We start from the raw sequence: 576,716 nt of genomic DNA on the forward strand, positions 1-576,716 counted from the left end.
ATGTAGGAATGACTATTGAAAGATGTTTAGGTGATGAGCAATTCTCACTAGAGTAAAAAGTGTGCCTACTAGTCCCGGTCTCCCCTACTTCTTAAACCAAAGCCCCCTTGGAACCCCGACTTGTGCTTCCCCATTTTTAACGCCTAAAAGTTTGTTGCCAGATTGTTTGGCCTACTTTTTATTTATCTGGCAGCTAAAAAGAGTTGTGGGTGGCGGTGCACGGCTTGTGGTAAATATTTTTTACGTGCAATTGGGTCAGTTCCCCAAAGAAACCTTACAGGCTACATTCCAATATGAGTTGGCCCCTGTGTTTCTCCAAGTTGAATTAGTAGTGGGATCAAAAGGACACCGAGTTGGGTTTGACTCAGCATGAGATGCAGCACTACTGTCACACAAGAATATCAGTTATAGAGGATTCTGAGAAAAACCCTGCTGTATGTTGTCACTGCAGTGCACTACTGGTTTGTCTAGTTAGGATGAGATTTGGCAATGAAATACCAGTTGACACAATGTTCAAGTATAATACAAAGCTCTTTAATGCTTGCAAGCACAAGCCATCAAACATTCATCAATGGAAATATAGTTATAGTCATTATAGCAAACTATATTAACACACAAACATTTGCATATGTGATAGAAGTTTATCAGGATAGTCAGTGAGCCATAACAAAGATAGTTTGACGCGATCTTAGTCTCCAGTACCTACTATCTCAGCTATAAACAACCTTATTTTATCTTACACAAAAGATTCACAATTTATGGCAACATAATATAATATATATAGTATTTATACACACACATACACAACACATTCATTTCCATGACAACGTCCAGTTAAACCGTTTTTTTTTCTACAATATCTGCACATGGAAGCTTAGGTTTGGTTAAAGTACAATAATAGAAATAACGCTTACTGTTAGTAAAAAGGGGAGAGCTGAAGAATTGTAATGATGCGAGGAGATCCCAACTCCTGTGTCTTACTGCACGCCAATCCACCCCCTGACCTCCACACCCTAACAATGTTTACTATAGTGGTTCATATATTGGCATTGAATGCGGACGGACAGCATAACATGGGAACTTGTCCAAAAGCACACTGAGTTATGTATGCTCAGTATATACATACCCAAGCTGGAACATTTATTTGGTTCCTAAGTAATTTCTGTGTTAAAGCCATATAAAAGCCTCCAGCTGTTCAAAGTTGTCAGTCTGTTAATATCAGAAACTGTACTGAATCACAGGTTCACAAACAGAATGTATCAAAACCTTAATTTGTGAAGCGAGCATTTTTGGTCCTCACCCCTGACTAAGCAACATGATGCTTTCTGATGCTGCGTTCACTTACCCCTCTGACAGTAAGGCTTCTTGAGTTTTGAAGTCATCCTCCCCCAACTTCATGTACATTAAGTCATATTTTGGAAACAACAAAGCAGGTGTCCATTGTTTTATTGCTCAGAGCATTTAAACAACTTGAGAGCTGTTTCCTGTATTTAAGTGACAACAGACAGAAGAAAGCTAATATATTACATTATTATTATTAATTGATATCACACAAACAATTAAAATGCATTACCTGACTTGTTCTCAGGGTTAATGCTATTGAATAACGTTTTAATAATAAACTATGTCACTCTACGTCTACGAAAATACCATTTCACAAATCCAATGTAAGCAAAAATATTGATATGCAATAAGTGAATTAATAAAAACGTTCTCACATTGAACCAAATATATTCTTCCGTCTGCTATGTTTCTGCGTATATGACGTCAAAATCATATGTTGACCATAGATATCTATAAATATAGATATCTATGGTCAACATCACCAGTATTGTGTCTGGTTCCGACTTGAGCTGCCGTTCATGTGGATTTTCCCCAGCCGGACGCTCATTTTTCCAATTATTCTAACACCATGTGAATGCAGCATGTAACTCCATGCTGAATCAATTTCGAAGTGGTCAGCAGCGGTGTCTCTTTGAGGACATCTTTAAAGGCTTGCAAATGAGGTGCAATCTTGGCAAATGCGTATGCTCAGCTCGGAATAAAAAAAAAGTCATGCAGACAGTTCACAGATATTTTATAGGCATGGCATTTGGAAATATGATTGATGCAGCCTGCTTTAATTTGGATGAATTTATGACTCACTCATATAAATGCACACGACAAAACATCCAAGCTGCCCTGATCTCATCAATGTTTTCGCTCCAAAGCTATTACTGCGTCAGGCATTCATCCCCCTTTAGCCTGTATACTCACGCAATATCTATGTTGTTTAGGTGCCGGAAGATAAAGACCTGTATGATCCATACTCTGCTGTCAGACACACACACACACACACACACACACACGTTCTGTATTACTCATGTTGTGGGGACATCACATAGACTTACATTCATTTCCTGGTGGCTTGGCCTTACCATAACCACTACTTGCCTATCTCTTAACCTAACCTTAACATTAACCTAAACCTCAACCAAAGTGTTAACCTCACCTTAAAGCAAGTCTTCATCTTAAAATGCCATTATTACTAAATGGGGACTTGCAGTTTGTCACCAAAAGGAAGGTAACTCCCCACAATATCAATATATAAACAGGAAAATGTCCCCACAACATGAGTAACATACACCCACACACACACACACACACACATTGACGGGAACCACCACCCTTATTTCATTTTCTCTGGGTGAATATATTATCGTGAACCCCCCTGCCTCACTGTGTGACAGGGACAGATTGAGCCGGCCTGTGATAGCTGCAGTATAGCTACTGTTATGGGGAAATGGAGCTGCACATTTACATTTACTCATTCTATTACTTTGATGGATCTCCTGGGCTAGCGGGCAGCTATTTTATGGTTTGGTTAGGGGTATGATATGTCTTCTGGAGAAATGCAAGACAAAGATTGAGGACAGGTATAAAAAATTAATGTCAGCTTTTTTGGGGATAGTGAAAGTGGGCCAGGTCAGGTGGGTAAGTATGGTTTTACGTAAACTCAATAGCGCTGTAACGATTTATTTAGGCGATTGTTGTCAAAATATAGTGAATATCTCCTCACGATTTCTGCTACCTGTCAGTAATAATCCAGTGATTAAAAAAATCCAGTGTTAATACACAACCTAGGCTCTGTAAACGCACATGTTGCTAGCTACGTCGCCCCCCCCCCCCAGCCCCCCCTTTGTTTACACACCCTTTGTTAACATACCATTTCACAGAGCTTAGGTTGTGTATTGACACCAGATATTATATTTTTCCAGTGCGCACTCAATACAGGTAGCAAGGTTCATGAGGAAATAACCGATTTTGACGAAAAATCTATTTTGACAAAAGCATTCTCCAGAATCTCTGTCTACACCTTTAACTGAAACACTTGAAGGGCTGAGCAAAGGGAACTGTCACACTTTAACACTAGAACCGCCACGGGGTCAATTGCCCATAACTATACTTTAATAAAATATTGAAGCACTCCACTCTTTGACTTTTCCTAACATTGTGTTGTGATGCTCTCCCTATGTAGCCTGGTCCTACCAGACCATCGTACTTCATTTCATTTGTACAGAAGGTCTGGAACTGCTGTATTTGGCAAACTTTCACTCACTTGTAGGCGGATGTCTGTTGAAGTTTAAAACTATTGGATCTGCCCAGTGCCACTCTGGATCAGCCAACCAATCGCATAACGTTTGGTCGTAACGTGTGTCATGAGCCGGCTTCTGACGGTGCGCTCCAGTTGTACTGGGAACTCGGAAATTTCCGACTTCACTACATATTGTGGTCTACGGATCTACCGGTACCTGGCAAATATAACTTGCTAGAGCCTAACGTTTGGTTATTTGGATGAGAAAGGTTGTAGGCGTCCATACTTTCCCGAGCAGATGCACTGGAACACAGACAGGTCGTAACTCGGAACTACCAAGTCGGAAATTTCCGTGTTCCGAGTATAAAGGAACGCAACATTCAACTGAAACTGGAGCGCGACTTCGACGTCATCGTTCTCAGCCACTCGCTCTGTTCGCTGATTGGACGGAAAAAAGATGTCCTGAGCTAAAGCTGAGAAATTCACTGCAGCCCCAGACTGACTACTAAAGGGAAAATTAAATTTGTCCGGAAGTAGGTAGGCGGGCGGAGCCAGGCTACTCCCTATGGTTAAATAAAGTCAAAATTAATCTGGATTAAAAAACAGGCATTTATACCTAGAACAGCCACACTGGGTCAATTACCCGCAGGAAAATGAAATATTTTCCGGCAAGTTGCTAAGCAACGACATTGTTTGGGAGGATAATACCTAACAACATTAGAGTCAATTTGAGTTGCGTGGCGGTTATAAGTGTAAATAGAACGCTGGCGGTTCTAGTGTTAAAGGAACGTGGTTTGAGATGCTGTCTGGTTGGTGTTGGCATGTAGACAAGGTACATTTTCACACCATGCTAAGCAGCAGGGCTTGTTCACACATCCACTCCCTCTGAAACAAGTTTCACATAATGCAGAATTGTCTTGCTCACACTACATACATATTCATATTTCTTGCCAACAAAACAAATGAATTAAGTAAATGAAGCTACGACAAAGTATTATTTTCAACTGAGAGAATGGAATCATATTACAATAACATTTGTCTAAATCCAAAACGGTAACTATTTGTCCTACTGCTGTGAAGACAACACCAATCAGTTTGTCCTGTGGCAACAAGGGCTTTATCCAACTATTCACATACTGGAAACATGTAGTATTTGTAATGTTAAATGAGCAAATCTAAAGGTACAGTGTTGATATCGGAGTATTAAACTGCATCTTGTGGTGAGATTCTAGATTGCAACGCTCACTTTTCGGAGAATTTACAGCAACTACGGTGGCCTTCAAGGACAAGAAGCTATATTAAAGAAGGTATCATCCACCACTGCCTCAAGTCTTTCTGCAATATCAAGTGATGAGGTGAAGATGCATTTAGTTATTTATTCTATAATACTTCTTCTTGGTCTTCCAGCGGGTGCATTTCCCCAGTACGCTCACTATATATAAAAACATGTATTGCAGACAGAAAGATATCAAGATTTGTCCATTCTGTGCTACTGTATAAACACGGCGGTGCAACATGGCGGCCTTAGCGCCCTGCTCCTATGTGGATATAAAAGGCTTGTTCTAAAGTCATAAAGAAGTAACCTTTTATGTTCAAGCGATAATAGACCAATGAAAAAATACTTTTATTTAATTTCTTGCAACTATGTTCTGAAAGAAAATGCCCATAAATCCTTCACACTGTCCCTTTATTGTTGAGTCTATCAATAATATCTGTGTTCTGGTGAAAAGAAATCAGAAAAAAAATAAAAAAACAAGACAATTAACCACAAATTGACTAACATGAACCTGATTTTCAGGCTAAATAAAATGAAAAGTGTGGTTAAAAGGCCTCAAGGCTTGCATCTAAACTGCGATATCTCACTCTTCAATAAAAACCCGACTACAACACCTTTGCTTTAGAGATGTCACGTAATGTTACCCGCTGTAAGATAAAGCTTATTGGCTGGTGGACCTCAACACAAAGTTATCCAAACACAATATACTACATGCAGCCGTGGATCGTGAGTTAAGTGCAAGATTAGTGTCATCCATCTTAAGACTTGTCTGAAGCTTTCATTATGACCTACTTGTCTTAAAGAACCTGCCTACTGTTTCAATCCCTTATCTTATTATGTAGTTGTTCCTATGCGTGTATCTAACTTTTGGGCTTGCCATGGATGGGTGCTTTCTGATGTCTGTTGCATTAGATTGTGTCTGCAGTATATATATTTTTTGGGGAATCAGGCATTCTAAAAGTTTACCCACATGAGTTTTATTGTTGATTTAATCAATGGATTGACCTTTTAGCAAAGATGAATGTGTCTCATGGAAGAACTCAGGTTTGGGCTGTCAGACAGAAAGATATCAAGTTGCTAACCAGAGCTGTGAGGCTGAATGTTGGTGCATAGACGCAGTCCATGTGAAATTATTATTTTAGGCGATACACTGCAGGTGAATGGGGTAAATATTTTAACTTATAGATATCATCATGGAACATTGCCAGTTGATTACTTAAATTACAATTCTTTTTTTAAATGTCAGATATGTTTGGATAAATATGTATATTTGGCTATAATCAACTAATTATGCGTACATATGCATCTCTTTAAAAATCGAAATGTTGATTGAAGCCAGTGTTGAAATCTTTAAATCATTTTTACAACGTATTAGTGTCTAGAGTTCTTACAAAGCATATTTAGAAAACAGCCTCTTTTTTTCATAAATAAATAAAAAAATACTAGGTACAGGTCATCAATATGCATTTTATGCTTGTTCAAGATATGTACTTTAAAGCGGCTACGAGTAACTTTTAAATATCTTTTAAACAGCCTCATGTTTTCTCTGATAATCATAAATTACCTTTAACAGCAAACGAGACCATCAGTGCAAAGAAAGACGTTTTTATTACTGCTTTTGGTCTGGTCGCACACCCAGTCTGATTTTCGGTTAGCTCGTGCAGGCTCTACCGTATTGGTCGCAGATTTCAGTGTGGAGCAGCAATGCGATTTGAGAAGCCTATCCCTCCAGGTGAGGGAAGGGGAGCGGGAGCCTTGTTTGAGACAGTTATTTGTCGTCATAATGACTGATAACGGGGCTGAACCATCAATGAAAAAAAAGAGAACGCAATGAAGAAAAGCTAAAAGGGAGAGTGATATAAGCTACGGGCGGGACGAGGACGTTGCCAAGCAACGTGTATACAATTTTACGAGAGCGAAACTAGACTGCAGTGTTTACTCCTAAATGAATGAGCAGTTGGTACTAACACAAAGTTTGCTTTGCTTCACCATCATCAGATAACCATTATCTGAAATAGTCATTATTTACATCAACAACACAAACACATTACCTCATCGTGATCCATACTAACTGCCGCCTCTCGTTCATTCGCTTTCTGTGAGGACACGTAATCTTTCAGCTTCGTGAGAGAGAGTAGTTAGGTGACGCTGCTGCATCAACTCATTGCAATCAGGTGTGTGTAGCACTGACTGGCATTAGTTGATGCAGTGTCAAAACCACTCTCACGGAGCCGAAAAGAGTCCTCACACTTTCAACAAACGGACATGCACTATATTGCGCCCTTCTCAGTTCACACTCGCACAAGCTAGAAAACAGCTTTGCGACAGCGGGCGTCGTAAAAATACTACCGCTTTTGTCCAAAGGGGACGCCAACATGCCATGTTACTCGTAGTGGCTTTAAATAAGACAAATAACAACATATGAACAATTTTTTTTGTAATAACCTTCAGAATAGTGCTGAGAAAGATCATGTAAAGTTTAGTTGCTGAAAGTGCTTTAGAAAGAGATTTTTGGTTCAGGATGTTGAAAAAAAACTGAATAAGTTCAGATAATAGCCGTTAAAGATAGTTGTAAGAGAAATAATCTGATGCAAACAGACAAGGTTGAGTCAAATGAACACCTAAATTCTCATTTAAACCAGTTCACACATGTCATGGATGCGAAATCCCCACAGAATCTCATCTTAAAAAGAAGACCTAGAAAAAAACATGCATTCATTTTCTCTCCATACAGCAGTGTTGCTATGAAAAAGATGACAGGGGACAGAGACAACTAAAAACCTTGCAGAGGACACACTCCATAGATCTGTTATGCGAAGAGGAACTTTTATTTTTTCAGAGAGATAGATCTACTCAAGGCAACTTCATTCTCATCCCCGTTGAGTACTTCTTCCCCTCTTGTATAATACTGTACGTTCAAAGCTAAAAGTGCAACTTTAGCAAATGAATAAGGATGAAAGAAAATAAAGCAGAGTGTTTGTACTGTTGCCAAGGTAGCAGGTGTACCCAAACACAGCAGCTCATACATAAATGCTTAGGTTTGGAAAAAAAATAAATAAAAAAAATAAACTTGTTTACTGTTAATTCCCCCTGCACAAACTCCTAGTTATAAAGTCTGTATACAATCTTCATCCCCATACTGTGATTAATCAATATTTGCAAAACTTCTTTTTATGCTTTGATAGCAGGTGGAAATAATGGCTCTATCTGTCCTGAGGTCAGTTGGAAGTTGCTTTCCCACAGAGATCATAAATAAATGCTTAGGTTGGAATAAATGAAAAAAAAATATGCACATTGTTATTGTTAATTCATTGCAAAACTTGTAGTTATACAGTTTACATTTGTCCTCATGCTGTGTTTAGCCGTAGCTTCAAAACAATTTTTTTCCAGGTGGAGATAATGGCTCTATTTGTCTCGCAGGTCCAAGTTGATTCAAAGGCAGTTGAAGTATATTTGCCATTAGGGATTCAGCCATTAGCCTGAACTACTGTATGCAGGGCTGACATTCTTTTCTTAGAGATAGGCTTTTGTGTTTACCCAGTGACAGCAGGTGACTAACATTCTGTATGGACGAGAAAATAAATACAGAATACACAACAGTGCGGGTCTAGTCTGGCACTAAATACTTTTTAAATTTTCTTTTTATATGTGTTCTAATAGCTTTGGTTGAGACACACACTTTCTTGTTTCACAATCCTTTATTTTATTTTACAAGGTATTCGCCCCCTAGAAAATATCTATCAGAGAAGAGGAGTGGTGTGGAAGTTCACACCACTGATAGAAGATTGTAAATCCCAGTTGTAAAATTGATCTTATTTCAGATATTTTTCACAATTCATTTTAAAGTTATAAAGTTTACGATTCTGCTGTTTCTTTGTATACAGTTCTACAAGTTGTCATTCTCATTAAAGGGCAGCCATGCCACATCTGAGTTGTCTGGAACGCAGAACAAGTATAGCTGAGTCAAACCACACACAGAACCCCCACTGTCTGGCATAGAAATCCAACTTAACTTTGTGCCGTGCAAGAATATAACATCTCTTTTGATTGAAACACACATTCCTTGTCACTGTTCAAAATCTTGGAAGCAATTATTTTTTTTCTTAACACGAGGCGACAAAACAGATCCACGCTGTAAAAACATAACCTTTCGACAGACACGCTTAGCTGAACAGGACTTAACTGCAGCAGACAGTATTTCTTCTATATTTTTCTTATTTTATCAGCGTGGAGCCTTGTGCTTACATATCGTTTTTTTTTATCTCCCCTTTGTCAGTCTAGTGCATCACACTGTGCATACAAAAACTGTACAAAAGCTGGAACGATCTCGCTCCAGAAGGGGTCAAGAACACACACAGCGGCAGGGCCCATTGTGCTGCTATAAGAATGATAGGATTTTTTGCACTCAGCGCTTCCTTTCCTCGCCTGTCTGTCGAAAACGATACAGAGCCCAGCACACTGTGAGTTACTCTGGAGAATTCATTGGCCTATTCAAGGTTGAGGCACCTACCAGGGTGGCTGCATTTACGCCGCTTCATAATGGATCGCTCGAGTGGATAAATAAGTTACAACACTTTTTATTTTATTCATTTTTTACACCGTGTACACGTGTGGCTGTGGTGTAAGCAGTTGTTATCCAACAGGGAGACATTATAATTGTATGCTGTGTGCTGAATTGGGAACAGTGACATTTGGTGTAAGTGTCTGTCTTAAGGGTTAGTCCCCCCACATCACTCAAACAATCTGTTAAAGGAATGATGCAACATTTTTTTATTATTTAGCTTTTTTGCTTCACTCTCCGGCTCAGGAAAAAGGCAACAGAAAGCGTTCATGTAATTGTGCGTACATTTTTTTAAGAAGAAATGGGAACTAGCCATCACAGGTACTTGCTGGTTTCTTTCCAGTATGTATTTGATTCTAATATGACATATCAATCAAAGGAAAGGAAAATAAAGAGCGGATAAACCATACTCCTCCTCTCCTAGTCTCATGCTTATAGTCTGACGTTTTTGGCCTTAAGTCGTGTTCTGGCCGACACCTCACCTGAAGTGAAACCAGTGATAAGCAGATCAGCGCGGTACCGGTACATCCACCAGTTACCTCCGCTACACTAGGCTACATGATGAAAGATACAGTGCAGTACTTAAAAATATAGCCAACATTTTAATCTTTGGGTTTTGGGGAAAGTAGCAAGACTTGTCAAGTCAAAAGGCTCAAGTCCAAGTCAAGTCATGAGTCATTGATGTTAAAGCCCAAGTCAAGTTGCAAGTCTCTTAACATTTAGTCAAGTCAAGTCTCAAGTCATCAAATTCATCGAGTCACATGACTTGGACTCGCCAAGTCATGTGACTCGAGTCCACACCTCTCGAAAATGGCTCCAATAGTGATGTTTCAAAGTCTATCCCTGCGTTCCGAATCGCATACGTTCTACTATATTGTATGTAGAAAAAATATTTAGGATGTCCCTATTCTTGTGGCCAGATCTATGATGGTTAGAAGTACCCGGATGTCCTACTTCATTCTGACCCACAATCCGGTGCGCACGTGAAGTGATGTCACATCGACGAAGCCTCCATATGAAAACAAACAGGGACGCGCCGGATATAAAAGCAAGAGGCAAGATCAAGGCGCAATGTTATGATAAAATAAAAGAGTAAAAGTATGTCCCAATAGTATACCTAATGCATCCTAACTAGATTATCTTTATCATCGGATGTAGTATGTAGATTAGAAAAAAGAAAGAGTATGCGATTTGGAACGCAGGGAAATCTTTTGACCTGCTCCCCTTGACTACCTGTGTTTGAGCTAAGCTAACCTGGCTTAGCGACCTTTGCCCATTTCTACTATCAAAAATGTATTACAGGAACGATTTCTTGAGCCGGAGAGGAAAAAAATAAAAAACATTGCACTATTCCTTTAAATCTCTTTGCTATAACTGAATAGTTTTTTCCTTATTGGACAAAAGCAGTCTTCAGAGCCAGCACTGTTACCAAGCAAATAATGATGTTTAATGGAAGTTTTCCCGATCATTACGTGGTGATTATGAACCTGCCATCAAGGACGTGCCTATAGCCCAGTTTTCTAAAGGTGGGTCTGCTCCCCTTATGTCCATCACATAATAGTCTGTCTGACATGCCACACAGAGCACTGTTTAAAGGCTAGGCAGAGAGTGTGACACTGATTTGCCATGACTGATTCTCATACACGATCCACCTCGTTTCCAGCTGTGCAGCACAAAAAGCTGTCTCCATATCCTTCATGCTTGAAGCTGCTCCCCGTAGCTGTCTTTAAGATGACACACAGCAGACATAAACTGTTTTTTTTTACAAGCACTGGTCAATTTTGAGATTTTTTTGGGGCTATTTTGCTTCCATAACATGTCTTTTTTAATAAAAAGGTCCAAAATGTACATTAAGGTGTGTTATTTGACTAAAGCTAGACCGTTTGTGTCTGTATATTTCTCCCATGTAATCATCTTTAAATGCCATTATCGCAACATTAGTTTTTTTCAAAACTGCTCCTCCTGGAAAGCACTTAGCTACATGATTAAAGGCCTACTTCACCGGTTGGAATATGAAGGTGTATTGACCTCGGAGATGTCTCGGACTGTCTAACCCTACATTTCTCTTTCTGTGACATCACAGAAAGAGAAATGTAGGGTTAGACAGTGAGACCATAAAACACTCTTTCTGCCTTTTCTCAGGCTAGGATGATCCGATTTCAATTTTTTTTGCACATTTATACTTCATAGGATCTCCGAGTTCATTCATTTCATTTCATTTAATTTATTTATTACGGCTCACGGCCATAGCACATGGCATGGAGCACACAATTCAACTGAAATCATTACAAAACAAAACAATGGTGCACGGCAAGGAAAAACAAAACAAAAACATCACTTAAACAATGGCAAAACATTTCTCAAAAAGGCACCTGTTTTAACAATAACCCCTGGCCTACTTGCCCTCAAAAGTGAAATCAATTTGGTCATGGATGGAAAATAAACATAATAATTTGGCAGGTACTTTTTTCTAAAATACATTACATCCACATTTTTACACTCAAAAAGTACATGGTATTCATCTCCAACACAATTAGAATCACAAAGGTTGCATATTCTTTGATTTCTTTCCAGCCCTTTGTATCTTCCTGTGACTTTAGGTATGCGGGTGTTATTAGTTCTAAAATTGCAGATGGCCTGTCTGGACTTTTGATTATCATACAACAGATATTTTTCTAGTTTTAACTCTTGTTTAAATTCTATGTATAAGTCACAGGAAGTCATGCTTGTAAGCTCGCTCTGCCATTTCTGAATGAATTGATCTTTTAACCTCCGCTCAACAGTTCTTTTCAGCCAGTTAATGTTGTTGTACTTTTGTGTTATCCAGATGTATGACAACCCGCAGTCATCCAGTATCTGCTTCCCCTGTGATACCCAGGGTGATGCATACACACTGCTGCTATGCAGGCTGTGTAGCTGATTGTACATGATTTTACTAAGTTTACTGTCTTTACTTTCTAACAGTCTCCCCCAATAACCAATTATTCTTTTTTTAACTGTAACACAGAGTGGGTACCGTCCAAGTTCCCCATACACAATATTACTGCAGGTTGTCATTTTTTCTTTTAAGATGTACTTTAGAAATTTGAGATGTAGTTTTTCTAACAGATGTAGTTTTTCAAACCCCCACACTTCACATGCATACAACATAACTGTAATTATTTGCCAATTTGTCAAAAAGGTCCAATACACCTTCATATTCCAACCGGTGAAGTAGGCCTTTAATCAGCTTATCCCGGACACTGCTATAGTCAACATGCAAGCCCCACACACACATGAAGCAAGCATGAGCCAAAGCCTGGACAGGAGATGCACAAGTCATGTATAGCCACCGCCACTTTAAATAATAAATTAGCCACACTCTGCTTTCATTTGGAATTCACTTCCGACCAGTGCACTTTGTGATGTTGTTCCATTGAAGACGCTGCAACGCTGACATTCCCCCAACATACCTGACAGTCACTTAGCTTTTAGTAAGGAAACCAATTTGTAAAAACAACTTCCCGTGACAGCCTCGTGAGCAATTAAAGTCACACGGCCTCAATTTGAAATAACATACATAGCAATGAAAATATCCAGTTTCATTTCAACTTGCCACTCAGCTTTAGGAGACTCGCCTCTAGCAAATTTAAATTTTCTTCGCAGCTCTCTCAGGGCACTAATCATTGAAGCTCATTAACTGTATGTCAGAAAATTCAGAGCTTCCAAGCAAATCGTACTCTTATCTGATATGGGCGGGGCGTAACTGGATGATGACAGTGCTGCGAATGCGCCGTCGAAGCGGTGATGGTAAACAACAAAGATGGCTGCGTATAGTTTGTTTGAAAGGTCTTTAAATTAACGCATCGGTGCCAAACCCTTGAGTTGGGAAGGTCTACTGCTCATTGCCAGACCCTTCATTGTTCTAGATATGGTTTCTGGTCTCCCAGGCTATACCTCAGCCGCCTATATCACTAATCAACAAGACTCAGGTCAAACTATAAGTGAGTTTGCGGCACGGCTGGCAGAGGCAGTGGCGAGACAGAGTGACAGCGATGGAGGGATAGTATACTAGAGGAGGAAATGGTTCACTCCCATAGAGATGTGTCAGAGGAGAGCGATGTAACACATCTGGTCCGTCTGCTTGCTCCCAGCTCTTTAATATTCACAGGAAACTCCCAGGAAAATCTGCCTGCTGCAAAAAAAAAACCCACAATGAATAATTGATGCGTGCAGTGCCACAGAGCGCCTTCCTTCTGTTAATTGGATTGCGAAGAAAAAATAAAAGGGAAAACAGGTAGTAATAAAGAAAAAATTATCAAAAGAGACTATTTTTCCTGTTGCACTATGGTCAGCCAGGCCTTAATTATTAATTTCTTTTTTAAGACATGCTGTCCACCGGCTGACACGAGGCGCTTTGCTCTGGTTTAATTCTAAAGATCACTTTGAGGAATAGTCCAATGGGAGGCGGATAAACACTCGTACTACACTCAACAAAAATATAAACGCAACACTTTTGTTTTTGCTCACATTTTTCATGAGATGGACTTTAAGATCTAAAATTCATTCCAGATACACAATTGTACCATTTCTCTCAAACATTGTTCACAAATCTGTCTAAATGTGTGATAGTGAGCACTTCTGCTTTGCTGAGATAATCCATCCCACCTCACAGGTGTGCCACATCAAGATGCTGATTTGACATCATGATTAGTGCACAGGTGTACCTTAGACTGTCCACAATAAAAGGCCACCCTGAAATGTGCAGTTTTGTCTCACAGCAAAATGCCACAGATGCCACAAGCATTGAGGGAGCGTGCAATTGGCATGCTGACAGCAGGAATGTCAACCAGATCTGTTGCTCGTGCATTGAATGTTCATTTCTCCACCATAAGCCGTCTCCAGCAACTTCGCACAGCCATTGAAGAGGAGTGGACCAACATTCCACAGGCCACAATCTGATAAACTCTATGCGAAGAAGATGTGTTGCACTGCATGAGGCAAATGGTGGTCACACCAGATACTGACTGGTTCTGAGTCCCCAGACCCCCAATAAAGCAAAAAAATGCACATTTCAGAGTGGCCTTTTATTGTGGACAGTCTAAGGCACACCTGTGTACTAATCATGATGTCAGATCAGCATCTTGATGTGGCACACCTGTGAGGTGGGATGGATTATCTCAGCAAAGCAGAAGTGCTCACTATCACACATTTAGACAGATTTGTGAACAATGTTTGAGAGAAATGGTACAATTGTGTATCTGGAATGAATTTTAGATCTTTAAGTCCATCTCATGAAAAATGGGAGCAAAAACAAAAGTGTTGCGTTTATATTTTTGTTGAGTGTATGTAACATAGGTTATACTGTATGTTTTTGAATGCTACCTAATGACATTAGCCTACATAACATCCTCAGGAGACAGAAAAGATAAAGGCCCATCTCAAATCTAAATGCAAATTCATGAAATATATACAAGTGATTGTAACAATTTTCTGAATGAATGCTTTAGAGAAGCCTTCATACATGATTTAAGGGAGTTGACACTGCTGGATTTATTGGTGGATAAGGTGAGACACTGCAGACAAAAACGTTTTTTTTAAGCACTGGCCACTTTTGTGATTTTTTACTTTTTTGCTTCCAATACATGTCTTATTTCATACAAGTATAAAGAAAGTATTATTATACATTAATGTATTATTTAACCATGAATAAGACAACGTTTGGGTTGTGAGTCGGTGAAAAGCAAAAAAAAAAAAAAGTGTCATGCTGGAGGTGGGGAGACTTTTTACAACCTGGCAACCCAAAATCCTAACTAACTTAACCATAACTTTCTTCATTTGCAACCATTATGTGAGTCATACTGAATCGTGACTATGCAATATGATAACCAAACCATTAAGTTATCTCTCAAAAGTCTCAGAACACCATTGCATGCCCTGTTTATTCCAACAGGCCCTTTCAGTTTCTGACAAACATATCCAGTGAGTGAAGGACCCGTTGAAGAGCCTCTCCTGGGTCAGAAACATTTGTTATTTCACGTCATAGACACAAACTAATAATAACCAGAGCATACAACCGCATCTTTTTCCAGAGTTTTCCGAGAGATATGGTTTCAAGTTTTGCACCATTGCACCAAACACAGTTTTTCTCCCATTGCATATCTTACCACTTTTGGTCCTCAAACACCTCCTCCTACAAAATTGGCACCAACTGCAGCTTCTCAGCTTTTCCAGGAATATCCACCATTATTTCAGCACATAGGATCCAACAATCACCCAGTGCTATATTTGGATCATGGTGGCAGTTTTGCTTTGTGCAGCCAGAAATAAATACGACAACACTGTAACAATGAAAAAAAGTTAGGAAAACTGAAGATTTTCAAGGGTGCTGTCTTCACCAAATCTTTGAGAGGTTTAAGGAAAACTGCCTACATTTGAGCCAATCGTTATCTTTGGTTGAGATAAATGTATATTTCATGTGTATACAAACAAAACCCCAAAATTTGAGTTCTACATAATAAGGGCCACATTCAGTTGGGAGGACAACAGTTAAGGTTATGGTTAGGGTTAGAGCTAGTGCCTTCCAATCAGCTCCAGGTGTTGGGAGGACACCATACAGCACCACATCCATCAATTTTTTCTGTTATTTGCACAGGTTTAGCGCAAATGCGGTGCAATCCTGTATTGGATGTGGACCTATGAATTTCAAACAATACCAGATGTCGGTCAAACATTAAACAGGGTAAAACTTTTTCATTTTAACAATGAGTGGGCATCAGTGCCAGAATACAATATTAAGAATTAAACATAAATTAACAAATTAATGACTCCATCGTCGGTTTGCGGCGCCCATACTCAATTAACGGCTTAGTATAAAATAATATGGCTGGGGTAAGCACACAACAATAAAAGCTAGTTGCTAGTAATTGCTGGATAACATTAAAAAAAAAAAAACATAAACGCACAAAAAAAAAAAACTTCGGCAAACATGTATTTTCTGAAAGGGAAAACAATAACATGCCCACCATTAAAAAAAACACCATTCTCCACCTCATGTTCAATATCGACACTTTTATGTTCACCCAAACAAATGAGAGCAAGCACTTATTTCAGATCGGCTCCGTTTCCAACACATTTTCATTAGAAAGCAAAAAAAACACACTTTGAGGTCTGCCAGTGTGATGTACTCGTCCGTCCTCAGCAGAGGTGATAAAAAAAATAAAAGTGCACGCAGGAGATGTGTGCATTATCTGTGTAGCTGCAGGCTACAAGCCACTTTAAACAGCACAGAGGGCAGCCCATCTGTTGGCTAATAAAAGCAGGTCCAGGCAAGCGGGAGAAAGAGAGAGAGACACAGAGAGAGAGAGAGAGACAGACAGACAGACAGAGAGAGAGTCATAACACAGGCAGCAGTCCTTCATGTTTCACTGCCCCACCACCGCAGCCTTTATACCTTTGGTTACTAGCTTGGCCCAGCCACCCTCGCTGAGCTGTTAACATGATGACACACATTGGAAATAAATTTATGGCACGGAAACAACGATAGAAGAGGGCTTGTTTTAGAGGTGTAAAGGCTGTTATCTGTGTGTGTTCATGTGTGTGGGAAGGAGACACAAGGGAGAGAGTTTGTGTAATAAACCCATTACATGCGTTTTACACCTAATTTTGAAGGGCAAAACACAGATGTTGTCGTTTGTTTTGGGTTGTACCCCGGCAGTGAGTTGATCCAGTGTTTCCATTATACTGCAGGTCTGGTTGACGCTGTACCATCTGTGGAAACGAGAGTAAAATAATAAAAAAAAAAGGATCTGGATTTGATATGCCCATTTCCCATATCCAATATAAAACATACATTAAACATTTTGTTATCATGACAACGGCTATAAAACTAGTGCTGTGATGAGATATGTATCAGGTATTAATAAGGTCAAATATCCCTCCAGTGGATTTTTTAATGGCTTTTCGACCCAATTTGCATGAAGGTTTATAGGGCGCTATATTCGAATGTGAATATAATTTATGGAGTTTAGTTACGACAGCCTGTAAGTCCTAAAAGACAAGCCCGTACCATCTCATCTGATTCAGGTAAAGTATAAATGAACTGATGTCTATTTAATTTTTATACAGAGATACTGACACTGTAGGCCAATACATTGTTTTTTTCAAGCACTGGTCAATTTAGAGATTTCTAGTCTATTTTGCTTCCATAACATGTCTTCTTCCATATGAATCAAATGATCAAAATGTACATTTTAGGTGTTTGTTTGACTAAACCTTGTCTGTTGGCGCCTGTACAGTCCCGGACAAACGTCTTGTCACTTATCAATTTTGTAGAAACAACAGCTTATAAACTGACTTTTAATTAATCCATTGGTTTTAAAAAATGGCTCATATGAAAGCTAAAACCCTCCCAAATTAGGTTTAATATACTAAAATAAATTTGCTTAATTGAAGAAATATTGATCATTTAATGAACACAGGAAGGTCAGATTTTGGCAAGACAAAAGTTTTGTCGCCTACAGAGATTAATGTAAAAAATTAACATATAATTGACTTCAAATACAAAAATATGTTGCATAACATTAGTGAATTAAGTAAAGGTGCAGTGAGATCCATATTTAACATATTTTATGACTTCCATGAGCTTGAAGGACTGCATCCATGCGGTTCGACATTGATTCGTACAATTTGTTGATGAAGTCATCAGGAATAGCAAAGAAAGCAGTCTTACATGCCTCCCAGAGTTCATCAAGATTCTTTGGTTCCTAATTGTTGCAAAACATAAAGATGGCTTTGGTTACAGGCACATTTCTAAGCTTCTGAAAGTTCCAGTGAGCACTGTTGGGGCCATAATACGGAAGTGGAAAGACTATCATTTCACCATAAATTTCGCAAGATTTCTGACAGAGGAGTGAAAAGAATAATCAGAAGAGTTGTCCAAGAGTCAAGGACAACTTGTGGAGAGCTTCAAAAAGACCTGGGGCCTCATTTATAACGGTGTGCGTAGAAACCTTCCCAAAACATTGCGTTCGCACAAAGCCAAGAATGTGCTGCGCCAAAAAAAGTTGAGATTTATAAAACTGTGCGGCGCACTGTTGCACGCAATCTTCCCTTTATAAATATCCACCTGCGGTGAATTGTGCGCAGACGATCTCCGCCCGTGTCATCCCACTTCACCTCCCAGTTTCATCCCACAATCTACCATACATGGCGAATGCTAAATAGCTCCTGAATATGATGACGCTCTTAATAAGCACGACATTTTGACTGACATGGGGAAAAAAGGGAGGCAACCAGCCGCAAAGAAAGCGACTGGGAAGGAAGAAAGCCCGTGCCATGCGTCGCTGTAACTGCCACTAAAACACAAACACACACGCGCGCGCTGATCACATATCATGATTGGTACAGTCGTTATAGTCTTTGGTAAACTGTTTTGCCCAACTTTGTACTGTAATAAAATGTCACGTATTAGCGAACCTGTTGGACTATATGTAGGCCTATATAAAATGTGTTGTGAGAAGTGAAATAATGCATTAGCCTATAGTCTATTCCAAAGCATTGTTCCCTTTCCGTGAGATCCACACATTTCCAACAACAACATCAGATTATAGTTTAAACTTCCAGGGTTAGTTGTTATGGGAAAGAGATGCATAAAATAATTTTCTAAATTCATAACATGATTTTATCTAACGAAATATTTAGTTTTAATTAATATGTTTGGCCTTAACTTTGTACAAAACTACTTTTTACACACAGCCTAAAATATTGACTTTGCTCTCCCGCTGGCCACTCACGGACACACCTCCCGAGGTATATGATATTATTATAGAGTAGAACTATAAGATTACATGTAAAAATATAACCAAAACATGTATAGACCTACTTGATAAGTAAATCAACCTACATAATTACTGCATGCCATAGACAACAGTAGCCTATATTCGCAACAATAGGTACGCACATGTAATTGATTAAATATATTGGGTGCCATGCATTTCACAAGGATATGTGTGTTTTTCCGATGACAGAGCTTTATTTCGTGGTGTTGCCATTGAGTGTCGCTGATTCCCCGAGTCAGGAAAACCTTGCGGTAGCTCTACGCATGGTCAAAAGTTTGCGTGGGAATACGCACACTTCTCCGCAAAGAATTCTTTTATAAATACCACCGTTTTGCCACCGCACATTTGACCGCACATTCTGCCTGTCTACGCAAGGTTTTTGTGCGTAGAAAGCTTTATAAATGAGGCCCCTGGAATTAGCAGTTACTGTTGTCTCAAAGAAAACAGTAAGTAATGCACTCCACCGCCATGGGCTCTATGCATGCTCACCACGCAAGACTCCATTGCTGAATAAAAAGCATGTTGAAGCTCGTTTAAAGTTTGCTGCACAACATTTGGAAAAGCCAGTGAAATACTGGGAGAATATAGAGTGGGGTCAGATGAGAGCAAAATTTAACTGTTTGGATGCCATAATGTACACCATGTTTGGAGGAAAAAATGGCACTGCACATCATCCTAAAAACACCATACCAACAGTGAAGTTTGGAGGTGGGAACATCATGGTGTGGGGCTGCTTTTCAGCAAATGGTACGGGCAAACTTCGCCTAATTGAAGGAAGGATGAATGGGCAAATGTACCGAGACATTCTCGACCAAAATCTGCTGCCATCTACCAGGATGGTGACGATGAAACGAGGGTGGACATTTCAGCAAGACAATGATCCCAAACACACAGCCAAGGAAACTCTCAATGTGTTTCAAAGAAAGAAAATAAAGCTGCTAGACTGGCCCAGCCAATCACCTGACTTAAATCCCATTGAAAATCTATGGAAAGAACTGAAAATTAAGATTCACAGAAGAGGCTCACGGAACCTTCTAGATTTGAAGACTGTTTGTGTGGGAGAATGGGCCAAAATCACACCAGAGCAATGCCTGCGACTAGTTTCTCCATACAGGAGGCGTCTTGAAGCTGTCATTGCCAACAAAGGCTTTGGAACAAAGTATTAAATAAATATCAGTGAGCGTGTTCAATCCTTTTTTCCTGTGTCATTTCACATTATTACACATAACTTAATTTCTGAATGTATTTGTTTTGGTTCCTTTGTATGTCTGGATTACTTGGGTTGTTACCAACATCTGGTGAAAATGTCATCTTAATAGCACCTTTGGAAATATATTTACTGAGAAATGGTGACGTGTTCAATACTTATTTCACCCGCTGTACATATCTCAGGCAATATATAATATCACACATATAATTATTGTATCAACAACAAGCCCCAACCTCAGCGATTTTTACCAGCATACAATAAGGAAGTGACCACAACTGTAGTAACCGGAAGTGCCACTAAGGGGGTGGTACCAAGACTGATGCTGTGTCTGAAATCGCGCACTCACGTAAGTGCACTTACATTGAGTGTACTTTATTATCCCTACAGTACACTTACTTATAGACGCAGTGCTCTCATTTCTACAGTGCACTGTCCAAACTGCCGTCGCGCACCTACCGGAAATTACTTTGCATTTTGAAGGTTCTTCTTCTGTGGTATTTTTTTTTTTAACGGTCGGATACAGTCTAAAACAGTGTAGTTGTACGGAAAAACTAAACAAATGTGTAATTTAACTTTTGTAGAGTGCGTCCGTCTCCACAGTTGCTTCAAGCTCCTCTATTTTGATTTTAATGTCCCGTCCTCTCCGCTACGTAGGCAAGATGGCGGCCGTTGAGTGTGGAAAGTGTCTATCGCTCCACACTCAAGTTTTAGACCGTTTTGGGTGCACAAGCGAGGAACTTACAGTGCACTGCATTTTGGCACACTCCCCGGTTTTGCGCAAAGTGCACTCAAAAAAGTAAGTGTAAGTACAGAAGTGCGCGATTTCAGACACAGCATGAGCCATTTTTCTTTGACTCACTTGTTAGACAGGCCGTTTTCAAAGTCTTATTAAACCTATTTACAGCCTGGTCCACAAAACCATTTTAGTCTGTATGTTTAGGTCATATCTCCATGACAACACTGAGGGGGGTGAATTTTTTCGGACCACACTAGTTTGTATTTTATCGGAGGTTAAAATGTATTGGCCCGATCTCTTGAGTGACAGCTCCACCCGTTGTCCCTCACTTTGCCTCGGAAGTATACGTCAGCTATCTCCCTCCCCCTCACAAAATGGTGACGCGCACAAACCAGGATTATTGGATGCCGTGTGAATAACTGAGGTTAGCCCGGATGCTAAATCCACATTATTTACTATCTATGATCAACAACCAGGTAATGCTAAGCAGCTAACCTCGTGGCTCGTGCAGCCAAATCTCACCTGGATATCGAAGGAAAAAAGCCGTCCAGAACACTTCCAGAATATTTCTTCCACTCTGCCCGTAATTTTTTCTCTCTCTGATAAATGCTAACTAATACAAATCTTACATTCGGAATCTTTTCCTCGAAAAAAGTGAAGTGAGTGTGTATTCTCATAGAATTTCTCTGCTGCCGTGCACTCACTCCTTCACCTACGATGATTTTCTGCATCTGTGACGTTGCCCTTCTTCTTCTTTAGGGTTCATTGGTGGTTGGCAAAGCAACTTGTAGGAGCATTACCGCCACCAACTTGACTGGAGTGTGAACAAGAGATAAATGCAGAAAATTAAAAGGAACAAATAATAATGAAATCGATCAAATCAAATCAAATCAAATCAAATCAAATCAAATCAAATCAAATCAAATCAAATAAAACAAACACAACTAGATTATTTTCACTACATCAATTTATTTTAGGAACGTAATAATATTATGATGGCAGAAGCAAAGTGTTTACAGGGCCTGCTGGATCGCCAAAATAAGAGAAAGAGCTTCCCGAAAATCTACATAGTTTTTTGTGATGTGATTCGTGTCAGGTTGCTCTATAGCAGTTTTTAACAAGAAATTAAGACCAGAAAAGTAGTATAATAGGATCTCTTTAAGTCTAATTCATAGCAGGCCTATATAGCTTGCTGCCCTGACAATTAATCTTTCTTTTTTCTTTTTAGGTGCAATTCTCTCCATGAATAGTTTTTGTGAAACTACTACAATATGTAGGCTATTGTATTCGTATTATTTTTGTGTGGTTGATGAATGAATGTGTGGAAGATGTGTTTTCCTTTTGTACTGCAACACCTTGCAGCACTCCGAATTATGTTGCATCATACATTGACAATAAAGGAATTACATTATATTCATTCAGTTGACATTTAAAAATTGGGTGTGCCAAACTCAGATGGCAACCAATGTCTATACAATGTTTTCAGATACATATTAAATCAACATGACATATGAACATCACTCATGATTACTCCCACTAGAACTTAAGGTGCGAACACACTACACGCGTTGCACGCGTACAGACGCGTATAAAATCGGCTATTTTTCAATAGGGAACCATTGGTTTACGCGCGTAGATGCGTCACTCGCGCTAAAGCAACATTTTAGCCGCGTTAGCTGCGTATGAGCCGCGTATATATACGCACCTACGCGCAGAGTTTAAAAAGTTTAACTTTTTACGCTCCTACGCATGACGATTAGCCGCGTTGGCCAATCAGCGTTCGACGTCACATACATTGGCACGGTCGGAGAACTGTGTACTGTACACAGAGGCTGATGAGAGACACCGAGGAGGAAAATGTATTGCAGGCGGCCCGGTGCTGTATGACAGCAGCTCGGGAATAGAAGACGTGGGGAGAGTAAACCAGGAGAATGGACTTCCTGGTTAATTCAGTGAATATGTGCGGCTGTGCTTTAGCCGATGAAACAAGTTAGCGCCGTATAGCATTAGTTAACTCACCCGGTTGTGTGCGGGCGGCTAGCGCCTCATATGAACCCAAACATGACGGCTATGTCCATGGGACTTTCACAACAAGTACAGCGAAGCACCGGTGTTGATCTACGCCAGCCACGGTCTCCTGTCACAGCCAGGTAGGGTATTGTTGGCTACTTGGCTTTATGTTGTGCCGCCGTGCACCGATGCTGCTGTAACTGTGTTTGTTATGTACAGTATCTCACAAAAGTGAGTACACCCCTAACATTTCTTCACATTTTTCTTTATATCTTTCCATGCGACAACACTGAATAAATGACACTTTGATACAATGTCAAGTAGTCAATGTACAGCTTGTATAACAGTGTAAATTTACTGTCCCCTCAAAATAACTCGACACACAGCCATTAATGTCTAAACTGCTGGCAACAAAAGTGAGTACACCCCTAAGACAAAATGTCCAAATTGGGCCCAAAGTGTCAATATTTTGTTTTGCCATCATTATTTTCTAGCACTGCCTTAACCCTCTTGGGCATGTAGTTCACTAGAGCTTCACAGGTTGCAACTGGAACCCTCTTCTACCCATTCATGACGACATCAAGGAGCTGGTGGATATTAGAGTCCTTGCGCTCCTCCATCTCCCGTTTTAGGATGCCCCAAAGATGCTCAATAGGGTTTAAGACTGGAGACATGCTTGGCCAGTCCATAACCTGTACCCTCAGCTTCTTTAGCAAGCCAGTGGTCGTTCGGAGGGGTGTTTGGGGTCGTTATCATGTTGCAGTACTGCCCTGCGGCCCAGTTTATGAAGGGAGGGGATCATGCTCTGCTTCAGTATGTCACAGTACATGTTAGAATTCAATGAACTGTAGATCCCCAGTGCTGGCAGCACTCATGCAGCCCCAGACCATGACACTCCAACCACCATGCTTGACTCTAGGCAAGACACACTTGTCTTTGTACTCCTCACCTGGTTGCCGCTCCACACTCTTAACACCATCTGAACCAAATACATTTATTTTGGTCTCATCAGACCACAGGACATGGTTGCAGTAATCCATGTCCGTAGTCTGTTTGTCTTCAGCAAACTTTTTGTGGGGTTTCTTGTGCATCATCTTTAGAATAGGCTTCCTTCTGGTATGATGAGCCATGCAGACCAGTATGATGCAGAGTGTGGCGTATGGTCTGAGCACTGACAGGTTGACCCCCCACCCCTTCAAGCCCTTCAGCAATGCTGGCAGCACTCATACGTCTATTTTCCAAAGCCAACCTCTGTGTACGACGCTGACCATGTGCACTCAACCTTCGTAAACTGGGCCGCAGGGTGGTATTGCAACATGATAACGACCCCAAACACACCTCCAAGACGACCAGTGGCTTGCTAAAAAAGCTGAGGGTAAAGGTTATGGCCTGGCCAAGCATGTCTCCAAACCTAAACCCTATTGAGCATCTTTGGGGCATCCTCAAACGGAAGGTGGAGGAGCGCAAGGTCTTTAATATCCACCAGCTCTGTGATGCTGTCATAAATGGGTGGAAGAGGGTTCCAGTTGCAACCTGTGAAGCTCTAGTGAACTCCATGCCCAAGAGGGTTAAGGCAGTGCTGGAAAATAATGGTGGCCACACAAAATATTTACACTTTGGGCCCAATTTGTAAATTTTTTCTAAGGGGTGTACTCACTTTTGTTGCCAGCAGTTTAGACATTAATGGCTGTGTGTCGAGTTATTTTGAGGGGACACTAAATTTACACTGTTATACAAGCTGTACACTGACTACTTTACATTGTATCAAAGTGTCATTTATTCAGTGTTGTCCCATGGAAAGATATAAAGAAAAATGTGAAGAAATGTGAGGGGTGTACTCACTTTTGTGAGATACTGTATCTGCCGTGAATATGCAATGCTGTTTTAATGCTAGGCTATTTGTGCTGTTCAGTTTGTCTTTTGGCACAGTTGTTGGCCGTGTTGTTGTTGTGCGGACATGCACGCTGTTGTGTCGGGTCGGGTCTGATCGCAGCCATGGTTAATTAGGGGAAATACAATATCGGGAGGGAGACTACGCGCGTAGAACCATTTTTGACACAAAATGATCAAGCAACATTTTAGCTGAGTTACGCACGTAAATCTTACGCGGGTAACGCGTGTAGTGTGTTCGTACAGAGACAGAGACAGAGAGAGAGGGAGGGAGAGAGGGACCATGCACAAATGGTGCATACTGGTGTATTTTATTCTTGTGTGGAAGTATTGTACATGTCAAGTGATGTGTGTCTTGTCAGGTGACTATCTGAAGGCCCGGGAAAAGCTCAAAAATTCACTGAGCTGCAATACGTCTGAGCTCCAGACCGACAAGGAGCAGGAGATAAACTCCAAAAGAAAGAGCAGACCAAGGTTTGCTATTTTCACACACACCATTACTATGTTTGAGATTGAGGTCTCACATAGCAATCTTTTTAGTTTACATTTAGCTTTTTTTTCTGTCACTGTTGCAAAATGAACAAGGTATCTTATGGTCAAGTAAGCTATTGTCTTGCATTAGGTTTAAACAATAGTTGGACTGTTTGTAGGTTGTATATATCATACAGTACTTTAGAAGTCACACAGGGATTCCTAGTGCAGAAACTTGAGTGTGTAAATTGACTTGTTTGTTGTTGTTTTGCTTTGTAAAGCTGGGAACACACCGCACTGGCCGCGCGGCGAGATTACATACAAAGTCAATGTACTAGCGCGTGGCCGCGCGTCCACCCAATAATCGGCGTCCAGCGGCGGGGGCTTGCGCGGCGCGTGAATCGGGAGCGCGGCCATTAGCGGCGCATAGAAATTGTGTCATCGAAGGAGCGTGAATCGAAGGCTTGTGCGGCGAGCACGGCGCCGCGCCTCCACAGCCAATCAGCGTTGAGATTGCCCGGTGGCGGTGGTCTGCAAGACGAGGTGGGCGTGTGGAGTGAGGACATTGGGCTTCCAATACATTCTGCAAATATGTTGGTTGTACTTTAGCCAAGGTAGCGCCGGTTAGCATAGTGAAACTCACCCAGCTGTGTGCTGCTCCTGAGGATAATATGAACCCAAACTTGACGGCGGTGTCCGTGTGGAATTCCAATATAGTGCAGCGAAGAACCGGTGTTGTCCTCCGTCAGACGGCACACTTTCACTTTCAGGTAGGCTGATGTTTGCCTTTATTTTAGCCGCTGAGCACACACTGCTGTTGTTATTGTGTTTAGATATGTTGCTGAATTGCTGTTAATGGGGCGACTGTGGCTCAGGTGGTTAAGCTGGTTGGCCAATGATCCTAGGGTTGGCGGTTCGATCCCAGCCCGGCCACTTGTGTCATGGTCGTTGTGTCCCTGGGCAAGACACTTCACCCACCTTGCCTCGTGTGAATGTGTATGACTGCTGTATGTTTGAGGTGGTGGTCGGAGGGGCCGATGGCGCTGAATGGCAGCCTCGCTTCTGTCAGTCTGCCCCAGGGCAGCTGTGGCTACTATGGTAGTTTACCACCACCGGTATGACTGTGTGTGAACGAATTGTCTGGAACCCTGTAAAGCGCTTTGAGTATCATGAAAGGCGCTATATAAATCCAAGCAATTATTATTATTATTATTATTATTATTAATGTGTGTGTATTTGCGATCGGATCGGGGTGCGTCTTCATGCTGTTTTAATGTTATTTGTGACATGACTGCCGCTGGTTACACAGTGAACCTACATCTGTATTTTTTGGCACAGCTGGACCATGCTGTTGTTGTTGCACCGTAAGTGTGACGGGTCTGATTTCGGCGTCGGCGTCAGGAATATATGGCCCAATATGATCAAGCGGCGAGCCTCTTTCGATCACGCGGCCAACCGCCGCCTTCGACGTGGCGGCCGGCGGCCGCTCCGCTGAATATGGCCCAATATGACCCAAATGATCAAGCGGCGAGCCTCCTGCGTTCACGCGGCCAACCGCCGCAGGCGGCCAATGCGGTGTGTTCCCAGCTTTAGGCCAATTTTCGGTGATTCAACAGATAGTGAGCCAGAGGAGCCAGCCAGCGGGAGGAGACGTAGTTTCTCCCCAACAATTCCTCCACCAACACCAAATTATATATTTTCCCGGCCTCAACTAGACCTCCAAAATTGTAATGGTATCTTGTCTTCATTCTTTAAACCAGTATCCATTCATCAACATGAATATGTTCAGTAAAAGTACTTCTGCTCAGCTCTTACGGTTCACCTACGTTCAGTCCTAACAAATGATTTTCTGGAATTGGTGTGATGAATTCTCTAAAACTGTATATATTATTCTTAAAAGTATTCACCATCAGATAAACAAATAATAGTGAGGTAATTTGTATTGTGTTGCCTAAGACAGATATTTAACCTTTGACTCATTTCAACTGATTGAGGTCCGTCAAGTATTAATAAAAATATAGGTATTCTCCCTACAGGCTTAAAGGTGCTGTAAGCGGAATGGTTCAGTAACTGCAGCTAGCAGTCCCCTCCCTCATCCCTACGTCACCACATTAATGCACTGCGGTCTTCAAGCAGCGAGTTATCTAGCATCATCTCAGATCCATAAGTGTGATAAAACATGATCAAAACAGACATTGGGAAGGATTTTTTACCTGCTCCGCCATTGTAGGCGCATAATTCACCCATCTGTCGCTCTGGCGTGCACCGGCAGTGAGACCATGAGTGAGACGGGTGTCGGTTTGTTGCGTTCTCTCTTGTGATTGGATATAAATTTCGGGATCCTCCAATACGTTTATTTGCCGATTACATGCAGAGCAGCTGACTGAGAGATCTGTCATGGTCTGTCTTTGTTGTGTCTTGTTTTGGTGATCCCCTGTGTTTCCTGTTTTATTTTGGTATGTCTGTCTTGTTCCTCCCCATGTCCTGTCAAGTTTCCCTCCTGTTTGATTGCTGTTCCCGCCCCTAATGTGTTTCACCTGTCTCTCGTTGTCTACCCTGTCTTGTGTGTGTATAACCCCCAGTGTTTCTTTATTCCCTGTCCGAGCATTGTTTCCTGTTGGTGAGTCTGTCCCGTGCTTGTTCTATGTTTTCCTGTTTCTCCTGGATGTTCGCCTGTTGGCCTTTTTTGTTAAGTTTTTGGACAATAAATATCTTTTAGTTTTACGTCTTGCATTTGGGTCCTGTTTTCCTGCCTGCCTGCCTGCCTCATCGTAACAAGATCGGCTTTATGAAACGCGCACATTATGAAAGTGATCACTGTATGAATAAAGAGTGAATTAACACTTATATTAACATAAATATACCGCTTACTTCACTTTTAACACATAGCTTTAACACTGTGTTGCAGTTACTTGGAAAAGCACAGTTAGTCACTGTTTAGTGACTACTGTTTAGGCATGGAAAAGAAGAAATGCAGGTTTTATATTGTTTATTTGCGTGTACCTATTTGTTTTATTTATTTATGTTTGTATGTGTATATGTCTACATGTTATCTAAAGAAACGTAATGTTTTAAAACAGAAAAACATGACAAGTAATAATAATAATATTTTTCCAATTGTATCTCCTCAGATGCTTCATTTGTCGCAATAAGCCCTCCTGTGGAGATCCTGGCCGAGTGTAGCACAGGTACCACAACAAATTGTTTGACAAAACTGCATACTAAAGGTTTTAATTTTAACTACAAATAAATGTGTTTGATTTACCTCTCCTCAGCTCCCCTTCCATACACCTCCAGTGCGGAGCGCCAGCACACTTTTACCGCGAGGTATCGGCTTGGGAAAACGGGCACTCGGCCTTTTCCCTGCTCTGGTAAAATCTTTTTAAAATAGACTGTTGACATAAAAAAAATTTAAATAAATAGTTTGATAAACTTTGTACCCCATATGGTATATATTTTTGAATAAGTGAAAACATTTTTATATTTTCTCAAAACAACTTTTTTGTAGTGGCCGAGATGCATATTCTGGCCCTCTTAGAGCACGTGAAGGAGCAGCAGATGCAGCTGACGGCAGCTGTGAAAGAAATGGCATCAAAGATGGGTGGAGAAGCTCCAGTGGCCGAAATGCCAACAATGGCCGAGGTGGAGGAGTTGGAGGTGTGGCTTAAGGATGCCACACACTCCCAAGAAAAGCACAACATGGTATGATAATAGCAATGTCTTATTTTTTTCTCTTTTTGTGTCTTACATAATCACTTTTAAAGTTATCGTGCGCTAATGTCAATTATCTGCATAATTAATCCTCCATTGGTTCTCAATTTTCCTCTGCAAATGTAATGTAATTAATGGTATACAGTATATATATTAATGCAGGCCTATGGTCATAATATATCTGAAAGAAAACCAATACAAATACAAATCTCGTCTGATAATCCAAAATAGTTTATCAAAAAACCCTGTAACATTATTTTCAAATCAACAACGACAATAAAAATGCAAAGATAACAAGACAAATACATTGGGAACCACTGGTTTAAAACATTCAATGTTCAGCTATACTTTACTTGAAGCGCTTTTGGCAGTGACGTGCACAGACATTTTGGGGGTCAGATGCTAAGTGCAAAATAAGGGCACTTTGGGCGGCATGTAGAACTGCTGGCTGCCTTATATTATAATTGTGTCATCTCGGTCACATACAGCTGATACAACTACTACTGGACTCTGCTTCATGTATATTTTCTGGGGATCTATCTCCCTCATCTTTCAAACTCGTAGTTGCCCTGGTCGGGCTGTCCCTTTAGCGGCACAGCACAGAGCTACTTCCTTGCTGTAGCTGCCTAGAATAGAATAATCATAGTTTTAATAATAGCCTATTAAGGATAAATACAAGTTTACTGCAAGTTTTATAACAACATAGTAATAACTTATGGTTGGTACATATAATATAATTAGCTGGTATTTTGTGTAATTAAAATAAAATGTCAATGCTTAGATATGTGCGTCCGCTGCATGGAATATACTGTATATAGTATGTATATAGAATGAACTGGCACACAGGTATAATGACCTATCACACAAATAACACAAGCACAAGGAAACACACAAAAGTTGCAGGTACAGATGAACAAAAGCATTGGCTACTTGCAGACATATACAGTCTTTCCTCAATACCATATACTGTACATACACAAGCAAGTACTTGTCCACACATGCGTGTTTAAACATGAGGTGTACACATGCGCATCCCTAGATATTTCAATTACATTAAAGGAACAGTTCAACTTTAAAATCTGAGGTTAACATGACTCTTTATTTCAAAAGGGCACTTGACTGGTCCAGGGTCAAATGGCAGGTGCTATAGCACCACCTATTTTCTACTTGTGCACGTCACTGGCTTCTGGGGTTTGGGGCTGATCCCAGTGAAACCCTTTTCGCATATCTCTTTTGAACTTTCAGGCCTGACATTGTAAGCAAACTAAAATCTGCACAATTGTATCCAATATTTATATATTTTCTTTTCTTTTGATATACTTTCAGATTTCAGCTCTTGGAACGGTGGGAGGGCCAAACCCGAAAAAGGTAACGTGGAATGTCCTGGCCCGACTGTTCACGGACACCATTGCAAAGCAAATCAATTGGAAGGGGGTGAATGGCAAGAGATCTTTTGAAGACCTGGTCATCAGAAGCCTTCTCATCAGTAAGTGCATTTAAACAAACTGTAAGGATCAAAATCAACTACTAAAAAACTAAACTGACTGATAACTACATTGCAATGATACACGTTTCCGTTACAATGACCACAATGACCCGCAAAATTAAACACAAACACGTAAGTGTTTGGGCTCAACGCAACGGCGGGAACTTCAACAAAGGAACGAGTCGTTGAACCGAGCTGAACCAGGAGTGGATGAATTCAAAAGTAAGACTTTTATATATTATGACTGACAGCCTGACGGACTTAAATAAGCTTAATTAAATTATTAATTAAAATTTATTTAAGAAAAATAACAAGCAATTAACATGATTGAGACTGAAATAGCACTTCAAATCCTGTCTGACTGTGTTTTTAAACCGTTTGACAAGACGATCTTAAATGCAGCGTTTGATTCATTAAATTATAATTTAATGAATCAAACGCTGTGGGTGTACCTTAGCCCCATACTTCCCTGGCCTGAACACCTTTGTTTTGAAGCTGAGTTTGTGGGAGAGGGGACATTTTGTTTTAAAAAATAATGCTGGATTACAAACGGAGTTTCCTTTTTGTGTCATGCCCGAACATTTCTTCATTGTTGAATCAAGTCTGTTACAGCCAACCGGAGCTAACCGCTTTAGCAGCTAACGTTAGTTGGTAATCTAGTTCTGCCATAACAGCTGAAGGGGCTCCGCTTTCATATGGGGGGTAGGTTGTGTTGTTTTGCATAATAGTGTTCCTCTATAATCCCGAAATTATCGTTTATAAAATGCCTCATGAAGTTTGATATGAAGTTACGGTTAAATTACGGCCAAAATACTGTTGTGAAAAGTAGTCTGACTGCAGTAATTTAACACATGGCACCAAATCCCGTTCAGAAATCTATTTATTCATTGTTTACGTATTAATTTATCCTTAAACGTAATTCCGGAACGCAAATAACTCAATTTATTAATACAAGTACGGAATGTTTATACATTCGGCATATAATCATATCAAACGTTTGTGGTTTTGAAATTCTTAAAGCTGCTCGCGCCTGCCCTTTCCCACCGCCGCACTGCAACCGCCCTCTCAACCGCCTTCTTGCCAGAGGACTGCACCGGTGAGCCCGGCGTTTTCAAAAGCGGCTGCCGCTGCGGCAATGACAGTGAGGTGCTTCGGTGATCGTATCGTTGGGATAGCCCGACCAGAAGTCCACTGTCTATATGAGCTTTTATGAAGCTTTTTTTTCAGCCCTGGAATTAATTGAGACAACTGAAAATGAGTCGAATCAGCATCTATTGCAGCATTTATGGAAAGTCACCCTCCTCATCCTTTTTCTCTTCATACTCATCTCTTCCTCCTCCTTGTTCTCCCTTTCATCTAACGGTCCTCTTTCATACATCAAAACAAATTGGAAGGCATGGAAAATTTGTGTGTAGACACGCTTGTACATTGACTATTTTGAATGGGTTATATTATACTGGACAAACTCGTCTTCACCAGCAGAGGGCGCTCTAGGCCTTACACTTGGCTGACAGTCAGTAGGCCTACATGACAACTAGCCTAGACAATGTATATTTACGCTACCAAGAGAGAAATCATTAATGTGAACTGTGTTTATGTTTCCACAGGTAAGGTAAGGTTATTAGAGCTTAGACTAGCCCATGACATTAATAGGAAACATTGAATTTGACCATGGCTAAGGATGTTTATGTTTGTGTAAGTGGACTTTCCAGTTTTTAAGAGCAATGACATTGCTAAATATTAAGCTGGTCACGTCCTCTGTTAGCCTGGTCCCGCCAGACCATCGTACTTCATTTCATTTGTACAGAAGGTCTGGAACTGCTCTATTGACAAACGTTCACTCACTTGGAGGCGGGTGTCTGTTGAAGTTTAAAACTATTGGATCTGCCCAGTGCCACTCTGGATCTGCAAAACAATCGTATAACGTTTGGTTACACCTTCATGAATTATATCTATGCACTGCGTTGACCTAATATAACTCTTCTTTAACCCACAGTCAGCACCTGTATTCTCACGATACTCTCAAAGAAACCAAAACAAAAGCCTTTAAACACGGTCTCTAGTACACTCTTATCAAAACACTGAACTGTTCCTTTAACTGTTGTGACGGGGAGGAAATACCCTACGGCTATGGGCGCATGTTAGCTGGGATTAGCTCAGCCTGTTCATCAATATCCACGGCTTATTCTGTCTCCCGATACATTTACCGGGTCCCTCATGCTTCAAACAGTCTGTCATCACTCCCATGCCCCAACTGTACATAGATACTAACAGGGATTACACTCGTCTTAGCCCCAGACAGGACGTGACTAGCTTGATATTCAGCCGTGTCATTGCTATCGGCGCAGAAATCTTAAATGCCAACTCTGATGCGGCCTACTGTAACGCCTTGAGATTTTTATCGATCGTATCCTGTTGACTACTGACTCAGAAGTCAGACTATCACTGTTGGTGACACTGTGGCAACTGTGCAATAACCTCTGTTGGTGAATCTTTGGAGACTCAGCAGGAAAGGCAGAACACACACATCTGCACTGGCACGTCGTCCTCAGACGGGCCCTCCATCAAGCCATCAATGTACTTTAGCTCCAAGTCTATTCAATTACTATTTCACAGTTGTAAGTTATTTATCCATGTCTTTCAACGTATTCATCATTTCAGAAATAAATATTATTCAAACCTCTAAAAAAAAAAATCTTAAATGCCGGCGATTACACAAAGCCTATATACACACTTAGCCACGGTCAACTTCAATTTGTCCTATTAATGTCACAGGGGCTAGTCTTAGATTGATAAGATAATTGCTCTCTTGCTAGCGTAAATATACATTGGCTAGGCTCGTCATACGGACTACCTCGGCACTACTGGCGTTAGCCACAGATGCCCAGCCAAGTGTAGGGCCTAGAGCGCCCTCTGCTGAGGAAGATGAGTTTGTCCAGAATAATATAACCCATTCAAAATAGTCAATGTACAAGCGTGTCAACACACAAATTTTCCATGCCTTCAATTTTTTTTTTATGAATGAAAGAGGACCGTTAGATGAAAGGGAGAACAAGGAGGAGGAAGAGATGAGTATGAAGAGGATGAGGAGGGTGACTTTCCATAAATGCATGAGATGCTGATTTGACTCATTTTCAGTTGTCTCAAATATTTCCAGGGCTGAACTATGACCCTGATATCACCCATCATCTTACACAATTTAATATTTGTTATAGGCTTACGTGCCTTTAATATATTTCAGAATGAAAGTGACTTCAGCGAAGAGGAGGCATCCGATGACGCATGTGATCCAGAATATGTTCCAGGCCCAGAAAGTGACACGGACGAGGAACCAGTGAAAAGCTTGGCGATTTCAACATTCCAGGCTACTGAAGAATCAATGGATACCTCTCTGAACTGTAATGTCACAGATGACACCAATAACACAGGACAACCATCCTCCAACAAACCTTCATCCAATGTTGTGAGAGCAGGACAAAACTTCTGCTTCGTTTGCAAGAGTCTTCATTTTAAAATAGCGCGACATTTTAAAACTCATGTAAAAGAGGATTCCGACATAGCACATGCCCTTAGTCTCCCAGCAGGCTCAGGAACTAGGGAGAAGCTATTAGAGAGTCTGCGCAACAGGGGGAACTTTGTGTCCAATAAAGATGTCCTGTCAAAAGGAAGTGGCCAGCTGAAAATAAAGCGCAGTTCTAAGAAGGCCGAATTAAAAAAATATGAATGATGTATACATTGTAAGGGTATGTTTCTGCGACCTGAACTTGGGAGACACATGAAAAGGTGCTCCTCTAAAGTACAGGAAGAGGAACCACAAGGTAAAACAAATGATGGGGTGCACAAGATGCTAAGCCGCATGCATGACAATGACATTGCAAGGGTAATCCGTAATGACTTCTGCCTTCTTTGTTATGTGGACACCCTTTATAGAAAACATGGACATGACCCAACCAAGTACGACTACATTCGTCAAAACATCCGCCAGCTGGCAAGATTCCTTCAAATGATTTGCAAAATGTCATCAATTCAAACACCAGAGGATGCCATGCAACCAGGAAATGTCTTGGCAGTTATAGAAGCAGTTAAAGAAACGGCAGGATTCGATAAAGACAGAAACTGCTATAAAACACCAAGCCTTACCCTAAAAATTGGCCACTCGCTGTTAAAAGTGAGTGACATCATTCATTGTCATGCTCTTATGACTGGAGATGAGAACTCAATAAAATCCTCCAAAGCTTTTCAGAAGTTGTATAGTGCAAAGTGGTCAGAGTACATATCCCACTGTGCCTTAAGCTCCATTAATCAGTTGAAATACAACAAACCATCAAAACTACCGCTAACTAAACTAAACAATTATCTGGAGGAAACTGCAACTGCTGCATTAAAGAAGACCACAACAGTGCAGAACTATTCCATCCTTGCCAAAGCTGCATTGACGAAGATCGTCCTCTTCAACAGAAGACGTGTTGGGGAGGTCTCAAAGATGGAAATGAGGAATTTTCTCGAAATAAACACCCTTGATGAATTGGGGCTGTCAGAGTACGAAAAGAAACTCTGCAGTTATTTTGAGCGTGTTGAACTCAAAGGAAAGAGGGGGAGAAAAGTAGTAGTGCTCCTGACACCGGAGATGACATGTGCACTCCAGACTATGATTGACATCAGTGTCTGAGACGACATGCAGATGAGTGCGGTGCCAAGAGGCCAAAGTATCTAAGATCCACCCAACTGCGCAAAAACATTGCAACAACCTCCCAGATACTAGCCCTGAAACGCAACAAACTTGATCAGCTGGCAGACTTTATGGGGCATGATTTGGCAGTACACAGAGAGTTTTACCGTCAGTGTGCTAAGATTTCAAAGTTGCTCTTGGCCCTAGAAAAGGGAAGGATACATGAGCTACTAGGAAGATCGCTGGATGAAATTGAAGGATTTATGAATGATCAAATTCTAAGAATGACATGTAGCCTAGGCCTGTAATAAGTCAAACTTAGTTAAATAAACACATTTATGCACCTCAAAAACAGACAGGAAAAAGAAGTCCTACTTTTTTAAACCAGATTTAATCTGTGTGTGCAATTTAACCAACTGGACATTAAAAAGTGTTGACATGGTTTACTGTCAGACTCTTTCAAACTAACTTTTTGTCATAACTTAAAATACACATCCTTTGCCAGGTAAAACATGACCACATTTACCTCTCTCCAGAGCTTGCTTGTCTTTTCATATGGAGTGGCTTTCTCATTCGTCTTATGCTGGGCTTACACTACACGATTTTTCACGCGGTTTGACAGTCGCATACAATCTTTCAATGTCAGACTGAAATCACGGGAGTCTTGCTGGAGTTGTGGCGTGCGCCGGTAATATCAGTTGTTTGGTGGTCTTCCGACCCGATTTCAGCCCTTCTCCCCGTCTTGACGTTCCGACATTATCAAACAAGTTTGATATTATCGTTAGTCTTAAGGGGTTGGCTCAAGCAAAATGACGTGAACACTGTCGCACTCTCTCCAGCACCAAACACGACGCAGGAGGAGCGGCATTAGTAACGACTTGTGTCCGACTGTGAAGCACTTTTGTCGGACACCTGTACGCGCAATCTTAACACTTTACCGTCAAATACAGGGTTAGGAGTCAGAGTTATTTGGGGACGAGATCAGCAAATACATTTGGTCAAATAACTACAGGATGTCCCCCACTTGGAATATTGAATTAACTTTTTTTTTTATTAAATATAATCACAATCGCGTTTGCAGTTTAATGTGATCATACATGACATAGCCTACGTGATGAGGGCATATTGTTGTTCATACACCCAGTCCATTTTACCTGCTAAAACAAAACTTTGTATTTGACTGAAATCACTTTTAATCCCCGGTAGCAGGATTGGAAATAATATTAATTTCAAAAGGAATCTAGTTGTAGTCTTGCAATATGAGATAATATTTCAAAATCTCAGTCTGTGACTGAGAACTAATGACTAATTGTCTTCAGCAGTGTTGCCAACTCTTCAGTAAGGAAAGTAGCTATTGGCTGTCCAAAAAGTCGCTAGAAGTCGCCAGATGACGTCATCACCTAATTTGCATATTCGTAGATGACGTCATCGCCTAATTTGCATATTTGTAGACAGGGGTTTTATACAGTAATATTTGAATAGATGAGGTTCTAGTGTTATGAACGTGACAATCGCATAAACAACCAACGTGGTAATGTTAAGTCTAGCAGTAATCATACATGCTCCTGGTTAGAAAAGCACTGCATAACATTTTGAATTGCACTACTCGTAGACCGTAGAAGAGGTGGGAAAAGCTGCTAACTGCTAATAGTGATGCTAACGGAACACGAGCGGAGAGGTGTATCTCCTGCTCTGACCGCAGCTGGGAGGGGCTGCTGCGCAAGGACCGGGCCGTCTGTCAATGCTCTGTGACGGGGGACGGGCCAGGAGGCTCCCGCTGCTCGTTGAGAAGCGTTAAAAGTGATATTTGCTTCGGCGAAAAAGTCACCAATAACTCCAGAAAAGAAGCTAGATTTGTCGCTTGTCGCTTTTTTGAAAAAAAGTCGCCAAAGGGGTCTGAAAAGTCGCTAAATCTAGCGACAAAGTCGCTAAGTTGGCAACACTGGTCTTCAGGTGTAAGTTGTATGGTCTGGAAGCACTCCGTTTAAAGCCGTCTATTCGGGGGGAAACTGGGCCGGCCTGTTTTTATTTCTTTAAACCAATCACAATCATCTAGGGCGGGGCTAACCCCGGGAAACCGCAGCGGTGTCCTGCAAAATAGTGCCGGTGGGAGAACTTATTTTGATGGAATGTCTTCACGTCCAAAGGCTGTCAGAGAAATGGCTAAATCTATAACCCGCAAACGCCACCAAAAAACTATAAAGACAAAAGGAATACACATAGTGTGTTGCTTTCTAACCAGCATGTCAAGACACCATACACTTTAGCCCCCGAGGAGCTCACGGGTTAATTTAACCGGAATTAACTAGCCACGTAGTCACGCAGTTATCTCTGGTAACATTATAATCGGCGGCCTGTTGTCCTGTAAATCACCAAAGAAAGGGAACGGCGGATCTTAATCCAGCTGGTTATAAGGTCCGGTGCTCAATTCAAACCCACACGCTTCATTTTCCAGAGTTTATGAGGGTATTTCAAAATATTAGCTAACATGTTGAATAATAATAAGCGACTATCAAATGCCAAAATGTATTTATTATAGCCCATATCTAGGATATATGGGCCATTCTACAAAATTGGTGCAAAACGCTGTCCCCAAACAAAAAAAATAATTTAAAAAGCATTTAAAGCTATACTGTACGATCTGAGAGAGCTAGCATGATTTGAAATTAGCTTGTCCTCGGAGTTCCGTTTAACTCCTCCCTCTCCCCTCGGGACTCCCTCCCCCACCCCTCGACACACAGCCGTGCACGAGCGCTGCTGGCTGCACTTCCCAATTGCACTGTTTACCAGTGATTGTTAACATTTAACTCACACACACAAACACTCACACATAGGCTACATGCAGAAAAGGCCCCAAAGTTTATAGGTTACAGTGTTGTTATTTCTTATAGAGTGTTAAGATGTGTTTTGTTCAGTGTGGATGACAGTATAGCTGTCAGTTAGTGGCCGTGACGTCAGTCGGCCGGAGGGTCTGTCTAGTAAGTTTCCTTTTCTTCTCTCTCTCGGTCAGGTGTGTGAGCGCGCATGTTGCCGCAGTAGTCGACACAGTTGAAACGTGTTTATGTGAATCACCCGTGTGTGAGTAAGTACATGCAGTCCCGATCGCTGTTATAAGTTACAGTTTATGGATGTTATTGACGGCCGCGATTCGCAGGTGGCAACAGCTGTTCTAACGTCTCCTCACGAGCGGAATGTAAGCCTGTGTCTCTTTTCCTGCGATCTATGCTGCTGTGCCTGTGAAAGAAGGAAAATAAAGAGCGGAAAAACCATACTCCTCTTCTCATGCTTATAGTCTGACGTTTTTGGCCTTAAGTGGTGTTCTGGCCGACACCTCTGAAGTGAAACCAGTGATAAGCAGATCAGCGCGGTACCGGTAGGCGACATCCACCAGTTTCCTCCGCTACACTAGGCTACATGATGAAAGATACAGAGCAGTAGCCTACTTAAAAATATAGCCTACTTTTTAATCTTTGGGTTTTGGGGAAAGTAGCAAGTCTTGTCAAGTCAAAAGGCTCAAGTCACGAGTCATTGATGTTAAAGTCCAAGTCAAGTTGCAAGTCTCTTTACATTTTGTCAAGTCGAGTCTCAAGTCATCAAATTCATGACTCGAGTCTGACTCGAGTCCAAGTCATGTGACTCGAGTCCACACCTCTGGTAACTTCTGTGTAGGTTCCATTGTGTAAGCTTGTTATGCTACTTCCACTAGGTCTAGTCCACTGCCAGGTAGCCTACTACGATATGGCACGAACGCTTTCTCTGCCCTCCGTGAACGCGCTCAGGCTCGCACACGGAGGGGAGAGAACGCGCAGGATTGTGATTGGTTCTTTAGATACGGGTCCATCGTCTCCGATTGGTCAGCATTTTAACAGGTTTATAGAAGGTACAGAATTTGGGGGTTTTTCGTTTCTTTTTCATTGCCCATAAGTCATTTATTGCTGTTGGGGTGTAAAAAGCACTTTTCACAACATATTAAAAAGTGCATATTGCAGATAATCTCCTATGATGCCTTTAAGTATGCAAATTTTAAATGTTTACTAAGATCCTGCAATTATCTATTGAAACCCAAAATAATATTTAAAAAATAAGTATTCTAAATATATTTAAAATCCTCATTTATAGGGTACTTAACATTGGGAGGTGGCTGTCCCCAACTCCTAAATTTCAATTCATGAAAATGATACTGAAATGATTTTTATAAATTTTTCTTTTGGTGTTTTTATAAAGATCTTTTTGAAAGTGAAATGTAAAAAAGTACATTGATTTTATATTTTTTTTGTAAATCATGAAAATGCATGTAAAAAATGTTGTCCCTCATTTTTTTGTCACTACCAAAACTTTGTAGGTTTTAGTCCATAGACTGAGACTGATTTAAGCCACACCTCTAATTTTTTTTATCAGTAAGCATTCCTCTGTCCCCCTCATGCTGTGGGTGCATGGTGAGTAGCTAGGTCTCATCATTTTGAAGAAAAGTTGTTCAAAAGTCTGAAAATCAGTGTGTAACTTTAAAAGACGTCACTACCGAACACCTATTTTCTGCACTTAAACAAACTTTTTTTGGTTTTATTGCAGAAAAAATAGTTTTTATGTGTGTGCAATAGTTCAGAAAAGTGCTAGCTAACCATGTGCTGATTATCATCTTTAAGCTAGGTTCAAAGTTAGGCTAAAATTGTCACTACCGAAACAGTCACTACCGAAACATGTGATGACGTTTTGGTAGTGACACGACTGTTTCGGTAGTGACAAAATGGAACACTTAATCTTTTATTTGAGGAATATAAAGAACATTTTAGCAGAGTTATGCAACTCAGAAGTATTTTATTATACATTTCATGTTAGTTAAATGTTGCATGGCATGAAAAATTTAGTTATTACATTTTTTCTAACAATAATATGTGTCCTGCTAGCCTGTCTATGGTCCTTTAAGTCAGCATGTTCCATTAGTTCCATTAGTCAGGCTCAGACTGACACTTGTTTTTGCCACTGCTTATTAATTAGGCTACTGATGTCTTAAAATGTGTCAGTAATGTTAATCTCTATGGTTAATTTATACTGGGAGAGAGACAATATGCCATATCACAGGAGCGGAGTAAAACCAGGAGTAGAGAGATTGAGGGAGTACAGAAAAAGGTTGAGGGATGACCCTGTGAAGTACGAAGAGTACTTAAAAAAGGAAAGAGAAAGATATAAGAAACGAAGGGAAGAAGGAAAGTTGAAGAGTGTCACTGAGTTGTCTCCAAGGGAGCAAAGAAAGCAAAGAAGGGAATGGACGAAAAGACAGAGAGTACACAGGAAGATGAAAAGACAGAAAGAAGTAGCTGTTTGCAGGGACACACCACCTAGCACTTCCAGTGAGAGTGAAGGGAAAAAAGGGACCAAAAGAAAAAAAGTCTGCAAATATAGAAAATTAAAGAAATTAGAAGAGAAGATAGAAGAAATGCAGAGAAAGAAAGAAAAATATAAAAAGCGATGTCAAAGATTAAGGCAGAAGATTGCCTCAGAAAAGTCTGACTCTCCAAGATCCAAAACGCAGATGGACGCACAAAAGTATAGATTTCCTCAACATGTGACAAAGACCCTACTTTTACACAACACACTCATGCATCAAATTAAAGAGAAATACAAGTCTGCGAGCTACAAAGACAAACACTCATTCAGGAGACTTCTCACAACCGGGCTACTGAGGAAGTACAAACTTGTCTCTGCAATGAGAAAATGTGTTGGTGTCTCCCACAAAGCGTTCAACAAGAGTGAAAACCACCCATGTCTTACCTTTCGGAAAAATTATAAGCAAAAAAACATTGACATCGTCAAAACATTTCTAAGTCGAGATGACAATAGTCGGATATCAGCAGGAAAAAAGGAAACGATCACAAGATTTAAAACAAAGAAACAGAAGAGGTTTCTGTCCGACACAATGCTGAATTTGTATAACAAACTGATGCTTGAGATGCCTCATCTGAAGCTATCGTATTCACTTTTCTGTAGGATAAAGCCATTTTGGATTGTTGCTCCAAACATCAGTAACAGGGAGACATGTGTCTGCAAAGTGCATGACAATGCCGAAATGAAAGCAGAGAGGCTCAAGCAGCTTGGCATCATTAAGTCACAGAGTTTGAACAAAGTGGCAGAGGAGTTGTGCTGTGACACACAGGTTAAGGCTTGTATGTACAGAGAATATATCTCATGCAAGAACAAGTCGCTCACACATACCGAAAAGACCTCAGGAGCAGGGGTCACATGGTGGTACCAGTGGCTCACAAAAAAAGAAGACTATGAAAAAGAAAAGGATGGGAAAAGAGAGGTGATCACAGTGACGAAAACTGTTAAACAGAGATGTGAGGGCAGCACAGAGCACCTACTGGAAGACTTTGAAAAATAAATGAAAGACAAGGTGTGCAAGCACCTCTTCAACATCCAACATCAATACACACAGCTACAATCTTTGCACAGATCTCTGAATGAAGATGAGGCTATTCTGCACACTGACTATGCAGAAAATTGGCAATGCAAATATGCAAAAGAGGTACAGCAAGTCCATTTTGGAGCATCTCACAGACAGACAACACTACACAATGCTGTTTTGTACACCACAGAACATACTCTGACATTCTGTGGCCTGTCACCTTCAATGAAACACGATCCTGCTGCCATTTGGGCTGAACTTGAACCAGTTCTACAGTTTCTGAGGGTGAACTGTCCAAAAGTTCAAAAACTCTTCTTCATAAGTGATGGGCCAACCATGCAGTATAGAGGCAAGAAGAACTTTTACTTAATGAGCACCATTCCTTTCCAAATGGGTTTTACCGCTGTGAACTGGAATTTCCTGGAAGCTGGTCATGGTAAAGGGCCAGCTGATGGTGTTGGAGCCACCATAAAGAGAACCGCAGATTCACAGGTAGCCAGAGGTACTGACATACCAACAGCAAAAGCACTGTATGACACACTCCTTCCTCTCACCAAAGTCAAACTCCTGTATGTGGATGAAGAGCAAATTTCAGCATTCAGTGCCCGGCTGCCACAGAAGTTGCCCACCATAAAGGGAACACTTGCCATCCATCAGGTGGTTTGTAATGCGCCAGGCACCATTCATTATCGCGTGCTGAGTTGCTTTTGCAAGAGAGAGGCAATCTGCCCATGTTTTGAGCCTATGTCCACAAATATTGCACCACAACCACAGCCTGTATCTGCTGAACCACAAGCTCAATCAAGCTCTGGATGTCAAGGAAATCTCTGTCCAGTTGACGACATCACAGAAGACCTTGTTGGCAAGTGGTGTGTGGTTACTTATGCAAATGATCCATATCCTGGGATTATCGAAGATGTGGATGAAGGTGAGATATTTTCATTTATAATATACAAACAGTTTAATTCTCCCATAAGATATTTTCCATTCTAATATTCTATAACACTTGAATTAGCTTTTGTAACATAACCTGTCATGTCCTTTGCCCTTTATTTGTCTTCAGGTGCAGTGGAGGTAAAAGTAATGCACAACATTGGACGGAACAGATTTTATTGGCCAATAATTGAGGACAGGATCTGGTACACAGCAGACAAGCTCGTCACCCTTATCTGTCCACCTCAACAGGTCACGAGCAGACATGTCCAAATAAACCCACCAATGTACAAAGCTGTGTGTGAAAAGTTAGACTGCTGAACAGACTTCTGTGTGTTGCGCACACACACACACACACACACACACACACACACACAAACTCATTTCTGTGTTCATGTACTGTAGACTTTTGTGAAGCAGGTGATGTTTTTAACCTGTGATACACACTCAATCTCTCACTCACTCACGCACACAAACTCATTTCTGTGTTCATGTACTGTAGACTTTTGTGAAGCAGGTGATGTTTTTAACCTGTGATACACACTCAATCTCTCACTCACTCACGCACACATACAAACTCATTTCTGTGTTCATGTTCTGTAGACTTTTGTGAAGCAGGTGTTCTCATCTTTTTAACCTGCGATACACATTCAATTTCTCATTCACACACATCAGAGACGACAGGCTGATGAAATGCACACTGTGGCTTTTTTCCTGTTTAAGAAGAAGAGGAGTAGTGGAGACTTGTGGCTCAGTGATCTAGAACAGAAGCCTCATTGTGGTGTTGCTGTTTTGTTGACTTTAACTTTTAGTAATGAAATCCAACTGTGTGCTTATAGAACCAAATGAAATGAAAACATGTAGGTATGTATGGATGTACACCCACAGGCTCCTGTTGATGTTGATACAAATAATACAAAAAAAAAAAATGTCAGCTCTAATACGGTTTTTCAGTGTTGCTGTTCATAATAAAACAAAGTGATTCTTAAACAGTTTATATTGTAAGATCTTTCTTGATTAGGTAGAAAAATCAACATGTTACGTGTTCTCACTTGCAGTCTCCTCAAGACCGAAACTATCAGTACCTCTTCAGTGTGATGTAATATGAAATTCAAACACTGTTATGCCATTTTCAGATATTTAATGTCAGATGTGTGTCTGATATATACTTGTTTAACATTTATGAGTTATTAGTTATTTTTGTTGCCTAACATAAAATGATCAGTCTTATTCAGCCGTGACAAACAAGGTATTGTCGTCACTACCGAAACAGTATTGTCACTACCGAAACTGTGCCGTCACTACCGAAACATGAATGTTTTGTCAAAAATAAAGTATATTGAATTATCAACTTAGATATTGTGATGGTGTTTGGTTCAGTGTGTATTAAAACTAATGAATCCTTAAGTTTGTAATCATTATGATAAACTTTGTGCCCTTTACAAAGTAAATTTGGATTCAAAATCCATCGATTCTGATAAATCACGCTTAAACGCTTTGTTAAAATTATATACTTTTTAATTTACCTATGAATTTTTAAAAATACTATTTAAGAAAAATATATTTACAAGGTGGATGTAAAAAAAAATAAACAAATCAATAAAACTCTTAATTTTATGTGATATTTCATTGTGTTTCGGTAGTGACACATTTTGGAAGAGGAAAAATGTTCCAAAACTGTCTGAAAATACAAAATGAGAATTAATTGTACAACTACTAGAAATGTGTACCTTGGATATTATACAACTAACATACCTGAAAAGTTAGGGGGAAAAGACACATTTATTTTAAGATGTTTCCAACTGCGACTTTGCACCAATTCTGTAGAATGGCCCATATATATATGTATATTTTTTTTAATAACGCTAGCAATCAAAGGGCACTCATAGCTTTTTGGGCGTTCAGGATGTCTTGAGCCTCAGGCCGGAGGTAGTGTTCGTAGGCAGACGATGACCATCATACAGCAGTGCCCAGTGGCCAAGCCTGTTATTACGTAATTATTTGCGCGGGCTGGATGGGTCCCTCAAATCACAACGGTGATATCACCGCGTCTCTAATAGAATTGTGTCTCCACAAAAAATGTCTAGTTAGCAAACAAAGGCTCATAATTATCATTAGACCATGTACTAATAAAATTAAAGTTTTCTCGTTTCAAAATGCCACCTCAAGCGTTAAATAGCCGTTTTATTATCCGTTGTATTAGCCGTTTTTAGCAGTTAGGGGGTCGGGCAGCTGAAAGGAGCCGTAGTGAAACAATGTTGTTTCGGCCCAGCCTCCGGGCTCAGTGCTCCGTATTTATAACATTGCTAGTAGGCTAAACATTTCTGTTAACATCTCGTGTCGGAGGTTATTCTTTTTACTTAACAGGAATGACGTTGATTTAAGAACGTTTCTCATAGCAGCACACACTGTCAAACAGCGCTACGACACTAGCTTAGCCTTTAGCTTACATTAGCTAATCATTGTGCCCAGATGGTAGAAAGAATCTTCGTTTAGAACTTGTTAATAACCCTTTTATCACTTTACAAAAACGGGAGTGTCATTTGAAGATCACACATAGTGAATCTCCGTGGGGTTAGTCATTTATACTTCCAATGTCTGTAAACAATGCGATGCTACAATGCTAAAGAGAGAATATTTCGACATCTGTCAACGTCATGATGACGTCATGGAACGCACACTGCGCATGCTCCATGAGGATCCATGAAAGCAGTATGGACACTTTCTTGAGGTTTGATCTGCGCCAATGAGCAGCTTTCAGAGGAATGAATGGGCTTCCAACGCAACTGCTCGACTGTAATGGTTTTTTAATGTCATATCAGGAATTTTTTATGGAGTATGGTATCCCAATTCCTCCAAGGGAATTCGCTATTGTCATGGATGTAATCCCTACAGGAGTTGTGATGCTACTAAGAAGTACAGCAGGGGTTAAGCCAACCTTACTACCTCTTGACCCTACCGAGTCGGCGGTTGGTAGGGTTTGTTTCTCCCCTGGAACACGTAACAATAATTGTGGAATACGATCATTGTTCCAAAATGATATAGTCTCTGACCCATATGTAGTTGCCTACTGGAATAATTGTGTAGCTGACCTTAATTGGAAAAAAATCTGGACTTCACCTTCAAAATTTTTGATCACTAACAAAATGAAAGAGGTGTCTTTTAAAATTATACACCGTTACTATCCCTCTAAAATATTTTTGCAAAGATTTAAATTAGATATAGATGTCAATTGCTCATTTTGTAATATGTACCCTGAAGATGTTTATAATTTATTTTGGAACTGTTCCCTTTCAAATCGTTTATGGAAAGATATTTGCACCCTTATTACTCGTTTCATCGACCCCAATTTTTCCCTTTGTGTCGAAAATATATTGTTTGGTTTCTTTAATCACACCCCTAGTCAAACAAACCAATATTTTATTATAAATCTTATTATTCTATTCGTCAAATGGCATATTCATAAATGTAAGTATTCGGATCAAAAACCTCTATTTATTGTGTTTGAAAAAGAAACCAGGCAATATATGAAAAATATTATGTACTCTAAAAATAAGAAAGCGATCAAAACACTTTATGTATGTCATTTATATAATGTTTTTATTTAATGCAATGCTGTTTTAAAAAAAAAAATGTATCTGTATTTTTATATAGGCCTACCGGCCAGTTTTGTATGGTACCCCCTGGCGGCTGTTGTATTGATTATTGTCAATAAAATGTGTAAAAAAAAAAAAAAAAAAAAAATGGGCTTCCAACGGTTTTCAGTCCGCTGTCCATTTCTTTATGTCCATGGTTTCCCCTCCTCCGTTACAAAGAGTGGCTCCTGATGGCTGACTTGAGGACGGCTCCTCAGATAACGATTCATGGAGGACAGAGGACAAAAAGCAGAGTTAGTTTCGGAAATGACAATTGATGTTCCTTTCCTGTCCCTTTCGGATTTAGAAAGTCTAAGCAGTAGAGAAAAGTGGTGAGGATTAATTGTTACATCGGAAACAGTGAGATCTTGCGAAGGATCAAAATAATTTGTGCATGTTGTGAACTCGCCACCTCTAAGAAAACCATAAAAAGTGTGTGCTATTATTTGCTATTAGATGAAATACCCCTATTGTTTATTAGTAGCCTATCTGTTAGCTAACACTAACGTTGAAATATCAAAGAAGCACAATCATAACTCCAATGAGAATGTATTAATTTAACTAATTGATTACATTCAATCCGTGTATCTTCTGTTCAGTCCATATAATTTTTTGAAAATCAAAACACGAAAAGTGACCCGTTTTCTTTTTATAATCAACCTTTCATCTACATTGTATACTATACCAAGAACACACTTTCACTCTTTTTAAACACAATTCATGACCAGGATATCATGTATGAGTATTATAATGGCCTAAATGTTGATGTTCCGGTGTCGTGCCAATTTCCTCCGATAAGATGTGTGTGTGTGTGTGTGTGTGTGTGTGTGTGTGTGTGTGTGTGTGTGTGTGAGAGAGAGAGTGTGTGTGAGACGAGGAAAGACAAAACTTCTCTAGATTATATTGGACCAGTGGCGGGCCGTCAGGGCCAGCAAAGCCTTCTCTGCTGGCCTAAAGACTTTCAGAAAAATTAAATTTATATTACCGGTATTAATACATTATTATATTTTCTGTTAAATATATCATTTATAGATTTTAATATATAAAATGTTTTCATTAATTCCATCTATTTTAAAGAGTTTGTTCACGTAAGTCTATATTCGTAATTGAATTGTTTTCCTTCGGCTGCGCTGCCTCCGGTGTGCTGCTATATAGTAGAGCTCTGCGCTGTCTCTAAAAAAATATCTGGCCAAGGCCTTCAGAATTCCGAGAGAATCCCCTCTCCGTTGACGCTAATGGGGACGATGTTGCAGAGGACAGACCCTGTCCTTGAATTTCTTGAGGCCCAGTCTGCGGGCAGTGAGAGAGGAGAGGCTGCTAGCTCTTCTTGCAAGAATTGTAGATAGGATGTGAATGAAATGAATGATCAGAATGTGTGTGAAAATTGTTCAGAAGGTGTCAATGTGTGTAAAATGTTTTTGGAGATTAAGAATTGTTTTAAAACATCGAAAAATTATTTTAAGGTCAGTCAAAGGGGCTTAAGCCATATTCATGTAAATAATTTTAAATTAAACTTTAATTCAAACAGCTATCATTCATGCCCACTATGAAGGTCATTTAAACATGTTTTATTATGCCAGAATGTCTTTGAACAGAGATATAAATATAGCAAAAATAATTCAAATCCACACCAGTTAGTCATGAAGAAAAAATAAATGTATTAAATAACCATAGATAACATCAAATATTACAACACCTATATACAATTATATAACATATTACATTTAATAAATAACATTAATTAGATTAGATATATTTACACTTATTAGCCAACAGGCTCAACGGGAACAACATATCCAAATTCCTGTCTATTCTATTTTATGTTTAATCATGTTATGTACAAATTATTAATTTTCTAAATGTAATCATGGCCCTGAAGAGCTGCCACCAGAGCATCTGGAGCAGAGACGACTGCAGCGATGCGCTCCCGGATCCGGTCCCCGCTCTGTTGTTCTTGGTTGAAGTGTGGCTCATCCGCATTGTCGTCGGGCATGACCTCCTCCGCTGGCTCCATAATGTCCCCGTTAGACAAACATATGTTATGCAGAATGGTGCAGCAGACGATGACATCTGGAGCGAAGGTGCTCTTCACTTCCAGGGCCTTCAAAAATATTGACCTCCATCGTGTCTTCAGGCCTAAGGACCTCTCTATAATTGATCTTGCCTTGGCATGGTGGTGGTTGAACCGCCTGGAGGACTGGCTCCTTGAAGGGAGTGATTATTGCCACAGGCGCTGACAGACAGGGGTACCCTCCGTCCCCAAGCAGAAAAAATCCTTGAGGTGGATAGAGATGCTGAGTTATATAAAGGGCTGTTCTTGAAGACTCTGGAGTCGTGGACAGACCCTGGGTAGCCCACGAATATGTCCACGTACTTCCCCTGGTGGTCACAGACTGCCTGCAGTTGTATTGAGGGGAACACTTTTCTATTCACAAAGCATTGGGCGTTGGTAGAGGGAGGTTTAATTCGAATTTGGCATCCATCAATGCTGCCTGCTACCCTGGAGAATGCAGGGGATCCAGCCAGGCGGACATAGCCATTCCCCACATTCTCCAGGTCAGCATTGGATGGGAAGGTGATGACCTGATTTTGAATTTTTAATAATTTTTGGGAAAATTTGTGGATCATGTCATGCACTGTTGTGCGAGGGATGGCAAAGCTCCTCGACACAACCCGATACGATGTTGCACTGGCCAGCCAGAAGACGAACAGGTAATGCCCCCATCCATGGTCCTGCCTGCTGCGAGTTATGGCCATCAGGTTCTCCATGGACCCCCTGTTCAGCCTGTAGTCAGGCCTCAGGTTGGCCTCTCCGTTCAGATAGTATGGAAAGCGGAAAGTGCCACAATTGGGCCCGGCATTTGACGCGGTAAAACAACAATCCGTGCGGTTCAGTCGTTAATCCGCCCGTTAAACCGCCCGGAATTTCCGCGGGGATTTGTATTTTCCGCCCGGAACTTCCGCCCGGATTTGTATTTTCCGCCCGGAATTCCAGGCGGAAATTCCGTCCGGTTTCTTAAAATGCAAATGAGCCTCTCCCTCTGTGAAGACAAAATGACAGACCAAAGTAATGCATTGACGAGATCTGCAGTGCCTGCTTGTTACGCCGTAGCCTATAGCTTGAGATACAAATTATTTTTCTACTTAAAAACATAACTCACATGCATATTGCTTAGCTAGTGATAGTAATCAGCGGTGTAGATTCTATACGTATATACTATACTATAGTTAGCGATACTTGTAGTGAAGTAGGCAAACTAAGAGTTCAGCTGAATTGTGTGGCAAAAGTAGTCATACTGAAATGGGCCCTGTCAGACAGTGTTGTTCTGTTCCGATGCTCGTGGATAATTATTTCAGCCAAGGCCTACATTAATGTCTTTTACATTTCCCTGCTAGACATTTAAGGTTGAGCTCATTAAACTCTGTTGGCTAGTTTAATCTACAGCAATAGAAGACCAGTGTTGGCCAAGTTACTTCAAAAGCGTAATGCGGTATTTATTACTTGTTACTGTCATTTCAAAGTAGTTAGTTACATTACAATATTACTGTCTTTGAATTGTAAGGCATTACACTACTTTTACATTACTTTTGCATTACTTTCACCAAAATAACAGGAAATATGGATTTTGTGTTCTTTCATTTCATTCATTTTTCATTTTCCTTTATTTAACCTCGAAAGATCAATTGAGGGGTGACCCTCTTTTACAATGACGTCGAGTTTGTACATATACACAATATACAATGAGAATACATAACAAGTTTACACACACACACACACACACACAGACAACAACAATTTAAAACATTCAGATCAATTGAATGAGAGACATAATAGCCTAATTAAAACAGTTACAAGTGTAGAGGGGCTGATTCAAAATAATAATTTTAAATTGGTTAACAGTTATGAGTGTATTTATTTTAATTGTATGTTGTAGGCTGTTCCAGGAGTCAGGGGCACTATGGCTAAAAGCGGATTTACCAAGCTCAGACCGGGCATAGGGGACATATAACATGAGCATGTCAGTTGAGCGGGTTTGATAAAGCCCATCTGAAATAAGCAGCATTTCTGTCAAATATAGTGGTAGCTTTCCAGTCAGAGCTTTATATATAAAAATATGCCAATGTGCATCACGTCTCTCCTTAAGGGAGGACCACCCAACCTTTTCATATAAAACACAATGGTGTGTATCATAAGCATCTCCTGTAATGAATCTCAAAGCAGAGTGAAATACAGAGTCTAGGAGTTTAAGGCATGAACGAGATGCATGCCGATAAACCACATCACCGTAATCAAGGACAGACATAAAAACTGCCTCAATAATCCTTTTCCTACTGAACAACGGGAAGGTGGCTTTATTCCTATAAAAATAGCCAATCTTTTGTCGGAGACGACAGACAAGATTTTTTATGTGAAATGTAAAAGAGAGTTTTTCATCTATCCAGATGCCAAGATATTTATATTCAGTGACTCTTTCAATATGAGATCCATTATTTGTGTGAATAATAAGATCATTAAAATGTGTAATTCTTGCTCTGGAAAAGCACATATATTTTGTTTTTTCTATATTAAGGACAAGCCTGAGATCCACTAGACAGTTCTGCAGGGTGTTAAAAGAGCTCTGTAGGTTCTGAACAGATTGTTGCACTGAATCAGAAATGCAATACAGTACAGTGTCGTCAGCATACAAATGGGCATGGCAGTGTTGTAGTGATGAAACAATGTTATTGATGTAAATTGTGAATAGGACTGGACCTAAAATTGAGCCCTGCGGAACACCATTTGTAACTGTTAAAAACTCAGTTTGGTAGCTTCCCAGCTTAACTGACTGCTGTCTATCAGAGAGATAGTCCCTAAACCAGCTACATGTAGAATAATCAAAACCAATTTCATGCAGCCTCTCTAAAAGCAAATGGTGATCTAAAGTATCAAAAGCTTTTGACAGATCAACAAAAAGTGCTGCACAGTGCATTTTTTTATCGATAGCTGTAACAATGTTGTCTAAGACCAAAGTGACAGCAGATATAGTACTGTGGCCTGCCCTAAAACCAGATTGAAATGGACTCAAAATGGAAGCACTGGATAAAAAGGATTTCAACTGAGTATTAATGACTGATTCTAGAATTTTTGCCAGGCATGGGAGTTTGGAAATTGGCCTGTAATTGTTAAGATCACTTTTGTCACCCCCTTTATGTAATGGAATGACGTGAGCTTTTTTCCAGACTTTAGGAACAATACCAGAAGAGATGGAAAGATTAAAAATATGGGTTATTTGTTTTGATATGATAAGTGCAGAGAGATTTATTGAAAATGGGTCCAAATTGTCCTCTCCCATGTACTTCCTGGGGTTGATGGCAAGAAGCGCATCTACAACAATACTTGTTGGGACTTGAACAAGGCTGAAAAGAGGAGTTTTAGAGACAGGTGGTATGCTATTTTTATTTCTCGTGGTGGTAGGCGTAGAAGGCGTAGATACTCCATTGTGAAAGAGTTTACCAGCAGCTATAAAGTGTTTATTGAAAGCTAAACCAATTTCTTTCTGATCATTTAAAATATGATCATTTATTTTTAACTGACTGGGAACAGTGCTAGAATTGTTTTTGTTATAATTCACAGCCTTCCAAAATAGTGCAGGGTTGGAGTAGCAGTTTGAAATTAGTTCGAGGTAGTAGTCTGATTTAGCTTTCCTAACCATGGATATGCACCTATTTCTGATTTGTCTGAAAGCAGTCCACTTGGAGTTTTCACCAGAGCGTCTAGCTAGGGACCATGCTTTATTTCTCTCTGCAAATATATCGGACAATTCATTTGTGAACCAGGGGTTTGATCTATTTTTTACTCTGTGCTTTTTAAGGGGTGCATGCTTGTTCAAAATGGAGGAGAAAGTATTGGTGAAAAATTCTAAGGCCAATTCCACATCAGATATTTCACTTGTGAGATGAATGTCACTTTGATAGAGTTCATTTAAAAATGCTTGCTCGTTAAAACCTTTAAAATTACGCTTAATGATGATTTTGGGTTGAGATTTTTTAAGATGAATACTTCTGATACAGGCCACCGGGCAGTGATCACTGATTCCAAGCTCAAAGACACCAGCAGAAACTATTTTATTGCTTTGATTTGATAATATTAAATCGATCAAAGTTGATTTTGCTGGGTTTTTTAGATTTGGTCTTGTGGGCTCAGTTATTATTTGTGTAAGATTTAGGTTGCTACATATTTCTTTAAAAGGTTCAGAGGCACCAGAAAGCCAGTCAATGTTAAAATCACCCATCATAATGACCTCTCTATTTACATATGGAGAGATTAAATGTGCTAGCTCACTCAAGGAGCTATTTACTGCTGAAGGGGGCCTGTACACACCAATTACAACAAAACAATCATTGGATGATAAAGACAATTCCAAAGCAATAAATTCAAAGCAGCTTCGAACAGAGACAGCATGTAGTAATGATACAGAATAATGTGATTTAACATAGACAGCCACTCCCCCACCCCGTGTGGTCCTGTCTATTCTGAATAAACTATAATCATTTATTGCCACCATAGAGTCATGTGTACTGCTCTTCAACCATGATTCAGTCAGAACCAAGACATCTGGGTCAGCCTGAGATACTAAGATGTTAACATGGTCTAGTTTATTGTGCTGAAGCAAACTTCTTATGTTTAAGTGAAGAAAACCCAAACCCTTTCTTGTTTTGAGGATGTTTGGTGAGTTTAGCTTTGATATGCTCATGTCCAGGTTATCAACAGCGGGGTGGTCCAACACAATTGACCTATTACACATAATAGGTACATTTTTCAAGTTACTTGTAATCCCAAGTGGTCTGTGGCGTGACCTGTAAAATCTATGAGGAGGGATTAATGATGATCTGACAGACTGACATACAGGGATTGGGTGAGTTTTTATAGTAATGGATGTTCCAGGCCTGGAGGGGGCGCTAGATGCATGGGGACTAGTGGTCATGGAGGCTGTGTCACGTGAGCTAACTACCTCTTGACTGACCAGGTGTGGAGATAGTCAATCATGCTGGACAGAGTTTGCAAGAGGAGTGACGCTAGGAACCGATTTTATTGTTAAGAGCATATTGCTGGCCAGAAGATGTTTCCCTTGTTTGTTTAAATGCAAACCATCGCTGGCAAAGAAAGACGGTCTGTTCCAGAAAACGTTAAAATTGTCGACAAAGGGAATGCCCATGGAGAGACAATACTGTTTGAGCCAAACATGAAGTTGGCGTGCGCGGCTGAATTTGATGTCACCAAATCGAGGGGAAGGCATGGGACCAGAGACGATACATTGTTTCCCAGCGGTCAAGACGGAATCGATTAGGGCTTTAAAATCAGTTTTAAGACTTTCTGACTTTTCTGACTTAAGGTCATTTGAGCCGATATGTGTCACGACCATAGATGCAGCGGGATTACTGTGGATAATGTGTGGTAGCACTGAGTTGATGTGGGATACCTGGGCACCGGGATAGCAGAAGGTCTCCGCCCTCGGCAGGAGAACTTGTCGGACCATGGATGAGCCAATGAGGAGGCACTGGAGCTCCGCTGCTCGGCCCTGCTGCGCTGCAGAGCAACCAGGTGAAGGCCGGGCTGGATCATTAGCCTGCAGTGTTGATGCCCGCGGTCCAGAGCGGCAAAGTTGCGTAGGTTGAGCCGGGCGTCTGGTGGATCCTTCTGATCGTCTGATGATGGCATCCTGCAGCATCCTGCGTCGGTTCTCTCCCGTGTTGGAACGACGAGACGTCTGGGAAACACCGGCCACAGGTGGAGAGGAGACAGCGGCGGCGTAGGAAGCGGCGGCGGGCAGCGAAGTGACAGCGGAGGAAGAGGAGGCGGCGGGTATCGGAACAGCGGAGGGGTAGGACGTGGTGGCGCGTGCCAGGGCAGTGGTGGTATCCCTGTCCACAGGTGAACCGTGGCCAACTGGACGTGGCTGGAACCGGGGAGGAGAGCTAGAGCCATTTGCCATTGATGGAAACTCCTGTAGGCTCATAACTTCGAATCTGTTGCCAAGCTCCAGGCGCTGCGGTGTTGGGGGAGTCCGCGGACGACCACAATGTTTACCCTTGCGGGCTGTTAACCAATTTATCGGTTTAACAGGGGTCGAGCTCAGCGGGAATTGTCCATCCCCTTTGTTGACAGTCGCTGCCAGCTTAGGTTTTGCACCAAGTAGACTCCACTGATCGTTGGGTATGGCTAACACGGGCCCGGGCACAGTGACAGGAGAAGAGGATCCCACAATGGCGGAGCCGGGCCACGGGAGAGTAGGATCATCGCCTGCCATGCAGAGGGAGCCGCAGCCAGAGGATCTTAGGGCGACAAGGTGCTTCATTTGAGTGGAAGCAACAGAGGATAGCTCCATGATGATGTCGTTTTTACCCCTGAGTTCAGCTTGCAGACCAGAGATCCTCTCCTTCAGTCGACCTAAGGTAAGATTGCATTCACACGTTTGTAGCATAGTGGTAGCTGGTGCTAGCTTGCTGTATGGAGCTGCTGCGTTCAGTGCAGGGTTGGTGATATCCCGTGTAGATGGTAGAGCCTTGGCCCAGCCTGGCCTGGTGGGGATGGTGAAGCCTGTGCTGTTGCTCAGGTGAGCGTGCTACTGCTGTTGCTCAGGTGAGCGTGTGCTGCGTGAGCTGCGTGAGCTGCGTGAGCTGCGTGAGCTGCGTGTGCGTCTGCGTCTTAATAGGTCTTCTTGTTTTCAATGCAGCTCATTACACAGCAGGTGAGTATGGCATAATGACTGAGCTAGGCTTAAGGCGAGACACCCCAGGTGAATAGGGATTTTTTTTTTACTTATAGATATCATCATGAAACTTTGCCAGTTGATTACTGACACAAACACAATAATTTTTTGTATTACATGTTTTTCTTTAATATTTTATTAAATATGCAAATATGGCAATATTTAACCAATTATGCGTAAATTTGGGTCATTTTTCGAGAAAGATTTTGAGATGTTGGATAAAGCCAGAGTTAAAATCTCTATTTTATTTTAACCACATATTAGTTTCTAAAGTTTTTACAGAACAAATTTTGGATAAAGCCTTTTTTCATTTAATAAATCAAAAAAGACTATGTACATGTCTTAGAAATGCATTTTCGGCATGTTTTTAGGAGGAAAATGTATCATAAATCAGACAATTAACAATATATTAACAAATCCTTCTGTAAAAACCTTTAAAATAGTGCTATGAATGATCATAGAAAGTTTGGTTGATGTCAGTGGTCTAGAAGTTGAGATATCTTTCGCAGAGTATTGGAAAAAGCTCATTTTGAGAAAACGGCCGTTAAAGATAAAAACGTGAATTCTGCTGATAATAGCTAGAGTAATTTATTGAATTAGGCCCTACACCCTTCAATGCCATATAGGCCTACCACTGCTTAACATATATAAACCATAGCATAGTAACATTTACATCCACATGCTAATTTAAACGTGGTTAATTCATTATTAGCCACTGTCTGTCAACCTGCTCCTGTCGGCACAGACGCTCTCTCTCCCCACCATCTCCCCTCTGATCGTCTGACAGTCTGTGTCTCTCCGACGTGATCGGCGTGATTTACATGTCTTTAACACTTCTCCCCTTCAAATGGCGATCATGTAATGTCCGTAGCCAATTGATTAAGTATTTTTTTTGTCTTGGTTTGGCATATTTTCGACGTTTTTCCCATTTTATTTTGTGATTTTCGAGCTACCCGGGGCTAGCATCACGTGATGCCTTTTAGCGAATCACATCGTCAGAAATGTGCATTAGCCAATGAGGTCGCTTTCCTAGCATTGAATCCCTCCTCACACTTTCACGATTGGTTACTGATACAAAGGAAATGACCATATTTGGATCAGATAACGTTGTTCTTGAGATTCAGAGCTTTCCAACAGTACCATGGTTATTATGTTTCATACAGCGGTCGCGGTGCTGTATGTTACGTTAGAATGCTCACTTTTGACGAATTTAGGAGCAAAATACAGACGCAAGCAGTCAAAGTTTAGTAAAATAAACACCTAAAACGTATATTTTGGACATTTTATCCATACTAGTATGAAAGAAGACATGTTATGGAAGCTAAATAGACACAAATCTCAAAATTGACCAGTGCTTAAAAAAACGATGTTTTTGCCTGCCGTGTCTCGCCTTAAGGCTAACAAAAGTAGGCTATATAATATAATGGTCACAATTATGGCTCATGGTGCAATACATTTTATAATAGAAATATTGTATCTTTAATTAATAATTAATTAATAATAATAATTGCTTGGATTTATATAGCGCCTTTCATGATACTCAAAGCGCTTTACAGGGTTCCAGACAATTCGTTCACACACAGTCATACCGGTGGTGGTAAACTACCATAGTAGCCACAGCTGCCCTGGGGCAGACTGACAGAAGCGAGGCTGCCATTCAGCGCCATCGGCCCCTCCGACCACCACCTCAAACATACAGCAGTCATACACATTCACACGAGGCAAGGTGGGTGAAGTGTCTTGCCCAGGGACACAACGACCATGACACAAGTGGCCGGGCTGGGATCGAACCGCCAACCCTAGGATCATTGGCCAACCAGCTTAACCACCTGAGCCACAGTCGCCCCTTTAGGTATTTATTTAGCCTATATTAATATCAATAGAGCTAGAGCCTACTACTGTAGACTGAAAAAGTAAATTGAGCCTCAAAGACTTGTTTCTTGCGTTCTGGCGACTTAAAAGCACGAACAAGTTGTTCACATCATCATCAACTTTTGCCTTTTTTAGTTGTTCCAAAGAATCTGCCTTATCATCTTGCCATCTAATCTAAATGATAACAGCCCATTATGTTTGTTTGTCGTCTCTCTTGCATGACATTTTATAATAACAATAGTAGCCTAAATATAAATCTCCTTTGCTGTGCGCTGGGGAGAAACAGACACGCTGGCAACTTTTCTGGTATCAAATTGGTGATTGCGGGATGATTTGGATGCAGCAGCCTATTTGAATGACAAGCTGTCGGGCGGACTCTGCCCTGCGGAGCTGCTTGACTCTCGGCCGGGTGCGAGGCAAAAATAAATAAAAGGACTCGGCGCATCATCAGGCTACATAATAGGCTGGCCTGATGTGAAACTTCTCTAAAATATAGGCTACTTACTCAGGCTCGCCAACATAAAAGAGACGCGCACATAGCCGCGGGAACATATTCTCAACAGGGGGTGCTGAAAAAAAAGCTCAGCCTGCACTTGTCTCGCAACTCCCTACATTGATAAATACAAACTTCACCAATGTAAAAGTGTTACAAGCAGCGGGGATGTTTTTAATATAAGACTGGGGGTTTCCCCTACAGATAGGTCGTAAAAAATCGGGTCGTCTTATACGTGGGGTCTAATATTCGGCGTCCAGTAAGGGAATGCCCGTTACCAGAGCGATCATTCAGCTTAATGCTGCATCCACACCAAACGCGAAAATTCGCGTTGCTCCGCGCGAACCGCGTGTAAATCACTGCGGGGGTCAATGTGCCCCAGGGGTGAATGCGGCGCGGTGAAAGTATTCGCGCCGCGTGAGGGGAGGGGCTTATTTGGTAGTTGGAAAACAGTTGGACAACAACAGTTGGAAAGAGGTTTAAAAACTAGCCGGCTTATTTTTAATTAGCCTACGCCGTTTTTATTCAGCAGACATGGTTAGTGTTAACACCCTGGCGTGTTCTCTATCTCTATCTTCTTTGGAAGAAGCGTCGCACCCACCGCCGCCGTATCTGGGTTCACAGCATCACCCGCAGTCGGAACCAGCTGGGTGAATATCACCGGTTGATTCAGGAGCTGCGTCTGGATGACTGTCGTTTCCAGCGCTACCTCCGGTTGACTGTGGCCCAATTTGACGACCTGTTGGCCCGGATCGATGACAGGATTTCCCGGCAGGATACGAACTACAGGCGTTCCGTCCCAGCTGCGGAGCGCCTGTCTATCTGTCTCCGGTAAGTGAGTTTACTAACAAATGTTAAAATGTATCAATAGTAACTGTAACCAACATTTATAGTAATCTCTCTGACCGGTACCAAAACGGAAATTTAACTGTGATCTCACAACAACAAATGTATCAAAAGTAGCCTACACTGAAATAGCTAGGCAACATCATTTTTGGTAGTTGGAAAACAGTTGGAAAGAGCTGATGTTCTGAGTTTACAGCTGCTCCAACAGCGGTCAAAACAAAACAACACAGTAGGCTACAAACCATAGCCTACATAAATGTGGCAGCTATATTATCTTTTTTTTTTACAAACAGAAAGGCCTACATACTTTTATTATAGCCTATTATCTATTATTGATTATTCTGACTTTAGAGCCATATACATAAAATACTACCACCAATAACAGCACAAACTAGTATAGACCTTGACATAATAACTCAGTTAGCCTATATTAACTGTTGTCTGTGTTGCAGGTACTTTGCCACAGGGGATTCCTACAGGACCATCGCCAACAGCTTCCGTGTTGGGGTCTCCACTGTCAGCATCATCGTCCCTGCTGTGGCCACTGCCATTTGGGAGTGCCTGGTGGGGGAGTTTATGGCAGTGCCCACAGCAGAGGATTGGAGGTCCATCGCGGCAGTCTTTGAGGAGCGCTGGAACTTCCCACTCTGCTGTGGAGCACTGGATGGGAAGCACGTGACCCTCAAAGCCCCTGGCAATACTGGCTCCCAGTTCTTCAATTACAAGGGGACATACTCCCTTGTATTGCTAGCAGTTGTGGATGCCCAGCGTTGCTTCCGGGTGATTGACGTTGGCGGCTACGGGAGATCCAGTGACGGCGGGACACTGGCCAACTCTGCGTTCGTTCAAGCCCTGCAGTCTGGAACCCTCGACCTGCCCACTGACCTGCTACTTCCTGGAGCTGACCAGAGGGGACCCCAGCCGCATGTGTTTGTGGCAGATGAGGCTTTTCCATTGCGGAAAAACCTCATGAGGCCATACCCTGGGCGCATCCTCCCTCGTGAGAAGAGGATTTTCAACTACCGTCTCTCCCGAGCTCGACTGGTAGTTGAAAATGCCTTCGGGATCCTCTCCTCACAATGGAGGATGTACAGGCGTGCGATGGAGGTCAAGCCAGAGGTAGCAGAGATGTGCGTCAAGGCAACCTGTGTCCTGCACAACTTCCTGCGGAGGTCAGAGGAGGCTTGTGCAGTGAGGGGGAACGTCCCAGTTGTGGAGGTGGAGCCACTGCCAGACCTGGGCAGAGTAGCCGCCAACAACCCGGGACGAGAGGCTGTCAGGGTGAGGGAGGTCTTCACTGCCCACTTCTCAGCGGAGGGAGCATTGTCTTGGCAAGACACCATAGTGTAGCAGGAGCACACACAAAACGTCTCTTTTAAGAGCCACCCACTCAGTTCTATTGAGCAAACTTCTTGCAATTTGTACATAACATAATGTGTTTTCTTATTTAAGCACTGATGGTAAATATGTGTAAAGGTAAGTAGTAGTTGTGTTCACATTCAGGTATGTTTAATGTAAGAATTTGCTGTATAATATGTTGGCAAGCTATAGCCTAATAGCCTACTGTGCAGTAAACAGAACAGACTGTCGCTTCTTTTAAATGGGGAGTGAAAGACATTAACGTCAAGACACATTAGGTGACAGTTTCCATTGAAGAGCCTGATTGATTTATTACCAGATCCATTTTCCTGCGTTACATGAATCCACCTGACATAAATCTGTTCAGTGGCACATACGTTAAAAAACATACAATACAAATAGGTTTATTAATCTGAATGTAGAGCATGTCACGATGTGTAAGGTGGCCGCCTATGAACGGACCGAGGGCTGAGAACAAGGATACTGATCAGATAAATGATCGGTCAAACGTAATTCATCAGGAAATGATAAAAACATCCCGATGGAGATTTTTATGGAGTGATTTTGCTTCAAACTGTACAGGGACGCGTGTGACAGTGACACTCTTTCTTCAGTCGGAGCTGCAGCGTGAAGTGAAAACAAACTCAGGGTAGGATTAACCACCTCCCGAGCAGGTTAGACCCACCTACTTCACCTCTGGCTTCCCTGCTGTCGTCGCCAGATCGTACCATGCACTACTGTGGTAACTATGCGAGCCTGGCTCCAGTAGATATTATTACCTCGCTCTATTTTCTCACCTCTTGTAGCTTTTTGTGATTTTATCCTAACGCTGTTTTCCTCTGCTTGCAGTTACCCGGATCACTCTCTCCAGCTCCCCTGCTTTGGTCTCCCCCCGGCTTCCTCGTTCATTCACCACCAGCTTCCCCTCCTCATTTCAATAAACCTTTGTTCATCAACCCTACTCTGCCTCTGTCTGCTCTTGGGTCCAGTATCAAACCGTAACAGAACTCGCACATCATTTAGAAACCGGTAAGAACAAGTAGAATGTACAAGCTTTCAGTATTCAGTCCTGTTAACTGTAATTATTTATATTTAAATAAAACAAAATAAATTCATCGAAAATCCAAGTGGAGTTATATTTATTTATTTTGTATGTTTCAATAAGAAAAAATTAATAAACTATCAAAAATTAAATTACAAAAAAATTACAAAAATGCGGAAAAAAAAGAAAAGAAAAACAATTGAAGCCTGCTTCACTGCCAGACAAGGTTTGCCCCCTCAACCGTTTCCAAATTAAGCACCACAGTGCTGGCCTCATAAATGAGTCTATAAATATTAAATTTGACATGTTCCTTCTGTTGAAGGGGCAACCTTTGCATGGCAGGAAGCAGGCTTTTGAAGAAGATCTCGTCTTCCGAAAGGGGAGGTGGACCAGGAGTGTTCTCTCTGGCCAGGGACTGCATCAGCATCCTTTCTATGGTGCTCTCATTGGCCCTGGACCCTTTTTGACTTGCTTTTCTCCCTGTATCAAATGAGAACATTATAATATCACTTATATGGTTATTATAAGGGCTCGGCAATTTGCCCTCAAATCAATATCATGAGTAATTGAACATTTTACTTCAATTACCATTATTTAGGTAAATATGCCCATTAAATAAAAAATTAAGGGAATGCAAACAGGTTGACTATTTATGGTTATGAATTGAATATTCCAAAATGAAATCAAAGCATCGCTTCAAATGAAAATTATCACATTTCAGACTAAACAAATGTGCTTATCTAACTAAGGAAGGCAGGGAATAAAGTACATGTTATCGAGAAAAACACAGTATCAATGCATACATTATATTTAATATAATACATCGTTTGTCATGTACATACCTCTTGGTGGTATTGGGTGGAGCACTGGAGGATGAGGATCAGCTTCTGTCTTATCAGAGGCAGAGGGTGAGCCAAGGTCCTCCTGCTCAGGATGGTGATTGTAACGGTTGGGTCTGGAGGACACAGGCGCGGAGACAGTATAAGTAAAAGATGATTTATTTCAGGAGTAACCAGCAGGGTGTTAGGACCGTGATCCGGGGAGGGAAACTGGCTGGCATGGGGGTCCAGGGAGAGAGCAACGGGGCAAGTCCAGGGGGCTGAGTGGAAGCAGGCTAGAGCAGGCAGGCAGGAGGGGTCCGAGGAGTAGTGCTGGAAAGCTAGGGCTGGAGCTGGTGGCTGGAGTCAGGCCGGGAGAATGTATGAAAACAGAAGCTACAATCTGGCAGTGTCTGGAAGGTAGGACCGGGTATATGTAGAGCAGTTGATGATGAGTGAAGGCAGCTGTGAATGTTGGTAATTGACTCCAGCACACCTGACTCCAACCCTGCAATTAGCTCAGCACAAAGACAAGGGTGAAAGGGAAAACACACATAAGGCCAAGGGGCCCAAGCGGGATCATGACAGTACCCCCCCCCCCCCTCAATGAGAGCCTCCAGGCGAGCCACCGGGCTTCCCTGGGTTGTCCCGGTGGAACTCCTTAATAAGGGAGGGATCGAGGATGAGCAGGCGAGATATCCAGCTCCTCTCCTCAGGACCATAACCCTCCCAGTCCACCAAATATTGAAAGCCCCGACCACGGCGGCGAATATCCAGAATCCGCCGGACCGTGTAGGCGAGGTGATCATCAATCATGCGGGGAGGTGGAGGGGGTGTTGCTGGAGGGCACAGAGGGCTGGTGGAGACAGGTTTTAACTGGGAAACGTGGAATGTGGGGTGAATTTTCATTGATAATGGCAGTTTTAATTTGACAGCGGATGGGTTGATAACAGTTTCTACTTCAAAAGGCAAAAATGTAACGTGGGGACAGCTTCTTAGACTCAGTGTTGAGTGGGATGTTTTTTGAAGAGAGCCAAACCTTCTGACCTGGTGTGAACTGTGGTGCTGGAACCCGGTGTCTATCTGCCATGCGCCGATTGCGCCCGGTGGAACGGAGCAGGGCAGCGCGAGCGTCCACATCAGTCGGGATCCCGTGGAGGCGGACCACATGCTGAACCAGGAGATCAGCAGTTTCAGACGCTATGGGAAGCTTGGGCAGTGGCACAAAATGGACAGCCTTAGAAAATCTATCAACAATGGAGAGTATGGTAGAATTACCTTCGGACAGCGGGAGACCAGTGACGAAGTCGAGACCAATGTGACTCCAGGGGCGCCCAGGCACCGGGAGGGGACGGAGCAACCCTGAGGAGGGTTGATGCAAGGACTTACTGCGTGCGCAGACAGTGCAGGCGAGAACGAAGGCACGGGTGTCAGCCTCGATGGTGGGTCACCAGAAGTGTCGCTTGGCCAGGGACAGGCTGCGGTTTACACCCGGGTGGCAGGAGAAACGTGAATTATGCACCCACTGGAGGACCTTGGAGCGGACAGCACTTGGCACGAACAGATGGCCCGGTTCCCGGATCTGGTTCCTCCCTCAGCGCCTCTTGGATCCGTGCCTCAATCTGCCACCTGACTGCCCCCACCACACAGCCAGGGGAGATGATGGTATCGGGACTGGAAAGGCCGTGGTCAACTGCAAACTGTCGGGACAGGGCGTCCGGCTTCCCATTCTTGGACCCTGGTCGAAAGGTGAGCTGGAAGTTAAATCGACCAAAGAATAATGCCCAGCGGGCTTGGCGGGAGTTAAGGCGCTTGGCGGACTGGATATAGGACAGGTTCTTGTGATCAGTCCAAACAATAAAAGGGATCTCCACCCCCTCCAACCAGTGCCTCCACTCCTCGAGCGCTAGCTTAACAGCTAGCAGTTCCCTGTTGCCGACGTCGTAGTTGTGCTCTGCTGGTGACAGGCGTCTGGAGAAGAAGGCACAGGGATGAAGCTTCTGGTCCTCCGGGGAGCGTTGAGAGAGGACCGCCCCTACCCCGGAGTCCGAAGCGTCGACCTCGACCACGAACTGCAGGGCCGGGTTGGGATGAGTGAGAATGGGGGCTGAAGTGAACCGCCTCTTCAGTTCAACGAACGCCGCCTCAGCCTCAGGGTTCCAAGAGAAGGGGATAGCTGGGGAGGTAAGTCTAGTGAGGGGAGCCGCTACTTGACTATAATCCCTGACAAACCGTCGGTAGAAGTTGGCAAAGCCCAAAAAGCGCTGGAGCTGCTTTCGGGTCACGGGTTGAGGCCACTGTGCCACCGCCTGTACCTTCTCGGGGTCGGCCCTCAACTGCCCTCGCTCTATGATGTACCCCAGGAAGTCCACGGAGTCCACATGGAACTTGCACTTCTCCGCCTTGACATACAGCTTGTTCCCAAGCGGGATCATGACAGTGATGATGATAATCTGTAATTGGTGACAGCAAATACACCCATGTCAGTACATTACATATTTCCAGTAACTACACTATCTGACCCTTTCCTGCAGTGAGCCTTTTATTTTACAAGAAGACAAGATCACAAACGTTCTTGACTTTTTCGCTACGTGTTATTACTATGTGTGACTTGACAATTCAACCAACCTCCTCCTCCTGAAGGCCCGGCCACAGACAGCTCAGCCCAATCCTCTGCCTGATTTGACCCTGGTTCCTCTGCAGTCCTGTCTTCCCCAACCCCCAGCTCCATGTTACTAGCCGTAGCCCCAGGTGTAACGTGGGGGTCGAGGAAAGACAGGACCGAAGAGTACTTCCACCTCCTATATGTCCCTGACGCTGCCCCACTCCTCTTGGCCTCACTCTCCCTTTTCTTTTCCTTAAGAAAAGTGTCCCTGAGGCCTTTCCATTTTTTCCTGCATACATCCGCTGACAAGAAACAAAGCACAAACTGTTATCACTTGAACTATGCCGGTTGAACAGCTGTTGACAGCGGTTGACGCTAACTTTAGCTAGCTTGGTTCAGTTTGAAGCTCAAATATGGCTGTAAACAATAACTCATACACATTTTTATAACTCACCAGTTAGGCCGACCTCCTCCGCCACAGCCCTCCAAGCCACTTCCTTTTTCGTACGGTCCCGGTAGCTGTAAAGGCTGGTGTCGTACAGTACCGGGTGCCGGCAAACTGCTACAATGATTTGGTCCTCCATTGTTGTTTTCATGAGCGACGTTGACGTCATGACGTCAGAGTGAGTGTCAATGGTGATTGGCTTTCGCTTCAAAGCGTCACGCGAAGTTTTCGCGTGAGATGAATATATTTAACTCAAGCGAATGAGTGGCGGTGCGAATTTCGCGCTGCGCGAGAAGCATTCGCGTCCATTCGCATATGTGCATTGACTTTGTATGCAAAGTGACCGTCCCTGGAGCCCCAAACGCGTTTGGTGTGGATGCAGCATAAGAAATCGTTGTAAAAAAAAAGAGATACCGTTCACTGCACAGGAGAGACCAAAAACAGAGCTCGGACCTGCAGCCTAAGTCTAAGCTCACTATATCTTGGAGTGTATTAGACGATTTAGCGAGATCGAGGAGCCTGGATATGAAGGAGCGACCCTGGCAAAGTTAAGGTGACCAAGTAGAGACAACAATTCCCTCTTAGAAATGGCTACTGCCTCCTGCGCTCCTTTCATGATTTCTCTGGCACGATTTAATTTGTTTAAATGTGCCGAGCGTTTTTTCCATCGGACAAAGGGATACCCAATTTCCCGAACGTGAGTTTGAGGGCAGAAATGCATTGATCTGGTTTTAAATGAGGAAAATCGACTAGCAAAAAAATTGTCTCGGAGATGAAGAACGAAGGGGAGTTTGCAGTTGTTAAGGGGAATCCAGCAGAATGCCTCTGATAAGGTGTTGAATAGCTTAGGGCTGCTGCGACACCCGAACGTTTTTTCTGCCCATTTAACTCCAAAGAGAGGCCATTGCGACGTGTGTAAAGGCATAAAAGGCCTACTTCACCGTTTTGAATATGAAGGTGTATTGAATTCTGAGATCCTATGTAGTATAAATGTGCGAAAAAAATTTAAATCGGTTCATCCTAGCCTGAGAAAAGGCAGAAAGAGTGTTTTTTTTAACCCTATATTTCTCTTTCTCGTGACATCACAGAAAGAGAAATATAGGGTTAAAAAAAACTTACTTTGTAAATATTACTGTGATGTCTTTTACTGTGACATCACAGTAATATTTACAAAGTAAGTTTTTTTTAACCCTACATTTCTCTTTCTGTGATGTCACGAGAAAGAGAAATATAGGGTTAAAAAAACACTCTTTCTGCCTTTTCTCAGGCTAGGATGAACCGATTTAAATTTGTTTTGCACATTTATACTACATAGGATCTCAGAATTCAATACTCCTTCATATTCAAACCGGTGAAGTAGGCCTTTAACGCATCAGTGATGTCAGCTTTGGCTAACCATGCACCTCTGCCTGCTCGTTTGATCAATTTGATTGCATCATCTATGGATGAATAGCACAGGGAGAAAGGTGCAGAGGGAATTAAACTGTTAATGCTATCGGCTTTGGCCTTGTTATGAAGAGCAGATGAATCGATAATTAAACGTTTTTTACCGGAATATTTAAGGGTAGCTATGCCTAGGGGGTTATTACGGGTTGTTGGGAGAGGAGATTTATGGAACGGACCGATCATGAAGCCTTTCTTCACCTTTTTCTCAAGTAGCGCCTCCACGATCTCAGGCTCCTTAAGGGCAGATTGCAGATTATTACATGTAAATGACACTTTAGGCAACCAAATCAACCCCGCTAGGAACCCCTGAACCAGTCCTGTAAGCAACTAATTAACAAAACAACGATTTGGATGCTTTTCCAGAGCCTGCCCCAGCTCGGTAACGTTGACCAGAGTCGACAGATTTATTTTTTCTTTGATGATTTCTGGAGGCGGGCTCGTCTCAGACACACCGATTTCGGATGCCCGTCTCCGCAGTAGCTGCAAGCATGAATATAGCTACAATGAATGAACTTACGTACACTTTCATTGAAATTATGACACATAGGCATAGCATGCGGCGTCACCTCATCTTTGACATGGGGACCTGGAAAGGATTTGAGTTGCTGGACAGACTTTGGGCACAGATTTTTGAATGCGTGAAGGAACCACAGATCGAACATGAGAGAGCTAGCCGCCCCGTGAAGTGCCTGCTAATTAGCGCCAAGTCGACTACGGACCAGTCCAACCTCTGGTTGAACCTCTGGATGAACATAACAGCTTCGGAGGAGAAGGATTTGTGGTAATAATAGAAAAGTGTTCCACCGTAGCTCAGGGCGAGGACTGCGATAATGGCCATATATGTGTCTAGTTCAGCTCTACGGGATGGAAACCCTTCACAAATGACATCCCGAAAGACCCCGAAAGCGACAACGAATTCAGCCAGGGTTATAGTTTTTGAAAGCCGAGGGTCACACTCTTTCAGAATCACCGACACATCCCCACATTCGACAATGTGCCTGTCGCTCGGCTCCGAGCACAGCAATATTTTAATGAGGTTGATGTCATTACCTGCCATGATTTGTGCTCGGAGATTGTGAGATATGACAGCGGCCGGAGGGAAGAAGGGGACCACGACGAAGATTGGGACTGCACTTCCCAGCGTTCTCCGCGGGATAGTGATGCCATCTCTGCCAGCTGGAGTGACGTCATCCAACGGCGACCCGGATGCCGTAGCTGCTGTGGTCGCTGCAGCCACAGCGCACGAGGAAAACAAGCCAGAATCTGGAAATGGACTCGCTGAAGTTGACGGACTGGACTCCAATGCTATGATACGGGAATTCATTTTTTCAAGCAATGAATGCATGCTGGACAGGGCTGAAAGGACGATGTCGTCTCCACAAGGAACCGTGGCTGGAGTGGAGGCGGGGACTCGTGCTCTCTTTGGCGGCTGGTTGGCGGCCGGGGTTGGAAATATGCTGCTTGGGGAGCAGTTCTTCCTCTTCTCTGCGGCTTTCGTGCGGACAGATGGTGTGGAAGGAACTGCTGGAGGAACTGCCGGGAGGAGTTCGGCGCTGAGGTGTTGTGTGAACAGTGAAAACAGCTGCTTGTGTGAAGCTCCCACTGGAGCCGTGATGTTATTATCAGTTCTTATCAAACTCTGCTCAATCCTGGGGTATGAGTTCCCCCGGTTTTTACGGCCCGGAGCAGGCTCTCTGGTGGTGTGAAACCAAAACACTGGCTCTAACTCCGAACAAGCCCAGAACTAGCGCCGATTTTGCGGCGGTGTGAAAGCCCTATACAAGAACCTCTGGACTCCAGTCATTCGGCGCCTGATACTACCAGAGCGCTATTATACCCGAGATCAAGATTCTTTTGTTTGCTATTTTTGTCTCCAGTTTGAGCTAGTAGCTAACTCTGCTCTCGTTTCCTGCCGTGCTAGTTTGCCTCCGCCGTTCAACTTTCCTGCTTGCCTGCCAGCAGTTTCCGGATTCTCACCTGCCCATGCTCGCTCCTGCCCACCCGGCCGTCCAGTATCCCTGCCAGCCTGTCGCTGTTCCCAGCCAATAATAAATATTGTTCAAAGACTGACTTACCTGAGTCGGCGTTGTGCTTTTGGGTCCAATCCCCGAGCTATCACAACACTATCAGTCCTCCTATAAATGGAAATGGTAAATGGACTTGACTTATATAGCGCTTTCTAGCCGATTTTCTCAGCCCCAAAGCGCTTTACATATCTTACCACATTCACCCATTCATACACACACTCATATACCATGACCTGTTTTGTGTTTGTGTGTTATATGTAAACAGGCCTCATAAACCCTGTTGGTCTCGCAAACCACTATAGGGTCTGTCCTCGTAAGCCTGTGAAAAGTCACATATTTTTCTAAAAGAGAAATTATTAGTCAGATTGCAAATCCGCAGAAGCCATTCTCGTAGACAACGTTAACGGGCAGGATATCCCCGACTATCATTATATCCATCAAACCACAGAGTTTTTTTCTGAGCGGCGGCTCACTCGCTCACACTGGCGAGGTCTCCCGTGATTTTAACCGTCACAGCGATCGACTCGCAGCTTTGCTCGGGCGGAGGCTTTGTGTGAAGGTAGACGAATGTTATAACTTTATGCTGCATATTTTGCACTGCACTGTTGACCCACACAGGACTCTTAAGTGAAGCTGACATTTTAATGAGCGCACATTGCAGAAATGAAGCACCTGCAGTGCGCTCACAATCAGAGCCGGGCCTGAGCATAAGTGAATTTAGGGGTTATTAGGGCCCCCGACCACCAGGGGCCCCCAAAAAACCTTTTTTTTTAGTTTGTGTGTTTGATATTAACATCATATTATTATATCATACAAACAAATGAATACAATGTTTTGATCTAGATAGTTAATATCCCAATAATTTGATCAGTTCCTCTGGGAGGTAATCCAAGTTTAACTGATCACGTCACGTTCACATCAATGCACAGTGTGTATTGAGTTTATTTAAAAACATTTGGAAATGGGGCTGCCCTCAGATGCCCATGCACTGCATAGCCTATTTCAGCCTCGTCTGTGGAAAAAAGAAAGCTGGACAACAGAGTTCTTCCGCTTCGTTCCTCTCACTGCATTTAAATGTATTCATTATATACAGAGAAATGTGTCCCGTAAAAGAAAAAGAGCACCAAGCCCGACCCTGCATAATATATTTTTTTAAATAAATATTTTTATGGAAAATCCACGTGTCTTTCTTCAATAGCTTCTCCTTCTCCTTCGTCAGACCCAGTGTCTCCAAATTATTTGTTCACACAAATTTCCTCAGATTTAGCCTCTTAATTTTCCTCTCAACGTGCAACAGATTCATGCATTTCACTTTAAAAAGTTAAAAACAAATCTCCCGGGGGGACCCCCCTAGGAGGGTCAGGATCTCAGCTTGCTACCATTTTCATCCAGCTGGACATTGGAGGCAATAGTGGAAAACTCTTGTTTTGTGTGGTTGTGTGAATGATATTTAACAATAGTCAATAATTTGGACAGCGCAAACACCCAACCCCCCCTAGAAGGGTCGGGTGTTTGTCACCTTTTTCACCTCCTATGAGTTTGCAGGTCTGATCAACACTGCATTTTTTTCAGCGCCCACACACTACTGATTTTATTAAATAAATAGTTCAACATGTGAACCAGATTTGAACATGGCACACACAGACAAGAGAGTTGTACCAATGAGCTCAGTTCAGAACAAATTTAAAAAAGCAAAGCTTCTGTATTACCAGGTATTATATCTAGCGTACATTTCCTGGTAAAAGTAAATGCATAGGTGTGAAGACGCCTGCTACAAAGTATTTTGCTGACAGTCACTAATGACTATCTGATTGAGCTCATTTAAAATATCTGTGCCACTGCGTATTGCTTTGAATATGTTTCCATGGCAGTGATGACCGTTGGATGTCTTTGATACATTCGAACCAAATTGAACTCTGCTGTGTGGCTGTCTTTTAAAGTGTAACTGGACTAGTTCAAAGTAAAGTCCTGAGTTAAGTCTTTCATGATTTAGTGTCTCTATTTTTTTTCAGTCCATCATCTTAATGCCAGCTTTGGAAAAGGTAGGCTGGGTGTTAACATTTGGAAAAATAGTCTCAATGTCTGATTGATATGCTCCTAATTCCATGTCAGTAACTCCTTTTTCTAACACAGTGTTTCCAAATGAATAGAACTTTGCTTTTTGGTTTAACATAGTTCCATCACTAAGAAAAAGGCTAAAGAGAAGTCTAATAGCGTCCATGCTGTAAAGGCAGTGAGAATATGAATGGTAAAATTAATTAGCCTCCTCTTAGACAGTGTCACGATAGTTCAGACAAATTTTTTCCCTGCCTTCAAAGATGTGGAGGCCCTCAGAATAGGGCTGGTTATACAGATCAGTAGATTATACAGCCAACTTGCCCCCCATCACTCGGTGTGGGGGGAAATTCATACAGTCATAACTGAAATATCTTTCTCGTTAATTGTTTCTAAAAGGCAGTGCAGTTCACCAGTCATCTCAACATGCCTGATGAATATTTGATTATACAAGTACGCATTGCAGTGTAAACTCTATCTTGCTGTTTTTGTTTACTAAGGCAAACAGCTAAATATGGCATATGTATCTTGTTGCTGAAGTGTTGTTTTTACCCAAGTTGAACTCATGCGTAATGCATAAGCGCTGAACAACATTTGCTGTTGAATTTGGTTCACACTAAACACATCAATCAATTCATCCATCCGTATTCTGTATCTATTTATTCAATCTAGGCTACTGTATATAGTTATAGGGCTGTTTGTGAAAGATTCTGTCTGGTGAGTTAAATTGAATTGTCAAACACATTGGGATACCTTGATAGTGTGTAACTAATTGAACAATACAAGTATTTGTCATTGGTAGGCCTATTGTCTTACACATGTTGTATTGTTTAGGCAATTGTTTGTTAGCATAACCAAACCATTAATAAAACTAATATTTAAAAAATAAACTCATATACACTTGGCTTCTCCCTGACATTAAGAGGGATTTAACTACCACCTCAAAAAGCTTTTTGCTATGCCTTTTGAAATGTAGAGTCTATGTAGACGGATGTAGTGTGCATGACGTCACCGTTGCTATTTGCAAAGCCTGGGTCTAGCACTTCTTGCCATCTTGGAACTTACCCACTACAGATTAAATGGAAGATGACAGGGGGACTCTGGGGATTTTCTCATTGCGCCTCCATAATGTTTGGTGACTCAAAAGGCATGGTTAAAATCAAAGCAGCCTCCTCACTTTCAGTCCCAATCACGGTTACGCCCATGTATTTCAAACCCTAAAAAGTCTTGCTTTCCAGTTGACACAACTTTGATGACATCATTAGGAGAAGTGGCGCAAAAAGTGGGTATGCACTATATGCAGCGCATAGGGGCGCCGCACTAGAGGGGCGCCAAAGCGATCGGGGGGGAATTATTTGGATTCGGAATTTTTCTGTATTCAACAGCGTTTGTGTAAATGATATGATCAATAACAGAGGCACGTCACTGATTAGGCGCCCCCCCGCTCCTCCTCCCCACATTATAGGCGCTCCAGTGTGCGCCCCCTCGAGCACGCCCTGGATCGCGAGAGCTTTCATTTGAATCTTGTTGTCATCTGATGACAGGGACCTACAGATGGACAGGCAGTAAAGAAAGCTCTCGCGGGGCATAAAACAGAAAACGGAGGAAAAAAAGTTTTTCTAAGTGGTTGAATGAATAAATACACCGTATACGGAGTTTGCCAACCTTTGATTCATATGGCCGATTGTATTGATTAATGCACACTGATTATCGGCCGCGACTCGCGGATTGTCACTGCAGATTTACGTGTCATCTCAAATGTTTGACTATTGCTGTTTTCAAAGTTTTTGAATGGTAGTGTAGTGATTATAGCAGGTCAGCGCCCAAACAACACGCCCACCTGTTATCACATTTTGCACCGTTCCAGCGCACGACTGAGTTGTGTGTGTGTGCGTGAGAGACAGAGAGATATACAGTATGTGTTTGATTGATGGTTGTGTAGCAATGATAATGAAAATCCTGTTTGCCACAATCTTAATAGTTTATTGTAAGGGAATTTGGTGCGATAGATGTGATACATGTGCAAATCACAAAGAAATCAAAAAATCCCAGGCCTCCTAGGCCTGACCACGGAGGGGGGGGGGGGTGTCTGCTAAGTGTCTGAATATAAAGGGAGCACGCTCTATTCTCTGCCACACTTATTAAGCTGCCTTTGGACAAAGCACTTAGCTGTCACTTGCCCTTAGTGACCAACAGTGGCTAGCCTTTGGTATTACGGGTCAGCTCCCAGATTTAACTGTGTGCAACATGCAGAGTCTGAAGACGGTTGCTGGTGGGAAGCGAGATCACACATGCCCTGTCAATCTTTCTAGATAAATGAGTGTTTTGAAATAAAAAGAACTGGGTGTAATACAGTATACACATCAAGCACCCTCACTTCCCAAGGCCTTGACTAAAGTATTGTCCTAATCGAATCAAGGAGAAAAAGTTTGACTCCACTTTGCAGCCAGTCTGATTGAAAGCCCCCACTGCTGCAAAACACATCTGGGCAGGTGTGTCTCGAGGGGTCGACACACATACGGAGGATTCACACATTTTTTAGATTTTTGCCTCAGCAGCTGTTCCACTCCACTCCAACTCCCTGTGTGCCATCGCCCTTATTACGCTCTTATTAATGTCATATCATTAAATATCCCCTTACCCCCCGAACATCAATATATACACACCTTGTAACATTCATTCCTTTTGGCAGGGCCAGATAGCAGGCAAATCCCGGGGAGATCTACTGTGGAGTCACTAAAGGGGGGGTGGTGGTGTGGGTGGGGGTAGGGGTAGGGGTTGGATCGGAGCGGTGAATCATTTGGCGTATTTACTGTCCGTGCTCTTGCTTTGGCTCAATCCAGCATCTCTTAGATCATGCAGAATAATGGCCTCCATAACCTTGGCCGTCAGTGGCCTCGGAGAACTCTTTCTCTCTCCCTCAAGCCCTCCCCAACCCTTTTGCTATCTTTTCATTACAGGTCTGTAGAAAAAAAAGAAGGCATGATAGAAAACATAAAAAAAAAACTCACATGTACATGCACACACTCCCACATGCTTTGGGGCAGTATTTCTCTCCACATCAAGGCTACAAGAAGAGGCATGCTGAATTGATTGGGAGATAATGAAGGAGGCGGGGAGAGAGAGAGCGAGAGAGGGATCGATGCGGCACGGCCATGTCGACAGAAAAACAGACAACACTGGGCTGGGTGCTTCACTTACACTTGCCAGGGCCAGACTGGATACAATATCTATCAAGATCTAGACGTGTTTCCGTGTCCATGATTTTTAGTCTGAATGGATATGTATTGAACATTTTGATTGCTTGCTGATAAATATTTCCCGCTGTGGTAAATCTTTTCAAATTTGATCCCATGAAAAAAATTCCAAGATTACAATGACTACCTCAGGGTTTTTCATTTAGCTGCGTCTCTAAATGAGCCCTTACTGTACTCAGACCAATTCATCTTTTTAGGGAGATTTAAAAAGGTCCATACGACACACTAAGGAGGCTAGTTTATTTGGGTTTACAAGCTCCCAGCCATTTGAAATAAATGAATATTCCTGTGAACAGTACCTATGCAAGCAAAAGATGATGAAATAACCCTGACAAGCCGTATAACATTTTTATAGCTGGTAATAGTTGTGGTTATCGGCTAGTGTGCTTTTTCTCCACCCATAAAAGGTTAACAATCATTTTGGGATTACGTTTATGATGAAGACACAGCGTTATTTATAGGTGTATATACAAAAGTGTTGGACTGTTGAAATGTGTATATGGAATCCCAAGGGGTCCACATTCCACTGCTATATATTGTTCCTTTCTTTTCGTAAGCTTTTCAAATTATTAAGGGGGGGGGGGGCTTGTGATGTAGTGGCTAGAACCCCCCACCCCCCTCTAGAGGCTCAGTCCTCAGAAGCAGCAGACCACGGGTTAAAAATCCGGCCCATGGTCGTTCTCTGCATGTCATTACCCTCTTTTCCATTTCACCTCAGTTTCTCCAATGCTGTCTAATAAAAAAAAGCATACAAATGCCCAAAAAAAATGATCTAAAAAGAAAAAAGAAATCGCTAAAGAATTTAGAAATCTTGTATCAGTTTCAAAGTATTGGATTGAGGTAAAGTTTCTGTGCGGCAAAGTCAAGTAAAATTAAGAAATCGCAGAAATTGCGTTGTTTCGGCCTACAGAGCCATTTAATTAAGAAAAAGGAAATAGGTCACGTCCAGACTAGCTGTTATTCCTTCAGGATCTTTCTGTCTCTTTTTCTACATTTCTGTCATTCCCCTTGTTAAGAAAGTGAAACATGTTCCTCGGGTATTCTCAACCATTTTTTGCTTTTTTTTCATTGACATAAGGTGTGTCCTATACCTTTGCTATGACCTTTCGACAGCCAGTTACTGTATTCAACTTGGCTAACTTTTTCTTGAGCTCCCTGTAGGAGGAACAGCATTTCGGATGGGACCCGTGTTGTTAGGCATGTACCCTCATCAGGACAGGAGAGAGAGGGTTTGTCCTCGCCTCCTGGTCCCCTGGCGACCGCTGATGTGATTTGAAAGACTATGACAGGTCACGGTAACCCTCTCGGAGCTTCCTCTGTGCATGTCTGATAAGCTTCAGCTACAGTCCCTTCTGAAACCATTGGAACAGCAAGGCAAATTCATTTCTTTTCTTTGTTGATGTACACTGAAAACATTTTTGGTTGGAAATCAAAAGACTAATGTGTGGCACGAGACTAGCATTTCAGCCTTTATTTATCCAGGTATTTCCATATTAATCTGTCAGACAACTTAGAAGATACTGTAGCACCTTTTGTAACAACTCCCAGGGCGAGAAAAAGTATAGGAAGAGATAGACCTAAAATAGATTAAAGTTAATATTTAGTTGCAAATCCTTTAAAGATCTCCTATTATACTACTTTTCTGGTCTTAATTTCTCATTAATGACTCCTATAGAGCAACCTGACACAAATCACAGCACATCAAACTATGTAGATTTTGGGGAAATGCTTCCTCTCATCTGGGGCTTTCAGCATTATCTGTCAACACTGGGCTTCGTCCTTCTCCGCCCCCTCGCCCCCCTCCTGCCAACCCCACTCCGTTGTGATTGGTTACCTTCCGGAAGACTTTCAGCGGCGCGCGGGCAGATTTGAGCAGGCAGGTGGAGGCATGGCAGGAGCGTGCCTGAGCGCGTTGCAGCATTACCATACATGGAAAATCCGGATTGATCTACGTAGATAAATCCCGGTAATTTGAACAAGTGAGTCGCGACTGGCATTCCTAGTTTAGCGCTCTGCACAGCTACCCCAAACGGTCAGCAGGGAATACGTCTAAATGCATGTAAGTCATTATTTGACACTTTAGTATGGTTAAACATGACTATAAATCATTATAACAACGTTTATAAGTCTTAAAAGTTAAACAAGCATAATAGGTACTCTTTAAGGGTAATGACAAAATGTTGAGTTCATTATGCTGTTGGAATCATGTCATCAGTGAAGATCAATGCACCTGTCCAATAAGCAGACATGCAAGCCCACACCGTTATATTACTTCCACCCATTCACATTAGTTTCTCTCCCGCAGGACAGTCTGGACTTTCTCCAATCTCCGCTGGGAGGAAACATGTCAAAAAATTACCTGGTCAATCAGGGCCTATGTTCAAACCTAATGTTAGTTCCTTAGAGGAAGGCCACTCCTGATTGGTTCATGCAGTCGTCAATCTAGCCTCCAGTCAGACTGGGCCCTCCCTACTTTCTGTCTGTGACTGGCAGGCTCTGGTCCTTTTTTGATTGGGCGCCTCCCCATTGAGGTGGAAGAAAGTCTGATCGGCGGGAGAGAAACAAATGTGAAGCTCACAAGATCAGGCTTGTCTCGCTAGGCTAAGCCTTTAGTTGACTTAGATAAAGGTTCATCTTTGTCTTTGTAGTCCATAAAACTTTGTCCGAGGAGTTTTGAGATTCAGTTCTGTAATTATCAACAGAGGCTGGCATCCTTTGTCTTGCTGCTGATGAGTTGTTTTAACTTCTGGTTAATCTTCTGGACTTTAGTTCCCAAAGTTTTCTGCGAACAGCGGAACACACTAACTCCTTGTCCATACAGCTCTCGCAATATTTCTCTGTCACAAATTGCCGATGTTTTCCTTGGTCTAGCAGATCTGTTGCTAAGTACACTATGTGTTTTTGTCTTCTTCAAGACTTTCCAAATTGTTGAACCGCCCATGGCCAATGTGTGTAAAATGGCTCTGATTGATTTTCCATCTTTTCTCAGCTCTATAATTAATTGCTTCCCCCCTGAAAGCTGGAAGGCAAAGCTCTACTGGTCAATCTTAGTTCCTACCCTCACCAATGGTCATGAAGGCTGGTTCATGACTGAAAGAACCTAGAGGGGCTACAAGCTGCCTAAATGAGTATTCTCAGTAGGGTGGCTTAGAGATAAGGTGAGAAGCCCAGTCGCCTGTGAGAAACTCGGAGTAGAAAGTACGTGGTTCGGCCATCAGGTAAGGATGCCCCCTGGGTGCCTCTATAAGGAGGTGTTCCAGGCCCGACCCACTGTGAGGAGGCCCCAGTGAAGATCTAGGACTGGGTGGACCAATTATATCTCCACACTGGCCTGGGGTAAATGTGGCCCGGGAAAGGGAAGTTTGTGCCTCCCTGCTTGAGCTGTTGGCCCCACGACCTGACCCCAAATTAACAGATGACGATGAATGGATGCTTATCCTCCATAGTCATCTCGTGTTCATATTGGCTATTCCCTTTTAACTGTATATTAAGTCTGTACAGGTGAAAATGGGTTGGCTTGAAAAAAAACTTGCTATCTTCCAAGGTGTTAAACAGATTAAGATGTATAGAACTGAAGAATTAAAAACTGAAATGTTGATCTTTTGCCACATATTCATCTTTGGATATTTAACCCAAATGTTTTCAGTGTAAATCAAAAAAAAAAAAAAGGAATTGCCTAGTTTTTCCAACAGTGTTTCCGAGGGGACTATATATCACTCAAACGATGGAAAGAAAGCCAGACTGTAACACCATCTGTTTTAGCAGGAGACAATCCCATGCCATTCATTTGGGCTCTGTCAAGCAAAGTCTACCTCAATATCCGAGACAGGCTTTCTCTGTAACACCAGTGTTATTGAGCATGCCTCTGAGGAGGGATATTGACATAAACACATTTAATATGGAACAGTACAAAACAGGTACAGGTACAATATGTCAGATCGTCATATAGTGAAGCATTTTCCAAAGTGAACTTTCCAGACACATTTATTGGGCTGACAACATTACTCAAACACAGTGTATGACCATTGTAAACAATAGAACAGAAAAAAAAGGCATCAGCTCAGAACGAGAACTGCTCCAGAATTCAAAGTGCGCCAAGCTTTTTAAAATTCTCAACATGTTTTTGTCATTTTTTTTTTAAATCCTCTTAATATATCTTTTTGAAACTTATTTCATTACTTTTTCTTTACATATTAATGATTCTGAAGTATTGATAATTATAATATGTACAAACAAGGCCAAGACACTGGGTGCTCTGAGGCCGTAAGAAAGCCTGTAAATATTCGCTCGTCTCCCCCATGACATGACTAGTTTGGAGAAAAATGACAAGGTAAGGCCGGGCTCTCTCTCTCTCTTGTTGCTTTTTCTGATTGCATGCCTTATTGGTGACTTGTTATGAATCATCCATGTGAGTGTTGTTGACCACTTCTTTGTCTTGACCGGGCGGGGACGGGGGGGCAGTGATTTAGTCCTTGGATTATCCCACTGATAGCAATAACAATTCTATGTACAAAGGCTTTAAAGGTCCAACCTTGTCCTATTGGGTTGGGCCGCAATCAAATAAATGCTTCCACATTATTATTACTATTTTTTTTTTCAGTTTACTCCCAAGTTTTTTTGGTTTTCCCCCAAAAAGTATTGGTATCAAAATGTCCGTATAGATATAGTTGTACAGAGGGGGGTTGGGGGGAAAGGAGGCTTGTTAGCATGTTAGATCAAGGTTTTTTTTTACTGTATGAAAAAGAAGAGTCTCTTTGCTCACAATCCAAAGTTCCTTAATTTGTATAATGTCCGGTGTTGTTCGTCTTTATACAATGCCATGAAATAATCTGAGATGAGATGCAGACCGGTTTTCACATCTTCCCCCTTGCTTCGTCCCGCTATCCAAATCTCCATGCTCATCCGAGGGGGAGGGCTCACTTTAGCAGCCACTCGTTCACTGGAAGAGAAGAGAGGGACAGGGGTGTGAGAATGCTGATGTATACATGTGACACGCTCCACAGTTCAGCTATTCTCTGGCATCACTCACCTCCATACCCCCCTCCCAGCTATATTTCATCTTTAGCGATAATGTACAATTTAAAAAAGAATGGCGCTGGAGTGAATGAAATGAATGGGCCTGGTTGCTTGGCAGTGGGTCGGGGAGGTGGGGTTGGGTTGGGTTGGAGTGATGTTGTTTGACGTAATTATGTTTTGAACGTCAGCCCTAGACATACTATTACAACCCCCAAAAGAAGGCGGGACCAAGAACGATGGTAAACATTTTGCTTTGATTAAAGGTTGTCTTGCTGTTATGTGAAACACATGTATTGAATTGATTGCAGTGTGTTATTAAATAACGCATTTCTTTTGATCAGGTGTGGAAAATGTAAAAATTAACACCCACACATAGCCTATTTGTGCAGCATTATTAGCCTCCCAAACCTCACTGATTTCCCATTCAGTTCAGTTAGCCTGATGATCAGCTCTCTAGGGAAAGAGTGTGTTGTGTTTTTTTCTGCTCCCCCTTGAAATGTTTGACCTTAGACAAATCACCAAAGACATGTATTTTTCTACCTAATGAGACATCCTCTCCACCTCCATACTTCAATTTGAAGGTCTTTTAAAACGCTGTACAATTAATATGCACTTGTTTTTTCCCCTCTCTTAAGGGTCTCTGGTGAGCATGTTTGTTTGTGGATCAGAAGGGTCTGAGGTTCGGTGGGGGAACTGGGGTGGGGGGGTTAAATCTCCCCACCGCTGCTGCACAGAATGAGTATTTGATCTCTTGAGTTTAGACACTGCAGACAAAAACATAATTCTTTTTCAAGCACTGGTCTATTTTGAGATTTTTTTTTTCCATTACGCTTTCATACTAGTATAAATAAAAGTTGCAAAAATGTACATGAAGGTGTTCATTTGACTACCCTGTTCACCTGCAATGTCTCGCCTTAAAGGGGGAGGGGGTCGGGTAGAGCAGAACAGAGAAGAAATGAGAGGGATATGCAGACGAAAATACTATGATGGTGTGTTCTTTGGCCACAGTACAGTAAACCTGAGAAAAAGATAACATGTATGAAAAGCTGGGTCCAGGGCTGCCTCTCGCCCTAAAAGGTGGAGTCAGCAATTCTTAAGGTGAGAACACACCGGGCGCGTTGGGTGTGGTGGGCGCGTTGAAAAATCCTATTTTTGCATAGGGAACCATTGGTTTAGGCGCGCGGATCCGTTGGCCACGGCAAAGCGTCGCTTTGGGCGCGTTACCAAAGCGTCAACGCGCCAGCAAAGCGTCAAAAAAAGATGAAAAAATTGAACTTTCAACGCTCCAGCGCGTGACGTTTAGCCGCGTTGGCCAATCAGCGGTGAGCTTGACCCGACACAGACATCGGCTCGGTGGGAGGACAACACAGAGGCTGAGAAACACCACCGAGTAGGAAATGTATTTGCGGCTGGCTGGTGATATGAAGCCGCTCGGGGTAGAAGACGTGGGGAAAGTGAGCCAGGAGAATGGGCTTCCTGGTTAATTCAGTGAATATGTGTGGCTGTGCTTAAGCCGATAAACCAAGTTAGCACCGGTCGGATAGCGTTAGCTAACTCACCCGGCTGTGTGCGGCCACCACCTCCATATAATGAACCCAAACATAAGTCCGGGGAACTTTCACAACGAGTACAGCGAAGCACCGGTGTTTATGCCTATATCTACGCCAGCCACGGTCCCGTCACAGCCAGGTAATGTAGGCTACTTGCCTTTATTTTCTACTGCCCTGCGCACAATGCTGCTGTAAATGTGTTTGGCATGGTGCTGCCTTGCTGTTTGTGTTCATTTCCGAGTGGCGTGAATCTGCAATGCTGTTTTAAGGCTATTTGTTCCGTTCACTTGCTGTTTATTTGTCTTTTGGCACAATTGTTGGCCATGTTGTTGTTGTTTTTGTGTGGACATGAACGCTGTTGTGTCGGGTCGGATCTGATCGCAGCCATGGTTGATTAGGGGAATAAATATATCGGGGGAGACTAGCTGCGTAGCTCCGTTCCTCGGACTCCCACAAAAGATAGAGCGCAGCGATGGGGATTATCTCAGCCATGGTTGATCAGCAATAGAAAAAGCGGGGGGAAATAAGTTTCGGGCGGGCTCATCTACGTAGGCCATGACGTAGGCGCGTTGCTTTTGGGCGCGTTGGACAATTTTTTGACACAAAATGACCAAGCGCCAGATCGGGGGCGTTGGTCGCTTTGGCCCAAAGCGCCAACGGTGTGTTCTCAGCTTTAAGGATGCTCTTATCAAAACCCTTTTTTTTTTTCAAAATCCTTAAAGATCTCCTGACAATAAACTACCTTTCCGTACAGTGTGTGTGTGTGTGTTGGAAAAAAATCCAGTGTTAATACGCAGCCTAGGCTCTGTAAATGGGCAGGTTGCTAGCTATGGTTGGCCCCTTTGTTTACATACCATTTCAGAGAGCCTATGGCTGTGCGTGCATGAAGACCAGATTTCTTTTTTAGCGCACACACAGTACGGACAGGTAGCGGATTGTGAGTAGATATATACTGATTTTGACAACAAGCATTCTGTGGTGTGCGGACTACACCTTTTAAACGTACAGTATTTCATTCAGATATATTCAACATTCTGTGCAGCAGTCGCCCACAGATACATTGGGCCGAAACAGAAGAGATGAGATGACAGACTGCAGGCAATGCCTCCCAGGTTGCAGTGAGCTGTGACAAGCCAGCCTTGCCGAACAACCATGATCCGTCAGTCAGGGCCAAACAGGTGTTCCCACTGTCCGGCCATCTGACTGTCTACCTGCATGTTTTCCTTTTTGCTCTTTCTGCATCCATCCATCCATCCATCCATCCATCCATCCATCCATCCGTCTTTTATAGTTTTATAATCAACCGCAATCGGCATACCTGGCTCAGCGCTCACATTTTCAGATAAAGTGTCTTAATTATAATGTTAAGCGTAGATCAAGCAATAATCCCCCCTGGAACATCCACAGAGGATGTCTAAAAAACAGATGACATGTGGGGGCACTCAGGAGTGATATTCCCCCCTGACAACCATGAGAATTGGGCAAGTACAAATGACTCACTTATACTGATCGAAAATGACTGATCAATTATTCATTGTAATTCTTGTCAGTCGCTTGCCAGAAGTTCAACGGGATGTAAATATATTGTGGATGCAAAATGGTCTTGAGCTGCGGGGACCTCTGCAGGCTTTCCGCTTTAGACTTTTTTGGGTCAGATCTTCCACCTGCTTTCAATTTTAAAGTTTAATTTCAGAAGAGACAGGAAATGGATGTCTAATTATACCCCTCTATAACCTTTTGTAGCCTTTCTGCTGATTTTTTAGGTCTCCATAGAGACATACTTAATTGGAAAAAAACAAAACAAATTGGAACAGAATAAATCATTGACCAAACTGTTCGTTACAGGTGCAGTCAGCTATTTTGGATAATGCTTGCAGTCAAAATCACCTTTTTGTCAGAGCAGTGAATATCTCCTCACGTGCACGCTGAAAGAAAACCCCTGTGTTGATACACAGCCTAGGCTATGTAAACGGGCATGTTGCCAGCTATGGCATGCATCACATTCATATCTCAAACTCCTAGACTCTGTTTTTCACTCTGCTTTAAGGTTCATCACAGGAGATGCTTATGACACACACCATTGTCTTTTATATGAAAAGGTTGGGTGGTCCTCCCTTAAAGAGAGACGTGATGCACATTGGCATGTTTTCATTTACAAAGCCTTGACCGGGAAGCTTCCTCGTTATTTAACAGAAATGCTGCAAATTTCAGATGGGCTTTATCAGACCCGCTCCACTGACATGCTTATGCTTTATGTCCCACAAGCCCGGTCTGAGCTGGCAAAGACAGCTTTTAGCTTCAGTGCCCCTGACTCCTGGAACAATTTACAGCAACAAATTAAACTAAATACCTTCATATCCTTTAACCAATTTAAACAAACTATCTTAAATCTGCCAAACTCTACCTGTAACTGTTTTAATTAGGCTATATTGTACTTTCACCCATTTAATTTTAATTGCTGCCACTCTTCACCACCGTGTAAATGTTTCAATTGTTTTTTTTTCTCTTCACTTGTTGTTGTGTATTTGATGTATTTGCATTGAATATTTTGTATGCATTGTTGTTTTTCCTTTGAATTTGTTTGAACTCGACGTCATGATAAAAGTTAAATAAATAAAAATAAATAAATGGTGGGCCCCCTTTGTTTATACACCGGTTTACAGAGCCTATAGCTGTGAATTCACATTGGATTTCATTTCAGCGCACACACAGTATGCATAGGTAGTTCATTATCAGGAGATATTCACTGATTTTGACCATAAGTGTCCTCCAGAATTGCTGACTCCACCTTTAACCTCCAAATAATTGCAGCACTTTTACATTGTAGCTCAGTAGTAAAAGGATAGTGAGGGGGTTATACATTGGGAACAATAGAAATGACTCCTTTCCAAGATATTACCTTGTTATTTACTATGTAATGTATTACTGCCTTACTAATGTTATAACTAAGCTGTGATGTAACTGTTACCAGAGGGAAAAGCAGTTTTGATAATGTGGCCAAACACCCGCTCAACTGACTACTCCATACTCTACTAATGCCTTCATGTTTCTTTCCCCATTGGTGGCCCTAGAAGGTTTAGTAACAATGGCGCTTGGCTCCAAGATGTCTGCAATAACTTTGTTGAGTACACTAAAGATGATCGTAAAATGATGGGCGATTGTGACACCAAGTTGTGACTAGCCAGACTTTTGAAGAGTCAAGAATGGAATTCTGTGAGAACTTCAATGATATTATGAGGAATATGGATCTATAGAATAAAGGATGAACCCGCTTGATAAGTTTTGAAATGTACCTCTCACATAATTAAAATCAACATTAAAGGTGCACTATGCAGTTTCAGGAGAGGGGTACTTGTTTACATTTGCGGAGCCTGCAGTTTGTTTACAAAAAATATTTTCTCGACATGTCATTCTTAGTAATGAATAGTTCTTTCACCATCAATCAAAACAATTATTTTCTGGCACCAAGGAACCAAGCATAGAACTAAAATGTGTTTGTTAACAAAACTGTGGGCCCTGCTACTGTAAACATCAACAGTGAAACAGTCATTTTTTCAGGAAGCTTTCTAACTTCACACAGTGGTCCAGGGATCCAATTCTTCTTGCGAGTCAAGTTTTTTTTGTTCAGTTATGAGAATCTACCTTACAAAATGTCCGCTTCTCTGACACACCCAACGTTTCATAGTGCACCTTAAGTTAACCTAAAGAAATGTCATAGATGGAGAGAGGGATACACTATGGCAGCAGGGTGAGTGAGGCTATGCGTTTGTACCTCTATACTGCAGCTTCTGAGCCCTGTTGTTGGGGCAGTCTCTTCCCTGCATGTTGAAGTTGATGTTGGTGCGGATGCAGCGGTTGTTGAGCGGCTGGGGCGGGCGCACGTTGTCGCTCATGCTCAAGAAGATCTGAGACGGCTGGTTCTGGCTCAGCAGCCGCAAAGAATGCATCTGAGGAAAATACAGAAGGCAGGAGAGGTTATCATCATTAAAGGCCTACTTCACCGGTTTGAATATGAAGGTGTATTGTATTTAACCCTATATTTCTCTTTCTGTGATGTCACGAGAAAGAGAAATATAGGGTTAAAAAAAACACTCTTTCTGCCTTTTCTCAGGCTAGGATGAACCGATTTTAATTTTTTCGCACATTTATACTACATAGGATCTCAGAATTCAATACACCTTCATATTCAAACCGGTGAAGTAGGCCTTTAAGCTTAATTTAATTCTTTAAGGTTTTCTACAGTTTTAACTTGACAGGGGTAGGGTGGGTGTCTGTGGGTGGGGTGGGGGGTTGTCTGTTTTTCTTTCTTTTCTTTTGTTATTACGTATGTTTGCTACTGGATGTCTGAATTTCCTTTGGGATCAATATCTATCTATCTATCTATCTATCTATCTATCTATCTATCTATCTATCTATCTATCTATCTATCTATCTATCTATCTATCTATCTATCTATCTATCTATCTATCTATCTATCTATCTATCTATCTATCTATCTATCTATCTATCTATCGAGGGAAAGCTGCCCAAAGCCACAGTATAAGTAAGTAAGGCTTATATAGTACTTTTTAAAGCACACACCTACAAAATGCCTCACACATTACATATAACTGGAAGAAAGTAAAAAAAAAACATTGAAATTGATATAAAAACACACCCCACAGTTAAAGGGGACCGGACCAAGAGACATGCCTGTATAAGTTGGTTTTCAGGAGTTCAAAGAATCCGCCCATCTGACCGATTTGGGGGAGATGGTTCCAAAGGGAAGCTAAGACTGCGAAAGCACGATCTCATTTGGTCATGAGCGAGGGATGGATAAAAGGCCGAGGTTTGAGGAGATGTGAGACAGTTATTCCCGACACACTCCATTATTTGACCATGCGGGACGGTATAGATGTTTAGAACTGAGAGTGTTTCAGAGTAAAAGCCTTGGTGCTGGTCTGACATGTTTCACAGGCAGCGCAATAGGGAGATAGACGATCTTGTATAGTGCGGCAGGCGTTCCATATTCGCCATGCAGACTCAACAACATCCTTTAAAGGAACTACTGAAAACCTGTCTGCTTGTTCATCCCTGAGATTATTCGCACTAGGAAATCAATTCTACAGGCATTCTATTTTTATTTATCACTATTACTACTATGTGTATATTAATGTATTTTGTTTGATGTGTTGTACTGTACGTTGACCTTGAGTGTTCAGAAAGGCGCCAGCAAATAAAATGTATTATTAATATATATTATGATTTCATGCTTCGGGCCTAGCTTCTCGGCGGAGGCTTACCTGCATGCGCGTGAGGTACACCGGCTTGTTCATCAGGATCCATGTGGCCGTCTCAAAGCACGGAGGGATGGTCATGGATCCTTCATATGTGATAAAACTCCTGGTGTCTGGGTAGATCTCTTCTATGTTCAGGCCGGTCAGTAGATACGCGTCGTCTGTGCAGAAGAAGAGCAGAATAAACAGACAAGACAAAGGGACTTCATCTAATATTTCATCAGAACATGTAGTTCAGTTTAGTTTTACTTGTGCAGATAAACAAGATTAAAATGGCAAAAAGGTGCACATAGACATACAAAAATGCACGGGTGGGACACATTAAAACCCAGAAGGGCTCATAAAAGATGCCCACCTAACATTAAAATACAATAAGGTAAAGAAATGAGGTAAAAGAAAAAAGACAAACAAAATGCATATAAACGATAAAATAAAAACAACTATAATATCATGTTACAAAAATGAAAATACAGGCACATTTGAGTATACAGTAAAAACAACAAATAAAGAAGCAACTAACAAACAAAAAGACAATATATACAATAGCTTCAACCTGTAGGAAAGTTAGTTGTAAATTGCAATTATGAAAAAAAATTAAGTTTAGTGAAAGGAATTCCTCAGATTGTTCTACTGTATATTAGAAGAACTAGAAAAACCTGGACTGGTTTGTCAGCCATGTAATTGCAGAAAAGTTAAAGTGGTAGACAATGCTTTAAAAGAAGGTAAAGCTCCCAAGAAGCTACAATGTGGTACAAAGTCACGGAGACCTGACAATATGTACAGTCACGGAGACCTGTCGCCTACAAAATCTCATCAGTTCATCCTTGAGTTGAAATTGGAATAAACTTTGAAGAAAATCTCTCACACTGTTCATCGCTCACAAGAAAGGCCTGGACAGACAGTCGCAAACGAACGGACGACCCAAAAACATAAAGCCTTTGGACTTCGTCAATAACCGGCATGGAAACATTAAAAAAGGCTATTAAAGAACCTAAACACCTTCTCAGTCAATATGGCGGAGACTTTCTAACAGTTGCTTCTTTATGCATCCAGCAGTTATGGAGGAACTATCATTTGGAGTTGTGTGTCTGAACCATCTGATTAATATAAGTCCAATATTGTCATTCTCCTTTTTGCTGTGTTTTTGGTCCCAACCCACAAAGAAATGAGCTGCTATTGTTCAACAGCTAGTCACTAATTGTGTCTCTCTGTTGATTTGGTGCTTAGCAGATTGTGTACTGTTGGGTTTTAAATCTTAGAAAAGCCTGGGGCTGAAAATGACCCTATTAGATCTGTAAGTATCGCTAACTTTATTAACAGAGCAAGCAAGGAGCAGCATCTCACTGTAGCCCCCTTATAAAACTGAACCTTAAGATCCTAAGGTTAGTAAAGATTGCTCTTGTGAAAATATTGTATAGGTATTGTTGTCAGGTACTTTATATAACTCTCCTCTGTAAATATGTTCCATTAAAAAATGTATGAATGCCCGAAAAAAAAGGATTGAAATTCAGGACTCACGGCTGATTCATAGCATTCATAAGCGTAGCGTTCAGTGCATCAAGGGTAGGCAGCAGCACCAGCATGCATCGTTAATAAAGCCCCCACCCCCCACCCCCCTAAGCTGTGTCTGAACTTACTCCATTCTTCATTATCCCACTACATAATAAACCTCTTGATGTTTATGATAGGACGGGGGAGTTAGCTGAGATTTTGGACACGTCATTTTACACCATAACTGAAAGGCATATTTAGTATAGCCAAAACAAATGGTGGACATTTTATGGTTCTTTTGTAGGGATAATTGAGGGTAATTCACACATTTCTACGTGTTGAGCGCACTTGGATGCAAAAAGGGAGTCAGTACAGACACAACAGCTACAGACACTGAGATGATCCTGTAGCTAAGTCTACCTGCTCACCAAAAAACTGGCTATTTATTTTGGAAGGTTATGGAGTTTACCCAATAGATCCTCATCTATGTGCGCAGGCTGATAACTGATAACCCCCTCACTGCTCATTAAACAATGTGCTACATCTGTCATAACTTGTTTTTTCTCTCCCTCCCTCTATCCACATATCATTATCATTGACTGCTCTGTGAATGACAGAGTGTTGGTGTCGCGGCACAAAAAAACCCTCTTTCATCCAAACTGTCTCCACTGTCAGGACACTAATTAGACAGACAGACAACTCTCTCTTCCCTCTCTTCTTCACACTGCACTAACACGCTCTCTCGCTAACTCGTCAGCTGTCGGGGCCCACGTTCAGTACGTTGACAAATGGACTGCCCATTGTGAAGCAGGTCACCGGGGTTGGACCACTGCATAATGCTATTGCTAATTCAACTTCTCTATCTGCATCATTATTAAATACTGCATCTGGTAAATAGCCTGAATTGAAATAAATAATATTCATGGTTTTAATTTGAGAAAATCTGATCTCTTTATGCACCCACAACATGTGAAAAGCAGCTCTGTTGCACATCTTTGATCATTGAGTAAAAGGTCACTTATTATGCAAAATGCACTCGTTCATGTTTTTTTAAATAAATCTGGGTCCCCGGTGTGAATAGAGACTCCCAACGCATGAGAGACTCTAAACTTGATGCTTTTCAGACGGAGGCCGCAAAGATGAGATTCAGCAATGGCACTCTTAGAATTATAAGAGTTGTTTTAATTACATCAAGAGAGTTTCAGGTAGAATCCCAAATTACAATTGTGAACCTGAGAATAAGCATAATATGTGTCCTTTAATTCAAATGAGTATCTTGGCAGGTTAGTGTGTGTGAGTGTTTTGGTGTTTGCATCTATGACCATATGTACTGTAAAAAAAAAAAGAAGAAGAAAGGCCTGCTGCATTACTGGCTGTGAGGGGCATCATCCAAATTCCCTCATGCATGAGTGGGAGATATGTATGTGTGTGTGTGTGTGTGTGTGTGTGTGTGTGTGTGTGTGTGTGTGTGTGTGTGTGTGTGTGTGTGTGTGTGTGTGTGTGTGTGTGTGTGTGTGTGTGTGTGTGTGTGTGTGTGTGTGTGTGTGTGTGTGTGTGTGTGTGTGTGTGTGCGTGTGTGTGTGTGTGTGTGTTAGTTAGTCAGCATGTGTGAGACTGAGGGAGTGTGCATCTGAGGGAGTTGTGACAGCTGTCAGAATCCATGCTCCTCTCCAGGCCCTCCAGCTGGACCCAGAGGACCCCCCCCCCCCCCACACACACACACACACACACAACAGTTTACCTCTGAGACTCCCCCTCCCAGCCACAAGGGGTCGGTGTGTGTGTATTCAGCCTCTCTCTGCTCCTATAGCCCCATTAATCCAATTATTTGGATCGTGTTTCAAGCCCCAGGCGATCTCCCGTGTCGATGCTGCCTTTCCAGTATGGCAGCCTGGCAGAGGGAAACCTCTAAGGGGAGGCAGCTATTGACTGCTGGCTTACATGATGCCTCGCCAACAGCTATCAACAGTTCCCATGCAGGCATCTCACCATCCCCTTAAAACTACCTTTGCAAGTAAATAACGATGATCTGAGAGATCAAAGAGCGAAGGACAATTTGGGCTTAGAACAACTGACCAATTTTTTAAAACCCCTCGTATTTTCGCTTAGCAACCGTAACAAGGCACTTGGATTTACACTTTAGCACGCACCCAGCCGGCTGCATGTAAGCTAAGTAAAACCACAGCAGTGTGTTTTATTTTGTAATGTGTACGATTTAGACAGACAGACAGACAGACAGACAGACAGACAGACAGACAGACAGACAGATAGATAGATAGATAGATAGATAGATAGATAGATAGATAGATAGATAGATAGATAGATAGATAGATAGATAGATAGATAGATAGATAGATAGATAGATAGATAGATAGATAGATAGATAGATAGATAGATAGATAGATAGATAGATAGATAGATAGATAGATAGATAGATAATCATGGATCAGTAACCTGATCAGTAAGCCTACAGGCGTTTTGAACACATTTAGATCACTGCACACGGCCACTTACTTTTATACGTTATTCTTGTGATGGTGTCTCTGTTCAGCATCCGATTGAGGAATGAGTTTGATGTCTCAGCAATCTAGAAGAGAGAGAGAGAGAGAGAGAGAGAGAGAGAGAGAGAGAGAGAGAGAGAGAGAGAGAGAGCAGCAGCAGTGGTAAATCATGTGTATCAAAAAAAGGACTGGCCCTGTAAAGAATTGAGAGCCCATCAAAAACCGACAACAAAATTGTACTACTACTTAGATCAGCACTCGAAAGGATGACGAATGTGTATTTTTAAATTGAAAACACCTTCAATGCCCATGCAATGTCTTAACCCACTTTGCACAGTCAGAATTATCCTACACTGCCTTGCACTGCTGCTTTGCATTCTGGGAAAAAACAAAGGCTGTTTTTGAGACACCCCTGAAAACCACTCTGACAGACAGACAGACAGACACACACACACACACACACATACTGCTGCCATGCCAAATTATAATCCATCATCTTTTTTAAAGGCATCCTAACATGACTTTATAATGGATAAAACAAGTTTTTATTTTACTAGAGCTGAATTTGAAAAGAACATTGACTACATGTTCAGCAACATATATTTTCTGCATATTCAAGTCATGTCAAAGGAAGGAACATTTAGGGGAATACACATAGTCCCTTTCATTGTGAGTTGTATGCGAAAATATCACTTTCATGTTGTCTGTTAAGTAGCGTACATTCTAAGTAGCTAACATTCTCAGCAAGTTATAACTCTTACAAATAATCCTTTCTAAGATTTCATTTAATGTTTGGGTTCAGAATTTATGTTTAAATTATGCTAAGTTAATTGCAGATAACGATACATTTCATCACAGTGATGACTTAGCGATAATGGTCAATGCACAAAGGATAAATCATCTGCAAACGTTCACATTGTATGAATAAAAAATGTATATGCCGTGTTATTGTCGCATTGAATGCAATGCAATTCAGCGCACCAGCCACCACGAGGCATCAGCTTGTTCAGTTGTCCAACTAGCGCAATGGGAATTGACAAGCTTGCCTTAAAAGAGAAACATTCCACAATTCTAAGGGTCAATTTAAGAAGTGCTAAACTTAATAAATAAACAAATAACAAATAGCCTTAATATTGAAATTGTCTGTTTGTTTGATCTTGCTCATTCTTTATACATTAGTGTGAATAAATGGCCGGTCAACACATTGAACGTGCAGTGCAATTCAGGTCATCTCTCTCTCTCTCTCTCTCTCTCTCTCTCTCTCTCTCTCTCTCTCTCTCTCTCTCTCTCTCTCTCTCTCTCTCTCTCTCTCTCTCTCTCTCTCTCTCTCTCTCTCTCTCTCTCTCTCTCTCTCTCTCTCTCTCTCTCTCTCTCTACCAGACTGTCAGTGTGGTCGTGCTGCCATTGCAGGGGAGCAGTACCAGTTCCATGTTGCTGTCTATTCTCTGGACTCCCTCCTGCCAGTTGGCTGTTGAGAAAAACCTGTTACCTGTCAGTGACCTGCCTTAACCCTAGCTGACTGTATCCTTCCCCAGAATGCCCTCATGTTTCAGCCTGTCAGCCTGAATTTTTGACCGTTGATCCTATAAATGGTAAAATGGACTCCACTTATATAGCGCTTTTCCCTGGTTTTTCACAGACTCAGAGCGCTTTACATTGTTTTCGTACACATTCACCCAATAACACACACATTCATACACCGATAGCAGCAGCTACCACGCAAGGGTGCAAGCGGGACTAATTCGGGGTTCAGTGTCTATTTGCCCAAGGACACTTCAACATGTGGTGGTGGGGGATTGAACCACCGACCCTGCACTCCAGAGGACGACCATCCTACCCGCTTCGCCACAGCCGCCCAGCGACCTGATTTACTTGCTGTGCCGCTGGCTGCATTTGTCTTCTTTTCTTTGTTTAGACCCTAATGTACTTATGACAACCTCTTCTATTTATTCATCTCCTAAAAATAACAGTGTCATTTATTTATTATGGTGTGAAAGAAGTGCTGTACTTCTGTACGTTTTTGGGTCCTAGGGAGTTGGATCATGGGGTGAGAAGTGGCCTAATAAAGCATATGGCTTTGATACATTTGTAAAGATGTATCTGATTCACAGCATAGCTGTGGATGGCTATGAACTATTAATGCAATTTTGCATAGATTTGATTTGCACACACATTGTATATGTGATTTTCATCACACGAAACCATTCTTCATTAATATTAAATCATGGATTTCAACGATATGGCCATGTCCTACATACGTATGAATGTTGGTAATAATTGATAAGAGAATGTTTAAAAAGATCATTTAATAACCAAGCTGAGTTCTTGTTATACAGCTATTCCTTGACTTAGCCATCTGATCCACCAATTTAATTATTTTTTGTTGCATGGTTGTAACCAGTTGCACAACATTTCACAGTTTTCCAAATAGTGGTAAAGGAACAGCAGATAATCATTAAGATGTGCATTATGCTACAGAGCATATAGCTTAGTGTAGCCTACAACTAGTGAAACAGTAGCTTTCTATTATGAACAATTTGCCTTAACTTGCCTAAACTACGAAAACATTCACAGTCATTGATGATAGAAATTCCATTGCAGCCCCCCACCCCCGAAGATTTTAGTGCGTTATTTTACTGATATGTATCCAATCACTCAATGAAGTGAAATCAGGGATAGATAAGCGTGGTGACAACATAGTAATAATAATTGATGCTTTACATTTCCTGGTTCAATTCATTCACACACAGTCATACCGGTGGTGGTAAACTGCGAGAGTAGCCACAGCTGCCCTGGGGCAGACTGACGGAAGCGTGGCTGCCATTCAGCGCCAACGGCCCCTCCGACCACCACCTCAAACATACAGCAATCATACACATTCACACAGGGCAAGGTAGGTGAAGTGTCTTGCCCAAGGACACAACAACCATGACACAGGTGGCCGGGCGGGGATTGAACCGCCAACCCTTGGATCGTTGGCCAACCCGCTTAACCACCTGAGCCACTGTCGCCCAAAACATAGATACATAGAGTATCTACTTAAAATACCTGCATTTGGGTTAGGGAAAGATTATGGTTTCTGACAAATGTAATGTGTGGAATCTAATATATGGTCCAATCAGGACCCTCCTTCTTCCCCAACATTTGTCCCGTTAATAGTGGAAGACAGCTTTTGATTGGTTCGTGTAGTTACTCAATCTAGCCTCATGAGACCAGCCATATCTCACAGGCTTATTTGTCGATACATGTCGAAACCAACGGCTACAAGAATCAATCTGTGGATGCCTTCCACTAACATACGGAAAGTGGGTCTGACTGGGGGTTAGATTGACGACTACATGAACCAATCAGGGGCTGCCTTCTACTAACGGACAAGGCCGGCCTCCTCCCCACGGACATTGGAGAAAGTCCAGACTGATCTGTGGGAGAGAGACCAATGTGAAGATGGCATGAGATGAGGCTGGTCTCACTAGGCTGTCAAATGTCAAAGTGTATTCTGTTTTAGAATAGCCTGTAGTAGTGACAGATTCCATGAGTAGGAAACGTTTTCACACGATAAATTAATTTCTCCTAACCCATACTCTGTTTTTACTCTATGTGTATATGTATATTTGTGTATATATTTGCTTTGTTAGTATTCTGGTATCATAAACCTTTGTGAGTCTAAGCAGGCAGGAGTGTTTGTTTTCATATTCAGTCGCCACCTATTGGGTTTAAAATAAATCAGGAGCTAAATTATGCTGGAGCACCTCCACCCTCCACTCTCCCTCACTCCCTCTGTTGCCTTTGACTGAGAATCTTCTCAATCTCATCTGGAGACACTGCACCACTCACAAACAATTAGCCATCCAATTATACTGAGTGAGACACATTGTGCCGGGCTGGCTTTGTGTGGTCGGAGGCAGTGATGCCAGGCTCTCTTTTGTTGTGTATGAGAGGTTTCCATCTTGAATGAGAGGCTGAGAGATCAGAGAGGGGAGCAGACGTCCTCGACACTGGTGCCAAAACCAAGGCTGAAAAGTTCCGCTGCTAACCGCTAATTAGCTCCCCAATGTCAACGGGGCCATCATTTAGTCTTGAACAAGACAGAGGAGACCGTGACCAAGGTCAAACCCTCTCACAATTGCAGGAGTGTGTGTGTGTGTGTGTGTCAAAGGACGTGATAAAGGAGCAGGCCCTTTTGGAAGTGGAGTGCAGCAGGTGGGGTTTGACGGCCACACGCAGCTCTGCAAAGCTGTTAGGCCTAGCTGCCAGGGTATTAACAAAACATGATATAATTATATAGCTCTCACGCTGCTATTCAGAAATCTATTTGTGGCCTCTCGCCGTCTATGATTTCAGAAATGTGTCATAAATTGAAGGTAATAATTCAATTACAGCTCACAGAGGCTGCTCTGTTGTGGCCTCTGATGCAAGCTAAAGCTATAAGCATTAGCCTTATGGTAGTCAAAAACCCAATTGTGCAATTTAGCATTTCAAATGACTTCCCTTGGTCCTTAGTCCCATGGAAGATAATAAGGCTAAATGTTCACCATAGTAGAGCCACAACTAACAAAAACACTGGATTTCTCAGCAGTAATTTGGAAATAATGTAACGGGTACATGACCCAAACATTCATCAAATGTTCTCCCACTATAAATAGCTGTTACATAGTTGTCCTTTTCTGAAAGCCTCGATATTCTCCAACAACAAGAGTAGAACAATACTATAGGTTTATATTATGGCCATCAGATTTGATTATTGCTTTTGTTTCTCAGGCTAAATGTGTGTGGAATCCATCAGTTTAGCATCATGCATGGATCTAGATCATTCAATACCCTTGAACATCAGTCAATGTTGCTATGCAGTAGAAGCAAGTCAGAGGCATGACTAAGCTGTAGAGTGAATTAAAAACCATTAATCCATTTTTATACATGTCTTGAGCTCCCACTCATTGTTAACACCACACATGACATAATACAAACTCCTCATTACACCTCAGAAATCATAGTTATCTACTTGTTATTTTTGTCATGCACATGGGCTTGAATGTTATTTTTACTCCGCTTCCCCCAAATTAAATTGTGGTGTCATCAGCAGTCAGCCAGGAGGAGATCTTTCTTCTAACCAATTTGCCATTTGTACAAGCTACGCCTCAGAGCTTGTGGTCAACAACCTGCAAAGCAGTTCAATACTAGTGTTAAGATTAAACCATTTTTTCAAAATAATTCTTCATTATACCCAAAGGGATTCCCAACCATTTTTTTTCTAGTACGTTGATCTTATTCTGTTAAGCTCTGGATAAATACTCGAGCACACGGCATTCTTTACAAGAAATTGCAGCAGTGGTACATCAGAGGTAGTTAAGTCTGGGGAATTCAATTTTGGTAACGACCATCTGTCAGGGAAGAAAGTGGTCGGTAATATCCAAAGAGATTCAAGAAAATGCTCTCACAGACACACAGACACGCGCACGCACGCACACACACGCACCCACCGGCCACCCACTCACATCCAACTGGTTTTCGGTCGATCCACTCCCACTGTTTTAAAGTGTTCCAGCCAGGTCAGACTTGTCAGTATGGTAGCACTGAGCAGACACGTGGTAATTATTTGCATCTTTCCGAGAACAGAAGCTTGGCTGTGTCACTGTTTTTGTGACTCATCTTTTACATGGCCTTTTCAGATTTCAAATCCTGACAATCTGACTCAGATGCACTTACATGAATACCTGATTGAAAACCAACACACACACAACAGAGAGACACTAGGGCAGGCCATTTCACTCACTGACTCATTCAATCCTTTAAGGTGAGACATAGGGTTAACGTGTCAATTTATAGATATCATCGTGAAACTTTGCCAGTAGATTACTTACATTAACAAAACACTTTTTGGTATTACAATTTATTCATAAATGTTTGGATAAATAGGCAAATGTGGCAATATCTAACTAATTCTGTGTAAATGTGCATGTTTAATATAAGAAATAATTCTAATTGTTTAACAACATAACCATAACCTTCAGAATAGTCCTAAAAATTATTATGGGATGTTAAGTTGAGATTTTTCGTTCAGGACAGTAAGAAAAACTAACGTTGAGACAATGGCCCATCAAAGATGGTCGTATAGGAGAAATATACAGACGCAAAAAGACAAAGTTTAGTCAAATAATCATCTGAATGTACATTTTTATCAAAGCAAAATTGACAAGCAGTGTTTCTGCATACATAGTGTCTCACCTCAATTGATGCAACAGCAAGAAATACTGTATGTAAATCTCCCAGACCTGTCTTGTGCTCATCTAGTGTGTGATAGACATTCAAACCATATGGTGCTTACTCTGTGCTTTTCACACACCTATAAGAGCAGCAATACCTAGAATAGAAGAGACAGATTGACTGAATCCCCTCAGGTTCTTTTCTAGTAACACCACGAAAAATGAGAGAGACCTAAAGTAGTAAAACTAGTACGCAGCATGGATGTCTGGCAAAGGCATATATATAGTCTGACTGACGAGCACAGGGGAACAGGTCAAAGAATAAAGTGATTTTAGCAGTTGCAGTGAGGGTAAGGGAGGGGTGAGCACATCTCTTTTTAATCACTTCGCCCAAAGACATCTCCACAATTAAGAGTCGCGGAGTCCAACTTGCATGAGTGAACGAGGGATGGAGTTAACAAGAAGGCAGGAGAGTCAACAGAAGGGCACCTGGGTGGAACTGGAAGTACGAAGGGTACTTTCCTCAGCTATTACCGAGCATGTCTCAGAGTTGGAAGCTGTTCCTCACTTCCAGTTCTCTACTTAACAATGGAGTCGGCCGAGCAGAGTGAACAGTGGAGTTAGGAATTAAAGCGGCAGCATTTGGGAGAAGTTAAGGTTGTTCGGTTAATTGAAAGTTTCTGTGTTTTTTTAACCGTAATATCTGTTGTTGTGGTTGTTGTTGTTTGACAGAGGTCACCGAAACATTGCGGCGGCAACGGATATGGTCAAGAAATGTGCCCAACATTTCACCGCACCACTCCCCACGGAGATTGGAGAGAAGTTCAGACTGATCGGCAGGAGATAAACGTACATTTCTAGTTTGTGAGATTAGGCTGTTCTCGCCAGGCTAATTTAAGATGTCACCATAGGAAAACATAGGGGTAAATAATGGAATTAATGTTAATGTCTATATTCCATTCAGATGATTCACGGGGCCGTTGTCCTGGCACGTGTGCCCATTATCATTCGCTGATAAGCTGCACTTGTATGCTAAGCTCATACGTGCTAGCTCCAACTCGGAGTACTTCACTGCACTGCAGAAACTGCTGTAAGTGAAACTGGAAGTAGATGCATGACGACTGTGCTCAGTCTTAGAGTTATACAAACATTGGTATGACCAATATTGCATCCATCTTAAAAGGGGATTAATCATTGAACCCAAATTGCTGTTTTGGCCTTTTCTGCAGTCTGAGAAAGAATGTGACTAAGAGGGAAAAACATGTTTGTGACCACGTCAGTGTTGCTACAAGGGGAACACTTGAAAGAACATTTTGGTCCACCTTTAATTGAATCTCATCTGTACTGAACACAATGTTCGGTCTCATTCCATTTTGCACTACATGTTCCATCGCTGTATTAGATACTGTAGCTTTCCTATAATGTTTAAACCTTGATTAAATCTGTTCCCAGTACAGCTAAGGTACAGCTGGCGCTCAAATGCACTCTCTATAAGGGAATGTAGAAAACTCCTGTCTAGTGCAATGATTTGTATTCTTTTGGATTCACCAGCTATAACCCATTCCAAAAATGTCATCATAGCAGATGCTGGGTCATGACACATCAAGAAGATAAAAAATAAAAAAATAAATGATAGCCCATATATACAGGACTATACCTGGGCAGTTATTTAAACATCTGGACCAGACTTACCTTCATGAATATGGACACGATGACCAGTCCATTGGGGCTTTTAGCAGCTTCTGTATAATTTGTGTAGAGCTCATGATTGTAGTGGATCAGTTGAACCTGGAACATACAAAGACAGGACACAGGGAGAGAGTTATGAAAAGAAATGCATACCCATATTTGGCCAGACAATGAAAACCTGTAACCTGGCCTTCAGTCTATTTTCAAGATAGGCTTTACAAATGCATGTAGATACCAATAAAATAATTCCCTATTTGTAAACTTTCAAGGCCAATTTCAGATTTTCCAGGGGTTAGTTTGCCCCCTAGCTCCAGCTAATTTCTGACCCGGGTTCAAAGAAGTGAAAACTTTGGAGTTGAGAAAGGCATTCTGGGTAAAACCTATATCTCAGTTATTTCAAGTCAAAGAGTAGGGCCATTAATCTAAATCCTTCCTGCCTGCCTTACATCATGTCGGACAATTTAAAAAGGGAAAGAAAAAAAAAATCAATGCCAGATGAAATCTCTCAAACACTCAATGTAATGTAAGTAGCTGGTGTCTTGGAACATTTTTTATACTCGGGGTGTAGATAGTGGATGGAGGTAGTAATAAGAGGGACATAAAGAGACAATGGTTCTGTCATTATTTGATCCGAGGCCAGCCGGGCTCTCACACAGGCGGTGAGATGAGAGAGGCTTTAAAACCCATCTCCCAGTGTGGGGGTTAATGTTTCACTGACGCAGATGCTCCATCCACTCTCTGCTCGTCTGTATTCTTGCCTTTTTTAATGGTGTTTTGGAACGTGGGCAGGTGGCACCCCCCCCCTAAACCTTCCAACTCCTCGTGAGAGGCAGAGAGCCAGCCCACATTTTTTTTAAAAAGCTATTCTGATAGAGAGCACATGAACAGGAAGTTCAGCGAAAGGGGAGATAACTCAATCTGGGTATATACTGTATGCATTTAAGAATATTTGTGTGGACTTTTTAGTCCTGTATGAGTAAATCTATGAGAGAAGAAAATTATGAAAATGATAAGTGACATGGACAGGGACTTGTCGTTCATATTCAATGTCTTAACCCTGATAGCTCACCACTCAAATGTGCTGTTAGCGAGTGCATTGAGTGCATTGGTCTTCGTGATACTGGTCTTGGTGGCTCAGTCCCTGGGTATTAGCTTTGATGTGGGTGTTCAGGCCATGGATATGTTGGATATTTACTAGTTTGTATTGAAAGTGCCGTCCAACTGTAGAAAGTAAAAGCGTCCATACCTGTTCCAAATGGACATAACCCGGGTGATTATTATTATTTTTTTTTACAAATTGTACAAATTAGTATAATGGTGCATACTTCCGGACAGGCTGAATCTTTGACCAAACTATCAGCAGTCAAGTTGCAAATCAGGTAATGTACTGTAGGCGGTTAGAACCTGTGGAATAAAAAGGAGATATATTTCTAGTTTCCCCGTAGTCAACTTTAGCCAAAACTTTTTGCGCAAAGCAGTGCAATATATTTGGCATTTATTCAGTGCCAACAATATTGGGTGTCAAAATATCAATCAGAAATCCAGTACTTCTGTAACCTAAAGCTTCTTATTTACTGCCCTTTGGCTGCAGCACTCCTATAATTCAAAAGTATTATTAACAATGAACCACTGTATGTATATATAGGCCATAAAGCATTTATTCCAAGTACAAAAGGTCTGGTAATGATTTTTTGATCTTTCTCAAAAGGCTCAGACCACCTCCATAAACTTCTCAGGCTCCCTACTCGGCCAAAGGAGGGCTTGGCACGCTATACTGTACTGGGGGGAGGATATATAAATAAACAAATGGAAGAGAGGAGAGTAATTATGAAAAGCTCGATTGCGGTGGCGAGTGCGGGCGCGACAGAACGTCTATAAATGCAATCAAGGGCGAGAGAGGAAGTGATTAGGGCCCGGTGTTGATCTGATTAGATTGTTTAGGTGAGAGATTCATCCATACTCCCTCAATGACAGATTGCACAAAGTTTGCTGCTGGTCGGGCAATAAAAGGGCCAGTAGTGGTGGCCCATAATAAAGTCAGAATAGCTTGCCAAATGGAGAAAGGAAAAAAAAAAGAAAGAGAGAGAGATGCTGAGCCAAAAAAAAAATAGGTCGTAATTAAATAGAAAAAACAGTTGAAGAAAGAGCAGAGAGATGCATGTTGGGTAGGTCTGGAGCCGGCAGCACTACATCATTTAGTACAGTGTTCCTCTGTTCAAACAGACTCAGACACAAACTGCTGAATACACAAACAGCTGCTCCACCCATCACACTCTGTTCCAGGTGAGGACGGAGATTCAAAGGGCCCTCTTTCAAAGTCTATTTAGGGTCAGCTTTCAATGTGTGTAAAAAAATATATACAGTGCGGTATAATAAACGGCAATTTTAAGTCGAAATCTTTGTACGCCTTTTTGTTTTGGTAAGTAGGTAGCATTATGGCATAGCATTATCACTGAGAGCATGTAAAAATAGCATTGGCTATTTTTATAGGAACAAAACCACCTTCCCTTTATTTAGTAGGAAAAGGATTATTGAGGCAGTTTTCATGTCTGTCCTTGATTACGGTGATGTGGTTTACCGGCATGCATCACATTCATGTCTTAAACTCCTGGACTCTGTGTTTCACTCTGCTTTAAGGTTCATCACAGGAGATGCTTATGACACACACCATTGTCTTTTGTATGAAAAGGTTGGGTGGTCCTCCCTTAAAGAGAGACGTGACGCACATTGGCATGTTTTTATTTACAAAGCCTTGACCGGGAAGCTTCCTCGTTATTTAACTGAATTGCTGCAAATCTCAGATGGGCTTTATCAGACCCGCTCCACTGACATGCTTATGCTTTATGTCCCACAACCCCGGTCTGAGCTAGGAAAGACAGCTTTTAGCTTCAGTGCCCCTGACTCCTGGAACAATTTACAGCAACAAATTAAACTAAATAACTTCATATCCTTTAACCAATTTAAACAAACTATTTTAAATCTGCCAAACTCTACCTGTAACTGTTTTAATTAGGCTATATTGTACTTTCACCCATTTAATTTTAATTGCTACCACTTAATCTTCACCACTGTGTAAATGTTTCAATTGTTTTTCTCTTCACCTGTTGTTGTGTATTTGATGTATTTGCGTTGAATATTGTTTATGTATTGTTGTTTTTCCTTTGAATTTGTTTGAACTCGACGTCATTGTAAATGAGGGTCACCCCTCAATTGGTCTCTCGAGGATAAATAAAAGTTAAATGAAAATGTTGGTGAGCTAAAGTTAGCAATTTAGCTCAAGACTCTTGGTTTTGTCATGGTATGCAGTTTAACTTGGGAATTCAGATCACGTTTGTAGATTGGATGCAATAACCTCTATTCTTCACCAACCTTTAGCTTAGAGGAGATTTTGCTCATGGAATTATCATTTATCAGCTACAACTGATGGAATGTGACTGTGATGGACATTGATAAAAGAGAGCAAGGAGAGATGAAAAGCTTGATATGTTCGCCTCTCTTCGTATCCAGGTATTTTGCCAGACGTGGTAACAGATCCATAATGGAAATAGCAATGGGCAAAAATGAAGGCCATTTTATGCTCATTTTTGTCATCTTGACCGTTTTGTCAATGTCAGTACCAAAATGTCAATGCATTTTTATGCTCGCTTATGCAGAAAATCCTCCAAAACGGCAAAAAGACCAACATCACCCCACACACCAAACCTCTTCCATTGAAAGCAATACTAATGTGTTAGCAGCTCACTTGTTTTCAGGCTTCAAGGGGGGGGGGGGGTGTCACTCGGTTAAATCTGCAGTGCTACCTACACGGGGTGAAGCTCCTCTGAGCGGAATGGCTTTGACAAAACATTCAATTGGGTGCAAAGAGGGGGGGGGGGGGGGGGGGTCACTTTTGCTTGGCTGGACGTTGCTTTTGATATCTGTGTGTTTCTGTGTGTGTGTGCGCGCGCTGAGAATGTAATGTTTCTGTGTGTGTGTGTGTGCCTGTGCCGGTGTGTGTATGGGGGGTCATGACAACCTCTTTATATCGTGATGGCTGGCCTGGCCCCGGGGGTTAGGGAAATATGAAGACAGCAAGTCGATAGCAGAAGAGAGGTGTTCAGCGTTAACGGTTAGAGAGAGAGAGAGGAGGGGAGGAGGGGGGGTTTAAAAAGCAATGGGCTGGAAATGACACCCTCCATCTTTACCGCCTTCCCTCCCTCCCTTCCTTAGGAGTGGGGCATCCATAAAAATAACAAACGGACAGGGCCTGCTACCGCGCACAAACACACCCACCGATTACACTCTGATTATGCACATGGATCTACATAAGTTACCGGTTTTAGTTGCTGTTGTTGTTCCCCCCCACCCCCGCCCCCCCCATCAAGTGTTGACTGGCATGACAGAACACTGCCAAAGCCCTAGAAATCAACATGTATCCACACTGGGGAAAAATGCCTCTTTTAGTTGGAAAAAGAAACAAATAAATCAGGGTGTATTAGTCACAATGGTCTAGATATAAAATAATCACCTACTTTATATATGATTATAAAGTGGTTCTCTAGCATTTTAAGAGGAGATATATCTTGAAGTGAGCTTGATAGAATACTTGTATTAAGTTAGTAGTGATAGGAAGAGCTTGTGTGTGTCCAACTTACAAGTCCCTATATCTCAATGACATGTTGTGTGTTTGTTATTGTGTCACATATTAAGTGGCATGAGTCATTTTGACAAGAAATAAGACCAACATACTTGGTGCGATTATGATCATATTTTTTTTTGCATTGCATCTGTGTTAATACTCATGGTGCTACACTGTTAATTGAACATACGCCCATATTTTGTTTGCCCTCTCTTCATTCATATTTCTGCATGTCTGTTGTTTATCCGATGCTATTCTTATCCAAGATACAACTACAATAGGACACCGCTGTGCAGATGTGGGGGCGAAATGCAGCAATTCAATAGTGATTTATGTTAATTAGGTGGAAAGAGAAAAAAATACAGAAAACAAGCTAGTGAACGCTAATGTGTTGCAGTGATATCAGCCCATTGTGATTTGTGTGTGTGTGTGTGTGTGTGTGTGTGTGTGTGTGTGTGTGTGTGTGTGTGTGTGTGTGTGTGACTGTGTTTGAGAATTAGGACGTACTGTATATCCATGTGTGTGATGGATGGGGTTTTTAGAGTGCCTGGAACAGCTGCTTATGGGTGAATCCTTCTCAAAAGCAGTTAACAGGATTTGTATTACATTTAGCTCTTTAGCAATGAGTGGTTTTCTCCTTCAGTTGGTAGCGGCTAACTTTCAGTGCAGGATTAATGAGTGTAATCCTAATTTAAACTGCCTACTCTAATATCATTTGAATGGATTGAAATTTTTTTTTGTCCGTCCTCGTGTAGTCTAAAATAATGAGTGAGAATTTGTATGAATAGCCATGAAGAGGACAGCTTTGCAAAGTGCTCTGCTTTTTTTTTGTTGCTAAGACTGGATATTTGTGACTGAAAATGAAAAATAGAAAAGTCTGCTCTCTTGTATAGTATGGCAGTATTATAATTGCCATGATTCATGTCAGTTTTTCGTTATCGCGTCTCAAATCAAGCTCAGAAATTCAACTTTTGTTATATTATGTTAGCATTCATGGGTTTTCTTTGCACTCGTTCCAACAGGCACCCTGCTAAAACTGCTCTAATGCCTGCAATCATAATCAATAATCATTACAATTTTAATATTTAGACAATTCCCAAAACAGGAGACATTCTACTACATCACACCAAGAGAACAGAGTGTTGCTTGGGGGAAAAAAAGCACACACACGTGCTATTATCTAGAAAAGTATTTTTTAAAGGCCCCATCTAGGGACAGGTATTTGCAAAATTAGCTTCGGCTATAAATGCGGTGTACTTAGCCCCCCTGTGCAAATAAAACATTTAAGGTAAACAAATGAAAATCCACTCTAGCAGACAAACACTAAAAAACAGAGCTTGGGAAAATGCACGGGATTTATAACCTGCATCTAATTGTTTGTTGTGTATTAAAGTGCTTTTTTCCCTGAGTCACTCCATGCACAGACAGCAGGTGTTTTTTTAACATAGTCGCTGCGTGGCTTTTCAATTCCACTTCAAAAAACAGAAAAATTAATCAGATTAACAAAAGATGAATTCTTACCTGTGATGATGGATCACCGACATTTCCCGCTTGAGATAAAAACACAAGGCTGAGGCCGCCTCAAAGAGAGAAACCATATGCTCACAGCTTGATTAAGATTAAGAAAATATTGGCGTTTTTATAATGAATAATAATGGTATTTAAAAGTGAATCATCTTTGGTATGGATCCAGCCTAACTGTATACATTAATAGTATTAATTGACCCGATTTATCTTATGTCCCAATACTTTTTATATTTATATGAGGATACTAGAGTGTCTGAGTGTTATCTCATTGTATAAAAAAACACCAACTTGGTGAAGGAATTATGCTGGGAATATTTTAGCACTTACACGTAACACGTGTTAAAATACCAAGGTGTTTCATTTTCAGATTAGACTGTGACACAGCGCCATGGGAACAGATCAAAACACACACACACACACACACACACACACTGTAATGCAATAATTCTTTAGTTTATGCATGTGCGACATAACACTTGCCTTTGCCAATCTGATAGCATTCCCTTGAAATGCATTAACACCTGCATTCACACATAGCTTTGCTCTGTCACCTAACATTAATCAACCACAGATAAAACATTAATCCCAGGTAAGAAATGCTGTCTCAAAGTTCCACCATCCACAAATGTGTGTTGAGTTAAGGTGCTTTTGGAAAACAAACTCACAGTGAAACAAACTTAGCGTAAGTCATCAGCACCTGCTCAGACAATATCCCTGCGTTCCAAATCGCATACTCTTTCTTTTTTCTATTCCGCATACTCTGACTATAAAAATAATCTAGTGAGGATGCAGTAGGCATACACTTGGGACATACCTTTATTTATTTATTTCATCATAACATTGCGCCTTGATCTCGCCTCTTGCTTTTATAATCCGTCGCATCCTCGGTTGTTTTCATACGGAGGCTCCGTCAATGTGACGTCACTTCCGGTGCGCACTGGACTGGGGGTCAGAATCACCCAAATAGGATACTGTTGTTCAACACTAAAAATCTCGTCCGGATCTAGTAGACATCCGTGTATTTTTAAGCATTCTAAATCGACCACAAGAATCGGGACATCCTAAATCTTTAATGATTATTTTGATTTCATACAACATGGGGACGGATAATGACATGATTATATTACATTCACTAAATTAGAAGTGGAGTCTGCAATTTGGAGAACGCCTTTTTGACAATATAATTTTTCTTCATTGCATTTTATTTTTTTTCTTTGATGGTTCAGCCCCGTTATCAGTCATTATGACGACAAATAACTGTCTCAAACAAGGCTCCCGCTCCCCTTCCCTCACCTGGTGGGATAGGCTTCTCAAATCGCGTTGCAGCGCTACACTGAAATCTGCGACCAATACGGATATGTGACCATAGAGCCTGCATGGGCGAACCGAAAATCGGACTGGGTGTACGACCAGATCAAAAGCATTAATAAAAACTATATAAAAACGTCTTTCTTTGCACTGATGGTCTCGTTTGCTGTTAAAGGTAATTTATGATTATCAGAGGAAACATGGGGCTGTTTAAAATATATTTAAATGTTACTCGTAGCTGCTTTAATGTTGATTTATTATATGGCTGACCTATTGAAATAAGACGTATAGCCTACTCATTTAGCCATTAAGCCTTGTGGTGATATGAATGAAAGTTAAAATGGGGGTCGTAACTCGTGACGGGAAATTTGTGTGAAGCGTGTCCCGCCACGTAAGTAAGTAATAATAATAATATATTTAAATTTATAGAGTGCTTTTCTTGCACTCAAAGTAGTAGTGCAAACTCTCACTGTGCCTGTGTTCCTTATATTAGCAACACTTATCTTTCATCTTTCCCATTGTGAGCTCATAATTCATATAGGAATATGTTAATTGCCATGAATGTATGCGTGGTACTTATAACACATCTTATACAATATGTAGATAGGGCAATGCACTGGTTAATCCTAACAAAGTCTATATACATGTATAGTCATCATATATTTGAATATTTTAACTGTTATGCAGATGACTTCTACTTTATGTGAAGTCTATTTTATGTAATATGTATGCATGTGTGTGTGTGTTATCTGTACCATATGGGGAACACATCTTGTTTGAAGGCTGTTTTTTAATGACTGAATTTTGATTCTGTTTTAATATGCGCGCCACACACACACACACACACACACACACACACACACACACACACACACACTGTCAGGCAAAATGGATGGCACGGTGAAAGGCACGATGAGTTGGGATATAAAAAGAATAAAGAAGTGATTTGTAGACGAAAGCTTTGGAATGGTAATACATCCATCCATCCATCCATAAGCGCACACACAGAAACAGACAGACACACACACACACACGCACACACACACACACACACACACACACACACACACACACACACACACACACACACACACACACACACACACACACACACACACACACTCACACACACGACCTCCCCCACAGGCTGCCAATTCAAAAAGATGCCTCGCTTTAAAAAGTTTTTTAATATTCCTGGCTTTGTTCACGTTTCAAGGGCATGAGCATCACCACTCATCTGCAGACGGAGGCGAGAGATGAAGAGAGAGAGAGGGAGAGGGAGAGAGGAAGAGAGAGAGAGACAGAGAGAGAGAGAGAGGGAGAGACAGAGAGAGAGGGAGAGAGAGACAGAGAGAGAAAGGGAGAGGGAGAGAGGGAGAGAGATAGAGAATATTCTGCGTTTTCGATAATGAAACATCATATTGGGCCTTGATGTCACAGCTTTGGCACACACACACACACACACACACACACACACACACACACACACACACACACACACACACACACACACACACAGAGAGAAAGCCAGGGTCGTGGAGGTTTTGAAGGATATTTTTCATTTCACTCAGAAACACTTGTTTGGAGGGAAGAGGAACACGGCAGAGGGGAATGGAATGTGAGATAGAAAAACATCTGTTAGCAACCTTTCCCTGGCCTTGTTTCTACCCTGGGGATTAGAGTCTCTAGCCTAGCTGCAATAACTACAGTATCTCTCTATTTTAGCAGCACTGCTAGTTATTAACTCTTTTCTATGGGCAGAGTGCTTTAATACAGACACAGAGGAGGGGCCAAAAAATGTCAATCATCTACATTCAACCCGATCTCACGGTAAGGCGTGTAATAGACGCGCTGGTCCACGCGTGTCCCTCACAACGCCTTGCCTGACCAGGGCGTGTGAGTTACACGCACGTCCCAGTATCACGGTAAGGCGTGTAATAGACGCGCCGGTCCACCTCCCGTAGTCAAGATGGCCGCCGCGGTGTTCCGTCAATGTTCTATCTATATTCTAACCTCTCCCTGTCCCCTTGCCCTAACCCTAACCACCCACGCCAGGGTGTTTGTCTCCGGGGCTGCAGCTGGATAGTATTGAAATGCTGGGAGAACATCTCGCCCCCTGTTGGTGCTATTCCTCCGTTCATTTAGACGGGCGGGGGGCTGTGTGTAACTCACACACCCTGGTCAGGCAAGGCGTTGTGAGGGACACGCACAGGGAGGTGCGCGTCTATTTCACGCCTCGGCGTGATACCGGGTTGCTACATTATGCCCATAGGCGAGGAGGGGACGATAAACAAAGGAAAGCAAAAACTAAGCAAATTTAGACAAATATATGCCAAATTTAAAGAGTCTCTTTGTCATTACTGTTAACAGAGAATGACAGTTCATGTTATTGACAGAGAACTGAGAAAATGCTGTATGTACTGTATATCCTTAAGCATCTGTACATATCGCATATACATGTTTTTTTTTAATTATATTTAGCACTATTCTAATACATGTTAGTAACCTTATTGTTATACTACAGTTAGTAACCTTATTGTTATATACAGTGTTACAGGACGTATACAGTATTCTATTACATCGCCATTTAATACACGTTTTATTTTGCATTCTAAATTGACTTTATTTTCATGCACCGTATCGCTATGCTTTTATCTGCAGTGTGTACTTGCACTACTGTTGTGTTTATTTGTGTCTCAGGTGTTGCTCTCTTCACCTGTGTTTTTCCTCTTCCTGCATTGTTGAGAGGAGCCTGAGACTTAAGGATTTCATAGCCAATGACTGCTGCTGTATTTATTGTGCATATGACAAGTACACCTCTTTATCTTAAACCCTATACTAAAAAAAAAAAGTATAACAAATGAAAACTACATGTAAATACATTTTAGACTGCAAAGTAGTATTTGTCATCCAAAATAATAATAATAATAATTCCCTCAGAAATGTATGGACGTCTGTCAAATAGAATGAATGTGTGTCTATGGATGTATAACAATGGTAACATAAAGAAATTGTAACCAGTTCATAGTCAAAGTTACATTAAAAGAGCCACATAAGTTCCATTTGTCTCCTGAGTGCTGCCATTTATCTGTCTTCTACTCAGCATTATTTACTCCTTTTAACTAAACATCTGCTCCGTATTTGTTTCTTTAATATTCACAGCATATGACTTGTCTAACAGCTGGACAAGTAACAGTAATTGAAAAAGAGCCTCGAGGCCAAGACATTCTCCTTAACGGGGATGTTGATTAGTTTGTGATTAACAAAATAAATTAGCAGACAATGTGTCATCCGCGCTGTATCTGTTCATTTGATTTTGAGTTGTCCTGCTTTAAGCTAATTTCTCATTCAAATACAATGTGAATGGCCATTTTGAAAGGATTGGATTTATTTGGACCAAAAAATATAAAATTTAAATAAGGGATTTCGTTTGACTACTGATAGCATTTTACCTTTATACAAACACTGTCTCTTTACGTCTTAGCTTCCTTTCATGTCAAATTATCGTGCATTTCTACCAGAATATCACAATTACACACTGTCATTTTAAATCAAAGTCTTAATTTCACAACTTATTCTCACTCAAAAACCAAAGGAAATGTGTTCATTCATGTGTTCAACAGCGACTGGAGAGATTTTTTGTCAAAGGCCGTGACCAGCCATAACAGGACGAACCAATCAGCGGAACAAGGCAGTTTGTATGCAGCCTGAGAGGCAAAACCCAGGACAACAGAAATTCTACTAAACCGCTTTCTGCGTATAATAGGTGTATCCCTACCACCGAAGTCACTGATTTCACAGCCTGACCCTGCTTCATCTGGGGCTGTCAGCACCTAACCGTCTGGGAGTTTACATTCATTTAAAACCACACACATTAGAGTTGGGGCGTTATCCAATTATTTTTATACTTTGAAACTTTACCCAAATCCTACCTATATTTACTTCAACTGTATACTTTTTATTTTTTATTTTATTGCCTTAATCAACACTTTACAAGATGACCTTTCATAATGACGTTACCTTGGCCAATCATTTCTAATGAGCAGTGCTTGAACCCATCTTAATATCTTATAACTAAATACAACAATGTTCCAAAGGAAAGGAACCAAAATAATCACTCCATGTCATGTACTTGTTAAGTATTTTAAGCTGCATTCTAATATTTAAGAGGCTATATACTATGAAGCAGTAGTGTTTTTTTTGGGGGGGGGGGGGGGGGGGGGAATAGCTTTGTCCTTTTTGTGACAGGTTCTATAGTTGACAAATGCCATCAGTTACAGGAGTTTTGTCATCACTTTTATAGCATCTTCAAACACAGGCCTTACACAGCAGACTTTTTACATGACAGTTATTCAATTAATGCTGTTGTTGTACTTTTAAACACCCCGGGATACTGTATTAAACCGCCCAACCCTAATATAGGTATAATATACATGGCAATTATTTGATATCAGCGGCAATATCTTCAGATTATTTCTCTATTTGGCTCTGAAGAACTCCTCCAACACAGTATTAACACACAAAGGGGCAAATCAGTGGTTGAAGGCGTGTGTGTGTGTGTGTGTGTGTGTGTGTGTGTGTGTGTGTGTGTGTGTGTGTGTGTGTGTGTGTGTGTGTGTGTGTGTGTGTGTGTGTGTCTGTGTCTGTGTCTGTGTCTGTGTGTCTGTGTCTGTGTGTGTGTGTGTCCTTTCCGTCTTAGGTTACAGTTCTCTCCACCCCGAAGGACACAGTAAACAATCGCTTTATTACCATTTGAATATCAGCTCTCTAGACTCGGAGGGAGGATAAATGATTATCATTAATTATAATAAATTTGCCTTGTCAAGACGGCAATTATTTTGTCGCCACACAAATTGTTATTCATAGAAATGGCGGAGGTGGGAACGGCGTCGGAGTGAGTGACTTTGTGATTTTGTTGAAAACAATCAAAAGTCGGGGAAAGCTAATTGTTTCACTCGGTGGAAATGTGAAAGTGGGCAGAGTGCGACAGTGTGTGTGTGTGTGTGTGTGTGTGTGTGTGTGGGTGTGAGAGAGAGAGAAAGAGAGAGAGAGAGAGAGAGAGAGAGAGAGAGAGAGAGAGAGAGAGAGAGAGAGAGAGAGAGAGAGACATTCGAATGCTTAACTGTCATCTCCGAGACTAGTTTGTTCCCGTTGAGAAAACTGGTGCGATATCACCACATCTCAGAGATTGGATTTGTGACTCAATACAAATAAATGAAGGATAAAGTTTTTAAGTGGTTTCTACTTTAGAAACAAGTCTCGTTTTTCTATGGAGGCCAAAAAGACACCTGTTGCTGCAACATTCATTTCTGTGCTCGCCTATGGTGATGTTATATGAATGCATCTTTGCATCTTTCACCTCATCACTTGATATTGTGGAAAGACTTGAGGCAGTGGTGGACGAAGCCATCATTAGTAACTAGCTTCTTGTCCTTGAAGGCCACCGTAGCTTCTGAAAATTCTACAAAAAGATATTAAATTACTCCAAAACACACTTTAGTATGCACTGTTATACAGCTGTGGTATGGTTAAGGTTAGGCCAAGGCTGTGGTAAGTGCAGATAAACTATAGTTAAGTCTTTATGGTTCACTTAGTTAAGGTAAGGGAAGGATCTAACAATGAGGGGCTTCTTCACCTTGCTTCGTAAAGAGCACACCACTTCCTCCCTTGGCTTTGCATGTTGGCATTGAACACATATTGTGAGGCGCAGAATCTTATGCTACTAACCAAACAGTCAGATACTGGCATTTGAGGAGGTGACTAAATTTGCTAACATGATGGAAGGTACCTTTTCAACACGAACATGCAGTGAACTTGTATACTTGTACTATGAAGGGAAACTAATGACAAGCTAAAGACCTCTAAAATGAAACATTTAATCAGATTGGGTTGTCAGGTTAGCGATGATACTGTCTTGGCTTGATAAGCCTGGTGTGCATGTGTACAGCCTTGTTTGTGTAATGAGCCCCATCTATTAAACACTGTGTACTTGCAGACACCTTCTCCTTTCCTTAATGTTGCAGCGTATTAGGCACAAAAGCTTGTTCATTTGTCAAGTGTGCTTCTTAACTTGATACACTACTTTTAACATAAAATTCCTTGACGCTTTATTGATGCTGATATTCATACTAATATTAATTAAAACATTCATATGCCTTGCTGGTTCAGTGCAGTGTCACTTGTTTGTTTTTTTCGGAATAATTATTTTTCATGTATTATGAAACAAGCTCATTTAGTTTTAGTTACCGGCTAAATTCTGTCTGGAGCAAGAAAAATTTAATTCAAATGACACATTTTCACCTTGATCTTTTTGTGAAGTCTGACTCACGGGCTCAATATGACGGAGCCAGTGTTTTGAGGCTGAAAGGAGATTCATAGCAGACTGTCTGTCCTTTCTCCACAGCGCTACACACAGGCCTTGACTGAGCTTTTATATGCTGACAATAGTGTGTTTACAGCTGCCCTCTTTCATTTATTTTTAAATCACACATTAATGGTGCACTATGTAACGTCGGGTGTATCAGAGAAGTGAACATTTCCTAAGGTATATTCTCATAACTGAAAAAATAAACTTTCCCCGCAGAGAAATTGGATCCCTGTAACTCTGTTTGAAGTTATAAAGCTACGTGAAAAGTTACTGTTTCACTGTCGTTTACAGCAGCAGGGCCCACAGTTTGGTTTACACACACTCTAGGCTTAGGTTTAGTTTCAGATTCTTCAAAATAATTTTGGTTTGATTTATGATAGAAATTTTCAATTTTGAGAATTACACATGGAGAAAATATGTTTTGTAAACTAACTGCCGGCTCTGTGAATGTAAACAAGTCCCCCCTCCCTCAGCTGAAACTGCATAGTGCACCTTTAACTCCCACAGTGTACCCACCTCTCCGGAGAAGGCTTGTCCGTTGAGGAGGTGTTCAGAGCCCTGGCCGTCCTCGCTGCCAAAGTGTAGCCTGATCTCCTCCAGGCGATGGCTGTACGTCATTGGCCCTCCGGAGATGTTGACCAGATGCTCCTTGTCCAATCGCAGAGAGACGTGGCGGCCCGTGTTGTACATGGTCCCGCTCACCTGCAGAAGTAACCAGATGAAAGTAAGACCATTGAGTAAGACCAGAACACACATCGCCTAGTACAAGCATAATGCACATGTTCACACCAGCAAATACTGTAGAAAAAAATGCTAATTAGTTTATCGTTAGGTCATCGACTAATATCGGCCTCTTATCACGTTCATAATGACATAGAGGTTAGAGGAAGCAAAGAGGTGACGGTCATGTAACACTATTGTATTGTAGATATTATTTGACATGGACATGACGATATCATTGGACGAAACAGTTTTCAGACATAAGCATAAATGCTAGTTTTCAACACCTGTCCACAGGAGGCTTTTTAAAAACAACAAAACAACTAAACAAGACAAAAACAAGATCAAATACTGATGACGGAAAAACTGATAATTAAAAGAATGAAAATGCAGTATACACTATGGAGAAAAATGTACTGGTGATTGCTTCATTTCACTCTATATACAGAATAGGACACGATCACACCTTTGTTGTACTGGAGGAAAGAAATTCACACATTCAAAGTGCTTAACCTTGAATTGAAGTGTTACCATGGTTGCCAGCCACATTGTCTTGCATCAATATAGTATACGAACACTGCATACACCGATGGTGGGGATTGAATGTTCTTTCTTTAGACAGTTCATCCCATTAGCAGCAGCTCTTTGCCATCACACATCACACAACCGCGTGAGTTTGCTTGAGTCTCAAATAGGGCTAAGAGCTAAAACACCTGGAGCTTGAAATATGCCAATTCTGTGAAGTGCGTGGGGCCCTATGTTTACATGACCTTAGAGAAAATCAATTTATTGCATTAGTCCGACTCAAACAGGACTATTAACATACATGTTAACATGGTTGTCCCGCAGACTGAAATTCTACTAGCACACCCTTATAATGCGGTTGGGAGTCCAGCTTTTCCTGCAAGTATACATTAAATTGGCTTTAAGCTATAGTGCTGAACTTCTGTTGCCCCCCATGAGTAATTACAACACTGTCTGCACATCTACACGAGGTAAGCCTTTGGTGATCGCGCATGGATTTTATACCTTTTGCTGTACGTCTAGGTTTTTTCCTTAGCAGTAGAATCAACAACTGAAACATTTTGTGGGTGGACTTTCCTGCGGCAGTGTCGAGGGCGACACAAGGTTCTAAAAGCTGCTTGATAATCAATCAATCAACTCATTTGGAGATGGCTTGAATGTAACCGACATTCAGTTATATGAAAAAGTTACGCACTATATAATTAAAGAGGGCATAGTGCCACTTGGACATACTTGAAAGGACAGTAGTCTAATCAAATTGCCTAGTTGAGCTTTAACCGTAGCCTGGCTGAATGTAAGATTATTTGTCACAGTGGCCACACGTGCTAACACATATTGTAGTGTAGTGTAACTGACTCAGTAATGCCAGCATCACTATTAGCCACTTAAAGTTAACGGTCATACCACACCAATAACCTAATGGATCTATGGATTAGATCAACACTGTATCCAAAAAGTGATATTAGATTAGCTACAGCCTGTATTGTAGAATACTCTTCACATGGCTTATGATTGGTCGGAAGATTTTTCCAGGCCACAAAGAGTTATAATCTTGTAGGGGAGAACGGGGTAATTTGTCACATGGGTTGGATGTCACATTCGTTATATCTCGCCACCAGAGCGCGCTAGCTCTGAAATGTTGATATAAAAAAGGTCCAGAATTGGGATCAGAGGTCACATACATAGACTTCCTTGGAGGAAGACAGCTGCATTTCAGGTGAGAGGATGTTTTGTGTTTTTCATGTCAAATTCAAAATATTTTGCTCCTCAGTATTTTTCTTCTAGGCTTTTACACAATGGGTTTATAACAAAACACTTGTTACCCTCAGAAAGTGTGAAGGGTAAACTATAGTTTAGATTGTGGTTAGCAAGCTAATTAGTTGTCAGATGGTTGTTGGCCTTGATGCTAGCAAGAAATTCAAGTTGGGGTTGGTCGTCAAATTTTTTGGGGGGTTGGTTGTCACATGTTATCTCAAGGCTGCAGCCAGAAAAGGAACCCAATAACGAAAGAAATTGTCAAGCTGTATCCTCACTGACACCCCAGAGAAGGAAAGAATAGAGCAGGAAAAGGCAGCTAGCAAGCAAAAGAAAAAAGGGCAACAAAATCAAAACAACCCAGTGCATCCCAAACTAGACCAGCTGCCAAGGCTACAGAACGTTATGTAGGCCTATTTGTCAACTTGACAATGCAATTAAACATTCAAAGCCTCCTTGCCTTCTTTTTAAGATTTTTCCCATTAAGATAACATTGTGACAAACAACCCCATAGTGTGTGACAACCGACCCCTTGATGGGGTTGGTTGTCACAATGTGTCAGAGTGTCTTTGATGGTAAATTACTTCTTCATTACAATAAGTTGGAAAAAAAGAGAGACACACATTTCTAGCCAACACCTTAAGCTTCAATTTAATGTAGGAATGGCTATTGACAGATGTTTTGGTGATGAGCAATTCTCACTAGAGTAAAAAATGTGCCTACTTACCCCGTTCTCCCCTACTTAAATTATGCTTAAGTTGCAATGGAAACAATTGAAGTCCTTTTTTTGTCACTGGCCTTGCTGATTGAAAAACCACAATTTTACAGGTCACTGTAAAACTATATTGTGGCATTACGTTTCTTTCTCTCCCAATGTATTTTCCCTAACATATTCGTCTCATTGAAACATAATGTTGCATCAAATGAATACTCAGCGATATTAAAAATGGAATTAAGGGGAAAAAACACAACAGAAACGTATCAACAAAAACCATACCAAACAAGTGGAACAGATGCTTACTATTGTGTGAATTTTATCAAGCTGTGGCAAAGTCATTACTGAAGGCTGGGGATGTATACGCTGAAGCAAAGTTTGTCTTGGTGGAAGACTTGACACATCAGTGCCTGCTTTAAAATAACAAGTGAGGGGGGGAAAAATCAGTCTTCCCCTCAAAGTGGTTTTTTAGCTACACTTTTTTTCCCAGCTTTGGTTTCAGTAATAAGGTGGAAATGCTGTTGACTTGCATTTTGACAGCTTTTCGAAATTCAAGCATTTCGTCGAAGCGCTGTACCGTCAACAGAGCTTGCGCGAGAAACAGTCCTGAGGGCTTTGATTTAATTAGGCCGCAATCGGAGTAGGAGGGAGAGAGAGAGAGAGATAGACAGAGAGAGAGACAGAGAGAGAGACAGTGAGTGAGAGAGAGAGAGAGAGAGAGAGAGAGAGAGCCTGTGCATGCTTGTAAACGGCAAACAACCACTCGAGACAAAAAGACATTCACTTGCATGTATGTAGAAAGGTTGACGTCATCAGCATATATTCACGATCGATACGTTGCCAGGTTTTGAGCATGAAAAGAACGTATTCTGAAAAGCCTTCAACATAAAGATCAGTACCGGCCTGCTCTGTTTATTTATTCATAATCCGGAGTTGTTTCAAAGTGAAGCACATTGATATTCACGCCACGGCTTTTGGGGTGGACTTCCATTGCTCTTATCTCCTCTCTCTCTCTCTCTCTCTCTCTCTCTCTCTCTCTCTCTCTCTCTCCTCTCCACTCCTTCATTCCTTTTTACCAAAATTCCCAGAGAAAGAAGCCTGCCCACGCATTGTAAATATTTTATGGAAGCTCAGAGAATAAGAGAAAAAATATCAATGATTTTAAAAGAAGAGAGAGAGAGAGGGAGAGAGAGAGAGAGAGGGGGGGGGGGGGTGGGGGTGGGAAAGCAATCCAAATGTGAAGATAAGTAGTTGGGAGCAGGTGTGTGAAGATTTTGTGCCCAGTGTTGTAAAGGTACAGGGATGGGAAAAGTCTCTCAGGTTTTTCCGGGGTTGCAAATCGACGAGTGTGAGTCCTGAGAAAGGCCAAGAGATCTCACCTTCCACTCCAGACTTTCTTTAGCCATCATTATTCATGAGCTAGAAGTGGTGACACGTCTGTGACCTCTTACCAACACATAAGAAGCTAATAATAATTTAAAAAAAGCTATGCAATATTGATTACATACAAGATATATACAACATGGCCCAATGAATGTGTACACCCAAACATGACACCCTATATGTCAATGTTACACTATCTTATACCTGGAGACATGGATGCTAGGCAGCTATGGATTAAGTCCTACCAAACTAAACAGCAAAACATGCCATTGTCAGTTCCCATGTACAGTATATGAGTGTGTGTGCCATTATTTTCCGATAACCTTTGCAAAAAGCTGTGCAGATGATACAGAGACCAAAATCAAACCCCGAAAGGAGATTGAATATTGGACTCCCATTAAAGGTGCAGTGTGTAATATGACATCATCAAGAAAGTTCTACAAAGTTCTAGAATGCAACGCTCCCTGGGTAACCCCACCCCTTTTGAATAATAACAGGAGCTACAGTGGCCTTCAAGGACAAGAACAATTCTAAATTTTAAACAATGCACCTGATGACATTCCAACTATGACACTTTCAAGATGGCAGCACTAGGCCTTGGTCCAAAATATGCATAAATATGGACATATATGAGACCCTTTCTAAGGGAAAAAATAATAATTAAAAAAAATGTTTTCAGCTATTATGCACTAAATTAAATGTACTTATGGATATTATAATTACTTTCTACAAAATCTGCTAGGAAATAAAACCCACAGGGGGACGCCCTACCAACTGAGCTAAGGGCGCCCCCAGAGTATAGTCCTGTGAGACAAGAAGGGCAATAGATGGCAAGAAAGAAAGAAAAAAACGCTGGCACCAATAACATTGCAAAGGATATGGTGCCAACTGTTACACCGCTGATTTCAGTGTTTTTGTGTTGTACATTTCTGAAAGATCCAGTTTTAAGGTAATAAAGAATATTAAATTATGAATATTATCATTAACATCTAATATACCATTAACGAGAGCGAGCTAGTAGAGTTTTATTTGCCCATTTCTGTTTGATGCATAATATCATAAGGGTGGTGTAAGGGCAGGGTGTCATATTGTATCATATTGTATCATATATCATATTGTATGAAATGTAAAGCCCACTGAGACAAATGTATTTGTGATTTTGGGCTATACAAATAAAACTGATTTGATTTGATAATCAATAAATATAGGATTATTTATTATAGATATTATTTTTTGCCTGGTTCATGGCTGTGTGTGTATTGTGGTTGTGTCAGGGCGCAGTAGTGTGCCAACGGGACCAAGATAACAACTTTATATAAAATGTCAGACTGTGTGTGACTTTTGGAAAACATCAGACAAAACAGATTAATGCAGCTTTAAGGTTTTTTTTGGGGAAAAAAGGTCAAAATGTTGTTGTGACAGTCCGTCCTCCCTGACCTCACACACAAGGCTTTTGCTCTGCGAATAGTAACATCACACTACTTCTTTGATGATTTTCAGCCATCCTGGTGATTCTACATTGACATTCACAGAGGTGAAATGCTGTTTTGAGACGTCTTTGTCCGTTTTGTCTATTATCATCATTGTTTTAGCCCTAAAAATTACTTTATTATAACTACAATATATTCAATGTATAGCTCCAAAGTGGGCCTTCTAAATGTGGATTTGGCGATTCTGGTGAACGCTTTTTGTCAAAATCACTTTGTCAAAATCAGTCAATATCTCCTCACCATCCGCTACCTGTCTATAGGCCTAACTGTGTGGACACTGAAAACAAAATCCAGTATTAATACACAGCAAATGGGCTCTGTTCACAGGTATGTCGCCAGCTACATATACACTCTAGTCTGCACTATTGTTTCATGTGAAAGTCGCATATAGCAAAGAATTTACAGTAGTATTTTCTCTGCGCCCAGACCCCAGAAATGTATTGTTCAAGCTAATTGGTCATGTCAGGGGTAAATGGCTGAGGCAGGGCAGGGTAGTGGAGTGTGGTTGGCAATGACAAAAGGCGAGGGAGTGTAATCGCATTTGTCTGACATCCAAACCCAGATAAGGGAGTGACCACTGAGAAAAGCATGTACAGTAATAAATAAAAGAGCCTCTCTTTGATCTAATTGGAGATTCTTTTCATCTCTGGGGATCAATAATCCTTGACTGCTTAAGGCCAGGCACTGCGGGCAACAACACTTATTTTTTTTATTCAAGCACTGGTTCATTTTCGAAATTTTTTGGGCTGTTTTGCCTCCATAACATGACATCTTTCAAAATATGTTCTGTAAAAAAACGTTAGACAATAATATTTGGTCAAAATGAAATAAAGATTTGAACTCTGGCTCTATCCCAACAGCTAGATTTTATTTTTTTTCTAAAGCAATGCAAATATACCCATGATCATTTGGATATTCCCAAATGTGCATATTTATTCAAACATTTAAAAAAAATGTAAAACACAATATGATTATTTTAATGTCAGTAATCAACTAGGCAAAATGTTATGGTGATTTCTATAAGTTTAAAAAGTTACCTGCAGTGTCTTGCTTTAAGCGGTACAACAACACAACAGAAGAGAATATTGTAGTAAAAAGAAAACAAACTAAATAAACAGGTTTATGTACACGACGCAATCTGAGATATGCAAATGATCAATTTAAAAAAAACAACAACAGCTAAACAACAGCACTCTACCAGAGAACAAAAGCACTCTTGAGACGGACCCAAAACACAACATTTCCTTCACATCGTTAAGCCAAATTTGTGAATCTTTGGGAATACGAAAATCACATTTAGCTACACTAAGAAAGCCAGCTGGTGGGAAACCATACATACACAACCTTTAGAAATGAATGAATACACACTTAAAAATAAAACTTTCTTAGTTCATTTGTCATGTTGTTCTGCTAGTACAATTACCAGACAAAGTCAATGCGCTGGAAAAAGGTTGCAAACAAAGCAGGGTGCACTATGCATTCCAATCTGCTTCCTCATTATTCTTCGGGAGGCCTCGACACTTCTGCAGAGGTAGTGAAGTAATTATTACAAGCGCTGGGGGTTGTGCTAGGGGCTCATATATTTTCATTCTTACCACTGAATGCATTACTGAAAAAATCCCTATGCTTTTGTCGCTCTATTGGTCGGAAATGAACCCAGCTTGTCTGATAAGGGACTACACGCATATCTCTTGTATATTGAACTGTAGGGGAACACGGCTGTGAGACAATCACAAAAAAACACTCACGGCTACTCCAACTCATCTCATGTTTTTCCGACATTACGCTATTATACCGTCTCTCTCCTTTTTATACCTGCTGGCTTCACAATTACATTAGGAAATGAAGCTTAAGTAAAAGTTCACACGGGGAGACTGACTGTCTGCACCGTGTTTTTTATATTTCAGATTTTCCTCCCTGAGTTTAATTCCCGCTATCGCCTAGCATGCTGCTTCAACCAAACCAGCTGACTATGGGAGGTTCACTCTATTAGCTTAAACCTATCACATTTGACCTTAACATATGTCAGCCAATCACCTTGTTCCTTTCAAACGTTTAAAACCTTCCTCCAACTTGTTGTCAGTTAGTCATTTCAGCGATCGATGCAATTTCAATGATGGATGCAACCCCTCCTCCACCCCATTCACCTCCAGTCCTCATAATCACATTACATGTCATTTAGCAGACACTTTTATCCAAAGCGACTTACAACTGGAGCACACATTCATACACCGATAGCAGCTACCACGCAGGGTGCAAGATAACTATCGGGAGTAATATACAGTTCAGTGTCTTGCCCAGGGACACTTGGGACATGTGGCGGGGAGAAGGGGGATCGAACCACCAACCCTGCAGTTGTGGGTCGATCACCCTACCCACTGAGCTATATTCCTCCATCATCACATCATCATCAGCATCATCCAGACCTTCAGCTCTTCACCACCAATGTCTAGGCTCCATCGAGGGGGGCCCAGGATTTGGCTGCCCCCTTCAGATGAATGTGCGATGGGGTCTAATCGCCAAAGACTCTTCTAATATCTTCATCACATTTCAATAAGTGAATTGTTCATTCTTAAACCTTTTTGTTCATGAAGTTTCTCCTCATTGTAATGCTATTCTTACACTGCAGTCTTTTGCTGAGACCGTAGACAAACACAGTATACGTATTCTGTAGTTGAACTCATGATATAAAGCTGCACATCAACATTCATACGGCTTGAAACTGAGGCTTTTCGGTTTTTAAAACTGTCACGGAGATCTGACGTCGTCCCAGAAACTATTAAATACATGTCAGTGAGCCGCACTGATGCACAGTGTGTATGGTTGGGCGGGATCCCATTTTCTTTGATCCCTTTAAACCTTCCCCAAATTCTCCCCCAGTACACAACACTACGGTCTGGTAATACTTATGTCTACTCCAGCTGTAGCCTATTTGTCTTTCTTTTCTTCCCTCCTTGTGATAAGAGGCTCTCATGTGACACGTGAGACTGAGCGCTTCGTCTAAATAGCTTTGTCCTTTTTCTGACAGGTTCTATATTTGACGGATGAGGCCTCCATCATTTTAAAGGAGTTCTGTCATTACTTTCATGGCATCTTCAAACACAGGCATTTGGTGGTGCGGTGCCAAATGTGGAACGATCCGCCGCTGAAAATAGTCCCACACAAATGTATCTTTCTTCTTAAAAACGACAAAGCCTGTTTCAGGACTTTGGCTTTGGAAAATTAAACCATCTGTTTTTAAAGAGTCAAGTCTGCATGCCATAGACAGTGTCAGAAAGTGATGGTTTGGGGTCTTTTCATGGGATTTTCGACAATATCAAAAAATAAAGAACATTATCAAATGTGAGTGTATTGGCTCTTTAGAGAAGCTATAATACACAATAATTTTGTATCATAACAATGGATCAAATGGCACTGTAAAAACAATGGGGAAATATCAAAAAGGAGAATTTATGTTGAGTTTTAGTCTGGGTTTCATTGACATCTCTGTCTGTCAGGGTTGGAAAACTTTAGCATACTAGTCTGTTTCCACACTAGACACTTTGTCTTATTAGCCGCCGCAGCTACGTTCACCAAATAATATCAATAATAGTTTGGAGCTGTTTAGTATTCAAGTGTCCCCACACTAAGCCCCAGCGAGCTGCATGCACAAACACCATAGCCCTGGAACTAAAGCAGCTAAATGGAAATTCAGACATCACTCATTTTCATTTTCAACACCTGTGTTTATCCCATACTGTTCCATGTTTCAAATGTCCTCGGTGAGAGAGAAAGCCTAATTCTAATGTGCGTCCCCGCTGTTAAAAGGCCTAGCACACCGCTGGTCCACCCACACAGGTGCTCTCATTTCATTTGCCTGATTAGGGCCCGTGTGTGGGTCTGTACAGCGTGGGGGCTTGATTTAGGAATCGCTCCCCGTTTCTCTTGTTAGCTTTTTGCTGCACCTGTGTGAGTGCTGAGCTGTGAGGCAGAGATACTGTGTGAGGTGCAGGCAGGTGTTGAGCAAACAGAGGTATACACTTAGTTGTTCTAGTTTTTTTCAGTTAGTCAGTGGCTGCAGCAGTGGCTTTTTGACACTTTAACAAAACTCAGGTGAGAGTCTTAAGGTGGATTTTAGCGATTCTAAAGAACGCTTGTTGACAAAATCACTTTTTCGGTCAAAATTGGCTCCTCACATTCCGCTACCTGTCCGTACTTTGTGTGCGCTGAAAACAATTCTGGTGTTAATACACAGCCTAGGCTCTGTATACGGGTATGTAAAACAAAGGGGCCCAATAGCTGGCAACATGCCAATATATGGAGTGTGTGTGTGGGTGGGGGAGTGTTTGTGTATGAACACTTTGAGTTTAAATTAAAAACTATTGATAGAGTGATTTTTTTTTAACCTTTTAATTATACAGGTAAATCCCATTGAGACCGAAGACTCTTTTACAAGGGAGACCTGTTTTCCTTTCCCACGTTACCATTCACACACACATTCTTACACCGATAGCAGGCTAACTATCGACATTCACACGATTTAATTGCATTATTCACTATACATTGAAGCAATTGGCCCTTAAATACAACAATTACTGACTCACTCGATAATGTAATCAAATGATTACACTACTTGTTGTTAAATTATGGGCAAAAAGTTATCACATATCGGAATTTATCAAAAGAAAATTCATTGCAACATGGGTGGATGTAACATCATTGGCTATTACAAGCCCTATAACCAAACCCAAGCCTTTGCTCAGAAATTACCATTGATCATTAACTTGTTGAAGCTGTCCTCCTATTTGGAGTTCCACTACAGTCCATTGTTAAAGCTGGCAGCTCCTTCAATGCATCACAACACGTGTATCAAAAAGACACAAGGGAAAGCTACCTTGATTCAGATAAAAGCCGTAATCAAGCAGCGCTGAGCCTGACAGCTGACACAACGTTTCAACAAACAATACAATGGTTGCGTTCCGAATCGCATACTCTTTCTTTTTTCTATTCTACATACTACATCCGACGATAAAAATAATCTAGTTAGGATGCAGTAGGCATACTATTGGGACATACTTTACTCTCTTATTTCATCATAACATTGCGCCTTGAGCTTGCCTCTTGCTTTTATATCCGTCGCATCCCCGTTTGTTTTCATATGGAGGCTTTGTCGATGTGACGTCACTTCACGTGCGCACTGGATTGTGGGTCAGAATCGCCCAAATAGGATGCAGTTTTCAACACTAACAATCTTGGCCGCATGAAGTAGGACATCCGGGTACTTCTAACCATCCTAAATCTGGCCACAAGAATCAGGACATCCTAAATCTTTTTTGTACATACTATATAGTAGAAAGTATGCGATTCGGAACGCAACCACTGTTCCAACCCCAGCTCCAATAACCATAGATGCACAGAGGGGAGAGAAGACTCCACAGCCATCAGCAATGGGAGCACACTGGCTGGCTGGTGCATGCATGTGTGCCCTTAATGCACTGTATATTGACGCTTGCCCTGTTCATTAGTGTAACCTACAAACTGAGACCCTGTGCCACAGTCTCTCATGTCATATGTCACGGCTGTGTCTCCCCCCCCCCCTCCCTCCCTTCCCTAGACATCTCATTTTAACGGAGCAGCCTCAGCATGCTTTCAATTTGGCTCCGAGGAAAGCTTTCCTAGGAGCGATGGTGTGGGGGCCGAAAAGGACAATTGCAGTGCGCGCCGGTTGTCCTCCCCTTTAACGGATAGTAATAATCACAAAGAACACGCTATAGCACATTAGCGCTGATAGCTTGGGCCAACGTAAACAGGTCATAAAGGAGATCGTTGAGTGTCTAGGGCAGACACACTTGGTGGTGGTGGGTAGGTACAAGGTAATAGGAAAAAACATCAGTAGCATGCTGGTAATGAGAAAAAAACAAAGGAAACATCATCATTATCTCAGCACAGATCAATAGAGTGAATTAGCCCTTGTTACAAAGAACAAGTCTTCACTAACTGTTGTACGTGTTCAGCTATTAAGGCTGCGGTATACCGGTCTGTTTACATGGAACGTTTGAAACATGAAAGTGATTTATAAAAGTGGTGGACAAAGAACTCAACCCCTTAAGCCATAGTATATACTCCTGTAGTATATACTACAAGTCAAAGATGCCCGGTCAAATTTAAATGCTCTAGTTAAAGCACCAGAGTATTTCATTCAAAAAAGACTTACGTGTTCACAAGTATACAGTATGTTTTGATATAGGCAAACGATTATCGTAGCACGCTGGTTCCAACAAGACAAGGGGATCGAATGGATAAAGTGAAGTGACACACATTAAGCTCAACCTATGTTATAAAATGACTTCTTAATTATCGTATAAACTTACGATCATGACATCATTCGAAAACTTATTTTAAATTTTTATTTGGAGAGAAAATAATATATAGCTCAAAATTCTCTCTCAGGTTGGACAGAGAGTTGTGAAAGCAGATATGTAGTTTGTTTGAGGTGAACACAGCAGTCTAAACATTTGAAACGATAAGAGTCATTTTTTGTAATATCCGATATCTGGAACATTGACCAGAGATATGGCCACGGGTGATCTGATTTGTTGGCGTATTGTTCTGCAACACGTTTAATCTCCTGCCAATCGCAATTTTACACAATTTAATATGAATGAAAGATTCAATGATGTATGAAAGGTGATGTTCTGTATTTCGGTATTAACTTGATGGTTTCCCAAGTGTTAGGAACATAGAGTGTGGCCAATTGCATTTTAGGAAATAGAAAAATCAACACCTGACTACAAAGCTATGCTTAGCGTGAAAGTAACAATAAGCTTAATAGAAATGTAGTGCACTCAAAGGTAAAAAAAAATGTGTCATAATTTTCCTAAAAGCAGACACTCATGGACATATACTCTTGAAATGTACTCAAGACAAGTCAGTATCAATCCAATGTACTTTGTAACTGTCGACCACTGCCATTACCTAATGGAAAAAGGGTCTTAGGACAGAAAAAAAAACTAAAATAAAAGAGAAAAAAAGAGGTTTAATATGTCATATTACTGTATGTGCCAGCAGGCGAAGGTAAAACAGTCAAGTAAGTGGATATGGTGTTCAGCTCCATGAATACATTATTAGACAATGCCTGTGAAACACACACACACACACACACACACACACACACACACACACACACACACACACACACACACACACACACACACACACCTAAGCCACCATCAGATGAGTTCTAACACCCTCTCTCCGAAAGGGCCCAAGGCTTGCAGGCACTGAATCATGGCCGAGGTGTAATGTATTTGATTAAAATACAAGATGACGGCTGCTCTTTTATTAAGGTGTGCACAGATGTGAGGAATAAATTGAATAGAGATAGAGAGCAGCTATCTAGGTAGGGAATGGATGAGGAGTAAAAAGGGATGGGGTGGGGGGGGGACTAACCCTTATGAATTAAATACAAGAAAAAAAGGGCTGTGTGGGTTGTAGCTGTGGACGCACATATAGGTACGGCACTTTCAGTGATGCTCCAAGATTAGACAAGATAAGCGTTTTTGGAAAAAGAGAATGTACTGTTCTCGCGAGACAAAAAAAAACAGGTATTTGTAATTTGCTCAAATCAGATGAAAAAGGTTGAAGATGTTGTTCCTAAATGTTCGCTGCTAAAATTTCGGAAATTCCTCCCCTACTATCTGTGTATAACAATCACTGATTAAATCAAAGCCGAGGTATGCTTGAAACAAAGAAGTTCTCACAAAGTTTAATCTGACCAAGTTTTAAATAGTAAAAGTCCTTATAACTCGAGCTACTGTAGAGTCTAGACACTGGTACATGTGGAATGTGTGTGTGTGTGTGGGGGGGGGGGGGGAGGGGGGGGAGGCAAGGGCATCTACATATTAATGATTCAACAAACACTTGGCCTGCAGAACCACTGGCACCTTCAAGGTTATAGGGTAATATCATGGTTTTTTGTAAATAAACTAATGCGGTTAAGGTAAGGTATTTTCTCTGCCGAGCTTAGGGTCTAAAGGCAGGGTGTCATACTGAATTGAATGTAAAGCCCGCTGAGGCAAACGTCTATTTGTGATATTGGGCTATAGAAAAAAAACTGATTTGATTTAAAAAAAAATTATTTGCAAAGTAAAAATTAAGAAAGATAGTGGTCATAAATGGCAACTTCATTTTTGTCTCTATACATAAAGGTATGCACTTCAACCGGGAATAAGTATTAAACGTTGGCATTGGACATACATTGAGAAATGTCATCCAATTTAACTTAATTCCAAGGGATAGTGGGAGCTGGTACAATTGCTTTAAACCGCTTAAGTTTATCTCTAGGAGCACAAGAAAGCGTAGGGACAAGGTGCTTATGGATGATTGGGAGTTGTAGAAAATGTCTGACTTTGACCTGTCGACTTCCTACCGACATTTCTTTTCATCCGGGCTCATATTGTAGTACTGTATATTGGTATGCAGACATGTTGTCAAGCAAAAGGGGCGGGCATTGATCCATGCATGGAAATCCAATAGATTATTGATTTAAAGGTCCACTGCACTGTTGTTCGTATGGAAAACTGCCAAAACCATGCATGAGATTGTTCATTTAACAACCAAACAAAAAAAGGAAGAACTAAAGAAATCCTAATACATTCAAATCCAACAGAGCATTAAAAGCCATTACATTCATGTCCGTCGCCCGAGTGTTTTTTGCAGTGCGGTTTGTTGAGCTAGAAAACGGCAAGAAATGGGAACTTGACATCGTTCGACAATGCTCAAAATATTCATTTAAAACGTTGGTTCATTGTGCACTAGAGTATGAACCAGACTTGAGTTGTCAAAGCAGGCCTCCCACTCTCGCGTTGGAGTCTGTGAAACAGTCGAAACAGGCTGTTAAACTCAACGGGTGGAGTGAGCAGCAATTAATTAGAAGCCCTGTAAAACATTTGGAAACCAATCAGGCCCCCCCCCCGGTATACCTCTGGGAACCTCATTTATAATAACACTACTCGAATTCCATTTAAAACATTTCAAAAAGACCAAATGCTAAGCGATGCACGTCGTGTTCAAAAACAACTTCCAGACTTCTGTATAATTGTTCATCCACTCTTTCAATGAACAGCAGTATATTAGTATTACATATATAAATACAAGGCATAAATGACTAAACGTGTGCATAAATGCATATGCAGGCTCAATAACTATGACAACACATTTATATTATCCTGATATATAACGGAGAGATAAATGATTAATCGGAGCTATGCAGAAGTTTCACACACACAAGACACATTAATATATCAACACTAACACATTGCATTAGTCACAGTGGTAGCATAGCATAAGGTTCCTTGACAGTCTCTCTGTATTCACTTTATGAATATTAATTCCAATTCGGTTATGGGATTGTACAGATATGTGGTGGTATAATTGAAGCCAAGAAAAACCCTTTGAACAAAGTAGTTCCAAATAATGCTCAGTAATTCCCTAAATTGTTGGCTGGCTGAGAAAACAAGGCTTGTGATTACTGCTGGCCAAGCTCCCTTAATGTGACAGCCTAACAACCTCCTTTTAAAACGGGGGACTATATCCTTCCCCCTTTAAATCACATTAACAGAGAGTGGTCAGGGGGACATGTGGTTTTAGAAAGTGATCATTGCACTATTTACTCTCACTGACTCAATGAGCCTTTAAAGCAGCGAGCAGATTTTAAATTCCTATAGGGCGGATGCCAGGGCTGTACACAGACATTGTGGGGGGGGGGGGGAATAAAAAAGGGGCAATATCCAAAACCAACATGCACTGCTTCTTGCAGCTGTGACATGCCCAAACAATAAAACACTTTTTTTTCAGCCATAGTTGCAAATTTTCATGCAGTACAGTATAATTCCTAAATTGATATTATTTTTAGGATACTAATATAGATTTCTGTCTTTATATTTGATACCATTTAAAAATATATATCTTTAATTTGATTTAATATTTCCCCTTTATTTAGGGGCACTTTTGGACTATGGGGGCACAAGGGTCCTATCCCCCCTTGGGCCCTACATTATCTGTGCACATGCCTGTTGGATCTATCCATTTGTCTTTGTGACCAGGACTATGTCTATCCTGAAACACAACCATATAAGGACATCTGAGTTACAGGCTTTCCTGACTGACTGAACTTCACCTTGGAAAGATGTAGTACTTCTTTTCCTGCAGCTACTCTTTGTCCTCACTTTATTTCTTTGGTTCTTGTTTGTGTTTTCAACTTTCCCTCTATCCCACACCAAGGTTTTCCTTTTGCTTTCAACCCTGGAGCAGTATATGTTGGGTTTGTTTGGACTCGTGAGAACAGGGCTATCACAATGGAGTGCAGACCAAATCAATTGGATCGAGCTCTTGTTGACTATAGGAGGTTTTCTTGGTACGTTTCCATCCCACGCCAGGAGCTTTGTTTGGTGTGGAACGTGGTCTGAATGCCATACCACCCTATTTGGTCTTGCACAATGTAGTGATTGAATAGTATCAGAAGTAAAGACGGTCTGGAATTATTCATGTCTTAAAAGGCTTTTTCCCCAAAACAACTGCATGAAAGCACTGCATGTTCTTTGGATTTAAACTTCTCTGCTCTGAACAATAAAAAACGGTGTTTAAACACAACCTATAGGCTCTGTAAACACAACAGGCATGTTGCTAGCTACGGTAGGCCCCTTTTGTTGGTCATATCCTCCTTTAAATTACATACCAGTTTACAGAGCCTTGGCCGTGTATCGACACCAGATGGGTTTTTTTCCAGTGCACATACAGTACGGACAGGTACAGGAAAATTAGGAGATATTCAGCAAGTTACACACTGTATAAGTTACCTCTCTAAGCTCAAATCTTGCTTCGAAAGTACAGGCCCTGGTCTACTGATTTTAACAAAGCAAACACATTGTATTTGAATATAGACAATAGACATCCCCTCTTCGTACCAAAGCTATTAGTTTGATGATGAGTGGCTACGAGTGCTCAGCTTGCTCCAAAACTCTCCTCCTAAACATACACACTCTATTTGACATTCCTGCCACGGCACAAGCATTCACCACTATCCAGAAGCTGTCTGTAACCACCGCTGAAAGAAATCTAATAACAGCTGATAAGGCAGAAAGGGAGAAGATGGGTAAAAAAAGAAGAAGCCGGGCACGTCACATGGCTTTGCTATCCGAGAAGTTGATAACAATCAAAAAACTTGGACAAGGGCCCTGTTTTTTGGAATTCAGCAAGGGGTTTGAGAGTTAAGCTTGTTCCCCTGAAATTTGAAAGTGTTCTCTTTGCTGCGGCAAGGTCATATGTGTATATAGTGTAGAAGTATGACGAATAAAAATAATAGACTTTTTTTTTTTACTTCACTGACACTTTTCTGACATGGTAGTGCTTACCTCAGGGCGAAAGACAAGGCAACGGCAGCCAATAGCTTTGATGGAAGACAGGTGCGCGCAATAAATATTTGATGCTATTGACAATGGGGTTTGTTGTGCTTGGAATGAGTTATGGAACTAGTACACCTCTAACACCTCTCTCTCTCTTGCCAGCAAAAACTGACTACGTGCATCCGTGCGTACAGTAATTAGCGGGGAAAGAGATGACATCAAAGTCTTAAGAGCTGCGATATTGATTCAACACTTTGATCCAGAAATACTTTTGGAAAAACCCGCTGAGTTGACTAATAATTGAAAAAAGAGCCTTTTAAATGAAATTAACTGGGAAGATAAGGGAACGTGTTTTGACGGGTTGCAATTTTAACGATAACATTGTGTCCACAGCTACAGAAATGCAACATTTTTGGCATTAAAATAAATGCCACAAGAATCAAATATTATCCAAGCGTGATTATTTAACAAATACGGATACATAAATAGCACAGTATCAGACCCCCAACTGTTTCGATAAGCTTCTGACTGTCGTTTGGTGTACTTGTGACTCTCCTCCCACACACTTTTTAGATGTTATTTCCCCTCCTCTTAGCAAGTCTTACTAGCCACAATAGAGAAGAGAGTAAGAAGATGGAGCCATTACTAGCCTTCTGTTCCTAGCATAAACCTCATCAGTATCAGTATTTTTCTGGCTGACAGTAGCAGTGGGCAGGTGTTATAACGTGGCATCCGTCGAGATCCCCTGATCAAGAACCAGGCCATGCCAGAGAGATGACAGTGCAGTCGAGGCCCCTGTGGAAAAAAGTTGTTGAGCTCTGGAACCCATCCCACAATGCCATCTGTTTTTTCTTATGAGCCACATCACCGAGGGTATAGGCCAAGGGAGAGTGACAGTGCGGCTTTTACACTCACACACACATGCTCACAGCCACTCCAACTACACGAGAATGTGGAGACACATTATAAGCATATACATATAAGCAAAATGTATCTCTATAAGTTGCGCTATGACAAAGCACATCCACTACCGCAAAAACAATCATGTTTGCTGCTTTGTTTATTACGTTTTCTTCCATTAAATGTCAAAACTAGATAAGGGTCATGGGTCACCGTCATCATGATATAACTGGGGAAGGCCAAATTGTTGGCCGAAATGTTGTGTGTGCCTTTTTTGCACAATCTAACTATTCTTCGGAGCATTTAGTTGTTGTGCAGACTTTACTTCCTTTCTTTGAACACCAGGAGATGCTGGAGGAAATGGCTGGGGGAAAGGGAAGTTTGTGCTGCTCTTATTGGCCCGTTTGCCACCGTCACCCTAACCCAGGATAATTGGGAAATGGTTAAAACTGCCTCTAAAATGACTGGCATCCGGTTAGAGAGCCTCAATATAGCAGACAGCTGCTCAAGAAAGCTTTGCCCATTCGACTAGACAGTGCCCATCCACTCAACTCAGAGTACATGTTGTTGCCATCTGGCCTTCGTCTGTGTGTCCCTAAGATCAATACAAATAAATATAAATATATAAGTATTCTTTTGTCCCTGCACCCATTCGGGCAATCAATGCGGCTAGCAGCAGTAATGCTGATTTTATTTTTGTGTTGTTGTTGATTTTGATTTTTTTACTTTGATTTGTATATCTTGGCACTTTATTTTTAAGCACTTTGTGTCTCCTCAGGCTTGTGTACATACTGTTGTGCTTTGTGTCCATTGTTGTCTTGTATTGTTGTGTGCGTTTTTAACCACTAACTCATATGCTGTTAACAGATTTGCCCTCGTCGGACATTTAATAAAAACCTTGAACCTTGGTTTTAGTACATGAATGGATGGATGACTGCATTGGTGGATGGTGACTTGACTATACTAAAATCCTCTTTTTAAAGCCAAAGTAACCAATATTTTCATCTTAACAATATGTCCAATAACTATGTGTTACGTGAAAGAAAAAAAATATTCCCCTCAGCTGTACAAAGTTGCGAGTGGTAACTTGACTCTTTCAGTTCAAGTCACAGTGCTTTTAACGACCCACTTTCCAGCCACAGACAGACAGTGACAGTGTATACACGGGGACACCCTCTCTTGGGGAGTTGATTGACTTAAATTATGGATCTCAAGACTGTGGTCAGAAGACTGCTCCCACCACTGACTGACCCTGCGTTCCAATACTCATACTTTATTCATACTATTTAGTATGCCAGAAAAAGATTTTGGATGTCCCAATACATGCATGTCAAACGAAGTATGCCAAAAATACCAGGATGTCCTAATACATCCAATTGCATTTTGAAGTATGGAAACCAGCTTGATTTAGTATGTAGTATAGTAAAAGGGAAAAGTATGTGATTTGGAATGCAGGGTATCTTTGAACAGGCCAGAATAGAGGCCCTACCCTCCTTTTTAAATGATGGTAGGTTTTCTGTATGTCATCCCAACTTAGCGAGACATTCATGCTGATCTTTCACCAAGCAAGTTTAAATTCCTTAGCTTTCACACAGGGGTCTTGAACCCTCAATGATACCCTGCTGTTCACTGAGTAGAGGAAACGAAAGGAGGTCAGGATTAAATTGAATTAGAATTAGCATCCCAATACTTGTCTACTGTAAAGCATGCTGCAGGAGCTCTCTGGGAAGCTGCTCCGATTGTACTGACAGTCTCATTAGCATTCAGACAGAGCGCCGCGGCTGGCTGCGAAGCTACCGTCGGCCTACTTAACATTGTGGGATGGTGAAAAAAGCAGAGCCCATATGTATGCGTCAGTCTGCATACGCTACTGTATCTCATCTCCCTGTGTAGATCTGGATTCATACCACAGCTCAAGCTTGCTCCTACAGCCAGGGAAGAAAACACTGAAGTCATTTTTCAAGTGGAAAGCTCCATATTGGGGTTTAGCTCGGGCTGTCTGGCACTCTGACTGGGTTTAGAATAAAGCACAAAAAGGCCAAAGAGTAACTATTTCCCAGATTGGAACTCGGTAAGCTTTAATTTCCAAAAAAAATCACTTTAGGAACTTAGAAAAACACATTTGAAGATGAGGGGACCAAACCCGAACAGATTATGGCAGCGACATAGTGTACTGTCATGCTTTTTTCAGGGATTTTAACTTTTTTATACACAAAGTACCTCAGCCCCCGGGGTAGAGCTTTTACGAGTAATCACAAATTACATAAAATGGAGGGATAACACTATCGCTACTGCAATTCGTGGGAAGAAGACAGATAGCTGAAATGGAGGGGAATGAGTAACGGATGGATAATAGCCATGGCTAAGGGATGGAAAGTGAATCAAAGAGATAAAGAGAGAGAGAAAAAAAAATGAGTCCTCATAATGTGACTTAAAATAGGGGGAGGTCGCCCACACAGACACTTTTGCTCCTGGGTACTTGGCTCTTTGGTTTATTTATTTTGTTTGTGGTAAGGAGCGATCCACTTGGGCATTGTATAAGGGGAAAGCCCTATGCCTGGCCCTCAGGCTCTCTCTCTCTCTCTCTCTCTCTCTCTCTCTCTCTCTCTCTCTCTCTCTCTCTCTCTCTCTCTCTCTCTCTCTCTCTCTATCTGCGGCTAAGGCAAGCAGGCACTAACTCTAAATTTAAACTACAGATTTATTTTTCTCACATCGTTATCACTCTGCCTTTTTTTTCTTCTCCTGGAAGTGTGAACTGAGAACAAGTACACAGTTGGTTTTTATAGTGGCTGGAGTGTGTTTTCAAGCTCTGAATCACAGAGCAAAAAAAGCCCCCATGGAAGGATATATAACTATGTGGGACTATGAGCACTGCTATATACTGTAGGAGAAGACTTAAATCCAGTGTTTTTTTTGTTCTATCAGACTCAAGGTTTGTTTTCACATCTTGGGGCTACAACAGAAGAAGAAGAAAACAGCAAGCAGGCTGGTTAGGTTAGGATGTTCTGAAAAGTAAAAGAACAAAACAAAGAACGGCCAGATAGCCTTTTTGAAAATATGTGTGTGTGTGTGTGTGTGTGTGTGTGTGTGTGTGTGTGTGTGTGTGTGTGTGTGTGTGTGTGTGTGTGTGTGTGTGTGTGTGTGTGTGTGTGTGTGTTTTAAGTGTGGAGGACATGAAAGATGAGGTCCGGGGGGGATGCTGGTTGCACACAGACCACAACACCGTGGAATCATAGATTTAACACTAAACCAGAGACACAAAAGAAGGAATAAGGTGAAGAAAGCAGAGGCCTTGTATAGTTTTTTTAAAGCTCTTTTCCACTTTATCTCTAACTGAAGTTGAAGGGCTTGTTTTCAGAGTCCTCCACTCATTAACACTAGAAACAAGTAACAGTGGCAAGGGGCCATTTTTTTCTTTTTTCAACTGCTTCAAAGCAGATTCTGTAGAGATGCTAGGCTGCAGTCTTTCTGTTGGAATACTGATTTTTTTTTTTAGGTGTAAATATTCTATGCACACTTCTCTTTTGCCTGGGATCACTCTTCAAAAGATGTATTCGTTACAAGTCAAGCCTTTCGTCAAGACGGACAACACCCATGTTAAGTCCCGAGTTAAGACAAAACAAGCTCCATATAAAAGTCCAAGTCATGACCAAACAAGCCAGATGTAGAGTCCAAATTAGGCACCGTGGCTTGGGCAGATAATCTAACCTAGGAGATAGACACCACATTTTCACCTCTTCATTAACTAATAAAAATAATTTGTTTCTGTCATCTTTCCCGGTTCACGAAGGTTTATCGGTGATGTCTCATAGCCCTTCGTTTGGCTTGTTGGTCTGGAAAGTCTTGGCGGAATGCGCAATTCGGAGGGGTAGGGCTTAGGGGTGAACTGGGATTCAGCCCAAGTCAATGTCAAAAAGGACCATTAAAAGTCTAAATCACGACAAACCTATCCTATTAATCCCCATTGAATCTTTACATAATATCTTAGTTCATCGTGTATCTGTTTTCAGGAAAATAAATGTGCATTGACCCACATTTGTATATTTTTCCAATAAATGAGATTGAGAATATGCAGTCATTCCAAGACTTAAAGACTTACTTCACCGGTGGATGTATGAAGGTGTATTGAACTCTGAGATCCTATGTAGTATAAATGCGCAAACATTTTAGAAATCGGTTCATCCTATAGCCTGAGAAAAGGCAGAAAGAGTGTTTTATGGACTAACTGTCTAAACCCTACATTTTACCATGTGTGACATCGACTACAGTAAAATGTAGGGTTTGGAGTAACAGGACAGCTGGGCCAAGGGAAGACTGAGGGGAGACAAACCTCATTCATTATATCATAATAGTGATTTTATAATGATAGAACGCCGGTTCCGTATGGGTGAAGTATTCCTTTAAGTCTGAGTGAAGTCTCAAGAAATAAGTATTAAACTCAAGGTCGACTTGTGAGACTTTTCTGATGTTCATGTTGAAACAGACTCAAGTCAAGCATTGAGTCTTAAGATTTGTGAGTCCAAATCCTCTGATTATCCTGGGCAGACAAAACAAAACCTTCCATTGGTTTACATTTTACAATCCTCCATCAATGTCGTCTAACAGTTTTACAAATACGACATGATAGTACGTGGGAAAAAGGATGCCATTTCACTGCGACTATAAAGTGGCACCAAATAGTCCCTGATTTTGAATGGTACCAGCCTTTAATAGTCAGTGAAGAAAATGCAGCAACTACACAGGTAGTGCCTTTGTCGTAGCAGACTGCAGTACAAAACAATAAGCACACACTTCAGTAAAGATTAATTTAGTCTAAACTTTAGTGTATCATAAGTTTTACGACAGGCCCCCCCCCCCCCACACCTTTCATTATTCCATCATATTTAATGTACAGTATATATGCCATTTGTATTCATGATGTGCTGTCCACACACACAGTAGATCCAGTGTATAATCAAATCCCGATGGAGGTTTATTAACAGTGGAAGTCTTCTAACGAACAGCGCATTAGCCGATGCATTCTGTCCGACCTCACTACCTCTGTCTACCTCCTCTCCATTGCCTGATTAGTCATTCTTTTTCAACCCATGCATCCTCTGTTGGACTGGCATCCCCCCATAAGGTACCTGCATTGGATTCTGTACTCAAGCCAAGAACTATGTGAGTAATTCAATGCCAAGACTCTGGCCTGCACAAAGGGAAAAAAAAAGAAAAAACTTAGGAATTATCACCCAATTGGATTCCTTTATTTCCACATAGAATGCAGGCTAAGTAAATAGATGAAACTCCCCCACGGTCACACCGGGATAGAATAGCAACCTGGATTGATAGAGCTGTGTAGGTGTACTGCTGCAATGACTGGCTGTGCTGTAATCTATTGAAGCCCTTATTATGGTCCCGAATAACAAACACCTGGCTCAACCCACACAAATGAAAAAACGGTATTGGCAAAAAAGTCTCTACAAATTGGTTGATTTTCTTGCATTAAAGATGAGTTACACTGCTGTCATGTGGGTTCACAGATTATTAAAAAAAAATTAAACACACTGCACACTGTCAAACAGACGCGTGAACAACCTTTGATGTTTTTACGCACACTATTTTTAAAGCTGCACTCAATCAATATTTTTTTATTATTAAGAAATGATCAAAGGGATGTGAGTATAGTGTGAAATGAGTCGCAGAACTTTGAGACCTCATTTACCTTTTTAGCTGCACTTTTTGTCCAAATCTGTCGTTAGTACACAGCCTATAGGCTCTGTAAAATGGGATGTTGGTATCTACAGTGGGCCCCCTTTGAGTTTGAGTTTACATACCCTGATGGGATATTCAATGATTTTGATTTTAAGAAAAAAGTGATTTGGACAACACGCATTCTCCAGAATCACTGACTCCACCTTTAACCCAGTAGACAGAAAAACAACACCAAATGAACGCTAATCTTATCTCAATGTCTTTTATATATTTAATACAATTATTTGCTATAATGTTAGCTATGGCCACTTTAAGGCCATTAAAACCATTAATGTGTGGATAAGCGATCACTGCACACTAAAACATTTTAAACTAGTATGTGCAAGTGTCTAAGTAGCAGGATTGTGCAATCATTTGAAGTTCGATAATACTACATCCAGTAGATTATTCTATGGCTATTAAAATAACGATAATAGAATGATTCTCTACTACCGGTTACATAGTATGAGTCAATGAGATTCTACATGCTACAGCCCCAGCCTAATAGCAATGCATTACACACACTGAACTGTATTTGCTCTCTCATGGATTCCTAATACTGGGAGACTGGAGACATCAACATGGCAGTCATAGGGGGCATTTCCTCCACCCTTAGGCCACTGACCAAAGTGATCCATGGGATGCATTGAGACGTGTCTGGGGTCAATATCTTCTTAACGGTTGCACTAATGCTGGATCGATAGAAGGTGGCATCCCTTTAGCTTTCCTTTGAGAGCCAGCCCAGAGCCGATCAATACGCCCCTAGTTTGACTCACTGCACTAATGTCAGTCAATGTGCGGTGGTGACTAAGCCTAGGTATACAGCCTGTATGTAAAAAGCTGGGATATTTAATCTAATGAAATAGTGCATATCCTATCGTTGTGGGATGCACAGATGAACTTACTATTTATGGTTGTTTATTGAATATTTCCAACTGAAATCAAAGCATGGCATGAAATGAAAATGTCACATTTCGGTTTTGAAGTAAAACAAATATCAAGTTCTCTAAAACGGAAGACAAATAATTGGCTGGCATTTCTTGCAAATACATTGAATTATTTTGAATTTTGCCATTTAGAAGAATAGAAAATAACTTTCTAACTAATCTCTAAACAAATATTTAAAATGTAAATGTCATATTAAAAAAAAGTCAACACATCACTGCGGATTAAGAGTGAAAAAAGGTAGGGGGCATTGGACATGCCATTCAAATCAAATTCCACATATTAATACTAATGATAACTTGATTTATATAGCACCTTTCGAAACAAATTTACAAAGAGCTTTACAAATAGTAGTTAAAACAATACAAAAAAATAAAAATAAAACATGATTTAAATCCAATACAGCCGTACAATTATGTTCAAGTATACGTAAGTCGATTATGGGTTCTGAATGTCGGTTTCGCTTCCTATTCGATCCATTGCCCCAGCCCTAGCCCTATAGTCATTGGGTGTGTCTGGCCAGAGGTGGATAGATGTTGCCAATATAAAGCAGCATTGATGAGCAGCTGTGTTGTAGCCCGGCCCCCCGGCCCTGCATATAAATGACTCCCACGCATGCCAGGGAACCAAGTGTGTTGCCCAAACAGATAAGACCAACTCGCCTAACATCTTGACAGCACATTGCTCTTCCCCGCTGCTTGCGTGCGCCTGAATGAGTTAGATAGTAGAGTGACATCATTATGCACGATGTCGCCGTCAACCTTCCCCAAAAACTGTGAAGAAGTGATGTGCTTTAATACTCATGCTTCGGTAATCATTCCAAATGGGAGGGGATTGAGGGGCTAATATCTCTGTCTATCCCTCTCCAATCCATTCAGGTATAACTGCCTACACTCAAGTATTGACATTCTGGTGGGAAGTGGAAAGCCATTTTTTTTTTAGCACTACTCTACCTCTTTCTTCCTTTTTTCTGCCCTTTGTTCCTTAAAAAACGTATTGGAAAGTAAAACGTCAATGTCTCGTCTATGGGGAGAGCACAGGGCGAACTTCGAATCCTTAAAAACCTTCCCGTAAGTAGACACTGAGAAAAGGCAGCATGCGCACACTGACGCACGCACACACACACACACACACACACACACACACACACACACACACACACACACACACACACACACACACACACACAATCACATATAACCATACACACACACCCACCCACAAGCATACACTCGGGACAGCCACATGCATACACAGATGCACACAGCCCCCCCCACCCCCCGTGAGGGATCCTCAGGGCTTACTACGGATGCTAAACCTGCTGAGAGATGCTCACTGGGGCGCGATAAAGCTATATCATTACCACACTCTCAGCCTGAATGCACAAGAGGACCTACACTTCCTCGAGTAAGAAATAAGTAAAGAAAGAAGGTGGATGTTCGCCTAGCTTAGGAAATGACCAGAACATTCATGTAAATTCAAATGTAACAATTCTAAACGCAAACTGGAATATGAATGTCTGCCTTCAATCATTCACGCAAACATTGACACATTGAAAATGATTAGATGCAGTCTGTATACTCGGACCAAGCAGTTTCATGGCTTAAGGGCCAATTCATACTAGTCGTGATGTAAAAAACGGCAGCTACCCATATGTGAGCACACCTTATGGGGCTCGTTCGCGTGCAGCCCAAAATGTGTAATATGGTGCCCTGTAGGTGAGGAGAGCTCCACACTCCTGTACAATTGGCGGTTGCCAAGAAGAATATCAAGGAGAAGAGAACTGTACAACAAAGCATTATTATGGGGGCGTTAGTGGTGTAGTGGTTAGAGCGTACCCCCATAGAGGCTCAGTCCTCTTCACGGCAGACCCAGGTTCGAATCCAACCCCGTGGTTAGCTCTTTACACGTCATTCCCCTCTCTGCCCCATTTCAACTCTGTCTCCAACTTCTCTAATGAAAAGCAAAAATCTTAAAAAAAAAAAAAAAACAATATCGTAGGCTTATACGGACAGGGATACATTGTCTGCCGAGTCACCTATTGCACTTTTTCCTGATACATTCTGGTGATGGGGTTTTGCTATAGTGTGGTATAAATGTTTTTGTCCAACGTTTCTTTGTTACTTTCTCTGATCACTATTTTTAAAATGTCCACCTAGATCAGTGAACATTGAAACAGGCTTGGCTTTAAATCAAAAAAGAAAAATGTAAATACATTATCAAAGCAGCTTTTTTATGTTTGAAGTGTATTATTCCTCTGAAACATATCTGCCAACTGCCTTCCACTGTGGGAAAAGAAAGAAAAGAGAAAAGAAAGGAAAATAAAAGAGGTATAGGACATTGAAAGCAAGTCACACACAGTGAAGCCTCAGGGAAATCCGGTTCTGCTCCTGCAGATTTTGATCATTACCTCTTTTTCTTTTCTTTTTTTTCTTTCCCTCTCCTGTGTGTACACGCACTCAAGCACGCACACACACACACACACACACACACACACACACACACACACACTCTCTCTCTCTCTCTCTCTCTCTCTCTGTCTTTTACTTTAAAGTGAATTCCTATGCACTAGTGGAAGCATGGGGGTTAAAAAGTACGATTCACCCATGCATACACATACAACCACGCACACACCTCCCCACTGTTTTACCAATAGCTGCAAAGCCTTTTATCACCTTCTCACAAGTGCCAATGCATCTTGAAATACGTTCCCATAGGGATGCTTGCCCCATGTATAGCGACTGTATGTTTTTCTTTCTCCTTTTACCACATTGGCCACATATTTACATGTGTGTGTGTACTGGTTTCTAACTGGAGCATGTACATGGACCCATGTTTTCACACCACAACTCAACCACATTATCACCTCTGTCTCTGCAGCTTTGTATCAGCACTGCACGGACGCTTGCATTATAGAAGCTTTACTTTGTATACATATATAAACATGTGTGTGTGTGCGTGTGTGTGTGTGTGAGAGAGAGAGAGAGAGAGAGAGAGAGAGAGAGAGAGAGAGAGATGGAGATGGAGAGGGAGACGAATTGTTTATCACAGAGGCACTTATCCCCACATCAGTTGGGCCCTGTGTGCCAACCACCAGCCAGCTGTCAACGTCAGCTCTTCACACACTAACACACACATATAAACACACACACACACACACACACACACACACATACATATATAAACAAACACGCACATATATTATATACATACGCTGACCCCGCTCACTTTAAACCAGATGTGTGCTATGCTGCTGTTCTCCAGGGCAGCACCATGGTATGTGCATGGCTGGAGCCGTGGGTATTCTGGGACCAAAACACAGTCTGGCCTTACAGACAGCATTCTGTGGTTGGTTTTTTGTATTAAAAAGAGGAAGACTGATGTTCATATAGGATCTGTCCTGTAAGTCTAAAGTCAGGGTTCAGGCAAATCACGGGATCTGAATCGAATGAGAACTTGGTTCTTTGTGCCATTGTAAAGGCAAGGCAAGTTTATTTATATAGCACAATTCAAACACAAGCCCACTCAAAGTGCTTTACAGGGGCAAGATTAAAATACATAAAACACATTAGAAGACATTTAAAAGCGAATGAAAAGAAGTAAAACATTTAATTAAAATAAAAAGTACAGGTTAAAATGGAAACAGATGGCAATGGTGTACTGTAGCAAATGCGTACATGATTACATATATCCACTTCTAACTATATGCCTTTCATTTAGTGGACGTGTATGCTGAAAGACATTTTCTTTGTTAAGTAGTGTGGGCATAATCTCTGGAATCAAATAAAATGCACAATTATGCATTTGTCTCACTCACGTATTGATTGCACTGTGGCTGATGGTAATTTCAGAATGATAGTTACTCCATGAAGATTAGCAACACAAGTTAAGTGCAATAATTTAAAGGAGTGGACGTTCTACGATGCAAGGTCCAACATTTTTTAGATGTATACATTGATAATATACCCACCTCTCCAGACACCACTACAACACTCATAGACAACACATTTAGTTCCCCCTACTTCAACACTGCCTCCTCATAGTAGTAACTCATTGGGAATACTCAAATATGCTGAACACCGAGTTAGTTTTTTATCATCTTCATGTACAAATACTGTATAATTCATTTACCCAACAGTATCCACTTTTTAGCAACTTAAGCCAATGTTGTGAAGCAGGATATACTTCTTCTTGGCTATATTGTTTGTTAATAGTAATGTCAATGTCAGCTGAAATGATAAAGATCTTGTCATTTTTTTGCAAATGGGAAATGGTTTTTAATTACTACTATACCCATGAGGCCTAGCTACCGTTACAGAGGAGAAGGCGACAAAAGAATGATTTGGGAATTGAACACTCAGTTGATTAGAATGTCAGAGTAGACTGCTTTTAAACTCATATTAAGCGTACGGCGATTGAATGTTTCTTATCCAAATCCTTCTTTGCAGTTGTAGTTCACTTATTTCCTTACATTCATTAGGCAACAACTCTTGTGTTTATTGTCACATGACTGAAGGCTGCCATGTAAGACAGGCCAAATGGGTCGGAACATAAAAAAAAAAAGTTACCACATGGCAGTCCCTTAACAAATGATTCTGCAGTTAAATAAATGGGGCTGTGACCTCCACAACTCCGGGGCGCCCTCACATAGAGAGAGACTCAAGGAGAAGAGTGTGAGTCCATGTTAATACACACAACCGCAAAGTAGAAATGATGACATGTTGTACTTTTTGACAGTGGCAGTTAGAAATATAATACAATTGTAAAGTCACCCCAGAATGGAAGGACTTATGTGAGAAAAATAAATTAGGCTGGCTTCTTGAATTATCAAGGTCATGTCTGCATAAATACGACAGAAAGAAAAATAATAACCATAAATAATGATATTCACCAATTCCCCATCCACAACATGCAATAGGCAGGACTGCAGAACCTGACCTATAGTAACTAACTCAGTGGGAAGTGAATGAATGAGTGCATTGTGTGAGGCGCCTGGTTAGAGTATTTATTAATCATCCGTGTTTCAAAGCTACATGGTCCCTGTGAGGTTAACCCAGACTCGAGGATGTGTAAGTTGAAAATCAATAACGCCACAGTTGTTAGACACGGTGTGAATAAGCATGATAAATCTATGAATGTATTATGAATCCCAGAGTGCAATGCGGTAAAAAAAAAAAAAAAGACATCCAATCGGCAAGCTTCAAAACGTGGGTGGTTACTGCTAATACAAAAATATTTTCACAGAGAATGTTACAAGCAAAAAGCTGATTCAGATATGAATCTTCAATCAATTTTGAATAACTTTCCCCATGACTACAGTGCAGTGTTGTGTCACTGATTGTGATAACAAATTGCTTCTGTGTATGTATTTGTATTAATCCAGCAGCCTCATGGGTGGTGTTAATGTGTGGTGCCATTTTACACAGCAAACTGAAGGTACATAACACGATTTCCATGAAATAATAAAGAAAGCAAAGTGCTAAATTATATAGGAGACCTAGGCATTACATGAGTCGAAGTGAAGTGTAATTTAAAGTGAATGTGTATATGCGTTGGGAACAATGCTACATAACAACTGTACCGTTTATGAAAGAGCCACTTCACTACTTTACACCGATCCTGTTTTTGCCATAGTGTGTCTAGACTGTTGAATTAATTTAAATGACTTTCTATAAGTCTAATTTGCACTTTGTTCCCCAGTCTGTTTCCCTTTAATCCATCTGGACTCTCAACATTAATTAGGGTTTATTCATGTGAAATTACCCCTTTCCAAAGTTGAATGACTTTCTCAGATTTTTTTCCGAGGGATTTTATGAATTATCCCCGACCTCCCTCGACTTGGATGCAGAGAATGACAAGCCTTGAGAAGCAGTATAATACAACAGGAATATTTTATGAAGCATTAATGAGTAGTGGTCTGACAACTGCTCAGATTTTAAGACTTGCGTTCATGTATTCACTTTACCAAACATGCCTTTGTATATATGCCAACGGTAGAGAATACTTTTTACACATTGGACTCAAGCCTTGACTTAAAAAACTACTTTTAATGAATAAATGATAATAACAAATACTGACTGGCAGCTGCATTCAAATGTATGCACCCATTTAAAACATCCAGGAAACCAGATGTCACTGTTTGTAATATCATATTAATTCTGAATGTTATAACTAATTCAGTTAAAGGAAATGTAAGTGATATTTTCTTTGTTAACATAGGTGTTAAATCACTCTATATTCATACAGCAATCAATGGTCAATGGTCTCCCAGTCATTCAGCTTTGTGGTAATTGCCAGTTAAAATTCTGAGCATTCCGCTCGTTTTATCCAATCAGGAGACAGAGCGCTACAAAGAGGCGGGTCTCTGTGCCCGTGACAATGACTTGCTGCTCTCCGTCGAGGCACTATCTGACAAAGACGGCTTCGCGTTCAAGTGGTGGTGACGTAGGGATGAGGGAGGGGACTGCTAACTGCAGTCACTGACAGGGAGTTAGCTAAAAGGACCATATCACTTACTTCTCATGATCAAACAACACAACTTTAACGACAAATATGTACCACGTTAGTAAAACATAGTGAGAGACACAATTAATACAGAATTTAAACCTCTGACAGCGTCACAGGTTTAAATAAGAACCCAGGATCCATATTCCTTGAATTTAATTTGTGCATACCTGCAATTAATCACCTTCAACCAGCTGACACTGGTAAACCCGAGGCCTCGGCAGGCCCCGGGGCGGTAGCCCACTTTGCCCAGTTGCTTAATCCGGCCCTGGATTAACATATCAAACCGCTTTCTGGGAAAGAACCTCTGTTGGCAGGGGATAGGTAAAAACGTTTGGGAAATGTGCTTAAAGGCTTTCTATTGGAGAGCGAGAGAAGAATTTAGATTTGTTTCTCCTGTGTTATTGGCACGTAAACATACTCTACATGTAATTACAAAAACGTAAAGTAGAATACGGGCAGCTATTTCTTGACTATCAATAGTTAATCCATCTTCCCAGTATGTCTGTACACTGTCAGAAATAAGGGTACAGCAGGGGTACATTTCTGTCCCCCAAGGTACAAGCAGTGAAAGGTCCATCTGTGGACCGTTTCTTTTAAATGTTTAAGTACAATATCAGTAGACAATATGTGTTTAACGAAATCTTTAACAAGGCAGGTAGTCAAATACAAATTGTACTCTTAGATTTGAAGATATTTCTGTTTCTTTATGTATTTAGAGTTGGTGTTTGGTTTAAGAGCGTTGAAATAAAATAAATACCAAAAGCAACACATGTGTGGATATAAAAGACAAGGGCATGAATGTAACCCAATGTAAAAGGTGCACAGCTACTGTATACCTTTATATCATACTGCCCCAGCGACAAGCCATTGTACCCCTTTTGCACTTCATCGGATAATCAGGTTCCCCTTGATTACAATCTTCATGCTGAGCTTGAATGTAACAGACATTCATTTATATGAAAAAGTTACACACTATAGCTTTAAAGCAGTAAATCCTCTCTTGAACAAAATGTCATTACAACATGCTTTTCTTCACCCTTGACAAAACAATACAGGTCTAATCCAAGCCCCAACCTCAGCGATTTTTACCAGCATCCAATAAGGAAGTGAGCACAACTGTAGTAACCGGAAGTGCCACTAGGGGGGTGGTGCCAAGACCGAGCAGTTTTTCTTTGACTCACTTGTTAGACAGGCCATTTTCAAAGTCTTATTAAACCTATTTACAGCCTGGGCCACAAAACCATTTTAGTCTGTATGTTTAGGTCATATCTCCATGACAACACTGAGGGGGGTGAATTTTTTCGGACCACGCTAGTTTTTATTTGATCGGAGGTTAAAATGTATTGGCGCGATCTCTTGAGTGACAGCTCTCCGCCCGTTGTCCCTCACTTTGCCTCGGAGGTATACCTCAGCTATCTCCCTCCCCCCTCACAAAATGGTGACGCGCACAAACCAGGATTATTGGATGCCGTGTGAATAACTGAGGTCAGCCCGGATGCTACATCCATATTATTTACTATCTATGGTCTAATCCCATAGGGGAATTTCCCAATGATAAAAGTTATCACTGAAGATCTAAAGGGCTTTTTGCACTGGGGTTCAGACTTCCTCCATTGTTTTAGACTCTCCCTGGCTTTTCGACTCGGTGGGCCTGGTTCTCCACTGTGGCAGATCATGGATTAGTCTGTTAGCAGGGATTATGGAGTGGGCAGTTAAAATGATTTAAGACTCCCCTCCAATACTCTATGCCTTTGGGGTGGGGGACGAATGGTGAGAAAGGGGAGAGAGGGAGAGAGATCCGGAGAGAGATTGTGTTTGAGAGATAGAAAGCGCGGCAGAGACAGGAGATATTTCAACGCCCGGGCCCCCAGCTCGTTTGTATTGCCGAACTGCCACGGGCACTGAGTGTAAATCAAGGCCGAATAGTCGATGCAGATCCTCATAAAAGTGCTTTCTCGTTGCTTTGCGCCCTCTTAACACTATTAAGATTATTAACAGACAATTCAGGTTTTTTCTTTTCTCCAATGGTAACGTTTTTTAAAGTAAGCTCTTAAGCACTGGTCCATTTTGAGATTTTTTGGCTTTTTTGTTGCCATGATGACATGTCTTCTAACACACTGGTGTAAACTCAAAGGTCCGAAAATGTACATTTAGGTGTTTATTTGACTAAACCTTGTCTGTCTGAGTCTGTATATTTCTCCAACCATCTTTGAAGGCCATTTTCTCAATATTATTATTTTGTCAATACTCTGTATTGAATAACTCAACTTCTAAAGCACTAACATCAACTGAACTTTCCATTATCACACTAAGCACTATTCCGAAGCTTATTACAAAATGATATTACAATACATTTAGCCTTTTCTTCTTAAAACCCATCCTAACTGTGAGTCTTGGGAGTTTGTTGGCTTAAGGATACAATTTTGTTTTACGATAATGTCATTGTTGTGTTGTGCTCCAGTGACATCATTTACTTTGACTGTGGCTGTCGCAGGCTCACTCAAAAATCCCCACACTAGCAAGCTGTAACATCTCTGTTTCATACTTCACCCCCATCCATACCTCAGATTACATGAATTGCAAAGCTAATTGAGAAGATAAAAGTAAATATTTTTGCTATGATCGTTGTTTCTTTCATTACTTTATGCCTGGGGTCTCTAGTGACTCTGCGGTATAGTCCATGTATGTAAAATAGATTGGTAGGATGAGGGTTGACATCTTCATTTACATTCTGTTCATAAATAATTCCATCTCTTCCATTGCAGCATTTTGTTCGGCAAGTATAAATAAACTGGGGCTGGTGTCTTAGGAGTTATCACTTCCCCAACAAGTCCTTCGAAATAAATGGCAAAATGTGTTGTGCATTCTCAATATTACCCATAAAGTAATACGCAGGAATTACTTGTGTTGTTGCTGTATGAAAGCAGACAGAAAAACAAGATAGATGTCCTTGGCAAGAGCAAACCATATAAGCATTTTTTTTATCTGATGATGACCTTAGACTATAGCCAGAAAAAGATTCATATGAGCATTTTAGACCCAAACGTAAGACTAGAATATTTTTGTAAACCAAGCTGTGGGCCCTGCTGCTGTAAACAACAACAGTAACGCAGTAACTTTTAGGGCAGCTTTTTTTTATATAGTGTTTATTCATTTATGAGAATATACTGTACCTTAGACAATGTCCACTGCTCTTAAACACTCAAAGTTACATTGTGCACCTTTAACCTCAGGACTAGAAGTTTCACTGAAAAGTTTCATTCTTCAATAAAAGGTCCATTCTTTCTTTTTCTCCAGAGCTTTCAATAATATTTCATGTTCTTTATGAGCTGTGAGGGTTTGCTCAGTTAACAGTTGGGAATTCTGAGACGATCCGTGACCAGCGAGCTAACTCCTTCTACTGATGGAGAGTGTGAGATGCATTTGAAAACTCTAAGGTCTGTAAGGACAGACTGTTAATAATCTGTATTGACTCTCTATGTTATACAGTCATTGGAAAACTAACACAACTCCATCCACCAATGAAGACAATGGGATACAGTTGAAAGCTCTGTAGAATGATTAATAAAATCTTACAAACAGTTTTGGATGATGGGTTAGAATCAGCCATTTTTATTATGATTTGAATCTGAGTCTGCAATACATAAACAAATTGAATGTTGCACTTAAGGTGCTACGAGAAACTTTTAAATATTTCTGAAACAGCCAAGTTTTTCCTCTGATGATCATAAATGATATGTAACAGCAAACGAAACCATCAGTGCAAAGAATGCTATTTTTTTTATTTTTATATTTTAAAAAGCTATTTATATTTTCGTAATGCCTTTGTCATGGGTACGCTCACCCTGGAACTATAGCTGGCATAGTAAAAACTCTACCTCTTGTGTCCAAAGGGGGCGCAAGAATGAACACAAACTAAAAGATCCTCGGGGCACCTTTAACAACTTAATTGCTATAAAAATAGCTCTCTGTGAGGTGGTCGGAGCAGACAAAAAAATGAACATCTATTGAGAACATGGAAAGCCACATCATCACTCTCTTACACCCCCACTATTCCTCCTATAATGCCAATGCCAGCGGCTGACTTTGATGTTTGTCTGCATGCCACAGGTTGAATGGAGCCCCGTTTAGTCGAATGTTGAACCGGGGCCCAATGCTCGACAGCCATTACTGGCAACACCATAAAGAAAATGCCAGTCATCCGGGAAATTCAAGTTGATTTGCGATGTGTTAACTCACCGCACTAGAAGCCCCCACCCTCCCCCTCTCTCTTTTAAAACTCATTATCAAAGCATTAAGGTTTTTAAGTCCTGATAGTGGATTAAAGCAAGATGTAGTTGGATTTTCCTTTCTCATTATAAGGTCGTTCCAGGGCAGTGCTACAAATGTACAGTACAGTAATGCTTCAGTTAGCGTATAGCAGGAAGCATGCTAAATGATTGTGAAAGAGGATTATGCTAAGCCCGACCAGAGGACGAACAAAAAGATATCTTATCACACTTTGTCTGGCCTTGTTCAATGTCTCTGACCGCAATAAAACATAGGCGCCTCTTACAATGAAAGCCTATTGAACTGTTGAGGCCAACCCAATGGTGGGAAGAAGTAATGCTGTCATAAGGATTAATACTGTTTTATAATCGTGATGAACTGCATTTAAGTTAACATTTCTATTATTATTCATTTCACAACAGTTATTAGGTCCATATTAATGTCAAGCAGTTCGTGCCAGTCTATCTGGGTTGGTAAATCAAATAAATACAAAGAAAGTTGCTTTATGAACAGACACTTTTAGATCTTTTGTATTAATCAAAAAGAGTGCAGCCGGAAGTAACACAATGTATGCTTCAAAACAGAAGTAGGTATTGAAAAGAAAAATGCAACATTATTGAACTAGTTTTCACTACTATAGACAAATACAGTTTAGTTTCATTGATTTCCAATCTACAAGGTTGAGTCCCTCCAAATCTGAGAGCTCTTGAGAGGCTTACTCAGGGAGAGGGAAAAGTATGAAATTACATTCTGCTATACAATCTTTTTACTGTTTTACAATCTTTTTACTGTTTTGGACTTGGATAACTGATCCTCTTTGTATTTCAATGAATCAGACGATGTATTTTTGGCCAATCCATATCTGAAAAATGCTGGAAATATTGCGAAAAAAGTCTAGTTTTTGATTTGCTGAGGCAGACAAATTAGAGTTAACAAAAATGATGACTGTGTGTAAGCATTGAGTACATGAGCACTATATATCTATCTGGAAGGTAATGGAATAGAACGTTGAAGTATTATATAGATATTTCTTCAATACAATAATAAACAGTATATACTGTGTGTGTGTGTGTGTAAATATATATAACAAATTAAAGCACCTCAAAAATGATATCACTCGAGTTAATGCATTTACCTATTTCCCTCGCCCATTCACTGCATGTACGTTTTCAAGCTCGTATAGCGATTCTCTGTACATTAAAGCACCTCAAGTGCTGTGGTGCCCCCCCGCATTTAGATGCATAACTTGATTTCAAAGGCTTCTATAAATCAGATATTAATTTCAGCTTTTTTTCTGCCAGACTGAGGCCAAGAGAGCAACAAAGAGAGGCTGTGTGTGTTGAATGCAGGCCTCATCAGTATGCCCTCCTTGTAGTCCTTTCAGAAGATTGATTTTTAGCAGAGGGAGACGTGGGGCCCCTTCTCCCATGGTGCCCACAGCCCCAACATGCAGAATAGTAATAATCACAATGATTTTGTCTACCGCACGCAATGCTCTGGAGGTCTCTGTCTGTCCGACGCTTTTCATTCACTACAATCTGATTACATCTAATTCATAGATAAGGACTAGAATTATGGAGATGGAATTTTTTTTCTCCCATTCTCAAGCTATTTTTTTTCCCCTCCTCCTTTTAGTTCCAAGAAGAAGAAAATTGCCTGGTTCGATCAGCAACCCCTGTAAAGCCATAACTACCTGCTTTACCATTCCTTTTTTCATTTGAAGGGGCTATTTAAACAATAAGACTATCTCTGTGACTGATGTGAAGCCCCCTCGTCACAATAGGTTGGACAACATCAAGGCCAGGAATGAGTGTTTTACTGCAGCAAACAAAGGGAAATTACAACCTCCGTTATCAGCTCTTTTCGCTCGGCTTTTAGTGACCTGTTTGCTCACAGTAAAACAACAGTGTAATTGTCTTGTATAATAAAATATCATCTTGCTGTCGATTCATTGGGTATGAGACTGTTATGGTAAAGTAGTCCTTCTTATCTTTTAAACAAAAATCTTACTTAGATGTTTTTCTTTAATGCTGTAGTCTAATCGCTAGGCTACAGAAAAAGCGTCTTGCATGTGTGTTGAAATGTACACATGCGCATGAACGCAACACTGAAACCGCATTATGATTGACACCTCATTCATAATTAGCACAGTGGAGTACACTTGTTTTGCAAAGTTGGGCATTATCCCTTAGAAATAAGAATTAATAACATATATTATCTTAAACTTAGTATTTCCCCTTAATTTTGCCTTACTCTATATACAATGCTAATTCCTTTTGCTTTGAGCTTTAACACAATGTTTCTCACATGTTCTGCCTCTAATCTCCTTTAAAGTACGTTTGAGGATAATCCCACTTTTTCTTATAACTTGGCTCAGACTTGTGTCCATCTTGCCATTATTCAGAAATGAAACTTCCACGACACATACACAATGCTGCTGACGTCTACACAGAGTATTAAACCATCCCAACAAAACTCATTTGCATGTTTATTGCGGAGACGGATCATTGGCAAATAATGAGGCTATAGTTTTCAGCCTTGTATTATACTGTGGTACAAGTGTTTACTGCTGTGTGTCGGTCGCCTATACATCGGAATTAGCTTGAAAATCCCTTTGTTTAACATATAACACTGTTAATATTCCGTGGCGCTGCATGCTTTTGATAACAACTAATTCATCTCATAATCCACTCAGTCAGCTAATTTGGGGATAATTAAGGCAGTGGGATGCAGGGCCCGGTTAATTAGCCTTGGCAAAAGGTCCCAGCCTGGATTTGCAAATGACTGGCCACTGGTTCAGACTGTGACACTGTTATCCCAATGGCACAAAGTCGTGTGTTGCTGTGTTATGCTCTGATTGTCATCAAAGGATTTGCTTCAGTTTAAAAGGTCAGCTTCTCTTTAATGGATGCCTTGTAGAGTAAAAAGTTCTCTGTGGAGTCAGTGTTTGTGTAGTCACTGTGTGTGTGTGTGTGTGTGTGTGTGTGTGTGTGTGTGTGTGTGTGTGTGTGAGATTGATTGTGTGTGTGTGTCTTACTACAGCTGTATCGTGTCTTTAGAGGGAAAACTACAAGCTGAAAGTTGCTTTTAAATAAGTTTGTGAAAACCTTCAAATTGAGTGTTTCTCAATAGTAATTCTAGTGTTTTCATGCAACTTTCACCGATTTTCAGATGTTAAAATTGGGTTCAGATTTCAGAATGTTTGCAACTATCTGCTAACCTTATTCGTAGGTAATACTTTTATAATAGCCAGGCCAAGTACGATGGCCCCGCTTGGGCACGATAAGAATGCCCAGTGTGAGTGCGCCCTTAGGGCCTGTGTCCACTGAACACACTTTTAGCACTGCAAGCCCTTGTCTGCAATGCATTCTCTATGGTAGAAGGTGCTGGCGTTTTAATGCTCCTGTGTCTTGTGTTTTTAGGCGTAGTGCACTGAGCGCTTTGATTTGAAAATATACTTTTGAAGAAAAGCGCTGCTCATCAACCTCTCTTTTGTTCAAACGACCAGCCGTTAGTGCACACAGAGCAAACGTCTTTTAAAAATGGCATCCAGTGGAAACAGGCGCTTAAACAGTTTCAAATTCAAATGGAAACAGTCAAGAAAGCAGGGGAGGCTTCTAATTGACAAACAGAAAAAGATCAGACTTAAAAACAAGGGTAATGACAGTTTTGAAATTAGGAAAGAAAATCCATGGTGCTAATAGCGTGAATCAGAGTAAGAAATCCCGATGGTATGATGTCATGCCATCATATGTACTAATGTTCTATAAAGCTGGTTCCTCATGGAATGGAGCCACCACCACCGTCAGCCATAATGGAACATGGAGAGTGACATGAAAGCAAAGCTTATGGGCCTCCTGATGCCACAGCGTGACATAAGTTATGACACCCGCCTCCTCCAGGCTGCCTCCTCATTAAGACTATTTTTCACCCATTTTGTGTTCTTTACTGGGGAGATAATCCAGCTTCTACGCACTACTGTGGAAGTAAGGCTAGAAAACTGTGTGCAAACTACATACAACTAACAGCAATCGAAAAAGTAGCTGCTTTGTTATCACAGCAAAGTTAACTTAAATCTACTGAAGAGTCCACACTCATGCCTTATTTATCGTTATGAAAACATCAAAAGAAAGAAAGAGGCTTTTGGAATTTAAGTTGACTCTCTTGAGGGTACAAGACTAGTGTTAGCCCAACTTTTATCCACTGGAATGTAGGAGCATTAAATATGAATGTGTGCGCATTAGAGGTTTAACAATACAGTCAAGGCAGTCAGATTCATCGTAGACGGCTCACAGTCTGATAGGCTTCACACTACTTTCATCAAAACGAATGAAAAGGGGTAGGAGAAAAATTCCAAAATGTTTCACAATTTAGAATTTGTGAAATGTTTTTTTTTTCTCACAGATACCAGTGCAAAGAGCAAATATACTCTTTAAAAGTGAGACTAACGTGTGAAGGAAAACCAAGGTTCATGCTAACATATATTTCAGCAAATGTTACAAGTAACAAATAATAAAGTTTGTTTTACATGAATAAATCAAATGTTTTATACTCAGGTAAACTTGCTCAAGAGAAGCAAGTCCACACTAGGGAATGTAGGACATTTGGGTTGACTAACATTCTCCAGTTTCACCTTAGCTGCTTGCAATTCCAGAGACCAATGATAATATGGAAATGCTGCCGTTCAGTTGGATTTTAAGGCCAATAGTTAAGTTAAGTTACTTTAATAGTCAATGTCTTTTCGCATTTTCCCCTCTAAAGTTACCACACTTCAGAGGGGGTCAGAGCGCAGGTTCAGCCATAGTACAGCGCCCCTGGAGCAGTTTTGGGGTAAAGTGTCTTCCTCAGGGACACAATTGTAGACATGGTGGGCACCGTAGACGTAATACCAGACCAGTACTAGTTTTACAAATAACACCCTCCTGTCCGGTGCCGGGGATCGAACCAGCGACCTCATGGTTACTGGTCAGCCATCTTTCCTTAGGCCATCCTACCACCCCATTGTGTTCCTTCGCAATCTAAGGCAAAGTTGGGTGTGATGTATGACTTGGAATGCATGAACTGGAAAGTACATTTCTGGTTCTTCTGAGTTTGTCCCATCCATGAATGATAGAGATATAGAGCAGATAGAGAGTGAGTATGACCACAGCTGGTGCTTGTTGTCATGGCAAACCTCAGCTGGAGATACTCCTCATTTTACTCCCCTGTGGTGAAAAGATGAGGACTGACAATCCACTTTGAACAGAGACAATTAGAGAACTGAACAGATGAACATGACTGTCTGATGTCATGTCATTTTCATAAGTCAACGTGATCCTGCTTTTTGTATCTGAAAATGTCAAGACATGACCATCTAGCCCTGTTAACAGAGACTGAAAACAATTTAGATGGCCATGATATTAAACATTATACCCAAAATCGTGAGCTTGTAAGCATTTTTGCGTAACTTCCGACTCTTGTGTACCGATTCTACATTAAAGGTCACGTGTCGTGCACATCTTCAGGTTAAAAAATTCTTATTTGGGCTTCTACCATGGAACTGTTTTCATGGTGTAGTGTCCAAAGAAAACCTTTATATTTCTACCAGTGCCACTGCTGAATCTCCTCTTTTCAGCCTCTGTCTGAAACACTCTGTTTAAGAGCCCCTGTCTCGTTAAGCCCCGCCTTCCCACAAAGCCCAGTCTGCTCTGATTGGCCCTTAATTGCCAGTTAGATTCAGGGGTATCTGGGGGGAGAAATAAAAACTTGGATTTTTTGAACACTGGTTTTCCGAAAAGTGTGGGTGGAGAAAAAGAGAGGTTTGTCTTTCCTCATACTTTTTTTTTTTTTTTTGTACATGCACACTGAGTGTTTTCAGTATCATTTATTTTGTCAAGCACGCACAGCGCTTTGCAGCACCACTCCCTTCCCTCCCTCCCTCCATCCCCCTTCCCTCCCTCCCCCTTACTGACACACACTCAGTGTAAATGCTGATCCAAACAGCAGTAAAACAGCTTTGGGCCTTGTCATCCGAGAACCTGTGGACATACACGACGGATCACAAATGAAGTACACCACGGAACCCATGCAGTGTGTAAATACAACTGGATGGCTGTGTTTGACTCCCTGCTATGACTTTAAAATCCACCCGCGATGCACTGATGCCTCGCCCAAGGGCCACATATTGTTTTGTACCAAACATACAACATGTTCGCATATTGTATTGGAGCCGTCCAGAGACGCACATTCCGGGGCCCCACACACACACACACACACACACACACACACACACACACACACACACACACACACACACACACACACACACACACACACACACACACACACACACACACACACACACACCATTACACTCTGTATTGTCCTCTGTGTCCCTGCCTCATTACTCCCCATCTATTTTTAAAAGGGGAATATGCCTTATTACAATTAAGCCTGTTTAGAAGCCAATCTGTCACGCTAGTTTACAGCCAACTGCATCTTTCTGCATATTTTCCTCTGCCGTCTCTTTTTTATCGTTCATCTCTCTATCTTTCTCTACCTCCGCTGTGCTGACTCATTCTGGCACTTGAAGATATGGAGGTTTTTGAGGACAGGTGTGGGGGGGGGGGGGCATTCTCCATATATAGCTGGACTGTGTGACACTTAGAAGGTGTTGGAGTAATATGATGGAATATATGGATAATGCACTTAAGCAAAATTCCAGTGTGCCCTGTGTACAATTGACTAAATGGACTTACTTCCTATTAGGGCCAAGTTTAAAAAATATGAAAGATAACAAGAATAAAGTCATAGTTTTACGAGAAAAAAGTCGTAAAGTTACGAGAACATTTTCAGTTTAAGGCTGTGTGTTATTTTAGAGAAGAAAATGACCCTGCCCTTCAATGAGTAACATAGAGCATCTTGTGAAGTTATTATTGTGAAGACACTTCTTTCACAAATAAGGAAACACTTACTGCGTAACTTCTATCCCTCCCATGAGGAATTCTTATTAACAACAAAACTGTCTGTTCATCTACATGAGAAAAGCCGTCGGTGATCAGGCATTTTTTTAACCTTCTGCTGTACGTCCAGGTTTTTTAAAATTTAAAAAAAGTTACGCAATATAGCTTTTTTTTCTCGTTTTGGCAAATCAGCACCACATAATCATAAAGGGCTGATGACTGTGTGTGTTGCATTGCCCGACACATGACACATACAGTGGATGACAAGGACACTGCAATTAGACTGCTCTCTCCATTGTTCCGTAGCTTACCGGTAATGTTTTCCTAAATTTTCTTTTCCTCTCAAAAAATGACCACTTTATTCTCGTAATATTACAACTAGTTTTCTCTTAGAATTGCTACTTTATGCTCGTAATTATTATTTTTCATTTTTTTCTCCTCGACTTAGCCCTAATAGGCCTACTTACCGTAAGAGTTGAAAAGTGAGACAGAGCAATCTGAAATGTTCCTTTTCATACGATTTTAAATGATCAAGGAGGACATTTTGGGATGTACCCACCACTGCTGCCAATGACAGCAAGAGAGAGAGACAATAACACACATCCACTCAGACTAAGGTTGCGTTCCGAATCGCATACTTTCTACTATACAGTATGTAGAAAAAAGATTTAGGATGTCCCGATTCTTGTGGCCAGATGTAGGATGGTTAGAAGTACCCGGATGTCCTACTTCATGCGGCCAAGATTGTTAGTGTTGAAAAGTGCATCCTATTTGGGCGATTCTGACCCACAATCCAGTGCGCACGTGAAGTGACGTAACATCGACGAAGCCTCCATATGAAAACAAACGGGGATGCGACGGATATAAAAGCAAGAGGCAAGATCAAGGCGCAATGTTATGATGAAATAAGAGAGAAAAGTATGTCCCAATAGTATGCCTACTGCATCCTAACTAGATTATTTTTATTGTCGGATGTAAATGGTAAATGGACTTGACTTATATAGCGCTTTCTAGCCGATTTTCTCAGCCCCAAAGCACTTTACATTTCTTACCACATTCACCCATTCATACACACACTCATACACCGACGGCAGTAGCTGCCATGCAAGGCGCTCTCTGAACCATCGGGAGCAATGTGGGGTTCAGTGTCTTGCTCAGGGACACTTCGACATGTGGCGGGGAGACGGGGGATCGAACCTCCGACCCTGCACTCCAGAGGCGACCTCCCTACCCACTTCGCCACTGCCGCCCATGTAGTATGTAGAATAGAAAAAAGAAAGAGTATGCGATTCGGAACGCAACCTAAGACAGTAGGAATTTGTGTCCAGACCGAGATGGGTCCGTGGAGGGAGCCATGTTTACCAAGTCAGCCATTTCTCCTCTAATTATCCATGATCTGGTTTCAACCTGAAATGCATTACAGCCTCAAGGCCTCTGAGGACCACTCCCCACTCTCCCCCCCTTCCTCCATCCTCTCTAGCTCGCTATAATTCCACCGTGTAGCTCTTTCCCCAATCTCCCGTGAAAGGCATAGAGACAGAGAGAGAGAGAAGGCACTGCAGGGGAACTTTATAGCCATTTTAAATCTGCTCGGTGAACTTCACAGCCCTTTCCCACGCCAGTCTGGGCTGGAGTAGAGTTAACACCATGGGGAGTTGAGGTAAGGGGGGGGGGGGGGGTGCTTTCTCATAGGTAAAAACACACAGACACACACACACACACACACACACACACACACACACACACACGTCCGTAGAGATATACTTTTGAGGAAACTTATTGACATTATGCGTTCCTTAGCCCTTTACCCTGACCAAACAAACAAGGCCATGAGAACCAGCCGAAATGTCCTCACTTGCCAAACATGTCCTCACTACTAAGGTTTAAACTATAATTGGCCCCTCACAAAACTTGTTCCAGAACACACAAGGAAAAATCTAAATGAATGTCTCTTTAGCTTCGTTATGTTGCATTGTGCCGAATGATCCCCCCCCCAACCTGGTTGTGGATGCTCCCTTAGCTGATCATAAAATCTTAATTAGCTCGATGTCCCTCTGTCCGTCCGGGCCTGCGAGAGAGAGTGTTTCTCGATCACTTATTTATTACGTTCTTAATTGCAATTTCACAGTGAGTGCTCATGACATTTAGAGACCTTGCAGCATGAGCATGTGTACCAAGCTGATTGAAGAAGAAGTAGAGGAGGACTTGCAGAGATTCCAATGCAGCAATGACCACACACACACACACACGCATGCGCACACGCACGCACACACACACACACACGCACGCACACACACACACACACACGCACATTCCCATGCAACTCATTTTCCTTAGCACAAACAATGTATAAGCTTTGCCAGATTATGTGTTCATGAACACAAAGAAGGCTAATAGCAAATAGCTTTAGTAAATTGTTTCAACAGTAAGAAAGGATAAAGTTTAAGTTTTGCAGAGTTGCAATCTCTTCTCTCGTAGCCATGGGAATAGCAGAGTGACATTAAAGACCCACAAAGGGAGGAGTTTACAATAGATGATAGATTGGTGGCAGAACATTAACTTAAAAGATATCTTTAAAAAAAACGGGTCAAATGGTCCAAGCAATATGATTGGCCAGAGGAAAACACAGGTAGTAAAAGAAAACCGTATTGGTCCGAAGAGTAAACTGTTGAACTACAATGCAAACTGTCCGTTGTAAACATCCGCTATAGCATGACTTCCTAGTTCAATTTTGACCTATCATACTTGCCACATGGAACACCCACGCTTTGCCTATGTGGTGAAGGAATTTAAATGACATAGTGTGCTACATTTTCTAAATATATTTAGATTAATAAAGAAAACTGCGGGCCCTTACACATAAGCCTGTCTCTGTGGGCCCCTCTCCTCTATTGATCCATGTCTCACACACATCTCAGCCAACAGATATTTTAATATCTTAAAAAATGACCTAGGGTAATACCATGTCCTTGTGACTGATATAACCTAAGTTGTAATGACACGTAAATTAGTTTTCGTTTAGATCAAACATTGATCTATCCCTAACCTTATGGGGTGAGACAACCCTAGCTTGCGGTATAAATGTTACACTTCCCGGGATTCGGCAAAAAATATTGACATTAAAAGCATTCCAGGCGTGAAATAAATGTCTTCCAAAAATGTAACTGTCAAAGCTAATTAGCAGAGCCAGCATATAAACCAATTTTGTTGAAGATAAGGTTAAAAACATACAAGCGACAATGTTTTCCTACGGCAATAACCAAAGCATTGGAGCGTATGGCACTGAAAACAACCCTGCATCTGCCTGATATCCCCCTCTACCCCCCACTGCGCAAACACAGTCGCAACCGCCTATAAACTCAACCAATCTCGCTTAAAGAAGCGGGTTCAAAACACGCTCAGTAGTGGCAAATAGCTCTCAATAAGCACAGTTGAATGAACCCTTCCCAAACAGGTGCTGAAGAAAGAGAAGCTTGCACTCACAAGAGTGCCGGGGGGTAAGTGTTTGGGGGAAATGTCTGTTGGAAAAAAAGGAACAGTTTGTAATATTTAGTGGCCCCCGGATATGGCCCTTTATGCGTGTTTGCCTCTGTATCTGATACATAATTACAGTTGAAGAATGAGCCAGCAAGGGGGATTATGGGTAGGATTTGCAGGGTGATCTCTCTCTCCCCCCCCCCCCCCTCCCTCCTTGTGCTGGCTCCAAAAAAAAAAAAAAAAGTTTGAGCTGCTTATCTTATCCCTCAAGGAGACACAGGCGGAAAATATGTACACAGATACTGATAGGCAGAGCAGAGGGATGCAGACCATGAATTTATGTACAAGCGCGGACGATTCCACAAACATAGTCGCATCCAATTACACACACGCACACACACACAAACCGTCGCTCGCTCACTCACTCACTCTCACACACACACACACACACACACACGCACGCACACACACACACACACACACACACACACACACACACACACACACACACACACTCATGATCTTTTGCTTTCTCACTCTTTCTCCCTGGCCTGTACCTCTTACATAAGCAAATGGTTGAATGTAGCCGCTTTTTAACTGGGCAAAGAGGCGGAGGGATTTACAAAAGGGGTCAACAAGACTGGCAGGCTGGCTGTCGCGGATCTGAACAATATCTCTTTCAATGCTGGTGAAAATCTATCAATTCTGGTATGTAAGGCTACAGACAGCCACTCTATAAGGCAGTCAGGGACATCTGTTCAGACCATTTCGTAAAAATGAAATAAAATATTGTGCAGTCAAAATATTGTCTTTTTCAATATTTCCTTTGAACGAAATATATGGAAGATGGAATATAATGAAGACATGGACACAAATGATGAGCTAGTTAAGCAAAATCACATTAAATCAACACCTGTATTTGAGTGTCATTACATACACTCTTGTAATTGATCTGCATTAATAATAACTAATATACATTCACATATGCAGTTACCTTGCTGGATTTGTCTTCAGGTGTATACACTTGTTTTAATGACCATGGGAACTGCCCACAAGCTAGATCTAGTGTTGTTTTGACTCTTGCTATGGGTTTTATTCATTCTTTATGTTGTGTCTATTTGTCTGTCTGGCTTGTTGTACGATGGTCTGTTTCCATCTCGTACAAGAGATATCTTTTTAAAAAAAGTTTGATTTCAATGAGACTACACCTGATTAAACTTGATACATTCTGTTTGCTATCCGGATCTCCAAGCTGGATTCTATTCAAACTTACTTATCGCCAAAACAATACTCCCACTAGGGGGAATTTGTGTTTTTTGTGTTTGCAAGTGTTGCTTTATAGGGGGTCAACTTACAGTGTTTTATAAAAGTAAAACAATCCCTTGGCTTTACTAAGCCTATTTTGAAAGGAGAAGCTTGGATATCTTTCAGATTATATTAGTTTTGCTATAACTTTTCCCTATTTGTACGGAAGTAGAAAGATTCCTGAATAGCCCTGCCTTCTGTTGCATAGTGTCTAATTATTAAAGGGGCACTCTGCTGCTTTTACAGATCATTTAACTCATTATTAGGCCACATGAGGAGTTGTTATCAATTACTGATTTAAGTTCAGAAATCAACTGTCAAAGGGGGTTTACTTTGCACTGAGTGCATTTACATGGCCACAATAATCACATATCACACTGGTCTGGCCCGGCTACACACCCTCTACCATTATTAGATCAGAAACTAGTCCACCGTGTAAGGTTTGACAGGTATGGTAGTTCTCAAAAGAGCACCTGACCTCAGTCCGCCATACCTGTCCTCCCCAACAGTGCTGCGATGAATCCAAAGATGGGGCTGACATTGAGAAGACATGGATTTTTCCTTTCATTATTTTCCAAATCTTGATGTGTCATCATGTCAAAAGACCTTTCCCCCTGGGCAACAGTGTTAACCTGATCCGCCTTCAAGGGCGTTCAGAAATCCCAAATGCCCCCCTCCCCTCAACACACACACACACACACACACACACACACACACACACACACACACACACACACACACACACACACACACACACACACACACACACACACACACACACACACACACACATGCCCGAGTACTGGCACTGATCTGCTCCCTGTCGTTCCATTAGTGAAACCACCATGTCTGCCAGAGGTAGAGAGACACAGGTGGAGACTCCATTACATTGTCAGCCATATGTGTGTGTATCTACATTAGCCTCCCTGCTATCTAAATTAGCCTGCGCGATTGACAGCTGGAAGGCAGCGTGGGGATTGACAGGGGAAGAGAGAATGATGGACATGTATCCCCCGCTCATTTCCTCTCCGCTCTCTTGCAGAAAGTATCCCCGCTGTCACACTGCTTGATTCCATAATGTGATTGCGATACCTCAAAATGAGAAACCGCGTTGGGCAAATACAGAGAGGGATATAGGGGTTTTCTTTTCGCAGTAAAAAGCTACACCATGTCAGGATAAGCTTGTCTCCTGCCAGTCGATCTGTCGCTCCTGATGAGTGTACAGTGTATTGCTGTCTAATAATGTAGATCTGCAATAAATAAAAACATCTAAATCTAGGTTATGCCACAGGATACGGCTAATATCTCACACATAATCATGAGATTTCTTGTTATGCTGATGATACGATTTATGTTTGCTGATATCCATGAGGACACATGGTCATTGCAAACTGCACACAATGAGTCTAATGGCTCCTGTTGTACTTCTGTACATTTTGTAGGGACATCACAAAGCCTAGAACATCAGTGTGTGTGATCAGCTACCTTCAAATTGACTTTATTAGTGATAATAGAAAACTTTGCAGGGTTGGTTAAATTAATATTTTTTTTTCCAAAGATTATTTCTTGGGCATTTTCATTTGATAGTATATATAGTTGAAGTGGGGAGACGACATGCAGTAAAGGTACACAGGTCTGATTCGAACCCGCGACCATTGCAACAAGGCCTGAGCCAATATGGTACGCGTTCTTTCCACTACGCCACCAGAGCGCCCCGGTTAAATGAATATTTTTTACAGACTATGTTTTTGTAACTTAAATCAATATTGGAGCCTTTGGAGGAACCTTCCACATTCTAAAGTCTTAGTCCACTTCCATTTTATGGAGTGACAACAAAAGTTCATCTCAAAACTTACAACTCAAAAACGTAACTGGGCCAAGGCGAAGAACTCCAAAAAATCAATCTCTTACAAAAAAAAACTGGCATCAAGAAACAAGAAAGAAAACTGTAACAAAAGGTCTACCGAATAAGAAAGGGGCTTTAACAAAACACTGTACTTAAAACTGTGGAGCATTTAGACTGAGCCCAGTTTACAACCATCTCATGTTAAAAGCAAACAAACCTCATAGTAAAAGTAGCAAATGGCAATTTCCATTATTACCCACTTCAGAAGCAGTCAGCATTTAGTTATCGATTCAATAATTGGTGTGAAAAGATGGAAGATGGCCCATTGAGACTGATTTTTTTTGACAGCCTAACACACACACACACACACACACACACACACACACACAAACAAACACGCACTTGGGGAGGCTGCTTTGAAACAGTAGTTAGTTGAGCAACACGACGATCTACTCAGAAAAAAGTACTATAATTGCGGTATAATTTGAACTTCATAACATAACTAGTTACCAATGTTTCAGTTAAATTTCTCTTCTTCTATCTGTATGCACACTCTCTCCATTTTACAAGTTTGGCTAATGACTAATACAGTAAATGTCCTTATCATTTAAAGGGTGTGTGTGTGTGTGTGTGTGTGTGTGATCTTAATGTGTGACTGCAGCTTATTAAAAGGGTGAGCAGAATGGTGCCAGAAGAAATAGAATGATTGTGTTAATGTAAAGTAATCAGCTGGCAAAGTTTCATGATGATATCTAAAAGTTAAACATTTACCCAATCCCCCTTGCACTAGTCTCGCTAGGAGGTTGACACTGGTACTTGCTCACTCTGCTTTTAGTGTGCATGTCAGAGAGTTTAAAGTGGAGTGGAGTGGCTCTTCACACAAGCAGCCTTACATGTCAGTCAAGCCCCTCGGTTTGGGCTTAAAAAAGACAAGGGGTGAGTTAGTGGAGGACAAGGAGGTCGAGTGGAAGATACAGTAGCTAATTTGACGGAGGACAGGACAGCTGTGTGGGACAGAAAAGAGCTGGAAAGAAGCAGGCCTGGTCTGTCAGCAAAGAACCCAGTTATAGTGAGATACCAACGGCAAACACAGAGCTCGCCTTGGTAGCAGTCTTCAGGTAAAATATACAGACAACCTCAAATGGAAAGAACTGTGTCTGCATGGTGCATTTGCAATGAGGGATGACTCAGCTTGTGGGGTGCCCTTAGGGTTCGTTTTGCTAAAAGCTTTTTTGTAAGATTTCAGAAATTGTCATTCCCTCTCCCACTTAGATGTAGTTAAGTAAAAGCCTGAAGATTAAAGTAGTCTTGTCACTGTACTGGAGAGTTTGTCTTTTAATATAAGGGGAAAAGTACCTGTGGATTGGTCATGTTGGAGACAGACATACAAATCTATGGATAACTACCCCAATTGCATTAAAGGTGAAGTAAGCCATTTATTGATGTTAATATAAGTGTTAAATTGCTCTTTATTCATACAGTGATCACTTATATAGTGTGAGCGTTTCATAAAGCAGATCTCTCAGTCAGCTGCTCTGCATGAAATCGGCAAATAAACTTTTTGTCGGATCCAGAAATTAATATCCAATCACAAGAGAGAACGCTACAAACCGACACCCGTCTCACTCATGGTCTCACTGCCGGTGCACGCCAGAGCAACAGATGGGTGAATGTTTATGCACCTACAATGGCGGAGCAGGTAAAAATCCTTGCCAATGTCTGTTTTGATGGTTTGTATCTTGTTTTATCACAATTACTTATCTGAGATGATGCTAGATAACTCGCTGCTTGAAGACCGCAGTGCATTAATGTGGTGACGTAGGGACGAGCGAGGGGACTGCTAACTGCAGTAACTGACAGGAAGTTAGCTAAAAGAACCATTCCGCTTACAGCTCCTTTAAGGTTAAACCTAATTTCAAAAATAAATGTTCTCACCTACTACTGGTCTATTTTTTGAGGTTTTTAGATTTCGCTCAGTAACATGTTGGCCTCCACTTTAATGCAATTGAGGTGAATGGAATTTTTACGAGTGATGCTTTAAAAAACTGAAGCACATTTTTTTCAACAGCAACAGCCTTTTAACAGAGACAACGATCAAGTTCCCATCCAAATGTATGAAAATATGGACCGAATTTCTAGAAAGTATGCAAAAGAAAATACCAACGAATCCAGGCCCACACATCCACTACTGATGTACTATTAGGAGTTGCACGTATCATAATAATCACCTGGTTGCGCTACTCCTCCGGTCTAAATGTCATTAAAGCATTGCAGAGGAAGACAGTGCAATCATATAGCATATAGCACAGGCTACTAGTATGTATTTAGTATGGTAAAAAAAAGATTTAAGATGTCCCAATCCTTCAGGTCAGATTTAGTCAGCTTAAAAATACCTGGATGTCTAATACAACCGGCCGAGATTATTAGTGTCGAAAACAGCATGCTATTTGGGCGATTCTGACCCACAATCCAGTGCACACCGGAAGTAACATCACATTGACGAAGCCTCCGTATGAAAACAACCGGAGATGAGACGGATATAAAAGCAAGAAGCAAGATCAATGCGCAATGTTATGATGAACATGAAGTAAAAGTAGGCCCCAATTGTAGCAAACTTGCATGCTAACTAGATAATTTTTATGTAGTATGCAGAATAGAAAAAAGAAAGTATGCGATTTGGAACGCACGGACAATCAGAGGACTCAAATGATCAAAAGTCATCTGACCACACTGGAGTAAAATGTATCAAACTACTCAGGCAGCACAATCCAGTTCTCCACTCTCAATTAAATGTTCAGTTCAGTCTGAAAGCAACAATGTTCCAACAAAATATGTCTACCTAAACCATCAACGTTCACATAGAAATGATATTACCTCCGTTTTATGATCTTATTTCTGTTGCATGATGCGCTAAGGCATAGCCTCATGACGTGCTTCATACTAATGTCTGGTCTGTACACGCCTTTGAAGTTATCATTATTAAATTATTAGTATTTTTCCTTTTTTGTTGATGACGACCAAGAAAAAAAAACATGAACAGTATTCCCATAAAATTTAAAACACCCCACCCAGGTGACCGGCAAGCGCAGACAAACACGTTCCGCAATGTAGACATGAACATACAGAGATAAAGTATGTTCTAGTATTACACACACACACACACACACACACACACACACACACAGTGGACAGAAAATAAAAAAATAAAAAAAGGCAATAACATATCGTTATTAGATGAGGCACATATAGTCCTCAAATGTTACTGAAGTATACCTGTGCTTTTTTCCAGCTTCAAGTGAGCCATGGCATCGTTAAGCCAGAGCCTTTGAAGTTACACATAAAGGGCACACACCAGGTGCGGTCCGCACGCCTCAACATCTGATAACAGCTGACCTGTGACTCTATACAGTTGAACACAGAGGATGATCAATTTTAAGGGCTGTAACACTCCCTTGTGTATTGCTCTATAAGGCTGGGCATACTACAGTCATATACTGGCTACTAGTAACCAGTGAGCCTCCAGGAACTTAAAAGGTCACTGTACTGGGTATATTTCTGGAATAGCCAGCATTGTTAGCCTCATAGCATAAATCATATTTAATCTACTCTACTTTTACTCTACATCTACTCTACTCTACTTCTACTTTACCCTACTCTATAACCCTTAAAATATGACTTAGGCAATTATGCTAATAGGCTAACGAAAAGTAGATGTAGAGTAGAGTAGAGTAGATGTAGATGTAGAATAGAATAGAGTAGATGTAGAGTAAAAGTAGAGTATAGACGATTTAGGCAATTCTGCTATGAGGCTAACGAGATGCACAATTTATTTCCTCTAAACCAAAAACCTGACCAAGAACAAAACGCTGAAACCTCTGTACCTGCTTGTAAATGTCTTTAACGTTTACCGCAGCATTTGTTCAGTGAGGCCACCCTGTGCTTTTTGGATAGAGGAAAGGAGGCTGACGGTGCAGAGGACAAGCAACCATCATGGGACAATTGGCTCATTAAATAGCAACTCAGTGAGCATAAGCTCTTTAGCCTGCTGTAGAAGTAGACAGGAGAGGAGGGCCACCATGCACCAGCTCCAGTACTGTCCAGTTCCATCTAGTCCAAAGGCATGGATTGCTACAAAGAGGGGGGTTACACTCTCAGAAAATAAAGCACATTAGTGAACCTTAAGGGATATAGCTGCTTGTAGCTGGGGCCGTTCAATCAACATTGTGGTATGTATTCATATCCTTGTCTTTCATATGGACAAATACCTACAATATTTTTGTGTTTACCCTATAGTTCAAATTCACCTTCAAAAAGGAAGAAATCAGTTTTAGAAGACACACTTCATATTCACTGCTTGCGAAACATACAGTATGTATGTTTTTTGGCCAATAAAAAAGATACTGGGAGGTCCAATGTCTGTTCCTAGGAGGAACATTACTGTAGATTACAACTTGGGGGACAGAAATGGACCCATACCCATACTGTACCCTTATTTCTGACAGTGTGTATGGTGTCGCTTGGAAAAGTTGGTTTGAGAAGTTGTGAAATACCAGTAGCTTTGGAAGACGGTGAGCTAAACTTCACTAATAAGTCTAAGACAGGGTGTAGACTTTCTCCATCCATCTCATAAACCCTAAAAAGAGCTTTCTCTTCCCCATTTATAGTATTTTCCTTCTCTACAACTAGACCATGGTAGCATCCTCATTTAATCTCACCTTTAATTACCGAAGGCACACAACTGAGGCTTTCCCCGATTTAATCTGTAAAGGCTTTCATTTGTAACAGCGCTTGCTCTCCTCCAGTCTGTTTCTCTCCCTGTGTTCATCGGATGCGACGGGGGAAGAGATTTTTTATTTTGTGCCACTTGAGCAGAAGACAGGAGCCATTTTGCCCAGCGGAGCAGATCTTAGGGGCGCAATAACGCTCAACTGATTGGTAAATTAGATCAGTGTGTGTGGATGGATGCGCAACCTGGGCAGGAGATGGAAAGAAACAGGGGGGGAATGGATGAACCACATTTTAGATAGGTATAGGTACTGTAGGTACATTCACCCAGACACAACTGGCCAAGCATGTAGCACGTTTAATCATATTGGAACGTTGTGTTGATAGTGTGTAAGTGCTTTAGAAGTTCAGATTTTTGTATTGAAAAAAAGACTACTGTTGAGATAGTGTCAGTTAAAGATAGTATTATATATTAGTAGTGTAGGAGAAATAAAAAGAAGCCAATATACAAAATGTAGTTATCAAATAAACCCCCTAACTATACATGACAGACCTTTAATTGATACTAGCATGAAAGTAGACAAAATAGCCAAAAACCTCAACATTAACCAGTGCTTGAAAAAACTGTTTGTGTCTCACCCTAATGTTTTGCCTGCTTGACTTGGATGCACACATGTTGACGTGTTCCACCAACCACTAAAGCTGCAGTGAGTTTCTGCTCTCTATCTTGATGGGTAAGAGCTCCTCATGGGAATGTGTTGGCAGCTGTTGAGCTGGTTCATATGCCCACATCTACCAGGATCCAGGGTAGGTGGTTTGGGTGTAACACAACAATGAAAAGGGAAGGCAAGACAAGTATTAGCACAAGGTATGGAAGAGGTTGGGGGAGTTGTGTGTGTGTGTGTGGGGGGGGGGGGGGGGGGAGGGACTGTATCAGATCTAGTGGGATTTATCTGCTTGTCAAGCTGCCTTCGTCTTTCCGATGAGAGGGCGAGGAGGAGGAAAAGTGGTTGCAAGCTGTCGTTCCAATATCCACCTGGGTACTTCAAAAAGACGCCCCAGATGTTCAACACACACACACACACCATCCAGCACCCATCCCAGCGCCAACACCGCAAGACACACACACACACACACACACACACACATACATACATACACACACACACACACAAAGACAGAAACACACGTAAACACAGAGACGGCTGGTGAGAACATTACCCACTTGACTTGAAGCTCCCATTGCACTTGACACGTTGCGCCCATCCTTGTCTGCTCCCATATTACACTGGCAACTGCAAGCTGTTGTGAGATCACGCATAATTTGCTCCCATCTCCCTTGTTGTCTTGTCAAAAAAAAAGTATATTTTGTTTTGGACCGAGCCCGAGTATCTTTTGGAACTTCCTATCTAAAAAAACAGAAGCAATGGAGCTGAAGGGAAATAAACAGTACAATGTCAGCACACTACACTCTGTGGGTGGCCGTAATATGCAGTTTAACTAGGCATCCAGATGGTTCAGTTGATTGGACCGTAATAGTGGTGGAGTTATCAAAATGGTGGTATCATCAGCGCATGTATTTTTTTCAGAATCTGCAAAATCACGGGATGTCCTATGTTATGATGGTAAAGTATGTATCAAGTACACAGAATCTACAAGGCTGGCCATTCCTGTATCAGGGCAAAATATGCATTCAACAGACTCTATATGACAGCTTTATTATTCCACGGGGACATTTACACTAACTAATTGGTCATTTTCGCATAAAATACAAAGAAAAAAAGCCTGTCAAACCAATTGTGTCCACATCCACAAATGAAGCACTATTCAAAAAAAAATGAAGCTCTTTTATTTCTGGGAAGACTACACTAAAATGTATCCTGCATCTCTTTATAGGACCATAGCCAGATGTTTACCTGCATTGTTAAAGGCTCAAGGCTCCGTACTTTGGCCGGCCTAGTTAAAAGGAGGGTGGATGTGTGGGCAGCTGTTGCCCCAGTTACCAGGTGTTTTTTTTTTTTTTGGCGAGTGAATGCAGGAAATAGTCCTATCCTGAGGGGAGGAATCCACAGGAGAAGTTTGAATTCATCAAATGTTCTCCACAGTTACTTTATTTCTTCTGTGTCCATCTCCATTACGGGCTATGTATATGCACTGCAGTAAGAAAACGTACAGGGTAATTATTCAAAATGACAGGGTTTGATGGGGATGGTATTTTTAAAACAGTCTGATCTGGGTAATTGTGTCTGGTGGATTGACAGCGTGGTGTGAAAGCTCACTCCAATTAGAAAAGATACCCGCTGCCTTCAGATTGGCTGTCAGAGATGTCAAGAGTAAAGGAACGGGGCAAACTACTAATGAAGAATAACTAGAATAACTGCAGCCTGCCTGTATGCCTCCACAATGCATAGACTTGAAGGGCGTTAGTACAGTGTTGTGTGGTAGACAATGCTTTAAAGAAGGTAATGCTCCCAAGAACCTACAATATGGTACAGGGTCACTGAGACCTGACAATACCAGCATTTCAATGACTTCATTCTGTATTGTCTAACTACTCTAATGTGAGTGAATAACCTATTTAAAAAGGGACACCATTTCTCAGAATCAGCTTTCATTGAAAAACTGAAAAACACCTGTTGCTTCCTTTTATATTTCTTCCCCTTCAGCTGTCCGCCACCAGGGGGGGACGTTGAGACAGAAACACCCCAAGACGACACACTTTTCGCGCACGCACACACACACGCACGCACACACACACACACGCACACACACACATTGTGAGACTGATGCAAAGGTGAACGGCGCAATAGGAGCGCCTGCTTATTTTTTCAGCCCGAGCCGGTGTTCAATTTCAACGCTTTGATCTGTGAAACAATGCCAGCCGACTGCAACATTGTCATTTCCCTAAAGGATCAAGTGAAGGAATTGAGGGAGAGACGAGCTAATTCTGCTACGCTCACAGCAAAACAGGCAGACACACAAACACACACACACACACACACACACACACACACACACAGGAAAAGGTCTTGAAAGGTTCACAAAGAGGATGAAGAGGATATGCGATCCTTTTATCCTTTTATTATTGACAACTCCTTTTTATGATTTCTTTTACTTTACCGCCCTGTGATTATGAGTGTATCACAGTACTGTAACACTACATGGTATAAGAGTGTGTCTGCTACTTTAAAGTCAAAATCTGCTCAAACATAGCAGGTCAACCACTCACTCCAGAAACTGAAGTTCCACATAAAAGACAATGACAATCAAATGAGGTACAGTATGGTTATTTTTAAGCCATGCATTCATTCAATTAACAGAATATTAAAACAGATATAATATATTGTGTTATACAGTATACCGTGATATGGAATTACATATACCGTGACCCAACCTAATAGTTAGAAGAAAGAGAAGAGTGTACTGATACAAATATAGGAGAAATTAATAGATGCTGGATAGAAGAGGAGAGAGAGAGAGAGGACAGGCCAGGATGATAGAGAGAGACTGGAGAAGACTGGGCAAGTGTGTGGAGAGAGAGAGAGAGAGAGAGAGAGAGAGAGAGAGAGAGAAAGGAGAGGTGTAGGAGTAGGATGTACGAAAGCAGTAAGGCAAGTAAGGCAGTACCAGCTTTAGTCTTTCCTTTGGCAGACACTAGGTTAGATGAGGCCAGACACCTCTATTCCAGCACAGGGCAGACCTGTGGCACCCAGGGGCTGCAGGGTCTGCTGAATATTACATGAGCCTGTCCATCTATGGACACACGCACACACACACACATACACGCCTACACACACACGCCTACACACACACACACACACACACACTTAAGCACACATAGCGAGGGTGGGTGGAAGTGGGTGGACATGTGAGCGAGCGATCAGACTGGGTGTGGAGGATGGAGAGTGTTCATGAGTGTCAGGTCGGATCTGTACCGGATCAATGCACTTTATACTGCTCGCTGACTCGACTGAATGTTCATTCATAATGCATGTGCATACATACATGACTGTGTGGCCAAAACAGTGTGTGTGTGTGTGTGTGTGTGTGTGTGTGTGTGTGTGTGTGTGTGTGTGTGTGTGTGTGTGTGTGTGTGTGTGTGTGTGTGTGTGTAGCGCTAATGTAATGCTTCCTTAAATCGACCGGATCTACATTTGCGTTTAAAGAAACACAAGTCCGTCTCAATGTTTTTTGACGTGCACTTGTTGTCTGGTTGAAGGGCCAGCCCAAATGATAGAAAAGCATATTGTGTCTCTTACACCAAGCGGTCTCTGTGGGGTTAGCTACATCCAACCAAGATTATTAGTGTACTATTTGGGCGATTCTAACCCATAATCCAGTGTAAACCTTAAAGGAATACTTCACCCATACGGAACCAGCGTTCTATCATTATAAAATAACTATTATAATATAATGAATGAGGTTTTTCTTCCCTCAGTCTTCCCTTAGTCTTCCCTTGGCCCAGCTGTCCTGTTAATCCTAACCCTTACTGTGATGTCACAAGAAGGAAACTGTAGGGTTAGACAGTGAGACTATGAAACACTCTTTCTGCCTTTTCTCAGGCTAAAATGATCCGATTGAATTTTTTTTGCACATTTATACTAAATAGGATCTCCGAGTTCAATACACCCTCATATTCCAACCGGTGAAGTAGGCCTTTAAGTGACGTCACATCAACGGAGCCTCCATATGAAAACAAACAGGGATGCGAAGGATATAAAAGCAAGAGCCAATATCAAGGCGCAATGTTATGATGAAATAAATAAGTAAAAGTATGTCCCAATAGTATCCTAACTAGATTATTTTTATCGTCGGATGTAGTATGTAGATTAGAAAAAAGAAAGAGTACGCTATTCGGAACGCAGGGTGTGTTAGAAATAAAAAAGACAAGATCCCAAGTCCACTTTGACGCTTGCAAATGCATCTCATCGAAGAAGAAAAACGCAATACTTATTATACTTATTATAGGGAATACAGAGACAGCGTTATGATGCAGTTAAATCAGTAGGGGTTCAGTTAACTGTGTGTTGACATGTTGATTTTACAGAGGCATTTGCTTAAGCGCAGTGCTCTATTTAAACCCAACTTCATAGGCATTCATTATTCATTCATAACTAGAAACATTATTCTTTATAAATGTTGCATTTTGTTGTCGTTGTTTTCATAATTTTTTGCAGTTAAGGCAAGACACGCTGTTTGTTTTACTTCCATAACATGTCTTCCTTCATGCTAGTATAAATAAAAAGGTCCACAGTGTACACACAAAAACTAAGGGTGTATTCACACTGGGAAAGTCCGCTAGTTCACTTGCTTTGGTCCAGACCAAATAGAAATGTTTTGTTTGGTGTGGTCCACTTTCACATTGCCCTTTTGCAAGTGAGCCAGCATTACGAAGCAAAACCACATGTGAGCTGAGGACATTCTTTCATTGGACAGACTTCTCGGGCGGGGAAAAGCAGGAAGAAAGGTCTAACCCGTTAACATGGGAAGCAAAATAAAAACACTTCATGCAAAATGCAGCGTGAACCTGTTGTCACTGTAAAGGAGACACTCCCCTCTCCCTCATCTGATCGCTGAAGAAATCAGCATATGTACACGTCCTCTATCCAATGTAACATAATGGCTCGGGGCTCCCGGTCAAGCCACAACTAATTTTCTTAACAATGGCGACAACAACACTTTCCCATAATGTGAAGCTGACGGCTATTTATTAAAAAACTATCGAATCCGGCCAAATTCACACCACAAACCAACTGCAGCAGCGTGTGTTTGGAAGCGCACCGGGACCACCTCTTCAGCTGGGTCTCGGTGCGCTTGTTTGGTCTGCCCCAGAGTGCGTTTGCTGACCGAACTAAACACGCCAGGTGTGAATACACCCTGAGTACCATGAACAGATTTCAGGGTCTATTTTATTCATTGAAAAGCAAAGAAATTTTCTTCAACGCTGTTTTCTGAAACATCGATGTTGCGATGGTCCATTTTTTTCTTTTTTCGTGTGTAACTTTTCAACGCTGCGAGTGGCACCGATTCAATTCCACTCACGTCCTCTGTATTTGGCTGGAGGCAGAAGTCTCAAAACTTGCTCAAAAAAAAGACAAGAGTTAAAACTAACTGTGCGGCTCAAAAACGCTAGAGGTATGCGGGAACATGTTTTTTTTAACTTGGCTGATTTGACACCTTGCACATGAAACCCTCTCCGAGTCTGGTATAAGAAATGTACAGCTGTTAATTAGACCCAGAACACGCTACATGTTCATTCATGTGTGTCTCTAACTAGACCGGCTGTCAATCAAACAGCACGGAGGGGGAGGGGGGAGAAGTTCTTTAAATCAATGGTGTTTTTGAAGTTTGAGTCTATACACCTGTTTTTTTTTTCAATTGTATATACAAGGGATAATACAAGGGTCTGTGAGTTGGTAATTCGCACCACTCTAAATACTAAAACATTTTATGACTTGTTTATGGGTCGGTGTATGATTAGATCTATCGGCTAAAAAGGACATTTCTTTGTATCCAATATGTGTATAAATGTTACCACTGACACTCCCATCTATTATGCAATAGCCAGACACAAGAGAAAAACCTCTCCCCTTTCCCACGAGGGCCCCCTGAGCCCCCTAGTCCAAATTCCATCTAGTTCCCCGGGCAGTGATATAGGCCTTTGTAATTCAAAGCCCCCCCGGAAAAGATAAGGGGAGAGCCTCTCTTGCTATCTCTCTTTGTTGAAGGGGATACACCAGCTCTATGGATTAAAAACCTGTAGATGGTAAGGGCTATGGTGTTGGTATGCATTGTTGGACAAGCTTTTCATGGTGTCTCTCCACCCCCATCCACCATATTGATTTTTCCTCCCCGCTGGCCCATCACTCAGGCCGGGCTGGAAGTGAGCTGTGAGAACTCTTTGCATCTCCTTGCTCCCTCTTAGTTGGGAGAGTCGGGGAGAGCACTTTTAAGGTGTGTGTTGGTGTGGATAGTGTTACAAATTGCATTGGGGGGGGGGGGGGTAAATGTGTTTGTGGGTGTGTGCGTGTGTGTGCGCTTTATGTGTGTTATAAAATGAGGAAAGTTTTTGAATGCAACCTTTTTGTGCCAACCTTACATTTGATTAATGTGAGACATTGCAGTCAACAACATTGTTTTTTTTTTTTTCAAGAAGATATTTTGCTATATTGCTTCCATAAAATGTCTTCTTTCATACTGGTATAAATAGAAGGGCAAGATGTACATTCAGGTGTTTATTTGACTAAACCTTGTATGTCTGTATATTTCTCCGATCCAACCATCTTTAACAGCTATCATCTAAACATTAGTTTTTTTTCAATACTCTGAACCAAAGATCTCAACTTCCAAAGCACTTACATCACCTCAACATTCCATAATAATTTGCACTATTCTGAAGCTTATTACAGAAAGATTTGTATATTGTTAATTGTCTGAGACGTGTTTTTCTCTAAAACATACCTTACATGCATTTTTAATTTGGGTTCGAGAAGGAAAAGCTTTGGTCTCCCTGCATTTTACCATTGCTCTGCTATAAGCTGACGTAATCACTCTCTTTCAAGACCCTCTAATTTTCAGACCGATAAAAAAAAAAAAAACAGGGTCCAACTTGCTGCAGAAGAGTCCAAGATATATATTCTGTCTCGGCTGTTTCTTTCATCAGACTCCCCCTCTGCCTGGAGAATACCAATGTCTTTCAAAACTACATGCCCCCGAGTTCTGGAGTGTCGACTTTCTGCTAAGAACTGTCTCAACCCCTAAAAACTGCAATATATTCCACATTTTAGAGAGCTCCCTATTCAGAGCCGCAGTACACATTATATAACCATTTGCACAGGCTAAACAGTACTTTAAAAAAAAACTGGTCTCTATGTGTAAAGAATTGTAAAATTGCATCTTAAATGAAAACTCCACAGATTTTGGAAATGGGACCTTTCCTGTAAGTTCACATGGGAATGTAGTTGCAGTGACAACAAACCTGTGTTCCATATCGCACACTCTTTCTTTTACCTTTTCTGCATACTGCATATGATCATAAAAATAATCTGGTTAGCATGCAGTAGGCATACCATTGGAACATACTTGTGCTTATATATTTTCATTATAACATTGCGCTTGAACTTGCCTCTTGCTTTTACGTATATCTGTCGCATCCCCCCTTGTTTTCATACTAAGGCTCCGTCTATGTGACGTCACTTCCGGTGCGCACTGGATTGTGGGTCAGAATCGCCCAAATAGCATGCTGATTTCAAGACTAAAAAATCTCGGACGGACGTAGTAGGCATCCGGGTATATTTAAGCATACTAAATCTGACCACAAGAATCTGGACAATCTCACTCTTTTTTCTACCATAGTAATTCGCAAAAAGTATAGGTATTGGAACGCTGCCCATATCAAATAATAAAGCCTTTTCTACATGATAACACAGTCCTAATAGGGTTTTCATGTCCACTGTTCTGAATGAGGCTCTAACCTTCACGTCCAACTGCGTTTACTAAGCAGCTAAGACTGGTGGTTGATCAATACATATTCATATCAGCACTAAAAACATTTGTTGTGAATGTGGTCAACACACAATGTTTTTATTTTGTTTTATCTTTTTCACTGGTGCTTTATATTTTGTGTTCTGTTGTGTTACCTTAGTTAGTCAGTTCTGTTTGTTACGTGATGCCCTGTTTTGTTCTCTGAGGTTCTGTCCTGTTTAAGTTGTTTTTTTTTAATCTTTTTTAATTGTATTTTCTTTTAACATTGATGTCAGGGGACTACAGATGAGATCATGTTTTTTATTAAATTGCACTGTCCCCTTCTTTTTTTTAAAGATATTTTTTTTGGCATTTTTCATGCTTTATTGATAATTTTGAAGAGACAGAGGTGATCATGCAGAGAACGACCGCGGGCGGGAATCGAACACGGGTCTGCTGCTGGGCCCGGCCCAGGGGGGGACGCCCTACCAACTGAGCTAAGGGCGCCCCCACTGTCCCCTTTTTAAATAAACTGAATTGAATTGAATTGAATTGAATTGAACCTTGGTTGGTTCACAGCGTACAGCATGTACATGTTCAGCACCATGGACAGCTCCATAGCTATCATTGAGACCATTGTGCCCAGTGCAGAGAAACACTCTAGGAACATAGACATTATGTTAAGAAGTTCAAATGGAGCCAGACAAGGTAAAGGTAGAGGGCACACTTTCATGAGTCACTACCTCGCAGATTACTATGTACCAATGCCATCGTTTTTCATATCGCTTCATTCTACATTACCTGACCATGGCAAATGTGTAATGCTATGTAATGCTTTAATGTAATGTTTTTCTTTAAGTCAGTATGTTTAACCTTCAGTGCATCTTAGGCCCTTTTTGGTACATTTTGGTTTTTCATTTCACAACTGCTGAGGCTGTGTTCATGCAAATGGCTTCATATTTGGTCAAGGCTAATGTTTTCTGACCAATTTATGAATTTTATCCTCAATTCATTAATTTACACTATAATGCACTGTATATTAATTTTCCTCACACTCAGCCTCCTTGGCCAAATAAGCGCCTCATTGACTCCCATTCAAACGACATTTTTTGACCCTTCTGCCAATAGCTGATAGAAACCAGATTTTTTTTGTTTTGTTTTATTTCCTTGCACTAATGTCTTGAAAATTTAGATTTTTTGTGTTTTTTTTTTTATTGCATCGGTTATCTCTCATATACCATTGGTTTTAATTACAGGCTGAGATTTAATATTGCTCTCCTCTGCTACTAGCCACTGCAGGCCACATGAATAAATTGTTTCAGCTAAAATGCTCTCTCTGTATTCTTAGTGATGGCATAGTATAGTATAGATGTGTTTTTCGACAAATAAGTGTGTGTGCGTGTCTGTGTGTGTATCCAAACACGGACACTCAAATTCACATAGAGAAAAACAGTTCAGTGTAAATCCATAAAAACTGCATGTGTTGATCCCATGGTCAATTGAGGTTAAATACATGAATTTGGTAATATTAAACATTCATCCTGTTCTTATACCTTGAAATTTTACATTTTTACTATTTTACAGCTGATGCGTGAATTTCATCCTTATAGGCCTGAAGAGCAAAGATACCCCTAGTGGAAACGAGGGAACTGTGATTCATTTTGTATTGTTATCAGTTGTAAAGGCTATAGGCAGGACTTAATTCATAAAACATCTGAAAAAATCATAAAAATATAAAATTTCAAGTTATAAGAGCAGGATGAATGTGTAATATTACCATATTCACAAACTTATCCTCAATTAACCATGGGATCGAAACATGCTGTTTTCATGGATTTACATTGAGCTGTATTTCTATGTGAATTTCACTATCTGTTATTTGATACACACACAGGCACACATATTCACAAATACATATTTGTTGAAATACACATATACACTACTCTATGCTATTATGAAGAACCCAGACAGGGCATGTTATCTCAAATAATTTATTCATGTGGCCTGCAGTGGCCTAAGTAGCAAGGGAATGCAAATTTACATTTTAGCCTGTAGTTGAAACACTGGCATATGTGTGAAATTAGCAACAACTAGGAAAAAACACAAAAAATGGAAAATGTCAAGACATTAGTACAAGGAACCAAAAGAATAATAAAAAAATCAGTTTCTCTTATCTTTTGGCAGCAGGGTCAAAAAGTGTGGTTTTAATAGAATTCTGTGTGCCGTACAATGGCCCTTAATGGAGGGCACATTTTAAATCTTAAATAGCAAAAAGAATAGAAATGCATTCAATTCAATATTATTGCACATTTTTTACATCTATCACACTCTTATAATCCCCCTCAAAAAAATCCAATTCAGACTAATTATTTAGCTTTTAATTGATATTTTGTGTTTTTCCATTAAAAAAAACGGGTGACTTTTTCTAAAACAACTGGAATTTAAAGGGTTAAAATCCTTAAAATAAAGATGAATATGGTTTGTATGGTGAGGACTCGAGTTGAAAAAGAAAGGTATAAAAAAAAATTGGTGGAAAAATACATTCATGTGATTTTTATCTACATATCAATCCAAAGTGACATCTTAAGCGCCGAAGGAGGCTGAGTGTGAGTATTTTTTTAAATCTTAGATATAAAAAAATATAAAAATGCATTCAAATCAATTTCATTGCACATCTTTTACATCTATCACACTCCTATAATCCCCCTCAAAAAAATCCAATTCAGACTAATTATTTAGCTTTTAATTGATATTTTGTGTTTTTCCATTAAAAAAAACGAGTGACTTTTTCTAAAACAACTGGAATTTAAAGGGTTAAAATCCTTAAAATAAAGATGAATATGGTTTGTATGGTGAGGACTCGAGTTGAAAAAGAAAGGTATAAAAAAAAATTGGTGGAAAAATACATTCATGTTATTTTTATCTACATATCAATCCAAAGTGACATCTTAAGCGCCGAAGGAGGCTGAGTGTGAGTCTTTTTTTAAATCTTAGATATAAAAAAATATAAAAATGCATTCAAATCAATTTCATTGCACATTTTTTACATCTATCACACTCTTACAATCCCCCTCAAAAAAATCCAATTCAGACTAATTATTTAGCTTTTAATTGATATTTTGTGTTTTTCCATTAAAAAAAACGAGTGACTTTTTCTAAAACAACTGTAATTTAAAGGGTTAAAATCCTTAAAATAAAGATGAATATGGTTTGTATGGTGAGGACTCGAGTTGAAAAAGAAAGTTATAAAAAAAAATTGGTGGAAAAATACATTCATGTTATTTTTATCTACATATCAATCCAAAGTGACATCTTAAGCGCCGAAGGAGGCAGAGTGTGATTTTTTTTAAGGATGCACTGAAGGTTAAGTTAATATTGTGAACATTAACTGTTTGACTATGACAGGGCACAAACTCTACAACTCTACACACCATCCACCATCCAAAGCTGTATACTTCCTGTATTGGCACTACAGGTTGGCCTCTGATGTAAATGGTGAGTGCGGTCCATACTTGATGTTCTGGGATTTCTTACAGTATGCATCTTCATTAAAGGGATATTCCATTTTCCTTGTTGACGAAAGCGTTTGGTATTGGTACAATGTTAATGTAGCTGGCACGTTGCTGGCTCTCAATGATGTCACTACAAATGAAAACATGACAGCTACATGTTCAAACCACTGTCTCCAATGATTGGTTTTCATCAAATACTAACCAAATCATTAAGGCTTCTCACAAATTCAATTATACTTCCTGAATATCTGCATTGGCTGGAATATACTGACATAGCCCCTAATATACATCAGAAAGACCAAGAGCTAACGCAGTAATCCTTCAATATGGCTTAATGATGAAGTGTATTCACAACCTGTCAGGTACTCACATTTAGTATGAAGAAAAAACAGCCTAGAAAGCCAGCCTCTATTTAATTACTTTTTATTTTGTAATTTTATTGGCAACATTAGCATTGGTAAACATGTTTTTGCCAGCGGGCTTATTGTCAACTGCAGCCTTTTTGGTGAGATGTTTTTTTGAAACCAATAAAGAACATTGCACAAATGAAATGAACCATTACTATCCAATAAGTCATATGTGATTGCATTACAAATAATTAAAACTGGTCCATGTGGAAATAACAAACACACTTCTTTCAGCAGAAAAGCAAAGGCTTACACCTCATTATTTCAAATCATCCCTTCTTTCTGGGGACATATTGACCGCAGTCAGTACACTGTGGCACCCCACCTGTGCACAATGACTGATGTTGAGGCACAGAGAGTGAAGTTAATGCAGCCTGGTTATAGAAACAGGCTGCTAGAAAAAAAACATGGCAGCCTTTAGAGGGGCCCACACTGCCCCTACAGTATTACATATTAGACCAAAAAACAGCCACATTCCAATAACCTATCTAATAATCAGCCACTACAAACAGTGCTAGGGGGAAGCAAAGAGAGTTGCATACAAGGTTGTATCTTACCTGAGCCAATTTAATGTGTGACCTCCTGTAGAAGCCCACTCCTCTAACCTTCAGTTCACCACCTACACTAATGTGTTTCTCCTCAACATGACTTGTCAGGCTAATGAAATTAAATGTATTCATATTGGCATTTTTAAAACAGTGAACCAAACACTGAGTACTAGCACAGTGGAGAAAGGTGTGAGTGTGTGTGTGTGTGTGTGTGTGTGTGTGTGTGTGTGCGTGTGTGTGTGTGTGTGTGCATGTGTGTGTGTGTGTGTGTGTCTGTTTGTGCATGTGTGTGTGTATTGTGTGTGTTGTGGCGGGGGCGATGCAGTGTGTGAGAGCGCATATGTCACAGAAAGCAGAGAAAGTGGGTAGATGGCCCAAGGGCGGCTCAGGCCGACACACAGGTCACACAATTCACTCATAATGCCATCAACGAGGACACTCACAACTTTAATGGCTTTTTGCACCGCGAGAGGCGTCTGTCGCTTTAAAACGACTGTGCTGGCAGATTAACACTATCAGGCTCTCTCAACAAAAAGCAATTTTGTTTCGAAAAACAGGTTTTTTTCTTTTCCACCCCCAAGAAGGTGAAATACGTGCATTAAAAAAAAGAGAGGCCTTCTCTACATAGGGCTGAAGAATGACCTCGTTATCAGACGTGGGCTTGGAGTAAAGGGTTAGCGTTATATGGTTAATGGTTGTATGATGGTTATAGCATCATAAAATGTTTCCTGTTAATTACTTACATAAAATTGATAAAAAATTTGTATTACAATTTTTTCACCAAATGTTTGAATAAATATGCAAATGTGGCAATATCTAACTGATTCTGCATGCATTTTTCATCTCTTTTGAAAGCAAAAATCTAGATGCTGGATAAAGCCAGAGTTAGAAATCTGTATTTCATTTTATACAGACAATGAACAACATATGAACAGATCCTGCTGTAATAACTTACAGAAAAGTGTTAACAATGATAATGGAAAGTTGAGTTGATGTAAGAAGTGCTTTAGAAGTTGGGATCTTAGGTTCAGAGTATTGGAAAAACAACTAATGTTGAGATAATGGCTGTTAAAGATGGTTGAATGGGAGAAATATGCAGACTCAAACAGAGGAGGTTGAGTCAAATTAACATCTCAATGTGTTGGACTTATGTTATGGAAGCAAAATAGAGCCAACAGCCCAATTAATTGTCCTTAAGACACCTTCAGAGTTTGGGAGACACATCAAGAAAAAATTCCCAAAGAATGAAAAGGTGAAAGATTTAGCTGCTCTCTCGATCAAAAATGAGACACTGTTTGTGCACCTGGACAGCTATCCATCCATCAGTCTGTCCATCCATCCATCCATCCATCCATCCATCCATCCATAGTACTTTGTTCTGTTGCCACACTGCAGTCTATTCTTTGGCACAAGCTGTTACTGTAAAGTGACAGTAGCTGGCCCGTACCAACCCCCAGAAACAAGAAGGAAGTTGAGATGTATGAGTAGCATTTAGCCATCAATCAGCAGTAACCCCCCCCCCCCCCCTCCCCCGATGACACCATGCAATAACACCATGCCAGCACTCTGCACACTCAAGACAATATACAGTACAGTACCAGGGCCACACGGGTGAGTGATGGCGGCATTGAGAAGACTGGCACAGGGAAAAATGAGGAAAACAAAGCATCTGTCAATTGCTGTTTTCTTTTCTTGTCTCTTCCAATGTGTTATATGGAGTCTATCTTATAAGGTGTGCCGAATGAATTGGTTTGACCTCGGAATGTGTGCCAGAGCGGTGACATTGAGTTGACAAAACTATGTTAAGATGCCAGTGGAGGTATTATTCTGCTGTGATTCTAGACATTTTTCTTTCCCCTAAAGTGGTGAAAATAAATGTACATAGGAGTGGTTCAACATTTTTCATTTCTAGCTTTTTTGCCTCACTCTTTGGCTCGACAAAAGGGAACAGAAACCGTTCCTGTAACTGTGTGCGCATTTTTTTGATGTAGGAATTGGGCTAAAGGTCGCTCATCCATGGTTAGCTTATATTAGCTCAAATAGTGGTAGTCAAGGGGAGCAGGTCAAAATGTCTACTGGATCCAGCCGAGATTTTCAGTGTTGAAAACATCATGCTATTTGGGCGATTCTGACCCACCATCAAGTGCGTACGAAGTGACGTCACATCGACGGAGCCTCCATATGAAAACAACCGGGGAAAGATCAAGGCGCAATGTTATGTCCCAAGTGTATGCCTACTGCATCCTAACTAGATTCTTTTTATGGTCAGATGTAGTATGTAGAATATAAAAAATAAAGAGTATGCAATTTGGAATGCAGGGTTAGTGTTGTGGGATTCAGCTCTTTGAAGTGAGCTGGATCTTATGGTTCTGTTCGGTTCCAACTGAATCTGTGAAATAATCACATATGTTGAATTCCTCTGTGGTCATGTCCTATGCTCATTGTAACTGCCTTGCCCTGTTTTATTTTGTTAAGCCCTTAGTAACATTGTTAAGACAACTACCATACAAGTATAGTTATTTAGTATGATTCTACAATTGTTATAGTGTAGCTCATATTTTGGTTATGTTTGATCTGAACAGCATCTATTCCCCAATGCTTCCTTTTGAGTTCACCTTGTAAACGTGTGTAGGCCTACCTGTATACACACACACTTATTTCCTTGTAAAGCAATAACTGTTTTTGCCTGAATCTATCTGGTTTTATGTAGCAGTATGGGTCATAAGAAAGCTTACACACTGAGATGGGGCACACATGTGTCAACATTTCAATGCAGCATTGATCAGGCGCTATGGAGTATCTTTGAAATAATTTGAGCAAAATGGCATGATTATTGATAATAGTGAGGACCATGCTATCCTCAAGTGACTGCATGGTGCCGTACCTTCATCTCACATAGTGCTGGGGAACAGCTACATTCTGTTGGCCTAAGAAGAACCACCATTTTTATATGTCTTCACTTTAAATAATTCAGAAGCAACTAAGCAACTGGAACATGAGGATGTCTAGTTGTGAGGCTGCATCCATCCAGTGCCCCTGGGGTGTTCATTTAATATCAGCCCACTACAGTATCACACTCGGGGTCAGGAGCACCATACCACAAATTAATCACACAATGTATGTCTCTCACCCACACCCACACAGCCTCTCTCTCTAGGAAAAGACAAATGGACATTTTTAAAACAAATATTCCAAGAAGAATTATTGGCCAATAGTGTATGACCCCAGCTCTATTCACGGTTGCCTTACTGGTGAGGGCTGCAGTGTTGCATCATGCAGAGATGAATGCTGTTTCTAAAGCATTGCAAATTGGGAAGCGGTGGGTCTGTGTCTGTTCAAATGAACAGTTAGAATGTGGGGAGGCAGTAATCGCTACAATTTCTCTTTTCCATTTTCCATACTACAGCTGATTATAAAACGGATCTAGTTAGCATGCAGGAAGCACACGATTGGAACATACTTTTACTTATTTATTTCATCATAAAATCACGCCTTGAACTTCCCTCTTGCTTATATCCATCGCATTGCTGTTTGTTTGTTTGTCACCGTCGAAGTGATGTCACAGCCAATGCGCGATGTATTGTGGGTCAGAATCACCCAAAAGGCTGCTGATTTCCACACTAAAAATCACAACTGGATGTAGTGGTAGTAGGCATCTGGGTGTTTTTAAACATGCTACATCTGACATCCTAAATCTTTTTCTACCATACTAAATAGCAGGGAAATATGGTGATTTGACCCGAGGGAAAGTGGACTCTGAATCATTTCTGTAGGAGCACAGTAAGATCCAGGAATATTCCAATATAGTAGAGACTGATGGTGTCGACCCATGAGGCTTTGACACTCATGACTTCTGCATTCTGGCATTTTGATGCCATTCAAGCAAAGGGATTGTTAGAAGGACAATTTATTAATTGAACGGTGAAAATCAATAGATAATAGAAAAATGCTTAACCCTGAGTTAATGGGGCCATTGATAGCTTGGGGCCCAAGGCAATAGCCAACCTTTGGCTAATGGTAAGTCTGCCTCTGCTCTGCAAAGACGTACATCTATGGAGTATAGACAACTAGTAGAAAAAAATGCTGTGACTTTTAATGTGTGACGACACAGTGAGTTGTGATTTTACCAGTACCAGTGTACATTTGTTTGCCCTTCTCTCAGGCTTCCCTGGCTGTCAATCATGCTCTCCTATGATGGTTGGCCTTGTAAAGCAAGCTCACACACAAACACACACACACCCGCCCGCCCACCCACCCACCCACACACACAAACACAAACACACACCCGCCCGCCCACCCACCCACACACACACACACACACACACACACACACACACACACACACACACGCACACACACACACACACACACACACACACACACACAAATGCACACACACGCACGCACGCACACACACACACACACAACCTGAATGGGACCAGGGCCTGGTCTTGCAAGTCCAAGTGCATACGTTCTGCTAATTACTTTCCCATTCAGACCTGATACCACGATGCTCCTTTCAGAGCCGCACTATAACAGAGTTGCTGTGAATTGCACAATAGCTGAAAACACATCCTCCGCTGCCTCCTCTGCACTCATTTAGTTATGAATTCAGTATTGATGATTCGGCCTTGAGCCTCAAGTGATGCTTTTTTTCAGATTTTTCTTTTTAGCCAGGTTTATGAATATACAAACATTTTACTTATTTGAGGTTATCTTGTTGAACTGAAGTGCCTGTTTCATAATCCCGATCGTGGTGACAAAAGGTCACATATCTGTCGCCATGATAACTTTTCTTCAGAATTATAAGAATTTCTTTCCATGGATATTACAAACCGACCTGCAGTGTTTTGTCTTTTCGCACTGAAATAAAAAGGAAGGCATGTTTTAGAAGTTCTGTTTCTCGACCAACATTTCGAACCTTATCGAGCGGCTCCAACCCTCTTCTGTGTAGTGGTTCAATCCAATCACAATCTCTTACTGAGTTTCCCCAAATGGCCCATAAAACTCAACAAGTGGGACTAAACAGGTCTATAAACAGTTCAAACGGAGAGGGAATTGAATACGAGCAGATTGAGAGCGAGGAAACTGTAGGATTGTATAGCTATATGCTAAACTTGACAAAATCAGCTGAAATGCATACGCTTCGTTTTCCACCGAGCAGCTCGGTTCGGTTCAGCACGTTTTGGTTCGGTTTTGGTGAGTAATGGTAACCCTAGATCTGGCTTGTGTTTCCACTGCTGACAGCACACTTACTTAGTATGCAGGTTTTATGCCTGACGGTGATAGCCACACTCAGAGTACATACAGTCTATAGGTCAGCGCTGTTGAACGTTGGCCCTTATAATAATATTCTATGCTGCAGGAGCTACTAAACTATGGTGACATCATAGCAGTGGGACACAGTGTAGCCCGCTGATTAACTCAATAAAGAGGAATTGTGCCTCATAAAAAAAAACAGAGCTGCACGATTACATTTTTTCTCTGACTCTTTCCGAGGTGACTACACACACAGCGCTTTAGAGCCACATATGAATGATTTACATAGAGCGGCCTGTACAGATGCTGCTCTATAATGTGTGCTGGAATACTAGAAGACTCTGACCTGGATGCAATCATGTATTTGTTGGCCCAGATACAAGCTGTACCTGTTCTTTTCATTGATAACTATGAAGGTAAATGAATCTTTTATCCGCCAATTCACTCCCTCCAACTGTGACTTTTTGTCTACTGAATGGGGTGGACGTCCGGCATTACAAAATGGGCGGCATAGTTGCCAATAAAGGTTTCATTCTTTGGCGTAAGCAGTTTAATAGCCTTCTGTTAACACAACGCCCCTTGTAGTTTTGATTTGTTGCTACCTACACCTTCTCCGAGGGGAGGTGGAATGATGGTGGGCTGGTCATATGTACAGCGTTTTCCAGGGTTAGATATTAGCGGGGACTTTGGTGGAAGAATGCCACTGAAATATCTAAAATTGACCTCGAAATTCATTTGACAGGGGGATTTTTAATGCCACTGTCAAATAGATAATGTTTTTTGAGGATTTTAACAGTTTTTTTATTTACAATTTGTAAAGCCAGAGTCGAAAAATGGACAGCTAGGCAACCATAGTACTTTTCTTTTACACACAACTGAGATAGGTCTGGATTTCTGGATAAAATTGGAAAAAAAATGGCCACTATGCGAACATTTTTCTATAACAATTTAATTGAAAAGAAATCTTAAATTTGATCTGGAGAACCATGGTGGTACCCTGATAGAGGAAACAAGATGATCCCGAAAGATATTACACAGGGGCAAAAAGGTAAGAAAAAGGCCCATGTCCTACCCGGCGTCTTCATACACTTTATCTGTCAAACCATGCTCATCCTCAGTTGCATGTGTGGTCCAGCATGAGACAAAGGCTTCAGTGTAGGATGTAATAATACATTCTACATAGCAGTGTTCAGCAGAGTGGTGTGTATGATCACCAGGGGCCTGTTTCAGGTAGCTGGTTTTACATACTCTGGGTTTAACCCTGCGCTCTGAGTTGGTCAACTCAGAGCGCAGGGTTGATAAGCAACTCTGGGTTTTCGGTTTCAGAACAGTGGATCAGCGTTGGGTTTATCAACTCTGAGCGTGTTCACTCTGGGTGGAGCGTGTGCATAAAAGCCATCGTCAATGGATCGCTGATAACATGATTCACCATGGAAACAGAAGAAACAAATGCTTGATCCTCCCACTTCTCCACTTCTCAAAAAAGAAAAAAAGAAATCTCCGCTCCTCCCACTAGAGTTAGAAATATTAACGAATGAGTTTATGGTAGCCTATGGAGAAGAATTAACGGGATATTGTCTCATAACTCTGATCTAATCTCCTCGGCAATTCAGAAAAAAAAACAGAGCAAACATTTTTTGTCAAGAGAATCATTTCGCTTCCGTATGAGAAGCCATAGTCTATTTTAAAAAGTTACGCATATCAGCTGTAAAGTAATAAAGCTGGCGCGGCACAGCATTGCTGCTGACAGTGTTTTATATTTGCTGTATAATATGTTGGCAAGCTATAGTCTAATAGCCTACTGTGCAGCAAACAGAACAGACTGTCGCTTCTTTTAAATGGGGAGTGAAAGACATTAACGTCAAGACACATTAGGTGACAGTTTCCATTGAAGAGCCTGATTGATTTATTACCAGATCCATTTTCCTCAAGTGATCACAGTTTACATTATTATATAATTTTTATATTCATATTAGGCTATTTAACGAGGCTCGTCTGTGACTTTAGGATCGCAGAAGTGAACTGTAACGATCGCGTGCAGCCGCAGCGTTACATGAATCCACCTGACATAAATCTGTTCAGTGACACAGACGTTAAAAAACATACAATACAAATAGGTTTATTAATCTGAATGTAGAGCATGTCACGATGTGTAAGGTGGCCGCCTATGAACGGACCGAGGGCTGAGAACAAGGCTGATCAGATAAATGATTGGTCAAACGTAAAATCATCAGGAAATGATAAAAACATCCCGATGGAGATTTCTACAGAGTGATTTTGCTTCAAACTGTACAGGGACGCGTGTGACAGTGACACTCTTTCTTCAGTCGGAGCTGCAGCGTAAAGTGAAAACAAACTCGGGTAGGTCTAACCACCTCCCGAGCAGGTTAGACCCACGGCGTATGTTGCCGCAGTAACTGACTCTCGGTTGCACTGAACCTGCTACCTGAAACGGAAAACCCAGAGTTTCCACCAACTCAGAGCGAACAAACTCTGGGTTGCCTCAAAACCAGCTACCTGAAACAGGCCCCAGGAGTGTGTGCTATACTCTCGAGGACACCAGTGAGGTGTTACAGTTACATAATAAGCAGAGTTTTTTTTTAGTGTAGGTGTACTTTTTGAGTAATTTCAAGTCAGTGCCTTTACTCTTATCTTTACCTGATGCAGCAAGTTAAGATCCCAATGTAAAAGTACATGGTGTGATTGTGTTCACCTAAAAAAATAAATGATTGTAGGAGCAGCAGCAGCAGCAGCAGAAGAGTGAAGTGTGGTAACCTGTGAGAGACTCTGTATAGCATCCTCAGCTACATTTAAATCTAAAAAAACTTAAATAAACTGCATCATATTGTACATTTGTGGATGTATCATAACATTAGCCTCTTAGCATAATTGCCTAAATCATATTTACTCTGCTCTACTTTACTCTACATCTACTTTACCCTACTCTATAACCCTTAGATATGACTTAGGCAATTATGCTATTATTAGGCTAATGAAAAGTAGATGTAGAGTAGAGTAGATGTAGATGTAGAGTAAAAGTAGAATGGAGTAAATAGGCAATTATGCTATGAGGCTAACGATATTGTAGCTTTGTGGATGTATCATAAGATGTATAAACAAGGAAAAAGGAAAGCATTAGCATCTTTGAGTAGACTTTAGTCAACAGTGAACAAAGGAATCATTGTTAATCATTCATTAAATGTATTTTTTTAATCACAAGGTTAAATGATCCTCTGTTTTCTTATTGTCAACAAACCCAAACCCAACAATGAGAGCGTCCTACTTACAAGTCCACTTTGTGCATCCAAAGCCTGATTTAGATTCACTTTGCTATGTGCCAAATAGCTCTACTGTTGTCCAAAGAAAAGCGGTTAAAAATACATCAATGAGCCACAGTGGTGTTGCGCTAGGGGATATTTTCCTTCATCGCCACAAATACAAACACATTGTAGTTTATTTATAATATTCACTACATTTTTTGACACAAACACAGTACTGCTGCTGCCCCATATAACCCGACCACAGCACCAGATGTGGATGAATCCACTGCGGGAAATAGTCCACAACAAATGTACACACACACACACGTTTATTGAGGAAAAACATGAAATATAAAATGTTAGTGTGTAAAAACGTCAATAGTTCTGGTCCGTGAAGTCAGGGTCCTAGTTCACGGAAGTTGTATTTTTCTGTCAATATAAATCCTAGTACAGCATGAAAAAGCACTGACCAACCTTAAACATTTTCAGCATGAATAATACTCATTATTCCACATGCCCACGCCTTGTCATCACATTCTTTTCAAATAAGAAAGTGACAAAAAATTGCAAGTGTGCAATAACTTAGCTTTAGAAGTATTACATTCTGGCCTGGTCATATTGCTAGGAGAGTATGTATATTTTGATGCAGGTCACAATAAGGGCACCAGCAAATTCCATAGTTTGCAACTTTTCAGAACGCTTTGACGTGATGTCCATTCTGCATTTTATATCCAAGTGGAAATTGTGCAGACTTTCCATAAGGCGTTTCACCATACACATAGGCACACTTTGTATGAGCAACCAAGGAGCAGAAAAAAAAGACATAAACTCAATACATTTCATCAGATGTTTTTCACTCACACATTGCTCCATGACGGTCCATAGGTCATTACATTCTGTGTTTCTACAGCTGTATTTATACATTTAATTAAGTTGGGTTGAGCTCCTTCCCATGAGTCCAGTGCTGTTTTGACCCCCATGCCATGGCTGCAGTACTGTATATTGTATTACTAAGATTTGTGTGTGTGTGCCAGAGAGAGATGCAATTCCCTGGAGGTTGATGGTGGGAGTTAAGGTTCAAGAGGTTAGGCAGGTGGTAAGGCAGCGGGGATAAAAACAGCCTTAGCCACGCTCACTGGATGGATCTCCCCTCAATCACAACAGAGATTGGTAATGGATGCCCTGCAGCACCTTAGGTCACCCAGTACGTGTGTGTGTGTGTGTGTGTGTGTGTGTGTGTGTGTGTGTGTGTGTGTGTGTGTGTGTGTGTGTGTGTGTGTGTGTGTGTGTGTGTGTGTGCGTGTGTGTGTGTGTGTGCACCGCGGTCAAGCTTCACTCCATCTCTGTCATGTTTCCCAATGGGACTGCAGCCTATCCAAGTGTCAGCTGACCTGCCAGGCAATCACAGCTCAAAATGTCATCCATAGCCTGAGCCTTCACAAACCCAGCCTGACCGCCAGAAAAACCATCCATTTATCAGTCTACCTCACCACCCACTGCGCTCGTGTGTGTGTGTGTGTGTGTGTGTGTGTGTGGAAACACATATACACACACACACACACATGCACACACACATCTCTCAACTATTCTTCCTGCCCCCCCCCCTCCCCACCTCAAGTTATACACCCTGAAATCAAGCCAACTCCAAGGTTGAGGACAATATTTTTTTCTTTGGTCTATCGAAGCAAAGGGCAGTATTTCTGAATTTGCTGCCAGAAATCCATCAGCAGTGCAAAGCGTAGTAATTGCACGAAAAAGGCACCTAGTGACATAGTGAGTTATTTATGTATGTTTCCCTTATTCATGTCTTAGGTAAAGTGACTCTCAAGGCTCTCTCTGTGAAAACCAACAACATGGCGAACACACCTTTTATGATCTGTGGAATAAAATATATTTTAGGATGACTTTATTAAATGTGTTTTATGATAACATTTCAAGTGGCAAATGTGAATTTCACTTTCAGAATCTATACTCAGTGAATGTTTGATAGTTATGATGAAGAATATCACAGTTATCGCCAGAACAATGTTTCAATGTGACGTTTTGTCTTAGTGCAAATTTCACTGGCGAGAAGATCATGAAAGTAAAAAATGCACATTTCTCTCTAGAACTGTTTTTATAAAGACATTTAACAGCACATCCATCAGAAAAAAACTATCATCTCCCATGATACAAGGTGGTCCACAATATGTTTTTGTTTTCAATACGCAACTTAAAGGTCATGTTACATCCAGCTGTAAATAACACAATTTAAAGGCAGATATATTTTTTTAAAGTACTACTAATTTTTGCGCTGTGGACCAACCAATTGTGAGACTGTCATGGAATTAACCTAGCCAGAAAACAAACCCTCCCTCTGTCTGCATTTGATTTGGGGCTGTATACCTTTCATACACACACACTCTCAAGAGGTCTATTACTCACCCTGATGCACAGTCTACCAGGGATCATACAAGTTTGATAAAAAAAATACATGTTTTCCTGGTCTGCTTGATTATTCAGTACACACTCGAGCCAACAATCTGAGATAAAAAGCTTTTAAAAGGGAGCATCAAAGAGGCATTTGCCCACTTGTATTACCACAATCTAACCTTCTCTGATGCTTGAGAAGTGCCCTATAGCTTGGGTTACATGCCAACGCCGATAGGGAGCCACTTTACAGAGAACGATAAATAGCAAACACAATAGATACACAAGGAGATAGCGCTAGCGGAATGTTAGCTCACATTTCAAAAGGTTTGTTTGAAAAGTCTTTTGAGGGGGAAGTGGATTGCATTGTGGGTCCATAAAATATCTGTTACATTCGATCTGTTATACTCATAGTGCTCTCCTTACGGTGTATGGTTTGATGCATGGTGAAAAGGAGAAGATGTGTGGTATTTTTTTCTTTAGTCCGGTGTCTTTTACCACCCGCAAGGTCACAGAAGAAGTGGTGTTCTGTTGTGAAAAACAAACACTCTGGTCTTATTTCAACAATAGATGTGACCTTCCAAAACCACATTCATTTTTTATATTCCTGAGGCAGACAATAGCAAATGCGTGAAAAGATGCAAGCGTGGTCGATAGTTTCAAAAATGGCTGTCGTGTTTGCAAAGTGGAAAATGAAAAGCAACATCCATGCGGTTTAATGAAGTATGTCAGTGCGCACAGGTTGAAAACTGTTATTACGACAACGTTTCAATAATATGATATTATAACAGTGTTAGAAAATGCTTCGCTTTGCAATATATTTTACATTTTCTTCAACCTTGACTGGAATACCTTAAAACAATTGAGGCTCATTATGTTTGCATTATCTACCTGTCTGCCTGCTGTTAGCCATGTGTGCATTTTATTCTGCCTAGGAATGTTGTATTGTATTAAACTTTACATAACATGTTAAGATAAGGTGTATCTCCACTCACCAGCAAGTTTATGAAATACATCTCTTTAACTGCTTGTTATCACACATATCAGATCACATTGCACATTACTATTCAAACCAAAAACAGAAAAAGTTTGGAAACATTTTCCCTCTGATCTGTCTTAAGGACCTACTTCACTGGTGAGAATAAGAAGGTGTATTGAACTCTGAGATCCTATGTAGTATAAATGTGCAAAAACTTTAGAAATCGGCTCATCCTAGCCCGAGAAAAGGCAGAAAGAGTGTTTTATGGTCACACTGTCTAACCCTACAGTTTACCATGTGTGACATCACACGTGGTAAAATGTAGGGTTAGGATTAACAGGACAGCTGGGAAGGGAATCTTGAAGTGTCTTCTTGACATTCCAATACACCTCAATGGTCAGTTCTTGTGGCACCAAGCAACACTTGTATATGTTTTAAAACAAATACTTTCCTATACAAAATGAGGCTGTCTATTATTTCTATTGTGAAGAACTACAAATAAAAGAAGAAAATACCATTCCACCCATAACACCAAACCACTGAACCCAAATCAATCTAGTGATGAAGCAGTTAGAAATCACCAAGAATTCCGAAAAAAAAACAACAACGCTGTATTGAGAGAGGCTTTCATTTGGTTTTCCTTTTAGCACCTTACATTCACACTAGCTCATATAAGTTTGATGCTAATTATTATGATTTCTTCATTACGAGTACTCCCTCGCTGCGTACACACATACGCATACAGTAAACACACACACAAACCCATTAAGATTTGAGAAGCACATTTTGTCCCCACGGTATATGTCCTATGTCTCCAGCTACCGTGCATTGAATAACAAGCCCGATGCAGTTTCATAAGGGTAGCGTGACATTTCCCATTTTTACACTGTGGCGTTATGTGCCTGCCTCACTTTCTATTCAGGCTTGTTCCTAACCTTAACACATTGCACACGGTCATCATTCACACCCGACTAAAGAATTGTCTGGCCCCATTCAACTAGATAAGGAACACATTCAATAGGCCTAAAGGTAGAGAAAGAGATGGATAAAAGGTGCTCAGCTGGTCTTTTAACAATCCCTGGGTGACAGTAAAAAAAAAAGAATGGTGGCCTCGCACGTACAATGGCACACGAACTGAACACGCCGCCACAGTGCGTCACTCTTTTTATTATGTCGGGCGGAGGGAGAGAGAGATTATCGAGTTTATTCTGCACCGCTGTCTTTGTAAGGGTGAGTGTGTGTGTGTGTGTGTGTGTGTGTGTGTGTGTGTGTGTGTGTGTGTGTATGCGTGTGTGTGTGTGTGTGTGTGTGTGTGTGTGTGTGTGTGTGTGTGTGTGTGTGTGTGTGTGTGTTACACTCGGGGGCAGTAGCGACCTGAATGCATGAAAGAGACAGTATTCTGCAGAATTTTTTTATTATTATTTTTTTTTATCGAGCATTATTGTGACTGTCATTGAGCGGTAGGTCTAAAAAGAGAGAGGGGGAAGATGAAAGGAGAGAGGGAAAGCGATGGCCACTGGGCGGGCAGAGGCTCACCCCGCAGAGAAGGTGAAGGACACACAGTCTCTCCATCACTTCTTCTCCTCCTACTGTATCTCCACCTATTGCTTACTCAAAAAAAACAGGGAAAGGAACCTGGGTTTTTGGGTCACCTTGGCCTTTGAAGCAGACTGCAAACTTCCATGTGCTAATTTGACTTGACACGCCGGCGCTTACGCTTACTTAAACCACAGACGGGTTTCCCATCCTTCTCTTCTCTTCCTTTCCTCTCTCTCTCTCTTTCTCTTTATGTCTCTCTCTTCCCCCGTCTCCCTCTGTCTCTCTCTGTCTCTCTCTCTCTCACACACACACACTCTCTCTTTCCCTCTCTCTGTCCGCTGCTGTCTGTGTCCATTAACGGCCTCGTCAGTTCATTTGCTGATCTGTGATGTCACTGTGATGGCCATATGGATGTCAATGTATTCATGCAGCAGTCACAGCCCATGACAGGGAGTGTCAACACGCAATCAAGTTTAAAGGGTGTCATCATGTTTGCAGTCAATGCAGTTAGCCATCTGTGGATGCTATAATACTCAGGTCCATAGATATTTGGACATAGGCACAATCTTCATAATTTGTGGCTCTCTGTACACCGTCACAATGGATTTGAAATGAAACGATGAAGATGTGCTTAAAGTGAAGACTTTAAGGAATTAGAGAAAATAAATGTGTATGTGGTTACCCCCGTTTTAACAGAGCAAAATGATGAACAATTGTGTCAATCTCCAAATATAAATGGACCGGACTATTCATTTTGACATGTCTTTAACAGCATTGCCTCATTGAGATACATGTTCATCTCATCATCATCTCTAATGGCTCATGCTGATCATAATTAAGATAGATTTGAAACCAATGCAGCTCTCACCCTTACACTATATTATGCTCTTTCTTTTCACCTAGTTTTTCCAGCATTGCCCCTTCTCCTCCTGGATGCTTATATTTTTGTTCATAGGGGAAAACACACATGTGATGAAGTGATTACTGAGTGCAGTGGTGCATTGATGTTTTAAAAAAAACGAAAGCTGGGGAAGAATGTATGTTACAAAAGATTTATTTCAGATGTGTTAAAGAGTGGAAATATAATTGCCTCTACACATACAATAACTAACACATAGTTCCCATGTGGTGAAAATGTGTCTCATGGCAGTAGGAGACTCAAAATTCACTGAAAATGAATCTGGATGAGTGCCACTATCTGTAGTGTGAATTGTAGATACACTTGCCCTGCGTTCCAATCCCCATACTTCCTTACTATTTAGTATGCCAGAAAAAGATTTTGGATGTCCCTATACATGCGCGTCAATTGTAGTATGCTGAAAATACATAAATGCACCACTAAATCCAATTGCATTTTGGAGTATTCGTCTTTATTCTTGACATTTCTCGACATAATGAAAAAAATGTGGCCCCCTAAACTATTCTGTACTCTAGTAGGTAGTGTATTAAAAAGAAAAAGTATGTGATTTGGAACGCAGGGATACTTTTAGTATAGTTGCTCTGAAAATGTGTACTCTCACCAACACAGAGTTGCCATAAAACATTTTATGACTTGATTCCTTTTTTTTCCAAATGTTAAAAACCTTGGCTTGTGTGACACCTAAACGAGAACAACACATGAAATGAATCAGTAAGTAAATGGACAGGAACAGCAGAGAGAAGCAGTGTGACCCTGTGTGCGCAGGGAGAGAAACAGAGACATGACTCAGACATGAGTCTAACTCTACAGGGCTACAGAATGCTAAATATCCTTGAAGCACTCCATTCTCCTTGTGTATAAATATGCAGGCAATTAACCAATTCAATGGCAGAGGTGGCAGGAATATGTGAGAGGTAGACAGAAAAGCCAGGCAAGGCACAATCGGACGGATGTTCCGGTAAGCTGGAACAAAATGTCGCTATGTTATGTTTATGTGGAGCAGTGCGGAGTATCTTGCTGCTTTTTCATGAGCCTCTCTTCCTTGATCATGACCCCATCTCTTTCACTGTATCTGTCTGTGGTGTACATACAGTATAGACAATGACAGGAGAAGTTGTGTGGAGAGTTCAAACCAGAAAATCCATCCCAGTAATGACAGTAATCATCTAAAAACAGTTGGGCATATTTATCAATACAAATCAAATGTAATATCATTTAAGATAGATAATATTTACAGACATTATGTTTAGACGAGGCGAAGCTATGCTCTGGTTCTTATTACACACAATAAGTATTTTGAACTTAGTTTTTATTAAATTTATCCGTATCCCATTCTGGTTTGTTACATCCAATTAATCATAGTGTTGTTCATCATTCTCAAAGGTTAGTGTACGCTTCCCGTGTTAATAGCCGAGATGTAAGAAGGTCATAAAGTCAGACATTTCCAAGAAACGACTTTGTCAAGACGATCTGAAGATTTTCAAACAAACTCCTGTTGTAAGTCAAACATAGTTGGGAGAGAAACCAAAGGCTTACTGCACAATGACAACCCAACTACCCACCTGCTACCAACACTGTCTTGTAGTTTACAGACAGGAGCTGACCTGCTTGACTGTGCAATGAAAGATTATTGAAGATAAATGGACAAAGTTGGGGCGGCAGTGGCGAAGTGGTAGGGAGTTCGCCTCTGGTGTGCAGGGTCGGAGGTTCGATCCCCCGTCTCCCCGCCACATGTCGAAGTGTCCCTGGGCAAGACACTGAACCCCGAATTGCTCCCGATAGTTAGCTTAGTTAACTTAGCACCCTAGTGCTAAGCCTACCCTGCGTGGTAGCTGCTGCTATCGGTGTATGAATGTGTGTGTGACTGGGTGAATGTGTACAAAAACAATGTAAAGCGCTTTGGGTCTGTGAAAAACGGAGATAAAGCGCTATATAAGTCCATTTACCATTTACCAACATAGTTGCGTTGTTGACACATGTCCTTAGGTATAGAAGTATATAACCTGAACATCCTTATTGTTAAGTCCCATATTATCACAGTGTTCGGACACTGAAAAGGGGTTTTAACCAACCCGTTTAAGTCTTGCTCTACCGAGTCAACCACAGTTCTTTGGTTACTGAAGTTACATGGACTATTACCGCGCACTTGCACAGCAGTTAGGACAGCCAATCTACAGTGTTTGACTTGAATGTTTATATTTACTCAGCCTTTTCCAAAATGTTAAAAACATGCTTTTTAGAAAATAGCATAAGGGAGTTGTGAGTGCGCCCCTCTTGAGCGTATACTGAGTTAGGTTGACTGCAAAATCCGTTAACATGGGCCTTGCGCTCGGCAGGGCCCAAACACTTTTGATTGATGACGAAACAGCATGGGATTTAATGCCTCTCCTACTGCGCCCCAACGCTAAAAAACTAGCCCCACATGTCATTGGCCAAAAGGAAATATGACCGCAAATTGAAACCATGCGGGGGAACAAAATACATACCGTTCCCTTGAACCTTACCAAAAAATTCATTTTCGGTAGAGGAAATACAATTTGCGGGGATGCTTGCGCTGCAGAAAGAAATAGGTATTGGAATGAGGTTCGGAAATGAAAGTTGACGATTTTAGAGTGTTAAGGTTTGTGTGTGTGTGTGTGTGGAAATGATTCCACAGCCCTTTTTCTGGCCCCGACCAAGGCACTGTGATATGGCTGACACCTTTACAGACACGTTTATTTAGCTCAAGCCCTCCTGGATTAATACTCAGTTGGCTCTGTGCTGTTTACCTATTCAGACGGGGGCTGCCAATCTTAATGAAATGTGCAGATGAAGTATAGGCAGTGGAAGGGAGTCTTTTTGATGAGGTATATTCTACCTCTCATAACTCAGAAGGGGAGCTGACAGAGAGGTGTGCGAGTCCTCAGTTACCCTATAATTCTAAATCATAAAAGTAAGACGTTTTTCAGTTTACCAGTTGTTTATGCTAGAGCCGGCTAAATCTGCAGAGTATGACCAGCCTGCTTAGTTTAAGCCTCATTGGATTTCTTTGAAATATTCTTGCTACTTCATGCATTTTTGTCAAATATCAGGGTGCATGATGGAGGGGGGGGGGGGTGAAGATGAAGACAAATGATGCAATGTTTTCTAAAAGGCAGAATAATTGCATATAATTGCCGAGCAGTGAAAGTTAGTGTTGGTAGGCAATGCTTAGTGAACATGACCTCCAAAATGTATCAGTTCATCCTTTTGTATAGCGTGGACATTTGGGCATAGTTTGCGTCCATGATATATTTATGGTCACGATACGCCAAGGTCAAATCGGTGTATCCTCCGATCAAATTGTGCCAAATTTGCAGAAAAAGAACAACAACCTCAAAGCGTTCATGAGACATTTGCGTTCATGCGGCATGGGGTCAGAGTGACCTTGAACCTTCTTGAACTTTGACCTCCAACATCTTTCCAGTTCATTTTCGAGTCACAGTGGACATTTGTGTGTGGAACTTTGACGAACAAATCCCTCAAAGCGTTCAGGAGATATTTCTTTCACAAGAATGGCCCCAGACATACGCACTGATAGACAACTTGGACTTCAACTTGGTGGACTTCAAACGTATGGACGTATGGAGCGGAGGTTCAAGGAGAAGACACCAAATGAGAAGGAGGGGATGGAGTAAGGGCAGCGTGGCAGGCAGCAGATAGCTGATGGGTAAAACAGGCTGGAATGAAGAATTCTCCCCCTAGGTGGCTGGGACTTTAGAGGGGAGAAAAAATGCCAGTGTTACAGACAGCACCAAACCAGTATTAATCTCTGGGATAGCCTTCAGGCCCACCAGCGTGCATTAGAGGGGGAATAGCACGCTACGCCCCACAATCATTCAATCTTTTCCCCCACGCGCGCTCTTTCCTCCTGCCTGCAAAAAAGCCACGGCCCCAGCGCAATAAGAAATGATGGAGGAGCCTGAGCGCTGAGAAACGGCCCCCATGCACCGCAGTGTTTTACATTTTAATCACATCACACAATAAGACAGGTGCAAGTCTCGTATAGGTTAGATGGAGGGGAGAGCAATTAACAGTGACAGTGGTGGAAAAAAGGGAGCTAGAGAGAGATAGAGGAGAGTGGCAGGCGAAAAAGTGAGAAAGTTCAGTTCATTTTGGCTTTCATCAGCGTGTTAGAAAAAAAACGAATCAGAGTTGGAGGTTTATACTTGGGGGCAGTGATTTAAGGATGGCTGCACACACACACACCCATATGTGATGGTTTTTTAAAATGATCATGGAAAGTGTTGAAAGTTGCAAGCAAAAAGAGGATTAGTACAAGTTTGGCCTGTTTTGGAGGGGAAATGATCTGGTTTTTACACACACACACACACACACACACACACACACACACACACACACACCCTCAAAGAGCCAACATTGATCAGATGAAGGGCTTACCAAGACAAGTAAATCGTAAAGCTTAAAGAATTGCCCACTAGCTAATGTGTTTTTCACTCCTTGTTAACTTTCTAAGCAGCGAACCCTCCCCAAACTGCAACTTGGGGAGGGGGGGGGGGATTTAGACCTCACCAAAGACACCTTGGTGAGGTCTAAATTGTCCAGGCCCTGTGCCAATGTAAAGCTGAGAGTCTTATGGAGTCAAATGGAAATTTTATGTTATTTCCTCATTGACCCTCCCGACTCCATTCATCAATCTTTTAATCTGCAGTGAAGTGCAAGTCCTGGTGGTTTGTACAGCGTGTTCTAAAGTGCGCTGCACTCTCAAGGTTTTACTCATCTAAGTGTGACAAATGAAGCGTGGGGCAGGGGGCTGCACACACACACACGCTCACACACACACACACACACACACCACCATGCAAACTGATGTTGTACCGCCATGTGTGATAGAGCGACTACAAATGGGCAAATTTGTAAATAGCAGGGGGTTGCATGTTTTTTTAAATGAAAGTGTCCTCTCTTTATGAAGAAAAACCTAGGCTGTGTTCCAATCCTCATGTGTCACTGCTATTTAGTATGGTAGAAAAGTAAGAAGGGTTGTCCCAATTCAATGCAACATGCTTAAAAATTGCCGGATGTCCTAATACACATCCAGTAGTAGTTATGTTTGGTACTGTAGAAGCAAGAGGCAGGTTCAAGGTGCGTTTTTATGATGAAATTAATTAAGGTAAAATGATGTCCCAATTGTATGCTAACTGCGTGCTAACTAGATACTTTTTATGATCAGCTGTAGTATGTAGAATAGTAAAAAGAAAGAGTATGCAATTTGCTGCTGTTAGATTGTTAGTAATTGAATGCGGCAAATTCTGATTATTGATGTTATTTTTTGGATTTTGTGGTAATATTTTTCGTAGAGCAACAACTCCTCATTGCAAGTACACTGGAAAATGCACTTGTGCCAGCCATACAGAATAGTTTGAACCAGAGCTTTTCAGTATATACAGCAAAACCAGCGTTATTTCCCTCAGGTACTGCCCGATAACCCACTTTTTTGCTTGTTGTTACATTACATAAGGTAGACTTATGACTCATTATGGATCTTAACACAGAGATAGACAATATGCGAGCTAAAAGCACCATCATTCATATCATCTTAATTAGGTATCTGATAAAAACAGGGCTATAAATCAGGGGAATGTTCATATGTGATTATTCTGAAGTCCACAATATACGTCCAGTGCTTTCCAAATGTAGGAAGCTCTGTTAACTTTACATAGCGAGACGGAAAGTCTAGCCCCAGTCCAACAGTTAGGGCTACTTTAGATTCATTGACCTTGACTTGACGTCTCGCTTGATCACAGCTACATGAGCCAACAGCCTTTTAATTAAAAGTAAAACATCTGACTGTCAAAGAGTGCATCATTGATTCTAAATAAATCATGCCAGTGTGGTGTATGTTAACCACACAGGTACAAGGGGCCAAACCTGTCTCAAGGAACCTGCCTGAAGGAGCTGTGAGACCAGTTGAAAAAAATTAAAATTGAGCAGTGAGCTTTAGAGATGGATAGTCTAAGGGCGGTTTAACCACTTGTATTCCGCTTGTAGTCCGTTGCCTTGGTTTACACCAGATGCGACAATAATACTTTTCTGTTTTCTGACAAGTTCAGGTCTATTTCACACCTATCACTTCCTCTGGTGTGAAGCGAACCTAAATGCAGCTGCATAAGCCACGTGAGAGAACATTCTCTTCACTCATTGGTCGGATGTGTCCAGGGCGGGAGCAATAATGTAGTTCCTGAACTGCTCTACAATTGGTCAGAATTTCCATGCTAGAAAACTACATAAAGAAAGTACAGGGAGTAGATCGTCTTCCTCGTCCCATAATGCATAGCGTTGCTGGCTACGGCAGCTTGTTACTCATTGCCTCATACAGTGGAGTCGGATCGGGTCAGATCATGTTCTCACTAAAAACGAACCAGACCGGAGTTTGTTTGAAGCGTACCGAGAACACCTCTTCAACAAAGGTCTCTATACACTATTTTGGTCCACTTGTTGGGTGTGCACCAAGTTTGATTGTTGTGTTCTCACCTGCACAAACGAACCTCAGCAAAGGTAGAAATAACTGTAGTAATTTTCAATGGAACCAAACAGTAAATATTAAGGAACTTTTTCTCCATGCAAAGAATTGTCATGTGAATGAAACACAAAATATTCAGAATGGTATCGTAAATGTAAGATTTCAACCAGGTCAAACTGTACTTGACGTTACGGTACTCTGTTGCCCATGTGCGGTTAAAGTCATTAAAAAGTTCTTGGAGTCTGGCCTGGGTTTGCCCCCTGTCTACCACTGCATCTGCCCTCTGCTGAAGAGCACACATCAGGACTTCTATGGTTGATAGTGAGTGAGCTTGTTAGCGCCAGGGTCAGCGGCTAAGGGTTAACAGCAGAGTGAGACCTGGTCATGGAGGGGGTGTGGTGGTGTGGTGGGGGGTCGGAGGTCAAAAGCTAAGGGTCCAACCCTAGTAGTCAGAGCACTAATGGGCTACTCAGTTTGAGGTGGAAAACACAGTCATACAACCACACACAGATCGATGGCGTGGTTTTTTCTTTCTGAGCTTTCTCTTGTTGGAGCTAAATCAAAAGTATATTTTCTTTTAGCACTTGATAGTATGCACTCGAGGCGCAGGTGAATAGGGATGCTATTTTAACTTATATATATCATCATGAAACTTTGCCAGTTGACTACTTACATTAAAACAATTGTTGCTGTGTTACAACTTTTTTGGAAGTGTTTGAATGAATATGCAAATGAGGCAACAAATGAATTATGATTAAATTTGCATATCATTAAAAACCAAAAAATCTAGATGTTGGATGAAGTCAGAGTAAAACATACAGCTAATAACATATTAGTGTCTAAAGATTTTATAGAACACATTTTGGATACATGCTTCTTTTTATTTTATGAATCTGAAAATACTATGTGTAGTTCTACTAAGTGCATTTCTGGCATGTTTTTAAGAACAAATTGTAAAAAAAAAAATCTGAAAATTAAACATATAAGAACAAATCTGTCTGTAATAACCTTTAGTATAATGGTAAGAATGATGATTGTAGAAACTTTAGTTTATCTAAGTGCTTTAGAGGGTGAGATTTTTGGTCCAGAAAAAAAATTAAAGATGGATGCCTAGGAGACATACAGACTCAAACAGACACGCATTAGTAAAATAACACCCTTAACCCATTGATGACGGCTGCTACGCAACGCCACATTGTATCTCCTGCCGGCTGCTACGTAGCGCAGCATTGTTACTTTAACTAATTTTCATGGCATGCGCAGCATAGAATGAACCGTCATTGGTTCAAATACACATGAGGTGGGTTTTGTTGATTTTTTAAGACCACGTGACCACCCAAATGTTGTGTGGTTTGCCAAAAATCATGTCAATCAAAAAAATCGAAAATTGAAAAATAATAAAGAAAATAAGCCGGCTGTGTCGGCGATAGTGTATTACAAAACAGTTAGTGGCGTTCGGAGCGCAGAATCACGGTCTACTATAGACTACTGACGAAAATCACAGAACACATTGCATCTCTTTATTAACAATATTTAGGAATTTAGGCTATATTTTGCTGCTCCAACTCAAATTCAGCCCAAGAGTCAGTCTGCGTTCCAGTTGTACAGGGAAGTCGGAGTTATGGTGCCAGTGATAATTGAACTAAATAATAAAATAAAGCTATCTCCTCCTTCCTATATCTGTCTATCTTTATCCCTCCACTGCACACACAGTCACTACTATCCATGCTAAAAGGAAGCATGATTATAACCTCGTTTAGCACATTATTTTTAAAAATGTTATATTATTTATTATTTTTTTCTCTCCCCTATCTAATTTTGACGATTTTTAGAAAAATGTTTTGGTTTGTAAGCGCTAAGGGAGCATGTTCAAATAAAACCTGTGAACCTTACCTTTTTTAATGTATTTTATTTCATGTTTCTATGTGCTACACAGGCTTAGATATTAAGGTTTTGGTAGACGTAGACAATTCGTAGTATTTTTTCAGAAAACCCTCAGGCATTAAGGACATGCATCCTAGATTGCCATAGTCATCAATGGGTTAATGTACATTTTGGGCCTTTTTATTTATACTACTATGAAAAAAAATCATGTTATGTAACCAAAACAGCCAAAAGATCTAAAACAAAAATGTACCACGCAGAGCTTGAATAAAACAATGTTATTTTACCTGCAGAGTCTTGCCTTAATGCACCATTTATGTAACACTCCTGTCTATGTACTGTAGCTATAGCTGTGGAGGTGTCTTTGACCTTTTTTGTGCACCAGCATCTCCCTACAGCTCTACCCACGCAGCCACATCTTTAGCCTCCAACCCTTTGGATGCAAAAACCCCCTTAGAGCACAGCTTGCGAGGGGGAGGCTAACCGACATATACACACACACACATGGATGGAGTCAAACACGCTTGGTGAGGGCGATAGCATATTGAGAGCCTGGGTCGCCGCTAAAGGTTGCATTTGACTTGGCCCCCCCGCTGAATATTCAACCCCCCGTCTCTTTCATTAGCTCTGCACGCCACAGTGCAAAGCGGGAGGGATGGGCGAGGTAAACAACCTGCCTTTAAAAAAAAACACTGAGCCTCTCTAACCACACAAGGCAACAGAGGCTCTTTTATTAATGTCTGGCCCTCGGTCTGACAGCGTAGCATATGTTGTTTACATGCTAAATTAGCTAAATCTGGTGCATTTTGAAGACGGCTACATTCTGCTGGGTTGATAATGTGGGCGATCTGGCGGCAACGGCAGAGTAAGCCAAACGGCTGTGGGAATGTTGTGGTTGTATCTGTCTTTTTTATTGTTGTTATTAAAGGTGATATATTATACTCATTGTCAGATTCAAATATTTGATTTGGGTTTCCGATTGAAACGGTTTTCATGGTGTAGTGTCCAGAAAACACTTTTATATTTCTTGTGGTGCCATTGCTGAATCTCCCTTTTTTCAGCCTCTGTCTGAAATGCTGTTTAAGCCCCGCCTTCCAAAAAAGCCCAGTCTGTGCTCTGATTGGCCCTGGATGGGTCAATGGGAATTTGGAACAGCGGGTTAAATAGCCAGAAAACAACGACTAAGACCACAACGTCCTGTTCACACCAAGGCACATGAACAAAACTCCAATGCATATACACACACTGGCATTGGCCGCACTGCAAATACATCTCTGCTAGTGGACTGACTGAGAAAAAGAGGAAAATTCGACGGTAGAGGAATAAAAGAGAGGGCTCTTGTACCGCGGCTTGTTCTGTGATTCACCAGGCATTGTTCGCAGCCATGCTAGATGTCTATTCGTCTGGAAGTAAGAGGGAACTCTAAATGTACTCTCACACTCTCACTCTCTCGCTCTCTCTCACACACACACACACACACACACACACACACACACACACACACACACACACACACACACACACAACACACTTCATGCCTCGAGTTTGATCTAATTAGGGATGGAGCTGAATGCTTTTACAGCTGACACCATGGCTTCAGTGTAAGCCAGAGGGCCTTTCAGTATATGGACAGAGACACCATTTCTTACCAGCCTCCCTCACTTGCTGATAACCCCACTAAATGCCTAAATGGGGATGGCAGCCTTACCGTCAAGCTCCTTAGTAAAAAAAAAAGAAAGATGTGTATGCGTAATGTAAAATTCACACTGAGTGCTGTTGAGTGAACGAGCGTGGCTATTTGGATGTTGTGTTGCTAAGAGCTAATGTGAGCTAAAGCGTGTTGTGATGTGTGGACAGCTGACAGCTCCGGTGTGACGGGCCTGATCTCTCACTCAACTCATTCTCGTAACATCAAAGGCACTTCTTCTGCCCTGTCTAGTCAATGGTGCTTGTGCCAGTGCTGAAAGTAGTACCATTTTTAAAGGAAAATTCTTGTTTACTTCTTGCTTTCTCAACTTAATTTTTCTTTATATTTTTTTTGGCATTTTTTGCTTAGTTATGATAGCATTGTACTCTTAATGGCTAAGTTCTGGAATCATTGCAAAAACACAGACTGGGCAAAAAAAACACCTAAGCAGACAGATTAGCCACATTTGTTTTTCTAGTTCTGGACATGATGCGATGAGTTTTGCCTTTTCCCTTCCAATATCACTGTGAACAGTTATTTTTAAGAGGGGGGGGGGGGGGGGTGATATGGCTAAGGGAGTAACTGATTGCTTATTATGAGACAGAGACAGAATTCATTCATCAAATTAATCAAATATCACACAATTTAGCTGCTGACGTACACACTTCTCAAAGTTATATAGTCACCAGAGCTTATCTTGAGGGTGACACTGCCACCTTAGCATCTTTTTTCAGATTCAAGTCTGTGTTTTTCAGGCTTACCAACACAACTAAATCGGTTGCGAGCGCTGTCAAAATGCATTCATGCAAACACTAGTGCTGTGGTGTAACATGTCCAAATGACTGTTAAGGAACAGTGAACACATGGGTTCCATTGGTTTGCATAAATTCTAAGGCTGGCATCAGGACATGCATGGTCCCAGCATTGAACTGACTATGGTGATCTAAAGTCCATCAACTTCTCTTCTAGTGTGAACATGAGTTCCAATCGATGACCTTGTTCTTTTGACAACTACTTGCACATGTACAAGCAAAAGCATAGGCGGCCGTCCTGACGTTCATTTATATGCAACTGTTCCCCTCCACTGACATACATTACATGAAATATGAAGGGTTAGCATGAGTCAGATCTGGAGGTTGAATGTTTGCTGCAAATTTGCCCGGATGAAAATGTTCACAATCTGGACACAATTAACAAAAAGACACACCGGTAGACGTCAATCAATGCAATCTTGCTTCAGCATGGTACCGGGTAACTATAGTGTGAGTGCACCCTCATTCAGTCCATTAGTGTATGCAGATCATTCTCCCAAGCTGCATACAGCCTTTACTAATAAGTCAGGACAGCCTGTATGTCGCCTGAGAGGTGAAACCCAGGGAGTAAAACCTGCCTCTCCTCCTGCTGCTCATTGCTATGGGCCACATGGTAATAACTGAAAGCAACTCAAGATCTTCTATCACTTCGGAGAGGGCAACTTTCAGAGAAGACGTTGTATAAGAAAATCTATCCAAGGCTATAAAAGTTAGGGGACAAGGCTGGGGATAGAATGAAATGAGGAACCATAATATTTCAGTGAGTTCCTGGAAGAATAGCCGCCTAGTAAATAAATGATCGTCAGAGATGATGCTTTAAAACCCTGCAGGTATCAGCAGAACAGCATCTCCCTTTTTTTTTTTTTTGCATTTTTATGCTTTATTGATAGTGTAGAGACAGAGTTGAAATGGGGCAGAGAGGGGAGTGACACGCAGAGAACGACCGCGGGCTGGAATCGAACTCGGGTCCGCTGCTGGCCGAGGCCCATGGGGGGGGGACGCCCTACCAACTGAGCTAAGGGCGCCCCCAGCATATCCCTTCTTTTATTTTGTCTCTTTCTAGCTGAACCTCCCATTATTTTTTGCCTTTCAGCTCATCCTAGCTCAATGTATCGAAGAGTGCACACAGACAACGTGTATTCCATAAGGTAAACATAGTTCAAAGGAAGCGTGCAGGTGGATGCACTGCTCAGGAATACATATGCACATATGGCATGGCAGGCTGTCTCCATTTGACATCTAAGCTGTGTTATTCTGAGATAGACTGTGCAGACATCTTGTACTGCTGCATTGTGCACAATAATACAGTAAGAGATCTTGGTTGCATAAGTCAAACCAGAACCCATGACTTACATTATCGCACAAGAAAAGTAACCATTAACCATAGGCGCAGATTTTGGGGGAGATGCAGGGTAAATGTGTCCAGGGGTGGAAACATTTCCCGCATATATATCCTTCACACCTATAACTATGTATTGTCAAACGAGTTCAGACACCCGTCAAGTTTTGAGTGCGAGAAAAGCGCTATATAAATTCAATATATTATAATTATTATTATAATAATTATTATTATTATTATTATTATTATTATTATTATTATTATTATTATTATTATTATTATTATTATTATTATTATTATTATTATTAATAATAATAATAATAATAAAGTGGACCATACCATCTTAACATCTGTGAAGCTGAATATGTGACCTGTAAGAGCATCCATAGCCTTTATGTTCAAGATAAAGATGAGATTTCTTGTGATTTTGACTGTCACCGCTTTTTATGTAGTTTTTAACTTTGTAGCCTGCAGCCTTGACAGGGTCTCAATGTTACAATTCTCTAAAAGTGGAAAGAAAAGTCCTTAAACAAATTGCAAACCAATACAGAATGCCTGAGAGCCTCACTGCAATACGTTCTATAATACCTGTGTCAGCTGGGAACCTGAATGTTTTTCTTTTCCTTTAAAGAAATAAAGACATTTCCAGACAACTGTGATGTTGAAATAAAATGTACGCTTGACACTAATGATATTCTATAATCAAACAAAACAATGGTAGAAGGAAAATCAGCCGCATTATTGCATCATTTGAGAGAATGATTACCGCTAGTAAAAGCTCTATAAAATGTGTTTCCATATTAAAGGTCGCGTTTTTATGACAGAACTGGCAACCCTAGTCCGTAGTTGTATTTCCCAGCTAAGTATCCTTAACGACTGTAGTGGGATGAGAGGACGTGGGCGATGCAGTGCCCACTTTATTACTGTGGAAAAACAGAAGAAAGAAAGAAAGAAAGAAAGAAAGAAAGAAAGAAAGAAAGAAAGAAAGAAAGAAAGAAAGAAAGAAAGAAAGAAAGAAAGAAAGAGAGGCAGAACTAAGCGAACATCAAGGAGCGGGGCGCATCCCTGTGATCTTCAAGCCTTCCTTTATAGAGGGGGACTGCACGTACTGCAAAGTGCTGACACTTCACATGCACTGTAATACTGCACAGAGGGAGCAGCTCCCTGCAAATGAAGTACAGCACAGCACAGAAAGCAAAACAGGGTGGGTGTGGTGTTGTGGATGGTTGCATGCTTTTTCTTTTTTTTTTTTGATGTCTGCATTTTGCCCGGTATGGCTCTCTGTTCAGACAGATTACTCCTCTGGTGAAATGAATTTATCTCACAATAATATAATATAGACTTATGTCAGCTGTTTACCTCTCAGAGGAATAGTTGTTTGGGTGTGTGTGCATCTGTGTATGCATGTGGCTGTCCCGAGTGTGTGCTTGTGTTTGTGTGTGTGTGTGTGTGTGTGCCTGCGCGCCAGTTCTCAGAACATTGTGCAACTCCAAAGAAGAAGTGTCCTATACTGGCCTTCTGCCCAAACAGAAACATCTCTATAAAATGTCTGCTAGCAATGATTTAGGTCGACCGATCTATCTATCCATCCAGGGTCGTTACTGAATGACAAATATGAATATCATTGAACATTTTTAAACTGCATATAATGAATAATACAGTTGGTATATCACCACTTAGGCATACACTATTTGTATGAGACTAATATTTAGTCGTACAATGTAAGCTTTACAATTATTATATTCATATACGGTCATTAGACTACACACCTTAACTTCCAGCCATGCAAACAGGCATTTTATTTGTAGCAGCTAGCTGCACTAGCCGAGGCTCCTCCAGCTCTTTTTTTGCTTTGCCAAACTACTGGTCACTAATTGATATAAAACAACAGGACAGATTACCATCACATTGAAGGGCAATGTAACCTATGACGTAATAATGGAGTTTTCACGTCAAAGACATACAGTATACACAATGTTCTGAAAGTCATGTCGTGAGTTGGCACTTAATATAAGTTGAAACTTATTTCATACTGTCTCGCCAACTTGATACATATTTGTAAAAAAAACATGATACTACAAACATTTTTATAGTTCTCCTAATTTCTCTTTTTGTATTTTAGATGATTTGAAAGAGGTTGAGCCAACACACAATGTGTTAGATCAACACAAGTGTAATAGACAACAACATGACTTGAGTCAAGTTGAGTCAACACATTATTTTTTACAGCGTACTTCATGTTGAAGGAAAGCAGTGTTAGCCAGAGACAGACAAAGAGACAGAGAGAGTTAGGAGCGTATGACAGATAGACACAGAGGATGTTCATTATGCCAGAAAAATGGAGTTGATGTCGGGGGTGTTGGCTATACCAAGGACAGGGGCTGGAGCAGGACACGACTATAGATCTCAGACTGGTATGAGTTAGCCTAGCCATCATTAGCAACAGGATCACGTCTGATCCGGAGCCCACGCGACCCCGTCCTTCACCTCCACGGCCTGGAGATGGAGAGCTAGCGGGCTACGTTCACACACACACACACACACACACACACACACACACACACACACACACACACACACACACTGAGGAGTGAGTATTAAATCCAGCTCTGAAGGACCTTGGTGATGGGTGTGAGAGCAGCCCCTCCTGGATGATGCAAGATCCTTGGCTATTAATTGTGAGTCTGCTCTACTCTCAGCAGCAGCTCCAGAATGAAAAAAAAAGAAAGACCTCACGTCTCCAACAGCGGGCTACACCTTTATTTCATCTTGCATCATTCTGCGACAACGCTTTACATTTAAGGAGAGTCAAATTAAAGAGCCTGTGAGAAAAATGTATTAATTTCTAGAATTCCAACTTTTCCATTGATCCTAAGCTCAGGAATGTAGTACCCAAGGTGTTTGGGGATTTTTTTTTCTTAGCATAAGCCCCTTTTTATTTCCTCAGTACTCCGGTGTGCAGACAGAGATTTTTCTTATTTCATCAAAACAAAGTCTGAAGGCCATTCCATATGGGCTAGATTAATGGTCGCTACATGTCTGATGGATGTGAAAATAGGATTATAATACCAACATGTTAGTGAAAAGGCCATAATAAGTCAAGCCCGTCTGTGTGGTGATGTACTTTTTGTATTGCTCATCGATGTGATTCTTCATCGCAGATACATCCTTTCTCAATGCACTGAAGCCCTTGCTGTTGGCTACTGACGTGTGCCACACATAATCTAATGCCAATTCATAGCGACGGAAAAGTGTATCAATGTTAGATGAACGTCAAATACAATAAGTGTAGGAATGCAAGGGATGGGTCCATTATTACACCGAAAATGAATACTTATGACTTCCTTTTTTTGTTTGTTAAAGCTGCATTAGAATTGCTGTCAGGCCCAGATATACAAATTGTTGCTAACGGCCGCTGTTTTGAATTCAATGGCGGAGGATATTCAAATAGGAAACAGTTTATATTGCGGTGTCACTTTCAATTTATCAGAAAGTGTGTGTGGTAGAGAGACATAGAGAAGAACTTCAAAAACGGCAAAAAAAGATAAAAAAATTATGTACACCTGGTGTTTTCCACGAATTTCAGTCTTACCAAGATAACGTATCAAATGGCTGGTTCGGTATGGCACAGTTTGGTAAGGAACGATAACCATATATCTGCCTTGCATTCCCACTGCCGACAGCACCCTTACTTGGTAGGCGGTGTTTATGCAGCTTACTGAAGTATGTAGCTCCATCCTTTTGGGACATTTTGTTGTGTGACTGATGAAAAGGTATGGTACGGTTCACATATTTTGTCACCCTTTTCAACCTTTGACTGTGGAAATGCAAAATAAATGTGTGCCCGCGCCGAACCGAACTGCACCGCTCAGTGGAAACGCGGTTTAATAAACCGTCCCTTAATGTTCCAGAAAGTGACACACACACACACACAGGCATCAGGCAATGAGCGGGGAAGACGCGGCGGCGGTGTGGGAGAGCAGAGAGGTTAGTCCGAGATGAAAGAAGCTGAGTGATAATAGAGCGACACAGCCGGGGCCCGCAGATGATTAATACCATTCTCCTCTCCCATTTGCTGTTCATTAAGTCACTGTCTGCCATAATGGCCCGGGCTAAAATGAAAGGGGAGGGGACGAGGAACAGGTTAGGTTGGGCATCGTTACAATGGACACACAGATAGAGTGAGAGGAAACGGGTAGCGAGGGAGGAGAGAGTGCTGATTAGGCCAGCAGCTTATCTACATCTTAATCAAGCCCGGTATTGCTCTCTTGCCCCCCGGAAAAGGCCACACAGTTACACAACACAGCACCGTTTAGCATAAGTCTATCCACAGGCAAGAATATTAAAGGTGCACTATGTAAATTTGGGTGTGTCAGAGTTGTGAAAGTTTTTGAAGGTTTATTCTCATAACTGGGGAAACTTTACTCAAAGGAAAAATTGGATCCCTGGGAACACTGTTTGGAGGTAGATAAGCTGCCTTAAAAGTTAGATCGTTGTTGTCGTTTTCTAGCAGCAGGGCCCACTGTTATATTCTGGTCTTACGTTTGGTTCCAGGTGCCTCAAAATAATTCTGATTTTAAGATGATAGAATTGCACAATGTTAATGATTACATTGTAGAATGATTTTTTTTTTATTCAACCAGTCGCATATTCCGAGTACGTAGACAAATCTCACTCCTCTGAAACGGCATAGTGCACTTTTAAACTCGCCACGCAAAGTGAAGTAAATTTGATCGTAAAAAGCCTCTTACTGTTACAGGGCCAGCGCAAAATGGGAACGCTAATGAAAGCATGTCCCCCGGTATTTTTACATATTGTTTTCCTCACTAACCTGAGAGCGCCGCGAGGGAGCGGGCAAAGGTGGATGGGATAAAGAGAAAGGAAAGGTAGATTACAGCTAAATGGATGTGCATTTAGAGAGGCATGGCAGTGTTACACATACTGTACGTAGCATTTCAGTTATGGTAAAAAAATGTCTGCCGGAGATAAAAGCATCAGGCATTATGAATACCTCCCCGTCCTTGTGCACGAGGGGTTGACGGACACACACAATTGGATTCCGGAGAGCGGCTGCAATGTATTTCAATCTACGTCAAGCGCTAATCTTATAAAATGGAAAAACTACTGAACTGATAGAGGGGATGGAGGGAGAAACAAAAAACCTTCCACACATCGGCAGGTTGGATTGGCTGATAGGGGAAACACAGGAGGGCCTGTCCAAATTTGATCATTATATTGAGAAATTGAAAAATTATTTTTGACGATGAGGAATAGAGTGTGGAGAATGGTAGATTGTGTGCGTGTGAGTTGTAATAGGGAAAAAGCAATCAACGTACAAGTCATTCATCTGAAATACATACAACACCTATATGTGAGCCTTGAACTTTTGACTTCTTGAATCAAGTGTTCCATGAAATATACCTTTAAAATCGATCATGCGACTTGGAACACAACAATAGCAGTATGTGACCAGTACAGAAGCCTATGCATGTGAGAGCCAGCACACACGTGTCCTCCTCAGATCTGTACACCATGTCGATATTTTATATTATGAATGGGGGGAATGCCATTATTTTTAGCGATACAGCAGCGTTCATATTTAATACCCTTCCGGCACTGTGTCAGTCCCTTAAGTGCATCCCTACAGCTCCGCTAGCGTTTGCCAAATGCATCATTATGTCATGAGCAGAGGCTAAATGCAACTCCGTACAAGACAGGATGAGCTCCTAAAAGATTCTGGGTTGGAAGGCGGTGACCTTCTCAGAAGTATTTTTGCGATTGGGAAAAATTCGGAAACGTCTGTCTTCATGCTCACCCTATCACAGAAATACTGTAAATGACAGGGAACAAGAGAGGCAATATTTGTATAGCCACTGGGTAATAGTTCCTTACTAGACATATCGCCCTGCCTGTTAGACATATATACATTCGCTGAACGGTGAAATTACAGTGGTGGAAGGCTATGCTTTAAAGGAAGTCAAAGCTGATAAGAAGCTACAATATGGAACAAGGTCACAGCGGACTATACTGTATGTAAAGTTGCAGTAACCTTTGCCTTGCGGCCTCCAAAAAATCTATTCAGTTCATCTTTGGGTCAGATTCAACGCGGGCAAAGCTTGAAGAAAAATCGAAGAATTCCGCTCACAAGTAAAGACAGACAGACAGACGTATGTACGGACGGACGCATGTACGGACAGACGAACCCCAAAACATAATGCTTCAGGCCTTCGGCTATCAATGGCACAGAGGCATGCAAATAAACATCTATAATATATAACTGTAGATCCCACTAGAGGGCTTCTCTGGTTCACTGTGGGCCTGTGAGACCTGATGGCACCCGAGTCAGGTAGGATCTGATTCCATAATGCTTTCACCAGTTCCAGTGTCCCATTGCATTACCTCAGGTCTAAGGGGGCTGCGTGTTAATGCAGTCTGATGTCTAAGTGGATCCAAGCAGACTGACTCTCAGCTCTGATTATCATTACATTCTCATGCAATAATTGCAGGAGAAAAGGGAGATCGGTCGTCCCCGTGGGTCGATTTCCACAGTTTAAACCCCTCTACGTGCCTCAGTGTGGTACTTAGGCAGTAACAGCAGTAGCCATGTTAACCACATAAAAGCTGTTGTTCCCATCCTTGATCCCCGATCCAATTCTGCTGATTCCTGAAGTCCCGAAAGTAATCGGAGCATGGGTTTTTGGACAGTGTGTCCTTGCGTGAACAAAGTTCAACTGACAGAAGCAATTTAGTGGCATTGACTGCATGCTCGCTGTCATGTACTCTCTATGGATATCAGTTTGAATTGGTTTGTATCACTCTGCCACTCGTTACATAGCATATGTGCCTTGGTCTAGGTTGCAGTGATTCAAGGTTGCAGTCAGCTGGGTGTATACTTCTTTTGTATTGTTTTTGTATTTTAAAGGGTCGCAGTACAAAATGGGTCAGAAATGGATAAAAAAAATGGCCTAACTCGACGCATCTCTGCCGTTAACTTTATATGACAATAACTGACGGCTGCTCCTGAAGGATGTGTGTGAGTCACTCCAAAGAAGTTATTGTTTAATTTGTTTTTTTAATTGGACAAAATAAAGAACGAGTAAAGTCTTAAGGCGAGACAGTTTCTTTTACGGGCACTGTTGTTGCACATCATTTATATCGCTAACCAACAACTATAGTATACACAAGTGGGCTAAGCTAGCTAATAGTTCTGACTGACTAGATACCCTCATACACATGCATCCACTGCAAAGGCTTGTGATGGGATGCATTTCTAATACGTTCCGGCAAACATCGATTTAATTATCCGTTTATTACAAGATTAACTTGTTGCTCATGCACACCCACATACTGTAGAACTGCAGCCAGAGGGGTAGTGGAAGAGCTTTCTGTTTTGCTTTCCTTACAGCAGGCTCACCTTCTCTACAAAACACAGTAATGCACCTGGGGGACTGGAGCTTAAGAACGGCTTTATATATTCTTTTGTAATGCGCACTTATCTTACAAATACAGAGAACAAGGATGCAAATAAAAGCAGGGTAAAAACAGCTCGCGCCACACGGGGAAATGAAGCCCCTATTATGTATCTCTTCCCTATGCTGGATAACACAAGGCCCATCATTACTCTAGCATCAGGGTAGGAGGGAGGCTCTGGAGACCACCACGGAGATGACTGATGAGCGTATGGATTTATAGGGGTAAGAAGAAGAAGGAGGGAGGGAGAGAAAGAGAGAGAGAGAAACAATGTGTGTGTTTGAGTGGATGAGAGGAGTGATGGAGCAGGTGGGCTCTCATCTGTCTTGCCCATGCTGATGGATATATGAGTGGGAGGGAGAGGAGGGGAGGGGGCGGGGTGCTGAGCTGGCCTTGATGGATGGGAAGATAACTAGTGGAAAACATGTAGATTCAAATGACAGCCGATTCAAGCTGGTGTCACAGTATGAGTGGACACAGCTTAGAAAAAGCCCCGCTGTAAAGAAGATTAGCTCGTATACAGGGCACACAATTATAGGCATTTAGAGGATATATGATTAATAAGAACGCGGGCACAGAGAACACAAAAAGCTGAAGAATATATATGATGTATTGAATTAATTCAATCAAATGTAGTGACATAATGTGGAGTGAGCAAGTACCAGACTTAATTTCTCTTCACTCCTCCATGCTTAAGGCTGGAGGCTCAAGGCTACCGTACCCACTGATAGCACAACACTATCAAATACCCAGCACCATATCTGCAATTTAAATCTTTAAAAACAAGTGTTCATAAGAATCTGATGCAAATGCAAAGAATGTACTCGTTTAAGAAAGCACCCTTCGAGAACCACATAAGCCACTATACCACATTTCCACAGTCAGAGAAGTACACAACATGTATTATAGTAAAAAAAAAGGGTGCAGTGTCCCTTTAACAGTAACTTGGAATAGTGACATTAAAATAACAGCGTTGACATGTGTCTATAGCCACTGTGGTCTGGCCTATGTTTTGAGCATGGTTGGTACGTACACTAGCCATGCAATTATTCAAGCCTCATCTAAAGGCTTTCATCATATTCCAAAAATCCATCCATTCAGCAGCACCTACATTTTGCAGCAGATCGGCATATTTTACCAAGGTCTATGTGTATTTTCATTGAATGCGTTTGAATGCACTTTTCTATATGTATTAGCCCTGTATACTGTACACTATAGACTTTCACATGTTGTGCTGGGAAAATCCACAGCATTGCAACTCTGAATAAAATTAGTATAGAAAACGAATAAACTGAACGTATTTGATGTTTGTTTGTTTTTTACTTTTCGTCCTTCAAAAAAATCTCCTATTGGACCTTTAGTTTGCTTGATACACGGTGAACTTGGCACAAACTCAAAGTGATTTTGTCTAGGCTGCATACAAATATCCCATCTATTGTGTTCTCCTTTATTTCTCTTTTTCCAAGGACCCTCCCCTTGTACCGAAGACCTTGCATGTATGAAGGCTACCTTGCTCTAGCCAAGCTCTAGCATCACTCATTGTGACACGGTTCAAATCCTCCATTCGGTCTACACTTTCAAATTAAAATATAGGACTCTACTTGGGGGAGTACATTTCTAAAAGCTATCCTAAAGTAAAAGTTACTAACTAGCTTCAACCAAATCAGCCTAGAGCATGAACTTTCTTAAACGTTTTTAGCCATGCTATCTTTCAGAAGGGCTTGTTGGTTGGTCCCCCACTTCCTAAATCAAATAATTTCACAGTTATTAAACTGAAATCTGGAATATGAGATTGAAATTCACATTCAACATGTTTTAATTGTAGTGATTTTGTCGATGCTTGAAGATTTTTCGTGTAATGCTAATGATCAAATGTTAGCATGGTAACACACAAAGCTGATGGACGTTGTACATGCTAAACAGGGGATTTAAACATGATGGTTAAAGCATTCAGCTCAAAGTAGCAATGAACCTAAAGCACGCAGAGCTGCAAGCATAGCGGTAGACTTATTTTCGTATCTTTTTTTTGTTTGACGTCATTTTGGTTTTAGCTACATTTCTGTGTGACACAACTTAATATGCTCTTTCACTACTGTTGAATACTCTCTTTACTACTTCAAATTGAAGTTATAGTTAGCTACTTTATGTCAGATTAATAGTTAGCTACCAGTAAAATATGAATGGTAGGTTTCCCCATCGGTCAACCTAACGCAGTGTATCTCACACTAAAATGATTTCGGACTGCAGTTAGGCTCGTCACCTGTCCGGAGTCCTCTTCTAAAACGGAAGAGTTTATTAGATGGATTGATATGTTGGGCACAGGAGCATATGGCTGTGTGACTCTCCTCTGGTCTGTCAGTAAGCTGTCAGCTCTGTATACCGACACCTATGATGTTGGTTAGGGTGAAGGATTGTGGGTAATGTGACAGGCCCTGTCAGGAACTGCACTCTCCTAATGACTGAATTGCATGTCTTAAGTTTTCCGGAAAGTCTGATAACCTTGTTAGGTTAAGTAATTTATCTTCATCAGCAATAATGAGAGAGAGAGAGAGAGAGAGAGAGAGAGAGAGAGAGAGAGAGAGAGAGAGAGAGAGAGTCCCAATCGGCACCGTCAATTACACCCAGCCTGATTTGGTTAGATTAGAGCCATGTACTGTATATCTCACACAGGTATCATTTGGAGGGACTATCGCAGAGCTGGTGACCCACTTAAGAGTGGTGTAAGGGGAGTCCCTTTGAGCTTATGGAACATACGGCTCCTCTCCTAGCTCGGTGTAGAAGATTACCAAACTTGTAAAGTGCTGATAGTGGCCAAGCAAATAAAAAAATATAAAAAAAACAGATACAAACTATTTGCTTCTGCTGCTGTAAAAGAGCCACTGTCCTTTCAGAAACATCCCTATGTGAATATACTGTAGACCCTGCTGCAAACCCCCCCCCCCCCCCCCCCGACCCAGCTCAGTCAAGCCCAAACCCCATAAGACTAGACTACAGAGCAACCCTCCCTGGAGATGTCATTACCAGCTCTTTGAGTGAAGATCCATCAATGTGATGAAGAGAGGGAGATGTTTTCAAACGAGTTGGAACACAGATGAGATGGAATTAAAACCACCAAAACCGCTAGAGATTTTCCTGACCCCCATGGAAAATACACACATCCTACATGGATTAATAGAAAGTTGGAATATTCCCCCGTTAGCAATTACAGTGAAAAAGCTTGTGGTCTGGCTGTATGGAGTTTTTCGTGTCTTCTTTCACCAATACTTTGAAAGCTATTTGTAAAATCTTAAGAGGCATGCAGTCCCATGTACCATGCTGTGCAGTGTCCTCCCTCTGCCCAGCATGTGTGTGTGTGTGCTGTGACTGGGAGACAGACGCGAGAGCTAAAAAAACTCTGACCCACTTCCCTGTGAATCATCCCGCCACATGCTGCTGAACACACACACACACACACACCCCAAGCACACACACACGGGTCATCTCTCTATTTGCAAACCCAAAATACCCCAAAAAACACAATCTATGAACAAGACTCTCTGCAATCTAATGGATCTAACCAGGCCAGGGAAATTACAAAAGGCGTAACAGCTGTAATTTCAGGCCAAAAGAGCCCAGGGAGGAAACACAGGACACCACAAACTGAGTGATATACACAAACAGAAGTTCAATCATCTTGTTCAATCAACTTTGAGAACTTAAGTTGAGTGTGTTTTTTCCCCCATGATGCAACGCTGCACTCTGCATCCATATGGCGGTTTTAAAACAAAGCTCAAACAGCTGATCCCTATACACACACAGTTATAGGCTAGAGTGTTTAGACTACTTAAAATGAGATGCAGGCTGTGTGTGTGTGTATCACAGCCTGATATGTCTTCTCCCCCCCACCCCCCACATGTCCCACAGAGCTCCATTGTTGTCCAAAAACCCAATCAGTGAGCCACAGTGCTGCACTGGAATACATGTGCCTTCATCAGCGTGAACAAACGCTGATGAAGGCACATACGCTGCTTTATATACGCTGTCCTCCTGCCACAAGTACTCACTGGAGCACCAATGTGGGTGTGAAATCACCACTGAAAGTAGTCGCCCAACAAGTACACTCCTGATTAAAACGTCCTGCGAGGAACTTTTAAAGGTTTTGTGAAACAGTCTGGCTTCTCCTCTGCTGGTCGTAAACCACCGCTGTTGTTCAAAAGGGATTTTTTTATTTAATGTTTGTTTGAAATATAATAATAATAATAATAATAATAATAATAATAATAATAATAATAAATTGTATTTATATAGCGCTCTTCTCTCACTCAGAGCGCTTTACAAAAAACAAAACAATAATCAAACAACAAAGAACATGTAGAGTTGGGTTGGTGGCAGTGTTAATTTCGTAGACTAAGACTATGACGAAAAATATTCGTCTACGAACCTTTTTCACGGACGTAAACTAAATAAAAACTAAATAAAAAGGCAGATGTGATGACGAAGACTGAGACTAATTTAACTGACACTATAGTCTACGAATAGGAACTAGACGAAACTGTTAGGGCGGGACGAAAGGAGAAGAGATCCAATCAGAACTACTCTTTTTGTGGGACAAGTTGGGAAGAAATCCAATCAGTGCAAAGCAGCGAATGCAACCCTGTGTCGGTGAAAATCGACGGGAGACCGCGCAGGTGTGAGCGGGTGGAGTGAGCAGCTGTGCTGAAAAACTCTGCGGTATGATGGACAAAAATGATAGTCAGGGATATCCTGCCCGTTAACGATGTCTAGGGGAACGGCTAAGTTCCGCGATCTGTTTGTAGTAGGCTCTGTCTCGAGTTTGAATACACAGAGCCATGTGAAACTGCCGCCTCAGTCCGTTAGTTTCTGTTTTTAAGTTACAATCAACTCCGACGCATGGACAGCGTTCAATTAAAACCTCTAATTGTATTATCTAAAAGGCTTTGATGCAAAAGAAGTCCGAACACACACAGCGGCAGCAGTGTTGCTTAAAGGAAGGCGCAGTTGCTCAAATGTATTAGCACCTCAACTGCGTGCTGCTGCTGCTGCCCAGGGGCGGCCTTAACAATCTCGGGGCCCGTTTCAAGACCTAGTGTGGGGCCCCCCACTTTTTTAAAATATTTTCTTTATTTTCTTTTTTTTATAAATAATGCTTGTGCATGCTCCCCGCAAAAAGAAAACAGATTGTGGAATCCAGTTGGTTCATAGACAGATCATGAGATAATGGACCCCCGGGCACAGGCTCTTAAAGCCCCCACTCCCCCCTATCCAGTCAGGTACACTGATTTTATGTGAGATTATTACTAATGAAATAGAATACATGTTTTGTATTACAACCATTAAATCTGTGTCTGTATTGCATATTCAAACCTTAATACCATCCAATGAAGAAAAACACTTAGTCGACGAAGTCCGCTGTAGATTTAGTCAAACTAAAATCTGCTTATATTTAGTAGACTAGACTAGACTAAGACTAAAATATTTTAGATGACTAGAATAGGACTAAGACTAAATGGTGTGATATTCAAAAGACTAAGACTAAGACTAAATCAGAATGTGCTGCCAAAATTAACACTGGTTGGTGGGAGAACTAGGGGTAGGCAGAGGAGAAGAGATTATAATTATATAGAATTAATAAGTATGTGTTTTAGCAATTGACTGAGTTTTAAGGAAATTAAACTATACATGTGCGAGCTTTTTTTTAAATTGTTTTAATAATCACAATGTCAGAATTACACAAACAGGTTAAGGGTAAGAGATAGAGAAATGAGTGGTATGGTTTTTAGTATCTTAATACTGCTTGGTATTTTCAAAGTAGCTGACTGTGGCTCAGAAGGTAGTATGAGTTGTCCACTGACCACAGGGTCAAAAGTTGTATCCGCACCTTCCTTCCCCTGTCCACATGTCCAAGTGTCCCTGGGCAAGACAACCTCAACCTCAACTTGGTCCCAATGGTTGGAAAGAAGCTAACATGGGAGCTCGCCGCTATCTGTGTGCATGCTTTAGTGATATAGCAGAAAATACCTTGTATAGCACTTTGGATAAAAACGTTCAAAAATATCCATTTAATATCTCTAAGTTAACCCCATGCTGAGAGGTACACACTTGCGTTAATTGCTACTTCAACATACCAAACATGTTTCCAAAATCACTCTAGAGGGTAATTATGTCACGCCTTGAACAACATTCCTAAACTCATGTTTTAGGGGGTTTAGTCACTCTACATTGAACAAATTCTTTCATTTAAAAAAATAAATCTCATAATCTTTGCTATCAGATGTAAAATCAGATGTAAAATATGTCATCTACAAGGGAAATTTAACGGTTTAAAAAAGTAGTAGGGACTTCATGTTATTTTGAAAACCACAGGTCCTTTCCTGACATTCCCTGCATTCCAATCCCCATACTTCCATACTATTTAGTATGCCAGAAAAAGATTTAGGATGTCCCAATACATGCACGTCAATTGTAGTATGCTGAAAATACATCAATGCCCCACTAACTCCAATAGCATTTTGGAGTATTCATCTTTATTCTTGAAATTTTTCAGCATAATGTTAGAAAAACCTTTCTTATCTGATTTTTTTTTCTCTCCTGTGGCCCTAAAACTCTTCTGTACTTTAGTATGTAGTGTAGTAAAAAGAAAAAGTATGTGATTTGGAACGCAGGGTCTGTCTCAATGATTCCACACAAAGAGGCAAGGTCAAAAAAACGATTGGACTTTAATAAAAAAAAAAAAGTTAGGATGGAAAGTTCTCCCCAGGTTTCCTTCTGTGGATGCCGGACACCTACAGTTGATTTTTTAAGAGCTTTAATCAATCAATGAGTAATTCCCTTTCTCGTCTTGCTCCTAAAAACTGGCTAGTGCATGAAAAACCCAACCATCTGTGTTCAAGCAGCTGCTTGTTGTCTCATGGTATGTGCACCGGATGTCTTCCGCTTTTTTTAATTTTCCTTTTGAATGACAAGTAAAAGCGAACAGATGTCGAAAAAAAACTCAAGGTGTTTTGTCAGTATTTGAAGAGTGTTTATTCTTCATTCATATTTAACTGACCCATCAGGAAACACTATGAGAGCCATATGACTTGAGGCCATCTGGGCCAACGTTACCCTGACTACTGCCTATTCGCTTCCTCTTTTTAATTAAGATTCAGGGCTTCCACAGATGGATATGCCATGGACGCTGGCTCTGACATTGAAGTTACACGTCCAAGTGTTTTTGTGGGCGCAAAGAATCCTATCAGCTTCAAGGCACAATGCACGGGCCAAGGCAATTAAGAGCCATCCCCTGCCTTGAAGGAGCGAGAACAGACCTCTTTCAGGCGATTGTTAATTTGCACATTTTTCCATGCAACAAAGCCACCACTCCCCTTTTTGCAATGCCGAGACAACCTCGCAGGTTCAGCCAACCCAAACCTCTGTCTAATTAATTTGAATCGCCCAATTTGCATAATTGAATATTTACGTTATTGTAATGCAATTCTTCACCTTTTGAAACTGACATCATCGGGATGTGTTTGCAGTGCTCCATAGTTGTGAGGCTCTATTGACTCTTTATGTGCACGGCAGCATGCAAACATTTGTACATGACAGGAGTTTGAATGTGACCGGCACACTCACAGAGGCAGAGGGTGCTCCACATATTACCACATAAAGATCTTGTATGACATGTGCTTCATTGTAATATTAGCTGTACACTTGATAGAAAGAATGGGACTTTAATGGTTACACCAGTTAACTACTCAAACATTCCAACACAGAAACACCCTTGTTAGCCCAGAATAAGCTCTTGTTATCTGGCGATTTGATTGGAGCACTACATTTTCAATAGTGCAACGGCCAACGGCTGTCAAGTGCAATGATCAATTGTTGATCAATGTGACATGTGTTTGGAGTTCCAGTGTGCCAGTGGCATCCAGCCATTAGACTGGCCCGAGTGGAGGCACTGACTAATGCAGGGTGGCACTGATCGCCAATCATAGGCTGTGTTCGAAACGGCCTACTAACGTCCTCCTCTCCTACATACTCAACATGTATATACTCCATACTGTCTACTTAACGATCGATTGCGTGTGTGAAGTTCGTCGGACCGTTTCACACTGAAGTATACAGAAGCAATATTGAATAAAAAAAAAAAAAACTTCTGTGTCGTTTGAAAAGACTCAATGCATTGAGTAGAAGAAAGTAACCTATCGATCCACACACAAAATATTCCCGGAAGTAAGTACTCATCCAGGCATTTCTCGCCCAACACAAACTTGCATACACAACCACTCCATACTCAAATTTACGTCAAAATGAGTATTTCGAAGCCAAAGTTCAGGATAAACTCCTTAGGCCACTCCCTAGAAAACATCTCAGTGTGCAGCACTGTGACAATACAAGTGATAAAGATGCAGACTGATTGCTTTGGAAATGCCTCACATCATCACACCAGAGAGAGAACATTACACACAGAGAGAAAATGAATCACAAATATATTTGCACAGTCTCTTTTCATCATCCTCCGTGATTTGCCAATAACACTCATTAGATCCGGCGCTGACATAGTTTCTTATGAGTGAAGCGTTGCCTGGCTTGGTTATACTGCAGTCATCTTATATAAGTTTGCTTACACATAACGTTAGCCTCATAACATAATTGCCTAAAACATATTGAGGTGAGGTTTGTGTGAGTGTTACTACTGCAAAAAAAAAAAGCTGTGCGTTGACACTGCAAAATGTCTGTAATTTTTTTTGCAAGCCAGGGGCCAAAATATGTTAATCAAAGTGTAGTGGGGTGGTGAGAAAATTAAAAAAAGGAATGCTAGGTAGTATGTTCCAATACAAATATACCTTTAAGACAGAAGTTTATTTCTGTCTAGTTGGGTTAATTCTATGAACCGAAAATGTCCATAGTACTATAAGCTTTCCTTACATAATAGCAAATAGTTGTCTTTGCTCCCCTGCTGGATGCCAACCTTGATTGCTGCATTTATCAGCACTTGCCAGGGCTTAGTCACAGCATGGAACCCAATTATTTTCTGTTGCTTCATGCATATGCTGGGGTAAACTAATGATAATTTGTAAAGCCATGCGGTATACTGACACAACACTTGCTGATTGTCTTTCACAAATGAGCCTGTTTGGAAGTAAAGGAAATGCTAGGTCTTTACTGTCAAACACACCTTTGCATCCAAAGCAAAGATTTTGACATTTTTAGCAGGTTGTGTTATTTGGAAGAAAAACACTGCATGTTTCCACCACTTCCCCTCATTATGCAGTGACTTTATGGCTGCATTCCAATACCTATTACTCCCCTGCTATTAAGTATGGTAGAAAAAGATTTAGGATGTCCCAATGTTAAATTTGAATAAATAATGAAATATTGTGTTGTTAGATGGCTTCCAACCCTCAGACTACTACCACTTTGACCTATGTGGCTAGTAATAAATGAGTTGGGAGCCCCCCCAGTGGACACAGGATACAGTGCACCTGCTTCAATGAACTCTAGCCAAAACACATCATTATCAAAAGGCTCCAGCAGCTCCTGTATGGATCCCCTCGGCTACCTGCAGTGAGCACACCTGGACAAGACCCAACACTAGCAGTGTGGCCGGTGCTGGCCTCTCCATAGCTACACACACACGCACACGCACGCACGCACGCACACACACACACACACACACAGACACACCTGCATTATAGCAAGCACAGGCTATTAAAGCCTTGTGCAAAAGGGAGCTTTGCTGAGTGGTCAGGTTGGCTCTGAGACTGATATCTGATTGGTGGAGTGGCTGACCAGCTGGGCAACACCTTAGAATGTGCTGTGTTCTCTCCAGAGTGAAAGTATACAGCGCCCATCCAAGAGACATGCTGTGTGTTGTTCTTTCCAACACTGTGTTGTTCTTTCCAACACTCCCTGTAATTATGCAGATTCAGGGATGCCAGTAGCATTCACACATGCTTCCACACCCACACACACACACACACACACACACACACCCCCACCCTCGCCAACTTGGCATGCTTGTCAGATTTCCTCATCCGGTTGATAAGGACTACAAGAAGATGCTTTTCATTATTAACGAAACAAAGAGAGACAAGGCAGAAGCTGTAAAGTAAAAAATCCCCCCTGATGTTTTAGAACGCTCTCAGTTTGTAACCAAAGCATTTGGAGCTTGTTTAGCAACCGTAAATATGATTTAAAACATTAGAAATACAGCTTTTCTCTGAAGCCAGAACATTCCATTCATTGCTAAATATCACAAAAACATATGTTTCGGAGGAATACTCCACCTTGCAGTTATGTTTACAATGCTTTTTCAGCACAAACATATTTTGTCAAAGCGCCAGAACAAAAGCAGAAGAAAATGCTTCAGATGTGTTGAACCCCGCCGATTTCATAGCCGCTGATAGATTTGCTGTGAGTATATTTTGAAAAAGGAAGCAGGATTTATTTTTTTATTACAAAATACATGTAATCCTGTTTCACAAACACTATTCATAACTGTGAGGGGAAACACTTCATGGGGAGGAGTGAGGGCTCCAAAATCACTGTGTGTTTTTTTCAACCTCTTTGGTTCCAAAGTGATTCAATTCATTCAAATCTCTTCAAGTAATTGCAGCTCATCTCTGGCACAGTAAATATTCAATTAATAGAGCCTTTTTTAGATAACTGTGGTTCCCCCCCAAACCGTCATGCATAGCATAGCGTTGCATTTTCTCTTCTGCATTCATTAAAATGTCTTCTTTGGAGGTCAATTATATTTTCCTTTAGCAATTCATTAGGCGCATACAGACACAGGGCAGCACAAAAATCTACTAAAAGAGGAGCTCATTTTCCCTACGCAGTTTTCATACGTGTTGTTAAAGGGATACTTCAGTATTTTTTGTTGTATGGTTGTTTGAGGTACCTATGCAGAGTTAGTGTGTTATCTTATGGAGATGGCTGTCAGGCGCAGTCAATGTAAGGAGTTTGGGGGAGACGTGGCTGTAGTAGAAGTCAACGTTGTACTGTTGCAGAGGGAGCCAGCCGAAAAACTGTTTGTTCACGTATATAAATGCTTAACTAAAAAATTAATATCCCTTTAATTGTATGCTAAATGTAGTTTTTTTCACTGCGGATTTGCAGACTGATACGCTACATTGCACCAGCAGACAGCTGTTTGTTTCTGTAATTGAATGAAGCATTTAGGTAAACATACTGTATAGCTGACATGACCAAAACTTTTTTACTAACTATGCATAAGTACCTCATACAGCCCCACTTCAGAAATTCTGAACTCTCCCTTTAAGATGGACGTTTGGGAGGGTTAATCTTATGCGTTTTACTTGGGATTTATTTGTGTGTGGAGGTGTAGCTATGTGTGTGTGTGTGTGTGTGTGTGTGTGTGTTGGGGGGGTAGGGGGGGGGGGGGGGGGGGGGGGAAACTGAGTGTTAGTGAGCCTGAAGCAGAAGGCTCTTTAAGGGTCTCCGTCTCGCGTGTCTTGCCAAGGCTGACTGGCTGCCAAACGGTCAGAGACGGAGCGCGGATGAATCAGCACTGACAAGGTGAAGCCATTGCCCGTGTTCACAGGCTGACAGCTCAGGTGCTCAGAGAGACCGAGACACAACACATTACATTAAGGGGCCACTGCCGATAGAGAGAGGGAGAGAGAGAGGGAGGGAGAGAGAGAGAGAGAGAGGGAAGGGGAGATAAAAACGAAAGAGTCCAAAATGTCCTCTTTTTTTGGCTTCTGGAAACTTTTTCTCAAAGATAAATGAGAAGGGTTTGGTCTGGTGTCTGTAAGGGCGATAATGTGGGCTGTCAGTGTGTGGCTTGAAGATTAGAGGAAAAAAAATGGAATCGAAAGAGAAGCAATAAATAATTCTAAAAAATAGTATGGGGAGGGGGGGTTGTTAGTAAAATGTGGAGAAATGATGGATTAGCCTCTAATCTTTTTGTGCTTTGCTATCTCATATCGATGGAGACTGGGTTTGAAATGGGTTAGAGGAACGTGCAAGAGAATCATGCAGCGCAGTATTAAATAGTTCATATATTCATGTATTTTGAAGGAGACTGATACGCAAACCACCTGTGAATATAGTCATGTGAAAAAACGAGAAATTATGATAGGTTAATAATCTCTTTATACAAGCCTGTCCGACTGACTGAACTTTCTTCAGTTATTCCTATTCCATGTTTGCCGGGACCGCCTGCGTTATCTATTTATGAAAAATGCCTTAAAGCAATGGCTCAAGTAAAAGGCGACAGAATCCGTTCCTGTAACCGTGCGTGTAGTATTCTTTTATATAAATATGGACAAAGGTTGCTCCACCAGGTTAGCTTAGCTCAAACACTGGTAGTCAAGGGGGAGCAGGTCAAACGTTGTTGGGACTTGTCCATTTACCACGATATGTTGCGCTCAATTTTTTATTACACTTAAATCCAATATATACTTGGAAGAAACCAGGAAGTGCCCGTGACGGTCCACGTTTGTATTCAGTTTCAAAATGACATAACGTGTTAAAAATATAACATAACGTGGTCTGTAAAAAAAGTCCCAACAAGCACACAGGAGTGTTTAGCTATGTTTGAGATGCTACTCTAAACCACACAGCACCCTGTCTCTATCTCCTCTGCCTACCCCTAGATCACCCACCAACCCAAGCCCCATCAACTTTACATTTTCCTTTTGTTTGTTTACTGGTGTGCTCTTATGTAAAGCGCTTTGAGTGCGAGAAAAGCGCTATATAAATTAAATATATTATTATATTGTTATTACTTCCCTCTCTTTTGGGGTGACCGTGGCTCAGGTGGTTAAGCGGGTTGGCCAATGATCCAAGGGTTGGCGGTTCAATCCCCGCTCTGCCACCTGTGTCATGGTTGTTGTGTCCTTGGGCAAGACACTTCACCCACCTTGCCTCATGTGAATGTGTATGACTGCTGTATGTTTGAGGTGGTGGTCGGAGGGGCCGTAGGCGCTGAATGGCAGCTTCCGTCAGTTTGCCCCAGGGCAGCGGTGGCTACTGGTAGTTTACCACCACCAGTATGACTGTGTGTGAACGAATGGAACCTGGAACCCTGTAAAGCGTCTTTGAGTGCCTTGAAAAGCGCTATATAAATTCAATCTATTATTATTTGTCCCAATAGCAATGCTTTGTGAGTGATGTCTGCAATCTGTACACCCTGCAGGGGAGCAGCAGGGGAGCCCCCTTTGCAAAGAGGAAATTCTTGAATCAAATGTTCACTTCACGAGTAGAAATGACACCAGTGAGAAAACATCTTGGAGTGACTATTTAAATCACTGGGTTTCCCTTACCAATTATATTACATTCTTCGAGTGCAGACAATTCTAGAATTTGATTCTACACTCTTACAAAAACAGGCCCATGGACCAAACTTCTTATTAGGTCCAGGGACACACTGTAACATGGGTCTATTTTTGGATCTTTTAACATGACGACATCTACTGTAACAGTGTACCATCGGTGGTAAACTGCACTGCGTCCTATATGCTCTACCATTGCCTCAAGGCGATCCCTGTACTCACTGCTGGCACCGTACTGTAAATATAAACTAATCATAGCATTCATCTCACCATGCAACTGTGCACTTTTTGAGAGCAGACCATCTGGGAAGGCTTCCCAATTAGCTGCCGTCATATGGCACGGAACAGATTCCTGATACACACACACACACACACACACACACACACACACACACACACACTGTCCTTGGAACAACACAGGATGGAAGGAGGAAAACTAGAAAAACAATATGCTCGACTCACGTACTGTTAAGGCTGAAGGATTTCATTTGTGAAGCCTTCAGGGTGATGTTGAAGGCTTTTTATCTTGAACCAGAACACAGCCATTGTGCATCTCTCAATAGGTGAATTGTTCTGTATAGTTATCACCAGAGAGTTCTTTGAAAGAGTAACTCACTCAGCTGCTGTCAGCCTACTCGACATGAGTACAGGATGCATCTTAAAAATGTAGAATATCAAAGAATTTTTTTCCGACATTTAATTCAAAAGGTGAAACGTTCATGTATAGGTTAGGTTCATTGCAGCTAAAGTGAAATGAATGTAGAGTAAACTTACTTTTCAGAAGGTTGACATTTCTGTAATATAAAGCCTTTTGTGTGTGTGTGTGTGTGTGTGTGTGTGTGTGGGGGGGGGGGGTGGTGGTTATATAATAATCTACTAATGTAGTTTGAGATACTGGATTTTTTTTATTCCATGAGTTTGTAAGCTGAAAAAACTATTTGTGACATACTTCAATTTGTGAGATGGACTCTTCCATGATATTCACATTTTTAAGACGCGCCTTTAAAAAGGTCAAGGTAAACCGCCTTAACAATTTACAATAGCGCTTCTTAAACGACCATGACCAAGAAAATAGCGACTAGCACACTGGAGCTGTGTAGTGCAACATCCTACAAACGCAACCAAACCTGAAAAATAAATTGGGCCAACGAAACCCTGGCATCCATCAAACCAACATTGGAGAAGAGCGTGTGTGTTTTTTATGTGTGTGTTTCTGTACCTTGCGTCCGCCCGTGTTGAGCTTTATCGGCGTGAGGAATGGGTCAAAAATCATGTGGCTCGTCTCAATGTTGACTGGCGACTGCCTCTTCCCCACCGAGCACAGGTTCCAGGCAGAGTTGACCAGTCCCCAGAATGATGGCACTGCAACACAGAAAGATAGGGGGGGGGAGGGGGTCAAAATGGAGAACATCTGTCTAGAGCAGATAGCAGCACATTACAGCAAGAGGTCACACACTGGTGGCCAAAGTCTGGCTTTAGCATCACCCCCCCCCCCCCCCCCCCCCTCAGACTCACAGTGGGAGACATGTTAAGAGCAGGGACCAGTGATGTGAACTTTCAATAGCTAGTAAAAAAAACTTTGAGATTTAATGAGTTTAGAACACATTTGGGATTTCTTTTTCAATTTCTAAAATGTGCAAGTGGCTATGTAGAAAGATGAGGTCACCTTGGACACTTGTTAGCTTTCATTCCTCACCTAATTTAGGAGCTATACGTCACACTACACGTGATTTCATTTGGGGGATTATCAGCTCCCATATGTGCCCATATCATCCATCTTGAAGATACAGTAGAAATACTGCACCAGGCATGGGTGAGAAGAACTAAGCTTGGCGGGTGTTAAAACCAATCTGCAGTGACTCTTGGCAATTTGGTTGAAGAACTCCCTTTGACTATAGAGGAGATGTTCTAGAAGAAGAATTAGCCCTATAATCAGCTAACACACACGTATTAAAAGACTGAGACAAGACATGGATGGGGCACAGCTAAGAATGTCAGCAGTGTGTGGGAGTGATAGGCATCTCAGCCAGTCATTTTTATTATGTAAGACTTGGCCAGCGGAACACAACAAATTCAAATTCCTTCAACGGGATTGGAGTCATCACCGTCAACTCTGGCAAGAAAAATGCAGACAATATCTGCTGGAGCCTGAAGCAGCATTTTTTACCCATTTGGGAACATGGTGTTCACAGACACACACACACACACACACACACACACACACACACACACACAGAGAGGAGTCACTGGACTTGGTTGGCTATGCAAATACAGGCTTAGAGATTTCCAACAAAAGCCAAGATGATTTGAAAACATGCCACGATGAATCAGAGGAAAAAAGCAAGCAGAGCCGCCGACGACACAGCGTAAATTCCAAAAGCTAAAGACTCAGCAAGTCAACACTTCCTCAAAGACCCCCTAAGCTACAGAGATTGCTTGTGTGTGTGTGTGTGTGTGTTTGTGATGCTTGTAGGCATTGCTCTGGAGAGAAAAGCACTATACATCACTGTTCAGATTAAAGCATGGAGTGGAGAGAAAGATGTGGCAGAGTTATTCATCAGCCAGTTCTACCGTGAACAGTGGTGTGTGTTCACTGGTTTTATGGCGTTTTCTCCCCCCCAATGAATAAATAGAAGCAAAGTGATTCAGCAAACACAAAGTGATCAGGGTCCAAGAAGTTTCTTAAAACTCTTGTGAGGCCCTTTTATGACCTGTGACTTAAATGTCAGATACTAGGATTATTATTCAGATTCAGTTTCGCTTAGAAATTGTTTTCGTGAGGTAGTGTCCCACAACAGTTTCCATAGTATTTCTCAATGTAACAATTTTTGAACCTCCTCTTTCTTAGCCTCTGTCTGAAATGCTCCGTTTAGTGCCAGTCTCGTTAAGCCCCGCCTTCCAAAAAGAAAAAAGCCCAGTCTGCACTGATTGATTGGCCCTGAATCTAACCATCGGTTTGAATCTAACTGCCAGTTAGATTAGGGGGGAGCTAGGGGTGCGGCTTTTCACAGGTAGAGGTAGTGCTAAGTGAGGTTGGTAATGACGGGGGGGGGGGAGTTCTCCCCTTATGACTGATACTGTATAAGACTTAATCCTGAGGCCCTGTATGGAGAGTTGCTAATATCTAGTTTTAATCTGTATTTACATGGTGGATATCACTAAATAAATGTGTTTACCACATCCCACGCAGCAACCCTAGGGCTGTAATGGTATTCCACACAGACATCTGGGGGTTAGAGTGCAGGCTTAATTTGGGCTCATTTTTGCCCCGGGGGCCCACATACGGGGTTCATCTGGAAGTCAGTCCAAAAACTTTGATTAATTAATCAATTTCAATCAATTTTATCAATAGGAATGACAGTCAAGACAACACAAATAACACCGGGATGATTATTAACCAGAATGATCAATGAAGTGACCTTAAACAATACAGAATAGACAATATAATTCTACATAATACATTTTATATATGGGCTGAGACCCAAGGCCATAAGATCACAAGATGGACTCCACACCCTTGTATAGTATAGTAAGCAGTTACAGTAAAGACTTTCCCCTGAAGCGTGTCTATTATTTATCCAATCTCACATCGGGAAGGGTTAACGCCATTCTTTGTAAACTGGACCTTAAGTACAATGTTGGATCTTATACTGACTCTCCTGAGTCCTTACACACCAAGAGGCAAGTTGCTGCCTGTATTCAACAGATTAGTCAACAGATTGTGGTGGCAGTCAAATAAGTCTAACTGTCCAATAGCATGCAGTTGCAGGTCCTTGGGTCATTCACAAGACTCTATCTCAGTTTTCTGCAGTTTTTTCTCTAGCGTGAAGAAGTGTGGCAGGCTGGCCTCTGAATAGCTCTGACTGTTTGACTGAGAGGCAGAAGGACTCCTGATGAGTGCACAGTTATGACATATCAGTGTCAGCTACAGCTAAAGCCACTTCATAGTGTGAAAAGGCCAAGGTTCTGAAGCATTCATTGGTTCGGCACAGGAGTAGTAACAAGACATGGCCTCTTATCACCAGAGTGCAGAAACCCAACGGATTCAAGGTTGAGGTGAAAAAAGGCTCAAATCACACACGTCAACCCAACACAACAGCTCACAGTGCTGTTTACCACCATCTTCTTAACATCAAATGTTCAAAGCCCACCCAACATCTCTGGAACATTGTAATACTAACTAAAGTTGTGTCCAACAAGTAATCGACTGTCAAAAGTTTTTGCTGATGTCTATAAGTTAAAAATGTCACCATATGTATCTGCTAGTGTCTCATCTTAAATTAAATATGCACTTTTTAAATAGCTATAAAAGGTCTGCGGCTGACCCACAGACCATTTAGTGGCATGGGACATTAAATCCTTACTTATCACTCTGACTTTTAATGAGAGGAATGGGGACAGGCTGTTCATGAGCTAAATACTGTCTTTGCACATCATACCCAAGACACCCAATCAATGCTGGTCAGTTCAAATCCCAGGATGCCTGCCATCTGTAGAAATATACTCAGTCCTTATCTGTCTACGGGAGGGAAGAAAAGTATCAAAAAGGGCTTTGAATCATAGGTCATTTAAGGCAGCACTGAATTACAAGGTAATATTTTATCATCATGGACGGTCATTCAGGGAGAGAGAGAAAGAGAGAGAGAGAGAGAGAGAGAGAGAGGGGGGGGGGATAGATATAAAGAGAGAGATACCTCCTCTGATGCAAAATCATTAGAAAATGACAGGAAATCCATGTGCAGAATGGAAATTGGAGTTTACGCTGCATCGATCCATTAACCCGGAGCCCCCCCCCTTGTCATAAACCTACACGTAATTATTAGCCGTTGATACATTCCCGTATACAACTATACTACAGCGGGCGAGTGGGCATCACTCACTGCTGACAGAGGCACAAGCAGCTCTTGTCAATAACCTACACACCCCCTCCCATAAGAACTGATACTCCTATATCTCACTTAGAATGCTCGCCGGCGTTACACAGCCACTTTCATTGCTTAGTGGCGAGCTGTAAAAGGCGTGGACAGGGATATATGGTGTGGCCTTTTGCAGATGACAGACAGGTTGGGAGTGGAAAGTGAAAAGGGCAACTGAGGGTGGGAAGAAGCCCTTTGTTTCATGGCCCAGTCTTCATTATATATTTTTTTATTAATTAGGATTTTTACATTATGTGGAATATGGTTTGGGATTAGTTAGCAACAAAAAAAAAAGACAGTGAACTGCATACACAGCCGTTAAGTAGGCAAGGTTATTGTAACTTCATTTCATGGCATTGATTAATAGTGATGTTCTTGGCTGATCCAGACATACTAGAAACAAATCAAAGCAAGGCCTAAGACATACATGCAACACCCATGGTACAGTATGGTACAGTATGGTCCAGTAAAGCTGTAAGGACCACACCCAGGGCTTTACATATATCAACATCCTCAAATAACAGAGAGGGCGAGTGTTTTTAGTGCTGGTGCTGCTTTTCCCTCGCCCACTTGCTGGTATTTAAAGAAACAAATTGGACTTTGAATCTGTCATTAACTGTAGTCTCCCCATTAGTGGCCACACACCATGACTGCATTCAGGTAAAATAGGAGAAAAAAGACACTATTACAGTTGAGTTAAATTTGGTCTGATAAAATGTTTTCCACTAAAGAAAACCATGCCTTACCGCAGCTATAACAATGTCCCCTCGGTGTGGTGTGTGTGTGTGTGTGTGTGTGTGTGTGTGTGTGTGTGTGTGTGTGTGTGTGTGTGTGTGTGTGTGTGTGTGTGTGTGTGTGTGTGTGTGTGTGTGCGCGTGTGTGTGTGTGTGTGTGTGTGTGAGGCTGTTTGCAGACTAATTATGTGGGCTTACATGGCAGGGTGTGAGGTGCCTGCTTTGTCTGTCCCTGTGGGCTTATTACAGTTCAGGGTTGCGGTGAAGGTGAGAATCTAAAGGTCTAAGGAGACTTATCGCTAGGACAATTACGCCCCCACGTTAATTACTTCCATGGCAGGTGTATGTAGTAGGTAGTTCTAACTCCAGGGGCCTTCATACCCTGCATGTCAACAATCCCCATACTTGCCCTGCTATTTAGAATGGTAGCAAAAAGATGTAGGATGTTTTCCCTATTCTTATGGTCAGATTTAGCATGCTTTAAAAATACCCGGATGCCCAACTACATCCGGGCGAGATTTTTAGTATTGAAATCAGCATGCTTCCTGGGTGATTCTGACCCACTGTCCAATGACATCGATGGAGCCTCCGTCTGAAAACAACCCGGGGATGCGATGGATACATATAAGCAAAAGGAAAGATCAGGGCGCTATGTTATGATGAGATAAATAATAAGTAAAAGTATATCCCAATTGTAACACACTGCATTATGATGAGCTGTAGAATGTAGAAAAAAAAGAGTATGCGATTTTGAACGCGGCCATAGTTTCTCACTGTAGACAACCGCTTTGGAGAATGCTGGCATCAATGCATTTGTCGACGCATTATATAGAACGCATGGACACACCCAGTGGGGTTAAATAAGCCGGGAAAATGTATCCATACCAACTAATACGAAAGCTACACAAATGAAAAGCATAACCCCCTCTTTCCAAATAACATTAAATGAGTTGCTAATATACATCTAAGAGCATATATGCATGAAGACACACACACACACAGACCAGTTTTGCTGGCTGCAGAGGTATGCATGTCATTAAATAAACCCAGGTTGCTATGAGATAGCCTTAATGAAATGTCTTTATTCTGTCAACTGGCTATGGATGAAAAGTTGGAGTAATAGTCTTTTGGAAACAGGAGGGAATAGAAGGAATGCAAAGTGTGCACATACACACACACACACACAGGCACACACACACACACACACACACACACACACACACACACACACACAGCCTCTCTCTCTATTCTCGCTCCCAAAGACCCAGATGCATCCCGTACATACATTTTTTTGGACGCGCATCAAGAAAAAGTATAGAAACTGCTTTTCTTTTTTGTAACTGCTGATGCAAAGCTGGGTTGCAAATTTGCCCCGCAATAGGAGGGGAAGAGAGACAGAGAGAGAGAGAGAGAAGCACCGAAGGAGGACCTAACAGCTTGGGGGATAAATGCTTACTTAAGCAGGTTGGAGAAAGCAACATCTTAATGATAATGAATGTCTAAGGGTATAGCATTAGCAGAGCTGTCATATTCTGCTAGCTCTCAATTTAGAAAAGCGGGCGCTGGAGTGCTTTGCAGGTTCCATCTTGTTTACCCCACTAGGGGGGCACTTTAACAGACATTTAGGTGAACAGAAGGAGGTGCAGTATACACACTTATGAAAGAGTTGTCCTTAGGTGAACAAAAAAAAAAAACATGACAGACTAAGCTACCTCACTATTTAACTCCCAGCGCTGTAACACTTTGAGACAAACAAAACTAACAGGAGCAGCTTTGCTATACAATTATATTTATCTTCTTTTCTTTTTTTCACAGACTCCAACCAACACGTAGTAAAAACTCAAACAAGGACTCAACTCTGGCTTCAACCAATTCTATAGATGACCAAAGGGCAGGCAGTTATGTTCACTTAAGCTAATTTAATTCCGATGGAGTTTTCATTAAAAGTGCTATATAGTACATCAAGTTCATATTAATGATTATATTCATTACACAAGCGTTTGGATAATTAGCCTGGAGAAGCCTATATAATTACTGTTTAACAGTCGGGGACTGCGAACAAGATTTTTCTCACAGACATGAGAGAATATTCACTCTAGACTAGAGAGTGGTCGCAGATAGATCAGGACCTTGGACAGCTCCAGTTGCAGCAGTGGGAGAGATGTGCACTATACTAAGCCTAGTTCCCACTATTCTGTTTCCAAATTCAGCATTCCAGAGCCTCTTTTAGACTGAGTGGTGTGGTGTGGTTCGGTACAGTACCCTTCCCGACTGTCAAAAGTTGGGAAGGGTACCAAAATAATCAAACCGTGCCGCACCTACTTTTGTTCACCCTTTTGTTGGGGTAGGCATAAACCCCGCCTACCAAGTAAAGGGTACTGTCGGTAGTGGAAAACACAAGCCAGATCTATAGGGTTATTGTTCAATACCAAACAAACCGTATTGTGCCGGTCCGAACTGTGCTGCCCTGCAAACGAGGCATAAGTGTAAAGTGTATGCACTATGAAAAACCTTAGCCCAGCAGCAGACCCGGATTCCTGCCCGCGGACGTTCTATGCATGTCACTCCCCTCTCTGCCCCATTTCACCTCTGTCTCTCTGCACTATCAATAAAGCATAACAATGCCCAAAACATATCTTTAAAAAAAAAGAAAAAAAAATCCCCTCTTTTGATTCAAAAACGTAGTGTCCGTTGGTTTAGGAAACTGCAATATAACAACAGTCATGTGACACATCACAGTCGAGTTAAAGCACACTCATCCAAACTCTATGAGTCCCTACACACACACACACACACACACACACACACACACACACACACACACACACACACACACACACACACACACACACACACAGACAACACAAACAAACAGTTGGCGTTGCAGGTAAGTGGGGAGTTTTATCAGTGGCTCTGCAGTCGTCTAATTACCAGCGGTTCATCAATAGCCCCTTTTTATCCGCTGTAGCATTAGTGCTAATGGGGCTAACACTGGCGCTTGCTTACGATTAGCAGAACACACCGTTAATCACCAGGGCTGCAAATTATGTGCACGGGTTGCCACACGTTCTTGAACATCCTTTGAAGATGCACACACGTATTGAGCGATGCTGACCGAATGCAGTGGATTGTGTGTGTGTGTGTGTGTGTGTGTGTGTGTGTGTGTGTGTGTGTGTGTGTGTGTGTGTGTGTGTGACAGAGAAAATAAATGCAAAACGTATTAACCTAGACTCTGTAGCCTGGTTTAGATCCAAAAGGTGACACACATTTTCGAACATAATTTTTAAGAAAATCCACTACTACTACTGCTATTCAAATCTTAGGAGTTTAATCACCAAAATTACCGATTGCGGGAATGACTTAATTTTGTTGTGCTACACTCAAATGGTAAAATGAAATGTAGAAAAACATGATGCACATTGGCCTTTCTGTTTGTTTTCAAGGGTTCATTTCTGGAGGTTTAACAGGCTCTTCATTGCCCTACACGGATCTGATGTTTGCGTCCACTCAAATATTTTATCTCTTCAGCGACAAGCCTCAGTGCACATTTTCATTCATTCCCTACTCCTGGTTTGACACTCTTGTCCTTCCACTGCACAGAATACCGAGTGCCCATTGTTGACCTGCTGTTGGTAGAAGTCATGGTGTGCCAATACTATACTGTGTACTAGTGCCTTTTTAACTAACTAAATTATTCAAACATCAATTATATGCATAGTGCTAATTTTCACTCCTTTCTAAACTTCTCCAACTACAGTGTGAAGTAGCGCTGCTTGACCTATACTGATCAAACAAGTCACTACAATATGAATGTGTGCTACTTTGTATTTGTGATGGCCAAATGCGTCAGGAAATTGCATTTGCAAAATCCTGAATATAAGGCCAGACACTGCAAAAATGTAAAAAAAATTCAAGCACTTGTCAATTTTGAAATTCTTGTCTATTTTGCTTCCATATCCTGTTTTCGTTCATACTATACTATAAATATAGGTCCAAAATGAAATGAACATTTAGGTGTTTATTTGAATACACCTTGTCTGTTTTTGTTATATTTTGACTCATACAACCATCTTTAACAGCCATTATCTTAACGTAACATTATGTTTTGTCAACACTCTGAACCAAATATCTAAACTTCTAAAGCACCTACATCAACTAAAATGCCCATAACCGTTCTTAACACTATACTGAAGGTACATTCTGGAAAAGATTTGTTCATATGTTAATTGTCTGATGTATGAAACATTTCCCTCTTAAAGCTCCCATATTATACACTTTTCGGTTCTATTATACATCATATTATATGGTCTTAGTGGTCCCTAATACGTTTTTCTTTAATTGTTTGCTGAAAAAAACTTTCAGATAATTTATTGTACTATGCTGATGTTCAGCTAATCTCACAATGGCCTATTTTTTTAAAAAGAGCTGCAGCTCCCTTCGTAAATATACAATCTTTGAGCTCCCCCCGCCCCCTGTCCGGAAGCGAAGCCAGATACGCCTCGCCCTCTGTCTGCCAGGGCCGTGGACCAATAAGAAATAGGGGTGTGGGCTGCACAGTGGAAGCTTCTGGCTTTCCAGTTTGTGAGGTCAGAAAAGGGGAGAATTCTGACTGGAGTATATTGGGTGGGGGAGGGGTGGTGGTTTCAGAAAGGGGGAGAGTGAGAAAAGGAGAGTGTTATTTTTTTAAATATTTTGGCAGTCTCTAGGCACACCGTGGACCCATGGATATGTTAGAAGACATTTAAAAAGTGCATTTAGCATAATATGTGACCTTTAAGAACATGCAGAACATTGTTCTTAGGACATGTACAAAGTATCTTTTGATTCATAAAGTTATAAAAGGCTGGATTCAAAATTGAACGCTTATATTTTGTCAAAATTAAATAAAGAGTGTTAACACCTTAAGAGTAGGAGTGCAGTTGAGCAGCTAGAGTCCAATGTGTGTGTTTTCATGTGTAAAGCACCTGTGTGTTCATAATGTGCATTCTCAGAGATATGGTCAGTGACAGTGGATTTTTGTTGTGTGCTTGTCCTGCTGTGATGCTAGGCTAATCCAACGCAGCGGAGAGAAAAGGCCCTTGTTAGCAACTGGCCCAGTCAACAGAACAATAAACATGCCAGTCAAGCTAAGTCCTGCTGTCATGTTGTTGATGGTCTGAGATGAAATTCCCTACACACTGCACCTTTAAAAAGGTACCATACAGCTAGTATAGTATACGTAGTATGCCAGTAATTGAGATCCTGGTGTTTTAACATGGGCCCATCCAGGCTGTACATTAGTAGTGAGTTGCAAGCTAGTTAAAACAATTGTGAAACAGATCCTTCACAGAGGATTAGAACTGTTTTGTCTCACAGACGACTGCATTTGCTCTATGTGCGAGTTATTCACACTTGAAATAAAGAACAAAAACATTAGCACTGACTCAGCTTAAAAATGTACCGCAGAGCTCCTCATGCTACTGATACACATTGTGTAACTGTCAGGCTGAGACGGGATGTGTGTGTGTGTGTGTGTGTGTGGGTCCCCTTTGTCCTTATATGCTTTTTGTTTTGGGATATAAGTTGTTTTGTTTAATGAGAGCTTGACACCATTCTGGTATTTTATAAAAAGAAATATAAAAAAAATATAAAAAAAGGGAAAGAGAGAAGGTTTTTCTTCTGGCCTATAGGTGTTTTGCAAGCAGACAAATCACATTGTTGAGAACTGGATGGGGGGGGGGGGGGTGGCTGCCCGAAGGTTCAACACATACAGTATGACTGTCTCAACGCATTTCCCCATGAAAGGGAGCAGCCTCCAAGGGCAGACAGGCGAGCCAAAGAGGCCTCGGTTTTTAAAAACGCAAGCCCTTTGGTTGACCTTTTCTAAAGGTTTCACGTTATCATACGTGAAACCTTTCATACATATGTGTGTCGCGTTGGTTTCCTCCCACAGTCCTACATGTAAGAAGAAAAGGTGTTTGTCTACATGTGTTAAAGGAATAGTTCAGTGTTTTTGAAGTATTATGGGGGGGGGGGGGCTTTAGCATTAGTCAGCCTTGTGCTTAAATGTTTCTCTTCTTTAATTTGCTGCCAGACATACAATCTTTTTGTTTTACTTTTTCTCCAGTGAAATTCGGCCATGTTTTACCAGGTTAACTCCCAATTCATTTGCACATCCTTATATAGGTAGCGGTAAACAGAGCACAGAGCATTATGATGATGAAGTTGTGACCACTGGCAGCATTTTAACTTTTCGCTGCCACACAGTGTTTGGACTGCTCAGTTCTGCAACAGATGTTCAAGCTCTCCAGAATGTGTCTAAACGAATGCCCAGTGCATGCTGGGATAGACTCCAAGCTCCCTGGGAGGGGCGATAAGCAAGAATAAAATATGGCCAAAAATATACTGTATTTTTCAAGCATATTGTAACTTGTGAAAGTAAAATAACGGACATTACAGATGGGACAATGCACCAAAGTGACACAGTTCTGAATATCCACTGAACAGTATATGGGATAAGAACAAACACTATTTTTGCATTTTCTTTGGGCAACTTTTTCTAACAATGAGCACAACATTCTGACAGAAGCATAACTCAATAAAAACAATCCGACAGAAAAAGAAAATCAAAGCAGTGAACTCACATAGCGCATTGGCAACATGTCCTTATCTGGGTTTCTACTATGGCCAAATAGTCGTATTCCACATTGACAAAGAGACAGAGAGACACACAGAGAGACAGAGAGAGAGAGAGAGAGAGAGAGAGAGAGAGAGAGGTTGTCAGTCATTCGCTGTGTTAATTACTGGCAAGATCTTTCGAGGGCAGACTCCAGACTTCATTTAGGAGCCAAACCCCCGACTGATAGACAAATTACAACACCACCGCAAAATGTAGCTTTATCCTCATGGGGGGTTCTGCATTGCTAATTCCACCCCTGGAGAGACTAAAGACAGGTACAGGCAAGAAAAAAATAACTCCAGAAACAGTTACTTAAATGGAAGAGATCCAACTTCTCCTTGGGGGTACTCTGCTTTTTTGCAGATAGCCACACCGTGAAGTCGTCTGCATAAAAACACACGTGGAGGTCTTGTGGAGAAGGGACAAAATAATGGACCAAGTGTTTAATGGTTCTTCTTGAAAAGGAGTTTGTGGTATCTGATTAGTGTACCACATAGGGTTGGCAGGTACACAGCAGAAGAAAAATATGAGTGAAACAGCCTTAGCTGCATGTGGGCCGAAATGAGACTATATATGCTTTACTTCCAATATATCTGACAGCTTTGTGTCTCCATTTCAATCGCAGCAGGTGCCTTTCGACAGCCCATGGCATTACATTTTTCTCGTGGTTCGGCTAGACATACGTGGTGAGCATGTCCAAGCAATGTAAATGGGGCTCACATGTATCTTCAAATCCCATGGGGTAAAGGGGTAATCTCTCTCTCTCCCTCACTCTCTCTCTCTTTCTCTCTGGTCTACCTATAAGTCTAGCCTCCATTTGGACTCCTAGTCTATATGGATGAAGGAAGAACATGATTAAAATAAGCAGTATAGCAGTGACTCCTTTCCACGGGGGTCACCATGTAACAAATCTATGATTGGACGTCGTAGCAGTTATGTATACGCCCATCATACAACAGTTAGGAACCAATCACATCGCTTGATTTAAGCTACCCGTTTTATAAAGTGTATTAGAAAAGCGGAGGTAGAGGTAGAACTAATAAGCAGTGGTAGGATGCTCACAAGATCGGTGATGTCACACTTGTCCTGGATCTGCTTCATTGTTTAGTTTGAATGTTGATCAATCTCGGCATTGGCTATCAAGTGAGGACAACACTCAAGCCATTGGAACACAACCCCACAGTGACTGTTTTGTCTCTCAAAACCACACCTATGAACAACCAGAGGCCAGGCATTCTTGGAAGGTCTGGTGAAGCCATGGTTTCTGAAATGACTCTGATAAAGCCAGGTTCACGTTACAAGATTGTTCCGCTCACTGATAGGTTAAGCAAAATTGGTGCACGTGCCCATTAGATTGGATCGCTATGTGTTGAATTGTTCAAAGATGAGATCCCAGCGTGACAAAGGCTCTCGCCAAACACATCGCATATGCCTGAAAGATTGAGACACGGACTAAATTTCCCATTGGCAACGCTCGGGGAGAACACAACCTGAATTATAAAGTCTTGAAAATGTTGGCTATTTACTAGTGGGACATTCCAAACTAATGAATCCACGTTTGCCCCCCTCCCTCCTCGCTCATAAGCTCTCCATTTCACAAAAAAAAAAGACTTTGACACCAAAAAAAAGAGAATTACGCTAATCTCTGGTGCTAAGCGCTTGATAAGGGTCCGGTAATAGAAATCATTCTGTCGGCTTTCATGTCCCCCCCCCCCTGCAGAATAAGGATACTTCAATGCTAGCGGACAATGAGGGGGGGAATTAATAAGGGCTCTTCTTTGACTCAGTCTACCACTGCACTGTGGAATGTTTCAAGCATAATGGCAACCTCAGAAACTGATCTTCCCTCACTCTCTTTCCCACACCTACTCGCATGCACACACCCACCTACACACACACCAACTTGCATACACCCACATTCACCCACCCACTTGCACACACACACATTTGGATACACACCTACGTGCACGCACACAAACACACACACACACTCTCACTATCCCTGCTAATGAAGGGATGGAGAGTATTTTTTTAGTATTTAGTATTGGAGCTAAAAGCCTGGGTTGTTCCGCTGTTGTCGCTGGTATTAAAGCAACCTCTACTCTCCCACTGGTTGACATTAAAGTCTTACACACCCACTTAAAGGTGTGTGTGGGAGAGCACAACCCACAGCTAATGATAATGTGATTTTTTTTTTCTAGATTCCTGCAAGGTTGTTCCCAAACACAGCTCAGCAGTAGCAATAGGATGTACAGCCTTGGAACTAAAAGGTATTCAGAGCTGACACTTCAGGAATGTGTTTGCCTGCAACAATAAGGACTTCTGTTTTCTTGTTGAAGGACTTTTAGTCTCTTCAAGGTTTAACAGAGGGCAAATGAAGGGGGGGGGGGGGAATGGCGGGTCTCCATACTGATCCAACAACCGTCTGCAGCAAGGTTTAGTGGTAATTATGACCCGCTGCACCATATACTGTTGCTTAAAATGTACTTGTACTTATAGGTGTTTATTTGAATAAACCTTGTCTGTTTGCGACTATATACTTTAGCTCTCCTATAACAACTATTTGTTTTCTTAGCACTTAACTCAACTCAAATGTCCATAATTCCTAGCACTATTCTTAAGGTTATTTGTCTGTTTATGATACATTTGCCTCAAGCTATGCTTTAAATGCATTTTAAGACCTGTTCATAGTATTCTTTGACTTATAAAATGAAGCAAGGCTGTATCTAAAATCAATTTTCTCATAACGTTGGACATAAAAATGTCAGATTTTTTAAAAAATTTAAGTGACACAAATGGGAGTTGATTGACGAACCATTATCCAGTAAGTACTGGCTTAAAGCCATTCGTACAGATCTCATTTAACAATATTTGAAATCGTATTTCATCATTGGTTAGATATGGCATTTAGCTAAAAATCTATTTTACAATGTCCCATATATAGTACTTGATATGGTAACAAGAAAACTACTATCTGTATTTGTATGTTTAAAATCTCTTTATGGGGGTCACCACACTGAGGTTAAAGCATATGGCCAAGAAAAATACAGTAATTGGGGCGTCCATGATTCTCATTTCATTATCATGTACCTACATGTCTTTTTACTGCCATAAAGAGTCTAGATTGTGCTTCATCGCAGAATGTCCATTTACTGTGTACTGCTCCCATCTGCTACAATGGCTTTACAGCTAATCAATGGCTCATATTCTGCAACCGATGGCACACAGGCTCAACCAAGCCCCCCCTATCGTTTTGCGTTTTATCTCCTGGATGAAAGATGTTGCTGGTTAATGTGTCCAGACAGGGTTTTTTTTGGAGCCCCTGAGTTTACTAATGTGCATTCCAATTATTCAAAGGCAACCTCGAACAAAGAGAAATGGATTAAGGTAGGGAGAGTGGTGTTACATCATGTCACATCATCTGTGTTGGAAGTATTTTTTTCTAAAAGACAGCGTGGGAGTGGGAGTGGGTGGATGGAGGCTGCTCATTAATATGGTCTAGTGTGTACAGTCGGCTCTCAGCACTTGAACAAGCGCAAGAAACTCACATAGTGTACATACAGTAACATTGTATTTCTTCCTTTTTTTAAATGCTAAGATGCTTAGGCATTAGCTGGTATGATATTCTGACAGTATGATAACCTTAAGCAAAGTTATCTTGATATCCCAATATTGCGATTACAGCTCTCAAATGTGTTGTTTTGAAATGTCACAACAACATATTTTTAAACAGACTCAACACAATATTTAATTTTTTTAACAAGATATAGAATAAAAAAACTACAATAACTTAATACAACACACGATTATTCTAAACAACATTGAAATGAAAGCAGTCCTTGGAGTGAGCAGCTTAACAAGGTTTTATTTTTACAGACATATTCACTTTCTACACATTTTTTCTTTGAGTAAAAAGTTACGATGCAGGATTCAGCAGAAGGAGGTGGCGTACCTATAACATACATAGCCTATATATCTTCCTCTTTTTTGCGATGCTAAGAGGCTCCGAAACTAGCAGACAAGGGTACAGTGAAGCTGACATTTACAGGGCGAACCGCTACCACCAGCCATTTTTCTCAGTCTCTCCCCTTTCTATATCTCTCCGCATGGCTTACATTTCTACTCAATCGTCGGCAAGATTCAATAAATGCTTATGTCAGTTGTCTCCATGCATGGCATTCACACAGAGCAGTCTGGCAGTCCACAGAGTCAGTTTTACATTATCATACAAATAGCTCCTTCCCGTGCACACTGGTGGATAGCAGCCACACACGCACGCGCGCGCGCGCGTACACGCACACACACACACACACACACACACACACACACAGATAAACTGACAATGGAGCTAAATGCCTCCATAGATCTTCTTTAATGTGTGTTTGCCTGGTCTTGTGGTGTAAAGGTCACCCCACCAAAGACAGCCTCCCATGCTCAGTGTGACTGCTGTGGATGGGATAGGGGAATACTCAAACGCACATCCTACTTTTATTTCTATTAACAGCTCAGTATTACTGCAAAAATTCCAAATCTTTACAGGTATATTCGTCTTAATTTCTAGTAAAAAAAAATATCTCATGACACTTATCAAGCAGCATTTCAGTGAGATATAGTGACGTTGTATGTTCAATACGCTTGAATATTGAAAATGTGGATTAGAAGGGCGGCTTACTATGACACACAAGCTCTTCCTAGTAACAAATTCTCAATCTAAGTATTTGTAGCTAACTTTAAGATATATCTTCTTAAAATCATAAAATATCACTAAATACCTCTAAGTATGTCAAGTAAGTGATTATCTTAAAGCTCGAGCAGTGCCTCTAATGTCGTACATTTAATAAGTTCAATGACACTTGAGATGAAGAGAATGCCATGGACAATGGAGAGTACTGCTTTCGAGTATTACAGGCTTATGATGATATTTAGCTAAATAAATTGCTCAAAATGTGTTTTCACAGCTAACGTCAAGATGTTAATCAACTTGAGAGGCTTAAATATTGCATCCTATTTCAAGAACTCTTACCAAGGGAATTTTCACTTGTTCCATTGGCATAGTTTATTTCACTCATTACAAATGAAATACACCTTTTATTGCTTTTCAATAATTGTGTAGAAAAGGCATTTTACCCAGTGTATGGATTACACATAGAGTATATTGAGTGAAACGTTAGATATGGAAATAATGGCTGCACACTCACTGAGGGAACAGATAGATGTAGAGTGCATATGGAGAGAGAGAGAGAGAGAGAGAGAGAGAGAGAGAGAGAGAGAGAGAGAGAGAGAGAGAGAGAGAGAGAGAAAAAATCCAATCAGCTGTTAACATGAGTCAATTGACAACGGCAGATGTGGCGACTTGACTTCCGAATGCAATCCTAGCGCGACTGTAATACTTAACCGCCTGACTGACAAGCAGTGGGGCTCAGGGCACTCTCTGCATGTATACATAACAAGCATGTCTGTTTGTTTAAAGTGTTGAGCTCTAGGGTTGTGTTTAGTATGTCAAGAGAATTCAACAGCAAAATCTCATTACATTACATTTCCCAAGAAAAACATACCTGAGGACACCCAAGAAAAATGTAGCATGACTGTGTGAGACATTCCCTGTGATCCGAATCACATACTCTTTCTTTATACTACACTACATACTAAAGTTTAGAAGAGTTTAAGGGCCACAGGAGAGAAAAAAGAAATCAGATAAGGAAGATTTTTATTCATTACAGTGGCTTGCAAAAGTATTCATACCCCTTGACATTTTCTACATTTTGTCACGTTACAACCACATACGTATTTATTTTATTGGGATTTTATGTGATACAACAACACAAAGTGGCGCATCATTGTGAAGTGGAATGAAAATGAAACGTGGTTTTAAATTCTTTATAAATAAAAAAACTGAAAAGCGTGGCGTGCAAAAGTATTTTGAGTCAATGCTTTGTAGAACCACCTATCGCTGCCATTACAGCTGCAAATCTATTGGAGTATTTCTCTACCAGCTTTGCACATCTACAGACTGATATTTATTGCCCATTCTTCTTTGCAAAATAGCTCGAACTACAGATTCAGCATCAGATTGGATGGAGAGCGTCTGTCAACAGCAATTTTCAAGTCGTTCTCAATATTCTCAATTGTTTTTAGGTCTGGACTTTGACTGGGCCATTCTAACACATGCCTATGCTTTGATTTAAACCATTCCATTGTAAATCTGGCTGTATGTTTAGGGTAGTTGTCCTTCTGGAAGGTGAACCTTTGCCCCAGTCTCAGACTCTAACAGGTTTTCTGTCCTGTATTTGGCTCCATCCATCTTCCCATCAACTCTAACCAGCTTCCCTGTACCTGCTGAAGAAAAGCATCCCCATAGCATGATGCTGCCACCACCATGTTTCACGGTGGGGATGGTGTGTATAGGGTGATGTGCAGTGTTATAGATGGAGCCAAATACAGGGCAGAAAACCTGTTAGAGTCTGCAAAATACTTGAGACTGGGTCAGAGGTTCACCTTCCAGAAGGAAAACTACCCTAAACATACAACCAGATATACTATGAAATGGTTTAAATCAAAGCAAAGTCATGTGTTAGAATGGCCCTGTCAAAATCCAGACCTAAAAACAATAGAGAATGTTGAGAAAGACTTGAAAATTGCTGTTGACAGACACTCCATCCAATCTGATGCTGAATCTGAACCTTGAGCTATTTTCCAAAGAAGAATGGACAAAATATATCAGTCTGTAGATAAGAAATACTCCAATAGATTTGCAGCTGTAATGGCAGCGATAGGTGGTTCTACAAAGCATTGACTCAGGGGGCTGGATATTTTTGCTCGGCACACTTTTCAGTTTTTTATTTATAAAAAAAAAATTAAAACCATGTTTCATTTTCATTCCACTTCACAATGTTGCACCACTTTGTGTTGGTCTATCACATAAAAATCCAAATAAAATAAATGTACGTATGTGGTTGTAACGTGACAAAATGTGGAACATGTCAAGGGGTATGAATACTTTTGCAAGCCACTGTATGTCAAGAAATGTCAAGAATAAAGACAAATACTCCAAAATGCTATGCCACAGTTAGTGGGGCATCTAGGTATTTTCAGCTCTGACATGCATGTATTGTGACATCCTAAATGCTAAATAGCTATAGTTACTAAAGATGGCATCATCATCCACCACGCTGCCTCAAGTCTTTTCAAAATATCCATTGATGAAGTGAAGATGTATTGAGTTATTTATTCTATAGTACTTCTTCTTCTTGGTCTTCCAACAGGTGCATTTCCCCAGGACACAGAATATAAACACGCAAGTCTGTTTGGTTTGTCTGTTTTAGAAACATGGCGGTGCAACATGGCTGCCTCAGCGCCCCTCTCCTAGTTAAAAAAAGGCTCATTCAAAAGGTAATAAAAAAAAACTTTTATTTTCAAGTGATTTTACACTCATTAGACACACTCATAGTATTATATCCATGTCTACCAAGTCTGTTCTGTAAAATGCAAATTCCCTACACACTGCACCTTTAAAAGGTACCATGATACAGCTAGTATAGGGCCCTATGATTTCCGCGATAACGAAAACGAAAACGCGGACGGAATCACGGAATCGGGCAATAAAAACGGAATCTGCTTGTTAACACGGAATGTCACGGAATTCGCCATTATTTTGGTGAAATTCAATTTCCAAGGCAAAGGGAAACAACACGGTTGAAATTAAAGCAGAACTAGGGAGGAATTTTGGTTTGGCGACATCTAAAGACCAAACTACTGCCGTGAAAAGTAGAGCCTGGCTGCTACTGCCGTGAAAAGTAGAGCCTGGCTGCAGGATTGCTAATGTAACACACAGCGCCAAACCCCTTTCACAAATCTGTCTATTCAATGTTTACTTATGAATGTATCCATGTACGTAACTCTGACATGTACATAACTTAATTTATTGTTAATAATATGGTCTGTTTATAAATTCGGCATATGATTAAAGCATCTAAAAGCACGTAAACATGTTAAACGTTTACTGTTTTTAAGTTATTAATGCCACTCGCTCCCGCAGATACACAGCACAGGGAGGTCTTATATTCAGCCATTGCTAAAGGGAGTGTTGTATTATGGAACGGCCGCTGTGGTACGAAATTCCAGTCTCAACACTGTTTCCTACACGCAATTATAACTCTAGCGTCTACAGCCCGTTGTTTTCATGTAGTGTAACTTGTGTAATGTGTTACATTATTCAGCTGTTGCCGTGATGTCGGCTAACGCTGATGCTAATGTTAACTAACTCTCCGTCGCACAATAGACTGTAGGTTGGAGTTGCAGCCCGCTGTTGGGTGAAGCGCTGTCCCACAGGTAAAAGCCATGGACTTATAGAGCCTTGTCCAATTTTCACTCTAGTCCAGCTTCTTGCAAAGTTAATAAGGACTTTATTATTTATGTAAAAATAATATGTAATGTTTCACTTGAAGCACAAAATGAATGGCTTTATTTTCTGTTATAGCCTATACCCAACAAATAAATTTTTTCGCTTTTTTTAAGCACTAAAAAGCACTATTTGTTTGCAATAATTAGACACTCGTTCTGATGACGAAATTAGTGTTAATTGTAAAAAAAACGGAAGTCATGAGATTAAAACGGAAAAAACGGAATTTGTGAAAAAATAAAACGGAATTTGGAAAAAAATAAAACGGATTTCATAGGGCCCTACTAGTATAACTTACGATGCCAGTAATTGAGATCCTGGTGTTTTAACATGGGCCCATCCAGGCTGTACATTAGAAGTGAGTTGCAAGCTAGTTAAAACAATTGTGAAACAGATCCTTCACAGAGGATTAGAACTGTTTTGTCTCACAGACGATTGCATTTGCTCTATGTGCGAGTTATTCACACTTGAAATAAAGAACAAATACATTAGCACTGACTCAGCTTAAAAATGCACCGCAGAGCGTGCATGTGTGTGTGTGTGTGTGTGTGTGTGCGCAAGAATCTTTGTGAGGACCAGTTTAAGCTTTTAACCATCGGAGTGAGGACAGTGCATTGTGCTTGTTCATCACTGCTTCAAAGGCTTGTTTGAGTGTAAGGGGTTAGGAAACGCATTTAATGAATGTCCTCACAAAGATATAAGTACAAGTGTGTGTGTGTGTGTGTGTGTGTGTGTGTGCGTGCGTGCGTGTGTTCCATCCATGTTGGCACACATTGACTGATGGACTGATGCGTGTCTGAATATTTCTAATTATTGTAAGCTATTTGGAGTAGATTACCCACAGTGGCATGTGTTCAAAACAGCCTGACACGTCAATGAAACCCCTAATCTGATTCCCTCAGATCAGAAAGAATTTGCATGCACTAGGCTTTGCGCCTTTGCTTCCTTATTCTCTTACTCCTGAACACAAAATGAAAAGTATTTAACACTCACATTTCATGACATTTGGCTCCATTGTGACATGTGTATGATAGTACGAAGTAGACTTAGGTGAGTACCAGTTCAAGGTTGCAAGGCGTCAGGGGAAGGGGTGTGTGTGTGTGTGTGTGTGTGTGTGTGTGTGTGTGTGTGTGTGTGTGTGTGTGTGTGTTTTTGGTGTGTGTGTGTGTGTGTCCAGAGGAGAACTTGAGGTGTCAGTAGCATGCTGTGTGTCTGGGGCTGGGGGCTAAGCCTACGGGCTGGTTCTAAAGCAGCGTTCGTGGGGAATACTGAGCAGACACGAAATAAATTCCTTTTTACACTTCTCAGCAAGTACTACTACATCCTAACATGAAGCGCAGTGCTGGCGTCACACACAACAAAGGCTGAAGTCACATGTCACCTATTTCTTGTTGGGTGTTTGTAGGAGGTCGAATAAGGTTCTATTTGCTTCGGAATTTTATACATGCACTTAAACTTGTACAGAAATGTGAAGTGTGTCACTGAGATGTGGGCAGACACTCATCAATGTGAGCACTAGAAATAAACTCACCGGAGCAAGTTTTGCAACGAGTTGCTAATGTTTGAATACTTTGTTCGATTTTTGCCAAATTTGCATATTTATATAGTTCATAAAAGGGTCATGATGATATATATAAGTAAAACAAATTTACCCCATCCATCTGCAGTGTCTCACTTTAATGGACGGGGGGGGGGGGGGAGCTGGAGAGTAGAATGACCTGCCACAAAGGTCGCTAGCTGGAAATCAAACCAGCGATGTTGGATATATAATGCATAATTCGGGGGTGGAACTGATCCTCACAGTAGAATACAAATTCAGAGTAAGCTGCCTCTAACCAGCGACTGTATATTTTCCTTCTTTTTTCCCTGACGGATCAGTGAGCAGGATCATTCTGTTTGCAGTCCACTGACGTCACATTACATGATTTATTCATAGCATTTGTATTTCAATTTGGTCTTTTTACAGTTTCCCCCTACCCAAACCCATGTGACGTCGCAAATCCGCAATCCGCAAAATCCGCATTTGTCAGGCCACTCTACTCCTTCGATCATTTTCTGTCGTCACAGGCCGTCGCAATACTAAATCAGCAGTAACTATATACAGCCAGGAGCCAAGCACAAGCCATGGATAGTCCAAAAAAAATCATAAAAGAAATCTTAAAAACTACCAGTGTGTGCAACAAATACACTTAAACATGCAATGATGTGTGTTGGCATGGTCCTCTTCTCTATTTTAAAAGGCCTTGGTGATGCATGTTGGCAGCGGAAAAGAGAGAGAGAGAGAGAGAGAGAGAGAGAGAGAGAGAGAGAGAGAGAGAGAGAGAGAGAGAGAGAGAGAGAGAGAGAGAGAGAGAGAGAGAGAGAGAGAGAGAGAGAGAGAGAGAGAGAGAGAGAGAGAGAGAGACATTTTCACTGAAGCAAATATTGTGGGAGCTTTTGGAAAGATAAAAGCAGAGGCGGTATTCTCCCCAAGTTGCCAAATGATAAAAATACAGTGCATTTTCTAGCGCCTGGGAACATGTTGTGTTCAGTCATGTGTGGCAAATGAGGGGACTGTGTGAGAGAGCAGAGACCTTCACTACTGCTTTAATCCCCACCAGACTAATCCTACACACTGTACACCACTGTCACATATCTGACACACCATCCTAGATCCCTTTCTAATTACATGGGTGCCTTGTCTTGCTAGCATCATTTTGTGTAGCTGTTTGCAAAAATCCAGAGCACACCCTAAAACTGTTTGTGTTCATGTATGCACACACTATAAAAGAGACGGTTATAATTCAATCATTGGTTGGTGTGTCGGTTGAATGTGACAGTGTTTGCAGTAATCCAGGGAGCATTAAACAAGCATGTGGTTGATAAAATGGATTGGTCCCCGGCGGACCACATGTATGCGTTAAAGACTTGTAATCCGACGGATAGAACGCACAGCTCTGGTCAAAGGCTAAACTCTTCAAACTCTTAAGTTTTATGATCATACTGTATAGGCCTATGTATGGATTTAAAGGGTGAGTGACAGCACTTTTGATTTCCTATAGCGGTAGTGAAGGCGGCTTAGGAAAACCCGACCCAATTCATTGCCACACATTGTTTCAACCATAGAGGGAAAAGAAGATGGATGAGGGAGACATAGAAAGAAGTCCATTGAACATTGAATATGAAGACACTTGAGCCAAATGATAAAGAGACCAAGAAAGATTACAAAACTGAATACAATGTCTTGGTGATAGGTCATTAGCTCTCAGATTAAGGAGATGTATCATTTTGAATGGACTTGATCAAATAATCTCTTCGGATGAGACAAGCCCCTGCCTTCTTTCACGTGCTTAATCATCAATCCGCGTTGACATTGACGACAACACGAACCGATCATGGGCTGCCTTCCACTAAACCGACGGAAAGTAGGGAGGGCCCAGGTCTGACTGGAGGATAGATTGACGGCTACATAAACCAATCAGGGGGCTGCCTTTGACTGATGGACAGGGCCAGGCTCCTCCTCCTCCCCAAGGGGATTGATCCACAGACTACTGCCTCCACCCATGTGCAATGAAAGTGAAAACCTTAATCTAAAATCACTGTTATATTCAAATTCAGGGTTTCACTAAAACCCATTTTGGGTCTCAATTAAACATATATAATGCTCATGAAAACATGTTTCTAATGTGAGCTGTCCCTTATACAGTTAGATAAATACACATCAATGGCAATGGGCCCTCTTGAAACCATGAATTTTGGTCCAAAATGTCATGGCAATCCATTCAATATGTGTTGGCCTGGGGCCAAAATGGTGGGCTTGGACTGACATAACAACATTGCCATCCCCTTCTGTCAAGTCCTACACCCTAGTGGCATGTACTAAGGACCGACTTTAAGATGCCAAATAATGACCAGATTGGAGAGTTTTTTTGGACCATCAACGAATAGCATCAAGCGATACGACATAACATGTTTAGATCTTACTTTTCAGAGAGGATTCACAGAGGACTACGTACTGCCACAAACTCTGTCTAAAAAGGAATGATTCCCGTGATGGCTGGAATGCTTTCTCAGAGGTTTCTCAAGAGGACCCCCAAGATCCACTGGTCTTTTCATCAGCCTCGGGCTGGGTGGTGTCTCCGCTACTGCCTGAGAAATAATTACTGAACAGCTGAAACAGCGAGCAATATCTCTCCTGTCTTTGTGCTCTCCTTCTCCAGTACACCCTCCACCCCCCCTGAGGCCTGATTGCCAAATCATTTGAAGTATGATATGAATGAAGCAAGAGGAGCTGCAGCTGTATGCATGATTAACAAATAGGGGGGTGGGGGGGTTATGAGTTTCACATGTGTTCTCTTTTTTTTTTAAATATATCTCCACACTTTTTCAAATCCCCTTTAATCTTTAAACCGCACACATTTGATCAACACATGTTGGAATTTGTGTTCCACAAATAGTACATGTCAAAGGAAATTGAAAGACGGCTTTGGCATAAAGTGAGAAAAACCTCGACTTGAATAGGGGGCCCACTGTTGATCCGTTTGGCCAAAATAGATTTTTTCTTTGCGTCATACATAAGTTGATCTATTGAAGGGGGGGGGGGGAGGACTTGAAGGTCTTTGATCTGCCCGGCGTTGTGACAGCCAGAGATTTTTCAACTCAGTCCACTGCATTCTCTCATTTTCCCTTCTCATTGGATTGGATTCAGCACTTCTCCTACTCCCCGTGCCTCTCTCCACACTGGACTTTTTTGCCTTTTCATCATGGCCCCGTTCCTTTGCAAGTTCTGTGAGCGGTAATGCCGCAGCACACACTCCTGCAGCACTTGCTAAAATGGACGTCGTGCTGAGAGCAGCTATATACTATAGTATTCCTGGCAGTGGAAGTGAAGATGAAAGGGAACTGTAGGAAGATGACAGAGAGTTAAAGAAAAAAGGGGCCACAGAAGTAGGGCCATAAATCATTGCCAGTTAAAAGCTACAAGGGTTGAACCTGAACTTAGCTAGAAAAAAATACTTACAAAATAAGACTTTCCCATTACAGGGTACCGGCATCTACTCTACTCTGGTCATTGCCATTCAGGAGGTCACTTCCCATTACAAGAGAGTACCCACCATAGTAGTATAGGGGCGCCTCTTTGTAGCTGGTCATTATAGCCGCGTTAGGGGCTAGGGCCTGTGTGTTACTACTCAGTCTTCATCGGGCCGATTATTGTCACATGTTGTATTTTGGATGGTCCTTTACCTCTCAGAGAATGTTGCGCCATGTTAATGCAGCTGCCTTTGGGGCGCCCTTAGCTCAGTTCGTAGGGCGCCCCCCAAAATCCAAAGCTACAGTGCATTAAATTGGTTGGCTCAGAGGTTGCAGCAATAGGAGTGTGTGTGTGTGTGTGGAGTGAAGGTGTTCAGTGATTATTACAGTGTAAAACCACCAACACACACACACACAGGGCCAATAACCTGAAGTAGCACACATAGCTGTATCACTTGATGTAGGGCTATAAGGTGTACAATTGCTTTTGTAATCCCCTGAGCCGCTGTGACCTTAAAAGGTACAAGTGCAAAAAGGGCCTGGGCTATACTTAGCCCCGTGCTTTCCCTCCCCATCTGTCACAGAGTATTTGCCTTATTATTTGCTGTGGAAGATTTAGCTGCGGGTTCCAAGACAGAGGAAAAGGCGAATGGGAGATTGTAGAAAAGCAAGGGGAAGGAAGCTGCATTAATTCAGTTTTTTCTTGTTGGTCTAATGCGTTCCTGGGCTGTTTTTCCCCCCAAAATAAGTTATTTTTTGGTAATATTTTCCATTAATCCAGTTTTGTGAGCAAGCATTGTGGCTTTGGTAAAATATCTCACAAGAAAAAACTAACGTGGAAGCATTGTAGTGTAAGTAGCGAGCGGTTATCTGACCCACGAGGCCACGAGTTGCAGTGTTAAAGCCACTTATAACAAGTCCATACACAACAACATAACAGAAGAACTTACATAATGTGAAATAGTGACTCAAATGAGGAGACGTGGCATGAAGGGAAGGGGGGGGGGGAAGGAATGATGTAATATGAGAGAAATGTAAGGTCTTGAAAAGCGCTATATTAGTTTTCATCTATACTTATTAAATCAGGCAATTAGATTTGTTATAGTAAGTGGGTGAGCAGGTATGGCAACAATTCATTTGCTTTGTAAGTAATAGGAAGGAAATGCTTTGGATCAAGACTTGACTTGATGAACATTTGCAACTTAAGGTTATGGGAAAGAACATGGTTCAAGCAAAGGTAAGTGAGTCAGATAAGTTCAGACATTTTTTTGTTTTTTTAAATGTTATAATATTCATTAAACAGTATTGTAAGTCCTTATATAACAGAATGCTTTATGCCAAATGTCACTTGCATGTGGGCAATGCATTGCGCATGGATCCATAACGCATAATGAAATTTAGATGGAAATATATAAGACAAAAAGCTAATTGAACCCGATGCTAGGACAACATGCGGTGCACCAACCCCATCTGATTACATGTCCGCTATATCTTTAGACATATTAGTCTCATTTGGGTACACATTATGACTTTGTATGTGTGGAGAGGATCCATTGTAGCCTGACTGGATTGGTTAACTAAAGGGTGTAGTCTTGAGTTCACTTGTTTCTCAACAGCACCACGGCTTTAATCAAGGAAGACACTGTGACAAAACACACACTGTGAATCTAAGCAGAAATCCCTTTTTTTCTCTCTTTCATCCTCCGGCACATTTATCCGGTGTGGTGTCAGAGGTGTGGAAGAGGAACAGCAGTGAAAGCGTCCGCCGGTGACTGAACCGTGCCTTTTAGCAGGGCCTCACAATCAAACACACACACACACACGGTGAGCCTCAGCGCAGTGTGAGCTTTACATCCAAATGAAAAAGCCAGGAGACTTGAAAGAGGATTTTTTTTGAGAAAGAAAGCCAGAAATAAGGAGCTGAAGGTGTGAAATGAAAAGGGGGGCCGCATAGGGAGCACAGAGGAGGGGACGGGGGATGGAATAAATAGTGATTTCAGTTTTTTTTTTTTTTTTATATGCCATATTAATCAAAAAATACATTGATTTCCATTGTGGGCATTTTGGAAGATGGGCAAAAAAAGAAAGAAATTGGTCTGGTTTCTGGACACTCTGAACCAACATTTTACAATAGACCCTTATCTTCAGTTTTGAAGTAAAAATGAAACATTTCACATCAACTTGAAATGGAAACAACAAGTAACCCATACACGCCCCCCCCCCCCCCCCCCCCCCCCCCCCTCATTATATAAGTAGAGATGTGTATGGACTTTTGAAACTATGACTGTATACTGCTTTTCCAGAGTATACTGTACGTACTAGCATCGCAAAGCTAATCAGTGTTGTATTTGATGTCATGCTTGGCTTTGGTAAGGGCCTTTTAAATGGCAGACAATTTATCTATAAACCAAGCATGAAAAAATTATATTAACTAAGGTTAAGTTCAGTGGAAGTGCCACAGTGAGGCATTATGAACAATCCCATTCAGAGCACCTGTGTACTTCCAAGCAAGCCAGAGTTGCTGACTCCACCTTTACATCTTCCTTTCTTTATCACCGAAACTATGATGGCATATTGGGCCATAAACAAGTATGGACCAAGGGGAGGGGGTTAATATTCTGAGAATACATTATCACTATATTATTTGAGGTATTTTGTCCACAACCGGGAATCAAACTAATGGCAAAGTCCTGGACATGAAAACCAGAGGCGAAACCCCGTCGCAATCCACACCCTGTCTACAGTCACTGCTGTTTCACTGCACTTGTGGATGCTTGTTTAAAATGGAATGCTTTGGAAGGCTATACAATTACACACTCACTAACGGTAACGCAATGTTTTTCTTCTCCCTAATTTGGTCTACTCTGTTTACCCAGACACATACTGTAATTAAAAAGATGATGGAAGGCACCATCTCAACTTTCCATCAGGGCTGGAAATGTTTTGGCACAGTGAGAAGTCATTTTGTTTCATCCTTCTAAGTGCTCCTTGTTATTCATGTGTCTGGCTGTTTTCACTGCTTCAGAGATCACAGGAACTAGAGAAAGAATTGGGATTCAGCAGAGGAGCATGTTGCTGTATCGCTCTCATAGCAGTGGTTTTTACAAAGTGGGGATCATTCCATTTTGGATGAGTTTTTGAAATTGGTGGTTTTCTATTGCAAATATTGTGTGAAACTAGAATTAAGGCAATTTTCAGTGCACATGGCCAATATGTTGCACTGATTCAATGTATTGTTTGTATTGAGCTGCAGTGGCTCAGGACAACAGGCATTTGTGGCAATCTGATGGATGTATTATAAGACCCAGCCCTGGTCTTAATATAAGATTAGCAGGCCATGTAGCAATATACACTTATATTGTATCTTTTCTGTCTTTATTCATAACGTTAAATGTACAGCAGGGTTTGTCTTAGTAGAGACCAACATTGACACCAGTTATCAGCTAATAAAGTGCATCACTACACCAAATAGCAGCATCATTGGAAAATCAAGGACTTCATTTCCCAGAAGCAGGCTGTTTTTAACTGTGGGTTTTAACCTAAAAAGAAAACACCTCTGTGTTTGTTCTAGTTGTACTAAACCGAAGAACGAGTGAGAGCGTGTGAGCACCGACAGCTGTTCTGTTTTGAAAAAAGGCAATGAACATCAAATCCAGAGGAAAAACTGAAAAATCAGAGGGAAGACAGGCATGCTAAAAGGGATAAAACCAAAGCCATAATTAAAAATGACTTCAGATTTTATTTTACAGAAGTAATGTTCAACTCTTCATTTAATGAACGCATCGTGAGGGATCTTTCCTCCCGTCTTTAACTGAGTAGAAACTTGGCGTGAACATGGGAACTGCCTACACAAAAGGAACATGACTCAAGAGATGAGAAGGGACAACGAGGAGCCGCTAAATCAAACAATCGTTATTTTACCAATGGTTTGGTTGGCGGACGACAATTGCAAACAAAGAAGGTCCGTTTGGTAATTTTATGTTAAGTTAACCAATACTTCACAAAAATGAAAGACATTAAGCAAACAATTCTCCTGTTGAAATTGGGTGTGGAGGGTCTCTAACCAATCTAAAAGTGCATTTGCTTTCTCCTTTTGCTTCCATACCAATTAGTATTTGATGAGATTGAGTTTTTTGCCATTTGGCGCCTTGGAAAAATTCTATTGAACTGTTCCTGGCTCCATAGCGGCTGGGGCAGGCAATTTTTTCTGCTGCAATATTTTTAACGCACACACACAGACACAGACACACACAGACACACACACACACACACACACACACACACACACACACACACACACACACACACACACACACACACACACTCTACGAATACATCAGTCATAAGACCAGGTTAAATAACATTAGGTTCACTTGCACAATGATTCATTATGTGGGTGGTCGGGAAGTATATAGACGAAGAGCTGAACAAATAGAAGAGCGCTTAGAAAACAGTTCAAACGAGAGTACAACAGACTGAGATTACAGGGAAGACAGATGGTATTTTTTTTTTGCATTATCAACGCTGCACCATGTCAATATGTTTAATGTTATTTAGATAATTCCTATGGTGTGTTGGGCTCTTAACACACACAGGTGACACGCATACAAACACACAAACACCCCCTCCCCCCCCCCCCCCCACACACACACACACACACACACACACCTTGGATAACACTATCAGCAGTATAGACCCCTTTTCTGTTTATCAACACGGCGGATGCGCGCGCTGCCATCCTGCAGAAAGAAAAATTGTTTGGCTGGTCGCCATGGTTACCCGTTTGGTTATATTGCACTTGCGGTGTTTCTTTATAGGTCCATGGTGCTAAATAGCGATGTTGTCAGCTTACTAAAAACAGTTTATCAGCGAGTGATAACATTGGTTATGCGGAAACATTAACACTATTGAACGAGATACGTCTTAATGACCCATACGCGTTGCCGGCAGTTGAGTAGATAAATGATGAGAAGAAATGGCCCCGACGACTTCAGTGGCCGGACTGCTGTTGGAGAGTGACAGTAAAGACCGGCAGACAGATAGACAGAGAGAGGCAGAGATGCCTTTATTTCATAATTTAGCTTTTTGATTTAAAAGTGATCATAACTAGCCGTGATCATCTGTTTTTAGACTGACTACTGCTTTCGGGGCCGTTGGGCTCACGAGCCGACCAGCTTATCAGACCAGCTGTTTGAGACGGAGATGAAAAGGAAAGTGAAACTTATGGTGGAGCAGTTAAATAGTTAAATGAATAAATATTATAACCAAACACAATAATGTGTTGTGTTATCTGCTTTAGTAGCCTACAGTAGGCTAGCACATGTCGACCCCACTCGGTTTTCGTTTATTGATTTTTCCTAAATGGTATGATTTAGCCTACTTACCGGCTACACGTGTACACGTGCAAACCCCTACTGCCTAGTCAAACCATAGAGTCAAACACAAGGGAAGAGGACGGAGATGTATGTGGGTCATTGTAAATAAGCCTCCATTGCTATAGCCTCGTCTCCGGTCACTGTCCTTATTGTAAGCATTTCACAACTCATTTATGTAATTATACAGCGGAGCATTTGGGCATTTACTAGCTTTATCACCATTCAAACTAAAAATAAACGGTTTGTGCATCCAACAGCACAACAAGACATGATTGTGGCTCGTCTCGCTCTTGTCTCTTTCTGCATTGGGCATGCGCAGTTGAGCGGGTAGTGACGCTGTGTGACGTAGACTGATAAGGGGTCTATAGACTGCATAGAGTTAATTAATGATGTATGACTCCAGCTGTCTGGCTTCCTGGGTGATCAGCGATGACTAGATCTTTAAGAATAGCACATTGTGTGCTAAATTAATGCTATCAGCTAATTCATTGTTTTTTCTAATATGTTCCGTAGCAGGCTCACTGAGGTCAAATGGCAAAATAGAGTCAATAAATGCTGACATGGTTTGGTTGAATTTTTTCCCACAGTGCAATGCAAAACCAAAATAGAGAAAACAGAAGGAGATGTGTAAATGAAAAAATGTAGAATGAATAGAATGTGGTGTGATGACTGACAATATAGCAGCTCATTAAGCATCGTTTTGAAATGTGTAATTAGCAGGGGTATTTAGATATGTTCTGAGGCCCATCTGTGCAACTAAGTATGTAAGTGCAACAGCTTGAAACGCATTCAAATATTGAGACTCATTAAGAGAGTAATGGGTTTTCACTAACTTCCGGCCATCCGAAGGCATTACTATTTATATTGAATGACAGAATTCAGCTCCCATTAAACTCACTTGAGGGCATCCTTTTGATAAATGGAAAAGTCAACGCAAATGAAGACATGTAGTCCCATCAAATATACGTCAATGAATAATTAAATCAATAAGTATATCCACAATTACTAGATATCAAATCTTTAAAGGTTCTAACAACTTTAAAATGATCAGGGTATAATAATATTCAAAAATATTTCTTTAAAGAGATCAGAGATAACCAGAGTAAAGAGTGAGTGAGTGAGTGAGTGAGTGAGTGAGTGAGTGAGTGAGTGAGTGAGTGAGTGAGTGAGTGAGTGAGTGAGTGAGAGAGACAGAGGGAGAGGGAGAGGGAGAGTATATATTTTGAGTGAGTGAGTCAATAATGTGGGTGTCATGGACTACACTTCGTTCTTGCTAACAATGACACAATGCGATGTGTAAAAATAATTTTATAAAATATATACATATTAATTGTAATAATAAAATGCTTATTTCATAGGTGAGAAATGTACTATAGTTCAACTCCAGTCACTGGTGACGCAAACCCATGATGGTTATTACAGTAAAGTTTCCAAAAGTTAAATTCCCTGCTCACCATTGAGTAAACTTTTAAGTGTCTAGTTATAAGCCAGCAGTGAATGAGTGAAACAAGGGAGTGATTTGTGACTCCACCATAGTTTTTCCGAGCCTCGGAATTGCTCTCATTTGCATTGCAAAAGGCTGAGCTCACAGTTTTTTAACAATCTTGACGGTATTAAATTATGTCAACATTTTTTTTTGTGCTTAGTTTCCATTTCCCTGCTTCTTTCACAAGACAAATCTTCACATCTGGACTTAATATTTCAAACAGCGGCTCTCGTGGTGCATTCATCAAATGTAAATGATGCAGTTACTTCATCTTCAGTTAATGATGCCCATGCTGCTGTTATTCACTAGACTGATATATTGTACCATTCATTAAAGGAGAGGTGAGTGATATGGTCCTTTTATGTGTATGAGTGTATGAGTGTGTGTGTATGAATGGGTGAATGTGGTAAGAAATGTAAAGCGCTTTGGGGCTGAGAAAATCGGCTAAAAAGCACTATATAAGTCAAGTCCATTTACCATTTAACATTTTAGCTAACTTCCTGTCAGTGACTGCAGTTAGCAGTCCCCTCCCTTGCTCCTACGTCACCACCACATGAACACACAGCCGTCTTCAAATAGTGCCACGATGGAGATCTGCGAGTCATCGTTCACGGGCACAGATACCCACCTCTTTATAGCGCTCTGTCTCCTGATTGGATAAAAACGAGCAGGATACTCAATTTTATCTGGCAAGTACTGCATAACTTAATGACTGGGAGACCTGTGTTATGAACTGCGCATACTGTTTAAGTGATTGCTGTGTGAATATAGAGTGATTCAACAGGTATATTCACAAGAAAAGATCACTTACTTCTCTTTTAAGTTCATAGAGTTTTTAAATTGCATTTCTTTGGGTGATTTTGAGATACAACACAGTACAATGCTGCACTGTGGAACATACGTTATCATGCTAGTGTGAATGTAAAAACCTTCACAAGACATTTTCCATTCATGTGTAGAAACTAGACAGGTGTTAAGCCCCTATCTCACTGGGCTGCGACTGTCTGCGACAAGTTGGAGACTGCATTCGCGAGGGAGTCTCTAAACTGTCTCCAAACGTTCGTGGGGGTCTCAATTTCCTCGCATGAGTCGCAGAGCCGCGCAGTCCTGTCGCTTGAATTTTGAACATGTCCAAAAAAAGTGTGCGACAAATCTAGTCTCAAAATAGTCTCAGAGTGGTCGCATGTGTCTCAAACGCGTTGCAAACCCTTCTCAATTTAGTTTCCGCGAGTCAGAAAGTGCGAGAAATGTGAGACAACTTTGCGAGGGTTTGGCGATATATGAAACTAAATTGTGACTGATTTGAGACAAAAATGAGGCCCCTATCGCAGCCCAGTGAGATAGGGGCTTTACATTTAAAAAAAAGTTTGAGAAGCCTTGTATGGTGTCAATGAGGCTGTACCGCAAAAGCACTCTATACACTGGGTGCTTATGTGAGGTGAAGAACAGTGTCACAGAATGCAATTATCATTTGCTTGATGTGTGTCGTCGGGGTTACGAAGCGTTTAGCACTTATGAATACACATTCACCTTTGTAAAAACATTTGACATCATGGAGCCTTTGTATCATATGAGAAACATTGACTTGAATGTGTAATGCCTGGCCCTGAATGATGGAAAAAAATGAGAAAAATATGCATACACATTATTTTTCGTCAGATCTATAAAGCCACACACCTCTTCAGAATAGCCTTCAGTCAATGATAATATTACATTTTTACATATTTGAGTGTATATACTGATTGTATACACTGATTTTAATGTTTCACTTACTTTTTACTTTTGATGTACTTGACTTCGTTTTAGTTTATTGTGTGTTGGCTTTATTGCTACACCTGTTTTTAATTTGCTTGTGTCCTAATCTTACTAGATTTACTGAATCTCAATCATTACTGATCTGGGCACATGTGCATAAGCCTGATTCCCACTCCAACAATTTGTACACAGATGAAGAAATGGCCATTAAAAGGTCCACTATACAGCGTTCCATTATTCAATTTTTTTAAGTTTCAAATCCCTTGGATTTTTGCAACAAATCTATACCAATTGCCTTTCATAGAAATAAGTGTAATAAATGTAAAAGGTAACAGAGAAAAGCTGATTCATCAAGGTATTGCTATACCCATTCACCCATATGCAATATATAATGTACATTGGTATGTAAATGTTACACAGTGGACCTTTAAAACAGAAAGGTGAGATAACAACTGTATAAATGAGTCATGTTTTTATTTGATCACAGTACATACTGTATTTTGTTGGAAAAATATATTTATCACTGTAAAAAGAGACGGTATTTTCTCTCCCAAGCTACAATGAATTAAACCGGTCCCTAGTTCCCTTGTAACAGGTTTTTGAAAATAACACCACTTTTGCTAGCCTTTTTCTGGGTGAATAGAGAGCAGACATTATTTGTGGAAATGTGACAAAATGTGATAGGTAGAGTAGTGAAGTGCACTACTCTTTCTACGTGCTTGATTACAAATGTCCTCTTCTAGGTGGAAGAAAGGGCACAGGAGAAAATTGGCGAGGGGAGAACTGATCACCAAAATGCACACACACGCACACACACGCACACACACACGCACACACACGCACACACACACACACACACACACACACACACACACACACACACACACACACACACACACACACACACACACACACACACACACACACACACACACACACACAGGTATAGACAGCAGAGGCTCTCCTGTGGTTTTGGCATTCCTTGGGTGTGTCTGTCTGCCCGCCTGTGACAAGACATCTCATGGGGAGAGAAGCTCCACCTTGGCAGCCTCGGGTCAACTTATTAAAACACTGAATCGCGGCTAAGGATCTGGCAAGAGAACACGCACACACCCACACACACACACACAAACACGCACACACACACACACCCTCTCTCACACACACAGCAGGCAGATGCCCTATCATAACAAATGCTGCTGGGTTTTACTCCCAGGTACTGCATCATCACTTCTCAAAAAGAACAACACACAAACACAAAATCTTGCCTATGTAAACACTATATTTTAGCAGCATCTGTTGACACACCCACACACAAACACCCACGCACACCACATTGTTTACCAAGAAACATTCCCCTATAGAGGGGAAAACACACACACACTGCCACCTTTTTCCTTTAATTTCCTTTTTGAAGCACCTGCCTTTGGTTTTCGCAACCTCTTGCCGCCAATCTAATTGAAATAACTGGCAGTTTGACTGGGTGAAATTGAGCAAAATAGACTGAAATAAAGAGCCTGTGAGCTGCAGTAATGCGTTAGAGAGGACCAGCGAGAGGCCCCAGCGCCAGTTGTCGGCAACTTAATGGAACACAATATTCAATGAATCTCATCTTGATGTCTTGGCAGGGGGATTTGAATAAACAACTTAATGGCAATCACAACAGCAACTATGGCAGGGCGATGCCTATCAGCTAAGTTGTTTCCCCCCCAAAAAAATAAAAAATAAAAGGCTTTAGACTTGAGGTGAATAGGGTAACATGTTAAACTTAAGGATATCATCATGAAACTTTTGACAGTTGATAACTTGCATGATAACAATTATTTTTAGTTTTTTATCAGAAATGCTTGAAAAAATATGCACATGTATCAGTGTCTAATTAATAATGTTTAAATGTGCATCACTTTAAAAAAACAAGAATCCACATGTTGGATAAAGCCAGAGTTCAAATTTTGATTTAATTTTTTACGTCATAGCATCCAAAGTTTTTACAGAACAGATTTTGAAGCCTTTTTTTATTTAATAAATAAAATAAAAATGCTATGTACATAGTAGGGGAGAATGGGGTAATCTGGGACACTTTTTACATTTGCTCCCCTCTAATCAAGCTAAAATGATTTATCGCTCAAATGTACACATTTCCCATTAATTCAGGATGTTTTCTAGAAATGGGCATTAGCAAAATTTTCCAAGACAAAGGGCAGTGAAAATATGATTGTTTTAAAAAAAGTTGTCATGGTTCAAGGTTCAAGGTTCAAGGTTTTTATTAAATGTCCCAAAAGGGCAAATTGTTTACAACAGGATATCAAACACACGACAATGACATCAATGGGCACACAACACCATTATGTGCACAATAATATGTACACAAGCCTGAGGAGGAAAACAAAATAAAAATAAAAACAATTAAAAAATAAAAACAAATTAAAAACAAATAAAAACAAAGACATCTGCAACAAAATAAAAATCAAGTCAACATCAACATCATCATCAATCACCTGCTGCTGGCCGAATTGATTGCACGGATGGATGAAGGGACGAAGGAGTATTTGTATCTATTGTTGGCTATCCTAGGGACACACAGACGAAGGCCTGATGGCAACAACATAAACTCGGAGTAGAGTGGATGGGCCTGGTCCTGACGGATGTAAAAAGCTTTCTTAAGCAACTGTCTATGGTAAAAAGAGTCGAGGCTCTCCAACTGGATGCCAGTAATTTTTGAGGCAGTTTTTACAACTTTCCCTATTGAATTTTTATCCTTGGTAGTGAGGTTACCAAACCAGCAGATAGCAGAGAAGGAGATGACGGAATGTATGTAAGCACAGTAAAACAGTTTCAACAGGCTTTTTGCGACATTGAATCTAGCCAGTTTTCTAAGGCAGTACAGGCGTTGCTGGCCCCTCTTGCACAGCATGTCCGTGTTAACATCAAATTTCAGATGATTATCAATAATCGTGCCCAGATATTTGTAATCATGTGTCTCACTTTACCCCAGCTGTGGGGTAAACTGAGATGGACCAGAAAAATCAACGGGGTAAACTGAGCCACTTACTTTTTACACTCTGAAACTACAATAACAACACAAATTGTAACAGTTACAGATTAACAAAACTTAATCATTGTACTGTAATTGCTTCGCAAATCTTTTGTTGAATAAAAAAACCTTTGAAAGAAAGAATCATGACCGCTAGCTTGAAAACCAAATATTACAAAACTAATGTCTGACTAGTAACAGAATCATGGGGTTTGGTCAATTAAGCAAAACATTTTTCTAAAACTTGAAAGTAACTTTGATCAAATACAACATATAATTCATATTCAATAATCAACATTCAAATGACAGATAGAACCAGTTAGATTAAAACACAGTCTGGGGGTCAGAACACAGGACCCTTAGAGCCAGCTAGTGTCTGGGGGTCAGAGCAAAGGACAATCAGAACCAGAACAGTCTGGGACTCAGAACAGGACTAGACCCAGCTGTCATTTTCCATATTTTGAGTCTTTTTTCTGCATTTGTTATATTGGGATCATTCATTGAATAAAGACATATTTCTTAGAGTATATTGATGTTAAAGGTCACTCTCCTGTCCCCCACATAGGTGCCAAACCATGCCCTTGCTGACACCCCTTCAACCATCAACCCCCACCTCCAGCCCATATTGTCTTTTGTCTTATTCAAACTAGTCTCCTTGCTATCTCAAATATAATGGATTCATTAAAAGGGGGCACATACACTGTCTCACTTTACCCCACAGCATTTGTCTCACTTTACCCCACTGTCACAATTTGAGAAAAAACTACCTCTCTCAGCAATTCAGGCTACTCTTCAGTTATCATCATCACCACATGGTTTCATATGTTGGTAGTTCATCAACATGTGTGATATAAGTTTTTCTACCTGAATCAATTTGATAAGGCACAACAATCGATTAAGTTGACAGCAAGAAAATTTACTTTTACATACAAAAAATAAATTTTTGTGAAAAAAACATGCTTACAACATCACCATGAGGTCCTCTCTTTCATGGCCAAGGGGAAATGAGAGGGGCTTGAAAACATATATCTCACATGACGAAAAATGTATTCTGTGTCCTAGATACAGGGGGTGTCTCACATTACCCCGTCCTCCCCTATCATAAAAATTAATTTTCAGCAAGCGACGATATCATAAATCAGACAATTAACAACGCATGAACAAATCCCTCTGCGATAACCTTCAGAATAGTGCTGAGAATAATTACGAAATAATTATGTAAGTGCTTTTGAAGTTGAGTTGATTCTTGGTTCAGAGTATTGGCCGTTAAAAGATTGTTGTTTGGGAGAAATATACAGACGCAAACAGACAAGGTTTAGTCAAATAAACACCTTAATGTAAATGTTGGACCCTGGAGTTATACAAGTATAAAAGAAGACATGTTATGGAAGTAAAATAGCCAAAAATCTCTAATCTGACCGGAACTTGAAAAACAATGTTTTCGCCTGCAGTGTCGACATGCTGTTGGACCTTTAGGCAAACAATGGGAGCATAGCAATAGGTCCACAGTCCTCCACATTTTGTTGGTGTTTTGCCAGAGGCTGAAACAAGGGAATCCATGTTTTGGGGCATCACTAAAGGCAAAGATCATCCGCATGTAATCGTCAAATAAACTTTTCGGGGATCCCACTACTGATAACCAATCAGAAGAGAGAACGCTACAAACCGGCACCCGTCTCACTGCCGGTGCACGTGCAGAGCGACAGATGGGTGAAAGTGTATGCGCCTACAACGGCGGAGCAGGTAAAAGTCCTTCCAAATATCTATTTTTAACATGTTTTATCACTCTTATGGATCTGAGATGAAAAAAAGTAAAAAGTAATTGCACTCATTGCAAGATAAACAAGAGTGTGACTTGTAGTTTTAAATAAAAACCTCACTAGATGAGTAGGGGAGACAATGGCAAACAACAGAATAATGTAATCTAGCCCAAAACAGTGCATTGTGGGAACGGGGGAGTGGAGGAGCGCATAAACATAAATATATTTTATTATATTAAAGGCTTCTGCTGGTATTGTGAACTGCAAAGTATACTGGAGGGGAACACCTGCCAGATGACAGATATATACAAAGCGGGGGGCATCCTCGCAACACACACACTTACTCCATGTTTGCTCTCCTCTGCCATATGTCCCTCATTACAAATGCACTAGCAGATGTAAACTGTCGAGGCATACATGTACAGTATGTGGGATGCACTCATACATTGACTCAAAACAGTACCAGCATACACCCGTATACTATAGTGTTTAATACATACTGTATGCACACAGACCAGAGAATGCATTTGAGCCTAGGGTCTTGATTTAATGACGTATTAATGAGCAGAAAAGGGACATGTTGTGAAGCTTCCTTTTTCAACATACAGTACAGCGGATGTAACTTCAAGCCCGTAGGCCTATAGTGCACTACACAAGAGCCAAGGAAGTGTTTGACAGGAGGTGTTGTTACACAATGTTATACATGGCAGCACAATCACTGGTACTTTTCCTACTGAAATAGGCTACATAGGGTCTGCAAAATGCAATATTGCTGTTTTTAACTCTTAAGCAGCTCATTCAATTAAAGGGATAATTCAGTATTTTTAGAGTGGAGTTATATGGGGTACGTAAGCATAGTTATTCTGTTAAATATATTTATTTTTTTAAGGTACACATTTATATATATATATGGGAAAAAAAACAGTTGTTCTGCTCTGCAACAATACAAGGTTGACTTCTGCCTGTCAACCTCTCCCCCAAACTCGTTATAGTGACTGCACTGATCGCCATCTCCATAAAGGTAACACACTAACACTCTTCAAAAATATTGAACTATCCCTTTAAGGACTCAATAAACAGGAAGTACTTGTCAGCCAACAGATGTTGGTTAACACTAGCAATAAAGGAGATTAGAGGCATGTATTAATGTCGGGATATGATGAACTGCACCCACATATGTGCATGGCTAATACTCTGCACACTTAATCTTTTAATGCTTCATATACTTAAAGGGAAATGTGTTATGCTATGAATTACATTTTTTATTTTTTGCTACTGTAATCTGTGTGAAAATAGAGGCTTTAGTGCTTGGTGATATAATTCATTCAATATAATGATAGCAGTGTGGTGGCTAGCAGTGTTGGGAACGTTACTTTAAAAAAGTAATTAGTTATAGTTACTCACTACTTGTTCCAAAAAGTAACTGAGTTAGTAACTGAATTACTTTATAATAGAAGTAACTAGTTACCACGGAAAGTAACTATTTGCGTTAGCCTACTGTAAAAAAAAAGTTGCTATATGTCAAACAAATTTGATTTTTCTGAGCAGTTAGTCAGTTGAAATGAGTAGAACAGACAGGTAGGCCTACTTGTAGGCTACATAACCTTCAATACTTATTGCACATCAACAGACAGCAAGAGGTTTATCCTGCACTTCAAGTATTTTGTTCTCAACAAAAGTAGTAGGCTAGAGGAAACTGCTGAATGTACCGTGCTGATCTGCTATCACTGGATTCACTTCAGGGGTGTCGGCTAAAACACCACTTAAGGCCAAAAATGTCAGACTATGAAGCATGAGACGATGAGAGGAGGAGTAAGGATTTATCCTATGTTTATTTCCTTCTTTAACATGCACAGCAGCATACAGATCCCAGGAAAAGAACAATAGCAATATTCAGCTCGTGATGACACGCTAAACAGCTGTTGCAACCGGCGAATCGCGGCCGTTTAATAACGTGCATAAATTATAATTTATAGAGATCGGGGCGATGCAAACGAACTCAGGGAGAGCACGTTTCAACCGTGGATTGATAGGTGGTTACTGCGTCTGACTGACGTGACGGCGCTAACTGACAGTTATAATGTCATCCACATTGAATAAAACACAATTTAAACCACTATAAGAAATAACAATCGCTTATCTTGTTGTTAACCCACTCGGTCTCCTCACTAGCAGTTTGTTTAGTATGGTGCCAGGGGTGTGCTCGGATTACACAGTTTATTCAATCAATTCATTATAGGCCTAACGCACCGCATTTAACGTTCAGTAAAGATAACGGCGTTGTAACGACAGAAAAAGTAATTAGTTAGATTACCCCGTTACAGAAAAAATAACAGTGTTACCTAACAACGTTATTTTACCCAGCATTTTTAAGGGTGCATTAAGTGGCCTGGCATATCAACTCTTACCTAAATGATAAGGTTGATAAAGCGATAGTGGAAAATATACGAGTACACGTCCTGACAAAATGAGTTTTTCCACAATATGTCCCCTTTTTAAATGTGGTTTTAAGCTTACTAGTGCAGTGCCTGTAGGAAGCAGGTCAGCTGTGTGTGTCCGGCTCGTCACTCATTTCAAGCTTTGGTCGCCGCAGCCGATCAAACCAGAGGGAGGCGGGGTTTAGCCGGAGACTACTTCATGCCCGTCGTTACTGTGGCCTTCAGTGTGCGCATGTATTCGCCGCCAGCATGATATAAATATGATAACTTCTACATATTTGGTCCAAAACTTCATAATCAATCAAGGATGCACACCTTTGTGCCGTGCGCAAGCCATATCCGGAAGCTCAGGCCAATCTGATTAACAGTGAGAGAGAAATACGAGCCACAGACAGACACACAGACAGACAGACAGACGTTTCTTGCTTTATAGATAGATAGATAGATAGATAGATAGATAGATAGATAGATAGATAGATAGATAGATAGATAGATAGATAGATAGATAGATAGATAGATAGATAGTTAGAATTGGATTAGGGTTAGGGTTTGGAGTGGGGTATGGGGTTGGGTAAGGGTCTAGGGAATGCATTATATATCAATGAAGGTCCTCACAAGTATATGAAGCCATGTTTTTTTCCCCCTGAGTGTGTGTATTCTAGAACAGGGGTTCTCAACCTTCTGCAAGCTGGGTCATTGCAGTTGGGCCCCCCCACCGCCCCTGATAGATAGATAGATAATCTATTATTGTTATTATCACAAGGGCTAGGCCAGTGGCGCACCTTTGAGTTGAACATTGGGTTTAGGGTTGGGGTCCGGAAATTTCTTATATTTTAACGTTAAATGCTAGCCTGGAAATCCTGACCCTGATATCTTGAACGATAGAGGGTCTGGCGACGATCAATAGTAATTTCCAACTCTAGGGGCGGCTCCTACTCGTGCATTTCAAATGCCACTGCACGCAGTTGGATAGCACTACAACCAATCAGAGCGATGCACAAGTGACGTAAGCCCCGTTCGTTTAGCGAACAGCTGTTAAACTGTTCAATTAAACGTTTGCCGTTGTCGGTCGGCAAAACAGAACATTCCACTTACTTGCTAGTGAAAGCTATGAGTCCCGTCTTCCAATTCGTTAAGGGTCGAGGCCAAAGCAGTCTCAAACTCACACAACATATCCGCAGCCATCTTTGATGTTTACTATCACAGCTTCGACGTCGCATGCACGTCACTGTCGTCATCCGGTTACGTCCTCCCCAGAGCACCATATAAAGGGCTCTGGCGCGCCCATATTAGATAGAACCAATTGAAACGTTATACCAGATTTCTGGTAGTCTTGATAAGCTTCAACGGAGCGTCTCCAGACCAACACGCGCAGCAAATTTAATTTGCCAGCGCCTAGTGGCAGGTCTGGGAATGCCAGGCTAGTTAAATGCATCATTCTGGTGCACTTTAAAAGCTAATTATGAGATTGTATCAATGAGACACTGAGGAAATGTTTTTTTTTTTAAATCTCCTTAGAAGAGAAGGAAATAGTAGCCTAAATAGAAACATTTAGAATAGATACAAATGTGTGATTAATTGCTCGTTGAGCACAGTAGAGTGATACGTGCTTTCAAGTCAGAGTCTCCAAACACTAGGGATGGGAATTGCTAAGAATTTAACGATTCTGATTCCGATTCTGCTTATCGATCCGATTCCTTATCGATTCTCATTGTGTGAGAAAATAAGTACAAATGTGTTTATTTGTATTAAACTGCTTAAATATCTGATCAGAAGTGTGTCTAGTGTATGCAAAAATTATCAAGAGTACTTTAGGATTAGGAAATTGTCAATTTTCACATTAATTGGTCCGGCCAAAAAATGTTTTGCCTTTTTATTGCTTCATGTGGCATCACTAAGGACACAGATGCTGTCACGGTCACTGTCTCTACACCAGTGGAGAGTGATAGCAAGGGAGATGATTTAACAACAGAAGAGGCACTATTATCTACCACTAGCCTTTCACCCCCACCTATACAACACAGAACGGCTGAGGTCGAAACGGAGTCAATGTCAAGCCAGGACAACAATTCAGATGTTGAGATTGTATTCGACCCTAAAGCCAAGAAATGGAGAACCATCAAAGGGGACCAGAAGCAGTCGAAGTGGTGGAGCGGCTTCCAGAGTCTGAAAGATCTAAAGACAAAGGTTTCCAAGCAGAAGCAGCAGACGAGGGAAGAATTTGGAGATAACTCGTCTGGACGTCAACGCTCCTCCGTCAGTCCAGAACATCAGGACCAAACCTCCTGGGTGAGATCCAGGAACAACAGGAGCCCACTGCTGTCAGAGGAATATAAAATGGCCGCTTCGATAAGTGAAGGAAATGACGTCAAGGCCAAGAAGAAGAAAAAATCCAAAATCTTCAAAATCTTCTCCAAGGTATGGAAGCAAATCTATTAGTCCAGATAGAATGAACTTGAATATATATGTACAGCTCCGGAACAAATTAAGAGACCAGTCTGGATTTTTCTTAAATCTTCATCTCTACATTACTTAATGGAAATGCTCTTTAATGACAATATTCTTATTGTGGATTTGGTAGAATGTTGTCAGTAGTTTATAGCATAAAACCAAAATGTTCATTCTACTCGAACATATGCCTATAAATAGTAAAACGAGAGACACTGAACATTTGGAATGGACTCTTAATTCTTTCCAGAGCTGTATGTACATCTTTCTTTTATCTTAGTACTCATTTTGTTTTATTTCCTTTGTTTTGCTAAACAGAGCAAGAAGGACAACAGCAAGTCTCCAGATATAGATGAGACTACAGACCAAATCACCTTGTCTGATCAAGAGAGTGTTTCGCTTTGGTCGAAAGAATTGACAGATAATATAAAAAGTCTTGTGTTTTCATCTGTCTGGTCAGTGATAAATCATGTGCGTTGATACTGGTATCTTGAAAATGGAATTGGATATAGTTAGTGTAAGGGTTGGGGTTGGGGATTTAGTTTTGATGGTTAGGGTAAGGGGCTAAGGAATGAATTATGCTAGTGAACTATATGAAATGAAATTAGATTTTGCACTGGATTGCTGGTAGTTAAAGTACATTCATATTTGCATAGTGATTCAAGAAGATCAATGATTATCTTTTTTTTTTGCCATCTTTTGTGTTGTTAACTACCGTACTTTTCGGACTATAAGCCGCAACTTTTTACCAATTTTTCGACCCTGTTATTACACAGCACAGTATATATTATGTAGCTACTAGGGATGGGCGTTAGTAATTGAGTACTCGAGTACTCCTCGTTTCCAATGAACTCGATTGGTGGATGAGGAAAATCGTTTTTTGTTTTTTTTAGTGTTTGTAGCCCTTAGGCCGGCCGGCGGGCCGCCCCTATTTTAGAATGTTATATACGTGTACAAAACGGATAAAATAAAGTTTAACAAAATTAAATAGTTTGATGCAAGTGCAATAAACTGAGCGTTGTGTCAAAAAGCAACTGCAAATAACTGCCACCTCCGTGCCACCGCAGCAGCCTGTGTTCTCCACAGCACCACGGAGCTGAACACGGTCTCTCCTTTCTCCAGAACATTGTCAGGAATATAACTGTCCAATTATTTCAAAGCAGATGATAAAATTACGTTTATAAAAAGGGGAGATGACACCTGTTACTCTCAGTTAGTAATGAGTAGCCTAGACTCCAGGTGAGCATGCAAGGTGCTCTCTGCTTGGAAAGAAAAGTAAAGAAGAAGCAAGGCTTACTTCAGGCACATTCACTCCGAGCCAACAACAGTTAAGAAGCCTTCAATAGGGAATATGGGGATAAGATTCAAAAACCGACCGGTGTAACGTTCCGTTAATGAGGAATTAGTCGCGGTAATTATTCACGGACACGGAGTGAGCATTACGCGGTTGGATATATAACTATCTGCTTTGATGAGTTATTTATATGTATTTAAATTGTAGGACAATCATTTAATATTATTTGCTGCCATTCTTATTTTAAATGGTGACTTAGGCTATTTTTTTGTTGCAACTACAGCCCATGCTTTTTTTCTCCCCAACGCAGACCTAGCCTACTCGATCGGATTAAATTATGGCCCGTCTATTTAATTACTTTCAGTGAGGAAAATGTGTTTTAAACTTGTGGGAATAAATCCTTAATATCATAGGCTATGGCAACTGTGACTGTTTGACAATAGGCATTGAGTGCTTTATTGCGGTGAACCGTTGTTCTGCAGACAGATGTGTTGCGTTCTAAAAATAGAAAAAAGTTTAACGAGGAATCGATTGATCCTCGAGGAATGCAAGCGATCACACGAGTAATGAAAACACTCGTGCCCATCCCTAGTAGCTACTATTGCACTAAATGGTAACGCTTGAATACATTATGCAAATATGCAACTTGTTTGTTGAAATGTTAATAAATGGGAGATTCCTCAAGCAGCAATCTCTTTCCCGACAATCCCCTCTGTGCACGAATTCTTACATATGGTAATTAAACATTGTACCACCTGCTGCTTATAGTCCAGTGCGGCTTATAGTGCGGAAAATACGGTACTGAAACTACAAACTTTCTGCAACATTGAATTGTGCTTTTTCTAAGTAGCGTTATGTAACCAAACTAGATTTTTCCCGGACGCTGAAGGTAAGCTGTTCAAGCTGTTTATGTGCTATGATACAAAAGTGAAGAATGGGATGTTGCATTAACAAATAGAACAATATTTTATTCATTAACAACACTGATTCCTGAACAAAATCAAACCCCCGCTGCGAGCTACCTGGAGATGACAAACGTTCAAATCTTTAGAACAACAGAGACAAAATAACTAATGAGGCCTCTAACTGATAGCAGAGCTTATAGGGAAATATATGCCTTGTGTTTTCCTGTGGCTTCCCTTGCCAAGTCTTTCATCTCTTTCCCTCCTTTCGGCGTCTCATTATTCTTCCAATGCACTTGCACCATTTCCCAATAGAGATTATGGTGACGCCGCCTTATAAATATTGTTCAACTCCAGAATGTGTAAAAAAAATCTATACGGGGTCAACTGTGGGTCGACTGTAGCTACATTCCAGCTTGAGACACATAGAAAACAAGTAAAGTTGTCATTTGAATTCTTAACAATCTAGTCCAACCCAAATCATAATAGTAGCTGGGGAATAGTTTGTAATGAACTGGGTCTCATGATGGTAACTCAATTGACTCTTTTGGAGCATATTTGCAGTGTTGACTTTTCTCCCAGAAAACGACTTACTAACGGAGTTCAAACGTGTATTAGATAATACAAGCAGTATAAATGCAATGGTATGAAAAGCCCCAACAATGAAAGAGAATGGACAGATGGATGAATTATTTTTCGCATTGCCAGAAACGTGTATGTGGTGCCCTACAATGCCTTGAACCTGGCAGACAATAACATGCACAATATCAAAATGTAAAATTATCCAGACATTGCTTTTCTTCACTTTCTTTTATATTGACTTTTTGACATTGATTGGAAGGTGGATTTTGAAGATTTGTTTTGTTTTGTTTCAAGAGCCAGGGAGGGCAGTCTGTGAGAGTCTGACAGAGAGCTAGCTCTCTCTCCTCTCGATCTGCTTGAGATCTAATGAATGAAATATTCATTAATATCCTTCTGTAACCCGACTCCAGACTCACACACACACACACACAAACAAATCACATTGGGCCCTCACACCGACTGTGATTTGTTTGCAGATGCTGGACCACTACATATATTTGTCTGTCTCCCCTAGCAGCAGGGCAGCGCAGTATGCTTCTCTCCCACAGCTCATAAAAATGCCGCCTGGATTTCCATCAGGCCAACTGAGGTGGAAAATCCTTCCCTGGGTCTGTGGCCTGACAGGCAGACACGCAACCCTTTTAACGTCTGGGTGGAGAAAATGGATAAAGTCAAATGAAGCAAGGGGGGTGATAATCAAACTGATATTACCCAGGTTAACCTTTAAGCCATGGAGCAGCACCCTGCAGTTGCCCCTGCTGTGAACCATGGGAAATATCCCAGGGCTCTGAGCTTTAGAATGGCACAACGTGATGGCTGATACACAAATATAGCACAAGGATAATATTTCAAAGTTCAACATTTAAAAATTTTTACCTTTTTTGCCTCACTCTCCTGCTCAAGAAAAAAGCTACCAAAACCGTTCATGTAACTGACAGACAATGTGTGCATCCTTGATGGGCAAAGATCGCTAATCCAGCTAAGTCTACCTGGTGCTAGGATGGCCTACTAGCAACCATGAGGTCGCTGGTTTGATCTCCGGCACCGGACAGGAGGGTGTTATTTGTAACACTATAGTGGCTGGTATTACATCTACAGTGCCCACCATCTCTATCATTGTGTCCTTAAGCAAGACACTTAACCCCAAAACTGCTCCAGGGGTGCAGCACCGCTGCGACGCTTAGCAATGACCCCCATCTGTATAAATGCATGTGTGTGTTAGAGGGGGTAGCCAAAACAACATTTCAATTACCGTGTGTGTAATTGACAAATAAACTTAAACTTTAGCTCAAACACTGGTAGTCAAGGGGAGCAGGTCAAAAGATAAACTTTACAACTTCACTAAACTCTGCTGTGTACTTGTTGGGACATGTTTATTTACCACGTTAAGTTGCGCTCTACATCTTTTACAAGTTATGTCATTTAAGAATCAAATATATACTGGAAGGAAACCAGGAAGTGCCCGTAACGGCTGATGATGTGACAGTGTGTATTTGATCTTGAGCAGGAGTGTGAGGCAAAAAGCTAAATATATTTGTTTTTTTCTCGATGTTTCACACTTGTCAAACTTCACAGCATCACTAGTTGTTCTAATCTTAAACTACAACTGTGAATCTAATATTTTTATGATACCAAAACTAGCCTGCTTATGCTTTGATTCATGAGACACGCACTAGGGAACAGCAAGGGGACATGTTCACTTATGGGAATATCTTATTAGTACACAGATAAGATTAGATGGCACAATGCAGCGACAGTGAGCTAAATGAAAAGTATTTAGAGAAACCAGTGCACTGTCCTCTAGGATTGGGTCACGAAGTCAAATGTTGTATTGTCACAAATCCAGGATGATTTAATTGACTTGTGTCTCATGTGTGGTGCTCAAAGCAGTGCAACCTTACATAGAAAATATTATTATTAACGAGCCACATGTTTCCCAGAAAAAAAATCCATTTTACTCTTGGAAATCCCCTGAACTCTCACACTGTTAAGCACTAGGGTCTATGGTAGATAAATGGTACAATGGTAAAACGCAAGGAAAAGATAAAGACATGATAACCATAACATTTTGGAATGTTTATATGGTTATTTTCATCAGTGAAATGTGATCATTCCTTAAGGAAGGTGTGACCCAATAAAACTACAACAGGTGTTTGGAGAATTGGTAAAGATGAACAAGATGGCTGCCCAACTCTGATGTATATCCTGAAATATTTCTGGAACAGCAGCTCACCAGAATCCTGGAAATCCAGACCTACTGCTGTCAAATTTAAATTTGCTCAGCCTGTTGGTCTGGACTCGATCCATTGGAGTTCATGAACTATGTCACACAATTCGCAGCTACCAATCAAATCGTACTATCTGATATGGGCGGCCGTAACCGGATGACAACTGTGCTGCGCATGCGCCGTCAAAGTGGTGATAATAAACAACAAAGATGGCCAAAGATACGTTGTTTGAAACGGCTTTGGCCTGGACACTTAACGATTTGGAAGAGGGCACTCAAATCAGCAAGAAAGATGAGTTTGTTTTTTTGCCGACTGACCGCGGCAAAAGTTTAATTTACCAGTTAGCCCCTCTATTCGCTTAATGAACGGGGCAGAATAAGTCATTGCTCTGATTGGCGGTATTTCTATCCACGTGCGTGCAGTGGTATTTTGAAATGCATGCGTTGGTGCCGCCCCTTGAGTTGGGAAGGTCTATTGCTCATGGCCAGACCCTGTCTGGATTTCCAGGCTAGCTCACCAGTGCATACAAAATCTATTTACTAGCCAACCACACCGTGCCAGCCGTGCGTGAAATAGGCAAGGTTTAGGAGAGGTCAAAGGTAAAGTAACAGCTCAGTTAAGGTTTTTAAGTGATTGGACCCATGCAGGATACCTATAGCCTTGATTTGATTGGCACGGCAATTAAAAACTTAAGTTCACATCAGGGCAGTTAGTTCATCAAGTGCATTTCAGTTTATTCAGTTAACAACCAAGAAAGTTCTATTCGCTCTTCACCTACATTCATAGGTCACTTTCTTTCATTGTTATTCCATCACCCCCGCCCCCCCCCCCCCCCCCCCATCGTTGTCCCACTTCCATCCGGCCCCACTGCGCTGCCCTATGCCTGACATTGGAGAGCAAATAAGCTCCTATGTAAATACAGGAGTTTCCATGAAGCTGGGGTAATACACTTTAAACAAAGATCCTCCTCAGTGGGAGTCTGCTGCAAGTTCAACCTCCAGTGGCTAGGGGGACTGTAATGAGGAAGCAGTGCCTCCGAGGCCGTCACGCACGCACGCGCACACACACACACATCCAAATCTACTCCTGGGATCTGAGCAAGGACACAAGGATGACTTATACCAATGTGGAATTTAGAGTGGGGACCCACAGTGAAAAAAGACAGATAATGACATAACCATCCATTTGCCCTCATCCTCGGCTCTCCTTTTCATCGCTTGTGCCCGGCAGTGATTTAAAAAAAAAAGTGTTTTACCATATGTAGAATGACATTGTGTTAAATCTCCGGCGGGGGGGATGAGATGGTGATGAAAGAGAGGTGTAAAGTGTGTGTCACATAGCCAGAGAGAGAGGGAGAGAGAGACAGAGAGAGGACGGATGAGCTGTATACACTCCATGTGGCAGGCTTTTTACTCAATCTGCTCTTTGGAATAACCTTCTCCCCCACTCACTCCTTGTCTGATTGAAAAATTACATCAACTCCACACGAGACACTCTACACCAAAATCAATCCGGGCCTTGGAAATCATTTTCAATTTCGATGCAGTTAGCGGTGGGGAGCTTCATCTCCAAGTCCTTAATCCAACCAAATCACTCCACGCTAACGAATATTTAATTACATTTTTTTCAAAAGGTCATAAAAAGATTGCCACCCTCTGCCATTTGTAACCAAAAAAAACCCTTGTCCACTCTCCACTTTTTTTGGAAAGTAACACTTTTATAGAGATGTCGACTTGGAAGGGAATAAATTGTGTTTTTCAAGCATGGCAAGACAGATCACCCCCCCTGTTTAGCTTCACTGCAGCTTCCGAAAGCCAAAAGTTGTGTTGCCGCCATCTTTCATACACTTCCTCTGCTATATGAACTTCTTACTAAACTGACGCCGCCCATCTGCATAACAATGAGTGTGTGAATCGATGGCTGATGTGAGGCAGGTAAAAATTATGATATTACCCACACGCTGGCAATTGTACCGATCCGAGTCGATCAATATAGAGCGGCTTAGGAGAAGGAAATGACTCAATTACTGCACCTGTCAAACTCAAGGCGGCCGGAACTAAGACGTTTTTTTTTGCTTGACAAAGTATTGGACGCGTTAAATGTTTTGTGATCAGACTTTGGCTTTAAGTTCAATCAGGAAGTAAATAGAATTAAATGAATATTAAAAGTTCAAATGAGATAGAAGCACAGGTGTTTAAGTAAAGTTAAGTTCCTTTATTTGTCAATGTATTTAAAGGTATATTGAAATTCATTCTTCACATATCAACCTCTCAAGTTACCACACTTCGGAGGGGGTTAGAGTGCAGGGTCAGCCATTACGGCGCCCCTGGAGCAGTTTGGGGTTAAGTGTCCTGCTCAAGGACATAATGGTAGAGATGGTGGGCACTGTAGATGTAAAAGCATCCACTACTAGTTTTACAAATAACACCTCCTGTCCGGCTCAAACCAGTGACCTTGTGGTTACTAGTCGGCCACCTTTTCCTGTAGGCCATCCTGCCACCTGCAAGACATTACTGCCTACATAAAAAAAATATGTCTTCTCACTGACCTATGACGGAATCAATGGTTTTCAAATGCATACTTGTTAAGACAACGGTTCAATGGCAAGTTAGGAAAGCTATAGGCCTATTATTTTGGGTATCATTAGTCTACGTTTTTATGGTCTTAATGTATTCATGATGCTCTCATTTGGCTCAGGATATTAAAGGTGGAACTCACCAAAGTGAAATTGGTAGAGATAGAAGCGTGCCAAAAAAAAAATTATATTAGCTCACCATTTAAACCCGAGTTGTGGTCCTCAAACAGATGTGCTTAGAAAGTGATTGTGTTTGTTAGTGGAACACCCTCACTATAAGGTCCAATACATCACCAGTAAAACTCCCACTAGTCCAGATGTCCAGGCCAGCCCTGGAGCAGTGGCTGACCTGTAGGTAAAAGAGATACACTCCAACTGATGCAGAAGAAAGTTTTTGATATAAGTTATCAACTAGCAAGGTTTCATGATCACAACTTTAAGTCCACGGTTAACCCTATTCACCTGCATTGTCTCGCCTTAAGCCAAATTAAAATGACCTGTACCGTATTCCTTTTGACTTGCAAATCATCCCTTTCAGTCTCATTGCGTTGGGCTGACAGCGAGTTATGTCTGCTCTCTCTCTCTCACTCTCTCTTTCGTTCATAAACTACTCACTGAGACAGCATACAGCGGATGTGAGAGAGTTGTTGTGTGTTTGACCACCATTGATTAGTCTGTGTTTGAAAAACATCTCCGTCTGCCAGTTGCACTTTGCATAATGCCTTTGGAACACACTCTCTCTTGCCAGCCTCTCACACTTACTATGCAAGCTTCTGCTTCTATTCTGCCTCCGTAAGCAAGAATGGAGAACGTAAAGAGCCCAAGGATGCAGCATGCTTAATCCGTACATCTCTTTTAGCACCACAACACAAGCCCCTGATATTATACTCAGTTTTCTCAGTTACATTCTGCAGAACCTTACGAAGACAAAAATAAGTTGTATCAACAGTGAGTCACCGGGTGTACGGCCATTGTTTTATTCACCTGCCCCCGTGGCTGCCGATTTTGGTTTATTTGTTGAAAGATTCTCAAAACCAAAGTCAGGGAAACGCTATCAAAACGTCACGTGTTTCTATTGTTTTTTTTCGGTCTTATTCACATCAACTAAACAAATGCTATTTGTAAGGAGCAGAGCAGGGGGGAATCGTATAGCACCTTACCTCGGGGCATCCGTAATCAATCTATCGTCGGCATACATAGCATGTGTGCGTAAGGAGTTTAACACAGCACCTTTTGTGCCAAGGCCATGAAAATTAAAGTCAAGACGGCAGCACGAGCATCAGCAATTTATTGTACAGTCGGTTCACAGCCGCACCACACACACACATACTTTTCTTTGTGGTATTGTGGGGACACACTACCAGAACATCCATTGTGGGGACCAATATTTACCATCCTTAAACACACTGACAGACAGACAGACACACACACACACACACACACACACACACACAGTATGCTAATTCCCCTAAATGCCACTCTGAGAAGCTAAACACACATCACTACCGCTGACAGAGTAGCATAAAACCTATAATAAACAGGGACGGGCAGATGAGAGGGGGGGGGGGCAGATGTAATCTTGCACTTTCCTCTGTAATCTTCTTTGTACTGCGCCGGAGTTTAGACGACGGCAGATTATTTGATTCCTGTCACAATTTGTAATCCCCCCCACCCCCCCCCCCCGTATCAGTGTCAATGAGAGAGGAAATGCTATTTGGCAAAGATGTCCACGCCGAGATACAAAGCGGGGCCATCAGTTGAATACTCTCCCGGTATGATATGGTCTTCTGGAGATTTTAATATCCGCGGAATAAACAGGGCTTTGACTCACTCATACAAGCGGCTTAGACCCCGATCTGAATGCTAAATCACAGTTAGCCTGCCAGGCGCTAACAGATACGGCTGACACATTGCAGCGAAGGGGCAGTTTTTCATTTAGATAGAGGATGGTTGGACTTGGCTGGGCAGATCAGATGCACACTCACGGTGATTTAACAAAGCAAAAGGGATATGCATGTAAATCAGTGTTTCAACCACAAATGAATATTTGGGAAATGAAGAGATGATCTAAATAGATAGACGTTGCATCTCTTTGGAATGCATTCCTGTATGCCAGTTGCATTACAAATGGGATCTTGACGATTACGTAATCTACTCGGCGAGTCTTGTGTCTAGGTGAGTGTCGCAGTGAGTGTGTCAGGGCTCTCCACAGGTCAAGAGTGTATGTCATTAAACCAGATGGCACCAGATCTCCTTCCTTCATTTTGAATCTCAAGCAGGTAACAGCATCCCAAATAAATGGCAACATTGTGTCAAAATGGTAACTGTCTTCCTCAACACAGCCCCACACATTTGATTTGATTTGACTGAAATGTGTTTCTAATATGTAAAAGCAAGCTGAAAGGGTCATACAAAAAAATTATATGATATTACACAAAATGGAAAACGAGATACATGCTTGACCAAGACTTGAGTTTTCAGGTTACATGTCTGAATACGAATGGGAACAAGTACCCACTTGTTTAATCCCACCCCTTTCCCATAAGTCATAGTTAGTTATCAAACATCATTAATCAATCTTTTTAAACGTATAGATAGATAGATAGATAGATAGATAGATAGATAGATAGATAGATAGATAGATAATTTTTATTACAGACTCTAAGTCCAGATAATACAAAAGAACACAAAACAATACAAACAGCGACGACAACAAAGTATACAAATGTATGATTTTATTTACCAAGTATCTTTGTCTTACAAAATAATGTAATACGTCATATGTTCATATCAAGTATATAACATAATTGCATATTAAATGACTTCACACAAACTTTTGATAATGAGTACCAAAAATATAAATGAATAAAAAAATAAAAAGGTTAACTAAGAAAGAATACATTTTAAACTTAAAGGAAAGAACAATAGTCCAACCTCATTGAGATCCATTGTGCATTGGTTACTAAGGAAACAATTCAGCTAATGCAAAATGTGGAAATACTTAATACACAGTCGCAGGTTCGTAAATTGGAACCAAAAACAAATACAAAACAGAATAAGCTGACGGAGAAAGAGAAAACAACTGCGGGCTCACTGAACAGTTTGATGAGAAGGAGAGTGATGTGAATCATACGCTGTGGCGTTCACTGCCACAACATCCTAACCCAGTAAACAACTAGAGGGGAATTGGGGACGGATGTGTCAAATAATCAACACCACACTGTGTTCAAAAGGAACACAAGGGGACCCGTGTTGGTGGGGTTGTGCATTAGCCTGGGTTCTGTCTATTTGCAGAGCATTGAGCTTTAAAATGGTTAAAAAAAAGTATTTAATTTTATTTAATACATAAAAAAATACGTATGTATTTTACAATGAAATAAAAAACAATTGATTCCCATATTTTATAATTTATCTGCACAGATGCATTGTACAATTATCTCTTCCATTCTGTTTTTCACTTGTGTAAAAAAAATGTCTGCTTGCTCTTAATAACTAGATATATAATAGATAGATATATTTAAAAATTTGAAAGGCACAGGGTAACCCCATACAGCATTGGATTGAGCTGAGCCTGAGCATATCTTATAAGTGATCACTAGAGATCAAAAGGAGAGAACACTTGCGGTGGAGCTGGGTGATTGACAGCCTTCCCACGGAGTCACATTGACCGATGGAGTTGAAGTATATAGAGAAGGTGATGGGAGGAGGATGTGACTGTTAAAGGGATGGTTCAGTATTTTTGGAGTGGGGTTGTACGAGGTACTTCAGCATAGTTAGTTTGTAACCTTGTTATGAAGATGGCAATCGGTCAGTTTAGGGGATACGCCGCTGTAGTGGAAGTCAGCCTTGAACTGTTGCAGAGGGGGCCAGAAGAAAAAGTTCTCTCCACATATATAAATGCTAACCTAAAACCTAAATATCAGTTCAATTGCACGGTAAACTTAAGTTGATTTATGCGAGAGTGATACACAAATGTGATACACACATAACATGCTGTCTGGTGGCAAACTAAAGCTGTGGAAAAAAATATCAATTTAGCGTAGAATTAAACTGATATTTAGGTGCGCATATATTCTGGCCCCCTTTGCAACAGTACAAGGCTGACTTTTGCTACAGCGACTTAAGGACCTCATACAAGGCAGCTTACAAAAAAATACTGAACTATCCCTTTAAACCACAAGGAATATTTTTGAAATTTCATTTATTTTTTTTTATTTTGTTTGGCATGGCTCTTTGAGTATAACCCCCCAACCCCCCCCCCCCCACACACACACACACACACACGCACAAATACACACACAGATGTCCAACCTTCAACTCTATTCATCACAGCATTTCTCTTTCTCTTACTCTTGACCTCCCCGTGGCTGCCTCTGCTTTCATCTCCCAGCCCTGGTCCAACTCAGAGCTGACTCCAGTCCTCATGAATCAACCCTTCAAACCATCTTCCTCTGCCCAGCCACCATCTTCCCCGTCCTCTCATCTTCATTCCTTCCTTTCATCTTTCCTCTCCTCCTCCTCCTCTTCCTACCATCTTTCTCTGCTGTCATTTCTCCATCCCTCTCTCTCTCTCTTGTTCTGACGGTGAATCTTAAACGTACACTGACTTCTTTGATGCCGTTACCCTACCCTTTATTTGTTTCATTCAACGACTTTGCTTTTTATTTACTTTCCTATTCTGTCCTTCACTATGGCAGAGTATTATAGGGCCACGTCGAAGGATACAGATAAATGAAATGACGGGAATAAAGGCGTGAGGTGAGGTAAGCCTTCGCCGATCGCAAATGGATTTTATACTATACCTTCTGCTGTACATCCAGGTCTTTTTCTTAGCAGTAGAATCAACAACTGAAACATTGTGTAAGCGCTTCTTGAGGTTCCTACATCCGTGTCGGGGGGACGACACCAGTTTGTTAATTCGGGCATATTGAGAAATACAGAGAGTTTGTTGGAGAAGATAGGCTTAAACAACCCTGAATGTAACCGACATTCGGTTACGCACTATAGCATTCCTGAGCTATGCCTTTTTCGCCTCGTAAAATTCAACATTTATTCTCTCCATAAGTCTCCTCTCCTCATGTTATTCTTCCTCCCATGTCTTCCCTTCATCTGCTTTATTTCTCCTCCTCCTCCATCGTTTCTCGCTCTCTTCTCATGTCATCCCTCTCTCTCTCCCTCTCTCTTCTCATGTCATCCCTCTCTCCCTCTCTCTTCTCATGTCATCCCTCTCTCTCTCCCTCTCTCTTCTCATGTCATCCCTCTCTCTCTCCCTCCCTGCTGTCAGTCAGTGGAGGGTAAATAAAGGGGAGGTTATGAGGGCCATCCTGTCTGAACCCCATCCGTCACACTGCCACTTAATACCCACAGCTGTCACCCTGTGTGTGCCTCTGTGCATGCATGTGTGTGTGTGTGTGTGTGTGTGTGTGTGTGTGTGTGTGTGTGTGTGTGTGTGTGTGTGTGTGTGTGTGTGTGTGTGTGTGTGCTTGTGTAGGATTTGCCAAATATCACATCGGGAATTGACAGACGGATACCAAAAAATGTAAGTACTGCCCTAACAGCAGCCCCGCATGTTCTCTTCCTCTCTGCCAAAAGTGTGTGTCTGTGTGTGTGTGTGTGTGTGTCTGTGTGTGTTGTGTGCACTTCCTGACAGTGAGCAGTAACACCCCACAGGGTTTTTGCAACAGATGACCGTTGAATGTGTACAGACTGAATGTGAACTTCATTCATACCTTTGATTAAAGGTAGAGTGTTCATAATTGGTTGGCATTATGAACACAGACGTGGTAGGAAAACAGCCACAAGCGTTTTTATATACAGTATAGTGGGCGTCCTGGGAAAATGCACCTGTTGGAAGACCAAGAAGAAGTCCTATAGAATAAATAACTAAATACATCTTCACATAATCACTTGATATTGTGGAAAGACTTGAGGCAGTGGTGCATGATGCCATCTTTAGCAACTTGCTTCTTGTCCTTGAAGGCCACCATAGCTTTTATATCCAAAAACTGAGTGGTTAGCAAGGGAGCGTTGACATTTACAATCTCACCACTAGATTAAGTTTAATACAGTGATGTTACAAGAAGGACTCAATAATGCAGGTGGGAGCTAAGTAACGGCACTCATTTACCCCTCTCCTCTTTACATCTGCTTGCTTTCTTTTCACTTTACTGCTTACTTTTCTCCAACCATGCCGTATGAAACTTACCAGAATGCATGATGATTCTGGGCTTTGCAGAAAACATTTGGGGCTTAACTCCATAAACCTTAATCTGAGGCTATTATGAGGCTTCAGCTATATACATGATCTTGTGATATGTAACAATATATTGGAGCCTAACTATCCTTTGACTTTTTTTGTTCAACAGGAAAAAAACAGGAAATTGTATACAGAAACAGACACATTACTATGGAATCTGTCACCCATCACTTACCATTCTTTATTAAGAGTTCACTAGATGGGGCGCTCCGGTGGCGTAGTGGATAGAGCGCGTACCATATTGGCTCCGGCCTTGGTTGCAGTGGTCACAGGTTTGAGTCCGACCTGTGGACCTTTACTGCAGGTCATCCCCCTCTCTCTCTCTGTCTCCCAATTTCAACTCTGTACTGTCAAATAAAGCTTGAAAATACCAAAAAATATCTTTAAAAAAACAACTTACATTAAAGCTACTACGAGTAAGTCGGCACGTTGGCGACACCTTTGAACAAAAGCGGTAGTATTTTTACGACGCCAGCTGTTTTCTAGCTCGTGCTGGAGTGCAAGATTCAAATAATCAGGAAGCAATATGGTGCGTGTCCGTGTGTTGAAAGTGTGAGGGCACCGGACTCTTTTCGGCTTCCAGAGAGTGGTTATTGACACAGCATCAACTAATGCCAGTAAGTGCTAAACACACCTGATTGCAATGAGTTGATGCATTGTCACCTCTCACGTAGCTGAACGAGTCCGTGTCCGTGAGATGGCAGTTAGTTAGTAGTCTATGGATCACGATGAGGTAATGTGTTTATGTTGTTGTAAATAATGACTATTTCAGATGAATAATGGTCATCTGATGATGCTGGTGAGGCAAAGTAAACTGTGTTTTAGTAGGCTACCGCTCATTCATTTAGGAGTAAACACTGCAGTCTAGGTTCGCTCCGTGAAATTGTGTATACGTTGCTTGGCAACGCCCTCCCGCCTGCCTATCACTCTGATCACTCTCCCTTTTAGCTGTTCTTCATTGCATTTTCTTTTTTTTCTTTGATGGTTCAGCCCCGTTATCAGTCATTATGACTACAAACAACTGTCTCAAACAAGGCTCCCGCTCCCCTTCCCTCACCTGGAAATCTGCGACCAATGCGGATATGTGACCATAGAGCATGCACGCGTGAACCGAAAATCGGACTGGGTGTACGACCAGATCAAATGCAGTAATAAAAACTATATAAAAACGTCTTTCTTTGCACTGATGGTCTCGTTTGCTGTTAAAGGTAATTTATGATTATGAGAGGAAACATGAGGCTGTTTAAAAGATATTTAAATGTTACTCGTTGCCGCTTTAAACGGTCCTAGTTTTTCCTCAAATTATCTTTTGAGTTTTTCCTTTTCTTTTATATATATATAATATATAATGTTTTGTCCTACACTACTGTTTATGTTTTCCACAAGCTATGATATCCCCTATGATTTTATTTGGATCTCAACTGCAAGGGCTATATGTGGGTTTTAATGAAGTTTCATTTCAGTCTGGAGTTCAGAGAAGCATGCATGAGTGTTTAAGTGGATGAAGAAAAATGTCTTCACACACAGACACACACACAGACGCACACACACGCAGTAACATCCTGTGCCTACAATATCCAGGGAGTTTCATTTTCTCTCTCTTCATATATTTTTTTTTTATAAAAAAAATTGCGTGGAAACCAAAATGATCCAGAGAGTTATCCATTCCATTTGTGGATACCTCGACAAAAATACATTACACTAGAGGAAAAAGAATACGGTATGAATGGTAATTTTGTGCACCAAAGGGCAACAGGATATGAGTGCAGAAGCAATACTTGGAAAAAATTATTGGTAGGAAGAATTTTCTCTACTGAGGCCAAATCTGTTTAGGTAGATATCCCATCAAAAACAGCCTCTGGTGTGTATATTGTCGGCTGTCGAAAGCCATTTCTCAGACACTGATCCCACCGATGGGAGACTCTTCCTCTTCGAACCTGCCCCCACACTATAGCAACTACTGCAAAATTCCAGCCTCTTATTTCCACCTCCAGTGCAAAGGGGTGGGGGGATGAGGGGGGGGGGGGGGGGTATTGGCTATAAGCTGGAAAAAAACAGCTTGCGACATGCTTATTGGAGATCCATTTTCCTTCCCCATAAAACCCGCTGGTGGCAAATCGTGCGTGGCTCTTTGCCACCTGTGTCTAATAATTGTTTTTTCTGATCGGGGGGGGGTCTTGTCACTTGAAGAGAGAGAACAAGCCACACCTGCCTAGACAGTTGACAAAAAGCACCTGCCAAATTAGCCTCCTCCATTGACTTAGTAGTATTCAGTAGAAGAAAAAAATAAGAAGAAAAATAACATTTAAGGGGGGCTATTTTTCACAACACTTGCTTTTTTTTCTGACAGCCCGAAATTCTATAATTGGTTGGTTTTGTGTCTCAGTGGGGCTACGGAAAAAAAAATAACTATGTTAACCAGATCGGAAAAACCTTGCTAGTCAATAGACTGCAGTCGCGTCTTGTTTGATCTCTGGAAACAAAAGTGTCTGTCAAAAAGGAGAGTGTTAGTAAGGGGGAAAAACACAGGATTAAATCATATTGTGGCGGTGAGAAGCTGTGACTAAATGCCTTTGACGGAGGGAGAGGGACTGAGGGGCTTTGAAAATTAGAGCATCTGATGTGAAGATACGATAAGGTCTGATGATTAGACCCTGGATGCTAGCAACACTCAAGAACAAGGGATGTCTCCCCGTGCTTTTTTAACCGCCTGAGAATTTCTTCACTACAACACTGCAGTGCATTTCTTTGTACCAACAGGTTTTATACAATGTATTTATCAGTGGAGTGGCTGATATGAAGGAGATCCACCATATTGTTTTTTATTAAAGGGTGCAGATGATCAAAAGTTAACCCCTCATTTTTATGACTTAACCTCTGGTACTAGAAGATAGTTGTGAAGGTACAGTGTGTAATATCAGAGTATTTATCAGCAACTATTGGTGAGATTCTAGATTGCAAAGCTCCCTTGTTAACTCCTCCTTTTAGGATAATTTACAGAAGCTACGGTGGCCTTCAAGGACAAGAAGCTAGTTACTTAAGATGGCATCGCCCACCACTGCCTCAAGTCTTTCCACAATATCAAGTGATGAGGTGAAGATGTATTTAGGTATTTATTCTATAGTGCTTATTCTTGGTCTTCCAACAGGTGCATTTCACCAGGACGCCCACTAATGTAGAAAAATGTGTAAGCCTGTTAAGTTTGTCTGTTCTGTGCTAGTGTAGAAACATGCAACATGGCAGCCTACACTTATTTAAAAAAGGCTCATTCTAAGGTTATAAAAGACACTTTTATATTGTCAAACTAATTCACCAATTAAAACCTATTTATGATGATTACACTGCACTGATAAATGCTTTGTACTCATTCGTCAATCAAGGCATTCTGGGCTATTATCGCTTGATAATGCCCTAGCTATACATTGAACTCTTACACCTTTTATTCCATGTCTACTAAAAAAAAGGGAAAATCAGCAAGTACCAATGTACAGCGGCTGCATCAGCATTTATGTTATGAACATGAAACAAAATATTTATGAAGAAATATTAATAAGCTGCCAACACAGTGACAGAAAAATAAAGAAGGAATGGTTCGACTTGATGTGAGGGGCCTGACTGCCTCTTGCCATATCAAAGCGTAGAATGACTTATGGTGGAGGCAGTCAAGGGGATGTGTCAGAATGGATGAATGGAAAATACATTCCATTATAGCTAACATTACACTGTAACCCAGGGGCAGCGGTTTAAAGAGTGAGATTTTTCACTCTTTCTCAACTAGAGAACTGAAGAGATGTCGTGCAAAAATCACACAAATAAGTCAATAAAAAACTAAATAGGGAGAGATTATACATTTTGATAATTGTATTATTCTCATTTTTGTTTATTTCAGTCACCTATTCCAACTTGAAATTCAGAACAAGTCTGTCGGTAAAGGATTTATTTTACAATACTTCCATTGCTGGAGGTGGAGGCGGATAGAATAAAATATAAAAAACCCCAATCAGTCTACTCAGGGTAGATGACAAAATCTGGTCTATTTGTCATTCGGGTGAAGCGTGTCATTAATTGAACAGCGCATTCGTAAATTATCATTGAAAAAGGTTACAATTTACTAATTATTTTGAATTATGTAAGAGCTGTAATTTCCCAGTAATTAGCCTATTTAATTGGATGTGTTACAATGACTAATGGAATTATAAGCAAATGCCTTTAATATGGATCCCTGGGAAGGATTTTAAATGGAGGGCTGTTGGCTATAAAGTGTGTATGTGTGTGTACTTGTGTTTGCATGTGTGTGTGTGTGTGTGTGTGTGTGTGTGTGTGTGTGTGTGTGTGTGTGTGTGTGTGTGTGTGTGTGTGTGTGTGTGTGTGTGTGTATGTGTGTGTGTGTGTGCGCGCGTGCATGTGTGTGTATGTGTGTGCAGGTGTGCATCTATTTGCGTGCTTGCGTTTGTTTGCACGTGTGTGTGCTCGCGCCCATGTTTGTGAGTGTGAGTGCGTGAGTGTCTGTGTGTATGAAAGCCAGAGCGATTTCACCATGACACCATTAGCTCCATAAAAGCATTCCTTGTCACCATCCCTGTCAGTCTCTCATCGCGCTGTGCCCTGCAGTTGCCCTTACTCTAGCTTTAATCTCTCTCTCTCTCCATCCATCCATCCAATCCATCCTCCCTCTCATGGTTCTTCACCGCTGCCTGCCTCTGTCATGAGCCCCCGGGCAGGGACCTATCATGGGGGGAAGCCCTCCTGCGCTGATGCCCCCATTACATCATCCCAAATGACGGCTGGACGATAGATGGAAAAAAAATGTCTTCTTGATCCATTCACCTTTTTATATTAGCATTTTTAAAGAAAAACAGATGGTGCAGCCCAACTGGATGGCTAGCAGCAGGATTACGACCTCAGAAAGGACCAACGCAGCCAAATTTCTGTTGGCACGCGACGTTAGCCAATCGGATGGCTCGTATCGGCAGATGGAGAAAGATCAGTGAAGATAGACTGTGTGGCTACATCACTGACAACAGCGGGTCAGAAGAAGTTCAAGGGTTAGTTAGACATATATCGGGAGGAACCATCGTAACTCCAGAGTCTACTTACTCATTCACTCAAGAGCTTCTGAATGTACCACACTGTATTTGAGAGGACATGGGGGGGTTGCTCTACAACTGAAAGCAATAGAGGATACCAAGAAAGGAGGGCTTGTTTTTTTTGTAGCTTTGGAAATATAAATGACATGTACAGCATGTGACAGAGTATACATACTGTACATTTTGATATGGACTCCATGAACTAACAGAGGTCTCTTAAATGATTTTGGAACGAAGAAGAAATTAGCCACATAACTTCTTAGTAATACAAAGCAGGAAGTAAAAAATCAAATTCACTTAATAGCTCGGTATTATAACAATATACTGTAGTTTAGCTTTAAGGATTGCCAATAACGTTTTGTAAAGTGTCCCACTATATCTTGCATAAAGAATGTACAGCAGTGTTTGTGTGCATTGATTGTGGGAGGGAGTTTTAATTGGCCTAATGTTGCAAATAGATGCAAAGTGACCAGCAATGGATCAGGCCTCATGGCTGGCAAATTCTGTAGATGTATCTTTAAAAGAAAGTTAGACACTGCATTTAATTTCAATATGAAAGAATAGTGCATTGATTGGTCCTTTTTTGTCTGTCTGTTCTATGGCCTGCTTATGTAACATGGCTCATCTCATTAAAATTATTCAATGTTACACACAATTAATGATGTCATTTCAACAAATGAACTACCATTATCTTAACAAATTCATTTAAAAAAAGAATACCTCTTATGTTTGGTTATATTTTGTCGCAGTGGCTGTACTTATTTTGCCATTATATTTTTGGATCCTTCGCCATTATAATTGGCTCAAATAAGACTTTTAAAAAAACAGTTTGTGTGTATTTGCACTGCAATCAAAATGAAGGGTGCAATTGAATCATCAAAATCATACACTAGACACAAACTAATGATCAATTATGCAAAGCACGTGTGTACTGTGTGTTTCCATTCATTACAGTAAAATGAACAAATCTAGACAGTAAGAAATTGTGGTTGAAAATGATGAAAGGCTGGAATAGCTTTTAAAACCCTGACTGCGAGAGTGGAGCAGAAATACATGGATGAGGAAGAGGCGGAGGATGTGAGATCAAAGGGGGGAACTGGTGCAGCACTTAAGAGTTGTATATTGACCTTTACCATTTCTTTTAAGCTAATTGAGAAAGTTCAGGAATAGAATGTGAGAACATTTGTTTTGCTAACCTTTGGGGGTGCAAATGTTCTAAGGTGCTGAGGGGCCAAAGTTGTAGACCTCTGCTGGGAAACGTTTCGGCTAATAGAGAAATGGGCCATTAACAGGTGAAGTAAGCGTATTATGTATGTTAATATAAGTGTAAAATTGCTCTTTATTCGTACAGTGATCACCTAAGTAGTGTATGTATTAAGTAAAGCTGATCTCACTACTGATAACCAATCAGAAGAGAGAACGCTACAAACCGGCACCCGTCTCACTGCCGGTGCACATGCAGAGCGACAGATGGGTGAATGTTTATGCGCCTACAATGGCGGAGCAGGTAAAAATCCTTCCCAATGTCTGTTTTGATGGTTTTTATCATGTTTTATCACACTTACGGATCTGGGGGCTGGTGTAACAGAGCCGAGGGGGAGTCTTACAGTGAGCAAAAAGTATAATTTCCATTTAATTTTCTCACCAATGTTATTTTGTCTGCCAATGAAATACGCAAGTCGCAGGTTCGGTTTCAGAACATCTTTGATCATCGGCTGATAAATTATGCAAAGACTAGAGCCGACCGCCGTGTCCTGAGTTGTTAAACTGATCATTTGTAATATGAAAATATAAGAAATGGCTTCATCTTAGATCAGGGAAAAAGCTATATAATAGAGGCTGTAATGGGGTAACTATTCTAAGGGAGCATATTAGTACTAACTTTTATTAAACAACGTGCATATCCCCATATGGCTCAAATTTTCAAAGACATATTTTGCACAGCTCACTATCCAAAGTAGCAGAACAAGAATATGTTCAATCAACGTTATGTCTTTTCAGCAGCATTAAAGTGAGCCTTCATTTGCAGTCAAAACCATTCCCTTTTTCTCTTTTATGTTCACAGGGCAACGAAATTCTGCCGTCTGCAAGGTACGAGGTATTAACCAGACGTTGGGAATTCTCCGCACGGACCGCAGGAGGATCATGAATAGTGTTTTAACTGCTCCAGCTGTTTGTACGAGTGGTTGGTATGAAGCAAGTGCACTGTGGAGAGTCCTGCTGCCAGAAGAGATAGCCCTGATACAAACGGAGGAGCGAACCGTCAAGTGGCCTGTGCCAGAGGGTGTAGGTCGGACAGAACAGGCACTTCTTTATGTTTGCCTGGACATGCTGTGGGGAAAAACCTCCTGTGTTTGCTTTTGGGAAACTAATGCCTGTTAACCGCAGTGCAGTGAACACACCAGAATACCACACTACTACTACTACTAACGTGTTACAGATTGCATCTATGCTTTTGTTACACAATGCCCTTTACCTGACCTTGAGGTTGTAAGGTAGGTATAACCATCTTAATTCACAAAGATGGGAGTTAACGCAGCGGAAAGCAGTGCTGAATATCCAAGCTATGTGGAAACGCCTTAAGACTGGCCGCCCCAACTTGCTCCACAAAGAATAGAACTGTATTGAAATGGAGGAATATTTCTTATAAGAAAACTTTCACAGTTAAATGTGTTCTTCTGATGTGTGTCGAATTGAATCGAGGATTTGAAGAACAGTGACGACGCTAATCTTTTTCTATAAACATGAACCACTTTGCCTACTTTTGGATGTTTTGTGATTTTCCGAGCCATTATTTGTGTGTTTTGGGCCTGATGGTTGTCCGGCAACCCTGTATGGTAGCTGCTGCCCTAAGTGTGTGTGTGCGTGCGTGTGTGCGTGTGTTTACTGGTGAATAAGAGTCAGAAAATTGCTAAGCGCTTTGAGTCTGAGGGCATTGTTGAAAAGTGTTGTATAAATGATGTCCATTCTTCATGATCTATGGCCATAACAGAAGCGAACATCCTGTCCTACTGACCCAGGAGCAGCACATTCATCAAAAGCCAAAAGCAAAGTCACAACACACAGTCTGACCTCAACAGACCTGGAATCCTTTCATGACCTAGCCATCTTTGGACACAACCCTGTCTCCTGATGAGAATGCTACTATTGGACAAAACCACACATTTAGCAAAACCACACATTATGAGCAATGACAGTCCTTAAATTAAGCGTAATTATTTAATGACAAATCTGGTGTGGAATAGCCAGCTAATACAAATGCTTAGTCAGGCAAAGACCATTGTTACAGCCAATAAAAAGTCAAGCAAGTAATTGTAAGGCTGTTAAAGCACTTAAACATACTACAACATACATGCCAGTGTAGCATCCCAACCTGCACACCTTTACTTTCTACATCACTTTCTAAACTTCACCCTGTGTCCTGCATTAGCATTGAACTTTTCCATTGTATGTAAAAGAGGTGTATAGTTGTTCATTACGGAGGTTATTCCTAAGGATGCAGGCCTGCTAGTAAGTCAATGTCTGTACCGCCTGAGTATTTTTTGGTTTACGCATAAATTAATCTGTACGGAAATTAGGGAACAACTGAAAATATCCCAAAATGATTTGTTTATTAGTCCGGGCTGGAAGAGTTAGTGTAATGATAAAGTCAAAACCGCAACAAAGTGCAATACAACAAGACATAACAAAGTCACAATCGTCGTTTATGTGCTCCAATGAGCAGACACAAAAACAAACATTACATCATCATATTTCCATTATATTTTCTACATTGCGTGAGGTTATCACAATAAACCGACTCCTCATATATGCACACCACAAACATTCTTCGTATTTACGTAAGCAGATTGGATGGAATTTGGGTGTACATTTCAGCTACATTTGAATGCAAACCTAGCTGCTTATGTAAATGGTATGTGGACATATATAATTGCATAATTTAATTTAATAATTTAATTCACACTAGAATTGTATGTTGTCGGCTGAAAAAATTGGATCCAAGTGTTTTTAGTACCCTGCAAAATCAGCGATGCACGATTTAACTCTCTGCTGTGTGGCTTAATAGGCACTGCAGCTTTTAAACATGGCACAAAATCAGTGTAGTGTGCCACTTTGATTCACGCAACACTAACCTTTACTGTACCTCTCATTACCGCTCCAGTCCTATTCTCGAGAAACTCCACTCCTTAACTTCAACCTTACAATTAAGTCAACCTTGATGCTATCGGAGGTGAATACCAGCAAAATGTCCACCGTTTGAATGCTTCCTAATTGCTATCCGAACACAGAAAAATGTGGTCCTCACAAGCATATAGGCAATAGCTCACCTAGATACACTCATAGCCGCCTGCAGGCTTTTGTCAAACACTTTCAGATCAGCAGAAGAAAAAGAACACAATCTCTGTAAAAAAATTATAATTGGCCTGACACGCAGATACAAGATGGAAAACAGTTACCTGCCGTCAATCAATGGAGTGAAAAAAAGCTCCATATGTGAGGGGAAGGGCCAACGAGGTCTTGTCAGAATGAGAACAAAATGAATCCATCGCCAATGGCAAGGTTAGTACGATGTCAACGTAAATATGTAAAAATAAACCCCCACAGTTCAGGATCAAACACACAGTTTGGTGAAAGTGTATGCATTGAAAATCAGTGTATACCATGTTGCGTTGCATGCAGACTAGTATTAACTTGTTCAGTGCCCTTGACATGTTTCGACTGTCAGTCCATATATACAAGAACATTTAAGTTAATTTATCGCGTTAAGACTAAATAAACCTTTTTGGATTATTACGTGTTGCATACTGTTTTTGAGGGGCTTACCTGGAACGAAGCTCCCTTGCACCACTTCCTTGTACGCCCACCATCCTTCGTGAATCTTGGGTTGACTCGGCTGAGCTGTGAGGGTGAGAAAAGTAAAAAAAAAAAAAAAAAAGGGAATGGGGGACATCAATCACTTGGTTTTTAAATTCACACAAGAAAGCGGAAAAAAGCAGAATTCCATGTTTGGACCATCTCCCATAGAAACGCTGCATTTTTTTATATACAGTATATATATTTTTTTATTGCTCTCATCATTTCCAGAAGGGGAATGGGAAAGAACAGGCCTCCAATTCAACCTCTTGTCTCAGTCCAATAGCGCGCGTTCGCACACACACACACACACACACACACACACACACACACACATTTGAACAGCTAATACTTGTGCGGACACTCATTGACATAATTAATTCCCAAGCCACTTACTCTAATACTAACCACCCAAACTACAGGTAGATGCCTAACCCCAACCCTTACACTAACTCTAACTTAAGCCTTATTCATACCTGAACCTTTAACCCTCAGACAGGCCTTTGAAGAAATGAGGACTAGGCAAAATGTCCTCACTTCAACGGTTAACATTTTTAAATTGGTCCTACGAAAGATGCCTGTACAACTACACACACACACACATACAAACAAACTGCCCTGTGATGCTGCGCAGCCTCCCTTGGTGTTAGTATGGAAATGCATTCTGTCATGTTGTGTGAGTTAGCTGTGGAAGAAAGCCCCCCAGATTAAAGCAGGGGTGATACAGTATAATTGAGGTGACTACATAAAGGTCCTTGCTACAAAGGAAAGAGTTGTGACCGAGAATTGCCCACCGAGCCGTCAGGATATTGCTTTTTTTTCCAACAACTTTTTTCGTCTTTTTCCTGTTCTATTCACTGAATTGAGCATAGCAGGGCTTAATTGAGGGTCCAAAGGTCGTCTCGCTTGCTTGTCTTAAATGAAAGTTGAGGGGGGGGGGGGGGGCTTTGACCAGTTGTGTGTGTGTGTGTGTGTGTGTGTGTGTGTGTGTGTGTCTGTGGTTTATTTATTTTTTATATCTGCTATCTACAGCAAACACAGCCTCTCTACGGTAACACTGTAGAGCAAGTTCAATTTCAAAAGTGTTTGACCGACCGGACATGGTCTAGAGAAAAGGCTATTTTCTCTCAGGGCAATCTCCGTTGCCTGTATCTGAGAAGTAGGGGGGGGGGGGGGCACGAGAAAGAGAGGGTGATCCTATTTGTCGACCTATTTCTAAAAAAAAAAAAAGGTGTACCTCCCTTTGCGATAATAAATGAACTTGGAGTGAACAACACCTATGATTGGACGGTGCCCAAATCAGTCCATTGTTCATCCAAGCATTAGGAGTGAGACAGAGTTTAGGAACCATCAATGAAGCTGGCCCCCTGCCCAGTCCATCACTGCTGGACCCTGTCACACACATATTTGGTCAATATTTGATATGGTCGGTTTTAAAGTGGAAGACTGAGAAGCTCAATCATAATCAATCTCTGTCCTTTCTTATGTCGCTTTCCCACTAATGTGTCTGTGTTCAGAGAGTTGCTGCTAGACTCTCTGAAGGCTAGGGATGCCACATTTTGAAAGAATTGTACAAAAACCGGAGAGATAACACGCTCAAACACTGTGACCGCAACAGTAGCTTGGCTGTTTGTTGTGCAGGATAGGGTGCCGCCCACTGGAGACACTCTGAGTAGAGTAGAGTAGAGTAGAGTAGGAGTAGAGTAGAGTAGAGTAGAGTAGAGTAGAGTAGAGTAGAGTAGAGTAGAGTAGAGTAGGGTAGGGTAGGGTAGGGTAGGGTAGGGTAGGGTAGGGTAGGGTAGGGTAGGGTAGGGTAGAGTAGGGTAGGGTAGGGTAGAGTAGAGTAGAGTAGGGTAGAGTAGGGTAGGGTAGGGTAGGGTAGAGTAGAGTAGGGTAGAGTAGGGTAGGGTAGGGTAGGGTAGAGTAAAAGCACCACAACACATGCACCCCTTTTTACCAGTTGAAAGAGCAAAATATGATTGATTTCATGTTAGAATTACACTTTAGACACCATTGCATGGTTTAATCCATTGTGATGCTTCAGTGTAGTTATCATTGAAGAAGCCTTTGTCTGAGATGAGTTGATTTGTGTCTTACATAGAAACATTTCCTCGCATAACAGTTTAGTGCACCCAGTTATATATAGCTAACCTCGCAGAGGAATAGAACATATACTGTAATGATGGTGCATCACTTTGACAACCAGTGATAAGACAAGTATGAGAAGTGTGTGGTTGAGAACAAACAAATGTGTGTGTGTATGTGTGTGTGTGTGTGTGTGTGTGTGTGTGTGTGTGTGTGTGTGTGTGTGTGTGTGTGTGTGTGTGTGTGTGTGTAAAAGAGAGCCCTTGGGATTCCAGCTCATGTAGGTATAATAATATAAAGGAGATTTGGAGGCCTGTGGACATGATCCTCTTACAAGCTACTGAAAACAATACAGATACAGTTATCGCTCTCTCTCTCTCTCTCTGTTTCTCTCTCTCTTTCCTACTTACACGCATTGCACATGTGAACTGTAATGTACTGGGGTCTACTATAAAAGCACAGCTGCTGTTCCACTCTGAAAAAAAAGATGAAAAAAGGATAAACTGTCCTTTTTGGATTGCCCTGCCCAATCTCTGTTACTTCAGTCTAATTTCAGTGAATATAACAATTGTATCACCACCAGTTTTAGCCAATTTAAAGCTGCAAAATTACAAGTAATAAATTATGTGAAGTAAATTGAACCTTTGGTGATCCCCAAGGTGAAACGGAGCATAAAAGCAGCAATACTTACAACTAAATATAGTAGTGAAGGAATATGAAATTAAAAAATATAGAATTTTAGGCAATATAAAAGTAATGCAATATACAATATAATCAATGGGACCTTGGCCAAAGACTTGACTTTATGAATGCATCCTATACGGGCATATTCAATTACTCAATTCATATGTATATATTTGTATATAGTCAATTCATTATCAATTTAATAGAAACATATTTTAAAAAGTCTGTTAGTTTCATGGCCAACTCCAGACTCCATCAAATCATGGAAGCTTGTGTTGGACAGGAAATGGTGGTCAGACTTAAAAATTCCCCAGATGCAGGGCCATTCAATAGGCGGCCCGCGGGCCGGGTTTACTGGCCCCCGCCTTGACTACCGACCGAAAAATTGTTTTTTTTTTGTGGTGCACAATTAATGTACTAGCACGTGCGATGTGTGCTTTTGCATGGTCATAACTGCGCGAAAAAGAATCTGCAGTAAAGAAATGTGCACATGTGTCTCCAAGCGTTTCTCTATCAGCTGCTCTGTGTATGCAGCTTTGCGGGCGCGATTGTACCGCAGTGTAAGTGTATGGTCCATTATTTGTATTTAGTGTGTCTGCATAATATTGCACTAGTAGAACTTTGCATGTTTGCACAAAATTTGTACCTTCACATAGCAAACAAAATTGCACAACTGTAAAGTCAGTGTCTGTAGTTTTTTTGTATTCAAATAAGCAGTTGTTTATTTCTGTACTGTGCATTGGCATCTTTGAGCAAAATCCAGCCAAAATTTTCACCGCGCCGCGCCTCCCATGACCCTGGACAGTGACCCCTTCACAAACATATTTTGGGGGGGAAACACTGTAAGGTGTTGCACTTAGAGTAGCCTACATTTATTTCTATGTTTTTTGATAAGCTGTTGCACTCTTAGTAAACCTAGGCCTACCTGTATTTTGATAAGCTGTTGCACTTAGACTACATTTATTTCTATGTATTTTGATAAACTGTTGCACTTAGAGTACATTTATTTCTATGTATTTTGATAAGCTGTTGAAGAGTTAACCTATTGTGTTTTCCTGAACTGATAAGATTGTTAAACACTTAAACAACAGGCAGTCTATGTTAATCAAATAGGGATTTTTTTTGATAAGCTGGTGAACTCTATTGGATAAAATAAAGACAATATATGCACTCCTATGTCGTTGTAGTGTTTTACAGTATATGTAGCTATTGATGTGATGCTCATCAATTTTAGGCATTTTTTTCTGGCCCCTCATTTTGGATAATTTCCACCAACCGGCCCCCATTCAAAACTAATTGAATAGCCCTGCCCCACTGCATCCGGCTGAGATTTTTTTGTGTTGAATTCAGCGTGCTGTTTGAGTAGATTTTGACCCACAATCCAGTGCGCACCAGATGTGACGTCACATCGACGGAGCCTCTGTATGAAAACAACCAGGGATGAGATATAAAAACAAGAGGCAAGCTTAAAGGCCTACTTCACCGGTTGGAATATGAAGGTGTATTGAACTCGGAGATCCTATTTAGTATAAATGTGCAAAAAAATTATTAAATCGGATCATCTTAGCCTGAGAAAAGGCAGAAAGAGTGTTTTATGGTCTCACTGTCTAACCCTACAGTTTCCTTCTTGTGACATCACAGTAAGGGTAAGGATTAACAGGAAAGCTGGGCCAAGGGAAGACTGAGGGAAGAAAAACCTCATTCATTATATTCTAATAGTTATTTATCGGTGAAGTATTCCTTTAAGGTGCAATGTTATGATGAAATAAACAAATAAAAGTATGTCCCAATTGTGTGCCTACCGCATGCTAACTAGATAATTTTTATGATCAGCTGTAGTATATAGAATAGAAGAAAAAAAAACTTTCTCGATTTGGAATGCAGCCCAAGTTTATCCCATTTCTCACATCGTCTGGTCCGTGGCCCCAAAACACACTTCCTCCTGACATCAGCACAAAGGAAATGCCTCAAGTCTATACAGGGAAATGCAGACGAGACACTGCACCACAGTGGGAGGAGGGTGTTGATGGATCGTCATTTTCTATTTTATTGGGTCCCATAGCTGTTAAGTTAGAAAGTGTATAAGCACAGCCCAATAAAAGGAGTCATGTTTAAAAGGTGGGGACAGTGATTTTGGAGATTTTAAAGCACCATCAGCACAGCAGACTGGTCCCCTCAGCACCGGTTAGCACCAGCACCAGCACATCCCTAGAGTAGAGAAGGCTACTCTGGTAGGGCGGCGGGCGGCGGACACAATATGACCCATGACTGTGGCTCAGTTGGTAGAGCGGGTCGGCTGATGATCAAAGGGTTGGAGGTTCCATCCCCGCCCTGTCTCCTGTGTCATGGTTGTTGTGTCCTTGGGCAAGACACTTCACCCACCTTGCCTCGTGTGAATGTCGATAGTTAGCCTGCTATCGGTGTATGAATGTGTGTGAATGGTAACGTGGGAAAGGAAAACAGGTCTCCCTTGTAAAAGAGTCTTCGGTCTCAATGGGATATACCTGTATAAATAAAGGTTAAAAAAAATAAAAATATATGATCACGCGGCGCGGAGTGCAGTGTGTTCGCACCTTTAAACTATCGATTAAGTAGTGTGTGTATGTGTGTGTGTGTGTGTGAGGCAGAAGACGAGTGGATGCGGCATGCTGATAAGTGACTGCAAGTATAAATTCAATTCTATTGTTTGTTAATATGACCTTTCCACTGCAAATGGAAAACAATTATGAACCGACTTATGAAATATGTGATGTCAAGAAAACAAAAACAAAAAAATATTAAAGGGCCCCTAAGGACGAGTTCCATAAATAGTTCAGGCCAAGGCTCAAGGCTGAGGCCAGTAAATTTAAAAGAGCATTAAAAAATCTTTTGGCTGACTCTCTTGCCTCCTTATGCAGAAAGAAACACTTCTCAAATTTAAAAACAGTCGAAGAGAATACGGCTACATTTTGAAATGAACTGTGTGCATGAAGTTGCATCCAGCCAGTAAACAAAGTTTAAAAAGTTTCAACTCAAGGGATTGTTTGAGGGTTGTAATGTTACTTTCACAAAAAATGATGTCATCGTTCCGGTCCAACTATGTGATCATCTGTTCAACAGACCAAAATCTATCTTTCCATTAGTTTGGAATTCATTCGTAGCATTTCAATTTTGTGTGTCAGCTTAAAAGACACAAGAGAGCGGTTAAAAGAAAGCTGCAAATCTTCACTGGCATCCACCAGTGGGCTGTGACTGACAGCAACCATAATGCAACTTTCTCTAAGGAAAAACAAGTTAACACCATGCCTATTGTATAATGATGACACTTTGGCTCTGTTCCAAAATGCACATTCTAATCCACACACACTAACCAACATTTACACAACAACAACAACAACAATACAAATAAAGCAACCCAATGAATATAAATGTCATTAAAATATGCGCTGAAAAGCCAGATGTCTGATTTTCCCACAAGCACTTAAACACATCATGCATTTAGCGGATCAGAGGCAAAAAAGTTGTCAAAAGCAGCACATTTTTTAAAAACAGCCTGAGTGTAAAGTGTCTCCAGCGCATATCTAAGCTCACTTGCCTGCAATGATAGCTCTGGTACCAGGTCATTATGAGCAGTTCACCACAGGTTTCTAAGTCTAATAATGCCATGAAAACATTTTGTATGAGCTCGTCCCGGCAGACAAAATCAATCGCTTACTCAAAAAGGCTATTGAATTGCCCACGAAACATTGAGAAGAAGAAAGGGGTCTCTTTTTTAATGTCAACCTTGAAGCAGACATGTAAGCACGGCATGGCATTGGTTATGGGTCACAATGATGGGCTATTTAGAAAGGCCCATATTGTTGCATGTAAATAGTGTTGCGTTTTGAGGAAAAAAAGATAAATAGATCAAACAAATAGAAATCCATTCAAACTCCTCCCCCCCCCCCCCCTTGCCTGCTGTCCAAAGGTTTCAGTTAATGGATGGAATGGAAGGTCCATCTGAATACAATAATCATGTTTACCTGCCTTATGGGTTATTATGTTTAAAAAGAAAGAAATATATGGCCAAATGGAACAAGTTTCACCTTTGATAATGCAGTTCATTTCAAAAACAGAAAGTTTTACTTTGCCATAACCTCAGGAAACCCAGCTGTTGGCTACACTTAGAGCTATAGTGCATAACTTCTGTCAAAAGTAATCCTGGGTAATTACAACAACACTGTTGGCACATCTACATGAGGTAAGCCTTCGGTGATCACGCATGGATTTTATAATGTTTCTTCTAGGGATTTTTCTTGAGCTCCTGTGCCAGTGTTTGGGGGGTGGGGAGCGATACCAGTTTGTAAACGCTGCCATACTTAGAAATACAAAGAGAGTTTTATGGAGCTGATAGGCTTAATCAACGTTGTTTCAATGGCTACAATGTAACGGACATTCTTTTTTTTTTTTACATTTTTGAATCAACTAATTGTTGTCTTCCCCTGACTTCCAATGTGTTTCCTCCTGTCTTTTTTTCTTCCACAAATCTTAACTCTCCTTTCCTTTGTTTGCAGACAATCAATAATCAAGTCTAGAAGTATGGAGTGTCTCTCTTGACTTAATAGATCTACACACAAATGAACAGAAACCAAACAATACGATGCTTTTGCTGCAGATTTGTTTTGAAATGAGACGGCTTCTCTAAAGCCTCTATGACTGATCTGGTTGGCCACATCCTCTTATACTGACCCCAATCCTATTTAGCACAGACAGCACCAAGCCTATTTCATCATCTTACCCATAGTCTGGCACCAACCCCCCAAAAAAAGAGAGAGACTATGTAAATAAACAGTCCATTTTCATATACAATATCCAAAAGTCTTTAGTATTCATTGAAGGGCACAAGCAATCCTGAGGCCCAACCATGCAGACAGACTGAGAGAGAGAGAGAGAGAGAGAGAGAGAGAGAGAGAGAGAGAGAGAGAGAGAGAGAGAGAGAGAGAGAGAGAGAGAGAGTGAGGTATAGGGGAGTGACAGGGGACAGGACAGGTACAGGACAGGCTCAGATAGAGAGAAAAAACAAGAGGGAAAAAGGCTAAATGGAGAAAGACAAGAAGTGAGAGTGCTGACGTGCGTCCATAAATGGCGCTTGACCTTGCCAACAGCTGTGCTTACTGACTTATGAGACAATTATCTCTCATACCAAGCTCCGATTGGTGCCTGTCTTTAATAGCCCCAGACTCGCTGTGTGTGTGTGTGTGTGTGTGTGTGTGTGTGTGTGTGTGTGTGTGTGTATGAGTATCTTAGCCTCTTCTGTGTCACAAAGTGAACGATTTTGGCCCAGGTAGACCGAATCAAACCAAAAACCAATTGGTTTCCCATCTGAAAAGCAGTGGGCAATATGCTGTCGCAGTGCTACTCCGTATTCATGTGCATGCTCATTCAGGCCATACATAATACCCTAAAATGGAAAAAATACTGCAATCTGATAATGATCACAGAGAAAAGATAAAAAATTATATAAAACAAAATGTTCACTTGTTCAGCTGTCATTTTCATGTTTGCCATTTGAACTAGGTTGTTGTAATGCTTCTCCCGTTAAAAACATCCACCAACAATGAAAAAACGTTGTGTGGTACTCCCGATATATCACATGTCACAAAGCATTAACAAACATAATGGTCACCAGTATACAAACCAACCTTTTTTTTAGCATTAAAAATATACTGTGGCAAAAAGGCAATGCATCAGTTCTAGGAATGCTTATGTTGTTTAATCTATCCAAAGGTGTTTTATGTGCTGCAGACTTTGGGGCAACAGGAAGACGTCAGCACTTTCTTCTAAAGCGGTGTTTGCTGTGAGCTGCTAATTTCACTTCTACTGATGTGCAATTTCGAGACAGTTTCATAACTTATATTGCAGATAAGAGGGCTCAAAGAGAGTGGTGTGTTTGTGGCTGTGCTTGCTTTGACTGACAGCGCTCTCCAATTTTAGTACTAAGGAAGGGCTCCTGTCTCATGTCACCTGTCAAGATGGCAGCAGCAGGCAAACCCTAAAGCAGGCATTTTACCTTTGGTCTGGCCTGAGTGATGATCCAGACACTATAGCCTTGTCTAGCTACACATTCTCAAACCTAACTGGAAAACAATATTGTAAGGCAAACTGAGGGCTACCGGCATGAAGACTCATAATTATTATTGAAATGTTAGGGTGAGACAGTGCAGGTGCATTTTGTTTTTAAAGAACACAAAGGGCAACATTCACTTACAATGGATTGCACGGTGCCAAGACGATCGGCTAGGATTTGACACAGGTCGGCTGTTACACACAGATCACACGTTTACGGTGACATTGTTTTTAATAAAGCAGTCCACATTGAATAAACCTGAGCTCCATGATAACTGCTATGCCTATATAAGTACACAACCCACTTCCTGTAGATTTCCCCCATAATATGACTCAATATCAATTCAATATAATTTAATGCTCACAAGTGTTGAAGAGAGAGAGGGAGACAGAGAGAAGGGGAGTATAGAAAGTTTGGGCCGCTTTTCTACACACTTTTCATACGTGGTATTTGCAACACTGAAATGGCCTGTTGCAATTAGCGCTGGCCTTTGAGGATAAGGTGCTATTTGCAACGAGGCTTATTTGCATAGGGATGGAGCAGTTTTGCACTGGATTTTGAATATTCCCTAATTTGAATACATTAAAATGAAATGGGCCTGGCGCACCATCGGCACTGTCTGCTCCACAGGGCAGTTTCAGTGCGATCTGCGCGCATTTCCGCCTTCGCGTGTCCTCTGTGGATAGGGTGCTATTATTTTCTGTCATTTGCACCGGTTTAGCTCCCGCAAAAGCGCTGCAATACTTTAGTGGATGTGGCCTAAAGTATAATAAATCAGACAATGAACGTCATAAGAAGAAATCCTTCTGTAATAAGCTTCAAAATTGTTGTTCAGTTCTAAGATTTTAATTGAAATATGTGGAATGTCGCAAAATGCGTCATATCGCAATGTATCTTGATATACAGTGTCATATTTTGACACATGTATTGTGGTGCTTTAAATTACGCAAACAAACAAGGTTCAGTCAAATAAGTTACATTTACATTTTACATATATATTATAAGAAAGATGACGTGTATTGGAATCAAAATAACCACAAGTCTATACGTTGATCGGTGCTTTGATAGAACAATGTTTTTGCCTGCCGTGTCTCGCCTTTAAAGTTGGGTCAACAGTATTGTGTTCTTTGGCACAGTGAATCAAGATGGTGTCAGAGGTGTATTCAGCAGAGTCAGAGAGAAGCGTCTGAGTGTTCATGGATCGCTGAACACACTCAACCTGCTTCTGTGTCTGAAATGAACACACTCTCTCTCTCTCTGTTTGCACACATCCTCACTCCCTGCCAACACTTTCCCATCTCTTAGGCCTCGTTTCCACTGAGCAGCACAGTTCGGTTTGGCACGGCACAGTTAACCCTACTAGATCTGACATTGTGTATCCACTGGCGAAAGCACCCTTACTTGGCAGGCGGGGTTTATGCCGTATGGCGATAGCTGCTTTCATATACAGGCTAACTTTATACAGTCTAAGGGTAAGAGCCATTGAAGTGCGCTAGCCATTGCAGTTACTTAACTATGGTGGGGGGGGGGGCACAGTATAGCCCACTGATTAACTAAATGAAGAGAAAAAAAACACACAATAAACAAAGAGCTGCGCGCCGTCATTTTTCTCTACACAGTGGTTTATCTCTCGCACGGATATGATTCTGTCGACCAATCAACCGACTGTCATATTTAGCTCCACCCTTTTGAGACCGCATTGTACCCTAAATAAATGTTGAAAAAGATAGGTACGGCACGGTGCGCTTGTTTCGGTACACTTTCGAACTTTTGAAAGTGGAAACACAAATCAATGTGTGATCCATGCCATACTGAACCAAGCTGCACCGCACAGTGGAAACCATTCTTAAAGCCTTGCTGGAAAAAAAAGGAGAAGTGTGTTCTTTCTGTTTGTTGTCAAGCTAGGGAAAGGTCGGATGAAGCAGAAAATGGGAAGCACTTATCCATCAACACGGGGGGTGTTAAGACCCTATGCTGAGATCCTTAGGCTTCTGAACCCAGTGAGCTGAATGCCATGAAACCCTTGGTGTAGCTGGGCCAGTGACTCCACACTATACTAAGCACAGTGTGGAACAACTCTACAGTCTGCTCTTTCTCAGCACGCATACAGAGATGGAAGAGAATAGCTCACTGTGAATAAAGTCTACTGCAGTGCACACAGTTACAATACTTATGTCATTCAAGCATTTCTTAACACAGACCCGTTGACACAATGCAACTTAAAACACACCTAAGCTCACAAAAAAAGAGTCGAGCTAGCTTTGAAGCCGGCATGACATGTCCATTTATATGATGTTGTATAGAATTGAAAGATAATTACAGTAAATAGGTTCCATGGGAATCACAAATTGCGATATTGCTTTATAGGTTGAAAATCCATAGAGTGAAATAGCTGAATATAGAACTCAGTGAGAGCCATCATCACATAGACAACTCTTATGTAACAGAGCTGAAGAGCACCACATCCATTTTCAGTAATTGCCTTTTAAAAGGCCAATGCACAAATTGTGTTGACTGCGGTGAAAAGGCCTCTTAACCCTGGCTCTGTTTTTATTTACTACCTTCAAGCTCCCAACATGTTAGCTGGGCATGTCATAGGTTATGTTCAGAATAATGGGCTATTCAGATAGGCCATGGTATAATGTGTTGCGTGTGAATACTATTGTGTTCGAGTACATCTCTTCTAAAAAACATTCAAATTTGTTTTGTTTTCTTTCTTGCCTGGCTGTCCAAAGGTTTCAGTTAATGGATGGAATGGAGAGTCCATGTGGATAAAAAGGACCATGTTTACCTGGAGTATGGGTTAGTACATTTAAAAGAAATACAGATATGGCTAAATGGAGGACATTTCAGCGTTGGTCATTTAATTCATTCTTTAGTTTAGAGTGTTACCAAGCCACGGACTCAGGAAGCTAGCTGGTGGCTACACTTAATACCAAATGAATTACATCATTCAGTGCATGATTATGAACGGTTCATGTTCGTCCTCCTAGTCATTATGAGTTAGAGAAATGCAGGAACCTCTGACGGCTATCATATCTTGCACTTCGCGTCAAAATGAATTACAATAATGTTGACAAAAGGGAGATCAAAATGGCCACAAAACCACATTGAAATCAATCACTGCAGAATAAGAAGCCACGCATGAACTGGTTTCACTCGGTAATGTAAAAGTCTGGTGTTATTTAACCTGGGTCTTATCTTTATAATGACATCCACTCCTACTATGGGTCATGCAAACTTTGCACTGATTGCTACCCTCCGGGAACCATTTGTTCTGGCTAGGAACTGGGTCAAAACAGTGTAAGCCTCTCCAAGTATTCCATATTCACTTTGTTTTATTTAAACATACTGTAAAGCGTTTCAAATTCATTTTAAATTTGTCTCACAACAACAGTTACCCCCCTGGATTGGTGATTGTAGTTAACTACAAGAAGATCTGCCTCTGTGGCAAGCGTCCAGCTAGACTGAAACTGCCTATACATCAGCAGAAATAACTGCTACAGATATATAACACTATAATGGTTGGTAATTAAGGCTATGTATTTGGTGTCGATACATGGCTAGCATGGGGTCACCACTACGTGAATGCAGGATGATACTTGTTTATCTTAATTTTCTTTTCATCAAATGTAGAGTCTACATTTCTTCATTACAGATTTTGGATACAGATAATGGATACAAAATTATTAAATGTGTACAGGTCTTAGAAATAGACTTTCGGCATGTTTTTTAGAAAAACACGATAAAACAGACAAGATGTGAAAAAATCCTTCTGTACTAACCTCCAGTATAGTGCTAAGAATGATTATGGAAAGTTCAGTTGATGTACAGGTAGGTGTTGGGATTTTTGGTTGGTTCACAGTATTGAAAAAAAGTGAATGTTGAGATAATAGTCATTAAAGATGGTTGTATGGAAGAATTATACAGACACAAAAAGACTAGGTTTAGTCAAAATAAACACCTGAATGAATATTGTAGAACTTCAATTATTACTGGTATGAAAGGAGACATGTTATGGAAGCAGAAAAGCCCAAAACTAGTGTGCTTAAAAATGTTTTTCCCTGCCGTGTGTGGCTACAACGACTATAAATACAGTTTATAGGCTACCATCTCTTTTACTCAGGACTGCATATACTAGAAATGTAATATCAGCTTTTTCACTTTGAAGAATCGGCCAAACAGTAATTCTCTCTACAAAATGTGAACACTGATGTAGAGTCTTCCCCAGGCAAAACAAAATAAAGTGGTGACATGGCAAAACAAACAGCTACCGTCACAGAGAGAAAATGAAGCCTGGATAAAACCGTATCATTCTGCATATCTGTATCACCCACCCACTTACTGTAGAACACACACTCGCTTATTCTCCATTTCCCCTCACACACACACACACACACACACACACACTAGTCCTATGCCTGCTGCAGGATACACACACACATCTGCACAGGATTATCAGATTAGCAGCTGGAGATTTGGCTTCCCTGTCTGCGGCCTGTGTGTGTGTGTGTGTGTGTGTGGTGGAGAGTGAATTGGAACATTTGAACGGGCTTTTGCGATTGGTGCTTGTGGAAATCCACCGTATCTGTGCCTTCATATCAGCACTGCTGATCTTTGTACGGACACTTATTGACATAATGACCCTTAACCATCATAACTGAATGCCTAACCCAAACTGGCACACTAACCCTCATCTAAACCTAATTCTAACATGAACCTTAAGACCAAGTCTTGACCCTCAAACAGCCCTTTGAAGAAGTGAGGACCAGGCAAAGTGTCCTCACTTTCCAAAACCGTCCTCACTACGATGCTTGAAAACTAAAACTGGTTCTCTAAAAGATTCCTGTACAAGTGTGCACACACACACACACACACACACACACACACACGCACACACACACACACACACACACACACACACACCTCCCCTTGGTAAATTACGGCCAGCGTGGAGGTCGTTTCACTCCAGCTGGCTGACTGACTTCAAAATCCTGAGAAGCACATGTGATGAACTATATGGCTGCTTGGGGACAGGCAAGGTGGTCACACACACACACACACACACACACACACACACACACACACACACACACACACACACACACACACACACACACACGGGTAAGGCCAAGGTCTTCAAGATACATTACATGGGTGCGTATGCATAAGGCCGTATTAATTAAAATGTTAACAGAGCTGAATAACTTTTGTACGGTATGAGAAGTCTTAATACAATACATCACATTATATTGATAATTCAATGGACAAATTGATTCAAAACAATGTAATTCAAAACTTGAATTCCTAATGACACCATTGAATCTTGAATCGTAAAATTGCAAAATTAACCTTTAAGTCTTATCTCAAACCAACCTATGGTGGGTTGCGTATCTCCATCAGGGCCTTACACAATTCTAAATGCATTAATATGTTCTGATCTGCCACCTCTATGTTTAAGCTTGGGTAAACACATAAATATAAGTTAAATGTTTGGGGACAGAGGAATGTGACCTATTATCTGCCTATACAGTTGCTATATTTAATGTATTAGCAAACGATTGCTCCATTATGTCCTCCAGTTAGTTTCTAACTTTGCTAAAAGCTGTTTGATGCTATAGTAGGTAAAGTTCAGTGGGGATTTTAGAGATAATTTGCTGAAAATTGCTTCATGCTGCAAAATAATGACCTAAAACCTACATATTTTGAATATAATTAGACTTACATTCCAAATTTAGTGTCAAGACAGGCTAATTGCAGATCTAAAATGGATGTTTCATGTTTCAAGTTATATATATCTTCTGCTACCTACAAATGTTGAAGGCAAAACCCAGGTGGGTTCGGGATGGGATTTAAAAGGATTCCAATTTAACAAGACTGTATTCAGACACAATACAACCACTTTATTTCCCCAGTTGTAGAATTTAGGGGCCAATAAAAATGGCTTTCACAACTCAAACTGTTAGTGTGAGAGCAATGTGCCCACTGGGGGTTTGAGGGAGTGATGGCAGGCACCCCCTCAGCAACACGGTTTGTGTGGCTCGCTTGGCATACGGGCCGGCTTGTGGAGACATGTGTTATTGTCACAAATAACACCAAAATGTCCCTACCCTGGGATTTCATCATTAATTTAAAATGTTTAAGCTTCCCTGGGGCCACGTTTGCCCACTGAAGGTAACATGTGATTATCTGCGGTAGCCACAGTTGCTCACAAAATTGGGTAAGGGGGGGGAGCGGAGATGCTAATGTACCCGGGTCCCTGGCAGGAATCAGGTGTTGATATTACTTTTGCCTCGAAGCCAATACTACTTGGCTTGCTTGCAACAATTTCCAAGTGAGTTTGGGACTTCATTACCGCCTTTGCAATTTCAGTGCGTCTTCTAGGAGGTATTCAATATTACATTTGATAAACTTTCAACAATTCCCATCATTCATGATCTGTACAGAGGAAATGCACAAATTGGTTAGCAGAAGGAAAAGGCAGACGAGTTAAACCCCTGAAAACACTCCTAAACACATCGTTAACAGGTTTTTAAAGTTGGCACCGGAGAGAAACGGACTGCCAGCTGACATTAAGGACTGCTCTATACTGAACACTGCTGTAGCATTGTAGCTGACAACACGGAGGCCGTGTCCGGACTGCCATACTAGCGTCCTACATCCTACATACTCACCATCTATTTACTGCATACTCTCTACTCAAAGATCGATTGTGTATGCGAGCTGCGTCGAAACGTTTTCAGTTGAAGTATACTCAAGCAATGAAGAATTTCTTCTTCTTCTTATAAGATTCAGGCAGTTTAGACACTGTTATGCTTATAACCGCCCTCTACAGGTTAGATATTGAACTAGATTTTTACAGTCCTGTGTTCATCATCTGTGTTTTAGACCTCTTGTTTTATAATTATGTTTTGAGGCGGAGGATCCCTCCGACGCTCTCTGTCCGGCTCATCAGCACTCAGCTGTCTGTGAGTTGAGCTGGACGAGCCACGGTGTGTGGAACAGCGATCTGTTCTAATCTCTCTCCACTATCAGACTCACTTCACTCATTTCACTTAGTGACTCTAATGTTGTTAGGTATTTATCTTCATCTCTTATCTATTGTAAGAGTTTATGAATGACTGCACGTACAGTTGTCAGATCGCGGAACCCCAAACAATGTTGTTGCCTAGCAACTTGCTCGAAAATATTTCATTTTCCTGGGCGGGTAGAATTGACCCAGTGCATTGTGGGGCGGTTGAGTAGGAAAAGTATACAATCGATTCATACCCAAAATCTTCCCGGAAGTTAGTACTCATCCGGGAATTTCTCACATACCCAAACTTGCATACCCAACCGTCACATACTCAAATTGAAGTCAAAATGAGTATGAGTAGGACGTTAGTATGGCAGTCCGGACACGGCCAAAGGCCTACTTAGCATGCCAGGGGTAGATTCTTAACTTGTATGAACAAAGGATAACATTTGTGTGCTCAGCAAAACAGCAGGAAAAGTGAAACCGACGCAGAGGACGGTGTATTGTGCTTTAGAAGGGGAGGAAGATAAATCAGCATTAGGAACATAGTCACTATTTAAGAGGAATAGATGCATTAAGCTTTCCTCTAGGGACCACGTAAAGCATTTTCCTTTGTATTTTCTTTAACACAACTTGAGGAACATGTACTAGTGTAGTCATTTAATGAGTCAAATGCCTATTGTGTGGTTTATGTGAAAGGAAAATAATGAGGGCACAAATAATTGGTTGATATTTTGAACCTATAATATTATTGATTAGCACACTTTTTTTTCTTGTCAAAGTCCTTGGTCAAGACTGACAAGTACCAAGCGACTAACTTTTGAGTATCAGGTCCTAAACAAATCACTCTCATCGTCATCCGCTTATCCAGGGTCGGGTTGCAGGGGCAGTAGTTCCATAAGGGGACCCCTATACTTCCCTCTCTGGGGCTACATTAACCAGCTCTGACTGGGAAATCCAGGAACGAAAATCGACCAGTAGATCTAAAGCTTATCCCAAGCCCAAACAAATCATATTGACCTGTTCACTAAAATTAATGACAGTTGTGCAACTTCAATCGTCAAAGTTGGAATTTTTGGCATCTCTGGTCATTTTGTACGTAACGTAACAAACGTGTAATTTTCATTCTGTAATTAATATTTTGATGAATACCAGGAAAATTCCGCATGCAAACAAAATGATGTCATGATCATGGTTCTCTCCTGCAACTGGTTTCAATGAGTGATGTCAGATTGGTTCAAAGTTGAAACAAACTAGACAGCGGGAATTATACCTTTAAATATTTAGTCTTGAGGAAAATATAAAGTATGAACAAGTTCAATCCAAGCCTAGACATTGAGTTCTGCTACTATCACAATTAATTTCAAAAACTGAATTTCAAGAGGCCATTTTTGATTTTTTTAGTAGTCAAGTATCAAGTACAGATTATTGAATTTGACAATATCAAGAGAGCAATACTGTTTCCATTGCTATATGTTTAACAGAACTAGACCTTCTTTAAAATTGGGAAGCACATGCCAACATTATGAATAGGCTGCCAGAATTGTTCAATAATGGTTTGGTCTGTAATATTTCATTAAAAAAATCCGAATACTGCCGAATACATTACCCGTGTCTTGTCTGATTCTGCCCAGTTAAAAACCCAGAGATATATTCTGTCTACAGCCATAGAAAACTGGCATATTCTCATGAGGCTGTCACTAGAGAATATTTGGCATTTTGCCTAAACAATTAATGGATCATCAAAACACTTGGCAGTCCAAGTCTCACGGTTTTACAGACTTATTGCAAGTGAAATTGTAAATATTTTAGTCTCTCAAACTACCTGTAAATGTGTGACTCTAGATAGCAGTCCCCTCACTCGTCCGTCCCAACATCAACGCATGAATGCATCACGGTCTGAGCAAGATAAGGCCTCATTTAGCGTCACCTCTGTCTCAACTTCAGCCAGTATTTAGTTTCCATATGTCTGTTTCCTGTTTTTTCCACACTAACTCATGTCATTCCAGACCCTGCCACTCCCTCCTGCTCTGCACTAGCTGCTAATTGCGTTCACCTGGCCTGCCCCATACTCACCTGCTCCTCATCTTCTAATCAGCTCCTTAGTACATATACCAGTTCATTTCCCTCAGTTCCTGGCCAGATTGTTTAGTGTCTTCACCCAACTTTCCGGCGTTCTGAAATTATTCCTGCATCCGGATCAAGCCTGCCTGTTCGTGTGTTGACCCACCTTTCCTTTTTGCCTGCTACTGGTATTGTTAGCTACGCCAATTTGTCCACCTGGTTAGAATCTGAACTGTTTCCTGTGTCTTGCGATTGGGTTCTTGTCTGTCTTTTCCGGAAACCTGACAACCTCAGACTTACGAATGGGATAAAAAACAATAAAACAAACACTGGGAATCATTTTTACCTGCTCCAGCATTGAAGCCAGGTAAAGATTCCGCTCTATGTTCGTTCACGGGCAGAGACCCGCCTCTTTGTAGCTGAAACAGTATCTGAAACAATGTCTTAACAACAAAAAAGTGGCATTCCTACAGGGAGACAAGAACAGAGTGAAAGAGTGTAACAGTTAATTGAGAAGGAAGACCAGGCTGGCCAAACTCCACTATCAGAACAAAGTGGAGGAAAAATTCACCACTGGCAATGCAAGGGAGGCATGGCAGGGACTTAACACCATGATGGGCGGAGCTCAGAAACCAGCCCTCATCCAATGCTCTGACCCCGCCATCTTTGCTGAGCAGCTCAACACCTACTCCAGCAGGTTCAACATGCCACACCCCCAGAAAGACTGGACCCTCACCAGCGATTCATCACTCACAGTGGATAAAAGGAAGGTCACATCCATGCTGGGCTGCATCAACCCTCACAAAGCTTCTGGCCCGGACAGGCTCAGGGGCAAGGTGCTGAGGGAATGCTAATCTCAGCCGGGGTTATGTAATCACTCAGCTATTCCAGCATCTCCTGGACTCCAGCTGTGTCCCATAGATGTGGAAGGAGTCCACGCTTATACTGGTGCCGAAGAGAGCCAACGCTAGGGAGATGAAGGACTTCAGACCGGTGGCACTCACATCCATTCTCTCTAATGCCTCGTTTCCACCGAGTAGAGCGGGTCGGGTCGGAGCGGCTCAGAGCGGGACAGCTCACTTTTAAGAATCTTGGTGGTGTTTCCACCGCCGACCCTACCCTTACTGGTAGGGCGGGGTTTAGGCTGGACTGCGATAGCCGCCGCCAGAATATGGGTCAAACTATCGGGCTGTGGAACAACTGTGGTCAAGCCAGCGGTCTCTCATTTTTGCTTGGTCAAACCAGCCGCTTCTTTATCTATTTCCCCCCGTGTTGTTGTGAGGGTAAACGCACAGAAACGGCTCGGTGCAACTGATAGAGACAGAGAGCGAACATCACTGCCTGCAGCAGCTACGTGACATTCATTTAATAAAGAGGAAAAACACCACACAATAAACAGTGCTGCGCCCACATTTTCGCCAGAACACAAGATTCTATTCACTACAAGTCAACCCATCACTCATCCTGTGGATAAAAGACTTCCTGCAGGACCGGTCCCAGCACGTGGTGGTAAATGGCTTTAAATCCAAGAACATGATTTTAAACACCGGTGTCCCCCAGGGTTGTGTTTTATCACCGATTTTATTTTCCATCTACACAAACAACATAACAAACAACAACAGTGACATTTCCCTTTTTAAGTATGCAGATGACATGGCCCTGGTGGCCGAGATCAAGGATCACTCCTCTCTGGCTGCCTACGATCAGCAGGTCAACACCCTGATGCTGTGGATCAAAGAGAGCTCTTTGGAGCTCAACATCTCCAAGACCAAGGAGCTGTATTGTGGGGGGAAGCAAACATCTTCCCCCCCAACCTCTCTTTGAACCTCTGAGGCTTTAGGCTTGGCAGACAGTTGAGCAGGTAGAGGCCTTTAGATACCTGGGCACACATATCGTCCTGTCCTTTTCCCAGCACACAGACTCTGTGTCAAATTCAATTATCAGTACTCCACAGCCAGGCAGTTAAAAGGAAAGCCCACCTCATTACACAGGGTCCCACCCACCCCCTGCACAAGTCCTTCCAACTTCTGCCATCAGGCCGCCGGTATCGAGTACCCCTATCTAAGAAAAACATACACAAAAATTCATTCATACCCATTGCCATAAACAGCTTAAACAAACGATGAACAATGGACAAATGAACCTTGAAGCACTGTCACTGTACACATATCCACAGCTTTTATCTTGTTTATTTTTTACAGTTTTTAATATTTATACTTGTTTTAAGATCTATACACACTGTGTGTGCTCTCAGAAATCAATGTTGTATGAATGCCTATCAGTACATTGTCCTGTTTGTATGTCGAGCCACGTCAAAGATGATTTTCTGTTACGACAGACAATAACGTTTTTTGAATCTGAATATGAAGAAAGGGTTTACGCCAATTACTGCGCAGCGGAGTGACTCAGAGACTCGTGTCATGATCCACATACACTATATAGGTTATTGCTGTTAGAATATAAAGTGATGTAACACATTGAACAAATTGTATTGCTTACTTCTGCATTAATGTTGAAATATATGATTTTTATATGATGGAGAACAAATACAAAATTCATCATTTGAAAGACTAAGATTTTGTCTCAACATTAGGATGTCCCAATTCTTGTGGTTAGAAGCAGCATGCTTAAAAATACCCAGATGCCTATCCGTTTGGAATATTGAGTGTTGAAATCAGCATGCTATTTGGGCAATTCTGACCCACAATCCAGTGCACACCGGAAGTGACGTCACATCGTCGGAGCCACGGTATGAAAACAACCAGCGATGCAACGGATCTATAAGCAAAGAGGCAAGATGAAGGCGCAATGTTATGATGAAATAAATAGATAAAAGTATGTCCCAATTGTACGCCTACTACTGCATGCTAAGTTAGCTAACTAAATTATTCTTTATTTGCAGCAGTAGTATGTAGAAAGGAACAATGTCGGGCACAGAGAGACACATTTAGATTACTTGAACATGCATGTCTAAACATATCCTTCAAATTGTATTTAGCTGAAAGACGAGATATGCAGAAAAAAAAAGCTTAACATCATGAATCAATTATACATTTTTCCATTTGTTCTTAGAGTGGCATTAAATCAATCTAGGAGAGAAAGAGAGAGAGAGAGAGAGACACTCCCTTTATACCAATCGGTCACAGTGTGGAGATGGGAGGATCTCTGTCGAGGCAAAGCAGAGGAGTAAGAGAAAAAGCTATTCGTGTCTGGACAGATGGAGAACAGCAGACAAAAAACCGTTAAACTGGCAACTAATGTCAAATCCCGTTTAGAACTGGCCTTTTTTTTTAGCAAACAAATGCCTCAGGAAGTAAAACATACTGGAAAAGAAGAGAGGTGAATATCCCTCCATCGTGTGTGTGTGTGTGTGTGCTCTAATGCTTAACACAGCACTATGACAACCTATTCTAGCCCTGGCCCTTTTGACATCAAATAAATAAACGGCGTAAAAGCACACCAACAAACAACAAAAAGTCTTTATAGATCTCGCCACAACTGTGAGTCACACACAAAAATCAATATTCTTTCTATTTTTCCTCTCTGGAATATCTGAAACAGCCACTCTATTCAGAGGATCTGGTCAGTCTGAATTTCTTATCTTTGATTTGGTCTTTAGAGCACCCACTCAAAGGCAGTCTGATTGGTTTAATAATGTGAGACCGTTTGCCAATACTCAGCATAACCACCCTGCGTTCCAAATCACATACTTTTTCCTTCAACTACACAACATACTAAAGTACAGAAGAATTTTAGGGCCACAGGAGGGGGTAAAAAAATCAGATAAGGAAGATTTTTTTTTTTTCATTTTGTCAAGAAATGTCAGGAATAAAGACGATTACTCCAAAATGCTATTGGAGTTAGTGGGGCATTTATGTATTTGTAGCATACTACAATTGACCTGCATGTATTGGGACATCCTAAATCTTTTTCTGGCATACTGAATAGAATGAAAGTATGGGGATTGGAACGCAGGGAGATATACCGTCCCCAAAAAACACTCAAAGAACCAAGGATCTACTCTACACCATTTTTGGGGTTGAGAGTTTATCAATATATAATGCCGATTTTTGTTAATTGATCTTTGAAATACAAAAAACATCAATTGATTTGGTTCTTCTGAGTACACTATGTAAAAACATGGCTACATTACTATCTAGAGTAAGACAAAGAAAAGCAACTAGACCCCAGAGCCTGATCACCAAAAAGGTTCAACTGTGTGTCAATTGGTTTGATGGAGTAAATACTGTAATTAAATGCCATGGGTCATAGATGACCAAACCTGTAATTTAAGCCCATCTTCTTGTTGCAATGTTTCATAATCATTGTGTGGTAGTTAGGGCTGTCCCCGACTAAGAAATTACATACTCAAATCTAATTGGTTAGTCTTGCCGACAGTCGAAAAAACTAAAACATTTCTGCTCATTGAAACATATTCTCATTTGCGAAACTACCATGGTGATTTATGCGAATGTTTGCGAATTATGCGCGATCGCACAAAATACTACGGTGTAACGTGGTATAAACAACCGCTACCCTTAGTGTGGCGCATCTCTAAGGGGCAAAACTGCAACTATAATGTCATAAAAGAACAGTGTAAGAGGACATATATGTGTAGTGAGTGATGAGGTATGAGGTTAGGAGGTGGGCAAAGAAGAAAATAGGCCAGGCAACTGCACAGAAGATGAACGGTGAGTAGATGGGTGTGGCAGTCAGGTGAATGGGGAAAGGAGAAAAACCCTGTGTTCAAATCCCCATACTTCTATAATATTTAGTATTCCAGAAAAAAATATTTAGGATGTCCCAATACATGCATGTCAAATACAGTATGCCAACAATACCAGGATGCCCTAATACATCCAATGTTGGAATCCAGCATGCTTTAGTATAGTAAAAATAAATGGTATGTGAGTCAGACCCTGCATTCCAAATCAAATACTTTTTCTTTTTACTACACTACATACTAAAGTACAGAAGAGTTTTAGGGCCACAGTAGAGAAAAAAAATCATATAAGGAAGATTTTTTTCATTATGTTGAGAAATGTCAAGAATAAAGACGAATACTCCAAAATGCTATTGGAGTTAGTGGGGCATTTATGTATTTTTAGTAATAAGGTTTGCATACAGTACAAAAGGGATTCATAGCATATAGTGGATGCATGGAACAGCTAGACAAAGGGTTCTACAATAATCTTAAATGTTGGTGCTTGCACACACTGCACTGCAAGGAGGTTTAATGTAGGAAAAATCATCAGCATGCATACAGCATCCAACATGGCTTTTGGATTGTATTTAAAAATCCTAAAGGAAAAAAAGCTTAATATGTACCCTAAAATCCTGTTGCTCATATTTACTGGCAATAGTATTAGTGAGATGAAACATATGCTAAGGCTCGGCTCAGTACAATGATCAAATAATAATAATGACCCAGATCAAACACACATTATACAGAATATATATAGATATATGCAGAGGAGGAGGTTCCACTTCAAACACTCTATATGTAGCATGTGTAAGATCAAAAGACCATTGTCAAATAACCATGAAACCCTGGTTTATAATTAGTAATCCATAATGAAATGACATATTCAAGATGATTACTTCCCCCCATATCTCATACAGTATGCCTGGAGCGTTGTTAGAACAAGGACATATTTCCTGGTAAACCCCAGTGCTTCCTCTTACCCTAGAAAAAGCAACATTAACTCAAATGACAAACTGTAAGAAAACAAGGGAATATTACAATTACAATCTATGCTCAGGTATATTTTGACAAAATAAGGCGAGGGAAATGAGGATGAAGACAAAATTGGGCACGAGGCCTGAGAGTTGATCCTCCAGATGAGATTGACCCTACATTAACATCAGTCTAGCGGGGCTGCCCCCTACTAGAGCTGTTTTAGTTTACAGCCAGGGCAAACAATTAAAGGAAATGGTATAAAATTCCCAAACCACAGGCCCATACCAACTGAACTCTGGCCTTATGAACAAACAGATCTACAGGTATGTCTCCACAACAATACAATGGAGGTGCACCTGGCTCCAAACATTGAACAAAAATGGCCTTCAAAAAACTCAGCAGCAACTTATGCGTTTAGAAATACTGTTATAGCAGCACCCATTAGTCCCGTTTCTGAGCATTGTGTGTTCAGTCATTGTGTTACTTAAGCCCTGGTAGTCATTTAAGGGTGCTTTCACACTAGAGACAAGGTATGGTTTCCAAATCAATGATAAAGGAGCCACACATTTACCTTTCTAAAAACGTGTTGTGCAATAGATGACGGAAGTGTACTCTTCTTCTTTTGCGATCATTGGCGGATCACAAACCAACTCTGTGCATACCTAGGTGTTTAGGAATGGAACAGCATGTCAAAGCTGGCCTGCTTTTAACAAGCAAGCCATATGACAGTTTATACTGTCTATTTTGTCTTTACAGCTTCTCTATTCTGCCCACAAAGTGCTCTAAAAGCTACAGTCAGCTCTACGTTTTATCTTGTTCTTAGTCACTTTAGGTAGTTGGAGCAAAGTACACCACAAACCTTCTTTTAATGGAGACGATTTGCCAAAATGTCAACAAGTACAGACATTAAAAGATGGCTCACAATGTATTGCTCACCCGAGTCAGACTTTAAAAAGCCGAGTTTTAGAATTATGACAATACCCAGAGGGTGCTGTCAGTGTGCCCACAGAGTCAGTGTGTGCTGTTCACTGGAGCCAGGCCAAGCTTCGCCTCTTGATTACAATCACACATTAAGACTTCTTGGCACTGAGGAGACTTCCATGTCCATTATCCAGGTTTTAACTGTTCCAAGATAATAGCCCGCCTTGGAAGTCTGATTTAGCTTTATTAGCATTCCAGTAGATTTATGTTCATTAACCTGACATCAGGCTTAAAGTACATGATAACAAATCAACTGATGACAAATGATCTTTGTCCCATTCAAAATAAAAGGAAACTGATGAAAATGCTGACAACTTTGGAGTCCCCAAGCATCAACCATGGGAAGTTGAACCATCAAAGTTTTCAATTGAGTTTTTCAATAGGTCTAGCTTTTGACTGTCAGCACTCAGCTTTTATATATTAGTAGTCCAGAAAGTGCTCACTAATATGACTGAAGGTGTATACATCTACACAGCCTTTTGTATAGAGCCAAAAGGCAGTAACTACTTTGCTCAAAATTGAGTTAAGACTGGAATCAGGAATTTTGATGATGGGTTTTCCATATAAAAGCTGCTATACTAGTTTATTTAGAATAATTGTTATTAAAAAATAATGGTCAAATTGAAGTAGCAGGAGCACATATCCTGATTTGTAGTCCTCAGTATGCTTCCAAACACTGGATCCTACCCTTCCCATAATGCAACTCACTACCATATTTTCTTCATTTCTTCTTCATCTTAACTCCACACATCCCTAAACTCCACACCTCCAGTGATGTAGGCATTTAAACAAAAAACAATGGCAGACCTCTTAACTTAAGAGACCATTTAACTGGCTGAGAAGTAGGCTCCTCCCACTGTTGAGTATATTGACCCCTGTGTGTACATGTGAAAGGTAAAGTCAGATCTGCTGTGTGTAAAGAGTCTCACCCCACTTTATCTGCCTGTATGCCGGTCTTGTACCATGCCTCATTGTGTCACCTTGCCCTTTATGTCAAAACGTGACACTCATTGGTTTAAATACAATCCACTTAGCTTCTAGGTCAGTGTAATTTTTTAAACTGCATTTTCAATGGCGTAAATCAATAACATGTTTGATATATAACAAGGGAAGCTGGTTCTGAGGGTCGTTCACGGGAAACAGCAGTTGAAAGGGAAGGTGTGGTGTATAGTTGAATGCATAAAAGCTGCTATACCCCATCTTCCATATAGACTTGGATGCGGCATCACAACCGCCAAGCATTGTAGTCCTATTAAGTTATGAACTGGCAAAATAAATAATAATCGACATGTTCTTTGTTTGCTGACCTTAAATAAAACATTCTGAAAAAGACAATCCAGTACAAACTGTTCGGGAGCTCAGGAGAGCCTGGGGTGCGTAATGCGTAAAACTACTGTGGATGACGCACCAGTGTATTTATCTCGCATAAATATATCTCTCTACCGCTCTCTCTCTCTCTCTCCTTTTTTCAAAATGTATTTTTTTATTGATTACATTTTTATTAATATCAATCAACATTAATTCACATACTGGATCTGCAACTTTGATTCAAAATAGAGTTTATCCTGTTTCTGGCGCGCCGCTGTGAACAGCATGGACTAAGTCACTAATCTCTGCCTTGATTTAATAGAAGAAAAAAAACGTGGACACAATTGCACAATTTATGGTGCAAAGAGGTGGAATTGTGATGTTTTGGCCAGATGTTTTCATGAAAAGTTTAAAAAAAACAAGACTGTGTATTTGGGTTAAAATACACCATCTGCTCCCGTACGGTGTAAAAAAAATCCGTCAATTCCAAAGTCCGCTGAAATACAGCAAAGTAAGGGGCGTACATTGCTCCATTGATAAGGGTTGTTGGCTCAGGCGCATCTGTCTGTCCAGCACACACACACACACACACACACACACACACACACACACACACACACACACACACACACACACACACACACACACACACACACACAGCTGTTAGGACACAGCATCCTACAGCGCCTCATCCATCCGCGTATCTTCTCCACGCAGAGAGGACCGTGCGCTCAGCCCGGCGGTGCGAACCACTGCTTTATTTCATTATAACTCTGACTGGGTAGTTTTTGGTGCCAATAGACTTCGCAGTTGTGCAGAGGACAGGGGAGAGAGTGGCGTTCTAATTAACAGGCGACATGTTATTAGTTGACTGAGAAAAAAAAACAAATACAAACAATCCATCATGTTTATTGTGAATTGCATTAAAAAAAGCCCACCCATGTCACCACTTGCGTCAGAGAAGCCTGCGCATCCAGTCGTGGAGGCTACACGTTACTGTCTTGAGTGTCACACAAACTAACACACACACACACACACACACACACACACACACACACTGAAATACCTCTACCTGGCCAAAGACTCAAACAACACGATTACGTACGCATACATATACATTCTGGTGCATTTTTCTCCACCTGCCACAGCGCGCCCAGATAATGATTGATTCACAAAATAATGCTTCTCAGGGCAACTGAAGGATTATCTTTTTACAAGAACCACCCCCCAATCCAGCCTGAGGCATCTCATAGCATGTCATGGTAAAAGTTTAAAAAAAACATTGTCAGAGATGAATCCGACGCACCTGCCCCAAACAACAGCAACGACGCCCCGTAAACTCACCTGATATGCGCACAATGAAATTCGCTTGAAGAAGGATCAATATTTCCAAAAGTATATCCATCCTCTGCTCTTCATTCCACGTACATAACGTACAGATTTAAAAATAAAACTAAAAGGGAATTCAATGAGGAAAAAACACGGTCGATTGTATCAGTTGCAGATGCCCTGTCCTCCTCCCAGGCTGGAACCCGCCGCTGCTGTACTACTACTACTACACCTTCGAACCAGGTATGTTCCACCCCAGATACATAGCAGGTGGGCCAAAGAAAAAGAAAAAAATACAGAAAAAATAGGATAAACTCCAGTGAAAACAGCCGATTCCTCTCTAGTCAGTTCACAGTACTATTCCAAAGGAACACATCCAGGCATCCACAACTAGAGCGTTTCGTCCCGAGTCCTGCTCCTCACCACAAGAAGTCACACGTCATGATCGCTGGAATAAAAGTCTTTCTGTGTAGAGAGAGAAACAAAAAAGAAAAAGTGTCAATGAACAAGGTGTGGGTAGAGTTGTTGTAGGACCAGTCTAACACATGGAGACGCTTCGACAAACTCAGTAACGCGCATCGCCAGGTGGCGAGCCTCCGACTTCTTCTCCTCCTCCTCCTCCTCCCCGTCACTGCGAGGGAACAGTGTCAAGCAGGACGCAATAAAACCAAGACCTCCGGTAAATAGTTTCAAAATAAAAGCGAGTGTGTTTTCTCCCCCCTTGTACAATAGAAGTAGAACAATGCATTTCAGATGTGAATGCATTCAGGAGAGTTTGATTAGTAAGTTTTAAATGTTCTGAATTAGAACACCGTTTAAATGGACAAAAAATATCATATTTAGCCTATAACCCAGCAATCATTTGAATATTACGGATCTAATTGGCATTTAGCCTACAGTAAATGTCACACGTGATCGCCTTCAATTCTAGCCTTTTTATTCTACTGAGCTTGTTACATTTGAATTATTTTCTCTTATTTTCAGTTGCTCTTCAGTCTGTGTTTTTGGTTTGGATTGATAACCACATGTCTTCCGGTTACGTACTGGCTGACTGGGTAGAGCTTGACGCAAGCTAAGCCTACTTTAGTTCGCTCTCCATCCAACACACACACAAACACACCCTGGCTACACGCTCCTTCTTCGGAATTAAAAGGTATTAGTGAAAAATGCAAGAGTGGATGTGGTACTGGGAAAGTGCTTAAGTGTTAATGGGAGGAAATTAAAACCCCACTTACAGAGACAGGAGATTCCCTGCGAATTAAAAAAAAACTATCTAATTCGCACCAAAGAATGATCCGTCTTTAGGACTAGTATTGGAAGATAGAAGAAGCAATCCAAATCGGTTAGCAGACAATGTTTTAATCTCAAAGAAATGAAACGTTGAAAATAAATCACTGATCTTATAATGACCAACTCCGTATCGAACGTGAGGAATTATATGCAATTCCAGACAGGCGGCAGTTCCATAAAGTTGTGTCCTCCTCACTAACGGTTCGTATACGGTCGGACTTGCTACTGCTCCACTACAATACTGCATGGGCATACAGCGATGCCACCCAGCTCTGCGGCTCTTCTTCACACTGTTAAGGATTCACGAGGAGCGAGGGAGGCGCGCGGGCGTGTGCAACGGCTGCGCGCACGGGGGGAGAGGAAGGGGGGGGGGGGGAGCACAGGTGGATGATGGACACCGCCCACTGCAAAACAGCGTCTCATCATGTTTGGGGGTTTGAAAATATTGTTCACATCGTGTTTGTTTATTTCGTCACTGATCTGAGAGAGTGATTTCAAAAAGTTATTTTTGTGTTGGTCATTATGCACAAAACTTACAGCAGCAGTCATTGACATTGTTAAGTCCCAGGCTCCTTTCAACGATGCTGTATAAGAGAAAGTGTACAAGAGAAACACACAGGTGTCTGGAACATGTGCTCTGGTTATATCTAGGACCTTCAAGGATCACAACATAACCTGCTTAACCTGCTGGAAAGATGCAATGCATTTTCATTGTGTTTTGAAGAAGAACATGTCGTTCTGTAATAACCTTCAGAATAGTTCTAAGAATGATAATTGAATTTGAAAGTTTAGTTCATGAGTTAGTGCTTTAGAAATTGAGGTGTTGTGTTTCGCACAGAGGAAGTTTGTTCGGTAAAAAACTTTGGACAACAATATGTTGTCAAATTGAAATAAAGATTTGAACTCTGCCGTTATCCATCATCTATATTTTAGTTTTTTAACAAGATACAAATGTACGCATGATTAGTTAGATATTGCCAAATTTCCATACACAATCACACAATTCGAAGAAAATAAATCAAATTAAAATAATTATTTTTGTCATAATAATAATTATCTTTATGTCAGTAATAAACTGGCAAAGTTTCATGATGATACATTATGTTAACATTTTTCAACTTTACTCTCACCTTAAAACGTGGCTCAGTCCCGATTAGCCATTCCCGCCCCCTGTAGCTTTCCAGCAGGTAGTTGAGCAGGTTGTCCACCCAGGTTGTGATCCTTCAAGGTCCTAGATATCACTTCTGGTGAACAACCTTTTACTACATTCCATGCCTAGAAAGTCACTTTGGCCCCTGGGTATGTGGCATTATATTTGAATCAAAAAGGGTTTAGCGTGGGTTAAAGAAAGTGATAAAAATTCAAACAGAACTGTATCTTATTGACTTTCTTGCACACCTGGTTTAATGAACCTCTTTTAAACAACGTCATTGGCTGACGCAAGTCTCCGCCCACTACGACTGTAAACATAATATGACATAATAACGACTCAACAGTTCAAATCGTGTCTTATAGTGTCAAGAGTCTTTTGTGCACTTGAATTGAAAAACAAAATCCTTCCATACAAAAAAAAGAATAAGGTTACTATGTCCTATGTTCCTGCCAAAGTACAGAATTAGCTCCACAGATTTACAAGGCTTAGTTTATCATAAGCCCCAAACATATTATTGTTATATAACTCATATTTCCACTGAAATATTCACATTTTACATCAAAATAATGTGTTGTTTTCTCACTGTGATATATGTGAGTTTGGTACATTACACTTCTCTACTGTATGTGCCTTTTTACATACACAAAGTAGTATGTGACACTGGAGTGTTACACCTATATTTACTGAAGAGTGTTATAGGGCCAAGGGAGAGAGAACAAAACAATGATAGCCAGAATGTTGTTTTCATTATGCACTTCGAAGTCGGAATGTCGAGAATACATTCGACAGGTAAAGACTGTAGTAAAGTTGGAAAGAAATTAAGAAGTTTCCAACTTCCCGGATCAATAACTTATGAGCAAAACGTTATTGAAACGTACTAAATGATGCCTCTCTGCTATGGTCATAAGGCAGACAATAGGCTACAACTTAATTTTGACTGAAGGAGACGTCCTCTAAGCTCCACTAATGTGATTCAATAATGCTTTGCTTATGAGTTATTGATCCCAGATGTTCAACTCTGTTAACATCTTTCCAACTTAACCGCAGTCTGGAACTGTCAAGTTTATTCTTGACATTGTTTTTCATCTTTATACTCTACAATGTCAAACTTTTTTCTCAAAGTGTATAATTGAAAAAAAAAAATCCTTATTTTTCTTCCCTCTCCCATGGCCCTAATAATCAGGATCTTTCTGTTCATGTAAGGCGAGACACTGCAGGCAAAAACATCATGTTTTAAAGCACTGGTCAATTTTTTAAATTTGTGTCTATTTTGATTCCATAACATTTCTTCTTTCATACTATCAATCAAAGTTCCGATATGTACATTAAGGTGATTATTGCTCTAAACCTTGTCCTTTTGTGTCTGTGTCTAAACGTCCGTACAAATGTAATAGTTGAGCATGTCATTGCAAAAAAAAAAATGGGCATTCATTTGCTCCCATTGAAATACAAGACCATTAATTATTAATGAGGTCAAACACTGATGTTGTTGTGGGTAAGGCCTGGCTTAACAGTGTGTGTTACTTCCATCCCAAAGGTGTTGGAATGGGGCTATAGATCACAGCTCGGTGCAGGCCACTCTCCCACACCCAAACTCACAAAACAACACAACTTCTCAGTACGGAGCCGGCTTTTGTGCACAAGGGGGAAAAAACACTTAGTAATGAATGATGACAGAGGCTGCACACATGTTGGCAAAAGATAGTTATCGTTAATTGTATGTTTAATGTATCGAGGGGGTGGGTGGGGGGGGGGCTGTATATTGTAGACAATTATAGTGATTTGAAAGGCCATTATGCAAAAAAAAACATACCACAGCGCTTAATTAATTAGTCGTTAAGTATTGGTTGAGCAGCCCGCATGCAAGACTCAAGTTCTACCAGGATAATTATAAAGGCTAATGCATTTCATTTAAACATGTTAATAAAAAAATTGTCTAAAAACTACAATTAAAGTATATCACTGGAGATCTTCTATATGTTTGTATCAATAAACCAAAAAACAACATTGATTGTGTTTGCTAACAAGTATTGTGGGTGCATCAATACACACTGTACAACATCAGAAGGATCCATCCCCTACTAACCCAGAAGACGGTGCAGGTTCTGGTCCTGAGGCACTTGTCATCTCACTCCTAGACTACTGCAACTCCCTTCTGGCTGGTCTGCCTGCATGTGCCATCCGTCCACTGCAGCTCATCCAGAATGCAGCAGCTCCACTAGTCTTCAACCTACCCATGTTCTCTCACACTACTCCTCCGCTCCCTTCACTGGCTACCAGTAGCTACCCGCATCAAGGTACTTGTAATTGCATACCGTGATGTGAACGGATCAGGCCCAGCCTACATCCTGGACGGTCAAACCTTACACCCGTGCTCGTCCACTCCGCTCTGCATCCGCTGCCAATCTGCTGGCTGCTCCCTCACTGCGAGGGTCACCCAGTCACTCCACTAAATCACTGTTTGCTGTATTGGCTTCAAGATGGTCCTATGAGCTCCCCATTAACATCAGATCATCTGAAAGCCTACACATCTTCCGCCGCAGCTTTAAAACACATCTCTTCAGACTGCACTTTGACTAGGAAGATAAAAATGCTTTATGGAAAAAAAAAAGCGTTACACAAACATGGAGCACTTACATGTGGCACTTTGTAGTTTGGTTTATTTGAAGCTATAGTACTTGCGTGATTCTGTCTGTCCTAAGTTTGTACCTTCAAAGTTGAATGCATTTATTGGGAGTCGCTTTGGATAAAAGCATCAGCTAAAAGGAAATTAAATGTAATGTACAAATGTTGCTCTATTCACCTGCAGCGTCTCACCTTAAAGCTGGGGTATATGATTTCTGATTGGTCAAAATGAACATGAGCGGTACACTTTGACCAATCAGAGCGAAGCTCCGATTCTCTGTTCTCATTGGCTGTTGGGACTGTCCATTCACTTTGGCACAACGTTGTTGATGCATAGCGTGTCAGGGAGGGACCATAGGGGAGGGACCAAAGAGAACAATTGGAGCGGTTGAGGTATTTGGATTCGAATCTCTAGCTCAACTGCCATTTTCTCCCCAAATCCTCCACCCCAGCTTTAAACGAAAACTGATACTGTTGAAGGATAATATGAATCCAGCTACCGCTCACTCTTACCGCTGAGAAGTCAGTAACAGTAAAAAATAAATAAATATAACATTCTGCAATAGGAGAAATACTAACCCTCTTACTCGTCATTTTCGGTGAAACAGGTTTCTGAAAAACCCAGAGTTCTTTTTTGTCAGAAGATGTTGTGCTGTGGGAAGGTGTAAAAGGACTTAATGCTACACATTTCCTCCACTTATCCCTTTCCCGCTTGTGGCCTTTTGTGATGTTCCAACTTACAAAGGGGCTGAGCAAGGAGTGCACAGAATGACTGGGCAATCAATACCAGTACACAGCCTGATTTTTTTTCCAAGTGCCACTTTTACCACATCAGAGAAGGTACATCCCTTTGGAACCAAAATGCTTTTTACCCATCAATTCTCATCCGGTGTCTCTTTCCTTCTATAGTGGTTTGCCGTGAAGCTAAAGGAGGGGCCCTTTTTCAAAGGTTATACTATCTCTCCTGGTAGCACACAATAGAGCATTCCGTTTCAACTGCAGATACGATTGTTATTCAGTCGACAACGGTCTCTATGTGCTGCTAGAAAAAATTGCCGCTCACGACTCAAATCTGATTCGTCCATCAACTCCCTCTCTCATTCCTTCAGCCATGATTATGTGTGATTTCAAATATGGAGAATTATTACAACCGCAGATTACAATCATGTTCTGCATGCTGTTCAGAAAATTAAAAAGAGAATTGAGAGTAGAGAATTTTAGACAATTCTGAAATCGGAGTTGGGAGGCTTTCCAGGGATAGATGTGTCTGTTCTATTATGCCTTACCTTCAAACTTTAAAGTTGAAGTCAGCGATTCTGAATAATGCTTGTTGTCAAAATAGTTTTTTCCCCTCTGTATCTTAATTGATGCTAAAGTGGCTTCGTAACCTAGCATAGGCCAAACATATTTGTCATAAACTTGAATTATCCCCTATATATAATAATTGAACTATTAATTGGGGGGGGGGGGAGGTTCCAAATTCGTTTAATAACAGTGACTTAAGTATTACAATACACAGCATTCAACAATGAACAACATCAGCTTTTTATCTTTCAAACATATATATATATTTTTTTTTAAAGGGCATTTTCAGTAGGCTATTTGATGGTGATGTAGGCCTATTCATGGGCACACACTCTCTCTCCACTCACTAGCTACTCGCAATTAAAAGTTTGTAAAGTTCTCTTAACTCCTTTTGTAGACTTCCTTCCAGGTACTAAGGGGGCAGGCAGATGTTAGGATCAAGTCCAAAAACTGTCAAGAGTGCATCCTCACTCTAAATGAAGCAATTAATATTATGATCTCTGTAAGCTCATTGGAAGCGTGGAGCCATACCTTTCCTCGCGTCACAGTTAAAACTACATTACAAGAAATACTGGAGCAGTGGAGAGGAGAGAGGAGTGTTAAGACATTGCACTTGAATCGGATTGATTACCGAAAGTGTTTTACCCCTCTGACCACTGAACGCTTCAGTTGTTTCAAAGTCCACTGGAAGCATTTCAAAAGCAGAGCCCCTCCAAACATTATCAGAAGAACACATTCCCAGTGTTATTTAGAGCTGCTTTGGTTGAAAGGGAATACTTCACCCATACGGAGCCAGCATTCGATCATTCTAAAATCGATATTATAATATAATGAATGAGGTTTTTTTCCTCCCTCAGTCTTCCCTTGGCCCAGCTGTCCTGTTAATCCTAACCCTACATGTTACCATGTGTGACGTCACACATGGGAAAATGTAGGGTTAGACAGTGAGACCATAAAACACTCTTTCTGCCTTTCGTCAGGCCAAGATGAACCGATTTTAAAAAATTGTTGCTCATTTACATTAAATAGGATCTCAGAGTTCAATACACCTTCATAGTTCCACCGGTGAAGGGAACTTTGAGGGATTTCCAACAAATATTGCACAGACTCACACTTTGATTAGAGGATGAACTGATTACAATTTAGAGGTCAAAAGTCAAGGTCACTGTGACCACATGTATTGTGCGTAATATCCACAGAATTTGGATGTCAAACATTACTGCAACCATACATGTTGTGAGGTCGAAGTGACTTTGCACCACATAGCTTCTTTAAAGCATTGCCTAACCACCACTGTCATTTCACAGTCAGTCAATTGTCTGCCTCACGGAGGCATATAAGACCCAAGCGGTATTTCTAGTTGTACTCATTTTCTTCTTTATGTAGCATGTTGTTATATCTTTACATTTGCACAAACAATAAGTAAGTTTGATAAGTAGAAGAGTAAATATGACATTGATGATTTAAATATATTATATTAGTTTGGGTTAAATGGAGCCTCAAAACAACTCGCTGCCTTTTTCAACATGATCAGTCAGCATGTTTGTGTGTGTTCCTCCAGTTTACGGATATGTTACATCAAATGTTTCATAAATGTTTTATCTTGTCTTTTAATTTTTTCAAGTGTAGAGAGTGACTTTGAAATATGATTATAATCGAGGTCCCTGTACTAACATCTAAAATGTCTTCAGTGAGTGAGGAGATTGCAGTGACGTTTTTTTGGTGATAACAATTATCCCATGCCGGCTAATGGCGAGGCATGAATACCAAGATGATGATGAAAACTGAATTCTTTATTTTGATTGTGATGCCAAGTGTAGAATAGCATCTAATGATTGAACGAATCAGCCAGGGATGACACTGGATCAAATTAATGCCCCTCTAAACCCAAATCCACAACATCTTTCTAGCTCTGTAATTTGAGGGCTTAGTCGCGTGATTGCAAACAAACTTCTCTTGCAAGGAAACAGAAAAGACGCTGATTTGCTAACTATAGCCACTTTTCCACCAAAACTACCAGGAACTTTGAGCCGCTTGGCTGGGGTGTGTTTCCACCATGGTCCCCCCGATCAGAATCAACCAATTATTTTTCTGTGCAGTTTTTTTTAACTAAGTCGTATAACTTAGTGGCAGGCTGCCACTGTAGGCTTCATAAGTTGCAGGTTAGGCCATGCTCTCTCTACACCTGATCGATATATTCCTGTGATTTCAAAGGCCAAATTTATGCAGATGAAAGACACTAATTATGCCTCGTGCCCATGTGAGGAAGAATGACTGGGATTGCTAATGGGAAAATCAAAACACATTAAGGGCAGTCAAATGATTTTATTTTCTTCCGCCTTCTCAGAAACAGATGGAGAACGGAAGCTAGGAGAGAGAGAGAGAGAGAGAGAGAGAGAGAGAGAGAGAGAGAGAGAGAGAGAGAGAGAGAGAGAGAGAGAAATTAGCCTCAAAGGGAAAGAGGAGAGAGAAAAAGCAACATGTTGAAAGACTCCATTTGGGCTAATTATGATTAAGTCTGAATGTATCTGTTTCAAAAGACGGCCAGGTCTCATTATTATTCAGCCAGCGTTTTGTTTATAGTCTCTGGTCTGGTGACAGTCTCATGATGTTGCAGCTGTAAACAGACCGCTTTTCAACTGGTGGAATCAAAGTGTCTGTCAAAGTCTGCATTAGCATCGCACTGTGTGTGTGTGTGTGTGTGTGTGTTAACCCAACGCACTACATGTTCAAATATGCAAAACACATCACTACTTTTGAGCTAACATACTAAATCTGTAATATGACACACAATTGTGTTAAATAGTATCAGTGTGTGTGTGTGTGCCCGTGCTGAATATCCACATCCATTCATATATGGTCTTGATATGTTTGTTTGGATTGACAGGGGTTTTCTTAAGTCTTAAAACTGTTGACCCCCTTTCAGACAAAATCGGGATAACTCGTCAAGACAGCTTGGTCGGTCCCCCCTACAGCTTAATTTTTACTCTGCACTTATAGATGGAACAAGTAGAATACCAATGATTTAGCTTTTTTAAATCGTGGCCACACAGTGTCAACTACAGGATATTGAATTTCATTATCTTGAATCATTAGCCGTAAAGCTGCGCTAATCAATATTTTTATATTAACAATTGATTAAATGACAGTGTAATGGTTAAGGACGTGCTCATGACTCCGCAGCTCCTCTCAACTCTTACGAGGTGTTTCAGTCCCTGTGTTCCAAATCACATACTTTTTCTTTTTACTACACTACATACTAAAGTACAGAAGAATATTAGGGCCATGGGAGAGGGAAAAAAAATCAGATAAGGACGTTTTTTTCATTATGTCAAGAAATGTCTAGAATAAAAACGCATACTGCAAAATGCAATTGGAGTTAGTGGGGCATCTAGGTATTTTTGGCATACTACAATTGACATGCATGCATTGGGACATCCTAATTCTTTTTCTGGCATACTTAAAGGTTCAGTAAGCGGAATGGTCAGTTTAGCTAACTTCCTGTCAGTGACTGCAGTTAGCAGTCCCCTACCTCGTCCCCACATTTAAGTGAGTTATCTAGCATCATCTCAGATCCGTAAGTGTGATTAAAAAAATGATAAAAACCATCAAAACAGACTTTGGGAAGGATTTTTACCTGCTCCGCCATTGTAGGCGCATACACATTCACCCATCTGTCGCTCTGCACATACACCGGCAGTGAGATGGGTGCCGGTTTGTAACGTTCTATCTTCTGATTGGTTATCAGTGGGATCCCCGAAAAGTTTGTTTGCCGATTACATGCAGAGCGGGTGACAGAGAGATCTGCTTTATGAAACGTGCACACTATACAAGTGATCACTGTATGAATAAAGAGCGATTTAACACTTATATTAACATAAATAAATCGCTTACTTCACCTTTCATAGTAGGGAAGTATGGGAATTTGAACACAGGGAGTGTCTCTCGGCTCATTGTTATATTTTTGCAGCCCACAACTCCAATTTTAAACCTTTAAAGTGACTACAAGGCACTTTCAGTTTTTGTGGATTCTAGCGCCCCCTTAGGAAAAAAAGTTTGAACAACACCAGTGCATGCTGTCTTAAAGATCTTTGCTAGCGCGTGCCGGCAGCACATGCATTTCTTTGGGAAGGGAGTGAAAGTTTGCAATCAAAAAACAAGTATCATACAGCACAAATAATAACAAGTATTCTTGTTTTTCATGTCTCAATGAGAAACATTGGTTGCGTTACGAATCGCATACTTTCTATTATATAGTATGTAGAAAAAAAGATTTAGGATGTCCTGATTCTTGTGGCCAGATTTAGGATGGTTAGAAGTACCCGGATGTCCTACTTCATGCGGCCAAGATTGTTAGTGTTGAAAACTGCATCCTATTTGGGCGATTCTGACCCACAATCCATTGCGCATGTGAAGTGACGTCACATCGACGAAGCCTCCATATGAAAACAAACGGGGAAGCGACGGATATAAAAGCAAGAGACAAGATCAAGGCGCAATGTTATGATGAAATAAGAGAGTAAAGTGTGTCCCAATAGCCTACTGCATCCTAACTTTGTATCGTCGGATGTAGTATGTAGAATAGAAAAAAGAAACAGTATGCGATTCGGAACGCAACCATAGTTTTGCTTCTGTTTTCATATATGACTGGAATGATGTATTCTGTCTGCAAACAACTGCAGAACAGAAAGAGGTTGGAAGAGGTCATAATGAGATCTCCTATTTAATAAAAAAAAACTATTCTTACAATTTGACATTTTGAATGAAAACAAATGCTGTCTGATTCATGCTTAGGGTTAAACTGAAGTCATTGGCTGATGAAATGAGAGTTTTTCACGGACAAATTCCTGCGACTAATGCAAAGACCAGTTAGAATTTGATTGCATAAAAGCCTATTTTTCTGTTTGGTTTTTGATGTGTTCCTCACAATGTTTAATTAGAAGTCGCTGGATTGAAAAGAGTTGCGGCGATAACTTATTTCTTGATAAATGACTTGCAAAAAGGAGACAGTGACATTGGAGAAAGCCTTTAAATTTAGGATCACATTTCCACATCCAAGCGGACATTTTGAAAGGGTGACCACATCAAACTGTCCCAAGTACAGAGGATCTCGGACAGCCTGTTAATGCATTCAAACAAAATATCTTGACTTTTTGTTTTGATGTCTTGATTAAACACTTGATAGCCAACGCACTAAAGCCATGCAAAACTGAGTGTCCTTTAAAAAAGAGATTACCTGATAACCATAAAACCGCTCTACTTTCCATCAGCAAATGACGGAGGAGTTTAAAAATATCCACCTCGCACCCCGGCAAATACTTATCAGCTTAGTGCCACTAATGGGAATTGTTTCATCTGCACGCAAATGGCGATGTGAATAGTTTATCACTTGTCAGTAATTAAAATTAAAATGTGCATTTCTATTCAAAAATTATAATTGTAATTTCTAATGTGCATTTTTTTACCATTTATTTTAAAGTCCCATCTTGATAATTAAAGGTGTACTATGTATGTATTATTTCAAACTTTTGATTACAGTTTAAGAGAATAACTAGTGCAGTGGTGTCTATCTTCAGATGTTGAAACTGGCCATGCTGCTACTAAAATGATGTACAGGACAAGTTGTCTGGCAAGTCACTGACACGCTTATCTTCTGGCCAAGCGTGCCAGTTGGGACATTTTCTTTTTTTTGACCTTGGACTAATTAAGATTCATTAAAAAAAGAAGAATTGGGTAGGCACAGTGGTGCAGTGTTAAGCTTTCTCCGGGGGCTCCGGTTTACTCCTACAGTTAAAGATTTGCAGATATCTTAATGATGTCTGTAAATTGTCTTTAAAAGTGAGTGTAATAACTGATATGTCACTATGTGTTGGCTCCATGACACCCAAAGGACTCTGTCATAAACCTCTCTACCCCATTTCATCTCGTTTTTCCAAACTGTCAAATAAGGCAGGGAAGATTCCCCAAAATAATCTTTACAACAAATAAACAAACAAACAACTTATTGACTTGTAAGTGAATGTGATTATTGATATTTCACCATGTTTCAGCCCCCGTGACATTCGGATCTGGACTTCCAATTAAACTATGAGAACTGTTAATGCAATACAAATTAAAATATAAATATTTGACTCATTATATTTATTGAGAATTGTTTTCAAAGTCTTTTCTGAAACAAGACATTTAGGGTGTATTCACACATGCCGTGTTTAGTTCGGTTGAAACGTACTCAGATGCACTTCTGCCTTCGGTGCGCATCTTTCAGGCATGTGTGAATACAGCAATCGCACTCGGGGGCGGACCAAACAAACGCTCCGAGACCCAGCTGAAGAGGTAGTCTCGGTGCGTTTCCAAACGCACTCTGCTGCAGTTCGTTTGTGTGTGGTGTGAATTTGTCCGAACTCGATCCGAACCAAATGCAGGACGCACTGTGCCTTTTCTTTCTTTTCTTTTTTAATAAATTGCAGTCAGCTTCACATTATGGGAAAGTGTTGTTGTCGCCATTGTTAGGACGATAAGTTGTGGTTTGACCGGGAGCCCAGAACAATATATTACATTTGATCGAGAGGCCGCGTAAAAATGCTGAATGTGTTCAGTGATCAGATGAAGGAGAGGGGAGCGTCTCCCGCACAGTGCCAACAGGTTCACGCTGCGCAAGAAGTGTGTGTTTTCATTTTGCTTCCCATGTACGGGACCGTCAATACTATCCCTGTGTCAGTTTGGAGCTGAACTGCGCCGACCCAGCTGATACACAGCTTAATCAGCTGAGTGTCAGCTTGAGCCTATTCTTCTTGCGAGCCGCTCGTCCAGCACCAAACATACAGTAAAAATGATGTTTCATATCGTAGGTTACAAGCCACATAACGTGGCATTGACATAGGGCTACATATTTATAACCATATGAAACAACAATAATTTGATGTTTTTCCTCTTTATTTATAGGTTAGATGTAGGCATTTTTATTATTTTTAACCCCATATTAGGCCTATATCAATGGTATATTTCGCAGTTTTAACTTTGTGCTTCCTGTTTCTCTCCACCCCATAATGTCTGTCCATTGAATGAATGACCTCAGCTCACGTGTGGTTTTGCTTCGTAATGCTGGTTCACTTGCAAAAGGGGCAATATGAAAGTGGACCGCACCAAACAAAAAAAATCAAAACTCTATTTGGTCTGGACCAAAGCAAGTGAACTAGCGGACTTTCCCAGTGTGAATACACCCTTAGCTAAACACAGAGTGTATACAACAGTGTGTGTGTGTGTGTGTGTGTGTGTGTGTGTGTGTGTGTGTGTGTGTGTGTGTGTGTGTGTGTGTGTGTGTGCACTAACATGTCTTAGACATCAGGCTGTCACTACTTTAAAATGTTTGTGTCACGGATAATCCCTTAAACCTGTGCTGTACATTGTATATATCGCCATGGCAATGATATTCAGGAATGAGTTAGCGAGAGAATTTAGCTGTGTGTGTGTGTGTGTGTGTGTGTGTGTGTGTGTGTGTGTGTGTGCTTGACAGAGCAAAGTCAGACCCCAGGGCAAATATAAGCTAAGGATGAAGGCCACACACACACACACACACACACACACACACACACACACACACACACACAAATACAAACTGATTACGCAGCTATGCAGACATAAACTTTGACAGGCCTATTATTGTGCTCTTAATCAAGTATGCTACACGGTTATTAAATGTGCAAGCAAAAGTTTCTCAAAGTCTAGCATCAAAAATGCTTGAGGGTGCAATTGTGTATATATATACACACAGGAAGGAGTGTAACTTGAACAATATAATATTCGGGGTAAGAACACATTTGTGTCTTCTGTGCCACTGTGACATAACTTACGGTCAACCAATACGTTTTTTTCTTAAGCTTTCCAACATTTCCAGAGGAGATTTAGCGTGATGGCACTGTGAAAAAATGTAAGGTTATTGTGGACACTACACCATGAAAACGCTTTTCTATTCGAAAACCCAATATACAATTTTGAACCTTTGAACGAGCATAATATGTGACCTTTAAAGTATTACTGATGCCGCCAGCATTTGCATTTCAGCGATCTGCCAGATACGTTTATAACATTTTACCATGGTTTACTTTGATTTGTTAAAAGAATTAGGTGGCATTTGAACGTCATTTCTCTCTTGGGGTTTTAAGTAGAGGACAAGATGGAAGATTTTTTTTTCCAGGTCACATTTTATTTGAGCTCGGATACATTCACTTGTAGAACCAGTGATTTAGCAACGCAAACACTCCGTGATATTTCTGGCTGCTTTTGGATGCGATAGCGCCGGTAGCAGGCTAGGATCCAGGTGGTGGAGACAGGACAGAAGTGCCAAAAGACTGTGAGCCTACCTCAGCTCATCTTTCCTCATTCTCAAGCAGTGAGTTAACACACTGAGTTCTGTAGCTTCCCAAGCCTTTACCACCCATGGCTGACATTAATATTCTGTGTGTTTCTGGATGATTGGCAGGTTTAAGAAGCTCGGCAGCTCATCGCTAATTGGTCAAGGTGAATTAGAGTCCAAGTTAATACAAAAAAAAAGACTCATACTTCTAGCACAGTTCAAAGTCTGATTTATATTTGATGACACACTTGATGGTGTAAGTTTTGACTTGTGAAAAAGTGATGCTGGTGGAGCAGGATAGAACATATTGATGCCATTTGAAATTGAGCTCGATAAGTGCACAGAGCACACTAATGTAAAAATCAGTGCTTTGCCTGAGTCTGATCAGATGCACTAACGTGCAACCTGAAGTACTTCGGTGATATTTGGATTCCGTTTTTCCACAAAATGCACATTACGTTCGACTCCTCCACTGAACGAGCATATGGGAGTATTTCATTTAAAAAAGGCAAACAAACCATTCAGAATTGTATTTTTGTTGTTTGTTTCCATGACTGCAGAGGTTTGACAATAACTAAACTGTTCCACCCCTCAAAGAAAATTCCATGTAGTCACAGGTCCTAAAAATAGACATATTACCAACACAGTGACACAGGTTACTTTAGTTGTAAAATAAGTGAATCATAAACAGAAAAAAAAAGCGTCACAAGCACTGGGCAGTACTGCTTATTCCGAGCCCCAGGCAGTTCTATTAACTCATATGGGCTACTAGAGCTTACTAAACAGGTCCGGAGGCATTGGAAAGCTGGTGAGCTGGGGAAAAGTCCTATTCTACTGCTTTGATGATCTTTTTCAGCCTGAACACCTTCTAAGACACGGCTAGATTTCAGAATACTACTCATATTCTATGTGCCGTTTTCATCTTTTCAAGGCACTAAAGCAAAACATTTGGACAACACAGGGCCTACCCCAAACCGACCTGTCCCTATGTGTATGTAGGCTACAGCTCCGGAAAAAAAATAAAAGACCAGTCTGGATTTTTCTTAAATCTTCATCTCTACATTACTTAAAGGAATACTTCACCCATACGGAACCGGCGTTCTATCATTATAAAATCACTATTATAATATGATGAATGAGGTTGTTCTTCCCTTGGCCCAGCTGTCCTGATAATCCTACAGACAGTTTGACCATAAAACACTCTTTCTGCCTTTTCTCGGGCTAGGATGAACCAATTTCTAAAGTTTTTGCACATTTATACTACATAGGATCTCAGAGTTCAATACACCTTCATATTTGTACCGGTGTGGAAATGTTCTTAGTGGCACTATTCTTATTGTGAAATTGGTATGTTGTCAGCAATTTATAGAATAAAACCAAAATGTTCATTTTACCCAAACATGTGCCTATAAATAGTGAAACGAGAGACACTGAACATTTGCAGTGGTGTCTTACATTTTACAGAGCTGTATATGCTGGATTAAGAGGGCAAAAAAAGGGATATATGAAGGGCTGGCAACCGTCACATCCAAAACAAATCAGCTCCTTTAAAAGCATTGCACTCTCCTCCATTGCACACTGACACATTTATAATGAAAAGAGTACACAGTGGCTTTTCACAGGGAGGACAATGATGATTGTATTCCAGGAAGGACACAGCCAAAAATCATGAAGTGTCCAAACATGATAAACAGCCCCACATATATGAATATACAAGCATTCAAATATGTAAAATAAAACAAACATCTTCAGAAAATATATCTTTTAATTTGCTTTAGCAAAAGCCTCATCAACATACCGTCCAGGCTATTCTCTATTCATCTTTTAAATGATTAATATGGTTGCATTATTCTGGGAACTGTCAGCCAGTTAAAATGGTGAGGGACCCTGGCTCCGAATGCAGGGGGAGCATAATATTTTTTTTTCCTGACCTCAGGGCCAGCCGTGTATTATTTTTTTTAATATATAAAATATGAGAGAGAACTATTTCTTATCCCAAGTTGATTAGTTGTTTTGATTTGAAATGGTATGTTGTTGTTTTTAAGTAATTAGGAGTTTGCAATATTCACCCAGTGAAGTGGAACGATGACTTTGCGTCAAAAAATACATGGACAGAATAAGAATGGGGTTATTTCCGATAATGAATGTGTACAGTGAGTTCCAAATTTGTCAAAATAAAATGCAATTTTATTCAATTAAATTAGGCACATTCATTCATAGTTTTAATTTGTACACCATTTGCTATTTCTTTAAAAAGGTACCACGCTACATACTATTCATTCAAACATTATAAAGTTAAAGTAATGTTTTGCCAACTATATTGAGCAGTTCTACCAAATAATAATGCCATCCCTTTCTTTCACTCTTCCCCTGATGAAGTTCACTCATGTTGGGTGAAGATGACATTTTCACAGTATATAAAACACATCTTTCAAAATGTGCAGTGTGCTGTAAAGGTCTTTCTTCAGTGGACAATTTTCATGAATAATGGATCAGAAAACTGACTTCAACTTTTTTATAGAGTCCCAGAACGTCACAATAGTTGGGAGAGCGGGATAATGGGAATTGGAAGCAGAAGTGCAGACAAGTGGAGTCAGCAGGTTAGCTCTCAAGTGATTTATGGGCTAAGATGGCTTCCTGGCAGCTATAGTGGCTGGACAGACAGGTACATGTTCAAGATGCAGGTGGATTGACAGACAGACAGGCAACAACCATAAAAAGAGAACTTGAGAACTGATTTCCACTATCTGATGGTGGTAAAGCATCATCCATGCTAAAGCACAGGTCTTGTAAGAGCCGAAAAGTTGATAATTTTTTTTTTAGTAAAACCCAAAATGCAATAACTGCTTGATAATGTTACATACGCTGACCCCATTCTGTAGTAATATTTAGCTCAGATTTGAAAAACAAAATTTTATTCTGGGTCACTTATTAGATTATGTAGCCAGCTAAATATTTTTTCTCTTAATAGACGGGTTTCTGTGCAACGTCATCGAACATTTGCGCGCATACAAGGGGCAGAAAGCCAACTCTTCTCCATTGTTTTAAAGTAGCTAAGCAGCAATGCAGAAATTATTAACTAACAAACGCCAACAATACAGATGGAAATGTTTAAGAAATACCCCCCTTTTATCTGCTAACAGAAGAAGAGGATTACTTCTATGGCAGTGTTGCCAACTTAGCGATGTTGTCGCTATATTTAGCGACTTTTCAGCCCCCCTGGTGACTTTTTTTTTCAAAACAGCGACAAGCGACAAATCTAGCTTTTTTTCTGGTGTTATTGGTGACTTTTTCGCTAAACAAGTATCACTTTTAACTCTTCTCAACGAGCAGCGGGAGCCTCCGCGGCCCGTCCCCCGTCACAGAGCACTGACAGACGGCCCGGTCCTCGCGCAGCAGCCCCTCCCAGCTGCGGTCAGAGCAGGAGATACACCTCTCCGCTCGTGTTCCGTTAGCATCCCTATTAGCAGTTGTAGTAGCAGCTTCCCCCCCCCCCCCCCCTCTTCTACAGTCTACGAGTAGTGCAATTTAAAATGTCATGCAGTGCTTTTTTTAAACTTTCAGCATGTATGATTACTGCTAGACTTAAAGGCCTACTTCACCGGTTTGAATATGAAGGTGTATTGAATTCTGAGATCCTATGTAGTATAAATGTGCAAAAAAAAATGAAATTGGTTCATCCTAGCCTGAGAAAAGGCAGAAAGAGTGTTTTTTTAACCCTATATTAATCTTACTGTGACATCACAGTAAGATGACTATAAGGTTAAAAAAAAAACCTTACTTTGTAAATATTACTGTGATTTCTCCTACTGTGACATCACAGTAATATTTACAAAGTATTTTTTTTTTTAACCCTATATTTATCTTACTGTGATGTCACAGTAAGATTAATATAGGGTTAAAAAAAACACTCTTTCTGCCTTTTCTCAGGCTAGAATGAACCGATTTTTTTTTTTTTGCACATTTATACTACATAGGATCTCAGAATGCAATACACCTTCATATTCAAACCGGTGAAGTAGGCCTTTAACATTATCACGTTGGTTGTTTGTGTGATTGTCACGTTCATAACACTAGAACCTCACCTATTCAAATATTATAAAACCCCTGTCTACAAATGTGCAAATTAGGCGATGACGTCATCTGGCGACTTCTAGAGACTTTTTGGACAGCCAATAGCTACTTTCCTTACTGAAGAGTTGTCAACACTGTTCTATGGACCGTTAAAAGGGAGGATGTGTGACTATGCCATTCACTCAGCTGTTGTGGATGTGTCGCATAGATCGCTGTGCACGTAAACCCAGGCATCATGCAGTTTACTGTTTGGTACTTGTTTCTAGCTGGGACATATCTGAAATCCTGAATAACTTATTTAGGTTAGCAGCGCAGTCCGAGGCTTATAGCTGTCATTTCTGTCCCAGAGCTAGCTTACTAGGCTATTAAGCTAGCTCGCAGCCCTGCAGGTCCTGTGTCGTGTAAAGTATGTTTACAGTAACAGTGGCAGTCATTCATTTTTCCTTCTAAATATGTGGCAGACAGTTAATTTGCCTCGTCGTTAACATCTTTACTTTGACTCTTAAGCTTTGTGACATTAAATTACCACACCACCTCCTGTTGTAGACATCCCCACCAACCAACACAACTGGGCGAGTTTAGTGAATATATGGACATTTCATTAATTGTTTGGTAACACTTTACAATAAGGTACACAAAATTGTAGTAGCTACTACATACCTACTACATAGATATGTGTTACCTACTACATAGGTTTTTTTTGTGCTACCTGTGTTAGGTAGCACATAGGTTTTTTTTTTGTGCTACCTATGTGTTAGGTAGCACAAAAAAAAACCCCTATGTGTTAGGTAGCACATAAGGTTTTTTTTATTGTGTTACCTACTACATAGGTTTTTTTTTGTGCTACCTATGTGTTAGGTAGCACATAGGTTTTTTTTAGCACATAGGGTTTTTTTTTGTGCTACCTATGTGTTAGGTAGCACATAGGTTTTTTTTTGTTCTACCTATGTGTTAGGTAGCACATAGGGTTTTTTTTGTGCTACCTATGTGTTAGGTAGCACATAGGGTTTTTTTTTGTGTTACCTACTACATAGGTTTTTTTTTGTGCTACCTATGTGTTAGGTAGCACATAGGGTTTTTTTTTGTGCTACCTATGTGTTAGGTAGCACATAGGGTTTTTGTTTGTGTGTTACCTACTACATAGGGTTTTTTTTTTGTGCTACCTATGTGTTAGGTAGCACATAGGGTTTTTTTTTATTGTGTTACCTACTACATAGGTTTTTTTTTTGTGCTACCTATGTGTTAGGTAGCACATAGGGTTTTTTTTGTGCTACCTATGTGTTAGGTAGCACATAGGTTTTTTTTTTGTGTTACCTACTACATAGGTTTTTTTTTTGTGTTACCTACTACATAGGTTTTTTTTTTTGTGCTACCTATGTGTTAGGTAGCACATAGGATTTTTTTGTGCTACCTATGTGTTAGGTAGCACATAGGGTTTTTTTTTGTGCTACCTATGTGTTAGGTAGCACATAGGGTTTTTTTTGTGCTACCTATGTGTTAGGTAGCACATAGGGTTTTTTTTTGTGTTACCTACTGCATAGGTTTTTTTTTGTGCTACCTATGTGTTAGGTAGCACAAAAAAACCCTAAGTGTTAGGTAGCACATAGGTTTTTTTTTATTGTGTTACCTACTACATAGGTTTTTTTTTTGTGCTACCTATGTGTTAGGTAGCACATAGGGTTTTTTTTGTGTTACCTACTACATAGGTTTTTTTTTTTTGTGTTACCTACTACATAGGTTTTTTTTTGTGCTACCTATGTGTTAGGTAGCACAAAAAAAAAACCCTAAGTGTTAGGTAGCACATAGGGTTTTTTTTTTATTGTGTTACCTACTACATAGGTTTTTTTTGTGCTACCTATGTGTTAGGTAGCACATAGGGTTTTTTTTTGTGTTACCTACTACATAGGTTTTTTTTTGTGCTACCTATGTGTTAGGTAGCACAAAAAAAAACCCTAAGTGTTAGGTAGCACATAGGTTTTTTTTTTATTGTGTTACCTACTACATAGGTTTTTTTTGTGCTACCTATGTGTTAGGTAGCACAAAAAAAACCTATGTAGTAGGTAACACAATAAAAAAAAACGGTAACACAATAAAAAAAAACCCTATGTGCTACCTAACGCATAGGTAGCACAAAAAAAAACCTATGTAGTAGGTAACATAAAAAAAACCCCTATGTAGTAGGTAGCACGATAAAAAAAACCCTATGTGCTACCTAACACATAGGTTTTTTTTGTGCTACCTAACACAGGTTTTTTTTTTGTGCTACCTAACACATAGATAGCACAAAAAAAAACCTATGTAGTAGGTAACACAAAAAAGAAAAAACCTATGTAGTAGGTAACGCAAAAAAAAAAACCCCTATGTGCTACCTAACACATGATAGGTAGCACAAAAAAAACCTATGTAGTAGGTAACACAATAAAAAAAAACCCTATGTGCTACCTAACACATAGGTTTTTTTTGTGCTACCTAACACATAGGTAGCACACAAAAAAAACCTATGTAGTAGTTAACACAATAAAAAAAAACCTATGTGCTACCTAACACATAGGGGTTTTTTTGTGCTACCTAACACATAGGTAGCACAAAAAAAAAAAAACCTATGTAGTAGGTAACAAAAAAAAAACCCTATGTGCTACCTAACATATAGGTAGCACAACAAAAAAAAACCTATGTGCTACCTAACACATAGGTAGCACAAAAAAAAAACCCTATGTGCTACCTAACACATAGGTAGCACAAAAAAAAACTATGTAGTAGGTAACACATATCTATGTAGTAGGTATGTAGTAGCTACTACAATTTTGTGTACCTTATTGTAAAGTGTTACCAATTTTTTTCTGATTTGTGATGCACATCGAATGGAAGACAAACCATTCCTTGATTTCCGGTTCATGGGGATAGTTCCCTGTGATTGAGCCATGAGGAGTAATATGTTTCTTGTTTCATCAGGTTCTTGTGTCTTAAGTACAGGGTGAGGGGGATAATAGGACGAGGCAGCCAAAGTAGAGGGAAAGTGACTCAGTGATTTATTTCCAAAAGTGTTTGAAGGCTTAGCAGTGCTTTTTTTTGTGTGCAACGCGAACAGAAAATCCCATTTGACATATTTTTTTTTTTTGCCCAGTGAGGTAGACTGTGAAGTTTCCTTTACCTAAGAATGAGTTGCGAGTTGAGGCTTTTAGTCAAGATTAAGCTCTTCTTGCAAATTTGGTTACGAAAGTCGGCATCAGCAGAGATTGATAAGTGTATTTGCACATTTTATAATGGTATGGATATGTGATGGATTATGTCTGATTCTCATTATTAGATGTACCCCGGAAAGGATTTTTTTTTGTTGGAAAAATGGATGTTCATGAATTAACTATATGGTTAATTGGTTGGTCCAGATTGTAAAAGTACATTTAGAAGGGAGTGTTGTGATTTTGTGGTATTTTCACAAGGATGTTAGAGATGCTTCTAAGTGAACTTAACCTAAGACGTGGAAACATTATTGAAGCGCACTGTCAAAATTAACAAGTTCGGAAAACTCAAATTGTCAAGGCAACTTAACATTTTGACAGACTTGGTTTTGAAAGATTGGATCAAAGATCATTTAATTTAATATGAAAGCGATCTTAAATCTTAACAACATATAATTAGTCGGCTCAAATGTAGGCAGTTCTCCTGAAAAAAAATTCAGTTTCAGTTTTAGTTGACCTCCAAATTCAAAGATCTAGTGAAAACAGTTGCTTTTGAAATGTTGAGCTTTCCTAACTTTTTTTCATTTGTACAGTACAGCTTCAAATAAAGAGCTACATCTTGCGATGCACAATGGAGTTTGTTTCATGAATTTTAAACAATGCATAGGAAGCTCTCCACTTACCATTTGGTGACTGTATACCACACTTGTTTAGCCTGGCACCGCCCACCTACCTACTTCCGCTCAATTTTCATTTAACTTCTGTAGTCAGTCGTGGGCTGTGTTCGGAAAGCCATACTAACGTCCTACTCATACTCATTTTGACTTCAATTTGAGTATGTGACGGTTGGGTATGCGAGTTTGGGTATGCGAGAAATTCCCGAATTTTGGGTATGGATCGATTGGATACTTTTCATACTCAACCGCCCCACAATGCATCGCATCTTTTCAAACGACAAGGAAGGTTTTTTTTTAATTCTTTATTTACAATTCTGCATTTCCTGCACAACACAGGACTTTATGTAAAAATCTAGTTCTATATCTAACCTGTGGAGGGCGGCACTACGCTAAACAGCGTCTAAACGGCCGGAATCTTATAAGAAGAAGAAGAAATTCTTTATTGCTTGAGTATACTGCAACTGAAAACGTTTCGACGCACCTTGCATACACAATCGATCTTTGAGTAGACAGTATGTAGTATATAGATGGTGAGTATGTAGGATGTAGGACGCTAGTATGGCTTTCTGAACACAGCCTGGGGCTGAGGTATATTCATGGGTTCCATCTCAGCCAGATTTTTGGCGGTCCAATCAGCGAACAGATACCAGACCATCGTACTTAATTTAATTTGTACAGAAGGTCTGGAAGTGCTGTAATTGGCAAACGTTCACTCACTTGGAGGCGGGTGTCTGTTGAAGTTTAAAACTATTGGATCTGCTCAGTGCCATAACGCATAACGTTTGGTCGGCTTCTGACGGTGCGTTCAAGTTGTACAGGGAACTCGGACATTTCCGACTTCACTACATATTGTAGTCTATGGATCTACCGGTACCTGGCAACGGTAACTTGCTAGAGCCTAATGTTTAGTTATTTGGATGAGAAATGTTGTAGGCGTAATCCCACTAATATGCCCCATCCCCAGACTGACTACCATGGACATATAAAGTAGCCTGGTCCAACCAGACCATCGTACTTCATTTCATTTGTACAGAAGGTCTGGAAGTGCTGTAATTGGCAAACGTTCACTCACTTGGAGGCGGGTGTCTGTTGAAGTTTAAAACTATTGGATCCGTCCAGTGCCACTCTGGATCAGCCAACCAATCGCATAACGTTTGGTCGTGACGTATGTCATGAGCCGGCTTCTGACGGTGTGTTCCAGTTGTACTGGGAACTCAGAGATTTCCGACTTCACTACATATTGTAGTCTATGGATCTACCGGTACCTGGCAACGGTAACTTGCTAGAGCCTAACGTTTAGTTATTTGGATGAGAAAGGTTGTAGGCGTCCATACTTTCCCGAGCAGATGCACTGGAACACAGACAGGTCGGAACTCGGAACTACCAAGTCGGAAATTTCCGAGTATAAAGCAACAAAGCATTCAACTGAAACTGGAGCGCAACTTCGACGTCATCGTTCTCAGCCACTCGCTCTGTTCGCTGATTGGATAACCAAAAATCTGGACGAGCAGAATTCCATGAACACACCCCACCCCCAGACTGACTACTGAAGTGAAATGAAAATTTAGCGGAAGTAGGTAGGCGGTCGGAGCCAAACTAGCGAACAGAGGGAGTGGCTGAAAACGGTGACATTGAGGTCGCGCTGAACTGAACGCGCCCGACAGTTTCAGTTGTAGTCAGAGGAAGACAATGGATAAGGATACGAGAGAAGCTATTCAGTCTGTTGTGGCAACGCTGCCGAATATCGATTAATCGATTCAAGAACAAGCTTTGCTGAGTTTTGTTGGTTTCCGGCTGGTCCATGCGCATGACATACGTCACGACCAAACGCTATGCGATTGGTTGGCAGATCCAGAGTGGCTCTGGAAAGATCCAATCATTTTTGTATGGTAGGACCAGGCTAACACTCGGTGGTTTCCGCTAAAGCTTGGGAACAATAGACTGGATAAGGGGGGGAAGAAGGGGAAAAAGAAGGAAGGAGAAACAAAAGGAAAAGAGAGAAAAAATAAGAGAAAAAGAAGGGAAAGAAAGAGGGCGTCCACCCTCAACTACAGGGTCGGTGGTTCGATCCCCCGTCCCCACGACACATGTCCAAGTGTCCCTGAAGCATAAATTGCTCCTGATAGTTAGTTTGCACCATATATTGTATATAAAAGGTTTGCAAGGTAGCTGCTGCTATCGGTGTAAGAATGAGTGCTCCAGTTGTGAGTCACTCTGAATAAAAGCGTCTGCTGAATGACATGTAATAATAATAAACTATTAAATGAGATATATAATGACCAAAATATTTACTACTTTGTGTGTGGTTGTTGTTAATGTAGACCAGGGGTGTCCAAACTACGGCCCGTGGGCCAACTGCGGCCCGCTTTTTATTGGCCCGCGGCCGATTTTAAAGATATAATGTAATATGGCCCTTTGAAAAAAAAAAAAAAAAAAAAAAACTTTTTTTTTTTTGCATTTCTTAGTTAACCCACTAGTGCAGGGTTGTCAAAACTGATTGATTGGCCCGTGGCACATTTAAAAAATATAATGTAATATGGCCCTTTTAATTTTTAAATAATTTAAATGCACTCATTATATTACAGAGAAATATGTCCCAAAAAAGAAAAAGAGCTCCAAGCCCATCCCAGGGGACCCTGCATAACATTTTATTTTAAATTAATATTATTATGGAAAATCCATGTGTCCTTCTCCAATAGCTTCTAATTCATCTGACACAGTGTCTCCATTTTTTTCATACAAAATTCTTCAGCCTCTTAATTTCCCTCTCAAAGTGCACCAGATTCATGCATTTCACTTTAAAAACTTAAAAAAAACTCCCGGGGGGGCATACCCCCGGACCCCCCTTGGAGGGTCGGAATCTCGGCTGGCTACTATTTTCACCCAGCTGGACATTGGACGCAAAAGCAGAAAACACTGGGTGTATCAATGGCATTTAACTAGAGGGGGAATGTATCTGTTTAATGTGCAAGTAAAGTGTTGCCGTGAAGAAGGATTACAATTTATGAAAACACTATGAAACTAAACATCAGAGCAGCTACATGTCCTGATAAATGTGTTATTTTTGCAAAGTGGCCCGGCCCTTCGTAGATTTTTCTGTATGTGGCCCTCAGTGAAAAAAGTTTGGACACCCCTGATGTAGACATTTGACTGTTACATTAAATAATATGCTAGTTATTACATAACTGCTAGGGTGGTCAACCCTTAACTGCAGGGTCAAGAAAGCCTCCTTGTCAACACCTCTTGATTTACAACAGGTACATTACCTGGGAAAGCTCACATCTAAAGAGTGCAAAACCTTTGATTAAACCTTTGTTTTTTTTCTTTGAACACCGATCACAACAAAGTAACCTTTCTTTTTGATTGTGACTTTAATGTCTCCAATCATTTTCTTTACTCATTTAAAATAACAAAAATTAGCATTGAAAACACTGGTAACTGTAACGGTTGGGTCTGGAGGACACAGGCGCGGAGACAGTATAAGTAAAAGATGATTTATTTCAGGAGAAACCAGCAGGGTGTTAGGACCGTGATCCGGGGAGGGAAACTGGCTGGCATGGGGGGTCCAGGGAGAGAGCAACGGGGCAAGTCCAGGGGGCTGAGTGGAAGCAGGCTAGAGCAGGCAGGAGGGGTCCGAGGAGTAGTGCTGGAGAGCTAGGGCTGGAGCTGGTGGCTGGAGTCGGCCGGGAGAACTGTGGCAGAGAAACAGGGGTTAACCAGGAAAAAATGCAAAAAAAGCAGAGCTGTAAACAGGTGAGCGAAAGAGAACTGACTGTATGAAAACAGAAGCTACAATCTCGCAGTGTCTGGAAGGTAGGACCGGGTATATGTAGAACAGTTGATGATGATTGAAGGCAGCTGTGAATGTTAGTAATTGACTCCAGCACACCTGACTCCAACCCTGCAATTAGACCAACACACAGACAAGGGTGAAAGGGAAAACACACACAAGGCTAAGGGGCCCAAGCGGGATCATGACAGTAACAGTTTTCTATACTGTTCCATTCCTGTCTTGTCAATTAATACCTCAATTAGCAAAAAGCTCTTGTCCCTGGACCTCTCACCAATAAGCCATCCGTGACACTGGCCGTTTCTCAATTCGCGTTCTTTTCTGTACTTGTGAACTTGCGTTCTCGTAAAACGTCATCAACCGTAGCCCAAGTACTGTTCCAATTCAAAGTTCGCATCAAGTCAAGTACCCGGAAGTGTTCCTGATGTGTTCTTCAACTGGCCATTCTATCGAGGATGCATCGGTGGTGACTTGTGCGGACTTTGGGCTGTTAGATATCCCAGAATGCATTTCGCAGCGTAGTAGCAGAGCAAGGAGGCAGAGGCGGACAAGGCGGAGAAACCCACAACTGTAAGCATAATTATTACTGTTTTATAAATACTACTTTTGTTTCAGAATACCGGTATGTTGTTATGAAGTTTTTATTAGATGATCATTTAATTCTCCAACCTGTCAAATCCTACTTAGCTCCGTAAACGTCCGACTGCTAGCTTGCCCAGCTGTCCCACGGGATTTCTAGCTTCCCCCGCGGGACAGCTAGCTTGCCCCGGGGGATTTCTAGCTTCCCCCGCGGTACAGCTAGCTTGCCCCGGGGGACTTCTAGCTTCCCCCTGGGACAGGGACAGCTAGTCCCGTTTGGGGGTGCAAAGTTGTGGTTCATAACCGTATGGTGAATTGCCCTAATGTGGGACACTGCTTAACCTGGGATACCTAAGGTCCATCGCATTTATCTCCTATTTCTGACACAGGTTAATAGATAATATTGTTGTCAAATCAAAGCAGGGGTTCCCTGTGATTGAAATCACAAATCAATGCTAAGGCTCTACATTTGAATGGTATCATGTATTGGTCAAATGTATTGGCTTGATATGTTAATATATTACATAAGTTGTAATTGCAAATACTGTCCTCACCCTATGTTTTTTATGTATACTTTATTATACTAGCTATGTTTTTTGAGCAAATTGTTTTGATAGCAACAGTGTTTTTTATATTTTACATTCACATGTATACTGGCAAATTCAGTTACAAATGGACTTCAGGAGGCAAGAGTTTCAAGAAGAAAATCGCTACTTTATTTAGCATAAAAAACAGAAGATGTCTGCTGAAAGTTGACTCATTTATAGACTTCAAACATGGTTAAACTCAACATGCCAAGCAAGTTAAAATCAGCTAATTTAAATATTAAAAACTGTACACAGAGGAGAATAAAACATGTCATTACAAATATGTACATTTATTTACAAAGCTAGGAATATTTACAAACCATGTTCTTATTATTATCTCCAGAGACCTAAGGAAGATGGCCCACCAGCATGTTCTGATGATCCCAAACAACCTCTCCACAATGTTGCGCCCTCTGGCCTTTTGTACCGGGCTTCAATATGACCTGGTAATCAAAATTCACATGGATGGGTGGCGGTAGAGCCTAATGATGGCCACGGGACGCTGCAGGCAGGAGTACCCTCCATCACCCAGCAAGAAGTAGGTGGGTACAGGGCCTAATTGTAGAACGGGGAACGCCGGAGCACGAGAGCATCATGCACCGACCCCGGGTTCCCGATGTAAATGTCTATACATTTGCTCTTAGCATCACAGATACCCTGCAGGATGATGGAAGTGAAGAGCTTCCTGTTAAAGTAGCTTTTCTTCTGTTCTGCAGGTGGCAGAACTCTGACATGGCACCCATCAATGCCCCGGCAGCAGATCTGAAGGCCGAGCAAAGCCTGCCCCCACCTCCTCCATCTCCTCTGGCTTGGGGAAATGGATGACCCGATGGAGGATGGCCTCCACCACGCCATGGACCGTCACCCTGCACAACGCACCACAGGCCAGCTTGAATTTGGGACGCTGCTGGCCTTGCTGCCCCGGCCGGAAGAAAGCCCATGGATGGAGCCATGAGGTCGAGGTGCTGATGGGGGTAGCCTGTCGAAGCTATCCCTGGAGAGCCTGAAGGCTGGCTTCAGGTCCCCCTCCAGAAAAGAAGACAGCCAGGATAGGCACTGGGGTGTTGAGCTTTGTGTACAGCTGTGAGCTGCTTCTAAAAATAATAATAAATATATTTTTAACATCGTTGATTCAGTTATTTACTATTTATATTATTTATGTTTATTGTGTGTGTGTATATATAGCCCTGGAAAATAATTAAGAGACCACTCCAAATGTTCAGTGTCTCTTGTTTTATTTTTAAGAGGCATATGTTTGGCTTAAAATTAACATTTTGATTTTATACTATAAAGTACTGACAACATTTCTTCCAAATTCACAATTAAAGTATTGTCATTCAGACCATTTTCAATAAGTAATTTAGAGATAAGAAATTTTAAGAAAAATCCGGAGTGGTCTCTTAATTTTTTCCGGCGCTATATATATTTACTATTGATAGATAGATATACCAGTATATGCCATGCTTATTTGTTTATTTTAAGTACAATCAATTGCAATTATGTATTTAATATGTATTGTCTGCTAAGAAGTGTTAAAGTCTATCAGAATTAAAAAATCCATTAAACATTTTACTTGTTTGATCAGTAAAGGGCCTATGAATTATTACATGCCTAGGTTTTTTTAAAACATTTTAGCCTGTTATATATGTTGTGTGTAGCTTTAAGGGGCTTCAACTTTCCACCCTGTGGTAAAATGATAATTAACTCATTACAGTCAAGTGTATTTATCAATATTAAACGATAAATTGAAAGGTTAAAAACAAGCCATAACAATAAAACACAGACGACGTGAGATAGACAACTGAGGAGGGCTCGTCTCCACCGCATCCCAGCTCTGTAGCACAGTTAACGAGCCGAGGTGATGACGCCATTGAGTCCGCTGCCGTTCCAATTGCAGGTACGTCCTCCCGTTCTCGGAAGTTTGTACTTAGAAGTCCGGACTTGCAAGTTCGAACTTCGAAGTCCGCAAGTCCGTACTCTGTGTACTTGGAATTGAGAAACGGCCACTGACTTTCTCCTCACTTTCAAATCCTTTAAAAACACCTAGCTCTTCTGATTTAATGAATACAATGTGTTATAATACTAGATATTATACTACTTAAGATTAAATAAATAAAAAGTCAATACCGCTGTTGTAGAAATAGTGTGCACATTTAATACAAAACACACGCACCATAGTACACACACACACACACACACACACACACACACACAAATAAATAATAAAATAAAATAGTACAATAAATGAAATAAATACAAAAACACAGCACACACAAAGAAATACATAAGAAAGTAAATGTATATAAAAATAAAACAAGTAAATACAAAAGTTAAAACAAGGCTAAATATATATATACACTGAGTTTTCTAACTTCACTTTGGAATATTATAATTATTTTCTACAAAATCAGCTGGGAAATATAACCCAATATTCTACACACTGCAGGTTTAAATGTATGTGTGTTGTGTGTGATTATTTTTTGGCATCTGTCCTCTCCCTCCTCTTTTCCTCCTGCCACTGTTCTAATGTTTTGTTCGCTGTGACAGGACAGTAGTTCTGGCCGTAGTACTGGCCATGTCCAGTCTCCTTTAAACAGGGCTGGTGACACTGGCGACACTGGTTTGTTTGTGCAGTCCGAATATAGGGTCTGCGGGCAGTTGGTGGGGATGGAACGGGACCAGAAGGGGCAATTATTTTAGGATGCTGGGCTTGTGGGAACAAAAGAACTTGTTGTGAAATAACCGGGTTTGGAAAAGGGGTAGAGGCATGCGGAGGTGGCTGCAGTGTAAAAAGCTGCCTCTGTACAGGCAACTGGGTGGGATGGAGGTGGGGAGCCGCAGTCTTCCTCCTGTCCACTGCCTGCCCTACTGTGCTCTTTGGCAGGTTGTACTGTAATGTAGGACCAGGACGTACAGGAGCAGCAGTGCGCCTCATTTTGTGAGGTGGGAGAGGCACCGGAGCAACAGGGACTTGTGGAGGAAGGTGGAGTCTTTGCTGCAGGATGCTGAGGTCCTGCCTCTTCAGCCGCCTGTTGTGCCACTGGTTAACAGTTGTCTGGCTCACCTCAAACAACTGTAGGGTAGTGCCCTGCATCACTGTCCCATTGCCCAGGACAAGCTGCCTGATCTTTCGGTAGTCAGTCAGAATTAGGGTCCATCTAGTCAGTGACTGACTGCCCTGCTTCTTTGGGCTCTTGTGCAGCTCACAGAGCTTAATCATTATTGACTCAACGAGTCGGCAGCAGCCTGGCCACTGGGCAGGGGACCCTGGTGAGCCGGCCACACTCCGGGTCATGCTCTCCACCCCTGGCACAAATGCAGTTTTGTTTGCACGGTAACGTCCATCTAATGGCTGCTGCTGGTGCCGTGCAGAATAGGCCAGCCTCTGCTGGTCGTACGGCAGAAGGTCCTGCCACAGAGCCACGATGGTCCCCGCCTGTTGTGGGCTGATGGTGTCGCCAGGTTCAGCCCTCAGTCCCACCAAGTACTGTGCCAGGCTGTCCACTTTGTCCATCCCTGGGACACCACACTCATCTACAGCCTGGAAAATGTCACAGTACATTTCAATCAAAAAACTAAACGAAAACACACAATATCACAGCTGTTGCAGTGTAAAGTGTCACAAGAAGACTTACCAGTTGTTGCTCAGGTGCTGCTAGGGTCCTGGCCGCGGCCCCAGAGGGACCAGCAGTGTGAGCGATGGGGGCCGGTGAGATGGCGGTAGTGGGAGGCACAGGAGGGGGAGTGGACATTGGCAGCACAGGAGGAGGGGTGGACATTGGCAGCACAGGAGGAGGGGTGGCACAGACCGATGGCATGATCTGTTAAATGTTATAAGATTTTATTTTATTAAGCTTTTATTCATTCTTAGAATTTTTACATATTACCTATACTATAAACATGTTAGCAGGTGTGCACACTGTCACAGTATGTTAAAACACATGAAAAGAATAATTACCAGTTGTTGCTCAGGGGCCTCTGTCCTGTCAGATGCAGCTGCAGTCTGGAGAGAAGCTGGGGAGGAGAGAGCTGGATTGCTGGCTGAGCCTGGTGTCGTCACAGCTGACACGTCCAGGAGCTCGATGGTGGGGTCCATGCTGAGACCGAAGGCTGCATCCTCAAAGCCCTCATCTTCCAGCTCTTAATCCTCGCCCACATCTTCCAGCATCTTATTGGTTTCGTCAGAGTCTGGCTGTACATCCTGCATGGCCCTTCCTGTCTGGTGGTAAAGGTAGTCTATACCAATAAGCTCACCTAAGAGAATAGAATGTGAGAAGGTTTAACTTTCATAATGTCAAATGCTGTTAAGAATATTGTATTTGGCGGTTAAACATAATATCATCATAAGGAAAGTTAAAACTCACCAGTGTAAATAGAAGGTGGCTGGAAAGAGGGGTCAAGCTTCTTTCCAAGCACCTTGATACTTAGATTGTTCACACAGTGAACAAGGTCCCCTGAGTAGCTGAGCCAGGAGGGAGGCTTGACAGCCAGGGATGCAGCTTCACGGTCCTGGTTCCATCTGCACAGGCCTTACAGGAGGTACAGCTGGAAATTTAAGCCATTGGCACTTGTTCCTTATTTGACAAATGCAGAAGTAACTTTAGTTAGTTTGTTGTCATTTGAAGAACATTTGTTATAAATGTTTCTGCCTAAATACTAACGACTAAACACATTCAACTGAACAATATTTAATCTTATTGATCAATAATGTTTCAAACTGACCTGGAATGAACCTATTCACATGGAGGTGAAATGACTCCAGGGACGTGGACCCTCTGGCACACCTGTATGTTGGCAGCACAACCCCCCCCCCCCCCCCCTTGTGTGTACAGCAGCACACCCGGTTCATCCTGTATGCACTTAACGTGCCTCCTCTGGATGTTCCAGATGTGCTCCATTCTCTCCTGGTTCAACAGAGGGACACCGAGGAGGTCCCTGCCCTTTTCCCCACATCAGCTCCTGTAGAAGGCCCTCAATCATGCTGATTGTCTGCTGCACCCCTCTTGTGCGCCTTCTGCAGTGAAGGGCAAGTTCGTCCTTGGTGATGCGCTGGTCCACCAGATGTTGGGTGATGCCAGGCACACCTTCCTCTTTCAGCTGCTCCCTCTTGGCCTGCTGCAGCAAGGCGACATCCCCCATGTCCCACTCAAAAATGCAGCTAGAAAGTCTGGCCATGAATATGGTGTACAAGGGGTGTGCATCCTTTGTACACCCAGATGCCAGTCTCCTCAGGAAGTGGTATATGTCCAGCCTGACTACCAGGTTTGGCCAGCCACCAAATCTTTGCTGCAGTTTGGTCTGCCCTTGGCCCTCTCGACAGCAGTCACAGTCCACATATAGCAGCCGAGGAGGAGCCACACCAGCACTGCTGTACCTGCTAATAAGGTCAGCTGCCATTTTGTCCAGAGCAGGACCCTCCTGCGTTGTCAGGACACTTATGAGGATCTGGCCCACCTCATTGCTCACAGACGTGAGCCAAAAGGCCGTCCCCTTAGCAGTGCCTGACAGCTTCTTGGTTATCTGTAATCATACACAAATTAAAGTTATTGATAATAACTTCATATGGTGGTAGTTGAATCATGACAGTACAGTGATAAAGACTCCATCCTGTATTGTACATGGTTCAAGGTTCAAGTATCTTTATTATCCCCGAGGGGCAAATTGCTTTGCAGCCAGCAGCAGTAAAAACAACAAACAATACTCACAAAAACATAAATCACAGACGACAAGTCAGCAATAAATAGATCGAACAGACATACAGATAGTTAAGACTTGTTTAGGAGACCTATGGCAGCAGAGACAAAGGAGTTCTTCAGTCTGTTTGTCCTGCATCTTGGCAGGATGTACCTGCGGCCCGACGGGAGCAACACAAACTGGCCGGCCAAAGGGTGGCTCTGGTCAGAAAGGAGTGAGCGAGCTTTACCAAGGGTTCGAAGGATGTGCAGTTCAGTGAGGTCGTTAAGGTTCATTCCTGCAATTTTGCTGCACACTCTCACTATACCCCGCAATCTGCTCTTATTCTTGATGGTCAGTAGGCCATACCAACAAATAAAAGAGAAGGTCAGGACTGATTTGATAAAACAAGAATAAAACATTTTCATGAAGGTGCTGTCAACATTAAAACTCTTAATTTCCTATAAAAATGTATGTATAACTACGCACTACTTTTGTTGTATTATGAAAAATGTACCTATATATATATATATATTAAAACATTTACTTTTTTTGTCGAATCCATTTTAAGGATGTCACCAAATGTTGAGGTTATGCTAGCTTTGATGTGGTCCAGCCTGCACAAAATGTCCCTTCCATAAACAGCCAGCATCCAGCGGTGGGAGGGGATGTCTACTGGCTGAGGTGGTTCCTGGAATTTGACAGGGAGAAGGCCTGGCTGAGCGACGAAGTCTGAGCATGTCCCCAGGTACCGGCAGAGGCGCTTAAGCCACTCCTCGCTGTGGTTTTCCCTCAGCTGCTTGACCAAGCGAGTGGGGCTGTTTCCCAGAGTTCTCTCCCTCAGGAACGAATCACCCGCATGTCACAAGCGTATCTGTGTAGAACAAAGGGAAAGAGAGAAAAACAGAGGCAAACTTTAAAACAAGCTAATATCTAGTGTTTCAAATAAAAATAAACATAAGATAGATAGGTTATATAATCTCAGTATACTCACTTCTGCGTCAGAATCAATCTGAATTCCAGCCTGTGCGCCAAATCAAGCTGGTCCAAGATGGCCTTACTGGTGGAAAGGCAGCTGGTCTTGCAGTTCTGACACCAGAGGGTCTCTGTGATGAAGAGGTAATACCGGTCCACATCCAGAACGTGCCGGGCTCTCTTGTGGGCGCCATATCCTGTTAGCTGTTTCCCACACGCAGAACAGGACAGCCTAACCCTCCAGAGGTGGTATGGCATCCACACGAGAAGTCTGTGGGTGAAAAAGCGCTCTGGAGCGGGCACCTGGTGATATATGAGTGCTGGCTCTGGTGGATCGTACCACAGTTTCAAGTCTGGGCACAGTCGCTGGTTCTTCCACAGAGCTGAAGTGGGATTGTCTTCAGCAGCTTTACAGGCAGCCAGATGGACTCTGAAACCGGAGCAGCCACAACTGATGAGGGACCAGCCACAGTAGCAGCAGAGGCTGCGGGGGCAAATGTGGCAATGGCAGGAGGGGCAAGAGGAGCAGAGGAGGGCCCAGGGGAGGATGACGCAGCTGCTTCAGCTGACACTTCCTATTTCATAAATGATAAAAAAGGCATATAAAAAGACATGATTACAAGCAGATCATGAGTGATGATGGTTTCAAATTAATAAAATATCAATGTGAAGAAAACAACTTAATTGAGGACTTGCTTACAGTGGTTGCAGTAGACACAGGAGAGGGAGGAAGAGACAGAGGAGAGACAGTCTGAATGAACAGCTTGGGACTGCGGGCAGGTGCTGGTGTCCTTGCTGTGGCACTTGTAACAGTGTTTGTGGCAGAACTGCTACTTATAGGCTATAAGAATAAGAGCGCAGTTTGCAACATTATAAATACAAAATCTGTAATTATCAGGTATAACAGTAAAAAGGAAAGCTAGATCACTTCAAAAAATATTTTGGAAAGAAAATCATTAGGTACCCCAAGCAGTAAAAGAGTAAAGGCGCAGATATTAGAGAAATCAATTTCAAGCATATATTACCTTGCTTGAATGCTTCCCGGCCAAACTTAAGTTTGGCTTCAAAGAAGCTCCATGTGAACCACCGAACCTTGGCTTTGTGAACTGTCAAAACAAAAAAAAGTAACTTGAAGAGGAGTTTTTGTAAATTCTGTATATTTAAATATATTGACAATATTAGTTTAGTTAAATCACTATTTCTTATTACCGATGCCAAGGTAAGGAGTTGTTTGCGTGGCGACACTGTCGGCCCAGATGTGAGGGCAGGTACCTGTACAGAAAAGAACATTAATTTCAGAACACAACATCATACAATAATAGCATACATTTAGGAAGCTTTCTGCCTTCATGCCAGAAGGGTGACTCATTCCCCCAATTTCGCTTTGTACATTCTATATATTTAAATACATTAACAATATGAGTATCAGTAAATCACTATTTCCTTTACCGGTGCCAAGGCCAAAGTAGGCTTGGTTGGTGTCACTGTGGGCCCAGATGTCACAGCAAGTCCCTGTGACGTCGCAGAAGGGGACACTGGGATCGAGCTGGAGGGCTACAGGAGGTTCACAGAAGAAAGAAAATAAAGATGTCAGAATAATAATGAATACAATAAAAGCAAACATTTTGTAAATTTGTTCTTGTACCTTCTTTACGTGGAACCCACAGTTACATAACTGCTAACCTCCGAAGAGAGACATTTGTCCCCTTCTTTGAAATGGACATTTCTCAATCTGTAATATTGTTTGACAGTAAACCATTACAATGTGACATATGTATGACTTAATTTATTTTAATGATCGATGTTCACATATCACTTTGTTCAAGTTTACCTTCAGAAACAGCTCATGCCACTTTTTCTGGCGTGCAGCCGGCCTGTTTCCAGCATCTGGGGGCCAAACCCCAAGGGCAGCAAACCTCCGCAGACGTAGCATCCACTCATCAGGCCCCATCGCTCTGTGCTTTTTTAGCTTTGAAGCCATCTACCATAAATATGGAAGTGTCATTTATAACAAACCAACAAACGTTTAACCACTAAATATCATTACACCTGAATATACAGCCTCCAGTGAGTGCAATGTTACTTATACAGTGAAATACAGTGGTGTCTAAATCAGCTAACTCTAACTAAATATCTAAATAAAATGAATTATTATTATTATTATTATTAACTATACCAGAGAAAAATCTCGCCGGGGCAAAGAAAATGCTTGAACGTTATATTGTCATTGAAGTCTAGTATTTATTAAGCAGAATAAAATGCCACAGTAATGTAACGGTATGATTATTTTAGCATGATATTGAGAGTTCTTTTTTCCGCTCAAAAAGAGGACAATGATTTAACGGTTTAGTGATGTTAGGTAGGCTATAGCTTAATAATTACGAGAGTAGGTCTGCCTTCGTTTTGCCAATCAATAGCAGAACTTAAGCAGACCTACTATCGTAATGATTAAGCTTTTTTCATTTAAGAAAGCCAGATATCTCGATAAATTATTAATTAAATAGGGTAAGTCATTGTCACTTCTTTTTACTGCGTGAACGGGCGCTTAAAAGAGGATAATGACTATGCATAGCGCGCGCTACTGTGGCGGTATACCACACTGTTAAGGCAATCTGTATCCACCAGTAGTAGCCTTAGCGTAAATAACATGTAGTAGGCTACCTGTATGAACAGACATTCACCTTAAAGTGAGGAAGAAAAGCCCTTATCAGGCTACCTACATTATAAATTCAATCGGCTAAGAAGTAATGTCACTTTATTTTAACACCGTGAACGGGCGTTTGAAAAGAGGATTAGATGTGCCGCAGCACTGTATCGGTATGCCCCATAGATAGTATAGCGTTTGACCCAGCGACATGTATAACACTGTAACACAACGGCAATGTATTAGTATTCAACTAAAAATAACCTAGCGTAAATAACCTGTTTTAACCTTATATACTAGCTATGGTTTTTAACTGATATTCACATTATCAGGCGGAAAAAAGTCAAACTCCAAAAGTACATTTTTAAACAAGGCCTAACGTAAACCACAATTTCTTCATTTATCCGTCATGTAACATAGTTTTAACAACTTAGCCAGTTTAAAATAAACACAATGATAATGGCGACTTTACCTTAGCGGAGTCCTGTCAACAGCTTTGTCCCGGGGGCCGGTGAGAGACGTTATATGGCAGTGACAGAGCGTAAGCGGCAGGCAGATGCGGCCCTGCTATTGGTCGGAGAAGTCACGAGGGGAACTGAATCGAGGACATGGGGCACGGCGATTGGTTGAAAATCGTGAAAAAAATAAAAATGCATCTAGGAGATGGCGAGACGTGATTGGTCCGCCATCTCCAGTGAAAAAAATAGAGAACGACCGCGGGTGGGAATCGAACCCGGGTCTGCTGCTGGGAAGGGGGACGCCTTACCAACTGAGCTAAAGGCGCCCCCTCCATTTCAGCTGCTATGAAACATATGTCAAGTTCGGAGTATAGACAAAGATGTGGAAAATATTAGACTTTGTGGGCTAAGGTTAACTAAATCCACCTTGTCTGACCACAATTAGCTTTAAAACCGTTTGCCATTTGTGTTAGTATGACAAAGAGCTTTCAGTTTAGAAGGTGACATTGGATCAGTGCATGGCTAAATTGTAACGCTGACCCGCCTACCCTAATACCTCACATTTCATCTGATTGAAGAGTGCAGAGCAGATTACCTGTTTATAACCTCACAACACTATAGAGGTTTTAATCTGGGATAAAAAAGAGCCTAACGCAATTGTGACAAGCTGCTATACTGCAGGTCAGCGTGGGTCAAATGTGATGGGAGCAGCTTTCACAGTTCACATGCTATCACACACATGGTCACATATTGTCCCCTGGCCTTTTATGGGGTACTTGTGCATAGTTAGTGTGTTACCCTTATGGAGATGGAGGTCAGCACAGTCATTATAAGAAGTTTGGGGGAGACGTCAGCCTTGTACTGATGCAGAGGGGGCCAGAAGAAAAACTTTTTTTTTCTCCACATATATAAATTAGGGCTGTCAAAATTAACGCGTTGATAGTATATAAAAGAGGAGCAACAGGAGGAGAAACATTGTCCGCTCTGTTTAGAGCCTGCGAGGACACAAACATCTGCAGTTACCCGGTGTGTCCCTTTAAAAATAAAACTTCCCACAAGCGAAAATGTGAAGGGGAGAAAAAGAAAAAGGGCAACCAGGCAATAGGATTACTGTCAAAACCCAATATTAATCATATGCTTCATAAAATGCCATGAAACAACTTAATGGGAATTATCTATGAAAACTTTGTAGAAAGACAGGTCTTTTAGAAGCAGCGCTGCAGCAGCAGTAGCTGAGACGTTGTATGTGTGGCCGAAAAAAGCGGGAGAGAGGCAGCAGTAACAGATGTGCTCCAGAGGTAGACGTAGGATGTGTGTTCCAGGGCTTATAGTGACTGCGCTGATCGACGTCTCCATAACGGAACACACTAACTATGTTTAAGTACCTCATATAACCCCACTACAAAAGTCCCTTTAATAAGCGGCTGAGCTGAGGGAGAGAATGAACCAACCTGACTGGGCCTGATACTGTGTAGATGAAAGGCTGCAGTTTACTCCGCTGAATTGTCTTAAAAGGTTAATTACACTTAATTACTGAGACAATGAGACAGATTATACACAAGCCAACCAGTGGGCAAACAACATTGTCAATTTGTCAACACTGGTCAATTTTAAGCTAGTTTATATCGCTTCCATGACATGTCTTCTTTCATATTCTTCTTTCATATGGTCTCTCGAGGATAAATCAAAGTTAAATGAAAAAATAAAAAATATTAGTATACATTTAAAAAAAAGTGTACATTTTAGGTGGTAATTTAATAATAATAATTGATTGGATTTATATAGCGCTTTTCAAGGCACTCAAAGACGCTTTACAGGGTTCCAGGTTCCATTCATTCACACACAGTCATACTGGTGGTGGTAAACTACCATAGTAGCCACAGCTGCCCTGGGGCAGACTGACGGAAGTGTAGCTGCCATTCAGCGCCAACGGCCCCTCCGACCACCACCTCAAACATACAGCAGTCATACACATTCACACGAGGCAAGGTGGGAGAAGTGTCTTGCCGAAGGGCACAACAACCATGACACTGGTGGCAGAGCGGGGATGGAACCGCCAACCCTTGGATCATTGGCCAACCCGCTTAACCACCTGAGCCATGGTTGCCCGCATTTGACTAAACCTTGTCTCTTTGCGTCTTTTCTCCTATACAATATCAACATTAGTTTTTTTCCATACTCTGATCCAAAAGTGTCAACGACTAAAACACTTACATTAACCAAACTGTTCATAATCATTCTTGGCACTTTTCTGAAGATTATTACATAAATATATGTATTCCTATGTTGCTGATTGTTCGATGTATTTCATTCTTTAAAAAACATGCCTAAGATGCAATAATAAATGCATAAAATTAAAAACCGGTTGTATCCAAAACAGGTTATCAGTAATCAACTGGCGAAAAGCCATCAGCACATTGCAATGAAGCACTTCTGTGAAGCCGTACCTGTACAAGCTCCCCTTGTTTCCAAATGCACACACACACACACCTGACGACCACAGACCTAGTTTTCAAAAGGCATGGGACACAGCTGTTGTGTTCACTGTAGCTTGCCAACATATACAGTACAGTGGCTTGCAAAAGTATTCACAACCCTTGATCTTTTCCTCATTTTGTCACGTTACGACCACAAACGTAAATGTATTTTATTGGGATGTTATGCGATAGACACAAATTAGTGCATACTTGTGAAGTGGAAGGAAAATTATACATGAAATTCACAATTTTTTCACGAATAGAAAACTGAAGTGTGGCGTGCAAAAATATTATGTTCAAATAAAATCCAGTGCAACCAGGAGTCAAGTCACCTAACTAGTTAATAGAGTCCACCTGTGTGTAATCCAATCTCAGTATGAATACAGCTGTTCTGTGAAGCCCTCAGAGGTCATGAAGTCCAATGAACACACCAGACAGGGCAGGGATAATGTTGTCTTCTTCTTTCGTGTATCGTCTTCATATGTCCATCTTCGTGTCGTGTAGCCACTCCCTCGTCTCAGGTCCCACTTGGAAGAGGCCCTCCTCTGAAGGTGGTCTATGCCGGGGACAGGTGGTGATGATGTGGTCGGCAGTCTGCTCAGGCTCCCCGCACTCACACGCTGCACTGTCTGTTAGGCCCCACTTCTTCATGGACGCTTTCAAGCAGCCAACCCCTGTGCGAAGGCGGTTCAGGAGGGTCCATTGCCGGCGAGGTAGATCTTCTCCCTCAACGCCACCTCCAGGATCCTGGATGTAATGGTGTAGGCGTGTCTGTCCTGCTGACTCCCACTCCTGCTTCCATGCCGCTGCCAGCCAGGCTTTGGTTGTCAGATCCTCCGGGATGGAAATAAGCATCTCTTGTGCGGCCTGATTGTATGGGTGGTGGGACTTGAGTCTGCTTGGAGGTGTTGCCATGGTGGTGGTTTCATGGAGGAGGTGCCAGCTGTGTTCCTGGGCTTTCCTTGCCAGGGCGAGGGTAGCGGCCTCTCGCCGTAGGCCGCCTGGCGCTATTCCTGCTAGGACTGGCAGGTAGAACACGGGGGTGGGTTTCAGGCAGCCACTTATGATCCGGAGGGCATTGTTGATGGCCGTATCGACCTTCTTGGCATGTGGGCTTCTACTCCAGGTTGGGGCACAGTACTCAGCTGCAGAGAATACGAGGGCTTGTGTGGAGATACGTAGAACCTTGGCCGAGGCCCCCCAGGTTGTACCAGCTAGGCGCCAGATGAGTGAGACCCTTGCTGTTACTTTAGGGTCAGCAAGGGATAATGTTGTGGAGAAGTTTAAAGCAGGGTTAGGTTATTAAAAAAAAGACACGGTACCACCTCAACTGACAGGCCGGCCAAGGAGAGCATTGATCAGAGAAGCAGTCAATAGGCCAGGGCTGTACGCTTATTTTTTAAAGTGGTAGCACTGGTGCTAGCAAGCAAAAAAATTCAGTTGCACAAAAATAAATTTGGTAGCACACAAAGTATGATCGAAAACTTGCATGACCCTAACCCTTGCATTTAGCTCTAATTACCTTTGAGCATGTCATCTTGGTTTTATTTGAGATTCTCAATGAATATGATATCCTAGTGTGTGCAGAAATAATTGTAGAAAAATGAATAGGGGTGCACTGATTGCAATTTAGACAAAAAAGTCTAACCTGCCAATGGCAATTTTTTTGCTGATTCAGAATTATTTCCCCCCCATAGAACATAGAACTATAAAAATAATGTCTATACCTATATATTTTTATAAACATATCATTATTATAATAACACACATTTTTAGAACATTTCATTCTTTTAATGAAAACCATACTTTAAAACATTGAACATATAGCCTATTAAATAAATTAGTAAACATAGTTATACAATTTAGGCCAAGTTAAATAGGTTGTAGTTACTGCTGTTGACTGCTTTCTTTATAGGTCCATGGTTGACTGCAGGGCTGAGAAGCGCCAACTTCCTGTTCTTACCTGCTTCAAAATAAGAGTCAACTCGCATTTGGATAGTAACCGACTTTTATTGTGAAGGCGCACAGGAAATGTTCTGTTTGCACACGCACTAACTTGACTGCCTTAATGTAAAGAGAGCCGTCTCCTTCCTGTTTTTAACCGTTGGTGAAGTTAGACGCTATAATCGCCGCACAATGCACAGATCCCGAGCACACATCTTTCACCGGCCAAAGTGGAGGGTAGACTTAATAACTTACTCGCCTAAGACTACATTCACCCGCATTTGGCGAGTGTTAATGTAGAGCCCTCTAAGCAGTATTGTGCATAGCTCCTCTGTGTCTCAAACAGACAGCATCTGCTCATTAGCACTGGTGCGACTGGACTTGAATTCATCATCGCACGTGATCAATTTCAGTAGCAAATGCGATCAAAACTGTCGCACTGTACAGCCCTGCAATAGGCCCATGGTAACTCTGGAGGAGCTGCAGAGATCCACAGCTCAGGTGGTAGAAACTGTCCACAGGACAACTATTAGTCGTGCACTCCACACATCGGGGCTTTATGGAAGAGTGGCAAGAAGAAGGCCATTGTTGAAACAAAGCCATAAGAAGTCCCGTTTGCAGTTTGCCACAAGCCATGTGGGGCACGCAGCAAACATGTATAGGAAGGTGGTCTGGTCAGATGAGACCAAAATTGAAGTCTTTGGCCTGAATGCTAAACGCTATACACCTTTCCCACCGACGCAAACCCGGGCCAGTTCGGAGCTGGTGCCCAGTTGGAACCAGTTCTTTTGTGTCCCACTGCCAGAGAGCCACCAGTTTAGAGCTGCTCTGGAAATGCGAATCGCCTACGTCAGGGACAGACCAAGCAGACTAACATTTTTAAAAACACTGATGTTGAGAATGGACTCAAACACAAAACAGTAGACCGTGGAGGAGACAAACTGTCTCCTTGCATTCTGGTCCTCTTCTGAGATCCAGAACAAGTTGGAGGGAGCCATAGGACAAAGGTTATCTTTGAGAAGTTGGAATGGGAGATGACTATGGCGGGGTACGACCAGAACGCCAAGCAGATAAATGACAAACTCAAAAAGTTAAAAGGACTACCGGGACCAAATGAAGGATCTGGCTAGGCGACAGATTTCGGCGACGGTAATGCTTGAGTACATGATGGATGAGTCGCTCATTCAAAGCATCCCTGATATCGATATTTGTTTTCTACAGGGATATTAAAACAGTATGAAACCATGAATGTCTTGCACACAAATAGCATAGACAGTATATTACAAAAGAGATATGGAGGTTGTTGTACCAAAAGAAAAATAAATCACTCATCCCCTCTGTTGAAGTACTCCATTAATGCAGCTCTAATATTTGCCTCATCCTTTCCATGCTCACATAATGCTTGACCATGTGACTGCATGTTAACATTTCTGTAAACTCCTCGGCAGGAATGTTTTTACCACGACAGCTTCCTGGGGGAGCGTACCCATGACAGAGGCATTAAGAAAAACTTAGAAAACTTGCTGTTAAATGTCATTCATGATCAGAGGAAAAATTTGACTGTTTCAGAAATATTTAGAAGTTCCCCGTAGCACCTTTTACACACTTATTTTTTTATCTAAGTTGGGTTTTAAATAAAGGATCTGAATACCTCTTCCACCATTGCAGAGAGTTTGATTGAATGTGACTTGGAACACCCACACCCAAAATATGGGAGGTTCAAGTACAATATAAAAAGCTCGTTCATGAGGCCCAAGGTCAGTGATCGAGTCGTGATGATAATGCATCACCAGCTACGAAGCCCTTTTCACTCGTTATTGTGCTTTATACTGCATTCAAGCCATGTGTGTGGAGCCAAAGAAAGAACACTTCTGTTTGGGGGAGTATTAGTGCCTTGTATATAAAAAAAAAACAGGGTTTCATTAAATACAAAATCCAACACTGCATGTTTTTCAAAAGAATAGTCCTAAACAATACAACCAACAAAAACAGAGTTTTCACATTTATTCCCTATAGACATTATGATTTATAGCAGGAAGTGGTAACACTCGGCCAAAAGAACAATAAGCACAAATTGAGAAAAGTCGGAAACTTATGTGCACACAATGTTTTCAACTATTCTTACAGTACAGCTTACTATATTGAAACAGTACCACCATTCCAATGTCACTGCAGAGGAAAGCAATGGGTGCTAAAGCAAAGAAAGTCATGAATTTGTGAAAATACCAGAAACACACAGACACTTGCATCACACTCACACACACACCACACACGGGTGGGGGGTATTGCATGGTAAACCCTCATGGGGTAAAAAAGGTAGTTCCACCTCAGGGAGCTGTGAAGGCCGACGTATTGGGCTGAGTGGAGCTCTGAAAGCAGGCCGGCTGCATACAGATGACTGTGTGTGTGTGTGTGTGTGTGTGTGTGTGTGTGTGTGTGTGTGTGTGTGTGTGTGTGTGTGTGTGTGTGTGTGTGCTCTTGTATACAGTACGGATGTATGTTGTGGTTAAAGGGCAGAACTTGACTTGATACTGGAGGGCCTCAAAAATAGATGGTGTTTTAGTTGGGGGGGCGGAGTTTGAGAGTACAGGGACTGCAGGTTAAGAAGGTTGTGAGAAAATGCTGAAAAAATGATTTGACATGCCATCAAAATGCCTTTGGACCAAAGCGGTAGTGTTTTAACACAAATTTGAAAAAAATAATTGAGTTTGTTAAAAAATTTAACTTATCGTCTGGTGATTACTTATGCTTCATGAACGGTTCAAATACATAGGCCAATTTTGGATGCAAACACCATATTGAGACACTCAGACATTGCATTGATTTTGAAGGCAGCGCAAGATGACTCAACTTGGACCTTGCACTAAAACGCTCTACCAGGGGAGGCAGTTACAACCACAGACAAGTGTCTGGCATTTAAGATTGAATATATACTGTATATTCTCTGTTAAACACAAACATGTGGAACCAACAATTGAAGCTAATTTTCTAGGGGAATAATTTTTCAGTGGGAACTGTATTTTTTCTCTCAACCTTTACTCGTCATAAATGCCCATGTACAGAGACTATTAAACCGTGCGGAGGTGTGAAAAGGCCTAAATGATTCCAGGATCTACAAACATTTGACAATGGTGCACTGTTTAAAGTCAGCTAAGGCATACAGTTTGCCCTGCAGGAGTTAGCTTTTACACTGTTATTAGTTAATTGCTGTTGAGTTAGAATGAACTAAATCATCCCCCTGGCTTAATTTAATTAGTAAGTGGCCTGAGGAGAAGAAAGGAGAAGAGACAGACTTTTATAGTGCTCTTATTTTTAAAAAAATGCAGCAAATATTTCCTTTTTGTTTAAGATAATTTTTAACATGTTCAAGCTTTATTAGATAGTACATAGTTGAAATGGGTAGAGAAAGGGGGGATGACCTGCAGTGAAGGTCCACGGGTTGGATTTGAACCTGCGACCACTGCAACGGAGGCTGCAGCCAATATGGCACACGCTCTATTCACTACATCACCAGAGCGCCCAATAAATATTTACCAATGAAAAAAATGTAGGGTTTTCAGTTCGGTGGAGTGAAGATTCACAGACAGCCTAGTATGGTTCCCTTTTCCAGTACATTTTCAAACTGAATTACAATATCTTGTCTGCCATAATCATGCTACTGAAAAATATAAAAGGCTCATTCTAAGGTCATGAACATACTTTTATTTACAAACGATTATACACTAATTAAACATTATGAACATTATATTCCATTTATACCAAGTCTTTTCTGAAAATGCTAATACATTCTTCAGACTGCACATTTAATACTACTGTAAAATGTCTGTCTTCTCATCGTGTTTTTGTTCATCATCAATTCATTGCAACATAAAGGTCACTTTTTATAGCTGCATTCCCTTTTTCGCCCTTAAAAATGGCCACAAACAAATTGTAATTCATAGTTTTGCATCGACACACCACTTACACTGTAATATATGCCAAACCAATTCATTTTTCTAGCTTGTCAAGAAAATAATGAGACCCAAGGTGACAAAACAACTGTATTTTCCCTTTGCGGGCATAAAAAAACAAAGCTATGAAGAAACCCAACAAATAATAACATTAGAGGAATAGCATTAACCTGTAATAATGCAAGACCATCTCTCCAGAGAGGGAAGCCTTGAAACACTGACAACACAAAGGTTTTCAATAGAACAGCAGCAGGCTTGTCTTGGTTCAGCTACTTCCAATATCACATTTATAAAACTCTGACACAGTTTTGACATGTTTCCAGGGACCCATTTAGTTTGGTTTTAGTACAGAATGACAGGGATAACAAACTAGTACAGTGCAAGGAGAGACACAAAAAAACACTGGGTTTATTTGAAGCCGCTACCAAAATAATAGTAAATAAATCTATAACGTTATAGAGAGCAAAAAAACAAACAGACAAAATGATAAAGACAACATTAAATTGCTCCATGCAGGAGAGCACACCCACCAATCCGACCTCACAGTATGATATTGCAGTGTTTGGCCATCACTGTAAAAACTGCTTTGTGTCAGTATATCTGTGAGCTGTGGTGTCCAAGTGAGCAGAGGTTAAGTGTCCAGATCCTCACTGCACTCCACTGCACAGCAGGGCCACTAAAGCACTCAATATGTGGACTGCTACGCAGTAACCACCCCTTGCTGAGGGATAAGTGTGTGTGTGTGTGTGTGTGTGTGTGTGTGTGTGCGCGCACAACTGTTTTTGTGAGAACCAATTGGAGTTTACAACCTTAGTAGTGAGGACATTTTTGGTTCATATGAATAAGGTTAAAGTAAGGGCTGGGGTTAGGCATTCAGATGTGATAGGGCTAGGGAATGCTTGCAAGTATAGCCGTACAAGCGTGTGTGTGTGTGTGTGTGGCATGTCAGCGGTTGTTTGGAGATGGATGGAGGTTTCGGTATAGGTGACTGTGTGAATCTCTTGGTTAACTCCTCAACCCAAGCAATCTATTCTGCCCCGACCCACTCTCCGAACCTCACCATCAAAGGAGAACTGTTTCCTGCCCATTGCATAGGTTGCTATTGATAGCGGGGTTAATAGGAATAAACACATAGATTCATGTCAGGTTACTATGTAGCAGGCCCGGTTCTAGACAGTTAGATTAGGGTGGGCCTGTAGAAATTTTAGGTGGGCACACTGCGCTATCCACTATTGCCTCCGATGTCCAGTTGGGTGAAAATATTAGCCAGCCGGGGGGTCCGGAGGTATGCCCCCCCGGGAGATTTTTTCAAATAGGAAGAAGAAGAGTCAAACAGTGAATTAACGCGACGGCGAGTATTGCTGATGTAGCCTCTCTGGCGCGAAACTACAGTTTTCCGAAGATGGTCTACAACAATCGGCCGTGTAATTTCATAGATTGATAAATGTGTATGTAATTTTGTACCAACTCACAAAAACCTCTCCTCAAAAGTTAATAAATTTTCTAAAGTATTATTTCTTTCATTTGTGTTTGTAAACAAATGTACAGTAAGTGAAAGTGAACTGTTGGCTATGCGCCCCCCGTGATCTTCGGTAGTAATGCTCCGTTCTGTCCATTTGGTACGCATCCGCAAGCTTGCAGGATACGTGCAGAAATACGGACTTAATATACGCAGAATACGGACAGAAGGCTCCGTCCGTATCCGTATGTAACGCAGAGCATAAATGAGCCTTAAGATAAACATTAAGAAATTATATTTGTATCAGTGTTATACATATAATACATGGTCCATGCTATATCCAACATACATTTTTTTTTTTGCAATCTGAACAAAGTAATTCCCTGTCTGTATATATATAGATACAATTAGTAAATGGTGTGTAAATTATGGCATGAAAGCAAATTAAAGTCTATGTCTTACCGGCGGAAAGGAAATACATATGTATATATATATATGGGCCTATATATTTTTTTATGATTATTTTTTTGGCATTTTCAAGCTTTATTTGATAGTACAGAGTTGAAATGGGGAGGCAGAAAGAAAGGGGAGATGACATGCAGTAAAGGTCCACAGGTCGGATTCGAACCTGAGACCACTGCAACGAAGGCCGGAGTCAATATGGTACACGCTCTATCCACTACGCCACCAGAGCACCCTGATATGTATACATTTTAAAAGAAATTTAAGTTTTAAATTTGTGTTTGCAACATTTAGGATTTAAATTAAGCAATATGTCTCATGAATGCAAAATGTGTGTAAGGCAACCACATATTAATGAGATCATTCTATATTATTAGAGCATAATTAAGTTAGGTGTTTGTGTTGTTGGATTGAGCCTACAGGTTCCACTATGATTACCAGAGATCACATTAATCTGTGTGGTAATTACATTGTTTGGACTGGATCGGGTCAGTTAGTGTGTTTGTGTTGAACAGCACAGATGTTAAAGGGACTCTCACCTTTCTTGCATTTTTACAAATTTTTTGGATTAGGTTAAAATGGTATTAACCCTCTGAGGTCGCCTCACGCGGCCCCGCGTGAATGTGCGCGTGCACGCATATTTTTATTAATATCTCTGTGAATAAACGGCTGAGAAATGAAATGAAAACATCGTCTGAAACTAGACATTCTCCTGTTTCCGGGGTATGTTCTCGCGATACTCTCCGTCCACTACAGGCTTAGAAAACAACGCGAGAAGTGAGCCTCCTTTCTCCCTTCTCCAGCACATTGTGCGTCACTCCATGCACTATTGGTTGGACCTGCTTGTCTCGTTGCGCTATTGGTTGGAGGTGCTTGTCTATCAATGTTTCTGAAACGAAACCCACCTATCAGCACTAAGTAAAACACTAAGGACATACCTTATTACCGTAGTACCTGGGTTTTTTTTACTGAAGGGAACAGGAATCTTTCAGTGGAAACAATGGCGACAAGAAAGTTGTAAACAGACGCTGCTGTTGCAGAGATTTGCAGAATTAGCCAGCCATGAAGAAGATGGCCATTCTGACATCGAAGGATTTGATTCAGGCGACGAATGTGGTTATGAAGATCACATCGACCCGTTTGAAGACAGGTAAGAGAATTTACAAAATCTCTTGTAATCTGAAACTTGCGTTTACTGTGCGCAATAGTCAGTTGTCGCGTAATGGTTCTTATTTCCAAGGCATGACTTCTAGCACAACATTGCGACGTTTCAGAGAGTTTCTTAGCCTACACTTATCTAATAATAAACAAAGAAATAAAAAACGATAATGTGGCATGTCAAATATAGTTTTTTATTCAGTGTAGAAGTCTTTCCCTTGTGTCATAGTAAAATAATCTAGTTTGGAAACAGTTTTGCATCAACTATTGTTTGCACACAATTTGTGAAATTTGAGAGAGTGTACACATTTCTATTAGTATTATAATGTAACAAGGGTCACTTGTTGTTGCTTTGCACAATGAAGATAAAAATAAAGGACAGTTGGAAATCAGTTGTCTCTCCTCCCCTTACATACACATCTAAGATGCTAAGAACTGTGTCCCTACCCCCACACATTAGAAGGTGCTAACTGTGTTGGGGAGGGAAGAAGGTAAACAGCAGTTGGGGTTTTCAGTTATAAAGAAGAAAACTCAGTCTTTCTTGTCCTTTTTTTTTACAGACAGGACTAAGAGTTGCCTGAGCCCAGCCCAGCACCTTCCACTCCTGCAGCATCAGCACCACCTGTGTCAACACCTTCTTCCCTGCCCAGCACAAGGTCCATGTCCAAAAGGAGCACAGGTATAAGGCCTTCAGCTACCCATCACCCGCATCAAATAGGTCCCGTGCCCAAATTCCCCAGGTACCAACCTGAGCCCCACCCACACCTCGAATACCACCAGCACCCACACACCCAGCTGCAATGTTGCCCTCTGCCTGCAAGTGGACAGGAACTGTTTTGCAAAGTGGCATGGCATTGACATTTAGCTTGTAAATAGTGTATACTGTACATAGTGTGTAAATAGTTTGTAATTATTGTTTTTCCTGTGTGTTGTTATATATAGTAAACTGTTTGTTTGAATTTTTTTTTGTGATGCTCCCTTTTTTATTAGTATACATCCCATGAGTCTTTATATGTGGTACAAAGTCTTCATTCAGTCTAAATTCCTCATGCTTTGTGAAAGTAGAGTTAGAGGCAACATTTCTACCAAAAAGCGTTTGGACCAAAATTCATATTAGTCATGTTTTGTGCACTTCCCTACTGTTTTTTGGAACATTTCCACTGCATTTTTGAAGCTAAGGCTTGGGAGAAGCAATTTCAAGAGCCAAAACAACCCCTCAGGATGACTAAAGGTTATTATTTCACACAAATTTCCAGGTTTTTCAAAAATCGCAATGCATTTTTCAGCATTCAAGCCAATTATTTATTTACACAATGGTCTAGGACATAAATAGACCTCATAAAACTAATGGCTAATGGGTTCTGAACATTTCCATATAAAACACTTTGGTATTATTTATCTTCTTGCACATTTAAAATAGGTATTTATAGAAGTATGTAAAATCCGAGAAAATACCCTTAGACCTCAGAGGGTTAATAAGGTAATGACACTCTAAAATGCAAGACAGACCCACCAGGAATAAAAACAAACAATGATTTCAATCTCATAATATTTTGTGAAAAATTCAACCAATGAAATTATTCGGACCGAACAATTTGATTGGCCGACAGACCTGTCTGTTTGCCGTCTGCTTCTGTATGGCGCATACTGGGTTCAACCTTGAATAATGTCCATCAGTCACCATGGAAGACACTGTGCATGACGCAGGAGATGACACAGATCAAGATGATCATGAAGAAGATCTCTCTGTGCTGGAGCAAGAGCAAGAGACACAACATCTTCCACAAAAAAAGCAAAGAAGACAACCAAATAGATCTGAGATCGCTGTTGAGGTGGAAGAAGATATAATTGGCAAACCGGCTTCTATTGCTTACCATGACTGTCTGAGGCAGCTTTGTGAGTATGTAATTGATTTTAAAATATTGATGTTGGTCTACAAAGCCCTAAATGGTTTAGGGCCAAAATACATATCTGACCTACTGGTTCCTTATGAACCAGTCAGAGCTCTCAGGTCGTCTGGGACTGGGCTATTGAAAGTCCCCAGAGTAAGGACCAGACAGGGAGAGGCAGCCTTTAGTTTTAATGCACCCAAGCTCTGGAATAAACTTCCAGGGGATTTGAGGTCCGCTTCAACACTCGGCTCTTTTAAATCAGGTCTGAAGACCGTTCTGTTTCCGTTTTAACCTGAAATTTTATTTCTATTTTTTTTTTTTTTTTTGGAATGTGTGCTCTATACTTGATGTATTTTGTTCTTGCTTAAATTCTTTTTTTGAATGTGTGCTCTATGCTTGATGTATTTTGTTCTTACTTGATGTATTTTGTTATTGCTTATGTAAAGCACCTTGAATGGCCTTGTGTCCGAAATGTGCTCTAAAAATAAACTTGCCTTGCCTTGCCTATGTCGCTTTGCCAGTAGATACGTGTAAAGCGAAGGACCCCATCACCCAAAAACAATGTCAGGCAAATGGACCTTTTGAGATTAACATCAAGTCAAGGATCACAGCTGCCATCATTGAATGGGTAAGTCATGTTTTGGTAACACATGTAATTTAGTTTTTAATACAAAATATTGTCATTGTTTTATATTACTTCACTTCTTTACATTTTTCCATGTGTTTTCTCTCCTGCCTCTTTTTCAGCTGTGTCCTCAAGGTCATATCGTGTGGCGTTGGTCTTCCCAACCAACTTTAAAATGAGTTAGGAGACTTTCTAATGGCCACCAACATTTTGCTCACAGGCAACAACTACACAAAGGTGAAAATGCTTTTCAACTTTAAGAATATGGGGATGATCAATGAGATACTTTTCCGACATCCAAGACAACTACTGTGTGGACACTATAAAGGCGTTCTGGAATGCGAGAAGAGACAAAGTGATTGCCAATGTGAAGACATTAGGACCAACTGTCGCTCTAGGTTTGTTTCACCGACACACACACACACACACACACACACACCCATAGTCAACTAAGAACATAAAGAATTATGCAAGACACATCCAAATTTTTCATGCATGTTCTGGTACCACACACTTATTTATCATCATCATATTCGGTTTTGTCGTCTGTATTTTAAGGAGATGGAAGGATGGACAGTCCAGGATTCTACGCGCAGTACTGTACGTACACTGCCATGGACAATTCCACAAGCCAAATAATCAACGTGGTGAATCTGGACAAGCGTGAGACTTTGCGGAAATCGACCAACATGGAGAAGGTGGCCTTTATAAAGACATTAGACACGCTGAAGGAAGATCTTGATGTCATTGAGTTCTGCACTGATGCACACAGCCAAATATCGGCCCTATTCAGTAAGTGCTTCTGTAGATACATCTATTTGGGGTTTGAAAAACAATGTATAATTTTTAGAATTATTGGAAGACAGCAAAAAAGTTGATATTATAGATATTAGATATAGATATAGAGATATTATACTGTGTATTTTTGTAATCACTATTTTGTAATCACTATTTTCCCTATCAAGACAAAGACCTATACAAGGACAGTGGGGTCAAGCACACGCTGGACATGTGGCACGGAGCCAAGAATCTTGGCAAAAAAATCCAGGCTGTAAATTACTGCTATGTAAAGATGGATTACTGTATTTGTTTTCAAAAAATATTTTAGAAATGTCATATTTGTTAGTTATCATTCTGAAGCAGAATCATTCTCTGTTTTTCAATTTCTAGGCCGGCCTCCAAAAAGGCTGCTCACTGTTACTTATGTGGAAGAAGGATATCTGCAACCACTTTTGGTTCTGCTGCAAGGCAGCAAATACGATGGAGGATTTCTGGGTATGTTTTGCACTGTAATTTGTATAAGTAAGTGTATTGTCTATGTATTCAAATGATACATTATAACAATTACATATTCATTTTTAATTGCCTATTCAGGACATGTGGAAAGGATTGCTCCACCATGTCACCGGAGAACACCAGTGGGCATTTGGCGGCTGTCACCATGGCCCATTGGAGGAAGAAAGCAACAAGGAGCTTATTCCTAAAGGTGCGAACACACTAGGCACTTTACACGCGTAAGATTTACGTGCGTAACGCAGCTAAAATGTTGCTTGATCATTTTGTGTCAAAACTGGTTATACGCGCGTAACGTGCCTAGTCTCCCTCCCGATATTGTATTTCCCTAATCAACCATGGCTGCGATCAGACCCGACCCGACACAACAGCGTGCATGTCCGCACAAGCACAAAAACAACAACAACACGGCCAACAACTGTGCCAAAAGACAAACTGAACAGCACAAATAGCCTAGCATTAAAACAGCATTGCATATTCACGGCAGCTACATAACAAACACAGTTACAGCAGCATCGGTGCACGACGGCACAACATAAAGGCAAGTAGTCAAAATTACCCTACCCTACCCTACTTCGTGTACTTGTCGTGAAAGTTCCTCGGACATAGTCGTCATGTTTGGGTTCATAATATGAGGCGCATAATAACTCACCCGCACACAACCGGGTGAGTTAACTAATGCCGGGTGAGTTAACTAATGCTATACGGCGCTAACTTGTTTTATCGGCTAAAGCACAGCTACACATATTCACTGAATTAACCAGGAAGTCCATTCTCCTGGTTTACTTTCCCCACGTCTTCTAACCCCGAGCGGCTTCATACAGCACCGGCCGCCCGCAATACATTTTCCTCCTCTGTGTACACTGTTCTCCGACCGTGCCAATGTATGTGACGTCGGGTCAAGCCCAACGCTGATTGGCCAACGCGGCTAATCGTCACGCGTATGAGCGTAAAAAGTTAAATTTTTTGAACTCCTCGCGTAGGCGCGTAGATACGCGGCTAAAATGTTGCTTTAGCGCAAGTGGCGCACCTACGCGCCATGTACGCGCATAAACCAATGGTTCCCTATGGAAAAACGGCCGATTTTATACGCGTCTGTACGCGTGTAGAGTGCCTAGTGTGTTCGCACCTTAAGGGAACCACTGCACACTGCAAACTGACTGAACTGATGTTGAATGAGAGGTGGACAAAGACGATTTCCAAGTACTTGACCTTTAGGTAATGAGTCAGCCTTCAATATAATAAGATTTTGTTTAGATGTGTTGTACTAGTAACATTTATTATTGTACAGTACATACAATAATGGCCTTCTACAGAATGTCAAGAAATTCAGCTCTTGTGAACTTTGGAATAATAGATTGAAACTACATTACTATTTAGTAATAATTGTTTTTGTTGAAGTTATGTATCCAATCATATATTTAATTTTTCCTCCCTCTCTGATGCCAGGTCCACTGGTGCCCTGGAGTGTTTTCATGCACACGTTCTGATGTACGCATCAAAACGGAACTCCTTCGTACCACCTGTGTATGCGGCCCGAACACTTTTAGCTGCCCTCGACTACAATGAACACTGCAGCCGACCCTACTATGTGAAGGCAGATGGCAAATACAGGTATGTTGATGTTTAAAACACTAAAATTCATAATTCTGACTCCCCCTTGAAGAGATAATCAGTAGATTTGGTGTGTAATTGGGTGCTGTTCCAAAAAATCATAGCAAAGCAAAAACCTTTACAGCAGTCACTTATAAGTGTGGCATTTGCAATAAATAAGATTGCACAGCTGTGCAATTGTATTTTTGGAAGGTAAAACCCCTAGTAGTGAGTGTTTAGCTTTTCCACATTGAAGGGGCCCACCAACCTACTGGTCATGCCGAAGTACTGTGTCTGTATGGTGGTGGAGGAGTACCCCTCCTTTGGTGTCATTTGCATAATCAACTGCCACTGGTTTCTTCCCCATACCTTTTCATCCAGGTAACACCTTTTCTATAGCAATACACTATTACATCTGTGTTTTGTCACCCCACCTTCACTCCCACCCCCCACATACACAGCACTCCTTTGAATCTAATGAATGCTTAAGGTACGAACACACTGCACTCCGCGGCGCGGCGGTTGGCCGCGCGAATTCCAGGTTCCGCGCCGCGTGATCATTTTGGCTCATTTGTGTCCGCCGCCGCCCGGTGACTCATTGAGTGTGCACGTGGTCCCGAAGTGAGTGACGTCGGGAGGAGCTCAACGCTGATTGGCTATCGCGGCGCGGCCGGCAGCGAAAAGTTCAATATTTTCAACTTCTGCGGCGGCCGCGCCGCGTGAACCGTTCGCGCGGCGGCGCTCGAAATACATTGACTTTCTATTGAAACTCGCCGCGCGGCGATGTGCAGTGTGTTCGTACCTTTATTCTACAGCTTCCAGACAGGAGACGCCTTGTCTATTGTCTTATGCGTTGACCCCTCCCCACCTGTTGAGTCAATCACTTCCTTTTCAGAAAGTCTGAGCCTTCCCCCCCTTCATGTCCAGCCAATCAGACACACTGCATGCTGTTTACTGTGTCGAGAACTGAATTCTTTGATATTAACTGTAATATAAGTAACAGTGTAAAGTAGGAACATGTAGAGTATTCAATTTTCATTTTACAGCACTTCATGCTGCACTCTAAAAAGTCGGTTGACCGCTGACAGGGCCTACCACCTCATGTCATAATACATTTTTTTCCCCCACTGGGCGTGACATGGTTGTTGAGGGTACAACGACAATGAGTTTAAGTCTGAAGTCTGTTTGAACATTTATTATTTGAGGAATTAACTATATTGTTCCTCGATAGTCTATATATCTTTTGTTTATTCTCCTTATAAAGTAAAACACCTCTAATATCAACTTACCACATTTTTATTTGTTAGTAACTGTACTTTTTGTGTCCTCTGTCAGCTACCACAAAATGTACAACAAAAAAAGCGGTGGCTACTGTCTGTACATAAAGAAGGTCAAGAAGAGTTATGAGTACATAAAAGACCTCCAGTGTGCCATCATACGCTGCAAGTTGGACCAGTTGGCGGCAGGGAAGGGCATGCCTCGGAAAAGAACAATGAGACCAGATGACCCCCGACGACTTGGGACTCTCAGTGGTGTCCCTGCACCATCAACAGAACACATTTTGGAGACTCAACGCAGCAGAGGTCGTGGTGAGTTGACATGTGATTGTGACACCTACTGTTTTTGTAATAACATCTCTCATTGGAGAAGGAGCATAACTTCTCCTTTTATGTAACCTGTTAGATTATAAGTGTCCATAAATGCATAATCGGCAGAAGATAAAGTTAAATCTTTTTAGCTGGCTAGTAATACCTAACTTTTTTTTACTATAAATCATATCTCTGTGAAATTATGCTGATGAAGCTAAAATTCTAGATCAAAAGCATAGCAAAATGTGTTTCCAATGTCTCTGCCAAGTTTGAATATTATGTAGTGAGGCAGAGCAAAATCACAAGAATTCATGTTATTCGCTGTATTTACACAGAACACACTGTATTTATACCTTTGTATTATTTGGCTGCTGGTTATATAGGTTTTTGTCATACGGGAATAATAGTGGTAGTGTTGGATTAGGGGGCTAGCTTTCATATAAGGCAGGGGTGTCCAAACTACGGCCCGCGGACAAACCTTAAAGTGGAACCAGTTTATATTTACTTTACACATTCTGACGTAGTAATAGTTTATTCAAACTGCAGTTTATGGCCTTCATACTTCTAAAGTACAGCCCAACAGTGCTGAAGTACATTGCCCCAAACTCAAATGACCCAGCTGAGTGGTAGGCTGGCACATCCGAATTAGCCCATCTTCAAACAATCCCACAATCACATGATTACAAACAGAATAAAACAATGCTCAATGCGGACCACTGGCGCAAGAAACATAGACTAATAATAGAGAAAACATTTTTTTAATTAATTAAACGTTTACGTTTTCCACACAGAGTTTATAGTACTACACATAAAAAAAACATCAACAACCCTGTGGCATTTCACAGATATCAAGGAAACAGATTTAATTGAACTCAGCTGAACCTCATCCAGAGCGGCTCCACCTGCTATAAAGGCGTTGCCAAAGTCCGCGCATGTGAGAAACCATGGCTGTAATACAACACATTCGCTGCGAACCAACAGCCTCGCCGTGCGCGAAGCCAGACGGTTTACATAAATGCAAACGTGCGTCGGCACTTCTCCCCACTGGACGTGCTATCAGACCGGGCCGTCCAGGCAAAGTACCGGCTGCCCCGTGCGGAAATCCAACGGCTGATCACTCTGGTGTCTCCACACATCCAGAGCAACCCGCTGCAATTTTCCCTTCAGCCCGGAGATGCAGCCCCTGGCTGCGCAGCATTTTTAGGAACATATCAACCTCTTCTGAGGTCCAACAACCCCAGCCCCTACCTCTTTACCACCAGTCACCAAGCACTGTGCACTAAACCATAAACCCACAACCACCACATCACCCATATCAACTGTCAGGCCTGAAGGCTGAAATAAATAAACAAAACCAGCAGATGTAGGCTACATGTAACATCCTGCACACTATGATTATTGCTGCAGTGTCCGGGTGCTTTACCTGAAAGTCTGGCACTGGAATGTTAAGGAAGTATTGTTGCATACAGTATGTGGGAGTAGCCTATAGTGTCCACGTTTCTGAGGTGACCATGTAACAAGTGGGAAATTAGCAGCAAAACATGCTGTGTTGAAAGGGCACACAATACGCACACGTCATTAACCTACGCTTAGATAAATTACAAATTGCCTGGGACTTTTTGTTGCTAGGTTTGATACCCTCATTTCAATGCAAAATGATCCACACAATACATGGTTGAAAAGGAGTTTAAAAGTAGTTTATTGAAACCATATGGGGGAGGGGTTACTCCGCGCTGTCTTTACTGGGCGTCTGCATCACCTGCAACGAAGGGAGATTGATTAGTGAAACCTTTGCACTCTTCCTTTTTGTTTGGTTCTAGAACTCCTGCCACTTCTTCCTCACAGCGCGCCTGTCACGCAGGCCACATGGGCTGGAGGGGGACATATTTTCGGCTATGGCCTGCCTAACACGGTTCTTCACCGTGATGTTCTTTTTGCCCCTTGTTCCCCCGAATAAAACTCCCCGGCGCTGCCAGACCTTGTCCACTAAGACGCCCATCTCCTCCGCGGTAAATGACGGTGCCCGCTTTCTTCCATTCTCACGTGTGTAAGAATGGAAGAAAGTTCCACCAGATAGGATTGTGATTATAATGGTAGAGTTCTCCTGAGAGCACAATTTGAATCTTTCTAGATTTGAGTGGATCCACGCTACCATTTCTTTGTGTTTGGACATGAATCAGAAATGCATCACCCCCCAAGCAAGACCTAGGTACCACTGAATTAGCAGAAAAGATAATTTATTCTTTTTAACCAAATCTGAAAATAAATCCCAAAAACGCTAATTTTGAGCTGTGAGCACCTTGTCACAGGCTTCGTCTTTCAATGCTTGACTTTTGAGGAACCTCAACATGCCTCCTTCCCTCCCGCTCCCCCTTTTTATTTATTTTTTGGCTGGTGGAGCCTCTTGGTCATCACCCGCCTGCTGAGAAGGGCCAGCTTCCTCCTCACGGTCCGCCTGCTTAGAAGGGCCAGCTTCCTCCTCACAGACCGCCTGCTGAGAAGGGCCAGCTTCCTCCTCACTGTCCTCCTGCTTAGAAGGGCTAGCTTCCTCCTCACCCGCCTGCTGAGAAGGGCCAGCTTCCTCCTCACTGTCCTCCTGCTTAGAAGGGCCAGCTTCCTCCTCACCCGCCTGCTGAGAAGGGCCAGCTTCCTCCTCACGGTCCGCCTGCTTAGAAGGGCTAGCTTCCTCCTCACGGTCCGCCTGCTTAGAAGGGCCAGCTTCCTCCTCACTGTCCTCCTGCTGAGAAGGGCCAGCTTCCTCCTCACTGTCCTCCTGCTGAGAAGGGCCAGCTTCCTCCTCACCCACCTGCTGAGAAGGGCCAGCTTCCTCCTCACCCGCCTGCTGAGAAGGGCCAGCTTCCTCCTCACTGTCCTCCTGCTGAGAAGGGCTAGCTTCCTCCTCACTGTCCTCCTGCTGAGAAGGGCCAGCTTCCTCCTCACTGTCCTCCTGCTGAGAAGGGCCAGCTTCCTCCTCACTGTCCTCCTGCTGAGAAGGGCCAGCTTCCTCCTCACGGTCCGTCTGCTGAGAAGGGCCAGCTTCCTCCTCACCCACCTGCTGCGAAGGGCTAGCTTCCTCCTCACCCACCTGCTGCGAAGGGCCAGCTTCCTCCTCTGGCTCTAGGGAGCCAATGAGGATGGGTGGTTTGATGGATGCACTCCCCCCAATGAGGTCGTGCATCACACCAAACTACGGCCATGTTGCTGCTGTCGCCTGCTGAGAAGGGCCATCTTCCTCCTCACGGTCCGCCTGCTGCGAAGGGCTAGCTTCCTCCTCACCCACCTACTGCGAAGGGCCAGCTTCCTCCTCTGGCTCTAGGGAGCCAATGAGGATGGGTGGTTTGATGGATGCACTCCCCCCAATGAGGTCGTGCATCACACCAAACTACGGCCATGTTGCTGCTGTTGCCTCCCCACCATCAGTGCCAGTCCCAGTGGGGGGGGAGGGGTTCTTCAATTCCTGAATCACATAAATTACATGTTAAGAATTGTTTTGCTGAATGCACTGACCAATGAGCTGAAGATTGAACACATGAATACAACACAATGGTATGATGAGCTAATGTGCAAGAGCTTATACCTTATATTTACTTTTCAAGTTATCCCACTTTTTGGATGCCTGGAGTGGGGCCTCCAGCCCAGCCTCTTTAACCACCTTTCTGTGGGTGAGAATAAGCATTAGTTAATGGGTCCGCCCCACAAAGCAGAACTGTGCATGAACTAGTTGAGAAAAATTATTAAGCATGACCATTTTATAAGGCTACCAGTACTAACAACTAGTGAGATTTGGGACCATAGGCTAAATACATTTGTATAACTATGCATGTATGAACTAAACTTTGAACTATGAACACTGCCACGATAATGTAAATTCCAACTATAGCCTAGGGGCACGTGTGACTTACTTCCAGGCGTCCTTCACGGTTCTCTTCCGCCCAGCGAACAGTCCATCAAGGGCCACTCTCGCCTTGATAATGGAGTGGGTATCATCATCTGAAACTACAGCAAATTACGGAGGGCATAAACATAAAGCATACCCATAGCAGTGTTATCAATGCATTCCCATTTAATTTCTTCAAACAATTTTAAGAGCGTCTGATCGCACATGCAATCAGGCAACGTCCACACAAGCGTGTAAATTACATTACATTAGCCTACATTTTATTTAGCTGACGCTTTTATCCAAAGCGACTTCCAGTAAGTGCATTCAACCATGAAGGTACAAATTCCGAACAACAAGAATCACGCTAGCTTCAAATAAACAAAACTATAAAATGCCACATGTGTGTGGTCTACCCTTTTCTTTTTTAATCACAGCAGTTTAATAACAGCGTAAGATATTGTTTTGAAATGTAACTTACTTGGGATTCTTCGCTTCTTCTCCATGAGCACTCTCTATAATCTTCTCCTCGCTTCTGTTTTACCTCTCGTTCGTATTCGTGTAGAGTCGGTAAACTCCGTCGGTGGCTTGTTGCTTTAAATATTCCCGCCGTAAAGGATTATGGGATACCACTATCTCCTTTCCTTTCGCATAGGTTGGTCTGGGGTAACCTATGCTAAAGGAGGGTTAAAGGATGGATCGAGGCTCCTTTCCTAAGCATTTTGAGAATTCGAATCACCTATCCGCCGAGTACTTCCGGTTCATCTCGATAGGAAAGTGTGGTTGCGTTCCGAATCGCATACTCTTTCTTTTTTCTATTCTACATACTACATCCGACGATAAAAAGAATCTAGTTAGGATGCAGTAGGCATACTATTGGGACATACTTTTCTATCTTATTTCATCATAACATCGCGCCTTGATCTTGCCTCTTGCTTTTATATCCGTCGCATCCCCGTTTGTTTTCATATGGAGGCTTCGTCGATGTTACGTCACTTCACGTGCGCACTGGATTGTGGGTCAGAATCGCCCAAATAGGATGCACTTTTCAACACTAACAATCTTGGCCGCATGAAGTAGGACATCCGGGTACTTCTTTTTTTTTTTTTTTTTTCATTTATTTATTACGGCTCACGGCCATAGCACATGGCATGGAGCACACAATTCAACTGAAATCATTACAAAACAAAACAATGGTGCACGGCAAGGAAAAACAAAACAAAACAAAACAAAAACATCACTTAAACAATGGCAAAACATTTCTCAAAAAGGCACCTATTTTAACAATAACCCCTGGCCTACTTGCCCTCAAAAGTGAAATCAGTTTGGTCATGGATGGAAAATAAACATAATAATTTGGCAGATACTTTTTTCTAAAATACATTACATCCACATTTTTACACTCAAAAAGTACATGGTATTCATCTCCAACACAATAACCATCCTAAATCTGGCCACAAGAATCGGGACATCCTAAATCTTTTTTCTACATACTATATAGTAGAAAGTATGCGATTCGAAACGCAACCTGTGTTTCCTATGCAAAAAAGACTATTCGGAGAGGCCCCCAGTCTCACAAAGCGTGAGGTCTGATTGACGGAGTCTTTTCATATTTGCCCTTCTCAATTAAGAAAGTAAACTCAGGGTTGATGTTCAAGTTTAAATGTTACCAGCCTCCTTGTGAACATATACCTCTAAATAACATCATATTCTCGTATTCATATTCTCTAGTTAAAGCAGCTCCGAGTAACATTTAAATATCTTTTAAACAGCCTCATGTTTCCTCTCATAATCATAAATTACCATCAGTGCAAAGAAAGACGTTTTTATTACTGCTTTTGGTCTGGTCGTACACCCAGTCCGATTTTCGGTTCGCTCGTGCAGGCTCTATGGTCACATATCCGTATTGGTCGCAGATTTCAGTGTGGCGCTGCAACGCGATTTGAGAAGCCTATCCCTCCAGGTGAGGGAAGGGGAGCGGGAGCCTTGTTTGAGACAGTTATTTGTCGTCATAATGACTGATAACGGGGCTGAACCATCAAAGAAAAAAAAGAAAATGCAATGAAGAAAAGCTAAAAGGGAGAGTGATAGGCGGGCGGGAGGGCGTTGCCAAGCAACGTATATACACAATTTCACGGGAGCGAATACTCCTAAATGAGTGAGCGGTAGCCTACTAAAACAAAGTTTACTTTGCCTCACCAGCATCATCAGATGACCATTATTCATCTGAAATAGTCATTATTTACAACATAAACACATTACCTCATCGTGATCCATACTAACTGCTCGTTCATTCGCTTTGTGTGAGGACACGGACTCTTTCAGCTCCGTGAGAGGTGACACGGCATCAACTCATTGCAATCAGGTGTGTGTAGCACTGACTGGCATTAGTTGATGCTGTGTCACTAACCACTCTCACGGAGCCGAAAAGAGTCCGGTGCCCTCACACTTTCAACACACGGACATGCACTATATTGCTTCCTGATCATTCGAATCTCGCACGCCCGGCACGCGCTAGAAAACAGCTTCACGACAGCTGGCGTCGTAAAAATACTACCGCTTTTGTCCAAAGGGGCCGCCAACGTGCCATGTTACTCGTAGTGGCTTTAACTGCATCAGTTTTGCCTGTGTGGAAACCAAAAAACGGCAGGTGTAAAAGCGCCATAACACACTCAGTACAGCTGAGCGGATATTTAGTGAGGAGACCATTTTCTTTAGTTTGTGAGTGCAAGACACCTTTTCACATAATACATGATTATGCTCATCATCTGTACACATAATGGTGGAATCTGATCAAAAGCTTTAATTGTAACGCTACTACAACATAAAAATGCTTGGTTTAAACATTGCAGAAAACAGTAAGTGTTGCATTGTGATGTGATGCAACCTCCAGCCTCTGTTGCCACACATCCATCCACCACCCTGACCTTGACAGGCTGTCAAAACACAGGATATGTCAGCCATGCTTTTTTCAGTTGTCCATCCCACACTTTTCTGTTGGGACGGATAGGCTTCCATTTTAATCGATACAGCTGTCTACACTTTCCCAGTATTGACTCGCGTTTTCCTCATGTTCATTTAATTGGGACCCAAATTGTATTTTTAGAAATAAAATACTACCTACCAGAAATGATGTTCATGAATATAAATAATTTGCATCAGCAAATGTTTTGAATGAATACCTTATCCCAGCATGAGTACACGTAAAGTGTACGTTCAGTTGACTTCATGTAATCAAAGTGGCAAATGCAAACACTGACAATATCAAATACATTTTCATTGAGTTTAATTTTTTTTTCTGACAATTTATTTTCTGACAACATACTCAATCGTGCAATGTATACAATATATACACGCGTGTAAATATCTATACAGTATACGACTTTACAAAGCTCTTTATGGTTATATTTAAACTACATTGTGCCTAGTTTGATACAGAAAAAGTCCACATTTGAAGCATGTTTATTATCATTCATACATAACCACAATCTTTCCCTTACCTCCCTAACTCATGTGTTTGTGTATGGTGAGTGCTCCAGTTTCATGGTACAGTGCAGACTACCTTTCTGGAGTGGCACTTTGACGTCATTCTTACTGCCAACGTGCTATTGTGATTCACAAATCTAACATTGTTTGTCAAATGTGCAATTGAGCCTCCTCTGTGTACCTCTGTCATTAAGCTGCTGTTTGGACATCATCGTCATGCCTTTACCTTATGGAAAAACACGAGAAATGCTAATTAGCAAAAAACTAATCAGCTCATCAGCCACCTGAGACTATGATTGTAAGATAACTGCATTAGTATGTTTCCCAGTGGCATCAGTACATTTCACACAGCGTTCTTAAACTCCGTAATTATTTAGACCATTCAAACAGTTATGTGTCTGAGCTTTCAACATGATAAGATGTCTGAAAGCCTCTCAAGCAATTCACTGAGCGAGCAATAGATGGTTTCAACAATTAAAATACGGTCGCCGTCAGATATTCAGGACCATTGGTTAAGACAAAGCAATCTGCTTTAGCTTGATTCTTATTGGTTTTAAAGATATCAGGCTCAGTGTCGACAGTGGGGTTTGTTAATAACGCTTTGCCCCACCAACACATTGGATTTAAAATGAAGCAATAACTGCAGCTTAAAGTGCAGACTCTTAGCTGTTTACACTAAGTATATTTGAGGTTGCTAATGTCTATATTGGCAGAACAGTGAGCAGGAACCTTAGCTCTTTTGATACTTAGTCCCCCTCGTTTAAGGACTGAAGTGTTGAAACAAAAGGGTGTACGCAGTATACATCGCAACCATCACCATGTTAGCATTGTAATTCTGAGCATGTTATCATATAACATAAAACCAATGCCACAATTTTAGACCTTAGTATCACTCCCATACATTTTAGCACATGTGAACCACTATTCATGTAAGATAGTAATCAGAACAACTTGATGTTTTCACAAAAACAAACCGTTTTAATAAACACAGTAAACTCAATACACAGTAAGTAAACTAGTAAAATTAATTGGACAGGGATTTTAGAATGCTGTTTTCTGTCTGAAGCAAATCCAGATGGAAGCGGCAAATGGTGCGTACTGCTCCTCTGCTTTGACCCGGTTCTTCTGCTCTTTCCCTCTCTTTCCCACGCTCAATCTGCTCTGTATCCACTGGCTTAGTCTCACTGGATGTTAGTGTGTCTCAGGTTCTAGCTAAAAACAAAAGATGATAAAAAGTTCATTACAAAAAGTACAACGCGGTAAATGTAGAGTTTAACATATGGTTCCTATGGAGCCCCAAAGATAAATGTCAGTCTGTGGAATTTAAATAACCTCAATATAAACAAATAGTAATAATATAATATATATGATATGAGTTTGTTAAACATGTACATACAGTATATCATGGCAACAATTAAAAAAAAATTGTGGTATTATATTGAACACTTGAGGTCTCGATAGTGTGCACAATTATTAGGCAAGTTGTATTTTTGAGGATTAATTTTATTATTGAACAACTACAGTGCTCTCGGTCAATCCAAAATGCTAATGAACCTAAACCTGAATGTTTACGAAAGTACAAGTGAGGTTTTGTCTTTCTTACGAGAATATATACTGTATATGTTTTGCTATTATTAGGTAACTATTAGTATGCAGAATTATTCTGCAACTAAATAAAAAAACACATTTTCCCATCTCACTTGTTTATTTTCATCTGTTAAAGTGAGAATAAAACAACTCAAAGTTTACAAATAAAAATGTCCGACATGTAAAAAAAAAAATCTGTGACCAATATAGCCACCCTTCTTTTCAATAACTGTCACAAGCCTTCCATTCATGGAGTCTGTCAGTTTCTTGATCTGTTGAAGATCAACTTTTTGTGCAGCAGCAACCACAGCCTCCCAGACACTGTTCCGAGAGGTGTACTGATTTCCTTCACTGTAAATATCCCGTTTTAGCAGGGCCCACAGGTTCTCAATAGGGTTTAAGTCAGGTGAGGAAGGGGGTCATGTCATTATTTTTACATCCTTAAGGCCTTTACTGGCAAGCCATGCAATTGAGTACTTCGATGCATGTGATGGAGCTTTGTCCTGCATAAAAATCATGGTCTTCTTGAAAGATGCAGACTTTTTCCTGTACCACTGCTTGAAGAAAGTATCTTCCAGAAACTGGCAGTAGGTTTGGGAGTTGATTTTGAGGCCATCTTCAACCCGAAAAGGTCCAACTAGCTCATCTTTAAAGCTCCCATATTATACACTTTTTGGTTCTATTATACACCATATTATATGGTCTTAGTGGTCCCTAATACGTTTTTCTTTAATTGTTTGCTGAAAAAAACTTTCAGATAATGTATTGCACTATGCTGATGTTCAGCTAATCTCACAATGGCCTATTTTTTAAAAAGAGCAGCAGCTCCCCTCGTAAATATACAATCTTTGAGCTGCCCCCGCCCCCTGTCCGGAAGCGAAGCCAGAAACGCCTCGCCCTCTGTCTGTTTGTAAACAATGATGACGTATTTGCTGGGCCTGTTAGCGCAGTTAGCCTACCCATGAGAAGAACCAAGTCTAGTGCTAGTAACACACTTTGAACAGTTTGACATGACCTATCCTTGTCTACATGAAAGACTATGTTCATACAGATGCACTGACTTATGTTCGCAATAAAAATGCTGCATAAGATGGTGGCTACTGCGAAGCTAGCTCGGGAGCTACCGGCTAAAAATACCACTAAAATCAGTGAAAAAATGATCTTCAAAGTTGACTTGACTACACTATTAACTTCCAATCCTTTGTCCTGTTAAAAACGAGGCATTTCCAGACTGGTGTGGGGGATAGAAATATGTTTTTATGCGCAAAAGCTGAATGCTTGTCCCAAAGCTAATAGCTATACACCAGTCAGGCAAAAATACCAATAAAGACATTTCTTTCAGTTTCACTGTTTGAAAAAACCCACAAGTAGCTTCCTATCCGTTGTGTTATTAAAAACGAGGCATAGACTGCTGTGGTTAAGATAAATGAGTGGATTATGCAACAATCACCATGCTTTTCTGTATTACAGGCATCTTGTCGCTTAGCAACAAGCAAACAACACGGGGATGAAGGAATATTTTTCGAGAGGATCTCGGGCCGTGGACCAATAAGAAATAGGGGTGTGGCCTGCACAGTGGAAGCTTCTGGCTTTCCAGTTTTTGACGTCAGAAACGGGGAGAATTCTGACTGGAGTATATTAAGGGGGAGGGGTGGGGGTTTCAGAAAGGGGGGGTTTCTCATCTCATCAATCCATAAAACCTTTGAAAAATCTGTCTTCAGATATTTCTTGGCCCAGTCTTGACGTTTCAACTTGTGTGTTTTGTTCAGTGGTGGTCGGGTTTCAGCCTTCCTTACCTTGGCCATGTCTTTAAGCACTGAATACCTTGTACTTCTGAGCACTCCGGGTAGGTTGCAGTTCTGGAATATGGCAGAACTGGAGGATAATGGGTTCCTGGTAGCTTCACGTTTGATTCTTCTCAAATCTCTGGCAGTTAATTTGCGTCTTTTTTTCTCATAACGTTTCTTGCGACCTTGTTGGCTATTTGCAACAAAACGTTTGATGGTTCTGTGGTCACGCCCCAATATCTTAGCAATTTCAAGAGTGCTGCATCCCTCTGAAAGACTTTTTACAATTTTTGACTTTTCAGAGTCCGTTAAATCTCTTTTTTGGTCCATTTTGCCTGAGAAAGAGAAACTGCCTAATAATTATGCACACCTTGATATAGAGTGTAGATCTCCTTAGGCCACGCCTTAACTCATTAAACAAATACACATCACCTGGTTTATACAGCTTGAAGTTGGGAAATATGCATAAAAATTATGATATGGCCAAAATTCTCACTTGCCTAATAATTGTGCACAGAGTGTAGGTGCCTGGCTCTGTCTGGTAGCGCCATAAAAAACAAATGTCTTGCCATTTGCGGCTTAGCAATATACACAATTTTCTTTTTACTGAGGTTGATTTGGTACTCCTTCAGTGATGTTGAAATGCAAAGAGAAGCTTTGAATGTTCCGTTTGTGTCAAGGCCTAATGTGAACTGCATAACATTTTTTCTAAATAATGTAGATGCACAGTGGATACAGACCCTATAAAATGTGCTCCGAAAAAAAGCCTTAAAATAAAAGTTGTCTTCTTTTACAGTCAGTGGGTTTTATTGAGCGCACTTCAAGGTGTAATGCCGACTGAAAAACAACCCATTCCATCTCAACCAGAGCTTATTAATATTACATTAAAGGGGCCAACACAGTGAGCAACCCATTTACCCCGCAAGCATCTGTTCCGCCCCATTTAAGATGACTGCACTGAGGGCTGAGGCATCTTGTTAAAGTCCCTGTCTAATGGTTAATTACTACTGATATTCTGGGCACCTTGTCTCACTGTGACAGCTTCATTTAGTGCATCTACCTGAATACATTATATGTGTTTTAAAGGTGGGGTCAGCGCTTCTAGAAAATGTTTGTGAAATTCACTTTGTCAAAATCTGTGAATATCTCCTCACAATCTGCTACCTGTCCGTACTGTGTGTGTTCTGAAAAATAAATCTTGGGTGTTCATACACAGCCTAGACTAACCGGCATGTTGGCAGGTGGGCCCCCTTCGTTTACATATATGTAAAAGAAGTATGATATGTCATGTCATTCAATATTGTTTTATATCTTCATCTCCAGCCCTTACCAAGATGTTTTCTTGCCCAGCACCATGGCAACAAGATTATGTCTCAAGCAGCGCACTGTCAAGGACATGGCGGCTTTCTGTTTGGCAAGCCTGAGGGTGTCCCATAGACTGAATGAAATCATTGTTTCATCCAAGTGAATCAGTGGATAGAACATTAAAAAAAAGCATTTTATATTAATCTGAACTCAGAGAAGCAAGAGGAGTGAGGCGGAGTGAAAATCTCACAAGTTGGCAAGGCACGTAAGCTAGGAGAATGGGATGCAGTCTGAATAACTGAGGTCAGCCCGGATGCTACATCCATTTTATATACTATCTATGGGCTGGTCTCACTAGGCTAGATTGACGACTACACAAACCAATCAGAAGCTGCTTTCCACTATTTAAGTTTCTGGGTGTGATTGTGTCAGAGGACCTGTCGTGGGGGAAAAACATCGCCTCTGCCACACCGAAGGCCCAACAACGCCTCTACTTCCTCAGGACGCTGGGATGGTCCAGACTGCTCCAGAGACTCATGGTAAACTTCTACCACTGTGCAGTGGAGAGTGCACAGGAGACCGACACAAGGCACCCCCTTCACGGACACACAGCACCTCCACCCCGACTGAAATCCAGAGCCAGCTTCCTGCGTACAGTCCCACCTCTCCAAAGAAACAGCAAGGACCAACATCTGGAAAGATGAATGGAACCAGCTCTACACACAAGCCCATGACTGGATGGAGAGAGGAATCACCCCAACAGAATGCCTCGTCAGCGGGCACAACCTCCCATGGCCAACCTGGAAGACTCTCAACAGGCTACGAGTGGAGCAGGGGAGATGCAAGTCACTTCTGAAAGCATGGGGCAACCAGCCAGAAGACAGATGCAGCTGTGGAGCAGTACAAACAATGTCCCACTTACTGCAGTGTGATCACGCCCCCCAGTGCAGCCCCCAGGACCTGGCTGAACCGACCCCATCAGCTGTGACCTGCGCCAGATACTGGCAGAACAACATCTGAAGATTGCAACGGACTCGAAGAAGAAGAAGTGGAGAGTGTGCTGACCTATGGGTTACTGGTGTGGTTTTCTGGCTGCACCAGCGCAGAGAAGGAGGCCATACACAGAGTGGTGAGAGCCACAGGGAAGATCATTGGGGCCATCCTACCAGACATCACTACTGTGTTCTCCTCCCGCTGCATGCGGCGAGTAAACTTTGCATCACTGCATAACACTCAACAACCCTACCACCATCAGATGTATATATTTATTTATTTATTGCACCAAGCACCTTATGGGTTATGGGGAGTCTATGGGGTATTCATGAGATCTATGAATAGTTACCATGTGTAAAATACTAGGTGATCGATTGACTCATGGAGATCAGATTGAATTATGTAAATGTGAATTTGTTGGACAACTAAAACTTTATGCCTGTTTGTGTTTGCTCTGACAACGTTTTGTTGTTACCTGTAAAAAGGTCTTAATGCGGGCTCTGATTGGCCTGTTAGTTTTTTGACCGGGCTCCTCTCCATGGAGATTGGAGAAAGTCCTGACTATTCTGTGGCAGAGAAACTAATGTGAAGCTTGAGCCAGATCAGGCTGGTCCCGCCTGGCTATAATTGTCATGGGGGAAGGCCTTTTTAACAGTACTGCATATGTATGTCCCATTTCCCAGTGCATGCCGCCTTCTGACATCTCCAGTCATCTCAGATCCTGTCTGTTCATCAACGTTTGTCAGTTTATTCCCACCAGTTTCCATATGTCAGATCACACACACCAGCAGTGCTTTAATCACGTAGGCCCGTTTAAGTATTTATTTCAATGTGTTGCCACTATTACCTCTCCTGACACTCAATTCTTGCTAGTATGAGGCTCTGCTCTTCTGACTGTGTCTGTGCTACAGTAAGCTTTTAGAAGAGTCTCGGACTGCTTCTGTCAGCACAATTCATTCTTCTTTTTCCAGCCGATGTGCCAACACAATTAGTTCGCCTGGCTGTTAAACGTATTAAATGGCCTACAGCTTAACATGCAGCTCAAAATAATTTAACTATAATGTTAACGTTACAGACTATTAGCGGGTCCCATAAAAGTTGGAGTGAAAAATACTATGCCGTTATGCTAATAATAATTGTATGAATTAGCATCAGATAGCATATTTTACATCACTGACACTTAATGATTGGCCCGTATAAAAATGATTACGCGGCATAAGTTAACAAAGTGTCACGGTGACTCAATGGCAATAATTCTCGTGTTGTAGACGAGCGAGCATGACTCACGCTGTTCCCCGTTAATTAACGGCACATGGAGTAGAGAGGACAGTTTGATTAACTATTTTAACTCACTGGCTAAGCATCAAGTTCATACAGTATTTAATGGGTTTTGAATAAGGAGACGCACCAGCTGATGTTGCTATCTCATTCCCTTAACTCTGTGTCTTCACACACACACACACACACACACACACACACACACACACACACACACACACTGTATTATCACTGAAGGATTCCTGCTGTGAGCTCTTCCATGGTGGTTATAATAGGCAGTGGTGGGGCGGGCTGGCAGCGGGGCTTTGAGTCGGATGACGTGGGAGGGTTACATGCGTCAGAAAATGAATAAGAGAGAGAGGGTTAGACGGATATTCACCATCTAACAAAAGCTGCTTCCACTATGTTCTCCTACAAGCTTCCTATGATCAGACAGACAGTGTCTTAGTGTGAGGGAGAGCTGCGAACTCGGGAAGTGCTGTACTTGAACTACTCCAAACTACACAAATAGAAGAAAGGCTGCACTCACCTCAGGGCTACTGTTCTCTGCAAATAGCCCACAGTGCACAGCACAAGCCAGATTAGTTGTTATGTAGGAATGAATATCGGGGGGATGCATCCATCAAATAATGAACTTTTAGAGAATCTTCTGCATTTGTTCACATTTTACTCACAACAAGGTGGACAATTATTTTTTGCTTTGGCATCACTAACGACATGTCACAGATATGTTGTTAGCTACAGTGGGTCAGTCCGAGACTTCTTTGTGTGCATGCCCCGTTTACAGAACATAGACTTTGTATTTAAACAAAAAAAATCAGTGCACACACACAGTACGGACAGGAAGCGTGAGGAGATATTCACTGATTTTGACAACAAATGATTTTGACAAAGAGTTCTCATGAATGAATTGCGATTTGACTTGGGACTTATTGGTCTTAAATAAGAAAACATGTTGGCTCTAACATGTCACGTGTTGGTCTTTACCCAGGACATGACTTGGGATTTTGTATTTATCTTGAGTTTAGAATTTACTCAGGTTTTGTTGGTCCTGACTTGGAACTTGTTGTTCTTCACTTGTTAATTCACTAAGCTCTTGATGTTCTCGATAATGGGATTACCCAGTACACCTTAGCCAAGACTTGACACTTACTTTAAACTTGCAAAACAATTATTTTGTTATTTAATTTGAAGTCTTGTACAAAAAGTGTAATACAAATTGTACAGGCAATTACTCTGCAGTTCTCTTACTCTATGGGACAGTAATAGGACATTGTAAAAAAAAAAATAACACTGTACAACATTAATTTGTTCCCTTTTTTCAGTATTCCCTCTAATATAACTTCAGATTGTACTTTTAATTCTCCAAAATCCCCCGTGCAGCTTCAGTGAAAGCTGGCCCCTCTCTCGGGGAACCACACCAGGGACGTGTGACTATAATTTAATTTGAGCCACTGAGGGGACATTGCCTCACTTAATCCCAGTGTACAGAAAGATCATTAGTGTTTGGAAGAAAAGACAGGACGAGGATGACTAAAGCCACAGCAGTAATTGTAAGCGGGGGGGGAGGGGGACAGACTGCTAACGAGGAGCCCTGGCTGATGTAACTTCTCCTGGGATCCACACTTTAGGGGTTTGGGGTGTTAGGTAACATAGCAAAGGAGACACACTGCTACAGAGGTAACCACAGTACAGTGTCCTCATGGTCACCTTGTGAAAGATTAAATAACATTCTGAAAATGACATGAAATAAATTTAAAGTTAAATTTAATACTTTTGGAATCCTAATGGTGGTGTAAAATAAAGGTGCACTATGTAATTTTAGTGGCACCTAGTGGTGAGATTATAGAAATAAACGCTCCCTTTGCTAAGCCCTCTACCCCCCGCTACTGTGGCCTTAAAGGACAAGAAGGCCGTTACTAAAGATGGCATCGTCCACCACTGCCTCAAGTCTTTCCACAATATCAAGCGATGAGGTGAAGATGTCTTTAGTTAAACTATTCTATAGTACTTTTTCTTCGTCTTCTAACAGGTGCATTTCCCCAGGATGCCCACTATGTATAAAAATCTGTAAGGCTGTTGAGTTTGACCGTTCTGTGCTACTGAAGAACGCTACATGCGCTTGCCCCCATCCTATGTAAATAAAAGACTCATTCTAAGGTAATAAAAAACAAATTTTATTATCAAGTGAGTATACATTAGTTAAACATACTTATGATTATATTCCATTCCTACCAAGTGCTGAAAAATGCCAATTCAACTTACCCACTGGGCCTTTAATTGGAATAGTTTCAATCTAAGTAAAATCTTCACATTTGGTCCCATTAACTTAAATATGTATGAAAGCTATTAAAGTTCTTTCTTCAGGCCCATTAGTTCAGGCTGAAGTTGGGAATGATTGAAAACAGCTAAAAAGTGCGGGGCGCTCGTGGTGTAGTGATTTCAGCGTCCCACTAGAGCAGGGGTCCTCAATTAAAAACTCAAAAGGTCCACTTACCAAATTTCAAACTTGTCCGGGGTCCGGAACAGTGACGGTGTAATTCCAAAATTAGAACTCCGAACAAAATAAAAAGCAGTAAATCCACAAAGAACATTTGAACTATGCACAAAGGATGACGTGTTCTGTCCACATCAGTGTGAAAAGTGACACTGTTTTTGTGCCACCACCAGTTTTTTAAATCTGGGCACAAAACGAGTGAGGGCCAGGCGTAGACACTGGTGTAAGTGTTCATTAGTGAGTGTGCTCCTGTATTTGTTCTTCACTGCAGTCATCGTTGAAAAGGCTGACTCACAAGAGTATGTAGAAGGGAAGATGGTCAGAATGTTCAGGGCCATTTTCTGCAAGACGGGGACACATGCTGCAGGGACCATCTTCGTCCAAAAGGTTGCAGGGTCACACAGAGATTCCTGCAGTGCAAGGTTTTCCTGAAGCTCAATCAGCTCTGATTGAAGAGAAGCAGCACTAGCCCATGGGCAGATCTTCAGGGCTTCAATCGAGAATTCTTTGATATTTTTCACCAGGAATGGATTTTCAATGCACAGTAAGACCTGTTTTCCCAGAGGGAAATCTCCAAACCGGGTTTCAAAATTTTCAATCAATTTGTCCAGGAATTCCACATGACTGTGATGCTGTGTTGCTGAAGCTTGACTTTTCAGTTTTGGGAAGTGAAGCAGGCTCTCCTCCTGTATGTCACTTTTGAATATTTCCAGTTTCCTTTGAAAAGCACGGATAGATGACATGAGGTTACACACTGTGTTATTTTTGCCCTGGAGTGTCAAATTCAGATCATTGAGATGGCAAGTGATGTCTGATAGAAATGCAGCAATTTCCATTTGTTCCTTGTTTTGCAGGAATTCCAGAAATGGTTTTGCTTTTGGACTCTTCTGATTCAACAGAAACGTTTCTAGGTCTTTCCGTAGTGTCCAAAATCGCTCCAGCACTTTGCCTTTGCTGAGCCACCTGACATTGTTGTGTAAAAGCAAATCATCAAATTCTGCATTAACCTCTGTGAGGAATGTGCGCAGCAAACGATGCTGCAGAGCAGATGATGCCTTCAAAAAATTTACAAGTCTCATTACTGTTGTCATGATTTCTGAGTGCTCCTTTCCAAGGCTGGCACACAAAACCATCTGGTGAATAACACAGTGGCATGCTAAGAGGTCAGGGTGATGAGCTTTTAAGCGGGCCACTAATCCCTTCTCTCTCCCAGTCATACTTGGGGCTCCATCAGTTGCAACGGAAACAACATGCTTCAGGTCTATCTCTCTGTCTTTCAACATCTCCATCACTGCTTCGTAAATGTCCTCCCCTCTTGTATGCCCATGAAGGTTTGTGAGGCCTAAAACATCTTCGAAGAATTCCCCCTTCTCTTCATCAAAAAATCTGACAAACACCAGAAGTTGGGCATTATCTGTGTTGTCTGTAGATTCATCCAAAGCCAATGAAATGCATTTAGCCTTTTTAACAGCAGATTTCATTTGGTCCAATAAATCATCAGCAAGGACTTCAGTGCGTCTTGCTGCAGTGGCATCAGAAAGTGGTATTTGATTTATTTTTTGTATGATGTCATCTTTTTGAGTTCCCTCAAACAGAGCGGTTGCTACTTCATTCATACACTCCTTCACGATTTCTGCGTCACTGAATGGTTTTTTGTGCTTGCCTAAGACCCATGCCACTCGCAGTGAGGCTTCAGTCCCACGCTCCTGCTGTGTGGCTGACCTGACTATCATAGTGCGTGTTGCTTGGTATGATGCTTGCATTTGGCTTATTTTTGTGGTCCTTACCTCGGAGTTTTGTGGATAGTTCTGCTCGAAGTGGCCATGCTTTGTTTCATAATGACGTTTTACGTTTCCACTTTTGACAAGGGCAACTGTCTCATTACAGATTAAACACATTGGTTTCGTGCTCCCCACAGGCAGCACAAATGCATATTTGTCGGTCCATTCTGTTTTAAACTCACGATTTTCGGAATCCACTTTTCGCTTTTTGTCAAGTTTGGAGCACGCCATGATTTTTCTCTTTACTAAAAGCACCGTTTGCTAATCTCACCGTTAGCTAATGAGCTGTGTGACCGCGGTGAAGTTAGTTTGAATTTGAATATTCGATAGGTTTACCCACCCGGAGCGAAGAAGCGCGAATGTCAAATGGCCAACATAAAACTAACTTCACTGCCATACTGAGTAACGAGCCGAGAGACGGCGGAGGAAAAAAACACTCGCGGATGAAAAAAAAAAGCAGTCACGGCCACAATTGAGTTGTCATAGTGATGTTTTTATACAGTACAATCGCTGATAGGACATTTGCATTGGCAACGAGGCAGATACGTGATTGGAAACATCCAGAAATCATACGCCAATAAAATCTCGCTTGGATCACTATGAAAACAATTGTAGCCTAATATTGATTTTTGTCTCGGTCCGAATTTCATTGCGTTTGGGTCCGGATCCGGACCGGAGTCCGCCCTTTGAGGACCCCTGCACTAGAGGCTAAGGCCTCACAGCGGACCAGGGTCGAATCCGGCCCGGGTCAGTTCTCTGCATATCTTCCCCTCTTTGCCCCATTTAAACTCTGTCTTTCCAAATCTGTATCATAAACGGACAAATGTCACACACAAAAAAGCTTTAAAAAAAAGTTAAAAAAAAAGCATAGTTTAATCCAGAGATTGAAAAACAAAATAATGTATATATGAATGATGAAGACATTCTTTATTACCTTAACAAAAGTGTGGGGTTTCTACAGCACATTAACACACCATTCAGAGACCAAGGCATTGACTTCCTTCAGTTAATATTTTTACCCACCATTGAACACAATCAAGCATTGAAACCACCCACCTGCCCTTCACGCTGTATTCAGTCAGGAGGTTGCTTAGGATATTTAAGCCAGTACTAATGGCTCTCTGTCCACTCCTTTTATGTTTGTTTACCCCCAGAAAAACCTTTTATCCTTCTCTGTTATGCTTGGTGATGCCTCCTCCTCTCTTGCACCTCTACTTTGTGTCTATTCAACATGTACAGCCTATATCCACACTACCCTAAGGGGAAAAACAGCCTTAGACATAATACTGAGTTTCCTTTCTGAGCAAATGATGTGAAACTGTTGTGTCCATATAAAGCCTTGTACCACCAATGTATCCTTTATTATGTCCTGCCTTGAATTGGATATCCACAAATTGGTGTGCAATCAGAGGTCATTATAGTTACCCACACTTTCTGAAACACAGATGTTTAGGAATAACTGTAAAATTCAGAATTTGGTCATAATGAAGAAAAAACAACATGGAATTGTACAGCATCCAAGCTGCCTTCTTGCGAGACAAAAAATAAATAAATCTCCAGAACAAAATAAAAATTGGTCCCTGTTCTGTGTTTGCAGGACTTATGGTGTATTCACACTGGGAAAGTCCGCTAGTTCACTTGCTTTGGTCCAGACCAAATAGAGTTTAGATTTTTGTTGTTGTTGGTGTGGTCCACTTTCATATTGGCCCTTTTGCAAGTGAACCAGCATTAAGAAGTAAAACCACACGTGATCTGAGGTCATTCATTCATTGGACAGACATTCTGGGGTGGAGGGAAGCAGGAAGCACAAAGTGAAAACTACGAAGTATATAACTGATACGATATGGGCTTAAAAATAATAAATAAATAAATAAATAGGCCTACATCTATTCTATAAATAAAAAAACATAAAATTGTTGTTTCATATGGTTTAATATGTAGGCCTGTGTCAATGTGTGGCTTGTAGCCTACGATGTGAAACATAATATTTATTGTATTTTTGTGCGGGAGACGATCCCCTCGCCTTCATCTGGGGCCTCATTTATAAAGCTTGTGGCGCACAAAAACCTTGCGTTGACGGAAAGAAATGTGCGGGAAAATGTGCGGTGGCAAACGTTGGTATTTATAAAAACATTATTTGCGGAGAAGTGTGCGTATTCCTACGCCAACTTTCGACCAGGCGTAGAGCTACCGCAAGGTTTTCCTGACTCGAGGAATCAGCGACGCTCAATGGCAACACCACGAAATAAAGCTCAGTCATCAGAAAAACACAGACAAATGACTGTGAAATGCTTGGCACCCAATATATTTAGTCAATAAAATATATAAGCTTACCTATAGTTGCGAATATATGGCTAGTCTATGGCATGCAGTTGTGATGTATAGGTTGAATTACTTATCAAGTAGCCTAGGTCTACATGTTTTGGTTATTTTATAAATTGAATCTTATAGCGCTACTCTATAATAATATCCTATACGTCGGGAGGTGTTTCCGTGAGTGCCCAGCGGGAGAGCAAATTTTAAGAGGTGAGTAAAAAGTAGTTTTGTACAAAGTTAAGCCCAACAGATATTAATTAAATTGTATATTTAGTTAGATAAAATCATGTTATGAATTTAGCAAATCATTACACGCATCTCTTTCCCATAACAATTCACCCTGGAAGATTAAACTATAATCTGACATTGTTGGAAATGTGTGGATCTCACGGGAGATAAACAATTCTCTCGAATAGACTACGCATTATTTCACTTTTCACACCATATTTTATATAGGCCTACATATAGTACTACAGGTAGGCCTACGCTAATACGTGATATTGCATACAGTAAAAAGTTGGGCGAAACTACTTTACAAAGACTATAACGACTGTGCCAATCATGATATGTGATAAGCGCGCGGGTGTGTTTGTGTGTGTGTGCCAGTTGCTGCAGCACATGCACGTCACGGGCTTTCTTCCTTCACAGTCGCTTTCTTTGCGGCCGGTTGCCTCCCTTTTTTCCTCATGTCAGTCAAAATTCCGTGCTTATTAAGTGTGTCATCATATTCAGGAGCTATTTAGCATTCGCCATGTATGGTAGATTGTGGGATGAAACTGGGAGGTGAAGTGGGAGGACACGGGGTGGAGATCGTCTGCGCACAATTCACCGCAGGTGGGTATTTATAAAGGGAAGATTGCGTGCAACTGTGCGCAGCACAGTTTTATAAATCTGAATTTTTTTTGCGCAGCACATTTTTGGCTTTCTGCGGACGCAATGTTTTAGGATGGTTTCTACGCACACCGTTATAAATGAGGCCCCTGATCACTGAACACATCAGCCATCAGTCACACGTCTCTATCAAATGTAATATATTCGCTCGGGGCTCCCGGTCAAACCACAACTTATCTTCCTAACAATGGCGACAACAACACTTTCCCATAATGTGAAGCTTACGGCGATTTATTAAAAAAGAAAAGGCACAGTGCTTCCTGCAATTGGGTCGGATCGAGTCCGGACAAATTCACACCACAAACGAACTGCAGCAGAGTGCGTATGGAAGCGCATCGAGACCACCTCTTCAGCGGGGTCTCGCAGCGGTTGTTTGGTGCGCCCCCGAGTGCGACTCGAGTGCGATTGCTGTATTCACACGTCTGAAAGATGCGCAACGAAGGCGGAAGTGCATCTGAGTTTGTTTCAACCGAACTAAACACGGCATGTGTGAATACACCCTTAATGATCCATGGTGCTGAACTAGTGGGCTACGCTTTATTCTACAAGCTCTCGCTCTCTGCCCCCTTTCCACACCAGTAGGATTGTTATTGCCAGCGTAACCCCTGCTTTTGTTTTATTTATTTTAACTCAGACAACAATGTCAATCAATAGTGATTTTGTAAACCCCAGGGGCCTCATTTATCAACAGTGTGTAAAAAAAGGTTCCAAATTCACTGTTACGAATTAAATTTAGTATGTGCCTGAGTACAAAAAAATCGGTGTTTATCAAACGTGCGCAGTCATCAATCTTGATAAATCCCACCTGTTCTTAAGAACCAACCATGCTCGTTCACGCTCAGACCATTTGCCATTCAGAAATGCCTCCAATTAACCATATATGGTCACAACACATCCCTGTATCAACCATGTGAATGTGCTTTACTACTCACTGTTACAAAGGCAAAGAGGGCAAATAAAAGAAACTTCTCAGCTTTAGAAATGGAAACTCTTGTAAACGAGGTTGAATCAAAGCAAAAAATACTCTTTGGCTCACTTAATGCAGGAGGCATAATGAACAATAAAAAGATTGCTGCATGGGAAAATGTGACGCCGTGATGCCATAAATTCAGTTAGGTCAGAAGTGAGAACAGTTTCTGAAGTAAAGAAAAATTGTTTTGATGTTAAGCTCAATGATAAAAAATGAGTCACAGCCCATAGACATCAGCAACTGGTGGAGGACAGACCACCACGGAACTATCCCCGTTGGACAACCGAATTGCCAGCATCATCGGTGACACAGCTCTGTCTGGCATAAATGCAGACGGTGACACCGGCGTTCAAGCCGGGCTGTCTAACATTCAAATTGAAGGTACAAGAAACAAACTAATTCTTTGTTTGCAAACATTTTATTTAAATGTCATTTAGAAGAAAAAAAACATTTCTAGACTAAACTCTGAAATTAATGTGAATTTGTTTCTTTCACAGCGAGTCCCATGGTGCTGGTTCTGGAGGAGTCGGAGGAACCAGGGCCGTCCATTGTGCCTGACAAGAGTGCTGACGAAGGCGGTTCTGAAAAACCAAGAGGAAACGACACAATCGATTGATGACCTGAAGGAGCAACTCCCAATGTATTCATTGAAATGAATGAGTCTCTGAAACAGATTGCCTCTTGCGCAAATAAAATGGCAAACAAACCATAAACCTTTGACCAATGTCTTTTTTTTTAAACTCCAATGCTGCAAAACACAAAATGAAAAAAAAATATGTTTCTGTGATAGATTTAACTAAAATGTCTGTATGATCCTCTGTCTCGTCTGAAGGCCAGCAGTATTAGGCGGTGGTAGGGGCACTGCGTCAGGCATAGGGCCGTCTGGTCTGGGGAGTTCCTGCAGAGGGACCCCCTGTCTGATGGCTAAATTGTGTAGCACACAGCAAGCCATGATGATCCTGCACACCTTTTCAGGCCGATACTGCAGTTGACCGTGCTTTTAAGGCTATGTGGGTGCAATCTATGGCTCCAATTATGTTTGGGAATCTGGCGATGGCGTGAAAGCCCCGTTTGATTCCGGCTTGGCGGGGATCTATGTAAGGGAACTGGATGTAGTTTGGGGCCAGGGAAATAATTGCGTCCAACACCGCCAGCATGGTCCTATACTCTTCGATGGCTGTGAAATGCCGGATATGTCTCCAACCTCACGCTGAAATGTGCCGGTAGCTAAAAATCCCAGGGTGGAGAGGAGTTGGATATGCACAGGGATTGCGTTTGTGCGCCTCATGTCTCGAGCCAACATTGGTCCTAAATCAGACACAAATCCAACAGCAAATTTTTTGGGAAGCGGTACCTACTTAGAAGCCAGTCTGTGCCCCAAGCAGATCAGCGCGATATTTGAAAACGCGCCCCCTGCGGAGCGCATGGTTTGCCAAGTCTTCCAATAACGCAACATAAGCCATTGCACTAGATTTCAAACATTTCTCACAGCTGTCTTTTATAGGGTTTAACACCAATTGGGTAATTTGTCTGTTTAAAATTAGACAAAGGAGTAAATGAATGTTTTCTGATTTAAGTTAACACAGGACATATGTTGATTGCTTAATGCAGACGTTGACAATCTTAAAAGCTTTGCTTAGCGCATGTAATGTTGCTATTCTACCACTAGATTCTGTTTGTAAGCATGGTCAGAGCTGTGCTAAAATTTAAACTCATTCCTAAGTATAGGTAGCCTGGTGCTACCAGACCATCATACTTAATTTCACTTGTACTGAAGGTCTGGAACTGTTGTAATTGGCAAACGTTCACTCACTTGGAGGCGGGTGTCTGTTGAAGTTTAAAACTATTGGATCTGCTCAGTGCCACTCTGGATTAGCCAACCAATCGCATAACGTTTGGTCGTGAGCCGGCTTCTGGCGGTGCGTTCAGGGAACTCGGAAATTTTCGACTGCACTACATGTTGTAGTCTATGGATCTACCGGTACCTGGCAACGGTAACTTGCTAGAGCCTAACTTTTAATTATTTGGATGAGAAAGGTTGTAGGCGTCCATACTTTCCCGAGTAGATGCACTGGAACTCAGACAGGTCGGAACTCGGAACTACCAAGTTCCAAGTGTAAAGGAACGCAGCATTCAACTGAAACTGTAGCGCGACTTCGACGTCATCGTTCTCAGCCACTTCCTCTGTTCGCTGATTGGACACTCAGAAATTTGTTTGAGCAAAATCCCACTAATACGCCTCATGCCCAGACTGACTGCTGAAGGGAAAATGAAATTTGGGCGGAAGCAGGTAGGCGGGCGGAGCCAGGCTAAAGTATAAGTACATTTTGGTAAATTCCATACTTTGCGTGGCAATGTTCTTACGACAAGTACGGTTGATAAATGAGGCCCCTGGATTTGGTTCAATTACAGTGTTTTTCTTCCCACACTTGCACTTTCTACAATATATAACACATCTTTCTGACTCCACCCATTCAATAAATTAAGTAAAACACCCCCCCTCCTCCCACATGTGATGGCAGAATGCACAGTGCATGCATGTAGGGGGCTGCAATAAGCAGTGTGCTATGTGTACTTGCATGAATTCTGGTTGTTTTAGTAAATATTTTGCTCAAATATATTTTCCCCAACTATATTTATAATTACTCTTTAAGCCTCTGTAAACCTGGTCTGGTAGAAATCAATATATGATATCAAGTTGGGTGTCTCAAAAAGCTTTAAAAACAAATCTGATTTGAAATTAAATGTTCATAAATACTATAAAACTTAGTTGAAAAAACTGCTTTTTACTGTCTAGAACGTTTGCTAGGACTGAAATAACATAGTTAGTAGGATAAAGTGCATTTGGGTTGCTTCAAATTTAGTAAATTCCGGTTAATTCCCATACAATCCGGTTAATTCCCATGGAAAGTTTCCAACTTTGAAAATTCCCGGAATTTTGCAACCCTATATATTTTACACAACATTCATATTTTTGTTGTTCAGTGAAATTATTGATTGTTCATAAAATAATCAAAACTTGATAAAGTTCTACTTACAAATAAATCTGTTCAAATGTAATGTTTTTTTTTATTGTATTAGTTTGCATGGATGTCTGCCTATGACAAAATGTAGGGTGAATCTCAATACAGGGGTTGCGGTCTACGAAGGCTGCATTCGAAGATCGATTGCGTCATAGCGGCGCGCAAAGGTTGTTCCATTTGCAAGGCTCCTCATATGCGGCCGAGAAATGCAGCCTTCGTTTCACGGTTTTGAAGGCTGCATCAGATGTATCCCTCGCGGCCCAACATATCTAAAGATTGCGTTTTTTTCAGAGATGGCATAAAATAAAATAAAAAATAACAAAACAGCAACGTGTTGCTCCATCTTCTTAACTTCTATCTTCCTTTCTTTTTTTCTTGTACTTTTTTTTCTTTTCGTCTGGTAGGCAACTTGTTTTTCTTTTTTCCTCCGTTGACAAGGCTGTTTCCGTTGGCAGCAATCAGGGATGCTAGGCAGCACAGGAGCGGCGATTCGTCACGCAAGGTAACGGCTTGTTACCCAAACCGGAAATGCTCGTAAACAGCGAAGCGGAGACCGTCTCGTTTAACAACGCTCGTTGGCCTTGGTATCGGCCTTCGAATCGGCCTTAACAGGCTATGGCCTTCATAGACCGCGAGACCACATCTGTAATGGGATACAGCTATAGGCTGTGTCTTGATTCAGAGACCACGCACTTGGTAGGACGCAGTCTCGCGGTCTATGAAGGCTATAGCCTATGAAGGCCGATTTTAAGGCCGGTTTTAAGGCCAACGAGCCTTGTTAAACGAGACGGTCTCCGCAGGTCTCCGTTTACGAGCATTTCCGGTTTACGTAACAAGCCGTTACCTTGCGTGACGACTCGCCGCTCCTGTGCTGCCTAGCAACCCTGATTGCTGCCAACGGAGACAGCCCTGTCAGCGGAGGAAAAAAGAAAAATAAGTTGTCTACCAGACGAAAAGAAAAAAAAGTACAAGAAAAAAAGGAAGATAAAAGTTAAGAAGATGGAGCAACACGTTGCTGTTTTGTTATTTTTTATTTTATTTTATGCAATCTCTGAAAAAAACGCAATGAATCTTGGGATATGTTGGGCCACGAAGGATACATCTGATGCAGCCTTCAAAACTGCTTCAAAACCGTGAAACGAAGGCTGCATTTCACGACCGCATATGAGGAGCCTTGCAAATGGGACAGCCTTTGCGCGCCGCTATGACGCAATCGGTCTTCAAATGCAGCCTACGAGGCCGGTTCCAAGACCGCAACCCCTGAATCAAGACACAGCCATAGTGTCATGACTCACGGCACGGCAGCCTCTCCTTCTCCTCTGTGTGTTGTGTGTTTTCCCTTGTCTGTCTCTGCCTCTTGTTATTTCATTTGTTTGTCTCCCTGTTGGCATGTGGGCGTGGCGGCACTCCTGGGCAGACTGGTCCAGGTGAGGATCGTTTGATAATCAGACCCTCTCTACTTAAAGGCCTACTTCACCGGTTTGAATATGAAGGTGTATTGAATTCTGAGATCCTATGTAGTATAAATGTGCGAACAAAATTGAAATCGGTTCATCCTAGCCTGAGAAAAGGCAGAAAGAGTGTTTTTTTTAACCCTATATTTCTCTTTCTCGTGACATCACAGAAAGAGAAATATAGGGTTAAAAAAAAACTTACTTTGTAAATATTACTGTGATGTCTTTTACTGTGACATCACAGTAATATTTACAAAGTAAGTTTTTTTTAACCCTATATTTCTCTTTCTGTGATGTCACGAGAAAGAGAAATATAGGGTTAAAAAAAACACTCTTTCTGCCTTTTCTCAGGCTAGGATGAACCGATTTCAATTTTGTTCGCACATTTATACTACATAGGATCTCAGAATTCAATACACCTTCATGGAAACATGACAGATGATGATGATAAAGAAGAGGAAGAAGATGACATCGCATCGGAGCAATACGAGAGCGCCAGTGAGAGCGAGGTTTCCAGCGACTCCATTATCCCCGGAGTCCACCACAGCAGCTCACCTGTCTCCTCCGGTGGAGAGGTGGAGCCGACGCCCCCATCTGGATTCCCTCAGTCTATTCCCGCAGATTTTGTCCCTGAGAATCACTCCGTGTCAGCAGCTCAGAGGAAGCGTCCAGCTTCCTCGGCGTCGTGCAGCAGGGAGAAGCGGAGAGACAAAAAATTAAGTCCATAGTAGTGCTCTCTTTCCATGGGCTCTCTCCAAGTAGCGACATGGAATTGTAGAGGTTTACAGTCATTAAAATTTCGAAAAGAAAAAAATAAATTATTTATTAGATACAAATATCGACATAATATTTTTACAAGAGTTACGTTTGAAGAGTAATGATGATTTGGTTGATGTGAGTAAATCATGGCATATGGGTGTCTCTGTAATATCCATTGGAGAAGATGCAGCAGATAGAGTAGGCATTTTTTTTAAAAAATCAAAATATAAATAAAATCAACCGTCCAGATAGCCTGGCATTCCCAGACCTGCCACTAGGCGCTGGCAAATTAAATTTGCTGCGCGTGTTGGTCTGGAGACGCTCCGTTGAAGCTTATCAAGACTACCAGAAATCTGGTATAACGTTTCAATTGGTTCTATCTAATATGGGCGCGCCAGAGCCCTTTATATGGTGCTCTGGGGAGGACGTAACCGGATGACGACAGTGACGTGCATGCGACGTCGAAGCTGTGATAGTAAACATCAAAGATGGCTGCGGATATGTTGTGTGAGTTTGAGACTGCTTTGGCCTCGACCCTTAACGAATTGGAAGACGGGACTCATAGCTTTCACTAGCAAGTAAGTGGAATGTTCTGTTTTGCCGACCGACAACGGCAAACGTTTAATTGAACAGTTTAACAGCTGTTCGCTAAACGAACGGGGCTTACGTCACTTGTGCATCGCTCTGATTGGTTGTAGTGCTACCCAACTGCGTGCAGTGGCATTTGAAATGCACGAGTAGGAGCCGCCCCTAGAGTTGGAAATTACTATTGATCGTCGCCAGACCCTCTATCGTTCAAGATATCAGGGTCAGGATTTCCAGGCTACCGTCCAGACATTATTCCAGGAAGACTGCTACTAATAGATTGTTTTTATCACGATAAAAAAATTCGAATTATTAATGTGTACACTGCACAATGTAGAGCAAAGAAGGTGCAGCTCTTTAAGAAATTAAAATAAATAATAAAAAAAGAAACATGACAGAAACTACCCGGAAATTTGAACAAGTTCGGCTCGACCGGCTGCCATAGTGTTTAGTGCTCTGCACAGCCACCCTAGACGGTCAGCAGGGAATACGTCGAAATGCATGTACGGAATTATTTGATACTCTAGTATGGTTAAACATGACTATAAATCATTATAACAACGTTTATAGGTCATAAAAGTCGAAAAGTATCATAGGTCCGCTTTAATAATGGATATTTTGATTTACAATTATATGACGCTCAACATGTTAATTAATTGTATAGACACCTGTAAATCTCAACTATGTAGAAATAATTCAATGTGTCATTGCTTCATTACTCAGATATTTCTGTATTACATTCACATAATTCTGTTTAGCAAGTCAAGTCAATTGTATTTATATAGCCCAGTAAAACAAATCACATTTTGCCTGAGGGGGTATAACAATATTAACAGAATACTACAGCCACTGTCCTTAAACACAAAGAAAGACCATTTAAAGGAGTAGTTAAAAAATGTTTTTGGCCTGTTGCCTCACTCTCAGGTTCTCTCTCTCTCTCTCCAGTCCTGCTCACCATTATTTGCACCCATGCATTTAAAGAACATCATTTGTAATATTGTCTGAAAAAAATATTCGCCAAAAAGCCATCGTCAATGGATCGCTGATAACATGATTCACCATGGAAACAGAAGAAACAAATGCTTGATCCTCCCACTTCTCTCTCTCAAAAAAATTATTATCCGCTCCTCCCACTAGAATAAGAAATTATTAACGAATGAGTTTATGGTATGGAGAATAATTAACAGGGATATTATCTCATAACTGATCTAATCACCTTGGCCATTCAGAAAAACAACGGGGGGAACATTTTGTCAATAGAATCATTACGCTTCTGTATGAGAAGCAAGTCTCGTTTAAGAATTAAGTTACGCATATCAGCAGCAGCAAACGTGTTAAGCTGGCGCCGCACAGCATTGCTGACAGTGTTTTATATTGGCTGTATTATGTAGGCAAGCTATAATAGCCTACTGTGCAGTAAACAGACTGTCGCTTCTTTTAAATGAGGAGTGAAAGACATTAACGTCAGATAAGACATTAGATGACAGTTTCCATTGTAGAGCCTGATTGATGTATTGCCAGATTCCTTGTCCTCTAGTGATCACAGTTTAAATTATTGTATTTTTTCTATATTCATATACGGCTATTTAACGAGGCTCGTCTGTGACTTTGGGATGACACAAAGGAACAGTAGCCTAACGATCGCGTGCAGCCCCAGCCGCAGAATTACATTTCAACCTGACATAAATCTGTACAGTGGCACAGACGTTAAAAAATCCCTATTAATAAAAAGAATAATGATATAGGCCTACATACAATACAAATAGGTTTATTAATCTGAATGTAGAACATGTTCACGTTGTGTAAGGTGGCCGCCATATGAACGAACGAGGGATGAGAACAAGGCTACTGTTCAGATAAATGATCGATCAAACGTAAAATCATCAGTATGATAAAAACATCACGATGGATATTTCTATGGATTGTTTTTGCTTTAAACTGTACAGGGACGCGTTGTAACAGCGACTCTTTCTTCAGTCGGAGCTGCAGCGTAACAAACTCAGGGTAGTACACGGCGTATTTTGCCGCAATAACTGACTCTCGGTTGCGCTGGACCTGCTACCTGAACCGGAAAACCGAGAGTTTCCACTAACTCAGAGCGAACAAACTCTGGGTTGCCTCAAAACCAGCTACCTGAAACAGGGCTCAGAAGTCTGATTATTAGCAAACACAAGACCTCCAAAGGGTATAAGGCCATCTCCAAAGACCTTGGTATCCCTGTTTCAACAGTGCCTTATGTTATTAAGAAGTTTGCCAAGCATGGAACTGTCAAGAACCTCCCTGGGTGGTGGAAAGAGAAAAATTGATGAGAGAAGTCTTCGAAGGTTGGTGCGACTGGTGGAAAAAACACCACGTCAAACATCCAAAGACCTGAAGGCCAACCTGGAACTGTCTGGGGTCGTGGTTTCAACAAGTAGGGGAGCCCGGGGCTGGTTGGCACACTTTTTACTTACTGCCGTATTTCTCTGGCATAATTTTTTTATCACAATATTCTAACTAGCAGGAAATGAAAGGCTCAGGTATCACCTATACATTATACTGTGGTATTGTTCACAAATGTTTTGTAAAATAAGATGATGTATGTTTATAGTCATGTTGTGCAGGTTAAAATGTGATACTCAAAAGATATTAGACAACAACAAAAGTTTGACAATTTAATTAAAACAAACAGTAAACATGAACATTTTAATAAAATATCATTCCATTTTAGAACACTTGGAAACAACAGGAGGAACCTTTGGTTGTTGTATTTGTCGCCTAAGGTTATCATAAACTAGCCTAACAAATGTCATAAACAAACAGAACTGTGTGTGTGTGTGTGAGAGAGAGAGAGAGTGACCAATGCAAGATTAATCTGACTCAGAGTCACAGTTGTGGCACTGATATTGTGAGACGACCAGAGTGCACAACTCATGTGCCCATTTGTTACATTTCACACACTGTATCCAGATCTCCCCTGGTCGGCTGTTTGAAAATGGCTCAACACAGACAATACAATGCTCCTCTTCAGACTCTGAAGACGAGTCAACCCTTCTCTTTTTGTTTGCAGGTGCTTTTGTGGTTGCAGGTGCTTTTGAGGTCTTCTTTGTGCTTTTTGAAAAGAGCCTCTTCCTTGTTTTTTCTTTCGCCTCCTCCAGTTGATTTTTTTTCTGGCGTGTCCGTCAGAATAGCGGTTTTACATTTCCTCCTAACAGCACCTCCCACTTTCCTTGGGCCAGCTTTAGGGAAAGGACGCAGCTCCTCAGGAGAAACCACCCTGCTCGGTCCAGGTAGGCCTACATCAGTGTCCAGGTTAGGGGGGAGCTGTGCCGGGGCAGTGTGTATCTCAGTTTGCAGCACAGGGGTTTTAGCATGCCATCACAGCAATGCATCTGGTCCTGCAGCTTTTTCAGGTTCTCAGAATGTTTTTTTAATCAAAAGGATTTGGAGTTGAATCTTCATTTTGCAAAATGTACTAAATAGAAACAAAGAGTATGTATACTTCTGTTTGATACAATCAAATTTACAGTAGTGGTTTGCCTACTGTGCAGAGTGTGGTGTTTATGTGCCAATTGATCACACTCTGCACAAAACCACTTTAAGGGCATACATTCCCCACAACGGATGACTGCGTCCCTCGTTTGACAGTGGTTACATGTCACCTGGTAGAGGGTTTGAGCTGACAGCAAGTTGTCAACGTTATGTGGCCTCGCCTGTTGCCAACACTGTTGGACCTCCCTTTGTCTCTGGCTCCAACTTCCTCCTCGATGCTCTCAGAGTCCTGAAGAAGGTCCTTCAGCCTCTGCATATTAAAATCTTCAAAGAGAGGAATAAATACAAAAAACATGGATAGTTACTCTATTAGTTACAGCGGAAAATCATTATCGCATGACATCACCAAGATGTATTTGTACTGAGGCTTCCTTTTTACTTAACTTTTTAAATCAAGCATACCTTAATTTGAAAATGAGTTTGTCTACCTACCCGGATCTCGGGAGCTTGGACATTCTGAAGTTGTCTTACTAGCGCATGGACGTGTGCCAACTGTTTGGAAGTAAGAATCACATCAACAACATTAGACCCATTTTAATCAAACTCTCTTTCTGGTGTAAAAGAAGTGTGTAAATTGGGCTTCAATTGCGCATTTATAGGTGAACCTGACTGCCAAGAGAACCCAATCACATACTATGCTAAGTCCATAGTTTGAGGAGTAGGACCAATTTTAACGACTGAAAAGTTACTTTTGGCAAGGAGTAATAAGTAAAGTTATAATATTACTTATTAAAACGGTAACAAGTAGTGAGTAATGTATTACTTTATTTGAGTAACTAGCCCAGCACTGAATTAATTCTACATTAGTTTTATGGTTTTTGCCTTCAGTCCCCTGATAATGTTCAAATATATAACCATGTGTCAGTGGTATACACTGCTATCAAGCCAGTACCTACTACAAAATCCCATCACTCTTCACACATATTCACTGAAATTAATTTTATACGATGAACACTAACCAGCAGATGATCCCCTTTTCCTCCGTTTGCTGCTGTAAACCCGCTGCCCATCGAGGTCCCTCTTCCACCAGGTCACATCGGATTTCCCTGTGACAGGCTTCTGAATCTCCGTTTTGGATTTCTATATTTCATGCAACAACATTAACAGATGGTAATAATAACAAATTGGTATATATATGATGTATTTCTGTAAAACAAGAATGTAACTTGCCTGTAAATCTTGAAGAAAAGCATCTCCAAGCAGAAGAAGTGCTTCTAATTTTTTTCCGTTTCCACTTGACATTGTACTGGGGGAAAAAAGGTATGAGTTACATCCATAGATGGTATATATAAATGTATATACCCCCCTCCCCCCTGGATCCTATAACAAAGAGGGCAGGACCCCGATCGCGCCCATTATTAATTTGTAACTAATAGCATGAAACAAAGATACCACGGTGGCATACAGTTGCATAAAACATATGTTTGCATAAACAGGCCTTTACTGCAGGCACGATTTAAAGGTAGTCCCGGCCAGGTGTATGGCGCTGTCACTGACAGCATCATATTGACAGTCGTGTCAAATCCCGATAACGACTATTTATTTAGGCTACTTTAAACTGCAACAGGACTGGATAAAATAATTAAGACGTGACCAGGTAAAGTAACATCAGAAATAAGTAGCTGATATTACCGGTGATGCTGTGGTCGTTTCTCCTTGTTTTTTGTTTTTTTTGCAAATCAATATTTATTTTATTTTTATGTTTAAATCTTTATTTTTGATCGATTGATTTATATTTATTTCGTCCATGGATGTCTTCCAACAAAACAAATTTCAACATTAAGGAGGCAGGATGAAGAATATCTTATATTTCCTGCCCCCTCAAAACAAAACAAACAAAAAGAAAATTTTTGGTGATCAATTAATAAATATATATGTCTTTAACTTTCTTTCGTCACATCCTTTCAGTGTAGCCTGGCAAAATGAATGCTGATGTATTGAAGATGTAGCATGTACAGACACAGATATACATTGTGGTACCTGTATAAAAAAAAGCAATATTGCAGGATTTATGCTCATTTGTTTTGTGTGGGTGGCTCTTAAAAGAGCCGTTTTGGGAGTGCGTATGCACTATACGTCGTTCTGCCACGACAGCGTTCCTTCTGAGGAGAAGAAAGAGGCGAAGGTCTCCCGAACCCTGATGGCCTCTCTCGCGGCGTTGTTCCCAGCCACTCTCCCCAGCCCTGGCAGCGGCTCCTCCTCACCAGCCGGGAGGCCCCTTCCAGCGGTCGTCTTCTGCAGCATGTTGTGGAGAACGCAGGTGGCCTTCACACACCTTTCTGCCAGCTCGGGATGCAGCTCAATGACACGCCGGTACATCCTCCACTGTGAAGACAGAATACCAAAGGCATTCTCCACCACCAACCTTGCCCGGGACAGACGGTATTTAAATACTCACCGCTCTCGGGGGAGGACACGTCCAGGGAATGGCCTCATGAGGTCGGTCCGGAGTGGAAAGGCCTCGTCCGCCACGAAGACATGAGGCAGGGGTCCTCTGTGCTCAGCCCCAGGGAGTGGTCTGTCAGCAGGGAGCTGGAGGGTGCCAGCGCGGAGGGCCTGTCCAAACGCCGAGTTGGCCAGAATGCCTCCATCGCTGGTTCTCCCGTAGCCACCGACATCGATCACCCGGAAGCACTTGTCGGCATCGACCACTGCCAGGAGAACAAGTGAGAATGTGCCCTTATAATTAAAAAACTGCGACCCAGAATTCGCAGGGGCTTTAAGGACCACATGTTTCCCATCTATGGCACCACAACACAAAGGGAAGTTCCGCCGCTGCTCAAACTTCTCCGCTATCACTCTCCAGTCCTCTTCAGTAGGCACAGCCATGTACTCCTCCACCAGGATGTCCCAGATAGCTGTGACCGCATCAGACACAATGGAACCCACGGTGGAGGCCCCGACCCGAAAGCTACTGGCGATCGTCTGGAAGGAGTCACCAGTAGTCAGGAATCTGAAGCACAGAAGAAGAAAAAATAAATAAATTTCAAGTTTCTGTTTATACCAAATACAAACAAATGTATACTAAATCTGTAGTTGTAGCACTACTATCTCACTGCACAGGAAAGGTGTGTTTACACAGCGGATTTAAATGAGTTTATTTTCATTTTAAAAATTACTAGGCGGTCATAAATAGGATTTACTCAGGAATAGTATCCTACAAAATGCACATTCATGCAGACCTGACCAGAATCGTCATCATCAGTGTTTTTTTCACTATGGTTTTATAATGTTGTCTTTCACAAAGGCTAATGTAAGGTACATTATTTTTTATTTTTAACACTTTTATTATGCAATTATAAACTAGATTAGAAAACTGCGACTCACCGGAGACAGATGGACAGGCGCTCCGCAGGTGAGATGGAGCGCCTGAAGGTGGTATCCAGGCGGGAGATCCTGGCACCAACCCGGGCTAGCAACTCATCAAACTGCGCTACATTCAGCCTGAAATAGCGCTGGAACCGGCAATCATCCAGGCGGAGTTCCTGGAGGAGGTGATAAAATTCACCCAGCTGTGCCCGCTTGCGAAGTATGTCATGAACCCAGACACGACGGCGTTTGGGTTTGGGTCGGATGTACAAATACCAATAAGTGGCAGCAACGGTGAGCATCTCGGGTATCTTGGCCACGGTTGATGATGAGACAAAGTAAAAAGCGGGAGGAATTGTACTGGATGTAAATTGCGGGAAGAAACTGGCGCACATTCAATGAGTCATCGGGCGGCGGACACAAATGAGCCAATATGATCACGGGGCGCGGAACCTGCGATTCGCGCGGCCAACCTCCGTGGTGCAGTGTGTTCGCACCTTTAGGCCTACCTACTTCTTGCAGATGTCCAGCGTTGAATGGACTGAGCCTCGCTGGTGACGTCGGGATGGGTATAAATTGATGCGTGGTATTTGGACGCATCTGCCCTCCACATAAATTAATGATGGGTTTTGAGTATCATATGCACGCGAAATTGGCATTTGGCGTATGTACTGCACGCGTTTTGAAAGTGTAAAACGCGATTTGTACGCATATTGGAGAGACTGGGTTCCTCAACGGAGTTAATCTCAGAGTTAATTCCATATCCGGTTTTAAGGCGCTCTTTTTCTTGAACGCGGCCATTGCAGTCTTGGTAGAGAAAACCGGAGAAAGCCCAGCTTCTGGAAGGGGAACGTAATATACTATTTGAAAAGGCAAGGACAAGATATATTTAATTATTTAGCAAGTTACTCTTTGTAAAAAAATGAGTGTTCATACATTAGCCTATGTGCCGCAAATGTGTTGAAGCTGGTGGGAATATTAATGCAAATTTTGCTTTGGCTACATAAGCTAACTAGCACCTTCTTCTTCTTCTTCTTGCGTATGTCTTTAATGGGCGAATGTTTCACAATTTCACCAGTTAATGAACTGGCTCTTTTTATGTATTTATTTGTACTCGTTTTATTTAGTGCTAACGTTAAAGTTTTAAGCAATAAGACCGACTTAGCAGGGCTAACCAAGCTGTAGCTAATTAGCTAGCCAGGCTGGGTAAATTATCTATGCTAATGTGTTTTCTACAGAAGTAACATGTGGTGGGTTCCGGAGGGTGCTTGAAAAGTTTCTTTCGGGTAAGTAACTGCAAAGCTAGATTGATCAAATATGCATGTTATGGCTTGGCCGAATTTTTAAATGAGTGGTTTAGGATATTTTAAACTATTGAACTAGGTCAATGCTAACAGTGTTTGCTACAGGAGTATAAGGCATGTGGTGAGGTCAAAATTAACCATCAATCATTATCAATTAAGCAGCAAATCTTTTGCCAGTTTATTAGCAAATGAATGGTCTCCTTCTTTCCATTTTTACCAGTTTAATTTAGTGTCAATGTTGTAAACAAAGGACCAATTGGCTATTTAGCTGGCTATACTGGTTAAATTAGCTATGGTAACTTGTTTTCTACAGGAGAGTAACAGGCCTGAGGTCTGGAGGTTTACTGCTAAATTAGATAACTAAAATATGCATGTAGTGTATTGTTTTGCTAATGGCCATACAACTTGCAATTTCGGTTTATAACTCCTGGCAAAGGAATAATTAAAACGTTAACATTATCTCCACTGTTATTATTTTTTTCTTTAGATGAGGCATCATGTTGTTGAAGGTGAAATACCAGGGTACCAAGAAGTACATCAGATTGCAGTCAGTCTTCACCTCTATTTGGAATTCATCAATGAAGGTGAGTAACCATCTTGTCTAACAATATATTGCCGTCTTTACAAAAAACAAACTATTACTGTATTTTTCTGTGTTGTTGGTATGAATAGTTTGTTGGACATGGATCATTAACCCTTATGACAGTTAACTGCACTATCAGTTTTAGCCTGCAGATGCCAATATGCTTCTTGGTGCAAGCCCTTTTTTTTTTTTTTTTTTTACATTCAAAATAGAGGGAACCATTAAATATTGCTAATAGTGCCTACTTTAACAACTGTTTTCAAATTCCCTTATTTTGCTCACAGGTACAGTCAAGGTTTAGAATGTGGTGTAGATTTGGCATAACTTGAATATATTAACAATTTTAAATTAGTGTCCGATATAAATTGCTTGATCAGTCTGGTGTCATGCTAATCTTTCCCATAGTCAAAAGCAAGTTTGGTCTTCCTGATGCGACTGAACTTCAAATCTTTGATGAAACTGACACAGCAGTGGATGACGACATCCTTCTTGAACTGATAGAGTCCAATCCTGACTTATGCCTGACAGTATGTGACAGCTTTTCAGTTGAAGGTAGGCCTTTCTGCTGTTTTTGCTAAACAAAATGGTAGCGGTGTGACAAAGTAGCTGAACCGAAAAATATTTAAGCAAAATGCAGATCAGCATTAACTTTCCAAAACAGTTTGAAAATGCGGGTTGGGTTTTGATTATCCCATGTCTGTCTTATACAAGGTCAGTTTGTTATGTCAACAAACATATTGCCAACAGTGGATGAAGACATGCTTCATGAAATGATAGAGGCCAATCCTGACTTTTGCCTGACATTATGTAACAGCATTCCCGGTACGTTTTTACTGCGGCACAGATTGTAATTGAGAGACAAAATAGGTCAAAAAATAAACACATTTGAGCAAACTATGGATCAGCATGCATTTGCCAATTTTGTTATTGTTCTAAGCATGTTACACTGGGTCAGTTTTCTGTGTCAAAAATGACAATCAATGGTTTTATTTGAAATCATAACCATATCAAAAATAATTTGTACTTCTGACTGTGACACCCCCACAATAGCAGATTTCCTTGTTTTTAAAGTTTTCTCTCCTTTACATCATTCATCACCATCTTCCCTCACGGATGCCATGTCACCTTCTTCGAGTGATAATGACCTCTCCAGTCGAAGATAATGGGGGATTCCCATAGACAGAAATGTATCCAACAGATCTACCACAGAGGGCTCATGGTCAGAGGCAGCGAAAGAGGTACTTGAGCAATAGTTGTCACTTGCAAACATATAGTGTCATTTAAATTGAGATTTTCACCAGTCAGTATTTTGACATTTAGAATGGTGCATGTTTGATTTAGGTGACAAAGACACAGGGCCCAGGTAAAGCTGAAGAGCTACCCACAAGATAGCTTTGGTACACAGAAGCGAGCATTTCACCACAGCTGGTTTGAAAAGCACAACTGGTTAGAATATTCAGTCAATCAGAATACAGCTTTCTGCTTCCCATGTAGAGTGTTTGGCAAACACATCAAACATGATAGTTTGGTCAGTAGTGGTTGCAAGAACTGGAAGAAAGCTTTAGTCATCTTTGGCAAACATGAGATTGCACAAACACATAAGGACAGTGTTGTTGCATGGAAAAGCTACCAGGCAACTAGAAAACAGGGAGACGTTGCACAGATGATAGCTTCTGCAAATGTGAGTGAGATAGAGAGAAGAGAATATCTCAGGCGAATTGTTGCAGTCACTTCTATGTTAGGGAGACAGGGACTCCCTTTTCGTGGCCATGATGAAGGAAAAGACAGCACAAACAGAGGGAATTTTCTTGCGTGCATGGAGCTTTTGAAGGAATTTGATCCTTTTCTTCAAAAACATAACCCCCCCATCAAATGCTCATTATACCTCAGCAACCTCCCAGAATGAGATGATTGACTGTTGTGCCCAGGAAGTGACAAGTGTCATTGTAACTGAAATGACAAAGTCCAAAATCTATGCCATCATGGCAGATTAGGCAAGAGCGGTTAGCTGTATGTGTCAGGTGGTGCAGTGAAGGAACGTTTCCTAGCACTTGCAGAGATAAGATCATTTGATGCCCAGTCCATTGCAAATGAGCTGCAGCAGCAGATTCAAAACAACGGTCTTGCAGAGCTTAAGTGTGTAGCACAAACATATGATGGCGCAGCTGTCATGAGTGGGACTGCTGGAGGTGTACAAGCACACTTTAGAAGGCTCCATCCTGAAGCTATCTATGTGCATTGTTATGCTCATGAACTCAACCTGGTGTTATGCCATACTTGCAAGGCCATCCCAGAGGCTGTGGAGCTTTTCAGCTTGTTGGAGTGTGTTTACTCTTTCTTCAGCATCTCCCTAGTGAATCATCACAAGTTCATGGAGGCTCAGACAAGGCTTGGATTGACAACAGTTGAGCTTGTGCAACTTTCAAACACTCGGTGGGCATGTCAGCTGCGGTCAATCAGTGCAGTTCTTGACACATTGTCTGCCATTTTGGAGTGCCTTTCTGCTATTAGATCCCCTATAGCTGTTGGTCTCAGAGCAAAGCTCTATAAGTTCTCAGGGGTCTATGCACTACTGATGTTTCAGTCACTTCTGTCTGTAACCAAAGGACTCCACAAGCTCCTTCAGAAAGAGACTTTAGACCTGGCAGAAGCTTTGATCTGCAAACAAGCAGTGTGTGACACACTTAAGGGCAAACGCACAGATGCATTTGCCACAGAGCTTTATGAGAGAACCAAAGCCCTGTGCTACATCCACAATATCCCTGAACAAGGTGCCAGGACAAGGCATAAACAGAGGAAAATGGATGATTGTGTGCTGGAGACAACTGCAGGTGCACGCACTGAATTGAACAACTCAGACACATTGAAAGGAGAGTTCCTTTTCCCTTGTGTGGATAGGATGGTTGGTGAGCTTGAGCAAAGATTTTGCAGTGTAGATGCAGGGCTACTAAGAGGCATACAGGCATGCAGTCCTAAGTCTGAGAACTTCTTGAGTGAATCACACTTGAATGAACTTGCAAAACACTACAGCATTGACCTGAAAACAGAGGAGGTTCTGGTGGCCAGAAACTTTCTTGCCCGGAAAACAGAGGCTGGATGTTCACCCAAAGATATGTTGACTGTGCACAACCTCCTTGATTCAGACATGTTTCCCTCTCTGAAGGCAACCCTCCAAGTTGCCCTAACAGTGCCTGTAAGCAGCTGCTCGTGTGAAAGGTCCTTTAGTGCACTGCGTCGGCTGAACTCCTGGCTACGTCAAACAATGGGTCAGACAAGACTTCACAGTCATGTCAATTGAAAAAGAGGAGCTTCAGCACCTAAATCACAATAGAGTGATAGACGCCTTTGCCACCCTTAAAAACAGACGACATTCTTTGATGCTTCCACCCACCAAGTAACTGCCAATTGTAGCCATGTTATTTTAAAATGGTGTACTTTGTGAGAACACAGTGCTCTTTTTTTTTGCACACAGTTTTGGCTAACACATGTGGGCTCTTAATGAATAAGAAGCATTGGTTAAATACGGCACTGTAACTATGTGGATTTTTTTCTTTTGTTGTTGTTGTTGTTGTTAATGCTGTAAACATACAGTAGTTCCTGTGTTTGTTGTTATACTGTGTTAAAAATGTAATGGTGGCCTAAAACATTTACACAGTAAAGTATCTCTGTTAAATCTGTCCAAAACGTGCAATTTCTCAGTTTTTGTTAGCTGTTTGTGAAATTAAACGTTCGCTCACATTCTGTGCATCTCCTTGGGGCTAAGCCCCCCCCCCCTGTCCTTAAAACCTAGTGACGCCCCTGGCCAGAGGACAGAATAATTTTAAAGGGACAGTAACCACAAAAGCCATGGATCCCTCAAAAACACATAAACAAGCACACACATACATATATACACACAGATAAGGACAAAATATGGACTTATATTTAATACCCCACATGTCTTACTGGGTTTTTTTTTTTTGGGGGGGGGGGTTAATTTTTTTAAATGGGGGGGTGGGGGATTTTTTCATTAATAGACAGATTTTGGAGAGACAGAGTTGAAATGGGGCAAGGAGGGGAAGTCATGCAGAGAACTGACCCAGTTCGGATTCAACACTCTAACCACTGTGCCACGAGCACCCCCCTTTCCTTATTGTTTAACAGTTGTGCCAACCAGCCCCCAAATCAGTTTGCCAAACAACCCCCGCTTACATTTTAATTGATAAGTTTTATATAGCGCTTTACTGCCTAGGCACTCAAAGACGCTTTACATTTCCTGGTTCAATTCGTTCACACTCAGTCATACCGGTGGTGGTAAACTACGAGAGTAGCCACAGCTGCCCTGGGGCAGACTGACGGAAGCGTGGCTGCCATTCAGCGCCAACGGCCCCTCCGACCACCACCTCAAACATACAGCAATCATACACATTCACACAGGGCAAGGTGGGTGAAGTGTCTTGCCCAAGGACACAACAACCATGACACAGGTGGCCGGGCGGGGATTGAACCGCCAACCCTTGGATCGTTGGCCAACCCGCTTAACCACCTGAGCCACAGACGCCCCAAATAAATTTTAGCCAAACTTGAGAAATCCAACTAGCATCCCTCATCACAGACTATGGAATATAACATCAAAATGTAGCTTATTCCTATGTTTATAAACTAGAAATAACACATTTACAATATCTTTATCGTCCACAGTTTTATTAAATTTTTAGCCCACAGACCACTTTTTTACTTTCGCTACTATAAAAATGAAATTTTAGTCTCACCAAAAAAGTTAGTTACTTTCACATGTTTTAACATAGTAGAAGAGTGCAATAAAAGAAAACAGACATTTTGATGTAAAATTTGTTTCTGTGACCTTCCAAGGACCAGAAAATAGGTGCGTGCCAACCAACCCCCTGTGCCAACCAGCCCCATGCTCCCCTACCATTAGCCGCACACTACACCAAACAGGCCTTTATGGACAAAGGCCAAGGAAGACACCATTACTGAAGAAAAGGCATAAAACGAACGACTAATCTTTGCCAAAGAATACCTGGACAAACCAAAATCCTTCTTGGAAAATGTTCTGTGGGACAGACAAAACAAAACAAAAAGCTTTTTGGGAATGCACACCAGCAGTTTGTTTACAGACGGCGCAATGAAGCCTACAAGGAAAAGAACACCCTACCAACAGTTAAGCATGGTGGAGGATCCATAATGCTGTGTGGTTGCTTTGCTGCATCTGGAACTGGAGGCCTTGACCGTATCACAGGAATCATGAAATCAGATAATTATCAAAAGATTTTAGAGCGAAATGTCCTGTAAGAACACTTTTGAGTCGAAGATCATGGATCCTCCAGCAAGACAAAGACCCGAAGCACACATCCAAAAGCACGCAGGAATGGTTGAAAAGGAAAAAATTGACTGCTTTTATTGGCCAGCAATGAGTCCTGATCTCAATCCGATTGAAAATATTTGGTATGAGCTGAAATCTGCCATTGGAGAAAAGAAACCTGCAAATGTTCAATAGCTTGAACAATTTGCAAAGAAAGAGTGGGAGAAAATACCAGCTGAGAGGTTCAAGAAGCTTATACAGTCATATGAAAAAGTTTGGGAACCCCTCTCAGCCGGCATTATAATTGACTCTGCTTTCACACAAAACAGATAAAAGTGGTATGTCTTTAATTTACCAGGAACAGCTAAGTACTGGGATGTTTTCCAAACAAAGATTTTTTGAAAAGCAGTATTTAGTTTTATGAAATTAAATTAAATGTGAAAAACTGGCTGTGCAAAAAAATGGGAACCCTTGTGGTCTTGCTGATTTTAATGCATGTAACAGCATGTAAAACTGAGGACTTTAAACACAAAATTGGTTGGATTATGTTGTTAAGCCTTGAACCTCATATAAAGGTCTGTTTAATCATGATAAAAGGTATTTTAGGTGCCTAAATGCAAGTTCCACTTCTCTTTGACTCTCTGCAGAAGTGAGACAGAATGCGATCATCAAAACAGCTCCCAAAAGATCTTAAAAACAAAGATTATTCATTGTCATGGTTTAGGGGAAGGCTACAAGAAGCTTTCCCAAAGGTTTCAATTGTCAATTTCTACTGTAAGGAATGGTGTCAGGGAATTGAAGGACACAGGCACAGTTGCAGTTAAACCCAGGTCTAGCAGACCAAGAAAAGTACAAGAGTGGCATATGCGGCGGATTGTGAGAATGGTTGCACACAACCCACAGATCACCTCCAAAGACCTGCAAGAACATCTGGCTGCAGATTGTCAATCTGTACATGGTTCTACAATTCAGTGCAATTTGCACCAAAACATCTGTATGGCCGGGTGATGAGAAGGAAGCCCTTTCTGCGCCCACGCCACAGATACAGTTGCATAGAGTATGCAAAAGCTCATTTAGTCAAGCCAGATTCATATTGGAAGAAAATGCTTTGGACTGATGAGACAAAAATTAAGTTATTTGGTCTTTATAAAAAGCAGATGTTTTGGTGCAAATTGCGCTGAATTGTTGAACGATGTACAGATACACAATCTGCAGCCAGATGTTCTTGCAGGTCTTTGGAGGTGATCTGTGGGTTGTGTGCAACCATTCTCACAATCCTCCACCTATGCCGCTCCTGTTTTTTTCTTGGTCTGCCATGCCTGGGTTTAACTGCCACTATGCCTGTGTCCTTCCATTTCCTGACAACGTTCCCTACAGTCGAAATTGACAATTGAAACCTTTGGGAAAGCTTCTTGTAGCCTTCCCCTAAACCATGACAATGAACAATCTTTGTTTTTCAGATCTTTTGGGAGCTGTTTTGATGATCCCATTCTGTCTCACTTCTGCAGAGAGTCAAAGAGAAGTGCAACTTGCATTTAGGCACCTAAAATACATTTTCTCATGATTAAACAGACATTTCTATGAGGTTCAAGGCTTAACAACATAATCCAACCAACTTTGTGTTTAAAGTAATCAGTTTTACATGCTGTTACAGGCATTAAAATCAACAAAACCATAAGGGCTCCTATATTTTTGCACAGCCAGTTTTTCACATTTTATTTTATTTAATTTTTTTTTGTTTTTGCGAAAGCAGAGTCAATTATAATGCCGGCTGAGAGGGGTTCCCAAACTTTTTCATATGACTGTAGATGGCTACAAGAAACGTTTGGAGGCTGTCATCACTGCCAAAAGGGTGTGCAACCAAATATTATTGCTAAACATTTTTCATTATTTTTTTTCTTTGAAATTATAGTATGTAAGTTTAAAAAAAAATTATTTGTTAAATTACTTTGGACCTCTAATTAAAAGATCCTGCTGATATAAATTTGATACATTTCCATTTATTTCTGAAGATATTGTACAGGTTATGCAAAAAAATAAGGGGTGCCAATAATGGTGAGCAGAACTGTATATATCGTTCAACTGAGTAGACATAGCAATGCCTGTTTTGCAGGACATTTTAACAAGGACGACAGAAACTGGAATTCGCTTTAGTTTTCATTTATTTTCTCTCTTCGCATGAGACTTGGTCACATTCATCAACAATCAACATTCAAACAATTCAGAAGGTCCCTATATAACCCCCACCCCCGCTAATCAGTTCATTGACAATTGTCTGTGTGTGTGACATGACGTCACCACTAAGGTGCGCTTCTTTTGAGCACCTTTAAAGCTGCAACAGACTCCCGGCCAATGAGACTCTTCTGGTTCTCATTACACATCTAGCTCAAGGGGATAGAGCAATTGTACTGGTCTTCTGATTAAGTTCCTTGAAGGGAGCATGACAAGACAAGAGTGTACCTTTCCATCTCTTCCGATATAATCTTCTTTGATTCTTCCCATTTTCCAAAGATGTTTGGGCAGTTTGTCTTCATGCACTAGGATAACATCTCCGGGCTTTAACTCTGTGCATCTTTTGACAGGAGATGAGCAATGTGCAGATCGTAGCTCCAGTAGATATTCCTTCTTCCAGCGGGTCCAATATGTGTTCATTAAGCGCTGTCTATATTTCCACCTTTTGTTTAACTGACGTTGGTCTGTGTTGGGGGCCGCTGCGGTTACATTGCCAGCGGATGGGAGCGCAGTAAGACGCTGACCAATCAGAAAATGGGATGGTGTTAGAGGGACAAGCTCTTCGCTGCTGGTGTGGGTGAAGGTGATGGGACGGGAATTAACAACTGCTTCTACTTCTATCAGAAGTGTTTCGATTTCTTCATATTTCAGACATGATGTTCCCAGAACTTTACGCAGGCACGTCTTCACCGACCGCACCATTCTCTCCCACATTCCACCCCACCAAGCAGCTCTCTCAGCGATAAACTTCCATGTTATTCGTTTTTCAGTAGGCTAAAGAATTCCTGTAGTTCTTTAGATGACAGGGAATCCCACAATGCTGTCAACTCCGTGTTGGCTCGTTTAAACGTTTTGGCATTGTCTGAATATATTGTGGTACATAGTCCTCTGCGTGACACAAAACGTCAGAACGCCAGCAGGAACATTTCTGTAGTCAAATCAGTCACCAACTCTAAATGAATGGCTCTGGTGACTGCACAGGTGAAAAGGGCAATATAAAATTTTTCTTGATTCTTACTGTACATGGGCCCAGCAAAATCCACTCCAGTGATCTCAAACGGAGGCGCTTCTTCAATGTGCTGCGCTGGTAAAGGCGCTGAAATCTGCTGAGCTGATTTGGCTTTTTATTTACGACAGATAAGACAAGCGTGTACAACTCTTTTCGTTAGTTGTCTTCCTTTTATTATCCAGAATCTTTCTCTCGCTTGGTTTAGCGTGTCTTGGAGACCAGAATGCAGCACTTGCTGGTGACATTTTGTTACAATCAGCTCAGAAAACTTGTCATTTGCAGGGAGGATGTAGGGATGCTTTTGATCAAACTTCAATCCTGTCATCTGCAACCTGCCTCCCACTCTTAGTACTTCACTGTCATCCAAAAAGGGGCTTAGAGAATTAATTTTGGACTGAAAGTTAACGTCTTTACCTCTTTTCAGTTGATTTATTTCTTCGTAGAAACTTTGATTCTGAGTTAATCGGATCCAATAAAGCTCTGCTTCAGCGATTTCTCCAGCTGTTAATGCTCCGGTCCTTTTTGTCTTTGCTCTGGCGTTGTTTATGAATCTTCGGACCCAGGCAGTAATCCGCAGCATTCGGTTAAAGCGGATACGAGTAACATTTAAATATCTTTTAAACAACCTCATGTTTCCTCTGATAATCATAAATTACCTTTAACAGCAAACGAGACCATCAGTGCAAAGAAAGACGTTTTTATATAGTTTTTATTACTGCTTTTGGTCTGGTCGCACACCCAGTCCGATTTTCGGTTCGCTCGTGCAGGCTCTATGGTCACATATCCGTATTGGTTGCAGATTTCAGTGTGGCGCTGCAACGCGATTTGAGAAGCCTATCCCTCCAGGTGAGGGAAGGGGAGCGGGAGCCTTGTTTGAGACAGTTATTTGTCGTCATAAATGACTGATAACGGGGCTGAACCATCAAAGAAAAAAAAGAGAATGCAATGAAGAAAAGCGAAAAGGGAGAGTGAGTGATAGGCGGGCGGGAGGACGTTGCCAAGCAACGTGTATACAATTTCACGAGAGCGAAACTAGACTGCTAAATGAATGAGCGGTTGGTACTAACACAAAGTTTGCTTTGCTTCACCATCATCAGATAACCATTATCTGAAATAGTCATTATTTACATCAACAACACAAACACATTACCTCATCGTGATCCATAGTCTACTAACTGCCGTCTCTCATTCATTCGCTTTCTGTGAGGACACAGCTCCGTGAGAGAGAGAGTAGTTAGGTGACGCTGCTGAATCAACTCATTGCAAGCAGGTGTGTGTACTGACTGGCATTAGTTGATGCAGTGTCAAAACCACTCTCACGGAGCCGAAAAGAGTCCTCACACTTTCAACACACGAACATGCACTATATTGCGCCCTTCTCAGTCCACGCTCACGCGCCTGGCACGAGCATTTGCGACAGCGGGCGTCGTAAAAATACTACCGCTTTTGTCCAAAGGGGACGCCAACGTGCCATCTTACTCGTAGTGCCTTTAAGGTCACTGTAGTTAGTTATTTCCAGTATTTCCATTTCCTTTGAATCTTTGGAATTTAACAAACTGGTCATTTCCACAACTGCCATATTTTCTTTTAGTGTCATAATTTTCGTTTGGTTCAATATCATTGTCACAGTAATTTACATTTCTTTGCTTAAGCCACTCTGGGCCCGTCCACCACAGAGTGCTGTCTAGCAGCTGGTTCACACTTATGCCCCTTGTGGCGACATCGGCAGGATTTTCTTTTCCTTTACAGAAGCCTCACTGCTCCGGGTCTGTGAGACTCTGGATCTCTCGGACTCTGTTTTCCACAAAGGGTTTCCACTGGTTTGCTGAACTTTTGATCCAGTGCAAAGTTCTCATTGAATCGCTCCACAGTTTCACTTGATTATTTTCCATTTCAAGGTGCTTAATAACATACTGACTGAGTCTAGCTGCAATGACAGCACCGAGGAGTTCTAATCTCGGTAATGTTACTTTTTTAAGTGGCGCTACTCTTGTTTTTGCTGTTATAAGAGTCACGGTGCACTCACCATGTTCGGGGATAACTCTCATGTAGGCAGCTGCGCAGTATGCGCTTTCACTCGCATCGCTGAAGACGTGGATTTCTTTTTTCACAGGTTGGTTTGGGTCAGTGAACGCCTCTTGATAGCACCTGGGAATATTTATTTGTCTGATGCCAGGTAACTCTGTGCACCACTGCTGCAACATATCTTCTGGTAACTCAATGTCCCATGTTAAGCCCCGTTCCCACATTTTTTGGAAAAGGCATTTTACTCTGATTGTGTATGAAAATCCGATTGGGTCAAAGATGCGCGCAGCAGTCTGCAACACTCCTCTCTTTGTGTTTTTTGAGGTTTGCAGAAACTCCATCAAGCTGCTTAAATCAAAGACAAAGTCATCCTGTTCCGTTCTCCATGTTAGTCCATGAACTTTTAACACCTTATTTTTCACTGCGACATTTCCACTTGTCGTATTTTCCATTTTTTCATCCCACAGGGTTTTCAGTTCTTCAGAGTTTGTGCTCCATTTGCACAGATTCATGCCTGCTTCTTTTAAGATGCTTTTTGCTTGCGTGGAGAGGTTGGCCGCTGACTTTACACTAGGGGCACTACAGATCAGATCATCTACGTACAAGCATTGATCAAGGGTAGATGTCACAGTGGGATGCATTTGCTGATACTTTTTCAAATGATATCTAATGGTTGCTGCCAACAGAAAGGGACTAGGGGAAGCACCAAACGGGACTCTGGTCATGCGCAGGATGCTTACATTAGGTTTTTCGTTGGATTTTGGCAGGTCATTTAGCCACAAGAATCTTAATGCATCCCTGTCTTGCTCTCGAATATAGATCTGTAGAAATGCCTTTGTGATATCAGCCATAAATGCCACTTCGTGCTTTCTGAATTTGAACAGGATGCTTAGTAATTCAGGATTCAGATTTGGGCCTGTCATTAAGCAGTCATTTAGCGATTTACAACCTTCAGCATGGGATGAAGCATCAAATACAACTCTTAACTTTTTAGTCAAACGCTCATCATTAATGACTGCTCTGTGGGGGAGATAGTATGTGGGATTATCAGTGACCACATTTTGCACACGCTCCACTATGCCCTGACTGACGTACTCTTTGATGACGTCACTGTACTTTTCATAAAGTGGCCCATTATTTTGAAACTTTTTGACAAGCTGATCAAAACGTCTTTTGGCTACATTATAGTTGGAGGGCAGGTCATTATCTTCATTTTTCCAAGGTAAACTCACCTCGTATCTTTCATCTTTGAACTGGACAGTTTTTTCAAACAGCTGCAACGCCTCATCATTATTTTTCATTGATTATTTTCCATTCATTATCCCGATGGATTCAGTTTCCCAGAATGAGCGCAGTGTGTGATTTATTTTCTCATCCAGTCCAACACTCGCGTGCAGAGTTCCGACATCTGCAGGTTCTGTTTCAGTTGTCACATTAAGCATGGATACGGTTCCTTGAATTAACCATCCAAACTTGCTTTCCAGCGCCACCAGCGACTCTGAGAGGCGCTCCAATTTTCCCGTCACAATTTTCCAATAGTGATCGCCACCGATAAGGACTCCAAGCTCCTGCGTCTCCATTCCGCTCACTGAAGTGTCAGCCAGCTGTAGGCCTTTGCGCTCCAGTTCTCTGCGCACTTCCTCTCCCGCTACTCTCATAATGGAAGAGCACACTCTTGGTATTTCCAATACTTCTAACTGTACACTTTGGCCATTTCTAATGTTGCTCAATGTTAATTTTACTTTATTACAGGTGATATTTTGTGGGACACTAGAGCCAAATGTGTGTAACTTAAGAGTCTCTTCACCTACTTTGGGGAGGTTGAGCGCACTGGAGATATCTTTACGCACAAAGCTTCGCTGACTCCCTCCGTCCAGTAGACAGCGGGTGAGTTGCCTTGTAACTGGAGTTTCTATCCAGACAGTAGCGGTCTGAAGGAGAACTGATTCTCGTGTTGATTCACTGGGAGACATGGACATCACAGCATCTGCCGGTTCATTTTCTTTTCTGAATTCACGCCCATCATAGGCGCACACAGCCTGGTGATGACGTCGATTACATTTTTCACAAGATATACCTTTAGTGCGACAATCCTTGGCAACATGTCTCGTTCCAAAACACACAAAGCATCTTCCTTGCTTTCTTAACTTCTCTCTTTTTTCAGGCACAGGCATTTCATGACAGTGTTTAGACTGGTGGTTATTTTTCTCACAAAAAAAGCAATATTGTCTGTCCATTTGATTCACAGCATAAAGGGTAGACGTTGTCATCGTGTTTTGTCGTCTTGTGCGCATTTCCCATGCGCCTGGCGTTTCCTTTTCTCGTTCCTTACTTGTGCGCTCTTTTCCGCTTTTAGACATGTTGGCCGTGCGCTCTTGGCTGTCCACTTCTTTTTGAATGAAGTTCATCAGCTCCTCCACTTTCCAGATATCATCCTCTTCTACTTGTTTGCTGAAGTCTAATGCTATCTCTTCGGGAATGAGCTTCATTAGAATGGGGCACAGTAAACTACCATACGTGTCAAAGACGACTCCCATAGAAGCCAGACTACGAATTTGGATTTCACAGTTATCATACAAATATCTGAGTGATTTTATGTCACTGACATTCTTTACAGGATTAAGATTCAACAATTTGGTCATATGTGTGTGCATTAAATACCAAATCCTTTCGGCCAAATCTTTTCTGCAGCAGCTGGGTAGCGTTTTCATAATTGGCTTCAGTTAATGGTAACCCTGCGACTACATTGGCAGCTGCGCCAGTGAGATATGATCTCAGATAACTGAATTTATCTGTTTTTGTAAGATTGGGATTACTGTTCACTGCTGTGTCAAACTGTCCCCAAAAGTACTGCCACTGGCTGATGTCACCAGAATATTTTTCGATCACAAGCTTAGGCAGCTTCACATTATTACGCATGGGGTTAGATTCAGACATTTCAGACTCGGCATCATCTTGCGCTCTTTTTAGCGCTCTTCTTATCCTCGTCTTCCACAGTGTTATGTGATCTTGGTATTCTAAGGCTCTTGAAACCTCTTCTTCTAAATGTTCAGTCGTTGTTTCTTCTTCCACATGCAAATTCATTTTAGTCAAACCTTCTTCTTTCAACATCAATTGCTCCAGCAACTCTTCCAATACATCATTATCCTGTTGTTCTTTACCAAGCTCGGTGTCAATCTTGGTCATCAATTTGTTTACAGATGTTCGGATTGAAGATCTCTTTTTCTTCCAACGGTCGATTTCAGTCATTGTTCCTTTTTTCTGTCTTCTTGTTTGTTTGGCAAACCAATGGACTTTTCGTCCTCTTCTTGCTTCACAATCCCTGGTTTCGGCACCAACTTTTGCAGGACATTTTAACAAGGACGACAGAAACTGGAATTCTCTTTAGTTTTCATTTATTTTCTCTCTACACGCATGACTCTTGGCAACATTCATCAACATTCAAACAATTCAGAAGGTCCCTATATAACCCCCACCCCCGCTAATCAGTTCATTGACAATTGTCTGTGTGTGTGTGACATGACGTCACCACTAAGGTGCGCTTCTTTTGAGCACCTTTAAAGCTGCAACAGCCTGCTTTATCACAGAATGTACTGTCAGTCAGGTAGAGTGTCCTTGGGGCTTCAGTCACATCAAGCACACTTCAAAGAACCATTGCTGACGGGGGCTTCTGTTAAAGGTCACTCTTGAACACACAGCAAAAGCAGCAGCAGTGGGCTGGCATACGTTGTGTGCCTGTGTTAGAGGAAATAACTGTCTCTATTTGTAACTGAGGGAAGACAACAAATAATGATAATACAGCTGAATTTTCATGCCACCACTGATCTGTACACATTTTATTATTCTAAAAGGTGGAATACACATTTTGAAGGTGTTGATATTGTGAAGACATCGAGGCATCTTTTTTAAATCTGAATACGGCTGGCCTGGATTGTGCTCCACTTTTGGCCCACTGTCACATCGATCTAGGCAGCTCTAGTTACCCTATACATTCATCCCCTATCACACATACGGTCCAAAAAGCTGTCCAGTGCCATTGGAGTCCTGTCAGCCAACACTTAAAGAGAATGGCTCTACGGATGGCAATATTAAACTGTCTGTCCACCACTTTGGCCCAGACTGAAATATGACTTGACAACTCTTTGATGGATTGCCAGAGGGTTTATTTGCTGACACTCAAGAGTTCCCCAATGGGTGAATTGTAATAACTTTGGTAATCCCTTTTAATTATTCATCCAACATCATCAGGTTACTTTGAACGTGTCCATATTTTTTCTTGTTGATTCCAGAAGCGGCAGACTAGTCTTCCTGGGGTCCAATTAAAATCTGAACACATGGGGCGCCCTTAGCTCAGTTGATAGGGCGTCGAATTCCCTCTTTACAGGTATAACACGAATGTGTGAAGGGAGTACATTCCACAAAGACATGGATCTATAGAAGGATGACCTCCTCATTGCATTCCTTCTACAGTGTGGGAGCACAACTTGTCCTGCTGTTGCAGATCTAGTACCGTATGAATGAGCATCAGAGCAGAAACCAATTTAGTTAAAGAGAGCTCTAGGAACATGAGTGGAAAGTACATTCTTAATAAATATCAAGGACCTAATGGATAACCTATCCAGAACTTTAGGCCACTTAAGATCAGAATGCATCCGATCTACATTTGATCTGTAAGATCTATCAAGAGCAAGTCTTGCAGCCCTGTTTTGTACAGTTTGTAGTTTGTTTAAGTCAGTCTTAGACCCTGTTTCCACCTGGGATTAACATCTGATTTTGGTAATCTGGTTACAAGCTCTCAGTCCGTGTGTTCACACTTGTATTTTCAAATGTGACTTCTTTGTCTACTTGTGATCCGATTCCATTTACCCGTGCTGTATTTAAATCAACATGTACATCATTTCCGTTTGCGTTGGTGTTTTTAACCGGTGGGGTTTAAACAAGTAAACATGCAGGGCTGTACAGTGCCACAGTTTTAATCGCATTTGCTATTAAAATGCACTACGTGCGAAGATAATTACAAGTCTAGGTTGACGAGATATGCTACTGTCTCATTTAGACAAGGAAGAGCGATGCACAACACTGCTTAGAGGGCTCTACATTAACACTTGCCAAATACGGGTAAATATCATAGATAGTATAGAAAAGTAAAAACCTTTAGGCGAGTAAGTTATTACACCACTTTGGCTGGTGAAAGATTGTTGCTTGCCGGGCAGCTTTTCTAACGTCTGCCTCTACACTCTTGTCACCACCACCAGTAGCCTACACGGCTTTCTATATGCAGTTAAGTTACTGCATCATGTACAGAATATTTCCTGTGCGCCTTCACATTAAAAGCCTGTTACTAGCCAAACGCGAGTTGACTTTTATTTTTAAGCAGACAAGAACAGGAAGTTGTTGCCTTGCAGCTCTCCAGTCAATAGCAGCGATTTCCATGTTTTCAGATTTACGCAGTGAAATGAAAACAGAGGACAGAAAGCTTGTCATTTGCAATACTGGCGGATGCAACTAACGTTCATGAGGCTTCTATAAGAGCTGCTTGAACGCCAGTGATGCATTTTCAACTTATTTCCGCTCAGGCAGGGGGCAGCAGTTGAGTAGGAGGTCCCTCATCTGGACAAAAGTCACATTGGTGTTCCCACTACAAAATGAATGCGGACACATCGGACACAAGAGACATAAACCACCTCTGAATGTGTTTTTTGTGATCCGATCTCAATGCGTCTTGAGAGTGTTTTCACCTGTAGTTAGAGCTTTATTCATGTGATCGAATCACAAAAATCAGATGTTAAAGACAAGTGGAAACGGGGTCATAGAGGCAGAGGCCCAAATAACAGAACAATAGTCGGGATGGCATAATACTAATGTTTGAACAACCTGTCTCCGTAAAGTAACTGGTAAGTAGGTGGCACATTTCCGGACCGTAGCAATGCTCCTACTCATCTTAGCAGCTATCTGCCTTTCATGATCAGTCCAGGACAGACTGTTACAAACAGAAAGTCCCAGAAGCTTTAACTTACTCTCCAGCTTGACTTGATGACTCGAAATCTGCAGATCAAGCATAGGCTGACTGGCTAGATTATGCTTTTAACCATATATTTGGTTTATGTGCTAAAACCTGGCTTTCTTATATCGGCCTCAGCTTGACTTATATTGATATATTTGGTGCTAACTAGCAAAATATATAACTGAACAAAATGTATTTCCCTATGATTGTATAACATTCATACTTAAAGGTGAAGTAAGCGATTTATTTATGTTAATGTAAGTGTTAAATCGCTCTTCATTGGTACAGTGATCAATTATATAGTGTGCACGTTCTATAAAGCCAATCTCTCAGTCACCCGCTCTGCATGTAATTGGCAAATAAACTTTTCGGGGATCCCACTACTGATAACCAATCAGAAGAGAGAATGCTACAAACCACCACCTGTCTCACTGCCGGTGCACGGTCAGAGCGACAGAGGGGTGAATGTGTATGCGCCTGCAATGGTGGAGCAGGTAAAACTCCTTCCCAATGTCGGTTTTGATGGTTTTTATCATGTTTTATCACACTTAAGGATCTGAGATGATGCTAGATAACTCGCTGCTTGAAGACTGCAGTGCATTAATGTGGTGACGAGGGAGGGGACTGCTAACTGCAGTCACTGACAGGAAGTTAGCTAAACTGACCATTCCGCTTACTGAATCTTTAATTCTTCATCCAACAACATCATCAGGTTACTTTGAATGTGTTTAGGTGTAAATACCTGGCTTTCTTATATCGGCCTCAGCTTGACTTATAATTATATATTTTGTGCTAATTAGCAAATGTAAAATATATAACTGTCAACAAAATGTATTTCCCTATGAATGTATAACATGTATTCCTAAAAAAACATTATTACTTAACATTCAATACTTGCTGTGAACTTTGTATAGCACAAGGTTTTCACTTGTTCATGTTCACATGAGAACATGCCAAAAAGTTAATGAGGGAAAAGTCCTTGGAGGAAAGGAGGATAAAGACTCCCAACACATTTTTTCTCTGGGACAATCTGTCTTGTAGCTATTTCATCCTGTGAGCCTTCACAGTTGGTTTACACACACATGTATCCCAAAATGTAAAACGCACACGCATCTTGTGCATGAAAGGCTTGTGTTCCTCTGTTTGTAATTTGCTCAATCTTGTAGCACTTGTGATGGACTCCTTGCTTTGCTGGCAAGTAAAAATCTACCTGACTTTGAAACTGCCTGACTCAGATGTCTTTATTGAAACTGTAGTGTTTTAACAAACAAGCTATTTGAATTTCACTGACAATTACTGTTAACATTTCCATTGTTGCATCACAGAGACACCATCTGTGTAAATTCTTAAATCATGTTGGTATGTCTTTATACATTTTGAAATAATATATATTGCAGTGCTGTCATGTCACACTGCATGGCTTTCGTGGTGGACCTTGTAGAATTGGCATTGCACTTGTTAAATTTCACCCATGGCCCTAACACAGTGTATAAACACCAATAAATGTACCAAACAACACCAGAGTGTCTACAGCCACGCTTAGTGATCTCTGAGGATATATTACATAGGCACGGAGCTGCTTTGAGCTAAATCTGGTTATGCCAAGCTTCCTGCTTTCAGTGTCAGACATTCGTTCTTCTATGGCTCTGTCTCACACACTGTCATGCTCCACAGACAAATATAAGGGGGAGCAGGACTCAAAGCCACACGCCCATGATAAATAAATAGCTACATAGGACTTCTCTGCACCAGTCTGAACATCACACTTTTTACTCCATTTCAGCAACAATATTGATCTGTACACATTTTTATCTAACTGTTAAGGACATTTCGCAATGCTTTAACATTGAGACAGACCTCCCTAAAATCCCATAACACTTTAAAAAAGATATATGTATTTTTGGATTATTTTTTTTGTTCAGAGAACACACACACTACAGAAAATGTGAACACAGAAACAAAAAACAAAACCATCAACCAACATATACTCTACTTTACAGGTTTCTAAGGACATTGTTTAAACTATAGGCAAATGTAAAGCAAAAAATTAAAAGTTGATAAGGGCAAATCACATAACGCTTTGTATGTACTGTATATATATTTTTAAACTCACTGATGGCATGTTTTCTACTTAATTGAAGTGGATTGCTAGCCTGGAAATCCAGACCCTGATATCTTAAACGATACAGGGTCTGGCCACGATCAATAGTAATTCCCACAACACAAGGGGCGGCTCCTACTTCGAATGCCACTGCACACAATTGGATAGCACTACAACCAATCAGAGCGATGCACAAGGTGATGTATTAAGGCCCGTTCGTTTAGCGAACAGCGGGGTAACTGTTTAGATTAAACTTTTGCCGTGGTCGGTCAGCAAAACAGAACATTCCTCTTCCTTGCTAATGAAACATTTGAGTGCCGTCTTCCAAATCGTAAAGGGTCGAGGCAGGGACGTTGGAAGTAGGGGTGCGGCCGCACCCCCCCTCTCATGACCGCCCGCACCCCCTCTCCACACCCCCTACACTTTCAGACCTGCAAACTCATAGGAGGTGAAAAAGGTGACAAACACCCGTCCCTTCTAGGGGGGTCGGGTGTTTTTCGCTGTCCAAACGATTTGCTATTGTTAAATATCATTCACACAACCTGAGTTCTCCACTATTGCCTCCAATGTCCAGCTGGGTGAAAATAATAGCCAGCTGAGATCCTGACCCTCCTAGGGGGGTCCGGGGGTATGCCCCCCCGGGAGATTTTTAAAAACTTTTTAAAGTGAAATGCATGAATCTGGTGCACTTTGAGAGGGAAATTAAGAGGCTAAATCTGAGGAATTTTGTGTGAACAAATAATTTGGAGACACTGGGTCGGATGAATGAGAAGCTTCTTGGATTTTCCATTAAAATGTTAATTTAAAATAAAATATTATGCAGGGTCCTCTGGGTTGGGCTTGGTGCTCTTTTTCTTTTATGGGACATATTTCTCTGTAATATAATGAATACATTTAAATGCAGTGAGAGGAATGAAGCAGAAGAACTCTGTTGTCCAGCTATTTTTTTTCCCACAGACGAGGCTGAAATAGGTTATACAGTGCATGGGCATCTGAGCCCCATTTCCAAATGTTTTTAAATAAACTCAATACACAATGGACGTGAACGTGACGTGATCAGTTAAACTTGGATTACCTCCCAGATGAACTGATTAAATTATTGGGCTATTAACTAGGCTATCTAGCTCAAAACATTGTATTCATTTTTTTGTATGATATAATAATATGATGTTAATATCAAACACACAAACTAAAAAATAAAAATAAATTGTGGGGGGGGGGGGCTGTCGGTCGGCTCTGATTGTGAGCGCACTGCAGACACTTCATTTCTGCAATGTGCGCTCATTAAACTGTCAGCTTCACTTAAGAGTCCTGTGTGGGTTAACAGTGCAGTGCAAACTATGCAGCATAAAGTTATAACATTCGTCTACGACCGTGATGTTAAATCACCTTCACACAAAGTCTCCGCCCCAGCAAAGCAGCGAGTCGATCGCTGTGACGGTGAAAATCACCGGGACCCGGGAGACCCAGTGAGCGAGTGAGACGCCGCTCAGAAAAAACTCTGTGGCTTAATGGATGAAATCAGTCGGGGATATCCTGCCCGTTAACTTTGTCTATGGGAACGGCTTCCGCGATCTTTTTCTATGTCTCGAGTCTAACAGAGAGCCATGTCGGCAAACTGACAGCGCGACTAAATAAAGGGACTGTAGGCTACAGTGAGCTGCGTCCCTCCGTATAGTTTCTGTTTCAGTAGGCTGTTACATTAACCTCTGAAGCATTGACAGTGTTTAATCAAAGCCTCTAATTTTTTATTATCAAAAGGGCTTTGATTGACTTTTAGCCAATTCTAAAGTCTGAACACACAGCGGCAGCAGTGATGCTTTACTGTGCCCGATCTTAACGCTGATTGGACAATACTCATGACGTCTACCAAAGATGTTTTATTGCCAAGATAACGATATTCCCTTGTCTCACACTACGGTAACTCGCCCACACAGTCCAGTCTGGGAAGCGCTGGCTGACTTCTCTGGCAGCTGCCGCTACCCCCCCCCCCCCCCCTCCCAAAAACAAAAACTCTTCAGATCTATACGATTCACGTGGGTCATATATTTTGATTCTAAACGGCGATTTTCGCCGAAAAGCGACGAGTTTGCAGGTATGACTTTGCCTTGCACTCTCGCGATTTGCTCTAACTTTCATAGCCTATGTCCTCTGTTTCCTATCTCCTGCTGCATCAACTTCACATTGGTTATTATATTATATATTATTATATATTATATGACATTGATTTTATATTATATAGGCAGACCTGCAGACCATTTATTCACCGTGCCCAGGACAAGATTACGTTTATAGTGCCCCGCCTTCCCATGCGCACTTCGGTAGAGAAGAGTGCTGAGGGTGCGGAGGACTAATGAGCATTACCAAGAGGTTATCATAAAAAATCCAATCAAAACTTAACTGTATGCTTTACCAAAATAAAATAAATGTTCTATTGGAAAACAGTTGTTGTGTGACGTTGTTTTAACTAAAGCCAAGGGACATAATAACTGGTTAATGCGCACATTGTTTTTGTTTGTGCCGCTCTCTCCCCTCCCTCCCTTTTTTCAGTTGATCCAAATGAGGGACGTGACTTTATTTAGTTTCATTTTATTTCTTAGGCCAAGAGCAAGTTGATTAAAGAAACGGACAGCCTCTTTTTTTCACTTGAAAAGACGACAATAAGGCCACTTGCAACAATTTATAAAGTTTCCATTTCGTCAAATGACACGCGCGCAAGCGAGCAGACGGCGATCCTGACGGTTAAACTTTTGAATGTTTCTTGGGGCGCCAGGGACTCCCATTGAGAGGGGCAGCATCCCGGGATGGAGTCCTGGTTGCAGAGGAGAGACAACTGGATGTCTAATAATGTCCAAAATGAGATCCTTGAGCTTTTTGCCCATGAAATCCAGCGAAATATTGCAGCCCAAGCCACGTCAAGTCCCTTTTTTGGATTAACGGCTGACGGTACAACCGACGTAACCGGGAAAGAGCAGTTTACGTGCAACATACAATTTGCAGACGAAAACCTGCACGTTCAAAACTTCTTTCTCGGGTTCTACAACGCGCCTGACACCACAGCAAATATGCTGTTTTTGTGCATCAAATATGTACTGGTTCGCCTCAATATCCCGATCGAAAAATTGAAAGGCTATTGTTTTGATGGAGCCAGCAACATGTCGGGGAGATTCAAGGGGGTGCAGGCCAAGCTGAAGGAAGTGTGTCCTGACACGGTATATGTGCACTGCGCCAACCACTCACTGGATTTAGTGCTGCAGGAGGTTGCCAGGGAAGTGCGCCTTGTTGCCGACACACTTAACTTTGTGCGTGAGGTCACAGTGATGATCAACGAGTCCGCCAAGAGAAAGGCCCTGTAGACCTCCCTATTTGGGTCTGGGGATGTGATCAACCTGCTCGCCCTTTGTCCAACGCGATGGTGCGTCAGGGTTGTGGCGCTGTCCCGTCTGCTTGCAGGGTATGGTGAAATGCTGGAGACCTTCAGGACCATGGAGAGTGACACAACGGTAAAGGGGGAGACGCGTTCTAGGGTGGCAGGGCTCCTCAATGTAGCCACCAAAACGCGCACGGTGTTTGGGTTGCTTCTATGTGTAACTGTCTTCACACCAAGCGAAGCAGTAGCCCGTACTCTGCAAGGAACGAAAGTTACTGCCCTTGGGTCAGTTGAATCCGCAAAGTTGCTCTGCCAGCGACTGAGCACTCTGCGCCAGGATGTCACCTTCGAGGACCTAGTCGCCAAGACGAAGGACTACAAGGAACGCTTCAGTCTAAAGCCGCCACATCCACCGCGAGTAACCAAAACCCCGGCCCGCTTTCGATATACCGAAGTGGAGGAAGAGCAGGTGTTGGGCAGCGGTGCATCAGGTAAATAATTTAAACATTATTTGATGTAAAAATGTTGTTTGCTAGCTACCACAACTCTTAGCCTTCTCTCCGGGCACGCAGCTCGCGACAGCCCTTGTAATAGATTCATGCGCAACTGAATTTTCCCGCCGTTCCTTTTATAGGCAGCCAGCGGAGGGACTACTTTTTCGAGTCGGGCCGAACAACGCCCCTTAACTGTGATGATGTAATGAGCACGTGCCAGACAGTCTGGCATATTCGAAGGCGATCAATCAGAATGAAAAAAGAAAAAAAAGAAAACGGATCAGTCCAAGTTGGGAGGGGCCGCTCGCATCCGTCACTTTATAGAATGTGTAGGCCTGTAACAGTTCCCCCCCTCTCAACATTGATATCATTAAATTGGCCCAGTGAGTCTTATGGCCAGAACTCATGTTATACTTTTACGCAGGAATAATGAAAGGATCAGAATCAGACCCTTTATTCTCATTGCATTTGTCTCCTTGTAAAAATAACTGCATCAGTCATCAGTCAATCACACATTCACATCACATTTTAACACTCCCCCCTCCCTCCTTCCCTCCCTCCCTCCCCTTAACCCGCACACACACTCTCACACAAACAATGATTAAATAAAGTGTTAAGTGCCAGGTATAAAGTGACTTTTTCCAGATTAAAAAAGTGTCAATTATAGAAAATAAAAATGGAAAAAGTATAAAAAATGACAAGCATAAAAAGACTGGCATTCAGTCAATCATTTTATTGTGATGTCATGGGGAGAGAGGGGAGTATGGGCAGAGATTTGTGTCAGTAGAACTTGAATTTGAATTGATCGACTTGAATATGAATTGATCAACCTGCATTTGAATTATTGATACTTGAATTCAAATTTATACACTTGAATATGAATTACCCATTTGAATTTGAATTAATTATACTTGAATCTGAATTTTCTCTACTTGTATCTGAATCAGTTAATACAAGTTCAAAATTCAAGTTTTCAAATTCAAGTAGAAAAAATTCAGATTCAAGTAGAGAAAATTCAGATTCGAGTAGAGATGTGCACATCCGGGTTCTTTGAGGAAGAGCAATCGAGTGCAGATCTCTGATCCTAGGCTACAGCGTCTGGCCGGTGACTGTTATTTAACGTTCAGGAAATATAAAGTCATAAATTAGTTTAATCATCGTCTGTGTTTTTGACCTCTTGTTTTATAATCGAAGTATATTTTAGAACACTAATCACGTTTCAGTAATTAAAGTTAAGTCATGAATTAAGTTATAATATCGCCAATAGGCTATATCAATGAAAACAGACGGTCAAACAGCGTCCAAATGAGCTAAACTCCTAAATACAATAAACAGTAACATGGCAAACTTATTTTTAGGTAAGCTAATTGATTATTTATTAATTTCTTCACACGTTTACATGTTTAGAGGCGGAGGATTCCTCCGACGCTCTCTGTCCGGCTTATCAGACAGCACTCAGCTGTTTTTTTTGGAGCATTATGCTTAATTTCCTGCATTCTGGTGAATTTGTATTCACCAAACACCTTTCCTCAGTGCAAATGAACAGTAGGCCTAGACCTAGTGCGAATAGACCGAACTCTGATGTGTGACTTTATTGTGCCCCGCTGTGATCGCTCTCGCTGTCATCTCTCCTTGGAGGAGCAGGTGCGCAGGTGAACATTGCATCCTGTCAGCGGTGCGTCTCTCTCTCTCTCTCCCCCCTGTGGTAGGGCGCTTAGCAAACGGAGGGAACGTATAGTGACTATGTTGAAGTTATCTACTGCTTTGTGCCATTAACCTGGATTTTTAATGATAACCTGATGCTCATTAGTGTGCACCCCTCAGCACTCTGACTCTACCGAAGTGCGCATGGGAAGGCGGGGCACAAACGTAATCTTGTCCTGGGCACGGGGAAGAAATGCGACGGGCATATACTGTAGCCTATACAGTATATAGCCTATACGCTATATATATATATATATATATATATGCTCTGTCAAGTTGATGTGAGGGAGCAGGAGATGGGAAAGAGGACATAGGCTATGAGACTGTTTACAGAGCAATCGCGGGAAGCACAGGGCAAAGTGTAGGGGGGCGGAGAGGGGGTGCAGGCGGTGGTGAGGGGGGGTGCGGCCGCACCCCTATTACTTCCAACGTCCCATATGTTCATCTCTTATTTAGCCTATTGTAGCCTAAGCATTTATGAATGACTGCACGTACAGTTGTCAGATCGCGAACAGTTAAAATAAATTATGCCTAGGTGTTTCAAAGGGCATCGTTTTTAGTATTTTTTTTTAAACTCACAATGCCAGTATTCATAGGCTACTTCGTCTGAAGAACTGGGGCCTGTTTCAGGTGGTTTTGAGGCAACCCAGAGTTTGTTCGCTCTGAGTTAGTGGAAACTAACAGTTTCTGCAGCAACATACGCCGTGGGTCTACTGGATAGGTGATTTGACCTACTTTGAGTTTGTTTTCACTTTACGCTGTAGCTCCGACTGAAGAAAGAGTGTCACTGTCACAACGCGACCCTGTAGGACAGTTGAAGCAAAATCACTCCATAGAAATCTCCATCGGGATGTTTTTATCATTTCCTGATGATTTTACGTTTGCTTGTCCAGCTCAACTGACAGACAGCTGAGTGCTGTCTGATAAACCGGACAGAGAGCGTCGGAGGAATCCTGCGCCTCTAAACATGTAAACGTGTGAAGAAATGAATAAATAATCAATTAGCTTACCTAAAAATAAGTTCTATTTCGTTCCTACTGACCGCCAGAGGCGGTGCTTATAGCACTGGATGTTCCATCGCGCGCATGCGCAGGTCGAGATCTTTATACCAACAAAGTCACCTGTGACACCTGGGTGACTCCGGGAATGTATATATTCCGGAAGTCACCAGAGGTTCTGTTCCTCTATTTTCTCGCGGATAGCAGGTCGCACACATTGTTGTGTGCTAATATACCACTAGCTTGTCGCGAGTAGCTCGTACCCTAAGGGTTGGTGCTTCGATTGACTTCGACCACCAAGGGCTGCGACTTGCAATTCGTTCGACTTGGAAGGGGTGAGTAAAGTGTGAGGCTACGCGTAGCCCGAGGCTGCCGCGTAAGCTAGTATCACCTTTCCACCTTGCTTTGATTAGATCAGGCGGCGGCTTCACAGTCGCCGTGTTATTCTTCGTTCGCACCGTTGCTTATGTGTTTCGCTAAGCCCGGGTGCTAATTGTATGCTCGAAGGTATTGTCTTTCTAGCATTGTGCACTGTTGATCGGGGGCTACGTTCGGGCCCCGACCGGTGCGTACTTTGATTTAATCGACAGCGAGCGGCTTGGGGGTACCAAGCCGCCGCCACAGTACTTTGTAGCATTGTGAGTAGCCTAGAGCAGTTGCATAGGCTACTTAATTTGCTCGGCAGGTGAGCCGCCACAGTACTTTGTAGCAGTGTCGCCGTTGCTTGTTTGTTTTTCGCTAGCCGGTTGCTAATTGTATGCTCGAATGTATCGTCTTTCTAGCATTGTGCACTGTTGATCGGGGGCTACGTTCGCCCCGACCGGTGCTTACTTTGATTTTATCGACAGCGAGCGGCTTGGGGGTACCAAGCCGCCGCCACAGTACTTTGTAGCATTGTGAGTAGCCTAGAGCAGTTGCATAGGCTACTTAATTTGCTCGTCATGTGCGGCTTCGGGTCAGAAGCCTCTTTCACTGTTGTTCGCACCGTTGCTTGCGTGTTTTTCGCTAAAGCCCGGTTGCTAATTGTATGCTCGAATGTAGGCTGTTGTCTTTCTAGCATTGTTGCACTCTTGATCGGGTGATAAGTTCGCCTAGACCGGTTGCTTACTTTGATTTAATCGACAGCGAGCGGCTTGGGAAGCTCCAAGCCGCCGCCACAGTAGCCTACTTTGTAGCATTGTCGCTGTGAGTAGCCTAGAGCGGTTGCATGGGCTACTTAATTTGCTCGTCAGGTGGGCGGCTTCGGGTGCAGAAGTCTCTTTCACTGTTGTATTTGAGCTGTGTCGCACCAATCGTGTGCGTGCCACACACTGGTATGCTGTTGTATACACTGTATGCTGCTGTATTGCTCGCCGGTGGACGAATTAGTTTCCTAAATCGCCTTCACCGTGTTATTTAGCCGTGTCACACTGTTGCTCGTGTGTAGGCTGCTGTAGTGTGGCGCCAGTTGGCAGCTTAGTTTCACACCGCTGTGTTATTATAGCCGTGTCGCACCGTTGCGGTAGCTCATGCGGCCGTCACTGTGCCTCTAGAGCCAGTGGGCGGCTGGGGTTACCAAGAGCCGCTGACACTGCCAGGGGACTACAGATAGAGAATAGCTTAATTGGCTAATTCTAGCATTTTTTTAACCCATGTATGATCATGTGGTTTATTGATTTGCACTGTCCCCTTCTTAAGTAAACTGAATTCATTTGAACTGTGTGGGTCGCGTCGTTGCTTGGGTGTGCTCTCGCCTAGAGCTCGATTGCCTAGCCTACTGTAACTTGCTCGCCAGTGGGCGGGATAGTTTTACACCGCCACTGTATTATTCTAGCGGTGTCGCACCGTGGTTCGGTTGCTCTCGCTTGAAGCCCGGTTGCATACCTTATTCGGATTACATATTTTAATTGGCTCGACAGGTCGCGTCGTTGCTTGGGTGTGCTCTCGCCTAGAGCTCGATTGCCTAGCCTACTGTAACTTGCTCGCCAGTGGGCGGCAGGGTTACACTGCCAATGTGCTATTCTAGCGGTGTCGCACCGTGGCTCGGTTGCTCTCGCCTGAGGCCCGGTTGCATGCCTTAGTCGGATGCATATTCTAGCTGGCTCGACTTTTGGCTAAATTCTAGCATGTTTACTGTAACTTGCTCACCAGTGGGCGTAGTTGTACGCCGCGACTGTATTATTCTAACGGTATCGCCCTTCTTATATGTCCATGGGTGTCGCACCGAGGCTCGGTTGCTCTCGCCTAAAGCCCGGTTGCATACGTTGGTTGCTCGCCAGGGAGCGTCTTGGGTTTCCAAGAGTCGCCTTCACTGTGTTATTTTAGCTGTCACACGGTTGTCGTGTCTGTGCAGGCTACTGTAACTTGCTCGCCAGTGGGCGGCATAGTTTACACCACCACTGTATTATTCTAGCGGTGTTGCACCGAGGCTCGGTTGCTCTCGCCTAAAGCCCGGTTGCATACATTAGTTGCTAGCCAGTGAGCGTCTTATGTTTCCAAAGGTCGCCTTCACTGTGTTATTGTAGCTGTCACACAGTTGTCGTGTCTGCGCAGGCTACTGTATTTGCTCGCAAGTGGGCGGCATAGTTTAGCGCTGCCACTGTATTATTCGGTTGTTCTCGTAGGCCTCCTAAGGTCGCCGTCACTGTTACTTAAGGGTGTCGCTCCGTTGCTCTGGTGCTTGCACCTGAAGCTCGGTTGAGTAGGCTACTAATTCATTTAGCCTAGCCTGCTAAATTGCTGACATGCTAAACAACCAGTAATTGTGACGCCTTCATGGCCTCCCTACAGTGGAGTATGGCCATGAGAAGTGCCCTGCAGGTCTCGGGGTGAGCACCTGAGGAAAGCACTGTCAGATAACCCATGCATGAACCGTAGTTTCATGCCTCAGGCACTGAGGCTTGCTAGGTAGAAGCTCTCCTGCTAGCCTCCAACCAGCTCAGGGTGCCAGCGGCAGTGAGTAGCCTTGCGGCTGTGCATCCTTCCTACTCAGGGGATGACATGCTGTCCACAGCTGCGTCCTGTAACGTTATACAGGTGGGCAGCTCGGCTAGAGGGTCAGTGTCCGTCCGCCATCTGGGAATTTGCTTTCTCACACAGTCCTGGCTCGGTCGCAAACCATACAGGGGTCAGGTGCTGGTCACTCAGCATGGACCCTCAGTGATGCTTCACTGCAGACTTTGCATTATGACTTAGGGAGCTAGGCAGGTTGATGTCAACTGTGGCGTTGTCCCAGTCGGAGGTGTGTCGACAGACCCTCCATTCTCTTCCAGTGATCCCAGGCCAGACGTTCGGCCAGCTGCTCTTCAGGCCCGGTGCGAAGTGTCCAGGTTGACCAGGCTAGACAGTAGTTGCACGCTGCGACGTGCACCTCTGCCTGATCCAGGCCGGGAACCTCTGTGGTACCCCGTGCCAATAGCTTCAACCACGTTCAGGTGGACAATCAAGGGGCCAGTGCTTCCCAGCACATTCTGTACAGCGCCGTAACACTGCGCTACAGCTGTATTTCAGGCGCCAGGAGGTCGGCGTCCAGCCTCCGCCCTCCCCCAGAGTCCTTGGGGGTGCTACTCGATGCTCGGTAGGTTCTACTCAACCGAAGTTCAGGTACCAGGAGTTGGGGCGGGGTCGCCCCGTTCTGGACTAAGACGGCGGAATCAGGGCCTCACGATTCTTCCTTCCCCATGCTGCGTGTTGCAGGGGTCCTCCAGTCTATCGCTCAGGCGGACTGGTTGTGTCATAGCCCTGAAAGATGCTACTTTCAAGTCCCTACTGCCCAATGTCACAGGTGGTCCTCCCCTTTGCATTTCTGGGCAGGGTGTACCAGTTCAGGGTTCCTCCGTTTGGGCCGTCCCTGGCTCTGCGGATATTAAACAGTGTGTGGCAGCATCCCTGCCACCATTACAGCTCAGCTGGTGCTCGAGTCGGCGGCCATGCGAGCCTGCCTTTCTCCATAGCGCGTAGCTACCGTTCAGCAGCTACTACAGCACTCCATGCAATGGAGGCTGCTGGAGTACAGCCTCTTCCTTCGACTGATAAGTATGCTGACCTCAGCATAATCTAATTATCATTATCCAAGCTGTCCAAGTTCCAGGTGTCCGGAACGCAGCGATAGAAAAGGGCCACCCCCGGGGAGTGGAGACTCCATCCGGAGGTGGTGGGCATGATTGGGACAAGTATGGCAGGGCAGTGGCATATCTCTTTGCTTCCGAAGAGATGACCCACTGTCCCCCTGGGTTCTCCTAGATGGAGAGGACCAGTCCCCTAAGGCAGGATGCTCTGGCTAATGCTTGGCCAGTCATCCTGCTTTGTGCATTTCCTTCGCACCGTTGCTTGTGTGTTTTTCACTAAAGCCCGGTTGCTAATTGTATGCTCGAATGTATTGTCTTTCTAGCATTGTTGCACTGTGATCGGGTGCTAAGTTCGCCTAGACCGGTTGCTTACTTTGATTTAATCGACAGCGAGTGGCTTGGGGTGAGCCAAGCCACCGCCACAGTATTTGTAGCATTGTCGCCTAGAGCGGTTGCATAGGCTACTAATTGCTCGTCAAGTGGGCGGCTTCGGGCAGAAGTCGCTTTCACTGTGTATTGAGCTGTGTCCCACCAGCGTGGGCTCTCACCTAAGCCTTGCGTGCATAGCTTACTTATTGCTTGCCAGTGCATGAGCCGTGCCACACACTATGTGTGTAGCTTTGTTACTGACAACACTGGATGGGGTCCAGCATTGCAGTTACAGCCTACGTTTGGTGGCTCCACATTGGCCAGGAAGGCCATGGATCCCAGCGTTACTAAACTCCTCAAGGAGAGCCTTGGTGCCTTCCAGGGAGACAGGACCTTCTGTCTCAGGTAGGCGTACACATGGGGCACCCGAACTCGGGGCGCCTGCAGCTGTGCGTGGGGCTCCTGGTAGCCAGGACCCACTGTTGACGTATTGCGACCAGTCAGAGGTCCATACCGTTTTAACTTCAGGGGCACTCGCCACTACATGGCGCTATGCAGACAGGTGGAAGTTGTTTTCACAGTGGTGCATGGCACATGGCGAAGTCCCATGGACTTGTCAGTGGTAGTGATACTACACTTCTGCAGTCTGTGTTGGGCAGCAGGACAGCTGCTTCCACCCTGTGCGTCTATGTGGCTGCGATATCGGCCGCACATGCAGGGGTGGACAACCAGACGGTAGGGTCCCACTACCTAGTCAGGCCAGAGGCTTCATTCAGCCACCATGACCCCTGAGGGCACCATCAGGGGGCTTACAAGTAGTCCTGAGGGCCTTAGGTCTACCCCCATTTGGGCCGCTGAGTCAGGCAGACCTGACGCGGCTGTCTATGAGACGGCATTCCTCCTTGCCATTGCAACTGCAATCGGTCGGTGAACTCCATGCCTCGGCAGTGAGCCAGGCGTGCTTGCTCTGGCATGCAGAAGGGTCAGGAGTGGTGCTCTCGCCAATCCATCCTTCCTATCCAAACGATTGTCTCCCCACCATGTAGACCAATCGATCGAGTTGGCTGCTTTCAATCCCCTGGGCTCACCAGGGGATGCAGAAAGAATGTCAGACCCACTGTGCCCGGGGCGGGCGCTTGGGGCATAGGTTGTGGCAACAACCAGCTTGCGTAAGACAAATACCTCTTTGTCTGCTATGGGAGCTGCAGGAAGGGGGCTGCCCTGTCCAAACAGAGACACCCCCACTGACTTGTGGAGGTGATTTTGAATGCATATAGAGCACAGGGGCTCCCCATGCCTTGGCCGTTGAGTGCCACTCTACCAGGAGTATGGCTACATCATGGGCTGCCTTGAAGCGGATTTCACGGCAGGACATTTGCGCCACGGCTACATGGTCTTCATCATGTACGTTGCGCAGCTCTACAGAGTAAATGTTGCTCCACCTCATCCGGTGGGATGACAGCTGTCTTGTTGATGGCTGCAAGCCCTTAATTGATGAGTACTCTTTGTGACCTTTTTGGTATAAGTCATCCAGTGCTATAAGCACCGCCTCTGGCGGTCAGTAGGAACGAAATAGAACGATAGTTACGTATGTAACTACGGTTCTATGAGTTCCGGATGACCGCCAGAGTTCTCTGTCACTTAGACTTCTCAGACACCGCGAGAAGATCCAGTGGAACAGAACCTCTGGTGACTTCCGGAATATATACATTCCCGGAGTCACCCAGGTGTCACAGGTGACTTTGTTGGTATAAAGATCTCGACCTGCGCATGCGCGCGATGGAACATCCAGTGCTATAAGCACCGCCTCTGGCGGTCATCCGGAACTCATAGAACCGTAGTTACATACGTAACTATCGTTTGCCATGTTACTGTTTATTGTATTTAGGATTTAAGCTCATTTGGACGCTGTTTGACCGTCTGTTTTCATTGATATAGGCTAGCCTATTGGCGATATTATAGCCTAACTTAATTAATAACTTAACTTTAATTACTGAAACGTGATTAGTGTTCTAAAAGATACTTTGATTATAAAACAAGAGGTCAAAAACACAGACGATGATTAAACTAATTTATGACTTTATATTTCCTGAACGTTAAATAACAGTCACCGGCCGGACGCTGTAGCCTAGGATCAGAGATCTGCACTCGATTGCTCTTCCTCAAAGAACCCGGATGTGCACATCTCTACTCGAATCTGAATTTTTTCTACTTGAATTTGAATTTTTTCTACTTGAATTTGAAAACTTGAATTTTGAACTTGTATTAACTGATTCAGATTCAAGTAGAGAAAATTCAGATTCAAGTATAATTAATTCAAATTCAAATGGATAATTCATATTCAAGTGTATAAATTCGAATTCAAGTATCAATAATTCAAATGCAGGTTGATCAATTCATATTCAAGTCGATCAATTCAAATTCAAGTTCTACTGACACAAATCTCTGCCCATAGGGGGGGGGGTGTTAAGGGGAGACAGAGTTCAGCTCAACTACTGCTAGTGCTATAGGGATGAAACTGTTCCTGAATATGGCAGTGTGCCTAAATCATAAAACATATTTTGCTTGTCTGGCTCCTTGTCACAGAGTATCCAAATGTCTGGAAGAGGGAGCTTTTTGAGGCCCTAGACCTGGTTCGTTCAGAGGTGGAGCGGCGTTTTGACCAGGAGGGGCTCCATGTGGCTGCACAAAGAGAGCAGGCTGTGATAAGGGCAGCTCAGGGGAAAGAAGTTGATGTTGGGGGCCCTCCAGAACTCAAAATATTTGCACCAGAGCAGTTAAGCCTGGAGTTGGCTATGCTTGCCGATCTATGTAGGGGGCAGGATGTCGCTACTGTACAAGACGTGTCGTCTATCCTCAGGGACCTTCAGCCACAAACCAGAGGCATGCTGTTGGAGGTGGAAAGGCTGCTGAAGCTATGTCTGTCGCTCCCAATTTCTGTTGCTGCATCTGAGCGCTCTTTCTCGGCCCTACGCCGACTGAAGACATGGCTGCGCAACAATATGACACAGGAGAGACTCACACACTTGTCAGTCATCAATGCACACTGTGACATTTTGGATGGCATTGACGTTCCCAAGCTGATGACTGTCTTTATTAGAAGGACGACAGAGAGAAGGTCCACATTTGGCAATGTGTGATTGATTCAAAGATAAAGATAGAGAAAAATAATTGAAAAAAAAATAAAAAAAATAATGCACATCCTGGTTTTATAATTTTTCTAGATTTAGCCAATAGTTTATTGTTGTTTATTGTTGGGTTTCCAGTTTGGGGAAATAGTTTGATTGGCTACAGTAAATTATATGAGAATTAATGTTTGGAGATTTAAAGGAGAGATAAAAGAGTGATGTTAATGAGTTTCTATTGAATTGCTTGTATGTTTTGTTTGTTAACAGACACTATTCAATTATTTTGTGTCAGAAAATAAATGTTTGGTAAAAATGTTTTATGTTTATTATTTGATTTTCTATTTCATTTTATAAAGTGTATTCCTCTTTAATTATTTTCCATTAAAGTAGCTGGCGGTGCTTACTAATTGCTCATTTTAACCCATTGATGACTGTGGCAATCTATGATACATGTCCTTATCTCCTGATGGTTTTCTGAAAAAATACTACAAATTGTCAGCGTCTACCAACACCTTAATATCTAAGCCTCTGTAGCACATAGAAACATGAAATAAAATACATTTAAAAAGGTAAGGTTCACAGGTTTTATTTACATGCTCCCTTAGCGCTTACATACTAACACATTTTTCTAAAAATCGTCAAAATGATATGGGGGGAAAATTAATAAATAATATAATAATATATATATAATATATAACAATAAATTATATAAAATATTTAAAAATAATGTGCTAAATGAGGTTATAATCCTGCTTCCTTTAAGCATGGATAGTAGTGACTGAGTGTGCAGTGGATAGAGAAAGATAGGCAGATAGAGGGAGGAAGAGATAGCTTTATTTGATCATTTAGTTCAGTTATAATCCGACTTCCCGGTACAACTGGAACGCAGACTGACTCGCTGTCGGGAGCCGATCAGCTGGTCCAAACGGCTGTAACGCGGAGATGAAAACGAAACTAACACTTAACTATCGCCTGGCTGGGCTGACCTGAGTGGAGCATCCAACTATAGCCTAAATTAATAAATATTGTTACTAAATACTAAACAGAGGTAATGTGTTGTGTGATTTTCGTCAGAGTATAGCCTACAGTAGACCTAGATTATGCGCTCTGAACGCCACTAACTGTTCTGTAATACACTATCGCCGATCACATCACACACAGCCGGCTTGTTTTTTCATGTGTATTTGAACCAATGACAGTGCATTCTATGCTGCGCACGCCATGAAAATTAGATAAAACAACTGGAGATACAATACGTTGCGCAGCGTCCGGTATGATATCAATGGGTTAACCTATATGATTCTAACCAATTCTACTGCTGTGTTGGATAGTGCTGCACCGCTGGCCATTTCCAGCACCCCCCCCCCCCCAAACAACATAGTTCCAAAGTCCCTGGGTCGAGGCAAAAGCCGTCTCAAACTCAAACAACATATCCGCACTCATCTTTGATGTTTACTAACACTGCTTCGACGGTGTATGCACAGCACTGTTGTCATCCGGTTACGTCCGCCCCAGAGCACCATACATAGGGCTCTGGCCCACCCATATCAGAAAGAACGATTTGATTTGTAGCTCAGGATTTCATGACATATTTAAAGAGGACCTATTATACTACTTTTCTGGTCTTAATTTCTTGTTTTACACTGCTATAGAGCAACCTGACACGAATCACATCACAAAAAACTATGTAGATTTTCGGGAATCTCTTTCTCTTATTTTGGCGATCCAGCATGCACTGTAAACACTTTGCTTTTGACATTTCCGCCCCCTCCCCTCCCTTCCTGAAAACCAACTTCGTTGTGATTGGTTACCTTCCTTCCGGAACACTTTCAGTGGCGGGAGGTGCGAGCATGGACCTATAAGGGCGCGAGGCAGACACGAGTAGGTAACGGTAGGAAAGTGGCAGCATTACCATACATGGAAACATCCGCGTGGTGACGACACCAAGTTACATGCGACGTCACAAAGTTACAAAGCGTCAAGCCGCTTTGAACACGTGACTTCTCGACTGGCTAGAATAGTGTCTCGTGCTCTGCACAGACACCCCAGACGGTAAGCAGGGAATACGTCGAAATGCATGTACGTCATTATTTGATAATCTAGTATGGTTAAACATGACTATAAATCATCATAACAACGTTTATAGGTCATAAAAGTCAAAAAGTATCATAGGTCCGCTTTAATGAGCTTCAATGGAGAGTGTCCAGACCAACAGGTAGCCTGGTGCTACCAGACCATAGTACTTAATTTAATTTGTACAGAAGGTCTGGAACTGCTGTACATGGCAAACGTTCACTCACTTGGAGGTGGGTGTCTGTTGAAGTTTAAAACTATTGGATCTGCTCAGTGCCACTCTGGATTAGCCAACCAATCGCATAACGTTTGGTCGTGCCGTACGTCATGAGTTCCAGTTGTACAGGGAACTCTGAAAATTTCAATACATATTGTAGTCTATGCAGTGGCGGCCTTAACGATCTGGGGGCCCGTCTCAAGACCTAGTGTGGAGCCCCCCACTTTTTTTTATTCTCTTAAATTATAATAATATAAAATTTAAATTAAATAAATATTTCTTGTGCATGCTGCCCGCAAAAAGAAAACAGATTGTAGCATCCAGTTGGTTCGTTGACTGTTTATGAGATGATGGGCCACTGGGTGCAGACTCTGGGTGCACTCTTACCTATCCAGTCAAGTACACTGACTTTTCCGCACAATTAATGGTAAAATCATAAGGAAGTCAGTGTTTCCCACAGGATTTAGGGATACTGTGGGAGGGAACCTGGTCCTTGTTGGGGTTCCGGGTGCATCTCCCCCCAAGCCCCCCCCCCCCGGAAGAAAATTTTAAATTAAAATGCATCAATCATCTGGTGCACTTTGAGGGGAAATTTAGAGGCTATATCAAATCCTGAGATGCAGAAGGAACATTATTTTACAAATTTTTCTTAATCAGGCAGCACTCCTTACTCTGCAACTGTAAAGACAGTACAGTAGATTGGTCTGCAGACTCATGTTCTATGATGGAGAGACTCATTTCAACAGATACAGGGTGGATAGCTACTTTTTATGAACAGCATAGAATTTACACATAAAAATCGTATTCCTAAAGGCTCATCATGAAGCCCCTTAGACAGAGCTCCTGCTGTTTTCTTATACTTTTGCATTTCTCACCTGCTAGTTGAGGGGCCCATGATGATTTATTTCCTTATATTTAGGCTTATTCCTTTTTGGACCCTGTTATTGGCATGAGTGACTGAGGCCCGGTAGCATGCTCAAGAATTATTTATAAAAAAAAAAAATTGGGGGGCCCCCGCCATTCAATTGAATGGGTTGAAACATAGCTAAGGCCGCTACAGAGTCTATGAATCTAACGGTACCTGGCAATGGTAACTAGCTAGAGCCTAACGTTTAGTCATTTGGATGAGAAAGGTTGTAGGCATCCATACTTTCCCGAGCAGATGCACTGGAACACAGACAGGTCGGAACTACCAAGTCGGAAATTTCCTTTTTTTTCCGGAAACTGAAACTGGAGCACGACTTCGACGACATCATTCTCAGCCTATCGCTCTGTTCGCTGATTGGACAACCAAAACTCTGGACAAGCAGAATCCCACCAATACGCCCCATCCCCAGACTGACTACTGAAGTGAAAATGAAATTTGGGCGGAGGAAGGTGGGCGGGCGGAGCCAGGCTAACCAACAGGCGCAGCAAATTTAATTTGGCAGCGCCTAGTGACAGGTTTGGAAATGCCAGGCTAGTTAATTGCAGCAGGGTTGATGGAAAAATTGACAAGAAATACTCACGCAAGGAAAAGCTCTCAGTACACAGAAAGTTTGGCTGTTGCCTTGTAGCAAAGTAACACATTTGATATCACAGCCGGGCTCATTGGTTAATCATTAAGTTATAATTAAAATACATGAGCTTAAGCTTTCATTTTCAATGAGGAGTTGGAGTTAAAATTCAAAACAATTCAAGATGACAGAGAAATCAAATATAAGTAGACCATTTAATTAAATTCATCCAAATGAAAAAAGATATGTTGTGTAATTTATTTAATGTTCAAATATTTTTTATTTATTTAAATAAGGCAGCCAAGCAAAGACCGTTTTAGCCTTTTAAGAATAACAAACAATATCCCCATTAGAAAAAAAATATATATATATTTTTTCTAAATGAGAATTTATGGTCCAAGCAATTAAGTTGACATTTGCAGTAGGAAAACTAATGGGGTTTTCAGAATCTATAACAGTTGATTAATTAAAGCCTGGGGGTCTCTTTGTCAGTGTAATGCACATTCTCAGTCAAAGTGACCAGGATAGGGGCCACTATTGTATGCAACAAACAATTTAAAAGACTTGAAAGAAAATTTCTGAAAGCCTGAGGAAGCAAATTCCATACCTTTTTTGTTTCATAAGGCCAGGATACACCGGCCCGATAATCGGCCATCGGACATGGTCGGAGAGTCTGGAGGGGGAGGGGACACAAATCTATTCGGTGTGTTCGGTGACGTCGGCCGTCGTAGATGTCATCCGGCTTCTTTTCAGCCGATTCAACATGATAAATAGGTGTCGGGCAGTCTGTCAGTTTTGAGCAATTTGATTGGTGGAGGGCTAGCGAATCAGTGAAGCCCGGAAGTGAGGCAGGTAGCACAAACAGCAGCGGCGCACAGGCAATGTCGTAACACTCTCAACACATTGTTTGGCATCATTTCGTTGGCTTGATATTTAATACTTGGAATCATGAGGGCCGAAGACATCGAGGAACAACTTATCAGCATGGTAGAGGATAGACCGTCGCTGTTTGCGGTAGCTGACAAATTACTCCAACCGTAGCTGTGCCATCATTTCCGGCTTCCATATTTCTTTGGGCCACAATACAGATTAGCGCCGCCTGCTGTTACAGAGACATTATGTCCCGCGCAAGCGCAGAGCGTACGGAAAGTCAGTCGGCTCGGTGTGTTCTTGGCTCTTTTTTGGCCGCGACGGGCAGACTCTATTTTCGGGCGATGGTCAGTAGTCGGACCGATGTGACCTGGCCTTAATGGTGCGCCCACACCACTGTTAGAAATAAAAAATATACGTGTTCTTAGCCTTATTTATGAAGGAAAAAATAACCATGGAGAAAGGTGTAAAATTCGGGATCTCGGCCTCAGTATTTATTTAAGTAAATTGACAAGGCAGGTTGACAGGACAAAAAGCAAGAAGAAGTACAGAAAGTGAAGTAGTAGTGAAGATCCTCTCAACAGCAAGATCTTATATATAAAATTTAACAAGGCTTATGATTGGCTAAATGTTGTCATGTGTTTCATTTGGCTCCTCTTCTGACTGACGTCATCTTCTGCATTTCTGGGAAAAAAGCATGACTGTGTAGACTATTTCTATGTCCTCGAATGTGGCAAAATTACAAAAAGGCCTTTCTTTAAAACGATATCACGCGTCTGGTTCTTATCGCTATCTTTATGGGAAAGTTATAAAGGGGCTTTTTATTGCAAAATCATCTCTGCCTCCCTTTCTTTCTCACGAGTCTGGAGTGAGCTGATTATGAGAGAAGTTTTAGATCAAGAAACTGAGAGAGTTTAAATCAAGTTAAGAATATATCGATTGTTTCTATTGATTATATTATGAGTAATGTAAATTAATAAGGGGGGGTTATAACATCATTTAATTAGCCATAGGGGGGGGGCATAATATCAAACTATATTTCCTTACACCACTCTCTACAAGACATGGGGAAAGTAAGCCAGGAGAATGGGCTTCCTGGGTAATTCAGTGAATGTGTGCGGCTGTGCTTTAGCCGATGAACCAAGTTAGCGCCGGATAGCATTAGTTAACTCACCCAATTGTGTGCGGCTAGCACCTCCATATTATGAACCCAAACATAACTGCAAAGTCCAGGGAACTTTCACGTCAAGTACAGCAAAGCACCAGTGTTTATATCTACGCCAGCCACGGTCCCCTGTCACAGCCAGGTAGGGTAATGTAGGCTACTTGCCTTTATTTTGTGTCGCCATGCACACAATGCTGCTGTTAATGTGTTTAGTATGTTGCTGCCTTGCTGATTGTGTGCATTGCGGCGTGAATTTGCAATGCTGTTTTTAATGCTATGCTATTTGTGCTGTTCAGTTGCTGTTTATTTGTCTTTTGGCACAGTTGTTGGCCGTATGGTTGTTGTTTTAGTGCGGACATGCACGCTGTTGTGTCGGGTTGGGGTCTGATCGCAGCCATGGTTGATTAGGGAACATAAATGATCGGGAGGGAGACTGGGCGCGGGATAGGCTTCTCTAATCGCGTTGCTGCGCTACACTGAAATCTACGACCAAAATCTACGACCTAATATGTGACCATAGAGCCTGCATGCGCAAACCGAAAATCGGACTGGGTGTGCGACCAGACAAAATGCAGTAATAAAAACTATATAAAAACTTCTTTCTTTGCACTGATGGTTTGCTGTTGAAGGTAATTGATTATCAGAGGAAACTTTTTATTTTTTTTAAAGATATTTAAATGTTACTCTTAGTTGCTTTAAAGCATCCATGTCACCTCTCCTTGCATCATGTAGTTTTAATGTATGTGTCATGATCCTGCTTGGGCCTCAAGCCGTTGTGTTGTTTTTTCCCCTTTACCCTTGTCTGTGTTCTGGTGTAATTGCAGGGTTGGAGTCAGTTGTGCTGGAGTCAGCTACCAGCATTCACAGCTGCCATCAATCAATCAATCAACTGCTCTTCATATACCCGGCCCTACCTTCCAGACACTGCCAGATTGTAAACTCTGTTACCCAGTCAGTAATTCTCCAGCCACCTAGACCTTTTGTAGTTCCGCCTGCATTAGCTTGTTGCTAAATTCTGTTCTTTTTTGCCACAGTCTCCCAGCCTGACTCCTGCCACCAGCTCCAGCCTTCGTCAGCCAGCTCTCCCTCCCTGGACCCCTGTGCCTGCCTGCTCTTGCCTGCCTCTGCTCGTCTCCCCGGATTCTCCCCTTGGCACTTCCCCTGGACCCCCATGCCTGTCAGCCACTCCAGAGCCCGGCCCAAAACCCCAGATTCCATCTAAATAAACCCTCTTAAACTGGTACTGTCTCTGCGCCTGTGTCCTCCCTGTCCAGCCGTTACAGTATGTCTATGTATGTTGGGGAAAGTGAGAATTCAGGGTTTTAAATATTTGTTTTCTCACCCTCATGAAGTGTAGCTACAATGGCTTGAAATACCTTCTCCGTGTGTGTGTGTGTGTGTGTGCGTGCGCGCGAACTGTTAGCCTATTGCATGATTGACAGTTAAACATCAAGTTGTCAACTCAATCTTAGGAAAAAATATGAGTTATGAAACAACAATGGTGGAAAATAATGACTATCAAATGCCTTTCCTTTCTGTAATTATTTCCCAGAGGACTCCCAGCCTTGCCATCTTTCAGCGGCCAACTCCTATACCTTTAACGTCTACCGTTAACCTGAGAGACTGTCCACTTTTACCCGATCAGCTTATCTATATCATGCTTAGCTTAGGAGCATAAGCCCATATAGAAACCTCCCTATCTAAAACTCGGACCAAAGCTGATTTATTCAACACCTGACCTATATAGGATTGTGTACGTATATAAAGTACAAAGGCGTCAAAGATGCAAAGGAGTCAGTTGTTGTGTTCCATCCCAGAGGTTCTCATTCTGTCAACAGATCATAATGCGTCTCATTATGGCTTTACCTTAGAGGCATACCCACTTCTAACTAACCGTGTCCCTGTGGTGAACACACCATGAATATTTAACATCCCAATGTGGGAACTGCACCCATTCATCACTGAAACCCAGTTTATTGACCTTTTGGAGGGTTTTTTTTTTTAAAGTTTATTCTTACTTTAGTCTTATTTTGGTTGGGCAATAGTAATGACAACATTGCCCTCACTAAATAAGCTGCTTAGGTCTGTGAGCACAGTAACATATCATAACAGTTTAGCCAGACAGAGGTTAATAGTTTGAATATAATCAAAACAGTCCATTGTTGGAATACAGTACAGTTTACCGACCTACTTCTCGTTTGACCGACTTCCTTTGCAGTAGGTGTGTGCACATGCAATGGAGGGATTATAAGCGGCATTTTGGGTGCAGTCAAATCAAGCAGTTAACATAAACACTTTGGTGTAATATAGAAAAGTCTCTGTTTCTGCTAGCACTATTTGGCTTGTTCACAACTTGATTGTATTTAAAAAAAAAAATTAAACAAACTATCTTAAATCTGCCAAACTCTACCTGTAACTGTTTTAATTAGGCTATATTGTACTTTCACCCATTTCATTTTAATTGCTGCCACTCTTCACCACTGTGTACATGTTTCAATTGTTTTTCTCTTCACCTGTTGTTGTGTATTTGATGTATTTGCATTGAATATTGTGTATGTATTGTTGTTTTTCCTTTGAATTTGTTTGATCTCGACGTCATTGTAAATGAGGGTCACCCCTCAATTTGTCTCTCGAGGATAAATAAAAGTTAAATTAATTTTTTTTTTTTGCATTTGTACTTTCTTTGATGCATTCCTTAAAGACTACAGTGATAGTGAAGTGACAGATCTCCTAATGTTCTATACTTTATAATTTATAGGAATTATGACCAAACCTTTAACAAATAAATTGTATGTAATCCATGTTGTGATTATTTAAACAGATTTAAATTACTGCAGTATGTTGGGGTAACAAAGGACAGAGTTATAGTACAGCCAAAACCATCTGTATTTGTAATCTCCTCAGTTTGCTGAAAAAGCATTTTGGAGCTGGTATGTGATTTTCAGCTGGATGAATTGTCATGCTGAAAACATATTGCCTGGTCCCTGCCCCTCAGAGGACAGACACTTGTCACATGAGATCTTACTCATATTTGCAATGCAAAGTCACAACTTCATGGAATATTGAATGTGGCTGGTTTATTCTTGTGTGTGTGTGTGTGTGTTACTGATATTGTGGGGACGTTTATCTGTTAACAAAGTGATATTGTGGGGACGTGCCTTCCTTATGGGTACAAAATGGAAGTCCACATAACGTTAATGATGACATTTTAGGGTGAAGACATACTTTAAGGTAAGTGTAAACTTGGGTTAGGCAAGTAGTGGCTATGGTTATATCCAGGAAATGAATGTGACTATGTAATATCCTTGAAGTGATGAACAAATTACGTGTGTATGTGCAGTGTAGATAGCCTGGTCTTACCAGACCATCATACTGCATTTCATTTGTACATAAGGCCTGGAATTGCTCAATTGACAAATGTTAACTCAGTTGAAGGCGGGTGTCTGTTGAAGTTTAAAACTATTGGATCTGCCAACCAATCACATAATGTTTGGGGCTTGACGTTATGTACAGGAATGCAAACTCATAAGCCACGAAAAAGGTGAGAAGCCCGAAACGCCCGTGGAAGGACGCGGTCTATGAAGGCCATAGCCTGTGAAGGCCGATTCGAAGGCCAACGAGCGTTGTTAAACGAGACGGTCTCCGCAGGTCTCCGTTTCGCTCTGTTTACGAGCATTTCCGGTTTGCGTAACAAGCCGTTACCTTGCGTGACGACTCGCCGCTCCTGTGCTGCCTAGCAACCCTGATTGCAGCCAACGGAAACAGCCTTGTCAACGGAGGAAAAAAGAAAAAGAAGTTGCCTACCAGACGAAAAGAAAAAAAGTACAAGAAAAAAAGAAAGGAAGATAAAAGTTAAGAAGATGGAGCAACACGTTGCTGTTTTGTTATTTGTAATTTTATTTTATGCCATCTCTGAAAAAAACGCAATGAATCTTGGGATATGTTGGGCCGCGAAGGATACATCTGATGCAGCCTTCAAAACCGTGAAATGAAGGCTGCATTTCTCGGCCGCATATGAGGAGCCTTGTAAATGGAACAACCTTTGCGCGCCGCTATGACGCAATCGGTTTTCAAATGCAGCCTCCGTAGACCGCAACCCCTTAATTGAGATTCACCCAAAGTGTGTAGGTAGCCTATTTACAAAGAAAAACTTTAAAAACAGCTTAGAAAAACTGTTAAAAATGCTGGCAAAACCAGCTTTAAATAAGACTGAAAATAACATGGAGCCTCAAATCAATCACACCAAATTCCCTTACAATAAACTAACTATTTATATTGTGGCAAACAGGATTTGCCTTATCTTTGCTACACAACCATCAATCAAACACATAAGAATACTCTCTGTCACCATAGTTAATCTCGTGTTCACACACTCACTCTCGCACACGCACTCACACCTCAGTCGTGCGCAGGAACATAATGGTGCAAAATATGACGATAGTGGAGTAAACAGGTGAGTGTGTTGTTTCGGCGCTGATCTGCTATAATCACTGCATTCACCTCAGGTGTGTCGGCCAGAACACCATGCACCATTCAAAAACCGTGAAAACAGCAATAGCCAAAAGCACATTAACTTGCGGTGACACATTAATCTGCAGTGACAATCCGCCAACCGCGGCCGTTAATCAGCGCGCGCATAAATCAATGCAAACGGCTGTAAAACAACGGTTGGCAGACTCCGTGAATTTATTTAAAAAGTAATTCACGTAAACCAAGAAGGGACATTAACACGGTAAAATAATAGTTCTACGGCTACTTGAACGCTCCGATGACTCGGAGAGAAAAAAAATTAAACTTCCCTGCAGACGCTCTGACTGACTGATGTCACTGCACCTCAATGACAAACACTGTTTCTGATTGGCACTGTGTGTGTGTGGTGTGGAGCATGGACCAGGCCCCCAGGATGCTGCCTTCTTCGAGCAGCCAGCATGGACATGTGGCCAAGCCATTGGTATTGCATGGTTGGGGGAGGAGCTTATTTTCATGCGGTCCGTAGGCAGATATCCCTGTTCACACAGTACAAGCAGCGAACAAGATTGTGTCTCTGCAAACATTTTCTGGATATCAATCATAGGCCCATACTTATCTTTAGACCATATACTATTAAAATTTAAGTTTTCTCATTTCAAAACGCCACCTCAAGCTTTTATTAGCCCAACGGCTTTTAACGGCTTTCAGTTTGTTTTCGCCAGGCTAGATGCTACAGAACGAGAATTATTCTACACCCGCCTCCAGTCCGCTTCGCTTGCCGCCCTCTTTCTTGATAGGTCCATAATGCAGCTATGTCCATGCTACGTCATGCTTCCGGGCCGCATGGAATTTCCGGATTATGCTTCCTTGTTGCTTCTCTGCGCCAATGAGCAGCTTTCATAGGAATGAATGGGCGCCGTGTTTCAATCCGGTGTCCATTTCTTTATATGTCCATGGCATGGACCCATTAAGAAAGTGGAGTGAGTGACCATAGTAGCCTCGTTTGAGATGTCGCCGTCTTGCTCAGACCTGCGCAACTATGATGCGCGTCTTGCTGAGCACACAACAAAAATGCTGCAAAATGCTGTGCGCTCAGCAAGCCGAACGTCATAGTTGCCTCCCAAAATGTTTTCTCAATGGATTTCCACGAATCACATAGATGGCCAATTTCGTTTCCAAAACGGCAACGAGTTTGCATGCCTGTATGTTATGCATCTGCTTCTGAGCCACTCCCTCTGTTCGCTGATTGGACCGCCAAAAATCTGTCCGGAGAAAACCTAAGAATATACCGCTGACCCAGACTGACTTCTGAAGGGAAATGAAAATTGAGCGGAAGTGCTGTATGTAGGCGGGCAATGCCAGGCGACAGTGTAGATCAGGGGTTCTCAAACTTTTGATAGCTGAGGGCCAATTTAGGAACCCAACATTGGACCGAGGGCCGCCAAAGGAAAAAAAATTATAAAACTGAAAATTTCAATGGCCAGCGTCTTTGCGTCTTTACAGTTTACATGTATTGGTCAGCATCCAATACTGTGTAATTAACACATTTAAAGTAATAAATGAAGGGCTAGGTCTCATTTCAACATTGGGGAACACACATTAAAAGCGGAGGTCTGGGGGTTGTCCCCCAGAAAAATTTGAGGTTCGAACACTTCATTTTGTGCATTTTGGTTAATTTTTATGCAGTAATTTGTGTCTTCTGTATTTATTTATTTATGGTGGAAATGTTAAGGAAAAGACAACTCGCTCCCATTGACACACATCTAATGGAATATAAATCAAGGCACTGAGGCATTCTGTATTGCATTCAAATATTTATTCTACTTTATTGTTCAAAACTTTCTACACATTGAAAACGTATCACCTTTTGGAGTGTTTTTTTGTAGGACTCACTACTCATGATGCAGCAGCAGTGTTAACTATTATGACACTATACATTGGAAATAAACAGGGTGGGCTATCAGCAGTCAACTAGGCAGATAGTTCCATGGCTATCAGCAGCTAGCTAACGTTAGTTTGTTAGCTAAACTTTAGGCAAAAGAGTTAGAAACCAGAAAATGTTAGCATCCATCCTTAGACACTTGACCTAATCTAATTCACCTTGAATGTGAGAAAGTGCATCGTATTGGGCTTGACAAGCTCACTATCTAACAACTTACATTGGGACCACTACACTGCCTGCTGCACTGCGGGAGGCTGACCAGCCGTCTGCAACGAGAGGCAGAGGCCAGCCGAACTTCGCAAGTTTAATAAGTGGGGAATGAATACAAACAATTAGGAGGGATATTTAAGTGTTTCGACCCCTGTACTGTTTTTACTGTTACGGGGGACGCATCCCCTCCGTGCGTTTCAAAAAAATAATAAAAAAAAAAATATGATAATTTTTTTTTTTTTTTTTTTTTAATAATTCATAATTCAATGCGGGCCGCGGGCCCGGGCCGCACTTTGAGAACCACTGGTGTAGATGTAATCTGGAGCAAAGCCATCTGGAATATTGAGATTTAAACAGTGTTCTGTGTCCATCAGTGGTAGTCTGGCACCGCCCGCCTACTACTTCCGCTCAATTTTCATTTCCCTCCAGTAGTCAGTCTGGGTGTGCAGTATATTCTTAGGTTTTCTCCGGACAGATTTCTGCCGGTCCAATCAGTGAACAGAAGGAGTGGCTCAGAACCCGGCGCATGACATGGTTGGTTGGCAGATCCAGAGTGGCACTGGGCAGATCCAATAGTTTTAAACTTCAACAGACACCCGCCTTCAAGTGAGTTAACGTTTGTCTATTGAGCGATTCCAGACCCTCTGTACAAATGAAATGAAGTACGATGGTCTGGTAGAACCAGGCTACATCAGTGGAGGTTTGGTTATAAATGTGGTGACCTCATGATCATAGTCTGACACAGAGTGGCCTTGTTACCTACACACCTGCAGGCCAAATCAGTTACTATGATGATATTTAAAAAGTGTAACACCAAGGTCCTCTGGCTGTCAAATAGATGAATACTTTTTTTCCCAGGACGTTTAATTCTGGGAGCATTTCTGCCTCATTAAAATGCATAGTAAGCTTAGCTGAGGGCAAGAGTGAGGGCAAGTGTTGCTTTGACTGTCAAGTTCCCTTCGCAACAAGATCATTTGTTTTTCCGTAAAAACTTAACGCGTTATATTTATTCAAATATGAATGGACAAGGTCACCACATAGCACAGAGGCAGTAAATGTAATTGGTTTTGTTGACAAATGGCCCCATATTGGCTAATTCAGACTTTTACTGCGGCAGAACTTGACTGAAATGCATAATTGGGCAGGCCTGCCAGAAGGTAATAAATTATTTGAAGATAAATCCTTCAGATGTGTAAGGCTCACCAGAAGGCTTAGCAGAAAATGATGTGGACAGGCCAAACTGTTGAGATTTAAACCTTTACCCAAAATCTTATTTTGATCATTTTAGTTTATTCAGCTTACTGGTTATGTTATAACCTGTTGCTCACTAAACAAAGTATTACAACAATACAACCACACCAATAGGGCAAGCATGGACATGTATCCTGTTGTTATAGTAACACAATGTATCTGTTAGGCCTTGCTTAAACTGTGGGCAAGACATTTGTTGAACTCCTGTGTCGATTCCCTTCTTGTCACATTCACTCAACTGGTTCTTGACAAAAGGGGGCTCGTCTGGGATCCACACCCATTTTTGGTTGTAGAATACGCCTACTATGCAGCATTTGTCAGTTAAGCCCCTATCTCACTGAGCTGCGACTGTTTGGGACAAGTTGGAGACACAAAATTGCGACAAAATATGCCAATTTGCAACAATTTTCACTTGCAGTCTCACTGAGTTGCTACTTACGACACGTTCGCGAATGTCCTTGCCGGGAGGTCGCATTTATGTCTCACGAACGGAGTGTCAGTCTCATTTTTGTCTCAAAGCAGTCGCAATTTAGTTTCATATGTCGCCAAACCCTCGCAAAGTTGTCTCACTGTTCTCGCACTTTCTGACTCGCGGAGACTAAATTGAGAAGGGTTTGCAACGCGTGTGACACACCTGCGACGACTCTGAGACTATTTTGAGACTGATTTGTCGCACACTTTTTTTGAACATGTTCAAAATTCATGCGCGGCAGTCCTGTCGCATGAATTAAAAGAAATAATCTTTTATTAAAAGCAATAATCAATCCTTCAGCACTCCAATTGCATATTTGTTTAATATGTCATTCAAACAGTCAACCTTCCCAAATGCATGGAAGTCTGCAGTTGTAGTTCCAATTTTTAAAACAGGGGAACCAACTGAAGTGAAAAATTATAGACCCATCAGTATCTTGCCTGTTATATCAAAGATCGCTGAAAAAGTGGTAGCTGAACAACTAACTGCCTTTTTAAACTCAGGACAAGACTCACTTCATCCCATGCAATTCGGGTTCAGGAAAAATCATTCAACTGAGATGGCAACCTGCTATCTCATTGAAAAAATTAAAACAAATATTGACAGTGGAAGTGCAGTGTTTCCCCTACCATCATACAGGCCTGGCGGGACCCCCCGCCAGGCCAACAGCAGCCTGACAAAAAAATTCAAATTCAAATCGTAAAACTCTGAGATATTAAGGACTCAGTAACAGGGACGTTGAACAGGAAAAAGTGCTGAGCAAAACTTTGAAAGTTAAAATCGCTACGTCGTCGTGGCAACACAACCAATCTGTATCAACAGCAGAGACAGCGCAGAAAAAAACGGCATGTACTCGTTTCCGGTAAGATTACCGAAGTGCCACACTGCTACTGCCTTTGACATTCTCAGAAAAGCATTCATTTATTTTCAAGGGACATATTAATTTACTTATTGTTTTAACTGTTAAGTTATCTTAAACAGCTGGCTATTGTAGCCCTATTTCTTTGTATTTTCAATGCTACTTTATTTTTATGTTTTACATTGAGAAATAGGCTAGATGAAATATAATGGTCGGAATAGGGAATTTGCCTTATGTAGCACACATGTTGATAGGCTAATCATGATGTGTAGTCTATGTTAATTCATTTATTTTCAACAAGGCTATTTGCATATATATTTAAAAAATAATAATCAATAGGCTAGTTTCAAGGTGAGGTGATTCAGATTATTCCAGAAATGAGTACTAGACAGGAGCGGTCTATATTAGATCTTAGTGTTTATTGTTTTTTATTGAAATCCACATGTTTTTCTTGAATAGTATACATGGCTAGTGTCTCCAAATTATTACAGAAAATAGTTATAGGCAGGACATATGACAGCTGTTTACAGAGCACAGAATTAATCAGATTTCAACTCTCAAAGTGCACCAGATTGATGCATTTAACTTTAAAAGGATAAGGTTTTCTTCTGCAGGGGGATGCCCCCAGACTCCCCTAGAAGGTCAATTGCAACATCTGTTAGACCCAATCTGCCTGGTAAACTCATTTAAACTACATGGCCCTACCTTGTCATTGTTATACTAACATCAGCCTCCATTTTCTTTTCGTTTCAGCAACTTTAATAAAAAGAACATTAGTGAGGTAGGCTTACATCGATGTTGACTGATAAGGCCTTGCTAACAGTTAATGTTCTTAGGTCTTCCCAGAGGTTTTGTGTGGGATTGTGCTGGCCGGTCTTCTACTATAAACTGTGAAACACCATGTCTTTCAACCCCTATGGCCAGACTAGAACATCAATAATGACTCATCTAACTGTGTGGGTGAGAGTTCTGGGTGCGCCTCACAGAAAAGCTCCGGGAAGTGGTTGTGCTTTTACTCTTTATCGTATGTGGGAAAGTTAAGCAGACGTGCATTTGCCAACCCTACCATTTAGAATTCATCCATGAAATCCTTTCTTTTGTAAACCCTAAAAGAAGTTCTGCTTGAAAAACACTTTTAAAAAAGCAATCCCTAATCCCTTGTCTTTTTTCACCTGTGCCTAATGTGGTAATAAAGATCGCTGTAAATAGTTGTTTTTCACTTGTAGTCCCTGGACAGATTTTTTTTTTGTCAAAGGCACTCTAGGATTAAAAGGATAAAGTTATCGGGGTCATTTCAAAGCAGGCATTCCAATAATGGAGAGAAAATAGAATATTGATGTCAGTGGAAAAACATCAAACAGAATCATAATATCTTTTCAAGTACGATTTAAAAGAGGGTAATGACTGCCCCCTGAGGCTGGATGGCCGTAAACTCCAATAACTGCATTTGTATATAGCTGGTGTTTGTTTTCTTTTCAAATAACACAAATGTGAGATCCATGCTTTATTTTTAATTTTTTACAACAGCATGTTTATTTTTGATTTTTCAAGTGAAATTACTCCAAGGATGAAGACAAACTGGTTGGTTTGGTGTATCCCTAAAGGCTGTTACATACTCCGCGAGAAGAAAGAACAAAGTTCTCGGTGACAGAGCTGCGAGAAGTTCTTTCTGGTCTGACATTACATACTTCACGAGAACTCAACTGCCGAACTACTCACCGCCGCGCATTGTTACCATGGTAATTGACTCAGTAGCGCCAGCTGATTTCACTTCGCTTTCCTCATTGACTTCAGACTGACCAATCACAGAATAGTTCTCGGACAAGCTGCGAGAAGAAAGTTCGGCCCGGGTGATGTGTCGAGAACAAGCTGCAAGAACAGCTAAACAAGAGCTGAGAGTCATTTTCTTCTCTCAGTTCTCGGTGACAGAGCTGAGAGAAGAAAATGACGTCATTTTCTTCTCTCAGCTCTGTCACCGAGAACTTTGTTCTTTCTTCTCGCGGAGTATGTAACAGCCTTAAGCAGTGCATGAGACAGTCCAAAACAGGGCTGATGGCAATTACAATACATCTATGGTCAGATTCTGAGCGGAGCATAAACGGTAGACTACAGCGACGCAGGGGAGGAGTGCACTTCCAAATTCAGATTCGGGCTCATCCCTATTAGAAGCAGGACAGGCCTGCTCCATACAGTTACTGCAATGAAAGTAGACTGTTGTCTTAAATAGCATTGCATACTTTAGAATAGAGGTCACACTTAATTGAAACAAATGGGCCCATCCCAAAAACCTAAAGTAGGCCATCTATGAAGATTTTGGAGTGTGTCGGCTCTGTGTATGGTTCTCAGGGGAAAATATGTGAAGCAAATTCAATTTAGAGTGTTGTCCTCTTAACATATATTTTTTTCAACAGGGACAATCCAAAAGACATTGTGTGTATTCAATAATTTACAAAGTAATTTATGACAAGAAAGTTTTAAAGAAAGTATACAACAGTGATCAATTAATCACTCCAAAAGTAAACCAAATGCATGATGTAGCCCCTCTTTTAGAATGTATTGGTTTTCACTTTTATTTTGCGTAAATGCTTTAAAGGACCATTTCCAGTTTCCTAACGGTATGTATTTCATTCTAAAACGTGCCAAAAAATAAATAAAAAATGCCACGACTGCATAGTAAATAAATGAGTCAAAACAAGCACACGGGAGCCTTCAATGATTAGTTTAATTTATCTTGCTGTAAGCATAGGCAGGCTACATGCTCCCATTAGCTACCAGTGCTTGAGCTAAACTAACCCCAATAAGCGATCTATGCCCCTAACTTTGAGAGGCATCTAATTGCGGACCCATGGGGAAACTGGAGCTCCACTTTGGAATGGAAATAAGTCTTGTTTCTTCTTCTTCTTCTTCTTCTTCTTCTTCTTCTTCTTCTTCTTCTTCTTCTTTTTTGTTGTTTTATGGTGGCATCCTTAGTAGTTGCATTACCACAACATAAGTATAACGAACTTCATTGTTATAACCTATCCCTGTCCACTAACCCTAACCACCCTGCTGTGATGCCTGAACCTAATCGCCAGAACAATATAAATAACACAATCGGTCTGCGGTCTTGTTATTGTTGGATGTTGTTACTTCCTTATTCGAGTGACGGTGACGTATTTCTGGTTCAAAAGTGGAGCTGCTCCCCATGGGTCTGCAAATAGATCCTCTTGCTAACTTCATAAAAAATGCACGCACAGTTAAGCGGAAGGTTTATGTCGCTTTATATTGAGCCGGTGAGTGAGGCAGGATTGTTAGATGAAGACGGAACAGAGAGCAGAAAAGTAGAGGCAGGAAGTAATGACATGGTAATCTTTTCTCAGAAAGCTGCAAGATAAAAAGCTGCGCCAGATTAACACAAGGAGTCCTCTTCACCTAATAACGAGTGTCTTACGAGAATGTCTTATCTGAGGGAAGACAAATTGACATTCTTCAGATGCAGTCCAACACGCAATAGCAACGCTGCTGTTTGATAACCCCTCTCTTACTACTTGAGCCTTATAGAAAACTTCAAAAGTGACTGACACTACCGGCTTACATCACTTCACAAGTGTAGTGCCCATATTGACCGTCAAATTAGATGCATTTTAGGTAGCAGTCTGAGTTAATTGACTGCCATTAAGTAGTTCATTACATGTTTAATAGCAGGTGTTTGAGCCTTTTAGTCAGTTGTCCATCTCTTCCCATTTCACGGAACACTGATTCTTTTTCAATCAATCACTGTCGATTCAGGCCAGATACCCCTAAATCTGACTGCCAGTTACAGCGGTTATATTTAGAAATCAGAAGAGACTGGGCTTTCTGGAAGGCGGGACTTATGGCTTTAACGTGGAGCGTTTCAGACAGAAGTTGAAAATAGGATATGTTTGTCAATCTTTCAGATATGTCTAGCGATATTTTTCTTTGAAGCCAGAAATGTTGACCTCATTGTGGTACAGAGGGTGAAGTTGATAGGATCCACCCTTTGGAGACCACAGATGTCTGTACAACAATGTATGACAAACCACCCAATATTTGTTGAAATGTATCCAGTCTGGAACAAAGTTGTGGATTGACTGAACACCCCTATTTATTTATTCAAGGTAATCACTGGTTTCAAATGTTGTGTGGAAGAAGTATCTTTGTCTGGTTATGTTATAAATTATAATGGCATTGCAATTCAACATACATTAATATACACACACACACACACACACCACTTTGTAGCAGACACAGTTTCCTTTAGTTGTGCCGGGGTCCACTGTGGCTCTGAGCAGGCTAATTGGCCTTTTAAAAGACTGCTTAATAGTTTTTAGCCGAAGATCAGTTTGAAAACGGTTCCAATTAACTGACAACGGAGCGCTGATTGAATTACTTAGTGCTAATTCAGAGCAGGTTGGGTGCAAGTAAAGGTCATCTATACTGTGGAGAGGATGTGTAGTCCTTCCATACCGAGGACATGTGTGGGCAACACGTACTCCAGAGAAATGAAGAGACCTTTGTCAACTGTCAGGGCAACACATCATGACTATTGAAGGACACAACATCATTGATAAACATGCGTGGTAGTAGCAATGTTGCACACAAGAACGGGAAGACTTTACGTTGTATTGCTTTCATACAAATAGACAATCTTGTGAGTGTGTCATGCACATCCATCAAATCCATTCCGAAAAGGTTTATTCGCAAAGGTTTATTCGCAAATTGGAGTGTCAAATAAGCATGTTAACCCTCTGGGGTCTAAAGGTATTTTCCCGGATTTACTACTAAAAATATAAATACCTATTTTAAATGTGCAAGAGGATCAATTATACCAAAGTGTTTGTTAAAGAAATGTTCAGAACACATTAGCCCTTTTTTTCTGAGGTCTACCTATGTCCTAGACCACTGTGTAAATAAATAATTGGCTTGAATGCTGAAAAGATTAATTGCGATTTTAAAAAAAATCTGTAGATTTGTGTGAAATAAAAACCTTGAGCCATCCTGACAAATTGTTTTGGCTCTTGAAATTCCTTCTCAGTAATCACTATCACTCCAGCAGTATTAACCAAAAGAACCGTCTATAATACGCACCATAGATGCTAGAATAAGCTTTCAGAGATGATGCCAACAGCGTTCCTTTAGGGCCCTGACTCATATATGGAGGTGTGATCATGTGCTCTGTTTTGAGTTCCAACTTTTCTTTTTTTACACCTTTTTATAAATGGAATTATTCTCTCCGCTTCCGAACTTGTCCTCAAACACCCTTCCGCCTGCCACACTGTTGCTCTCGCCCTATATATCAAGAGGGATGATGCCGGAATGTAATAATGAAACCAGTCTTGGCTGGCCACAGGGCTAGATAACCAACCATATGCTTTGGCCATCCCTCATCTACTGTCTCCCATACTGGAAATTGTCTTGACTTTGTACCAACATAAGACAAAAGGATGCCCATTCCCCTTCTAACAGAGTGAGGGCAAAGTTAAAACAGGATTAATCCTTCTTACTTTTTTATTTATTTAAGTTTTATCTTTTTCCTTGACTTATTTATTTTATTATTACCTTTTTTTGTTATTCTTTTTTATTTTTATTTATTTTTTCTTCTTTTTTATATACACTAAATGTATGTCCGTTTGTGATTATGTCTTCAAAACTGATAAACAAAATTGTAAAACAATTATACTGAAACTAGCTCAAGGATTTTTTTCTGCTATTTTAGGGTGACGCAAAATACGTTGAAAACTCTTGCCCAATGGTGTGGCATGATGTTAAGCGATAACAATCTCATGTAACTTCACTCTTACAATGCAAGCCTTCTCTCTCTAGCCCCTAAACAATGAACGTCTCAACTTCACAGCTCTGCTACTTAAAGAAATATAGAAGTAACATGGAGACAACCGGTTTTGACATGTCAATGAATCAACATGGCAATGGGCCAAACGCACGTTTCGTTTGTGCTTTCTAATTATTAAATGGCAAATCCGCCTCCTCCGTAACACTGCACATTTCTTACAGAATTAGAGAGCAGAAGACCATTATCCCTGTATCGACTGCTTGTATTGGATACTCATTACCAGGCAAACAGGCAGGGGGAGTAAAGTATGACTCTTGCTGTTGGTGAAGAAGAGAAGGCCAAGAACCATTTAGGGCTTTAAAGGCCAGGACACACCAGCCCGAAAATCGCCGTCGTAGAGTCGATAGGGGGTCGGGAGACGAATCTGTTTGGTGTGTGCCGTAACGTCGGCCGACGTAGAGGTCGTCGGGCTTGTTTTGAGCCTGTCGCCGCCGATTGAACATGTTCAATCGGCGGCGACAGGCTGGCCGACCGTCTTTCATTTGGAGCAATTTGATTGGTGGAGGGCTAGCGAATCAGTGAAGCCCGGAAGTGAGGTGGGTAGCACAAACAGCTAACAACAGCTAGCCATCGTTTTAATGTGTTTGTTCGTTTCGTTTTGAGAGTACTCACATGCATCAACCCTTGTTGACTGCTCGACACCATGCTCGACACTCTCTGCTAAAAATTGTGCTCTTATGGTCCATAAATATAAATACGTATTTCTATCTATGTTTATGCTCTAGAGAGTTGTCCCATCATTTCCGGCTTTCGTATTTTTTCGGGCCACAATACAGATTAGCGCCGCCTGCTGTTATGGAGACATTACGTCCCGCGCAAGCAACAGAGCGTACGGAAAGTCAGCAGTCAGTTTGGTGTGTTCTCTGGCCGCGACGGGAAGCCTGGAGCTTCCTGAAACGGCCGACCCCATTTTTTGCGTAGTCGGAACAAGTAGAAACAAGTCGGACTGGTGTGTCCTGGCCTTAAGAGCTACTGCTGTACCCTATGGATTGTTAGGGTTAATTCATTCAGGGCAATGTGAAGAACATCCTGGGCTCATCTGGAGTTTCCAACTATGACTAACACTTAAAAGCTGCTTTTCCAACAAAATAATTAGGAACTTTAAGCATAACACATATGATACATTTAATTACGAGTATATACTGTATATTTGTGCAGATATGCTTTTGGTAGGTTTTATTTAGAAAGACACCCCAGAAATGATGAAACTATAGCGAATGTTGCTGGTACTATGTCAATACGATGGTCAGTAGGGCTGTCCCTGACTACACATTTACACAGACGATTAGAGACGACTGATTGTCAAATCATGTTTGTTTTTCCCCTGCTCATTGATCCATATTTTAACACAAAAGGAAATGCAGGATGTCCACAGGAATATCCCATGTTTTGCAGCTGCTAATAATGAGTTAAATATAGAAAATGTTCCAGGCCTGCTGGAAGGACCCTTTTTTCTATCAAGAAACCAGATCACAGCTCATCCCCCGCTGTTGATAACCTGGACATGAGCATATCAAAGCTAAACTCACCAAACATCCTCAAAACAAGAAAGGGTTTGGGTTTTCTTCACTTAAACATAAGAAGTTTGCTTCAGCACAATAAACTAGACCATGTTAACATCTTAGTATCTCAGGCTGACCCAGATGTCTTGGTTCTGACTGAATCATGGTTGAAGAGCAGTACACATGACTCTATGGTGGCAATAAATGATTATAGTTTATTCAGAATAGACAGGACCACACGGGGTGGGGGAGTGGCTGTCTATGTTAAATCACATTATTCTGTATCATTACTACATGCTGTCTCTGTTCGAAGCTGCTTTGAATTTATTGCTTTGGAATTGTCTTTATCATCCAATGATTGTTTTGTTGTAATTGGAGTGTACAGGCCCCCTTCAGCAGTAAATAGCTCCTTGAGTGAGCTAGCACATTTAATCTCTCCATATGTAAATAGAGAGGTCATTATGATGGGTGATTTTAACATTGACTGGCTTTCTGGTGCCTCTGAACCTTTTAAAGAAATATGTAGCAACCTAAATCTTACACAAATAATAACTGAGCCCACAAGACCAAATCTAAAAAACCCAGCAAAATCAACTTTGATCGATTTAATATTATCAAATCAAAGCAATAAAATAGTTTCTGCTGGTGTCTTTGAGCTTGGAATCAGTGATCACTGCCCGGTGGCCTGTATCAGAAGTATTCATCTTAAAAAATCTCAACCCAAAATCATCATTAAGCGTAATTTTAAAGGTTTTAACGAGCAAGCATTTTTAAATGAACTCTATCAAAGTGACATTCATCTCACAAGTGAAATATCTGATGTGGAATTGGCCTTAGAATTTTTCACCAATACTTTCTCCTCCATTTTGAACAAGCATGCACCCCTTAAAAAGCACAGAGTAAAAAATAGATCAAACCCCTGGTTCACAAATGAATTGTCCGATATATTTGCAGAGAGAAATAAAGCATGGTCCCTAGCTAGACGCTCTGGTGAAAACTCCAAGTGGACTGCTTTCAGACAAATCAGAAATAGGTGCATATCCATGGTTAGGAAAGCTAAATCAGATTACTACCTCGAACTAATTTCAAACTGCTACTCCAACCCTGCACTATTTTGGAAGGCTGTGAATTATAACAAAAACAATTCTAGCACTGTTCCCAGTCAGTTAAAAATAAATGATCATATTTTAAATGATCAGAAAGAAATTGGTTTAGCTTTCAATAAACACTTTATAGCTGCTGGTAAACTCTTTCACAATGGAGTATCTACGCCTTCTACGCCTACCACCACGAGAAATAAAAATAGCATACCACCTGTCTCTAAAACTCCTCTTTTCAGCCTTGTTCAAGTCCCAACAAGTATTGTTGTAGATGCGCTTCTTGCCATCAACCCCAGGAAGTACATGGGAGAGGACAATTTGGACCCATTTTCAATAAATCTCTCTGCACTTATCATATCAAAACAAATAACCCATATTTTTAATCTTTCCATCTCTTCTGGTATTGTTCCTAAAGTCTGGAAAAAAGCTCACGTCATTCCATTACATAAAGGGGGTGACAAAAGTGATCTTAACAATTACAGGCCAATTTCCAAACTCCCATGCCTGGCAAAAATTCTAGAATCAGTCATTAATACTCAGTTGAAATCCTTTTTATCCAGTGCTTCCATTTTGAGTCCATTTCAATCTGGTTTTAGGGCAGGCCACAGTACTATATCTGCTGTCACTTTGGTCTTAGACAACATTGTTACAGCTATCGATAAAAAAATGCACTGTGCAGCACTTTTTGTTGATCTGTCAAAAGCTTTTGATACTTTAGATCACCATTTGCTTTTAGAGAGGCTGCATGAAATTGGTTTTGATTATTCTACATGTAGCTGGTTTAGGGACTATCTCTCTGATAGACAGCAGTCAGTTAAGCTGGGAAGCTACCAAACTGAGTTTTTAACAGTTACAAATGGTGTTCCGCAGGGCTCAATTTTAGGTCCAGTCCTATTCACAATTTACATCAATAACATTGTTTCATCACTACAAAACTGCCATGCCCATTTGTATGCTGACGACACTGTACTGTATTGCATTTCTGATTCAGTGCAACAATCTGTTCAGAACCTACAGAGCTCTTTTAACACCCTGCAGAACTGTCTAGTGGATCTCAGGCTTGTCCTTAATATAGAAAAAACAAAATATATGTGCTTTTCCAGAGCAAGAATTACACATTTTAATGATCTTATTATTCACACAAATAATGGATCTCATATTGAAAGAGTCACTGAATATAAATATCTTGGCATCTGGATAGATGAAAAACTCTCTTTTACATTTCACATAAAAAATCTTGTCTGTCGTCTCCGACAAAAGATTGGCTATTTTTATAGGAATAAAGCCACCTTCCCGTTGTTCAGTAGGAAAAGGATTATTGAGGCAGTTTTTATGTCTGTCCTTGATTACGGTGATGTGGTTTATCGGCATGCATCTCGTTCATGCCTTAAACTCCTAGACTCTGTATTTCACTCTGCTTTGAGATTCATTACAGGAGATGCTTATGATACACACCATTGTGTTTTATATGAAAAGGTTGGGTGGTCCTCCCTTAAGGAGAGACGTGATGCACATTGGCATATTTTTATATATAAAGCTCTGACTGGAAAGCTACCACTATATTTGACAGAAATGCTGCTTATTTCAGATGGGCTTTATCAAACCCGCTCAACTGACATGCTCATGTTATATGTCCCCTATGCCCGGTCTGAGCTTGGTAAAACCGCTTTTAGCCATAGTGCCCCTGACTCCTGGAACAGCCTACAACATACAATTAAAATAAATACACTCATAACTGTTAACCAATTTAAAATTATTATTTTGAATCAGCCCCTCTACACTTGTAACTGTTTTAATTAGGCTATTATGTCTCTCATTCAATTGATCTGAATGTTTTAAATTGTTGTTGTCTGTGTGTGTGTGTGTGTGTGTGTGTAAACTTGTTATGTATTCTCATTGTATATTGTGTATATGTACAAACTCGACGTCATTGTAAAAGAGGGTCACCCCTCAATTGATCTTTCGAGGTTAAATAAAGGAAAATGAAAATGAAAATGAAATGTCTCACACCTCTGCCTGATATGAGAATACAATGTTTAAAAAATAAATAATAATTGCATTGAGACTTAATGCGACTGTGGCTCAGGTGGTTAAGCTGGTTGGCCAATGATCCTAGGGTTGGCGGTTCGATCCCAGCCCGGCCACTTGTGTCATGGTCGTTGTGTCCCTGGGCAAGACACTTCACCCACCTTGCCTCGTGTGAATGTGTATGACTGCTGTATGTTTGAGGTGGTGGTCGGAGGGGCCGATGGCGCTGAATGGCAGCCTCGCTTCTGTCAGTCTGCCCCAGGGCAGCTGTGGCTACTATGGTAGTTTACCACCACCGGTATGACTGTGTGTGAACGAATTGTCTGGAACCCTGTAAAGCGCTTTGAGTATCATGAAAGGCGCTATATAAATCCAAGCAATTATTATTATTATTATTAATGCTTTAATATCACGTGTTTTGTTGTAGTATTTCAGGGTAGCACTATGTGTAACTGATACATAAATCAATGCATTGTACTCACTAGTTCGAGAGTGCCTTTACAGTGTGTGTTATGTCTTCTATCACCTATTGATATTCTATAAACATACATCTTTAGATGGCTTTTTAAGTATTAAGTGTAGAATGTATCTTTTTGGAGGCTGTGGTTATTTTGACACTGATAAGGGACAAGGACAAATGATGCTCAACAAAATGCTCTAAGTGCTCAGGTTCCCCTTTTAAGATCCAGCATAAGTCCAAATGGACTAAACATACTGCAGCTCTTGTTACACCGTCTGGCTCTTCATCACATAACTGGTCGATGGCTCATGTGATTTTAGAATCATTATTTGTGGACAGTGGGATTTGGTGGTAACAGTAACACAGTGAAGGTTTTTCTAAGGGCAAATGTAACTGCAATCTGGTTTCCTTAATGTTTTCTGATAATATTGTATAATATGAAGTATACAGTTCAACAATTCAAGATAAATAAAATAAATATGTATTTTATGCTAAAGGTATGATCTAAGCTGTTGAATAGCTTCACTGTGGGAAGACATCTCATTTGTTTTATTTACACTGAAAGGTTTGGCATTGATCACATACCTGGAGATCTGAAGATTTGAACCAGGCCAAATAGACTGTACCTTTTAATGCAGCTTTGCTTTACAAAGGCTCTTATCCCGTTTTATTGAACTGTTTGTGTGATTTTTATGTTAGTCTTGTGTTGTTTGAGCCACACACTGAATGCAATTTTTATTTCACAATGTGATACACAATAAAGTGTTTTGAATTGAAGTTTAAGGTGAAGTCAGCAATTCTGGAGAACATTTGTTGTCGAAAATCACTTTACATTTTATTTATTTATTTTTTAAACGCTACCTTTCCGCATTGTGTGTGCGCTTAAAAACAATTGTGTGTACGCAGGCTATAGGTTATGTGAATTGGTATACAAGAAAAGACAATGTTAACAAAGCTGCAGCAAATATGTCTGGCTATGTTCATTAGCTTGTCGGTAACTTTGTTTGGTGCTGCGAAGGTACAGTAGTGCAGTGTTTTTTTTTTTACTGCAAACAGCTGCGGTGAGCCGAGGCTAATGAGAGCCGTGAGACTGAACCAAAACAGTCAAGTCGTGGGTTGTAAAAGCCAAACAATGAGCTGAAATACATTCAAACTCTAGAGCTGTGTGGGTTCATCTCTATAACATGACACATCCTCATTTAATCTGTTCACAAATGTACTGATAAATGCAGCTTCATGTTAAGATTATCTTGTCAAAATATGCTCTGCGTACGTTAATTACACTGCCATGTGGATCCGTGGACTCATACAGTATTATATAAGTGTATGATTCATCACTTAAATAAGATTCAAGTGTCTTCACTATGGACATAGACAAGTGTATACAGTCACATACACTTTGTAAATATTACTGTGATGTCTTTTACTGTGACATCACAGTAATATTTACAAAGTAAAAATTGTTTTAACCCTATATTTCTCTTTCTGTGATGTCACGAGAAAGAGAAATATAGGGTTAGAAAAACACTCTTTCTGCCTTTTCTCAGGCTAGGATGAACCGATTTAAATTTGTTTTGCACATTTATACTACATAGGATCTCAGAATTCAATACACCTTCATATTCAAACCGGTGAAGTAGGCCTTTAATGTGAAACCAAAGCTATTGCCCATGTCCACAGTTGTTGCATTAGTTGCTATGTTACACAGGTATTCATATTATTGTGTCCACTATAGTGGGCCCAAAATACATCTGTAATTCCTTAACATTTTACATTATTGTTGGTGTTCCAAACCATTTACATCTCACGGTGTTAAAACACATTAATAATGGCATATGACATACAGTACTCAATGTCATTAAATTATTTTAGGTTAGCTGGCATTCATCCTATTGCATCTTTAGCTTCACTACATATTCACTCGTTACCTATTATGCGCAATCACATCCAAATGAATTTCACTGGTGTCCTTCTCAATTTTCTTCCCTGCCATGTCTCTTTCCCATTAAGACTATAGCTAACAGAGTCTAACTGAGCCGGGGCGTGAGTGCTCCTTCCTCGCCTCACTACGATCGATAGAGCAATAATATGAGCTACCCTGATTGTAGATGGTCAAATTAGTGCACGTCTGGCAGATGTAGAACTTGCAATTTGTCAGCTGCTCTCTCCGATTGTGAAAAGCGCCGGCCCCGGGAGCTGTTTAACAATTCATGGCCCCAATCACAACATGAAACTCCTCGGGACTGTCTCTGTCTAGCTGGTGTTAATAGGGTGAAACCAGAACCCAGTCTGCCACTGTGTCTGTGCCAAACAGGGGCCGGGGCATGGATGTAGAAGTAGAATATATATGCTAGGTTACATATTCATTTTTTTTTACACGTTTCACATACTAAGATGATACCGTGTTCAGGTTCAATACTTTACAGTGTAAAGGCAGGCATGGTGCAAATTCTGTTCTGAATTGATGAAGTGGTGTTTGTGGGGGCTGTGCTGTGTGTACCAGCCTGGTGTTGGACAGATTGCAGTTGGAGTGGGTGAGGGGAGATAGAGGCTTGTGCATCATTCAGTGAGATCAGACAGAAAGATCAGGAAAACTACAGAGTACCAATAGTGTGAGAATATTAAAACTGTAAAAATGAAACATTTCGGGTAACTCTAATAATAAAAATTTCAAAGGCAACTGTCTTCACTAGATTTTTGAGTTGCAAGGCCAACCAAAAAACTTCATTTTTAAAGGAAAACTCCCTTCAGTTGAGCCAACTAATCAAATTTGGCTATGTTAAGTATGACATCATAAGGGAAGATAAATCTGAATGGGGTTTTTGAACACATGTTTTCAGAAAGGTGGAGAAAGAGAGAGAAGGTTTTTTCCCATACTTAGTGAGTCTCTATACATATTGTTTGAAAAAAAAACATGAAAAAGGGGTATTTTGCATACTATGTGACCTTTAAGTACAGAATGTTTTTCAGTGAATGGTTATAACTGAAAATGTGATCAACCAGATTAGGTGAATCTGATTACCATAGTTCTACTAAACACAGAACTGGATTAAATCATACCTAGCTAGCCGACAACAATGTGTTCAAATAAATAACAAATGATCACCCCTGAAAAACTGCACCATGGGAGTGCCACAAGGCTCGATTTTAGGACCGCTGCTCTTCAGTATATACATAAATTACCTTCCATCCATTTGTAATGATGTTGAACTTATGATGTATGCTGATGACACTGTGTTGTACACCCATGGGAAAATGCCTCAGAAGTTGCTTCTAAATTGACTAAGGAAATGGAAAATGTTGCTAAATGGCTTATTGACTCAAATCTTACACTTAATATTGGGAAGACTGTTACAATGTACTTTTCAAATAGGTGCAAATGTAAAGATTGTCCTGACATTTAATGGACAAAAAATAAAAAATGTGGAAGAATTTAAGTACTTAGGCGTCACTCTTGATCCAACACTAAATTTCAAAAAGCATATAAAAAGGTTGAGTAACACAATCAAATTTAATCTGGCAAACTATCGATTCATAAGAAACTCTCTTACAGTTGAGGCATCAAACACCTATCTGAATGCTATGATTATTTCCCATTGTTCCTACTCTATGACAAGTTGGTCTCAAGCAGGTAAAACAACCTTGAGACCACTTGAATCATTATATAAAAACTCTCTTATAATTCATGATAAAAAAAACTCGTCAATATCACCACTGAACAAATTGAGTTTCAAAGACACTGTTTCCTAGCCTGGAAATCCATACCCTGATATCTTGAACGATAGAGGGTCTGGCCACGATCAATAGTAATTTCCAACTCAAGGGGCGGCTCCTACTCGTGCATTTCAAATGCCACTGCACGCAGTTGGATAGCACTACAACCAATCAGAGCGATGCACAAGGTGACGTAAGCCCTGTTCGTTTAGCGAACAGCTGTTAAACTGTTAAATTAAACGTTTGCCGTTGTCGGTCGGCAAAACAGAACATTCCACTTACTTGCTAATGAAAGATTTGAGTGTCGTCTTCCAAATCGTTAAGGGTCGAGGCCAAAGCAGTCTCAAACTCACACAACATATCCGCAGCCATCTTTGATGTTTACTATCACGGCTTCGACGTCGCATGCACGTCACCGTCGTCATCCGGTTACGTCCTCCCCAGAGTACCATATAAAGGGCTCTGGCGCGCCCATATTAGATAGAACCAATTGAAACGTGAGACCCAGATTTCTGTTCTTCTTGATAAAGCTTCAACGGAGCGTGGCCAGACCAACAGGCGCAGCAAATTTAATCTGCCAGCGCCTAGTGGCAGGTCTGGGAATGCCAGGCTAACTGTTTCCCCTTATTCTAGCGATCTTTATAAACACCAAAATGAGTTGTTCACATCATTGTGCACTTTCATATTTTAGCCAAAGAAAGGAGGATGCCATGCTGCTTTCATCTTTACTAACATTTAAGTAAAAATGAGACTGGAGAAAAATCAATGTGCCGCTACCATACAGTCTTTGACCGCTGAGAGCCAGCTATGGAAATATTGAAGGAAGTTTTCCTTCATGTTGAGGTGATAGCTGATTATCATCGTCTCTCTTGCATGAAATGACCTACACTTGAATGAGGACCGGATCTTGAACGCTCAAAAAATGTATATAAATTTTAAACGGATTAAGCAAACTGAAAATACTTCACCCATACGGAACAGGCGTTCTATCATTATAAAATCACTATTATAATCAGGGCTGCGAAGTTTCACAAAAAGTTTGGAGTGAGATTTTTTGTCCGAGGGATCCAAAACCGTGTCCTCTCCCCACCCACTCATTTTTGCTAGTGTCCTGTGAGTTTACATATTGTTCATAATAAATCAGAAATAAAAGACAATTGGAAAATGTGATAACACATCAAAAATCTTATTAAAACAAACAAATTCATGAATTGCAAAGTCGTAGGACAGGTTTTAATTAACACTTAATTTCCTGCATTCTGGTGAATTTTTATGAAGCAATGTGTGCCTTTTCCGCATTCATTTTTATGTAAAGTAAAAGAGAACATTCACGGTTTCGCTGACACAAATTTAATTGAATAGCCTACAATGCATGTGTAGTGCTTTCAAATATCACCTGTAGCCTATTTGGTTAAACTGTAATAAAAGGTAATTATTCTATATCATGTCTACTGTTGAGGGTTGAGTGGGTGGTGGTATTTTACTAGCAGCATTAGGCTTTATTCAAAGAAGAAAAAAATTAGGGAACAGTTCAACACCAATGCAAACTACTAGGCTAAAATAAAACATCTGGGTTACTTGGTCCCTCCTCTTAGGCTACCTTGATTTGTGTTATGAAAAGTGCTATAAATGTGCAATACATAGGCTACAGTTCATTACACAGAATAATAAAAGCATTTTTATTGGCGGATGAGCCATTTGTTACTTTGCAAACCTAATTTTCAAACTAAATTACCAAAAACAATATACAAAACGATCCAAAGATCTTCTGAATTTACTTGAGTGAGATTGAAGGGTTAATATGTTTGATGCATGCACGCTCACCAGCCGACGGGGACACAATTCTTATCAGGAGTAATTTGGCACGCTATCACAACACACCTCAGAAGAGAAGGTGCGGTGGGGGGGGGGGGGGGGAACTCGCCTCCCGCTTCGAATGCACAGTGCACATCAAAGCATAACGTTAACGCACGTTCAGAAAGAGGAAGTCACGGCACTCATGTCTGTTAGCTTTTCAAAATAAGAAATTGAAAATAAAAGTCCCGCAAAACAAATGTTATTTTGGGGATTAATTTCTCCGCGTGAGAAATTTGAGGTGTGGCGTGTGAGAGTGTGAACTGGTTGATTTGCGTGTGTCTCACGGCCAAAGAGTCAAGTCAAGTTTATTTATATAGCACATTTACAGACGGCTAAGCCCCACCAAAGTGCTTCACATAAAGAACAATTAGTGCAGTAAAAACAGGATTTAACACAATTAAAAAGAAACAAATAAGAAAGTAAAAACAACAACAACACAGAGGTTAAAACGACAATGCCTGCAGGAGTAGTCTAGGAGAAGGCAAGGGAGAAGAGGTGGGTTTTTAAAAGTGATTTAAAAACATTTAGGGACTGTGCTGCACGGATGTGGAGGGGAAGGCTGTCCCAGAGCCTGGGGGCTGCGACCGCAAAGGCTCTGTCACCCCTGGTCTTTAGCCTGGATCTGGGCACCTCAAGCAGCAGTTGGTCAGCTGACCGTAGTGCTCTGGTGTGGGTGAGGTGGTGTAGGAGGTCAGAGAGGTAAGTTGGGGCCAGACCATGGAGGGATTTGAAAACGGTTAGAAGGAGTTTGAAGTCAATACGGTGACGGATGGGAAGCCAGTGGAGTGATGCAAGGACCGGGGTGATGTGGTCACGTTTTTTGGTGCAGGTGAGGAGTCGGGCGGCAGCGTTTTGGACCAACTGCAGGCGGCGAAGCTGCAATTGATCCATGCCAGTGTAGAGAGCGTTACAGTAGTCCAGCTGTGATGTGATGAAAGCGTGAATAGCTCTCTCCAGGTCACTCCGAGGCAGGTATGATTTGAGCTTGGCTAGTGTTCTCAGGTGGTAAAAACTTCTCTTAACAACTCCACTGACCTGTTGCTCAAATTTAAAAGCGCTGTCGAATATCACGCCAAGATTTCTGACCGAGGGCTTGATGTTGGATGCAAGGGGACCTAGGACATCGGTGGAGAAGGCAGGAGGGATTTTTCCAAAAATCATGACCTCCGTCTTGCTCTCATTGAGATTGAGGAAGTTTGCCGCCAACCATGATCTGATGTCAGCCAGACAATCGAGTAGTGGCTGGAGTGTAGACTGCCCATTGATTTTAAGGGGCAAATACAGCTGGATGTCGTCGGCAAAGCAGTGAAAGGAAATATTATGTTTAACCAGGATTTCCCCTAGGGGTAAAATGTATAGTAGAAATAGGATGGGACCTAGTATAGAGCCCTGGGGGACCCCACAGGTGAGGGGGGCAACAGGGGAAAAGAAATCCCCAAGCAGGACAGAGAAGCTCCTGTCAGCCAGATAGCACTGAAAGAACTTCAGGGCTGTGCCTTTGATTCCAACTTGGTGTTCCAGCCTAGAGAGCAGTATCCTGTGATCCACCGTGTCGAAGGCTGCTGTGAGATCCAGGAGCACAAGGATCGCAGGGCTACCTGAGTCAACGACCAGGAGCAGGTCGTTCAGCACCCTTAGGAGAGCAGTCTCTGTGCTGTGGGCTGTTCTGAAACCAGACTGGAATTTGTCGTAGATGTTGTTGCTGGTCAGAAAAGATTTTAGCTGGACATAGACTTCACGCTCAAGGAGTTTGGACAGAAAGGGAAGTTTGGAAATCGGTCTGAAATTTGAGAGAATGGAGGGGTCGAGATTGGGTTTCTTTAGGAGAGGTTGCACTACAGCGAACTTGAAGGCAGCCGGGACACAACCAGTGGAGAGGATGGAATTGATTAATAGTAGAAGGAAGGGGGCAACTGTGTTCAAAACTGTAGGATCCTTAAGCAGACGGGAGGGTAGACAGTCAGATGGGCAGTTGGAAGGCTGCAGGTGACTGACTGCATCAGAGAGGGAGGAAAGGGTTGTGGGCTCGAACTGCTCGAGGACAGCTGGCAGGGGGAGGGGGGCAGAGGAGTCAGAGGGCCTGAGTGCTACAATCTTGTCTATGAAGAAGTTTAGAAAACTTTCACAGAGGGCGGGTGAGGGCACAACAGGGGATTCATTTCGGGGGTTTATGAGGGAGTTTAGGGTGTTGAAGAGAAACTGTGGTTTGTGGCTGTTTCTGGAGACCAGGGTAGAAATATACTGTGATTTGGCACTTTTTACAGCTCGTTGGTAGTCCACTAGGCAGCTTCGGAGGATTTGGAGGGACACATGGAGGTGGTCTTTCTGCCACTTGCGCTCAGCCCGCCTACAGGCTCGTCTGAGGACACGTGTTGCGTCATTGAGCCATGGTGTTAACTGGGCTTTAACCCGTTTGGGTTTGAGAGGGGCAACAGAGTCCAGGATGTCCGAGCAAGCTGAGGAGAATGCAGAGAGAAGTTGATCAGCACTACACTCAGAGCTAATACCCAGTGGCGGCCTAAATAAAAGGGAGTTGTTGAAAGCGGCCGAAAATTGCCCAGCAGTCGAGGAGTTAATTGAGCGTGAGAACTGCTTCGAGACACGAGTGGTACTAACTGAGTATGGGACTGGCACAGTGAACAGTATTGGGGAGTGGTCTGAGAGAGACAAGGTACAGATTTCGGTAACAGAGACAGAAATACCATATGACAGCACAAGATCTAGTGTGTGACCCTTTTCGTGTGTCGGGCCGGTGACGACTTGGTTAAGGCTGAATGAATTGATGAGGTTCAGAAAGTCTCGGGTCAGAGGCTGAGACTCGCAGCAGACATGGACATTGAAGTCACCACAAATTATTATGTGGTCATACTTCACCACTAGCCCAGACAAAAAATCAGCAAAGTCATGAATGAAGTCTTTGTTGAATTTAGGAGGGCGATATACCACAGCACACAATATGGGGGAAGACATGATTAATTCAAAGAGCTGTAGCTCAAAGCTTGTAAACCCAGCGTGTGGAATCTGCCGACAGTGAAACAACGACCTGTAAACAGAGGCAATGCCTCCGCCCCTCCCAGTCGCACGGGGGGAATTCAGGAAGTAACAGTCCGGTGGAAGGAGTTCAGAGAAAGGTGTGTTTTCACCGGTAGAGAGCCAGGTCTCACACAGAAATAGAAAGTCCAGCTCCCGAGAGATAAAGAAGTCATTCAGCATGAAAGTTTTGTTCGTCAGAGACCGCACGTTGATCAACGCCATCCGGAGTGTTAGCTCGTTGCTCGCCGCTGGTCCGGTGCGCCTCAACGGGCGAAGGCTAGAGTGGACAACACCGCGACTGCGCCTACGCAGGGAGAGCCGGGTGGCCGAGCCAGGCGTGGGAACCTGAGCAGGTCGCGGTCCGGTCAGCGCCGTCGGGACGGCCGGAGGGGCCGGAAGCAGCGATGGATGAGGCAGCAGAGCAGGATCGCGGCCAGGGGCGGCCTCTGCGGGAGTAGCAGGCGAGACACAGGGAACAGGACGTAGGCATCGCGGCAGACGCCGGGCGGCAGCTCGATGTGAGGCCAACTGGATCTTGATCTTCATCAGTAGACCCCCCCTCCTTCCTCGCCTTCTGGAACGCTTTTTGCGAGAAAAGGCCACTGGCTGGCGGCGCAGGTAAGCAGGGATACCTGACAGCACGGGAGGGGGAGAACTGGTCCAATCTCCTTGATCGGGACTAGCCGCCCAAGCCACGGGGAGTTTTAGGTTGCGGATGTTAAGCAGTGCTTGACGATCGTAGCACAGAATGGCAGAAACATCCAGATAGACACTTAGAAGCAGGGCCGTAGCAAACGATAGACAGAACGCCCGAGGCAGACGAGTCGCCGAACAGACTGGCGCCATCTTGCACACGTTGTGAGAGTGAGACTTGGCAGCTATGATTATAATATAATGAATGAGGTTTTTCTTCCCTGTCCTGTTAATCCTAGCCCTTACTTTGATGTCACAGTAAGGAAAATGTAGGGTTAGACAGTGAGACCATAAAACACTCTTTCTGCCTTTTCTCAGGCTAGGATGAACCAATTTTTTTTTTTTTTGCACACTTATACTAAATAGGATCTCAGAATTCAATACACCTTCATATTCCCACCGGTAGGTCTTTAAGTTTTTCTAACTTGGCATCTAATTGAGCTTTTCCACTAAGGGTATGGACATAGTCTTAATCCGCTTTTTGCTTCGTTATCCAGTGGAGATTTAAGTACCACTCAATGTAGCTGTTTGTCATAGCGACGCTACATTAAAGCAACGCCTCTTTCGCATTCCCCGTTCGTCAGCTACCAAAGAGAGGAACATCTGCACCTCATTAGCTAACCACAACCTGTTTTTTCGGTTTGCCATATTCTTGCTCCAGAGGGCACATCATAATCATTTAGGCCTGTTGTATGGAGGGGCAACCTAGGGCACTCAATAATTTTTGTTCACGTGTAAAGGGCAGCCATTAAGGCACTTTTTCTCATTTTCACCACCATAGAGGGCACTTTAGCAACACTTTTTCAACCAGGGGGGCACCAGACGGGCACTAACAGGGTACTAGAAGGGCACTATCAGGGTACTAGAAGGACCAGAAGGGCACTATCAGGGTACTAGAAGGGCACCAGACGGGCAGAAGGGGACTATAAGGTCACTCATTAAGGCACGTCATCAAATTGTCTTGTTCTAGAGGGCACATCATCATAATTTATTGTATGAAGGGGCACCATAGAAGGCACCCGATCATGTTTTGCATGTGAAAAGGGCAGCCAATAAGGCATTTCCTCTCATTTTCACCAGTCTTGAGGGCACTTTAGCACGCTTTTTCAACCATTGAGCTACGAGGCCCCTCCCCCCCTGAGTCCGCCACTGCCTGTACTCATATATAGAATTTTGTACAACTAGGATATGTTTTTTTATAAAATATGTAGGGTAGTGTTTTTTGTGAACTTTTTTAATCCTATGTATTTATATCATTATGTCTTGTTATCCTTTTATTGTTTAATTCCACGTCTAGATATTATTGCGTCTTGTTTAGTTTAGTATATTGTTCTTACCTGCCCAGGGACTACAGGTGGAAAATAGCAGTTTGCTAAAACCTGGTACAATGCATCTCTCCTTGTTTTAAACAAGGTTAATGTTTCTTTTGTACACTGTCCATGTTCAAAATAAAGTTACATTACATTACATTACACAATTCCACCTATTCTAGTTATGCCCTGCTTTCCAAATCGTATACTATTTCTTTTTTCTGTTCTACAAACAAGATCTGACCATACAAAATAATTTATTCAGCATGCAATACTACAATTGGGACTTACTTTTACCTATTTATTTCATCATAACATTGTACCTTGATCTAGCTTCAAACCATACTCAATAATACAGACGAGCTGAAGGCCGCTATCAAAGCAACCTGGGCTTTCATAGCACCTCAGCAGTGCCACAGACTGATCACCTGCATGCTATGTTGCATTAATGCAATAGCTCATGCAAAATAAGATCCCGGACCAATTATTGAGTGGATGAATGAACATACTTTTCAGAAGGTCGACATTTATTATAAATTCTATTTTTCATTGGCCTTATGGAATATTCTTATATTTTTAGATTTAGATGCTGGATTTTTTATTTTCCTGAACTTATGCCGTCATCAGGAAAATTAAAACAAAAAAGGCCTGAAATATATCAATTTATGTCTCATGCATCTAGGGTAATATGGGGATTGGAACGCAGCCCTATTTTACATATAGTCAAACGTACAGTATAAACGTACACAAATGCTTATAGGCTTCTGAGAAGGACACAGTAGTAGGCATACTATTGGGACATACTTTACCCTCTTATTTCATCATAACATTGCACCTTGATCTTGCCTCTTGCTTTTATATCCGTCGCATCCCAGTTTGTTTTCATATGGAGGCTTCGCCGATGTTACGTCACTTCACGTGCGCACTGGATTGTGGGTCAAAATCGCCCAAATAGGATGCAGTTTTCAACACTAACAATCTAGGCCCTCCGGGTACTTCAAACCATCCCAAATCTGGCCACAAGAATCGGGACATCCTAAATCTTTTTTCTACATACTATATAGTAGAAAGTATGCGATTCGGAACGCAACCTTAGCCTTCCTTTCACGGTTTTGAAGGGTCCAACAGATGTATCCTTCGCGGCCCAACATATCCCAAGATTCATTGAATTTTTTTCAGATATGGCATAAAATGAAATAAAAAATAACAAAATAGCAACGTGTTGCTCCATCTTCTTAACTTTTATCTTCCTTTCTTTTTTTCTTGTACTTTTTTTTCTTTTAGTCTGGTAGGCAACTTCTTTTTCTTTTTTCCTCTGTTGACAAGGCTGTTTCCGTTGGCAGCAATCCGAGTTGCTAGGCAGCACAGGAGCAGCGAGTCGTCACGCAAGGTAACGGCTTGTTACGCAAACCGGAAATACTCGTAAACGGAGACCTGCGGAGACCGTCTCGTTTAACAACGCTCGTTCGGCCTTCGAATCGGCCTTCACAGGCTATAGCCATCATAGACCGCGTAGGCCCCTTAAATAAGACACAGCAGGAGAGTCATGGTTTGCCCTGTAGCCTTACGGCATCCACACACATCCTGCGTCTACTGCTGGAGCACGTCGCCTTACCTTACTGCTGCCTCTCGCGCTTTTTTCGGACACACATACTTCTCAACTGCTGCTGCATCTCTGCTTCTAAAAGCCCTGTCTTTCTACATAGAGTTTTCATAGATAATCCCACTAAAAATTAAGTTCTTACATGTCATGTATGATGCATATGATTTATATTGAGTCTAATATAGAGTCTCGACAGTACGGAAGAGGATTAGGGCCACACATGAAAAAAAAAAAAAGTTCTGACATTAATCTCAGAATTCTGACTTTAATGTCAGAATTCTGAGAATAAAGTCAGAACTTTTTTTTTTTTTTCATGTGTGGCCCTAATCCTCTTCCGTACGACAGTAATCCGTGCGCCCCATTGCTTTTTTCGCTTGTTGGAAGTTTTATTTTGAAAGGGACACACCAGGAAATGGTGAAATTACAGCGTAAACTGCCGGTATGAAGTCAATATGATGGACAGGTAGCAGAATGTGAGGAGATATTCATTGATTTGACTAAAAAAGGTATTTGTCAACAAACATTCTCCAGAATGACCAAGAACTTTAAAAGGTGCTGTAAGCGAAATGGTTCTTTTAGCTAACTTCCTGTCAGTGACTGCAGATAGCAGTCCCCTCCCTCGTCCCTATGTCACCACATTAATGCACTGCGGTCTTCAAGCAGCGAGTTATCTAGCATCATCTCAGATCCGTAAATTTGATAAAACTTGATAAAAACTATCAATACAGACATTGGGAAGGATTTTTACCTGCTCCGCTATGGTAGGCGCATACACATTGACCCATCTGTCGCTCTCTACGCGTGCACCGGCAGTGAGACAGGTGCCGGTTTGTAGCGTTCTCTCTTCTGATTGGTTATCAGGTTGTGGGATCCCAGAACAGTGTATTTGCCGATTACATGCAGAGCGGCTGACTAAGAGAGTTGTGTTATGAAACGCACACACTACAGTATATAAGTGATCACTGTATGAATACAGAGCAACTTTATATTAACATCAATATATTGCTCACTTCATCCTAAACTATTTAGGAGGGTGCATAATAACTTAACAAAGTCTGTCAGCAGTTAAGTTGCCACCATGGTATCTTATATGATGTTGTGGATAATACATTTGCCTTTTGCTGATCTTTTATAACATCTCACAAAGAGTCTGTACTCACAAGCAATGCACATGCTGCGAAATTCACTCATGTTTATTTAATGCTACATAAAAATATAAAATCCTGTGTGGTATAACCGCTTTACAAATGGTTCTGTTAATCATGTTTGGGCACAATGATATAAGATTATCCCCCCCCAAACATCGGTGTAAATGCCAACATGACAAGTACAACACCAGCAAGTCATAAATCTCTAAGTGTGTTTACTTCATGCATAATTAAATCGACTGCATGTGTTGTGTTGCTACAGTGTACGATTCTGTATGTATATATATCTGATGTATTCTGTAGCAGTCCCACAGCCATCAACCCAGGAAGTGGCAGATTCTTAAAATTAATATTTTGAGTGGGTGTAGGACATTTTTAATCTTTGCATTGACGTTATCACACAACACACTGAAAGACGAATATGAATGGATTAAAAGCATTAAACGGCGGGGTAAGCAATTCTGGAAAATGTTGTAACAATGTTCTGCAATTTAGTATGGTAGAAAAAAGATTTAGGATGTCCCAATGCTTGAGGTCCAATTAGTATGCTTAAAAATACCCGGAAGTCTACTACATCCGGCCGAGATTTTTTGTGTTGAAAACAGAATCCTATTTGGGCGATTCTGCCCCACAATACAGTGCGTAGCGGATGCGACGTCACATTGAGGGAGCCTCTGTATGAAACCAACCAGGGATGGGACGGATATCAAAGCAGGAGGCAAGATCAAGGCGCTATGTTATGAAATAAATAAGTAAAAGTATGTCCCAAGTGTATGCCTACTGCATCCTAACTAGATTCTGTTCATGGTCAGATGTAGTACATACAGTAGATAGAAAAAAGAAAGAGTATGCAATTTGGAACGCAGGACTGGTGTTAATAAAAAGCCTAGGCTCTGTAAACAGGCATATTGACATGCTATGGTAGGCCCCCTTACAGGCATGTTGACATGCTATGGTAGGCCCCCTTACATACTAGTTAACACGGCTGGGTTTAACCACCATAATTTTTTCACAATTCAGATAGTGAGGAGATATTCACTGATTTGACAAAAAGGGATTTTGTCAACAAACATTCTCCAGAATCGCTGACTCCACCTTTAAAGGCCCTAACAAAGATGACAATGTTCTCTGTACTAGGTCTCTTTGGCTCTTGCAATGGGATGTAGCCGGCTATCTTAATTAGCTCGATTACACATGAAGTCGTTTACAAATTGTGGTGACACAAAGCCATTATCTCTGTCTAATGTAAAGTTTTGTTTGTGGATGTTATCAGCTCTAATTCCATTTGTATCATTTAGCTTGTGAGGAATGGAAAAAGCCCAATGTGGACATGGATACTAACAAAGAGAAACCATTAAGCAGGAAGTGAAAGCTTCCATCATTTGTCATGTGGAGGTTTTTTTTTGTAGATCTTGACAAAGTAGCACAAGACTTGTTCAGTCCCAGAATGTAAGGGCAGTAGTCATACTGTATGGAATGTAAAGCCCACTGAGACAAATGTCTATTTGTGATATTGGGTTATACAAATAAATTTGATTTGATTTGTTTGCATTGTGTGCACTGCATCATATCCTTCACATTAGAGTTGCACTGTTGCTGGCAACATTTCAAACAAAGTTGAAGATATGTGTCACTTTAACTCTAACTAGTTTAGTCACAGTTTGTATTTTTTCCTTTTCATATGTAATTCTGGTTTTCCATAATACATTTCGATTAGCAATACATTACTTTGAAATATTGAAGCTTAAATTTCAGCTTTTCCTGAATTCCTATATTGCCAACAGCCACCATAATCAAAATACCATTCTGATAACAACACCTGGACTGAATTGACTTGGGTGTGAGGTGTTTCTAAAGTGCTCTTTAATTTTCAACCTTTTATTTTGACATTGTATGAAATAATTAAACAACACTACGTTTTACAATGTCTTCAATACTTACTCTCTCCATCTATTACTGACTGACACAAGAAAAGAAAAATGCATTGGTGTCCACAGGCCACATAAAATGCCAGGAGTTATGCTCCGGCATGTAAACTGATTTATGCTCATGGTTCTTGCGTTTATGGAGCTTACCCTGACATACTAATGCAATCAGCCCTGAAGCACTTGTGCCTCTGATGAACCCCATTAGACATGTATGTTCAATTCAGGGACAAATATCTAATTACATTTTTGAGAAAGTGAAAAGTGAAACAAACAAATCAATATTCCATTAAAGTCTATGTGGAAGGAGGACCTTAAGGAGTGGAGAGAGGGAGAGGTGGTTAGCAGATTGCCATTGAAACTTTAAGTTAAATAAATGTACTCCAAGGTAGGAAGAAAAACCTTATATGTATATTAAGGGACCTAACCTTATAACAAATCAATTTGGGTTCACTTTAGAATTACAATTTGGTGTCACATTATATACTCATCTCGGCCTTCATTAAATGTAAGGGATAGGGAGTAAAACCTGGGTTTACATCATAGCACTCTATAGTGGCATTGACATCGCTTGGCTTGCTTGCCTCCAGTGATCATTAAGATAGCTCTTAATAGCGTATTAGGGCACACTAATTGAAATTAGCCAGCTAATTGTCTTATCATCGCTGCAGCTATTTAATGGCAGTACAAGACAACGATGCCCTTGAATGGGGTTAACTGGTAAATTCAACTTTTGCCTTGGTCGGTCGCCAAAACAGAACATTCCTCTTTCTTGCTAATGAAGGTTTGAGTGCCGTCTTCCAAATCGTTAAGTGTCGAGGCCAAAGCCGTCTCAAACTCAAACAACATATCCGCAGCCATCTTTGATGTTTACTATCACGGCTTCATCATACATAGGGCTCTGGCCCGCCCATATTAGATAGAACCAATCAAAACGTAGCTCAGAGTTTTCTGACATATTTAACCCTCTGAGGTCTACGGTGCGCGCGTATCTTTATTAATATCTCCCTGAAGATATGGCTGAAAAATTAAATTAAAACATCATCTCAAACTAGAGGTCCTCCTGTTTCCGGGGAATGTTCTCGTGATACTGTCAGTCCCTTACAGGCTTAGAAAACACCGCGAGAAGCAAGACCCAGAAGCTCCCCAGATACCACTTAGCTTGTAAATAGTGCATAGAGTATATACATAGTGTGAAAGTAGATGGTTATTATTGTTTTTATATTTACTTAATGGTTTGTTTGAAAAATGTTTTGTGATGCTTCCTCTTGTATTAGTGTACATCCCATGAATCATTATATGTGGTTCAAAGTCTTCATTCAGTCTAATTTCCTAATGTTTTTTTGACAGTAGAGATACAATTTCTACCAAAAAGCGTCTGGACCAAATTTCATATTAGTCATGTTTTGTGCACTTCCCTACTGTGTTTTGGAATATTTCCACTGCATTTTTGAAGCTAAGGCTTAGGAGAAGCAATTTCAAGAGCCAAAACAACTCAACAGGATGACTAAAGGTTCTTCTTTCACACAAATTTCCAGGTTATTCAAAAATCGCAATACATTTTTCAGCATTTAAGCCAATTATTTATATACACAATGGTCTAGGACATAAGTAGACCTCAGAAAACAAAGGCCTAATGTGTTCTGAACATTTTCATATAAAACACTTTGGTATAATTTATCTTCTTGCACATTTAAAATAGGTATTTTAGAGCTTCAATGGATCGTGCCCAGACCAACAGGCGCAGCCAATTGGCCAGTGGCAGGTCTGGATCAATCTGTTTGCACTAACCGCGGCTATATTTGATTCTTAAAGTGGTCCTGGGCACGGAACCATGATGAACAGTTAGAACATTGGAGGACTTCCTGAAAAGTTTTAAGATGCCCCTTCAGATTGGACACCCTGTCAAGGTTGATGTATCCTCACCAGCTCTGAAGGACACACTCTCTTTGTGAGCCTTGCAACAACAACACGCACACACACACACAGTCATAGGACTCCCTCTATCCACACAGCTTTATATCATAGCAGATGTTCATTTTTAGAGTATGTTCTGAGATTGTAAGGAGCAGCGTTGTGGAGTTGTGATGAATTTATTTTTTATATCGGCGAGCGTGTGCGCACACAAACACTGACTTGCGCGAATAAACAAACCACAGAGCCGGCTTTCCTCGGCAGGCTCTGTCAGCACCTTTAAGAAGAGGGGCTATATTCAGCAGCTAGAAGGAGATGCATCCTGACAAGATAAAACACTGTTGTGGCGAGGACATAAATCCCTGTGAGTGCATCCAGGAAACCAGGACTTTAATGTGTATGTCTGTATATTTGTGTGTGTGTGTGTGTGTGCGCGCGTGTGTTTTCCCAAGTGTCATCCCCCATGTCAAACAACATCTGCATCACTCAGAATGCTCCTCTGCAATCTGGCCTTTTTGAGACATGGCCTTTTAAATATGAAAGCCAACCTGTCTATTTCATTTTTCCGCTCACTTTCTCAGAGACTAAACGTCAAAAGGTGAACTTGTGGGTACACCCAAGGTAGGTTGAGTTTCAGGAGAACACAATTCAGCACTGTTGTTGTCAACTTCTTACTTTCGAGATTGAAATGCATTGTTTACTCCCAGAAATGCCAGTGAAAGCTGTAATGTCCAATAATGTAATTTAATGCGCACATGGGTTTTTTGCTAAGCAGGACAGGTTTGAAAATAGTATTGTAACTAGTGAGGCTCATGTCTTTGATTGACCAGATATAATGTACAGTATATCACATCTGTATGTCTCACTTTGAGTGCTTTCCATTTGCTGCTGCTTTCCACACAGTCTCTGTATTCATCGGAGCACGCTCAAAACTCCCTGGGACAGCTTGTAGGGGATTTTCAATTAGTTAGTATTGTTCAAAAGCAGTGTTTACTGATGTTAGTTCTCCCCACTGACCCTTTCCTTTTAGAAATCAATTCAGCATCACTACATTCAGAGTGTTGGGATGGCACACGTGGGCAGACGCCTACACTTTATACACACACACACAGATATGTATGTACTTATTATTTATGTATGCATCCAGGCCTTTCCTTTCTGAGTGGCCGCGCACCCACCCACCCCCTCCCCCTCTTAGCCTGCTAGAAGACTCCATTAGCAGTGTTACTGCGAGATGTGATGAAGTTAGGAAAGGATCATAAACACCTCATGTCGGTTTGACTTCAATGCCATGGTGATGGGCCCTGGTTTACTCACACAGAAAAAACCCAGATAAAAGGAGAAAGAGTAAATGAGGGAGAAAGCACAGAGACAACACATATTATGAACACTTTAAAAAAAAGTACTTTGAAGTGCATAAACACCAAATACAAAGGCAGACGGTGAGTCATATGAATTTTAATTAGTAAGACTATTATCTACTAATAAACAGCTGCGACATAGGAAGCTTTTATAGTTTTGTTTCAAATAAAAATTAGTCAACTTAGTTCCAAATAGGCAGAGAGAGAGAGGCTCTAAATCCTATCATGCTGATGCATGTTTGAAAAATGTTTGTAATATTGTACAAAATAGGGTGATGGCACACTCCACCAAAACAATAAATGCAATTCACAGTGCTAAGTCGAACAAAACTAAACTTTGATCTGTGAGTTTTCTTGAGCTGACCAAAGTTTGACTAAAAAAGCAGCAATGTATTTGCTTTTCTTATGTCTCTTGAATAAGCCACGGTAGCTCAGAACTGCTGATTGGCGGAGTGATATGCTGCACTGTATCGGTGAGTTGGCGTAGTAATACTTGACCAAAATATGCAACCTAAACCAGCTAAAAAATATTACATTTAGCGTACAATTGAACGGGTATTTATTTTTTTTGGTAAGCATTGAACCACCATCTTTTCAGTTGTGGGTCTAATGCATAACCTACTTCGCCACAGGAAAACAACCCTTAGTACAACAATGAGTGCTTGTGGAGAGCTCTTCATTGGCTCCATCTGAGCTCAGTATGAGATGTAGAAACTGAGAGTAGATTGAGTTCATATAGAGAGCTCTTTGATTTCTCTAGCTGAGATCACAAAGAGACACAACAGTTGAGAATTATATGAGAGTTTGATGAGATCTCTTCTGAAACTTAAAGGAGACCAATGCTGGGCTTACACTAGAGCAGTGATTCCCAACCGGGGGTACGCGTACCCCTAGGGGTACGCACGGGTATTGCAGGGGGTACGCAGAAAGATAAGACATTTGCCTACAATAAAGGAAAAAATATTTTTATATTAATAATAATATGTTGTATTTAATTTGCGCATCCAGGAGTAACAGTTCCTTCCCCGTGTTGATTGTAATAGGCCACTATCTATGCATGCACGTAATAGGCAAAGACTGAAGAGAGGCTGTGTGTGTGTGTGTGTGTGTGTGCGGAGTGACCACAGTGACTGACTATGAGTGACAGATGGTAACTCCTATCATATGTGCGTTGACGGTCATTTGGCCAATCAGAACCTGTATTTGTCTTTGGGGGCGGTGACATCAGTCAGTCAGAGCCTCTGCAGGGAAGTTGACTTGTTTTCCTCTCCAAATTATCGGAGCGTGCAAGAAGCCGCTGTATTATTATTTTACCGTGTTAATGTGCCTACTTATGCTACTTTATCTGAATCACTTTTATAAATAAATACGCAGAGTTTGCTTTCTTGTTTTATTCGGCTGTTTGCATTGATATTCACGCGAGTCGCGGACAGTCACTGCACATTATCGTGTGTATCTGTGTCTGTGTGCACGAGAGAAACTGTGAAACTGGAGAGTAGTGTTGGCTAGTTCTATGTGTTTGAATGATGGTCATTGTGTGGCAATGTTAATGAAAGTCCTTTTTGCCACAATCTTAATAGTTTATTGTAAGGGACTTTGGTGTGATTAAGTTGAGGCTCCATATTATTATTGGTGCCTGTTTTCCCTCACTCTTTTTCTAAAAAAAAATGTATCAACAAGCTGGTTTTTGCCATTTCACAATTTTCTGAGTAGTTTATTACCATTTTTCTTGGTAAATAACCACAAACTTTTTATGGCTGACTAACTTGTTTTGCTCATTTTAGTACTCCTCTGAACTGAAATAAATGTTGTCTTTTCCTTCTCTTCACAAAAAATACACCAAAATGGCTTCAATTACATGTTCAAATCACAAAAAAAATCTTCTGAAAGAGATAACCCCAGACCCCCCTACAGGAGTTTAGTTAACATATGTAATTTCACCTTTTTCATGGCTTATGACTGTGCACCCCTCCTCACAATAATTGTAATTTTCAAGTGCAAAATGTGTTTGTATTAAGGGATATTTGTTCAAATGGTTTTAATGTAATGGGCTGCTAGATTAGATACGAAGACAAAGAGTTTATTATAAATACAAATTAAGGCGAAAAATCACACATGCACAAGGGGGTACTTTTAACATGTTAACCAGCTTTAGGGGGTACACAAGTCAAAAAAGGTTGGGAACCACTGCACTAGAGGACTTTGAAAAGACTGAAGACTGAAACCCTCTTACATATAAAGACAATTAACTCACACCTGAAGACAACTAGTCATTAGTTTTCAGTCACAGAGTGAGATTTTGAAAAGACAGGGGGTCTCATATTGCAAGACTACAACTAGATTCCTTTTGAGATTAATATTATTTCCGCAAACGCGATAGTGATTATTTAATAAAAAAAAAGTTAATTCAATATTCCGAGCGGGGGACTTCCTTTAGTTATTTGACCATCTTTATTTGCTGATCTCGTCCCCCAATAACTTTAACTCCTAACCCTGTATTTGACGGTAAAGTGTTAAGGTTGCGCGGCTGTCATCCTGGTTCTCCAGCCGAGGCTTCAAGGAAAAAGTGTCCGAAATAAGTGCCTGCGCAGGCGGACACAGGTCGCGACTAGGCCGCTCCTCCTGCGTCGTGCTTGGTGCATGCGAGAGTGTGACGATAGCTGGATCTCGATTCAGGGGTTGCAGCCTACGTAGGCTAGCCTGGCATTCCCAGACCTGCCACTAGGCGCAGGCAAATTAAATTTGCTGCGCGTGTTGGTCTGGACACCCTCCGTTGAAGCTTATCAAGAATACCAGAAATCTGGTATAACGTTTCAATTGGTTCTATCTAATATGGGCGCGCCAGAGCCCTTTATATGGTGCTCTGGGGAGGACGTAACCGGATGACGACAGTGACGTGCATGCGACGTCGAAGCTGTGATAGTAAACATCAAAGATGGCTGCGGATATGTTGTGTGAGTTTGAGACTGCTTTGGCCTCGACCCTTAACGAATTGGAAGACGGGACTCATAGCTTTCACTAGCAAGTAAGTGGAATGTTCTGTTTTGCCGACCGACAACGGCAAACGTTTAATTGAACAGTTTAACAGCTGTTCGCTAAACGAACGGGGCTTACGTCACTTGTGCATCGCTCTGATTGGTTGTAGTGCTATCCAACTGCGTGCAGTGGCATTTGAAATGCACGAGTAGGAGCCGCCCCTAGAGTTGGAAATTACTATTGATCGTCGCCAGACCCTCTATCGTTCAAGATATCAGGGTCAGGATTTCCAGGCTATACGTAGGCTGCATTTGAAGACCGATTGCGTCATAGCGGCGCGCAAAAGCTTCTTCCATTTGCAACGATTTGCAAGGCTTCTTCATATGCGGCCGAGAAATGCAGCCTTCGTTTCACGGTTTTGAAGGCTGCAACAGATGGATCCTTCGCGGCCCAACATATCCCAAGATTCATTGCGTTTTTTTCAGAGATGGCATAAAATAAAATAAAAAATAACAAAACAGCAACGTGTTGCTCCATCTTCTTAACTTTTATCTTCCTTTCTTTTTTTCTTGTACTTTTTTTTCTTTTCGTCTGTTAGGCAACTTTTTCTTTTTTCCTCCGTTGACAAGGCTGTCTCCGTTGGCAGCAATCAGGGTTGCTAGGCAGCACAGGAGCGGCGAGTCGTCATGCAAGGTAACGGCTTGTTACGTAAACCGGAAATGCTCGTAAGCGGAGACCGTCTCGTTTAACAACGCTCGTTCGGCCCTGGTTCGGCCTTCGGTTCGGCCTTCATAGGCTATAGTCTTCTATCTTAACACTTTACCGTCACATTTAGGGTTAGGAGTTAGAGTTATAAGGGGACGAGATCAGCAAATACATCTGGTCAAATAACTACAGGATGTTCCCCGCTCGGAATATTGAATTAACGTTCTTTAAATTAAATAATCACAATCGCGTCTGCGTTTTTTAACGTGATCATGCATGACATTTAGCCTACGTGATAAGGGCATTTAGTTGTTTATATATAGTTGTTTATATTTACTTAATTCCCAGACCATTTTACCTGCTAAAAAATACTTTTTATTTGACTGACCGGTAGCAGGATTGGAAACAATCATAATCTCAAAAGGAATCGAGTTGTAATCTTGCAATATGAGACCCCCTGTCTTCGCAAAATCTCACTCTGTGACGGAAAACTCAGAGAACTAATGACTCATTGTCTTCAGGTGTGAGTTAATTGCTATTAGATGTGAGATGGTGTCAGTATTCAGTCTTTTCAAAAATAAATTGTAAGCTTTATATTGTAAACCCAGCATATGTATATTTTTAATATAAAATTTTGAAATCTGGGAACATAGGGCTGTGGGATGAAAGGCACGCTCCCGGCAGGCAGTTTGCCTACAGCACACTGGGTCTTTGTGATCACCAACGATCAAACAATGTAGCTTAGGCCTAAATTGAGCTATTTAAGGTGGAGAAATAAAAGTTTAGTTTACCTTTAGCACTACTAATCAACATAACGTTGCCGGTGTGTGTCTGTGTGTGTGTGTGTGTGCGGCATAGCTTTTGTGCAGATGATGTGTGTGTAACCGTGTTCAAAGGGTTACTGTGGCAACAGGAACCCAAGTTAAACAACATTCTGCTGTCATCCATATAGCCAAACTGAACAGCACAATGTCTTATGTGTGGGAGTGGCGGGTTTGTAAACACTCATTACAATGAGATTGGTCGCCCTTTTTGTTTAATGTACACAGGTTATTTGTGAGAATGTTTGGATTATAATCTGCCAATCTCTGAACTCCAAAATGTCACCAACAGAAAAGCTAATTAGTGATTCAGAGGTTGTTTTAGTCATGTCAGTTGTCCACTACCTTCCATACAGTACTGTGTTAACAAGGCAGTCACTTTAAACACACCAGGCCCTCACATTCCCAATTCACTACCAGCATGGCCTTCTCCAGCATTAGTATTAAGGAGGTCATTTACGTAAATAAGCAGACCTACAGTAAAGGCAGAGACACCACCGTAATCTTAACAGCAGCCTGAAATAAATAAATAAAACTTTTGAAAAGCAGAATGTTCAGAGCCTGAATCTGTCTACAGAAAATGTCTTCATTACACTGTGTCATTATAAGATTAGTCATTATTTTGTTCCCACACAAGAGACACACAAAATAACATGAACATCTCACACTGTAGTACAACATTATTGCAGTGTGGTACACAGACACTGTTATCAGTCTAGTACGAAGCATGTGTGCAAAGAATCAGAATATAAGAAATACTTTGAGCCTCCTTAGAGAAGAACCACCTCCTCTAGCTCACTGAAGCAATAAATGCTTTCCAAAAGACAAGGGCCTACTCGAGTGGATCATGTTGGCTGCTCACACTTCATCTATGTTGTGACACAAAAACACTTGTGAGATAATGAAAATAGCAAACAGGGCTACAAGCTCAGCATGGCTCAGTGCTGACAAATACTGGAGTTCTAAAGTACAGCAGCGATTAATTCAAATAAAATAGCTATTCCTGTGGAACTGTATAATCACACGTGTGTTTTGGGCAGGTCCGATATGCCAATATTTAAAGTAAAAGATAAAAGTCTATTAAGAGGTGTGTCATACCTTTTAATGAAATGCGAAACATCTATATACAGGCTCAAAATTCAACACAGAAATCATACATATTCAATGTGTTACTGAAACAATAAACTGTGCTTCAAGGCTGAATGTAATAAATAGAATATGTATTCTGCTCAGATTTGACCCAAGTTCTACAAATAACAATTATTCAAATTTTAGATTTATATAATGATGTAGCGTGCATAATGAAAATAAGGATAATTAATCCCTGTTATTATTATCAATGGAAAGTTTATGGGAAACCAATATTGCATGGATAAAGCATGGAAATGTCCCAAAAATTATTAAAAAACTATTTTTTTTATCCATACGAGGCCTCCATTTTTGTTCATAGTGTATTAAGGCAGTTTGAACTTCAGTGTCCTGCTTTTCCCCTTCCCAGGATTGCATCTTTCCTTAACTTTAATCTACAACTTTGGTTAACCAAAGCATAACCATAAGAATTGATGATCAATAGTTTTTACTTGGTGCGAGTGGATACTGTAGAGAGAACCAATCTCATTGAACATAATTTCAATAGGAACATTTTTGCAGAGCAATGTACAGACAAGTGTATATGTGGTTGCAAATTAGCAGTAAATACACTTTTTAGGAGACAGGGTTGTTTACTGTATACTATAATAATAACTCCTGGATGAAGTCATAAAACTTGGTATCAGTAACTTGCATGCTTTCCCCCCCGTTTCCTTTTTCATTTGCAAAAGGGAATAAAGAAGAGGTTCATCTTTTCACTCTGATTTATGGCAGTAGAGCTTTTGCAGACAGATGGGATGGCTGGTGCAGGTTTAAAGCCACCACATATTGCCATATCTCTTCATATTTCCCTGTCACTCCTATTGTTATCTGCCCAATAAAGACAAAACTGCAATTGAAGCATCCATAAAACAATGGATAACTGTCATAAAACACAATCATCCACCCTCCATCCAACACTTTTCAAACTATAGAGGACAAGATGGAGGCAAGATGGAGGCAATCTCAGAACAGAGTCATTCTGGCTGCTTACAGGCTACAATCGTATCAGGAGCAGCACTGTTAGGTCCTTAATATTGTGTTTGAAAATGAGTTTATTCATGACGGCCCCCTTTACACTGCTGCTTACTGCACATCTCTGAAATGCGACAGTTGAAATGTATTAAGATGTATTGTACCAGACTCTTGAGACATGTGCAATACATTTCTCATGGTTGTCTGTCTCCGCTCACCTGGTCTGCATCAGCAATCACCCACCTCTGGCTTCCCTGCTGTCATCGCCAGATCGTACCATGCACTACAGTGGTAACTATGCGTGACTGGCTCCAGTTGATTATTTTACCTCGCTCTGTTTCTCGCCGTGTTGTAGTTTGTTGTGATCATGATCCTAACGCTGTTTTTCCTCTGCCTGCAGTTACCCGGACCACTACCTCCAGCCTACCTACCTGCTTCACTACCCCGGCTTCCCCACTCACCACCTGCTCCCCACCTCGTTAAATAAACCTTTTTTCTTCAATCCTACTATGCCTCTGTCTGCTCTTGGGTCCAGTATCAAACCGTAACAACTTACATCAGAACAATAATATTTTTTTCCTGAAATGTTTGAATACTTGTGCAAATTTGGCCAATACATAACTAATTCTGTTTATATTCGCTTTAAAAAGCTAAAATGGAAATGTTGGGCGAAGCCAGAATTAAAATATTTTATGTTTACAACTTATTGGTTTCCAAAGTTTTTTTGAGAACTTTTGATTAATACTAGTAGTAAGAGTTGTTACATTTTTGTTTGTTTTTCCGGGCCAGCATTCAGAGACAAGTTGGTTTGACAAATAGGACATGTTATGGAAGTAAAGTAGGATACACATGAAAAAATACTATGTTTTTGCCTCCAGTGGGTTGGTGTGTGTCTAGTATCACTCCATGGTAAGTCAAAGAAACACGGCGAGGGGGGGGAACCAGGAGTGAAGCGATTGGTTTCGCTAATGGCATCCCATTAAGCTAAATGAAAGCTGATGTGAAATTGATGAGTTTGTTTTTTTGCAGACGGTTTGCATATGGAAAGCAAATTTATTAAGAATCGGGATTCTCGCCGCATCCCGAGAGAGAGAGACGCCTAATCACTAGAAAGAGGAAAAAGCTTTCAGGCCCAATTCTATTTCTGTCACTTTTCATCACGCTAGATGAGAGCTGATTGGCCTCACACAGGGCAGCCATGCACCAATCACTGTTTACTCAACAGAGAAAATAAATGGAAACAGGAGTAAACGAACACAGTCTTGGGGCGTTATCAAGTGCTGCATCTTTACAACACGTCTTTGATGTTTTTGATCAGTTGCAGATAACAGTGGTCCAAAGGTGTCCTCCCCCCAAATTCACAGATGATGTGACATCCCAACATTACATGTGGGGATGTGCTTACAGAACAGTGTCCTGGGCACCGCTTTAAAGCTCATCAGTAAATAAGTGCTGGCTAAGTATGGAAAACCTGCTAGCAGCCCCTAGAGGCTTGAATGATCATTACACAGTGCCTTCCGATGTGTAGGGACAGAATAGAAAAAAAGAGTGAAAACCTTTTGATTTCTGAAAACATCAGCAGTGTTGAGGAGACAATGTAAAGTAACTTAAGAAAATATATGGTTAGTCAAAATCAATATCCTGAAACAGTCCCTGCGTTCCAAATCACATACTCTTTCTTTTCATTACACTACTGTATATACTAAAGTACAGAAGAGTTTTATTGCCACAGGAGAGAGAAAAATCACATAAGGAAGATTTTTTTCTTCATTATGTCGTGAAATGTTAAGAATAAAGACGAATACTCCAAAATGCTATTGGAGTTAGTGGGACATCTAGGTATTTTCAGCGTACTACAGATGACGTGCATGTATTGGGACATCCTAAATCTTTTTTTGGCATACTAAATAGTAGGGAAGTATGGGGATTGGAACGCAGAGCTTATCATCATCATCCATATCCTTACAGCACTTGTTATTGAAGCTTGCAAATTAAATACCTAATGTGTTGGCAAAATAATCCTAAACTCCAAGGAGACTGTTTTCAATAAGATGCACTATTAATACACCTATATCTAACCCTAAACAATACATTGTAATCTAGGCCAGTAGTTGATGAGGTATTGAATAAGTATTTAATGGCATCCCTATGCACGATGCATGCAATATTAAACACAATTTAATAAAAGCATCCAAGTGTGGTATTTAATATGTGTTACACCTATAGTGGATGTGTACTCTACTTATAGAACGGTTTTTAAATGTATAACTATGTATACTGTGATTAATATTCATGGAGTCTAATGGAAGTATTTTGCTTGGCCTTAATAGAAACATAACATTACATTATCCATCTGCATTGCCCGCCTCCTCTCTCTTTAAAGTGGATGAAATTAGGTCATGATATGATAGAACAGTGCTGGTGAGTATTATTGATTGTCCTAATGGTGTGTGTGTGTGTGTGTGTGTGTGTGTGTGTGTGTGTGTGTGTGTGTGTGCGTGTGTCTGTGTGTGCTCAATCCATGCAAGGGAAATGTGAGAGAACACTCATCATGATGGCAGAGGCTGCTGCAGAGTCTCTGATAACAGACAGTAGAGGTTGCAAACACTGGATGAAGTACGTTGGGAATAAATCAAACAATGAAGTTGTGCAGGTGTGGCCTTAGATTGCCTGATTAAAAGCTATTAATCACTGTGACACTCCGCAATTACGATCATCACTTCTGTACATAATGGGAGTTTGCTTATTGTATTTTTTTCAAAGCATAAAAGACATGCCATCGCAGTGCAGCCATGCTTAAACCTCTCAAATTAAGACTGTGGTCCACTCTAATTTGATGTGAAACTTCAGGATTGAAAAGGTCACCTATTACGCATAAAGCACTTACTGCACTTAAAGTATGAGTGAAACTTTTCAGAGTCACTGTTCATACCAATATCGTAATCAATAATATGGGGTTAAGTCTGTACGGTTTGAAAAATTTGCCACATTTCTTGCCTTCACATATTGTAGCCTACGATAAATGTACTATAGCTACGCCACGTTCTTGTACCTGTCTGCTTCAAAATATAAGGCAGCTCTAGCTCATCGGCAGTTAAATGTTTTTAATGTGAAGCTCTGGCACTGTGTGTGTGTGTGTGTGTGTGTGTGTGTGTGTGTGTGTGTGTGTGTGTGTGTGTGTGTGTGGGGGGGGCATTTACCTAGTCAGGGAGATCCGTCTACAAACGTCTGCAGAACTGGACTTGTCCTACACACACACTTGCACACAAGCCTCCAATTATTGTAGTGGAATAGTAGTGGGCTGGGATAGACCTGGTAGATGCAGAGATATACTCTATCCATTTTGGGTAGGTCATTTTCAAGCAGAAACCTAAAAAAATTGTCTGGAGTTTATGAGGTTAAAACAACTTTATTAATTACTTGCTAAGATTTAAGCTATATGTGAATCCTAGAAGTTACTTCTTATTGAACATTTCGTCATTGAGGGACTAATGGGACTTAGGTTTTTGCTCTGTCATCAGTGGGCTGGCTTTAGTTAACTAGTCATTGCCACTTAACATTAAAGACATGCACCATTGATTTTCTATTAGCCGCACCGAAGAGCCCATCAGATGGTTTCAGACAACAGGGCTGCATGTCATTCACGACTACTTGAGCACTCCTTAAATGAGTGTGCAGGATTGCCGCATCAAGTGTGTCAAAGACATTGATTTGTCCAAGTAATAACCATGGGGTAGATTGGTTTTAAAATGGGAAAAACATTGTAGTAATTGCATTTTCAGGTCAGGGAAAATCACCGCAATGTCATAGCCAAATACTCACGAACACTTTTGTATACAGCACCTAAAACATGAATGCCTTCCAGAAGAAACTGTATGAAAGTGTGTGCCATTAATCCATGTATCTTCCTTTCATTCCATATCCGTTTAGTAGATGAAAATGGCATTATGAAGTGTTTGGTGAGGGTACCAGGGAGCCTGATGGCAGTACCACTACCAGGCCTGTGGTGATTTGAAAAACATCCACTCGCCCTGATGTTGTTCCTCACCCTACCTGTATCAGTAGTTTTCAGATAATTAACATATTGTATAATTATCAGTCTGATATTATATTAATTGCTTTTAATACATTTTCATTAGCAGCAAAACATTTTTAGAGATGGTATCCTAATAGAAGGACTGCAGTTGGCTACAAATGGCAACACTATAGGATCCCTGCTCAACAAGCCCCTGCAAGACAAAATGCCCATCTTTATTCGGATATGTATCTATCGAACCGAATGAGATGAATATGTCAAGTCCTGTTAAAAGGTCCTAATATCTAGGAAAATGTGTAATCAGATCAGAACTTATCTGTAAATACTTCAATTAAGAGCATTGGTTATGAAGGAAATATTATTTAGTTTTGAGGTGTCTGTGGTGCAGGTTATCCAGCTTCCATTCATCTCAAAAGGGACTTAAAGAACTCCTCAGTGAGTTCAATTGTGCGTTTGTAAAAAATAACTTATAACACGGCCTTGTTGAAATGTAGAAATCTCCCTTTCTCTGCTTGAACTATTGATTCCCTTTATTGGATAGATGTTCTATGTTAAGTGGGACCCCTGTGACCTGACAAACCCAGCCCCCCTGCCATCAGCGGTGGGTTACCTCTGACAGAAGGTTAATCACAGGCAATGATTAACATGACTCCTCCATTAAGAGAAGGTCCCTGAGCCCACAGGTCTGGTTCTCTGGCAGCAATATGTCAATCGTATTATCAAAGGATGGGGAGCTAATGTGGGGGAAAATTTAGATAGGTTATAATTATTAAAAAGTATTCACATAATAATAATAATACACCTTTTATTACACCTGCAATTTGTTGCACAATATTCCTAGATATATTTACCTCTTACATAATAATGCTGTTTTCAGTTTCAGGAGCATTTTTTGGCTATTACAGTATGGCGCTTTTATGCCAACAGTATCAGCCAAGCATTATAGCCAGCAGGTACTTGCTGCATGCCTTGGGAAATCAAAACAGATCTGTGATAAAACTCAAACATGTAGTGTATTATAAATGCCCTAGACCACCAAACAGGCTGCCGTTTGGGAAAAACACAATCGCTTCGACTATTTGTCACACATATCAGAATGTCAGAGGGTTGCTGTGTTCACGGTCAGAGAAAAGTGAGACATGATAATAAAATGTCCGATATGTGAGCCAGCAATCATCCCAGAGGAGCTGTGCATCAACCTACATGGTACAGCCAGCCCTAAACTGCCTTCAGGCCCACTTATCTCTTCATTTATTCCCCAAATACACCTAGTAACTGATGATCACAGAACTATGACAAAGGTAAATTGATCACTTAATCAGCTTTAATGTATTAACTGATGGGCTCTGATTGAAAAGCAACACACCCACCTGTACTCTTGACAAATCAATTGACACTGCATGCTGTAGGGAATAGGTAGTGTGTTAGCCAATGCATCTAAATATAGTCCTGCAGGGTTTGAATTTCAATTGGTGTATTACTTTATTTTTTTTTAACTATACTTGTCCTTTTGCCAGATTGATTATTCAGTTTAAAAAATTCATTTATACCATGTGTTGTCCAATCTCATCCAAGCAAAAGCTGAAAGCTCAGTATAGGGGTACCTGATTTTGAATAAAATGTGTAAAAATTAAAAAAAAAAAAAATGCTAGTCTATGGGATGTGTATTTTTACTTGAGTTTGTTGTGACGTCCAATCTTTGATTCGGGGGACCCAGAGCAACAAGATGACCTGTCCATGATTCCAGGGACACTTCCACAGCCTCTGCACACCCATAGCTGTCCCCCGCTGGCACAAATGACCAGTGTTGCCACAGTTACTTTGAAAAAGTAATCTGATTACTAGTTACTCCTTAAAATAGTAACTTAGTTACTTTACTGATTACTTGATGTTAAAAGTAACTAAGTTAGATTACAAGTTACTTTAAACGTTACTTTACAGGTTTTGAAACCCATATATCTCAATTTAAAACATGCACATATTAAGAATCATTGAACATATATAAAATAAAGCGTGTAGGCTAGTAGCCTATAGACATACTGTTTTCAAAATAATAAAAATTATGGTTTGAAAAATGTAATAAAAAAAACCTTTTTCCCCCCATGAAAATAAATGCATTCCTCCAAAGTGCAAAGACAGTAGCAGTGTCTTTAAACTTAACGTGATTGGCCCTTCACTCTCATGCATTAATTTGACTTTTCTATGCGATGTCTCATGTGTTGATAGACTGGGTGTGTGCGGGCCACGTGACTATAAGTTTCCAAGTTTAAAACACTTCTATCTCTTCAACGTCACCATACCTGAATCCTAAATATCCCCATAGCAGACGCTATATTTCATGGGGGGGGGGGACGTTTGTTTTGCGCCACAGTTCAGCTTAGACTCGGCCGTAATGCTGCTGCACACACACACACAGGCACACACACACACACGCATGTCAGAGACGAGGGGCGCTACCAAAAAGACGAGAGGAGCGGTTGGAGCAGTTGGAGCGTTTAGAGACACATGCGCGCACATTTATTTACATTAAATCGCAATCGCAGTCATTTGTGCAGTTATGTAAAATGTTTCACTAAGGAACTGAGCTCATTCTAACGGCTGCGAATGAGACTTTTAGAAAAGATGGATCCGTACTCAGTAACCCTTCTGTAAAATCCAACATACTGGATAAAATAGCACAGAGCATCTTTGTGTACACTGCTTACCCATCTCGAGTCCAAAGAGAAGAAGTTGCTGAGGCCCTGGTGTCGATGTACCCCTGTTTGAGGGACCCAGTATCTTCCAACGGTTTGTTCGGCTGGCAACACAGCCTGAAGTTAAAGATGGGCAACTTCAGAGCTAAAATAAAACACCTTGGACTTCCTGAGTTGAATGTGAATAGCCGAGAATAGGGTTGGGGATCGGAATGTAGTGGCCACATTAGCTTTGCTCTCCCACTACTCTTTCAAAAAATAATAGCTTTAACTACCCCAAACATCTTCAAATACGAACCAACGAACAACTAACGTGGTATATATGTAAAACTGGCAAAATGTCCTGGAAACCAGTCAAACAATCCAAGAAAGACGACGCCAAAAAGGTAGAACCTCATCGCACGTGTGGTGGCTCCTATGTTGCTAACATAGCTGAACTGCTAGAGGAGCACAGAGTGGCCATCTCATCAGAGTTCAAAATGGCCTTTTCATCTCTGGAAGAGAAACTGACTCAAACCCAAGCCAAAGTAGAAGATCACGACCAGCGCATCTTCTCGGTGGAGTCAAACGCTAACCTGCTGGAAGAGCGTATGTGTTTGCTCGAGGAGAAGTGCACCACGCTAGCTGATAGCAGCGCTAAGCTAGCAGCTAAAACAGCGGACTTGGAGGGTCGGAGCCGGAGGAATAATATCAGGATAATCGGGCTGCCAGAGTCGATCGAGGTTGCCCCGGCCAACAACTTTCTTTTCAGACATGCTTGTGGAACTGCTCGGCAGCCAAATACTACCAACTCCCCCCGAACTTGACCGGGCGCACCGAGCCCTCATCGCCAAACCACCCCCGGGGGGGAAGCCGCGGGTTGTTATTGTTCGCTTCCACCGCTACCAAGTGCGGGAATTGGTCGTCCGAGAGGCCCGCAAACAGAGAGGAAAACTGCAGTACAGGGGGAAACCGGTACTGATTTTCGAGGATTATACACCAGAAGTCCTGGAGCAGCGAACCAGATATCGAGAAGTCATGGCTGAGCTGTACGACTTGGGTCTGAAGCCATCTTTACTCTTCCCGGCAAGGCTAACGATCGTGCTGAAAGACGGGGCCAGGAGAGGCTTCTCCTCCCCCGAAGAAGCTTGGGTGTTTGCCGCAGCCCACCACTAGCAGCCTGCGGCCCGATTGGGAGTGCCGTGAACCGGAGTATGCGAACTAAAGGGACAAACAACTCATCTGGTAACAACTTAGTTCTTTAATTACTTTTTAAATAATAGCCATTACACAGCGGAATGAATCTTTACCCACTCTGGGCACTTGACTTTACTCATGCTGCGGGCTGTTTGTCAACAAACAGGTGAGCCGATCCCAGCTGTTATGTTAACTTTGCTTACGTCCTCTCGGCAATACTGTTGGGCTGCGCTACTATTGGTGATAATTTGCTGCTCTTAGGAGCTATGACTGTGCTGTTACTCTTGTTATTAGCTGTTACTCTTGTTACCGCTCCTGCCTCGTAAGTTTGCTCTACTGAGAAGGAATGTTTCACTTATGTTCAGCTGTGAGGCTGAATATAGCCTACTGTAAATTGGACACTTGCTGCTTGATATCCTCTGCATCTCTCATTTTATTCCAAAGTGTGTGTGTGTGTATTTTTTTTTTTACCATTATGATCTTTGTCTAAAATTACTGTAATACCCCCGCTCTATTCTGTTTTGATCCTTATGTCATTTATGTGTATCTAAGATTTACACTTTATTTATTTTATGTCTATATATTTCTTTTATTATTGTTTTTTTATATGTATATTTATATATTATACTATTGCACTTTTTTTTTTACCTCCATTTATTTTATGGTATTTGTTTATCATGTCCCCCATTTTTATTTGATATCTATTATTATCTTATAATTTTTTTACTTTTTCAATTGTGGACAAGCAAGCACTAGAAGCTCAGTATCACTCACCTTCTCAAAGCCTGTTGCTGTTAAAGAGGATGGAGAATAATTAATCACACGTATAGCTAATTATATATGGACCAAGTTCTTTGGAATATTTCTTTGTTCTATTATTCGTTTGACCTTAATAATGGGGATACTGTTACACATTTTGGGAACAGAAGCTAAGCATTCGAGTGAAGGTTAGTAAAGGTCAGACATGGGGGACTCGAGTCACATGACTTGACTCGAGTCAGACTCGAGTCGCAAATTTGAGGACTTGAGACTTGCTTGAATAACACTGATAAAAGACTCGACTTGACTTTGACTTGGTCTTCATGACTTGAGACTTGACTTAGACTTGAGACAGAAGACTCGAAATGACTTGAATTTTTAAAAGTTAGAAATTATGTTTTATTTTGAAACATGATCGGGTGATTTTACAGTGCAAATGCACGCAGCGCGCTGCACGGACAAACAGCGTCAGCAGGTCAACACAGGAGCAGCAGTCATGGAGGCGGCTAGACCTTTCTTTATATGTCCATGGGCTAGACCAAGAGTAATTCACGTGAGCCTCCCACACGCTTATCACAGTAAATATGTAGCGCCTTCTTCCCTTCCCTTTTCACGTTGTAACGGCCCCGGGAAGTCTTGTAAAAGAAAACGAAAATAACGAGCGTTTCCTGCAGCGCTGCTGCCTTGATAACGCACGCTTCCTTATCGAGCGCCCTACCTCCACGGACTGTAGGCTTTATATAAGCATCTCTGTGAGACAAAACAGCGGTTATTAATATGATGCAGTTCAACCTTCCACGTTCACCGGCTCCTTCCGACAGCTCACAGCCGCCGCACCCGCACCGACAGCACAGCAAACTGCCCGTTATGACAGTTCGCCCCCCAGTATGAAAAATTAATTAATCGGGATAAATCAAAATGTGATCCTGCCATAAAATAAAAGGTGATATGATATTTTTGCCATAGCGCAGATCCTTGCCCTGTTTTATTCTAAATGCATTATGGGGATTAAAGGTGCAGTGTGTAATATGACATCATTAAGAAAGTTCTAGAATGCAACGCTCCCTGGGTAACCCCAACCCTTTCGAATAATAACAGAAGCTACAGTGGCCTTCAAGGACAAGAACAATTCTAAATTTTAAACAATGCACCTGATGACATTCCAACTATGACACTTTCAAGATGGCGGCACTAGGCCTTGGTCCAAAATATGCAGAAATATGGACATATATGAGACCCTTTCTAAGAGAAAAATAAATAATTCAAAACATTTTTTTCAGCTATTATGCACTAAATTAAATGTACTTATGGATATTATAATTACTTTCTACAAAATCTGCTAGGAAATAAAACCCCAAATTCTACACACTGCAGGTTTAAGTGTCTGTTTTGTGTAGCCTAAGTAGTAGGCTATCTGTTACTATTTGCCTTTCTTGTTTTCCATGTTAAAAGTAAGCTACTTGAAAATTGAAAGTAGCCTAAATGTGGTTGAAAGAAAAGGAAATGTGCGGTGTTGATCATATGTGATAGATAAGGGGTCGCTATTGGATGCAGACATTATGAGATTCGGACCTTTGCTGTAAGAAAATGTTGTCAACTGGACCCATTTCAATTTTAGTTGAAGACCCCTCGGTCAGACCAAGAATAATTCAATTGTAGTTCAAGGATGATGTTGTCGATGACGGTATGAAGAAGAGAACTGTGAAATGCAGGTCTTTTAAATGTAGAAACTGGGTTAGATAATATGATTTTTGTATGACTTGACTTGTGACTTGCTTGACCTGAGCAATGACTTGACTTGTGACTTGCTTGATTCTCACCACAGTGACTTGGACTTGCTTGAGACTTGAAGGTTATGACTTGAGACTTGCTTGTGACTTGCACATTAGTGACTTACCCCCATCTCTGGTAAAGGTTGAATAGTGTGCGCCAATGCAATTGGCGAAGAGGTATGATAACCAAAAGGTTAGGGAAGCTGTGGGGTTTGGGGAGGTGGGGATGGACATGGCTGGGGTAAATAAGCCAACTTCCTTTTTTTGTGTATTTTGTTAGTTTAGTTTTATGTCCCATCGGTCTCATTGTGTCTTTCAATGTTGCATTTATTTACCTCTTCTTTTTCTCATTTGCTCTGGAACAATCCACAGACTGCAGTGCTGGTATGTTACACTTCATATCGATCTTTGTGCTATGGCCGACGTAGCCCAGTCACAAAAGGGTGGTGGACAGGTGGTAAGAATACTCTCATTAAATGTTGGTGGACTTAATGCCACAGTGAAGCGCGCTAGGATATTCTCACACATTCAAAACCATAAAGCTGACATAATGTTTCTCCAAGAGACACACTTACTTAACATTGATCATCAGAAATTGTCTAGACCTTGGATAGGACACATTTTTCATTCTAAATTTAACCTGAAAACGAGGTGTGGCCATACTTGTTAAGAAAAATGTGCATTTCACTCCAGACAAAATTATTGCAGACCCAAACGGTCGCTATGTGATTGTCCCCGGTACACTGTACCAGAAACCGGTTCTCCTCGTATCTGTCTATGCTCCTAATTGGGATGACAATAACTTCATGAAAAACCTATTGTCTTCTCTTCCTAACTTAAATTCCCATGTGCTAATTACGGGAGGTGATATGAACTGTGTCATTAACCCTCTACTGGATAGGTCTAGCTCCAGAACTTCAACACCATCTAAAATGTCTCAGACCCTTTCTGCCTTTATGGAACAATACGGCTATGTTGACCCCTACAGACTTCTACATCCCACTACTAAGCAGTACTCTTTTTTCTCACACGTACATCGTACTTTCTCACGCATAGATTACTTCCTCATTGACAAAACACTAATTCCCTCGGTAATATCCACACAATACTCACCTATAGTCGTATCTGACCACTCAGCTGTAACCCTTGACCTTCGTTTTGACCATAGGCCTAAGGATTATAGGACATGGCGTTTAGATCCCGTTGCTGGCTGATGGGAATTTCTGTAAACAAATCTCCGAAGCCATTGACCTCTTTTTGGAAACCAATAACACAGAAGGCATCTGCCCTATGCTATTATGGGAAACCCTAAAGGCATTTATTAGGGGTAAAATTATTTCATATACGTCCTATATTAAAGGGGACATATTATGCAAAATCTCGGTTTTAAAGGTGTATTTCCAAGGTCTACTAGAAAAGGTTTTCATGGTTTATTGTTCAAAAGACCCAATAGTTTTCTACCATTTCCTCATCGCCTTTTCCAGCCTTCTCTGCCCTCTATCTCAAAAGGTAGGTTTTGACAGCTTACCCCCCTTCGCAAGAATACTAGTCTGCTCTGACTGGTCAGATCTACATGGGCGTGCATGCACCGCCCTGCTCATTTACTCTATACCTACCTACATGGGCATGGCACACGCCCAGCTGTCAGTTTTGTTTACTTTTGGCCAATGCAGCATGGAGACCAATGTAAACATGTTTAGCTTCATTTCTACCACAAATATCGGCACACTAACCAGTTCTAAACTAAAAGATGTACAACTGAACTTGTTTAGACAGGAGTCTGAGCTGAAAACTGTGAAAATGGCATCAAGATTTCTGATTTCCCTGACATTATCCTCAGGTAAATACTGTTTAATTATGTCACAGTCAATAACATAATTTGAGCTAAGTATTTATGCATAAACTCTCTAAACTGGTAACATACACCCTGTTTTACGTTCGTCTTTACAGGTCTGTGGAATGATCTACAGCCCAGTGGAGTGAAAAAGCTTTGGTTGTGAACCGATGAGTTGACATGTAAAAATGTACAGTAACCATAATGGAAAAGAATGTATCCTGAATCATGTCAAGATTCACTGGAAAGGCATTATCTTTTGTAAAATGTATGGTTGAAATAATTATGCTTTAGGTTTGTCAGAGCTGCAAATTATCTGACAACATTTCAATATCTAGTAGATAATGTATCATTTGTATTGTGATCACTCATTCATAATAAAGTTACCGTTAAGAAATGTATTGTGTTGCTTACTGTCACTGTTTGCTACCTGTAGTAAAGGATTACTTGAAACTCACATTTTCATCTCGCTGAAGATTTTCTCTGATAGAACAGTATCATTACATTTTAAAAAGACCAAAAACATCCTTAAAAATAAAGCAGTTTATTCATAGCCAGTGGAATGAAAATATGAAGTGTACATATCAAACAGAAGCAAAGCCATAACTTTTATGTTACTGTCCAGTTGTTGTTAGGCCCTGAAGAAGACCACCTGTCCCACCCAGTGAACACATCCTCCTCTGAAGGAACGGATAGTGTGACGGTCTTGGTGGCTCCGGCTCCATCAGGTCACTCAGACACCTGTAAAACATGGCACATTCAATGTTACATCATGTAGCCTAACTGACATGTATAGGCCTACATCATACATCTGTTATGGCAGGGGTTCTCAACCTTCTGCAAGCTGGGCCCCCCCCAAAGCTGGGTCATTGCAGTTGGGCCCCCCCACCGCCCCTGACAACACCCCCCCCCCCCCCCCCACACCACCCTACACAGATAGATAGATAGATAGATAGATAGATAGATAGATAGATAGATAGATAGATAGATAGATAGATAGATAGATAGATAGATAGATAGATAGATAGATAGATAGATAGATAATCTATTATTGTTATTATCACAAGGGCTAGGCCAGTGGCGCACCTTTGAGTTGAACATTGGGTTTAGGGTTGGGGTCCGGAAATTTCTTATATTTTAACGTTAAATGCATCATTCTGGTGCACTTTAAAAGCTAATTATGAGATCGTATCAATGAGACACTGAGGAAATGTTTTTTTTTAAATCTCCTTAGAAGAGAAGAAAATAGTAGCCTAAATAGAAAATACACAGAATAAATTCTACAATAGGTATACCTGTTATGAAAAAGCTTCACAAAACAAAGTCTATGATTAATGGGAAACACTGCTGTCTGACAACCCAGTTCAGAGAATGTTTCAACTATTGAGTCAATCAAGATATTAAAGCCACTACGAGTAAGTCGGCACGTTGGCGACACCTTTGAACAAAAGCGGTAGTATTATTACGACGCCAGCTGTCGTGAAGCTGTTTTCTAGCTCGTGCAGGCAGCGTGCAGGGCGTGCAGATTCAAATAATCAGGAAGCAATATGGTGCGTGTCCGTGTGTTGAAAGCAAAGTGTGAGGGCACCGGACTCTTTTCGGCTCCGTGAGTCTATGGGTGACAGCATCAACTAATGCCAGTAAGTGCTAAACACACCTGATTGCAATGAGTTGATGCATTGTCACCTCTCACGGAGCTGAACGAGTCCGTGTCCCCACACAAAGCGAATGAACGAGAGATGGCAGTTAGTTAGTATCACGATGAGGTAATGTGTTTATGTTGTAAATAATGACTATTTCAGATGAATAATGGTCATCTGATGATGCTGGTGAGGCAAAGTAAACTTTGTTTTAGTAGGCTACCGCTCATTCATTTAGGAGTAAACACTGCAGTCCATGCTGCAGTCTAGGTTCGCTGCGTGAAAATGTGTATACGTTGCTTGGCAACGCCCTCCCGCCCGACTATCACTCTCCCTTTTCGCTTTTCTTCATTGCATTTTCTTTTTTTTCTTTTATGGTTCAGCCCCGTTATCAGTCATTATGACGACAAACAACTGTCTCAAACAAGGCTCCCGCTCCCCTTCCCTCACCTGGAGGGATAGGCTTCTCAAATCGCGTAACTGCGCCACACTGAAATCTGTGACCAATACGGATATGTGACCATAGAGCATGCACGCGTGAACCGAAAATCGGACTGGGTGTACGACCAGATCAAATGCAGTAATAAAAACTATATAAAAACGTCTTTCTTTGCACTGATGGTCTCGTTTGCTGTTAAAGGTAATTTATGATTATGAGAGTAAACATGAGGCTGTTTAAAAGATATTTAAAAGTTACTCGTTGCCGCTTTAACTTTAAAAAAGGGACCATTTACATTTAACATTGAGGAGAACACATTAAGCACTGTCCTCTCACAGATTTTTTTTTTTTTTTACCATCAAACTCTTGAGTCTGAAATAGTTGGGAAATATAGCCTATAGTTTCAGGTAAGAAATCTTCCCAGCCCTTACACTTTCATTTTTGTCCGTTTTGGGAAGAAGGTTGTCTTTAATATTTGGAAAGTGGCCAGCTTTAGCTCAAAATGCTACCTGCGATTAATGTGCTGTGCAGCCTGAACGCGGAGTTGTGTGTGTCTCAGTGGCGATTCCAGGAAATTATGACTGGGGGTGGCCAAGGTGGGCCACAGAGCTAGAGTGGGGTGGCCAAGGTGGGCCACAGAGCTAGAGTGGGGTGGCCATCGCACCCCTGAATGAATAGCATGTGATATGCTGTACAGCCAATTCAAAGATGATTTATAATCCCAAATGCCCAAATCATGTTAGTATCCATTGTAATGTTTGTCAGAAAACTAAACCCCTGAATGGGGGTCTGGGGGCATCCCCCCCAGAAGATTTTTTTTTGTGTTTTTAACATGTAATCTAAGCATTCTGGTGCATTCTGGTGAAGATAATAAATATTATTTCAGTTCAGATGAATAGTGAAATTAGCAAGACAACATAACTTGCTAGCAGCCAGATGCCTAACAACTGGACAGAGGGACGGATGACCACTAGCTTTTGACCAAATATCTTGCTAAAAAAATAAACCTTTATTTATGAAATTCTGCCCTTACTAAGAACATGTTACACTTGCTAAATACAAACTTAAATTTTTTTATTCAATTGCAAACTGATCTCATATCAGTGGATTGGAGTGTTTGTGTGATGAACTTGGCAACTACCTATCAAAAAAAGTTAAGAAAGAAAGAAAACACATATCATCTCTGAACAAGGCTACATATCAAGGAAAAAAATAAAATTCCAAAAAAAAAAATATATATATATATTAAGATTTATTTATTTTTTTCATCCCCCTCGCGCCCCCCCGGTAGAGTGTCGGGGGCACGCCCCACCGGTTGAGAACCACTGTGTTATGGCAAAGCTACAACAAATTCAGTACAGCCCTGGCTCGATAAGCAACAAGTTCTGAGTGATACTGTGTGCTTTTTGAAATATAATGGACAGGAAACAAACACCAGCAGAGACAACTTACAGTATTCCTGTCAATGTGTACATTACACTGGAGATCATGTAATAGGCCTATTGCTGCTTGTACTACAGGTTTATTTTGCTTAAAAAAAACGGCACTTTGTCCCGCATTCTCCCGCACAAACGTAGTCTTTGTCCCACATCTGGTGAATTGGGATCTGGTCACCCTAACTACACACTGTCCGCAGACTTATTGCGGTGTGTACTTGAGCTATACAATCAGACAGCTAGCAGGTAGCAGGATGAAGCTATTAAAAAAATACTCTTCAGTTTCCAACACACCCTACAGTTTCACCGTCTGTTTTAAACACAGGGGTTGTCACGGCAGGACTAACGTGAGCTCACAAAAGAGCCAAATAACAGTCACTGCAAAAGAATCACAGCTCTAACCGTTAGCATAAAGCTAGCGGGCGCTAATGCTAACGACTAAACCCCGCATTCTCTCATTTCAGTCGGTGTTGGTTATTATAGGAGGGATAAAATAAAGCACATTACAGACATTGAACTAACAAACGGACAGAATTATTTTTAAAATAGGACTACTTACATTTCGGACGGATGGTGTCTCAGTCTTCCTGGCACAGTCTCCTCCACACTCCAGTAAAAAGGCTTTGATCACACTAACAGATTGCAAACCTTTGCTGGAGATAGCCTAACAAAAAATTAAGTAAATCCATTCAGCCCTAGTGTGCTTCGAGGCTGGGGTGTGATGGTAGCTTGAGGTTGAGCTAACACTGCAGCTTACTTCTCCTCTGTTGTTGCATGAGTGAGTGGAGGCTCAGCCAGGTGTGTGTGTGGTTACCAACGGGGCGTCTTGATTTGCCAATCAACTGCCGAGTTTCTGGTGAGCTTTCCCGTGGGAGTATTTATGATAATGAAAACCGACCGATTTCGTCATCAGTCGGTGTTTTTTGGAAGAAACCTTCAAATCCCCCCTTTTTCGAAATAAGTGTCCCAGAAGAAACTGACATATTTGTCTTTTTGAAGCTTGTGTGTGCTGGTAGGGATGCCAATAACCTAAACAGTGTGCCCAAACACCGGCAATTTTTGGTTTTTCATAATATGTCCCCTTTAATAAAAATCGTAGAGCACGCCAAAAAGAACTGGAAGAATCCATTGCCACTTTAGACCATCGCTACTCAATTGATCAATAACCTGACCTTTATAAGGAAAGGTTGAAACTTAAGACTGAACTTGATCTTTTGACAACAAGAGAGGCTGATCGACTTTTGCTCCGCTCCAGAGGCACTCAGTATGAATTTGGAGATAAGGCGAGTCGGCTATTAGCCCACCAGCTGAAAACTAAAACTGCTTCCAACCAGATTACTCAGATCCGTACTAATACCGGCGCGCTTACATCTGACCCCGTAGAAATTAATAAAGTTTTTAAAACATTCTATTCTCAGCTTTACACGTCGGAGTCCTCCAATAATGAAGCTCATATGTCTGAATTTTTCACAGCACTAGACGTACCCGCGATTTCAGAGGATAACAGACAGATGCTGGACAGCCCTTTGCAACTTAACGAGATTACCGAAGCAATAAAACTGATGAATAATAATAAATCACCCGGACCGGATGGTTTTCCGGTGGAATTTTTCAAAAAATGTATAGAAAAATTGGCTCCATTACTACTAGGGATGTTTACACAGTCGCTCCAACAGGGCTGCTTGCCACCCACCCTTACCCAGGCCTCAATTTCTTTTATATTAAAAAAGGACAAAGATCCCTTAAACTGTGCGTCTTTCCGTACGATATCGTTACTGTCTGTTGATGTTAAGATACTTGCGAAGGCCATCTCACGTCGGTTGGAGACTGTTATGACCTCCATCGTGTCAGAAGACCAGACGGGGTTCATTAGACAACGACACTCATTCACCAACATTAGAAGGCTTCTCGGCATCATCCACACCCCACCCTCCCCTTCTGACCCAGAAGTGATCGTGTCCCTTGATGCCGAGAAAGCCTTCGACAGGGTGGAGTGGTCCTACTTGTTCACTGCGTTGCAGCGTTTTGGCTTTGGAGGCAATTTTATATCTTGGATTCGATTGCTTTACACCTCTCCTCAAGCATCCGTATGCACAAATACTACTCGTTCTAAGTCTTTTCCCCTTTCACGTGGAACGCGCCAGGGGTGCCCGCTTTCCCCTCTTCTCTTCACCATCGCCATAGAGCCACTCTCGATAGCACTTAAAATGGAAAGAGGTTTTCTGGGCATCCAGCGATGGGGAACAGAACACAAAGTCTCCCTTTACGCAGATGACCTGCTTTTGTACGTCAGGAACCCGTTGTCTAGTATTCCTCGGATCATATCAATCCTTAAAGGGTTAGTTCAGGATTTTGGACCTAGGGCCTGATTCCCAAGTTAGCCTGAGTGTTATTTATCATTGGAGACAGTTTTCAACACATTTCATTCAGTCCTTCGAGTTGCAGAGTTGGCTCGTGCTAGGCTAGCGCACGGGATTGGGGTCAAACCTAGCCTGCTACTAAAACAATCTTACCCACTCCACAGTACACCCGAGGCTAATCAATTATAACGCTAGACTACAGATGTAAATGTCTGTGTTGATAGAATAATTTTAGAAATAAAACCAACCTTGCATATTGCATTTTGAGAGACTCGGTGTGTCTCAGCAGCAGTGTTTATATGCGGCAGCGGCGGACTGATACCTAGGTTACCGGATCTAGGTATTTCACCTGCCGCTGTCATTGCTACAGACGCAGAGTAGCCTACAGTGCACGAAGGAATTTTATTAGCCTATTCAATAAACAAGATATGGCCACGTTTGGAGGACTTAGCGATGCGTCTGCTTTTGAAGATGATTATGAGGAATTTGTTGTATCCGCCAAACCGTACCTGTACGAGCCGGAATACACTGATGAAGAACTGGGAGAGATGGATGCTCAAAGGGCAGAAAGAGAAAGAGCGTCTTTAGAGACGGACAGCCCCCGCTGGAGCTGCAGTAGAGGACAGGGACAGAACAACGGGAGTTTGCAATTAGCCCAGCCAGGTACCTGTAGCTATACCATTAGCTAACGTTGTCACTCTCCAAAATGCATGTCATCATCAATCTATCAGTAGGCTAACATTATGAAAGGGGCAAGCTATTAGCTAGAGTAGCCTACCAAAAGTTATTACCTGTTCATCAGTGCCTGTTGGTGCATCTGAAAAGACGGATATGGCACCGCATTCGTTTTCAGGGATTTCTTATTGTTATTTTCTCGAAGTCGTCCGGTCTGAAATTATCGCTACAAATACACCGTTCGCGAACAGTTTCCGCCGGTGTACTGATGTCCAAGCCAGCAGCAACAAGCCACAGTTGCGTCCTTTCTGGATCTTGCACTGGACATTTGTGGAAACTTTGTGGTGTCCATCTGTAGGGTTTATTTGTACAATTCCTGGATGCACACTGACGCACCATGTTGCCTAGTCGTTCGTTTCAGTTTCTGTCCCATGCTGCTCTGTTTACTTTCTGCTGTAGTGATTCGGTTACATAGCAAAGTAAAATTCCGCTTCTGCTGAGAAAGTAGTCCCTCAAAATGCGACAATTCATGCAATGCGAGGTTGTTTTTATTTCTAACATTATTCTATCAACACAGACATTTACATCGATAGTCTAGCGTTATAATTGATTAGCCTCGGGTGTACTGTGGAGTGGGTAAGACTGTTTTAGTAGCAGCTCTGCTTGACCCCAATCCCGTGCGCTAGCCTAGCACGAGCCAACTCTGCAACTGGAAGGACTGAATGAAATGTGTTGAAAACTGTCTCCAATGATAAATAACACTCAGGCTAACTTGGGAATCAGGCCCTAGGTCCAAAATCCTGAACTAACCCTTTAACTCCTTCAGCACTTTTTCGGGATACAAATTAAATGTTCAAAAAAGTGAATGTTTTCCAATTAATCAGCCAGCCTTGGACATCCCAGCATCGTCTATCCCGTTCCAGTTTTCCAGCTCAGAGTTTAAATACTTAGGTGTCGTCATTACACGATCTTTAAGGTCCCTACGTGAACAAAACTTTGCAGCTCTCACGTCAAAAATTAAGTTGGACCTCCAAAGGTGGAGCCACTTACCCCTTTCACTAGCAGGGAGAGTACAAATAGTTAAGATGAACGTTTTACCTCGCTATCTATACCTCTTCCAATGCCTTCCCATCTTTTTACCTAGATCGTTTTTCAAATCTATTGACTCTGTTGTCTCTCAATTCATGTGGGCGGGTAAACATCCTAGAATCTGCAAAGCTGCCATGCAGCAAAGTAGACCTTCAGGTGGACTTGGCTTACCAAACTTCCAATCTTATTACTGGGCGGCAAACGCGCACAAACTCTTACTCTGGTTTACATCCCCACAGAGCAGCTGGTGCCAATTGGAATCTGATTCATGTATATCTTCATCACCGCAGGCTCTGGCATGCGGCACCCTGCCCTTACCTTACTCACAGTACACGTCTAACCCCCTTGTCGTTGCCTCACTGAAAATCTGGGCTCAAATAAGGGGACATTTTAAGTGGTCTTCCCTTCCTCAATCAACACCCATCTGCAAAAACCATCTCTTTGCACCAGCCAGAATTGATCCACGCTTTACGTTCCTGGGCAGAGGGGGTCTGCGTTCATTAAAATATTTGTATGTGGGAGGGTCATTTGCAAGTTTCAATCAGCTACGAGCCATGTTTGGATTAACCAGTTCGGATTTCTTTAGATATTTCCAACTACGGGATTTTGCAAGAACTCACTCGCCTGCATTCCCACTTATCCCAACCGTAACTGGTATGGACCACGTTCTCTTAGCTAACACCACCCCCAAAGGTCATGTCTCCTATCTATATGACCTACTGTTGCCAGCCAATGAATTAACAATTGAAAAAATCAAATCGAACTGGGAAGACGAACTACAAGTGACCCTTTCTGATCAGTTTTGGAGTAAAGCCCTTACAAATATAAAACTTTCCTCTTCATGTATGCGGCTTAGCCTCATTCAATTTAAAGTGCTCCACAGAATTCATTATAGCAAGTCCAAGCTCTCTAAAATCTACCCAGATACGGTTGAAGACAAATGTAATAGATGCTCGCTCTCACCGTGTGACCTTACACATATGTTTTGGACATGCTCTAAGTTATTTACTTTCTGGGATTCATTCTTTAAGGTTATTTCTGAAATAGCGCAGATCCATATCCCACCATCTCCTCATGTAGCTATTTTTGGAAGACTTCCGGAGGGAAATGTTGCAACAAATACTCAATCCAATGTAATTGCTTTCTCCTCTCTGATCGCTCGAAGGAGCATTTTGCTCTTATGGAAATCCCGCCTCCCCCCATCATCTAAATCTTGGCTTCGTGACATCATGTCCTTTTTAAAATTGGAAAAAATTAAATTTGCTTTGAGAGGCTGCTCGGATAAATTCCATTGTCACTGGCAACCGTTGATTAGCTATTTTGACCGTCTGCCTGCGAGTGAAATTGCACAGTAGAACCCAAAACATACTTTACATTACATTACACTACTTTGCATTACATTATTATCTGTGCGCTGCTGCCTGTCCACCACCCTGCCCTCTCCTGTAAGAGTGACATATTTTGAACACTGTGGTGTAAAACATGTTTAAAAAAAAATAAAAAATCCAGCTGTGAAGTACTGCAACAATTCTATTATTTGCTTAATGCAATATTGAGATACTTTAATACTATACTTAATCTTTGTATCTTTTTTGTTTAAGGTTTTGTTTTATATCATTTATTTACTTGCTTAATTATCTTGTCTGTTCTATCCTGTCCTTGTCTGTTTGCTCTTGTCTGTCTGTCTGTCTTTTTTTTTATGCTGAGGAAGCTGGGAAAGAGGGTGGGTATTGGAGGGGTTAAGAAATCATAATTTGGAAAAAACTGAAAATGCCTCTAACGGTAACTGTTTCTGAATGTATACCATACTGCCTCATTTTCTTCAATAAAATGTTTAAACAAAAAAAAAAAAAATATTTTCCAGTACCATTTAAAAAAAAAAAAAAAAAAATGTGAATGTGAATGTGAATAGCCTTAAAAGGAAGGCACTGGCGGAAACAACTCCCGCAAAAAAACTTAAAAAGCTGAGGTAAACTACCTACCACCTCATCCTCATGGGGAAACGGAAGAAAGCCTCGAAAAAGAGAGAGTTGAGCTCCTGTACGAGTGCACAAAAAGGGACAATAAGAAAGTTATAGACGACAAGATGGCCAACACCTTCTCGCAGCGCAGGAACGATGTCATCTTTAAAAAACCACCAGTGATTGACATCAAAGCTCGGTGGCCTGCCCTTTTTGAGCTTTCCCAGGTATTTTGAACATTTTAATGGTTTCTTTTACAATTTTGGTGGCAACGTTTGTTATTGAATTTATCAATTTTTAAATGAATCATTATTGCCATGTTACAGAATCACTGCCATTGTTGTAACCTATGTGACACTTTCTAAAGGGAGAAATTGCACATATCTTCCTGTGCTCACAGTGTTAAGGTTGTGCTTGTTCTCCTCTCACAAGTGCATAACTGAGACAAAAGTGGTATAGCTATAGGTAGCTACTTAGTGTTACCATATACCAGGCTGAATAGTAAAGGTGAGAACACACCAAACGCGTTGGGTGCGGTGGCGGTGTTGAAAAATCCTATTTTTGCATAGGGAACCATTGGCGCGAGGATCCGTTGGCCGCGGCAAAGCGGCGCTTTGGGCGCGGCAGCCGCGCTACCAAAGCGTCAACGCACCACCAAAGCGTCAACGCCCGAGATGAAAAAATTGAACTTTCAACGCTCCAGCGCGTGACGTTTAGCCGCGTTGGCCAATCAGCGGTGAGCTTGACCCGACGTCACAGGACGGTGGGAGCCGAGGACAACACAGAGGCAACACCGAGGAGGAAATGTATTTACGGCTGGCTGCCTGGTGCTGTATAAAGCCGCTCTGGGTTACAAGACGTGGGGAAAGTGAACCAGGAGAATGGGCTTCCTGGTTAATTCAGTGAATATGTGCGGCTGTGCATTAGCCAATAAACGAAGTTAGCGCCGGTCGGATAGCATTAGTTAACTCACCCGGTTGTGTGCGGCCACCACCTCCATATAATGAAGCCAAATAACGGCCAATGAACCCAAACATAACGGCCAAGTCCGGGGAACTTTCACAACGAGTTCAGCGAAGCACCGGTGTTTATGCCTATATCTACGCCAGCCACGGTCCCGTCACAGCCAGGTAGGTTAATGTAGGCTACTTGCCTTTATTTTCTACTGCCCTGTGCACAATGCTGCTGTGAATGTGTTTGGTATGGTGCTGCCTTGCTGTTTGTGTTCATTTCCGAGTGGCGTGAATCTGCAATGCTGTTTTAAGGCTATTTGTTCCGTTCAGTTGCTGTTTATTTGTCTTTTGGCACAATTGTTGGCCGTGTTGGTTTTTTTTTGTGTGGACATGAACGCTGTTGTGTCGGGTCGCATCTGATCGCAGCCATGGTTGATTAGGGGAATAAATATATCGGGGGAGACTAGCTGGGCTAGCTGGGCGCGTTGAACCAACGTTGGGCGCGTTGAACAATTTTTTGACACAAAATGACTAAGTGCCAGATCAGGTGCGTTGGGCGCTTTGGCCACCGCACCCAACGCGTTTGGTGTGTTCGCACCTTAAAGGGGTAGTTCAGGATTTTAGACATAGGGCCTTATTCCCAAGTTAGCCTTGGTGTTCTTTATCAGTGGAGACCGTTTTCAACACATTTAATTCAGTCCTTCTAGTTGCAGAGTGCGCTCGTGCTAAGCTAGCGCACGGCATCGGGGGGATACCAGCCTGCTACTAAAACAGTCTTACCCACTCCACAGTACACCCGAGGCCAATCAATTATAACGCCAGACTATCGATGTAAATGTCTGTGTTGATAGAATAATTTTAGAAATGGCAACAAACAAGACTTAAATAAAATACAAGCTGCAGAAGGCGCATGGGTCAATGTGATAAGAAATGTGGATATCGAGGACAGGATTGTAAATGGGACCTTTGGAACCATTGCCAACATTGTTACCACCACTGATGATGGACCATCCACTGTGAAGCTGCTTGGACTTAAATTGAATAACCCCACAGCAGGACAGAAAATTCACAAGCAAAATTCAAGGCCCTACAGACGAATTGGTGTACATTGGACCATTTGGAAGAGTCTCTTGGCAAAAGGGGACTGGTCCGCGGACAGTTCCCAATGCAACTTGCCTTTGGATGCACAGCGCACAAAGTGCCAGGATTGACTTTGACCTCAGCAGTAGTTTCCCTGAAGCGGGTCTTTGAAGCGGAAATGGCCTATGTTGCTCTAAGCCACACAACCTCGCTTGTAGGACTAAAGATAATTAACTTCAATGAAGATAAAATGTATTCTGATCCAAATATCACATAAGCAGCAGAGAAGATGAGTAAGACTTCATTCCAAACTACAGCACCGCTATTGCACTTTAGCCAATCAACAGACCACACCAGACCAACACTGACAATCATCCATCGCAACTTTGAAGGACTTTCAATAAACATTGAGGACATGAAATCCCACTATAAAATCAGACTTGCTGACGTTCTATGTGTTACTGAAATCCATTTGTCTGGAACATTCTTCCCCCCCAAACTTAAGAGTTGGAAGAATATGACATGCATGCGAGGAACAGACGTATTGTCATACACAAATAGAGCAGACATGGCTACAAAGTCTGATGGTGGATTGACAATGTACTACAGAAGAAGCCTTCAAGCTGAGGCCCGTTCACAATGTGACTGATCTTGAATTTGCAGTTTTGAAAGTGGAAGCTCCAGTCAGAGCACTACTGTGTACAGACCAAGTTTCAATCTGCAGGCTTTCCCTTCAAACATGTGTAGCAGGACCCATATGGCTGCTTTTAGATAAAAGGGCTACACATAGCTTAGCATGATTGACCGCATGGTGAACAGCAGGGGGGCCCAGCTCAGGCATAAACTGGATGTAAGCCACCCCTCCCCTTGCAGTTTTGAATCTGGTGACAGAAACCCCCAGGTGTGACTTACCGGAGAGGTCACTGGACCCCTCCTCCTACCCTGTGGTTGGTCACATGTCCACAGGAGGCTTAACCTTTTCTGAGTCGTAAAAATAAGCCATTTACAGCAAATCTCTTCCTTTTTGATCGTAAATTTGTTTGTAACACATCGAGGATGCTCTGTTTTTGGAGCAACAAAGGACTCTCCCTCCTTTGTTAACAAAAGGATGTTTTTCTTATTTATCAGCTGGCCGCAGTAAAAATCTGATTGACTGACTTTGTTATAAGGCTTCAATGAAGCAAAGCGAGAAACACCGGTACTCTTTTTCTTTTAACCTGTGATCACAAGGAGAGCAGGCGACCCACGCTTTCTTTTCCTCAACGTCGACTGGGCCAACTATTCTGATTCACCCCGATCCCGCCGAGGTCGCGGACTCAGAATTGTCTCTTAAGCTGGCAAGCACCGAGACCAACTGGACTTTAATTCATATTTGTCTTTTTTCCTAATCGCGGAATCGCCCACCGGAATCATAAAAGGACGAGATTTGAGTCGCTGGAGCGGCTCAGAGTAAGAAAATGGCTTAAATTATCTGGGCAGATAGATTTACTTGAAAAGTGATCACTAAACTGTTTGATTTTGATTGTTTGTTACTGTGCTTTTCATGTTTCGTTTTCCTCAACGGAAAAGTGCTTTTTGGGTTAATTGTTCCCCTTACTTTTAAAAGTCCCCAGAGCTAGGACTAAACAGGGAGAGGCGGCATTCAGCGTTTATGCGCCCAATGTCTGGAACGGACTGCCAGAGAGTCTGAGGTCCGCTGAGACTCTCAGTTCTTTTAAATCGGGTCTCAAAACGTTCTTGTTTCCCTTTTAACCTGTAATTTTTTTTTTCTTTTTTTTTTTTGGTAAAATGTTTTAATTCTTTTATTTAAATGTTGTATTTTTATCCATGTTTTAAATGTGTTCCTTTTTTTTGTATTTGTATTCTTTATTTGATTTTAACCCTGTGAAGCCTGTGCCTGAAATGTGCTCTATAAATAAAATTGCCTTGCCTTGCCTTGCCTTACTTGGAATAGGCTACTGTTGGTGCCTTTGTTAACACCCCTCCGCTCCTCTCTCCCTCTCCCTGTGTGCTATTGCGCTCACTATCTATTTCTCTCTTTCTCACACACTCTCACGTTACGTTCGATTCCACTCCTGTAGTGTTAACGTATACACAAGTGTTGACTGTAATTGTAAAGTTAAAGATCGCGTGGAATTCAAGCTTCCCGCATTTTGGTTTTATGATTTATTGTTTCACGTGATTGTCCGCCATTTTGGTAGTTCTCTAAAACTCCTGCCTTGTAGTTCACCATTTGGTTCACACACACACACACACACACACACACACACACACATACTGACCCCTACAGACATTTTTGTACAGAGGTACATTTTTCTAGACGTTTCTTCTTTTTATTACTTGTTTCTCTGCTGGTATATTTGGATGATGTTACCTTAAGTTCATTGTTATTAAAATAAACTTATTTATACTTATTTGTAACTAGAAGTGTCTGTCAGTCATTTGTGTGGATATTTTATGGTATGTCAACCTCTGCACGTCAATAATTCATTAACCTTCAGTACTGTGGATATATTATCAGATTTGTGAACTCATTAATAATTTATTTATTCTTAGATTTTATAGTGATAATTAAACTAGGTTTTATTAAAATTTATTTATTTGAACTGATCACTAGACTTAATCAACATTCATTTTAAACCATTGATAAAACGAGAAATGTTTGCTATTTTGCACTCCTAAGTGGAGAGCTGGTGCCCCAAACTTGAACTTTAATAAATGATTAAGGTATTATTAATCTTCAGATAATTTCTAATAGCAAAATTAATCTGAACCACTTGTGACCGCTACATAAATGTTGCCCCAATGTGAGAAATTACTACACATGCAGCCTCTTGGACTCGATGAATTGTCAGCCTGTCATAGTATGTGGAGGCTTTAATCAAGATCTTCGTGCACCAGGGAAAAACGCCATCCAGGATTTGTTTCAGTCCAGAGGCTATTGTCAGCTTTTCTCAACTGCAACAACCAACCACAGTCCAGTATACTGTATTTTGGCCTAACTTGAAAAACAAGGCTCATGAACTCATTTATTTATAACTGTTTCCCTGTTTATTGTGGATCCCCATTAGTTGACGCAGAAGCGGCAGACTAGTCTTCCTGGGGTCCAATTAAAATCTGAACACACAAACAACATATCATCACATTCACTCAAATACAGTAAAAGTACAGTTACAAGACTACAAATACATAACAACAGTTGCAAACAAACAAATAAATGGCCATTAGGGCGCCTCAGAGCGCGCAAACACCCACATCAAAACACAATACATTGAGCACCAAGCCAAGCCAGAGTCCCGAGTTCCTATTTAACATAAATAAAATAGGATTTAAGGTGTCTTTCTTGTTGTTTATTTAATTATTAGAATCCTTATTGTATGCATATTTGAATTAAATTGGCATTATACAATAACTAATATTCAATATTGGACTTTCTGTATGTATTTATGTATGATTTATGGTAAATGGACTTGTATAGCGCTATATCTCCGTTTATCACAGACCCAAAGCGCTTTACATTGTTTTTGTACACATTCACCCAGTCACACACATTCATACACCGATAGCAGCAGCTACCACGCAGGGTAGGCTTAGCACTAGGCACTCAACTCGGTTTGGTAGTAACACGGGTGGTTTTCCACCGAAAATAGTACCTCCTGGACGTGGGCGGGGTCGTCGGCGAAAGGGCTGTGACGTATTTTTGTACGCGACGTAAATAACACCAACGCAACCCACACATGGACAGAACCCACATAACAACAACAATGGAGGACATCGATGCGATGGTATTCGTGCTGCTCGGTCTGGTGTTTTTTGTCAGACACAAAAGAGAAGAGCGTCAGAAAAGGCTGCACGCGGCGAGACAAAATACACTGGAAAAGTCCCGGAGAGTGTTGGAGTATATCCAACAGTGTGAAACCGAAGATGAGAGGAATCAAGCCTCCAAGAAAAGACGAATGCAGGTAAGCTAACGGTTGCTAATGCTAGCTAGCTCGTACAAAATAAGTCCAGTGTACAACGTTTAAACGATTGCAAGCCATTGCTATAAGTACTAAAATATGTAGCCTGTGTGTGTGTGTTTCAGATGCTACTCTCGTCACAAAATTTCCGCCGCAAACCGTCGGTCTGGGCACACAACCGATCCTCAGAATGGTGGGATGTGATTGTTCCCGGCTTCACAAACGAGCAGTGGGTGGAGAACTTCAGGATGTCTGAAGAAACGTTTGGCTTCTTGTCCAACAAACTGCGTCCAGTTTTGGAGCGGCAAGACACCAATTATCGCGGATGTGTGCCCCTGAAGAAGAGAGTGGCCATTGCACTGTGGAAGCTCGCTACTGGCTCTGAGTATAGGAGTATTGGACATCTTTTTGGAGTCAGCATCACAACTGTGTGCCGGTGTGTGCAGGATTTTTGTGCTGCAGCAGAGACATTGTTGGTGCCAGAACAAATCCGTTTTCCAGACGAGGAGAAGTTCCGCGAAATGGCTGCCTACATTGAGAACAGGTGGGGGCTCCCACACTGTGTTGGTGCTATCGATGGATCCCACATACCAATCCTTGCACCACAGGACCATCACTGTGACTTCTTTAATCGTAAAGGCTGGCACTCCATCCTCCTTCAAGGTGTTGTCGATGGAAAGGGGCTGTTTTGGAACGTGTTTGCTGGACTGGCAGGGAGCATGCATGATGCCAGGGTTCTGAGAGTGTCCATACTGTGGGAGTTAGCCAGCCAAGGGCACCACTTCCCAGCTCGCACCAGGAACATTGGAGGGGTGACTGCTGGCTATTACATCCTAGGAGACTCAGCATATCCTTTGCAGAACTGGCTCTTGAAACCCTTCCAAGACACAGGACGACTTACAGCAGAAAAGCAAATGTTCAACAGAAAATTCAGTAGAGCACGGGTGGTTGTTGAAAACGCTTTTGGCCGGCTTAAAGGAAGGTGGCGGTGCCTCCTGAAAAGGAACGACTCTGATCTCCAACTGGTGAAGTCTATGGTTATGACTTGCTGTGCTCTGCACAACCTTTGTGAAAATCATGGAGAGACTTATGAGACCGAGTTGGATGTACAACCAGCAGCAGCTGCTGAGCCTGGGGTGGCAGTGGCACAGGATGTAGTGGGCATCAATGTACGGGAGGGTCTAATGCAGTTCTTGTTGGAGAATAATTAAGATATTAGAATTTACCATGTGTATATACACTTCACCTTTTGTATTTGTATTTTATTGTGAGAACATTAAACTTTTTGTACTTTTCATATATGTCTCCACTTTTGTTTTATCATATTTGTAAAGGTTACCAAGATTTACTGGCATTAAATGCTAAAAGATTAAAACATTTAAGAATAATAATAGTCGTGTGATAAAAACATTTGACGGGGAAAATGCACTAAACACCTTTTAAAAAATGTGAACTTGGTGCTGGTTCCTTTCTGAACCGTAATGAATATATTAGAGGGAAAAAGGACAGCACTGGTGCTATCACTAAAGTTTATATTTAAACATAATTTATTATTTGGTAAAATATCTCTTTTAGAATATGATGCAGCTTCTTTGCAAAGATTCACCCAGGTTGGGCGTGTAAACATGGGAGAGGTCAGGTTGATCTGAGTAGGGGAGACTGGTCTGAGTACTCGTCAATGACCCACTTTACTTTACAAGAGGAGGGGGAGACAGTTTGAGATATACATTGATATTATAATCGTAGGCGGGGCAGGCTGTCTGCAAGAGCATTGTCCTCATTCAGATGTATAGTCAGGCTGGCTAATCTCCCTCCACAGGCGTGATATTTTTCAATACCTTTTATAACTTTGCCACATTATGCCCCAGTATATGACATTACCATATGTTATTAGACTTCCTATTGCCACATTTTACAGGATTATATTGAACGTATCACTATGACATTACCTCCCCCAAATACAATTTTTTTACAGACAGCACCTCATAAGATGCAATCCAAAAGAGGGTAAAGAACAATTACTAGTTATTCATTTAGTGTGTAATGACTTTTCCTACCATTGTAATGACAGATGAATTACAAAAATCATGAAACAATCACATAAGTCACTTATAATTTATTAACAAACAATAAGAGCAAATCAGTGCAGCACAGCAAACTTTCAAACAAAAAGGTGGAATATAAACTATTTACAAAAAAGTGGAATATATTTATATATATATATATAATAAACTGGGGATGGGAGAGTTCACACGCGTCGGTCACGCATTGCCTCAGCAATCTGGCCCAACACACCCAGGAATGATCTGTTGAACTCCGCATTCTCCACTCTCGTCAACGCAGCTTCCTCTCTTCTCAACGCAGCTTCCTGCTCCCTCGCTTCTCGGGCATCATTGAGAAGCAGCTGGAGGTGGCTGTCTCGCTGGGCCCGGGTCTCCTCCTGTTGAGCCATGTCACCAGCGTGCATGGCTTTGAGACAGTCCGCCACCTGAGCTGAGTGCTCCTGTTGAGACAGGCTTCTTTTTCTCTTGCCTAGACAACAATGAAGAGAGGTAGAAATGGGAGGTGGTTAACCAAAGCAAGTTTTAAAAAATGTATTGGGAAAATACAATTGAAGCTTAAAGCTAGATGATGTGAACTATTTCTTACCAGTGGTACTAGTGGTGCTGGACGATGGAGAAGGTGGTTCTCTGGGCGGTGTCGAAGGTGCTTCATCACTGACCAAACTGCCTTCTTCGGTTGTACAAAGGAAGTCTTGAACAAAAAGTGTACATGCACAACATAAGTAAATGCACAGTGCACACCATATGGCAAATAACAACAAAATTAACATAACAGTTCACATGCGTCTGTGTTCCAAAATGAGCTTCCTACCAAGTCAAAACATAAAATAGCATGGAGTTAGCGTTGAATGCTAATAACAAGCGAGCTCACCGCGTACAGAGGAGATAAGCGTTGTTACATTTACAAAAGTTTAAGGGTGAAAATATCCATGTTTGTTCAAAAAAAGAGCCGCCTACTAATGGGATAAGTAATATCGAATGTTGCTTTCAAGCAGACTATGGACTGGGTTCATAAAAACACTTACCATCATTATCAATGGCCTCCAACAAACCCATGGCAGAGTCGATGCCACTCTCCCTCCCGTTGTTCGCCGGTCTGTGCCCGTAAATGGCGTCCATTTGGTCGTACCACCTCCATGATTTACGGTTGGACCCACTCCTGCCGTTCTGGTCCTTAATGGCCTTGTAGTCGCTTTTAAGCTTTTTAAGCTTTTCACGACACTGAACGTACGTCCTGAAGTGACCATGCTCTTCCATCAACTTGGCGACCTCCTTGTACACCTTTTCATTGCGGGTGGCTCCGTCCAGCTCTTTTTGTATTTTATCCTCGGCCACAAGACACAGAAGCGTCTGCACCTCAGAAGTGGACCACGGCGAAGACCTATTATTACTTTTAGCTGGCATGTTGACGAACTAGAAGATATTGGCTGCGGCGCTGTTGCTTTATGTCGCTCTTGTGACTTCGTCACACTCTCTGGCCAATCAGTGGCCGGCCGTCTGCGGACGTCACCTTTTAGCTCGACTCAGCTCGCTTGGTCCCTAGAGCGAGGTGATACTAAAAAAGCAGCCGCTAGCAGGTACCAGGTACCATGAAATTGCGGTGGAAACGCCAAAAATGCGAGTCGAGTCGAGCTGATACCATGCGGTGGAAAAGCGCCATAAGCTAACTATCGGGAGCAATTTGGGGTTCAGTGTCTTTCCCAGGGACACTTCGACATGTGGCGGGGAGACGGGGGATCGAACCTCCGACCCTGCACACCAGAGGCGAACTCCCTACCTACTTCGCCACTGCCGCAAATTTAACGATATACTGGCAAGAAGTACAGTTAGGGGTATCAGCCGATGGCCTGTATAGGTCCGGTAGATGATTATCTTGCCAAGTATTCAATTATGAATGCTAAACTATTGATTTATGTTTGTGTGTTGAAACATAAGCTTACATTGATATATTTTGAAAATAAACCCTTTTTACAAACCACAAATATAATGTCTCTGTGTTACTTTTCTTTACTAATATATTATAATACTGAATTGAAATATCTGAAATATATATATATAATACTGCAGCTAATTTTGATAAAATATATTTTTGGAATGTTAAGTACGACTCTTGCCAATACTGCAGTTAATATTTACAAGTTATTATTTCAATGAGAAGTTATACTCCAGATAATACTGCAGCTACAATTAATACCATTGTTCTCCTATTGTATTGTAAAGTTATACTGCAACCGATATGACTACCTTATTTATTACAGCTACTTCCTATACACCTGCAGAGAAGAACTGCCATGTAATTTAACTAGGCACTTTTTACTGTCATTATTTTTGGTTTCATTTGTGATTATAAGTATAAAAGAATATAATACAATAGAATAAAAATAGGCACAGTGGTTGTGTAACAGACAGACTGATATTGTCATCCTAATATCCATGCTGCTACCACGGTAAATTGTAATAAAAGGAAAAGGTTAAGGGAATCCTTCGTGCTGTTAGAATTCATCCTCTGCAATTTTCTGAAAGTCAGTACAAGTTTATATGGCAATCCAACAAGTGCAAGTGTGGAATACGTAGTGGCTGAGGAAATAAATCTTATTCCGGGTCAATAAAGACCATCTATCTAGACCTTTTGAAAAGTACCGGTGGCGCTAGCAGAAAAGTCAGGGGAACGATATCAATTTATCTTGAGTGGGATGGAAGTACAATACCTTATATATTTGTAATTAAACCTGCATTCACCGATACTGTTTGGGGGTTGCTGCAGAAGCAGATTGTGAATACAACATTGACCCATCACCACCTTTGAAATTGATATGTTGAACTTGTGAGCAGACGGTTCCATATTTACACATGTAAGCAGTTATGGACCAACAATCATTCATTTACAGCCGGTTAAGTTATGTCCAATATTCACTTTTCTTTTAGCCCTGGTCTATCTACATCTGAGGGAAGTGTCTGGCCCTGCCAAATGCTACATTATGTTCCCACAGCCCGATGGTCCCACATTTCTAAGTAATCTAACTATACAATAATAGAGAACAGTATGTACAGTCATATGAAAAATTTTGGGACCCCCTTCTAATTTTGGGGATTTTTGTTCATCATTAGCTGGGATTTCAAAGAAGCAAATTCCTTTTCATATAAGACATACCTTAGGGAAACAGAAGCAATTCAGCAGTGTCATTTTGTTTATTGGAATAATAGAAAATAGGCAATAGGCATCATAACAAAATTTGACTGGTGCATAAATTTGGGCACCCCAAAAGAAAAATGACATCAGTACTTAGTTGAGCCTCCTTTTGCAAACATAACAGCCTCTAGACGCCTCTGGTAGCCTGTGATGAGTGTCTGGATCCTGGATGTAGGTATTTTTAACATTCTTACTGAAGCGATCCAGTTCAGTTAAATGTGATGGCTGCCGAGCATGGAAAGCCCGCTTCAAATCATCCCATAGATTTTCGATGATATTCAAGTCATTGGACTGCAACGGCCATATTAGAACATTGTACTTTTCCCTCTGCAGGAATTTGAACTGTGTTAAGGGTCATTGTCTTGTTGGAATATCCAACCCCTGCGCAACTTCAACTTTGTTACTGATGCTTGAACATTATCCTGAATAATCTGTTGAAACTGGGTTGAAATCATCCAACTATCGACTTTAACCAGGGCCCCAGTCCCTGAAGTGGCCACAGCATGACCAAATTTAACAGTAGGTAGCAGGTGTTTTTCTTGGAATGCAGTTTTCTTCTTTCGCAATGCAAAGCGCTTTTTATAAAGACCAAATAACTTAATTTTTGTCTCATCAGTCCAAAGCATTTTCTTCCAATATGAATCTGGCTTGTCTAAATGAGCTTTTGCATACTCCATGCAACTGTATCTGTGGCGTGGGCGCAGAAAGGGCTTCCTTCTCATCACCCGGCCATACAGATGTTTTGGTGCAAATTGCACTGAATTGTTGAACGATGTACAGATACACAATCTGCAGCCAGATGTTCTTGCAGGTCTTTGGAGGTGATCTGTGGGTTGTGTGCAACCATTCTCACAATCCTCCACCTATGCCGCTCCTGTTTTTTTCTTGGTCTGCCATGCCTGGGTTTAACTGCCACTGTGCCTGTGTCCTTCCATTTCCTGACAACGTTCCCTACAGTCGAAATTGACAATTGAAACCTTTGGGAAAGCTTCTTGTAGCCTTCCCCTAAACCATGACAATGAACAATCTTTGTTTTTCAGATCTTTTGGGAACTGCTTTGATAATGCCATTCTGTCTCACTTCAGCAGAGAGTCAAAGAGAAGTGCAACTTGCATTTAGGCACCTAAAATACCTTTTCTCATGATTAAACAGACATTTCTATGAGGTTCAAGGCTTAACAACATAATCCAACCAACTTTGTGTTTGAAGTCATCAGTTTTACATGCTGTTACAGGCATTAAAATCAACAAAACCACAAGGGTTCCTATATTTTTGCACAGCCAGTTTTTCACATTTTATTTTATCTCATACAACCAAATACTGCTTTTCAAAAAATCTTTGTTTGGAAAACATCCCAGTACTTAGCTGTTCCTGGTAAATTAAAGACATACCACTTTTATCTTTTTTTTTGTGAAAGCAGAGTCAATTATAATGCTGGCTGAGAGGGGTTCCCAAACTTTTTCATATGACTGTATGTCTGTATGTGTGTGTCACTCCTATTCTAACCTCTCCCTGCCCCCTAATCACCCAGCTGTGATGCCTTTACCTGATCACCAATTTCAGGAACAAAGGGCTTATTTTGAAAAAAAATAATACATCTTAAAAGTGTGGGAACATTGACCCCACTGTATGTTTGCTTTTTGGTGTCGAGGGGAGCTGAAGATTCAGGGAGTAATTCTCTGGTTCATTGCTATGAACAATCAAGTCATTGTGTCGACTGTTATGTTTGAGTATGAATGCAAGTTTTGTTTTTGCTGGGTCACAGGGCGAAGAAAGGTTAATGTATTAACATTGTTGGTTTTGGTATTTTTACATATAATTGCGTGATTTTAGAAATTTTTAATTTTGTGATTTGATTTCACACATGGCATGCTTATATTTTGAAACTGCTAACATTTTATACTTCCACCTATCAGCCACATAAAAGTACATCTGTACTAGGGGTGTGAACGTTTACAAAAATGTCTAACCGTGTACACGACGGAATTTTTTTCGTGTACACGGTTAACCGTGACGTCATTGTCTTCGCGTGCCCGCCATCCTGTAGGCGCGCACACACACACACGCGTTCGTTCGCCTGTAAACACACAGTTGAAATGAACTACGCTCGTTTACACACCTCTTATAATAGGTCCATGGCACAAACACAAACACAAACACACACACACACGTTCGCCTGACATGTGTGCCTTAATTATCGCGCTTCATTCATTTCCTGATTAATATAGCCTATCGCTTTCTACATGTCCACGTTCATGCAGGTTGAACAGGTGTTATAAAGTTCGGGCTACTTACGAGCTTAGTTCACGTCAACCGAGTAACTTTAATCTTTAGGTTATCTTTCATCACTCTTCCGTGGCTGTGAGTCGAGCACCGGCACGGCCTACTAGTGATGTAAAATCAATAAATGTGTGTCTCCAGAACATATTTAAAAACTTTGAAAAAAAGAAAATTTTAAATTTAAAGATTTTTTTTTTAAACGGTTTTCGTTTATTGATTTTTCCTAAACGGTTATGATTTAATAAACGGTTACACGTGTACATGTGTACACGTGCACACCCCTAATCTGGACTCTCCCTAAATGGTGGACTGTGGAACCAGGAACGAGCGATGGGACAAACTACTCATGTCAACCAGAGAAGAACGCCTCGGGCAGACTGGAGAGGCACAGGTGGAGACAGGAACCTGACAATAGGATGAAGTGACTCTTAAGACCATAACCACCGGGACTGTGTCTATGTTCCCACAGCCCGATGGTCCCACATTTCTATGCTGTGTCCACACCAAACGCGTTTGGGGCGGTCACTTTCCATACAAAGTCAATGCACAGACGCGAATGATGCGTTTGGCGTGGCGCGAACACAATGTCTACCGCTCAAAAGTTTGTGTGAGATTTTGAAGCGAAAGCCTATCAGCGTTGACACTGACTCTGACGTCATGAAACAACAATGGACGACCAGATTATTATAGTCGTTTGCCGGCACCCGGTCCTATATGATACAAGCCTTTACGGCTACCGGGAACCGGACAAAGAAGGAAGTGGCGTGGAGGGCTGTGGCGGAGGAGGTCGGCTTAACTGGTGAGTCATAAAAATATGTATGTTCGCTTTTTTCTGATCAACACATAAAATATACAAAATAAATAAATATAACTCCACTTGGATTTTCAATTAATTTATTTTGTTTTATTTAAATATAAATAAGTACAGTTAACAGGACTGAATACAGAAAGCTTGTGCATTTTACTTTCTACTTGTTCTTACTGGTTTCTAAATTATGTGTGAGTTCAATTGAACCATATTCTTACATTAAACATACCTGTGAATGTGAACACAACTACTACTTACAATGTACACATATTTACCTTTAGTGCTTGAATAAGAAAACATATTTTATGTTATGTACAAATTGCAAGAAGTTTGCTCAATCGAACAGAGTGGGTGGCTCTTAAGAGCCGTTTTTTGTGTGCTTCTGCTACACTATGTTGTCTTTCCACGGCAAGCTTCCCTCCTGTTTGATTACTGCTCCCTCCCCTAATGTGTTACACCTGTGTCTCGTTGTGTCTAGTCTACATACCCCTTGTCATTCCTTTGTTCCTTGTCTGTGCATTATGGTTTTTCGTGTCGTTGGTGGTGAGTCCTTGTCCTGTATGTTCCCTCTGTTCCGTGCATTACTTTTGTTACCTGTACGCCTGGACTTTTTTGCCTGTTGGCCTTTTTTGTTGCCTTTTGAGCTAAATAAATATTCTTTTGCTACTACGTCTTGCATTTGGGTCCTGTTTGCCTGCCTGTCTGCCACACCAAAACACTTAGTAGCTCACAGCATCTGCTAATATTTAACATACTGTCAATACCATCAAAAAAACCTTTAACTTTTCATACACAGCCAAGTCAACATAAAGTGCTTCACAAAATCCCAAATGGGGCAGTAGAGGATTGGGTCTGCTGGGTGTCGATTGCAGCCTGGTTGATCCGTACACCTCAGACCTCCATCAGTCTTGTCTGTGTCTCTCAGGCCGTGAGTAGCACTAAGATCCCCCCGTAGGGTTTGACTAAGAGCTGCCCATCAGTCAACAGTGATATGTGAGACATCCAGGCACTACAAGCTGCTGGCAGCTCTAAAGCGCTATAAAGAGGAGCACAGTCAGCAATGAGGTTGGGAACAAAACAGGGTCAAGATAATGCTGCGAAGTCACTGGGAAGAGCAACAGTGGGACTTTAAAACACACACACTTTTTGAAGCTGGAAACATATGCAGATTTAGATTTACGACTATTTTTAGACAGTTTGGAGAAACAGATGAAATGGGGGCAGAGAGGGGAATGACATGCAGAAAACGACCCAGGTTGGCTGTTGCACTCCCCCTCAGTACTACCATAACCCGCCATCAGAGGGTTGGTTGCATGGCAGTGGTGGAAAGTGTACAACAATATTCTAGTCCAGTAACAGTATGAATAAAGTTATGAAGATTGAGCACCACGTTGCTGTTTTTTATTGTTTATCTCATTTGAGGAGTTAGACGGCGGGTGATTTTTCTCCCGCTAAGAGGAAGAGAGGACCAACGATTGGTAATGCTTACACACACATATATATATATATATATATATATATATATATATATATATATACAGTATCTCACAAAAGTGAGTACACCCCTAACATTTCTTCAAATATTTCATTATATCTTTCCATGCGACAACACTGAATAAATGACACTTTGATACAATGTCAAGTAGTCAGTGTACAGCTTGTATAACAGTGTAAATTTACTGTCTCCTCAAAATAACTCGACACACAGCCATTAATGTCTAAACTGCTGGCAACAAAAGTGAGTACACCCCTAAGAAAAAATGTCCAAATTGGGCCCAAAGTGTCAATATTTTGTTTTGCCATCATTATTATCTAGCACTGCCTTAACCCTCTTGGGCATGGAGTTCACTAGAGCTTCACAGGTTGCAACTGGAACCCTCTTCTACCCATTCATGACGACATCAAGGAGCTGGTGGATATTAGAGTCCTTGCGCTCCTCCATCTCCCGTTTTAGGATGCCCCAAAGATGCTCAATAGGGTTTAAGACTGGAGACATGCTTGGCCAGTCCATAACCTTTACCCTCAACTTCTTTAGCAAGCCAGTGGTCGTTCGGAGGGGTGTTTGGGGTCGTTATCATGTTGCAGTACTGCCCTGCGGCCCAGTTTATGAAGGGAGGGGATCATGCTCTGCTTCAGTATGTCACAGTACATGTTAGAATTCAATGAAATGTAGATCCCCAGTGCTGGCAGCACTCATGCAGCCCCAGACCATGACATTCCAACCACCATGCTTGACTCTAGGCAAGACACACTTGTCTTTGTACTCCTCACCTGGTTGCCGCTCCACACTCTTAACACCATCTGAACCAAATAAATGTATGTTGGTCTCATCAGACCACAGGACATGGATTACTGCAACCATGTCCTGTGGTCTGATGAGACCAAAATACATTTTTGTTTGTCTGTTTGTCTTCAGCAAACTTTTTGTGGGGTTTCTTGTGCATCATCTTTAGAATAGGCTTCCTTCTGGTATGACAGCCATGCAGACCAGTATGATGCAGAGTGCGGCGTATGGTCTGAGCACTGACAGGTTGACCCCCCACCCCTTCAAGCCCTTCAGCAATGCTGGCAGCATTCATACGTCTATTTTCCAAAGCCAACCTCTGTGTACGACGCTGACCATGTGCACTCAACCTTCGTAAACTGGGCCGCAGGGAGGTATTGCAACATGATAACGACCCCAAACACACCTCCAAGACGACCAGTGGCTTGCTAAAAAAGCTGAGGGTAAAAGTTATGGCCTGGCCAAGCATGTCTCCAGACCTAAACCCTATTGAGCATCTTTGGGGCATCGTCAAACGGAAGGTGGAGGAGCGCAAGGTCTTTAATATCCACCAGCTCTGTGATGCTGTCATAAATGGGTGGAAGAGGGTTCCAGTTGCAACCTGTGAAGCTCTAGTGAACTCCATGCCCAAGAGGGTTAAGGCAGTGCTGGAAAATAATGGTGGCCACACAAAATATTTACACTTTGGGCCCAATTTGTAAATTTTTTCTAAGGGGTGTACTCACTTTTGTTGCCAGCAGTTTAGACATTTATGGCTGTGTGTCGAGTTATTTTGAGGGGACAGTAAATTTACACTGTTATACAAGCTGTACACTGACTACTTTACATTGTATCAAAGTGTCATTTCTTCAGTGTTGTCCCATGGAAAGATATAAAGAAAAATGTGAAGAAATGTGAGGGGTGTACTCACTTTTGTGAGATACTGTATATATATATATATATATATATATATATAACAAAAATATAAACGCAACACTTTTGTTTTTGCTTTAATTTTTCATGAGATGGACTTAAAGATCTAAAATTCATTCCAGATACACAATATTACCATTTCTCTCAAACATTGTTCACAAATCTGTCTAAATGTGTGATAGTGAGCACTTCTGCTTTGCTGAGATAATCCATCCCACCTCACAGGTGTGCCACATCAAGATGCTGATCTGACATCATGATTAGTGCACAGGTGTGCCTTAGACTGTCCACAATAAAAGGCCAGCCTGAAATGTGCAGTTTTGTCTCACAGCAAAATGCCACAGATGCCACAAGCATTGAGGGAGCGTGCAATTGGCATGCTGACAGCAGGAATGTCAACCAGATCTGTTGCTCGTGCATCGTTCATTTCTCCACCATAAGCCGTCTCCAAAGGCGTTTCAGAGAATATGGCAGTACATCCAACCGGCCTCACAACCGCAGACCACGTGTAACCACACCAGCCCAGGACCTCCACATCCAGCAGGTTCACCTCCAAGATCGTCTGAGACCAGCCACTGAGACAGCTGCTGAAACAATTGGTTTGCATAACCAGACAATTTCTGCACAAACTGTCAGAAACCGTCTCAGGGAAGCTCAACTGCATGCTCGTCGTCCTCATCGGGTTCTTGACCTGACTCCAGCTCGTCGCCGTAACAGACTTGAGTGGGCAAATGCTCACATTCGATGGCGTCTGGCACGTTGGAGAGGTGTTCTCTTCACGGATGAATCTCGGTTTACATTGTTCAGGGCAGATGGCAGACAGCGTGTGTGGCATCGTGTGGGTGAGCGCTTTGCTGATGTCAATGTTGTGGATCGAGTGGCCCATGGTGGTGGTGGGGTTATGGTATGGGCAGGCATCTGTTATGGACGAAGAACACAGGTGCATTTTATTGATGGCATTTTGAATGCACAGAGATACCGTGATGAGATCCTGAGGCCCATTGTTGTGCCATACATCCATGAACATCACCTCACGTTTCAGCAAGATAATGCACGGCCCCATGTTGCAAGGATCTGTACACAATTCTTGGAAGCTGAAAATGTCCCAGTTCTTGCATGGCCAGCATACTCACCGGACATGTCACCCAGTGAGCATGTTTGGGATGTGCTTGACCGGCGTATACGACAGCGTGCACCACTTCCCACTAATATCCAGCAACTTCGCACAGCCATTGAAGAGGAGTGGACCAACATTCCACAGGCCACAATTGACAATCTGATAAACTCTATGCGAAGAAGATGTGTTGCACTGCATGAGGCAAATGGTGGTCACACCAGATACTGACTGGTTCTGAGTCCCCAAGCCCCCAATAAAGCAAACAAATGCACATTTCAGAGTGGCCTTTTATTGTGGACAGTCTAAGGCACACCTGTGCACTAATCATGATGTCAGATCAGCATCTTGATGTGGCACACCTGTGAGGTGGGATGGATTATCTCAGCAAAGCAGAAGTGCTCACTATCACACATTTAGACAGATTTGTGAACAATGTTTGAGAGAAATGGTAATATTGTGTATCTGGAATGAATTTTAGATCTATAAGTCCATCTCATGAAAAATGGGAGCAAAAACAAAAATGTTGCGTTTATATTTTTGTTGAGTGTATGAAGAAAAAAATGAAGCCTCTTGAATTAAATAATTTTATGCCTACCTGCCATCTCATAGCACACAGAGACGCACGCGACCAAGGCCACGCCCACACACACTAGGATTGCACTTTTTACCACTCTCCTACACACAGTCCTCAAAAGCACTCTTACTTTGTAGGCTAAATGGCAACTTCCTGTCGCATGAATAAAAGCCGTTTTAAGTTTCAGTTGTTGAGATAAGGAGTATTACGTTTTCTGAAATGAAAATTGAATTACCAAAATATGCACAGACCCGTTACAATATCTGTCAAAAAATTAATTGAGAGTATAATAAATGACACAAAGTAGATTGCCCGAATAACACCTCTTTTTCCCTCTGCAACGTAACCTGAATAAATAGACAAATCGCATCTAAAAAAGCCTGTAAAGTAATATTAATACTTTATATCATTTAAATGTATTATATTATGCATTAGCTGTTAGTTTGGAATCTTCCATATTAAGTTTGACTTAAATTAAAATTAAAATAAACGCCAACCTGAACACTCTTTGAATTGGATTTGGCAAGACTGGCATGTAGAAATCGAAAACATAGTGGACATGTCCCGGCGGTAAGACTCCGAGTGGTCATACAACTTATGGTCCACACCTGTATTAAAAAAATAAAATATCTAATAAGGCAAAAGTAACATTTGGCCAAAAATAAGTATGCTTCATACGTTTTGACCTTAAAAATATTTAAAATTGTATTTCTTACTCAATATCCATAAGAAATGTGCCTTTTCCCGGAAACTGTTTTGGCACACTGTCTTTTGAAATGTCCGGCAAACCAAAGAAAGGGTCAAATATGCTATATCTCCTGAACCAAGAATGACCTCCAAAAGCACTTTTGCTATCATCTCCTGCGGTAGCTGTGGACATATTTTACAACAAGGTTAAACATTTTTACTGATTTTCACAAAAAATATTTGTATATGATTATACAGTATATTGATACTTTCCATTATCATAACTAAGATAAATGGCTACCTTCAGAATCCAGCAAACTTGGCTTGGCTTAGCTGCTTTATTGAATCCAAGTACTTCAAAAAACAGAAACAACAACAAGGTGATGCTGGGCTGTCTAAAAACTAAACTACAGTATCTGTTGAAATTAAAGAGTTAATACATACCAAAATGTATGTATTGAAATATAAAATAAATTGGATGACTGTACATTGCTGCTAGAAAGCATTTATTTTAGTCAAACAAAGCTAAGTCATGTAGTGATAGTCCACCACAAAATGTGCATAATATTGACCAAGCTGGAGTTGCTACCTTGGCTTCAACATAGTTGTCAAAAAAATCTTTCCCATAGGGCAATAAATAAGTGCATGTGCATATCACTTTTGTCGAACAGTTTAGAATATTAACATAGACTTATTTTTGATGACAGCGCTATTCCATGTAGTAACCGGTTTTAGTCATCCCTTTACAACCTGTATAATTCCTTATTTACACCGAGCTGCTTGTTTCAGCTCAGTCCACTTATATAGGCGTTTCCGTTTCAGTACTCCTCCGTTGCGGTACCAAGGCGCCTGAAAAGGTACCGAAAATGAGTAGCTATACACCGCCGTCCGTTGATTGGTCGAAAGAATCATTTCCGTGTTAAATCGCTGTGTGTAGTCAACTTGGCAAAGTTGGCATTAGTCAAGAGAGTCTTGTGTTTAGAGCACGTGTCAAACTCAAGGCCCGCGGGCCACACGATTTGACAGTCGCAGACAATCTTCCAATGTCGGACTGAAATCACGGGAGTCGTGCTGGAGTTGTGGCACGCGCACGTAATCTCAGTCGTTTGGTGTATGGTGGTCTTCTGACCCAATTTCAGCCAGTCTTCTTCCCGTCTTGACGTTCCGACATTATCAAACGGGTTTGATATTATCGCTAGTCTTAGGGGGTTGGCTCAAGCGAAATGACGTAAACACCGTCACACTCTCGCATGCACCAAGCACGACACAGGAGGAGCGGCATTAGTCGCGACCTGTGTCCGCCTGGTGAGGCACTTATTTCGGATACTTTTTCATAGAAGCCTCGGTGGAGAACCAGGCTGACAGCTGCGCAACCTGAACACTCTACCGTCAATCGCGGTTGCGGAAAAAATATTAATCTCAAAAGGAATCTAGTTGTAGTCTTGCAATATGAGACCCCTGTCTTTTCAAAATCTCACTCTGTGACTGAAATCTAATGACTAGTTGTCTTCAGGTGTGAGTTGATTGTCTTTAGATGTAAGAGAGTTTCAGTCTTCAGTCTTTTAAAAGTCCTCTAGTGTAAGCCCAGCATTAGGAGTGTTCTTAATCGAAAGCTAAAATTTAGAGGGGTATAAGATAAAATACCCCAGCAGGATAAAGGTGTATTGTGACCAACCCAGGTGATCCAGCGAAAACGCGGGTTAAAAACCATCAGATGCCAATAAATACTAATACCATCGCTTTAAGAACTTAATTTTTGATTTGTTGTCACAGTAAAAGACATCACAGTAATATTTACAAAGTAAGATTTTTTTTAACCCTATATTTCTCTTTCTGTGATGTCACGAGAAAGAGAAATATAGGGTTAAAAAAAACACTCTTTCTGCCTTTTCTCAGGCTAGGATGAACCGATTTCAATTTTTTTCGCACATTTATACTACATAGGATCTCAGAATTCAATACACCTTCATATTCAAACCGGTGAAGTAGGCCTTTAATAATCTTATTATTTTGTCATGCACACAGTTATGTCCGTCCTGCTAAGGTTTCCAAGACACAGGATAAATTGCACTGCCAGTTCCACAGTGCAGTATACACATCTAATATCAGTGAACTTAAATAGTGGAACAATTTAGTATCTTTCACAATCCAATAATTGGAAGTATGTAGGCGGGCAGTGCCAGGCTAGCTAAAGGAGTATGAAGACCTGGGAAATCGGAATGTGTGAATAATGAGAATGAATAGGATTAAGAAAATGTTGATTGATTGGGAAGACTTAAAATTAACTTTTTTAATATTGAATTAGCGAATATCCTGTGAATTTTTTAGGTTGAAAATGCAGTCTTTTGCTATATGTCTTCCGGAGGAGATACATTTTTAAGTTGAGGACATTTTAAAGGATTAAAAGCCTGCCTGCATCTCCACCCTCTGTAACTCTCTGTGCCAAAATCCGTAACGCTGACTCTGTGTACACTTTAAAAAAAACTTCTTGAGCACCATCTCTTCACTAAGGCTTTTTGCCTCTGTTAAATTTGGCCCATCTAAAGCTGGGGTGGAGGATTTGGGGAGAAAATGGCAGTTGGGATAGAGATTTGAATCCAAATTCCTCAAACGCTCCACTTGTTCTCTTTGGTCCCTCCCTGACACACTCTACACACCAACAAAGTTGTGCCAAAGTCAATGGACAGTCCCAACAGCCAATAAGAACAGATAATCAGAGCCTCTGATTGGTCAAAGTGTACAGCTCATGTTAACTTTGACCAATCAGAAATCACAAACCCCAGCTTTAATTAATCCACCAGTTTCTATTGTGATTTCTTTAGTGTTTATTTATTCATTGTTCAGCCCTTGCTCGTGTTAATATTTTCTTTTCATCTTCCTGTACTTTTGTAAAGCGTCCTTGTGCAAACCAAATAATCTTTGACTTTTAAATGTTCTAGGTTTAAAATGTTTTTATAAATAGGCAGTTATTATGTTTATTTTATAGAATATTCTTGTTTTTTCTGTTGTATTACAGTATGGTAGGGGGAGATTTGGAGGCACATGGAGGAGGAGAAAATGGGTCTTCGGCATGCTGGGGATCAGAGGAACCAGGAGAAGACCTATACTCAGGCTGGTGGAGAAACGGTCAAGGCGCCATTTGATTCCGCTTGTCCGTAAATATGTGAGGCAAGGAACCACGATTGTAACGGACAAGTGGAGAGCGTACATGACTGCCCTTCAAGAAAGTGGTTATGTACATTTCTCGGTTAACCACAACCAGCATTTTGTGGACCCGAACACAGGAGCCCACACTCAAAATATTGAGCGGGCTTGGTCAACATTCAAGTCACAGGTCTGGAGACTGCGGGGAAACCGAACAGAGAAGACGCTAAAAAGCCACCTGGCCTTGATAGAGTGGACATATTGGCTAGCAAAGGGCCACAAAGATGGTCCCCTTGGCAGATTGCTGCACGACATATGTCGTTTTTACAAGGTTTAGAAACACTTCTTCATTGTTTCGTTGTTTTTCTACTTTTTTTTTGTTCTTTGTATTTGTTTTTAAACTGTAGAGCTATAGCCAACTAACCGACTCTACATTAGGCCTGTTTGGTGCGGATCGGGAGAACTCGGTCGTACGCTTGTTTGTGGTGCCAATAATAAATGTACAATACATTCATATCTTTGAGTGGTGTGACTCATTCATTTCTGTTGCCGGTCCATACTCACCATAGCACATATTCCAGTTGTTGCATTAACAAAGGGTAAGTTCATTCATTAACATGAGTTCGGTACAGAGCAAACAAATATCACAGCCTCAACCACATTGATACGGTACAAAACTGTTTGCTTTCCCAAAATAACACACCTAGACGTGCTAGGTGATTACCTTTTGTACTGTCTAATGAGCCAAAGTGCCACCCAGTGGTCAAAATCAAAACAAAATGTACCAAATAAATCAAAACAAAAGAATAGCATAATGGGTCCAACATAAACCTACTCACTTAAATAACAGTGATTCTTGAGAAGTGGGACAAGCTTTTTACCTTGCCATTCATTATCAAAATGGGCTTTTTAGCTTGCCATTCATTATTTTTTTGTCAACACCGTCAGACATCAAAAACACAAATTAATTTTCCCTCAATTTATGCTTGATCCCATGAGATGTTTTGTTTAGTTTAGTTTATTTATTTAGCAAACATTAACTATAATGGTTCAAGGAGGGAACGAAGCCCAATGGGCTTGTACAGGGTTCCACCCCTATCGATAATCACAATCAAATCATATTCAGGCTAACAAATAATCTTTGGAAAATAAGGAGACAAAGTACATAAATACTCAAAATTGGATGGAAAAGGATGTAATAGATACATGTCTAAGATAGTGAACAAATGTGGGGCAATGGAGAGGACATGAGGTGATAAGAAGATTCATGAAATGATAAGATGTTTTTTAAGATGCTTTTTAAAGAGTGAGTGGGATGATATGGATCTTAAAAGGGCAGGTAAAACATTCCATAAAGCAGGGCCTCTGTAATATATGCTAAATTGATGATGTGATGTGCGGGAAAGGGTTATTGTTGCTCTGTGTAGTGTGACGTGAATGTGCGTTAAATGAATAAATAAACAAGGTCTGTGATAGTGATCACAAATATTCAACAAGACTGACAGATGCCACAAAAAATATGTAGGGGAGAACGGGGTAATCTGAGCCACTTTTTACATTTGCTCCCCTCTAAGGGAGCTAAAGTGATTTATCTTGTCTCGCTCTACTGGTTTAGCTTCTTCCTACATCTCTTTTCCTCGCTCTCTGTTGTCCTCTCTTTTCCTAACACTGTGGCGCCATTGGTATTCTGCACACATTTCATTTGGTTAACTATGGGTAATGAATATGTGATGGTTGTGCATGAAAATCCCAGTAGATCAGCAGTTTCTGAAATACTCAGACCAGCCCATCTGGCACCATCAGACTATGTTCAAAGTCACTTAAACCCCCTTTCTTACCCATTCTGTTGCTCAGTTTGAGCTTCAAAAAGTTGTCCTGTCCAGGTCTACATGCCTAAATGCATTGAGTTTCTGCCATGTGATTGGCTGATTAGTTATATGTGTTGACAAGAAATTGAAGCGGTGTACCTACTGTAATACAGTGTCCGGTGAGTGTACAGCAGGGGTGTCAAACATACGGCCCTACGGATGATTTGATCAGGCCCGCGACCTGTAGAGCATAAATTTCTGAGTATGTCAAAAAAAAAAGTAAGTCTCTAGCCCATTCCTGTGAGGAGTTATGAATTTTTAAAGAAATAACCGAAATGCTCACTCCTGCCGCTAGGGGGCAGCCTAAATAAAAAAAAGCACATTTTAGCAACGTGGGAAATGGTAAATGGCAATCCTGCTTCACCGCTATTAATGTTTCCTACAGTGCTTTATGGCAAAGTAAAAACCAAAAAAAAAAAAAAAAAATTATTTTTAGTACATTTATTTTATTACTTTTTTATAAAAATAAAACTATTTTTATTTTTAGTGCTGAACAATTAATGTACTAGCAAGCGTGGTGTGTCTGCGGCTCTGTGTGCGCAAAACGAGCAGGAGCATGCTAGTGTAGGCCTACAAGATTTATTTCCTAATTTTCAATGCTGCTTTATTTTTATGTTTTAAATTGGGAAACACGAATTCCAAAACAACCAATAACCTCTGTATTTAAAAATAAATCAAAACAGTAGAAGTTGCACTTTTATTTAATTGTATTTTGTACAGTCTGCATGTTTGCACAAAATGTGTCCCTGTACATATAGTAAACAAAATTGGACAACTGTAAGGTCAGTGCCTGTTGTATTTGTGTATTCAAATAAACAGTTGTTTATTTCATTAGTGCACATTGGCATCTTTGAGCAAAATACCCCCAAAATTTTTGCTGCGGCGCTACGCGCCGCACCTCCTATTCCCATGGCCGGCAGCAACCTTTACTAAGACATCTCCTGGGGGGTACAGAGATCCCTTGTGATCTGTGATAATGTAGGTTACAAATGTAGGCTGAGTGATAAAGCATATTACTGAAAAACAAAGTTAGGGATTTGGAGTTATTTTGCCATTATTTTACTAGTCCGGCCCACCTGAGATCAGAGAGGCTGTATGTGGCCCTCGAACCAAAATGAGTTTGACACCCCTGGTGTACAGCATGATATATATATAGTTTTACACAAATTGTCAGTAAGCTGGAGATTGTAGAACGATTGGAAGCACAATAAATGCTGTTACCTAGATCTGACTAACATAAGAACAAGTTTGACGGTAAGAGAAATCCAACTTTGAACACGAAACAAATATGTTTATATAATGCCTATTTACAGTACAACTTGGGTTCAAATATCGGTGGAGTTGATCACTGATTTAAAGCCTAATTGAAACAGAGGATGGTATTCTTTTTTGCAAGTCACAGAGTGAGAATGCCAAATTCTCTAAATGTTAAATGGCAGAAAATGATTGCTTGTGACATGAAACTGCAGAAATGACACCTGCTGTGAGGAGAAAAACATCTTGATCTTCATTTGCAAGCCCGTGATGGATTCTTAATTGTAGCCTGTATTGTCTCATGATTAGAAAAATATAAACAGCATAATCATGTTTTGTCATTATGACTGCCTTCATCATATCCAGATATGACAGGATCATTTTAGGCCATTTAGTCTGATGTATTTGACACAATTCTTCCCAACACACTCTGCATACAAACGCTATTCTTAAAAATCATCTTAGAAGGCTATTATGACTAGAGACAATTAGCATCTGAATAATTTCTGCAGAATGACAAATGAGAAGCCGCAAATGGATTTGCTGTAGCAGAGGAAAACACAAAGGAAGATTATAAATTAAGCAATTGCAGATATTTAAAAAATGTTGTTGTTCTGATTCGCTGACTAAATAAACTTTAAAATAGTGTACTCAACCAGTTGAAATGGTCTTTGAAGTGATAATGTGATAAATATACTGGATAAACACTGATTATTAATAATTATGTATGCACAAATTTAGTTAATTCATCAGTAATTTGACTAATTGTTGTTTAGGCCAGATCAGCATTCTAAATGACAATTTGAAAAATGAAATAAGACCAGTACAGCCTTAACCAGAATTAATTGTATTCATTCAATTTCTTTACTTGATTAATTATTTTATATAAATGGACTTGTACTTATATAGCGCAAATCTAGTCTGCACCATTGTGCCCGTAAAGACACCAAAACCCAAACATGAGGTCACCAACTCTATAGGACAACCTATGCAACTCTTTTAACTGGTATGAACGCGGGCTGGTTCATCAGAAAGCACCAAGGTTCTTAAGACTCCAGAATGGAACCTGTTGTGATATTTGAACATGATGTAGCTTTTTACTTGTGCATATCCTGTGACATTTGTATTTCTTTTTGTCATAAGTAAAAGTAGGAAATGTTTAATGAAACAGAATAGAATGTGAAGGCTCATCAGGTTAAAGTTGACCAGAGGAAGGGGGAGGACCATAGGGCCATAGAAAGGAGTAGGGGGAAGGACCTTATATGGCCATACAGTAGGGAGGAGTAGAGGGAGGAGGCTAACGGGGTCCCCGTGCAGCTGTTCCTTTTTCTCATTGGTCCTCAGTTCACTATATAACAGCCCGTTTGGGAGCAGGAAAAGGCTTTTTAGGTTGACTATATAAGCCTATAGTTTGTGACACTCTGTTCCAGCAGACTCTATCTGTCCCTTCAACCATGGAGGCAGAAGAAAAACTTTGTGAGTCCAAAATACTCTGAAAGATTTTGGACTTCGAAGTACTTAGAGGCAAAGTCTTTTAAAAACACTTCTTTGAAACTCTTGACACAGATGACTTGGTCAAATGGTAAACAAAAAAGGGGAAAATTATAGAATAGGAAATCGGATAGAATGAATAGGAAGTAGCAGGATATTGGTGGTCTAACAAGGCTCCTTTAGTTGGGCAATACCTGTTTTAGTCCTTATCATTTTTGAAGATTTCGGAGTAAAGCTTTAGACGATACTTATTTGGCATGCATGCATATGTCTTTGTATCGTTTCAAGATTTACAAAAATTCTGAAAAATAACTCTATTGAATGAGTTATAGGCATACAACCTATTTTCTTTTCCTTTCTTGTCCATTTTATGTATTATACCTATACTCTTTTGTATTTTGTAAATAAAATCCCTTAAATGTTGTAAAGCCTCAGTTGTGAATTAGTTTATAACTGGAACAGAAGGACTTTAGGTATAGGTTTGTTCTTCAAAGAGATGGTTCCGTCCTCGGGGAGGTAAGTTCAATTTGATTCCACACAACGGCACATTACTGATTTAAAACACACAATCTCATACACCTAATCTTTAAAAATAAAAGAATAGGTTATAATACCTCCAGGTTTAAACGAGGATGTTTAAATTCTGAAAATAGTATATCTGTTCTATTTTACTAGAAGGGTGGTTTACAAAACTAAGTTGCGTACAACTTATAAGCAATAACTTGTGAATGATATCTTCCTTGAAAAAGGAGGATTTTCTGAAGCAATATTTAAAAGGGTTTATACTACACGAAGATTGGCGTCATCATTAAGGATGAGGGGGTTCTGATGAAGTAAAACGCTAAACACGGTGGTATATATTTAATATTGTACTTTATTTAGAAGTAAACTCAGGTAGTCCAAAGGGTAAAATCCCGTTCTTTTAACCGCAGAGGCCGGGGTTCGCATCTCTGGCAGGAACTGTGGTGAGAAGAGAGACTTCTTTATGAAGAAATAATAAACAAATAAAGCATCGTGTTACAAATTGGTTAATACGGGTTTGATAGGACAAAACTAATAAACTTAGATACTAGCTTTTCATTATAGATCAGACTTTGGAAGTCGAGATCGCTTTAAACCAGAGCCAGAACATCCTTAATGATGGCGGCAGTTCATCTGAGGATCGGGCAGCAAGGAGAAAGAAAAACTGGCACTTGCAGCTGTGTGGGTGTGTAGCACTTCCCAGCATGTTGATTGAAGTCTCATTTTTGTCCTTAATTCCCCCTGATGTTAAAACAGTCATAATTGCTTTCTTCCCCTGTTGTGGTCCTGTGTTTTTCCACTTCTTTTCACAGATATAGCCGAGAAATATTTTAGTCTGGTTGATTATGATGAGACCATCAGACGGTGGCTGAGATGTGAAAGGAAAGGAAAAGGAGTGGAGGTAAGTGAACATAGGTTGTAAATGTATCATACGCCCTGAAGCTATCCTGTCTACCTTGGCTCTCTTTTGCTCTGTGCCAATATGTGACTGGCCGTGACAAGTGCTGTTGGCATGACAACTGTAGCGCAGGTGTTGCCAAATAGTGAGATGAAACATCATGGAAGAGATGTCTTCATTTGCGGAGGTTCTCTCTCCCCCCTGCAGGAGCACTATATAAAGACCCAATCATGCTAATGGAACCATTCACAGTATGTCTTAATTGAACATCCAGGACATTATGCTCCTAGCGTCTTAAGAGAGAGCTCTAATCTGACTGGAGTTCACTTCATGTAATTTGACCACTATCTGACGACTGAACAGATCATTCTTCATAGTATTTTTGCACTGAGAAGGAGAGTGACTTCACTGCTTCATTATTGAATTGCCCTGTGGCACAGAAATAAACTTTTTTTTCTTGCAGCTCAGCAGGTAGGTCTACAACATGTACTGAGTATTAACAAAAGGGGAACAATTAAAGTAGACAAAAAGATCCAAATCCTACAATCAAACATCTTACTTTATATACGTGCACTGCAGGAGCCCCCGGTGGCAAAAGAATAAGGGCTGTTGTTTTTTTTGTTTTTTTCAAGGAAAAAAAATGTAACTTTCTTGAATGTACCATGTTTGAGGAACAACGTTCATGACTCACCTATGGCACCACAAGGTTTTGTGGCAGTGGCAAACATCACAGTGTGTTGTCTTGAATGTAGAGCATGAACAATTTAGAAAAAGACTTTCTAAGTGAAAAGTGAGCATACTGTAGCCTAAAAAAAATAAAAGCAACATAGCACGTGCCAGAGATAGTTATGGCAGCTCTCAGCAGCCAGCATGAGAATATGATAGGGATATGTATTTTTAAAGAAGGGTACAAAGAGAGAGAGAGAGAAAGAGGGGGATGAGGGCAGGAAGAGACCGACAAAGGAAAACCCTCATGGTGATGTGTGTACATATGGACCACAAGGCTTCACACTTGCTGCAATGGACAGCAAGGAGCCTCAGGCATCTCTCTCTCTCTCTCTCTCTCTGTGGACAAAGTCTCACGTATTGATTGAGATGAAAGAGCAAACGGAGAAAAGGGGTCAGGCAGAGAGAAGAGAGAGACACAGTGCATCAGGGATATGATCACAAACTCAATTCATTGCGTGACTTGGGTGAGAAAGAGTTTTACAGCAACAGCAGTGATTCTGTACTATACACATCGAGTTAACAGATTCCTGCTACGCCAACCCAGCCCAAGTCTTAAAAGGCATATTAAGCGTCCGCACTGTGTGTGGACTGACAAACAAATAAAATGTTAATTAACGGCCCAGTGCGGTACACAGTACAGACAGGTAGCTGATTGTGAGTAGATATTCACTGATTTTTGAGTGATTTGTCAACAAACATTCTCCAGATTAATAATGTTTGTTGATTCATTAATGTACAAATAGTTTGAAATTACAGAAAAAAGTTTTTCCGTGATGTTCTAATTGATGCACCTATATACTCTGATAGCAATGCCCTTGGTTAAATTATGTATGTTCTTGTTGTATTTCATCCTCCCTTTGTTCCCTATCACCTCTATACTTTCACACAAAATGAACAAATGCCCATATTAATACTTTAAAAAGTGTTTTGTAAACATGCAAGAGGACACATCTCTTTGTTAGATTTTCCATTATTCTCGGCGATTGCTAATTTCGACTTGTGGTGTGCCATCTGTTTAGCCTGGCACTGCCCGCCCGCCTACTTCCGGCCAAATTTCATTTTCCCTTCAGTAGTCAGTCAGTGCATTTTCCAAGTTCTACAATCTACAATCGTCCAATCAGCGAACAGAGCGAGTGGCTGAGAACGATGACGTCGAAGTCGCGCTCCAGTTTCAGTTGAATGCTGCGTTCCTTTATACTCGGAAGAAGGAGATTTCCGACTTGGTAGTTCCGAGTTCCGACCCGTCTGTGTTCCAGTGCATCTGCTCGCGAAAGTATGGACGCATAAAACCTTTCTCGTCCAAATAACTAAACGTTAGGCTCTAACAAGTTACTGTTGCCAGGTACCGGTAGATTCATAGACTACAATATGTAGTGAAGTCGGAAATTTCCGAGTTCCCTGTCCAACTGGAACGCACCGTCAGAAGCCGGCTCATGACACACGTGACGACCAAATGTGATGCGATTGGTTGGCTAATCCAGAGTGGCACTGGGCAGATCCAATAGTTTTAAACTTCGACAGACACCCGCCTCCAAGTCAGTGAACGTTTGCCAATTACAGCACATCTAGACCTTCTGTACAAATGAAATGAAGTACGATGGTCTGGTTGAACCAGGCTACCACCTACCTACTTCCGCTCAAATTTCATTTTCCCTTCAGTAGTCAGGCTGGGTGGTATTATCCCGGAATTCCACTGGCTGCGCGTGCGGTGTCCAACGGTTTTGCTCCGAGCGCCCACGTCCGTCACTACCCACCGGCTCCGTTTTCAAAGCAGGCACGGCCAGCTCCGCTGGACAGCTGGAGTCGCGAGAACGAGGAGTTCCCGCGGTAATAAAAGTGACGGGCGATCGCTCTTGATAATATGATTCTCCTATAGCCTATGGTATTTACACAACAACGAACGCACGGAAGGTTATTGTTCCCATCCGAACGAGTAAAAGAACAGTCCCTGCATTCCAATAGTAGTTGCACTTCCCCTTGTTCATTTACCCTCAGCCCTTGGCATGACGTAACAGCATACGTTGCACGGAGGGAACTTGGAGAGCAGAGGGAGACTGGGCGGGGGAGGAGCGGAGGATTTAAATGGAACCCACTTGCCCACGTAGTCGCAATGGACCGTCAGTTACATAGGTAAATCTGAATGCAAATAATACAGAATTATAACATTCTGCTAAGGTAGCCTATGTTGCAGAAAGCCATTTCCATAGCATAACAAACATTGAATTTCGACACGGTAACTCAGATTATCAAGATATTGTTACTTACACATGTAAATAGTTTGCTCCGACATATTTTCTTATTTATACTTTCAACCAAAAACATTTGTTTTAAATAGTCCTCTAATTGGCATCCATCGGTGTTATAGCAGCAATGTGTAAACTGCAATACATTCACTGGATTGTTCGTATGGAAATAGGATAGCCTAATTGAGGCGTTTTGGAATATATTTATATATATATATTTGTCCTGCGGGTGGCCACGATGTCCCTAAAAGCATACAGTCTACCGGAAAATAAAAGGAGAAGAAGAAGAAGACGAACTGCAATGCACTGTGGGTGATATCCACCTCGGAGTGACCATCCATGTTGACTTGATCACTCTGCCCTCCGAGGGTCTATCTCACGAAGTTCACTTCAGTTTCCAGACTATTGGAACGACACTTAAGATGGCAGCGGGGATTCCCCGAGGGCAAGTGCCTAGGGCAAGTGAACGAGGGCCTGTTGAACGGGTATTGGAACGTACCCAGTGGACATGCTCGTATGTGTCTCTGTTTTGAGAATGTCACCTGCAGTGAACACCGAGTGTCTTATTTTGAAAATTAACCGGAGATTTTATTGTTTTGTCGGCGCCTGTGTTCCTGTCTTATCTCGATGTGTTCTGTGCTAAATTGATGCGGTGAGCTCAGGCATCCGGCAGAAATAGAAGCAGTGCGTATTTCACCGGAGAGCTGGAGCAGCAGCGGAGCAGAGAGACGGTGCAGCGGACGTGGTGGAAACTCACCCACTGACTGCTCTTAATTGTATTACTGTTTCTGCCGTGCTGGAGCGGAGAAGGACCGGAGAGGCAGCTGGTGTAATTCGGCCTACAGTGGAATCTAGCTGAAGAAAATTTCCAGCCGTCCAATCAGCGAACAGAGCGAGTGGCTGAGAATGATGACATCGAAGTCTCGCTCCAGTTTCAGTTTAATGCTGCGTTTCTTTATACTCTGAGATTTCCGACTTGGTAGTTCTGAGTTCCGACCTTTCAGTGTTCCAGTGCATCTGCTCGCAAAAGTATGGACGCCTACAACCTTTCTCATCCAAGTAACTAAACGTTAGGCTCTAGCAAGTTACCGTTGCCAGGTACCAGTAGATCCATAGACTACAATATGTAGTGAAGACGGAAATTTCCGAGTTCCCAGTACAACTGGAACGCACCGTCAGAAGCCGGCTCATGACAAAGGCTACGTCACGACCAAACGTGCGCGATTGGTTGGCTGATCCACAGTGGCACTGGGCAGATCCAATAGTTTTAAACTTCAACAGACACCCGCCTCCAAGTGAGTGAACGTTTGCCAAATAGAGCAGTTCCAGACCTTCTGTACAAATGAAATTAGGTACGATGGTCTGGTTGGACCAGCGGCTACCATCTGGTAGCTTTGGGGAAAAAAAAGATTGTTAATGTCATCCTATTAAAAAATTTAATTATACTGAAAGCTACATTCTCGGGCTTTTTAAATGGGAATTGTAGTTTGAACGACAAATACAAGTGTGCTCCGCTACCTCAGTTGTTTTTTTCTCTGTTCTCCGTCAATGATTTGACACCGTAGATGAGATGGTGTGTGTGTGCTGGGGAAAAATAAAATAAAAATCACCCCCTCGAGACGCAATGCTCTTCCCTGGTATTTCAGTTGCAAACTGCAGAGACTAGAGCACTGCAGAGACAGGTGTGGAATCCTAATGAGAGAGACAGCCCGAAAGATGGATTTAACAGGGCTTCTTTCTCACACATGGTGAAAGTTTGGAATAAAGGTGGGGTAAAATGAGAAAATCACTTGTTGCTTCTTGTCTGTACTGTGAGTGCGCTGAAGACAAATCTGAGGTTAATACACAGCCAAGGCTCTGTAAACGGGCATGTTTACATGTAACATGATTTGACCAAAAATGGTTGTCAACAATCATTTTCCAGAATCGCTTACCCCACCTAAATATTTAAAACTCATTCATTCGTTGAACAGACGACAGAAAGGCACCCAGTTAATTAATAACAAGCAGTCTAAAGGGGAGGGGTACTCAATACTCAAGGCAATAAAGCAGAGCTTGTTGTATTGACAGCTAAAAAGCCAATATTCTCAATATGGACAATATAATCTGCACTTCCCATTTGAATTTTCATTTTAGACCCAGACGTTAGCATCGGAGAACACTGCATTATTCAGTCAATAACTTCATCAAATGCAGCATTTGTGTATTTATTACTAGAATTTGTTGCTCACCCCCCTGCATAATATATTCCGCCCGTCACTTCAATCAAACTATTGTATTTGTATGTTAATTAAGCCGAAAAGGCCTTTGCCTCCATGCTTTGTCTTTAAAGTATGTTAATTGTCTCATACACTTTAAGTAGAGACACTGCAGGCAAAAACATTGTTTTTTCAAACAGTGGCCAATTTCGGTTTTTGTCTATTTTGCTTGCATAACATGTCTTCTTTCTTACTAGTATAAATAAAATGTGTAACATTTATATATATATATATATATATATATATATATATATTTTAAATTAACCATGTCTATTTAGCAGCGGCCCTGAAACGCAGAAAAAAATAAACTATTTGTGTCCTCTGCAGGCTTTAGTGTTGGATAAATCTCCACCTACTGTATTGTCTTTTCATGACTTTATGTTTAAACAGAATAATTTAGTTGAATTCCCCCTGCTATTTACCTTTAGGGAGCAAGTATAGACAAACAGTGATACACAGCAGTGGGCCCTCCCGGCTTGTTTGTAGCACTAAATGCATTGAGTATGTCTAATGGTTTTCCCTCTTTTATATTCATATATTTACAGTGCACGACTCGCCCTAATCTTTTTGCAATCAAATTGTTGTTATATCTCCAGCTCGGCATTTTCATTTATTGGTTTGTATTGGGTGTTACTGAAGCAGCTACAACTGCTTTGATAGTGTCAGTGAAAGTAATTGGCGTTGAGCTTGGCATTTTTTACTTTTTAGGAAAGGTTTTTATTTAAATTTGAGGGCAGAAATGTTGTTCTAAGATATCAGGCATTCTTGCCTTGGGATCAGACTTCCCTTAGAGATTTTTAAAGGCATAGATACAAATGAGTCTTTCTTGTGGCCTATACCAAAACTGTTTTTTTGTCTTTTTTATCATCTATTTAGAGAGTTGTTGATGCTAAATGCAACCATGTTATTGTATTATATTGAAGATGATGTGAATATTTGAATAAACAGGGCTGTGGAGCAAATAGCTGAAAAGTCTTCGAACTATAAGTTGTTTAAAAGTGGGGTTTCGAAAATAAGACACACATACACTCAGTTATTAGGTATGCTTAGCTAACACTAATGCATGTTGAAACAGCCCAGCATTTGTATTTTGCAGCCATATGTATTTTCCTAGCCTCTCGCATCCCATGTAGTACTTGAGTAGCACACTACATTACGGTAATACAACGTTCATTGTTAAAAGTAAATATATAAGTACACAGTTTGACATTCTTTACATCAAGAATGAAGGTTGGGCTTTTCCTGTTCACAATGGCTGAGTACCTTTTCTAAGAGACAGCATCTAACAGCCATCAGAGCAGCTTTACAATCAATTAGCGTCTTTGAGTGACCTCCAAAAAAGCGCTATATAAATCTTATCAATTATTATTATTATTAATTTTGGACCATGAATCACTAAAAAGGTTAAACACCTAAAATAAGGAGTTCTTAATTCCAGTTCAGTAGTTTAAACCAAGGTATGTTTGACAGTAAGAGTAAAATGGTGCAATATAACTACCTGGGATCTCACTATAATTGGACCCAAGCTTTCACATTAGTGCAGATATATTGTACATTTTAATGAAACAATTAGGGGTTGAAAAACATTGATGACCAAAGTCTAGGTCAGCATTTGATTAGAAAGGGCAGACATACTCTATGTCCTTTGTACTGGTCAAATCATGAACCATAGCTATAACATTACCTTGCTTCTCTCCGTGCTTAACCTTGACATTTCAAATTAATTCAAAGGGGTGCAACACAGACCAGTGGGAGCCATTACACTATGCCAGCGTTTCGCAATCTGTGGGTCGCGACCCCATGTGGGGTCGCCTGGAATTTAAATGGCGTCGCCTGGAATGCTTGTAAAAAATTTGTATAAAATTTTTTTTTTTTTTTTTTTTTTCCCTGACTCAATACACTGGCCCCTGATCTTTGAAGAACCCAACAAATATTATTTAAAAATAAATTATTGACTGGCTCATGATCTTCGTAGAGGGGGGCATACGGAGATCAGGCCCCTATCATGTGGAAGTACATTTAAGATTTTTTTAAATAACATTGTTCGGGGCTACAAAAATCAGATCAGTATTGAATAATAAAAAATAAATAAACAAAGACTTCAAAAAGAAAAGGAGATTGGGGATAAGGGATCATTTAAAAAATTCCCGAAGCTGACTGGACTTTTTAAACCTGTACTTTGAGGTAATTCTGTGCTTCCAAAAATTACTCAAGAAAAAAGTACTAAATAGCTCACATGGACACAGTTGATTTAGCCTTAGTTTTATTCTCAAAGTGCACCAGATTGATAAATGTTTCTTCAAAATGTTCACATTTTTCAGCATTGTATTATTGCAGAGGGGGCCAGAATAAAAAAATAAAAATAAAATTCTCCACCTATATGAATTCTAACCTGAAACCTAAATATCTGTTCACTTGTACTTTTTTTAACTGAGATTTTTTTCTCAGCTTTAGTTTGCCACCTGACAGCCGTTTATTTTTATATCCCTCCACCAATCAGCCTATAGAATCAGAGCTGCTGTAGATTATTAAATTTATTTCATACATTATTTTTTAAATCTTCCATCTGGCCCTGTCTGCAACGGTACAAGGCTGGCTTCTTCCTTATAGTGACTGCATTGATCTCCATCTGGTAACATTAACTATGCCTAAGTACCCTATACAACCCCACTTCAAAAATGTGGAACTATCCCTTTAAAGAGTAAGCGCGGTTGCTATGATTGAGTGACAAGAAAGAAAAACTAAAGATGTGGAACTGCCTCTTTTCACTGTTCAATTTCTCTTTCCTCTCTTGAGTATACCATATTTCTTGAGAGGACCTTTTTTGGGGGGGCCGCGAAAGTTCATTCGACCTAGATGTTGCACCATTCCATTTTTCCTTGAGAAATTGGTACACCTTGTCTCACAAACCAAATTGGTATGTTGTACTTCATTTCCTTTGTCTTAGTTTTTGCTACACGTCTACGCTGGGTCTTGGAAATTGGCACATATTGAGTGTTGTTTTGTTCTCCATGCCATTCGTAAAAGCCAACTCCTTTAGACTTCAGATAATAATGCAGTGGATGTGATGGTTAGTCTGAAAGGTAAATTACCTTGTTACATCCTCCCACAGTTTGATGGCCCCTCACTACTTTTGGGAGACTTTCACGATTGGCTCTGAAATGGTTACCTATTTGCTGCAGATATTTCTCTTAACAAGTTTTTTTTCAATCGAAGTCCATCTCCTATTCACCCCCAAATGGAGTATTTCCAGACCCACCCTCCAAACGAATGGCTTTGCAGGGCTATACGCTTATTGTTTTAGGTGGTAGCACTGGTGCTAGCAAGCAAAACAAATTCAGTTCGGAAGCACCCGTCTTTTAGACGCCCGTGCACACACATGCGCGTTAGTTCGCCTGTAAACACACAGTTGACATGAACTATGCTAGTTTACGCTCGTTTCTTATAAAAGGTCCATGGTATACACACACAGACACACCTTTGCCTATAATTTGTTTGCCTTCATTAATTTCTGATTAATATAGCCTATCGCTTTCAACATGTCCACGCCTATGCAGGTTGAACAGGTGTTATAAAGTTTGGGCTACTTACGAGCGTAGTCCACGTCAACCGGGTAACTTTAATCTTTAGGTTATCTTTAATCACTCGTCCGTGGCTGTGACTTGAGCCCGACGGTGACTCCGTGTGTGTGTGTGTGTGTGTGTGCACACGCGCATGTGTATCTGCAGTGCTGATACACACACATACACCGAGGAACAGAAAGATTCGTCTGACTAGCTTTTATCATCCCCAAATATTTTTTTGTGATGTAAAAAATAAATGCGTGTCCGGAACATATTTAAAACTTTATTTGAAAAAAATAATAAGTAAAAATGGTTTTCGCTTATTGATTTTTCCTAAACGGTTATGATATACTAACCGGTTACACGTGTACACCCCTAGTTATTACTACATAATAATGTTACAGCTTGCAACCTGCTGTTAACCAATTGAACACATCCCTGTCAAGATCAATATTAAATGTTATCAAGCCTTCAGGGGCATCAAAAGATTTCACCAGTTTGACAGGGTGAGGGACAATCTTTACAGGGGAAAGGAAAGAACCACATTAAATGTTGAAAGCAGCACTTCATGTATGTAATAACAACCCTAAGGTTAACCTATTTCAATTTGAACATGGAGCTTCTTCCAATACGCTTGATTGAATTTTCTATCTAACAATAATTTCCACCGCTATACGCTCTAGGCCACAACTAGCAGCACCATTTCTACACTATTTCATTTTCAAACTGAACCATTAATTAACTTACACACACACACACACACACACACACACACACACACACACACGCACGCGCGCGCGCGCGCGCACACACACACACAGCCTTCCTCTATGGAATACATGGAATCCAAAATAGCCTTTAGCACCTTAACGTATGTTCCTTTTCACGTTTGGAATTACACAGCTTACATCTTCTCAGCAGAAAAAACCCGCCGGGCAATTCCTTCTAACAACGCCAGGCTTTCTAAGGAACACATGTTTGCAGCCAAAGTGGCTTGAGTCCTGTAAATAAATGATGGATCTTACTGAAGCGCCTGCTGTCTCAGGCTGCCTTTAGTTCAGTGCAAATGTGAATACAGCCATTATGGACAGCAGGGGGAATCTTCAACACCACAGAAGTCAAACAATTTTAGTTTAGGACAATATCTTTTCACTTTGTGCCAGATTTATAATAGTTTAAGGAATTATTATCTACAGGTGCATCTCATATAATTGGAATACAGGCATGCAAACTGATAAGCCATGAAAAAGGTGAAATGTCCGAAAACACACCCCTGTAGGGGGGTCTAGGGACATCCCCCCAGACGATTTTTTGTGATTTGAACATGTAAGAGAAGCAATTTGGTGTATTCTGGTGAAGCGAATTAAGGACAAAGAAAACTTTTATTTTATCAGATGAATAAATCAGATGAGTAAAATGAGCAAAACAAGTTAGTCAGCCAACCTTCTTGACTTTTCCCATTCAAAGTGTGTAGGTATTTATCAAGAAAAAACGTTAAAAACAGCTTAGAAAAACGGTTAAAAATGCTGGCAAAAACCAGCATTAAATAAGACAGAAAATAACATGGAGCCTCAAATCAATCCCACTGTTCCCTTACAATAAACTATTAATATTGTGGCAAACAGGATTTGCATTATCTTTGTTACAAACAAACACATAAAAATACACTCTCTCTATTGTGTTCACGCTCACAGATGCGCGCGCGCGCACACACACACACACACCTGAGTCGCGCGCTGGAACATAACGGTGCAAAATATGACGATTGTGGAGGAAACGGGTGAATGTGTTGTTTCGGCGCTGATCTGAAATAAGCACTACATTCACCTAAGGTGTGCCGGTCAGAACACCATGCACCATTCAAAAACCGTGAAAACAGCAATAGCCAAAAGCACATTATTAACTTGAGGTTAAAGAGGACCTATTATACTACTTTTCTGGTCTTAATTTCTTGTTTTACACTGCTATAGAGCAACCTGACACGAATCACATCACAAAAAACTATGTAGATTTTCGGGAAGCTCTTTCTCTTATTTTGGCGATCCAGCACATCCTGTCAACACTTGAGTGTGTGTGCTTCGGCAATCTCCGATCCCTCCGCCTGTGCATCGGCCATCTCCGCTACCCTCCCCCCCCCTCCTGCAAACCCCACTCCGTTGTGATTGGTTACCTTCCTTCCGAAACACTTTCAGTGGCGGGAAGCGCGAGCATGGACCTATAAGGGCGCGAGGCAGACGCGAACAGGGAAGTGACAGCATTACCATACATGGAAACATCCGCGTGGTCACATCACCAATTTTTATGCGACGTCACCAATTATGAAAGGGTAGACCGCTTTGAAGACGTGACTTCTCGACTGGCTAGAATAGTGTTTAGTGCTCTGCACAGACACCCCAGACGGTCAGCAGGGAATACGTCGAAATGCATGTAAGTCATTATTTGATAATTTAGTATGGTTAAGCATGACTATGAATCATCATAACAACGTTTATATGTCATAAAAGTCAAAAAGCATCATAGGTCCTCTTTAAATCTGCAGTGACAATCCGCAAATCGCGGCCATTAATCAGAGTGCACGTACATCAATGCAAACAGCCGTAAAACAACGGTTGGCAAACACTGTGAATTTATTTACAAAAGCGATTCACATAAACTAAGTGGTCACATTAACACGGTAAAATAATTATACTGAGGCTACTTGAACCATGACTTGGACGCTCCGATAACTCGGAGAGAAAAAAAGTAAACTTTACTGCAGAGGCTCTGGCTGACTGACACCACCCGTCAATGACAAATACTGGATCTGATTGGCCAAATGACCGTCAAAGCTCATATGATAGGAGTTACCATCCGTCAATCATAGTTAGTCACTATGGTCTCACTCTCACACACACACACACACACACACACACACACTGTGCTGGCCATCAGACCACACCCTCCAAAATATATTCTCACCGGATCTCCACGAAGCACATAAATGGCCAATTTTGTTTCCAAAAACGGCGAATTTCTCCGAAAGGTGACTACTTTGCCTGCCTGGGAATATCATTGAAAAGCTTTCTGAAAAGCATTTTCTTCTGTAATTTGATTCAAAAAGTTCAGGTTATATCCAAGTCTCAATTGACATAAAGTGATATATTTCTGCATGAGTAACTCAATATGGCTCTCATTGGCCCTGGCACCTCTTCTGACTTCTGGCTTTTCCTCCGGTTTGAAATGAGAACACCAGTCTTTATAAAGCTAGGGCTTTTCATTAGAATATTCCTTATATGGTTATTATTAGGGCTGGGCGATTGGACCTCAAATCAATATCAAAACTCATTTAAAATTGTACTTTTATTATGATTATTTAGTTTGTCCTCATATTTCACTGACAAGGTTTTTACTGTAAATATTATCAACTATTAAAGTTGGGATAATATTTGTTAATCTAACAAGAATTGCAAGGAATACAGTACATAAAAAACACAGTATCCATGCATACATTACTTTCATTTATAAATACAATCCATATTGTATACAGTTGAAGTTGCAGTACATAGGGATTACTCTTGTTTCTGATTAGCCCCTTTATTTCCTTACATCTGTTATTTTCATCTGATTGTATTATAAGTATGTTATTGTTCTATGATATTCTTTTTTGATCTATTGTCATTTTTGGTATGTTTTATGACCCTATCCAAATGCACTGTCATTTGGGTATTTTTTTTAATTTTGGGTGTCAATTACATTAATAAGTAGAGTTTAAATGTTATACTGATTGAACATTAAGGTGTTTTGTAATTACCCTAATATAGAACTGTGCTAACCTTGAGAAAGGGTCTGTCTGTATTGTTGATGAGATGCTTCACTTGTAGACGCCAACACAACTGCTGCTTGGCTCCCAACTGCAAACGAGGAAGCTGTCTCTCACAATGTTCGACAACACAAAAAAACACTCTATCACAAACATCTACTCCCTTTTACGTCCCCAAAACAAATAGTCTAAAAACAACCACTTCAGGAACTTGGAAGAGTTGTCTGCCAACGCTGTTTCAAGTCTTCACAGCTAAATGACGAGCACCATGAGTTGACAGGCTGTGCAAATAGATAGGGTCTGTTGGAAGGAAAATGCTTGTTGCGCTGTATAGAGAAGTTCCTTTTGTCAGACTGATGATGACTGTGTGTGTGTGTGCGTGTGTGCGTTAGTTAAACTCACAGTGAGCGCCAACCTGCTACTACAGACGTCTTCAGTCAATGCTGCTGTCACTTTTCCTTCTATACACCACTGTCATTTTGTTTTTCTGCGCTTTCTTTCTTTCTGTTCCCTTTCCGGTCCCATTCTACTGAACCAGTTTCCTCACTATCTCAATTCAATTCAAAGGGGCTTTGTTGGCATGAAAGTTTCAATAGCAATGTTACCAAATCATTAAAAACATATATGTGTCCAAATATTCGGACAGCACACAATAAACAGTAATATGAACTTTAACACAACATTAAAATCACGTTACACACTCATTCATACTCACACTCTCTCTCTCTCTCTCTCTCTCTCTCTCTCTCTCTCTCTCTCTCTCTCTCTCTCTCTCTCTCTCTCTCTCTCTCTCTCTCTCTCTCTCTCTCTCTCTCTCTCTCTCTCTCTCTCTCTCTCATAACAATGTTTACAACGGCTACGCTTGTAAACGTTGTAACCCCAGCAAATTTCAGAGTCAACATTGCAGCTGCCGAGCCGCAGATATTTCAGACTGGAGGAATTTTAACAAGTTGGATTTTAATTTAAAAAGAAAAAGCAATTAATATCAAGAGGGAGGCCTGCGCCAGCCTCGGATGGTTTATATCAGCAAAGAGGACAATCGATGTCCGAGCGATACAGACAGGTATAGTCTACATGAACGAAAGGATCAGCTAGCTGTGCTGTCAGTCAGACTGGACTGTTATTCCTGCTTGCTTTTTTCTGCAGCCAGAGCGTCAGATTGGTGAGTCAGATGTTTGGGTTTATTGAATTAATACGTTTGGATGAACTCCTGTGACCCACAGGAGTCCCGAAAAAATGTCTGTCTCTAACACACACATACACACTAACAACACACAGATGAAAACTCACAACACACACACATACAGCATACACCCATGCTCACAACACACACACACACACTCACAGCACACTTACAGCACACAAACTCACATAAACACAACAAAACACATACTCAGAACACAATATACACCCATACTCATAACACACAGACACTCACAGCACACAAACTCACATCACTCACACATATACACACACACTCACAACAGTGTTTACACTTTTGAATTAAATACTTAAGAATTTGATTAAAAATGTCCTTGTTTTCTTTATTCCAATTGCCCTGTGTACTCTAGCTAACCTTGATGGATTTTGTACCTGCATAGCAGTGTTGGCCTGGCTGGCAGAGGCGCTGCTTTCCTCCTCCAGTGTCTACAGAGGCTGCCTTTAACAGCCTCACCCTGGATTTTGATTTGTTTTTAATGGACACCAACAACATGAGCAAGGTTTGTCTGCCCAGTTTTTATAAGACGATATCTATTGTGTGGAACCTACTGAGGAGACAGAGAGTGGAGCAGGCAGACTGTCTGCACTGGCTCCTGCAGGAACATGTGCTTTTTGGGACGGTGCTGGACCATCCAAGTTGGAGAAAACAGCTCTGTCCAGACTGCTGGTAACCAGGATGACCCGTATCCTTCCATTGGTTTGTTCCCAGATCTTAAAGACTTTGGGGCCCTCTGCTGGAACCCATCTCTCAAGGAAAAGCTCCATACAGTCTCATGGTGAAAACTCTGAACAAAACCAAGCAGAGCGAAAGGACCCGATTCTCCATGGAGGAGTCACCTTGGTCTGGATCCAGGATTCAGACCTGCATGGGAGGTCCATCTACATCCATTGTTTCTAAACGTGTTATGTCATTTAGCACGCTTGAACATAGTACAGTGTATGTAAAAAGAGAAGCAAATAAAGCTGGTTTCAAAAAAATCCAATCTCTGTCTCTCCGTGGCCCTTCATTGCTCTTCCTCTCTTGTTTTATCTCTCTGTGTTGTGTCAGTGATACAGACGCTCATTGCTTCAGCCCCACTCATCACCGTGACAGCCTCAACCACCTGACAACACAAAACACATTCCAAAGAGAGAGCCGGATATTAACTCTATCATGCCCACGGGAGCGCCGGCGCTCCGACATACAATATATTCTTTAGAGCGTCATATCTCCTTGACGGTTTCAGATAAAGACATGCTGTTTTTTAAGCTAACAATTAGACAAACATCTCTAAAAAGCAAGCCAAAAAGGACCTGTGTGAGAAGACTATTTACCCAATGATTTAACCTCGTAACTTTCGTTTTGTGTAACGCGGTATAACCGGTGGAATGCACAGAGTATGCACTAAGTAGCAAGAGGCAGAGTTACGTCTCCCTCACTGTCTTGCAGTAAACAAATGATTTATAGATTTATCTTCAGTCGCCATCTTAGCTAGTGACGTCTAGTACTTTATACACTCCTATTGGCTACATTAAATGACATCACAGCTTTAGTAGGCTGACCAATCAGAGTGAATCAATGTCCGCTCGCGCTGAGTTTGACAACCGGAGTTTGACAGTCAGAGAGAGAGGGAAAAAAAGCCAACAACCAAATAACGATAAAGAGAAAAGGCAAAACGTAAATTCACAAGAGAGGAGGTATATGAGTATCTTTTTGACAAGGATGCCGGTGAGGACATTGAGGACTCGGCCCCGGTGTCCTGCTGCTCCGAAGATGAGCGGCAGTTTGGAGACGGGATTGATCCTCTTCAGGATAACAAGTAAGTAGCTTAGCTAGCATAATCTTTTATGAAAGCATCAACATTGTGAAGGACTACAACCTTTCTATAACAAAAGACGTCTCTCGCTTTGTTTGTGTGTGTGTGTGTGTGTGTGTGTGTGAGAGAGAGAGAGAGAGAGAGAGAGATGGAGAGAGATGGAGAGAGATAGAGGCGCGCGGGGGGGTGGTGGGGGCGGGAGAGGGGGGTGTAACGTTAACGGTGCCCAGAGCCAAAACAGACAATAACCAGCTTTATAAATCATGGATCTTCTGGTCGTCACAAGCTTATTTTCACTCCAAATCACTGTGTGTTTTGGCAAGTTTATCCGCGCAGATAAGACGGCACAACAGCGAGAAAATACGTTAATTTTAGAAGACTGAACAGTGAGATCCATATAGGCTAATAATGGATAATAATGGGATGTGATTGTGGAAAAAGTAGCTTTGCGTGTAAGAGCAGCTGGGAGAGTGATAATCGTAGCCTTATCTACCTGGCAAATAAACTTGATGTTTGGGGGTGTGGCAGTGACGTGTGCTCGCTGAGTGCGGGTGGATGATCATCGCACTGGCACTGAGATGGGATGCGCAGCAAGGTGTCTTTTACGGGGTGGCTCTTGGTCAGGTTCAGAAACAGAATTATAACCATAAAAATCATAAAAACTCTTATTGTAAAAACACTTAGCCTAAGTTTTTTACGTTCATGTCAGAACACCTATCATGACAAATAAAACACTATTGGGAAAAGTCATCGATTTGGAGACAGGATTTTTATAAGAACAGAGATACATTCATTTGAATAGTGGAGCAAGGTAAAAATGACCTAATTTCAGTTCTAAATATACAGGCTACAGAGTTTTAGTATGGAAATGTGTTATTGGATTACAGATAGCATATACTGTTTTTACTCCAACAACACAGACCTAGTAAGTACAAAAATCACTGTGTTTTATTTGCCTAGATTGATTATATTTTTAGATGTTGATTGGTTCATTCTCTTATGTTACAGGGAGGAAGCAGACCCTGCAGCTTCTGTCAATCCACCACAGCCTGAGGCCCTCCACTGCAGTCAGTGGTTCAGCTCAGTAGGCCTACTACAGCAGGTAGGAGACGGATGGGTCGTGGACCTGGTCGTCATTGTTGACAAACTGCCACGACGAATACCACAGCTAATCTGTATACACAAGATTGTATATACTGTTGTGTATATAGTTTGTACAAGATTTTTAAATTGATTGATTGAATGATTGATTTGATTATTTACCATGTATATATTTTTTACAGATTTAGTTCATATTTTCCATCATATTGTTCATAATGTTCATATTTTCCATTATATTGTTCATAATATTCATATTGTTCATATTTTCAACCATATTGTTCAAAGAATACTCTGTTTATTATGTGAAATTTAATTAAAACTCTGTTTTACCTGACACTGGGTCTTGCTTCTGCTGTTGACACATCTTACCACTTCTAGTGGAAAAAACGCCTGTATACACTGCCCAAAAGAATGAGCATAACTCCTGAACTGAAGAAGCTAGAAACCTCTGGTAACTTCTGGCAGAACACAAACTTGTGTGTGCAACTTTTTAGATTCAGATTTTCTTTCGTTTTAATGGTTTACTTTTTTTTTAAATGAAATATGTCAAAATTGAAGTTACGATTTTCATTTGTTTTAGCTTTTTGGACCAATATTCCATATTAGAATGCATAAAAGTGTTTATTGTGTTACATATACAATTACCTGAGGTTGTGCTGATTCATTTGGATGTTAAAACATAATGCTGGTGTAAAAAATAAGATTTTTATCAAGTAAAATACAAAAATATAGAAAAACGGATTGTTAGAATGGTGGGTCTCAGAGGGTTAATGGACTGGCTGAGTTTCTTTTCCTTTTTTACTGTTTTTATAATTTTCTCTTTTGGAGAGTTTGACGCTTGTGCATGTAGCATGTCGGCACATTTGACTGTCCACTCTACAAAATCACGCAGTGGTTATAAATATTATAATTCAAGTAAATATCTAATGGCAAGCTAACTGAATAAATATAGAAAATTAGATTTGAATAGTATTGTAAACCATTTAACCAGGTCTACATTAGGCAAATGTGGTGCGACTTGGGAGAACTTAGTATCCACGTGGTCTGGGCTGCCAATAGTAAATGTCCAATACATCCAGTATCTTTGAGTGCACATCAGTGCCATAACTGAAAATGTCTGGCTGCATCCAAGATGTATGAGATGAGCATCAGCCTCATTATGAGAGACAATACTGTCTGCTCTGCTGACCATCTCAATGTGGTCTCCGATGTTGTGTGTGCACAGGAGCTTGCCTAGCCTCTGCTTGTTTGTCTTGCTCTTCATCACTTTGTCACGGTAAAGGGGTTGTCAGTGAGAGATGGTTTTCTGTTGAGCTCTCCCCGGCTCTTCTCTGCCGCTCGTGTTCTTGGGAGAGACTTGGGTTGCGTTCCGAATCGCATACTTTAAAAAAAAAAAAAAAAAAAAAAATTTTAGTTTTTCTTTTTTATACTAAGATCATGGCATAGCTGGACACAAGTTCTTCTGCTTCGTTCCCCTCACTGCATTTAAATGCATTCAGTAAATTACAGAGAAATAGGTCTCGTTAAAGAAAAAGAGCACCAAGCCCAACCCAGAGGACCCTGCATACATTTTGTTTATTTTAAATTAATATTTTTATGGAAAATCCATGTGTCCTTCTTCAATAGCTTCTAATTCATCAGACCCAGTGTCTCCAAATTATTTGTTCACACAAAATTCCTCATATTTAGCCTCTTAATTGTCCTCTCAAAGTGCACCAGATTCATGCATTTCACTTTAAAAAGGTGAAAAAAAATCTCCCGGGGGGGCATACCCCAGGACCCCCCCAAGAAGGGTCTGGTTCTCCACTGGCTACTATTCCCCTCCAGCAGGACATTGGAGGCACTAGCGAAAAAACACTGGGTGTGTGAATGACATTTAACTAGTCAATAATTTGGGCAAGTCTGTCTGCCTATCTTTCTCACTCCGATGCACACTCTGTCAGTAGTATCCATGCTTAAAGGAAGCAGGATTAAAACACTGGATTAAGATGTTAAAATGTATTAAATGTGTTTAAAAACGCACAAAATTTTTTAGAATGTTTCAAAAACATGTTTAGATTTGTAAAATAATAATTTTTTTTTTGGGGGGGGGGGGGTGGGGCTCCGCTGAAATTTGTTCTCTGAGGGGGGGCTCACTCTCTCACACTTTGAAAACCCCTGGTCTACTTCATGCGGCCAAGATTGTTAGTGTTGAAAAGTGCATCCTATTTGGGCGATTCTGACCCACAATCCAGTGCGCACGTGAAGTGACGTAACATCGACGAAGCCTATAGGTCCATGTTATGAAAACAAACGGGGATGCGACGGATATAAAAGCAAGAGGCAAGATCAAGGCGCAATGTTATGATGAAATAAGAGAGAAAAGTACGTCCCAATAGTATGCCTACTGCATCCTAACTAGATTCTTTTTATCGTCAGATGTAGTATGTAGAATAGAAAAAAGAAAGAGTATGCGATTCGGAACGCAACCCTGGTCATACCGACCGATATGATAAATGTATGGGTGATGTAGGGATTAAGCCGGCACCCAATGCTTATGGCAAGTTCAGCCACAGTGCCTGATGATGCCACACATTGTGTTAGATGAGCTGCGATGCATCAACAAGTACAACATCTGGTAGTGGCATCCTGGATACCATCAGTTCTTTGAAATTCTTTTAGAGCAGTGGAGTCATCTTCTTGGGGCCTGTTTAGTGTTCAAGAACAAAATTGCTCTTGTGAGCTAGACAGAGTTTCCCAGCTTCGAGCTTTGTCAGGCTGGGTAATTTTAGGGACATGACTCCATCTCCGGTAAACAGGATACCTGCTAGATTCTCTACCAAATGAGTGGCCATGGCATGAGTTGTGCGCCGACCATTGGGCACAAAGAGCACAAGATCGAAATGATCCCCCCAACATGTGGATAGGGCTAATGCGCCTCTCAAGGCCGGTGAGCAAGTACTTTACCAGGTCTTCAGAAGCATATTTGGCAGCAGACTTCCAGAACCCTAGGACTTCATCATAAGTAGCAACAATGCCATACTCATTTAGGATCTGAACCAGTTCTGAGATAACGTGCTTATGGTAGAGTTTCACAGCAAGCCAAAGAGTTGTCTTATTCCAGCGTTGAGCAAGTTAGTGATGCTTTCGTCACTCTCCCTTTCTTAGGCAAGGCAAGGCAAGTTTATTTATATAGCACAATTCAGACACAAGGCCACTCAACGTGCTTTACAGGGGCAAGATTAGAATACATAAAATATATTATAAAACATTTAAAAGCGAATAAAAGAAGCAAATTAAATAAAAATTGCAACAAAAAAGTCTTCAAACTCGATTTAAAAGAACTGAGAGTTGCAGCAGACCTCAAGTTCTCTGGGAGTCTGTGTTACTAGAATTATTTACCCAAGTATTTGAATAAAAGGATTTGAGTCAGGCTTCTTCAAAAGCAGGTGAAGTTTACTTGTTTCAGCATACAAGGGAATCAATCAATGCATCACAAGTCTTACATTGTTAAGCATACATGGATTGAGACAAAGATTGAACAGAAATAGCAATAGTTATATGTCCGATTCCTGTGTAGGCGTATACACTCGGTTTGTGTGTCCAGCCCTTTTTTTTCTGGCGAAAGCAGAAATGTTTTTAATTAGGCAGATATTCCCAGAAATCATCTCAGCACAGGTGTTATTCTTAATACAATGTCTGATAACAGAATATGGGGAGTGAAACTCCCCATCAACCACTGTGCACATGAATGCGTCATACCTCTGTATGTGCCAAAATCTTATTAGGCAGTTTTCTTCTTCAAGGCTAAACAACAAGTTTGTCTTAGCAAAACACTTTTGGAGTTCTTTAAGTTACTGGGACAAAGTTCAACAGGCAGAAAGCATGTATTGTAGCATTAAAATATTATACAATCATAAGGCAAATTAAATTCTGTTAACAGTCTGTTCCAGAGATTTGGTGCATAATAACTAAAAGCTGCTTCTCCTTGTTTAGTCCTAACTCTAGGGACTGTAAGTAGACCTGTCCCAGAAGACCTAAGGGCTCTGGACGGTTCATAACGTATCAGCAGATCAGTAATGTAGTTTGGCCCTAAACCATTTAGTGCTTTATAAACCAACATCAGTATTTTGAAATCAATTCTTTGAGTGACTGGAAGCCAGTGTAAAGACCTCAGAACTGGGGTAATGTGATCCACTTTTTTGGTCCTAGTGAGGACTCGAGCAGCAGCGTTCTGAATTAGCTGAAACTGCCTGATAGATTTTTTTGGAAGGCCTGCAAATACACTATTACAGTAGTCAAGTCTACTAAAGATAAATGCATGGACAAGTTTTTCTAAATCTTGCTGTGACATAAGCCCTTTAATTCTTGATATGTTTAGAGACAAGACTGGATACAAGCTTGAGGAGGGTTGGACTTGTGACTTGAATTACTTTGTCATGTCGGAAGCTGCCAAGGTCATATTCACTGGGCAAGGGAATATTCTGTACCTCTGCCCGCACTCTTCTAACAAGCTCAGTGACATCATCATCACCAGTTTCACTAGTTTGAGTGACTTACCAACGTACTGTCTGAAGTCAACAATAGTCATGCACCCTTCAACCCTCAGCACAACTACAGTGTCACCATAATAAACAAACAAGTTCAATAGCAGCTGCTTTCTGCTGATGTCCCCGGAATTAGCTACATACAGGTCCTTCTCAAAAAATTAGCATATTGTGATAAAGTTGATTATTTTCCATAATGTAATGATAATAATTGAACTTTCATAAATTTAAGATTCATTGCACACCAACTGAAATATTTCAGGTCTTTTGTTGTTTTAATACTGATGATTTTGGCATACAGCTCATGAAAACCCCAAATTCCTATCTCAAAAAATTAGCATATCATGAAAAGGTACTCTAAACGAGCTCTTAACCTAATCATCTGAATCAACTAATTAACTCTAAACACTTGCAAAAGATTCCTGAGGCTTTTTAAAACTCCCAGCCTGGTTCATTACTCAAAACCGCAATCATGGGTAGGACTGCCGACCTGACTGCGGTCCAGAAGGCCATTATTGACACCCTCAAGCAAGAGGGTAAGACACAGAAAGAAATTTCTGAGCGAATAGGCTGTTCCCAGAGTGCTGTATCAAGGCACCTCAGTGGGAAGTCTGTGGGAAGGAAAAAGTGTGGCAGAAAACGCTGCACAACCAGAAGAGGTGACCGGACCCTGAGGAGATTTAGCTTTCAGCGATTGCAGTGCAATGGTTTTTCAGCATAGAGTTAAAACATTTGTTCGCCCGAGACTGATGTTAAACCGAAACACAAAAGCCTTGCGCGAGCGAATCAGTGATTCACCTGGTGAAACATGGGGTGAGACTGTGACTGTGGGTAACGGTGTCATCACCTTGCCGGTGAGCCGTCACGGAGATAAACTTTTGTGACTGCCGCCGGGGATATCATGTCCGCTAACGTTGTTCAGGGGAGGCTTCTGCAATCTGCGATCGGATTGCATTTCTTGAGCATGAAAACACAAAGCCATGTAGGCATTGCGAACTGACAGCGCAACAAGAGGACATACAGTGAGCCGCCTCCCTCCGTTAGTTTCAGTCTATAGCGTTAGTTTCAGTCTATAGCCAAATCAACACCTAAACATGGACATAGCTAAAATAAAGCATATTGTTTTTATGTTCATTAGGGCTTTGATGCAAATTCTGAAGTCTGAACATTTCAGTGGCAGCTGTGGTGCAGTTTTCTTCAGCAACTCACAGACACATGCTTGCCCATAGGCGTAGATTTGGGGAGGTGGGGCGGGGGCACAGGGGATGCGTCCCCCCCAATAATCAGAAGACATACATTTTTCCCCCTCAAAAAGTAAGGAAGACCACCCTATTCTCCCCAAAAGAGGTAAAAATAACAGTTCAGGATGTTGAAACATTGATATATCTCCTAATTGTTAATACATATTCCCCTATGATTTTAAAATGTAAAGTGTCATAATAGTTCACACTGCTACTGTGTCATGAGTACCCCCAGACCCCCACTTATGTTGAAGCGAAACCGAAGCCCTTGTGCTTGCCACCCTAAAATTATCACTGGCCCCATCCTGGCCACCCCAATGACAATTTCCTGGCTACGCCACTGATGGGCAGGGGGTGGGTTAGTGTCCATGTCATGGGTAACTTCCACATCTGTGAAGGCACCATTAATGCTGAAAAAAACATAGACATGTTTTGGAGCTGCCTTCCAGACAAAATCTATTTCAGGGACCTCTCATCTTATTTAAGCAAGACAACACAGAGCCACATGCTGCCCGTTTTAATACAGCTTGGCTTCATAGGAGCAGGGTGAGGGTACTAGACTGGCCCGTCTGTAGCCCATACCTATCTCCCATGGAAAAATGTGATGCATTCTCAAGCACAAAATTTCACATTGGAGACCCCAGGATGTTGAGTATCTGAAGTTGTATTTCAAGCAAGAATGAGAGATAATTTCTTTCAAAATGTCAACAATTAGTGTCTTCAGTTCCCAAATGCTTTAATCAGTGTTGGTAAAATAAAGGGTGATGTAACCAGTGGCGGCTGGTGAATTTTCTTTTAGGTGGGGCTGACATTTTATAAACCAAAACCATGTAGGGGGGTCTGGGGGGATCCTCCCCCAGAAGATTTTTTGGTGATTTTCACATACAAATTAAGCATTCTGGTGCATTCTGACAATATAATAAAGACAAAATAGAACATTTCCTTACAAAGACAAATGGGGCAGGGGAACTAGGTTTTAACTTAATTTGTTTGCCTTGTAGAATTCAGCAAGATTAAAAGTGCAAAAAACAATTGAGAATTATACACAAGTTAACATTCTCTCTCTCTCTGGCGTTAATCGGTATCACACCCAGAAGTACAAGCCTTCAAAGACTGAATAAGAGATAATAAAAGTTGAAATTTAAATCATCAGCAAGTGCTGGGAAACAAGTGATTATGATCACTGATAAAATTAATACATACACACAAATTGTGACCATATGTCTTGTGTGCGTCACACCACCATAGGTTTGCAGAGAACTATATATATATACAATATGCACACTAAAAGCAGGATGCCAACATAGGTTTGCAGAGAACTATATACAATATGCACACTAAAAGCATGATGCAAACTTAGGCAATAGGTGAGGTTCTAGTGTGTTATGAACGTGACAATCGCATAAACAACGTGATAATGGTAAGTCTAGCAGTAATCATATCATACATGCTCAAAGTTTAAAAAAGCACTGCATAATATTTTGAGTTGCACTACTCATAGACTGTAGAAGAGGGGGGAAAGCTGCTACTACAACTGCTAATAGGGATGCTAACGGAACATGAGCAGAGAGGTGTATCTCCTGCTCTGACCGCAGCTGGGAGGGACTGGTGCGCAAGGACCGGGCCGCCTGTCAGTGCTCTGTGACGGGGAGGGGCCTGGGAGTCTCCCGCTGCTCGTTGAGAACAGTTAAAAGTGATACTTGCCTTGGCGAAAAAGTCCCAAATAACACCAGAAAAAAGCTAGATTTGTCGCTTGTCGCTGTTTTGAAAAAAAAGTCACCAGGGGGGTAGAAAAGTCACTAAATATAGCGACAAAATCACTAAGTTGGCAACACTGCACGCGACTCCGCGAGCAACCGGTAGTAGATCCGAATGTTGTTGTTTTTGTTGCCAGGTAACCAGTTACAGGGCGCCAATGCCTAGCGCCCCAAACCCTCCGTTAAAACTGAATGGTAATAGAAATTGATAGAGTGAACGAGGGTTTGGGGCGCCGTGAACTGGCGCCCGTAGAAGTCAAATTAGTCAGTTTCGAGCTTGAATTTCGCCATGAAATGTAAATACAGTGCCATAATATAAATTCAGTGTGCATTCTTAAGTAAAATTAAATAGTTTAGTTGCCTCAAATTAATACAAAAATAATAATTTTATTTTTTATTTTTTTGGGGGTCGGAGGAGGGGGGCGGCGCCCCAGCGCCCTCTATGGGCCAGCCGCGCCTGGATGTAACAGTGTATTTTCTGTTCTTAAAACAAGAAAAAAAAATTCAGTTTAAACAAATACTTATAATGTATTTGTACTGTTTTGTATTGAGTACACGTCGAAAAGGATTAGCAAATTCAGTCTGTTTAATTCACATTTTACATAACATCCTAACTATTTCGGAATTAGGGTTGTAATTTAAACCTGTCGTATTGTTAGTCAAAATATTTCATGTTCCAAATCTTCTGAGCAAAGTTTGCAGTTCGTTTTACTTGAGTAAAATATCACAAAACATTTTGGTTAGCACACATAAACAAATGTATGTGCACAAAATTTAATAAGTGAGTTTTCATACCCCCTTTAACTAACTGTTGGTTCGATGTTATGGTAATGTTTTGTTGTGATGGCCCATTTATTCATAAGAATTGCCTCGAATTGGCCCTTGTAACAGTATTTCAACTGCATGCTGCCCATTTACAGTTTCTCTTTGTATCAGGGAAATATTTCTGCTTTGCGGTCTCATCACTTTTGTTTTATTGGGAACCGCCTCAACAAGTAACATTTAAAGCAATGTAGAGGGAGCCCATGAAAATAACCACGCTAGAACACAATGACAAATGTTATTTCACTTTATTCAATTAAAATCAAAGACAGTACACACACACACACACACACACACACACACACACACAGCACACCATGTACAGCACATGAAAGCTGAGAACAGCATGTGTTCACTGTGGGGTGCAAATGGAAGGGACTTTTTTATAGAACACTGGATATAAACACAATTACTATTTTTCGTATATTCGTACTGGCATGGCAACAAAACCTTCCAGGGTAAGAATTGCCTCATTTTACATACACTTTGTCTGTCATGGACTTGTTTTTCAGACCAAGTTGTATTATTTGAAGCCTAGAAGACTGTCAGTATAAGAGCCATCTTTGTTGCTTTTACAGCGAGACTTGCATGGAACCTATACACACACATTATAAACCAGTGTGCAACAGTGCATCAACCTATTTACACCAACGACAGCAATTAAATAGCTCTTTGGAAAAGCAGAAAGAGAACAAAAAAATGTCATGCAGGCATTACGATTTGAAAAATAATTTAGCATACGCATGAAGCGGCAGTTGTTCTCGTATTAAGATGTTCACAACTGGCGAGCTTACTTGTCCAAGGCTTTTTACAACATATTGGTGTTCAAAGTTTTTACTAGAGTGATTTTGGATACAGACTTGGTTCATTTTATACATTAAAAAACGATATACAGGACTTAAAAGTGCATTTTAGGCATGTTTTTAAGAAGCAAATCCGTTTTTTTAAATGTAAAATTTCAAAATCCCCTGGTCTTAAAACCTGATATTACTAGTGTCAATTCTGCCTTGTATAATTCACTCCCTGTTATACGCCCTGCTATGTCCCTCACACTTTTTGTTCTTTTATTATAATGTTGTTTTTTAATTTATTCTCCTTTCACATGAGCCTGGCAAAGCCTCATGAAAGATTAAGGCCAAAATAATTCCTTGGTCTACCGACTTTGGCAATTTGGTCATGTCACTGAGCATTTCAGATACTGAGTCAGCAGAAGGCTATGTGTTTGGAGGCGCTTTATAACCAGGTTTCAAATTATGTTTCGATTACATATTCGCAATATTGGCTTGGTTGATTTTATGTTTGGATTTTATGTTTAAATTACTGATTTATGATACATTTTGTTCTTGAAACCATGTAGAAAATGCATTTTTTAAGACCTGTACACTGTACTTTTTGTTTTATACAATTTGAAAAGGATGTATTGAAAGTCTCTTATGTAGACACTTTGAACACGTATGTTGTAAAAATTAAATAAAGATTTGAACTCTGGCTTTATCCAAGCTTGTGATTTTTTTTTTTTAAATGCAAACTTACTCATTAAACAATGACATTCATAAGTTTAAGAATATACCCTATTCACCTGCAGTGTCTCGCCTTAAAGGATTGCAGTTTTTCTATGGAAGGCTCTTTCCCATCAGAAACCCATGTGAAGGACCTAAGATATAGGCCTACTTTTTATCGTATTTAAATGGAACTGTCAGTCCTATGAGACATTTAACCAAAATTAAAATTTGACCTGTTTCTATACAAACTTTCCTTTTGTTTTATTCCATGTGAGAAAATAAAAAAATAAAGTACACAAAAACAGCAGTCATTTAAAACTCATTTCCCCACGATGGTCTCACAAGAAACAGTATCCACCTATATAGTACACACTGTATACCTCTCCATTCCAAAAAACTTTGATGAAAATACCCGTATGTGGCTCACCTTGGGAATAGGTTCAACATGAAAGTTGAGTCAAATCCCTACAGCTGCTACCTGCATCACTCACAGTCAAATTGCACCAAAACATCTTTCCCATATCAGTTCCCATCAAATTCCAAAGCTGTCAGTGGGTTGAGATTGTGACAAAATGTGAGCTACTGTTAACATTTTGCATAGGACTTTATGGGATTGAAATCCCCTGGTATTTCAAATATATTTGCTGTACTTATTTAACTTTAAAAGTAGATGTTCATTGATGCAGAGTAGACGTGTAAGTCAAAAATCATTAAAACGTTATTCATGTGAAAACTGATTCACGAACAACTCAAAGATACATGAACACCCTTCCAATAAGATTACTAAGCAGCTGCTTAGGGTCCCGCTGCCACTAGGGCCCACAACAATGTTGTTAATACAAGGGCCACTGTGAGAAAGAAATTTAAAAAACAAAGCCACGAGACATGGTATTTTTACATACATATGTTTTTTATAAGTTAGTCTGTGAGAAGCAGCCTCCTTCCACATTTACAATGTTGCGACCTATGCTTTGTTTACCCGGGCTTTGGACACTTGTAACATGACCACAACTTGAATATATTGTAGCCATTTTTTGGTGTACCATTTGTGAGGTGGTAGCCAGCGCTGCTGTAAAATTATCCTTCTTAGGACCCCCAGGTGTACAGGGTCGGCCACGTTCGCAGATTAAGTGGAACTGAAGAGCTGGTATTCTGGTGATCGTCACTACATGTGCAAAACGAAATGTCTTGGAGATGATTCTATGTTCTGCATTGTCATGCAAAGCAAAGAGGAAGTTTCAACATTTTCTAAGTAATTCAAATCTGAACCCAAGAAAGTCACAATGAATACAAATGTGCCTTCTAATTGTTTTGCCTTGCAAATGGCAAACATGGTCAGAGAAACCAGAAAAAAGACATCATATTCCTATATTGCTTTGCCTGGAAGCTCATGCTCTCTGTTTTCCTACAATATTGCTGTAAACCGCTCCAAACTGTAACAAAGTCAGTTGTGTATTCCACAACCTTGTTTCAATGTTAGTCGCTGCATGCTTCTGCCACACTCCACTGAGTGGCAAAATAGGTCCATGAACTGAAACATTGATTTGTCCATGGACCAATTTACCTTGTAGTCAAAAAAAGGGACTTGAGTTTGTGTGCGGTCCGATTTTTTTTATACAAGCAGCAGTCAAAATTGTTGCGAGATTTGTCGGCTCGTGTTGTTTACAAATCCCAGTCAATTTGTTAAGCTCAGACATAACATGTCAACACCTTGGCAGCTGGACTGGCTCTGAAGGGAATTTGGATTGGATGAAAGACTCACAGAAGCTAAGATGTATAAATCTTTTGAAGCAGTTTAAGATTTCAGCAGTGCTGGACATAAT

The 576,716-nt window shown here is 41.3% G+C and overlaps 3 protein-coding genes across 3 annotated transcripts; 2 read left to right on the forward strand and 1 right to left on the reverse strand.

Annotated features, from left to right (window-relative positions):
• Nucleotides 1-54,871: 54,871 nt before the first annotated feature.
• On the forward strand, nt 54,872-59,694 carry LOC307266885 (uncharacterized protein; the record flags this gene model as incomplete). The annotated part of the gene is made up of 4 exons (XM_080049003.1): nt 54,872-54,896; nt 55,004-55,056; nt 58,085-58,329; nt 58,797-59,694. 4 exons carry the CDS (start codon nt 54,872-54,874, stop codon nt 59,692-59,694), a joined length of 1,221 nt encoding a protein of 406 aa, XP_079905129.1.
• An 18,620-nt stretch (nt 59,695-78,314) lies between these two features.
• ca10a (carbonic anhydrase Xa) lies at nt 78,315-320,432 on the reverse strand (the record flags this gene model as incomplete). The annotated part of the gene is made up of 9 exons (XM_080049100.1): nt 320,366-320,432; nt 293,090-293,164; nt 226,549-226,691; nt 111,458-111,643; nt 97,125-97,220; nt 89,246-89,318; nt 85,247-85,401; nt 83,737-83,911; nt 78,315-78,337 (listed from the first exon to the last, which is right to left on the reverse strand). Exons 1-9 carry the CDS (start codon nt 320,424-320,426, stop codon nt 78,315-78,317), a joined length of 987 nt encoding a protein of 328 aa, XP_079905226.1. The 5' UTR covers nt 320,427-320,432.
• A 204,936-nt stretch (nt 320,433-525,368) lies between these two features.
• On the forward strand, nt 525,369-526,454 carry LOC307266886 (uncharacterized protein; the record flags this gene model as incomplete). The annotated part of the gene is made up of 1 exon (XM_080049004.1): nt 525,369-526,454. One exon carries the CDS (start codon nt 525,369-525,371, stop codon nt 526,452-526,454), a length of 1,086 nt encoding a protein of 361 aa, XP_079905130.1.
• Between the last annotated feature and the right edge of the window lie 50,262 nt (nt 526,455-576,716).

Source organism: Ammodytes marinus, assembly GCF_949987685.1.
Source record: "Ammodytes marinus genome assembly, chromosome: 20".
NCBI classification, from domain to species: Eukaryota; Metazoa; Chordata; class Actinopteri; order Uranoscopiformes; family Ammodytidae; genus Ammodytes; species Ammodytes marinus.